Source organism: Heptranchias perlo, chromosome 41 (assembly GCF_035084215.1).
Source record: "Heptranchias perlo isolate sHepPer1 chromosome 41, sHepPer1.hap1, whole genome shotgun sequence".
Taxonomy (NCBI): Eukaryota; Metazoa; Chordata; class Chondrichthyes; order Hexanchiformes; family Hexanchidae; genus Heptranchias; species Heptranchias perlo.
The window spans coordinates 16,107,762-16,638,124 of NC_090365.1; the positions used below are offsets into that span (position 1 = coordinate 16,107,762).

The 530,363-nt window shown below is 47.4% G+C and overlaps 2 protein-coding genes across 3 annotated transcripts; both read right to left on the minus strand.

The window, feature by feature from the left end:
• Window positions 1-115,192: 115,192 nt before the first annotated feature.
• On the minus strand, window positions 115,193-436,953 carry LOC137306094 (spectrin beta chain, non-erythrocytic 1-like). Of its 2 annotated transcripts, XM_067975159.1 has the most exons (36): window positions 436,679-436,950; window positions 420,249-420,442; window positions 415,618-415,769; window positions 414,375-414,548; window positions 414,021-414,112; window positions 407,531-407,611; window positions 381,877-381,992; window positions 381,066-381,178; window positions 326,169-326,356; window positions 323,908-324,025; window positions 322,347-322,505; window positions 319,406-319,708; window positions 317,454-317,604; window positions 314,624-315,494; window positions 303,402-303,539; window positions 297,556-298,312; window positions 281,083-281,285; window positions 274,819-274,909; window positions 252,664-252,810; window positions 234,694-234,957; window positions 232,723-232,947; window positions 228,866-228,955; window positions 226,701-226,979; window positions 213,687-213,817; window positions 202,265-202,469; window positions 198,440-198,814; window positions 183,083-183,327; window positions 176,066-176,204; window positions 173,850-173,934; window positions 170,115-170,311; window positions 145,337-145,776; window positions 139,432-139,489; window positions 133,327-133,613; window positions 122,763-122,936; window positions 122,293-122,335; window positions 115,193-115,800 (listed from the first exon to the last, which is right to left on the minus strand). In XM_067975159.1, exons 2-36 carry the CDS (start codon window positions 420,394-420,396, stop codon window positions 115,636-115,638), a joined length of 7,404 nt encoding a protein of 2,467 aa, XP_067831260.1. In that variant the 5' UTR covers window positions 420,397-420,442; window positions 436,679-436,950; the 3' UTR covers window positions 115,193-115,635. The 2 variants fall into 2 exon arrangements, with proteins under 2 accessions (XP_067831260.1, XP_067831261.1); XM_067975160.1 differs by lacking the exons at window positions 115,193-115,800; window positions 122,293-122,335; window positions 122,763-122,936; ... (1 more) ...; window positions 139,432-139,489; window positions 145,337-145,776 and adding an exon at window positions 149,837-150,083 and having other exon boundaries at window positions 436,679-436,953.
• A 76,380-nt stretch (window positions 436,954-513,333) lies between these two features.
• Window positions 513,334-519,111, minus strand: LOC137305882 (uncharacterized). Its single transcript, XM_067974815.1, has 3 exons — window positions 519,043-519,111; window positions 515,435-515,669; window positions 513,334-514,340 (listed from the first exon to the last, which is right to left on the minus strand). Exons 1-3 carry the CDS (start codon window positions 519,109-519,111, stop codon window positions 513,334-513,336), a joined length of 1,311 nt encoding a protein of 436 aa, XP_067830916.1.
• Window positions 519,112-530,363: the final 11,252 nt, after the last annotated feature.

The window sequence follows — 530,363 nt, forward strand, 5'->3', positions numbered from 1 at the left end:
CTAGGGATGGGTAATTATCGCCAGCAACACCCGCAAGAACAGGTTTAAAAAATACAAAGAAACAAAAGGAAAGAAATCCAATGAAATAAATCAAACGAAAAAATTAATTGCTTGATTTCATCGTTCAATTCAAATCAAGCAAATCAAACAAATCCATTTAAATGATTGAATCACATTAACTCAATAAAATGAGTCAAATGAAAGAAAGGAGCAGTGAAAAGAAATAAAGGAAATGAATTCAAGGGCAGAAATACGGTCAAACTTCACTCCCTCTGGACCGGTCATTATTTCAGGGCGTCACTATAGTCAGGTTTGTCTATTTGCTCCATCAGAAAAAATAAACAAATGGCCAATTTGAATGGAACATCGTTTTATTCTGTTAAAAAATGTTATACAGTGTAAATTGCTTCATATTATATGTTCTTTTCTCAATGCATGTTGTTTCTATCTTGTTAAGCAGTCCAAAAACATCCATAGCTCCGTGTAACGACTGGCAAATTTTTCGACCTTTGCACATAACACTTCGTCCAACACTATAATGTTACTCTCTGACTGTTTTAAACCAGCACTAGACTCTGACATCAAGATCTTAATGAGTCGCAGTACAGGGGGTGGGAGGGAGAGAGAGAGGACTCACGCAGAACTATTAATAAAGTGAAAATAGCCTCAGAAAAAGGGATGAGAGCAAAGTCCAGATCATAAATAGTGTTAAATAATATAAAAACTTCAGGTTCAGAAAAAATATAGGAAATAACAAAATAACTGATAAAAATACAACAGGAGTAATGAAAAACAAGAAGTGTGATAAGTGAAAAAGTGTGAGAAAAACAGCATCAGAGCCTGTTGCCCAGTTAAGAGTTCTATACACTAATGCACATAGCATTAAAAAATACAAGCAAATTAAAAGTGCAAATCTAACTTACAGGGTATGACGTAGTGGCCATCACTGAGACCTGGCTACAAGCTGGGCATGACTGGGAGATAAATATTCCAGGTAATAAGCTCTTTAGAAAGGACAGAGAAATTGGAAAAGGAGGAGTAACAATATTGGTAAAGGACACTATTACAGCATTAGAAAAAGGGGATATCGGTAAGGGTGTGCAGGCAGTAGAAATTTCCTTGGTAGAATTGAGGAATAGAAAAAAGATGTTAAACTTTGGTGGGAGTTGTCTACAGATCTCCTGATAACAGTGATAAAGTAGCAGGATGTATAAATACAGAGATCAGAGAATTTGTTGTAAGAGAAGTGAAAGATTGTATAAAACTAAAAGAAAGACTTTATCGAAATGAACAGTAGAGATTCTGCAGACAGGGCGATATAAAGAACAGCAAAGGAAGTAGTAAGAGCTGCAAAAAGGGAATACGAGAAAAAAATTGCGAGGGCTATCAAGGACAACACGAAAGGTTTTTACAAATATGTTAAGAGACGGAGGATGGCTAAGAGTAACGTGGGCCCCTTAAAGACAGACGCAGGTAATATTGTAATTGGAAATCAGGAAATGGCAGACTTGTTAAATATTTACTTTGTATTGGTCTTCACAGTAGAGGATGAGGATAAAGTACCAGACATAGGAGGAAAAAATTTTTAAAAATCAAGGGGAGGGACTTACTGGATTTAATATGAATTTAAAAACTGGTAATGGAGAAAATAAAGGGACTTAAGATAGACAAATCTCTAGGACCTGATGGTTTCCACCCCAGGGTTTTAAAAGAAGCATGTGAGGAAATTGTTGATGCTCTAATCATGATCTTCCAAAACTCTCAATTCAAGAATTGTCCCCTTGGATTGGAAAATTGCCATTATTTAAGAAGGGTAGGAGAGATAAACCAGGAAATTATAGGCCTATTAGTCTAACATCTGTTGCGCAAAAGTTACTAGAATCTATTATTAGGGATAGAGTGACTGAGCAGTTGGACAAATATGAGCTGATCAGAGAGAGCCAGCATGAATTTGTAAAGGGTAAGTCATGTCTAATGAACCTAGTTGAATTCTTTGATGAGAAAACTAACGTGGTAGATGAGGGAATGTCCATGGATGTTATTTATACGGACTTCAAAATTGGGTCAAAATCCTAGAACTCCCTACCTAACAGCACTGTGGGAGAACCTTCACCACACGGATTGCAGCGGTTCACCACCACCTTCTCAAGGGCAATTAAGGACGGGCAATAAATGCTGGCCTTGCCCATGAATTAAAAAAAAAACTTCTAGAAGGCATTCCATAAGGTTCCACATGAGAGGCTGTTAAGAAAAATGAGAGCACATGGAATTGGAGGCAACTATTGACATGGGGAGGGAATTGGTTAGGAGGTAGGAGACAGAGAGTAGGGATAATGGGGATGTGCTCCAATTGTCAGGATGTGACTAGTGGTGTCCCCAGGGATCTGTACTGGGGCTCAGCTTTTCATTGTATTTATAAATGAATTAGATGAAGGAATAGAGAGCCATATATCTAAGTTTGCTGACGACACTAAGTTAGATGGCACAGTAAATAGGAGCAGAGAAAAACACAGGGACACAGATAGAGACAGAGGGCGGGAACCCAGCGGCCCTGGCCCCGCCTACCGGCAGATCACGTGCCCCGCCGCCATCTTGGTGCAGGAGCCGGTGAGGCGGCGGTTTGCAGTCGGTTGTCAGGCGCTTTGAATCGGGCGGCTGAGGGCCTTGAGCCGGGCCGGTGAGTGAAGCTCCCTCTTGATCCCAACCCTGACGGGAAGGCCCTGGTTCCCCCGCCTCCGCTCACAGTTCCCGGGCGGGCGGGCCTCCACCTTCTCCGGCCCTAAACTTACATTTTAAATGCGGGTCTCCGGAAAGGTGAAGCCGCCTGTCCCGTCCAGTCGGGCGCTGACCGGCTCGGTCCCGGGTTTTCCGAGCCTCTGACCGGGCGGCCGCCGCTTTGTCTCCGCCTCAGACCTTGAGTTGCCCCGAAGGATGGGGCGCATGCGCTGCTCGGTGCCGTGTGAAGCATAGGGCGGTTTCACAGCCGCGGGGCATTGTGGGGACGGGCGCCCTCATTGAAAGTTTACAGCACGGAAGGAGGACATTCGACCCGTCGAGTCTGTGCAAGAACTATCCAGCTAGTCCCATTCACCCGCCCTTTCCCAGTTCCCTTTTGAAGGCCATGATTGAATCTGCCTCCACCACCCCCTCGGGCAGTGCATTCCAGATCCTAACCACTCGCTGTGTAAAAAAGTTTTTCCTCATGTCGCCTTTGGTTCTTTTGCCAATCACCTTAAATCTATGTCCTCTTGTTCTTGACCCTTCCGCCAATGGGAACAGTTTCTCTCTATCGACTCTGTCCAGATCCTTCATGATTTTGAACACCTCTAGCAAATCTCCTCTCAACCTTTTCTGCTCTCAAGAGAACAACCCCAGCTTCTCCAGTCTATCCACGTAACTAAAGTCCTTCATCCCTGAAATCATTCCAGTAAATCTCTTTTGCACCTTCCCTAAGGCCTTCACATCCTTCCAAAAGTGCAGTGCCCAGAACTGAACACAATTTTGTTGGGGCCGAACCGGTGTTTTATAAAGGTTCATCATAACCTCCTTACTTTTGTACCCTATGTCTCTATTTATAATGCCCAGGATCCCGTATGCTTTTTTAACAGCTTTCTCAACCTGCCCTGCCACCTTCAACGATTTATGCACATATACCCCCAGATCTCTGTTCCTCCACCCCTTTTAGAATTGTACGCTTTAATTGCCTCTCCTCATTCTTCCTACCAAAATGTATCACTTTTCTGCGTTAAATTTCAACTGTCATGTGTCCGCCCATTCCACCAGCGTGTCTATGTCCTCTTGAAGTCTATCGCTATCCTCACTGCTCACTACCCTTTAAATTTCGTGTCACCTGCAAATTTTGAAATTGTGCCCTGTATACCCAAGTCCAAGTCATTAATATATATCAAAAAAAGCAGTGGTCCCAGCACCGACCCCTGGGGAACACCACTGTATACCTTCCCCCAGTCCGAAAAACAACCATTCACCACTACTCTCTGATTCCTGTCACTTAGCCAATTTCATAACCATACTGCCACTGCCCCTTTTATTCCATGGGCTTCAACTTTGATGACAAGTCTATTATGCGGCACTTTATCGAACGCCTTTTGAAAGTCCATATACACCACATCAATCGCATTGCCCTCATCGACCCTCTCTGTTACCTCATCAAAAAACTCAATCAAGTTAGTTAAACACGATTTGCCTTCAACAAATCCGTGCTGGCTTTCCTTTATTAATCCACACTTGTCCAAGTGACTGTTAATTCTGTCCCGGATTATCGTTCCTAAACGTTTCCCACCACTGAGATTAAACTGACTGGCCTGTAGTTGCCGGGTTTATCCTTACACCCTTTTTTGAACAAGGGTGTAACATTTGCAATTCTCCAGTCCTCTGGCACCACCCCCGTATCTACAGATGTTTGGAAGATTGTGGCCAGTACCTCTGCAATTTCCACCCTTACTTCCCTCAGCAACCTGGGATGCATCCCATCCGGACCGGGTGACTTATCTACTTTAAGTACAGCCAGCCTTTCAAGGATCTCTTCCTTACCAATTTTTAGCCCATCTACTATCTCAACTACCTCCTCTTTTACTGTTACTTTGGCAGTATCTTGGTAAAGACAGATGCAAAGTACTCATTTAGTACCTCGGCCGTCCCCTCTGCCTCCATGAGAAGATCTCCTGTATGGTCCCTAATCGTTCCCACCCCTCCTCTTACTACCCATTTACTGTTTACGTTCCTATAGAAGATTTTTGGCTGCCCTTTTATGTTGGCCATCAGTCTATTCTCATACTCTCTCTTTGCTCCTCATTTCTTTTTTCACTTCCCCTCTGAACTTTCTACATTCTTCCTGGTTCTCACTTGTGTTATCAACCTGACATCTATCATACGCCCCTTTTTTCCATTTCATCTTACTCTCTATCTCTTTTGTCGTCCAGTGAGCTCTGGCTTTAATTGCCCTACCTTCCTCCCTCATGGGAAGGTGCCTAGACTGTAACCAAGCCATCTCTTCTTTAAAGGCCACCCATTGTTCAGTTACAGTTTTGCCTGTCAATCTTTGATTCCAATTTACCCGGGCCAGATCTGTTCTCATCCCATTGAAATTGGCTCTCCTCCAATTAAGTATTTTTACTTTAGAGTGGTCCGTGTCCTTTCCTTGGCAATTCCAAACCTTATGATTCTATGATCACTGCTCCCTAAGTATTCCCCCACTGACACTTGGCCCACCTCATTCTCCAGAACCAGATCCAGCAATGCCTCCTCCCTCACTGGGCCAGAAACGTACCGGTCAAGGAAGTTCTCCTGAACACACTTCAAAAATTCCTCCCGTTCTTTGCCCCTTATATTATCCCAGTCTATATTAGCATAGTTGAAGTCCCCCATTATCACTGCTCTATGGCTCTTGCACATCTCTGTAATTTCCCTGCCAATTTGCTCCTCTATATCTTTCCCACTAGTTGGTGACCTATAGACTACCCCCCGTAGTGTAATGGCACCTCTGTTGTTTCTTAAGTCTAACCAAATAGATTCTGTCCTTGACATCCTCTCTCTCCAGCACTGCGATATTCTCCTTAATCAATACTGCCACTCCTCCTCATCCTTTCTTTCCTTCCCTATCTTTCCTGAACACCTTGTATCCAGGAATATTTAGTACCCAATCCTGCCCTTTTTGAGCCAGGTCTCCGTTATCACCACATCGTATTCCCATGTGGCTATTTGTGCCTGCAGCTCACCAACCTTGTTTACCACACTTCATGCATTTACACACATGCACTGCAAACCAGTCTTAGACCACCTTGTATTCCCCCATAATCTGATTCCACCTAATACTGTATTATTTCTTACTCTAGTTCTATCTGTCTCTCCCTATCCTTTGTGCACCTTGTTTCTCATTTCCAATGCTACATCCTGATGCTCATCCCCCCCCAAATTAGTTTAAACCCTCCCCCACAGCACCAGCGAACCTCCCCGCGAGGACATTGGTCCCAGCTCTGTTGAGGTGCAACCCGTCCGGCCTGTACAGATCCCACCTCTCCCAGAACTGCTCCCAATGCCCCAGGAATCTAAAGCTCTCCCTCCTGCACCATCTCTCCAGCCACACATTGATCTGCTTTATCCTCCTATTTCTACACTCCCTAGCGCGTGGCACCGGGAGTAATCCGGAGATTACTACCTTTGAGATACTGCTTCTTAATCTCTTTCCTAACTTCCTAAAATCTTCCTGCGGACCTCATCCCTCTTTCTACCTATGGCGTTGGTACCGATATGGACCACGACCTCTGGCTGTTCACCCTCCCCCTTCAGAATGTTCTGCAGCCGTTCAGTGACATCCTTGACCCTGGCAGCAGGGAGGCAACACACCATCCTGGAATCACATCTGCGGCCGCAGAAAAGCCTGTCTGTTCCCCTGACTATAGAATCCCCTATTGCTCCTGACCTTTCCCCTCCCTCCCCCAGCGTACAGCTGAGCCATCCATGGTGCTATGGACTTGATCCCCCACCAGAACTGAATTATTGCGGTCCAGTGGGCGAAAGCTACCATTTCCCGCTGTATTCAATGGCAAAAGCTTAGGGGCAGATAGCTGTGGTAAGAGTCTCTATCCAAATGACCATGTAGTTGTAATCTCTATTTTTAATTAAAAATCCTTGTCCGTGGTTGCTTCGACATTGCAGCATTTCACATCCCAGCACTGAACATGCAACATCTGCCAGGAGAAGTTATATTCTGTGTGTGATGAGCAGCACCACCTCCATTACTGATTCACTGAGTTGCTGGGCGCTGGACAAAGGGTATCCGGGTGTATCAGCCTGAGATAGTGTAAGGATCCACTGGCGAGGCAGTCTCTCCTCTGCTCCCTCCGCTGGTGCGGCCGAGTGAGTGTTTCGACCATTTTATGTTTCAAATTTCCAGCTTTTTGTAAATAGCTGGGTGTCAGCTGGTAGCACTCTCGCCTCTGAGTCAGAAGGTCATGGGTTCGAGCCCCACTCCAGAGACCCGAGCACAAAATCTAGGGCTGACCCTCCAGTGTATTACTGAGGCAGTGCTGTTGTGGGAGGTGCCTGCTTGCAGATGGGACCTTAAACCGAGGCCTGGTCTGCCCTCTCAGGTGGGTATAAAAGATCCCAAGGCACTATTCGAAGAAGAGCAGGGAAGTTCTGGGAATATTTATCCCTCAAAAAAAATCTGGTCATTATCTTATTGCTGTTTGTGGGACCTTGCTGTGCATAACTTGACTGCTCTGTTTCCTACACTACATTATAGTGATGTCAAAATATCTTCCCTAATTTTATGGAAAGAGATATTTGAACATTAACTGGTGTCTTATATTGCTAATAAAAACAGAAAAAGCTGGAAACACTCAGCAGGTCCGACAGCATCTGTGGAGAGAGAAACAATTAACATTTCAGGTCAATGACCTTTCTTATATTGCTATGCTGACCAAACTGCTATGTACAGGTCAGGAATGTGATGCACTTGCCTGGGTGAGTGCAGCTCCAACAACACTCAAGAAGCTCGATACCATCCAGGACAAAGCAGCCCACTTGATTGGCACCCCATCCACCACCCTAAACATTCACTCCCTTCACCACAGGCGCACTGTGGCTGCAGTGTGTACCATCCACAGGATGCACTGCAGTAAGCTCGCCAAGGCTTCTTCAACAGCACCTCCCAAACCCGCGACCTCTACCACCTAGAAGGACAAGGGCAGCAGGCACAAGGGAACAACACCACCTGCACGTTCCTCTCCAAGTCACATGCCATCCCGACTTGGAAATATATCGTCGCTGGGTCAAAATCCTGGAACTCCCTACCTAACAGCACTGTGGGAGAACCTTCACCACACGGACTGCAGCAGTTCAAGAAGGCGGCTCACCACCACCTTCTCGAGGGCAATTAGGGATGGGCAATAAATGCTGGCCTTGCCAGTGATGCCCACATCCCATGAACGAATAAAAAGAACCATACTGTTGAGTTAGATTTTACTTCAGAAATAAAAATAATGCAGCCAGCAGTATGAATGAATTTCTGTTCTTAAAATGCATTCAATGAAAAAGAAACTTTTATATGGAACCATGGAATGTGTTCACTGCCCTGAGAGTGACAGCCTTTTACTGTTAATTGTATCCATATGATTTATATCAATTAGTGATAATTGTATTCGGATGGTGCGTATCAATTGAGGACTCCATTTACATGAGAGCTTATCCAGGGTGTGGGTGGGTAATGTTGAATTGTGTGGCTTAGAGGCTTGGAAGCAACTGAAGACCAGGCTCTGGTATTCCATCCTTCACCACCTGGCTATCCAATTTATTACATTTACTGCATTCCAAACACACGGTACAAAATCATGTCAGTTATCGGTGGGACGGGTTTCCAGGACAGTTTCACTTATTATATTTACTTTTATTCTCCCTTTCATGTTTCTTGTAAACATTTTGCGGCATTTCCAGTTAGACTAATTATATAAAGAGCTTATTATTCTTTTACTGACTGTGCATGTTTGTGGGCTTAATGGCTGTCCGCTTACACATGAACAGATAGATCAAAGGAACCTGGCCTGTCTTATGGCATGAGGTTTGATCCACCTCACACGAATGGGTGTTAATGGACCTGCGCTGCTGCCAGGGAGCCTCACCTGCAGCAAGAGCAGTTTACAAATTCTGGTGCATTACTGCCCGGATTTACTCGTCTGTTTTGTTGAATTGTGAGCTGCTGGTGGGCAGAATTCTGCTGAGTGAGGCTGGCACCTGAGGCTCCATCAGCAGCTTGAATGTAAAATCAGCCATTAATTGTACACATGAGCTGTGATAGTTCTCATTGACTGTGAAAACACATTTCAAAAACTGTCACTTATGTGTACTGATTGCTTAAAAAGAAACAACTTGCATTTATAAAATGCTTCTCACAAAATCTCAAAATGCTTCACAGCCGATTTCTGTAGCACTTGCCCATAGCTGCACTGCTCAGCCCAGATGATGTGCTCAAGTCTCTGGAATTTTTTAAAAATTCATTCATGGGATGTGGGCGTCGCTGACGAGGCCAGCATTTATTGCCCATCCCTAATTGCCCTTGAGAAGGTGGTGGTGAGCCGCCTTCTTGAACTGCTGCAGTCCGTGTGGTGACGGTTCTCCCACAGTGCTATTAGGAAGGGAGTTCCAGGATTTTGACCCAGCGACAATGAAGGAACGGCGATATATTTCCAAGTCAGGATGGTGTGTGACTCGGAGGGGAATGTGCAGGAGGTGGTGTTCCCATGTACCTGCTGCCCGTGTCCTTCTAGGTGGTAGAGGCCGCGGGTTTGGGAGGTGCTGTTGAAGAAGCCTTGGCGAGTTGCTGCAGTGCATCCTGTGGATGGTACACACTGCAGCCACAGTGCGCTGGTGGTGAAGGGAGTGAATGTTAAGGGTGGTGGATGGGGTGCCAATCAAGCGGGCTGCTTTGTCCTGGATGGTGTTGAGCTTCTTGAGTGTTGGAGCTGCACTCATCCAGGCAAGTGGAGAGTATTCCATCACACTCCTGACCTATGCCTTGAAGATGGTGGAAAGGCTTTGGGGAGTCAGGAGGTGAGTCACTCACCGCAGAATACCCAGCCTCTGATCTGCTCTTGTAGCCACAGTATTTATGTGGCTGGTCCAGTTAGGTTTCTGGTCAGTGGTGACCCCCAGGATGTTGATGGTGGGGGATTCGGCGATGGTAATGCATTTGAATGTCAAGGGGAGGTGGTTTGACTCTCTCTTGTTGGAGATGGTCATTGCCTGGCACTTGCCTGGCATGAATGTTACTTGCCAGCTATGAGCCCAAGCCTGGATGTTGTCCAGGTCTTGCTGCATGCAGGCATGGACTGCTTTATTATTTGAGGGGCTGCGAATGGAACTGAATACTGTGCAGTCATCAGCGAACACCTCCACTTCTGACCTTATGATGGAGGGAAGGTCATTGATGAAGCAGCTGAAGATGGTTGGGCCTAGGACACTGCCCTGAGGAACTCCTGCAGCAATATCCTGGGGCTGAGATGATTGGCCTCCAACAACCACTACCATCTTCCTTTGTGCTAGGTATGACTCCAGCCACTGGAGAGTTTTCCCCCTGATTCCCGTTAACTTCAATTTTACTAGGGCTCCTTGGTGTCACACTCGGTCAAATGCTGCCTTGATGTCAAGGGCAGTGACTCTCACCTCACCTCTGGAATTCAGCTCGTTTGTCCATGTTTGGACCAAGGTTGTAATGAGGTCTGGAGCCGAGTGGTCCTGGCGGAACCAAAACTGAGCATTGGTGAGCAGGTTATTGGTGAGTAAGTGCCGCTTGATAGTACTGTGGACGACACCTTCCATCACTTTGCTGATGATAGAGTGTAGACTGATGGGGTGGTAATTGGCCGGATTGGATTTGTCCTGCTTTTTGGCAGGACATACCTGGGCAATTTTCCACATTGTCAGGTAGATGCCAGTGTTGTAGCTGCACTGGAACAGCTTGGCTAGAGGTGCGGCTAGTTCTGGAGTGCAAGTCTTCAGCACTACAGCCGGGATGTTGTTGGGGACCATAGCCTTTGCTGTATCCAGCGCACTCAGCCGTTTCTTGATATCACGTGGAGTGAATCGAATTGGCTGAAGACTGGCTTCTGTGATGGTGGGGATATCGGGAGGAGGCCAAGATGGATCATCCACTCAGTACTCCTGGCTTAAGATGGTTGCAAACGCTTCAGCCTTGACTTTTGCACACCTGTGCTGGACTCCACCATCATTGAGGATGGGGATGTTTACAGAGCCTTCTCCTCCCGTTAGTTGTTTAACTGTTTACCACCATTCACAACTGGATATAGCAGGACTGCAGAGCTTTGATCTGATCCGTTGGTTGTGGAATCGCTTAGCTCTGTCTATAGCATGCTGCTTCCGCTGTTTAGCATGCATGTAGTCCTGTGTTGTAGCTTCACCAGGTTGGCACCTCATTTTTAGGTACGTCTGGTGCTGCTCCTGGCATGCTCTTCTACTCTCCTCGTTGAACCAGGGTTGATCCCCTGGCTTGTTGGTAATAGTAGAGTGAGGAATATACCGGGCCATGAGGTTACAGATTGTGCTGGAATACAATTCTGCTGCTGCTGATGGCCCACAGCATCTCATGGATGCCCAGTTTTGAGCTGCTAGATTTGTTCTGAATCTATCCCAATTAGCATGGTGGTGCCAGACAACACGATGGACGATGTCCTTAGTGTGAAGACGGGACTTCGTCTCCACGAGGACTGTGCAGTGGTCACTCCTACCAATACTGTCATGGACAGATGCATCTGCGACAGCTAGATTGGTGAGGACGAGCTCAAGTAGGTTTTTCCCTTGTGTTGGTTCTCTCAGCACCTGCCACAGGCCCCAGTCTGACAGCTATGTCCTTCAGGACTCGGCCAGCTCGATCAGTAGTGGTGGCTACCGAGCCACTCTTGGTGATGGACATTGAAGTCCCCCACCCAGAGTACATTCTGTGCCCTTGCTACCCTCTGTGTTTCCTCCAAGACGTGCTCAACATGGAGGAGGACTGATTCATCAGCTGAGGGAGGGCAGTAGGTGGTAATCAGCAGGAGGTTTCCTTGCCCATGTTTGACCTGACGCCAGGAGACTTCATGAGGTCCGGAGTCAATGTTGAGGACTCCTAGGGCCACTCCCTCCTGACTGTATATCACTGTGCTGCCACCACCATGGGGCTTAAAATGCTGAGGCAGGAGTGCTACCACTGAGCCAAAGCTGACCATCATGCAGCTGATTTAGAGATCTGTTGTGGCCTCAGTCACTAACGGCACACTTGCACTAATGGGGGTGTTCTTCTGAGTTTAGCACTGGGGCACCTGCCCCGACACACAAAACTGAACAAGGAATATTTTGAACCATACCGGCAGAAGCAAAAGTAACAATGTTTACTCTTGAAAGCAAGTTAAACCTGATGGATTAATTAAGTGGATTAATTAAGGAAAGCCAGTACGGATTTGTTAAAGGCAAATCGTGTTTAACCAACTTGATTGAGTTTTTTGATGAGGTAACAGAGAGAGTCAATGAGGGCAATGCAGTTGATGTTGTGTATATGGACTTCCACAAGGCGTTTGATAAAGTTCTGCATAATAGGCTTGTCAGCAAAGTTGAAGCCCGTGGAATAAAAGGGGCAGTGGCAGCATGGATACGAAATTGGCTAAGTGACAGGAAACAGAGAGTAGTGGTGAACGGTTGTTTTTCGGACTGGAGGGAGGTGTACAGTGGTGTTCCCCAGGGGTCGGTGCTGGGACCACTGCTTTTCTTGATATATATTAATGACTTGGACTTGGGTGTACAGGGCACAATTTCAAAATTTGCAGATGACACAAAACTTGGAACTGTGAACAGTGAGGAGGATAGTGATAGACTTCAAGAGGATATAGACAGGCTGGTGGAATGGGCGGACACGTGGCAAATAAAATTTAACGCAGAAAAATGCGAAGTGATACATTTCGGTAGGAAGAACGAGGAGAGGCAATATAAACTAGAGGGCACAACTCTAAAAGGGGTGCAGGAACAGAGATTTGGGGGTATATGTGCACAAAGCTTTGAAGGTGGCAGGACAGGTTGAGAAAGCGGTTAAAAAAGCATATGGGATCCTGGGCTTTATAAATAGAGGCATGGAGCGCAAAAGCAGGGAAGTTATGATGAACCTTTATAAAACACTGGTTCAGTCACAACTGGAGTATTGTGTCCAATTCTGGGCACCGTACTTTAGGAAAGATGTGAAGGCCTTAAAGAGGATGCAGAAAAGATTTACTAGAATGATTCCATGGATGAGGGACTTTAGTTACGTGGATAGACTGGAGAAGCTGGGGTTGTTCTCCTTAGAGCACAGAAAGTTGAGAGGAGATTTGATAGAAGTGTTCAAAATCATTAAGTATTGAGACAGAGTCGAAAGAGAGAAACTGTTCCCATTGGCGGAGGGGTCAAGAACCAGAGGACATAGATTTTAAGTGATTGGCAAAAGAACCAAAGGCGACATGAGGAAAACTTTTTTACACCGCGAATGGTTAGGATCTGGAATGCACTGCCCGAGGGGGTGGTGGAGGCAGATTCAATCATGGCCTTCAAAAGGGCACTGGATAACTACTTGAAGGGAAAAAATTTGCAGGGCTACGGGGAAAGGGCGGGGGAGTGGGATTAGTTGGATTGCTCTTGCAGAGAATCGGCACGGACTCGATGGGCCGAATGGCCTCCCTCCGATCTGTAACCATTCTATGATTCTATGAACCTGCACAAACGAACTGGGAATATTGGTAATTGAGGAGAACTCAGTGAATTTATTCATTCATTTGTACAGTTTGACCTTGTACAGGGAGTGTGTTCACATCCTTTGGAATAAAGGGTCAAAATGGAAATACTGTAAGAAATGGGTCTGTTAATAAATGACCAGCCAGGATCATCTGGAGCACCTGAACACAGTGAACAGGCATCTGCCATTCAGAAAGGGGACCACTTTCACTGTACTGTGTGTGGAAAGGGCTTCAAGTGGGCTTGTGTTTTGGAAATACACCCGTGGATTCACACAGGAACATAACCAGTTGAATGCACTGTGTGTAAAATAAGATTTCATATATCTCGTAACTTGATACAGCATCAAGAAATTCACACTGGAGAGAAACTGTTTGAATGTACAGTGTGTAAAAGGTGATTTAATACATCCAGTAACTTGACTAAACATCAGGGAATTCACACTGGAGAGAAACTGTTTGAATGTACAGTCTGTAGAAAGCGACTTTCTACATCAAGTCTCTTGAAGCAGCATCAGATAATTCACACTGAGGAGAAACCCTTCGATTGTTCAGTGTGTAAAAAGCGATTTTACAGATCTGGTTACTTATTACAGCATCAGTGAATTCACACTGGAGAGAAATTTAATAGTTCAACTCACTTGATACGGCACCTGCACATTCACACTGGAGAGAAGTGGTTTGCATTGTGTATAAAAAGAGATTTTAAAGTTCTAGTTCTCTGACAGTGCATCAGAAGGTTCACACTGGCAAGGACCATGTTTGAATGTACACTGCGTAAAAGTGATTTAATAGGGGCAGTAACAATGGTATGTCAACGGATGTTACAGGGTCAAGATGAAGTTTGAATGTTGTGAATGTGTGTGCTAAGTGGTTTGACACTTCCAGACATTTGATGAAACATCAGAAAATTTACATTGGAGAAGAATTATTGAAGACTCAATTAGGTCAGAGACTCGTCACTGCACTGTCCCCTTCATTGTCCCTTGGAGGAATTACTTTTACCAAAGTTGTTGTTCAGGATCAGTCCCTTTGCTGCAGTAACCTTCCCAGTTTGTGTACAATTAAACTGATTATATCAGAGTAGTTCCTTGGCCGAGTGTACTCACAATCACAAGATACCCAATCACACTATTTCCCATGTTAGGTTACAGAATTTTGTGTCAATTGAAAACATTGCTAATTTTAAAATTGGACAATACCGGGGCTAAAAGGGTTAAATTATGAGGATAGGTTGCATAGACTAGACTTGTAGTCCCTTGAATATAGAAGATTAAGGGGTGATCCAATTGAAGTGTTCAAGATGATTAAAAGATTTGATAGGGTAGATAGTGAGAAACTATTAGGTCATGGGCATTGGTTCAGATTGTACCTTCTGGGTCAGTGTACGGGTGTTAATTGAGATTGTAGGTACTGGGTCAGTGTATGGGCATTGATTGAGATTGTAGATGCTGGGTCAGTTTATGGACACTGAATGAGATTTTAGGTGCTGGGTCAGTTTATGGACATTGATTGGGATTATAGGTACTGGGTCAGTGTATGGGCACTGATTGAGATTGTAGATGCTGGGTCAGTTTATGGGCATTGATTGAGATTGTAGGTGCTGGGTCAGTTTATGGACACTGAATGAGATTGTAGGTGCTGGGTCAGTGTATGGGCACTGATTGAGATTGTAGATGCTGGGTCAGTTTATGGGCATTGATTGAGATTGTAGGTGCTGGGTCACTTTATGGGCATTGAGATTGTAGGTGCTGGGTCAGTGTATGGGCATTGATTGAGATTGTAGATGCTGGGTCAGTTTATGGACACTGAATGAGATTGTAGGTGCTGGGTCACTTTATGGGCATTGAGATTGTAGGTGCTGGGTCAGTTTATGGGCACTGATTGAGATTGTAGGTGCTGGGTCAGTGTATGGGCACTGATTGAGATTGTAGGTGCTGGGTCAGTTTATGGGCACTGATTGAGATTGTAGGTGCTGGGTCAGTGTATGGGCACTGATTGAGATTGTAGGTGCTGGGTCAGTGTATGGGCACTGATTGAGATTGTAGGTGCTGGGTCAGTTTATGGGCACTGATTGAGATTGTAGGTGCTGGGTCAGTTTATGGGCACTGATTGAGATTGTAGGTGCTGGGTCAGTTTATGGGCACTGATTGAGATTGTAGGTGCTGGGTCAGTGTATGGGCACTGATTGAGATTGTAGGTGCTGGGTCAGTGTATGGGCACTGATTGAGATTGTAGGTGCTGGGTCAGTTTATGGGCACTGATTGAGATTGTAGGTGCTGGGTCAGTGTATGGGCACTGATTGAGATTGTAGGTGCTGGGTCAGTTTATGGGCATTGATTGTGATTGTAGGTGCTGGGTCAGTGTATGGGCATTGATTGAGATTGTAGGTGCTGGGTCAGTTTATGAGCATTGATTGTGATTGTAGGTGCTGGGTCAGTGTATGGGCATTGATTGAGATTGTAGGCATTTGATAAAGATCACATAATAGACTTGTTAGCAAAATTCAAGCCCATGGGATTAAAAGGACAGTGGCAGCGTGGATACAAAACTGGCTAGGGGACAGAAAGCAGAGAGTAGTGGTGAACGGTTGTTTTTCAGACTGGAGGGAAGTTTCCAGTGGTGTTCCCCAGAGGTCAGTATTTCCCAATCCTTTTCCAGTCCTCTGTGCACCTTTTTTCTCCTCTCTAATGTTTCATCCTGGTGCCCATCTCCCTGCCAAATTAGTTTAAATCCTCCCCCACAGCACTAATTAACCTCTCCGCGAGGACATTGGTCCCAGCTCCTTTGAGGTGGAACCCGTCCATCTTGAACAGATTCCTCCTGCCCCAGAACTGATCCCAATGCCCCAGGAATCTGAAGCCCTCCCTCCTGCACTATTCCTCCAGCCACGCATTAACTTGTCTTATCCTACTTTTCCTATAATCACTACTGTGTGGCACTGGGATTAATCCAGAGATTACTACCTTTGAAGTCCTGCTTTTTAACTTCTTCCTTAGCTCCTGATACTCTGACTGCAGGACCTCAACCCTTTTCCTTCCTCTGTCATTGGTTCCCACATGGACCATGACTTCTGGCTATTCCCATTCCCCCCTCAAAATTTTCTGTACTCTCAGTGATGTCCTGGAACGATTTCGTCAGGGCATTGTCCTAGGCCCAACTATCTTCAGCTGCTTCATCAATGACCTTCCCTCCATCATAAGAAGTCTGTGAGAAGTGGAGCTTTTCCCTGTTCCTCAGATAATGAAGCAGTCCATTCCCACATGCAGCAAGACCTGAACAACATCCAGGCTTGGGCCGATAAGCGGCAAGTAACATTCACGCCACACAAATGCCAGGCCATGACCATCTCCAGCAAAAGAGAACCTAACCACCTCCCTATGACAACTAAGAAATGTTGGTGTTCAGAGGGATTTGGGTGTCCTTGTGAATGAATCACAGAAAGTTAACATGCAGGTACAGCAAGCAATTAGGAAGGCAAATAGTATGCTAGCCTTTATTGCAAGGGGGTTGGAGTATAAGAGCAAGGAGGTCTTGCTGCAATTGCACAGGGCTTTGGTGAGACCACACCTGGAGTACTGTGTACAGTTTTGTTCTTCTCACCTAAGGAAGGATATACTTGTCTTAGAGGCGGTGCAACAAAGGTTCACTAGATTAATTCCTAGGATGAGAGGGTTGTCCTATGAGGAGAGAATGGGCCTATACACTCTGGAGTTTAGAAGAATGAGAGGTGATCTAATTGAAACATATAAAATTCTTAGAGGGCTTGACAGAGTAGATGCTGAGAGTCTGTTCCCCCTGGCTGGAGAGTCTAGAACTAGGGGTCATAGTCTCAGGAAAAGAGGGCGGCCATTTAGGACTGAGATGAGGAAAAATTTCTTCACTCAGAGGGTTATGAATCTTTGAAATTCTCTACCCCAGAGGGCTGTGGATGCTCAGTCATTGAGTATATTCAAGATTGAGATCAATAGATTTTTGGACACTAAGGGAATCAAGGGATATGGGGATAGGAAAGTGGAGTTGAGATAGAAGATCAGTCATGATCTTATTGAATGGTGGAGCAGGCTCGAGGGGTCGTATGGCCTACTCCTGCTCCTATTTCTTATGTTTCTTATGAATCCCCCATAATCAACATCCTGAGGGTCATCATTGTCCAGAAACTCAACTGGACCAGCCACGTAAACGCCGTGGTTACTAGAGCAGGTCAGAGGCTGGGTATTAAGCGCTGAGTGGCTCTCCTGACTCCCCAAAGCCTTTCCACCACCTACAAGGCACAAGTCCGGAGTGAGATGGAATACTCTCCACTTGCCTGGTTGGGAGCAGCTCCAACAACACTCAAGAAGCTCGACACCATCCAGGACAAAGCAGTCTGCTTGATCAGCAGCTCATCCACCACCTTAAATATCCACTCCCTCCACATTGGCACACTGTGGCTGCAGTGTGTACCATCTACTGGATGCACTGAAGCAACTCGCCAAGGCTTCTTCGACAGCACCTCCGAAACCCGCGACCTCTACCACCTAGAAGGACAGCAGGTGCATGGGAACTCCATCACCTCCAAGTCACACATCATCCTGACTTGGGCATATATCGGCCGTTCCTTCGCCATCGCTGGGTCAAAATCCTGGAACTCCCTACCTAACAGCACTGTGGGAGAACCGTCACCACGCGGACTGCAGCAGTTCAAGAAAGCGGCTCACCACCACCCTTCTCAAGGGAAATTAGAGACAGCCAATAAATTCCGGCCTTATCAGCAATGACCACATCCCAAGATTGAATTTTTAAAAAGCTACACCTTTACCAGCTCCTTCACAGTTTGAATTAACCAGAACTCTCTGGATGGCCTCCCCCTGAAATCACAGGGGCTCCAGGACTGTTCAGATGTGGAAAAACCTTCTGCCATTTGGTCAGTGACTTGTAGCCAGCTGCCCTCCACTGCCTCACCCTAGCCTCTACTTCTCTATAATACTTTCAGCTTCTGTGTCATTCACAACTGAAATATCGACTGGCTCCCACTCCCATTAATGACCGTCCCTTCACTGATATAGGGCCCTATCCTTACCAGCACTCTGCAGAAATTGCTGCATTAAAAATAAACTTCCATGTCATTCTGCCACTCATGAGCACGCAACCCAAATTTTAACACTTCACCTGGACAGATCTCAGTCCCCATCAGACACTGAATCATAGAATCTTACAGCACAGGAGGAGGCCATTCGGCCCATCGTGCCTGTGCCAGCTCTTTGAAAGAGCTATCCAATTAGTCCCACTCCTCTGCTCTTTCCCCATAGCCCTGCAATATTCACCATTCTAGTATTTATCCAATTCCCTTTTGAAAGTTACGATTGAATCTGCTTCCACCGCCCTTTCAGGCAGCGCATTCCAGATCATAACAACTCGTTGCGTAATAACATTTCTCTTCATTTCCCCTCTGGCTTCTACGCCAATTACCTTAAATCTGTGTCCTCTGGTTACCGATTTCAGTACTGTGGCAGGGACGGATACCTGATTGGGGGGATTCAAACATTGAGTTGCGGGAAAGATGGGCACGGATTTGGGAGGCGACAACACTTTCAAGGACTTTGGAGAGGAAAGGGAGGTTGGAGACGGGGCGGTGGTTTGCAAGGACAGAGGGGTCAAGGGTGGGTTTTTTGAGGAGAGGGGAGATGATGGCGGGTTTGAAGGGGAGGGGACAGTACCTGAGGAGAGGGAAACATCAACTATGAGAATGTAGGCATGCTAGAGAATATGGAACAATTGTTAAAGATAACTGTAGAAAAGGAATTGGTTCTGGAAAAATTAGGGGAAGTCAAGGTGAGTCACTGACCTGAGGGCTGCACCCTGGGCTGGTGAAAGAAGTCAGAGGAGAGAGCAGATGCTCTGTTCACAATTTCAAGATGCATCTTGGAAGGAAGAATGAGGAGAGGCAATATAAACTAGATATTATACAATTTTAAAGGGGGTGCAGGAACAGTGAGACCTGGAGGATCACGTACACAAATTTTTGAAGGCGGCAGGACAAGTCGATAACACTGTTAAAAAAGCACAGGGGCTTTATAAACAGAGGCATAGAGTACAAAAGCAAGGAAGCTATGGTAAACCTTTATAAATTACTGGTTAGGCCTCAGCTACAGTTGTGTGTCCAATTCTGGGCACCACACTTTAGGAAGGATGTCAAGGCCTTGGAGAGGGTGCAGATGAGATTTACCAGAATGGTTCCAGGGATGAGGGACTTCAGTTGTGTGGAGAAACTGGGGTCATTCGCCTTAGAGCAGAGAAGGTTGAGGAGTGTTCAAAATTATGAGGAGTTTTGATAGAGTAGACGGGGACTGTCTCCACTGGCAGAACATCTATGACCGCGGTAAACTATCCCTCCTCATCCTTCTTGACCTGTCTGCAGCCTTTAACACGGTTGATCCCACCGTCCTCCTCCAATGCCTCTTCTCCGTCATCCAGCTGGGTGGGACTGCACTCGCCTGGTTCCATTCCTATCTATCCAGTCGTAGCCAGAGAATCACCTGCAATGCCTTCTCTTCCTGCTCCAGCACCGTTACCTCTGGAGTCCTCCAGGGATCTATCATTGGCTCCCTCCTATTTCTCAATAACATGCAGCCCCTCGACAACATCATCCGAAAACATGTCAGATTCCACATCTACGCTGACGACACCCAGCTCTACCTCACCTCCACCTCTCTCAACCCCTCCACTGTGTCTCATTTGTCACACTGCTTATCTGACATTCAATACAGGATGAGCAGAAATTTCCACCAACTAAATATTGGGAAGACTGAAGCCATTATCTTCGTTCCCTGCCACAGATTCCATCCCTCTCCCTGGCCACTGTCTGAGGCTGAACCAGACCGTTCGCAACCTTGGCGACCTATTTGACCTTGACATGAACTTCTGACCACATATCTGCTCCATCACCAAGACCGCCTACTTCCACCTCCGTAGCATTGTCTGTCTCCGCCTCTGCCTCAGCTCATCTGTGGCTGAAACCTTCATCCATGCTTTTGTTACCTTTAGACTTGACTATTCCAATGCTCTCCTGGCTGACCGCCCATCTTCCACCATCCATAAACTTGAGCTCATCCAAAATTCTGCTACCCGTATCCTAACTTGCACCAAGTCCCGTTCACCCATCACCCTGTGCTCGCTGACCTACATTGGCTCCCAGTCCGGCAATGCCTCGATTTTAAAATTCTCAACCTTGTTTTCAAACCCCTCCATGGCCTCGCCCTTACCTATCTCTCTAACCTCCTCCAGCCCTATAACCCTCCGAGATCTCTGTGCTCCTCCAATTCTTGCCTCTTGTGCATCTCTGATTTTAATTGCTCCTCCATTGGTAGACGTACCTTCAACTGCCTAGGCCCTAAGCTCTGGAATTCCCTCCTTAAACCTCTCCGCCTCTTTACCTCTCTCTCCTCCTTTAAGACGCTCCTTAAAATCTATCTCTTTGGCCAAGCTTTTGGTCACCTGTCGTAATGTCTCCTTGTGTGGCTGGGTGTCAAATTTTGTCTGATAATTGCTCCTGTGAAGCATCTTGGGACGTTTTACTACATTAAAGGCGCTATATAAATGCAAGTTGTTGTTGTATAGGAAAATATTTATTTTGTGCTTTTTCCATCTCGTATTTTAAGATTTCCCTGATCGCTCAACCTGTTTGCCAACTTTTCTGTCCAATTAATTTGTCCCCGATCCCCTTTTATCTCATTGAACTTTGCCTTTTTCCAGTCCAACCCCTGATCTTTAACTCTTCATTGTCCTTTTCTCAATTGTTCTCCTACTTTCATATCAGTAATTTGCTTCACTTCATTTCCCAGAATTAAATCAAACAATGCCCTTTTCATAGAGTCATACAGCACAGAATAAGGCCATTGGGCCCATCGTGCCTCTTCCGGCTCTTTGAACAATCAGTCCCACTCCCCTGCTCTTTCCCCATAGGCCTGTTATTTTTTCTTCAAGTATTTATCCAATTCCCTTTTGAAAGTTATTATTGAATCTGCTTCCACCGCCCTTTCAGGCAGCGCATTCCAGATCAGAACAACTCGCTGCGTAAAAAAAATTCTCCTCACCTCCCCTCTGGTTCTTTTGCCAATTACCTTAATTCTGTGTCCTCTGGTCACTGACCCTCCTGCCACTGGAAACAGTTTTTCCCTATTTACTCCATCAAAACCCCTCATAATTTTGAACAACTTTATTAAATCTCCCCTTGACCTTCTCTGTTCTAAGGAGAACAACCCCAGCTTCTCCAGACTCTCCACACAACTGAATGACTCTCCACACAACACTATGACAGACATCGGGAACTCAATACTACGGAAAGCTTAGAGGAGTATACAAAGTGCAGGGGTGAAGTTAAAAAGGAAATTCGGAAAGCAAAGAGAGGGCATGAAAAAATATTAGTAGGTAAAATCAAAGAAAACCCAAAGATGTTTTATAAATACATTAAGAGAAAGAGGATAACTAAGGAAAGAGTAGGGCCTATTCGAGACCAAAAAGGTAAACTATGTGTGGAGGCGGAAGATGTGGGTATGGTTCTTAATGAATACTTTACATCTGTCTTCACAAAGGAGAGGGATGATGCAGAGATTGTAGTTAAGGAGGAGGACTGTGAAATATTGGATGGGATAAACATAGTGAGAGAGGAAGTATTAAGGGGATTAGCATCTTTGAAAGTGGATAAATCACCAGGCCCGGATGAGATGTATCCCAGGCAGTTAAAAGAAGCCAGGGAGGAAATAACGGAGGCTTTAACAATCATTTTCCAAACTTCACTGGATACAGGCATAGTGCCGGAGGATTCGAGGACTGCTAATGTTGTACCGTTGTTTAAAAAAGGAGAGAGGGATAGACTGAGTAATTACAGGCCAGTCAGCCTAATCTCGCTGGTGAGCAAAGTATTGGAATCAATTCTGAGGACATGATAAACCATCACTTAGAAAGGCACGGGTTAATCAAGGACAGTCAGCACGGATTTGTTAAGGGGCGGTCGTGTCTGACGAACTTGATTGAATTTTTCGAGGAGGTGACATGGAGGATCGATGAGGGTAGCATAATTGATGTAGTCTACATGGATTTTAGCAAGGCTTTTGACAAGGTCCCACATGGCAGATTGGTCAAGAAAGTAAAGGCCCATAGCATCCAAGGGAATATGGCAAATTGGATCCAAAATTGGCTCAGTGGCAGGAAGCAAAGGGTAATGGTCGATGGGTGTTTTTGCGACTGGAAGGCTGTTTCCAGTGAGGTGCCACAGGGCTCAGTACTAGGTCCTTTGCTTTTTGTGGTATACATTAACGATTTGGACTTAAACGTAGGGGGCATGATTAAGAAATTTGCGGATGACACAAAGATAGGCCGTGTGGTTGATAGTGAGGAGGAAAGCTGCAGACTGCAGGAAGATATCAATGGACTGGTCAGATGGGCAGAAAAGTGGCAAATGGAATTCAATCCAGAGAAGTGTGAGGTAATGCATTTGGGGAGAGCAAACAAGGCAAGGGAAAACACAATAAATGGGAGGATACTGAGAGGTGTAGAGGAAGTGAGGGACCTTGGAGTGCATGTCCACAGATCCCTGAAGGTAGTAGGACAGGTAGATAAGGTAGTTAAGAAGGCATATGGAATACTTTCCTTTATTATCCGAGGCATAGAATATAAAAGCAGGGATGTTATGCTGGAACTGTATAAAACACTAGTTAGGCAACAGCTTGAGTACTGTGTACAGTTCTGGTCACCACATTACAGGAAGGATGTAATTGTACTAGAGAGGGTACAGAGGAGATTTACGAGGATGTTGCCAGGACTGGAGAATTTTAGCTATGATGATAGAACATAAGAACATAAGAACATAAGAAATTGGAGCAGGAGTAGGCCAATCGGCCCCTCGAGCCTGCTCCGCCATTCAATAAGATCATGGCTGATCTGATCCCAACCACAAATCTAAAGAACACAAGAAGTCGGAGCAGGACCCGGCCACATAGCCCCTGGGCCCTCTCCGCCACCCACAGGGCATTGACCGATCCGAACTCAGCTTCATGTCCAATTTCCTGCCCGCTCCCCATACCCCCTAATTCCCTTTACTTCTAGGAAACTGTCTATTTCTGTTTTAAATTTATCTAATGATGTAGCTTCCACAGCTTCCTGGGGCAGCAAATTCCACAGACCTACCATCCTCTGAGTGAAGAAGTTTCTCCTCATCTCAGTTTTGAAAGAGCAGCCCCTTATTCTAAGATTATGCCCCCTAGTTCTAGTTTCACCCATCTTTGGGAACATCCTTACTGCATCCACCCGATCAAGACCCTTCACAATCTTATATGTTTCAATAAGATCGCCTCTCATTCTTCTGAACTCCAATGAGTAGAGTCCCAATCTACTCAACCTCTCCTCATATGTCCGCCCCCTCATCCCCGGGATTAACCGAGTGAACCTTCTTTGTACTGCCTCGAGAGCAAGTATGTCTTTTCTTAAGTATGGAGACCAAAACTGTATGCAGTATTCCAGGTGCGGTCTCACCAATACCTTATATAACTGCAGCAATACCTCCTTGTTTTTATATTCTATCCCCCTAGCAATAAAAGCCAACATTCCGTTGGCTTTCTTGATCACCTGCTGCACCTGCATACCAACTTTTTGATTTTCTTGCACTAGGACCCCCAGATCCCTTTGTACTGCAGTACTTTCCAGTCTCTCGCCATTAAGAAAATAACTTGCTCTCTGATTTTTCCTGCCAAAGTGCATAACCTCACATTTTCCAATATTATATTGCATCTGCCAAATCTCCGCCCACTCACCCAGCCTGTCTATATCCCCTTGCAGGTTTTTTATGTCCTCCTCACTCTCTACTTTCCCTCCCATCTTTGTATCATCTGCAAATTTTGATATGTTGCACTCGGTCCCCTCCTCCAAATCGTTAATATAGATTGTAAAGAGTTGGGGACCCAGCACCGACCCCTGTGGAACACCACTGGTTACTGGTTGCCAGTCCGAAAATGAACCATTTATCCCAACTCTCTGCTTCCTGTTCGATAACCAATCCTCCACCCATGCCAGAATATTACCCCCAATCCCGTGATTTTTTATCTTAAGTAATAATCTTTTATGTGGCACCTTGTCGAATGCCTTCTGGAAGTCTAAATACACTATGTCCACTGGTTCCCCTTTATCCACCCTATACGTTATATCCTCGAAGAACTCAAGCAAATTTGTCAGACATGACTTCCCCTTCATAAAGCCATGCTGACTTTGTCCTATTAAATTATGCTTATCTAAATGTTCCGTTACTGTCTCCTTAATAATAGACTCCAAAATTTTACCCACCACAGATGTTAAGCTAACTGGCCTATAATTTCCAGCCTTCTGCCTACTACCCTTTTTAAATAACTGTGTTACATTAGCAGTTTTCCAATCTGCCGGGACCTCTCCTGAGTCCAGGGAATTTTGGAAAACTATCACCAAAGCATCCACAATCCCTACTGCCACTTCCCTCAAGACCCTCGGATGGAAGCCATCAGGTCCAGGGGATTTATCCGCCTTGAGTCCCATTATTTTACTGAGTACCATCTCTTGAGTGATTTTAATCGTATTTAGCTCCTCCCCCCCGAGAGTCCCCTGTTTGTCCAGTGTTGGGATATTCTTAGTGTCCTCTACTGTAAAGACTGAAACAAAATATTTGTTCAGCATTTTTGCCATCTCCATGTTTCCCACCATTAATTTCCCGGTCTCATCCTCTAAGGGACCTATGTTTGCCTTAGCCACCCTTTTTCTTTTTATATAACTATAGAAACTCTTGCTATCTGTTTTTATATTTTTTGCTAATTTCTTTTCATAATCTAACTTCCCTTTCTTAATCAATCCTTTAGTTACTTTTTGCTGTCTTTTGAAGAATTCCCAATCTTCTATCCTCCCACTAAGTTTGGCTACCTTATATGTCCTTGTTTTTAGTCGGATACTATCCTTGATTTCTTTACTTAGCCACGGGTGGCTGTCATTTCTTTTACACCCTTTTTTCCTCAGTGGAATATATTTATTTTGAAAGTTGTAAAATAACTCCCTAAATGAACACCACTGCTCATGTACCGTCTTACCCTTTAATCTATTTTCCCAGTCCACTTTAATCAATTCCGCTCTCATACCATCATAGTCTCCTTTATTCAAGCTCAGTACGCTTGTTTGAGAATCAACCTTCTCACCCTCTAATTGGATATGGAATTCAACCATGTTGTGGTCGCTCGTTCCAAGGGGATCCTTAACTAGGACATTATTAATTAATCCTGACTCATTACACAGGACCAGGTCCAAGGTTGCCTGCCCCCTTGTAGGATCAGTTACATACTGCTCAAGAAATCCATCCCTGATGCACTCAATGAACTCGTCCTCAAGGCTGCTCTGCCCAATTTGATTTGTCCAGTTAATATGATAATTAAAATCCCCCATAATTATGGCTGTTCCCTTATTACATGCCCCGACTATCTCCTGATTAATACTTCTTCCAGCAGAGTTGCAACTATTAGGAGGCCTATATACTACGCCCACTAATGTTTTTTTTCCCTTATTATTCCTTATCTCCACCCAAACTGTTTCATTATCTTGATGCTTTGTCCCAATATCATTTCTCTGTATTACAGTGATTCCTTCCTTTATTAACATAGCCACCCCACCTCCCCTTCCTTCCTGCCTGTCCTTCCTGATTGTTAAATACCCTGGCATATTTAATTCCCAGTCGTTGTCACCCTGCAGCCATGTTTCTGTAATGGCCACAAGATCATACCCATACGTAGTTATTTGTGCCGTTAACTCGTCCATTTTATTACGAATGCTACGTGCATTCAGATAAAGAACTTTCAAATCTGTTTTGTGACGCTTAGTTCCTGCTTTTTCCTTTTTTAACACTTTACCTATTACTCCATACCTTCTGTCCCTTCCTGTTACGCTTTCCTCTCTCTCCCTGCTCAGGTTCCCAACCCCCTGCCACTTTAGTTTAAACCCTCCCCAACAGCACTAGCAAACACTCCTCCTAGGACAGATTGGATAGGCTGGGGTTGTTTTCCTTGGAACAGAGGAGGCTGAGGGGTGATCTGATTGAGGTTTAGAAAATTATGAGGGTCCTAGATAGAGTGGATAGGAAGGACCTATTTCCCTTAGCAGAGGGGTCAATAACCAGGGGGCATAGATTTAAAGTGATTGGTAGAAGGATTAGAGCGGAAATGAGGAAAATATTTTCACCCAGAGGGTGGTGGGGGTCTGGAACTCACTGCCTGAGAGGGTGGTAGAGGCAGAAACCCTCAACTCATTTAAAAAATACCTGGATGTGCATCTGAAGAGCCGTGACCTGCAGGGTTATGGACCAAATGCGGGAAAGTGGGATTAAGCTGGGTGGCTCGGTTCTCAGCCAGCGCGGACACAATGGGCCGAATGGCCTCCTTCTGTGCCATAAATTTTCTATGATTCTATGAAATTCCTCATTCCTGGAACCATTCTAGTAAATCTCCTCTGCACCCTCTCCAAGGCCTTGACAACCTTCCTAAAGTGTGGTGCCCAGAATTGAACACAATACTCCAGCTGTGGTCTAACCAGTGTTTATAAAGGTTGAGCATAACTTCCTTGCTTTTGTACTCTCTGCTTCTATTAATAAAGTCCAGCCCAGACTTCTCGACTTGTCCTGCCACCTTCAAAGATTTGTGTACATATACCCATAGGTCTCTCTGTTCCTGTAGCCCCTTTAAAATGATACCATTTAGTTTATATTGTCTCTTCTCACTCTTCCTTCCAAAATGCATCACTTAACACGTCTCTGCATTAAATTTCATCTGCCAGGTGTCTGCCCATTTCACCAGTCTGTCTCTGTTCTCCTGAAGTCTGTTACTATCCTCCTCACTGTTTACTACATTTCTGAGTTTCGTGTCATCTGCAAACTTTGAAATTATACCCTGTATACCCAAGTCCAGGTCATTAATATATATCAAAAAGAGCAGTGGTCCTAATACTGACCCCTGGGGAACACCACTGTAAACTTCCCTCCAGTCTAGAAAAACAACTATTCACCATCACAATCTGCCTTCTGTCACTTAGCCAATTTTGTATCCATGCTGCCACCACCCCTTTAATCCCATGGGCTTCAAATGCTATTTGAAAGTCCATATACACAACATCAACCGCACTACCCTCATCAACCCTCTTTGTTACACCGACATTAGACTGACTGACTTGTAGTTACTGGGTTTATCCCTCTCCCCTTTTTGAACAAGGGTGTAACATTTGCAACCCTCCAGTCCTCTGGCACCACTCTCATATCCAAGGAGGATTGAAAGATTGTGTCCAGAGTCTCCGCTATTTCCACCCTTACTTCTCTCAGCAACCGAGGATGCATCCCATCCAGACCGGGTGACTTTTCTACTTTGAGCACTGCCAACTTTTTAAGGACCTCTTTATTTTTATCCTTTCCAATTTCTCCATTAACTCCCCCTTTACTGTGATATTGGCAGCATCCTCTTCTGTAGTGAAGACGGATGTGAAGCATTCATTTAGTACCTCAGCCATGCCCTCTGCCTCCACAAGAAGGTCCTTTTTGGTCCCTAATCGGCCCCACCCTTCCTTTGAAGATCCTTTTACTATTTATATATTTATAAAAGACTTTAAGGTTCCCTTTTCTGTTACCCACTAATGTTTTCTCATACACTTTCTTTGCCCCTCTTATTTCCTTTTTTAGATCTCCTCTGCACTTTCTGTATTCAGCTTGATTCTCTACTGTATTATGATCCTGACATTTATCATAAGCCTCCTTTTTCTGCTTCATTTGAATCTCTCTTTAGTCATCCAGGAAGCTCTAGTTTTGGATGCCCTTCCTTTCCCCCTCATAGGGATGTACCCGAACTATCTCCTCTTTGAAGGCCTCCCATTGGTCATTTACTGTTTTCCTGTTAATCTTTGTTTTCAATCTACCTGGGCCAGATCCCTTTCCAACTCACTGAAATTAACCCTCTTCCAATTGAGTATCTTCACTTTCAATAGTTCCTCATCCCATTCCATAACTACTCTAAACCTAACGATATTGTGATCACTGTTTCCCAAATGCTCCCCCACTGAAACTTGCTCCACTTGCCCCACTTCATTCCCCAGAACCAGATCCAGCTTCCTTCCTTGTTGTGCTACAAACATACTGTACGCATCCTGTACACATTTCAGGAATTCCTTGCCCTTTACACTTTTTTCCCAGTCTATATTCGGATAATTGAAGTCTCCCATTATCACTACTCTATTGTTTGTATGTCTTTCTGAAATTTGCTTGCTGATTTGCTCTTCCATCTCCTTCCCATGATTTGGTGGTCTATAGTATACACCCAGCAGCATAACAACTCCTCTTCTGTTCCTTAGCTCTAGCCAAGTAGATTCTGTCTTTGAATCCTCAAACACATCATCCCTTACCAGGTCTGTAACTCCTCCTGAATACATTGTAGACATTAAGTTCCAATTCCTGCCCTTGTTTGAACCAGCTCTCGTTATTGCTATTAAATCATAATCCCGTGTAGCTCACCAACCTTATTGATTACGCTCCATGCATTTACACACATGCACTCCAAACCCTGGAGTCTGCTTTGCATTTCTCCCCCAACTGATCCCTCCTATTTCTGGACAACTCTTTATTCTAATGCTGTTTGTCTCTCCCAGTCCTCTATGCACCTTGTTTCTCCTCTCTGATGCTTCATCCTGGTTCCCCTCCCCCCGCCAAATTAGTTAAAACCCTCCCCCACAGCACTAGTTAACCTCCCAGCGAAGACATTGGTCCCAGCCCTGTTCAGATGCAACCCGTCCAGCTTGAACAGATCCCTCTTGCCCCAGAACTAGTCCCAATGCCCCAGGAACTGAAGCCCACCCTCCTCCACCGCTTCTCGAGCCACGCGTTAACCTGTCTTATCTTGCTATTCTTATACTCACTAGCGCGTGGCACTGGGGGTAATCTAGAGATTACCACCCTTCAGGTCCTGATCTTTAGCCTCATCCCAAGTTTAAGAAACTCTGTGTGTCGGACCTCAACCCTTTTCCTTCCTATGTCATTAGGTCCCAACATGGCTCACAACTTCTTGGTGTTCCCTTTCCCCCCGCAGAATGTTCTGCACCCTCTCAGTGACATCCTTTACCCCGACGGCAGGGAGGCAACACATCATATGAGACTCACGTCAGCGGTTGCAGAAACACCTGTCTATCCCCCTGACTATTGAATCCTCTATACCCACTGCATTCCTACACTTCACTGTGCCCCCCTGTGCTGCCCTTTGCCCCATGGTGCTGTATTGGACTAGAAACAGACTGATCTAGGAAACAGTCCTGGATCTATTCGAAAGTGCATTCCCCACTTTCATCACATGAATTATCTTTATTCCAGTCGATTTTAGGATTGCCCTGTGTTCTTATATTTCTTTGTTAACTGTCTACAGACGTTCCTCTCGATCTTATCTCCACTCTTTGATGGCCTGTAATTGCACCATTTCCCTTCCCATTTCTTAACTCTATTCACCTGGATTCTGTCCTAACACATCCTTATGTTCTAGCGCTGTGATAGAATCCACCCCACTCTCTCTCTCTCCTTGTCTCTCCTAAAAATGTTCTAACCAGGAATATTAAATTCCCAGCTCTGTCCAAACCTAAGCCACATCTCCATTAAAGGCACTGTATCATATCCCTCCATAGTTATTAACGCATCTCATTCACCAATATTGTTTTAATTGCTGTGTGTTTACATACACACCACTCAATCCTGACACCAAAGCCCCGATTTCAGCATGGGGCAAGAATCAGGCGGGCGTGGGCCAAACCCTCCGACCTCGGCAACGTGAAGCCCAGGCCATTTTTACTCCCAGCCCTCATTTGCCGGCTGGTTGCTCGCCCAAAACTGGTGGGAAGCGACAGCTGGCCGGCAGGTGAGAGCAGAATGTCAGGCAGCAGGGACTGAAGAAATGGTCCCTGACACTCAGGTAAGTGAAGGGGAGGGGGTTTCGGGAAGGCCTCGCAATTGGGAAGAAAGAAAGACCTCAGGACACCCCAAAGCACTTTACAGCCAATGAAGTACTTATTGAAGTGTAGTCACTGTTGTAATGTAGGAAACGCAGCAGCCAATTTGTGCATAGCAAGATCCCACAATCAGCAATGTGATAATGACAAGATAACCTGTTTTAGTGATTTTGGTCAAGTGATAAATATTGACCAGGACACCGGGGAGAACTCCCCTACTTTTCTTTGAAATAGTGCCGTGGGATCTTTTACGTCCACCTGAGGGGGCAGATGGGGCCTCAGTTTAACGTCTCATCAGAAAGACAGCACCTCCAACAATGCAGCACTCCCTCAGTACCGCACGAGAGTGTCAGCCTGGATTATAGGCTCAAATCTCTGCAGTGGGACTTGAACCCATGATTTTCTGTAGCCAATTCAGGAAAAAAATGAATGGTTCACATTGACTGGTCATTTGCTCTGCTCAATAATCAAACACAAATCTTTTTCTACCAATGCTATTGGGCATCTCTTTCAGTGCATAGATTTCCTCTACATTGCATTGTGTATATCTACATTGCATCATGTATATCTACATTGCATCATGTATATCTACATTGCATCGTGTATATCTTCATTGCATCGTGTATATCTATATTGCATCGTGTTTATCTACATTGCATCGAGTATATCTACATTGCATTGTGTATATCTACATTGCATCATGTATATCTACATTGCATCATGTATATCTACATTGCATCGTGTATATCTTCATTGCATCGTGTATATCTATATTGCATCGTGTTTATCTACATTGCATCGAGTATATCTACATTGCATCGTGTATATCTACATTGGATCGTGTATATCTACATTGCATCGTGTTTATCTACATTGCATCGAGTATATCTACATTGCATCGTGTATATCTACATTGCATCGTGTATATCTACATTGGATCGTGTTTATCTACATTGGATCGTGTTTATCTACATTGCATCGTGTATATCTACATTGCATCGTGTATATCTATATTGGATCGTGTTTATCTACATTGCATCGTGTATATCTACATTGGATCGTGTTTATCTACATTGGATCGTGTATATCTACATTGCATCGTGTATATCTACATTGGATCGTGTATATCTACATTGCATCGTGCTTATCTACATTGCATCGTGTATATCTATATTGGATCGTGTTTATCTACATTGCATCGTGTATATCTACATTGGATCGTGTTTATCTACATTGGATCGTGTTTATCTACATTGCATCGGGTATATCTACATTAAAAATCCATCTACCATTATCCACTTTGCTAGATGAAAAAAGACCAAGGTCCTTCTAGTTCACTTTCTCCCAGCCTGGCACTCAGATGATACAACAGTGATGAAGTTCTTGACTAATCATCTCAATCAATCTCTATCAGTTAGTCTACAACAGACCCAGGCATGAGGTGAGAAAACTCCAGTGGGGGGAGAGCATTGGGAAACATCGGTCCGAAGTCACCTGTTTCTCCCGAGCCTGCTACACTCACCACATGTCATATCACAAATGAATCATATACAATAACCCAAAATATTATTTTCTGAAAGAAATCTATCCAATTTGCATTTGGATGAAACAACACTCTCTGCTTCGACTGTCTCCTTCACTCGCTCACTGAAATTTCCTAGAAGTGTCAGAAATCTTCAAATTCCACTCCAGGACTGAAGCACATTATCTAGCTTAACTACTGGAGTTCAGGGGGTGCTGCACTGTTGGAGATGCCGTCTTCCAAGTGAACCATTCAACCGAGGCCCTAGCTGCCTGATCAGGTGAATGTAAAAGATCCCATTACACGAGTCAAAGAGCAAAGCGTTCTCCTGGAATCTGGCCAACATTCACCTCTCAACCAACACCACCAAAAATGCTGAACAAGTCTTTTGTTTCATTTATTGTTTGTGGGATATTGATGCATGCAAATTAAACCAGTAACTGCACTTAAACGTAAATCATTGGCTGTGAAGTGCTTTGGGATGTCCTGAGGCTGTGATGTGGTCAGCCATGGCTCAGTGGGTAGCACTTTCGCCTCTGAGTCAGAAGGTCATGGGTTCAAGTCTCACTCCAAAAACTTGAGCACAAAATCCAGTGCAGTACTGTCTGAGGTGCCATCTTTCTGACGAGATGTCCCCTCAGGTGGATGTAAAAGATCCCATGGCACTATTTGAAGAAGAGCAAAGGAGTTCTCCCTGGTGTCCTGGCCAATATTTATCACTCAAACAGATTATCTGGTCATTATCACATTGCTATTTGTGGGATCTTGCTGTGCGCAAACTGGCTGTTGCGTTTCCCTACATTACAACAGAGGTCGTGAAAGGTGAAATATAAATGCAAGTCTTTCTTTCTTTATATAAATGTAAGTTCTTCCTTTCACTAACATAAATCGTCATATAGAAAGGCACAGATTAATCAAGGACAGTCAGCATGGATTTGTTAAGGGAAGTTTGTGTCTGACTAACTTGATTGAATTTTTTGAGCAGGTAAGGAGGGTCGATGATGTTAACGCGTTTGATGTAGTGTACCTGGATTTTAGCAAGGCTTTTGACAAGGTCCCACATGGCAGACTGGTCAAAAAAGTAAAAGCCCATGGGATCCAAGAGAAAGTGGCACATTGGATCCAAAATTGGCTCTGTGGCAGGAAGCAAAGGGTAATGGTCGACGGGTGTTTTTGCGACTGGAAGGCTGTTTCCAGTGGGGTTCCGCAAGGCTTAGTACTCGGTCCCTTGCTTTTTGTGGTATATATTAATGATTTGGACTTGAATGTAGGGGGCATGATTAAGAAGTTTGAAGATGATACAAAAATTGGCCGTGTGGTTGATAGTGAGGAGGAAAGCTGTAGACTGCAGGAAGATATCGATGGACTGGTCAGATGGGCAGAAAAGTGGCAAATGGAATTCAATCCAGAGAAGTGTGAGGTAATGCATTTGGGGAGAGAAAACAAGGCAAGGGAGTACACAATAAATGGGAGGATACAGAGAGGTGCAGAGGAACAAAGGGATATTGGAATGCATGTCCACAGATCCCTGAAGGTAGCAGGACAGGTAGATAAGGTGGTTAAAAAGGCATACAGGATACTTTCCTTTATTAGCCGAGGCATAGAGTATAAGAGCAGGGAGGTTATGCTGGAACTGCATAAAACATTGCCACAGCTTGAGTACTGCGTACAGTTCTGGTCACCACATTATAGGAAAGATGTGATTTCACTAGAGAGGGTACAGAGGAGATTTACGAGGATGTTGCCAGGGCTGGAGAATTTTAGCTATGAGAAAAGATTGGATAGGCTGGGATTGTTTTATTTGGAACAAAGAAGGCTGAGGGGAGATTTAATTGACAGGACTTGATAGAGTGGATAGGGAGGACCTATTTCCTTTAGTAGAGGGGTCAGTGACCAGGGGGCATAGATTTAAAGTAATTGGTAGAAGGATTAGAGGGGAGCTGAGGAGAAATTTTTTCACCCAGAGTGTGGTGGTGTCTGGAACTCGCTGCCTGAAAGGGTGGGAGAGGCAGAAACCCTCAACTCATTTAAAAGTACTTGGATGTGCACTTGAAACTTGAAGTATCATAACCTACAGGGCTACGGACCAAGTGCTAGAAAGTGGGATTAAGCTGGATAGCTGTTTTTCGGCCGGCACAGACACAATGGGCTGAATGGCCTCCTTCTGTGCCGTAACTTTCTATGATTCTATCATGATTCTAACTACAATACGCATCACCTTGGCATTATCAGGAGACTTATGAGATCATACAAGAACCAACAAGCAGCAACAGCTCATAACCAAGTGTGTTTCTGGGAAAATATACTTGGGAGGACAAGTGGACTCCATGATAACAGGAGGTGATGGCATTGAGCAGCCTAAAGACTGTACAATAGTCTATTGTACAGAAAACACACTTACACAGCAGCATGAGTACCTGTTTCATCTCTCTCTCTGTATTGGGACTAAAAATCCAAGAGGCCCAATTCTGGCCCCGACATTGCAACTGCTCCCACCAGCAACTTCCACTACTGGCCCCACTCGGTCCTTAATAACCATTGGAATAGCAATGGGTGTCCCCATTCTGGGGAGGCTGGAAAGTCTGTCTAAAAACTGGTGGGATGGGTTCCTCAAACCCCCTGACAGATCAGACCTGCTTCCACAGGTGCCTTTGTGAGTGGGCTAAAAATTGCTGCCAGAAAAAATGGGCCCTCCTCTTTGGGCCCCTCATCTGCATAGGTGGCCTGCTACATATGGTTTCACCAGGCGTAATGGCCGATTCAGGCTTCAGAGGCTGGGGACGTGGGCTCTCCCTATCTCAAGCCCCACCACCAGTTTCAATGGCCTTGTATGGAGAGGGCGAAGGCTCAGATCCAAGGCCAGAAATTCTGTATGTGGCGTTTGCAGGTCCCCCAGCCTCATGGCTTGAGTGTGCCTGATTTGGCCCCGTTATGTTTCTTTTAATCTCTTTGAATATTAAATAAACATGCACACAGCGAGTGCTGATTGAACTTTGTGGGTGTTTTATTAGAAGGAACTATAATTGGGATTTATTGTGGTAGAATTCTGCCTGTCAATCCATATTTGATTGTTTTGTTATGTTAAAAAATGACAAAATACAAATATAGAATAGAAAAAAAGCAACCAATAAGTGCAATTTATCACTAACAGTCACACAATCAGATTACAGACATCATCTTCAAATATCACATGTATTGTAGACAATGGCAATAAATTATAACCAAAATTAATCTTTCAAAAGTTTTATTAATATATATCTTTGCAGTTTGACATTTTGCAATGAGGTCTGCTGCAAATACTGTACAGAGGCAGGGAGTTCAGAGTTCAGAGTTCTGCTTATTTTCATTCTCAATATAATTCTGCATTTCATTTCCTTCCTATACAATCAGTTACATCCCAAACCCAACAGATCATTTACATTCAGTTCAAGTTGGGTCGTAAACATGCATAGATTTATAGTATACAGTCTGAGATTGCAAGTGATTCTCATGCATTTTATAAATTGTTACACGATGATTTTCAAGCTACATAATGTTTACAGCAAGAATGAAGCAGGGCAGGCCTCTGGGCTGGAATTATTTATAGCACTCCCACTTTATACAAGCTTGTTCCATCGGACATTAGCAAGAAGCTTGGTACTCGTGATATGTCAAGGCAGGATTTTTGAAGCATAATGCCCAAGAGTTGGGTCACTTTAGGCACTGGAGTGTGAATATTAGTGTGATTTAGCAGGACAAAGATAGACCAGGAACGAACCCAAAGGTAGTTTCTCATTAGAGCTGCAGTTCTATACCCCAGAGTATTGCACATGTACACTAAGGTAATCACACGGAAACCTGCTCAAACTTTCTAATTTATTGCTCATTGCTCTAACTTTCGTAGTTTGATTGTTTTGGAACAGTCCATCGTGTTGCTGATCCCTTTGTTGTAAGTTGATGACTTTTGCCACATTACTTAAGCTTGTATGGCTTTGGTCGCAGATCACAAGCTTCCACATCAGCTTTCAGCATGTGTCACACAGTCTAACTGCAGCTTACAGACACATGTATGACCACATTCAACTATTTGCTTTTAAAAATACACCAATTTACAATTTCAGATCTCTAGAGACCCCCCACAGAACATCTATTGACTGACTGTATTTTATAACTGAATGTTTTACGGTTCTGTGGTAATAATAAAAGAACAAATCTGCTCGAGGGTTTCGTTAGCATTTATACATCAGCAACCTCCAGTCACAATGTGGTCTCAGTAAATTTATGGATCGAAACATTAACAGAATTGAACGTTCCAAGATGGAGAAAGGGGAAAACAAAATCATTGAACTGGAAAGTTCTGAGAGAGACTTGCATGGGAATATGGTGAATGGAAATATACTGGAAAAATCATTCAGCAGAGGAGGGCAGCAGGTGCATGGGAACACCACCACCTCCACCAAAACACCATCACCTCCACCAAAACACCATCACCTCCACCGGAACACCACCACCACCACCAAAACACCATCACCTCCACCAAAACACCATCACCTCCACCGGAACACCATCACCTCCACCGGAACACCATCACCTCCACCAAAACACCACCACCTCCACCGGAACACCATCACCTCCACCGGAACACCATCACCTCCACCAAAACACCATCACCTCCACCGGAACACCGTCACCTCCACCAAAACACCATCACCTCCACCAAAACACCATCACCTCCACCAAAACACCATCACCTCCACCGGAACACCATCACCTCCACCGGAACACCATCACCTCCACCGGAACACCATCACCTCCACCGGAACACCATCACCTCCACCAGAACAACATCACCTCCACCAAAACATCACCTCCACCGGAACACCATCACCTCCACCGGAACACCATCACCTCCACCGGAACACCATCACCTCCACCAAAACACCATCACCTCCACCGGAACACCATCACCTCCACCGGAACACCATCACCTCCACCGGAACACCATCACCTCCACCAAAACACCATCACCTCCACCGGAACACCATCACCTCCACCGGAACACCATCACCTCCGAGTCACACACCGTCCCGACTTGGGCATATATCACCGTTCCTTCAACGTTGCTGGGTTGAAATCCTGGAACTCCCCTCCTAACAGTACCATGGGAGCATCTTCACCACACGGACTGCAGCAGTTCAAGAAGAAGGCCCATCACCACCTTCTCAAGGGGCAACTAGGGATGGTCAATAAATGTTGGCCTTGCCAGCGATACCAACATCCTGAGCACAAATTTTTAAAAATGGCTTAAATGGGGAGTAATTTCTACTGGATGTGCCTCTCCTCTCTAAGACAGAATAAGATTATAAGTAATAGCCATTTGCTCAATGAAGAAGGAAGAACATAAAATAAAAGGAAATGGCAAAAAGATAAATCCCAAAAAAGGAAACCCAGAAACAGAAAGATTGGTTCTCTGCATAAAAACTGCCAAACTATCAAATTCTATAAAGAGAATGGTGGGGACTTTACTCGAGGTGAAGTTACCAGCAGGGGAGATGCAGGGGAGGGACCTCCGCCCAATGCACAGACTCACACCCATTTTCTGTGATTGGCTCTTTTAATGCAGGGTGGGTACTTGGTGGTCCGTCCTCAGCAAGAGGGAGCCCAAGGCTGCTGAGGGATTAAGTTGCAATGGCAGAGAAAGGTGCAGTGGGAGAGGAAGGTGCTGAGGGAGAGGAAGGTGCTGAGGGAGAGGAAGGTGCTGAGGGAGAGGAAGGTGCTGAGGGAGAGGAAGGTGCTGAGGGAGAGGAAGGTGCAGTGGGAGAGGAAGGTGCAGTGGGAGAGGAAGGTGCTGAGGGAGAGGAAGGTGCTGAGGGAGAGGAAGGTGCTGAGGGAGAGGAAGGTGCTGAGGGAGAGGAAGGTGCAGTGGGAGAGGAAGGTGCTGAGGGAGAGGAAGGTGCTGAGGGAGAGGAAGGTGCAGAGGGAGAGGAAGGTGTTGAGGGAGAGGAAGGTGCAGTGGGAGAGGAAGGTGCAGTGGGAGAGGAAGGTGCTGAGGGAGAGGATGGTGCTGAGGGAGAGGAAGGTGCAGTGGGAGAGGAAGGTGCTTAGGGAGAGGAAGGTGCTGAGGGAGAGGAAGGTGCAGGGGGAGAGGAAGGTGCTGAGGGAGAGGAAGGTGCTGAGGGAGAGGAAGGTGCTGAGGGAGAGGAAGGTGCTGAGGGAGAGGAAGGTGCAGTGGGAGAGGAAGGTGCTGAGGGAGAGGAAGATGCAGTGGGAGAGGAAGGTGCTGAGGGAGAGGAAGGTGCAGTGGGAGAGGAAGGTGCAGTGGGAGAGGAAGGTGCTGAGGGAGAGGAAGGTGCAGTGGGAGAGGAAGGTGCAGTGGGAGAGGAAGGTGCTGAGGGAGAGGAAGGTGCTGAGGGAGAGGAAGGTGCTGAGGGAGAGGAAGGTGCAGTGGGAGAGGAAGGTGCTGAGGGAGAGGAAGGTGCTGAGGGAGAGGAAGGTGCAGTGGGAGAGGGAGGTGCTGAGGGAAAGGAAGGTGCTGAGGGAGAGGAAGGTGCTGAGGGAGAGGAAGGTGCAGTGGGAGAGGAAGGTGCTGAGGGAGAGGAAGGTGCTGAGGGAGAGGAAGGTGCTGAGGGAGAGGAAGGTGCTGAGGGAGAGGAAGGTGCAGTGGGAGAGGAAGGTGCTGAGGGAGAGGAAGGTGCTGAGGTAGAGGAAGGTGCTGAGGGAGAGGAAGGTGCTGAGGGAGAGGAAGGTGCTGAGGGAGAGGAAGGTGCTGAGGGAGAGGAAGGTGCTGAGGTAGAGGAAGGTGCAGTGGGAGAGGGAGGTGCTGAGGGAGAGGAAGGTGCTGAGGGAGAGGAAGGTGCTGAGGGAGAGGAAGGTGCAGTGGGAGAGGAAGGTGCTGAGGTAGAGGAAGGTGCAGTGGGAGAGGGAGGTGCTGAGGGAGAGGAAGGTGCTGAGGGAGAAGAAGGTGCAGTGGGAGAGGAAGGTGCTGAGGGAGAGGAAGGTGCTGAGGGAGAAGAAGGTGCTGAGGGAGAAGAAGGTGCAGTGGGAGAGGAAGGTGCTGAGGGAGAGGAAGGTGCTGAGGGAGAGGAAGGTGCTGAGGGAGAGGAAGGTGCTGAGGGAGAGGAAGGTGCAGTGGGAGAGGAAGGTGCTGAGGGAGAGAAAGGTGCTGAGGGAGAGGAAGGTGCTGAGGGAGAGGAAGGTGCAGTGGGAGAGGAAGGTGCTGAGGGAGAGGAAGGTGCTGAGGGAGAGGAAGGTGCTGAGGGAGAGGAAGGTGCAGTGGGAGAGGAAGGTGCTGAGGGAGAGGAAGGTGCTGAGGGAGAGGAAGGTGCTGAGGGAGAGGAAGGTGCAGTGGGAGAGGAAGGTGCTGAGGGAGAGGGAGGTGCAGTGGGAGAGGAAGGTGCTGAGGGAGAGGAAGGTGCTGAGGGAGAGGAAGGTGCTGAGGGAGAGGAAGGTGCTGAGGGAGAGGAAGATGCAGTGGGAGAGGAAGGTGCTGAGGGAGAGGGAGGTGCTGAGGGAGAGGAAGATGCAGTGGGAGAGGAAGGTGCTGAGGGAGAGGGAGGTGCAGTGGGAGAGGAAGGTGCTGAGGGAGAGGAAGGTGCAGTGGGAGAGGAAGGTGCTGAGGGAGAGGAAGGTGCTGAGGGAGAGGAAGGTGCTGAGGGAGAGGAAGGTGCAGTGGGAGAGGAAGGTGCTGAGGGAGAGGAAGGTGCTGAGGGAGCCTGATGCTGAGGGAGGAAGGTGCCATGGTTGGTGCATCATCAGATGGAGAGAAGGCCAAACATATCGGGACAGAAGCACCCTGAATCATAGAATCTTACAGCACAGAAGGAGGCCTTTCGATCCATCGTCCCTGTGCCAGCTCTTTCAAAGAGTTCTCCAATTTAGACCCTAACCCATCTTTTTCCCCATAACCCTGCAAATTAGTTCTCTGCAAGAACACGTCCAATGGAATCTGCTTCCACCATCCTTTCAGGTTGCACATTCCAGACCTTAACAACCCTCTGGAAAAATATTCTCCTCATTTTCTCTCTAGTTCTTTTGCCAATTATTTTAAATCTATGACCTCTGGTTATTGACCCACTTGCCAGAGGAAACAGTTTCTCCGTACTTGCTCTATCAAAACCTCTCATAATTTTCAATAACTCCATATGTCTCCTCTTAACCTTCCCTGCTCTGAGGAGAACAATCCCAGCTTCTCCAATCTCTCCACACAACTGAAGTCCCTCATCCCTGGTATTATCCTGGTAAAACTTCTCTGCACCATCTACAAGGCCTTGACATCCTTCCTAAAGTGTGATGTCCTGAATTGTATTCAATGTGGCCTAACCGGTGATTTGTAAAGATTCAGCATGATTTCCTTGTTTTTGTATTCAATGCCCCTATTTACAAAGTCAAGTATCCCATACGCTTTCTTAACTGCCTTATCAACTTGCCTTGTCACCTTCAATGATTTGTGAATATGCCCCCCAGGTCTCTCTGCTCTTGCACCCCCCTCAAAATAGCACCATTTAGATTATACTGCCTCTCCATGTTCCTCCCACGTGTGCATCACTTCACACTTATCCACATTGAATTGCATCTGCCATGTGTCTGCCTATTTCGCCAGTCTGTCTGTGTCTGCTGCTGTCCTCCTCACTATTTACTACATTGCCAGATTTTGTATCATCTGCAAACTTAGAAATTGTATTCCCTATATCCAAGTCCGGGTCATTTATGTATAACAAGAAAAGCAATGGTCCTAATACTGACCCCTGGGGGATCCCACTGCATTCTTCTCTCCAGTCAGACAAACATCCGTTCACCATTACTCTCTGCCTCTTATCCCACAGCCCTTTAATCCTATATGCTTCTATTTTCTGAATAAGTCTGTTATGTGGTACTTTATCAAATGCCTTTTGAAAGTCTACACATATATCTACTCCAGTACCTTCATCAATCCTCCCTGATACTTCATCAAAGAACTCAATCAGGTTAGTCAGACACGATTTGCCTTTAACAAATTTGTGCTGGCTGCCCCTTATGCTTCTCTAAGTAAGAATTAATTCTGTCCTTTACAATGGTCTCGAGTAGTTTTCCCACCACTGATGTTAGACTGACTGACCTGTAGTTACCCGGTTTATCCCTCTCCACTTTTTTGAACAGGGGTGTAACATTTGCAATCCTCCAGTCCTCTGGCACCATCCCCATATCCAAGGAGGATTGAAAGATTTTTTTTTATTCGTTCATGGGATGTGGGCATCGCTGGCAAGGCCGGCATTTATTGCCCATCCCTAATTGCCCTTGAGAAGGTGGTGGTGAGCCGCCTTCTTGAACTGCTGCAGTCCGTGTGGTGAAGGTTCTCCCACAGTGCTGTTAGGTAGGGAGTTCCAGGATTTTGACCCAGCGACGATGAAGGAACGGCGATATATTTCCAAGTCGGGATGGTGTGTGACTTGGAGGGGAACGTGCAGGTGGTGTTGTTCCCATGTGCCTGCTGCCATTGTCCTTCCAGGTGGTAGAGGTCGCGGGTTTGGGAGGTGCTTTTGAAGAAGCCTTGACGAGTTGCTGCAGTGCATCCTGTGGATGGTACACACTGCAGCCGCGGTGCGCCGGTGGTGAAGGGAGTGAATGTTTAGTGTGGTGGATGGGGTGCCAATCAAGCGGGCTGCTTTGTCCTGGATGGTGTCGAGCTTCTTGAGTGTTGTTGGAGCTGCACTCATCCAGGCAAGTGGAGAGTATTCCATCACACTCCTGACTTGTGCCTTGTAGATGGTGGAGAGGCTTTGGGGAGTCAGGAGGTGAGTCACTCGCCGCAGAATACCCAGCCTCTGATCTGCTCTTGTAGCCACAGTATTTATGTGGCTGGTCCAGTTAAGTTTCTGGTCAATGGTGACCCCCAGGATGTTGATGGTAATGCCGTTGAATGTCAAGGGGAGATGGTTAGACTCTCTCTTGTGGTCAGAGCTTCTGTTATCTCCACCCCAGCTTCCCTCAGCAACCTAGGATGCCTTCCATCTGGACCCGGTGACCTGTTAACTTTGAGTAATGCCAGCCTATCTAGCACCTCCTTTCTATCTATTTTTATCCTATCCAATATCTCTACTCCCTCCTCCTCTCCTGGACATTAACTTCATCCTCTTCTTTTGTGAGGACAGATGCAAAGTCCTCATTCAGTACCTCAATCATGCCCTCCGCCTCCACAAGATGATTTCCTTTTTTGTCCCTAATCGACCCCACCATTCCTTTAACTATCCTTTTACTTTTTATATATTTATAAAAGATTTTCGGGTTTCCCTTTGTCACCCGTTAATCATTTCTCATATTCTCTCTTTGCCCTTGTATCCTTTTCCAACTTCCCCCTGCACTCTCTGTATCCTGTGTTATGAATCCATGCAGCAACTCTGATGTTAGGCCTCAGATTGAGCCAACTCCCAGCCCCTCTCCCTCGATGTTGAGTCGGGTTCACAACCCTCCGAGAGTGACTGGGAGTTTCCCTGAATCCAGCAGCCCGGGAGATCAGCCATTTAAATTTCCCACCGCAGTGCCCCCCCCCCTGCTCGCTGACATCACCCACAGAGAGCCGGGACTTTGTGGAGTGCAGTCGGGAGGGGGCTGGAGAATGGGAATCGGGAATTGCGGGTCTCAGCATTCGATGGTGGGGGGTGGTCAAGAGTGGGGGTGAAGAGAGGGAGACTGGGAAATGGGGGAGAGATGGAGAATGGGGGCATGGAGCAAGGGAGACTTGGAATAGGGGATTAGGGGATGGGAGGTCAGGAGAGGGCAGGGACTATGGATAGGGGGAATGGGGCTCAAGCAGAGGGGGTGGTGAGTGGGACGGAGATGGTGGGGGGCGAGTGGGACGGAGGTGGGGGGAGAGTTGGACCGGGGTGGGGGGAGAGTTGGACCAGGGTGGGGGGAGAGTTGGACCAGGGTGGGGGGAGTTGAGTGGGACGGAGGGAGGAGGTGAGCAGGACCAAGGTTGGGGGGGGAAAGAGGGTGAGCAGGACCGGGGGGGGTTAGTACGTGGGGGTTGGGCACAGCGACCAGCATTTCCTGCAGAGCCAGGAGGAGCAGCAGCAGCAATACTGAGAGGAGCAGCCAGTAAAGGGGGAAAGTGAAACCTGGGGGACCTTACTGTAGGTAAACGGGGAACTAGGGAACAGAAACCAAGGATTCTCACTGGAAGAACCAAGGGGCAGGGAGGAGGAAAGTTCTTCAACTGAGGACTATTAGACCGTGGGATCCTTCACCACATTTGGATATTGAGGTTGAGAATAAAACTTTATTTCAAAGGGAATGGGATAAATATTTGAAGAGGAGGAATATAAAAAGATCTTTGGTGAGGGAATGGAGTTAGAGGAGAGAGTGCCAGGACCAGGGTTAAATGGTCTCCTCCTGTGCTGGAATTTCTATCATTCTATGAAAAGTTTCCTTTATGGAGTCTGAGCTCAGGAAGTGGTTTAGAAATGTTGGTGCTGAGCTGAGTTGAGGACAATGTGCCCTGTGAGCAGTGCCTCAAACACCGAGCCCGTTGCCTTTTGTGCGATCTGTCGGTTTGGTTCAGGTCAGTCTGTGCCGCCCGGTTTTGACGTGTAAAGTTCGAGTACAGATCGACTCTGACTGACGTTCCCAGTTCAGAGTCCAAGGAGATAAGAAGAGAGATCGGGCCTATTAAAAGTGGCATCTACAGGGGAGCCTGACCTCACCTTGTGCAGCGCAGGGGATCCTAGCTGTGATTTCAGGGTGAATATCAGCGGGTTATAGGGTTACTACTAGTTACAGGTAGGATATCGGGGCATTACACCTATTACTATCAGTGAAATATTGTATTACAGTTGTTTATGAGGGGAATCTGAGTGTTATCACTTTACTACTTGTTATCAGTGCAATTTCAGTGAGTTACCATTAGTTACTGGTGGAATCGAAGTTTCTCCCACCTCTGGTGTCCCCTCTGCGAATCGCTCCCCACCCTCGGTTCCCCCTCTTCGCCTCCCTCGGTTTCCCCTCTTCACCTCCCTCGGTTTCCCCCTCTTCGCCTGCTCACGGGAGGCCTCCTGATTCTTGGAACTTCTCACAAGGCAGCTGCTGGTGTGAAACCACGAGCAAAAATACTCAACTACAGGGGACCCGACCTTTACAATAACAGTTATAGAAGTCATGTGATCAGATGTCATGTGAACAAATGTCACATATCGGATGTCATGTGCTCAGGCATCACATGTGGTCAGAATGTCACGTGATCAAACCTCCAGGAATGCCTCCAACCAGAATTGGCAACCCTAATGTTGCGGTCGGCCAGCTCTTCATTTTCTGCCACTTTACAAAGAATCTAGCCCAACGGTTTTTAATTTTGAGGAAAATTAGGATGTGAGTGGAATATTTTAAAGGATTTGAAATACTTTCTATGAAAACATTGCCTCACTTTACTCTTTAAAATTTCAAGCTTACTGCCGAGTAATTTTACTAGATCTTTTTGCCTCTCTGCTGCCCAGGGAGAGTGGTTAGGAACAGGAGGAGACCATTCAGCCCCTCGAGCCTGTTCCTCACAAAATTCTATCAATCTCAGTTTTGAAATTTCGAATTGACCCCCAGCCTCAACAGCTTTTTGGGGGAGAGAGTTCCAGATTTCCACTCCCCTTTGTGTGAGGAAGTGCTTCCTGACATCACCCCTGAACGGTCCAGCTCTAATTTTAAGGTTATGTCCCCTTGTTCTGGACTCCCACCAGAGGAAATAGTTTCTCTCTATCTACCCTATCAAATCCTTTAATCATTTTAAACACCTCAATTAGATCACCCCTTAATCTTCTATACTCAAGGGAATACAAGCCTAGTCTATGCAACCTGTCCTCATAATTTAACCCTTTTAGCCCCAGTATCATTCTGGTGAATCTGCGATGCACCCCCTCCAAGGCCAATATCTCCTTCCTGAGGTGCGGTGCCCAGAACTGAACACAATACTCTAAATGGGGTCTCACCAGAGCCCTGTAAAGTAATATAACTTCCACCCCTTTGTATTCCATTTCTCTTGAGATAAAGGCCAACATTCCATTCGCTTTTTAAATTATTTTTTGTACCTGTCCACTAGTTTTTAGTGATTTCTGTGGATGGACCCCGAAATCTCCTTGCTCCTCACCATTTATAAAATCTATCTTTCTTAGGTCCAAAGTGGATGACGTCACATTGAACTCCATCTGCCACAGTTTTGCCCACTCACATCTATCAATGTCCCTTTGCAACTTTCTGCTCCCATCTGCACTATTTACTGTGCCATCTAACTTAGTGTCGTCAGCAAACTTGGATATATGGCTCTCTATTCCTTCATCTAAGTCATTTATAAATATAGTGAAAAGCTGAGCCCCAGTACAGATCCCTGGGGGACACCACTAGTCACATCCTGACAATTGGAGCACATCCCCATTATCCCTACTCTCTGTCTCCTACCTCCTAACCAATTCCCTATGGTTGTGTGAAGCTTGTGGAGTTAGTCACAAGCTCTCTGATCTCAGAAAAAAGGAAGTATTCTCAGAATCCAGCAGCAGACTCTCACTGCTCCCTGGTGAAGGCAGCTAAGAAGTGAAGCAAAAGAGCTCGCAATGCTTTTCTACAGCAAGTGATTGGCAGAGACAGTGGCATCTTTTAAGGGATGAGTGAATCCATTAAGTAAAGATATTAATAGAGGTAGATACAGGTAGTAGGATTGGTTTTGAACTGCTATAGGAAATAGGCATGTGGAAAACCTTTAGTTCTGAGAGCAAAGTTATTTACTGAAAGTCACCGTCTATCATTACGTATATCATCTGTCTTAAGAACATGAAAGGAATCTGTTGCATTGTTAGTCCTCCCACATCTTTCCTTCACCTTCACCCCACACAATCTACTACAACATGTACATATAAGCATCAAAATAAATAGCCTCAGTTTGAGAGAAATAAAGTTTTAAAACACTTCCTTAGCAGAAATGTTCTCAGGTTTTATTCATTCTATTAATCGAGTTTCTTTAGCTTTCGTAATTAATAAAAAAAAAGAACTGGGTCAAATATCAACAACAGAGCACATTCCACCCTGCAGCTGTACCACTGCAGGGAGAGCCCATGCTCCAGTGTAGACCCAGTGTAGACCCAGTGTGGGGCACTGTTAGATGGGAGGGCTTGTACTGCACTGGCTTTAATCGCTGTGCAGACAAAACAGCTGCAAATAGGAAGGGAGTTCCAGGATTTTGACCCAGCGACGATGAAGGAACGGCGATATATTTCCAAGTCGGGATGGTGTGTGACTTGGAGGGGAACGTGCAGGTGGTGGTGTTCCCATGTGCCTGCTGCTCTTGTCCTTCTAAGTGGTTGAGGTTGCGAGTTTGGGAGGTGCTGTCGATGAAGCCTTGGCGAGTTGCTGCAGTGCATCTTGTAGATGGTACACATTTCCGCTCTAATCCTTCTACCAATCACTTTAAATCTATGCCCCCTGGTTATTGACCCTTTGCTAAGAGAAATAGTCCTTCCTATCCACTCTATCTAGGCCCCTCATAATTTTGTACACCTCAATCAAATCAGCCCTCAGCTCCTCTGTTCCAAGGAAAGCAACCCCAGCCGATCCAATCTTTCCTCATAGCTAAAATTCTCCAGTCCTGGCAACATCCTTGCAAATCTCCTCTGCACCCTCTCTAGTGCAATTACATCCTTCCTGTAATGTGGTGACCAGAACTGTACACAGTATTCAAGCTGTGGCCTAACTAGTGTTTAATACAGTTCCAGCATAACATCCCTGGTTTTATATTCTATGCCTCGGCTAATAAAGGAAAGCATTCCATATGCCTTCTTAACCACCTTATCTACGTGTCCTGCTACCTTCTCTGCTCTAAGGAGAACAACCCCAGCTTCTCTAGTCTATCCACGTAACCAAAGTCCCTCATCCCTGGAACCATTCTAGTAAATCTTTTCTGCATCTTCTCTAAGGCCTTCACATCCTTCCCAAAGTCCGGTGCCCAGAATTGGACACAATACTCCAGTTGTGGCTGAACCAGTGTTTTATAAAGGTTCATCATGACCTCCTTGCTTTTGTACTCCATGCCTCTATTTATTAAGCCCAGGATCCCGTATGCTTTTTTAACCACTTTCTCAACCTGCCCGGCCACCTTCAGAAATTTGTGCACATTTACCCCCAGATCACTCTACTCCTGCACCCCCTTTAGATTGGACCCTTTAGTTTATATTGCCTCTCCTCATTCTTCCTACCAAAATGTATCACTTAGAACTTCTTTGCATTAAATTTCATCTGCCACGTGTCCGCCCATGCCACCAGCCTGTCTATATCCTCTTGAAGTCTATCACTATCCTCCTCACTGTTCACTACACTTCCAAGTTTTGTGTCATCTGCAAATTTTGAAATTGTGCCCTGTACATCCAAGTCCAAGTCATTAATATATATCAAGAAAAGTAGTGGTCCCAGCACCAACCCCTGGGGAACTCCACTGTACCCCTCCCTCCAGTCCGAAAAACAACCGTTCACCACTACTCTCTGTTTCCTGTCACTTAGCCAATTTCGTATCCATGCTGCCACTGCCCCTTTTATTTCATGGGCTTCAACTTTGCTGACAAGCCTAAAATGTGGCACTTTATCAAACAATTTTAGGAAGTCCATATACACATCAACCGCATTGCCCTCATCAACCCTCTCTGTTACCTCATCAAAAAACATGATTTGCCTTTAAATGATTTGTCTTGAAGCCACAGTACTTATGTGGCTGGTCCAATTAAGTTTCTGGTCAATGGTGACCCCCAGGATATTGATGGTGGGGATTTGGCAATGTCGTTGAATATCAAGGGGAAGTGGTTAGACTCTCTCTTGTTGGAGATGGTCATTGCCTGGCACTTGTCTGGTGCGAATGTTACTTGCCACTTATCAGCCCAAGTCTGGATGTTGTCCAGGTCCTGCTGCATGCGGGCTCGGACTGCTTCATTATCTGAGGGGTTGTGAATGGAACTGAACACTGTGCAATCATCAGCAAACATCCCCATTTCTGACCTTATGATGGAGGGAAGGTCACTGATGAAGCAGCTGAAGATGGTTGGGCCTAGGACACCGCCCTGAGGAACTCCTGCAGCAATGCCCTGGGGCTGAGATGATTGGCCTCCAACAACCACTACCATCTTCCTTTGTGCTAGGTATGACTCCAACCATTGGAGAGTTTTTCCCCTGATTCCCATTAACTTCAATTTTACTCGGGCTCCTTGGTGCCACACTCAGTCAAATGCTGCCTTGATGTCAAGAACAGTTACTCTCACCTCACTTCTGGAATTCAGCTCTTTTGTCCATGTTTGGACCAAGGCTGTATTGAGGTCTGGAGCCGAGTGGTCCTGGCGGAACCCAAACTGAGCATCGGTGAGCAGGTTATTAGTGAGTAAGTGCCGCTTGATAGCACTGTCGACGACACCTTCCATCACTTTGCTGAGGATTGAGAGTAGACTGATGGGGCGGTAATTGGCCGGATTGGATTTGTCCTGCTTTTTGTGGACAGGACATACCTGGGCAATTTTCCACTTTCTCCAGTAGATGCCAGTGCTGTAGCTGTACTGGAACAGCTTGGCTAGAGGCGCAGCTCGTTCTGGAGCGCAAGACTTCAGCACTACAGCCGGGATGTTGTCGGGGCTCATAGCCTTTTCTGTATCCAGTGCACTCAGTCATTTCTTGATATGACATGGAGTGAATCGAATTGGCTGAAGACTGGCTTCTGTGATGGTGGGGATCTTGGGAGGAGGCCGAGATGGATCATCCACTCGGCACTTCTGGCTGAAGATGGTTGCAAACCCTTCAGCCTTGTCTTTTGCACTCACGTGCTGGGCTCTGCCATCATTGAGGATGAGGATATTTGCAGAGCCTCCTCCTCCCGTTAGTTGTTTAATTGTCCACCACCATTCACGACCGGATGTGGCAGGACTGCAGAGCTTTGATCTGATCCGTTGGTTGTGGGATCACTTAGCTCTGTCTATAGCATGTTGCTTCCGCTGTTTAGCATGCATGTAGTCCTGTGTTGTAGCTTCACCAGGTTGGCACCTCATTTTTAGGTACGCCTGGTGCTGCTCCTGGCATGCTCTTCTACACTCCTCATTGAACCAGTGTTGATCCCCTGGCTTGTTGGTAATGGTAGAGTAAGGAATATGCCGGGCCATGAGGTTACAGATTGTGCTGGAATACAATTCTGCTGCTGCTGATGGCTCACAGCGCCTCATGGATGCCCAGTTTTGAGCTGCAAGATCTGTTCTGAATCTATCCCATTTAGCACGGTGATAGTGCCACACAACACGTTAGATGGTGTCCTCAGTGCGAAGACGGGACTTCGTCTCCACGAGGACTGTGCGGTGGTCACTCCTACCAATACTGTCATGGACAGATGCATTTGCGACAGGTAGATTGGTGAGGACGAGGTCAAGTAGGTTTTTCCCTCGTGTTGGTTCGCTCACCACCTGCCGCAGGCCCAGTCTGAGAGCTATGTCCTTCAGGACTCGGCCAGCTTGGTCAGTAGTGGTGCTACCGAAAATGGTACCCAATTAGTCCCACTCCCCTGCCCTCCCCATTTTTCCTTTTTAAGTACGTATCTAATTCCCTTTTGAAAGTTACTATTTCAGGCAGTGCATTCCAGAGCATAACAACTCACTGCGTAAATTTTTTCTCCTCATCTCCCATCTAGTTCTTTTGCCAATTACCTTAAATCTTCTGATTACTGACCCTCTTGCCAGTGGAAACAATTTCTCCTTAATTACTCAAAACCCTTCATAATTTTGAACATCTCTATTAAATCTCCCCTTAACCTTCTCTGCTCTAAGGAGAACAACCCCAGCTTCTCCAGTCTCTCCACATAACTGAAGTCCCTCATCCCTGGAACCATTCTAGTAAATCTCTCCTGCACCCTCTCCAAGGCCTTGACATCCTTCCTAAACCAGAATGTGGTGCCCAGAATTGAACACAATACTCCAGCTGAGGCCTAACCAGTGATTTATAAAGATTTAGCATAACTTCCTTGCTTTTGTACTGTATGCCTCTATTTATAAAGGCAAGGATATCATATGCTTTTTCAGCAGGAATATCAACTTGTCCTGCTACCTTCAAAAATTTGTGTATGTGAATCCCCAGGTCTCTCTGTTTCTGCACCCACTTTAAAATTTTAACATTTAGTTTATATTGCCTCTCCTCATTCCAAAATGCATCACCTCACACTTCTCTGTGTTAAATTTCATCTGCCATGTGTCTGCCCATTTCATGTCTATGTCCTCCTGGAGTCTACTACTATCCTCCTCACTGTTTACTACATTTCCAAGTTTCGTGTCACCTGCAAACTTTGAAATGATGGCCTGTATACCCAAGTCCAGGTCATAATATTATCAAAAAGAACAGTGGTAATACTGATCCCTGGGAAACACCACTGTATACTTCTCCCCAGTCTGAAAAACAACCGTTCACCACTACTGTTTGCTTTCTGTCGCTTAGCCAATTTCGTATCCACGCTGCCACTGTCCCTTTATTCCCATGAGCACCAATTTTGCTAACAAGTCTATTATGTGGTACTTTATCAAACGCCTTCTGAAAGTCCATATACACAACATCAACCACACTACCCTCATCAACCCTCTCCATTATTTAATTGAAGAACCCAATCAAGTTTGTCAGACTCGAATTGCCTTTAACAAATCCATGGTGGCTGTCGTTTATTAATCCAAGTGACAATTAATTGTGTCCCGGATTAAGATCTCTAGAAGTTTCCCCGCCACTGACACTAGGCTGACTGGCCTGTAGTTACCTGGTTTACTGCCCAAGTGGTGAAGGTGAGAATTATCCCGACATATCTGATTGAACTCCACCTTGTGCTGCAGTGTGAGTCATTACACAAGAGTGAATTATTGCTCTGCCATTTCATTATAAAAGGCTGATCCTTTTACAGGTGAGTTCAACCCTTCCTGCAGACTCATTATTCTGCTATATTTATTCAATAGTATTATAAGCCATTCAGTGTGAAGACACAGGTTATCATCAGACTGAATCTTCAGTAATGTAGAAAGTAGGTGCAAACTCACTACACAAAACTGCCAAATGGACTGAGGGTCTGAGTTGCATTTTACTGATCTAAGGGAAGTTAAGTGACAATAGTTTTGCTCAGTTATTTCCGGGAGTTGACTGAGAGAGAATCTGTTTGTTCTGATATATCAGTTTGAATGATGGAACAACTCTCATATTTAAAGTATATTTCAATTAAGTAAAAGATATTTTGAGTTTGTTTTCACCATAAAGTTGTCCCTGAAAACAAACCTGAACACCACAAATTAACAAACATCAAATTCAATATTACATTATAATCACAGTTGCAGTTACTACGTGTGTAAAGACTATTGAATAGACTCATAGAAATTACAGCACTGGTCCTGTGTCACTGCAAACTTTTTAACTTAACCGATCCATGTTTATACCAGTTCCCTGTATCCTTTTATATTTTTAAAATTCCTTTTAGGAACATAGGAAGAAGGGGTTGGCCATTCAGCCCCTCGAGCCTGTTCTGCCATTCATTTAGATCAAGGCTGATCTGTATCTTAACTCCATCTACATGCCTTGGTTCTGTAACCCTTAATACACTTGCTGTACAAAACTCTATCAATCTCAGTTTTGAAATTTTCAATTGACCCCCAGCCTCAACAGCTTTTTGGGGGAGAGAGTTCCAGATTTCCTCTCCCCTTTGTGTGAGGAAGTGCTTCCTGACATCACCCCTGAACGGCCTGGCTCTAATTTTAAGGTTATACCCCCTTGTTCTGGACTCCCCACCAGAGGAAGTTGTTTCTCTCTATCTACCCTATCACATCATTTAATCACCTTAAACACCTCAATTAGATCACCCCTTAATCTTCTATACACAAGCCTAGTCCATGCAACCTGTCTTCATAATTTAACCCTATTAACCCCGGTATCATTCTGGTGAATCTGCTCTGCACCCCCTCCAAGGCCAGTGTGTCCTTCCTGAGGTGCGGTGCCCAGAACTGAACACAATACTCTAAATGGGGTCTAACCGGAGCTCTGTACAGCTGTAATATAACTTCCACCCCTTTGTATTCCAGCCCTTGAGATAAAGGACAACATTCCATTCGCCTTTATTTTTTGTACCTGTCCACTGTTTTTTAGTGATTTCTGTACTTGGACTCCTAAATCTCTCTGCTCCTCCGTAGCTCCTAGTTTCATGCCATTTAGAAAATATTCTGATCTATTTTTCTTAAGTCCAAAGTGGATGACCTCACACTTTCCCACATTGAACTCCATCTGCCACAGTTTTGCCCACTCACTGAATCTATCAATGTCCCATTGCAATTTTCTGCTCCCATCTACACTATTTACTGTGCCATCTAACTTAGTGTCGTCAGCAAACTTAGATATACGGCTCTCTATTCCTTCATCCAAGTCCTTTATAAATATAGTGAAAAGCTGAGGCCCCAGTACAGATCCCTGGGGGACACCACTAGTCACATCCTGACAATTGGAGCACATCCCCATTATCCCTACTCTCTGTCTCCTACCTCCTAACCAATTCCCTACCCATGTCAATAGTTGCCTCCAATTCCATGTGCTCTCATTTTTGTTAACAATCTCTGATGTGGATCCTTGTCGAATGTCTCCTGGAAGTCCATATAAATAATATCTAGAGACATTCCCTTATCCACATTATTAGTTACCTCCTCAAAAAATTCAACTAGGTTCATTAGACATGACTTACCCTTTACAAATCCATGCTGGCTCTCTCTGATCAGCTCATATTTGTCCAACTGCTCAGTCACTCTATCCCTAATAATAGATTCTAGTAACTGTCACACAACAGACGTTAGACTAATAGGCCTATAATTTCCTGATTTATCACTCTTAAGTATTAGAGTGACATTGGTAATTTTTGAATCAAAGGGGACAATTCCTGAATCGAGAGTTTTTGAAGATTATGACTAGAGCATTTACTATTTCTTTATCTACTTCTTTTAAAACCCTGGGGTGGAAACCATCAGGTCCTGGAGATTTGTCTATCTTTATTTTCTCCATTACCATTTTTTTTTACTTATATTAAATCCAGTAAGTCCCCTCCCTTGATTTATTTTTTATTTTACCTCCTATCTCTGGTACTTTATCCTTATCCTCTACGGTGAAGACTGATACAAGGTAAGTATTTAGCAAGTCTGCTTTTTCCTTATTTTCAATTTCAATATTACCTCCGTCTGTCTGTAACATTACTCTTAGCCACCCTCGTTCTTTTAATATATTTGTAAAATCCTTTATTGTTGTCCTTGATATCCCTCACAAGTTTTTTCTCCTATTCCCTTTTTGCAGCTCTTATTACTTTCTTTATAACCCTTTGCTGTTCTTTATATCTCTCCCAGTCCGAGGGATCTCTACGCTCCTTTGCCTCCGTATAAATCCTATCTTTTTGTTTTATACTATATCTCACTTCTCTTGTTGACCAGTGTTGGTTAATTACACACGTTGAGCTCTTGTGCTTTAGGGGTATGTACAGATCTTATATTCTACCAAAAATATCTTTGAACAATTCCCACTGTTTGTCTGTAATTTTATCCGTTAATAGTTCTGCCCAGTCTACTGTGGTCAATTCCTGCCTCATTCCTCCAAAGTCCGCCTTACCTAAATTTAAAACCTTTGTTTGTGACTCACTCTTCTCCCCCTCAAACCTAATATCGATTTCTATCATAATATGGTCACTGTTAACTAGGTGTTCCCTAACCGTTAGATTATTGACTAATGCAGGCTCATTACTCATTATTAAATCTAATATGGCCTGTTCTCTTGTTGGTTCAAATTTCCCTTTAGAATTATGTTACAGTCTCTTCCTCAGTAAGGTCTGTGGTAGAACATTCCCTGCTCTAATAACCTTATAACATTATAATCTTTCAGTATTTATCTGCTCAAAACCTTCCAGAATTTATATCCTCTTTAACCTTCAGTGAAAAAGAAAAGAAGCTTTTCTTCATAACTATAGCTTTCACTATACCTTTCCATGATTCCAGTATCCTTCCAGTATAATGGGGCACCAAAACTGGACACAATACTCCAACTGGGGCCTAACTAACGTCTTGTACAAATTCACCATCACTTCCTTGCTTTATATTCAGAGCTCCTGTGTACACAACACAGAATCCCATTCACCTTTATATGCCCTTTTCTAGCTGTACCCCCACCTTTAAAGATCTAGTGTATCTGCCCCTCGACATGTTTCTTCACTTTTGAGAACCTCACTGTTTCCTTTCACTGTCCTTTTCCAAAAAATATACTTTACATATTCCAGCATTCAACTGTATCTGCCTCCAATCGGCCTCCTTTAGTCTGTTTGTGTTCTGCCAGCTTTTGCAATCTTCCTCGGTTTATTGTGCCCCTAATATAATATCATCAGAAAATCTTACTACCAATGCACAAGGTTTACGTCCAAATCATTTATATAAGTACAAGGCATAGCAATATAAGTACTTTCCAATGTTTGGTCATGGTAAAATAAAATGTTTATTTGAAATACATATCGATATGTTTATTACTGGTACTTAATGATTTCATTGATTATTGAATTGATTTGAAATTACAGACAATACCTGGGCATTGCAGAGACAACACAATGTCGTGCAGTTACAGTAAATCAGACTGTGAGATAAATAAGGTCAGACCCTAACTTTAGCAGTGGAAACCGGCCCTGTTTCAAGACATAACTTTAAAATTCTGGCCGACAGCATTTCCAAAATTCATTTGCAAGAACTTATTTCCTTTTCTTGATTATACTGGAGAGATTTTATTGATCGGCCAAGTTAGATCACTCTTAGAGATTTAATAACATTTCCCCACAAGACTGATAAATTCAGTTTTCATTCTTTTAGGATTGGTAAAAGTTTTGATCCACAAGGTTCTTGGCTTGTCTGAGCTGCAAGGGCTATCATATATTAGGTTAGTTTCATGGCTTAGGGACTCATGATCTAAGATTAGATGTGAAGATTAGTTAGAACAGGATTTCCTGAACAGCTCTGCTGGATTCCCAATGTATCTCCAGTGGGGCCCAGCAGAGAAAGGCAGGTCCTGATTCCACTGGGTCCGTGAGACTCCGGCAATTCCCACTTGGCCTTGTCAGGGACCCACCATTTACAAGGCCAGATACGAATGGGGTGGGACCAGGGGCAGGGATTCCCATCACTGGGTGTTCCCACTTCGCCAGTTCACAAGGGGCGTGGTGCAGAACTGGATGTGTCCAGATAAGAGGAAGTGGTTCTGGCTCCGGGAACTATGTTCTCGGTGTTGGGGGGGAGGGGGGAAATCTGAGGTCTGGGGGAGTCTGAGATCCTGGGATCAGGGAGGGGGGGGTTGAGGTCTGGAGAAAGGGGGTGAAGTCTAGGGGGTAAAGGGGGTCGGGGGGTTGATGTTTGGGGTCTGGGGATGCTGGAGTCTGCTGAGGTGGGGCCCAGAGGCTGCTGGGCTCCAGCCTCGATAGCGAGTAGTTACCTGGGACAAGCAAGATCCTAGTGCAATCGCCAGAATTTATGGCCTGTAGATTTTCGAAGTCCAATTCTTTTAATCTTTCAATCATCCGATAAAACCAGGTAACCTTTGTTTAATGATCTGTGAAAAGACTCGCAGAGTAAGTAGAGGGAGTTGGGCTTGCACAGGTCGACATGGGGGAGTGTGGGGACTGGGGGAGGGAGAGGGGGTGGTTAAATCGCTGACAGCAGGAAGGGAAGTGACAATTAAATGTAATTAATTAAGTCGAGAGCAGCAGAGGAGCTGGGAGACCAGTAATTGATGGTGTAGGAGCTGAGAGTCCAATGATGATTCGGTCAGGAGCTGGGAGACCAATGATGGATGGATCAGGGTGTTAGAGTGATATAATGAGAATATTGGCATAATTGCGGAACAGTACTGGAGATACAGCCAATGAGAATATTGTTATTGATGGTGTAGAGTACTGGGGTTAGAGGGATATAAAGTGAGATTATTAGTATAATTGGGCACAGTAGTGGGGTTAGAGGGGTATACAGTGAGAACATTGTTATTATTGGAGTACAGTACTGAGCTTAGAGATATTTACAGATAGTAAGAATATTGGTATTATTGAGGTATTGTACTCGGTTATAAAGATATACAGTGAGAATATTGGTATTGGGGTACAGGGCTAGGGTTACAGAAGTATATGGTGAGAATATTGATATTGTTTGGAGTACAGTACTGGGGTAAAAGAGGTTTATACAGCGAGAATATTGGTATTATTGAGGTACAGTACTGGGGTAAAAGAGGTTTATACAGCAAGAATATTGGTATTATTGAGGTACAGTACTGGGGAGTGTGCGATATACAGCGAGAATATTTGTACTATTGGGGTGCAGTATTTGGGAGAGAAGGCTTTACTATGAGTGTATTTGTATTAGTGGGGTACAGTAGTGGGGTTAGAGGGATATACAGCCAGTGAGAATATTGGTATTATTGATGTGCAGAACTGGGGTTAGAGAGAAATACAATGAGTATATTGGTATTATTTGGTTACAATACTGGGGTTAGAGAGGTATATACAGTGAGACTATTGGTATTATTGGGGTACAGTATTGGGGAGTGTGGGATATACTGCCAGAAAGAATTTTGTTTTTTTTGGGATACAATACTGGGGTTAGGTGGTTATACAGTGAGAATATTGGTATTACTGGGGTACAGTACTGGGGTTAAGTGGTTATATGGTGAGAATATGTATACAGTGGGAATACTAATATTATTGGGGTATAGTACTGGGGTTAGAGGGACCTACAGCCAGTGAGAATATTGGTACTATTGAGGTACAGGACTGAGTTCGAGAGATATACAGCCAGTGGGAATATTTGTATTTTGGGGTACAGTACTGGTGTTAAAGGGATATACATCAAGCCAGAATATTGCTATTATTGGGATAAAGTAATGGGGTTAAAGGATATTCATTGAGTATATTAGTATTATTGGGGTGCAGTACTGGGGTTAGAGAGATATACGGTGAGAATATTGGTATTGTTGGGGTGTAGTACTGGGGAGTGTTGGAGATACAGCCAGTGAGAATATTGTTACTATTCCGATACAGTACTAGGGTTAGAGGGATTTACAGTGAGAAAGTTGGTATTATAGGGGTACAATACTGGGGTTAAAGATGTATACAGTGAGTGAGAATACTTGTATTACTGGGGTACAGTGCTATGGTTAGTGAGAGGTATACAGTGAGAAGCTTGCTATTATTTGGGTACAGTGCTGGAGTTAGAGAGTTAAACAGCAAGTGGGAATACACGAAGAATATTGGTATTACTGGGGTACAGTACTGGGGTTAGAGGGATTTACAGATGGTGAGAATATTTGTATTCTTGATGTACTGTAACCAGGTTAGAAAGATATACAATGAGAATATTAATATTATTTAGGGTACAGTACTGGGGTAAAAGAGATATATGCAGTGAGAATATTGGTATTATAGAGGTACAATACAGGGTTTGTGCGATATACAGCCAGACAGAATATCGTTTTGTTTGGGATACTGTACTGGGGTTAGAGAGCTATACAGTGAGAATATTGGTACTATTGGGTGCAGTACTTGAGAGAGAAGGCTTTACAGTGAGATTATTGGTATTATTGGGGCATAGAATTGGGGTTAGAGTGATATACAGTGAGAATATTGATATTATCGGTGTATAGTACTGGGGTTAGCGGCATATACAGTGAGAGAATTTGTAGTATTGGGGTACAGTACTGGGGTTAGAGGGATATACAGCCAGTGAGAATATTGGTATTATTGGTGTGCAGAACTGGGGTTAGAGAGATATATACAGTGAGTATATCGGCATTATTGGGGTACTGTAACTGGGGACTGTGGGATATACAGCCAGTACAAATATTGTTTTTTTTGGGATACAGTGCTGGGGCTAGAGGGATATACTGCCAGTGAGAATAGTGGTATTAATAGAGTACAGTACTGGGGTTAGATGGTTATACAGTGAGAATATTGGTGTTATTGTTGTACAGTACTGGGATAGATATATATACAGTGGGAATACTGATATTATTGGGGTACAATACTGGGGTTAGTGGGACATGCAGCTCGTGAGAATATTGGTGCTATGGGGTATACTACTGAGTTAGAGGGTTACTAAGTGCGAATATTGGTAATATTGGGGTACAGTACTGGAGTTAGCAATGAATACAGTTGGAATATTTGTATTAATGAGGTACAGTACTTGGCTTACAGAGATATACTGTGAGAATATTAGTATTATGGGGCACAGTATTAGGGTTAGAGGGATATACAGCTAGCCAGAATATTGATATTATTGGGGTACAATATTAGGGTTAAACAGATATACATCCAGTGAGAGTATTGGTATTATTGGGATACAGAATTGGGGTTAGAGAGATATACAATAAGAATATTGGTATTCTTGGGGTACAGTACTGGGGAGTGTTGGAAATACAGCTAGAGAGAATATTGTTATTATTTGGATACAGTCGTTGGGTTAGGGGGATATACAGTGAGAAAGTTGGTATTATAGGAGTACAGTACTGCGGTTATGCAGTGAAAATATTGGTATTATTGGGGTATAGTACTATGGTTAGAGAGGTATACAGTGAGAAAATTGTTATTATTTTGGTTACAGGACTGGAAAGAGAGGGGCATACAGTAAGAATATTGGTATTATTGGGGTACAGTACTGGGGTTAGAGGGATATACTGTGAGAATATTGGTATTATTGGGGTACAGTACCGGGGAAAGAGGGATATACTGTGAGAATATTGGTATTATTGGGGTACAGTACTGGGGAAAGAGGGATAAACAGCAAGTGGGAATATTGATATCATTGGGGAACCGTACTGTGGTTCGAGTGATATGCAGCAAGAATATTGGTGTTGGTGTTTAGTATTGGTGTTAGAGTAAAATACAGTGAGAATATTGGTATTATTGGGATACAGTACAGAAGTTAGAGATATACAGTGAGAATATTCGATTTATTGAGGTACAGTACTGTGGATAGAGTGGCAATATCGGTATTATTGAGTTATTGCACTGGGGTTTTCAGAAATATACAGCCAGTGAGAATAATGCTATTATTGCAGAGCAGTACTGGGGTTAGAGGGATATACTGTGAGAATATTTGAATTATTGGGGTATAGTTCTGGGTTTAGAGGGATGTACAATGAGAACATTGGAGTGCAGTGCTCGGATTATAGAGATATAGTGAGAAAATTGGTATTGCTCGGGTGCAGTCATGGGGTTTGAGTGATAAACTGTGAGAATATTGGTATCATTGAGGTACAGTACCGGGGTTAGACAAGTATACAGTGAGAATATTGCTATTATTGGGGTACAGTACTGGAGTTGGAGGATATACAGCTAGTGAGATTATTGGTATTATTGGTGTACAGTGCAGGGGTTGGAGAGGTATATGGTTAGATTATTGATGTTATTTGGGGTACTGTACTGGAGAGAGAGGGGCATCCAGTGAGAATATTGCTATTGTGGTTTAGTACTGGGGTTAGAGGAATATACATTGGAAATATTGCTTTATTGCGGTACAGTAATGGCATTAGAGTGGTATACAGCCAGTTAGAATATTGTTATTATTCGGGTATAGTACTGGGGTAAGAGGGATATATAGCCAGTGAGAATATTAGTATTATTGGGGTGCAGTGCAGGGTTTAGAGGGATGTACAGTGAAAACATTGGTGAACAGTACTGGGGTTATAGAGATATAGTGAGAATATTGGTATCACTCATGGACAGTACTGAGATTCAAATGATATACAGTGAGAATATTGGCGTTATTGGGGTTCAGTACTGGGTTTAGAGGGATATACCACCGGTGAGAATATTGGTATTACTGGGGTACAGAATTAGGGTTAGAGAGCTATCCTGTGTGAATATTGGTATTTGTGGGGCACAATACTGGGGTTAGAGATATACAGTGAGATATTTGATTTATTGAGGTACAGTACTGCAGATTGAGGGATCGACAGTGAGAATATCGGTATTATCGGGGTACAGTACTAGAGTTAGAGGGATGTGCAGTGAGAATATTGTTGTAATTGGTGTACAGCACTGAGGTTACAAAGAGATACAGTGAGAATATTGATGTTACTCACAGACAGTACTGGGGTTCGAATGATATACATTAAGAATATTGGTATTATTTGGGTACAATACTGGGGTTAGAGGGATATATAGCCAGTGAGACTACTGGTATTATTGGGGTACAGTACTGGGGTTGGAGGGATATACAGTGAGAATATTGGTATTATTGGGGTACAGTACTGGAGAGTTTGGTAGATGCAGCCAGTGAGAATATTACTATTATTGGGGTACATTACTGGAGTTAAAGGGATTTACAGCCAGTGGGAATATTATCGGTGTACAGTGCAGGGGTTGGAGAGCTATACAGTGTGATTATTGATATTATTTTGTGTACTGTACTGGAGAGAGAGGGGTAGACAGTGAGAATATTGGTATTATTGGGGTACAGTACTGGGGTTTGAGGCATATCCAGCCAGTGAGAGTATTGGTATTATTGGGATGGAGTACTGGGGCTAGAGGGATATACAGTGAGAATATTTCTATTATTGGGACACAGTACTGGAGTTATACAGTGAGAATATTGATGTTATTGTGGTACAATATTGGAATTAGTGCCATATACAGCCAGTGAGAATGTTGGTATTATTGGGGTACAGTACAGCAGTTAGAGAGATATACAGCCAGTAAGAATATTGGTATTATTCGGGTACTATACTGGGGTTAGAGTGAAGTACAATATATGTATTATTGGGGTAGAGTAGTGGGGTTAGAGGGATATATAGCCAGTGAAAATATTGGTATTTTTGAAGTACTGTTCTGGGTTTAGAGGGATATACAGTGAGAACATTTGATTTGTTGGGGTACAGTACTGTAGATAGAGGGGTATACAGAGAGACTATTGGTGTAATTGGTGTACAGTACTGGGGTCATAGAGATATACAGTGAGGATATTGATATTACTTGGGGACAGTACTGGGGTTCTAGTGATTTACAGTGATAATACTGGGGTTTAGTACTGTCGTTAGAGGAATATACAATGAGAATATCAATATTATTGGGTTATAGTACTGGGATTAGAGGGATATGCAGCCAGTGAGAATACTGGTAATATGGGGGTACAGTGCTGGGGTTAGAGAGATATACTACCAGTGAAAATAGTGGTATTATTGGGGTACAGTAGTGGGCTTAGAGGGATGTATAGCCAGTGAGAATATTGGCATTATTGGTGTGCAGTGCTGGGGTTAGAGGAATATACAGTGAAAATATTAGTGTTGGGGTACAGTACCATTTTTAGAGAGGGATAGAGTGAGAATATTGGTATTATTTGGATACAGTACTGGGGAATATGGGATATACAGACAGTGAGAATATTGGTATTATTGGGATACAGTACTGAGGTTAGAGGTATATTTAGTGAGAATATTAGTATTATTGGGGTTACAGTACTGGGGTTGGAGAGATATACAGCCAGTGACAATATTGGTATAACTGGGATACAGTACTGGGTTACAGTGCTGGATTTACAATCTATATTAATGACTTAGATGAAGGGGTCGAGTGTAATGTATCTAAGTTTGGTGACAATTCAAAGCTAAGTGGGAAATTAAGCTGTGAGGAGGACACAAAGAGTCTGCTAAGGGATATAGACAGGTTAAGTGATTGGGTAAGAAGGTGGCAGATGGAGTATAATGTGGGGAAATGTGAGTTTATTCACTTTGGTAGGAAGAATAGAAAAACAGAATATTTTTTAAATGGTGAGAAACCATTAAATGCTGAAGTTCAGAGAGATTTGGGTGTCCTAGCACAAGAAACACAAAAAGTTAGCATGCAGGTACACCAAGCAATTAGGAAGACAAATGGCATGTTGGCCTTTATTGGAGTACAAGAGTAAGGAAGTCTTACTACAATTGGACAGTGCTTTGGTGAGACCACACCTGGAGTACTGTGTACAGTTTTGGTCTCCTTATTTAAGGAAGGATATACTTGTCTTAGAGGCGGTGCAATGAAGGTTCACGAGATTAATTCCTGGGATCAGAGGGTTGTCATATGAGAAGAGATTGTGTAGAATGGGCCTATACTCTCTGGAGTTTAGAAGAATGAGAGGTGATCTCATTGAAACATATGAGATTCTGAGGGTGTTGACAGGGTAGATGCTGAGAGGTTGTTTCCCCTGGCTGGAGAGACTAGAACTAGGGGGTATAGTCGCAGGATAAGGGGTCGGCCATTTAAGACTGAAAAAAGGAGGAATTTATTCACTTAAAGGGCTGTGAATCTTTCGAATTCTCTACCCCAGAGGGCTGTGAATGCTGAGTCACTGAGTGTAGTCAAAGCTGAGATAGACAGATTTTTGGATTCTAGGGAATCGAGGGACATGGGGATTGGGTGGGAAAGTGGAGTTGAGGTCAAAGATCAGCCATGATCTTATTGAATGGCAGAGCAGGCTCGAGGGGCAGTATGGCCTACTCCTGCTCCTATTTCTTATGTTCTTATGTTTAGAGGGATGTACAGTGAGAATATTGCTGCTATTGGAGTAGAATATTTGGGTTAGTAGAATATACAGTGAGACTATTTGCATTGGGTTACAGTTCTAGGGTTAGAGAGATATACATTGTGAATTAGATTATTGGGATACAGTACTGGGGGGGGGGGTGGTGAGAGGGATATACAGCCATGAGGATATTGGTTTTATTGGGGTACATAACTGGGGTTAGAGAGTTAGACAGTGAGAATATTGATATTATTGGGGTAGAGTACTGGGGAAAGTGGGATATAAACCAGTGAGAATATCTGTATTATTGGGGTACAGTGCAGGGGTTAGATGTAGATACAGTGAGAATATTAATATTATTTGGGGTACAGTACTAGAGAGAGGTGTATACAGTGAGAATATTGGTAGTTTGCGGGTACAGTACTGCAGTTAGAGATATATACAGCCAGTGAGAATATTGATATTGTTTTGGTACAATACTGGGATATATGGCCAGTTAGACTATTGATGATATTGGTTTATAGTACGGGGGATGGAGTGATATACAGCGAGAACATTGTTATTACTGGGGTACAGTACTGGGGTTAGAGAGTTAGACAGTGAGAATATTGATATTATTGGGGTAGAGTACTGGGGAAAGTGGGATATAAACCAGTGAGAATATCTGTATTATTGGGGCACAGTCTGGATTAGAGAGATATACAATGAGAATATCTGTATTAATGGGTGACAGTACTGGGGTTAAAGTGATATACAGCCAGTGAGAATATTGGTATTACTGGGGTATCATACTGCGGATAGAGGGATATACAGTGAGAATATTTATATTATTGGGGTACTGTACTGGGGTTAGAGGGATGTTCAGTGGGAATATTAGTATTATCGGAGTACAATACTGGTATTAGAGGGAAATACAGTGAGAGCATTGGTGTTATTGGGGCACAGTACTGAGGTTAGAGAGATATACAGCCAGTGAGGCTATTGGTATTATTGGTGCACAGTGCAGGGATTGGCGAGATATACAGTGAGATTATTGATATTATTTCAGGTACTGTATGGGAGAGAGAGGGGCATACTGTGAGAATATTGTTATTATTGGGGTACAGTGCTAGGGTTAGAGGGATATATAGCCAGTGAGGCTGTTGGTATTTTTGCGGTGCGGTACTGGATAGTATTGCACAGACAGACAATGAGATTATTGATCTTATTGGGGGGGCCATACTGGGTTTAAAGAGATATACAGCCAGTGAGAATATTGGCATTATTGGTGCACAGTGAAGGGTTTGGAGTGATATACAGTGAGATTATTGATATTATTTTGGGTACTGTACTAGAGAGGGGCATACAGTGAAAATATTATTATTAGGATACAGTACTGGGGAGTGTGGAATACACAGCCAGTGACAATATTGGTATTAACAGGATACAGTACTGGATTTTGAGGGTTGTACAGTGAGAATATTGGTATTATTGGGGCAGAGTAGTGGGTTTAGAGGGATATACAGTCTGTGAGAATATTGGTATTACTGGGGTACAGTGCTGGAGTTAGAGGGATATGCAGTAAATCGGAATATTGATATTATTGTGGTACAGTACTGAAGTTAGAGGCATATTCAGTGAGAATATTAGTATTATAGGGGCACAGTATTGGGGTTAGAGTGATATACAGCCAGTGACAATATTGGTATAATTGGGATACAGTACTGAGGTTAGAGGTATATTCAGTGAGAATATTAGTATTATTGGGGTTACAGTACTGGGGTTAGAGAGATATACAGCCAGTGACAATATTGGTATAATTGGGATATAGTACTGGTTACAGTACTGGATTTACAATCTATATTAATGACTTAGATGAAGGGACCGAGTGTAATGTATCCAAGTTTGCTGACGATACAAAGCTAGGTGGGAAAGTAAGCTGTGAGGAGGACACAAAGAGTCTGCAAAGGGATACAGACAGGTTAATTGATTGGGCAAGAAGGTGGCAGATGGAGTATAATGTGGGGAAATGTGAAGTTATTCACTTTGGTAGGAAGAATAGAAAAACAGAATATTTTTTAAATGGTGAGAAACTATTAAATGTTGGTGTCCAGAGAGATTTGGGTGTCCTCGTACAAGAAACACAAAAAGCTGGCATGCAGGTACAGCAAGCAATTAGGAAGGCAAATGGCATGTTGGCCTTTATTGCAAGAGGGTTGGAGTACAAGAGTAAGGAAGTCTTAGTACAATTGGACAGTGCTTTGGTGAGACCATACCTGGAGTACTGTGGACAGTTTTGGTCTCCTTATCTAAGGAATGATATACTTGCCTTAGAGGCGGTGCAACGAAGGTTCACTAGATTGATTCCTGGGATGAGAGGGTTGTCCTATGAGTTTTTAACTTCACCCCTTTGAGTGCAGGGGTGAAGTTAAAAAGGAAATTAGGAAAGTAAAGTGACGGCATGAAAAAATATTTGCAGGTAAAATCAAAGGAAACCCAAAGATGTTTTAGAAATACATTAAGAGCAAGAGGATAACTAAGGAAAGAGTAGGGCCTATTAGAGACCAAAAAGGTAAACTATGTATGGAGGATGTGGATATAGTTCTTAATGAATACTTTGTCTTCACAAAGGAGAGGGATGATGCAGGGATTGAAGTTAAGAAGGAGGAGTGTGAAATATTAGATGGAATAAACATAGTGAGGGAGGAAGTATTAAGGGGATTAGCATCTTTGAAAGTGGATAAATCACCAGGGCCGGATGAAATGTATCCCAGACTGTTAAAAGAAGCCAGGGAGGAAATAGCAGAGGCTTTAACAATCATTTTCCAAACTTCACTGGATACAGGCATAGTGCCGGAGGATTGGAGGACTGTTAACATTGTACAATTGTTTAAAAAGGGAGAGAGGGATAGACCGAGTAATTACAGGCCAGTCAGCCTAACCTCGGTGGTGGGCAAAGCATTGGAATCAATTCTGAGGGACAGGATAAACTGTCATTTAGAAATGATGTGGAGATGCCGGTGATGGACTGGGGTTGACAATTGGAAACAATTTTACAACACCAAGTTATAGTCCAACAATGAGGACGGCCTCAACCGGGATCTTGGGTTTATGTCACGCGACACGTAACCCCACCAGCGAACAAAAGTTATCTGTTTTTAATATAACGGGTCATTTGCTGTCTTTCTCTTCCTTCTGGGTGTTTCTATGTTTCTGCCTCTCTTTTTTTTGGTTGTTTGTATATTCGGTGGCCCTGTAGGTAACACTTTGATTGCCTTGGCAACGGGCAATTGGAAAGACTATCTGTAATCACCAGGTATTGTTCTGTGATTTATAAATGCGAAAGGTTCGAGGATTTCATTTCCACATTCACCTGAGGAAGGAGGAAGCCTCCGAAAGCTTGTGATTTTCAAATAAAATTGTTGGACTATAACTTGGTGTTGTAAAATTGTTTACAATTGTCACTTAGAAAGGCATGGACTAATCAAGGACAGTCAGCACGGATTTGTTAAGGGGAGGTCGTGTTTGACTAACTTGATTGAACTTTTCGTGGAGCTGACAAGGAGGATCGATGAGGGTAGCACAATTGATGTAGTCTACATGGATTTTAGCAAGGCTTTTGACAAGGTCCCACATGGCAGATTGGTCAAAAAAGTAAAGGCCCAAGGAATCCAAGGGAATGTCGCAAATTAGATACAAAATTGGCTCAGTGGCAGGAAGCAAAGGGTAATGGTCAATGGGTGTTTTTGTGACTGGAAGGCTGTTTCCAGTGAGGTGCCGCAGGGCTCAGTACTAGGTCCTTAGCTTTTTGTGGTATATATTAATGATTTGGACTTAATAGTATGGGGCATGATTAAGAAATTTGCGGATGACACAAAGATAGGCCGTGTGGTTGATAGTGAGGAGGAAAGCTGTAGACTGCAGGAAGATATCAATGGACTGGTCAGATGGGCAGAAAAATGGCAAATGGAATTCAATGTGAGGTAATGCATTTGAGGAGAGCAAACAAGGCAAGGGAGTACACAATAAATGGGAGGATACTGAGAGGTGTAGAGGAAGTGAGGGACCTTGGAGTGCATGACCACAGATCCTTGAAGGTAGCAGGACTGGTACATAAGGTGGTTAAGAAGGCATACGGGATACTTTCCTTTATTAGCCGAAGCATAGAATATAAGAGCAGGGACATTATACTGGAACTGTATAAAACACTAGTTAGGCCACAGCTTGAGTACTGAGTACAGTTCTGGTCACCACATTACAGGAAGGATGTAATTGCACTGGAGAGGGTGCAGAGGAGATTTACGAGGATGTTGTCAGGACTGGAGAATTTTAGCTATGATGATAGATTGGATAGGCTGGGGTTGTTTCCCTTGGAACAGAGGAGGCTGAGCGGTGATTTGATTGAGGTGTATGAAATTATGAGGGGCCTGGATAGGGTGGACAGGAAGGACCTATTTCCCTTAGTGGAGGGGTCAATAACCAGGGACATAGATTTAAAGTGATTGGTAGAAGGATTAGAGCAGAAATGAGGAAAAATGTTTTCACCCAGAGGGTGGTGGGGGTCTGGAACTCACTGCCTGAGAGGGTGGTAGAGGCAGAAACCCTCAACTCATTAAAAAAAATACCTGGATGTGCACCTGAAGAGCTGTGACCTGCAGGGCTACGGACCAAATGTGGGAAAGTGGGGTTAGGTTGGGTGGCTTGTTTCTCAGCCGGCGCGGACATGATGGGCCGAACGGCCTCCTTCTGTGCCATAAATATTCTATGATTCTATGAGAGATTGAGTAGAATGGGCCTATACTCTCTGGAGTTTGGAAGAATGAGAGATGATCTCATTAAACATATAAGATTCAGAGGGGGCTTGACAGGGTAGATGCTGAGAGGTTGTTTCCCCTGGCTGGAGAGTCTCGAACTAGGGGGCATAGTCTCAGGATAAGGGGTCGGCCATTTAAGACTGAGATGAGGAGGAATTTCTTCACTGAGGGCTGTAAATGTTTGGAATTCTCTACCCCAGAGGGCTGTGGATGCTGAGCCGTTGAGTATGTTCAAGGCTGAGGTGGATTGATTTTTGGACTCTTGTGAATCAAGGGAAATGGGGATTGGGCGGGAAAGTGGAGTTGAGGTCGAAGATCAGCCATGATCTTATTGAATGGCGGAGCAGGCTTGAAGGGCAGTCTGGCCTACTCCTGCTCCTATTTCTTACGTTCTTATGTTTAGAGGGATGTGCAGTGAGAATAGTGTTGTTATTGGGGTAGAATAATTGAGTTAGAGGAATATACAGTGAGACTATTTGTATTGGGCTACAGTACTAGAGTTAGAGAGATATACATTGAGAATAATGATATTATTGGGATACAGTACTGGGGGGGGGAGGGGTGAGAGGGATATACAGCCAGTGAGAATTTTGGTTTTATTGGGGTGCATAACTGGGGTTAGAGGGAAATACAGTGAGAATATAACTGATCCTACAAGGGGGCAGGCAACCTTGGACCTGGTCCTGTGTAATGAGTCAGGATTAATTAATAATGTCCTAGTTAAGGATCCCCTTGGAACGAGCGACCACAGCATGGTTGAATTCCATATCCAATTAGAGGGTGAGAAGGTTGATTCTCAAACAAGCGTACTGAGCTTGAATAAAGGAGACTATGATGGTATGAGAGCGGAATTGATTAAAGTGGACTGGGAAAATAGATTAAAGGGTAAGACGGTACATGAGCAGTGGTGTTCATTTAGGGAGTTATTTTACAACTTTCAAAATAAATATATTCCACTGAGGAAAAAAGGGTGTAAAAGAAATGACAGCCATCCGTGGCTAAGTAAAGAAATCAAGGATAGTATCCGACTAAAAACAAGGACATATAAGGTAGCCAAACTTAGTGGGAGGATAGAAGATTGGGAATTCTTCAAAAGACAGCAAAAAGTAACGAAAGGATTGATTAAGAAAGGGAAGTTAGATTATGAAAAGAAATTAGCAAAAAATATAAAAACAGATAGCAAGAGTTTCTATAGTTATATAAAAAGAAAAAGGGTGGCTAAGGCAAACATAGGTCCCTTAGAGGATGAGACCGGGAAATTAATGGTGGGAAACATGGAGATGGCAAAAATGCTGAACAAATATTTTGTTTCAGTCTTTACAGTAGAGGACACTAAGAATATCCCAACACTGGACAAACAGGGGACTCTCGGGGGGGAGGAGCTAAATACGATTAAAATCACTCAGGAGATGGTACTCAGTAAAATAATGGGACTCAAGGCGGATAAATCCCCTGGACCTGATGGCTTCCATCCTAGGGTCTTGAGGGAAGTGGCAGTAGGGATTGTGGATGCTTTGGTGATAGTTTTCCAAAATTCCCTGGACTCAGGAGAGGTCCCGGCAGATTGGAAAACTGCTAATGTAACACCGTTATTTAAAAAGGGTAGTAGGCAGAAGGCTGGAAATTATAGGCCAGTTAGCTTAACATCTGTGGTGGGTAAAATTTTGGAGTCTATTATTAAGGAGACAGTAACGGAACATTTAGATAAGCATAATTTAATAGGACAAAGTCAGCATGGCTTTATGAAGGGGAAGTCATGTCTGACAAATTTGCTTGAGTTCTTTGAGGATATAACGTACAGGGTGGATAAAGGGGAACCAGTGGACATAGTGTATTTAGACTTCCAGAAGGCATTCGACAAGGTGCCACATAAAAGATTATTACTTAAGATAAAAAATCACGGGATTGGGGGTAATATTCTGGCATGGGTGGAGGATTGGTTATCGAACAGGAAGCAGAGAGTTGGGATAAATGGTTCATTTTCGGACTGGCAACCAGTAATCAGTGGTGTTCCACAGGGGTCGGTGCTGGGTCCCCAACTCTTTACAATCTATATTAACGATTTGGAGGAGGGGACTGAGTGCAACATATCAAAATTTGCAGATGATACAAAGATGGGAGGGAAAGTAGAGAGTGAGGAGGACATAAAAAACCTGCAAGGGGATATAGACAGGCTGGGTGAGTGGGCGGAGATTTGGCAGATGCAATATAATATTGGAAAATGTGAGGTTATGCACTTTGGCAGGAAAAATCAGAGAGCAAGTTATTTTCTTAATGGCGAGAGACTGGAAAGTACTGCAGTACAAAGGGATCTGGGGGTCCCAGTGCAAGAAAATCAAAAAGTTGGTATGCAGGTGCAGCAGGTGATCAAGAAAGCCAACGGAATGTTGGCTTTTATTGCTAGGGGGATAGAATATAAAAACAGGGAGGTATTGCTGCAGTTATATAAGGTATTGGTGAGACCGCACCTGGAATACTGCATACAGTTTTGGTCTCCATACTTAAGAAAAGACATACTTGCTCTCGAGGCAGTACAAAGAAGGTTCACTCGGTTAATCCCGGGGATGAGGGGGCGGACATATGAGGAGAGGTTGAGTAGATTGGGACTCTACTCATTGGAGTTCAGAAGAATGAGAGGCGATCTTATTGAAACATATAAGATTGTGAAGGGTCTTGATCGGGTGGATGCAGTAAGGATGTTCCCAAAGATGGGTGAAACTAGAACTAGGGGGCATAATCTTAGAATAAGGGGCTGCTCTTTCAAAACTGAGATGAGGAGAAACTTCTTCACTCAGAGGGTGGTAGGTCTGTGGAATTTGCTGCCCCAGGAAGCTGTGGAAGCTACATCATTAGATAAATTTAAAACAGAAATAGACAGTTTCCTAGAAGTAAAGGGAATTAGGGGTTATGGGGAGCGGGCAGGAAATTGGACATGAAGCTGAGTTCGGATCGGTCAATGCCCTGTGGGTGGCGGAGAGGGCCCAGGGGCTGTGTGGCCGGGTCCTGCTCCGACTTCTTGTGTTCTTTAGATTTGTGGTTGGGATCAGATCAGCCATGATCTTATTGAATGGCGGAGCAGGCTCGAGGGGCCGATTGGCCTACTCCTGCTCCAATTTCTTATGTTCTTATGTTCTAATATTTGTATTATTTGCTAAACAGTACTGGGGTTAGAGGGATATACAGTGAGAATATTTTTATTGGAGTACAGTTCTGGGTTTAGAGGCATATACAGTGCGAATATTTGTATTATTTGGTGTACAATTCTAGGGTTAGAGGGATATACAGCAAATCAGAATATTGATATTGGGGTACAGTACTGGAGTTAGAGGGATATACAGCCAGTGAGACTATTGGTATTTTTGCGGTGTGGTGCTGGATAGTATTGCATAAACAGACAATGAGAATATTGATCTTACTGGGGGACAGTACTGGGGTTAGAGAGATATACAGCCAGTGAGAATACTTTTATTATTGGTGTACAATGAAGGGTTTGGAGAGGTATACAGTGAGATTATTGATATTGTTTTGAGTACAATGCTGGAGAGAGGGACATACAGTGAGAACAATGGTATTATTAGGATACAGTGCTGGGTAGTGTGGGATATACAGCCAGTGACAGTATTGGTATAATTGGGATACATTTCTGGATTTTAAGAGTCGTACAGTGAGAATATTGGTATTATCGGGGTAGAGTACCGGGGTTGGAGGGTTGTACAGTGAGAATATCTGTATTGGGGTACAGTACTGTGGTTAGACATGTATACAGTGGGAATATTGCTATTATTGTGGTACAGTATCAGAGTTAGAGGGATATATAGCAAGTCAGAATATTCATATTATTGGGTACAGCACTAGGGTTGGAGGGATATATAGTGAGATTATTATTGGGGTACAGTACTGGTGTTAGAGGGTCATATAGTGAGAATATTAATATTGGGGTACAGTACTGGTGTTAGAGGGTCATACGGTGGGAATATTATTATTGTGGTACAGCACTGGTGTTAGAGGGTCACACAGTGAGAATATTGGTGTGATTAGGGTACCGTACTGCTGTTAGAGCATTATACCATGAGAATAATGCTGATTTTGGGCTACAGTACTGGGGTTAGTGATGTATACTGTGGGAATATTGTTATTTTTGCTGTGTAGTACTGGGGTAAGAGTGATATCCAGCCAGTGAGAATATTGATATTACTGGGGTCCAGTGCTGGGGTTAGTGGGATATACAGTGAGAATATGTATTATTTGGTTATAGTACTAGGGTTGGAGAGGTATACAGTGAAAATATTGATATTATTTATGGGACAGTGCTGGAGAGAGAGGGGTATACAGTGAGAATTTTGGTATTTTTGATGTACAGTACTGGGGTTAGAGCGATATACAGCCAGTGACAATATTGGTCTAATGGGGGTACAATGGTGGGTTTAGAGGGATGTACAGTGAGAATATTGATATTATTGGGGTGCTGTACTGGATTCGAGTATGTACAGTGAGAATATTAGTATTATTGGATACAGTATTGGGGTTAGATGGATACACAGCCAGTGAGAATATTGATATTATTGATGTACTGTACTGGCATTAGAATGGGATATACAGTGAGAAAATTGCTATTTTTGGGATACAGTACTGGGGTTAGAGGGACATGCAGCTATTGAGAATATTGGTATTATTGGGGTATCGTACTGGAGTTAGAGGAATTATACAGATGGTGAGAATGTTGGTATTATTGGGGTACAGTACTGGGGAGTGTGGGATATACAGCCAGTGAAAATATTGGTATTGTACTAGGGTTAGAATGATATACATCCAGTGAGAATTTTGGTATTGGGGTACAGTATTGGTTTTACAGGTTATACAGTGAGAATATTGGTATTATTGTGGTAGAGTACTAGGGTACAGTGAGAATATTTATATTATTGGGTCACTACTGGGGTTAGAGAGATATATATTGAGAATATTGGTATTACTGGGGTATAGTACTGGGGTTAGAGGGATATACAGCCGGTAAGAATACTGGTATTATTGGCGTACAGTGCAGGGGCGAGAGGGATATTCAGTGAGAATATGTGTGTTACTGGGGTACAATACTGGGGATAGAGGGATATACATAAAAATATTATTTTATTGGGCTATGGTACTGGGGATTGAGGGATATACAATGAGACCCACAATACCAAATATCCCACACTGCCCCGTACTGTGCCCCAATAATACAGTCCAGTGGTTAGAGAGGTATACAGTGAGAATCTTGGTATTTTTGGGATACAGTACTGGGGTTAGAGGGATATAAACTGCAATTATTGATATTTGGGTACAGTACTGGGGTTAGAGGGATATACAGTGAGAATATTGGTATTATTGGGGGTACAGTACTGGGGTTAGAGGGATATACAGTGAGAATATTGGTATTATTGGGGGTACAGTACTGGGGTTGGAGTGAGGTACACAGCTAGTGATAATATTGATATTATTGGGGTTTAGTACTGGGGTTAGAGGGATATACAGTGATAATATTGATATAATTGGGGTTTAGTACTGGGGTTAGAGGGATATACAGCCAGTGAAAATATTGGTATTGGAGTACGGTATTGGGTTTAGAGGGGTATACAATGAGAATATTGGCAGTTTGTGGGTACAATCTTATAATATTGGTATTATTGGGATCAGTACTGGAGTTATTGAGGTATACAGTGAGATTCTTAATATACTGATATACAGTGAGAATATTAGTATTATTGGTGTACAATACTGGGGATAGAGGGATATACAGTGAGAATATTGTTATCATGGGTTGCAGTGCAGGGGTTAGGGAAGGTTATACAGTGGTAATATTTGTATTATTCGGTTATAATACTGGGGTTAGAGAGGTATACACTGAGAATATTGGCATTATTGGGGTACAGTACTGGGGTTAGAGAGATATACAGTGGGAATATTAGTATTATTTGAATACTGTACTGGGGTTAGAGGGATACACAGTGAGAATATTGGTTTTAATGAGTTATAGCATTAAGGTTAGAGAGATATACAGCCAATGAGAAAATTGGTATTATTAGGGTACAATACTGGGGATATAAAGATATACAGCGAGAATGTTGGAATTATAGGGGCACAATACTGAGGACAGAAAGACATACAGCCAGTGAGAAGATTGGTATTATTGGGGTACAGTATTGGGGTTAGAGAGATATACAGTGAGAATATTGGTATAATTCAGATACTGGAATTCCATTGATCTACAGTGAGAATATTGGTATTATTGGGGTATTATTGGGTACAGTATTGGGGTTAGAGGGATACACTGTGAGAATATTGGTGTTGTTGGGGTGCAGTACTGCGGTTAGAGGAATATACAGTTGGTGTAAATATTGATCTTATTGGGGTACAGTACTGGGGTTAGAGGGATATACAGCCAGTGAGAATATTGGTATTATTGCGGTACAGTTTTTTTCATTTGTGCAAGGCCAGCATTTATTGCCCATCCCTATTTGCCCTTGAGAAGGTGGTGGTGAGCCGCCTTCTTAAACCGCTCCGTGTGGTGAAGGTTCTCCCACAGTGCTGTTAGGTAGGGAGTTCCAGGATTTTGACCCAGTGACGATGAAGGACCGGCAATATATTTCCAAGTACTGGGGTTAGGGGGTTATTCAGTGAGAATATGTGTGTTATTGGGGCACAGTACTGCGGATAGAGGGATATACAGCCGGTGGGAAGATTGGTATTATTGGGGTACAATACTGGGGTTAGAGAGATATAGAGCCAGTGAGAATATTAATATTATTGTGGAACTGTACTGGGGTTCAAAAGATATAGTGAGAATATTGATATTATTGGGGTACAGTGACGGGATGAGAAGGATATACACTGAGATTATTGGAGTACAGTACTAGAGTTAGAGTGAGAATATTGGTACTATTGGAGTACAGTATTGGGTTGGGGGAATATACAGTCAGAATATTGGTACTATTCGGGCACAATACTGGGTTTAGAGTGATGTACAGTGAGAATATTGGTGTTACTCGGGGACAATACTGGAGTTCGAGTGATATACAGTGAGAATATTGATATTCTGGTACAGTACTGGGGTTAGAGCAAAATACAGGGCAAATATTGGTATTATTGGGGTGCAGTACTGGGGATAGAGGGATTTGCAGTGAGGATATTAGTACTATTGGTGTATATTACTGGGGATAGAGGGATATGCAGTGAGAATTTTGGTATTATTGGGTACAGTACTGGGATTTGGAGAGATAGACAATGAGAATATGTGTGTTAGTCGGCTACAGTGGTGGGGTTATTTAGGGCTATACGGTGAGAATATTGATATTATTCCGGTACAGTATTGGGGTTAGAGAGGTATACACTGAGAATATTGATATTATTGGAGTACAGTACTGGGGTTAGAGGGATATTCAATGTGAATATGTGTTATTGGGGTACAGCACTGGGGCTAGAGGGATATATAGCCAGTGAGAATATTAATATTATTGGGAAACAGTACTGGGCAACAGTACTGAGATATACAATGAGAATATTGGTATTATTGGGAAAGGGTACTGGGGAGAGTGGGATATATAGCAGTGAGAATATTGGTATTATTAGGGTACAGTACTGGGTTTAGAGGCTTACACAGTGAGAATATTGGTATTATTGGGGTACAGTACTGGGTTTAGAGGTTTATTTACTGAGAATATCGGTATTATTGGGTTACTTTACTGGGGTTAGAGTGATATGCAGCCAGTGAGAATATTGATATGATTGGCTTACAGTACTGGGGTTAAAGGGATATTTAGTGAGCATATGTGTGTTATTGGGGTAGAAGGATATACAGCCAGTGAGAAGAACTGTATTATTGGGGTACAATACTGGGGTTAGAGGTATATACAGCCTGTGAGAATATTAATATTATCGGGGAACAGTACTGGTATTCAAGTGCTGTAGTTAGAGGGTTATACAGTGAGAATGAGTATTATTGGGGTACAGTACTGGGGTTAGAGATGTACAAAGTGGGAATATTGCTATTATTGGTGTACAGAACTGGTGTTAGAAGGATATACCAAGAATATTTACATTACTGGGGTATGGTCTGGGGATAGAGGGATATATGGTGAGACTATTTTTATTATTGGGGTACAGTACTGTGGTTAGAGATATATGTAGTGAGAATATTGGTTTTATTGGGGTATAGTATTGGGGCTGGAGAAGGATATACAGTAAGAATATTATTACTCTGGTACAGTAGTGGGGTTAGAGAGAAATACGATATACAGCCAGTGAGAATATTGGTATTATTGGGGTACTGTACTGGGGCGAGAGATATATGCAGCCAGTAAAAATATTAGTATTATTGGTGTACAATGCTGGGGTTAGAGGAATCTTGGTATTATTATGGAAAGTACTGGGTTATAGAGGGATATACTTTGAGAATATTGGTTTTATTGGTTTATTGTACCGGGGTTCAAGGGATATATAGCCAGTGTGAATGTTGATATTATTGGGGTGCAGAGCTGGTGTTAGAGGGATATACCTTGATAATATACAGATAGGGGGATAGAGGTATAAACAGTGAGAATATTGGTATTATTGGGAACAGTGTGGGGTTAGTGAAGAAAAAGTGAGAATATTATTGTTACTGTGGTACAGTACTGGGGTTAGAGAGAACAACCAGAGAGAATATTGGCATTATTGGGGTGCAGTACTGGGCAGTGTGGGATATACAGCCAGTGAGAATATTGGTATTATTTGGGTACAGTACTGTGGTTCGAGGGATATATAGTGAGAATATTTGTTTTATTGGGGTGCAGTACTAGGGATAGAGGGAAATACATTGAGAATATTGGTATTACTGGGGTACAGTACTGACGTTAGCGCGATATACAATGAGAATATTGGTATCAAGGGGGTACGGTATGGGGGTTATAGAGATATACAGCCAGTGAGAATATTTATATTTGGGTACAGTACTGGGGTTAGAGGGATATATAGCCAATGAGAATACTGGTATTATTGGGGTACAGTGCTGTTATTAGAGGGTCATACAGTGAGAAAATTGGCATTATTGTTGGACAGTACTGGGGTTAGAGATGTATAAAGTGGGAATATTGCTATTATTGGGGTACAGAACTGGTGTTAGAGAAATATACCATCCAAATATTTGCATTATTGAGGTACAGTTCTGGGGAGAGAGGGATATGCAGTGCGAATCTTGGTATTATTGGATTACAGTACTGGGTTATAGAGATATACATTGAGAATACTGGTATTATTTGGGTACAGTTCTTGGGATAGAGGGATGTGCAGTGCGAATATTGGTTTTATGGGGTATAGTACTGGGGTTATAGAGATACACAGCCATTGAGAATATTAGTATTAATGTGATACAGTACTGGGGTTAGAGATGTACACAGTGGGATTATTGCTATTATTGTGGTAGTAGAGATATACAGCCAGTGATCATATTAGAATTACTAAGGTACAGTGCTGGGTTGAGAGGGTTATACAGCCAGTGAGAATATTGGTATTATTGGGGTACACCTCTGTGGTAAATTAGTGGGTGTATTGAAATTAAAATTTAATTTAAAATCTAACTTAGAACTTCAAAACTTTAAAAGAAACTACAAGTTAGTTAACAGTTCACAGGAACTGCAAGTCAGTAGCAGTTAACAGTCAATCAACTGTAAGTGACTGCCTGAATAGAGGGTAATTACTGTGAGCTGGAAGCTGATTGAATGGTTGTAACGGATGTAGATGTAGATGGGGAAGGTCAGTGAACAGAGAGGAGGAGCTCTGAGAGACCCGGAATTAAAGGGTAGGTTAACCGGGGTCAGTAAATAACAACAACTACTTGCATTTATATGGTGGCTTTAACGTAGTAAAATGTCCCAAGATGCTTCACAGGAGCGATTATCAAATAAAATTTCACATAAGAAGATACTAGGACAGATGACCAAAACTTGGTCAAAGAGGTAGGTTTTAAGAAGATTCTTAAAGGAGGAGATAGAGAGAGACGTAGAGAGGTTTAGGAAGGGAATTCCAGAGCTTAGGGCCTAGGCAGCTGAAGGCACGGCCGCCAATGGTGGAGCGATTAAAATCAGAGATACACAAGAGGCAGGAATTGGAGGAGTGCAGAGATCTCGGAGGGTTGTAGGGCTGGAGGAAGTTACAGAGATAGGGAGGGGCGAGGCCACCGAGGAATTTGAAAACAAGGAGAATTTTAAACAGTAAGTAAATTAATAATCGAGTATCTAAAGGGAGTTTAGATCAAAAGGTTTCTAAATATAATGGACGGGCAGCTGAGACCCATTGCCTGCAATCCCTGCACCATGTGGGAACTTCAGGACACTACATGTTTCCTGGAGGGCCACATGTGCAGGAAATGCCTCCAGTTGCTCGAGCTCAAGCTGAGGGTTTCTGAGCTTGTGGGACGGCTGGAGTCACTGCAGAGCATAAGGGAGGCTGAAGGTTTCCTGGATCGTCCGTCCCAGGAGGTGGTCACCCTGCAGTCACAAAGTTCAGGATAGCAAGTGGGTGGCCATCGAAAGGGTAGGAAGAGGCAGGCAGTGCGGGAATCTTCTGGGTGTGTGGCACTCGCAAACCGGTATCGGCATTGAATATCAGTGAGGGTGACGACACCTCAAAGGAGTTTCAGGAGCTAGAGAGGAAGTTAAAAAGCAGGACCTCAAAGGTAGTAATGTCTGGAATACTCCCAGTATCACGTGGTAGTGAGTACAGAAATAGGAAGATAAGGCAGGTTAATGCAGGCTACAGATATGGTGCAAGAGGGAGGCCTTCAGATTCTTGGGGCATTCGGACCAGTTCCGGGATAGGAAGGATCTGTTCAAGACGGATGGGTTTCACCTCAAAGGAGCTGGGACCAATGTCCTCGCGGGTTCACTAGTGCTGTGGGGGAGGGGTTAAACTAATTTTGCAGGAGAATGGGCACCTGGACGTAACATTAGAAAGGAGAAACAAGGAAACAGTCCTGAGCATGGCACCATGGGGCAAAGAACTGCACAGGGGGGCACAGTGAAGTGTTGAAATGCAGTAGTTATAGGGGATTCGATAGTCGGGGGACAGACAGGTGTTTCTGCGACCGCCGACCTGAGTCCTACATGGTGTGTTGCCTCCCTGGTGTCAAGGTAAAGGACATCATGGAGAGAGTGCAGAACATTTGGAGGGTGGGGGGGTGGATGGGAATAGCCAGAGGTCGTGGTCCATGTGGGTACCAACGACATAGGAAATACAAGGGATGGGGTTCTGCAGTCAGGAGCTAGGGAGGAAGTTAAAAAGCAGGACTTCAAAGGTAGTGATCTCTGGATTACTCCCAGTGCCACGTGCTAGTGAGTACAGAAATAAGAAGATAAGGCAGGTTAATGCGTGGCTAGAGACATGGTGCATCAGATTCTTGGGGCATTGGGACCAGTTGTGGGGCAGGAGGGACCTGCTTAAGATGGACAAGTTGCTCCTCAACAGAGCTGGGACCAATGTCCTCGCGGGGAGGTTCACTAGTGCTGTGGGGGAGGGTTTCAACTAATTTGGCAGAGGGATGGGCACCAGGATGTAGCACTGGAAAGGAGAAACAAGGTGCACAAAGGATTGGGAGAGACAGATAGCACTAGAGTAAGAAAGTGTTAGGTGGGATCAGACTAAGAGAGAATGCGAGAAGATCTAAGATAGGTTTACAGTGCATGTGTGTAAACGCACGAAGTGTGGTAAGCAAGGTTGATGAGCTGCAGGCGCAAATAGCCACATGGGAATATGATGTCATGGTGATAACGGAGACCTGGTTCAAAAAGGGCAGGATTGTGTACTAAATATTCCTGGATACAAGGTGTTCAGGAAAGATAGGGAAGGAAAGGAGGGGGTGGCAGTATTGATTAAGGAGAATATTGCAGTACTGGAGAGAGAGGATGTCATTGACGGGTCAAAGGCACAATCTATTTGGTTAGAGTTAAAAAACAATAGAGGTGCCATTACACTACAGGGTGCATTCTATAGGCTACCAACTAGTGGGAAAGATACAGAGGAGAAAATTTGCAGGAAAATTACAAAGAGGTACAAGAACTATAGAGTAGTGATCATGGGGGACTTCAACTATCCTAATATAGACTGGGATAATAATAGTGTAAAAGGCAAAGAGAGGGAGGAATTTCTGAATTGTGTTCAGGAGAACTTTCTTGATCAGTATGTTTCTGGCCCAATGGAGAAGGAGGCATTGCTGGATCTGGTTCTGGGGAATGAGGTGGGGGAACATTTAGGGAACAATGATCATATCATAAGGTTTTGATTAGTTATGGAAAAGAACAAGGAACAATCTCGAGTAAAAATACTTAATTGGAGGAGGGCCAATTTCAGTGGGTTGAGAACGGATCTGGCTAGGACGAATTGGAATCAAAGATTGGCAGGCAAAACTGTAATCGAACAATGGGCCGCCTTTAAAGAGAAGATGGTTCAGGTACAGTCTAGGTACATTCCCCATGAGGGGGGAAGGACGGGCAACCAAAGCCAGAGCTCTCTGGATGACAAAAGAGATAGTGAGTAAGATGAAGTAAAAAAAGGGGGCGTATGATAGATGTCAGTTTGATAATACAAGTGAGAACCAGGCTGAATATATGAAGTACAGAGGAGAAGTGAAAAAGGAAATAAGAGGGACAAAGAGAGAGTATGAGAATAGACTGGCGGCCAATATAAAAGGGAATCCAAAAGTCTTCTGTAGGCATATAAACAGTAAATGGGTAGTAATAGGAGGGGTGGGGCCGATTAGGGACCAAAAAAGATCTACGCATGGAGGCAGATGGCTTTGAGGTACTAAATGAGTACTTTGCACCTGTCTTTACCAAGGAAGAAGATGCTGCTAAAGTCACAGTAAAAGAGGAGGTAGTTGAGATACTGCTTGGGCTAAAAATTGATGAAGAGGAGGTACTAGAAAGGCTGGTTTTATTTAAAGTAGAGAAGTCACCTGGTCCGGATGGGATGCAGTTGGGATGGGTTGCTGAAGGAAGTAAGGGTGGAAATTGCAGAAGTACTGGCCATAATCTTTCATTCCTCATTAGATATGGGGGTGGTGCCAGAAGATTGGAGAATTGCAAATGTTACACCCTTTTTTGAACAAGGGTGAAAGGATAAACCCGGGAACTACAGGCCAGTCATTTTCACCTTGGTGGTGGAAAAGGTTTTAAAGACGATAAACCGGGCCAAAATTAATAGTTACTTGGACAAGTGTGGATTAATAAAGGAAAGCCAGCATGGATTTATTCAAGGAAAATCGTGTTTAACTAACTTGAGTTTTTTGATGAGGTAACAGAGAGGGTTGATGAGGGTATTGCGGTTGATGTGGAGTATATGGACTTTCAAAAGGTGTTTGATAAAGTGCCACATAATAGGCTTGTCAGCAAAATTGAACCATGGAATAAAAGGGGCAGTGGCAGCATGAATGCAATTTTAGATCTAGCATTGTGTAATGAAACAGGATTAATTAATAATCTTATAGTTAAGGATTCTCTGGAGCAGTGATCATAATATGATAGAATTTCATATTGAGTTTGAAAGTCAAATAGTTAAATGCGAAACTAGGGTCTTAAATTTAAACAAAGCCAAATATGTAGGCATGAGGAGCGAGTTGGCTAAAGTAGATTTGGAAATTAGATTAAAAATATAGATAAGCAATTGCGAGCATTTTAAAGAAATAATTCATAATTCTCAACGAATATACATTCCCTTGAGGAATTAAAAACTCCACGGGAAAAGTGATCCAACCGTGGCTAACTAGAGAAGTTAAGGAAAGTATTGGATTAAAAGAAGAGGCTTATAATGTTGCCAAAAAGAGTAGTAAGCCTGAGGATTGGGAGGGTTTTAGAAACCAGCAAAGGATAACCAAGAAATTGATAAAGAGGGAGAAAATTAAACACGAGAGTAAACTAGCAAGAAATATATAAAAACAGATTGTCAGAGTTTCTACAAGTCTGTTAAAAGGAAGACATTATCAAAAGTAAATGTTGGTCCCTTAGAGGCAGAGACCGGAGAAATTATAATGGGGAATAAGTAAATGGCAGAGATGTTAAACAAATATTTTGTATCTGTCTTCACAGTAGAAAAGACACAAAAAAAAATACTAGAAATAGTGGGGAACCAAGGGGTCTAATGAGAACGAGGAACTTAAAGTAATTAAGATAAGTAAGGAAAAAGTACTGGAGACATTAATGGGACTTAAAGCCAACAAATCCCCTGGACCTGATGGCCTACATCATAGGGTCCTAAAAGAGGTGGCTGCAGAGATAGTGGATGCATTGGTTTTGATGTTCCAGAATTCCCTAGATTCTAGAACGGTCCCTGTGGATTGGAAGGTAGCAAATGTAACCCCGCTATTCAAGAAAGGAGGGAGAGAAAAAATGAGGAACAATAGGCCAGTTAGCCTGACATCAGTTGTTGAACAATGCTAGAATCCATTATTAAGGACATAGTAACAGAACATTTAGAAAATCATAATATGATTAGGCAGAGTCAACATGGTTTTATGAAAGGGAAATTGTGTTTGACAAATCTATTAAGAGTTTTTTGAGGATGTAACTAGCAGGGTAGATAAGGGGGAACCAGTGAATGTAATATATTTGGATTTTCAAAAGGCATTCGATAAGATGCCACACAAGAGGTTGTTACACAAGATTAGGGCTCATGGGATTGGGGTAATATATTAGTATGGATTGAGGATTGGTTAACGGACAGAAAACAGAGTCGGAATAAATAGGTCATTTTCAGGTTGGCAGGTTGTAACTAGTGGGGTGCCGCAAGGATCAGTGCTTGGGCCTCCCCTGTTTACATTGACTTAGATGAGGGGACCGAGTGTAATGTATCCAAGTTTGCTGACAATACAAATCTAGGTGGGAAAGTCGGTTGTGAGGAGGATGCAAAGAGGCTGTAAAGTGATAGTCAGGTTAAGTGAATGGGCGAGAAGGTGGCAGATGGTATATAATCTGGGGAAATGTGAAATTATCCACTTTGGTCAGAAGAATAGAAAAGTAGAATATTTTTTAAAAGGTGAGAGACTAAGAAATGTTGGTGTTCAGAGGGATTTGGGTGTCCTTGTACATGAATCACAGAGTGAACATGCAGGAACAGCAAGCAATTAGGAAGGCAAATGGTATGTTAGCCTTTATTGTAAGGAGGTTGGAGTACAAGAGTAAGGAAGTCTTGCTGCAATTATAAAGGGCTCTGGTGAAACCACACCTGGAGTACTGTGTACAGTTTTGGTCTCCTTACCTAAGGAAGGATATACTTGCCTTAGAGGGGGTGCAACAAAGCTACATTCATTTGATTCCTGGGATGAGAGGGTTGTCCTATGAGGAGAGATTGAGAAGAAGGGGCCTGTACACTCTGGAATTTAGAAGAATGAGAGGTGATCTCATTGAAATGTATTGAATTCTTCGAGGGCTTGACAGGGCAAATGCTGAGAGGCTGTTTCCCCTGGCTGGAGAGTCTAGAGCCAGGGGTCGTAGTCTGAAAGTAAGGGTTCGGCCATTTAGGACTGACACGAGGAAAAATTCTTCACTCGGAGGGTTGTGAATCTTTGGAATTCTGTATCCCAGAGGGGTACTCAGTCGTTGAGTATGTTCAAGACTGAGATCGATCGATTTTTGGACTCTAGGGGAATCAAGGGATATGGGGATCAGGCGGGAAAGTGGAGTTGAGGTAGAAGTTCAGTCATGATCTTATTGAATGGCGGAGCAGGCTTGAGGGGCCATATGGCCTATTCCTGCTCCTATTTCTTATGTTCTAAATATTGGTAGTATTGGGTTAGAGTACTAGGGACAGAGGGATATACAGTGATAATATTGGTATTGGGGTAGAGTACTAGGGTTAGAGCAATGTACATTGAGAATATTGGTAATATTGGGGTACAGTACTGGGGTTAGAGGTATACATTGAGAATATTGGTATTATTGGGGTACAGTGGGGATAGAGGAATATACAATGAGAATATTGATCTCAGGGTACAGTAAAGGGGAGAGGGGGATATACAGCCAGTGAGAATATTATTGGGGTACAGTACTGCGGTTAGAGCTATATACAGTGAGAATATTGATGTTGGGGTACAGTACTGGGGAGACTGGGATATACAGTGAGACTATTGGTATTGTTAGGGTACAGTACTGAGGAGTGAGGGACATACAGCCAGCGAGAATATAGGTATTATCTGGGTACAATACCAGGGCTAGAGTGATATACAGCCAGTGAGAATATTGGTATTATTGAGGTACAGTACTGTGGTTAGAGGGATACACAGTGAGAATATTGGTATTATTGGGATACAATACTGGAAATAAAGGTGTATTTACAGCAAGAATATTAGTATTATTGGGGTACAGTACTGGGGTGTGAGGCATAGACAGCCAGTGAGATTATTGGGATAGAGTACTGGGGAGAGAGGGATATACTGAGAAAAGAGTGGTTTTATTGGGGTACAGGATGGTGCAGAGAGTGATATATAATGATAATATTTGTTTTATTGGGGTACAGTACTGAGTTGTGTGGGATATACAGCCAGCGATGATATTGGTAGCATTGGGGTACTGTACTGGGGTTGAGGGATACACAGTGAAAATACTGTTTTCATTGGTACTGTACTGGGAGAGAGGGATACATAGTGAGAATTTTTGTTTTATTGGGGTACAGTATAGGGGAAAGAGGAATATACTGTGAGAATAGTGTTAATGGGGTACAGTACTGGGGAATGTGTAGCATACAGCCAGTGAGAATATTGGGGTGCAGTATTGGTATACACAGCCAGTGAGGATGTTGGTATTATTGGGGTACAGTACTGGGGTTAGACGGATATACTGTGAGAATATTTGTATTGTTGGGGTACAGTACTTGGGTTAGAGGAATATACAGTGGGAATATTAGAATTATTGGTGTATGGCAGTGGGGTAGAGGGATATACAGAGGGAATATTAGAATTATTGGTGTATGGCAGTGGGGTAGAGGGATATACAGAGGGAATATTTGCAGTACTGGGTTTAGGGAGATACAGACTGTGAATAGTGGTATTATTGGGGTACAGCACTGGGTTTCGAGTGATAAACCATGAGAATATTTGTATTATTACATTGGGTTTAGATGGGTAGACAGCCAGTGAGAATATTGCGTTACAGCACTGGAGTTAGTGATATACAGTGAGAATATTGGTCTTGGGGTACAGTACTGGGGTTAGAGGGATATACAGTGAGAATATTTGTATTATTGGGGTATAGATCTGGGGTTTGACAGATAAACAGTGAGTATATTGGTGTACAGTACTGGGGTTACAGGGATATGCAGTGAGACTATTATTACTGGGGTACAACACTGGGCTATGAAGGAATAGACAGCCAGTGAGAATATTGTTATTTAGGTACATTACTGGGATAAAAGGATATAGAATATTAGTATTATTGGCATACAGTACTGCGGTAGAAGGATATACAGTAAGTATATTGGTACTTTTGGTGTACAGGGGGATAAGGGGGATACACAGTGAGAATATTGGTATTGGGGTACAGTACTGGGCTTAGAGCAAAGTACAGTGAGAATATTGGGGTAGAGTACTGGAGTAGAGGGATACACGGTGAGAATATTGGTATTATTGGGGTATTATATTGGGGAGAGTGGGATATACAGCCAGTGAGAATATTGCTATTAGCATACAGTACTCTGTTTCGAAGGATGTACAGTGAGAATATTGGGGTATGGTACTGTGGTTAGAGGGATATACAGTGAGACTATTGGTATCATTCAGGTGCAGTACTAGCGTTAGAGGGATATGCTGTCAGTGAGAATGTGTGTACTGGGGTATCGTACTGAGGATAAAGGGATATGCAGTGAGAATATTGGTGATATTGGGGTACAGTACTGGGATTAGAGAAATATACAGCCAGTGAGAATATTGGTATGGGGGTACAGTGCTGCTTTTAGAGTGATATACAGCAAATGAGAATATTGGGATACAGTACTGGGGTTAGAGGGATGTACAATGAGACTTAGTATTATTGAGGTGCAGTATAGTTATTTTTGGAGTACAGTGCTTGTATTAGCGAGATATACACAGTGAGAATATTTGTATTGGGGTACAGTACCAGCGTTAGTGGGTAGTACAGTGAGATTATTATTGGGGTAGAGTGCTGGAGTTGGAGGGATATACAATGAGAATATTGGTATTATTGGGGTGCAGCACTATGGGGACAGGGAAATACAGTGAGAATATTAGTATTGAGGTACAGTACTAGGGTTAGAGGTGTACATTGAGAATATTGGGGTAGAGTACTGGGGTTAGAGGGATACACTTTGAGATTAATATTATTGTGGTACAGTGCGGGGATAGTGGAATACGTATTGAGAATATTGATATTGGGATACAGTATTGGTGAGGGGGCTATACCGCCAGTGAGTTAGGGTACAGTACTTGGGATAGAGGCATTTACACTGAGATTATTAGGGTGCAGTACAGGGATAGAGGGGGGAAAGGCAGTACTGGGTTTAAGGAGGTAGTGCGAATATTGAGTTCAGTACTGGACAGAGGGATGTACAATGAGAATATTGGTATTGTCGGTGTACAGTACTGGGGGTAGAGGGAGATACAGCCAGTGAGAATATAGGTATTATTGGGGTAGGGTACTGCGGTTACAGGGATTTGCAGTGGGACAATTAGTATTATTGAGGTACAGCACTGGCGTGTGTGAAATATACAGCCAGTGAGGATATTGGTATTATTGGGGTACACCAGTGGGGTTAGAGGAGTATACAGTGAGAATATTAATATCATTTGCACACAGTTCTGTGGTTACAGGGATTTGCAGTGAGAATATTGGTATAATTGGGGTACAGGGATATGCACTGAGAATATTGTTATTATTGGGGTACAATACTGGGGTTAGAGGGATACACAGTGAGAATATTGGTATTGTTGGGGTTCAGTACTGGGTTTAGAGTGATATACAGCCAATGAGAATATTGGTATTATTAGGGTACAGTATAGGGGTTAGAGGGCTGTACAGTGAGAATATTATTACTGGGTGCGGTGTTAGGCTTAGAGGGCTATACAGTCAGTAAGAATATTGGTGTTATTGGGGTACAGTACAGGGGATGGAGGGATATACAATGAGAATATTAGTATTGGGTGCAGTACTGGGGCAGAAGGATATACAGTTGGTATTAGGGTACAGTATAGGGGTTAGAGGGATACACAGTGAGAATATTGGTTTTATTGGCATTCAATACGGGGGTTAGAGCGAAGTAGAGTGAGAATATTATACATTGAGAATATTAGTATTGTTTGGGCACAGTTCTGGGATTAGAGGGATATACAGTGAGAATATTGGTATCATTGCAGTGCAGTACTGGGGCGTGTGGAATATAGAGTGAGAATGTTGGTATTGGGGTACAGTACTTGTGTTAGAGGGTAGTACAGTGAGAATATTGGGGTTCAGTACTGGGGTTAGTGTGACATAGTGAGAATATTGGTATTATTCAGGTAAGTACTGTGGTTACCGGGATATACATCCAGTGAGAATATTGTGAGTATTGGGGTACAGTTCATGGGAGAGGGATATACAGTAAGAAATTGGTATTATTGGGCTACAGTACTGGGGTTAGAGGGATTTACATTGAGAATATTAGTATTATTCAGATACAGTGAGAATATTGATACTGAGGTACAGTACTGGGGATAGAGGTATATACAGTGAGACTGTTGGTATTATTAGGGTACAGTGTGGGGATAGACAAATATACAGTGAAAATATTAGAATTATGGTTACAGTACTGGGGATAGAGTGCGATTACTGGTTTTATTAGGGTACAGTCTGGGCTTGGAGGGAAGTACACTGATATTGGGGTACAACACTGGGGAGAGGGATAGACAGTGAGAATATTGGTATCATTGGGGTACAGTACTGGGGTTACAGGGATATGCAGTGAGAATATTGGTATTGTGGTACAGTATAGGGATATAGAGATTTGCAGTGAGAATATGAGTATTATTGGGGCACAGTTCAGGGGTTGGAGGGATATTCATTGAGCACATTGGTATTATTGGGGTTCAGTACTGGGATTAGAGGGAAGTATAGTGAGAATATTGTTATTATTGGGGTTCAGTACTGGGGTTAGAGGGATATAATGTGAGAACATTGGTATTATTGGGGTTCAGTACTGGGATTAGAGGGAAGTATAGTGAGAACATTGTTATTATTGGGGTTCAGTACTGGGGTTAGAGGGAAGTATAGTGAGAACATTGGTATTATTGGGGTAGAGTACAGGGGTAAAGCAATATATAGTGAGAATATTATTGGGGTACAGTACTGGGGTTACAGGAATATACAGCGAGACTATTGGGGTGCAGTAATGGGGGTGGGAGGATACCCAGCTAGTGAGAATATTGGTATTAATGTGATACACAGTGAGTATATGTTTATTATTGGGGTACAGTACTTAAGATAGAGGGATATGCAGTGAGAATATTCGTAATATTGGGGCACAGTTCTGGGGTTAGAGGAATATGAAGTGAGAATATTGGTATCATTGGGGTGCAGTACTGGAATTAGGGAGATACCATGAGAATATTGGGATACAGTACTGAGGTTAGAGAGAAGTACAGTAAGAATATCGGGGTAGAGTACTGGGGTTAGAGGCATATGCAGTGAGAATATTGGTATTATTGGGGTACAGTACTAGGGACAGAGGGATATACAGTGACAATATTTGTATTATTGGGATACAGCACTGGGGATAACGTGATATGCAGAGTGAATATTAGTATTAATGAGGCACAGTTCTAGGATTAGAGTAATATACAATGAGAATGTTGGTATCATTGTGGTACAGTAGTGGGGCGAGTGAGAATATTGGTACGGTTGGGGTACAGCACTGGGTTTAAAGGGCTACACAGTAAGAATATTATTACTGGGTACAGTACAAGGATTAGGGGGATATACAGCCAGTGAGAATATTGGTATTGGGGTACAATATGGGGGATGGAGGGATATACAATGAGAATATTACTATTATTGGGTGCAGTACTGGGGCAGAGGGATATACAGTGAATATATTGGTATTTTTGGAGTACAGTACTGTTAGGGGGATATACAGTGAGAACAATAGTATTGGGATACACTACTAGGGTTAGAATCATAGAATCATAGAAATGTTACAGCACAGAAGGGGCCATTTGGCCCATCAAGCCAGTGCTGGCTCTTTCTAAGAGTAATCCAGTTAGTACCATTCCCCCACTCTTTCCCTGTAGCCCTGCAAATTTTTTCCCTTCGGGTATTCATCCAATTCCTTTTTGAAAGCCACGATTGAATCTGCTTCCACCGCCCTTTCAGTCAATGCATCCCAGATCAGAACAACTCACTGCATAAAAAAAGTTTTTCCTCATGTCACATTTGTTCCTTTTGCCAATCACCTTAAATCTGTGTCCTCTGGTTCTCGACCCTTCCACCAATGGGAATAGTTTCTCTTTATTTACTTTATCTAAACCCATCATGAATTTGAGTTAGAGGGTAGTACAGTGAAATATTGCTATTATTGGCGTTCAGTACAGGTGTTAGTGCGAAATAGTGGGAATATTGTTTTTATTGGGGTAGAGTACTTGGTTTCATGTGACATACAGTCAGAATATTGGTTTATTGTGGTTTAGTAGTGGGGTTACAGCCAGTGAGAATATTGGTATTATTGAGGTACAGTACTGGGGATAGAAGACAATTCACCCAGTGAGAATATTGGTAGTATTGGGGTATCGTACATGGGAGAGAGGGATATACTGTAAGTATATTGGTATCATTGGGGTACAGGACTGGGGTTACAGGGATATACTGTAAGTATATTGGTATTATTGGGGTACAGTACTTGGGTTAGAGGGATATACTGTAAGTATATTGGTATTATTGGGGTACAGGACTGGGGTTAGAGGGATATACTGTAAGTATATTGGTATCATTGGGATATCGTACATGGGAGAGAGGGATATACTGTAAGTATATTGGTATCATTGGGGTACAGGACTGGGGTTACAGGGATCTACAGTGACATTATTATTACTGGGGTTCAGTACTGGGCTAAGAGGGATATACACCCAGTGAGAATATTGTTATTATTGGGGTACAGTAGAGGGACATACATTGAGAAGATTAGTATTATTGGGGTGCAGTACTGGTTAGAGGGAGATACAGTGAGTATACTGGTATTATTGGAGTGCAGTACTGGGATTAGGGAGATATGTTGGGGTACAGTACTGGGGTTAGAGGGAAGTACAGTGAGATTATTGGGATACAGTACTAGGGAGTGTGGGATATACAGCCAGTGAGTATAGGTATTGGCCTACATTAGAGAGATATACAGTGAGAATATTGGTATTATTGGGATACAGTACTGGAGTTAGACAGGTATACACGGAGAAGGTATACACGGAGAATATTGATATTGGGGTACATTACTGGTGTTGAAATAAAAATTTTAGTTTGAAATTTAACTTAGAGCCTGAAAGCTTTAAAAGAAACTGCGAGTTAGTTAACAGTTAACACAAACTGCAAATCAATAGCCGTTAACAGTCAATCAGTTGAAAGTGACTGCCTGAATAGAGGGTAATTACTGTGAGCTGGAAGCTGATTGAGCGGTTGTAACTGGTGTTCTCAAAAGGGTATAAAGTAGAAGGTTATCTGCTGAAGCACAGAGTGAATTGTGAATAGAGTGGATCGTGAACCGAGGGGAATTGGAGAATTTGGTGAGTGGGAATTAGGTGTCGAGGGGGAAGGAAGTTCTAAATTTAATTTAAAAAAGCAAGAAAAAAAATAAAACAGACTTGAAAAGTAATTATCTATAAATAAATAGTAAAAGCAGGAGTGGAGCAGTGTCGAGTGAAGTGTCGCTGAGCACCAGGGGAGTTTCCCCTATTCCCATTCACTCGGAACAGAGAGAGAGTAACATAACAGTGACATCACAGTGAGGGAGGAGCTCTAAAAGGGGATGTTAATTGGGGTAAGTAAACTAATAATAATCGAGTATCTAAAGGGAGTTTAGAAAAAAAAAGGTTTTTAAATATAATGGACGGGCAGCTGCCCGCTGCCTGCAATTCCTGCACCATGTGGGAACTTCAGGACGATTCATGGAGGGCCACATGTGCAGGAAATGCCTCCAGTTGCTCGAGCTCAAGCTGAGGGTTTCTGAGTTTGAGAGGCGGCTGGAGTCACTGCACAGCATAAGGGAGGCTGAAGGTTTCCTGGATCGTCCGTTCCAGGAGGTGGTCACCCCGCAGTCGCAGAGAGTTCAGGATAGCAAGTGGGTGGCCATCCGAAAGAATAGGAAGAGGCAGGCAGTGCGGGAATCTTCTGGGTGTGTGCCACTCTCAAACCGGTATCGGCATTGAATATCAGTGAGGGTGTTGACACCTCGAAGGAGTGCAGTCCTGAGCATGGCACCACGGGGCAAAGAACTGCACAGGGGGGCACAGTGAAGTGTAGAAATGCAGTAGTTATAGGGGATTTGATAGTCAGGGGGACAGACAGGTGTTTCTGTGACCACCGATGTGAGTCCCAGATGGTGTGTTGCCTCCCTGGTGTCAAGGTAAAGGACATCATGGAGAGGGTGCAGAACATTCGGGGGGGGGGGTGGAAGGGGAACAGCCAGAGGTCATGGTCCATGTGGGTACCAACAACATAAGAAAGGAAAGGGATGAGGTTCTGCGGTCAGAGTTTCAGGAGCTTGGAAGGAAGTTAAAAAGCAGGACCTCAAAGGTAGTGATCTCTGGATTACTCCCAGTGCCACGTGGTAGCGAGTACAGAAATAAGAAGATAAGGCAGGTTAATGCGTGGCTAGAGATATGGTGCTTCAGATTCTTGGGGCATTGGGATTGGTCCTGGGGCAGGAGGGACCTGTTCAACAGAGCTGGGACCAATGTCCTGATGGGGAGGTTCACAAGTGTTGTGAGGGAGGGTTTAAACTAATTTGGCAGGGGGCTGGGCACCAGGATATAGCATTAGAAAGAAGAAACAAGGTTCACAAAGGATTGGGAGAGACAGATAGCACTGGTATCATAGAAAGCTACGGCAAAGAAGAAGGCCTTTCGGCCCATTGTGTCCGTGCCGGCCGATAAAGAGCTATCCAGCTTAATCCCACTTCCCAGCCCTGTGGGTTACGGCACTACAAGTGCTCATCCAAGTACTTTTTCAATGTGATGAGGGTTTCTGCCTCCACCACCCTCTCAGGCAGTGAGTTCCAGACCCCCACCACCCTCTGGATGAAAAAAATCCTTCTACCATTTACTTTAAATCTATGCCCCCTGGTCACTGACCCCTCTGCTGAGGGAAATAGGTCCTCCCTATCCACTCTATCTATCCTGTCATAATTTTATATCCCTCAATTAAATCTCCCTCAGCCTCCTTTTTTCCAAAGAAAACAACCCCAGCCTATCCAATCTTTTCTCATAGCTAAAATTCTCCCATTTATTGTGTACTCCTTTGCCTTGTTTGCCCTCCCCAAATGCATTACCTCACACTTCTCTGGATTGAATTCCAAGGAGTAAGAAACAGTACAGTATTAGGTGGGATCAGATTACGAGAGAATAGGAAAAGGCCTAAGATAGGTTTACAGTGCACGTGTATAAACGCAAGAAGTGTGGTAAATAAGGTTGGTGAGCTGCAGGTGCAAACAGCCACATGGGAATATGATGTTGTGGCGATAGCGGAGACTTGCCTCAAAAAGGGTAGGATTGGGTACTAAATATTCCTGGATACAAGCTGTTCAGGAAAGATAGCGAAGCAAAAAAAGGAGGGGAGGTGGCAGTATTGATTAAGGAGAATATTGCAGTGCTGGAGAGAGAGGATATCATTGATGGGTCAAGGACAGAATCTACTTGGTTAGAGTTACGGAACAATAGAGGTGCCATTACACTACTGGGTGTATTCTACAGGCCACCAATTAGTGGGAAGGACATAGAGGAGCAGATTTGCAGAGAAATTAGAGAGGTACAAGTAGTGATAATGGGGGCCTTCAACTATCCTAATATAGTAATAGTGTAAAAGGCAAAGAGGGGGAGGAATTTCTGAATTGTGTTCAGGAGAGCTTTCTTGATTAGTATGTTTCTGGCCCAACAAGGAAGGAGGCATTGCTGGATCTGCTTCTGGGGAATGAGGTGGGTCAAGTGGATCAAGTGTCATTGGGGGAACCTTTAGGGAACAGTGATCATAATATCATAAGGTTTAGATTAGTTATGGAAAAGGATAAGGAACAATCTAGAGTAAAAATACTTAATTGGAGGATGGCCAATTTCAATGGGTTGGGAACAGATTTGGCCCGGGTAAATTAGAATCAAGGATTGGCAGGTAAAACTGTAATCGAACAATGGGCGGCCTTTAAAGAGGAGATGGTTTGGGTACAGTCTAGGTAACATTCCCATGAGGGGGAAAGGTCAGGCAACCAAAGCCAGAGCTCCCCGGATGACGAAAGAGATAGAGAGTAAGATGAAGCAGAAAATGGGGGTGTATAATAGAGATCAGGTTGAATACACAAGTGAGAACCAGGCTGAATATAGAAAGCTCAGAGGAGAAGTGAAAAAGGAAATAAGATGGGCAAAGAGAGAGTATGAAAATAGACTTGCGGCTAACATAAAAAGGAATCCAAAAGTCAAGGTATGTAAAAGGAGATCTACGCGTGGAGGCAGCGGGCATGGACGAGGTACTAAATGAGTACTTTGCATCTGTCTTTACCAAGGAAGAAAATGCTGCCAAAGTCACAGTAAAAGATGAGGTAGTTGAGATACTGGCTCAGCTAAAAATTGAAGAGGAGGTACCAGAAAGGCTGGCTGTACTTAAAGTAGATAAGTCACCCGGTCCGGATGGGATGCATCCTAAGTTGCTGAAGGAAGTATGGGTGGAAATTGCGGAGGTACTGGCCATAATCTTCCAAACATCTGTAGATACGGGGGTGGTGTCAGAGGACTGGAGAATTGCAAATGTTACACCCTTGTTCAAAACAGGGTGTAAGGATAAACCCGACAACTACAGGACAGTCAGTCAAACGTCTGTGGTGGGGAAGCTTTTAGAAACGATAATCCGGGACAAAATTAATAGTCACTTGGGCAAGTGTGGATTAATAAAGGAAAGCCAGCATGGATTTGCTAAAGGCAAATCGTGTTTAACCAACTTGATAGAGTTTTTTGATGAGGTAACGGAGGGGATTGATGAGGGCAATGCAGTTGATGTGGTGTACATAGACTTTCAAAAGGCGTTTGATAAAGTGCCACATAATAGGCTTGTCAGCAAAATTGAAGCCCATGGAATAAAAAGCAGCGGCAGCATGGATACGAAATTGGCTAAGTGACAGGAAAGAGAGAGTAGTGGTGAACGGTTGCTTTTCTAACAGGAGGGAGGTGTACAGTGGTGTTCCCCAGGGGTCGGTGCTGGGACATTGCTTTTCTTGATATATATTAATGACTTGGACTTGGGTGTCCAGGGCACGTTTTCAAAATTTGCAGATGACACAAAACTTGGAAATGTAGTGAACAGTGAGGAGGATAGTGATAGACTTCAAGAGGATATAGACAGGCTGGTGGAATGGGCGGACATGTGGCAGATGAAATTTATTGCAGAGAAGTACGAAATGGTATTTTGGCAGGAAGAACGAGGAGAGGCAATATGAACTAAATGGTACAATTCTAAAGGGAGTGCAGGAACAGAGGGACCTGGGGGTAAATGTGCACAAATTTCTGAAGGTGACAGGGCAGGTTGAGAAAATGGTTAAAAAGCATACGGGATCCTGGGCTTTATAAATAGAGGCATAGAGTACAAAAACAAGGAAGTTACGTTGAACCATTATAAAACACTGGTTCGGCCACAATTGGAGTATTGTGTCCAATTCTGGGCATGGCACTTTAGAAAGGATGTGAAGGCCTTAGAGAGGGTGCAGGAATGATTCCAGGGATGAGGGTCTTCAGTTAAGACTGTGGATAGACTGGAGAAGCTGGGATTGTTCACCTTGGAGCAGAGAAGGTTAAGAGGAGATTTGATAGAAGTGTTCAAAATCATGAAGGGTTCAGTTAAAGTAAATAAAGAGAAACTGTTCTCATTGGGGGAAAAGTCGAGAAGCAGAGGACACAGATGTAAGGTGATTGGCAAAAGAACCAAAGGTGACATGAGGATGAACTTTTTACACAGCGAGTGGTTATGATCTGGAATGCGCTGCCTGAAAGGGTTGTGGATGCAGATTCAATCATGGCTTTCAAAAGGGAATTGGATAAATAATTGAAGGGGAAAAGATTTGCAGGGCTACGGGGAAAGAGTGGGGGAGTGGGACTAACTGAATTGCTCTTACAAAGAGCCAGCACGGGCTTGGTGGGCCGATGGCCGCCTTCTGTGCTGTAACCATTCTATGATTCTAGAGGCATATACATTGAGTATATTAGTATTATTGGGATACAGTGCAGGGGTAGAGGAATGTACAGGGAGAATACTGATATTGGGGTGCAGTACTTTGGTTAGAAGGATGTACAGTGAGAATATTGGTATTATTGGGGTAGAGTTGTGGAGTTAGAGGGATACACAGTGAGAATATTGGTAATACTGGGGTACAGTAATGGGAATAGAGGCATATGGAGATAGAACAATATTTCGAGAATCAAATAGAGAACAGACAATTTTAGATCTAGTATTGGGTAATGAGTCTAGGTTAATTAGTAATCTTATAGTTAAGGATCCTCTGGAGTAGAATGATCATAATATGATAGAATTTCATATTGCGGTTGAGAGTGATGTAGTTAAGTCCGAAATTATGGTCTTAAATTTAAACAAGGCCAATTACCTAAGTATGAGAGGTGAGTTAGCTACGGTAGATTGGGAAATTTGATTAAAAGATATGACGGTCTATAAGCAATTGTGAACATTTTTTAAAAAGTAATTCATAATTCTCAATAATTCCTTTGAGGAATAAAAATTCCACGGGAATGGTGATCCAACCGTGGCTAACTAGAGAAGTTAAGGATAGTATTAGATTAAAAGAAGAGGCTTACAATGTTGCCAAAAAGAGTAGTAAGTCTGAGGATTGGGAAGGTTTTAGAAATCAGCAAAGCATAACCGGGAAATTGATAGAGGGAGAAAATTGAATATGAGAGTAAAGTAGCAAGAAATATAAAAACAGATTGTCAGAGCTTTTACAATAATGTTAAAAGGAGCAGATTAGCAAAAATAAACTTAGAGGCAGAAAAAGGAGAAATTATAATGGGGAATAAAGAAATAGCAGAGATGTTTATACAAATATTTTGTATCTGTCTTCACAGTCGCAGACACAAAAAATATAGCGGAAATAGTGAGGAACCAAGGTCTAATGAGAGTGAGGAACTTAAAGTAATTAATATTAGTAAAGATAAAAGTACTGGAGAAATTAATGGGACTAAAAGCCAACAAATCCCCTGGACCTGATGGCCTGCATCTGAGGGTTCTAAAAGAGGTGGCTGCAGAGATAGTGGATGCATTGGATTAGATCTTCCAGAATTCCCTAGATTCTAGAATGGTCCCTGTGGATTGGAGGTAACAAATGTATTCAAAAAAGGAGGGAGAGAGAAAACAGGGAACCACAGGCCAGTTAGCTTGACATCAGTTCTAGGAAAAGTGCTAGAATGTAATATTAAGGACATAGTAACAGGGCACTTAGAAAATCAGAATATGATTAGGCAGAGTCAACATGGTTTGATGAAAGGGAAATTGTGTTTGACAAATCTATTCGAGTTTTTTGAGGGTGTAACTAGCAGGGTAGATAAGGGGGAACCAGTGGATGTAGTATATTTGGATTTTAAAAAGGCATTCGATAAGGTCTCACACAAGAGGTTGTTACACAAGATTAGGGCTCATGGGGTTGGGGGTAATATATTAGCACGGATTGATGATTTGTTAACTGACAGAAAACAGAGCCAACAAACGGGTCATTTTTGGGTGCACAGGTTGTAATTACCGGGGTGCTGCAAGGATCAGTGCTTGGACCTCAGCTGTTTTCAGTATATATCAATGAGATGAGGGGACCGAGTGCAAGGTATCCAAGTTTGCCAACGATACAAACCTAGGTGGGAAAGTAAGCTGCGAGGAGGACGCAAAGAAGCTGCAAAGGGATGTAGACAGGTTAAATGAGTGGGTGAGAAAGTGGCAGATGGAGTACAATGTGGGGAAATGTGAGGTTATTCACTTTGGTAGGAAGAATAGAAAAGTAGAATATTTTTTAAAAGGTGAGAGACTGAGAAAGGTTGCTACTTATTGAGATTTGGGTGTCCTTGTACACAAATCACAGAAAGTTGACATGGAGGTACAGCAAGGCAAATGGTATGTTAGCCTTTATGGCAAGGGGGTTGGAATATAAGGGCACGGAGGTCTTTCTGCAATTATATAGGATTCTGGTGAGACCACACCTGGAGTACTGTATACAGCTTTGGTCTCCTTACCTAAGGAAGGATATACGTGTCTTAGAGGGGGGTGCAATGAAGGTTCAACAGATTGATTCCTAGTTTGAGAGGTTTCTTTTTTATTCGTTCAAGGGATGTGGGCGTCGCTGGCAAGGCCAGCATTTACTGCCCATCCCTAATTGCCCCTTGAGAAGTTGGTGCTGAGCCGTCTTCTTGAACCGCTGCGCTCCGTGTGGTGAAGGTTCTTCAGAGGGTTGTCCGATGAGAGCTTGAGTAGAATGGACCTATATTCTCTGGAGTTTAGATGAATGAGGTGAACCAGGGGTCATAGTCTCAAGATGAGGTCGGCCATTTAGGACCGAGATGAGGAAATATTTCTTCACTCAGAGGGTTATGAATCTTTGGAATTCTCTACCCCAGAAGTGCTGTGGATGCTGAGTCGTTGAGTATATTCAAGACTGGGATCGATAGATATTTGGACACTAAAGGGTTATGGGGATAGGGCAGGAAAATGGAGTTGAGGTAGAAGATCAGCCATGATCTTATTGAATGGCGGAGCAGGCTCGAGGGCCTAATGGCCTACTCCTGCCCCTATTTCTCATATTCTTATCCTCTTATATATAGCATGACTATTAGTACTATTAAGGTACAGGGATAGATGGATATACAGTGAGAATATTAATATTTGTGTACAGTATTGGGTTTAGAGAGATGGAGTTTGAATATTACTATTATTGGGGTGCTGTACTGGGCTTAGTGGGAAGTACGGCGAGAGTATTATTATTGCGGTACTGGGGTTGGAGGGATATACAATGAGAATATTGGTATTATTGAGGTGTAATACCGGGGTTAAAAAGATATATAGCAAGTGTGAATATTGGTAATGTGGGGTTACAATACTGGGGATAGAGATATACAGCCAGTGAGAATATTGGAATTTTTAAAAAATTTATTCGTTCATGGGATGTTGGCGTCGCTGGTGAGGCCGGCATTTATTACCCATCCCTAATTGCCCTTGAGAAGGTGGTGGTGAGCTGCCTTCTTGAACTGCTGCAGTCCGTGTGGTGAAGGTTCTCCCACAGTGCTGTTAGGAAGGGAGTTCCAGGATTTTGACCCAGCGACGATGAAGGAACGGCGATATATTTCCAAATCGGGATAGTGTGTGACTTGGATGGGAATGTGCAGGTGGTGTTGTTCCCATGTACCTGCTGCTCTCGTCCATCTAGGTGGTAGAGGTCGCGGGTTTGGGAGGTGCTGTCGAAGGAGCCTTGGCGAGTTGTTGCAGTGCATCCTGTGGATGGTACACACTGTGCGCCGGTGGTGAAGGGAGTGAATGTTTAGGGTGGTGGATGGGGTGCCAATCAAGTGGGCTGCTTTGTCCTGGTGTACAGTACTTTAGATAGAGGGATTAGTAGCGGGGTTAGAGGGATGTACAGCCAGTGAGAATATTGGTATTAATGGGTTACAACACTAGGGAGAGAGGAATATGCAGTGAGAATATTTGGGTACAGTACTGGGGTTAGAGTGGTTTACACAGACAATATTGATATTATTGTGATATAGTGCTGGGGTTAGAGGGATGCACAGTGAGAAGTTTGGTATTATTGAGGTTTAGTACTGGGGTACTGGGGTACAGTACCAGCGACAGAGGAATATAAAGCTAGTGTGACGATTTGTAGTATTGGGATATGTTACTAGGGAGAGATGGATATACAGCGAGAATATTATTGGGGTACAGCACTGGGGTTAGTGGGAAATACAGTGAGAATATTGGGGTAGCGTACTGGGAATAGTGGGATATATATAGCGAGAATGTTGGCTTTATTGGGGTACAGTACTGGGGTTAGAGGGGTGTATAGTGAAAATACTAATATTATTGGAGTAAGTACTGTGGAGAGGAATATACAGTGAGAATATTGGGGTGCATTACTGGGGTTACAGGGAAGTACAGTTAGAATATTGGTATTGCAGTAGATTATTGGGCTAGAGGGATATACAGTTAGAACATTGGTATTGGGGTACAGTACTGGGGTTAGAGAGATGCATAGTGAGAATATTGGTATTATTTGGGTACAATATTGTAGTTAGTGATATACAGCCAGTGAGAATATTGGTAGCGGCATACAGTACTGGGGTTAGAGAGATATACAGTGAGAATATTGAGGTACATTACTGGAGAGAGGGATAGACGTCGAGTGAGAATATTGGTATTATCGGGGTAAAGTACTTGGGTTGGAGTGATAGACTGGAGAGAGGCGGATATACAGCTAGTGAGTATATTGGTATTGTTAGGGTACAGTACTAGGGATCGAGGGTTATTCAGTGTAAATATTGGGGTTCAGTACTGGGGTTTGAGGGATAGGCAGCCAATGAGAATATTGGGGTAGAATACTGGGGATATAGTGAGAATATTGGTGGTATTGGCGTACTGTGCTGGTGTCAGTGCGGTGTATAGTTAGAATATTAATATTTTTGGGGTAAGTACTGGGTCAAGAGGAATATAGTGTGAGAATATTGGTATTGGGGTGCATTACTGGGGTCACAGGGAATTACAGTGAGAATATTGGTATTGGGTTGAATGATATACAGTGAGAACACTGGTATTATTGGGGTACAGGGGTTAGAGTGGTACAGTGTGAATATTGGTATGGAGGTACAGTACCGGGGAGTGTGGGATATACAGCTAGTGCAAATATTGGTATTATGGGGGGGCACAATACTAGGGTTCAAGGGATGTACAGTAGCAATATTGGCATTGTTGGAGTAGCTTATTCGGGTTAAAGGGACACACAGAATATTGGTATTATTGGGGAACAGTAATGGGACTAGAGGCATATACAGTAATATTAGAATTATTGGAATGCAGTACTGAGTTTAGGAGGAAGTACAGTGAGATTATTGGTACTGTGGAGAGAGGGGTATACAGTGAGAATATTGGTTTTATTTGGGTACAGTACAGGGGTTAGAGCGGGATACAGTGAGAATATTGGGGTACAGTACAGGGGAGTGTGGGATATACAGCCAGTGAGAATATTGGTATGGATCTCCAGTACTGGAGGTAGAGGTGTACGGTGAGAATATTGGTATTGATCTCCAGTACTGGAGAGAGGTGTATGATGAGAATATTGGTATTGATCTCCAGTACTGGAGAGAGGTGTACGGTGAGAATATTGGTATTGATCTCCAGTACTGGAGAGAGGTGTACAGTGAGAATATTGGTATTGATCTCCAGTACTGGAGAGAGGTGTACAGTGAGAATATTGGTATTGATCTCCAGTACTGGAGAGAGGTGTACGGTGAGAATATTGGTATTGATCTCCAGTACTGGAGAGAGGTGTACAGTGAGAATATTGGTATTGATCTCCAGTACTGGAGAGAGGTGTACAGTGAGAATATTGGTATTGATCTCCAGTACTGGAGAGAGGTGTACAGTGAGAATATTGGTATTGATCTCCAGTACTGGAGAGAGATGTACGGTGAGAATGATTCTCCAGCCAGGGGAAACAACCTCTCAAGCCCCCTCAGAATCTTATGTTTCAATGAGATCACTTCTCATTCTTCTAAACTCCAGAGATTATAGGCCCATTCTACTCAATCCTTCCTCATAGGACATCCCTCTCATCCCAGGAATTAATCTAGTGAACCTTCGTTGCACCGCCTCTAAGGCAAGTACATCCTTCCTTAGATAAGGAGACCAAAACTGTACGCAGTACTCCAGGTGAGGTCTCACCAAAGCTCTGTACATTATACATGATTTAAGGTGTTGATATTTCTGAGTAGTTCATATTTCAATGATATAAAAACAGAAAATGCTGGAGATGCTCAGCAAGTCAGGCAACATCTGTAGAGAGAAAAAAACAGATTTGACATTTCAGGTCGAAGATCTTTCGTTAGAACTGGAAGATTAGAGAGATATGCAGCCAAGGTGACTATTGGTAATATTGGGGAACAGTACTGGGGAGAGAGGAATATGTAGTGAGAATAATGATATTATTGTGGTGCAGTACTGGAGAGAGGCGAATATACAGCCAGTGAGAATATTGGGATACAGTATTGGGGATTAGAGGAATGTACAGTGAGATTATTGGGGTAGAGTCCTGGGGTTAGAGGGTGATGCGGTGAGAATATTGGTACTATTGGGGAACAGCACTGGGTTTCGAGTGATATACCATGAGTATAGTACTGGGGAATGTGCAATATACAGCCAGTGAGGATATTGGTGTTTTCTGGGTACAGTAGTGGGGTTGGAGGGATATATGGTGAGGGTATTATTGAGGTACGGTACTGGGGTAAGAGGGATATTTTGTGAGACTATTTGTATAGGGGTACAGTACTGGGTTAAAGGGATGTACAGTGAGAATTATTGTCATTATTAGAGTATATTGGGGTTAGAGAGGGATATACAGTGAGAATATTGGGGTACAGTACAGGAGTGTGGGAAGAGCAGGCAGTGAGAATATTGGTATCATTGGTGTACATTATTGGGTTTAGAGAGAGAGTGCCAATATTGGTTTTATTGGGGTAGAACACTGCGATGTTTTTATTGGGGTACTGTAGTGGGGTAGAGGTATACAGTGAGAATATTTATATTGGGGTACAGTACTGGAGAGTGGCATTTACAGTGAGAATATTGGAATTATTGGTGTTCAGTACTAGGGAGTTTGGGATATACAGCCCATGAGAATATTGGGATACAGTACTGGGGATAGAGATATACAATGGGAATATTGGGATTCGAGGGATGAACATCCAGAGAATAATGGTATAACTACAGTACAGGAGATAGTCATACAGTAAGAATAATGGTATTATTGGGGTACAGAACTGGGATTCAAGTGATACACCATGAGAATATTGTTTTTTTTTGTGTACAGTACTGGGGATAGAGAGGTACAATGAGAATATTAGTATTATTGGGATACAGTGCTGGGGCTTGATGGATATACAGCCAGTGAGAATACTGATATTGGGGTACAGAAATGGAGTTACATAGATATATAATTAGAATTATTGATATGAAGTACTGGGTTTAGAGAGCTATGCAGCGAGAATATTGGTATTTTTTCGGGTACAGTAGTGGGTTTTGAGGGATATACAGCCAGTGAGGATCTTGGTATTATTGGGGTACAGTACCAGAGAGAGAGGAATATATGCACTGAGATTTTTGGGGTATAGTACTGAGTTTGACAGATATACAGCTAATGAGTACCTTGGTATTATTGGGGTACAGTATTGGGGATAGTGGGATGTACAGTGAGAATATTGGTATTATTGGGGTTCAGTACTGGGGTTTGAGGGATGTACAGCCAGTGAGATTAATTGGTATTTTGGGGTAGAGTCATAGAGTTATACAGCACGGATAGAGGCCCTTCGGCCCATCGTGTCCGCGCCGGCCATCAGCCCTGTCTACTCTAATCCCATATTCCAGCATTTGGTCCGTAGCCTTGTATGCTATGGCATTTCAAGTGCTCATCCAAATGCTTTTTGAATGCAGTTCAACGGTTTGAGAGATATACCGTATGTTGGTATTATTGGGGTACAGGACTGGGGTTCGAGGGGAATACAGTCTGAGAGAATATTGACATTATTGAGGGACAGTACTGGAGCAAGAGGGATATACAGTGAGAATTTTTGCATTATTACGGCACGGTATTGGGGTTCGAAGGATATATAGCCAATGTGAATATTGCTATAATTGGGGTACAGTACTGGAGATGGAGAGATATACAATGAGAATATTGTTATTGGCATACAGTAATTGGGTTAGAGGGATTTACAGTGGGAATGGGGGAATTGGGGTAAAGTTAGAGGGTTATATGTGAATGGTATTATTGGGGTACAGTACTGGGGATACAGGGATATACAGTGAGTATATTGGTATTTTTGCGGTATAATGCTGGGGTTAGCGATATACAGTGAGAATTAGTAAGTAGGTACAGTACTGGGGATAGAGAGATATACAGTGAGAATATTGGTATTATCACGGTTCAGTACTGAGGTTCAAGGGATATACCGGCATTCAGAATATTGGTATTATTGGGGTACAATATGGCAAATAGAGGGATATACAGTGAGAATATTGGGATACAGTATTGAGGTTCTTGGAATGTACAGTCAGTGAGAAAATTGGTATTGGGGTACAGTACTGGGTTATAGAGATGTACAGTGAAAATATTGAGGTACATTACTGGGGTTCGAGGGACATGCATTGAGAATATTGGTGTACCGTAATGGGGTTAGAGGCATATACAGAGAATATTGGCATTATTGGAGTATAGTACTGGGTTAGATACACAGTGAGAATATTGGTATTGGGGTAAAGTACTGGGGTTAGACATATACAGCATGACTATTGGTATTATTGGGGTACAGTACTGGGGTTAGATAAATCTACAGTGAGAATATTGGGGTACAAAACTGGGGTTTGAGGGATATACATTGAGAATACTGGAATTATTCGTGTGTAGTACTGGGGGTAGTGAGAAAATGAAGTGAGAATATTGCTATTATTGGGGTGTAGGACTGGGGTTCGAGGGATATACAGCCAGTGAGAATGTTGTTGTTATTGGGGTGTAGTACCAGAGATAGAGGGATATACAATGAGAAATCTGGTATTATTGGGGTACTGTAATGGGGTTAGGGGGATATACAGTGAGAATATTGGTATTATGGGGTACAGTACTGGCAATAGAGGCATATCCAGTGAGAATATTGGGATTCCTGTGGTACAGTACTGTTTGGAGGCATATACAGCCAGTGAGAATACTGATGTTTTGGGGTACAATATTACTGTTAGAGAGATATACAGTGAGAATGTCAGTATTATTGGGGTGCCAGAGAGGTTATTGATATTATTGAGAGACAGTACTGGAGAGAGAGGGTTAGAGTGAAAATATTTGCATTATTGTGGTTCAGGGGATATACAGTTAGTGAGAATATTGGTATTATTGGGGTGTAGTACTGGAGATAGAGGGATATACAGTGAGAATTCTGGTATTATTGGGGTACAGTTACAGTTAGGGGATAGCCAGTGAGAATATTGGTATTATTTCGATACAGTACTGGGGTTAGTGGAGAATATTAGTATTATTTAGGTACAGTGCTGGGGTAAAAGATATAAAGTGAGAATATTGGGGTAGAGTACTGGGGTTTGAGCGATGTACAGCCAGTGAGAATACTGGTATTTTGGGGTATTGTGTTGAGGCTTGAGAGATATACCATTGGTATTATTGGGGTACAGTACTCGGGGGTTTGCGGGAAGTACAGCCTGAGAATATTGGTATTGTGTGAAATACTGGATTTAGAGAGCTATACGGTCAATATTGGTATTATTGGGTTACAGTACAGGGGTTAGAGGGCTATACAGTGAGAATGTTGATATTGTTGGGGTGCTGCACTGGCATTCGAGTGATAGATAGCCAGAGAGATTATTGGTGTTAATGAGATACAGAAATGGAGAGAGTGGGATACAGTAAGAATATTTGCATTATTGGGGTTAGAGAGATATACAGCCAGTGGGAATATTGGTATTGTTTGAGTACATTTCTTGGGATTGAGGGATATACTGTGAGAATATTGGTATTATTAAGGTAAATTATTGGGGTTCAAGGGATATACAGTGAGAACAGTACTGGAAAAAAGAGGACCATACAGTGAGTAGAGGGATCAGCAGTGAGAATAATGCCATTATTGGGGTTCGAGGGATATAGAGCCAGTGAGAATATTGGTATTACTGGGGTTAGAGAAATATACAGTGTAATTAGTACTGGGGGACATTACTGGGGGTTCGACAGATATAAAGCCAATGAGTATCTTGGTATTATTGCAGTGCACTACTGGGGTTTGAGGGATATACAGTGAGACTATTGGCATTATTGAGGTACAGAACTGGGGTTAGACAGATCTATAGTGAGAATATTAGTATTATTGGGGTACAGTAATGTGGTTTGAGGGATATACAGCCAGAGAGAATACTGGTTCTATTGGGGTACTATTGCGGTTAGAGAGATATATAATGAGAGTTTATATGATTTGGGGTGCAGTATTGGGGTTCGTACACTACTGGAGATAGAGGAATATACAATGAGAATATTGGTATTATTGGAGTACAGTACTGGGTTTAGAGAGAGATACAATGAGAATATTGGTATTTTTGATGTATAGTACTGAGGATAGAGGGATAGACAATGAGAATATTCACATACAGTAATCAGGTCAGAGGGATATACAGTGAGAATATTGGTACTATTGGGGTACAGTACTGTGGTTAGAGATATACAGTGAGTATTTTTATGATTGGGGTACAGTATTGGGGTTCAAGGGTCATACAACCAGTGAGAATATTGGTATTAATGGGGTACAATAGTTTTGTTTGAGGGATATACAGTGAAAATGTTGGTATTATTGGGGAGTAGTATACAGCCTGTGAGAATATTGGGATTATTTGGATACACTACTTGAGATAGAGGGATATACAGTGAGAATATTGGTATTATTGTGGTACAGTAATAGGGTTAGAGGGATATTGGAATCAAAGATGGCAGGCAAAACTGTAATTGAACAATGGGCGGCCTTTAAGGAAGAGATGGTTCAGGTACAGTCTAGGCACATTCCCATGCGGGAGAAAGGTAGGGCAACTAAAGCCAGAGCTCCCTGAATGACAAAAGATAGAGAGAGTAAGATGAAGCAGAAAAAAGAGGCATATGACAGCTGTCAGGTTGATAACACAAGTGAGAACCAGGCTGAATATAGAAAATTCAGAGAAGTGAAAAAGGAACTAAGAAGGGCAGAGAGAGAGAGTATGGGAATAGACTGGCGGCCAACATAAAAGGGAATCCAAAAGTCTTCTATAGACATGTAAACGGGTAGTAAGAGGAGGGGTGGGACCGATTAGGGACCAAAAAGATCTACTCATGGAGGCAGAGGGCATGGCCGGGGTACTAAATGAGTATTTGCATCTTGTCTTTACCAAGGAAGAAGATGCTGCCAGAGTCTCAGTAAAGGAAAATATAGTTCAGATACTGGATGGGCTAAAAATTGATAAAGAAGAGGTACTTGAAAGGCTAGCTGTACTTAAAGTAGAAAAGTCACCCGGTCCGGATGGGATGCATCCTAAGTTGCTGAGGGAAGTAAGGGTGGAAATTGTGGAGGTATCGGCCATAATCTTCCAAACATCCTTAGATACGGGGATGGTGCCAGAGGACTGGAGAATTGTGAATGTTACACCCTTGTTCAAAAAAGGGTGTAAGGATAAACCCAGCAACTATAGGCCAGTCAGTTTAATCTCGGCGTTGGGGAAACTTTTTTTAGAAACTATAATCCAGGACAGAATTAGCAGTCACTTGGACAAGGGTAGATTGATAAGGGAAAGCCAGCACGGATTTGTTAAAGGCAAATCGTGTTTAACTAACTTGATAGACAAGGTAACAGAGAGGGTAGATGAGGGCAATGCGGTTGATGTGGTGTACATGGACTTCTAAAAGGTGATTGATAAAGTGCCGCTTAACAGGCTTGTTATCAAGATTGAAGATTGAAGTGGAATAAAGGGAGCAGTAGCAGCATGGATACAGAATTGGCTGAGTAATAAGAAACAGAGAGTAGTGGTGAACGGTTCTTTCTCGGACTGGGGGAAGGTGTACAGTGGTGTTCCCCAGGGGTCGGTACTAGAACCACTGCTTTTCTTGATATACATTAATGACTTGGACTTGGATGTACAAGGCACAATTTCAAAATTTGCAGCTGACACAAAACTTGGAAGTGTAGTGAACAGTGAGGAGGATAGTGATAGACTTCAAGAGGATATAGACAGGCTGGAGGCATGGGCGGACATGTGGCAGATGAAATTTAATGCAGAAAAATGCAAAGTGATACATATCGGTAGGAAGAATGAGAAGGGCACAATTGTAAAAGGGGTACAAGAACATATGCACACAAACCGTTGAAGGTGGCAGGGCAGGTTGAGAAATTGGTTAAAAAAGCATATGGGATTCTGGGCTTTATAAATAGAGGCATAGAGTACAAAAGCAAGGAAGTCATGATGAACCTTTATTTAAAAAAAACTGGTTCGGCTGCAACTGGAGTATTGTGTCCAGTTCTGGGCACCGCACTTTAGGAAAGATGTGAAGGCCTTAGAGAGGGTGCAGAAGAGATTTACTAGAATGATTCCTGGGATGAGGGACTTCAGTTACGTGGATAGACTGGAGAAGCTGGGGTTGTTCTTCTTGGAACAGAGAAGGTTGTGAGGAGATTTGATAGAGGTATTCAAAATCATGAAGGGTCTAGACAGAGTAGATAGAGAGAAACTGTTCCCATTGGCGGAAAGGTCAAAAACCAGAGGACATAGATTTAAGGTGATTGGCAAAAGAACCAAAGGTGACATGAGGAAAAACTTTTTCATACAGCGAGTGGTTAGGATCTGAAATGCACTGCCCGAGGGGTGGTGGAGGCAGATTCAATCATGGCTTTCCAAAGGGAATGGGATAAGTACTTGAAAGGAAAAAATTTGCAGAGCTACGGGGAAAGGGCGGGGGAGTGGGACTAGCTTGATTGCTCTTGCATTGAGTCGGCACAGACTCGATGGGCCAGATGGCCTCCTTCCATGCTGTAACCTTTCTATGATTCTATATACAGGAATAACATTGATATTGGGGTACAGTAGTGGGTTTGAAGAGCAATACAGTGAGAATTATTATTGTGCTCCAGTACTGGGGTTTGAGGCCTTTACAGCCAGTGAGAATACTGATATTTTGGGGTACAGTACTGTGGTTAGAGAGATATACAGTAAGAATATCTATTATTTGGGTGCTGCAATGTCATTTCAAGTATATACAGCCAGGGAGTATGTTATTATCAGGGTGCAGTACTGGAGTTAGAGGGATAGACAGTGAGAATATTGGTATTATTGGGGCGCAGTACCGAGGTTCTGAGGATATACAGCCAGTGAGAATATTTATATTATTGGGGTAAATTTCTGGGGTTTGAGAGATATACAGTGAGAATATTGGTATTAATGGGGTACAGTACTTGAAAAAGAGGATGATCCAGTGAGTAGAGGGATCTGCAGTGACAATATTACCATTATTGGGGTTAGAGAGACATACAGTCAGAATATTGGTATTTTTGGTATAGATTACTGGGGATAGAGGGATATATGGTGAGAATGTTGGTATTATTGGGGTACTGTAATGGGGTTAGAGGATTACGTGAGAATATTTGTGTTATCGTGGTAAACTACTGGGGTACGAGGTATATACAGCTAGCAAGAATACTGGGGTTAGAGAGGTATACAGTGAGAATAATGGGATACAGTAATGGTAGAGATATACAGTGGGAATGTTAGTATTATTGGGGAACAATACCTCTATCAATATTCTCACTGCATATTTAGGGATTATACAGCCAGTGAGAGTACTGGTATTATTGGGGTACAGTAATGCTGTTAGAGAAATGTACAGTGAGAATGTTTTTATGATTGGGGTTCGAGGGTTCTACAGCCAGTGAGAATAATTGTATTAATGGAGTACAGTAGTAGGGTTAGAGAGATAAACAGTGAGAATATTAGTATTATTGGGGGTCAGTACTGAGGTTCAATGGATATTCAGCCAATGAGTATCTCGGTATTATTGGGGTACAGTACTGGGGATAGAGGGATAGACAGCTAATAAGTATCTTGGTATTATTGGCGTACAGTACTGCGGTTACCCATATACAGTGAGGATATTAGTATTATTTAGGTACAATACTGGGGATGAGAGACATTCAGTGAGAATGTTTTTATGATTGGGGTGCGGTACTGGGGTTCGATGGATATACAGTCAGAATATTGGTATTTCTGGTGTAGAGTACTGGGTTAAAGGGATCGTGAAAATGTTGGTGGTATTGGGGTACAGTACTGGTGTTAAAGAGTTATACATGAGATTATTGGGGTACAGTACTGGTGTTAAAGGGTTATACATGAGATTATTGGGGTACAGTACTGGTGTGAAAGGGTTATACATGAGATTATTGGGGTACAGTACTGGTGTTAAAGGGTTATACATGAGATTATTGGGGTACAGTACTGGTGTGAAAGGGTTATACATGAGATTATTGGGGTACAGTACTGGTGTTAAAGGGTTATACATGAGATTATTGGGGTACAGTAATGGTGTTAAAGAGTTATACATGAGATTATTGGGGTACAGTACTGGTGTTAAAGAGTTATACATGAGATTATTGGGGTACAGTACTGGTGTTAAAGGGTTATACATAAGATTATTGGGGTACAGTACTGGTGTGAAAGGGTTAGACATGAGATTATTGGGGTACAGTACTGGTGTTAAAGGGTTATACATGAGATTATTGGGGTACAGTACTGGCGATAGTGATATCCAGTAAGAATATTAGTATTAGTGGGGGACAGTACTGGGGTTCGAAGGGTACACAGCCAATGAGAATATTGGTATAATTGGGGATACAGTACTGGAGAGAGGGATATACAGTGAGAATATTAGTATGATTGGGGGGGACAGTGCAGCAGGTAGAGGGATATGTAGTGAGAATATTGGTATTATTGGGGTAAGGTACTGGCGTAGAGAGAGCTACAGTGAGAATACTGGTATTATTCGTGTACAGTAATGGGGGTGGAGGACTATGCAGTGAGAATATTGGGCTACAGATCTGTGATTCAAGGGTTACACAGTGAGACTGTAATGGTGATAGAGGAGTATACAGTGGGAATATTAGTATTATTGGGGTAGAGGGATAAATAGTAAGAATATTGATATTGAAGTACAGTATTGGGGTTTGAGGGTGATACAGATAGTGAGAATATTGGGGTACAGTACTGGGGTTCGACAGATATACAGCCAATGAGTATCTTGGTATTATTGGGGTACAGTACTGTGGTTACAGTGAGGATATTAGTATTATTTAGATACAATACTGGGGATAGAGATATTCAGTGAGAATATTGGTATTATTGCTGCCCCAGGAAGCTGTGGAAGCTACATCATTAAATAAATTTAAAACAGAAATAGACAGTTTCCTAGAAGTAAAGGGAATTAGGGGTTACGGGGAGCGGGCAGGAAATTGGACATGAATTTAGATTTGAGGTTAGGATCAGATCAGCCATGATCTTATTGAATGGCGGAGCAGGCTCGAGGGGCCGATTGGGCTACTCCTGCTCCTATTTCTTATGTTCTTATTGTGGTAATGGGTTTAGAGAGATATACAGTGAGAATATTGGCACTGGAATACAGTATCGGGGTTCGAGGGATATCCCGCCAGTGAGAATATTGGTATTGGGGAACAGTACTGTGGTTAGAGAGGTACACAGTGAGAATACTAGTATTATTGGGTAGAGTACTGGGGATTGAGGGATTTACACCCAGTGAGAATACTGGTATTATTGGGGTACACTACAGAGATGGAGGGATATCCTGTGAGAATACTGGTATTATTGGAGTACACTACAGAGATGGAGGGATATCCTGTGAGAATACTGGTATTATTGGGGTACACTACCGGAGATGGAGGGATATCCTGTGAGAATACTGGTATTATTGGGGTACACTACCGGAGATGGAGGGATATCCTGTGAGAATACTGGTATTATTGGAGTACACTACCGGAGATGGAGGGATATCCTGTGAGAAAACTGGTATTATTGGGGTACACTACCGGAGATGGAGGGATATCCTGTGAGAAAACTGGTATTATTGGGGTACACTACCGGAGATGGAGGGATATCCTGTGAGAAAACTGGTATTATTGGGGTACACTACTGGGGATGGAGGGATATCCTGTGAGAAAACTGGTATTATTGGAGTACACTACCGGAGATGGAGGGATATCCTGTGAGAAAACTGGTATTATTGGGCTACACTACTGGGGATGGAGGGATATCCTGTGAGAATACTGGTATTATTGGGGTACACAACCGGAGATGGAGGGATATCCTGTGAGAATACTGGTATTATTGGGGTACAGGACTGGGGATGGAGGGATATACAGCCAGTGAGAGTATTGGTATTATGAACATCTCAAACATGGCTGACAGCAAAGCATGGAGAAGTGCTGAAGATAAGGGTATGAGTGTTTTGCGAGGATGGCCCTATAGCGAGAGGTGGATGAGTTGCTGTATCGATAAAGAATTATATAGAAAGGTTAGACAGAACAACAGAAGGAGAAAAGATTGAAACAACATTAATAGAATGAAGTAATTAATAATAAGGGGGAAATGATTGTTTGGTTCATTGGAATCGTCCCATTGCTTCCATAAAACCAAATAATCCTTTGCCCCCCCCCCCACCCTTATTTTTATCATTCTTCAGGATACGGGTGACACTGCAAGGCTGGAATTTATTGCCTGTCCCTAGTTGCCCCTTGAGAAGATGGTGGTGGGCCGTCTTCTTGACCCTCTGGAGTCCGTTTGGTGAAGATTCTCCCACAGCGCTGTTAGGGAGTTCCAAGATTTTGAAACAGTGATGATGAAGGAACAGCCGATATATTTCCAAGTCGGGATGGTGTGTGAGTCGGAGGGGACTTGGAGGTGGTGGTGTTCCCATGCACTTGCTGCCCTTGTCCTTTTAGGTGGTAGAGGTCTCGGGTTGGAGAGATGCTGCCCAAGAAACCTTGGCGAGTTGCTGCAGTGCATCTTGTAGATGGTACACACTGCAGCCACGGTGCGCTGGTGGTGGAGGGAATGAATGTTTAGGGTGGTGGATGGGGTGCTGATCAAGTGGACTACTTTTTCCTGGATGCTGTCGAGCTTCTTGAGTGTTGTTGGAGCTGTGCTCATCCAGGAAAGTGGAGAGTATTCCATCACACTCCTGACTTGTGTCTTGTAGATGGTGGAGAGGCTTTGAGGAGTCCGGTGAGTCACTCTAGTAACCATGGCATTTATATGGCTGATCCAGTTAAGTTTCTAGTCAATGGGGACCCCCAGGATGTTGGGGGATTTGGTGATGGTAATGCTGTTGAATGTCCAAGGGAGGTAGTTATTGTTGGAGATGGTCATTGCCTGGCACTTGTGTGGCACGAATGTTACTTGCCGCTTATCAGCACAAGCCTGGATGTTGTCCAGGTCTTGATGCATGCGGCCATGGACTGCTTCATTATCTGAGGAATTGCAAATGGAACTGAACAATGTACAAACATCCCCACTTCTGACCTTATGATAGTCATTGATGAAGCAGCTGAAGATGGTTGGGCCTAGGACCCTGACCTGAGGAACTTCTGCACGATCTCCTGGGGCTGAGATGATTGGCCTCCAACATACACAACCGTCTTCCTTTGTGCTAAGTATGACTCCAGCCACTGGAGAGTTTGTCTCCTGATTCCCACTGACTTCAGATTTACTCGGGCTCCTTGATGCTACACTCGATCAAACGTTGCCTTGATGTCAAGGGCAGTCACTCACATCTCACCTCTGGAATTGAACTTGTTTCTGTATTTGGATCAAGACTGTAATGAGGTCTGGAGCTGAGGTTTGGAACCCAAACTGAGAATTGGTGAGCAGGTTATTAGTGAGTAAGTGTCGCTTGATAGGATGGTAATTGGCCGGGTTGGATTTCTCCTGCTTTTTGTGGACACGACATACGTGGGCAACTTTCCACTTTGTAGGGTGCCAGCGTTGTAGATGTACTGGAACTGCTTGGCTAGATGTGTGGCTAGTTCTGGAGCACAGATCTTCAGCACTGCAGCCGGGATGTTTTCGGGACCTGTAGCCTTTGCTGAGTCCAGTGCACTCAGCCGTTTCTTGATATCGTGTGAATTGAATTTAATGAAGATTAGAATCTGTGATTGTGGGGACCTCAGGAGAAGACTGAGAAGATCATCCACTTGGCCCTTCTGGCTGAAGATAGCTGCGAACACTTCAGCCTGGTCTTTCGCACTCGTGCTGGGCCCCAACATCGAAGAGGATGGGGATGTTCATGGAGCCTCCTCCTCCTGTTAATTGTTTAATTGTCCACCACCATTCACAACTAGATGTGGCAGGACTGCAGAGCTTGGACTTGATTTGTTGGTTTTACTACATTAAAGGCACGATATAAATGCAAGTTGTTGTTGGTTGTGAGATCGCTTAGCTCTGTCTAAAGTATGCTGCTTCTACCCTTTTGAGAATCCCTTATGATTCTCAGTACTTCAGTCCCACAGTCTAGTGCTGTCTATGAAAAAAACAGCAGAAAAAAACTTTCCAAAACCTCCTTCAAAGCTTCAGAAATGTATGGACAAAGTTTCAGAACTTTTCACTCTTGTCAGTCTCAACAGATTGCGGTGTATTGCGAGCTTAACCTGAAATTTCAGCAAACCAAAGTCACTGCCTTCATTTGAATATATTTAAATGAGTGTCTGTTGGATCACCGAAAGGCCCAGAATGCAATTGGAAACTCGGCTGCATCGAGTTGGGCTGGAAGACCAGCAGGAATTTGTAGCACAAGAACCTGCTCTGATTTTAGGCCCCAGAGGCTGAAAATGGAGAGAGATTTCGGGCCATATATATCGTCCCTGTTCTTGGTACTTCTGAATCTCCGCTCATGTTAAAGATTCTAAGGTCACTATTGCTCAGGGTGCTGGGGCACCATTTCCTGTACAGTGCCTGGGTTATTTTGGAGTATCTGGACAGCGGGAGCACTGCTTCTCACGGCTTCCTCAACACACTGGGTCGTGAACCAATTGTGCATCTGCCTCTAACCCACTTGGGTTTCCCAGTTTATATTTGATTGAAGACTCCTACTAAAGTAACTTTCTTGTTCTTTCAGAGCAGACTCTCCCACTTCTTATGCTGACCTCAATACCTTTTTAGTTGACATGTTGTTGTGCAGAATTCAGACAGTGCTGAAGCAGGCTCTTTGGGCCGAGCTTTACTGAAGGTCTCGTTCCCTGACCTGCCTCTGGTGGAGGCAATGGGCCTGATCATACCTGTGCTCTGCTGATGTGGGGAGTCAGCAGTGATGAGCCTGGGCCAATTCCTGATCGGTGGGAATCTGCAAACAATGGCAGCAGGATGGCTTGTGTGACAGGAACACATCATGCCTGCTGCCCAGGAATGGGGTATTAAACTACAGTATCCAGGGCACAAGCTGAATGTCAAGAGTAGAAACCCTTGCAGTTCATGTATGGGTCATTCCTGTCTGCAGGAGCATGAAAGGTTATATAGGGGTCATCAAGGACACCTTGGACTTTTGACAATCCTGCTGTTTAGTGATGTAGGGCTCGGGCCCTGCTGCTCCCCAGATCCCTCCGGAGGGTGAAGTCAGTGCTTGCTTTGGCAAACGAAGCATCAGTCACCTGGTTTATCCAGCGACGCACTGCAAGCCAATTCTTGGAAAGGCACAAACATTCAAGGTGGTTACAACCTTGACTGCCATGCGCTGGAGCTTGGCTGTAGACCCACTGACAGTACGATGCATGGGTCCATCACTGCCTTCCCAATGAATTGACTTAGTGCAACTGCTGCTCTGTGAGATCCAGATATTTACCATGGGGCCAATATATTCGGCTGGCACGATAACAGGAGGAGGGGTAAGGACCCTACTCCAACGATGAGGCCACAGTTCCTTGGTATCCAAACGTGCTCCTTCTTCCTCTAAATGAGGGGTCCATTAGGACGAAGGCGATGGTGGAGGCACGGACTCCTCAGTTCCTGCCCCTAGTCCTGCTCTACTGCAACGGGAAGCTTTAAACCTTTTCTCGTCTCTGTGACCAAACATCGATCCTCTCGCTCTGTAGATGTTGGCGCCTGTCTGAGTATGTGAAGTGCTAAACAGACTATAGGCACAGCAGTAGTCCCAGTCCCATCACTTGTACTTCTTGAAATGGAACGTGTCGGAATGTCTGTGGGTTTCCCTGCGCCTGAAACAACCAGGTGTGCGTCTGAAACACAAATGGGGAAGGGGCCAGGGATAAGGGATGTGCCCCTTCTTCCTCTGCCTTGGTATAGGGGCACACAGACAAAACATGACATCTCAATCACTCTCCCTACTTTCTTCCCCAATGGTTTGAGGATCCTGTTTCCCATTATCACCAAACTAAAATGATTACATTGGGGCCAGGCGGACATTAGATTGATTGATTAGTTTAAATAATTATAGTGTTTTGCTTAAGCCCCGCCTTCTATCGTTTAAGCAGTTTGACTAGGCGGCTGAAGGAAAAAGGGATAGAGGGACTATTTGCTCGTATGGAGGGTGAATGCCGACATGGACTGGTGGGGCCGAATGGCCTGTATCCGTGTCGTAACTTCTATGTATTTCCATGTAACCAGATGTGATGTCACTGCATTCTTAGCCAAATGTTTGTTGCATTTTTTCCTCCTCTTCAAAACAGCGACTCTGAGGACTGTTAGCGGGGACCTGACAAACTCAGATCACATGGTTTGATGGACCGTTGTTCCCTTCATTCAGCCAAAGCCCCTCAACATGACAAGATATTACTCCTTCAGCTTCCACCTTTAAATCTTTGAGGAAGATCACAGGCATTTTGATAAATTACTAAAACTTCAGATTGTCCTCTGGAGGGACATCAGCTGCCACAATATCAGAAACCACATTTAAAATGAGTTACTTCACATTTCAATGCTGTGCTGTGATTCCAGTAAGCAGCAGTACCTATTAAACACTTATCACTGTCGGTGCTTTATATGGATGTTAAATAAACATCAAGTGTTACTTCAGAGGGTTCTTATTTGTAAAGAAGATTAAATCTGAAAGACATGATAGTGTCATTCTTTAATAAACAGAAAATGAGTGGTGTGGAAAAATCTCACATTCACTTATCCTTAAATCAGAATGAGGATGAAATCCAGAGTGTGGAACTGGGGTGTGGACGACGCAAAGCCCAACAATCTGACTGACTATGTTGGATTTGACCAGGACTTGGTCCCACACCATTAGGTCAGACAATTCCAGCCAACAGCTGGTTGGATTCATGAACATGTAACAATAGCTGAACTGTATTTTAATAGAAAATCTTCGCAAACCCATCCAAAAGACACACCCTGCAATTGTCCAACATTTGTTTAAATTGTGAAATTAAAAACATTAGTTGCTCAGGTTCAAGATGAAACAATTTCTACATCACCAACTGGGAATCCAAATATCTGATAGCAAGGCTCCAGTCTGCACGACAGAAAGACAATGGCATCTGACATCTCGTGTCCTCATTTCTTCTTTCCAAAGAGACTGAATCTTCGGTCACTATCTCGTTTGGGATTCCCTTCGTCAGTAGAGGAGGTAGTGGGGGGGATCTGGCCCCTTTGCTGGGCGATTTGTGCATGTTCTGCAATGGTTGTGGAAACGGTCTTGATCCAATCGTTCATCTCCTCCTAAAATGGAGCACATTGAAGAGGCAACAATTTGCAATCATTTAAATACATTTAATATATTTTATAAAACCATCATCACATAATAGCAGGTTTTTCATGTAATGTATACGCTATTAATTGTCCAGAGATAGCCCAATGTAGGGCAACCAGTGTCTCCAGAACTGGATAACTTTCATCATTGTACTGTCAGCGACTCCATTGTTACCTTCACTTCTTCCACCAATGTTTTTTCTTTCCTGTAACTGTTACACTGGCAGTGGCCATTATTCATGTGCTAGTTTCGGCAGAGACAGTCAGCAGGTTATTTGACCGTTGGGCATTCCCTCTGAGCTGGTCCCTGCCCACATCACACTTCACTTGTGGGGGAGTCCAAGACTTGGGGCCATCAATATAAAATAGTCACTAATAAATCCAATAGGGAATTCAGGAGAAACTTCTTTATCCAGAGAGTGGTTAGAATGTGGAACACGGTACCACAAGGAGTAGTTGAGGCAAATAGAAGAGATGTATTTAAGGGCAATCTAGATAATGACATGAAGGGGAAAGGAATAGAAGGGTATGCTGATAGGGTGAGATAAAGTAGGGAGGATGCTCGTGTGGAGCATAAATGCCGGCATATACTAGTTAGGCCGAATGGCCTGTTTCTGTGCGGTAGACCGCTGCTTTTTTTTGGACAGGAGGAGGTATACAGTGTGTTCCCCAGGGGTCAGTACTAGGACCACTGCTTTTTTTGATATATATTAATGACTTGGACTTGGGTGTACAGGGCACAATTTCAAAATTTGCAGATGACACAAAATTTGGAAGGGTAGTAAACAGTGAGGAGGATAGTGATAGACTTCAAGAGGAAGATTCTGAGGGGGCTTGACAGGGTAGAGGCTGAGAGGTTGTTTCCCCTGGCTGGACAGTCTAGAACCAGGGGGCAAAGTCTCAGGATAAGGGGCTGGCCATTTAAGACTGAGATGAGGAGGAATTTCTTCACTCAGAGGGTTGTGAATCTTTGGAATTCTCTACCCCAGAGGGCTGTGGACGCTGAATCATTGAGTATATTCAAGTCTGAGATAGATAGATTTTTGGACACTAGGGGAATCAGGGGATATGGGGATTGGGCAGGAAAGTGGAGTTGAGGTTGAAAATCAGCTATGCTCATATTGAATGGCGGAACAGGCTCGAGGAGCCTTGTGGCCTACTCCTGCTCCTATTTCTTATAAAACACTGGTTCGGCCACAACTGGAGTATTAGGTCCAGTTCTGGGCACCGCACTTTAAGAAGGATGTGAAGGCCTTAGAGAGGGTGCAGACAAGGTTTATTGGAATGGTTCCAGGGATGAGGGACTTCAGTTACATGGATAGACTGGAGAAGCTGGGATTGTTCTCCTCAGAGCAGAGAAGGTTAAGAGGAGATTTGATAGAATTGTTCAAAATCATGAAGGGCTTAGATAAAGTAAATAAAGAGAAACAGTTCCCATTGGTGGAAAGGTCGTGAACCAGACGACAAAGATTTAAGGTGATTGGCAAAAGAACCACAGGTGATATGAGTAAAAACCTTTTTACGCAGCGAGTTGTTATGATCTGGAATGCGCTGCCTGAAAGGGTGGTGGAAGCAGATTCAATCGTGGCTTTCAAAAAGGAATTGGATAAATACTTGAAGGGAAAAAATTTGCAGGACTACAGGATAAGAGCGGGGGGATGGGACTAACTGGATTGCTCTTACAAAGAGCTGGCATGGGCTCAATAGGCCGAATGGCCTCCTTCTGTACTGTAACCATTCTATGATTCTACGTAACCCGATGGATAATAATTAGAGCCGTTGAGACAAACTGCAGCCCGGCTGAGATCAGCTAACACAGCACAAACGGGGGATGGAACGTGGACCCTTCACTGCATCGACGTCCTGAGGGACAACTGTTTTCTGCCAAGTCCACACTCCATTCCTTGGAGAAATCTCTAAAGGGGTTGGTCCTTTTCTCTTCCATTTTCAATAGTCCTGCTCAACTTCCAACACTTATTTTACATATTTAATAATCTTTAGGAATCTTCTGAGGGATTTGGGACTGACTGCAGAATATAGAGTTAAGGACCTTCTCAACTCAGGAAAGAAAGTTTTGAATAATTGAATCTACAAGCTACATTTTCTGATACCCAGCAATGGGCTGACAATTTTCCGATGGATGCTGGGGAAATTGTTTCCTTCTGTGTCTACACACCCAGCTCTGCACAGAGATGGCATGAAATCTCATGGCATCAGGTCAAACATGGGCAAGGAAACCTCCTGCTGATTACCACCTACCGCCCTCCCTCAGCTGATGAATCAGTCCTCCTCCATGTTGAGCACCACTTGGAGGAAGCACTGAGTGTAGCAAGGGCACAAAATGTACTCTGGATGGGGGACTTCAATGTCCATCACCAAGAGCGGCTCAGTAGCACCACCACTGACCAAGCTGGCCTAGTCCTGAAGGACGTAGCTGTCAGACTGGGCATGCGGCAGGTGGTGAGCGAACCAAGGGAAAAACCGACTTGACCTCGTCCTCACCAATCTACCTGTCGCAGATGCATTGTCCATGACAGTATTGCTGGGGGGGGGCCACCATACAGTCCTTGTGGAGACGAAGTCCCGTCTTCGCACTGAGGACACCATCAAACGTGTTGTGTGGCACTACCACCATGGTAAATGGGATAGATTCAGACCAGATCTGGCAGCTCAAAACTGGGCATCCATGAGGCGCTGTGGACCATCTTCAGCAGCAGAATTGTATTCCAGCACAATCTGTAACCTCATGGCCCGGCATGTCCCTCACTCTACCATTACCAACAAGCCAAAGGATCAACCTTGGTTCAATGAGGTGTGTAGAAGAGCATGCCAGGAGCAGCACCAGGCGTACCTACAAATGAGGTGCCAACCTGGTGAAGCTACAACTCAGGACGACATGCATGCTAAACAGCGGAAGCAACATGCTATAGACAGAGCTAAGCGATTCCACAACCAACGAATCAGATCAAAGCTCTGCAGTCCTGCCACCTCCGGTCGTGAATGGTGGTGGACAATTAAACAACTAACGGGAGGAGGAGGCTCTGCAAACATCCCCATCCTCAACGATGGCAGAGTCCAGCACGTAAGTACTAAAGATAAGGCTGAAGCGTTTGCAACCATCTTCAGCCAGAAGTGCCGAGTGGATGATCCATCTCGGCCTCCTCCCGATATCCCCACCATCACAGAAGCCAGTCTTCAGCCAATTCGATTCACTCCACGTGATATCAAGAAACGGCTGAGTGCACTGGATACAGCAAAAGCTATGGGCCCCGACAACATCCTGGCTATAGTGCTGAAGACTTGTGCTCCAGAACTAGCCACGCCTCTAGCCAAGCTGTTCCAGTACAGCTACAACACTGGCATCTACCCGACAATATGGAAAGTTGCCCAGGTATGTCTGTCCACAAAAAGCAGGACAAATCCAATCCGGCCAATTACCGACCCATCAGTCTACTCTCAATCATCAGCCGATAGAAGGTGTCGTCAACAGTGCTATCAAGCGGCACTTACTCACCAATAACCTGCTCATCGATGCTCAGTTTGGGTTCCGCCAGGACCACTCGGCTCCAGACCTCATTACAGCCTTGGTCCAAACATGGACAAAAGAGCTGAATTCCAGAGGTGAAGTGAGAGTGACTGCCCTTGACATCAGGCAGCATTTGACCGAGTGTGGCACCAAGGAGCCCCAGTAAAATTGAAGTCAATGGGCATCAGGGGGAAAACTCTCCAGTGGCTGGAGTCATACCTAGCACAAAGGAAGATGGTAGTGGTTGTTGGAGGCCAATCATCTCAGCCCCAGGACATTGCTGCAGGAGTTCCTCAGGGCAGTGTCCTAGGCCCAACCATCTTCAGCTGCTTCATCAATGACCTACCCTCCATTATAAGGTCAGAAATGGGGATGTTCGCTGATGACTGCACAGTGTTCAGTTCCATTCGCAACTCCTCAGATAATGAAGCAGTCCGTGCCCGCATGCAGCAAGACCTGGACAACATTCAGGCTTGGGCTGGTAAGTGGCAAGTAACATTGGCGCCAACAACATTCAACGGTTGATGGTTGGGGTTTCAGCATTCATCGCCGAAACCCCAACCATCAACATCCTGGGGGTCACCATTGACCAGAAACTTAACTGGACCAGCCACATAAATACTGTGGCTACAAGAGCAGGTCAGAGAATGGGTATTCTGCGGCGAGTGACTCACCTCCTGACTCCCCAAAGCCTTTCCACCATCTACAAGGCACAAGTCAGGAGTGTGATGGAATACTCTCCACTTGCCTGGATGAGTGCAGCTCCAACAACACTCAAGAAGCTCGACACCATCCAGGACAAAGCAGCCTGCTTGATTGGCACCCTATCCACCACCCTAAACATTCACTCCCTTCATCACTGGCGCACCGTGGCTGCAGTGTGTACCATCCACAGGATGCACTTCAGCAACTCGCCAAGGCTTCTTCGACAGCACCTCCCAAACCCGCAACCCCTACCATCCAGAAGGACACGGGTAGCAGGCACATGGGAACAACACCACCTGCATGTTCCCCTCCAAGTCACACACCATCCCGACTTGGAAATATATCGGCCGTTCCTTCATCGTCGCTGGGTCAAAATCCTGGAACTCCCTTCCTAACAGCACTGTGGGAGAACCGTCACCACAAGGTCTGCAGCGGTTCAAGAAGGCGGCTCACCACCACCTTCTCAAGGGCAATTAGGGATGGGCAATAAATGCCGGCCTCGCCAGCGACGCCCACATCCCATGAACGAATTTTTAAAAAATCCCATTTTAGCCAACAAGGTGACCCCTGGTGCCCGGAGGCTGTGCTGTATGCTCTGCTTGTTAAAGATGTAAATCTGCGTAGGTCATATGAAGTAGCTGCGGCGTATAAAGTGGGCCCTGTGATGGAGGTCGGCCAAGGCCTAGGCCTGTGACACCATGATGGCTATAAGAGTGCGGGGGGGAGGAGGGGGGCTTGGGTTATGGGTGTGATGAAGCCCATTTCCCTCAGCGAGTGTGGAGATTGTGTGGGAACAGGTGCCGATCAGCATTAAAGCTGTTGACCTGTGGAATTGTGCAATCAATTTGTTGGTCAAAGCGGTGAAGCCAGCCTGCTGTAGACTGGAGCTCGTATCCCTGGGCCTGTGTTAGCCCTGCGGGAGAAGGGGTGAGCAGGAGGCTTCCTGGTTGAGGTGAATCACTGGGATCGTTCTATGCACTATTGATTGGTGAAGCTGCACCATGCAATGCTGTTAAGTTCCTGTAAGAAACCCAACAAAGCAAAATGCTGCAGATGCTGGAAATCTGAAACAAAAACAGAAATCACTGGAGAGCCTGGGCAGGTCAGGCAGTTCGAGTGTTGAGAGAACAACTCAATGTTCCGGGTGTGAAATACAGTCTCACAAAACTTCAATTAGACACAGGCGTAGATTTTCCTTCCCTGCCGTGCTTGGGCCAACAGTGTCAATGGAATCCCGGTCGTATTGAGGGCTGAGCCCCATTAACACAGGGCCATTGGGCTGTGGGCAGTCTGGCCAGTCTCTGGGCAGTCACAGGTAAATCAGAGGGGGTCCATTCTCAAGGTGGTGGGACAACCATACGGCAGCAGCTCAGATTGTTTTGTGTATCTTGGAGGAGTACCCCTGCTCTCCCTGGAGTTTGGTCTGGACCGCAGGTTGTCCATGGGTGGAGAGAGCAGATCACACGGTCCACTCACCGCAGGCCTAACACGGCATCAGGGTCTCACTGATCTCACAGCGAACGAGTCAAACAACTCAATAAACACTCTGTCTGTTTCAGGCATTCGCGAATCACCCTCACCACAGTAACCAATCCCGGGCTCCTCTCTCTCACCACAGTAACCAATCCCGGGCTCCTCTCCCTCCCCACAGTAACCAATCCCGGGCTCCTCTCCCTCGCCACAGTAACCAATCCCGGGCTCCTCTCCCTCACCACAGTAACCAATCCCGGGCTCCTCTCCCTCACCACAGTAACCAATCCCGGGCTCCTCTCCCTCCCCACAGTAACCAATCCCGGGCTCCTCTCCCTCACCACAGTAACCAATCCCGGGCTCCTCTCCCTCACCACAGTAACCAATCCTGGGCTCCTCTCCCTCACCACAGTAACCAATCCCGGGCTCCTCTCCCTCACCACAGTATCCAATCCCGGGTCTCCTCTCCCTCACCACAGTAACCAATCCCGGGCTCCTCTCCCTCACCACAGTAACCAATCCCAGGTCTCCTCTCCCTCACCACAGTAACCAATCCCGGGCTCCTCTCCCTCACCACAGTATCCAATCCCGGGTCTCCTCTCCCTCACCACAGTAACCAATCCCGGGCCACTCAGCACCGATCCCTCTCCTATCAGGTGCTTGGTGTTCTGATGTTTTTCACAGTATTTTAAGCAGTGTGATTTTCACTGTTCGGTTGCTGTTTTGACCCCTATCCCTGACGGTCAGACTGTGAGGCTCACCTCGTCCTTGGCCTGGAACAGGTACTCATTCCCATCACTCGTCCTGTCGCAAATAAAGCAAAATATTAAATGGAGAAGAAATGGTTCACAGCAAATATAGAATAAAACTGTTTCTTCAAAATCTCAGCATTCTGCCCTGTTATCTGCATAAATCGACTGGCGATTCCTAAAACTGATTATTTTAGTCGTTACACAATTAATGGGTGGGAAATATTTATCTTTCTGACGTAAGAAATGTGTTAAATTCCAACATTTTGAATGTGCAAATAGAAAAACATTTCAGCTCCTGGTGACTGTGACTGAGCGGCTGGACGGCACTCGCTCGTTCAAGTTATAGCAGTCGTGAGGAACAGGAGAGTTGCTGAATTAACCTTTTCTCCGGCTCAGTTTTGTTTTAACATAAGGCGCAGTCACGTAAACCTGTCTCAAACATATCTTTAATCCGAATCGTATCTTCCTGACACACTCACCTGATTTTAAATACAAACTTCTTCTTTTTATAATTGCTGGCGATTTCACAGGTGGATTCACTCAGGGTGATGAGTGGCTCTCCATTATAGGTCACTTCTGCTTTTTGACTCTTGGCATCTTTATAAAACCCCAGATCTCCTTTACTCACCACGCAGTACACATTAACCCAGGACCTGAACAGCAACAGAAGGGATAGTTACTTAAATTGCCCGCAGAGAGTGACACTGAGACACGGTGCAGTCAGGGAGTACTGGAACGGAATAAACCTATGAAATGTTCAGTCACTTAGAGGATAGATACATACATGTGCACAAACACACATAGAACTATATGCACATGCAAACATGCACACAAAAATATATTGCCCAATCATGCACACTAACACACATATATATATAGAAACATATAAATACACACAAAATTCATACACATCAAGATGCATAGAAATGTCATGTTTTAGGATTTCTGATTGTTTCACCACAGATTGATTTATTTTAAAATGCTACTTTTAAGTTAAATTTCGCTCTCAAGGGGTTAAATTCTCTGAACAGCAGTGCGGGGAGATATTTATTTGAGTCAGATAAACTAGTATGTTACTTCTCGCACACCACTCCAGCTTGGGACAATGAAGGTTGTTTAGTCTTGTTTGCGGGCCATCCAGACTCCTTGTGTTGGAAGGGTCCGATTTGTTTGAGAACAGTAGGTGGCTTCGACAGACCCTCCACCCAGGAGGTAGCAGCTGCTTAATTGGCAGACCCGCTGGCCAACCCCCAGACAAAAATATACTGCCGTTGATTGAGCTGCTGATTTCCTGTCCAGCAAGGAACAAAGAACAGAAACACGCCACATCAGGACCAAAGACAGGGCTGATCAGAAAGGTGAATAGTTTGGCATGTGAGGTGTTTTATTACATTCTTTGTTCTGAGGAATGATTCTGAAATTAATTCAAAGTGAGGCGAGAATTACTCTAAGTATTGTACAATACATCAATCTGTTGAATGACATTTCGCCCCATGCTAATCAGTCTGCCTTTCCGAAGATTAGAGAAATTCACAGTGAGATTACAACATCAAGGTACGATAAGAAAAGGGTTTCAGTGTTACGACCCTGAGTCACGTTATCGTATGGCTAGATAAACTCCTGATCGTAAGGGATGTGGGGTCCGCTTATGGGAGAGACTAGTGATGCTAAACCCGAGAGAATATCTAGGCAGACCCAAAATTCGTAACACATTCGTAACAAATATTCACACTTATATATGCACACAAATATGCATCAAAACATACAGAGACAAACATACATCAATATCAAGATACACGGACATAAACACAAATACACGTGCTTACCCATTTAGAAACATACATAGAGGTACAGATACACACACAGACTGCCATATACACAAACATATATACATATTGACATATATACACACACAAAAACACACAAATAGATGAACACAAATATACACATGAAAACCTACACTCATGCATATACACACTTAAATATACATACACACAAACATCATGGTGATACCAACACAAACATTTAATCTGCACCAATGCACTCACAGATATTACACATACGTATACACACAAACTACACACATATACAAAAATGCACACATGCTAAAATACACACAGATACAAAGGCACATACACAAACACTTACACAAACATACATACTCTCACATATACATACATTTAGACAAACATCCACGTATACACATGTAAAGGAACAAGAAATATGCACTTACACACAAACACAGATACATGCAAATGTACACCTTATGTACACAAACACACTGGGAGTGCAATGAGTGCTGTGGGAGAGGGTTAAAATTACCATGAAAGGGGAGAGAAGGGATAAAAAGGAAAGCAAAGGGCTAACGAGAGTAAGAAAGATAAAAGGGAAAGAAAAATGAGAAATAACAGGTCAGGAGCAGGAGAGATTAAAATGAAGATTATTGCCAAACAGAGGGAGGTTTGAGCTGTATGTACGTAAATGCACAAAGTATGAGTAAAATCGGTGAGCTAGAGGCATGAATTGTTATGAGGGCATTGATAAAATAGCACTAGCAAAGGCATAGGGTAGGACTGGGAGTCCGACAATTCTGGGTAGGAGGGTGGAGTCAGACCATTGGGAGGAAGGGTGGCAGTTTTGATGAAAGAATCCATGACATGAGCAGAACACAGGGTGGGGCCAAGGCGGAATCAGTTTGTTTGAAGCCAAGCAGCAGGAAGTTACTGTACTGTATATTACAGCCCTGTCAAACAGGAGAAAGGAGAGACAACTTGGAGAAAAATAATAGGTCCATAATCGTGGGTGAATTTAATTATCCAAATTAGATTAACAGTAATGTACATGTAAAAGAAGGGGAGGGGTTTTCACCATATCCAGGACTGCTTTCCAGTTCAGTACGTTTCAGTTCAACAGAGAACGAGGCCATGCTGGATCTAGTTCTAGGAAAGGAAGCTGAGAAAGTAGGTAAGGCAGCGATAGTGGAAGGTGAGAAACAGTGACCAAAACATAATTCGGTTCACTGTAAAGATTGAAGAGAGGGAACAGTGACATGTCAGTTAACTGTTTCCCATCATAAATTCTAATGTCCACATTTATAATGGAAACTGCCTATGTAAACTTGTCACACTGTAATTACAGCCTCCAGCCAGCATTGGTGCTGACGAGCTTCAGTTTTGTGTCTCCCAGCTCCTCAGGCTGTATTGAGATGAACTTCTGTTACTTGAACCAACTCTGATCCTCTGCTCCTCAAATTGTCATGAGCTTTGTTGTTTGGCTGTAAACAATATGATAAAATCAAATATTATAAGAAAAACTATGGACCGAAGGTATGATTTTAAAATGGGGCTTGATTTATGTTTGAACACACCGATCGAATTATACTCTGCTCTCAAACCCCACACCAGCAACTCGCTGTCCACATGCACTGGGAGATTGAATGGTAGAAAGAGTTTTCCAAACTCCTCGTCTATAAACATCTTCCCACTAGTGGGCAGTTATTTTGCTTTTAGGTGAAGACTGTTACCTGGCCATTTAAACATGGGGGCAGTTATCCGGCCCTTTAAATAGGGGGGCAGTTACCCAGTCTTTAAAATAGGGGGGGCAGTTACACGGCCCTTTAAATACACAGGCAGTTACACGGCCCTTTAAATACGGGACAATTACCCAGTCCTTTAAATAGGGGGTCAGTTACCCAGCCCTTTAAATACAGGACCATTTCCAAGTCCTTTAAATACAGGAGCCATTACACTGCCCTTAAAGTATGGGACAGACAGTTACCTGGCTATTTAAAGACAGGCAATTAGCCGTCCCTTTAAATACGGCAATTACACGGCCCTTTAAATACAGGTAGTAACCAGGTCCTTTAAATAGGCACAGTTATCCGACCATTTAAATTCAGGCAGTTACCTGGCCCTTTAAATACGGGACAGTTACCCGGTCCTTTAACTAAAAGGAAGTTTCCAGGTCCTTTAAATACTGAATGGTTGACCGGCCATTTAAATACAGGCAGTTATCCGCCCCTTTAAATACAGGAATTACACAGACATAGTTACCACGTCCTTTGACTACGGGGGGTAGTTACCCGTACCTTTAAATGTAGCTGAGAGTTACCCTGCCCTTTAAATAAGGACTGTTACCCGGCTGTTAAATGCGGGTACAGTAACCCCACCCATTAAATGTAGGCCATTACCTGGTCCTTTAAATAAAGGGAGTTACCCGGCCTGTAAATAGGGTCAGTTATCCAGCCCTTGAAATACTGGACAGTTGTCCGGCTCTTTAAATGCAAAGAATTTGACGGCCATTTAAATACAGGCAGTTACCATGTCCTTTAAATACGGGCAGTTACCTGGCCCTTAAAATATGGGGGCAGTTACCCGGTCTTTTAAATACAGGAGTTACCTGGCCCTTAAAATACGGGCAGTTACACAGCCTTTAAATACGGTAGTTACCTGGCCCTTCATATATGGGCAGTTACCTGGCCCTTTAAATATGGGACAGTTGCCCAGCCCTTAAATAGGGGACAGGAACTTGGCCCTTTAAATACAACGACAGTTACCCGGCCCTTTAAATACAACGACAGTTACCCGGCCCTTTAAATACAACGACAGTTACCCGGCCCTTTAAATACAACGACAGTTACCCGGCCCTTTAAATATGGGACCGTTATCCCAGCTATTTAAATACAGGCAGTAATCGGGCCTTTTAAATACGGGACAGTTGACTGGCTATTTAAACACAGGCAGTTATCCGCCCCTTTAAATACAGGAATTACACAGGCATAGTTACCATGTCCTTTAAATACGGGGGGTAGTTATCCGTCCCTTTAAATGTAGCTGAGAGTTACCCTGCCCTTTAAATATGGAACATTTACACAGCCCTTTAAGTATAGGAGCAGTATCCAGCCCTTTAAATTATTAAATACAAGGAATTACCCAGCCCTTCATATACGGGACAGTTACCTGGCCCTTTTAAATACAAGACAGTTAAATACAGACAATTACCGGCTCCTTCAAATACGGGACATTTACCCAGTCTTTTAAATATGGTACCCTTACCTGCCCCTTTAAATGCGGGACAGTTACCCGGCCCTTTAAATACAGGGACAGGTACCTGGTCCTTTAAATATGGGACCCTTACCCGGCCCTTTAAATGGGGACAGTTACCTGATCCTTCAGTGGAAGTAAAAATGGGGAGAGGTGTAAATCGTCCAATTTACAGTACCATACAAAATCAAATTTAACCCAAATGACACTGCACCAAATTTTTGCGTGATTTTGGCCCAGATTATGCTGGCATGGGGCATCGAGCATTGGTTAGGCTTGTTCGTGCAGTTTAGGTTTTAAAAACTTTTCCAAAAAAGTTACTGGAAGCGCAAGCTGATAACGGGGGAACAGGGTACCTGGGAGCAGAGGCAGCGGGAGTGCAGGAATTTTTGAAATGTGTTCAGGATAACTTTCTTAACCAGTACGTTTCCAGCTCAACGAGGAAGGAGGCATTGCTGGACTTGGTTCGAGGGAATGAGGCGGGCCAAGTGGAGCAAGTGTCAGTGCGGGGGAGCATTTAGGGAACAGCGATCATGGTATCATAAGGTTTAGAATAGCTATGGAAAAGGACACGGACCACTCTAAATAAAAATACTCAATTGGAGGAGGGCCAATTTAAATGGGATGAGAACGGATCTGGCCCGGGTAAATTGGAATCAAAGATTGGCAGGCAAAACTGTAATTGAACAGTGGGCGGCCTTTAAGGAGGAGATGATTCGGGTACAGTCTAGGCACATTCCCACGAGGCAGAAAGGTAGGGCAATTAAAGCCAGAGCTCACTGGATGACAAAAGAGATAGTGAGTAAGATGAAACAGAAAAAAGGGGCCTGTGACAGATGTCAGGTTGATAACACAAGTGAGAACCAGGCAGAATACGGAAAGTTCGGAGGGGAAGTGAAAAAGGAAATGAGGGGCAAAGAGAGATTTTGAGAATAGTCTGGCGGCCAACATAAAAGGGAATCTAAAAGTCTTCTACTGGCATGTAAACAGTAAATGGGTAGTAAGAGGAGGGGTGGGGCCGATTAGGGACCATAGAACCATAGAAAAGATACAGCACAGAAGGGGGCCATTCGGCCCATCGTGTCTGCACCGGCTCGAAGAACAACCAGGTGCCCATTCCAATCCCACCTTCCAGCACCCAGTCCGTAGCCCTGCAGCTTACAGCACTTTAGGTGCAGGTCCAGGTACTTTTTAAAAGAGTTGAGGGTCCTTGCCTCTACCACCAATTCGGGCAGCGAATTCCATACACCCACCACTCTCTGGGTAAAAAAGATTTTCCTCATGTCCCCTCTAATCCTTCACCAATCAGCTTAAATCCATGTCCTCCAGTTCTTGAACTCTCCGCTAGGGGAAACAGGTACTTCCTGTGTACTCTATCTGGGTCCCTCATAATTTTGTACACCTCAATCAAGTCTCCCCTCAGCCTCCTCTGCTCCAAGGAAAACAACCCCAGCCTATCCAATCTCTCCTCGTAGCTGCAATTTTCAAGCCCTGGCAACATTCTTGTAAATCTTCTCGGCACTCTCTCCAGAGCAATTACGTCCTTCCTGTAATGTGGTGACCAGAACTGCGCACAATACTCCAGCTGTGGCCTTACCAGCGTTTTATACAGTTCCATCATTACATCCCTGCTTTTGTATTCGACCATAAAGGTCTATGATTCTTTTAAACTCTCCTCCACAGCACTAGTGAACCTCCCCGCGAGGACATTGGTCCCAGCTCTGTTGAGGTGCAACCCGTTCGGCCTGTACAGGTCCCACCTCCCCCAGAACTGGTCCCAATGCCCCAGGAATCGAAAGCCTTCCCTCCTGCACCATCTCTCCAGCCACGCATTGATCTGCTCTATCCTCCTATTTCTATACTCCCTAGCATGTGGCACTGGAGTACTCCAGAGATTACTACCTTTGAGGTCCTGCTTAATTATCTGTTTCCTAACTCCCTAAAATCTTCCTACAGGACCTCATCCCTCTTTCTACCTATGACATTGGTACCGATATGGTCCATGACCTCTGGCTGCTCACCCACCCCCTTCAGAATGTTCTGCAGCCGCTCAGTGACATCGTTGACTCTGGCACCAGGGAGGCAACACCATCCTGGACTCACATCTGCAGCTGCAGAAACGCCTGCCCGTTCCCCTAACTATTGAATCCCCCGCTTGAAACAAATTATCTGGTCATTTATCTCATTGCTGTTTGTGGGACCTTGCTGTGCGCAAATTGGCTGCCGCGTTTCCTATATTACAACAGTGTTTACACTTCAAAAAGTACTTCATTGGCTGTAATGCACTTTGGGACGTCCTGAGGTGGTGAAAGGCTCTGTATAAAAAATGCAAATAAAGCACTGGGGTTCACACTTCAGGAGGAAAAGAATTCAAAAACAGGGAAGTTATGGTAAACCTTGGTTAGACCAAACTTAGAATACTGTGGACAGTTCTGGTCACAAGAAGGATCTCGAGGCACTGGAGAAGGTGAATAAAAGATTTACAAGCATGATACCAGAACTGAGAGGCGATAACTATCAGGAAAGACTGCACAGGTCTCTGGAAAAGAGAAAGCTGAGGGGTGACCTGACAGAGGTCTTTAAAATATGAAAAGGTTTGATAGGGTAGACACGGAGACATTTCCACTTGTGGGAAGACCAAAACTAGGGGACATAAATATAAGATAGTCACTAATACATTCACTCAGGAATTCAGGAGAAACTTCTTTACCCAGAAAGTGGTGAGAATGTGGAACTTGGTACTACAGGGAATGGTTGAGGCAAATAGCACAGATGCATTTAAGGGGAAGCTAGAAAAAGACATGAGGGAGAGAGGAGTAGGAGGTTATGCTGATAGGGTGAGATGAAGCTTGTGTGGAGTATAAACCCAGTTGGGATGAATGGCCTGTTTCTGTGCTGTAATTCAATGGCCCAGGTTCTGCTGGTGGGGCGTCCAGCGGCGTTCTCCGTTAGTTTGACTTCTTTGTACACATTCAGGTTGCTGGGTGTGTGAGCTAATAACGGTGCAGTGAGGGGCTCAGGGCATCTGGGACCTCAGTGAACAACGGCACAAACAGGGTAAGCTCCTTAACCAATGAATTGAAAGGATTGAGAAATAAACAGCGGAAGGACTGAGAAGGAAGTGCAGATTAGAGAGGGCGAATTCAATGTCAAATCAGGGACAGAAACAGAAATAAAGAGAGGGAAAGACAGATTGGATTAAGAGAGAGAAAAAATATAGAGGCAGAAAGGAAAAGGAAAAAAATTAAAAACATAAAATTTGACATTCTTAAAACAATTCACAACCTGAAGGAATGAGACTCCACACTTTTAATCATTCACTTTCTGGGCCAGAGAGGTTGATTAGTAGTCATTAACAATTATTACATGATTAAAAGGGTATTTACGCTGATAAATACTGGATTTAACTTTCTGTGGTGAGTTTAATGGGCAATTAATGTGCAAATGCAGCAACTTGATGGAAGTTATGGGGAGGTTAAGGACGAGACTCCGTTATTAAAGCACAAATCATTCAGCAACTTGTGGCGATTTGCAATTTACGGGGTCTCTCGTCCTTGCTACAAGTTGCTGGCCGTTTTGCACATTAATAACAGTGTGTGTCGTTCACAGGCCGATAGTTCTTTCAGCAAAATCTGGGCCAATGTAATTCCATGCTGCCCCTCGGTGACATCATCTGCAAACATGGGGTCAGCTTCTGATACAAACCTCACCTCACGACCTCTCCACTGCCAGGATTGGATGAGCCACAATTTCGTCCAGTTAAACATTAGGAAGACTGAAGCCACAAACTCTGTTCCCGAGCCACCAACTCCATCCCGCTTCCTGGCAAATGTTCCAGACTGTTTGAAACCTTGGCGTCCAATTCGATCCTGAGTTACACTGACGGTAACCAGTTTTACAGACTGTGCTGCACTGACAGTAACCAGGATTATAGACTGTGCTACACTGACAGTAACCAGGATTACAAACTGTGCTACACGGACAGTAACCAGGATTATAGACTGAACTACACGGACAGTAACCAGGATTATAGACTGTGCTACACTGACAGTAACCAGGATTATAGACTGTGCTACACTGACAGTAACCAGGATTACAAACTGTGCTACACGGACAGTAACCAGGATTATAGACTGAACTACACTGACAGTAACCAGGATTACAGACTGTGCGACACGGACAGTAACCAGGATTACAGACTGTGCGACACTGACAGTAACCAGGATTACAGACTGTGCTAAACCGGCAGTAACCAGGATTACAGACAGTGCTACACCGGCAGTAACCAGGATTACAGACTGTGCTACACTGACAGCAACCAGGATTACAGACTGTGCTACACTGACAGTAACCAGGATTATAGACTGCGCTACACGGACAGTAACCAGGATTACAGACTGTGCTACACTGACAGTAACCAGGATTACAGACTGTGCTACACTGACAGCAACCAGGATTACAGACTGTGCTACACTGACAGCAACCAGGATTACAGACTGTGCTACACTGACAGTAACCAGGATTACAGACTGTGCTACACGGACAGTAACCAGGATTATAGACTGTGCTACACGGACAGTAACCAGGATTACACACTGTGCTACACTGACAGTAACCAGGATTACAGACTGTGCTAGACTGACAGGAACCAGGATTACACACTGTGCTACACGGACAGTAACCAGGATTACAGACTGTGCTACACTGGCAGCAACCAGGATTACAGACTGTGCTACACTGACAGTAACCAGGATTACACACTGTGCTACACTGACAGTAACCAGGATTACACACTGTGCTAAACCGGCCATAACCAGGATTACAGACTGTGCTAAACCGGCCATAACCAGGATTACAGACTGTGCTACACCGGCAGTAACCAGGATTACAGACTGTGCTACACCGATAGTAACCAGGATTATAGACTGTGCTACACTGACAGTAACCAGGATTACACACTGTGCTACACTGACAGTAACCAGGATTACACACTGTGCCACACTGACAGTAACCAGGATTACACACTGTGCCACACTGACAGTAACCAGGATTACAGACTGTGCTACACTGACAGTAACCAGGATTACACACTGTGCTACACTGACAGTAACCAGGATTACACACTGTGCTACACTGACAGTAACCAGGATTACACACTGTGCTACACTGACAGTAACCAGGATTACAGACTGTGCTGTAATGACAGTAACCAGGATTACAGACTGTGCTGTAATGACAGTAACCAGGATTACAGACTGTGCTACACTGACAGTAACCAGGATTACAGACTGTGCTACACTGACAGTAACCAGGATTACAGAGTGTGCTAAACCGGCCATAACCAGGATTACAGACTGTGCTACACTGGCAGTAACCAGGATTACAGACTGTGCTACACTGACAGTAACCAGGATTACACACTGTGCTACACTGACAGTAACCAGGATTACACACTGTGCTACACTGACAGTAACCAGGATTACACACTGTGCTACACTGACAGTAACCAGGATTACACACTGTGCTACACTGACAGTAACCAGGATTACAGACTGTGCTACACTGACAGTAACCAGGATTATAGACTGCGCTACACGGACAGTAACCAGGATTACAGACTGCGCTACACTGACAGTAACCAGGATTACACACTGTGCTACACTGACAGTAACCAGGATTACACACTGTGCTACACTGACAGTAACCAGGATTACACACTGTGCTACACTGACAGTAACCAGGATTACACACTGTGCTGCACTGACAGTAACCAGGATTACACACTGTGCTACACTGACAGTAACCAGGATTACACACTGTGCTACACTGACAGTAACCAGGATTACACACTGTGCTACACTGACAGTAACCAGGATTACAGACTGTGCTGTAATGACAGTAACCAGGATTACAGACTGTGCTGTAATGACAGTAACCAGGATTACAGACTGTGCTGTAATGACAGTAACCAGGATGACAGAGTGTGCTATAATGACAGTACCTGCTGGATGATTTTTTATTTGGAGCTTCCAGTTCGTGTTTGCGGGCGAGGATACCCTCCTTTTCCGCCGTGTGTGTTATCGGCGCTGGTGCTGCGGCGCTGTTCTGCGGTGAAGGCGCTGAGCGGGATCGGCGAGTTTCTCCTGCCGGTTGATTCGGATCCTTTGGTCGCGGTCTCCTCCTCGGTTTCGGTCTGTCTCTCGCTCTTGGTCTGTCTGGTCGTGGGGTCCTTTCTGGTAGTTTCTCAACTCCATTTGGTAGCCCAATAGACAGAGATGAGTCACGCCCCTGTGGGGAAAGGGAGAGGCTCAGTTTTCACCAGTCACGTGTCCAGAACATCAAAACCACTTGATTGGGCCAGACTTTTATTATCTCCCCGAAAAATTCAAGAATCGAAGGAATGAGACTCCACACTTGTAATAGACCATTTCTGGTGCCAGAGAGGATGATTGGCAGTAATTAACTACTAATTACTACACCTAAATATCTGTGGCGGGTTTAGTCTGTATTTACTGAGCAAATACACCAACTTCACGACACTGAATGCATTTCAGTGATGAGTCAGACGGCGAGATGCTGTTTTTGCGAAGCTAACGGCGCAGTGACACATCTCGGACAGCAACTTTTGGATATCCCCTTTTAACCACGCATCTGCTCCTCGCCTGAATTTGCTGCGCCCTTTATGCATAAATAACAGCGAGCGCCATTAGCCTCACCGTTATTTTGACAGCAAAATTTAGCCCATTACCTCTGTCCTCCAAGGATCATCCACTTACTCTAAAAAATGTTCTTGAATGGAAACTTATATCAGAGAACTGGACAACTAGCTACAGAGTGTGGACTTACAAACAGGTTCAGAACTAATTCGAGATCCCGCATGGTAGGTTGTTACATAAGGTTAAATCTCACGGGATCCAAGGTGAGGTAGCCAATTGATACAAAATTGGATTGACGGCAGAAGACAGAGGGTGGTTGTAGAGGGTTGTTTTTCAAACTGGAGGCCTGTGACCAGCGGTGTGCCTCAGGGATCGGTGCTGGGTCCGCTGTTATTTGTTATTTATATTAATGATTTGGATGAGAATTTAGGAGGCATGGTTAGTAAGTTTGCAGATGACACCAAGATTGGTGGCATTGTGGACAGCGAAGAAGGTTATCTAGGATTGCAGCGGAACCTTGATAAATTGGGCCAGTGGGCCGATGAATGGCAGATGGAGTTTAATTTAGATAAATGTGAGGTGATGCATTTTGGTAGATCGAATCGGGCCAGGACCTACTCCGTTAATGGTAGGGCGTTGGGGAGAGTTATAGATCAAAGAGATCTAGGAGTACAGGTTCATAGCTCCTTGAAAGTGGAGTCACAGGTGGATAGGGTGGTGAAGAAGGCATTCAGCATGCTTGGTTTCATTGGTCAGAACATTGAATGCAGGAGTTGGGATGTCTTGTTGAAGTTGTACAAGACATTAGTAAGGCCACACTTGGAATACTGTGTACAGTTCTGGTCACCCTATTATAGAAAGGATATTATTAAACTAGAAAGAGTGCAGACAAGATTTACTAGGATGCTACCAGGACTTGATGGTTTGACTTACAGGGAGAGGTTGGAAAGACTGAGACTTTTTTCCCTGGAGAGTAGGAGGTTAAGGGGTGATCTTATAGAAGTCTATAAAATAATGAGGGGCATAGATAAGGTAGATAGTCAAAGTCTTTTCCCAAAGGAAGGGGAGTCTATAACGAGGGGACATAGATTTAGGGTAAGAGGGGAGAGATACAAAAGGGTCCAGAGGGGCAATTTTTTCACTCAAAGGGTGGTGAGTGTCTGGAACGAGCTGCCAGAGGCAGTAGTAGAGGCGGGTACAATTTTGTCTTTTAAAAGCATTTGGACAGTTACATGGGTAAGATGGGTATAGAGGGATATGGGCCAAGTGCAGGCAATTGGGACTAGCTTAGTGGTATAAACTGGGCGACATGGACATGATGGGCCGAAGGGCCTGTTTCCATGTTGTAACTTCTATGATTCTTCTATGATTCTATGATTCAATCCCAGCCTGACTCAATCGTCACAAACACCGGACCCAGCGAGACACCGGACCCAGCGAGACACCGGACCCAGCGACCGGACCCAGCGACCGGACCCAGCGAGACACCGGACCCAGCGACCGGACCCAGCGACCGGACCCAGCGAGACACCGGACCCAGCGAGACACCGGACCCAGCGACCGGACCCAGCGAGACACCGGACCCAGCGAGACACCGGACCCAGCGAGACACTGGACCCAGTGAGACACCGGACCCAGCGAGACACCGGACCCAGCGACCGGACCCAGCGAGACACCGGACCCAGCGACCGGACCCAGCGAGACACCGGACCCAGCGAGACACTGGACCCAGTGAGACACCGGACCCAGCGAGACACCGGACCCAGCGACCGGACCCAGCGAGACACCGGACCCAGCGACCGGACCCAGCGAGACACCGGACCCAGCGAGACACTGGACCCAGTGAGACACCGGACCCAGCGACCGGACCCAGCGACCGGACCCAGCGAGACACCGGACCCAGCGACCGGACCCAGCGAGACACCGGACCCAGCGAGACACTGGACCCAGTGAGACACCGGACCCAGCGACCGGACCCAGCGAGACACTTGCATTGCTCACAATCTTTATTCTTGACCTCAGAGCCAGTGAGAGGCAACGAGTTCGGATTTGTGAAGTGAACTTGTGTTTAGGCCAAAACAAAATTAATTCCAACTGTCAGGGGGCTCAAACATTGTGGGGGATAATCTGGGACACTACACTCAGTACATCTCCCCATCACTGATCCCTATATCACAGGTTATTGATATCATACTATAGCACACATTACACGACAGCATACATTATAGGTTACTCAATATCATAGGTAACACTATAACAAAGAAGCATAGAATCATAGAAAGGTTACAGCACAGAAGGATTCGGCCCGTCGAGCCCGTGCCGGCTCAATGCAAGAGCAATCCAGCTAGTCCCACTCCCCCGCCCTATCCCCGTAGCCCTGCAAACTTTTTCCCTTTAAGTACTTATCCAGTTCCCTTTTGAAAGCCATGATTGAATCTGCCTCCACCCCTCCCTCGGGCAGTGCATTCCAGATCCTAACCACTCGCTGTGTAATAAAGTTTTTCCTCATGTCACCTTTGGTTCTTTTGCCAATCACCTTAAATCTATGTCCTCTGGTTCTCGATCCTTCTACCAATGGGAACAGTTTCTCTCTATCTACTCTGTCTGGACCCCCCATGATTTTGAATACCTCGATCAAATCTTCTCTCAACCTTCTCTGTTCCAAGGAGAACAACCCCAGCTTCTCCAGTCTATCCACATAACTAAAGTCCCTCATCCCTGGAATCATTCTAGTAAATCATTTTTGAACCCTCTCTAAGGCCTTCACATGTGCGGTGCCCAGAATTGGACACAATACTCCAGTTGTGGTCGAACCAGTGTTTTATAAAGGTTCATCATAACTTCCTTGCGTTTGTACTCTATGCCTCTATTTATAAAACCCAGGATCCCGTATGCTTTTTTAATCACTTTCTCAGACTGCCCTGTCACCTTCAACGATTTGTGCACATTTACCCATAGGTCTTTCTGTGCCTGCACCCCCTTTAGAATTGTACCATTTAGTTTATATTGCCTCTCCTTGTTCTTCCTGCCAAAATGTATCACTTCGAACTTCTCTGCATTAAATTTTATTTGCCACGTGTCCGCCCATTCCACCAGCCTGTCTATATCCTCTTGAAGTCTATCACTATCCTCCTCACTGTTTACTACACTTCCAAGTTTTGTGTCATCTGCAAATTTTGAAATTGTGCCCTGTACACCCAAGTCCAAGCCATTAATATATATCAAGAAAAGCAGTGGTCCCAGCACCGACCCCTGGGGAACACCACTGTACACCTCCCTCCAGTCCGAAAAACAACCGTTCACCACGACTCGGTTTCCTGTTACTTAGTCAATTTCGTATCCATGCTGCCACTGCCCTTTTTATTTCATGGGCTTCAACTTTGCTGACAAGTCTATTATGTGGCACTTTATCCAAGTCCATATACACCACATCAACCGCATTGCCCTCATAAACCCTCTCTGTTACCTCATCAAAAAACTCAATCAGGTTTGTTAAACACGATTTGCCTTTAACAAGTCCGTGCTGGCTTTCCTTAATTAATCTACACTTGTCCAAGTAACTGTTAATTTTGTCCCAGATTATTGTTTCTAAAAGTTCCCCCACCACTGAGGTTAAACTGACTGGCCTGTAGTTGCTGGGTTTATCCTTACACCCTTTTTTGAACAAGGGTGTGTAACATTTGCAATTCTCCAGTCCTCTGGCACCACCCCCGTATCTACAGATGTTTGGAAGATTATGGCCAGTACCTCCGCAATTTCCACCCTTACTTCCCTCAGCAACCGAGGATGCATCCCATCCGGACCGGGTGACTTATCTACTTGAAGTACAACTAGCCTTTCCAGTATCTCCTCTTTATCAATTTTTAACCCATCCAGTATCTCAACTACCTCCTCTTTTGCTGAGACTCTGGCAGCATCTTCTTCCTTGGTAAAGACAGATGCAAATTACTCATTTAGTAATTTAGCCATCCCCTCTGCCTCCATGAGTAGGTCTCCATTTTGGTCCCTAATCAGCCCCACCCCTCCTCTTACTACCCGTTTACTGTTTACATACCTGTAGAAGACTTTTGGATTCCCTTTTATGTTGGCCGCCAGTCTATTCTCGTACTCTCTCTTTGCCCCTCTTATTTCCTTTTTCACTTCCCCTCTGAGCTTTCTATATTCAGCCTGATTCACATTTGTGTTATCAACCTGACATCTGTCATACGCCCCCTTTTTCTGCTTCACCTGAACAAGTTCTCCTGAACACACTTCATAAATTCTTCCCCCTCTCTCCCCTTTACACTATTACTATCCCAGTCTATATTAGGATAATTGAAGTCCCCCATTATTACTAATCTATGGTTCTTGCACATCTCTGTAATTTCCCTGCAAATTTGTTCATCCCACTAATTAGTGGCCTGTAGTATACACTTTAGAGTCATAGAGTCATAGAGTTATACAGCACGGATAAAGGCCCTTCGGCCCATCGTGTCCGCGCCGGCCATCAAGCCCAGTCTACTCTAATCCCATATTCCAGCATTTGGTCTGTAGCCTTGTATGCTATGGCATTTCAAGTGCTCATCCAAATGCTTCTTGAATGTTGTGAGGGTTCCTGCCTCCACAACCCTTTCAGGCAGTGAGTTCCAGACTCCAACCACCCTCTGGGTGAAAAAGTTCTTTCTCAAATCCCCTCTAAACCTCCCGCCTTTTACCTTGAATCTATGTCCCCTTGTTATAGAAACCTCAACAAAGGGAAAAAGCTCCTTAGTATCCATCCTATCTGTGCCCCTACTTTATCGTAGGTAACACTATATCGTAAGTTATATGTTACACTGTATCATAGATTTTGGGTTATATCATAGGTAAGACTAATGGGGCTGTGGTCTTTATTCAACGAGGTCTCTTTTCCTGCCTTTATTTCCAATCTGGAGGGATGACCTCTATTATTGAGTCCCAGGTGATGACTCTCAGCAACTCGTGGATTTTGTACCCAGTTCCCTTTAGCAGCTCAAGTTACAATGTCCGTCTCTGGAAATTTATTCCCTGATCACTTTAGGCCGGTCTCGGACATCCGGTCAAGTGATGTCAAAGTCATTAGGCTTAGTTATCAAACCCCTTCCAATGGTATCCTGTCACCAGTGCCTCCTCTCGGCAATACTTCCAGTCAGAATCATTAATGTCTCCCTGCATTAGTTCTGCATCTTGTTTTTTTGGAATAATATTGGCCAATGAAAGTGTGGCATGTAATGGAAAGTATGGGACTGGAGAATGATATCAGCACAGACCTGCCCCGACTCAGTCTGCCTGAAACTCCAACCAAGAGTCTTTGGTGAAAGACTGCCTGCCCAGCCCCATGGAACACGGGAACAGAGGAAGGGTCAGCAACGCTGTGTGGTTCAACATTTCAACACATTCTGCCCAGTGTCGTGTCTCACTGTTTCACCATCTCTACAACTGATCTCACTCACCTGGGCCTCCTTCTCCTGAAGCTGCTCGACAATATCAGCGAGAGTCGTTCTCCTGTCCCTACAGGAAAACAGGACGATAACAGTCAAACCGCAAAATCTTCAGAATTACGTTACTGGTCCTCACACAGTCAGCGAAGACCACACTGGCTACAAGTCGGGGATCGTGCTTACAAATATTTGGCGTTTCCAAGCTGGTTTATTTTTTGTCTCCTCCGTTCTCTCACATTTTTAACATTTGTTCTAATTGAGAGAACAATCCTCGAATCACAGCTCATTGCTCCATAACTGAAGCCGTGCTGAGGGCCGTCAGGCTGCCCTCTAATCTCTTACTCTCTCCCCTCACCCTCTAACCTCTTACTCTCTCCCCTCACCCTCTAACCTCTTACTCTCTCCCCTCACCCTCTAATCTCTTACTCTCTCCCCTCACCCTCTAACCTCTTACTCTCTCCCCTCTCCCTCTAACCTCTTACTCTCTCCCCTCTCCCTCTAACCTCTTACTCTCTCCCCTCACCCTCTAACCTCTTACTCTCTACCCTCTCCCTCTAACCTCTTACTCTCTCCCCTCTCCCTCTAACCTCTTACTCTCTCCCCTCTCCCTCTAACCTCTTACTCTCTCCCCTCACCCTCTAACCTCTTACTCTCTCCCCTCTCCCTCTAACCTCTTACTCTCTCCCCTCACCCTCTAACCTCTTACTCTCTACCCTCTCCCTCTAATCTCTTACTCTCTACCCTCACCCTCTAACCTCTTACTCTCTCCCCTCTCCCTCTAACCTCTTACTCTCTCCCCTCTCCCTCTAATCTCTTACTCTCTACCCTCTCCCTCTAACCTCTTACTCTCTCCCCTCTCCCTCTAACCTCTTACTCTCTCCCCTCTCCCTCTAACCTCTTACTCTCTACCCTCACCCTCTAACCTCTTACTCTCTACCCTCACCCTCTCCCCTCTCCCTCTCTCCCCTCTCCCTCTCTACCCTCTCCCTCTCTACCCTCTCCCTCTCTACCCTCTCCCTCTCTACCCTCTCCCTCTAACCTTACTCTCTACCCTCTCCCTCTAACCTCTTACTCTCTACCCTCTTTCTCTACCCTCTCCCTCTAACCTCTTCCTCTAACCTCTTCCTCTCTACCCTCACCCTCTCCCTCTCCACCCTCTCTCGCTGTTACTGCGTTCTGCACGTGTGTTGTCAGATTTGTCTCACTAGCTGCAATGTGAGATTAACAAGGGTCACGACGAAAATCCAGCTGATTTGATGCTGAAACTCTTGATAAAAGGATAGAAATGCGTTCCATTTTAATAACGTTACTGAACGTACCTCACATTTAATGCCCAGTAATTGTTCAGGTGGGAATGAATGATGAGCAGCACAGAGCTAACACTTCACTAACACAGCGAGGACAGGAGCAGCGGAAGGCCGAGGACTGAGGGACATCATTCACAAGATCTCGATTCTCCCTTCGCTGGCCCTCTGCCTCCCTGAGTATCGGCCTGTTTACAACTCTCCTTGCACCAGCCTTTGATGTCCTTGTTCCCTCCATGTCACTCGCTGCCTCCCACCTCTGCCATCCCTCCTGGTCTGCTCCCCATTCTTGTTCGATCAAGTTAGACTGCTGTAAGCTCCTGGGAATACCTCCAACCCCAGTCTGTGTCAGTATATACATTGGTCTATGAGAGTGTGTCAATATTTACAGGGGTATCAAGGACTGTACAAATTCAGGACGTACCCAAGAGCGAGTCAATACATAAAGAGGTACCGAGGATTGTAGGCATTTAGACTGTTCCCAGACTGTTTAAGTATTTACAGGGCCTGTGAGATTGAAGCAATATTTAAAGGGGTGTTCAGGTCTGTAGAAATTTAGGGAGTCCCCAGACTGTGTCAGTATTTAAAGGGGTCTGTGAGAGTGAGTCAGTGTTTCCAGGTGGTACCAGCGAGTGTACACATTCAGGCAATCCCCAGACTGTGCCAGTATTTACAGGGGTCTGTGAGAGTGAGTCAATGTATAAAGGGACACCAAGGTCTTCAAGCAGGAGATGGTTCTGGTACAGAGTAGACACATCACACGACTGGGAAAGGAAGGGCATCCAAAGCTCGAGCTCCCTGGATTACTAAAGATATAGAGATTAAAATGAAACAGAAAAAGGAGGATTACGATAAATGTAAAGTTCATAATACAGTTGCAAACAAAGCTAAATACAGAAAGTACAGGGGAAATCTAAAAAAGGGAATAAGAGGGGCAAAGACAGCGTATGAGAATAGATTACGGGGGCGGACATATGAGGAGAGGTTGAGTAGATTGGGACTCTACTCATTGGAGTTCAGAAGAATGAGAGGCGATCTTATTGAAACATATAAGATTGTGAAGGGTCTTGATCGGGTGGATGCGGTAAGGATGTTCCCAAAGATGGGTGAAACTAGAACTAGGGGGCATAATCTTAGAATAAGGGGCTGCTCTTTCAAAACTGAGATGAGGAGAAACTTCTTCACTCAGAGGGTGGTAGGTCTGTGGAATTTGCTGCCCCAGGAAGCTGTGGAAGCTACATCATTAGATAAATTTAAAACAGAAATAGACAGTTTCCTAGAAGTAAAGGGAATTAGGGGGTATGGGGAGCGGGCAGGAAATTGGACATGAAGCTGAGTTCGGATCGGTCAATGCCCTGTGGGTGGCGGAGAGGGCCCAGGGGCTATGTGGCCGGGTCCTGCTCCGACTTCTTGTGTTCTTTAGATTTGTGGTTGGGATCAGATCAGCCATGATCTTATTGAATGGCGGAGCAGGCTCGAGGGGCCGATTGGCCTACTCCTGCTCCAATTTCTTATGTTCTTATGTTCTTATTAGCGGCTAACATAAAATGGAATCCAAAAGTCTTTTATAAACATATGAATAATAAAAGGGTAATCAAAGGAAGGGTGGGGCCGAATAGGGACATAAAAGGAGATATTCTTGTGGAGGCAGTGGGCATGGCTGAGGTACTAAATGAATACTTCGCATCAGTCTTCACTAGAGGAGAGGATGCTGCCATTGTAGCAGTAAAGGAGGAGGTAGCGATATTGGATAGGATAAAAATGGATAAAGGAGGTACTTATAAGATTGGCAGCACTCAAAGTAGAAAAGTCACCCGGTCTGAACCCCACTACCTGGATTACAGCCCCTCACAGACCCTGCACTGTGCCCATTGCCCTGACCCCATCCATCTGTCCAATCCCCAGCTCTGTATAGACCCTGTAGTGGACCCTTTGGTCAGAAATACTAGGCGAGACGGAGCTCAGCGCACAGAGAGTGGGATAGGCTGGGATAGGGGGTCAAAAAGTGCGAGATGTTGTTTTAAAGTAAAGAGAAAGAAAGTCATAAACCTGGTTAAGTACGAAATAAATGGGGAGATGACGCAGTAAAAGGGACTGAGGGGTAGGGGAAAAGATAGGAATGGCTCGTTGGACTCTGGCTCTACTGTTCTGGACAAGGTGGAATCCGAAAAAGAACAATCAGGATCAGCTCCCAACCTTCTCTTCTCCAGTCAGAACATGCCCAATTTATATAATCGCTGCTCATTATCCAATCCCTCCATCCCCACAATCATTACAGTTGCTCTCTCCTGTATCATTTCAATTGCTGCAATATCCTTTTTGGACTATGGTGACCAGAACTGTACACAGTGTTGTAAGTGCGATCGCATCAAAGATTTACAAAATGGCAGAATTACCTCAACATTTCTGCTCAATATTGAAAACATCCTTAAAACGTCATCACAATGAAAAAGGTAAAAAGGATCTCGGAGTGAATAGTTGGACGGGTGGAGAACAAGTCCCAGTGCTGTATAGAATCATGGAAAGGTGCGGCATAGAAGGAGGCCATAAAGCACTGCTTCAACCCACATTCTGGGACCAGACCACAGGAGGGAGTACAAGGGATAGGTATCATAGAATGATAGAATAATAAGCGCAGAAAGAAGACATTTGGCTCATCGTGCCTGTGCTGGCTCTTGGCGAAGTAACAGGAAGCAGAGAGTAGTGGTGAACGGTTATTTTCAGACTGGAGGGAGGTGTACAGTGGTGTTCCCCAGGGGTCGATACTTGGACCACTGCTTTTCTTGGTATATATTAATGACCTGGCCTTGGGTGTACAGGGCACAATTTCAAAATTTGTAGATGACACAAAACTTGGAAGTGGATATAGACTGGCTGGTGAAATGGGCAGAAACGTGGCAGATGAAATTTAACGCAGAGAAATGTGAAGTGATACATTTCGGTAGGAAGAATGAGGAGAGGTAATATAAACTAGAGGGCACAATTCTAAAAGGGGTGCAGGAACAGAGGGATCTGGGGGTATATGTACACAAATCGCTGAAGGTGGCAGGGCAGGTTGAGAAAGTGGTTAAAAAAGCAGATGGGATCCTGGGCTTTATAAATAGAGGCATGGAGTACAAATGTAAGGAAGTCATGATGAACCTTTATAAAACACTGGTTCGACCACAACTGGAGTATTGTGTCCAGTTCTGGGCACTGCACTTTAGGAAAGATGTGAAGGCCTTAGAGAGGGTGCAGAAAAGATTAACTAGAATGATTCCAGGGATGAGGGACTTCAGTTACGTGGATAGACTGGAGAAGCTGGGGTTGTTCTCCTTGGAACAGAGAAGGTTGAGAGGAGATTTGATCGAGGTATTTAAAATCATGAAGGGTCTCGACAGAGTAGATAGAGAGAAACTGTTCCCATTGGCGGAAGGGTCAAGAACCAGAGGACACAGATTTAAGGTGATTGGCAAAAAAAACCAAAGGTGACATGAGGTAAAACTTTTTAACGCAGCGAGTGGTTATGATCTGGAATGCACTGCCTGAGGGGGTGGTGGAGGCAGATTCAATCATGGCCTTCAAAAGGGAATTGGATAAGTACTTGAAAGGAAAAAATTTGCAGGGCTATGGGGATAGGGCGGGGGAGTGGCTGGATTGTTCTTGCATAGGCCGAATGACCTCCTTCTGTGCTAGCCTTCTATGATTCTATGATTCGTTGAAAGAGCTATCCAATTAGTCCCACTCCCCCCTGCTCTTTCCCCAGAGCCCTACAAATTTCTCCTTTTCAAGTATTTATCCAATTCCCTTTTGAAAGTTACTATTGAATCTGCTTCCACCGCCCTTTCAGGCAGAGCATTCCAGATCATAACAACTCGCTGCGTAAAACAAATTCTCCTCCTCTTCTCCTCTGTGGTTCTTTTGCCAATTACCTTAAATCTGTGAATTCTGGTTACCAACCCTCCTGCCAATGGAAACAGTTTCTCCCTATCGATGTTATCAAAACCCCTCATTATTTTGAACACCTCCATTAAATCTCCCCTTAATCTTCTCTGCTCTAAGGAGAACAATCCCAGCTTCTCCCATCTCTCCACGTAACTGAAATCCCTCATCCCTGGAATCATTCTAGTAAATCTCTTGTCTAAGGCCTTAACATTCTTTCCAAAGTCTAGTACCCAGAACTGGACACAATACTCGAGCTAAGGTCTAACCAGTGTTTTATAAAGGTTAAGCATAACTTTCTTGCTTTTGTACTCTATGCCTCTATTTATAAAGCCCAGGATCCAGTATGATTTTTAACAGCCTCCTCAACTTGTCCTGCAAGGAAGTTATGGTGATACATCAGGTACATTGGAAAAAATCAGTTTAGAGGTGATCTTATTGAGGGAGTTATGACCTTTAAGGACAGCGATGTTCAATGTTAACACAATCTCCCAACATACACAGTACATTATCCCATCTCCCTACAACATGTCCATAGCCTTACACATTGGGGAAGGAGACAATGGCAGGTTGCCCTGCTGCAATGAGCTTCGTATGATGGGAGCTGACATGCGGACTCTTCTACACAATAAACATTTGGGGAAGTCTACACCTCTGTCCCTGGTTCTCCAAGTCAAAGGAAGATAACTCACCCTCCAGCTCCTCCGTCCTCCAGCTCCAACTCCCGTTGCTCACTCTGGGATTCCCGCCTTTCTCTCCAGCGTTCCTGCTTCACTTCACTCTGCTCGATTTTTGGTTGTGTTCGTTCATGTTTCCCCTCTGATTGGTCACGTCTCACCACGACTGGTTGTGGTGGTGTGACGTTCAGATCGAATGGTGCTGTGACCAGCTCCGAGCTCTCCTGCCGAACAGCTTTTTTAGTTGGTTTGAGTTCTGCTCTCTCAGGTTTCATCTCCTGAAGCCCATCAACGATTTCGTACTTTGGCTGTTGTTTAACAGGTCGTGTTTCTGCAACTGCCACTGAATGTTCAGGGGGGTGCACCCATGATTCAGACAGAATTCTGCGGCTCAGTAGAGGAGTAGCAGGCTGCTGCTGTACCAGGGCAGAAACCTTATTCTCCATCCTCTCCAGCTAAAGAAAAGAAAAAAAAAATCACAATAGAAATGTGGACATCCACTCCCGTGCTACTGCAGGACTTTGAGCAACAAACATACCATCTGGAGCAAAATAGGGGCACAAATCAAACCCAGCCATCGAATGGCCCATTGGCTTCAAATCAATTGCAGGTTAAAAAAAGGAAACTATATAAGTGAGAACCAGGCTGAATATAGAAAGTGTAAAGGAAAAGTGAAAAAGGAAATAAGAGGGGCAAAGAGAGATTATGAGAATAGACTGGAGGCCAACATAAAAGGGAATCCAAACGTTTTCTATAGGCATGTAAACAGTAAACGGGTAGTAAGAGGAGGGGTGGGGCCGATTAGGGACCAGAAAAGAGATCTACTGGAGGCAGAGGGGATGGTCGAGGTACTAAATGAGTACTTTGCACCTGTCTTTACCAAGGAAGAAGATACTGCCAAAGTCACAGTAAAAGAGGAGGCAGTTGAGATACTGGATAGACTAAAAATTGACAAAGAGGAAGTTCTAGAAAGGCTGGCTGCACTTAAAGTAGATAAGTCACCCGGTCCGGATGGGATGCATCCTAGGTTGCTTAGAGAAGTAAGGGTGGAAATTGCGGAGGTACTGGCCATAATCTTCCAAACATCTGTAGATACGGGGGTGGTGCCAGAGGACTGGAGAATTGCAAATGTTACATCCTTGTTCAAAAAAGGGTGTAAGGATAAACCCAGCAACTATAGGCCAGTCAGTTTAACTTTGATGGTGGGGAAGCTTTTAGAAACAATAATTTGGGACAAAATTAGCAGTCACTTGGACAAGTGTGGGTTAACAAAAGAAAGCCAGCACAGATTTGTTAAAGGCAAATCGTGTTTAGCTAACTTGATTGAGTTTTTTAATGAGGTAACAGAGAGGGTCGATGAGGGCAATGCGGTTGATGTTGTGTATATGGACTTCCAAAAGGCGTTTGATAAAGTGCCGCATAATAGGCTTGTCAGCAAAATTGAAGTCCATGGGGAACCTTTGGAAACGAAATTGGCTAAGTGACAGGAAACAAAGAGGAGTGGTGAACGGTTGTTTTTTGGAGGAGGGTATACTGTGGTGTTCCCCAGGGGTCGGTACTTTTTTTTTGATATATATTAATGACTTGGACTTGGGTGTAGAGGGTACAATTTCAATTGCGTAGATGATACATTACTTAGAAGTGTAGTAAACAGTGAAGGGGATAATAATAGACTTCAAGAGGACATAGACTGGCTGGTGGAATGGGCGAACACATAGGAACATAGGAACAGGAGTAAGCCATTCAGCCCCTCGTGCCTGCTCCGCCATTTGATAAGATCATGGCTGATCTGTGATCTAACTCCATATACCTGCCTTTGGCCCATAATCCCTTAATACCTTTGGTTGCCAAAAAGCTATCTATCTCACATTTAAATTTAGCAATTGAGCTAGTATCAATTGCCGTTTGCGGAAGAGAGTTCCAAACTTCTACCACCCTTTGAGTGTAGAAATGTTTTCTAATCTCGCTCCTGAAAGATCTGGCTCTAATTTTTAGACTGTGTCCCCTACTCCTAGAATCCCCAACCAGCGGAAATAGTTTCTCTCTATCCACCCTATCCGTTCCCCTTAATATCTTATAAACTTCGATCAGATCACCCCATAACCTTTGAAACTCTAGAGAATACAACCCCAATTTGTGTAATCTCTCCTCGTAACTTAACCCTTGAAGTCCGGGTATCATTCTAGTAAACCTACGCTGCACTCCCTCCAAGGCCAATATGTCCTTCCGAAGGTGCGGTGCCCAGAACTGCTCACAGTACTCCAGGTGCGGTCTAACCAGGGTTTTGCATAGCTGCAGCATAACATCTGCCCCCTTGTACTCTAGTCCTCTAGATATAAAGGCCAGCATTCCATTTGCCTTCTTGATTATTTTCTGCACCTGTTCATGACACTTCAATGATCTATGTACCTGAACCCCTAAGTCCCTTTGGACATCCACAGTTTTTAACTATTTACCATTTAGAAAGTACCCTGTTCTATCCTTTTTTGATCTAAAGTGGATGACCTCACATTTGTCTACATTGAATTCCATTTGTCACAATTTTGCCCATTCACCTAATCTATCAATATCGCTTTGTAATTTTATGTTTTCATCTACACTGCTTACAATGCCACCAATCTTTGTGTCATCAGCAAACTTAGATATGAGACTTTCTGTGCCTTCATCTAAGTCGTTAATAAATATTGTGAATAATGGAGGCCCCAAGACAGATCCCTGGGGGACACCACTAGTCACATCCTGCCAATGTGAGTACCTTCCCATTATCCCTACTCTCTGTTGCCTTTCGCTCAGCTTTTGGCAGATGAAATTTAATGCAGAGAAAGCTGCAGACTGCAGGAAGATAGCAATGGACTGGTCAGGTGGGCAGAAAAGTGGCATATGGAATTCAATCTGGAGAAGCAACATAGGTGGAAAGAGGGATGAGGTCCTGCAGGCAGATTTTAAGGAGTTAGGAAAGAGATTAATAAGCAGGACCTCAATGGTAGTAATCTCCGGATTATTCGTGGTACCACGCACTACCGAGTATAGAAATAACAGGATAGAGAAGATGAATGCGTGGCTGGAGAGATGGTGTAGGAGGGAAGGCTTTAGATTCCTGGGGCATTGGGACCGGTTCTGGGGGAGGTGGGACCTGTACAGGCCGGATGGGTTGCACCCAACAGAGCCAGGACCAATTTCCTCGCAGGAAGGTTTGCTAGTGCTGTGGGGGATGGTTTAAACTAGCTTGGCAGGAGGATGGGAAGCTGAGCATAGATTCGGAAGGGAGAGAAGCAGAGCTGGAAACGGAAGGCAGAAAATTAGTAAGTGAGTTAGTAAGGCAGAGGAAACAAAGGTTAGAAACTAGACAACAAAGGAGTTTGGCAGTGCTTAATGGGATATACCTCAATGCAAGGAGTCTAGTGAATAAGGCAGATGAACTAAGGGCACAGATAGACATGTGGAAGTATGGTATCTCAGCTTAAGAACATGGCTGAAACAGGGGCAGGAATGGCAGCTCAATGTTCCTGGTTACAGGGTTTTCGGCTGAGGTAGAGAGGGGGATAAAAAAGGAGGGGGGAGGTGGCAATATTGTTCATTTTTATTCGTTCATGGGATGTGGACGTCGCTGGCGAGGCCGGCATTTATTGCCCATCCCTAATTGCCCTTGAGAAGGTGGTGGTGAGCCGCCACCTTGAACCGCTGCAGTCCGCGTGGTGAAGGTTCTCCCACAGTGCTGTTAGGAAGGGAGTTCCAGGATTTTGACCCAGCGATGATGAAGGAACGGCGATATATTTCCAAGTCGGGATGGTGTGTGACTAGGAGGGGAACGTGCAGGTGGTGTTGTTCCCATGTGCCTGCTGCTCTCGTCCTTCGAGGTGGTAGAGGTCGCAGGTTTGGGAGGTGCTGTCGAAGAAGCCTTGGTGAGTTGCTGCAGTGCATCCTGTGGATGGTACACACTGCAGCCACGTTGTGCCGGTGGTGAAGGGAGTGAATGTTTAGGGTGGTGGATGGGGTGCCAATCAAGCGGGCTGCTTTGTCCTGGATGGTGTCGAGCTTCTTGAGTGTTGTTGGAGCTGCACTCATCCAGGCAAGTGGAGAGTATTCCATCACACTCCTGACTTGTGCCTTGTAGATGGTGGAAAGGCTTTGGGGAGTCAGGAGGTGAGTCACTCGCCGCAGAATACCCAGCCTCTGACCTGCTCTCATAGCCACAGTATTTATATGGCTGGTCCAGTTAAGTTTCTGGTCAATGGTGACCCCCAGGATGTTGATGGTGGGAGATTCGGCGATGGAAATGCCGTTGACTGTCAAGGGGAGGTGGTTAGACTCTCTCTTGTTGGAGATGGTCATTGCCTGGCACTTGACTGGCGCGAATGTTACTTGCCACTTATCAGCCCAAGCTTGGATATTGTCCAGGTCTTGCTGCATGCGGGCTCGGACTGCTTCATTATCTGAGGGGTTGCGAATGGAACTGAACACTGTGCAGTCATCAGCGAACATCCCCATTTCTGACCTTGTGATGGAGGGAAGGTCATTGATGAAGCAGCTGAAGATGGTTGGGCCTAGGACACTGCCCTGAAGAACTCCTGCAGCAATGTCCTGGGGTTGAGATGATTGGCCTCCAACAACCAATACCATCTTCCTTTGTGCTAGGTATGACTCCAGCCACTGGAGAGTTTTCCCCCTGATTCCCATTGACTTCAATTTTACTGGGGCTCCTTGGTACCACACTCGGTCAAATGCTGCCTTGATGTCAAGGGTAGTCACTCTCACCTCACCTCTGGAATTCAGAAACATTGGAATTAAAAAAACAATTACGGCTGTGAGCAGGGATGATATGTTAGAAGGATCATCAAATGAGGCCATATGGGTTGAGCTAAAGAACAAAAAAGGGGCAGTCACACTGCTGGGAGTGTAATATAGACCCCCAAACAGTCAGAGGGAGATCGAAGAGCAAATATGTCAGCAAATTTCTGAGAAGTGCAGAAACAATAAGCCAGTAATCGTAGGGGATTTCAACTACCCTAATATTAACTGGGATACAATCAGTGCAAAAGTTATAGAGGGTGCAAAATTCTTAAATTACATTCAGGAGAACTTTTTTAGTCAGTACGTAGTAAGCCCAACAAGGGAGGGGGCAGTTCTGGATTTAGTTTTAGGGAATGAAGCTGGGCAGGTGGAAGGAGTATTTGTGGGAGAGCATTTTGCTGGTAGAGATCATAATTCAGTTAGATTTAGCACAGTTATGGAAAAGGACAAAGATAGTCAGGAGTAAAAGTTCTAAAATGGGGAAAGGCCAATTTTACTGAGCTGAGAAGTGATTTAGCAAAAGTGGACTGGAAACAGCTACTTGACGGTAAATCGGTGTCAGAGCAGTGGGAGGCATTCAAGGGGGAGATTCAAGGGGTTCAGAGTAAACATGTTCCCACAAAGAAAAAGGGTGGGACTGCCAAATCTAGAGCCCCCTGAATGTCAAGGAGCATACAGGGTAAGATAAGGCAAAAAAGGGAAGCAGACACCCAAGAGCTCAATACTGCAGAAAGCCTCAAGGAGTATAGAAAGTGCAGGGGTGAAATTAAAAAGGAAATTAGGAAAGCAAAGAGAGGGCGTGAAAAATTACTGGAAAATAAAATTAAGGAAAACCCAAAAATGTTTCATAAATACATAAAGAGCAAGAGGATAACTAAGGAAAGAGTAGGGCCTATTAGAGACCAAAAAGGTAGCCTGTGTGTGGAGGTGGAAGATGTGGGTATGGTTCTTAATGAATACTTTGCGTCTGTCTTCACAAAAGAGGGGGACAATGCAGAGATTGTAGTTAAGGAGGAGGAGTGTGAAATATTGGATAGGATAAACATAGTGAGAGAGGAAGTATTAAGGGGATTAGCATTGTTGAAAGTGGATAAATCACCAGGCCCGGATGAAATGTATCCCAGGCTGTTAAAAGAAGCAAGGGAGGAAATAGCAGAGGCTCTGACCATCATTTTCCGATCCTCCCTGGCTGCAGGCATGGTGCCGGAGGATTGGAGGACTGTTAATGTTGTACCGTTGTTTAAAAAGGGAGAAAGAGATAAACCGAGTAATAATAGGCCAGTCAGTCTAACCTGGCAAACAAGGCAAGGGATTACACAATAAATGGGAAGATACTGAGAGGCGTAAAGGAAGTGAGGGACCTTGGAGTGCATGTCCACAGATCCCTGAAGGTAGATAAGGTGGTTAAAAAGGCATACGGGATACTTTCCTTTATTAGCTGAGGCATAGAACATAAGAGCAGGGAGGTTATGCTCGAACTGTATAAAACATTGGTTAGGCCACAGATTGAGTACTGCGTACAGTTCTGGTCACCACATTACAGGAAAGATGCGATTACACTAGAGAGGGTACAGAGGAGATTTACGAGGATGTTGCCAGGGCTGGAGAATTTTAGCTATGAGAAAAGATTGGATAGGTTGGGACTGTTTTCTTTGGAACAAAGGAGACTGAGAGGTGATTTAATTCAGGGGTATATAAAATTATAACAGGACTAGATAGAGTGGATAGGGAGGACCTATTTCCCTTAGCAGAGGGGTCAGTGACCAGGGGGATTAGATTTGAAGTAATTGGTAGAAGGATTAGAGGGGAGCTGAGGAGAAATTTTTTCACCCAGAGGGTGGTGGGGGTCTGGAACTCACTGCCTGAGAAGGTGGTAGAGGCAGAAACCCTCAACTCATTTAAAAAGTGCTCAATGTGCACTTGAAGTGCCGTAACCTACAGGGCTACGGACCAAGTGCTGGAAAGTGGGATTAGGCTGGATCACTCTTTTTCGACCGGCACAGACACGATGGGCCGAGTGGTCTCCTTCTGTGCTGTAAATTTTTCTATGTTTCTAGAAGTGCAAAGTGATACATTTTGGCAGGAAGAACGAGGAGAGGCATTATAAACTAAAGGGTACAATTCTAAAGGGGGCGCAGGAACAGAGAGACCTGGGGGTATATATACACACTAATCGTTGAAGGTGGCAGGACAGGTTGAGAAAGCGGTTAAAAAAGCATACACGATCCTGGGCTTTGTAAATAGAGGCATAGAGTACAAAAGCAAGGAAGTAACGATGAACCTTTTTAAACAATGCAGACATTGTAGTTAAGGAGGAGGAGTGTGAAATATTGGACAGGATAAACTTAGTGAGAGAGGAAGTATTAATCTTTGAAAGTGGATAAATCACCAGGCCTGGGTGAAATGTATCCCAGGCTGTTAAAAGGAGCAAGGGAGGAAATAGCGGAGGCTCTGATCATCATTTTCCAATCCTCCCTGGATACAGGCATGGTGCCGGAGGATTGGAGGACTGCTAACGTTGTACTGTTGTTTAAAAAGGGAGCGAGGGAGAGACCGAGTAATTACAGGCCAGCCAGTCTAACCTCGGCGGTGGGCAAATTATTGGAATCAATTCTGAGGGACAGGATAAACCATCACTTAGAAAGGCACGGAGTAATCAAGGACAGTCAGCATGGATTTGTTAAGGGAAGGTCGTGTCTGACTAACTTGATTAAATTTTTTGAGGAGGTAACAAATTTTTTGAGTGTTGTTGGAGCTGCACTCATCCAGGCAAGTGGAGAGAATTCCATCACACCCCTGACTTGTGCCGTGTAGATGGTGGAAAGGCTTTGGGGAGTCAGGAGGTGAGTCACTCACTGCAGAATACCCAGCCTCTGACCTACTCTTGTAGCCACAGTATTTATATGGCTGGTCCAGTTAAGTTTCTGGTCAATAGTGACCTCCAGGATGTTGATGGTGGGGGATTCGGCGATGGTAATGCCGTTGAATGTCAAGGGGGGGTTGGTTAGACTCTCTCTTGTTGGAGATGGTCATTGCCTGGCACTTGACTAGCATGAATGTTACTTGCCACTTATCAGCCCAAGCCTGGATGTTGTCCAGGTCTTGCTGCATGCGGGCTCGGACTGCTTCATTATCTGAGGGGTTGCGAATGGAACTGAACACTGTGCAATCATCAGTGAACATCCCCACTTCTGACCTTATGATGGAGGGAAGGTCATTGATGAAGCAGCTGAAGATGGTTGGGCCTAGGACACTGCCCTGAGGAGCTCCTGCAGCAATGTCCTGGGGCTGAGATGATTGGCCTCAACAACCACTACCATCTTCCTTTGTGCTAGGTATAACTCCAGCCATTGGAGAGTTTTCCCCCTGATTCCCATTGACTTCAAGTTTACTAGGGCTCCTTGGTGCCACACTCGGTCACTCTCACCTCAGGAATTCAGCTCTTTTGTCCCTTTTGAGAGAGCAGAGCAGTGGAATTAGTTTGGGATTGATACAGGGCCACAGGGAGAGAGTGGGGCAGTGGATTAGTTTGGGATTGATACAAGGCTACAGGGAGAGAGTACGGCAGTGAGATTAGTCTTGGAATTGGTACAGGGCTACAGGGAGAGAGTACGGCAGTGGGATTAGTTTTGAATTAATATGGGGTGTGTGTGCGTCTGTATGTGCCTGACGCATACGTGTGTGCATGTGTGTCTGTGAGTGTGAGTGTCTGAGATTCGAGGCGGAGACTTCTACTGCAGATGTGTTCGCTCGGGACATTCTCGATGTCCACAAACTCCCACACACTGCAGTCCGGACACACAAGAGTGCGAGTTGGAGACACTCCGACACGTAAGGGAGGGGGAGGAGTATCTGGACAGTTTGCTCCAGACTTTGGTCACACCTCGTAGTGAGGTAGATGATCAGAACGGAGTAGGGGAGGCCGATAGTGTACAGGGTAAGGGGAACCCAGGTGAGATAGAGAACGAGGATCCACAGAAACTGATCCTGTCCAACAGGAACAATGTACTTGCTACCTATGAGGATAAGGATAAAGACTGTCAGAAGGACAGTCAGAATGCTGACCATGGCACCTTGGAGCAGGAGGCTGTCCGAAGGGAAGAGGAGGAGAAGTGTGGTGTGGTAGTTGTAGGGGATTCAATAATTAGGGGACATGTGGCATCCTTTGTAAGCAGGATCGAGAGTCCCAAATGGTATGTTGCCTACCTGGTTCCAGGGTGAGGGATATCTCAAGCTGGCTTGAAAGGATATTGGAGAGGGAGGGAGAGGATCCAGTCGTTGTGGTCCACGTTGGGACCAACAATGTAGGAAAGAGTAGACAAGAGGTCCTGTTCAGAAAGTACCAGGAGCTAGGAGCTAAATTTAAAAAACAGGACCTCAAAGGCTATAATCTTTGGATTATTACCTGGTCCACATGCAAATTGGCGTTGGGATAAGCAGATTAGGGAGGTGAACACATGGCTGAAAGACTGGTGTGGAGTTCCATTTCATGGGACACTGGCACCAATACTGGACAGGAAGGAGCTGTACCAGGGTCCCAGAGGATAGGGTGGTCACAAGGACTTTAAACGATGGGGAGGCAGGGGGTCTCAGGTGGAAAAGATAGTATAAATAATAATTCTAAAACGAATGAAGAGGACGAGAGTAGAGTAACAGTCAGAAATTATGCTTTAGTCACTACAGGTAAAGGGAAAACTAAAAGATGTAAAGTAATTAAATCAGGAGAGAGAAACAAGAAACGTGTGAGAAAAACAACATTAGAGCAGAAGGGCAGATCATAGAATCATAGAAAGGTTACAGCACGCAAGGAGGCCATTCGGCCCATCGAGTCCGTGCCGGCTCAATGCGAGTGCAATTCAGCTAGTCCCACTCCCCCGCCCTATCCCCGTAGCCCTACAAATTTTTTTCCTTTCAAGTACTTATCCAGTTCCCTTTTGAAGGCCATGATTGAATCCGCCTCCACCACCCCCTCGGGCAGTGCATTCCAGATCCTAACCACTCGCTGTGTGAAAAAGTTTTTCCTCATGTCACCTTTGGTTCTTTTGCCAATCGCCTTAAATCTATGCCCTCTGGTTCTTGACCCTTCCACCAATGGGAACAGTTTCTCTCTATCTACTCTGTCCAGACCCTTCATGATTTTAAATACCTCTATCGAATCCCCTCTCAACCTTCTCTGTTCCAAGGAGAACAACCCCAGCTTCTCCAGTCTATCCACGTAACTGAAGTCCCTCATCCCTGGTATAATTCTAGTAAATCACTTCTGCACCCTCTCTAAGGCCTTCACATCTTTCCCAATGTGCGGTGCCCAGAACTGGACACAATACTCCAGTTGTGGTCGAACCAGTATTTTATAAAGGTTCATCATGACTTCCTTGCTGTTGTACTCTATGCCTCTATTTATAAAGCCCACGATCCCGTATGCTTTTTTAACCGCTTTCTCAACCTGCCCGGCCACCTTCAACGATTTGTGCACATATACCCCCAGATCTCTCTGTTCCTGTTCCCCTTTTAGAATTGTGCCCTCTAGTTTATATTGCCTCTCCTCGTTCTTCCTACCAAAATGTATCACTTCGCATTTTTTTGCGTTAAATTTCATCTGCCACGTGTCCGCCCATGTCACCAGCCTGTCTATATCCTCTTGAAGTCTATCACTATCCTCCTCACTGTTCACTACCCTTCCAAGTTTTGTGTCATCTGAAAATTTTGAAATTGTGTCCTGTACACCCAAGTCCAAGCCATTAATATATATCAAGAAAAGCAGTGGTCACAGCACCGACCCCTGGGGAACATCACTGTACACCTCCCTCCTGTCCGAAAAACAACTGTTCACCACTACTCTCTGTTTCCTGTCACTTATGATGTGGAGATGCCAGTGATGGACTGGGGTGGACAAATGTAAGGAATCGTACAACACCAGGTTATAGTCCAACAGTTTGATTTGAAAATCAAATTTTCAAATAAAACTGTTGGACTATAACCTGGTGTTGTAAGATTCCTGTCACTTAGCCAATTCTGTATCCATGTTGTTACTGCCCCCTTTATTCCATGGGCTTCAATCTTGATGATAAGCCTACCATGCTGCACTTTATCAAACGCCTTTTGAAAGTCCATACATACACCACAGCAACCGCATTGCCCTCATCTACCCTCTCTGTTACCTCATCAAAAAAACCCTATCAGGTTAGTTAAATACGATTTGTCTTTAACAAATCCGTGCTGGCTTTCCCTCATCAATCCACACTCGTCCAAGTGACTGTTAATTCTGTCCCGTATTATCGTCCCCACCACTGAGGTTAAACAGACTGGCCTGTAGTTGCTGGGTTTATCCTTACACCCTTTTTTGAACAAGGGTGTAACATTTGCAATTCTCCAGTCCTCTGGCATCACCCCCCTATCTACAGATGTTTGGAAGATTATGGCCAGTACCTCCGCAATTTCCACCCTTACTTCCCTCAGCAACCTAGGATGCATCCCATCCGGACCGGGTGACTTATCTACTTTAAGTACAGCCAGCCTTTCAAGTACCTCTTCTTTATCAATTTTTAGCCCGTCCAGTATCTCAACTATATCTTCCTTTACTGAGACTCTGGCAGCATCTTCTTCCTTGGTAAAGACAGATGCAAAGTACTCATTTAGTACCTCGGCCATCCCCTCTGCCTCCATGAGTCGATCTACTTTATGGTCCCTAATCGGCCCCACCCCTCCTCTTACTACCCTTTTACTGTTTACATGCCTGTAGAAGACTATTGGATTCCCTTTTATGTTGGCCGCCAGTCTATTCTCATACTCTCTCTTTGCCCCTCTTATTTCCCTTCTCACTTCTCCTCTGAACTTTCTATATTCTGCCTGGCTCTCACATGTGTTATCAACCTGACATCTGTCATACTGCCCTTTTTTCTGTTTCATCTTACTCTCTATCTCTTTTGTCATTCAGGGAGCTCTGGCTTTAATTGCCCTACCTTTCCCCCTCATGGGAATGTGCCTAGACTGTACCCGAACTATCTCCTCTTTAAAGGCCGCCCATTGTTCAATTACAGTTTAGCCTGCCAATCTTTGATTCCAATTTACCCGGGCCAGATCTGTTCTCATCCCATTGAAATTGGCCCTCCTCCAATTGAGTATTTTTACTTTAGAGTGGTCCGTGTCCTTTTCCTTAACTATTCTGAACCTTATGATACTATGATCGCTGTTCCCTAAATTCTCCCCCCCACTTTCACTTACTCCACTTGGCCCGCCTCATTCCCTTGAACCAAGTCCAGCAATGCCTCCTTCCTTGTTGGGCCAGAAACGTACTGGTTAAGAAAGTTATCCTGAATACATTTCAAAAATTCCTCCCCTCTTTGCCCCTTATATTATTGTTATCCCAGTCTATATTAGGATAGTTGAAGTCCCCAGTTATCACTACTCTATGGCTTTTGCACCTCTCTGTAATTTCCCTGCAAATTTGTTCCTCTATATCCTTCCCACTGGTTGGTGGCCTATAGAATACACCCAGTAATATAATGGCACTTCTTTCATTTCTTAACTTAAACCAAATAGATTCTGTCCTTGACCCCTCCAGGACATCCTCTCTCTCCAGTACTGCAATATTCTCCTTAATCAATACTGCCACCCCCCCTCCTTTCTTTCCTTCCCTATCTTTCCTGAACACCTTGTATCCAGGAATATTTAGTATCCAATCCTGCCCTTTTTGAGCCAGGTCTCCGTTATCACCACGACATCATATTCCCATGTGGCTATTTGCGCCTGCAGCTCACCAACCTTGTTTACCACACTTCGTGCATTTACACACGTAATGCAAACCAGTCTTAGACTTTCGTGTACTTTCTCTTAGTCTGATCCCACCTAATACTGCACTATTACTTGCGGGATCTTTCTCTCCCGATCCTTTGTGCCCCTTGTTTCTCCTTTCCAGCGCTACATCCAGGTGCCCATCCCTCCCACAGCACTAGCGAACCTCCCCGCGAGGATATTGGTCCCAGTTCCATTGAGGTGCAGCCTGTACAGGTCCCATCTTCTCCAGATTCGGGTGCTTGGCCCAAATAAGCGTTCTTTATACAAATACACACAGTATAAGGAACAAGCTAAATGAACTGCAGGTGCAATTTCAACTTGGAGGGTGCAACATGGTAGCCATTACTGAGACATGGCTGCAAGACGGTCAGGACTGGGAACTGAATATACCAGGTTATTAGGTCTACAGGAAGGATAGGGAAACTGGTAGAGAGGGAGGAGGAGCCTTAGTGATTAAGGATGAAATTACTTCAATGACTAAGACTGAGTGGAGCATAAAGGGAGCCGCACGAGGAATCAAAACAAGGCAAGGAGGAGCGCCGAGGGTAAATCAGTAATGGTTAGTGTTTTTTAGTGGTTCGCGTTTTAGTTTCAGATGAACAGTAAATTGCCATAATGCTAAACAAACAGTTTAAATAACTGTTGGCTAACATGGCGGGACAGCTGGGGCCCGTCGCATGCACATCCTGTGGAATGTGCGAACTCCAGAACACTGTGTGTGTCCTGGAAAACCACAAGTGCAGGAAGTGTGGCCAACTTTTTTTTTATTCGTTCACGGGATGTGGGCGTCGCTGGCGAGGCCGGCATTTATTGCCCATCCCTAATTGCCCTTGAGAAGGTGGTGGTGAGCCGCCTTCTTGAACCGCTGCAGTCTGTGTGGTGAAGGTTCTCCCACAGTGCTGTTAGGAAGGGTTCGAGCTCAGGGTTTCTGAGGTTGACGGGCGGCTGGTGTCACTACAGTGCATGCAGGAAGCTGAGAGTTCCGTGGATAGCATGTTTCAGGAGGTGTTCACCCTGCAGCTACCGAGAGTTCAGGCAGAACTAGGAGGAACGGGCAGGCAGTGCAGGAGTCCCCTGGGTGTGTGGCACTCACAAATCGGTATTCAGTGTTGAATACCAGTGACTCGGCTGAACAGGGGGGCAAAAGAAATGCAGTTGTTATAGGAGATTTGATAGTCAGGGGGATAGACGGGCGTTTCTACAACCACAGACGTGAGTCCCGCATGTTGTGTTGCCTCCCTGGTGCCAGGGTAAAGGACATCACTGAGAGGGTGCAGAACATTTTGAGGGGAGAAGGGGAGCAGCCAGAAGTCATGGTCCATGTGGGAACCAATGACATAGGAAGGAAAATGATTGAAGTCCTGCAGTCAGAGTTTCAGGGGCTAGGAAGGAAGTTAAAAAGCAGGACTTCAAAGCTAGTAATCTATGGATTACTCCCAGTGCCACGCGGTAGTGATTATAGGAATAGTCGGATAAGACAGGTTAATGCGTGGCTGGAGCAATGATGCAGGAGGGAGGGCTTCAGATTCCTGGGGCATTGGGACCAGTTCTGGGGCAGGAGGAATCTGTTCAAGCTGGACGAGTTGCACCTCATCAGAGCTGGGACTAATGTCCTCGCAGGGAGTTAATTAGGACTGGAAGAGAGTAGAGTAAAGAATAGTTCAGAGATAGGAGGGATCAGACAGGGGGCTGATGTGAGGCAGTCTAAGATGAGATTGGAGTGCATGTGCAAAAATGCACATAGTGTGGAAATAAGATTGGTGAGCTGCAGGCTCAAGTCGCCACGTGGGACGATGATATCGTGGCAATAACAGAGACCTGACTTAAAGAAGGGGAGGATTGGGTACTTAATATTGCTGGCTACAAGGCATTCAGGAAAGGTAAGGAAGGAACGGGGGGCGGGTGGCAGTAATGAGCAAAGAAACTGTTATAGCACTGGAAACGGATGATGTAGTTGAGGGGTCAAAGACAGAATCTATTTGGTTAGGATTAAGGAACAATAGAGGAGCTCTTATGCCACTGGATGCATACTATAGGCCAGCAAATAGTGAGAAGGAGATAGAGGAGCAAATTTGCAGGCAAATTACAGAAAAATGCAAGAACTGTAGAGTAGTGACAATGGGGCACTCCAATTATCCCAATATAGACTGGAACAGTAATAGTGTAAAGGGCAAAGAGGGGGAGGAATTCCTGAAATGTGCTCAAGAGAACTTTCTGGATCAGTGTGTTTCCAGCACAACGAGGAAGGAAGCAGTGCTGGATCTGGTTCTGGGGAATGAAGTGGGGCAGGTGGAGCATATTTCAGTGGGGGAGCATTTGGGGAACAGTGATCATAATATCATCAGGTTTAGAATAGTTATAGAAAAGGACAAGGAACAATCAAATGTCAAAATGCTAAACTGGAGGAGGGTGTGAGTTAAAAAGGGATCTTGCCCAGGTGGATTGGAATCAAAAACTGGTAGGCAAAACAGTAATTAAACAATGAGAGGCCTTCAAGGAGGAGATGGTTCGGGTACAGAGTAGACACATTCCCACAAGGGGGAAAGTTAGAGCTCCCTGGGTATTATACTAAAGATATAGAGATCTAAATGAAACAGAAAAAGGAGGCTGATACAGAAAGTACAGAGCAGATCTAAAAAAGGGAATCATATGAGCAAAGAGAGAGTATGAGAATAGATTAGCAGCTAACATAAAGGGAACCCAAAAGTGTTTTATAAACATATAAATAGTAAAAGGGTAGTCAAAGGAACAAAAAAGGAGATCTTCTTGTGGAGGCAGAGGGCATGACTGAGGCACTAAATGAATACTTCATACCCGTCTTCACTAGTGGAGAGGACGCAGCCATTGGAGCAGTAAAAGAGGAGGTATTGGTGATATTGGATAGGATAAAAATAGGTAAAGAGGAGGTAATTAAAAGATTGGCTGTACTCAAAGTAGAAAAGTCACTCGGTCCAGTTGGGATGGATCCTCGGTTACTGAAGGAAGTAAGGGTGGAAATTGCGGAGGCGCTGGCCACAATCTTTCAATCCTCCTTAGATATAGGGATGGTGCTGGAGCACTGGAGGATTGCAAATGTTACACCCCTGTTCAAAAAGGGGGAGAGGGATAAACCCGGCAATTACAGGCCAGTCAGCCTAACGTCGGTGGTGGGGAAACTTTTAGAGACAGAAATCCAGGACAAAATTAATTGGCACTTGGAAAAGTCAGCACGGATTTATTAAAGGAAAATCGTGTTTGACCAACTTGACTGACAAAGTAACAGAGAGGGTTGATCAGTGTAGTGCGGTTGATGTTGTGTATATGGACTTTCAAAAGGCATTTGGTAAAGTACCACATAATAGACTTGTTGGCAAAATTAAAAGGACAGTGGCAACGTGGATACAAAATTGGCTAGGGGACAGAAAGCAGAGAATAGTGGTGAATGGTTGTTTTTCAGACTGGAGGGAAATATACAGTGGTGCTCCCCAGAGGTCCGTATTAGGACCACTGATCTTTTTGATATATATTAATGACCTCGATTTGGGTATAAAGGGTATAATTTCAAAGTTTGCAGATGACATGAAAGTCGGAAATGTAGTAAACAATGTGGAGGACGGTAACAAAGGAGGACACAGACAGTTTGGTGAAATGGGCAGACACATGGCAGATCAAATTTAACAGAGAAGTGTGAAATGGGCATGAAAAAATATTGGCAAGTAAAATTAAGGAAAACCCAAAAATGTTTTATAAATACATAAAGAGCAAGAGGATAACTAAGGAAAGAGTAGGGCCGATTAGAGACCAAAAAGGTAAACTATGTGTGGAGGTGGAAGATGTGGGTATGGTTCTTAATGAATACTTTGCATCTGTCTTCACAAAAGAGGGGGACGATGCAGAGATCGTAGTTAAGGAGGAGGAGTGTGAAATATTGGATGGGGTAAACATAGTGAGAGAGGAAGTATTAAGGGGTTTAGCATCGTTGAAAGTGGATAAATCACCAAGCCTGGATGAAATGTATCCCAGGCTGTTAAGAGAAGCAAGGGAGGAAATAGCAGAGGCTCTGACCATCATTTTCCAATCCTCCCTGGATACAGGCGTGATGCCAGAGGATTGGAGGACTGTTCACATTGTACCGTTGTTTAAAAAGGGAGAAAGAGATAGACCGAGTAATTATAGGCCAGTCAGTCTAACCTCAATGGTGGGCAAATTATTGGAATCGATTCTGAGGGACAGGATAAATCGTCATTTAGAAAGGCACGGGTTAATCGAGGACAGTCAGCATCGATTTTTTAAGGGAAGGTCGTGTCTGAATAACTTGATTACATTTTTTGAGCAGGTAATAAGGAGGGTCGATGAGGGCAACACATTTGATGTAGTGTATATGGATTTTAGCAAGGCTTTCGACAGGGTCCCACATGGCAGACTGGTCAAAAAAGTAAAAGCCCATGGGATCCAAGGGAAAGTGGCTAGTTGGATCCAAAATTGCCTCAGTGACAGGAAGCAAAGGGTAATGGTCGACGGGTGTTTTTGTGACTGGAAGGCTGTTTCCAGTGGGGTTCTGCAAGGCTCAGTACCAGGTCCCTTGCTTTTTGTGGTATAGGATTAATGATTTGGACTTGAATGTGGAGGGCTTAATCAAGAAGTTTGCAGATGATAAAAAAGTGTTGTTGACAGTGAGGAGGAAAGCTGTAGACTGCAGGAAGATATCACTGGACTGATCAGGTGGGAAGAAAAGTGGCAAATGGAATTCAATCCAGAGAAGTGTGAGGTAATGCATTTGGGGAGAGCAAACAAGGCAAGGGAATATACAATAAATGGGAGGATACAGAGAGGTGTAGAGGAACAAAGGGACCTTGGAGTGCATGTCCACAGATCCCTGAAGGTAGCAGGACAGGTAGATAAGGTGGTTAAAAAGGCATACGGGATACTTTCCTTTATTAGCCGAGGCACAGAATATAAGAGCAGGGAGGTTATGTTAGAACTGCATAAAATATTGGTTAGGCCACAGCTTGAGTACTGCGTACAGTTCTGGTCACCATATTACAGGAAAGATGTGATTGCACCAGAGAGGGTACAGAGGAGATTTACGAGGATGTTGCCAGGACTGGAGAATTTTAGCTACGAGAAAAGATTGGATAGGCTGGGGTTGTTTTCTTTGGAACAAAGGAGGCTGAAGGGAAATTTAATTAAGGTGTATAAAATTATGACGGGACTGGATAGAGTGGATAGGAAGGACCTATTTCCCTTGGCAGAGGGGTCAGTGACCAGGGGGGCATAGATTTAAAGTAATTGGTAGATGGATTAGAGGGGAGCTGAGGAGAAATGTTTTCACCCAGAGGGTGGTGGGGGTCTGGAACTCACTGCCTGAAAAGGTGGTAGAGGCAGAAACCATCAACTCATTTAAAAAGTACTTTGATGTGCACCTGAAGTCCTACAGGGCTACGGACCAAGTGCTGGAAAGTGGAGTTAAACTGAACAGCTCTTTTTCGGCCGGCATGGACACGATGGGCCCAATAGCCACCTTCTGTGCTGTAACTTACTATGATTCTATGATGCAATTTAGAAGGAAGAATGAGGAGAGGCGATATTAACTAATTGGCACAATTTTAAAGGGGGTGCAGGAGCAGAGAGACTGGAGGTGCAAATACATAAATCTTTAAAGGTGGCAGGACAAGTTGAGAAGGCTGTTAAAAAAGCATACGGGATCCTGGGCTTTATTAACAGAGGCGTAGAGTACAAAAATAAGGAAGTTATGCTAAACCTTTATAAAACACTGGTTAGGCCTCAGCTGGAGTATTGAGTCCAATTCTGGGCCCCACACTTTAGGAAGGATGTCAAGGCCTTAGAGAGGGTGCAGAGGAGATTTACCAGAATGGTTCCAGGGATGAGGGACTTCAGTTATGTGGAGAGACTGGATTGTTCTCCTTAAAACAGAGAAGGTTAAGGGGAGATTTGATAGAGGTTCAAAATCATGAACGGTTTTGACAGAGTAAATAAGGAGAAACTGTTTCCAGTGGTAGAAGGGATCGGTAACCAGAGGACACAGATTTAAGGTGATTGGCAAAAGAACCAGAGGTGATATGAGGGAACATTTTTTTTACGCAGTGAGTTGTTCTGATCTGGAATGCGCTGCCTGAAAGGGCGGTGGAAGCAGATTCAATAGTAACTTTCAAAGGGGAATTGGATAAATACTTGAAGGGAAAAAATTTGTTGTGCTATGGGGAAAGAGCAGGGGAGTGGGACTAATTGGATAGCCCTCAAAGAGCCGACACAGGCACGATGGGCCGAATGGCCTCCTCCTGTGCTGTGTCTACTATGATACTATGATAACAAGAGGAAAGCAGGCAGAGGAGTCTTTATGGGTAGAATTAAGAAATAGAAAAGGATTCATGACTATAGTGGGAGTTGTGTATAGGCCCCTAGTAGCAGCTGTGAAATGGCAGAGATTAGATAAACATGTAGCAAAGGCAGAGTGATTTTAATAGGATTTTAACTTGCATATTGATAAGGATAAGCAGATGAGCTGAATTCAGAAAGGTAGCAAATTTCTTGTGTGCCCAGGACAGCTTTCTGCATCAATATGTCTTAGAACCAGGGGGCAGGCCGTATTAGATTTAATAATGAGTAATGAGCCAGATTTAGTTAACAGCCTAACATATGTGAACATTTATCGATATGATCATAATATGATCGAGTTCAACGTTGTGTTTGAAAGGAGACCCCCGTATCAGCTACTAAAGATTCTAAATTTAGGTCAGGCCGACTTCAATGGGAACTTTGCGTCAGTATTTACAGTAGAGGAAGATGATAGCATGCTGGACACCCCAAGGAAACTAATTTTGAACCAGGGACAGGGACTCACCATAATTAACGTAGGCAAATTAACAATAATGAAGAAAATAATGGCACTAAAGAGTGACAAATCCCCAGGACCAGATGGTTTCCATCCCAGGGTTTTAAAGGAAGTCGGTGAGAACATTGCAGAAACCCTAACTATAATCTTTCAAAGTTCTCTCAATTCAGGAACCGTTCCTTTAGATTGGAAAATTGAATGTCACTCCGCTATTTAAGAAAGGTGAGAGAGGGAAACCAGGGAATTAAAGACCAGTTAGCCTAACATCTGTAGTCGGGAAATTACTAGAGTCTATAATTAAGGATAGAGTGGCTGAACACCTTGAAAATTTTCAGCTGATCAGAGAGAACCAGCATGGATTTGTAAAGGGTAGGTCATATCGGAAGAACCTGACTGAATTTTTTGAAGAGGTGACTGAAGTCGTGGACAGGGGAATGTCTATGGATGTTGTTTATATGGACTTGCTGATGGCATTCAGTAAAATCCCTCATAAGAGACTGTTAGCTAAAGTTGAAACTCATGGAATTGAGGGCAAATTATTGACCTGGTTAGGAAATTGGCTGAGCGGCAGGAGACAGAGAGTAGGGATAAAGGGCAGGGACTCAAATAGGCAGGATGTGACTAGTGGTGTCCCACAGGGATCTGTGTTGGGGCCTCAACTATTCACTGTATTTATTAACGACTTCGATGACGGGATAGAGAGCCACATATCCAAGTTTGCTGATGACACAAAGATAGGCGGCATTGTAAGCAGTGTAGATGGAAACATAAAATTACAGAGAGATATTAATAGATTAAGTGAATGGGCAAAACTGTGGCAAATGGATTTCAGTGTAGGCAAGTGTGAGGCCATCCACCTAGCACCTAAAAAGGAAAGATCAGAGTACTTTCTAAATGATGAAACAGTGGAGGTCCAAAAGAGACTTAGGGGTCCATGTACATCGATCATTAAATGTCATAGACAGATACAGAAAATAATCAAGAAAGCTAATGGAATGATGGCTTTTATAGCTAGAGGACTAGAATACAAGGGGGTAGAAGTTATGCTACAGCTATACAAAGCCCTGGTTAGACCACACCTGGAGTATTGTGTTCAGTTCTGGGCACCGCACCTTAGGAAGGATATATTGGCCTTGGAGGGAGTGCAGCGTAGATTTACTAGAATGTTACCTGGACTCCAAGGGTTAAATTACAAGGAGAGATTACACAAATTAGGATTGTATCCCCTGGAATTTAGAAGATTAAGAGGTGATTTCATCGGAGATTTGGAGATGGATCGGGTACAGTCTAGGCACATTCCCACAAGACAGAAAGGTAGGGCAACTAAGGCCAGAGCTCCCTGGATTACAAAAGAAATAGTGAGTAGGATGAAAAAAGGGTGCGTATGACAGATGTCAGGTTAATAACACAAGTGGGAATCAGGCAGAATATAGAAAGTTCAGAAGGGAAGTGAAAAAGGAAATAAGAGGGGCAAAGAGAGAGTATGAGAATAGACTGGCGGCCAACATAAAAGGGAATCCAAAAGTCTTCTACAAGTATGTAAACGGGTAGTAAGAGGAGGGGTGGGGCCGATTAGGGACCAGAAAGGTAATCTACTCATGGAGGTAGAGGGGATGGCCGAGGTACTAAATGAGTATTTGCATCTGTCTTTACCAAGGAAGAAGATGCTGCCAGAGTCACAGTAAAGGAAGATATAGTTGAGATACTGGGTGGGCTAAAAATTGATAAAGAAGAGGTACTAGAAAGGCTAGCTGTACTTAAAGTAGAAAAGTCACCCGGTCCGGATGGGATGCATCCTAGGTTGCTGAGGGAAGTAAGGGTGGAAATTGCGGAGGTGCTGGCCACAATCTTCCAAACATCTGTAGATACGGGGGTGGTGTCAGAGGACTGGAGAATTGCAAATGTTACACCCTTGTTCAAAAAAGGGTGTAAGGATAAACCCAGCAACTACAGGCCAGTCAGTTTAATCTCAGTGGTGGGGAAACTTTTAGAAACGATAATCCAGGACAGAATTAACAGTAACTTGGACGAGTGTGGATTGATGAGGGAAAGCCAGCACAGATTTGTTAAAGGCAAATAGTGTTTAACTAACCTGATAGAGTTTTTTGATGAGGTAACAGAGAGGGTAGATGAGGGCAATATCGTTGATATGGTGTATATGGACTTTCAAAAGGCATTTGATAAAGTGCTGCTTATCATCAAGATTGTGGCCCATGGAATAAAGGGGGCAGTAGCAACATGGATATGAAATTAGCTAAGTGACAGGAAACAGAGAGTAGTGGTGAACGGTTGTTTTTCGGACTGGAGGGAGGTGTACAGTGGTGTTCCCCAGGGGTCGGTGCTGGGACCACTGCTTTTCTTGATATATTGGACTAGGGTGTACAAGGCACAATTTCAAAATTTGCAGATGACACAAAACTTGGAAAGGTAGAAAACAGTGAGGAGGATAGTGATAGACTTCAAGAGGATATAGACAGGCTGGTGACATGGGTGGACACGTGGCAGATGAAATTTAATGCAGAAAAATGCGAAGTGATAAATTTTGGTTGGAAGAATAAGGAGAGGCAATATAAACTAGAGGGCACTACTCTAAAAGGAGTACAGGAACAGAGAGATCTGGGGGTATATGTGCACAAATCATTGAAGATGGCAGGGCAGGTTGAGAAAGCAGTTAAAAAAGCATACAGGATCCTGGGCTTTACAAATAGAGGCATAGAGTACAAAAGCAAGGAAGTCATGATGAACGTTTATAAAACACTGGTTCGGCCACAACTGGAATATTGTGTCTAGTTCTGGGCATCGCACTTTAGGAAAGATGCGGAGGCCTTAGAGAGAGTTGCAAAAGAGATTTACTAGAATGATTCCAGGCATGAGGGTCTTTAGTTACGTGGATAGACTGGAGAAGCTGGGGTTGTTCTCTTTGGAACAGAGACGGTTGCGAGGAGATTTGATCGAGGTATTCAAAATCATGAAGGGTCTGGACAGAGTAGATAGAGAGAAACTGTTCCCATTGGCAGAAGGGTCAAGGGCCAGAGGGCACAGATTTAAGGTGATTGGCAAAAGAACCAAAGATGACATGAGGAAAAACTTTTTTACACAGCGAGTGGTTAGGATCTGGAGTACACTGCCCGAGGGGGTGGTGGAGGCAGATTCAATCATGGCCTTCAAAAGGGAACTGGATAAGTACTTGAAAGGAAAAAATTTGCAGGGCTACGGGGAAAGGACGGGGAGTGGGACTAGCTGGATTGCTCTGGCATAAAGCCGGCACAGCCTCAATGGGCCGAATGGCCTCCTTCCGTGCTGTAACCTTTCTATGATTCTGTGATCAGATTGAAGGATTGTAAATGAACAGCACAGAGTCTGAACAAGGAAGTGTCAATTAGAATAATGAATTCAATGTCAAATCAGGTACAGAAAGAGAAATAAAGAGAGGGAAAGAAAGATTGGATTAAGAGAGAGAAAAAGAGACAAAGAAAAAGTTTTTAAAAAAATGTAAATCTGCAACGATTAAAAGCTGAAAGAATGAGACTCCGTACTTGTAACAGTTAATTATTAGAGCCAGAGTGGTTAATTAGCAGTAATTAAGAGAGGGGCAGTGGGATTAGTTTTGGATTGATACAGGGCTATGGGGAGAGGGGGGGCAGTGACATGTGTGTGTGTGTGTGTGTGTGTGTGCTGAGAGTGTGTGTGTGCTGAGAGTGTGTGTGTGTGTGTGTGTGTGTGTGTGTGCTGAGAGTGTGTGTGTGTGTGTGTGCTGAGAGTGTGTGTGTGTGTGTGTGCTGAGAGTGTGTGTGAGTGTGTGTGTGTGTGCTGAGTGTGTGTGAGTGTGAGTGTGTGTGTGTGCTGAGAGTGTGTGTGAGTGTGTGTGTGTGTGCTGAGTGTGTGTGAGTGTGTGTGTGTGTGCTGAGAGTGTGTGTGTGTGTGTGTGTGTGTGCTGAGAGTGTGTGTGAGTGTGTGTGTGTGTGTGCTGAGTGTGTGTGAGTGTGTGTGTGTGTGCTGAGAGTGTGTGTGAATGTGTGTGTGTGTGTGCTGAGAGTGTGTGTGTGTGTGTGTGTGCTGAGAGTGTGTGTGTGCGTGAGTGTGTGTGCTGAGTGTGAGTGTGTTTGAGTGTGTCTGTCTGTGAGTGTGTTAATTTTCAGTGCCAGAGAGGTTGTTTGACAGTATTTACACTTATCACGCCGTTAAAAAGGGGACCTTGACTGAAATGAACAAGCTGTATCTTTCTGCGGCGAGTTTAGTTCGTATCTACTGGGCAAATATAGCAACTTCACGCCGTTCAATGCATTTCAACGATGAGTCAGACGGTGAGATGCTGTTTTCCTGAAGCTGACGGCAGAGCAGCGCATCTCAGACAGAAACTTCCGGATTTTCACATTTAACCGCACACCTGCCCCTCGCCTGGAGTTGCTGCGCGATTTGCACATTAACAACGGTGAGCGCCCATTAGCCTCACCATTATTTTGACAGCAAATTCTGGTCCAATATCTAGTCATTATCCCATTGCTGTTTATGGTTCCTTGGCTGCTGCATTTCTTATATTACAACAGTGGCTACACTTCAAGAAAAAATTCTGCATTAGCTGTGAAGTGGTTTGGGACGTCCTGAGGTTGTAAATGCCGTTATATAAATGCAAGTTTCATCGACAATTATTAAACAACAGGATAGCTATTCTCAAATTTTTCACCCTCATGCGGCCACTTACTTCTTGGAACAGTGTTCCCCCGTCACACAGGGTCCCCCCGTCACACAGGGTCCCCCCGTCACACAGGGTCCCCCCGTCACACAACCAGTGCACAGGCCGATAACCAGTTTATTACTGGTTGGTCATGTGATACATTCAGGCCGTTGACTTGTTTTCTGAAATTGAAGTCGTCCCGTTTCCCCTGGGTTTTTGCTGATTTGGAGTTTCTCTCTCGCTCTCTCTCTCTCACACTCATGAAACCATCGTTTGTGCCTCATCCTTTTCCATTCTTCCGATTTTAATTTTTTTTTCTAATTTCAGCCTTCCAACTTTCCTCTCTCGGAGAGTGGTGATGTTTTTTATGCTGGGATAAGGTTTCCCATTCACAAGCAGACAGACAGTGAGGGTCACAGGCTATTCCACCGTGAAGGGCATCACAGCCTCGCCTGAACCTGTTCTCACCTCTGTGTACTTTTCAGCAACACTCAGCAGCTGCGTGTCCCCTCCCTGGCCCAGGGGCATTTAGCACTTCAAGTGATGTCAACCGACAACCAGCTCTCCCCGGATTGGCGCCCGAACCTGGGCCTCCTGCCTGGGACGGCCCAGTCCCTTCCACGATTTTATTTTCGGAAGGCACCTTCCAAAGTAAGTTGTGCTTTAAATTATTCCCTGAAGTTGGGTTTGACTGGGCTTACCGTGGTGATCCTTCGCAGTGAGCTGAATCGCTCCTCCCAGGCCGCTGCCGATTTGCGGAAGGCCTCGTGCCGTTTGATCAGCTGTTCCACTTCATCCACGCTGCTCCCCAGCTGGTTACTGGTGACCAGCCGCTCGTGCGAGCTCAGCCACGATTCTGCCACCACCGCCTCCTGCGCAAACTGATGCACCTCCAGCACTGAGAAAAGGGCACAACTCACGTCAAACAGCCCACAGCCCACCTGCTACAAGTCGCTAAACCCAGACCTGATTAGAGGGCCTGGATAGAGGGTCTGATTAGAGGGCCTGGATAGAGGGCCTGATTAGAGGGCCCGGATAGAGGGCCTGGATAGAGGGCCTGATTAGAGGGCCTGGATAGAGGGCCTGGATAGAGGGTCTGGATAGAGGGTCTGATTAGAGGGCCTGGATAGAGGGCCTGGATAGAGGGTCTGATTTAGTAATCACCCTGTTCAGCCACCACGTTAAGGTTGTAAGTGCCAGTGGGCCCCAGGGATCATTTCATAGAATCATACAGCACAGGAGGAGGCCATTCAGCCCATTGTGCCTATGCCAGCTCTTTGAAAGAGCTATCCATTTAGTCCCACCCCTCTGCCCTTTCCCCATAGCCCTGCAAATGTTCAAGTATTTATCCAATTCCCTTTTGAAAGTTACTATTGAACCTGTTTCCACCACCCTTTCAGGCAGTGAATTCCAGATCATCACAACTCGCTGTGTAAAAAGTGATGATGGTGAAGTTTACTGATATCAAATTAGAAGGCACGGCAAACTCTGAGGGGGGAGGTCATGGTCAGATCAGGGGACTGGGAACAGCTCGGAGATGCAGTTCGATGAAGTGAAAGGGGGGGAAAGATTCTTAGTAGAATGGAAGAACAGAGTGATCTTTGGGAGCAGACACATTGATATCTAATGGTGGGAGTGCAGTAGAAAAGGCAAATGGGGTTATAAATGGGGTTATAAATGGGGTTATAAATGGGGTATTGATTACTGCACATTGTCCGGGGCACCCCATTGTATTTAGTGACATGAAAAGGGAACTGTGAGGGAACTGAAAGTGTATGTGTGTTGAGAGAGAGTGTGTGTTGAGTGTGTGTTGTGAGTGAGAGTTGGAAATGCGTGTGTGTTGAGAGAGAGTGTGTGAGTATTTATGGAGAGTGTGTGTCATTGTGAAGAGTGTGTTGAGTGTGTGCGTGTGCAATGAGAGTGAGTGTGAGTTGAAAGTGCATGTGTGTTGAGAGTGAGTACGTTGAGAGTGCGCGCGCGTGTGTTGAGTGTGTAAGTGCATTTACACCCTCTCCAAGGCCTTGACATCCTTCCGAAAGTGTGGTGCCCAGAACTGTACACAATACTCCAGCTGAGGCCTAACCAGTGATTTGTAAAGGTTTAGCATAACTTCCTTGTTTTTGTATTCAATGCCCCGATTTACAAAGCCAAGTATCCCATACACTTTCTTAACTGCCTTAACTTGCCCTGCCACCTTCAATGATTGGTGAATATGCCCCCCAGGTCTCTCTGCTCTTGCACCCTTCTCAGAATTGTACCGTTTGGATTATGCTGCCTCTCCATGTTCTTCACCCAAAGTGCATCACTTCATACATATCCGCATTAAATTGCATCTGCCCATTTCACCAGTCTGTCCGTGTCCTCCTGAAGTCTGCTACTATCCTCCTCATTATTTACTATATTGCCAAGTTTTATATCATCTGCAAACTTCAAAATTGTGCTCCCTATCCCCATGTCCGGGTCATTCAAATATCACAAGAAAAGCAATGGTCCTAATACTGACCCCTGGGGGATCCCACTGCATACTTCTCTCCAGTCAGAAAAACATCCGTTCACCATTACTCTCTGCCTCTTATCCCAGAGCCAATTACGTACCCAAGTTACCACCGTCCCTTTAATCCCATGTGTTTCTACTTTCTGAATAAGTCTGTTGTGTGACTTTATCAAATGCCTTTTGAAAGTCTATATATAACCACTGCATTACCCTCATCAACCCTCTCTGTTACTTCATCAAATAACTCTATCAGGTTTGTCAGTCATGATTTTCCTTTAACAAATCCGTGCTGGCTGTCCCTTATTAACCCATGCTTCTCCAAGTGAGAACTGATTTTATCCTTGACAATGGTCTCTGGTAGTTTCCCCACCACTGATGTTAGACTGACTGACCTGTAGTTACCGGGTTTATCCCTCTCCCTTTTTTTGAACAGGGTTGTAATATTTGCAATCCTCCAATCCTCTGGCACCACTCCCATATCCAAGGAGGATTGAAAGATTATGGTCAGAGCTTCTGTTATCTCCACCCCAGCTTCCCTCAGCAACCTAGGATGCCTTCCATCTGGACCCGGTGACCTGTTAACTTTGAGTGATGCCAGCCTATTTAGCACATCCTTTCTATCTATTTTGATCCTATCCAATATCTCTACTCCCTCCTCCTCTCCTGGACATCAACTTCATACTCTTCTTTTGTGAAGACAGATACAAAGTCCTCATTCAGTACCTCAATCATGCCCTCCGTCTCCACAAGAAGATTTCCTTTTTTGTCCCAAATCAACCCCACCATTCCTTTAACTATCCTTTTAAATGTTTAGAAAAGATTTTTGGGTACTTTTTATGTTACCCGCTGATCTTCTCTCATATTCTCTCTTTGCCCTTCTTATATCTTTTTTCAATTTCTCTCTGCACTCTCTGTATTCTGCCCGGTTTCCTACTGTATTCTGTACCTGACATTTGTCATAAACCTCCTTTTCCTGTTTTATTTTAACCTCTATTTCCTTTGTCATCCAGGGAGCCCCATCTTTCCTCCTTATGGGAATATGCTTGGTCTGTACCCAAACTATCTCCGCCTTGAAGGCCTGCCATTGCTCATTTACTGATTTGAGTGTGTGCGTTGAGTGTGTGTGCGTGTGAGTGTGAGTGTGAGTGTGTTGAGAGTGTGCGTGCCTACCCGTGTACATGTGTAAATGTGAGTTAAGTGTGTAGACCCGAGTTTGTCCATGTTTTCTGAGTAAACTGTCAATGGGAGAGGGAATCATTCTTCTGCTCAATGTTCTTCAGTTCCCCAACTGTTTACTCCATCAATCACTGACCCTTCACCTCTTTGGCTGGGTTCCTTCCACAACAAAGTTTTAAATCTCTTTCCCCCCTTTATTGGAATGATTATTAACCGTTAATGTCCACCAATTCTATAATATTGTAATGAGGCTGATGCTGGGGAAATGGGCAGAGCAAAACCTCCCACCAGAAACTGAGACTCCCACCTCATCTGATCTCAGCCTTCCTGCTGAAGAATAAATGTCAGGAAGTCTTAACTGTGCACAGTGAAACTGGGAGTGAATAAACTCACTGAGTGGAAAAGTGACAAACCAATGCCCTTCACAAGTACCAATCAGCCCGCCTCTCTCGCCCCGTCTGTGGTCTGACATCAACATGGCTCGTAATCCAATTATCAAATCCTAAAACTGCATTAAAGGATTCTGTCCGTCCCCACGAGCATCTACTTGACAACCAAACACTTATTGGAGACTGGAGTCTTATCAGCAGTGTGCCGATCCCTTAAATTAGTGATCCAGTTGGGTTTAATTTTATCTTTCTGGTGCCATGGTGGGATTTGAAATCGTGACCTGTGGGATGCTGGGCAGGTCCCACACCCAGGACACTGTACCCACGATCAGTCAGCAATATAGGGTCTCCATTTGCCCACCAGTTCCTATACTCACTCTGTTGCAGCCATTCCCAGTGCTGGTCCCATTTCTCCATCATTTCATTCTGCTTTTTCAGCACTTTGTCCAGTCTCTCCTTAATCTACAAAAGGTCAAATTCAAACAGCCACAATTATGAGAATAAGATTGTTAAAATCACTCAAATTTATGGAGGAAGAGCTTACTTCAATTAAATTTCTATCAGCATTACGTCAATCCCAAACTAATTCCACTGCCCCGCTCTCCCCATAGCCCTGTGTCAATCCCAAATTAATCCTACTGCCCCGCTCTTCCCATTGCCCTGTCAATCCCAAAATTAATCCTACTGCCCCGCTCTTCCCATTGCCGTGTCAATCCCAAATTAATCCTACTGCCCCGCTCTTCCCATTGCCGTGTCAATCCCAAATTAATCCTACTGCCCCGCTCTTCCCATTGCCCTGTATCAATCCAAAACTAACCCCACTGCTCCGCTCTCTCCCCTTAGTCCTGTACCAACTCCAAAACTAATCGCACTGTCCCAATCATTCCCCATAGCCCTGTGTTAATCCAAAACTAATCCCACTGCCCCGCTCTCTCCCCATAGCCCTGTGTCAATCCCAAATTAATCCCACTGCTCCGCTCTTCCCATTGCCCTGTCGCAATCCAAAACTAACCCCACTGCCCCGCTCTCTCCCCTTAGTCCTGTATCAATCCCAAACTAATCCTACTGGCCCAACCACTCCCCATAACCCTGCATCAATCCCAAAATAATCTTTACTGCCCGCTCTCTCCCCATAGCCCTATATGAATCCCAAACTAATCCTATTATCCTAAACACTCTCCATTGCCTTGTATCAATCCCAAACTAATCCCACTGCCCCGCTCTCTCACCATAGCCCTGTATAAATCCCAAACTAATCCCACTGCCCCGCTCTCTTCCCACAGCCCTGTATTAATCCCAAACTAATCCCGCTGCACCGCTCTCTTCCCATAGCCCTGTATAAATCCCAAACTAATCCCACTGCCCTGCTCTCTCCCCATAGCCCTGTATCAATCCCAAACTAATCCCACTGCCCCGCTCTCTTCCCATAGCCCTGTATTAATCCCAAACTAATCCCACTGCACTTTCCCCATAGCCCTGTATCGATCCCAAGGTCCCGCTCTCTCCCCATTCCCTGTATAAATCTCAAACTAATCCAATTGCTTCTCTCTCTCGCCATTGCCTGTATCAATCCCAAACTAATCCCACTGCCTGCTCTCTCCTTACAGCCCTGAATCAATTGAAATCTAAACTTAGTGCTTCGCTCTCTCCCCATAGCCCAGTATCAATCCCAAACTAATCTCCTAATCACTCCCCATAGCTGTGTATCAATCCGAAACAAAACTCATTGTCGCGATCTCTCCCCGTAGCCCTCTATCAATCCTAAACTAATCCCACTGCCCTGCTCTCTCCACATTACCCTGTACCAATCCTAAATTAATCCCACTGCCTGTCACTCTCCCAATAGCCCTGTATCAATGCCAAAGTAATCGCACTGCTCCAATCACTCCACAAAGCACTGTATCAATCCCAATATAATCCTTACTGGCCCGTGCTCTCCTCATAGACCTGTATCAATCCCAAACTAATCCATTGTTCTGTTCTCTGTCCTTATCCCTGTATCCATCCCAAACTAATCCCACTGCCCCGCTCTCTCACCATTGCCCTGTATCAATCCCAAACTAATTCCACTGCACCGTTCTCTTCCCATAGCCCTAAATCAATTCCAAATCTAATCCCATGGCCCTGTTTCAATCCCAAACTAATCCCACTGTCACACTCTCTTCCCAACGCCCTGTATGAATCCCAAATTAATCCTACTGCCCCGCTCTCCACAAACTACAATGTATCAATCCCAAATCTAATCCCATAGCCCTGTATCAATCCCAAACTAATCCCACTGTCCCGCTCTCTCCCCATAACTGTGTAACACTTAGTTTGGATGGGGGGAGAGAGCGGGAGAGAGGGGTGAGTGAGGGACGGGGGAAATGGGTGAGCTGGGGATGTTGGGGGAGGGTAGAGCGGGGGAGGGGGAGGGTGGAGCAGGGGAGGGGGGGAGCTGCTCTTGGTCACTCAAAGTGTATGTTTATGTAAAAGAAATAATCCAGATCATGAGGTACAGGAATGAACAGAATGTTTTTGAAGTGCAGGGAGCGAAGGTGAGTCAGTGTAACCCTGGTATCAAGAGCTGATAGTTGGGTCTGCTGCGAATTACCTCATCAGAAGCCTGATTCTTGTTGGTTAGCAAGGTTTTGCCCAGGTCGATGCAAGCCATGAGTTTCTTGTTCCTGGCTTCAATCTCCGCTCTGAGGCCTTGGTGATAATTCATCAGCACCTCCACTGAGGACACATCTCTGGGGGAGAAAGAGCCCAATCATTCCTCTGACACACTGCACGGCAGCAGCTATTCGGAAAAAGCTGTGGACAAGTCTCACCGTCGCAGTAATACGAATCACACTGCAATAACAAACTCTAACCCGTGGCCGTTTTGCTTTAGATCATTTTAGTAAAAGACCAGACAAGCATAAAATGCGGACTTTTACACAAAAAACTGAACTAGGATGAATTTCCAATTGATGTAACGCGGATGTAGACCAGGATTAGAAGCTGTCTACAAGTGATAATCTTCATGCTGCAACGACTCTCCTTGAACTGTCATTCTCCATATTGCCGGGCTCCACTCCCTTCATCCACTTCCTACAGTTCTAGTTTTTCCGATCAAACGCTCAGATTTAATATTAATTTTGAGGTCTGGGGACACTCATTTATCGAGCAACGTGTAAACGTAGGGGGAGAATCCCACGGTGCCACTCACAGTGAGCTGGATATTGGGTGTTATCAAAGTGTGACACTGTACACACGTCAAGTAATATATTACAGATTGTACAGAAAACAGAAGGAGACGAACCCGGGGAATGGACAATGTCACCAAAGAGAGCTCAGTGCTGGTAAAACAGCCAACGTTACCAATGGAACAGGATATCGTGCAATCGATTCAGAAGATATTGGGGTTATTCTTCCAGTACACAGGCCAGAAGAGACCCAATAAGGTATGTTTTTTTTTAGTTTCCTTGTGGGCCCAGAGGAGCAAGAATGTTCCTCAGGCCCAACAACAACTTGCATTTATTTAGCACCTTTAACATGGTAAAACATCCCAAGGCGCTTCACAGGAGCATAATCAAACAAAATGTGACACCGAGCCACACAAGGAGATCTCAGGACAGGTGACCAAAAGCTTGGCCAAAGAGGGAGGTTTTAAGAAGCGTCTTAAAGGAGGAGAGAGAGGTAGAGAGTTGGAGAGGTTTAGGGAGGGAATTCCAGAGTTTATGGCCTAGGCAGCTGAAGGCTCGACTGCTAATGGCAGAGTGAAGGAAATCGGGGATGCGCAAGATGCCAGAATTGGAGGATCGCAGAGATCTCGGAGGGTTGTAGGGCTGGAGGAGGTTACAGATATGGAAGGGGGAGAGACCATGGGGGAACTAGGATAAGAATTTTTAAATCGAGATGTTGCCAGACCGGGAGCCAATGTAGGTCAGTGAGCACAGGGGTGATGGGAGAACAGGACTTGGTGCGAGTTAGGATACGGGCAGCAGAGTTTTGGATGAGCTGAAGTTTATGGAGTGTGGAAGATGGGAGGCCGGCCAGGAGAACATTGGAATAATCGAGTCTGGAGGTAACAAAGGCACGGATGAGGGTTCCAGCAGCAGATGGGCTGAGGCAGGGATGGAAACATATTATAGTCTTTTTTATGCAGTTTCCCCATTTCCCCCAATTTCTTCAAGCTGGTGACTCAGGCAGCTTTAAGGTTTCTTGTTCCTCCCCCGTGCCGGTAATCTGTTCCTCATACTCACCGTGCTTTTAGTAAAAAAGTTCCTCCTGCGTTTCCTATTTTCTTTTCTTATCCTTAGTTTGTAAATTTGACCCTTTGTGCTTAAATTCTGAACACAGCAGAAAGGTTCCCTTGGATCCAATTTATCCAAACCTTTCATAACTTTCAACATTTCTATTATATCCTCAGTTGCCTTTTCAAGAGAGAGGAGACCCAGGGTCGTCAATCTGCCCTCACACATCGTTCCCTTAAGTTCTGGGGTCAACTGTAGCCCTTCTCTGTACCCTCTCCAATAACTGAATATCATTTTTGAAATAGGGAGACCAAAACTGCATGCAGTTCTCCCCATATGGTCTTGCCAGAGCCAAATACAGTTTTAAAATGACCTCTCTGGATTTATGTGTTATACCCCTTGCTATGCATCCCAGCATTCTGTTTGCTTTTTTCGCAGCCTGGGAACATTGTGCTGATAGTTTTAGTGGCCTCTCCACTAAAATCCCAAGCTCTTTCTCTTTGCCAGATACCTCATGTACATTCCCATTTAGCACACAATCCATATCAAACTTCCCTCTACCCAAATCTCATAACATTATATTTTCCTGTATTAAATCACATCGCCATTTCTCCGCCTACTAATCAAACTTCTCCAGATCCTTTTGAATTTGTGCACATGGATGTTCATCATTTGTTACTGGTCCCATTTTGGTATCGCCTGCAAATTTGGACACTTTGAACACAATTCCTTCCTCTAAATCATGATATAAAAATATTAAAAACAGCAGCCCCAACACTCAACCTTGTGGCACCCCACTGGTTACTGGCTGCCACCAGATATCTGCCTATGCATTACTACTTAGTGGCTGTCAACCAAGCATTTGCTAATTCATTTTAATACATCCCCATCTATCCCATGTAGGAGCCTATTATGTGGGACAGTATCAAATGCCTTCTGGAAATCCAGGTAGAAACATCCACAGTCTCTCCCCTATCTACTAGATCTGTTATCTCCTCAAAAAAATCCAATTAGTCCTCCCATTACTAACACTGTGCTGACTGTCTCAGATTAGCTCATGCTCAAGATACTCCCTTATATTATCCCTCACAATACTTTCAAACACTTTCCCAACAGTGGAAGTAAGGCTTGTCGATCTATAATATGATGGGTCATCCCTCGCCCTATTTTTGAAGATGGGAGCCACATTTGCTATTTTCCGGTGCTCTGGGATTTGGCCTGAATCCAGTGACTGAGAAATATCCACAAGAGGATTGGCAATCATTGAACCGATTCCTTTCATCTGGGATGAAAGTTGTTAGAGCCAGGGGCTCATCTACTTTGAACTGCAGTAACCTTCCCAATATGTCAATGATTTTAACATTGTTCAGTCTACATTCACTTTTAAACTGTGCTCCCAATTCTGGCATTTCTCTCCGTTTATTTTATGAACACTGTTGGATAATAATGGACAAATACTTCAGCAATTTCTCTATCTTTGGACCTCGTCTCCCCATTGTCAGTTTTAGTGGACAATCCCTTCACTGCACCTTTGTTTACTCCTGACACGTTTGAAGAATGCTTTACTGTCCTGCTTTATATTTCCAGCAATGTTTTCCTCATGATCCCTCATCAGATTCTTGGCATTTCTCAGCCTGTCTTTATAGATCTCCCTATCCTGTTCCTTTCCTCAACATTTAAATATTTGTAAGCTTTCTCTTTCTCCTAATGCCTTTCACAACTTTGTTCGTAAACCAAACTCATTTTAATCTTTTAAGAAAGACTTGCATTTATATAGCACCTTTCACAACCCTCAGATGTCCCACAGCGCTTTACAGCCAATTAAGTACTTTTTTTTGGAAGGGTAGTCATGGTTGTAATGAAAGAATTGGTTTCATTTCTTTTTTTATTCTGCCCCTGACCTAATTCAGGGAAAAAATGCTTTTGCATCTTAAAAACTATCCCTTTGAAAGTTCCACTTTCCTTCCAGTATCTCTTCCCATTTTACCTTGCCCATGATTCAGTCATACCCCTAAAATCAGCTTGTTTAAAGTTTAGCTTTCTCATTGTCTTCCTTTTGTTTTCTCACTCTCATGTCTACCCTAAATGTCAGAACATTATGGTCACTAGATCCCAAATATTCCCTTACTTCTACTTTGCTAAATTGTTCCCTCCTCATTCGTTAGAACTAAATCCAATATTGCAATACCTCTTGTGATTCCTCAATGTCCTGTTTCAGAAATGAGTCATAGAGTCATAGAGTTATACAGCACGGATAGAGGCCCTTCGGCCCATCGTGTCCGCGCCGGCCATCAAGCCCTGTCTACTCTAATCCCATATTCCAGCATTTGGTCCGTAGCCTTGTATGCTATGGCATTTCAAGTGCTCATCCAAATGCTTCTTGAATGTTGTGAGGGTTCCTGCCTCCACAACCCTTTCAGGCAGTGAGTTCCAGACTCCAACCACCCTCTGGGTGAAAAAGTTCTTTCTCAAATCCCCTCTAAACCTCCCGCCTTTTACCTTGAATCTATGTCCCCTTGTTATAGAACCCTCAACGAAGGGAAAAAGCTCCTTAGTATCCATCCTATCTGTGCCCCTCATAATTTTGTACACCTCAATCATGTGCCCCCTCAGCCTCCTCTGCTCCAAGGAAAACAAACCCAATCTTCCCAGTCTCTCTTCATAGCTGAAGCGCTCCAGCCCTGGTAACATCCTGGTGAATCTCCTCTGCACCCTCTCCAAAGCGATCACATCCTTCCTGTAGTGTGGCGACCAGAACTGCACACAGTACTCCAGCTGTGGCCTCACCAGTGTTTTATACAGCTCCATCATAACCTCCTTGCTCTTATATTCTATGCCTCGGCTAATAAAGGCAAGTATCCCATATGCCTTCTTTACCACCTTATCTACCTGTTCCGCCGCCTTCAGGGATCTGTGAACTTGCACACCAAGATCCCTCTGACCCTCTCTTTTGCCGAGGGTCCTCCCATTCATTGTGTATTCCCTTGCCTTGTTAGTCCCTCCAAAGTGCATCACCTCGCACTTTTCCGGGTTAAATTCCATTTGCCACTGTTCCGCCCATCTGACCAACCCATCTATATCGTCCTGCAGACTGAGGCTATCCTCCTCGCTATTTACCACCCTACCAATTTTTGTATCATCAGCGAACTTACTGATCATACCTTTTACATTCATATCCAAGTCATTAATGTAGACCACAAACAGCAAGGGACCCAGCACCGATCCCTGTGGTTCCCCACTGGCCACAGGCTTCCAGTCACAAAAACAACCTTCGACCATCACCCTCTGCCTTCTGCCACTAAGCCAGTTTTGTATCCAAAGTGCCAAGGCACCCTGGATTCCATGGGCTCGTACCTTCTTGACCAGTCTCCTGTGCGGGACTTTATCGAAGGCCTTACTGAAATCCATGTATACCACATCCACTGCGTTACCCTCATCCACACGCCTAGTCACCCCCTCAAAAAATTCAATCAAAATAGTCAGACATGATCTTCCCTTGACAAAGCCCTGTTGACTATCCCTAATAGTCCCTCACAGTTTCAATAATCCCTGATGTATGTTCTGGTGTGGGAGTGTAAACTTACGTTATTGGGAGCAGCTGAATGATCCTGTCATCTTATTTCTGGACCTGGTGCCAATCCTGAGGCAGAATTTCCTTAATTAATGAAATATTTATACTGCCCCTCCATTGGCAGCCGAGCCTTCAGCTGCCTAGGCCCTCAGTTCTGGAATTCTCTCCCTAAACCTCTCCGCCTCTCTACCTCTCTCTCCTCCTTTAAGACGCTCCTTAAAACCTACCTCTTTGACCAAGCTTTTGGTCACCTGTCCTAATATCTCCTTTGGCTCGGTGTCAAATTTTGTTTGATAATCACTCCTGTGAAGCTCCTTGGGACGTTTTACTATGTTAAAGGCGCTATATAAATGCAGCTTGTTGATGCGATACTGACCACGGATAATCCCACACTCAAACAGCAAGTTAGTAGCACAAATTCAGCTTAAAGGGTGTGATGTAATACCCATCACAGAGACCTGGCTACAAGCTGGGCGTGACTGGCAGATAAAGATTGCAGGTGAAAAGGTCTTTAGAAATGACAGGGAGATTGGAAAAGGAGGAGGACGAGCAATATTGACAGAAGACTCAGTAAGGGTGAGCAGGCAGTGGAAACGCTTTGGGAGAAACAGCAAAGGATGCAAGGCTCTGGTGGGAATTGTCTACAGATCTCCTGACAGCAGTGATACAGTGGCGTAATGCATAAATACAGAGATCAGCAAAGCTTGTAGCAAAAGCAAAGCAGGTTATAACCATTTTAATTTTCACGTACACTGGGAGAAGCAGAATAGCAGAAATCATAAAGGCAGCAAATTTCTAGAGTGTGTTCACAGAATCATGCAACACAGGAGGAGGCCATTCAGCCCATCATGCCAATTCCCTTTTGAAAGTTGCTACTGAATCTGCTTCCACCACCCTTTCAGGCAGCGCATTCCAGATCAGAACAACTCGCTGCGTGAATAAATTCTTCACATCTCCTCTCTGGTTCTTTTGCCAATTATCGTAAATCTGTGTCCTCTGGTTACTGACCCTCCTGTGAGTGTAAACAGTTTCTCCTTATTTACTCTATCAAAACCCCTCATGATTTTGAACACGCCTATTAGATCTCCCCTTAACCTTCTCTGCTCTAAGGAGAACATTCCCAGTTTCGTTAGTCTCTCCACTAGAGGTTTGGAGAGATTTCTTGATGTCGAGGGTTGCTGGAGCCTGGAATGCTTTGCCAGTGGGAATGCTTGGGGCAGAGGCCATTGTTTGGGCAAACATGTGAGGCAGAGGAAGACGCAAGAAAAGGGAGACAGGAGAACAATGGGACTAGTATTGCTTTGCTCCAGCAAAGTGTCAGCACAGACAAGATGGGCTGAATGGCCTCTTTTCATCCTCCAACCTGAAGGGGCAGCCCCAGAACCTCCAACAACGAGCTCCCACAGGAGTCTTCCTCTCTCGCCCAAACCATAAGCGCTGGCGGCACATATTTCACAAGGTCCTTGATTCCAGGTGTGTGCAGACCCTCGCCCCTGCAGCCCCCACTGCCCGCAGACCTCTGCAGCCCCCCTCCACCTGCAGCCCGCGGCCACCCCGCCCTTGAGCAGCCCCACGCCCCTCTCCCCGTGAAGCACCTTGGATGTTTCACTATGTTGAAGGCGCTTTATAAATGTAGTTGTAGTTGTATGTGAATCGTGTCTGCGTGTTTACTCTGATTGATGCACCAATGCAAGATAAGGCAGAGGACACAAAATCTGCGAAATCTTGTATTCCTTAATAAAGTATTAAAGTTGCTGACACTAGACTCTGGGACCTGTTCATTAATAAGATGAGGCAGAGGTCACAATCTCTCACGTACCGCGGTTTCTCCCCCGTTCCGATCTGACAGATAATGCTGTCCATCCAGCTCACCAGGTCGCGCACCATACTGAAGAAACGTATCTTGTCACTTGTCGTTGTAAGTTGCAGCCTCCGTTGGTCACAGCTGCTCAGTAGTTCCTTCCAAGCCTGTAGTACCCCCTGCTCCTGGACAAGGATGGCCTCTGCATTCTCACCAGCATACACCGTCCGCAACTGGGCTGCGTTCTCTTGTAACTGCCTCACCTGGTAACCAATCACACAGATTACTTTATTGGCCCAGAGTTTGCTGCAGCAAAGTGAACGAACGGTGACCATTGCTCCTCGCCCGTTTAATCTCCATGAGATTTTGCGCTGGAAGTTGCTGGGGAAGATGGGTATCGAGGGATATGGGCCAAGTGCAGGCAATTGGGACTAGCTTAGTGGTATAAACTGGGCGACATGGACATGTTGGGCCGAAGGGCCTGTTTCCATGTTGTAACTTCTATGATTCTATAAGTGGGAGATGGAAACGGCCTCTACAGGCCATCTGGGACCTGAGTGAACAGGGCAAGCAACTGGGTATCTCCTTCACCAATCAGATTGAAGGGTTATTAAATGAACAGCACAGAGTCTGAACAAGGAAGTGTAAATTAGAATAATGAATTCAATGTCAAATCGGGTACAGAAAGAGAGGGAAAGAAAGATTGGATTAACAGGGAGAAAAGAGAGACAAAGAAAATGTAAACAAAAATTGAATTTAAATTTTTTAAAAATCTCCAATAATTGAAAGCTGAAACAATGAGATTCTACACTTGTAATAGTTAATTTTCGGTGCCAGAGAGGTTGTTTGGCAGTAATTACTCTGATCACACCATTAAAAAGGGGACTTAGACTGGAATGGACAAGCCCTACCTTTCTGTGACAAGTTTAGTTCGTATCTGTTGGGCAACATCTCGCTGTTCAATGCATCTAAGTGGTGAGTCAGTCAGAGACTCGAGAGACGGGACTGTAAGAAAACTATTACAGACAAGTTTTCCATATGAAATTGCTAATCTTGTTAGGAAAAGAGTTATTTGGCTTTTTCCTGTGAACAAGGCTCTCAGTTCTACCTTGTGTAGAGAGCCCCCCCCCTTGAGTAATGAGCATCCACTGTCAGTCTTATCTCATCTACATAACATGGGTAAAGGGAGTTGTCTTTAGTTTAGTGCATTTGGGCAAAGAAAAGTGTCCTTGATAAATCGGAGACAACTAATCATATGGGAGGCATGATGTCAGATATTGTGTGTCATCTGGAATTTAAGAGTAAAGCAGACGGCAGCTCTATAAAACAGAGAGGATGATTGATGGGAGGCCCCATGTTTGCACACGGCCCCTGTAGAACTGTTTGTGTTAATTAACGTACATGAGCGGAGAATGAAATCGTATTTGTTAGAATGTTCTCGGAGCGAGGCTGGAAACACTCAAGGAACATCAATAACCTTCGAGAGGGGCACATCGAAACCTTATACAGTGATAAACTTTGCCAGGTCGTATTCCAACATCTTATTAGAATGTTTAATTGTACTCCTATATTTTAACATCTTTGTTACTTATTATAACTTCTTGATAAAGCTATTATACTTTGGAACAAAACATCTCTGAGTCTTCTTGATTAAAGACTGAACCAGTAAAATAAATAACTTGCATACTGGCACCCAACAACGGGTTCGAGGTGTAGTTTTGTACAAAGTTTAAGTATTTGGGTTGTTGTACATGTTAAACAGGCAAAGTTAGGGTCACATGTTTTGGGTCGTTCGAGTCCGGGGGTGGTACCACAGTGAGCAGTTTAACATGGCGGGACAGTATATCCTCGCACGGACTCACGATTTTGAAGGGTGAGTTATTTAATGTGGTGAGACATAGCCTCGCACGGACTCACGATTTTGAAGGGTGAGTTATTTAATGTGGCGAGACAGTATATCCTCGCACAGACTCACGATTTTGAAGGGTGAGTTATATAATATGGTGAGACAGTATATCCTCGCACGGACTCACGATTTTGAAGGGTGAGTTATTTAACGTGGCGAAAGATTATATCCTCGCACAGACTCACGATTTTGAAAACAAAAAATAGGGAGTGTGTTAGATAGTTGTGGGAAGATGGGAGGAAAGCAGTAAAAACTCTAGTGGGTAAAACAAAGTATATCCAGGAGAAAACAGAAACTTGTGTTTCATTAGTTAAAATCTGTCAGACTTTGTGTGAGCTAAGATGAAGAAACTGATAAAGGAGAAGAAAATTGAAGTGGATGATTGGAAAGCTGGAGTCTTGTTGTTTCAACAAGAGTTAGGGAGGAAACAAGAGAGAGGAAGTTGAAATTCTGAAGGGGAGGTTGAAAGATGAGGAAGAAAGAAGAACAAATAGAAAGATGGAGTAACCGGAGAGGAGGACAGGGACTGTGAGTTTGAAGTTTTGAATATGTACAGAATAAGGTTGGTTAAAAATATCAGAAACTGAAAATTGGTTTAAGTCGTCTATGATGGAATCAAGCCACAGAATATGTTCTTTTGTTTTCAACGTACTGTCTCTTTACAATCCTGTGTAAATGCTTTCTTTTCCCCGTTGCTGGCTATGCCCCTTTCAATGCATGTTCTGTGTTTTTCTCTTTTGCATAATGTTACAAAAATTTTGTTCAACTGTGAAAGCTAGCATTTTTTTCAGTTCTATTCAGCATTTTTTACAGTCATGTGGAAAGGCACCTGAAGAAAGAACAAAGAGAAAGATGATGTAATTTACTGGGTTTTTGTAAGCACGTGCTATGTTGATAATTTTATCTGTTCTGTATTGTGTTTAGTTTAAGACATTGCTGAATTAAATTGGAGTTATTGAGTTTCGCTCAACTATTAAATTGTGAAAACCAGACTTCAATTGTGGCCACAGTGAAATTCAGTGTAATTTATGCGAGAATCTCTAATGAGATTATCACATATAAAAACTGCCATTTTGAATTTCTTAAATGCTTAATGATTTGAAGTGAATGTCGATTGGATTGATGTATTTGGAGTTGTGTTGAGTAACAGTGAGCATGATTTCTTAAATTTTGACATTGGTGATCCTATTGGTTTAATGATATTGGAATGTGACAGCTGTTAGCAAACTGTCAGCACCTTTTGATCTTGTGATTGACTGTGGTCAGAAAAAAAAGTGAGCGAAGAAAGGAAAAGAATTATTAAAGGATCTCCTATTCTCTCTATGACAACAATCTGGAGATTCTGAGAATAGGCTGTCAATCAATATCTACTATAAGCCCACCGATTCCTGTAAGGAATTCTTTCTCCCAGTTTTTCTGTTTCATCTGTTCTGACGATGCCACCTTCCACACCAATGCTTCCGATATGTCTTCCCCTTCACTGTAGTTGACAGGGCCCTCGACCGTGTCCGTCCTATTTCCTGTACTTCTGCCTTCACCCCTTCCCCTCCCTTCCAGAACCATGATAGGGTCCCCCTTGTCCTCACCTTCCACCCCACCAGCCTCCACATTCAATGTTTCATCCTCCACCATTTGTGGCACCTCCAGCGCGATCCCACCACCAAACACAAATTCCCCTCCTCTCCCTTTTCAGCATTCCGAAGGGACCGCTCTCTCCGCGACACCCTGGTCCACTCTTCCATCACCCCCAACACGCTCCCCTCCCCAACGCACCTTCCCGTTCGAGCGCAGGAGATGCAAAACCTGCCCCTTCACCTCCTCCCTTCCCACCGTCCAGGGCCCCAAACACTCCTTCCAGGTGAAACAGTGATTTACTTGTACTTCTTCCAATTTACTATACTGTATTCGCTGCTCACAATGCAGTCTCCTCTACACTGGGGAGACCAAACACAGACTGGGTGATCGCTTTGATGAACACCTCCATTCAGTCCGCAAGCATGACCCTGACCTGCCGGTCACTCGCCATTTTAATTCCCACTCTGACCTCTCTGTCCTCGGCCTCTTACACTGTTCCAATGAAGCTCAACAGAAGCTCGAGGAACAGCACCTCATCTTTTGTTGAGGCACTTTACAACCTTCCAGACTCAACATTGATTTCGATAACTTCAGATCATAACCACTCCTCCTATTTTTTCCAGACAGCAGGTGCTGGTAATGGTTCTGCTGTTGCCATTTACAGCTCCTCTGGACCCATCTTTTGTTTCTTTACTTGTCCCATTCCCACCCTCCTTGCCTTGCACCATCATCCCTTTTGTCATTTAATCACTCCTGCCCTCCACCCTATCACAGACATTCCCTTTTGTTCTTTCCTCCCCTCCCCTCCTTTCCCTGGCTCTGTATTTGCTCAAAAACTGATAAATCTTTAACTTCTTCCAGTTCTGACGAAAGGTCTTCGACCTGAAAGGTTAAACTCTGTTTATTTCTCCACAGATGCTGCCTCACTCGCTGAGTATTTCCAGCATTTTCCGTTTTTATTTCAGATTTCCAGCATCCGCAGTATTTTGCTTTCGATTGAGATGTCTTGTAGTTGGACTAACTATCTAAGAGTCAATCGAATTTTGGACACCTCTTAAATAAATGCTAAATGCTTTAAAATGAGATGAACAAACTGAAATGCTGTCATCGTGACAAGAACAGCACGAAGACTTTTTTTGGGGGAAAAAAGGTAAAACGCAGCTTTAAAGAATTACAAGTTACAGTTGCAGGATGGTCTCTGGTTATAAATTAATTTGAACTTCTTCAAAGCACTTTGTGCTATTGTGACTGACTCCTCCTCCCACACCCCCGAAGGTTTTGACAAGCAAGAAGTAATCAACCCTGACTTCTGTATTGCTGAAGTTAAGCATTTGGACTGTACTAGGTTTTTATTAAGGAGTTGGTCTGACCCCTTTTGAGCTTCCAGCATTTCAATCGGACAAGTCACAGGATTCTGGGTGGAAAGAGCAGTTACTGTACAAATAGTTTTTATCAAGGGACAATGAAACTATGATTTTTGTAACGTTCAAAGTGAAACACCCCCTTTCGATCTTACAGGGGTGAACGGTGAGGACCCTTGGATTAAATCAGTCCAGGCGGCCATCAAAGGTGAGGGCTAATGTCCCAAAGATGACTTTAACAGAAGGGACAATTTCACAGTACAGAATGCAGATGTGCTGGCCTTTTATGGATCAGACCGTGAATGCCATTCATAATCACAGCCTCACGTGACTCCAGGCCCAGAATTGAAGTCTCCTAGCCATGTCCCAGCATCCAATGGCTCATGGAAAAATTTACAGATTGATTACATTGGCCCATTTCCAAGGACACAGAAAGGTATCAATATGTCTTGGTCATAATCGACTGCTGTTCTAAATGGGTTGAGGTTATCCCTGTGAGACGAGCCACTGCTCCCCAAACTGCAAAGGTATGTATTCAGCATGTTTTCACTCACTGGCGACTGCGAATTGAGGAGACACGAAGGGCTCTAAATTGGGCCGCGTTGTGTAGGCGCTATGCAGACTCCTTAAGGGCCCAAAATGGCCTCCCAAATGCACGCTCAAACTTCTAGTGTGCCATGCGCCTTACGCCATATTGGTAAAGGCGTTCGCTCAGGCACAGATAACAAACGCCGGCACCATGTAAAGTAGGGAGAATATGCGGTAGATCGGTGTGCAACGCTGATTTAAAGGGGCAGATTCGATTTTGGAACTCAGCGCTCTAGCCAACGCACTGTCTTAACCTTACACAGCTGAAGAGGTCTTAGACGGCCTGGAGGATCCCCTGCCAGTGCTATTTGAAGGCTTCATGCAGGTGTTGCAGGTTGGTTGCTGGATTAATTATTCTGGCTGCTGATGCATTTGTACCTGTCTTTGGAGGTTTCTTATACTTGGAGAAAGTTGCAATATTATATAGAGAATGGTCTTGCTGGTCCTGCATTATTGTTGGAGGCATTTAAAACAGTGTCCTGAGCAAGGTTGCTGACAACCATGGGTGGCCTGCTAGGGCTCCCGCTGGGTACTGAACACGACTGGGAGGCCACACAAAGCAGGTCAAGCTGCGAGGAGAGGGAGGAGGAGGAGGAGGAGGCGCAGGGCCAAATCCTATGAGGGCCTTCAGGGACCAATTCTCCTACCTCAACAAGAGCAAAGATCAGTGCATCCGACAGCTGCGGTTCACGGAAGAGGTAGTGATGGAGATTTGTCAACTGCTGCAGCCACAACTGCAGCCTCAGAGCAGGGCAAGGACAGCACTGCCTGTGGCTGTCAAGGTAACCGTGGCATTGAACCTTTATGGCTCTGAATCCTTTCAAGCCTCTGCTGGCGATATGAGCAACATCTCGCAGTTTGCAGTGCACTGCTGCATAAGAGAGGTCACGGAGACTCTGTATGAGATGAAGAACAGATTCATCACGTTCCCTCTCCACGCCATGCATGCCCCACATCTCAATTCGGCCATCTTTATGAACCGAAAGGGGTTCCACTCCCTGAATGTGCGACCACACGCAGCGCATCATGCAGATCAATGCCCGCTACCCTGGCAGCACTCATGACACCTTCATTAGGCGGCAGTCCAACTTCCAACCGACCTTTCAACAAGCTCGGCAAGTCAAAGGCTGGCTACTGGGTGACAAGGACTATCCCTTCATGACTCTGGTCAGGAACAGACACACACGTGCAGAGCAGGCATACAAGAGCCATGAGACCACACGAAACATCATCGAGTACACCATTGGCGTCTTCAAGCAACGCTTCCACTGCCTGGACCGTTCTGGAGGAGTCCTGCAGTACTCCGCTGAGCGGATGTGAAGATTCCTCACGGTTTGCTGCATGCTGCAAAACCTCACCATTATAAGAGGACGGCCCTTGCCTCTGCCTATCCGGCCAGACACGGAGGCGGAGGCGGAAAGGGAGGAGAAGGAGACGGAGACGGAGGAGGAGATGGAGGAGACGGAGGAGGAGGAAGAGACAAGGAGACAACAAAGTACACAGGCCCAGTCTGCCAGGGCTCTGCGTGCTCACCTTATTCATGAGCGATATCAGCAAGCTCAACGACACCTCCCAACTCACCAACAGTCCTGCACTCCTCACCTTTCCTCTCCCACATGACCATCAAATCGTCCTCCTTATGATTACACATTGCTTCCTCCCCCAGTTCATCGCATAAATAAAAACCAACAGCAACCGCGACTTCAAATCCAAATTTATAAACCAACACATGAAATCATGTTTACAACATTACATAATTCTCCTTTGTACATTCCCTCAGTGCCTGTTGTTCGTCTGCCTTTTCCTTTCCTCGTGCTCCTAAGAGGTGCTTCCCCAGTGGCTGGAGTATGGGTGATGGAAGGCTGCTGACCTTCAATGGAGGAGTGTGCAGATGGCCGTGGAGGATGACCTCGAGGAGCCCAGCTGCGGTCTGCACCATCTCAGCCTCAGCTGCAGCAGTCTGGCCTGACTGGCTGACAGGCAACAGCAAGGGCACTGGTGGAGTGGCAGGGGTGGGAGCAGGAATGCTGTCATCAGAGAGGACAGCAGGTTCGTCTCCCATGGCGCCACTGCCACTCTCCCGGGGCGGTGCCTCAGCACTCCTGGTGATCAGCTGGAGAACAGATTGCTGGACAGCTGTGATGCCCTGGAAGCCCGTTCCACAGTGGCACACAGAGCCATAATAGCAGCACTCTGAGCTTCCAAATACAGCAATCAGACCTTGGATGGTAGATGTTTGTGCTGCAGTGGAAGCTGATGCAGTCATCAGACGCTGCAACATGGTGGGTTCCACAGATGCGCTGATGGAGGTGACCACCCATTCCATGTGGGAAAGGATGGGTCCAAGTTCTGCACCAAGTTGGAGCTGGACTCCTCCATGCTCCTTGACATTGTGCGCAGGCTTTCTGGCAAACTTTCCAGTGCCCAGTCTGCAGCCTGGTCCATCGGAGTCATCATCTGACTCCTCTGCAGCAGAACCAATGTGCGACCTCGTCCTCCGGCGAGCTGGCACCTTTTTTTAAAATTCGTTCATGGGATGTGGGCGTCGCTGGCGAGGCCAGCATTTATTGCCCATTGCCCTTGAGAAGGTGATGGTGAGCCGCCTTCTTGAACCACTGCAGTCCATGTGGTGAAGGTTCTCCCACAGTGCTGTTAGGGAGTTCCAGGATTTTGACCCAGCAACGATGAAGGAACGGCGATATATTTCCAAGTGTGACTTGGAGGGGAACGTGCAGGTGGTGTTGTTCCCATGTGCCTGCTGCTCTTGTCCTTCTAGGTGGTGAAGGTCGCGGGTTTGGGAGGTGCTGTTGAAGAAGCCTTGGCGAGTTGCTGCAGTGCATCCTGTGGATGGTACACACTGCAGCCACAGTGCGCCGGTGGTGAAGGGAGTGAATGTTTAGGGTGGTGGATGGGGTGTCAATCAAGCGGGCTGCTTTGTCCTGGATGGTGTCGAGCTTCTTGAGTGTTGTTGGAGCTGCACTCATCCAGGCAAGTGGAGAGTATTCCATCACACACCTGACCTATGCCTTGCAGATGGTGGAAAGGCTTTGGGGAGTCAGGAGGTGAGTCACTCGCTGCAGAATACCCAGCCTCTGACCTGCTCTTGTAGCCACAGTATTTATATGGTTGGTCCAGTTAAGTTTCTGGTCAATGGTGACCCACAGGATGTTAATGGTGGGCGATTCGGCGATGGTAATGCCGTTGAATGTCAAGGGGAGGTGGTTTGACTCTCTTGTTGGAGATGGTCATTGCCTGGCACTTATCTGGCGTGAATGTTACTTGCCACTTATGAGCCCAAGCCTGGATGTTGTCCAGGTCTTGTTGCATGCGGGCTCGGACTGCTTCATTATCTGAGGGGTTGCGAATGGAACTGAACACTGTGCAATCATCAGCGAACATCCCCATTTCTGACCTTATGATGGAGGGAAGGTCATTGATGAAGCAGCTGAAGATGGTTGGGCCTAGGACACTGCAGTATCCATTCCCCCCACCCCGGCTCCTGCACACTTGTGCCCGGTGTCTCACCACATGCAGATCCCTCCTCTACCCTAGCCTCTAAAGGACACGCAGTGTCAGTCTCTGAGCTGGTGGATGCGAGTGTCAGATCGAGTGACCGTGTGGCTTCAATGTCACTGTCTTCCTCCTCCTCCTCCTCGGACGGTGCAGGCTCCAGTTCTTGGGTATCTGTAATGACAAAGGGAGACGGGTTGAGTTGTGGAGTGGGGAGAGGAGCAAGTAAGACGTGCGTGCTGATACCATCTGCAGCACGTGAATCAGAAAAGATTGTGGAATGAGGGAAATGAGGAAAATGAGAAGGAGGATTAGGTATGCGGAGACCCCCTTCGTCAAGACCTCCAGCGCCACGGCTGCAGTGACGGCCCGCCCAATGATCCGCAGCACGGTCTCCTCCATGTGGGTGAGGACATGTAGGCCTGCCTGTCCTCCCTCAGGTCTTTCAGTCTGCCGACCGAGGGAAGTGTGTCAGTGAGTGTCCTGCAAGGAGTTTGGGTGATGTGGCTGTCATGGTCGAGTAGCTGCCAGTGAGTGAGATCTGCGAATGGTGGGTGTGCGGCTTCCAAGCGTGCTACTATGTGAGGGTGAGATGCAGCATCTGATTCGAGGGGTTGGGTACGGATGGGCAATTTGTTGGTGGGTAGGTGATGGGGGGGTGCCGTGCATGGAGTGGTCCAGTTGGTAGGATGTGCCACTTGACAGTTGAATTCACTCACCTTGACCACTTGTGTGAAATCACTGAACTTTTTTCTGCACAGCATCCATGTTTTTTTTATTAGTTAATGGGATGTGGGCGTCGCTGGCGAGGCCAGCATTTATTGCCCATCCCTAATTGCCCTTGAGAAGGTGGTGGTGAGCCGCCTTCTTGAACCGCTGCAGTCCGTGTGGTGAAGGTTCTCCCACAGTGCTGTTAGGAAGGGAGTTCCAGGATTTTGACCCAGCGACGATGAAGGAATGGCGATATATATCCGAGTCGGGATGGTGTGTGACTTGGAGGGGAACGTGCAGGTGGTGTTGTTCCCATGTGCCTGCTGCTCTTGTCCTTCCAGGTGGTAGAGGTCGCGGTTTTGGGAGGTGCTGTTGAAGAAGCCTTGGCGAGTTGCTGCAGTGCATCCTGTGGATGGTACACACTGCAGCCACGGTGCGCCGGTGGTGAAGGGAGTGAATGTTTATGGTGGTGGATGGGGTGCCAATCAAGCGGGCTGCTTTGTCCTGGATGGTGATGAGCTTCTTGAGTGTTGTTGGAGCTGCACTCATCCAGGCAAGTGGAGATTATTCCATCACACTCCTGACTTGTGCCTTGTAGATGGTTGAAAGGCTTTGGGGAGTCACTCGCCGCAGAATACCCAGCCTCTGACCTGCTCTTGTAGCCAGAGTATTTATATGGCTGGTCCAGTTAAGTTTCTGGTCAATGGTGACCCCCAGGGTGTTGATGGTGGGGGATTCGGCGATGGTAATGCCGTTGAACGTCAAGGGGAGGTGGTTTGACTCTCTCTTGTTGGAGATGGTCATTGCCTGGCATTTGTCTGGAGCGAATGTTACTTGCCACTTATTAGCCCAAGTTTGGATGTTATCCAGGTCTTGCTGCATGCGGGCACGGACTGCTTCATTATCTGAGGGGTTGCGAATTGAACTGAACACTGTGCAATCATCAGCGAACATCTCCATTCCTGACCTTATGATGGAGGGAAGGTCATTGATAAAGCAGCTGAAGATGGTTGGGCCTAGGACACTGCCCTGAGGAACTCCTGCAGAAATGTCCTGGGGCTGAGATGATTGGCCTCCAACAACCACTACCATCTTCCTTTGTGCTAGGTATGACTCCAGCCACTGTCCCCACCGACTCCAGAGGACATTCCCAGGCTATGGGTCTGACGGGCCTTCAATAACATGGGACGACGAGGGGGCGTTTGAACATTGTGAACCCCCCTTACCTGAGGAAATAGATGAAAACAATCAAAATAAAAAGAGAAGGACTTGGAGTTGGAAATTCCAAATTCAGCCGTACATCGCGTGGGTTGGATAGGCTGCGAGCTCCAGAGAGAGAGAGAAACTTTGGGAGATAAGTACGAGAAGCTAGGAAGTCTCATGTTTTTCTTCAGGGGGATTTGTTTTTCTGGATTTGTTACGGTCAAAGAGATTATTCTTTGAAATTTAGTAATATTGTATTTGTGCTTTAGTCAAAGGGATGAAATCTTTAGGTTTATTAATTTGGGTGTTTTCCCACGGTGACGGAAGAAAATCACAAATTGACAAATTAACCCCTTGGGCTCTCAACAAGAAGCCACAATGAATTTTCTGCTTTTCTTTTCTTTTAAAGCTGGGATCTTGGTTTTCAGGACTGTACGAGTGGTGATAGTGCAGGATTACCAAGAGTAAATCTTTGACATAAAATGGCTTCACAAAGTTACGGAGCAGACTTTGCTGGAGAAATGTTGGTGCAGGAAACGGTCCAGTGGTGTGATGAATTTGAGGCCTTGTCTACGGATATCAGCAGATATCAAATGTCACAGCGTGGTGACGATCTGGACTAAGGCCTTGCCTCTCAAAGGCTCGGCTTTAACCCATTCAGGGTTATTTGTCATCATCCGAGACAGAGTGCTCGAGGGGTGGAAGATATGGGAGTTACATCCAAAAGTAATTCCAAGCACTTCTGTCTCTACTATAAAACCACCAAGCCTGGGCATAATTTGTTGGTGAAATTCGAACTGATAAGATAAATTGATGTGAGTTGCTGTTCAAGCACTGGAAAAGGGAAAATTTACCTGAAGTTTAAGGGGATAATTCAATTATATTTTTCAAAAAGGAGTCCAGTCTAAGTGGTTCCTGCCCAAAGCTTTGTATCATGGAAGAAATTTTTTGGGGGAAATAAAATTGAACATTGACAAGTCCTGTCAGTGCAACAGTAATGTTCCCTGGAATTGGGATCATTTTGAAATGATACAATCAAGCACAATATAGTCGGATATTTTGGGAAATAAAAAGCAGTCCAAGAAGAGTCTAAGTAAAATTAACAAAAATTATTGCGATATTGACAAAACTGTAAATATTGTACTGGATAGTAAAATTCCTCCAGGGCTCATGAATGCGATGAAATGGTGATGTAATCGGATGTGTAACATTGGATGAGAGGGAGTGATTCAGGATATTCGGTAGAAACAGGAAAATTACACCACCAAATGGGAATTTTTCTGAGATCATCACCCTCGGTGATTTATGGGTGAATTTCAGGAACTGAACCAAAGGGGTTAGGGAAAGATATGTGAGTGCACATAAATCACTTGGACATTTACCAAAAGATATCAATCCAGTATCAATGTACAATCGAGTGAAAGTCAGGAAAGTGTAGGAGAGAATAGTAAATTGATGGTTTTCTCTTGGAGATGTTTATGTCCTGACAGATACTGAACAATGAGACTACCCGAGACATTGGGACCAGGCACGGGGAGATAAGCAAAGACCTCCAGACCCCCCCCCAATCGTTTGATAAGATGACATGAAAGCCCAAGAATGGCTTGTATCTGATTTCACGTGTGCCATGATCTTGGGCGTGTGTAACTGTGATCTGTTGCGTGTGAGGCAACCAGTATGTGGAATGCATGATAAAGAACGGGTCTCAGACATGCTCAGTTACTTGACTACAGCACGTCATGAAATGGTTAATGTGGCTCAGCGTCATGAAATGGTTAATGTGGCTCAGGAGAGTGAGGAAATCTTTTAAACAAGGCACTGATACACGTTCCATAGAGAAACCAACTAATCAATGAAACAATCAGGATAGAGTTAAACAGTGGTACCTATCAGAGGGATTGAAATTAAAGTAAAGAGGGACATAGAAATTTGGATTTCCACAATTCAGAGTTAGGTTCCTTTGAGTTAACAATGAAACTGGGACAACTGAGGGCCGGGGAGAAATAATACTTTACAAAAATATCCACAAGATGGATATTGGTGAAAGGAGAACTGGAGAATCTTTTAAATCCCGAATTTGATACTATGGTACACTGTAGTTTTCTGCATGTGTAGTATGATTTTCTTTGTATGTCTCATGATGTATAATATTAACCAAGTGAAACTTAGACCAGAAGAACAAATGACTGAAATAGGAATGTGCTACTGAATGGAGAATATAAGATAAGGCCATTCAGGGTCACCAGGGGTTGTTGGTGATTAAGATTGAAAGACTGAAATGAAACAATGTAATGCTGACATTGAAAAGGGGACATCTACCCTCGGGAATCACGCAAGGTGGGAAACAGTATAGAACGTAGGACAAGAATGGGCTAGAATTCTCTCACGGGTTTTAATCTTTATACAGTATACTCAATGTATAAAAGCTGAAATGGATGCATTGCATGACCGAGCTGTGAACGAGGAGTGGGCTGGGAATGTGAGCCTCAAGGGTTTCCTCTGTAGGCTCAAAAGAAGGGAATGTAAGAGAACATTATACAAGCTTTCTATATATTGCTAACCTTGTTCGGAAAAGAGTGATATCGGCTTTTTCCTGTGAAGGCGGCTCTCTGTTCTACCTTTTGTAGAGAGGCCCCCCTTCAGTAATGAGCATCCGCTGTCAGTCTTATCTTATCTCATGGGTAAAGGGAGTTGTCTTTAGTTTAGTGCACTTTGGGCAAAGGAAAGTGTCCTTGATAAATCGGAGACAACTAATCATATGGGAGGCATGGTGTCAGATACTGTGTGTCCTCTTCCACCCTCCATAAACTTGAGCTCATCCAAAACTCTACCGCCCATTCACCCATCACCCCTGTGCTCGTTGACCTACACTGGCTCCCGATTCGGCAATGCCTCAAGTTTTAAAAGTCTCATTCTTGTTTTCAAATCCCTCCATGGCCTCGTCCCCTCCCTATCTCTGTAACCTCCTCCAGTCCTACAACCCTCCGAGATCTCTGCGCTCCTCCAATTCTTGCCTCTTGCGCATCCCCGATTTTAATCACTCCACCACTGGCAGCCGTGCCTTCAGCTGCCTAGGCCCTAAGCTCTGGAATTCCCTCTCTAAACCTCTCTGTCTCTCTACCTCTCTCTCCTCCTTTAAGACACTCCTTAAAACCCACCTCTGTCCTAATATCTCCTTATGGGGCTCGGTGTCAAATTTTGTTTGATGATCGCTCCTGTGAAGCGCCTTGGGACGTTTCACTATGTTAAAGGCAAATTGTTGCTGTTGCAGTTGTTGTCACCTGGAATTTAAGAGTAAAGCAGACGGCAGCTCCATAAAACAGAGAGGATGATTGATGGGAGGCCCCATGTCTGCACACGGCCCCTGTAGAACTGTTTGTGTTAATTAACGTACATAAGCTGAGAATTAAATCATATTTGTTAGAATGTTCTTACAGCGAGGCTGGAAACACTCAAGTAACATCGATAAGAGGTGCACATCGAAACCTTATACAGTGATAAACTTTGCCAGGTCGTATTCCAACATCTTCTTAGTATGTTTAAGAAGATACATATTTATTTTAACATCTTTGCTACTTATTATAACTTCTTAATAAAGCTTTTATACTTTGGAACAAAACACCTTTGAAAGGGAAAAAAACTTGCAGGGCTGTGGGGAAAGGGCGGGGGAGCAGGACTAGCTGGATTGCTCTTGCAGAGCGCCAGCACAGGCTCGACGGGCCGAATGGCATCCTTCTGTGCTGTAACCATTCTACGATTAAAGACTGAACCAGTGAAATAAATCACTCACAGGTGTTTAAAATGTTAAACGGATTTGATAGGGTAGTTAGAGAGAAACTATTTTGTCTGGTGGGGGAAATCAAGAACAAGGGGGCATAATCTTAAAATTGGAGCTTGGCCGTTTATGAGCGAAATCACAAAGATCTTCTTCACACAAAGAGTAGTGGAAATCTGGAATTCTCACCCCCAAAAGAGATTTCAAGATTGAGATCGAAAGATTTTTGTTGGGAAAGGGATATGGAGCATAGGCGGGTGAATGGAGTTGAGGTACAGGTCAGCCATGATCTGACTGAGTGTGGAACAGGTCCGAGGGGCTGAATGGCCTACTCCTGTTCCTACGTTCCCAACTGGACTTTTCTCTTTCCGGATGCTGACTGACCTGCTGTGAGCTTTCAGCATCGTCCCTCTTTATTACAGATACAGCACATGTGGTTAAGACACAATCCCATTAACTTTCTCAGCAGAAAGGACTGATGTGAAATGATCAATAAAACTGTGAGATGAAACAGTGGTCAGAAAGAGCAACGATCGAGGGTCCCATCCCTGGTTTAGTGTCTGAGCAAACTCCAAACTCTTCCGTTTATGGGTTGTTACTGGGTGGAACGAAATGCTTAAACTGGGAAGCTGTGCCTGTGAAGGGAAAGGGTAAAATGAACAGGTCGCCTGAAGCCTTGCTCCCTGGCAGCACATGTACGTAAAAAGGGAAAACAGAATAATAATCATAGATAGCTGAGAAAATACCTGTGTAACCAGCACCTGGATATCATGTTCAAATGAACTCAGCATCCGTTGCAGAGTAAAGGTACTGTTCGAATCCTTAACGGTAACTTCTGGAAGCTGTTTGTGTTTCTCCTCAATATGGCCGACAACTTCCTTACAGTCGCTGAAGAATTTGTGTAGCTCCTGGGAGGCAGCCAGCATCTGAGCTCGTGTCTCGATCAGTTCCAGCAAGTCTGCCCAGGCCTCACTTACGCCGTCCTTCCACTCTGCAATGGTGGCTGCGTCTGCGTGGCCGTAATCAATCAGCTCGTCCGCCATCTGGTTCACCGTGTTCACTCGGTCCTGCCCAATCACCCCAGTCTCATGGGCAAATTCGGTGAACTTCTCCAGTAGCAGCTAAGAGACACAGAATAGGAAGGTTCATGATTCAGTTTGATATTCAGCCAGAGAAAAAGAAACAAGGTCTGTTAATATAAGGTATTAATATCTCTCTAACGCTCAGGTGATGATCCTGTCCCATTTCTAAGGCATCAACTGACCAGATCTACCTTGTGTTTGAGAGTCTGCTCCACATCTGGTATCCCGCGGGAAAAATTCCTGTACAACAGGACTGATCCCGATTTTTATGCTAAACCTTTACAAATCACTTGGTAGTCCCCAGCTGGAGTATTGTGTACAATTCTGGGCCCCACACTCTAGGAAGGATGTCAAGGCCTTAGAGAGGGTGCAGAGGAGATTTACCAGAATGGTACCAGGGATGAGGGACTTCAGTTATGTGGAGAGACTGGAGAAGCTGGGATTGTTCTCCTTAGAGCAGAGAAGGTTAAGGGGTGTTCAAAATTATGAGAGGTTTTGATAGAGCAAATAAGGAGAAAATGTTTCCAGTGGCAGAAGGGTGGGTAACCAGAGGACGGAGATTTAAGGTAATTGGCAAAAGAGCCAGGGACGAGATGAGAATTTTTTTTACACAGCAAGTTGTACAATTTTGTCTTTTAAAAAGCATTTGGACAGTTACATGGGGAAGATGGGTATCGAGGGATATGGGCCAAGTGCAGGCAATTGGGACTAGCTTAGTGGTATAAACTGGGCGACATGGACATGTTGGGCCGAAGGGCCTGTTTCCATGTTGTAACTTCTATGATTCTATGATTCTATCTGGAATGCGCTGCCTGAAAGGGTGGTGGAAGCAGATTCAATAATAACTTTCAAAAGAGAATTGGATAAATACTTGAATGGACTGTGGGGAAAGAGCAGGGGAGTGGGACTAATTGGATAGCTCTTTCAAAGAGCCTGCACAGGCATGATGGGCTGAATGGCCTCCTTCTGTGTTGTATCATTCTATGATGCTGTAGGAGGTCGGCACCAAAGGAGAGCAGGAGGGAAAAAAAAAATCCCTAGCTGTAAAAAGTTCAGTCAAAAGCTAAAACCAACGGTCAGAGAGCACGCTGGCTTTAAATAATGGAATTCTTCAACCACCCACTGGCAGGTCTCCCAGCGCCCGTGTTAAACTGGCCCTAGCTAATCAGGAGCTGCGCTTCAGAACAACAGTGAATGTGGAGTGGGACCAATTCACAATAATTACAATTTTAAGGGACCAATGAGGAAAAAAGTGCCTGCTTAACATTTCTCAAAACCTTTGCAGGCACGGAATGCAGAGTTCAGCACGTTCAGTGAGGCCCACTCACCTGGACCCACAGGTTGTGAGTGCTGCTGGTGAGGGACAGCCCCTTGGGAGCCCACCACACAAATGCTCCTTAGTATATTTGCTAACCCTTGGTCACACAATACCTTGCTGACCTTGGGACCTTCCCATGGTGCTACCATGCCCTGACTTATCTGCTTTGCTGTCAGGAGGTTCCCTACTGCACTATCCATGTGTTCTAATTCAGCTCTCCTGATTAGACTGTCAGGGTGAACTGGGGAAGGAGCCTCTGGATCATTCTGGCAAATGGATAAACAATTAAAAAATCATTTAACAATAGGTTTAGAAACACAGACCAATACTCAGTCGCTTTCAACTTCTCCGCAAAACACGAGGGAAATCTCCAGATTTTAACCACAATTTTTCACTATCCAAGTGATGGAATGTTGGGCAGACGTTAAGTTACATCAAATCCGTGTCCTGCGGCACTTTCAGTGTGATCTGATAGGCACAGGCAGAGAGGGTCGAATGGCCTCCTCCTGTGCTCTCAGTTTCTACAGAGGTGATAATGCTGTAGCTCATTGGGCCCTCACATTATGGGACTCTACACAACGCCCCATAGCACTGGTGCTGCGTATAACAACTGGCATTTATATAGTGCCTTTAACGTAGTAAAACGTCCCAAGGAGCTTCACAGACAAAATCTGACACCGAGCCACAAAGAGATATTAGGACAGGTGACCAAAAGCTTGGTCAAAGAGGTAGGTTTTAAGGAACGACTTAAAGGAGGAGAGAGAGGGAGAGAGGCGGAGAGGTTTAGGGAAGGAATTCCAGAGCTTAGGGCCTAGGCAGCTGAAGATATGGCCACCATTAGTGGAATGAAGAAGTGGAGGAGCGCAGAGATCTCGGAGGGTTGTCGGGCTGGAGGAGGTGACAGAGACAGGGAGGGGCGAGGTCATGGAAGGATTTGAAAACATGGATGAGAATTTTAAAATCAAGGCGTTGCTGGACCGGGAGCCAATGTAGGTCAGTGAGCACAGGGGTGATGGGTGAATGGGACTTGGTGCGAGTTAGATACAGACAGCAGGGTTTTGGATGAGCTCAAGTTTATGGACGGTGCAAGGTGGGAGGCCGGCCTGCAAAGTATTGGAATAGTCGAGCCTGGAGGTAATAACAAAGGCACGGATGAGGGTTTCAGCAGCAGATGAGCTGAGTCAGGGGCGGAGACATATCATAGTCTTCTTTATTCAATTTCCCCTGATGGGCGATGTTACAGAGGTGGAAAGAGGTGGTCTTGGTAATGGAGAGGATATAGCTTGCATGCATACTGCAATACAAGGAGCAAACCTCTCGAGACTGGAGCAGCTAACCAGTACAGCAAACCCCAGATCCCAAACCCCAAACCCCAGAACCCAGACCCCCAAACCCAGCTTCCAAACCCCAAAGCCCAGAACCCAAACCCTAAAACCCAGATCCCCAAACCCCAGACCCCCAATGCCCAGCCGTGGTTTACAGTGGCCTAGCTGTGGTTTACAGGGGCCCAGCTGTGGTTTACAGGGGCCCAGCTGTGGTCTACAGGGGCCCAGCTGTGGTCTACAGGGGCCCAGCTGTGGTCTACAGGGGCCCAGCTGTGGTCTACAGGGGCCCAGCTGTGGTCTACAGGGGCCCAGCTGTGGTCTACAGGGGCCCAGCTGTGGTCTACAGGGGCCCAGCTGTGGTCTACAGGGGCCCAGCTGTGGTCTACAGGGGCCCAGCTGTGGTCTACAGGGGCCCAGCTGTGGTCTACAGGGGCCCAGCTGTGGTCTACAGGGGCCCAGCTGTGGTCTACAGGGGCCCAGCTGTGGTTTACAGTGCTCCTTAGTTACACACTCAGATCACCATCTCACTATTATAATGAGCTGACCGTGCATAGTGCAAGTTCTCCGCAGGCATCAGCTCCCGGGGGCACCATTCAGGGATGTTTTTTGAGCTGTGAGCCTATTTGGGCCCAACTGATGGGACTGATGGTTTTGACTGTTGCCGGTCCCAGTGATGGGAATCCAGCCAGAGTACTTCTCCCGCCCCCCAAGCAAACCTGCGGCGATTCCCCGTATTTCCGCGTTCCCTGGTCACTACGAACCTCCCTCCCCCCGAAAATATCAGGGCCATTATATTTCACAATCCAATCACTGACGATAGAGAGTGAAAGTGTGTCTCTCACTTACTGTGACATGTTCATAATCTTGTCCAAGTTCTGGTGACCCCGCTACGACCTCTCGTTCGGCAATCCACTGCTCCAGTTCGTCAACCTCACGGTTTAGCTGGAAAAGCCAGTAATGTTGCTCCAGCTTCCCTTTCCGCTCCTCAGCCAGGTCCTTTAGACTCACGTACAAACGGTCAATTTGTGATTGCTGCTTGCTGATCTGTTCACTGTACCAGAAACACACTGTTCAGCTCAATAACATGTTAACGTTCAGGCCCAGGGGCTGGGGTAGAATCAGTACAGCTCTCACCAAACACAACTCCTATCCTTGTGGTATTTCTAACGCCGAACAAACCCCCATTGAGCAGCACCCAACCATCGGACCACAGAACGTTCCAGCACAGAGGGAGTCCATTCAGCCCGTTGTATCCGTGCCAGCTCTGTGCTAAAGCAATCCAGAACTAATCCCACTGTTCTGCTCTCCCACTAGCCGATTATCTTCCTCTGGTTTCCCTGAAAAAGACACAATGGTCTCTCCCTCAAGCACTTCCTGTGGCAAAGCATTCCGTGCTCCAACAAACTCCATATACAGAAATCTTTCCCAACTTCTCCTCATTCTTTCTGTAACAATTTTAAATTGATGGTGCCAATCATCATCTCCCCAACCAGAGGAAATAATCTTTATCCACTCTATCAAAACCCTTTATAGTTTTAAAACCCTCTATTAAATCTCCGATTATCCTACTCTGCTCCAGTGGAAACAGTCCCAGAATCACAAGTCTCTCCTCATAACTAGAGTTTCCCACCCTGGCCTCATCCTGGTGAATTTACGCTGTACATAGGAACATGAGTCGGCCATTTAGCCCCTCGAGCCTGTTCCGCCATTCAATGAGATGGTGGCTGATCTGTGGCCTAACCCTATAAACCCGCCTTAGCCCCATATCCCTTAATACCTTTGGTTAAAAAAAATCGATCAATCTCAGATTTAAAATTAACAACTGAGCGAGCATCAACTGCCATTTGTGGAAGAGAGTTCTAAACTTCTACCACCCTTTGTGTGTAGAAGTGTTTCCAAACTTCACTCCTGAAAGTCCTGGCTCTAATTTTTAGGCTGTGTCCCCTAGTCCTAGACTCCCCAACCAGCGGAGATGGTTTCTCTCTATCTACCCCATCAGTTCCCCTTAACAGCTTGGAAACTTCGATCAAATCACCCCATAATCTTCTGAATTCCAGGGAATACAACCCTAGTTTGTGTAATCTCTCCTCGTAATTTAACCCTGAGTGTCCAGGTATCACTCTAATAAGTCTACGCTGCACTCCCTCCAAGGCTGTACGCTCTCTATGGCTTTAATGTCCTTTCTATAATGGAGTGCCCAGAACTGTACACAGTCTCTAACAGTGGCCTAACCATTGCCCTATATAAATTATCATTACCATGAGTGGGAGTGAAGGGACTATATACTCAGGCCAGTCACACTGCCCCTGCTGGTCGGAGGTGGCGTCAGGCAGACCAGGAAGCCATGTTAAACAAGTAACACAAATACACGCAGTCACCCAACAAGAACGGTTCTGGTCAATAAAAGCTTCTATCTGTGGCCTTATTACAACGACTCGCCTTTAACGTAGTAAAACGTCCCAAGGCGCTTCACAGGAGAGTAATCAGACAAAATTTGACATCGAGCCACATAAGGAGATATAAGGACATGTGACCAAAAGCTCGGTCAAAGCTTTTTAAGAAGCGTTTTAAAGGAGGAGAGAGAGGTAGAGAGACAGAGAGGTATAGAGAGGGAATTCCAGAGCTTAGGGCCTAAGCAGCTGAAGGCACGGCTGCCAGTGGTGGAGCGATTAAAATTGGGGATGCACAAGAGGCCAGAATTGGAGAAGCGCAGAGATCTGGGAGGGTTGTAGGGCTGGAGGAGGTTACAGAGATAGGGAGGGGCGAGGCCATGGAGGGATTTGAAAACAAGGATGAGAATTTTAAAATCGAGGCATTGCCGAACCGGGAACCAAGGCAGGTCAGCGAGTACAGGGAGTGATGGCCTAACGGGAGTTTGGATACGGGCAGCAGAGTTTTAGATGAGCTCAAGTTTTCAGAGAAAATGAGCCAAATTTGACAATTTTCAAAGTGTGAAAAATGCAACCCATCAAGAAAGACAGATGATGACCTGATATATAAAAAGAAAATGAACGAAACACGGGCTAATCTGGGCTCCAAACCTCACTCTCACTGGTCAGTACCTGGGCTTCAAACCTCACTCTCACTGGTCAGTACCTGGGCTCCAAGCCTCACTCTCACTGGTCAGTACCTGGGCTCCAAACATCACTCTCACTGGTCAGTACCTGGGCTCCAAACCTCACTCTCACTGGTCAGTACCTGGGCTCCAAACATCACTCTCACTGGTCAGTACCTGGGCTCCAAACCTCACTCTCACTGGTCAATACTGGGCTCCAAACCTCACTCTCACTGGTCAGTATCTCGGCTCCAAACCTCACTCTCACTGGTCAATACTGGGCTCCAAACCTCACTCTCACTGGTCAGTACCTGGGCTCCAAACCTCACTCTCACTGGTCAGTACCTGGGCTTCAAACCTCACTCTCACTGGTCAGTACCTGGGCTCCTCTTTGTCCTCTCATTCTCTCTTTCCAAGCACTGACAATACCAGCTTGATGTTGCCTTCTGCAATGTGCAGCAGACCAACAACTTTTCCAATTAACGGGGGACTTCAGTACCTGAGCAATCCAAAGATCAGAAACATTTCCAGAGTCCCTGGGAGCTTGCCTGGTTCTGGAATGAGCACCATTACCCTTTTGTTGTTGAGTAGATGGGCTGTCTGCCCTGTGTGCATCCCTCACCCCCAGAGACAGCCTTTCCCTTCAAACAATCCCGGCTCATTGGACAACACACGTGTGCAGACGGGCTTGGCTTTGAGGTGCTACTCACAAACCATCCACACAGTGAGGAATGCGGAAAGCGGAAAGCTTTCCATCAAACCATTCCTTCCTAGAAACCTACAACTGCCCCGCAGAGTCTGTCCCTTGAATGAGTCCAGGAGTTTTCCTTGCACTGCTCTTCCCAAAGCCCGTTCCATGTATTAATCTCCCTTTGCCCCGGACAAGGCTCTGAACTTGACTTTTCCCAGTTTGTCCTTCAGTAGACTTGTGCTGTACTCATGGTTTAATATGAAATCGGATGAACCTCTTATGTCGCACTCAGTATCTCACATGCCCCAGTGGGGTGTCTCATTCATCTCCTTCCTCTGCTCCACTTCCAGCTTTGGAATGCGTTCCATGTGCTCGGTGACATCATCTAAAAACACGTCAGATTCCACATGTTCGCTGATGACACCCAGCTCTACCTCACCACCATCTTCCTCGACCCCTCCACTGTCTTTGATTTGTCACATTGCTTGTCCGACAGTGCTGGATGAGAAAACATTTCCTCCAACTAAATATTGGGACGACAGAAGCCATTGTCTTTGGTCCCCACCACAAACTCCGTTCCCCAGCCACTGACTCCATCCCTCTCCCTGGCCACTGTCTGAGGCTGAGCCAGACCGTCCACAACCTTGGCGTCCTATTTAACCCTGAGATGAGCTTCCAACCACATATCCGCTCCATCACCAAGACCGTCTACTTCCACCTCCGTAACATCGCCCGTCTCCGCCCCTGCCTCAGCTCATCTGTTGCCAAAAACCTCATCCATGCTTTTGTTACCTCCAATCTCGACTATTCCAATTCTTTCTTGGCCGGCCTCCTATCTTCCACTCTCCATAACTTGAACTCATCCAAAATTCGGCTGCCCGTATCCTAACGCGCATCAAGTCCTATTCACCCATCACCCCTGTGCTCGCTGATCTACATTGGTTCCCGGTCCAGCAACACCTCGATTTTAAAATTCTCATCCTTGTGTTCAAATCCTTCCATGGCTTCGCTCCTCCCTATCTCTATAACCTCCTCCAGCTCTAAAACCCGCTGAGATCTCTGTGCTGTCCAAATCTTGCCTCTTGCGCATCCCCGATTTTAATTTCCCCACCATTGGCGGCCGTGTCTTCAGCTGTCTAGGCCCTAAGCTCTGGAATTTCCTTCCTAAACCCCTCCGCCTCTCTACCTCTCTAACTCCTCGTTTATGACGCTCGTTTAAAACCTACCTCTTTCACCAAGCTTTTGGTCACCTGTCCTAATATCTCCTTGGTGTCAAATTTTGTTTGAAAATTGCTCCTGTGAAGCTCCTGGGGACGTTTTACTACGTTAAAGGCACTAAATAAATGCAAGTTGTTGTTGTTGTATTGATGCATGGATGAGGCTTCCAGCAGCAGATGAGCTGAGGCAGGGGCGGAGACGGACGATGTTACGGAGATGGAAGTAGGCGGTCATGGTGATGGAGTTGATATGTGGTCGGAAGTTCATCTCCGGGTCAATTAGGACGCCAAGGTTGCAAACCATCTGGTTCAGCCTCGGACAGTGGCCAGGGAGAGGGATGGAGTCGGCGGCTAAGGAACAGAGTTTGTGGTGGGGACTGAAGACAATGGCCTTGGTCTTCCCAATATTTAGTTGGAGGAAATGTTTTCTCATCCAGTACTGGGTAGCCTGCTGGATCTAGTACTGGGAAATGAAGTGGGGCAGGTGGAGCATGTTTCAGTGGGGGAGCATTTGGGGAACAGTGATCACAATATCATTAGGTTTAGAATAGTTAAGGAAAAGGACAAGGAACAATCAAGCGTAAAAATACTTAACTGGAGGAGGGCTAATTTCAGTGAGTTAAAAGGGATCTTGCCCAGGTGGATTGGAATCAAAAATTGTCAGGCGAAACAGTAACTGAACAATGGGAGGCCGTCAAGAAGGAGTTGGTTCGGGTACAGAGTAGACACATTCCTATGAGGGGGAACGGAAGGACATCCAAAGCTAGAGCTCCCTGGATGACTAAAGATACAGAGATTAAAATGAAACAGAAAAAGGAGGCTTATGACAAACGTAAGGTTCATAATGCGGTGGAGAACCAGGCTGAAGATAGAAAATACAGAGGAGATCTAAAAAAGAGAATCAGAGGGGCAAAGAGAGAGTATGAGAATAGATTAGCAGTTAACAAAAAAAGGGAAGACTAAAGTCTTTTATAAACATATAAATAGTAATTTGATTGAATTTTTTGAGGGGGTGACTAGGCGTGTGGATGAGGGTAACGCAGTGGATGTGGTATACATGGATTTCAGTAAGGCCTTCGATAAAGTCCCGCACAGGAGACTGGTCAAGAAGGTACGAGCCCATGGAATCCAGGGTGCCTTGGCACTTTGGATACAAAACTGGCTTAGTGGCAGAAGGCAGAGGGTGATGGTCGAAGGTTGTTTTTGTGACTGGAAGCCTGTGGCCAGTGGGGTACCACAGGGATCGGTGCTGGGTCCCTTGCTGTTTGTGGTCTACATTAATGACTTGGATATGAATGTAAAAGGTATGATCAGTAAGTTCGCTGATGATACAAAGATTGGTAGGGTGGTAAATAGCGAGGAGGATAGCCTCAGTCTGCAGGACGATATAGATGGGTTGGTCAGATGGGCGGAACAGTGGCAAATGGAATTTAACCCGGAAAAGTGCGAGGTGATGCACTTTGGAGGGACTAACAAGGCAAGGGAATACACAATGAATGGGAGGACCCTAGGCAAGACAGAGGGTCAGAGGGATCTTGGTGTGCAAGTTCACAGATCCCTGAAGGCGGCGGAACAGGTAGATAAGGTGGTAAAGAAGGCATATGGGATACTTGCCTTTATTAGCCGAGGCATAGAATATAAGAGCAAGGAGGTTATGATGGAGCTGTAAAAAACACTTGTTAGGCCACAGCTGGAGTACTGTGTGCAGTTCTGGTCGCCACACTACAGGAAGGATGTGATCGCTTTGGAGAGGGTGCAGAGGAGATTCACCAGGATGTTACCAGGGCTGGAGCGTTTCAGCTATGAAGAGAGACTGGGAAGATTGGGTTTGTTTTCCTTGGAGCAGAGGAGGCTGAGGGGGGACATGATTGAGGTGTACAAAATTATGAGGGGCACAGATAGGATGGATACTAAGGAGCTTTTTCCCTTCGTTGAGGGTTCTATAACAAGGGGACATAGATTCAAGGTAAAAGGCGGGAGGTTTAGAGAGGATTTGAGAAAGAACTTTTTCACCCAGAGGGTGGTTGGAGTCTGGAACTCACTGCCTGAAAGGGTTGTGGAGGCAGGAACCCTCACAACATTCAAGAAGCATTTGGATGAGCACTTGAAATGCCATAGCATACAAGGCTACGGACCAAATGCTGGAATATGGGATTAGAGCAGACAGGGCTTGATGGCCGGCGCGGACACGATGGGCCGAAGGGCCTCTATCCGTGCTGTATAACTCTATGACTCTATAAAAGGGTAGTCAAAGGAGATCTTCTTGTGGAGGCAGAGGACATGACTGAGGTACTAATTGAATACTTCACATCGGTCTTCACTGGAGAAGAGGATGCTGCCACTGTAGCAGTAAAGGAGGAGGTAGTAGCGATATTGGATAGGATAAAAAATAGATAAAGAGGAGATAGTTAAAAGGTTGGCAGGACTCAAGGTAGAAACATCACCCGGTCCGGATGGGATGCATCCTACGTTACTGAGGGAAGTAAAGGTAGAAATTACGGAGGCTCTAGCCACAATTTTCCAATCCTCCTTAGATATGAGGACGGTGTCAGGGGACAGGAGGATTGCAAATATTACATCCCTGTTCAAAAAATGGGAGAGGGATAAACCTGACAATTAGAGGCCAGTCAACCTAACATCAGTGGTGGGGAAACTTTGAGAGACAATAAACTGGGATAAAATTAATTGGCACTTGGAAAAGTCTGGGCTAATAAATGAAAGTCAACATGAATTTGTCAAAGGAAAATCGTGTTTGACAAACTTGAGTTCTTTGATGAAGTGACGGAGAGGGTTGATGAGGGCAGTGCGGTTGAGGTCGTGTATATGGACTTTCAAAAGTTATTTGATAAAGTACCACATAATAAACTTGTTAGCAAAATGAAAGAACATGGGATTAAAGGGACAGTGGCAGCGTGGATACAAAATTGGCTAATGGACAGAAAGCAGAGAGCAGTGGTGAACGGTTGTTTTTGAGACTGGGGGGAAGTATACAGTGGTGTCTCCCAGAGGTCGGTACTGGGTAGTCAGGGCATAATTTCAAAGTTTGCAGATGACACAAAACTTGGAAATGTAGTAAACAATGTGGAGGATAGTAACAGGCTTCAGGAGGGCATAGACAGACTGGTGAAATGGGCAGACACATGGCAGATGAAATTTAACGCAGAGAAATGTGAAGTGATACATTTGGTAGGAAGAATGAGGAGAGGCAATATGAACTAAATTTTCAAGGGTGTGCAGGAACAGGGAGACCTGGGGGTACCCACACATAAATCTTTGAAGGTAGTAGGACAAGTTGAGGCGGCTATTAAAAAAGCACATGGGATCCTGGGCTTTATTAATAGGGAAATAGGGGTAAATTTTAACCGAGAGCCAGGAAGGGAGCAGGGGGAAGTTTTCTAGGTGCGAAACCTGGAAGATAAGTGGGTGGGTCGGGCCCGTCGATTCCACTTCCAGGCTTTGTGCCTGGCAGCCAGCCTGATTGACAGGCAGGCTGGCGGTCGGCCAGGAAGGCCTTCTACAGCAGGCTGCAGCCATGCATCGGAGGGAGGGAGGGAGGGAGGGAGGGAGGGAGGGGTTATAGGCCAGGGAGAAGATTGGGGGCTGAGGAAGAGATTGGAGGTCGGGTGAAGAGTCGGAGGTAGGTGGGGTCCACCATACGGTGGTGGGGGGGCGGGTCGGTTGATTGATCGCGGGGGTCCTGTCGGTCAGGTGAGCTTGTTGGGCCTGGGTGAAGCACTCCTGCTCCTCTGGGCCCACAAGCAGTGCAATAAAGGCCCTCACCTCACCTCATGGACCCGGCCCTTCCCACCTGCTTTCACCTGACGTGAATGGGAAGCGATGGAAAACCTGAACAGGTAAGGTTCATTCTAATTTTCTAATACACAAAATATTAAGGACCTCAATTATCTCAATGAGGTACATTGCCCCTTTAAGTATCTGCCCACCAGCTTTAGGTGGGGGCAGGACTTCCTGGTGTCTGTTCCCCACACGCAGACAAACCTGCCTGGGTTAAACCCGGAAGCAGGCGTGTTGGAGCCGGGGTGCGGTCCCTCTCTGAAAATGGAGCATTTTTACTCCCCTCCAACCCCCAACCCACCCATTCTTGGGGGTTAAAATTTACCCCATAGAGTACAAAAGCAAGAAAGTTATGCTCAACCTTTTTAATCACTGGTTAGGCTACAGCTGGAGTATTGAGTCCAATTCTGGGCACCACACTTTAGGAAGGATGTCAAGGCCTTAGAGAGGGTGCAGAGGAGATTTACCAGAATGGTTCCAGGGATGAGGGACTTCAGTTATGTGGAGAGACTGGAGAAGCTGGGATTGTTCTCCTTACAGCAGAGAAGATTAAGAGGAGATTTCATAGAGTAAATAAGGAGAAATTGTTTCCAGTGGCAGAAGGGTCGGTAACCAGAGGACACAGATTTAAGGTGATCGGCAAAAGAGCCAGAGGTGACATGAGGAAACATTTTTTTACGCAGCGAGTTGTAACGATCTGGAATGTACTGTGTGAAAGGGGAACTGGATAAATACTTGAAAACTTTACAGGACTATGAGGAAAGAGCAGGGGAGTGGGACTAATTGGATAGATTTTTCAAAGAGCCGGCACGGGCATGATAGGCCGAATGGCCTCCTTCTGTGCTGTATCATTCTGACCTATGACCTGCACACAGTTCCCCCAGTGGGAGTAAACCAATCCCCTGTATAGGGTTGGTGTCACTCCGTCTGCAGGGTCGGTGTCACTCCGTCTACAGGGTCGGCGTCACTCCGTCTACAGGGTCGGCGTCGCTCCGTCTACAGGGTCGGCGTCGCTCCGTCTACAGGGTCGGCGTCACTCCGTCTACAGGGTCGGCGTCACTCCATCTACAGGGTCGGCGTCACTCCGTCTACAGGGTCGGAGTCGCCCCGTCCACAGGGTCGGCGTCACTCCATCGGCAGGGTCGGCGTCACTCCGTCGACAGGGTCGGAGTCGCCCCGTCCACAGGGTCGGCGTCACTCCGTCGGCAGGGTCGGCGTCGCTCCGTCTGCAGGGTCGGAGTCGCCCCGTCTGCAGGGTCGGCGTCGCCCCGTCGGCAGGGTCGGCGTCGCCCCGTCCGCAGGGTCGGAGTCGCCCCGTCCGCAGGGTCGGAGTCGCCCCGTCCGCAGGGTCGGAGTCGCCCCGTCCGCAGGGTCGGAGTCGCCCCGTCCGCAGGGTCGGAGTCGCCCCGTCCGCAGGGTCGGAGTCGCCCCGTCCGCAGGGTCGGAGTCGCCCCGTCCGCAGGGTCGGAGTCGCCCCGTCCGCAGGGTCGGAGTCGCCCCGTCCGCAGGGTCGGAGTCGCCCCGTCCGCAGGGTCGGAGTCGCCCCGTCCGCAGGGTCGGAGTCGCCCCGTCCGCAGGGTCGGAGTCGCCCCGTCCGCAGGGTCGGAGTCGCCCCGTCCGCAGGGTCGGAGTCGCCCCGTCCGCAGGGTCGGAGTCGCCCCGTCCGCAGGGTCCCTACGACGTTCTGTTCCATGTGCTGCACAACCCAAGATTCTGTTTGCTGTATTTCTCACCGCAACACGATTTGCAGACAGTGTTACCTATTGGTCCCCCTCAGGTCCCTATTCCGTGCTGTATCGTAGACTAACACTCACTTTATAGCTCCAATGTTTGATTTCCTTTCCTAATCTCTCTGAATTTCATTTGTCATTTCTCAGCCCAACTTTCCAGTCCACACCTCTGTCCTTCTCTGTCTCATCAGCAGCTCTTAGTTATTTGCAACTCCATGTCCTTAATGTCATAAAGACATAAAAAGGCCAATGGCATTTCTGAGTATTATAAATAGAGGCACAGAGTACGGAGTAAAGACGTAATGGTGATGTTATCCAAACATTGGGTAGACCACAGTTAGAGTACTGTGGGCATTATTTATTACAGTGCATGATTCCGAAATCTTCTGTACATTGTACCACCGCACCGTACTGTACGATGCAGTGGCCCAAAAGGGGCATTTACAGCAGAGTTTTGCCACAACTCCGTCTTACTACAACAAAGAAAGTAGACTAGCACCTCACGTGATACAGATGGAGCTGTAGCTTTATCCATTCAGGTGGTCTTTGGGCATCAAGGCCACAAGTGAATATCAGGAGTAGTGAAAGTGTGGGGCGCAGGGGCGAGAGTGGCAGTGAGGGGCGAGAGTGGCAGTGAGGGGCGAGAGTGGCAGTGAGGGGCGAGAGTGGCAGTGAGGGGCGAGAGTGGCAGTGAGGGGCGAGAGTGGCAGTGAGGGGGGCGCAGGGGCGAGAGTGGCAGTGAGGGGCGAGAGTGGCAGTGAGGGGCGAGAGTGGCAGTGAGGGGCGAGAGTGGCAGTGAGGGGGGCGCAGGGGCGAGAGTGGCAGTGAGGGGCGAGAGTGGCAGTGAGGGGCGCAGGGGCGAGAGTGGCAGTGAGGGGCGAGAGTGGCAGTGAGGGGCGCAGGGGCGAGAGTGGCAGTGAGGGGCGAGAGTGGCAGTGAGGGGCGAGAGTGGCAGTGAGGGGCGAGAGTGGCAGTGAGGGGCGAGAGTGGCAGTGAGGGGCGAGAGTGGCAGTGAGGGGCGAGAGTGGCAGTGAGGGGGGCGCAGGGGCGAGAGTGGCAGTGAGACCATCACTTGCACCTCTGACAAGCTGCGATGCTTCAGAGAGTGAGATCTCACTGGGACCTGGCGGTATATTTTCCTGAACGTACAATTACTAAGGTCAGTAAAAACATTTTATAGAACTAGACACAGAAGAAAGTACAGACATTGGACAGACTCACTCCATAAATTAATATTGGGTCAATATCATTGCCCTCTTTGAGCTGCTTCAGATCGAGCTCATTTCTTATTGGTTTTCTGCACAAAGATTCACCAAGCACATTCCTGACATTAACGAGTCCTTCAATGAACATCTCTTCCTCTCCACATTCATTATTTACGTATCACCACTTAACGAATGGGAGCAACTCACCTTTAGGTCTTTTTCTCCCATTTATTATGTGATGGCAGCTTGAAAGGAACAGCTGTGGGCAGATTCCCCACCAGCTTAGGCACTGCATCTTTTCTTGTAACAGTTTACACCACTGCAAGAACTTAAGTCACACAGACTGTATCGCTCACCCTTCCCTTTGATCACCCAATGGAAACGCCTCTGTATTTCAGACACAGAAAACTGGATGCAACTTGTTGTAGCAGCGATAGCAGTCAGCTTGTCCGTTTACCGTGACAGCTTATAATTATAATTAATTGTCCTCAAGTGATTTTTATTCAACCTTCTCACGGCTAAGTAACAATGAAGTCATCCCAGTCACAAGCTCCAGTGTTGCCTAGCTACTTTACCTCTCGGGATGCCCTTCGTTCAACAGTGTTCTACACGTCTTTGAGAGCTCACAAATGTTCTCTGCGTAATCATCGATTGTCTGCTCCAGAATCAGGTGTTTCTTCAACATCTGGAGTGAGCTCTGTTCATCCTACATCAATTAGAGCACAAACAGTCAACTCAGTCTGTGGAGGAAATCTCGTTCCAGACATGTTCATGGACAGAAGAATAGACGGATGATTTAGGCCATCAAAGGGATGTGTTCTCACGACACTGCCCTTTCCCCAAGGGATGGACAGCTACAGTGAAACTTCCAACGAGTCAAACATCACCCTGATTCCCAAACAACAACTGGACATTATAATGTTTCCAAAGATCCCACTCATACCATTCAGAGGCAAATACTGATTAATTCTGATGGGATTACTCTTGGAGCTGGAAATCTATCAACATTGCAGTGTTGTGTGAACCTTCAAATGTTTTCACTAACACCCTCTAGTCCTGTGATCCAGTTTCACTTGAATAAGACATTTACATTTACATTACTCATTCTTTCAGAAGGATTAAGGCCAATCATAGAATTTTACAGCATAGGAGGAGGCCATTCGTTCCATCGTGCCTGTGCCAGCTCTTTGAGAGAGCTATCCAATTAGTCCCACTCCCCTGCTCTTTCCCCACAGCCCTGCAAATTTTCTCCTTCAAGTATTTATCCAATTACCTTTTGAAAGTTATTATTGAATCTGCTTCCACCGCCCTTTCAGATCATAACAACTCACTGCGTAAAAAAAATTCTCCTCATCTCCCCTCAGGTTCTTTTGCCAATTACCTTAAATCTGTGTCCTCTGGTTACTGACCCACCTGCCACTCGAAACAGTGTTTCTATCAAAATCCCACATAACTTTGAGCAACTCTATTAAACCTCCCCTTAACCTTTTCTGCTCTAAGCATAGTAACAAGCCATTAAACTCAGTGACCGTACTAACAAACCTTTAAACTCAATGACCTTACTAACAAACCATTAAATCCAGTGACCATACTAACAAACCATTAAATCCAGTGACCACACTAACAAACCATTAAACTCAGTGACCACACTAACAAACCATTAAACTCAGTGACCGTATTAACAAACCATTAAGCTCAGTGACTGTACTAACAAAACATTAGTTGGATCCAAAATTGGCTCAGTGATAGGAAGCAAAGGGTAATGGTTGATGGGTGTTTTCTCGCCTGGAAGACTGTTTCCAGTGGGGTTCCGCAAAGCTCAGTACCAGGTCCCTTGCTTACTGTGGTATATATTAATGATTTGGACTTGAATGTGGGGGGGCATGATTAAGAAGTTTGCAGATGATACAAAAATTGGCCGTGTGGTTGACAGTGAGGAGGAAAGCTGTAGACTGCAGGAAGATATCAATGGACTGGTCAGGTGGGCAGAAAAGTGGCAAATGGAATTCAATCCAGAGAAGTGTGATGCAATGCATTTGGGGAGGGCAAACAAGGCAAGGGAATACACAATAAATGGGAGGATACTGAGAGGTGTAGTGGAAGTGAGGGACCTTGGAGTGCATGTCCACAGATCCCTGAAGGTAGCAGGACAGGTAGATAAGGTGGTTAGAAAGGCATATGGCATGCTTTCCTTTATTAGCAGAGGCATAGAATTTAAGAGCAGGGAGGTTATGCTAGAACCGTACAAAATATTGGTTAGGCCACAGCTTGAGTACTGCATACAGTTCTGGTCACCACATTACAGGAAAGATGTGATTACACCAGAGAGGGTGAAGAGGAGATTTACGAGGATGTTGCCAGGACTGGAGAACTTTAGCTATGAGGAAAGATTGGAAAGGTTGGGACTGTTTTCTTTGAAACAAAAGAGGCTGAGGGGAGATTTAATTGAGTTGTATAAAATTATGACGGAACGAGATAGAGTGGATAGGGAGGACCTATTTCCCTTAGCGGAGGGGTCAGTGACCAGGGGGATTAGATTTAAAGTAATTGGTAGAAGGATTAGAGGGGAGCTGAGGAGAAATTTTTTCACCCAGAGGGTGGTGGGAGTCTGGAACTCACTGCCTGAGAGGGTGGGAGAGGCAGAAACCCTCAACTCATTTAAAAAGTACTTGGATGTGCACCTGAAGTGCCGTGACCTACAGGGCTACGGACCAAACGCTGGAAAGTGGGATTAAGCTGGAAAGCTCTTTATCGGCCGGCACGGACATGATGGGCCGAATAGCCTCCTTCTGTGCCGTAATTTAATACAATTCTATGATTAACTCAGTGATCTTAATAACAAACCATTAAGCCCAGTGACCGTACCAACAAATTATTAAACTCAGTGACCGTACTAACAAACGTTTAAACTCAGTGACCTTACTAACAAGCCATTAAACCCAGCGACCGTACAAACAAACCATTAAACTCAGTGACCTTACTAACAAACCATTAAACTCAGAGACCTTACTAACAAACCATTAAACTCAGTGACCTTACTAACAAACCATTAAACTCAGCGACCTTACTAACAAACCATTAAACTCAGCGACCGTATAAACAAACCATTAAACTCAGAGACCTTACTAACAAACCATTAAACTCAGTGACCTTACTAACAAACCATTAAACTCAGCGACCTTACTAACAAACCATTAAACTCAGTGACCTTACTAACAAACCATTAAACTCAGTGACCTTACTAACAAACCATTAAACTCAGAGACCTTACTAACAAACCATTAAACTCAGCGACCTTACTAACAAACCATTAAACTCAGCGACCTTACTAACAAACCATTAAACTCAGCGACCGTACAAACAAACCATTAAACTCAGTGACCTTACTAACAAACCATTAAACTCAGCGACCTTACTAACAAACCATTAAACTCAGTGACCTTACTAACAAACCATTAAACTCAGCGACCGTACAAACAAACCATTAAACTCAGCGACCTTACTAACAAACCATTAAACTCAGCGACCTTACTAACAAACCATTAAACTCAGCGACCTTACTAACAAACCATTAAACTCAGTGACCTTACTAACAAACCATTAAACCCAGCGACCTTACTAACAAACCATTAAACTCAGCGACCTTACTAACAAACCATTAAACTCAGCGACCGTACAAACAAACCATTAAACTCAGTGACCTTACTAACAAACCATTAAACTCAGTGACCTTACTAACAAACCATTAAACTCAGTGACCTTACTAACAAACCATTAAACTCAGTGACCTTACTAACAAACCATTAAACTCAGTGACCTTACTAACAAACCATTAAACTCAGAGACCTTACTAACAAACCATTAAACTCAGTGACCTTACTAACAAACCATTAAACTCAGCGACCTTACTAACAAACCATTAAACTCAGCGACCGTACAAACAAACCATTAAACTCAGTGACCTTACTAACAAACCATTAAACTCAGCGACCTTACTAACAAACCATTAAACTCAGTGACCTTACTAACAAACCATTAAACTCAGTGACCTTACTAACAAACAATTAAACTCAGTGACCTTACTAACAAACCATTAAACTCAGCGACCTTACTAACACTGGTTGCTTTGGTGAAGTATCATGGGACAATGGAAGGGTAGCAAATGTTTAGATGGCGGGAGCAGTGAGGCTGGTCTTCCTGTGGAGAGATGGCCAGCCCAAATTTAACAAGAACTCCCGTTTGTTTGGACAACTGAGCAAGTTACTTCCTACTACAATTAAGTTAGGTTGATTTGATCATTCTTGACACTGCGCAACCTGTGGATCCCCATATTGTCAATATTCTATACCCTTAACATACCCCAATACACCTTTAATACACTCCAATATAACCTTAATTTATCCCAATATATTTTAATATATCCCAATATACCCTTAATATACTCCAATATATTCTTTATTATCACATAATAGACTTGTTCGCAAAATTAAAGCCCATGGGATTAAAGGGACAGTGACAGCGTGGATACAAAATTGTCTAGGGGACAGAAAGTAGAGAGTAGTGGTGAACGGTTGTTTTTCAGACTGGAGGGAAATATACAGTGGTGTTCCCCAAGGGTCAGTATTAGGACCACTGCTCTTTTTTATAACAACCAGGGAACAGGGTATTTTAGATCTTGTATTGATGACCTGGACTTGGGTATACAGGGTATAATTTCAAAGTCTGCAGATAACACAAAACTCAGAAATGTAGTAAACAATGTGGAGGATAGTAACAGACTTCAGAAGGACACAGACAGGTGAAATGGGCAGACACGTGGCAGATGAAATTTAACGCAGAAAAGTGTGAAGTGATACATTTTGGTAGGAAGAATGAGGAGAGGCAATATAAACTAAATGGTATAATTTTAAAGGGGGTGCAGGAACAGAGAGACCTGGGTTGCACATACACAAATCTTTGAAGGTGGCAGGACAGGTTGAGAAGGCTGTTAAAAAAGCACATGGGATCTCGGGATTTATAAATAGAGACAGAGTACAAAAGCAAGGAAATCATGCTGAACCTTTATAAATCACTGGTTAGTCCTCAGCTGGAGTATTGTGTTCAATTCTTTTGGAAGGTTGTCAAGGCCTTAGAGAGGGTGCAGAGGAGATTTACTAGAATCTAGAATTTACTAGAATGAAGGACTTCAGTTGTGAGGAGAGACTGGAGAAGCTGGGATTGTTCTCCTCAGAACAGAGAAGGTTAAGGGGATTTGATAGAGATGTTCAAAATCATGAACAGATTTGATAGAGTAAATAAGGAGAAATTGTTTCCAGTGGCAGGAGGGTCGGTAACCAGAGGTCACAGATTTAAGGTGATCGGCAAAAGAGCCAGAGGCGAGATGAGGAAACATTTTTTTACGCAGTGATCTGGAATGCACTGCCTGAAAGGGCGGTGGAAGCAGATTCAACGGTAACTTTCAAGAGGGAATTGGATAATTACTTGAAGGGAAAAAAATTACAGGGCTTTAGGGAAAACAAAGTTCATGCAATAATCGTGGGGCACTTTAATCTTAATAAAGTCTGGACAAACCAAATTGGCAAAGGCAGCCTTGGAGGACGAGTTCATGGAACGTATTCGAGACGGTTTCCTCGAACAATACACCATGGAACCGACCAGGGAACAGGGTATTTTAGATCTTGTATTGTGCAATGAGACAGGGTTAATTAGTAATCTCGTCGTAAACGATCCTCTGGGGAAGAGTGATCATAATATGATAGAATTTCACACTGCATTTGAGAGTGACGTACTTAAGCCAGAAACTAGAGTCTTAAACTTAGATAAAGCCAATTAGGTATGAGGGGCGAGTTGGCTGAGATAGATTGGGAAATTAGATTAAAAGGTATGACAGTAAATAAGCAATGCTAAATATCTAAAGAAATATTTCAATATTCTCAACGAATATACATTCCATTGAGAAATAAGAACTCCATGGGAAAAGTGATCCATCCGTGGCTAACTAAAGAAGTTAAGCATAGTATTAGATTAAATATTTCAAAGAAGAGTAGTAAGCCTGAGGATTGGGAGAGTTTTAGAAACCAACAAAGGACAACTTAAAAATTGATAAGGGAGAAAATAGAATATGAGATTATTCAAACTAGCAAGAAGTATAAAAACGGATTGTAAGAGCTTCTACAAGTATGTAAAAAGCAAAAGTAAACATTGGTCCCTTAGAGGCTGAGACAGGAGAAATTAAAATGGGGAATAAGGAAATGGCAGATGCGTTAAACACATATTTTATATCTGTCTTCACAGTAGAAGACACAAAAAGCAAACCAGAAATAGTGGGGAAACAGGGGGTAAATGAGAGTGAGGAACTTAAAACAATTAATATCACGAGAGAAAAAGTACTGGACAAACTAATGGGACTAAAAGCCGACAAATCCCCTGGACCTGATGGCCTACATCCTCGGGTTGTAAAAGAGGTGGCTGCAGAGATAGGGGATGCATTGGTTGTGATCTTTCAAAATTCTGTAGATTCTGGAATGGTCCCAGTGGATTGGAAGGTAGCAAATGTTACCATGCTATTCAAGAAAGGAGGAAGAGAGAAAACAAGAAACTACAGGCCAGTTAGCCTGACATCAGTCGTCGGGAAAATGCTGGAATCCATTATTAAGCAAGTGGTAACTGGGCACTGAGAAAATCATAATATGATTAGGCAGAGTCAACATGGTTTTATGAACGGGAAATCTTGTTTGACAAATTTATTAGAGTTTTTTTGAGGATATAACTAGCAGGGTAGATAAAGGGGGAACCAGTGGATGTAGTATATTTGGATTTTCAAAAGGCATTCGATAGGTTGCCACATAAAAGGTTGTTACACAAGGTAAGGGCTCATGGAGCTGGGGGTAATATATTAGCATGGATGGAGGATTGGTTAAAGGACAGAAAACAGAGAGTAGGGATAAATGGGTCATTCTCAGGTTGACAGGCTGTGACTAGTGGGGTGCCGCAAGGATCAGTGCTTGGGCCTCAGCTATTTACAATCTATATTAATGACTGAGACAAAGGGACCGAGTGTAAAGTATCCAAGTTTGCTGATGATACAAAGCTAGGTGGGAAAGTAAGCTGTGAGGAGGACACAAAGAGTCTGCAAAGGGATATAGACAGATTAAGTGAGTGGCCAAGAATGTGGCAGATGGAGTATAATGTGGGGAAATGAGAGGTTATTTACTTTGGTAGGAAGAATAGAAAAACAGAATATTTTTTTAAATGGTGAGAAACTATTAAGTGTTGGTGTTCAGGGAGACTTGGGTGTCTTCGCACAAGAAATACAAAAAAGTTAGTATGGAGGTACAGCAAGCAATTAGGAAAGCAAATGGCATGTTGGCCTTTATTGCAAGGGGGTTGGAGTACAAGACTAAGGAAGTCTTACTACAGTTGTACAGGACTTTAGTGAGACCTCACCTGGAGTACTGCGTACAGTTTTGCTCCAAGGAATGATATACTTGCCTTGGAGGCGGTGCAACGAAGGTTCACTAGATTAACTCCTGGGATGTTGGGTTGTCCTATGAAGAGAGATTGCGTAAAATGGGCCTATACTCTGGAGTTTAGAAGAATGAGAGGTGATCTCATTGAAACATATAAGATTCTGAGGGGGCTTGACAGGGTAGATGCTGAGAGATTGTTTCCCTGGCTGGAGAGTCTAGAACTAGGGGGCATAGTCTCAGGATAAGGGGTCGGCCATTCAAGACTGAGAAGGGGAGGAATTTCTTCACTCAGAGGGTTGTGAATCTTTGGAATTCTCCATCCCAGAGGGCTGTGGATATTGAGTCACTGAATATATTCAAGGATGAGATAGATAGATTTTTGGAATCTAGGGGAATCAAGAGATATGGGGATCGGGCGGGAAAGCGGAGTTGAGGTCGAAGATCAGCCATGATCTGATTGAATGGCGGAGCAGGCTCCAGGGGCCGTACGGCCTACTGCTGCTCCTATTTCTTATGTTCTTAGGAAGGATGTCAAGGCCTTAGGTAGCGTGCAGAGGAGATTTACTGGATTGATGCCAGGGGTGAGGGACTTCAGTGTTGTGGAGAAACTGGAGAACTGGGATTGTTCTCCTTAGATCAGAGAAGGTTAAGGGGAGATTTGATAGAGGTGTTCAAAATTATGAATGGTTTTGATAGAGTAAATAAGGAGAAACTGTTTCAAGTGGCAGGAGGGTCGGTAACCAGAGGACAGAGATTTCAGATAATGGGCAAAAAATCCAGGAGGAGATGGGGAGAAATTTTTTTTTACGCAGCGAGTTGTTATGATCTGGAATGCGCTGCCTGAAAGGGCGGTGGAAGCAGTTTCAATAGTAACTTTCAAAAGGGAATTGGATAAATACTATAAAAGGAGAAATCTGCAGGACTATGGGGAAAGAGCTGGGGAGTGGGACTAATTGGATAGCTTTTTCGAAGAGCCAGGCACGGACATGATGGGCCGAATGGCCTCTTTCTGTGGCCCTTTCCTTTCTCCTGCCTATATCACCAGTATTCTCCTTACTATAAACCTCCTGCCCATCTTCCCCCTCCCCCCACTCCATTGTGGCTCCTCTTCCCTGTCCCCTCTTTTCCCCCGACCTCTAACGTCACTTCTCTCTCCCCAGACCTCAAACCTCACTCTTCCCTTTCCCCCGACCCCACTCTTCTCTCTCCCTGACCTCTAACCCAACTCTTCCCGCTTCCCGACCTCTGACCCCACTCATCCCTCTCCCCGACTTCTAACTCCACTCTTCCCTCTCCCCGACTTCTAACTCCACTCTTCCCTCTCTACCCGAATTCTAACAGCGCAAATAGATATAAACGGATACAATATAATTGCGATTAGGGAGACATGGCTGCAGGGTGACCAAGGCTGGGAGCTGAATATCCAAGGGTATTCGATATTTAGGAAGGACAGGCAAAAAGGAAAAGGAGGTGGGGTGGCGTTGTTAGTGAAGGATGGAATCAGAGCAATAGTGAGAAAGGATATTGGCTCAGAAAATCAAGATGTAGAATCAGCCTGGGTGGAGTTAAGAAGCACCAAGGGGCAGAAAACACTGGTGGGAGTTGTCTATATGCCTCCAAACAGTCGTGGTAATGTAGGGGACGGCATCAAACAGGAAATTAGAGATGCATGTAACAAGGGTACGACAGTAATCATGGGTGACTTTAATCTACATATAGACTGGCCAAACCAAATTAGCAATAATACTAAGAACATAAGAACATAAGAAATTGGAGCAGGAGTAGGCCAATCGGCCCCTCGAGCCTGCTCCGCCATTCAATAAGATCATGGCTGATCTGATCCCAACCACAAATCTAAAGAACACAAGAAGTCGGAGCAGGACCCGGCCACATAGCCCCTGGGACCTCTCCGCCACCCACAGGGTATTGACCGATCCGAACTCAGCTTCATGTCCAATTTCCTGCCCGCTCCCCATAACCCCTAATTCCCTTTACTTCTAGGAAACTGTCTATTTCTGTTTTAAATTTATCTAATGATGTAGCTTCCACAGCTTCCTGGGGCAGCAAATTCCACAGACCTACCACCCTCTGAGTGAAGAAGTTTCTCCTCATCTCAGTTTTGAAAGAGCAGCCCCTTATTCTAAGATTATGCCCCCTAGTTCTAGTTTCACCCATCTTTGGGAACATCCTTACTGCATCCACCCGATCAAGACCCTTCACAATCTTATATGTTTCAATAAGATCGCCTCTCATTCTTCTGAACTCCAATGAGTAGAGTCCCAATCTACTCAACCTCTCCTCATATGTCCGCCCCCTCATCCCCGGGATTAACCGAGTGAACCTTCTTTGTACTGCCTCGAGAGCAAGTATGTCTTTTCTTAAGTATGGAGACCAAAACTGTATGCAGTATTCCAGGTGCGGTCTCACCAATACCTTATATAACTGCAGCAATACCTCCTTGTTTTTATATTCTATCCCCCTAGCAATAAAAGCCAACATTCCGTTGGCTTTCTTGATCACCTGCTGCACCTGCATACCAACTTTTTGATTTTCTTGCACTGGGACCCCCAGATCCCTTTGTACTGCAGTACTTTCCAGTCTCTCGCCATTAAGAAAATAACTTGCTCTCTGATTTTTCCTGCCAAAGTGCATAACCTCACATTTTCCAATATTATATTGCATCTGCCAAATCTCCGCCCACTCACCCAGCCTGTCTATATCCCCTTGCAGGTTTTTTATGTCCTCCTCACTCTCTACTTTCCCTCCCATCTTTGTATCATCTGCAAATTTTGATATGTTGCACTCGGTCCCCTCCTCCAAATCGTTAATATAGATTGTATAGAGTTGGGGACCCAGCACCGACCCCTGTGGAACACCACTGGTTACTGGTTGCCAGTCCGAAAATGAACCATTTATCCCAACTCTCTGCTTCCTGTTTGATAACCAATCCTCCACCCATGCCAGAATATTACCCCCAATCCCGTGATTTTTTATCTTAAGTAATAATCTTTTATGTGGCACCTTGTCGAATGCCTTCTGGAAATACTGTGGAGGATGAATTCCTGGAGTGTGTACGAGATGGTTTTTTAGACCAGTACATTGAGGAGCCAACCAGGGAACAGGCTATCCTAGATTGGGTATTGTGAAATGAGAAGGGGTTAATTGATAATCTTGTTGTGCGGGGTCCTTTAGGGAAGAGTGACCATAACATGATAGAATTCTTCATTAAGATGGAAAGTGAAGTAGCCCAAACTGAAACTAGGGTCCTAAATCTAAACAAAGGAAACTACAAAGGTATGAGGAGTGAGTTGGCTATGATAGATTGGGAAGCTTCATTAAAAGGCATGACGGTGGATAGGCAATGGCGAACATTTAAGGAACAAATGCATGAATTGCAACAAATATACATTCCTTTCTGGCGCAAAAACACAAAAGGAAAAGCGGCCCAACCATGGCTAACAAAAGAAATTAAGGATAGTATTAGATCCAAAGAGGAGTCATATAAAGTTGCCAGAAAAAGTAGCAAGCCTGAGGATTGGGAGCAGTTTAGAATTCAGCAAAAAAGGACCAACAGATTGATTAAGAGGGGAAAAATAGAGTATGAGAGTAAACTTGCAAGGAACATAAAAGTGGACTGTAAAAGCTTCTACAAGTATGTAAAAAGAAAAAGATTAGTGAAGACAAATGTAGGGCCCTTACAGTCAGAAATGGGAGAATTTATAACTGGGAGCAAGGAAATGTTAGAGCAATTAAACAAATACTTTGGTTCTGTCTTCATGGAAGAGGACACAAATAACTTCCCAGAAATGCTAGGGAACCAAGGGACTGGTGAGAAGGAGGAATTAAAGGAAATTAGTATTAGTAAAAAAAAAGTGCTGGAGAAATTAATGGGACTGAAAGCCGATAAATCCCCAGGGCTTGATAATCTGCATCCCAGAGTACTAAAAGAGGTTGCCATGGAAATAGTGGATGCATTAGTTGTCATCTTCCAAAATTCTCTAGATTATGAAACAGTTTCTGAAGATTGGAAGGGGCAAATGTAACCCCACTATTTAAAAAAGGAGGAAGAGAGAAAACAGTGAACTACAGACCGGTTAGCCTAACATCAGTATCAGGGAAAATGCTGGAGTCTATTATGAAGGATGTGATAACAGGACACTTAGAAAATATCAACGGGATTAGACAAAGTCAACATGGATTTATAAAAGGGAAATCATGTTTGACAAACCTACTGGAGTGTTTTGAGGATGTAACTGGTAGAATAGATAAGGGAGAACCAGTGGATGTGGTTTATTTGGATTTTCAGAAGGCCTTTGATAAAGTCCCACATAAGAGGTGAGTGTGCAAAATTAAAGCACGTGGGATTGGTGGTAATATACCGGCATGGATTGAGAATTGGTTAACAGAGAGTAGGAATAAATGGGTCTTTTTCGGGGTGGCAGGCTGTGACTAGTGGGGTACCGCAGGGATCAGTGCTTGGGCCCCAGCTATTCACAATATATATCAATGATTTGGATGAGGGAACTAAATGTAATATTTCCAAGTTTGCTGATGACACAAAACCAGGTGGGATCATGAGTTGTGAGGAAGATGCAAAGAGGCTGCAAGGCGATTTAGACAAGTTGAGTGAGTGGGCAAATACATGGCAGATGCAGTATAATGTGGATAAATGTGAAGTTATCCAATTCGGAAGGAAAAACAGAAAGGCAGAGTATTTTTTAAATGGTGATAGATTGGGGAATGTTGCTTGTCAAAGGGACCTGGGTGTCCTTGTACACCAGTCACTGAAAGCAAACATGCAGTTGTAGCAAGCAGTTAGGAAGACAAATGGTATATTGGCCTTTATTGCAAGAGGATTTGAGTACAGGAGCAAGGATGTATTACTGCAGTTATAAAGGGCCTTGGTGAGACCACATCTGGAGTATTGTGTGCAGTTTTGGTCTCCTTACCTAAGGATGGATATACTTGCCATAGAGGGAGTGCAGCAAAGGTTCACCAGACTGATTCCTGGGATGGCAGGACTGTCGTATGAGGAGAGATTGGGTCGACTCGGCCTGTATTCACTCGAGTTTAGTAGAATGAGAGGGGATCTCATTGAAACATATAAAATTCTGACAGGGCTAGACAGACTGGATGCAGGAAGGATGTTTCCCCTGGCTGGGGGGTCCAGAATGAGGGATCACAGTCTCAGGATACGGGCTAGGTCATTTGAGACTGAGATGAGGAGAAATCTCTTCACTCAGAGGTTGGTGAACCTGTGGAAGGCTGTGGAGGTCAAGTCACTGAATATATTTAAGAAGGAGCTGGATAGATTTCTAGACACAAAAGGCATCAAGGGGTATGGGGAGAGAGCGGGAATATGGTATTGAGATAGAGGGTCAGCCATGATCATATTGAATGGCGGAGCAGGCTCGAAGGGCCGAATGGCCTACTTCTGCTGCATATTTTCTATGTTTCTAACCCCACTGTTCCCTCTCCCCCGACCTCTAACCCCACTCCTCTCTCCCCTGACCTCTAACCTCACTCTTCCTTCCCGTTTCCTCCCAGCCCACTCTACCTGCCCCCTCTAGCCTCTGCTTGGCTCCTGGGTCAGTTTTGCCTTAATCTTTGTTCAAATGCCCACTCCCTCTAAGCCCATGTGCGCATCATTACTGGAGAGAAACTAGTCAATAGAAATCTTTCTTTACAACGTCCTGATAGGAAATCGGACCGCTTACTTCAAAATCACCCCCTGCTCTCGTGTCACCCACAGAAAAGAGAGCAGCTTGACAGAGCTGTCAGTCAGAGAGGAGTTTAACCTCATTGCGTATCACGGTGCCCAGGCCACAGAGTAGTCATCCTGCCTCGTGCATTAAGCACCACATCTGGACACAGTTAAAGGGGAGGAACAGGGAATTCAAACTCTCAGATACAACCTCACCCCAGGCCTTGGCAATGGCCAGTGAGAGTCCCACCCCCTCCCCAGGTACAGTCTTGCTCCAGGCCCCAGGCTTGCCCCAGGCCCCAGGCCTTGAGTTTCTGTGTCTATGAATCAGATGGATCAGCACAGACGCAGCAAGAAACGGGAACTTCGAGCCTCAGACTGAAACGAGCCGCTGTTTCCATCAGGCTGTTTCTCACCTTTCCTTTCTCGTCCGTCATCATGTGCAGTTCCTGCTCACTCAGCCACGACTCCACCTCACAAGCATCGAAGTAATACTGCTGGGCTCGCTGCATGGCAGTCAGCTCGTACTGTCGCTGCTCCATCTCCCCCTGCAGGCCGTCCCACAGCTCCCGCAGCCCATCCAGACTCAGACGCACAGCATCGCCCTCGGGGCTCTGGATTGAAGCAATGTGCCCAGCTCGCTCCATCACGTCGCTGATCCGGGGCTGGTGACCCTGAATCTCCCGCTGGAGAGTCTGTGAACATCAAACAGGGTCAACGTCACACACAGAGCCGAGGGAGCTCCCGGGCAATGGGCTCATACAACCCTCAAGTGCCTGAGTGAGAGACTGTGTGTGCGACTGAGAATATATGTGAGTGAGAATGTGTAAGTGTAAACGTGAGTGTGTGAGTCACATTGGTCTTTCTACCATTAAAATAACACATGGCCCAGAAATTGCTCGGAGTGACAAACCAACAGTGCTCGCCGCTCCATAGATTTATACTGACCCACGAACTTACCACGGTCTTTACTTCGGACACTTCCTCTGATAGGAAGCGAAGAAGAGCCTGGTGTCAGTTCAAGCGAATCTCGGGCCCTGGGAGAAACGAGAGGATCGATCTCTCCCCTCGAACTATCAGATTGCAGCATTTTTGACAACCTGCAAAACCGTCTCTGGGGGTTTGGAACATTAAACCAGGAATTGAAAGGTACAACATTAAAATCATTGTAAAAACAATTATAGACAACAAGAAAAAGAGAGGGTAAGAAATAATTGAATCAACTAAAAGAGAAAGAAGGGAAAGTTTTAAAATATTTACATTTTTTTTAATGACCAAAAACTATTAAAATAAGGAGTAATGAGACTCCACATTTTTAAAAGTTAATTTTTACTTGTTTGGCAGTCATTAAGACTATTAAAACTTGGTTTGGACCAAGTATTTTTAAGCGTGCCTGTTTTGTGGCGATATTACTTACTTTCCAGCTGGGCAGATGAGCAAGTTGGCGCTTTTTCAATGATTTTCCTGATTGCAGCGTGCGATATAATTCAAAGCTGTCATATCGCCCCCGGAAACAGTAGGAGCAAGTTCCTGATTCCACGTTTCACCATGTGTGCGCGAACACCAGAATTTGCTCCTCCGTTTCGCCTCTAACGACGGAGAGCGCTGTTGAGCTCTCCATTATTTTCCAAGTAATTTCTTCCCCATTAACTTCAATACTCTGGACATGTACCCCAATAACTGCTGATAACAGCGTCACACAGAGTGAGTGAACAATCTGTCACACCCGCATCCATAATTCTTGGGATGTGGGTGTCGCTGGCAAGGCCGGCATTTATTGCCCATCCCTAGTTGCCCCTTGAGAAGGTGGTGGTGAGCCGCCTTCTTGAACCGTTGCAGTCCGTGTGGTGAAGGTTCTCCCGCAGTGCTGTGAAGGAGGGAATTCCAGGATTTTGACCCAGTGACGATGAAGGAACGGCGATATATTTCCAAGTCGGGATGGTGTGTGACTTGGAGGGGAACTCGGAGGTGATGTTGTACACATGCACCTGCTGCCCTTGTCCTTCTAGGTGGTGAAGGTCGCGAGTTTGGGAGATGCTGTCGAAGAAACCTTGGCGAGTTGCTATAGTGCATCCTGTAGATAGGACACACTGCAGCCACGGTGCGCCGGTGGTGGAGGGAGTGAATGTTTAGGCCAGTGGCTGGGCTGTTGATCGAGTGCACTGCTTTGTCCTGGATGGTGTCGAGCTTCTTTAGTGTTGTTGCACATGCACCCATTTCCCAGTTCTCACACCCACTCCTGCCCCAATTACCCGGTTCTCACACCCACTCCTACCCCATTTCCCCAGTTCTCACTCCCACTCCTGCCCCATTTCCCCGGTTCTCACTCCCACTCCTGCCCCAATTACCCAGTTCTCACTCCCACTCCTGCCCCATTTCCCCAGTTCTCACTCCCACTCCTGCCCCAATTACCCAGTTCTCACTCCCACTCCTGCCCCAATTACCCAGTTCTCAGGCCCACTCCTGCCCCAATTACCCAGTTCTCACACCCACTCCTGCCCCAATTACCCAGTTCTCACACCCACTCCCACCCCAATTACCTGGTTCTCAGGCCCACTCCTGCCCAGTTCCTGCCACTCACCTGATGTTTTTTCAGAAGGAGTTGCACTGTTTGCAGATTGTTCCCATGATCCTTGGATGTGGCTAGTGGCAGGCGTTCCTGAACCCAAAGCTGTGGAACAAATAACACTGTCAGCTTCTCCTGGTGTGAACTAGATGATAAAAACAGGAGCTACTTAAAAAGGTACATTGTAATACAGCAGTGCAGTAATACCATAGAGTGTAGTTATAGCACAGTGCAGTAATACTGTACAGTTTAATTATAGTACAGTGCAGTAATACCATAGTGTAGTTAAAGTACAGTGCAGTCATTCCATACAATGTAGTTATAGTACAGTGCAGTAATACCATACAGAGTAGTTATAGCAGTGCAGTAATACTGTAGTGTAGATATAGCATAGTGCAGTAATACTGTAGTGTAGATATAGCATAGTGCAGTAATAGTGTACAGTGTAGATATAGTATAATGCAGTAGTACCGTACAGAGTAGTCATAGCAGTGCAGTAATACTGTATAGTGTAGATATAGTACAGTGCAGTAAGATTGTAGTGTATTCTAGCACAGTGCACTAATACTGTACAGTCGTTATATTACAGTGCAGTAATAATGTAGTGTGTAGTTTTAGCACAATCAATAATACTGTACAATGTAGATAGCAAAGTGCAGTAATATCATACAATGTAGTTATAGCACAGTGCAGTAATACTGTACAGCATGGTTGTAGAACAGTGCAGTAATAATGTAGTGTACTTATAGTACAGTAGTACCGTACAGTGTAATTATATCACAGTAATATCACACAGTGTAGTTATAGCATAGTGCAGTAATACCGCAGTGTAGTTATAGTATATTGCAGTTTTACCATACAGTGTAGCTGTAGTACAGTGCAATAGTGGTGTACTTACAGCACAGTACAGTAATACTATACTGTGTAGTTATAGCAGTGCAATAATACAGTAGTGTAATGTACAGTAATAAAGTACAGTGTCATTATAGTATAGTGCAGTGATGCCATAGTGTAGTTATAGTACACTGCAGTAATTCAGAAGTGTGCTTGTAGTACCTAACTGTAGTAGCATACAGTGTAGTAATAGCGCAGTGCAGTAATAACGCAGTGTAGTTGTAGAACAGTGCAGTAATACCGTACAGTGTAGTTTATAGTACAGTGCTGTAATACTGTAGTGTAGTTGTAGAACAGTGCAGTAATACCGTACAGTGTAGTTATAGTACAGTGCAGTTGTAGAAAACTTAATTACCTCTTATATACAATGCATTAACTCCAAACACTTATTTTCAGACAAGTAAGAATTTTAATTAGAAGAAACTTGAGCTCAAGGGAAGATCTGCTCTAAACAATGGTCAGAACAACCTCTTCTCTGAACAAAGGACACAGTTCACATTTATACAGTTTAATTAGTAATGTCTGTCTATCATAGAATATGGGCGCACATGTACATTCTTTATTAGTTCAAGTGGTTAGTCAATCAAGTAGTGAGCCTGCCTCCTCTGGACATCCATAGCTCATTCCTGTTTTGGCACGTAGGCCTCGTAGGCCTGAGAACACTACCTCCCTAAATTCCGAAGCTGGCTTATCAGTAGGGCTGAAGTCAGAATCAAGGCCACATGGCCTCTCAAGAAACTGTATTCTCATTATATTTTATAGCCAGCAATACCCTTATCTGCACGGGGGGAGGGGGGGGGTGCAGACAGTACCAAGCATCTGGACAGTCAACTTAATTATCAACGTACCAAGGACAATTGTGTTTTTCTGTGTGTGTGTGTGTGTGTGTGTGTGTGTGTTGTAGCTACCCCATGTATGGGAGTCAAGGAGTTAACATTGGTGATGCATTTATTTTCTTTTTTATGGTCAAGTAACTGTTCACGTATTTGTACATTAATGTGGTCTTTATGGTTTTCCACACAGTAATACCATACAGTGTAGTTGTAGTATAGTGCAGTAATACCGTACAGTGTAGTTATATTACAATGCAGTAATACCGTACAGTGTAGTTATAGTACAGTGCAGTAATACCGTACAGTGTAGTTATAGTACAGTGCAGTAATACCGTACAGTGTAGTTATAGTACAGTGCAGTAATACCGTACAGTGTAGTTATATTACAATGCAGTAATACCGTACAGTGTAGTTATAGTACAGTGCAGTAATACCGTACAGTGTAGTTATAGTACAGTGCAGTAATACCGTACAGTGTAGTTATAATACAATGCAGTAATACCGTACAGTGTAGTTATAATACAAAGCAGTAATACCGTACAGTGTAGTTATAGTACAGTGCAGTAATACCGTACAGTGCAGTTATAGTACAGTGCAGTAATACCGTACAGTGTAGTTATAATACAATGCAGTAATACCGTACAGTGTAGTTATAATACAATGCAGTAATACCGTACAGTGTAGTTATAATACAATGCAGTAATACCGTACAGTGTAGTTGTAGAACAGTGCAGTAATACTGTACAGTGTAGTTGTAGAACAGTGCAGTAATACCGTAGTGTAGTTGTAGAACAGTGCAGTAATACCGTACAGTGTAGTTATAGTACAGTGCAGTAATACCGTACAGTGTAGTTGTAGAACAGTGCAGTAATACCGTACAGCGTGGTTATAGTACAGTGCAGTAATAACATACAGTGTAGTTTATAGTACAGTGCAGTAATACCGTAGTGTAGTTGTAGAACAGTGCAGTAATACCGTACAGTGTAGTTATAGTACAGTGCAGTAATACCGTAGTGTAGTTGTAGAACAGTGCAGTAATACCGTACAGTGTGGTTATAGTACAGTGCAGTAATACCGTACAGCGTGGTTATAGTACAATGCAGCAATTCAGTAGCATAGTTATAATATAGTGCAGTAATACTGTATAGAGTAGTTATAATACAGTGCAGTAACACTGGACAGCGTAGTTATGGTGCAGTAATACTGTATAGTGTAGTTACAGTACAGTAACACTGGACAGCGTAGTTATGGTGCAGTAATACTGTATAGTGTAGTTGCAGTACAGTGCAGTTTTAGTACAACAACTTGCATTCATATAGCACCTTTAACGTAGTAAAATGTTCCAAGACGCTTCACAGGAGTGATTATCAAACAAAATTTGACACCGAGCCAAGTAAGAAGATATTAGAACATGTGACCAAAAGCTTGGTCAAAGAGGTAGTTTTTAAGGAGGGTCTTAAAGGAGGAGAGAGAGATGGAGAGGTGGAATGGTTTAGGGAGGGAATTCCAGAGCTTAGGGCCTGGACAGCTGAAGGCACGACCGCCAATGGTGGAGAGATTAAAATCGGGGATGCGCAAGAGGCAAGAATTGGAGGAGTGCAGAGATCTGGGAGGTTTATAGGGCTGGAGGAGGTTACAGAGATAGGGAGGAGCGAGGCCATGGAGGGATTTGAAAATGAGGATGAGAATTTCAAAATCGAGGCGCTCCCAGAACGGGAGCCAATGTAGGTCAGTGAGCACAGGGGTGATGGGAGAACGAGACTTGGTGCAAGTTAGGATACGGGCAGCAGAGTTTTGGATGAGCTGAAGTTTATTGAGTGGGAAAGGTGGGAAGCCAGCCAGGAGAACATCGGAAGCTCAGCTCAGGGTGAAATCGGACGCCAAGGTTTTGAACGGTTTGGTTCAGCCCCAGACGGTGGCCAGAGAGAGGGATGGAGTTGGTGGCAGGAACTGAAGAGAATGGCTTTGGTCTTCCCAAGTTTTAATGCAAAAATACATTTCATTAACCCTGTCCATCGTTCTTTTTGTAAATGGAAGTCCAGGGCAAGGTATGAGAAACAGGTCCATTCACCATGACCAGCATGTACAAGCTGCGAGAACATTTGTCTTTGTTTCAGCAACTCCGTTTCTGGGTGCGGTACTTACAGTCTCATCCTCCATATCACGGGTGACCTGGTGAACTTCTTTGGACGCCAACAGAATTCTCCGTCTTTCCTTCAGAGGTTCGATGAGTCGCACAATTCTCGTTTCCACTACATTTTGCTTCTCGCTCACTTCCTCTTTCCCAGCCCCTTCCTGGTGCAGAGTTGCAGCCTGGGCCTGTAACTCACCAACCTCCTTGTACCAGCCCTCCATCTGATTCTCCAGTACCTGCAGGTCAGGAAATGAGCCGAGGTTATTGGGTGAACCTGAGCGCTTACAAATAAATCACAGTCTCTGGCCAATTGGGGCCCCTGGCCAATTAGACTTGGTGACGGGGGAGGGACTCAATGACCAGAGGAGGCTTGGCATGGTTTTCATTCACCGTGCGGCCCTGCATTCGTTCACCGTGCGTTCGTTTGTTGTGTGACCGTGCGTTTGCTCGCTCGTTCACTGTGTGACCGTGCATTCGCTGTGCGACCATGTGTTCGTTCACCGTGTGACTGTGCACTTGCTCGCCCGCCGTGTGACCGTTCACCGTGCGACCGGGCGCCCGTTCACCGTGCGACCGGGCGCCCGTTCACCGTGCGACCGGGCGCCCGTTCACCGTGTGGCGGCTCTTGTATTGGCAGCTCTTCATCATGAATAAACAGTTGCTTAAATTCACTGGGGCCTGGTCACTATTTTGAAGGTAATCATCCTTTAAATAGGAGAAACAGCCTCCTTAGACAGTAAGAGTCACTGTGTAAGAATGGGGATATGCTGCACCTCCACCCCTGCCAGGTAATATCCTGAGACAGATCGCCCGCCCATTGTAGACCCCACCCGATTGTCATCTCATTGATTTCAATGGAATGAGCATTGGGCATGTGGAGTGAGTGATCTACTGAACCAGATTATCACCAGGGGGTGAAGGTGAAAATTTACTCACTACTACCTAGAACACAGTCCAGCACAACAGTTGTGATTTATTGATTTTCTCCGATACTGAAGTCTCGTGAAGCCAGCAATAAATTCACTAAGACAGCCTGAATGAGTAAGTGCCTCAGGAAAAAGTTCCAGCATCAATGTACACATGCAATCGACACACTGGATGAAGGAGCTTTCAATGCAGCGTGTTAAATGATCACTCAAAATATAGTCACCAGGTGATTAGCAAAGGTTTTCAACCCTCAATTATGGGAAGTCATATGATAAATACAGTCAACTTCAGCTCATAACACAGAACCTGCTTAAACTCCCCATCCAATCAGCACTGGACATCTGCAAAATAGGCCAGGAGAATTTAAAATGATGTTGAAGTGACCCCAGTCCCACATCAAACCCCCCAGGGACCCGACCCCAACCCCACATCAAACCCCCCGGGTACCCGACCCCAGTCCCACATCAAACCCCCCGGGGACTTGAACCCCCAATCTCCATCTCTCTCCTGGAGCTACCGTTCCCCTCAGGCCCTCATTGCCCCCTCCCCGAGCCCCCCCCAAGTCGCCAATCCCCCTCTCCCCGAGCCCCCCCAGGCCGCCATTCCCTCACGTCACCAAACCCTCTCTCCCCCCGAGACCCCACTCCACCTCTCCGAGCTCCCTCTCCCTCATTACCCCCTTCCTGCTGAGCCCCCATTCCCCCTCCTCACCGAGCCCCCATTCCCCCTCCTCACCGAGCCCGCATTCCCCCTCCCCCATTCCCCCCTCTCCCCCTTCCCCCCCATTCCCCCCCTCTCCGGGTGTATGACAAGTGGCTGATTCGTTGCTCCCGTTTTCTGCCCCGGTGAAGGTGATAATTTGGGCACTGGGTAAGGAGCTTCACTCGAGAGACGCACCGAACTTATTGGCCCCTGTCCTTGAACACGGTCTCTTCTTGTTCACGTGTTCTGGTTTAACTCAATTTCTAAAGCTCATTTATCAAAGCTCTAAAATGCACTTTGACTGGAGACCGTCTCCTTCGCAAATGTCGAGCGGACTCCCGGCAGCAGCTCACCTGCAGTTTCTGGAGTTGGGTGTTGACGCTGGCGATGTCCCTCCCTCCTTCTACCACCTGGAGCTGCCCCTCGAGTTGTGACAACCTTCTGTCCAGCTCACCATAGCTCTGCACCAGCAGCTCTGCCTTGTTCGCGTCAAAGAGGTGCAGAGCCTTCGCCTGGGTCGTACTTTCCAGAACAATCCAGCAATCATGAATCTCTTCCAGTTTCTTGCTCACAACCGGGGCTAATTCAGGCTTCTCCTCGATCAGCTGCTGCCCCTCCTACAAAAGACAGAGGACAGTGACAAAACTATCAACGGGCAAAGCAATCATACAATCAAACGGGACTCCAGTGAGGGCCGTCACTCAATCCGCTACACGATGCTAATGGAGACTAAAAACAAATACAAACTCAACCAGCCATGGGACCGTGGAATAACCTCACACTCACACAGGGTCAGAGAGCATTATTACTGGTGATGCAGCAACATTTTCGATAATAAATAACAAGCCATAATGTCCAGAGGAAGGGGAACAGCCAGAAGTCATGGTCCATGTTGGAACCAGTGATATAGGTAGAAAAAGGGTTGAGGTCGTACAGGCAGAGATTCAGGAGCTGGGAAAAAGATTAAAGATCAGGGCCTCAACAGTGGTAATCTCTGGATTACCCCCAGTGCCACGTGCTAGTGAGTATAAGAACACCAAGATAAGACAGGTTAAGGTGTGGCTGGAGAAATGGTGGAGGAGGGAGGGCTTCAGATTCCAGGTGTATTAGGACCAGTTCTGGGGCAGGAGGGACCTGTACAAGCTGGATGGGTTGCACCTGAACAGAGCTGGGACTAATGTCCTCGTGGGGAGGTTAACTAGTGCTGTGGGGGAAGGTTTAAACTAATTTGGCAGGGAGGGGGGAACCGGGACGTAGCAGCAGAGAGGAGAGGAAAGGTGCATAGAAAATTAGGAGGGACAAACAGCAACAGAATAAATAATAGTGTAGAAAGAGCAGGAATTAGATGGAAGAATAAAGCAAAGACGACTAGCATGGTATTGGAATGCATGTGTGTTAATGCAAGGAGTGTTACCAATAAGGTTGATGAGCTGCAGGCACAAGTTGCCACATGCGGTTATGATATAGTGGATATAATGGGCAGGAATGGGAACGAAACAGAGGGAAACGGAGGGATAGGGAAGGATAAATGAAAGGAGTAGGGGTGGCAGTATTGATAAAGGATAATATTACAGTTCTACAGAGGGACGATATACCAGAGGGTTCAAAGACTGAATCTATTTGGTTAGAGTTAAGGATCAGAAAAGGAGCTGCTACATTGCTGGTTATTTATTAAAGACCCCCAAATAGTGAGAAGGAGATAGGGGAGCAAATTTGGAGGCAAATTTCAGAGAAATGTAAAAATAATAAAACAGTAATAGCAAGGGACTTCAATTACCCGAATATAGACTGGGGGGAAAACAGTGTAGAGGGTAAAGAATTTCTAAAATGTGTACAGAGAACTTTCCTAATCAGTATGTTTCCAGCTCAATGAGGAAGGAAGCAGTGCTGGGTCGAGTTCTGGGCAATGAAGTAGGGCAAGTGGAGAGTGTTTCAGTGGGAGAACATCTGGGAAATAGTGATCATAATATAATTAGGTTTAGAGTAGTTATGGAGAGGGACAAAGAAAAATCAACGGTGAAAATACCCAACTGGAGGAGAGCCAGTTTCAGTGATTTGAGAAGGGATCGAGCACAGATGGACTGGAAACTGAAATTGGCCAAGAAAACAGTAAATGAGCAATGGCAGGCCTTCAAGGCGGAGATAGTTTGGGTACAGACCAAGCATATTCCCATAAGGAGGAAAGATGGGGCTCCCTGGATGACAAAGGAAATAGAGGTTAAAATAAAACAGGAAAAGGAGGTTTATGACAAATGTCAGGTACAGAATACAGTTGAAACTCAGGCAGAATACAGAGAGTGCAGAGAGAAATTGAAAAAAGATATAAGGGGAAAGAAAGAATATTAAAAAAGATCACCAGGTAACATAAAAGGGAAACCAAAAAACTTTTATAAACATATAAAAAGTAAAAGGACAGTTAAAGGAAGGGTGAGGCCGATTAGGGACAAAAATAAATCTTCTTGTGGAGGCAGAGGGCATGACTGAGGTTCTGAATGAGGACTTTGCATCTGTCTTCACAAAAGAGTATGAGAATAGACTAGAAACTAACCTACAAGGAAATCCAAAAGTCTTCTATAGGCATATAAATAATAAAGGGGTAGTAAGAGGAGGGGTGGGGCTGATTAAGGACCAAAAAGGAGATCTACACATGAAGGCTGAGGTATTAAATGAGTACTTTGCATCTGTCTTTACCAAGGAAGAAGATGCTGCCAAAGTCACAGTAAAAGAGGAGGTAGTTGAGATTCTGGATGGGTTAAAAATTGATAGAGGAGGTACCAGAAAGACTGGTTGTACTTCAAGGAGATAAGTCACCCGGTCCGGATGGGATGCATCCTAGGTTGCTGAGGGAAGAAAGGTGGAAATTGCGGAGGTACTGGCCATAATCTTCCAAACATCCTTAGATACGGGGGTGGTGCCAGAGGACTGGAGAATTACAAATGTTACACCCTTGTTCAAAATAGGGTGTAAGGATAAACCCAGCAACTACAGGCCAGTCAGTTTAATCTCAGTGGTGGAGAAACTTTTAGAAACGATAATCTGGAACAAAATTAACATCACTTGGACAAGTGTGGATTAATTAAGGAAAGCCAGCACAGATTTGTTAAAGGCAAATCGTGTTTAACTAACTTGATTGAATTTGTTGATGAGGTAACAGAGAGGGTCGATGAGGGCAATGCAGTTGATGTTGTGTATATAGACCTCCAAAAGGCATTTGATAAAGTGTCACATAATAGGCTTGTCATCAAAGTTGAAGTCCTTGGAATAAAAGGGGCAGTGGCAGCATGGATACGAAATTGGCTAAGTGACAGGAAACACAGTGAAGTGGTGAATGGCTGTTTTTCGGACTGGAGGGAGGTGTACAGTGGTGTTCCCCAGGGGTTGGTAAGGATCACTTTTTTTGATAAATTAATGACTTGAACTTGGGCGTACAGGGCACAATTTCAAAATTTGCAGATGACACAAAACTTGGAAGGATAATGAACAGCAAGGAGGCTAGTGATAGACTTCAAGAGGAAGATATGATAAATTAAAGAAAGAAGACAAGGCCAGAGAGAAAGGTAGTAATAAGGGAAATGATAATCAGTGAGTGGCAGGAAGGGACAGAGCATGCAAACTTAACAGTGCGCCAGCAAGTAAGGCTGGAGGTTGCAAAAATAGTAAAAAGACAGCACTAAAGTCTTTGTATCTGAATGCGTATAGCATTCATAACAAAATGGATGAATTGACAGCTCAAATAGAAATAAATATGTACGATCTGATAGCCATTACAGAGACATGGCTGCAAGATGACAAAGGCTGGTACCTGAATATTCAAGGGTACTTGACATTTCAGAAGGACAGGAAGCTGGGAGAAGGTGGAGGGGTAGCTCTGTTAATTAAGGGTGACATGGGCATAATAGAGAGAAATGACCTTAGTTCTAAAGACCAAGGTGTAGAATCAGTTTGGGTAGAGATAAGAAATAGCAAAGGCAAGAAGTCGCTTGTGGGAGTAGTTTATAGGCCCCCTAATAGTAACCACACTGTAGGACAGGGTATACAGGAAGAAATAATGGGGGCTTGTGAAAAAAGAACAGCGATAATCATGGGTGATTTTAACCTACATATAGATTGGAAGAATCTGATTGGCAAAGGTAGCCTGGAAGATGAGTTTTGGCACAGTTTCTTAGAGCTGCACGTTCTACAGCCAACGAGACAGCAGGCTATTCTAGATTGGGTAATGTGTAATGAGATAGGGTTAATTTATGACCTCATTGTAAAGGAGCCTCTAGGTAGCAGTGATCATAATATGATTGAATTTCGTATTCAGTTTGATGGAGAGAAGAGTAAGTCTAAGTCTAGTGTTTTAAACTTAAATAAGGGCAATTATGAGGGCATGAAGACAGAGCTGGCTAGTGAACTGGGAAATTAGGTTAAGGGATAGGTCTGTAGAGATGCAGTGGCAGACATTTAATGAGATATTTCATAACACTCAGCAAAGATACATTCCAGTGAGAAAGAAAGACCCTAGGGAAAGGATATACCATCCATGGCTAACTGAGGAAGTTAAAGAGAGTGTCAAATTGAAAAAAAAAGCATACAATTCTGTGAAGATTCCAAAATTCCTTAGATTCTAGAAGGGTCCCATCAGATTGGAAAATAGTGAATGTAACTCCTCTATTCAAGAAAGAAGGAAACTACAGGCCAGTTAGCTTAACATCTGTCATAGGGAAAATGCTACAATCTATTATTAAGGAGGTTAGAAAATCTCAATGCAATCAGGCAGAGTCAACACGGTTTTGTGAAAAGGAAATCATGTTTGACTAATTTATTAGAGTTCTTCGAGGAAGTAACAAGCAACGTGGATAAAGGGGATCCTGTGGGTGTGGTGTACTTGGATTTCCAGAAGGCATTTGACAAGGTGCCACATCAAAGGCTACTACACAAAATAAGAGCTCATGGTGTAGGGGGTAACCTATTAGCATGGATAAAGGATTGGTTCGCTAACAGGAAACAGAGAGTACGCACAAATGGGTCATTTTCAGTTTGGCAAGATGTAACGAGTGGAGTGCCACAGGATCAGTGCTTGGGCCTCAACTATTTACAATCTATATCAATGACTTGGAGGAAGGGACCGAATGTACGGTCGCTAACTTTGCTGATGCCACAAAAGTAGGTAGGAAAGTAAGTTGTGAAGAGGACATAAGGAGCCTGCAAAGGGATATAGATAGGTTAAGAGTGTGGGCAAAAATTTGGCAGATGGAAAATGTGAACTTGTTCACTTTGGCAGGAGAAAAGCAGTATATTATTTAAATGGAGAGAGATTGCAGAACTCTGAGGTGCAGAGGGATCTGGATATCCAAGCACGTGAATCACAAAAAGTTAGTATGCAGGTCCAGCAAGTGATTAGGAAGGCAAATGGAATGTTGTCATTTATTGCAAGGGGAATGGAATATAAAAGTAGAGATGTTTTGCTACAGTTGTACAGGGCATTGGTGAGACCACATCTAGAATACTGTGTGCAGTTTTGGTCTCCTTATTTAAGAAAGGACATAATTGCTTTAGAGGCAGTTCAGATAAGGTTCACTCGGCTGATTACTGGGATGAGGGGGTTATCTTATGAGGAAAGGTTGGGCAAGTTGGGCCTGTATACATTGGAGGTTAAAAGAATGAGAGGTGATTTTTTATTGAAACATATAAGATCCTGAGGGGACTAGAAGGGGTAGATGCTGAGAGGATATTTCCCCTTGTGGGAGAGACTAGAACTAGGGGCCACAGTTTAAAAATAAAGGGTTCTCCCATTTAAGACGGAGATGAGGAGAATTTTTTTCTCTGAGGGTCGTGAGTCTGTGGAACTCCCTTCCCCAGAGAGCGGTGGAGGCAGGGACATTGAATATTTTTAAGGCTGAGTTAGATAGATTCCTGATTAACAAGGGAGTCAAAGGTTATAGTAGGTAGACAGGAAAGTAGGGTTGAGGTCACAATCAGATCAGCCATGATTTTATCAAATGGCAGAGCAGGCTCGAGGGGCTGAATGGCCGACTCCTGCTCTTAATTTGTATGTTCATACGTATGTAGGATATAGACGGGCTGGTGGAATGGGCGGACATGTGGCAGATGAAATTTAACGCAGAGAAGTGGGAAGTGATACATTTTGGTAGGAAGAACGAGGAGAGGCAATATGAACTAAACAGTACAATTCTAAAGAGGGTGCAGGAACAGGGAGATCTGGGGGTATATGTGCACAGGTTGTTGAAGGTGACAGGGCAGGTTAAGAAAGTGGTTAAAAAAGCATATGGGATCGTGGGCTTTATAAATAGAGGCATAGAGTACAAAAGCAAGGAAGTTATGATGAACCTTTATAAAACACTGGTTCAGCCACAACTGGAGTATTGTGTCCAATTCTGGGCACCACACTGTAGGAAGGATGTGAAGGCCTTAGAGAGGACGCAGAAAAGATTTACTCGAATTATTCCAGGGATGAGGGACTTCAGTTACGTGGATAGACTGGAGAAGCTGGGGTTGTTCTCCTTAGAGCAAAGAAGGTTGCGAGGAGATTTGATAGAGGTATTCAAAATCATGAGGGGTCTAGACAGAGTGGATAGAAAGAAACTGTTCACATTGGTGAAAAGGTCAGAACCAGAGGACACAGATTTTAGGTGATTGGCAAAAGAACCACAGGCGACATGAGGAAAAACTTTTTTACGCAGCAAGTGGCTATGATCTGGAATGCGCTGCCAGAGGGGGTGGTGGAGGCAGCGCATTCCAGATCATAGCCACTTGCTGCGTAAAAAAGTTTTTCCTCATGTCGCCTGTGGTTCTTTTGCCAATCACCTAAAATCACGGCTTTCAAAAGGGAGAAAATTTGCTGGGCTACGGGGAAAGGGCGGAGAGTGGGACTAGCTAGACTGCTCTTACAGAGAGGCGGTACGGGCTCGACGGGCCAAATGGCCTCCTTCTGTCCTGTAACCGTTCTATGATTCTATGATTCCAAGGGGATGAAGTTGATGTCCAGGAGAGGAGGAGGGAGTAGAGATATTGGATTGGATAAAAATAGATAGAAAGGATGTGCTAAATAGGTTGGCATCACTCAAAGTTAACAGGTCATCGGTCCAGATGGAAGGCATCCTAGGTTGCTGAGGGAAGCTGGGGTGGAGATAACAGAAGCTCTGACCACAATCTTTCAATCCTCCTTGGATATGGGAGTGGTGCCAGAGGATTGGAGGATTGCAAATGTTACAACCCTGTTCAAAATAAGGATGAGTGATAAACCGGGTAACTACAGGTCAGTCGGTTTAACATCAGTGGTGGGAAAACTACAAGAGACCATTGTCAAGAATAAAATCAATTCTCACTTGGAGAAGCATGGGTTAATAAGGGACAGCCAGCACGGATTTGTTAAAGGAAAATCGTGTCTGACGAACCTGATAGAGTTATTAGATGAAGTAACAGAGAGGGTTGATGAGGGTAGTGCAGTAGATGTTGTATATATGGACTTTCAAAAGGCATTTGATAAAGTCACACAACAGACTTATTCGGAAAATAGAAACACATGGGATTAAAGGGAGGTGAGTAATTGGCTCTGGGATAAGAGGCAGAGAGTAATGGTGAACAGATGTTTTTCTGACTGGAGAGAAGAATGCAGTGGGGTCCCCCAGGGGTTGGTATTAGGACCATTGCTTTTCTTGTTATACATAAATGTATAGGTATGGGAGTACAATTTCCAAGTTTGAGAATGATGCAAAACTTGTCAACTTAGTAAATAGTGAGGAGGATAGCAGCAGACTTCAGGAGGACATAGACAGACTAGTGAAATGGGCAGACGTGTGGCAGATGCAATTTAACGCAGATAAGATACAGAGGTTCCATTACACTACTGGGTGTATTCTATAGGTCACCAACTAGTGGAAAGGATTTGGAGGAGCACGGAGGGGGAGGAATTTTTGAAATATGCTCAGGATAACTTTCTTAACCAGTACGTTTCCAGCCAAACGAGGAAGGAGGCATTGCTGGACTTGGTTCGGGAATGAGGCGGGCCAAGTGGAGTAAGTGTCAGTGGGGGAACATTTAGGGAGCAGCGATCATAGTATCATAAGGTTTAGAATAGCTATGGAAAAGGACACGGACCACTCTAAATAAAAATATTCAATTGGAGGAGGGTCAATTTAAATGGGATGAGAACACATCTGGTCCGGGTAAATTGGAATCAAAGATTGGCAGGCAAAACTGTAATCAAACAGTGGGAAGCCTTCAAGGAGGAGATGGTTCGGGTACAGTGTAGGCACCTTCCCATGAGGGAGAAAGGTAGGGCAACTAAAGCCAGAGCTCCCTGGATGACAAAAAAGATAAAGAGTAAGATGAAATGGAAAAAAGGGGGAGTATGACAGATGTCAAGTTGAGAACCAGACAGAATATAGAAAGTTCAGAGGGGAAGTGAAAAAGGAAATAAGAGGGACAAAGAGAGAGTATGAGAATAGACTGGTGGCCAACATAAAAGGGAATCTAAAGGTCTTCTTTCGGTATGTAAACAGTAAACGGGTAGCAAGAGGAGGAGTGCGGCCGATTAGGGACCATAAAGGAGATCGACTCATGGAGGCAGAGGGGATGGCCGAGGTATTAAATGAGTACTTTGCATCTGTCATTACCAAGGAAGAAGATGCTGCCAGAGTCTCAGTAAAGGAAGATATTGTTGAGATACTGGATGGGCTAAAAATTGATAAAAAAGAGGTACTAGAAAGGCTGGCTGTACTTAAAGTAGATAAGTCACCCGGTCCGGATGGGATGCATCCTAGGTTGCTGAGGGAAGTAAGGGTGGAAATTGCGGAGGTACTGGCCATAATCTTCCAAACATCTGTAGATACGGGGGTGGTGCCAGAGGACTGGAGAATTGCAAATGTTACACCTTTGTTCAAAAAAGGGTGTAAGGATAAACCCAGCAACTATAGGTCAGTCAGATTAACCTCAGTGGTGGGGAAACTTTTAGAAATGATAATCCGGAACAGAATTAACAGTCATTTGGACTTGGGTGTACAGGGCACAATTTCAAAATTTGCAGATGACACAAAATAGTGAGAAGGATAGTGATAGACTTCAAGAGGATTTAGACAGGCTGGTGGCAGATGAAATTTAACACAGAAAAATGCCAAGTGATACATTTCAGTAGGAAGAACGAGGAGAGGCAATATAAACTGGAGGGCACAATTCTAAAAGGGGTAAAGGAACAGAGGGATCTGAGGGTATATGTGCACAAATCATTGAAAGTGACAGGGCAGGTTGAGAAAGCGGTTAAAAAAGCATATAGGATCCTGGGCTTTATAAATAGAGGCATAGAGTACAAAAGTATGGAAGTCATGATGAACCTTTATAAAACAGTGGTTCGACCACAACTGGAATATTGTGTCCAGTTCTGGGCACCACACTTTAGGAAAGATGTGAAGGCCTTAGAGATGGTGCAGAAGAGATTTACTAGAACGATTCCAGGGATGAGGGACTTTAGTTACTTGGATAGACTGGAGAAGCTGGGGTTGTTCTCCTTGGGAGAGAGAAGGTTGCGAGGAGATTTGATAGAGATGTTCAAAATCATGAAGGGTCTAGACAGAGTAGATAGAGAGAAACTGTTCCCATTGGCGGAAGGGTCAAGAACCAGAGGACATAGATTTCAGGTGATTGGCAAAAGAACCAAAAAAGTGACATGAGGAAAAACTTTTTTACACAGCGAGTGGTTAGAATCTGGAATGCACTGCCCGAGGGGGTGGTGGAGGCAGATTCAATCTTGGCCTTCAAAAGAGAACTGGATAAGTACTTGAAAGGAAAAAATTTGCTGGGCGACAGCGTAAGGGCAGTGGATTGGGTCTAGCTGGATTGCTCTTGCATTGAGCCGGCACGGACTCGATGCTCCAAATGGCCTCCTTCCATGCTGTAACCTTTCTATGATTCTATAAGTGGAAGTGCTGCACTTTAGGAGGAGCAACAGGGAGAAGCAGTATCATCTAAATGGTATATTTTGAGGGGGGTGCAAAAGCAGAGGGACCTGGGGGGCATATTCACAAACCTTTGAAGGTGGCAGGGCAAGTTGATAGGGGCAAGTAAATTGGGGCATTGATACAAAAACAAGGAAGTTACACTAAACCTTTACAATTCACTGGTTAGGCCTCAGCTGGAGCACTGCGTGCAATTCTGGGCACTACACTTTAGGAAGGATGTCAAGGCCTTGGAGAGGGTACAGAGGATGTTTACCAGGATGATACCAGGGATGAGGAGCTTCAGTTATGTGGAGAGACTGCAGAAGCTGGGATTGTTCTCCTTAGAGCAGAGGAGGTAAAGGGGTGATCTAATAGGGGTATTCAAAATTATGAGGGGTTTTGATAGAGCAAATAGGGAGAAACTGTTTCCATTGGCAAGTGGGTCGGTATCCAGAAGTCAGATTTAAAATAATTAGCGAAAGAACTAGAGGGGAAATGAGAATACATTTTTTTCACATGGAGGGTTGTTAAGATCTGGAACGCACAATCTGATAGAGTGGTGGAAGCAGATTCAATAGGCACTTTCAAAAGGCAATTGGACATATACTTGAAGAGGACTAATTTGCAGGGTTATGGGGAACAAATTGGGATGTGGGACTAAATTGGACAGCTCTTTCAAAGAGCTGGCATAGGCACGATGGGCCGAAAGGCCTCCTTCTGTGCTGTAAGATTCTATGATGTTAAACACGACTGCAGCTCCTATTCAAACCATCCAAAGGTCAATGAGATTAACTTGTTTAGATTACAGTGCTCGCACGCCAATAATTACAGGGTGTGTGCAGAGAAAGCAACAAATTGGGACTCAAATTCAGCAGGAGATCACTGATCAGTGCAAAGGGCTTTGGGGAGGCAGGAAGAGTTTGTTCAGGGGCTTGTGGGGTTTGGCATGAGGCGGTATATGGTCCTCACAGGGTAGCAGGGCATCTCCGCTCATCCTGTGACCCTGGTACTCATGAAGCTGAAGTGGGGGGGGGGTGGGCTGGAGTCGGCAGGGAACTGGGCAAAGTGCGCTGGCAGAAAAGGGACTGAAACACACTGACACTATCCCATAGTCTGACACCACCCCGGAGTCCGACGCCACCCCGGAGTCCGACGCCACCCCGGAGTCCGACGCCACCCCAGAGTCTGACACCACCCCAGAGTCGGACACCACCCCAGAGACTGACACCACCCCGGAGTCCGACGCCACCCCGGAGTCCGACGCCACCCCGGAGTCCGACGCCACCCCATAGTCTGACACCACCCCAGAGACTGACACCACCCCAGAGACTGACACCACCCCAGAGTCTGACACCTTCCCGCACCAGGCACAGGCCTGGATCATTTCCTCAGACCCTGAGGGATGTCTTTGGGAGCGCACACCTCACACTTTTGACCTCAGTGTAGGTTGGTTCAGGCACTAGAACCTGTATTAATAGTGATCAGTCACAGGAACACACTGCTTCTAACCAGCACTTCTGGAGTTTACTTAAGTGGGATTTAAGCAACACCAGCTCCCATTTCCAAGCTAGTTTATGGTCATGTGCAGAACGGTCAGTTTTTCTATATTCTGACTGATGAAGCCATCTCCCCTGTTGGAGAACATCTCCCCTGCGATTCCCAATGGACTGTCCCGTCCAGTCACACCTCTTGCTCATTAGTTACAGATTGACAAAGGTGTTGAAACAAGTTGCCCACCGAAGGTGAGGGGACCGATACTGGAAGTTAGGAGATGGAGAGACACAAGCGGAAAATATTTGCAGTGATCCTAATAGCAAAGTGAGAGGTTCTTCGTGTTAATGCTGGAATTGACACCAGCTGGATTGAGAACTCACTCACCAGATTACTTAGCTTGCCCTGGTCACATGGACCTCTCGTTCAATTCAACTGGGAAAAGTTGCTGAGATGAACTTTGACCCATGACCCACCTGAGATTCTCGGGCCACATTTAATGCAGAATTCTCTATATTTTAGGTTGTTTTAAACCCGGGCAATTTACTGCTCTTTTGGATTATAATTTCAAAAAAACAATTTGCTGCAAAAACAAAGGTTTTTTTTCTACCAATTTTTCCAAGTTTTGACCTGTTGCGTCAGAGAAACTGTAGCCTGAGACACCATCCATGCATCCACTATACGCCTGCCTAGTGAGGTTACTTGTAAATTAAAAACCAGGAGTAGGACATTGATTCAGTAACAACAATTTGCATTAACCTGTAGTAAAACGTCCCAAGGTGCTTTACAGGAGCGATTATCAAACTAAATTTGATACCGAACCACATAAGGAGATATTGGGACAGGTAACCAAAAGCTTGGTTCAAAAGATACGTTTTAAGGAGCATCTTAAAGGAGGAGAGAGAGGTAGAGAGGCGGAGAAATTTAGGGAGAGAATTCCAGAGCTTAGGGCCTAGACAGCTGAAGGCACGGCCACCAATGGTAGAGCGATTAAAATCGGGGCCAGAATTGGAGGAGCGCAGAGATTTTGGAGGGTTGCAGGGCTGTTGGAAGTTACAGAGATAGGGAGGGGGCGAGGGCCATGGAGGGATGTGAAAACAAGGATGAGAATTTTAAAATCGAGGCGTTAACGGACCGGGAACCAATGTAGGTCAGCGAGCACAGGGGAGATGGGTGAACGGGACTTGGTGCGAGTTAGGGTACGGGCAGCAGAGTTTTGGATGAGCTCAAGTTTACGGAGGGTGGGAGATGAGAGGGAGGGGTTTGTGAAGAAAGTGGCAGATTTTTGATTGGTAATCAACTCTATCATCAGGGACCTCATCTCAGATTTAAAGGGGTGGTTGAGAGAGAGAAATACAGAGCATAAAGACACTCAGAATGTTTGTAACACACAGCCACCAGCTTTAATGCTGAATGGTGTACAGTTCTGTGCCAGCCTGACAAACAAAAGCAGGTTCGAGGTTCTAATCAGTAATTATACAGCTAAAAATTGTTCTTAGGAAAAAAACAAATTGCAGCTTTGTTATTTTACATATCAAGTTGTGCAAGGAAAATATACCTCACCATGAAAACTATGTACTGTTTGCTTATATATATTATGTAGATAAAACCACTTATTAATTCGAAGCATGTATAGGCTCGTAGCCCTGGTAACGCACCTATTCAGTCCGCTATCCACAAAGAGAGGAGATTTCACGTGGTGGGATGTGCTACACTCCAGTAGCAGGTGTATGAAGTGAAGCTTCTACATTACGATCCCTGGATCATGCAACCATTTATCTAGTTAGTGAGCAGGAAGAGATGCGCTCCGGATCATAGGGGACGCAATGTCCACTTATCGTGTGAGCGTGTCGGTCACAGGAAAACCCATGACAAACTATGTCCTCGTTGTAATAACAATATGATGCCTGGATAGGATGTTCAACGTTAGAGCCATAACACTTTGTTCCAAGTTTAAATTCTGCTATAGATATTCTCCTGGGTGCAGCAGTGCTGGGCACTCCTGTAAGTGGTCTGAAGGTCTCATGTTTAGGGGTATCCCCTTACTGACCAATATCTAATTATACGAGAGTGTAACCCAGGGTGTAACTGGACGATCACATGTGACCGCACTCATGCTCCTCCAAAAGCTACTTAGAAACACTTGACACTCGAATCGTAAACCTCTTGTATTTCACAGGCAGCAAGTAAATATACAGAGTAACAGTCAAAGCAAATTCCACTTAGCCCAATCCAGTTCAGACTAGTTCCAACTGCAAATCATGACACCTGCATTTCAAATTTCCAGTTGCTGGCCTCAAGCCTCCCCCTCGCAGTCTCCTGTTCCCAACCACAGATTCTCCTTTCATTACTGTCAATCTTGGCCTGAGGAAAGAGAGGGGTCCATCACCTTCTCTTACAGGAATTTCCACCCCCACTCCCTAGAATATATTGCCTCAGACACCTCAGTCTGAGCCCATGAGAATAACCTTGTCCTCAACACAACTAATGTGAAAGTAAAGAACTTGTTATACACAGTCCAGTCCATGCTGTAGTACATATTATACACAGTCCAGTCCATGCTGTAGTACATATTATACACAGTCCAGTCCATGCTGTAGTATATATTATACACAGTCCAGTCCATGCTGTAGTACATATTATACACAGTCCAGTCCATGCTGTAGTACATATTATACACAGTCCAGTCCATGCTGTAGTACATATTATACACAGTCCAGTCCATGCTGTAGTACATATTATACACAGTCCAGTCCATGCTGTAGTATATATTATACACAGTCCAGTCCATGCTGTAGTACATATTATACACAGTCCAGTCCATGCTGTAGTACATAGTATACACTGTCCAGTCCATGCTGTAGTACATATTATACACAGTCCAGTCCATGCTGTAGTACATATTATACACTGTCCAGTCCATGCTGTAGTACATATTATACACAGTCCAGCCCATGCTGTCATACATATTATACACAGTCCAGCCCATGCTGTCGTACATATTATACACAGTCCAGCCCATGCTGTCGTACATATACACAGTCCAGTCCATGCTGTAGTACATATTATACACAGTCCAGTCCATGCTGTAGTACATATTATACACAGTCCAGTCCATGCTGTAGTACATATTATACACAGTCCAGCCCATGCTGTAGTACATATTATACACAGTCCAGTCCATGCTGTAGTACATATTATACACAATCCAGTCCATGCTGTAGTACATATTATACACAGTCCAGCCCATGCTGTCGTACATATTATACACAGTCCAGCCCATGCTGTCGTACATATTATACACAGTCCAGTCCATGCTGTAGTACATATTATACACAGTCCAGTCCATGCTGTACTATATATTATACACAGTCCAGTCCATGCTGTAGTACATATTATACACAGTCCAGTCCATGCTGTAGTACATATTATACACAGTCCAGTCCATGCTGCAGTACATATTATACACAGTCCAGTCCATGCTGTAGTACATATTATACACTGTCCAGTCCATGCTGTACTATATATTATACACAGTCCAGTCCATGCTGTAGTACATATTATACACAGTCCAGTCCATGCTGTAGTATATATTATACACAGTCCAGTCCATGCTGTAGTATATATTGTACACAGTCCAGTCCATGCTGTAGTACATATTATACACAGTCCAGTCCATGTTGTGGTACATATTATACACTGTCCAGTCCATGCTGTAATATATATTATACACAGTCCAGTCCATGCTGTAGTACATATTATACACAGTCCAGTCCATGCTGTAGTACATATTATACACAGTCCAGTCCATGCTCTAGTACATATTATACACAGTCCAGTCCATGCTGTAGTACATATTATACACAGTCCAGTCCATGCTGTAATATATATTATTCACAGCCGAGTACATATACACAGTCTAGTCCATGCTATAGCATGTATTATACACAGACCACTAAATGCTGTCATATATATTATTCAAAGTCGAGTGTATATATTATACAGTCCAGTCCATGCTGTCGTATATATTATATACAGTCCGTTCTATGCTGTGGCATATGCTACACACAGTCCAGTCCATGCTGTAGCATATACTATTCACAGCTGAGTGCATATATTATACAGTCCAGTCCATGCTGTAGTAAATACTATTCACAGCCTTTTACAAATATCACTCAGTCCAGTCCATGCTGTAGTATATATTATACACAGCCAGGTACATTTATCCTGCCCAGTCTAATCCATTCTGTAGTATATATTATACAAAGTGCAGTCCATCCTATATTATATAGTATACACAGTCCAGTTCATGCTATAGTATGTACTGTTCAAAGCCGAGTAGATATATTATACACTGTTCAGTCCATGCTGTAGTATATATTGTACACCTCATGGTGTATATTATTATATAATATTATGTATATTGAAGTATATACACCTCATGGTGTATATTATACGCAGTCCAGTCCATAATACAGCATAGAAGTGTCAACTTGAGTCAGTGGGTGGCACTCTCAGCTGAGAGTCAGAAAGCCATGGGTTCAAGTCCCACTCCACAGACTTGAGCACATAATCTAGGCTGACACTCCTGTGTAGTACTGAGGGAGTGCTGCACTGTCGGAGGTGCCAGCTTTTGGATGAGACTTTAATCTGCCCTCTCCATCGGATGTAAAAGATCCCACAGCATTATTCGAAGAATAGCAGGGGAGTTCTCGCTGTTTTCCAGACAATTCTTATCCCTCAACCAACATCACCAAAACAGATAAACTCGGCATTCATCTCATTCCTGATTGTGGGATCTTGCTCTTTGCAATTTTATTTGCCGACATAATAATATTGACTCGACGTCACTCATTGTGAAGCGGTTTGGGACGTCATGAGGATGTGAAAAGTGCCAAATAAATGTAAATCCTCTTGTTTGTTCTTTATCAGCCCATGCTACAGAATTTATTATGCACAATCCAGTGCCTATTCTATCAATGGTAAACTATATATTATACCCAGTATGGTACACATTATACCCAGTCCACACCCATGTAGCGTACATATTATACACAGCAAGTAATATACACTATTCAGGCAACGATAAAAAATATATCATACACAGTCTACTTTATATTATATGTTCCACACAGTTCAGTATATATTATACATTTTAGTGGATATGTTATATAAAATTCAGCATGTTATAGTACATCATATATACAGTACATTCTAATAGCATACATTATATACGGGTGCACTATGTGCTATTATGCAAGTCAATTGCTGTATTTTGTACAACGCAGTACACCCCCTGTCACACCAGAGAACGGTCAAGGCCAGGGCTTCAAACACCAGGGCTCCACAACTCAGGTTTTTAACAAGTACTTCACACAATCATAGAATTATGCAAATTCATAAATAGCTGAAATTGAAGAGAAATCATGAGGTGTGAAACTGCAGATACTGACCGTACCTCCCAGGAATCCAAAACCCCCCCCCTTCTCCCTGAGAAACCCGGGGCCTCCCCCCCACGAGAAACCCCAGACCCCCCCACCCCCCGAGAAACCCGGGAACCCCCCCCGAGAAAACCAGGACAACCCCCCCCCCACCACCGAGAAACCCAGGCACCCCCACTCCGAGAAACCTGGGACCCTCCCCCCACCCTGAGAAACCCAGGCACCCCCTCCGAGAAACCCGGGACCCTCCCCCCACCCCGAGAAACCCAGGGCACCCCCTCTCCGAGAAACCTGGGACCCCCTCAGGGAAACCCCGGACTTTCCCCCCCCCCCCCCGAGAAACTAGGGACCCCCTACCCCCCACCCCGAGAAACCCGGGACCCCCTCCCCCCCCCCACACCCCGGGAAACCCGGGACCCCCTCCCCCACACACCCCGAGAAACCCGGGACCCCCTCCCTCCCCACCCCGAGAAACCCGGGACCCCCTCACCCACACACCCCGAGAAACCCGGGACCCCCTCCCCCACACACCCCGAGAAACCCGGGACCCCCTCCCCCCACACCCCGAGAAACCCGGGACCCCCCCACCCCGAGAAACCCGGGACCCCCTCCCCCCCACACCCCGAGAAACCCGGGACCCCCCCACCCCGAGAAACCCGGGACCCCCTCCCCCCCACACCCCGAGAAACCCGGGACCCCCTCCCCCCACACCCCGAGAAACCCGGGACCCCCCCCACCCCGAGAAACCCGGGACCCCCCCACCCCGAGAAACCCGGGACCCCCTCCCCCCCACACCCCGAGAAACCCGGGACCCCTCCCCCACACACCCCGAGAAACCCGGGACCCCCTCCCCCCACACCCCGAGAAACCCGGGACCCCCTCCCCCCCCACCCCGAGAAACCCGGGACCCCCTCCCCCACACACCCCGAGAAACCCGGGACCCCCCCTCCACCCCGAGAAACCCGGGACCCCCCCACCCCGAGAAACCCGGGACCCCCCCCTCCACCCTGAGAAACCCGGGACCCCCCCCTCCACCCTGAGAAACACGGGACCCCCCGACCCCCGAGAAACCCGGGACCCCCCCTCCACCCCGAGAACCCCCCCCTCCACCCCGAGAAACCCGGGACCCCCCACCCCGAGAAACCCGGGACCCCCCCCTCCACCCCGAGAAACCCAGGACCCCCAGAGAATCCTGGACCACCAGAGAATCCAGGACTCCTGAGAATCTGGGGCCCCGAGAATTCCGGGACTCCTTGGAGTATTCTGGACCATCTAATATTTACATTGTGGCCGTGAACGCTTTTCAGTGGAGTGAAAGCACTAAAAAAAATCCAGCAAAACAAACTGCAAAATAAAGCAGAGAAAGACGGCAGTAAATGTGAGACTCGGGGCCTCCTGTGACACGCAACCTCTCATTCTCAGTCACATTCTCACCTTCTCTTCAATCCCTTACCTTCTCGATCTTAGCCAGCCATTCCCGGTTCAACGCCAGCTCTGCCATGAACGCCTGGTGCTTCAGCCATTTTTTGTGCAGTTTCTGAGCATCATCGTGTGACGTGTTGCGAGCCGTCAGCATCTTCTCATTAATCCAGTCGCCCAACTGCAAGTAACAGAGGAAAGACTGAGCTCACTCGGCTCCCTCCCTCCCACTCGTCCTGCATTGCCAGTGTTGAGAGTGCTGCAGTCCCACTATTCCCATCTCCTTCCCTGACCTCAGCACATTCAGTAAATGTGAAATACTGCAGTGTTCCTACATCCTGCACACACGTCACCAGCCACTGCACAATGCACGCTGCACCCTGCATTAACAGCACCAGCTGAACCAGGGGAAGAGCCAGAGACACAAGGGCCCCAAGGGCTGGGACTGGGCCAACTGGCAGCTCCGATCCCTTCAAACCCGATCAACAAAATCAAACAGATTTAATCGGAAACATTTCTTTGAAAATGCATCAGGAACAAAGAAGGGTCAAACAGAAGCTGTTTCACACTGCAAAGCAGCCTGAGCTAGTGGGAGGGGCCATGGGGTAACACCACCTGATATCTAACATTATACCAGTGGCACTGACACACTGCAGGTCAGTGAGAACGTCCGAACAGTCCATGTGATCACCGGCAACCAGCCCGGCAACAATCCCAGCAAACACTGAACACAACCCAACAAACGCAAACGCATCCGGGCAACCATCCCGACAAATACCCAACGCTTCCCGGCAAACGCTGACTAAATCCCGGCAATCGCTGAACGCCTCCCAGCAACAACAACTTGCATTTATATAGCGCTGAAAACATCCCAAGGTGCTTCACAGGCGCGATTATCGAACAAAATTTGACCCCGAGCCACATAAGGAGATATTAGGACAGGTGACCAAAAGCTCGGTCAAAGAGAGAGAGGGACGGAGAGGTTTAGGGAGGGAATTCCAGAGCTTAGGGCCTAGGCAGCTGAAGGCATGCCCGCCAATGGTGGAGCGATTAAAATCGGGGATGCACAAGAGGCAGGAATTGGAGGAGCGCAGAGATCTCGGAGGGTTGTAGGGCTGGAGGAGGTTACAGAGATAGGGAGAGGGGGGCGAGGCCATGGAAGGATTTGAAATCAAGGATGAGAATTTTAAAATCAAGGCATTCCTGTACTGGGAGCCAATGTGACTTGGCGCGAGTTAGGATACGGGCAGCAGAGTTTTGGACGAGCTCAAGTTTATGGAGGGTGGTAGATGGGAGGCCAACCAGGAGAATATTGGAAAAGTCCAGTCTGGAGGTATCAAAGGCATGGATGAGGGTTCCAGCAGCAGATGAGCTGAGGCAGGGGAGGAGACGGGTGATGTTACGGAGGTGGAAGTAGGCGGTCTTGGTGATGGAGTTGATATGTGGTCAGAAGCTCATCTCAGAGTCAAATAGGACACCAAGGTTGTGAATGGTCTGGCTCAGCCTCAGACAATGGCCAGGGGAGGGATGGAGTTGGTGGCGAGGGAATGGAGTTTGCGGTGGATGCCAAATACAATGGCTTCGGTCTTCCCGATATTTAGTTGGGGAAAATTTTTTCTCATCTACTGGATGTCGGACAAGCAACGTGACAAATCAGAGAGCGTGGAGGGGTCGAGAGTGGTGGCTGCGAGCTAGAGCTGGGAGCCGTCAGCTTACATGTAGAATCTGACATTGTGTTTTCGGTTGAGGTCCAGAACGAGGGGTCACAGTCTCAGGATACGGGGTAGGACATTTAGGACTGAGATAAGGAGAAATTTCTTCACTCAGAGGGTGGTGAACCTGTGGAATTCTCGACCACAGAAGGCTGTGAAGGCCAAATCACTGAATATATTTAAGAAGGAGCTAGATAGATTTCTAGACACAAAAGGCATCAAGAGGTATGGGGAGAGAGTGGGACTATGGTATTGAGATAGGGATCAGCCATGATCATATTGAATGGTGGAGCAGGCTCGAAGGGCCAAATGGCCTACTCCTGCTCCTATTTTTTATGTTTCTATGACGCTGAGGGGAAGCATGTAGTTGAGAACTAGGAGGCGGCCAAGAATAGATCCTTGGGGGACTCCAGAGGTAACGGCACAAAAGCGGGAAGAGAAGCCATTACAGGTGATTCTCTGGTTACAACTGGATAGATAAGAATGGAACCAGGTGAGCGCAGTCCCACCCAGCTGGACGACAGGAGAGGCGTTGGAGGGGGATGGTGTGGTCAATCGTGTCAAAGGCCGCAGACAGGTAGAGAAGGATGAGGAGGACCGTTTACCATGGTCACAGTCACATAGGATGGCATTTGTGACTTTGATAAGGGCCGTTTCAGTGCTGTGGTAGAGGCGGAAACCTGATAGGAGGGATCAAAAATGGAGTTGCAGGAAAGGTGGACACGGATTTGGGAGGCAACAACACGTTCAAGGACTTGGAGAGGAAAGGGAGTTTGGAGATGGGGCGGTAGTTTGCAAGGGTCAAGGGTGGGTTTTTTGAGGAGGGGGGTGATGACGGCAGATTTGAAGGGGAGGGGGACAATACCTGAGGAGAGGGAACCTTTAACAATAACAGCTAACATGGGGGCCAGGAAGGGACGTTGGGTGGTCAGCAGTTTAGTGGGAATAGGGTCGAGGGAGAAGGTGGGTCTCATGGTTAAGATGAGCTTGGAGAGGGCATAAGGGGAGATAGGAGAGAAACTAGAGAAAGATGCAAGTTCAGGGCTAAGGTGGGAGGAACCGTAGGGGAAGTTTGGCTCGGTGGGCTAGGGGAAGCAGCAGAGGCAGCTGAACGGATGATCTCAATCTTAGTGACAAAGAAGTCCATGAGGGCAAGAGTGGAGGGGGCAGGGGAGAGGGGTTCAAGAAGACGGTTTGTAGTGAAGAGAAGCCGGGGGTTATCTTTGCATTCCTGGATGATCCTGGAATAGTGAGCAGTTTTGGCAGAGGAGAGCTGGACCCAATAGTGCTTTGTGTGGTCCAGCCAGATCTGGTGATGAATGGCTAAAGCAGTTGTGCGCCATAAATCTGCGTCCCTTGGACTTAAAGGAGAGGAGATGAGGGTCAGACCAATGTGAATGACCATGGTGAGAGAGAGAGTGATGGTTTTAATGGGGGCAAGAGCATCAAAGGTGGAGGTGAGGGTGTGACTGAGCAGATCGGTAGCTGTAGAAATGTTGTGGTGGATTGAGGGCCAAAGGTTCGACAGTTGGGAATCTGAAAGTGCCGCTGTACGTACCCTGGGGGAGAGTTTTTTCCAGGGGTGGACACAGAAGGAAGTGGGAGGGGGAAGGGGGACGAGGGTGGAGAGGGATACAAGAAAGTGATCAGAAATGGCCTTATCCGTGATTGACACGATGGGACTAGAGAGGCCACGTGAGATGGCAGGGTCGAGGGGATGGCTGTGAATATGGATCAGCGAGTTTATATGAAGAGATTAAGGGAGGATAGAAAGGCAGTGAACTCAGAGGAGAGAGAGCATGATGAGTTGAGATGGAGGTTGAATTCACCAACGATAGTATCATAGACAATTTACAGCACAGAAGGAGGCTATTCGGCCCATCGTGTCCCCGCCAGCCGAAAGTGAGCCACCCAGCTTAATCCCACTTTCCAGCACTTGGCCCGTAGCCCTGTAGGTTATGGCACTTCAAGTGCACATCCAAGTACTTTTTAAATGTGAAGAGGGTTTCTGCCTCTACCACCCTTTCAGGCAGTGAGTTCCAGACCCCCACCACCCTCTGGGTGAAAAACTTTTCCTCAACTCCCCTCTAATCCTTCTACCAATCACTTTAAAACCATGTCCCCTGGTTATTGGCTGCGCTACTAAGGGAAATAGGTCCTTCCTATCTACGCTATCTAGGCCCTTCATAATTTTATACACCTCAATTAAATCTCCCCTCAGCCTCCTCTGTTCCAAAGAAAACAACCCCAGCCTATCCAATCTTTCCTCATAGCTAAAATTCTCCAGTCCTGGCAACATCCTCGTAAATCTCCTCTGTACCCTCTCTAGTGAAATCACATCTTTCCTATAATGTGGTGACCAGAACTGTACGCAGTACTCAAGCTGTGGCAATGTTTTATGCAGTTCTAGCATAACTTCCCTGCTCTTATATTCTATGCCTCGGCTAATAAAGAAAAGTATCCCATATGCCTTTTTAACCACCTTATCTACCTGTCCTGCTACCTTCAGGGATCTGTGGACATGCACTCCAAGGTCCCTCATTTCCCCTACACCTCTCAGTATCCTACCATTTATTGTGTACTCCCTTGCCTTGATGGCCCTCACCAAATGCATTAGCTCTCAGTTCTCCGGATTGAATTCCATTTGCCCACCTGACCAGTCCATTGATATCTTCCTACAGTCTACAGCTTTGCTCCTCACTATCAATCACACGGCCAATTTTTGTATCATCTGCAAACCCCACTACGTTTAAGTCCAAATCATTAATATATATCACAAAAAGCAAGAGACCTAGTATTGAGCCCTGCGGAACCCCACTGGAAACAGCCTTCCAGTCACAAAAACCCCCATCGACCATTACCCTTTGCTTCCTGCCACTGAGCCAATTTTGGATCCAACTTGCCATGGGCTTGTACTTTTTTGACCAGTCTGCCATGTGGGGCCTTGTCAAGAGCCTTGCTAAAATCCATATAGATTACATCAAATACGCTACCCTCATCAACCCTCCTTATTACCTCCTCAAAAAATTCAATCAAGTTAGTCAGACAGGACCTTCCTTTAACAAATCCATGCTGACTGTCCTTGATTACTCCTTTCTAAGTGACGGTTTATCCTGTCCCTCAGAATTGATTCCAATAATTTGCCCACCACCGAGGTTAGACTGACTGGCCTGTAATTACTCGGTCTATCCCTCTCTCCCTTTTTAAACAACAGTACAACGTTAGCAGTCCTCCAATCCTCCGGCACCACGCCTGTATCCAGTGAGGATTGGAAAATGATGGTCAGAGCCTCCGCTATTTCCTCCCTGGCTTCTTTTAACAGCCTGGGATACATTTCATCCGGGCCTGGTGATTTATCCACTTTCAAAGATGCCAATCCCCTTAATACTTCCTCTCTCACTATGTTTATCCTATCCAATATTTCACACTCCTCCTCCTTAACTACAATCTCTGCATCGACCCCCTCCTTTGTGAAGACAGATGCAAAGTATTCATTAAGAACCATACCCACATCTTCCACCTCCACATATAGTTTACCTTTTTGGTCTCTAATAGGCCCTACTCTTTATCCTCTTGCTCTTAATGCTAATAAAACTTCTGAGTTTTCCTTGATTTTACTTGCCAATATTATTTCATGCCCTCTCTTTGCTTTCCTAATTTCCTTTTTAATTTCACCCCTGCACTTTCTAGACTCCTCTAGACTTTCTGCAGTATTGAGCTCTTGGTGTCTGACATAAGCTTTCCTTTTTTGCCTTATCTTACCCTGTATGCTCCTTGCCATCCAGGGAGCTCTAGATTTGGCAGTCCCACCCTTTTTCTTTGTGGGAACAGGTTTACTCTGAACCCCTTGAATCCCCCCCTTGAATGCCTCCCACTGCTCTGACACGGATTTACCTTCAAGTAGCTGTTTCCAGTCCATTTTTACTAAATTGCTTCTCAGCTTTGTAAAATTGGCCTTTCCCCAGTTTAGAACTTTAACTCCTGAACTATCTTGGTCCTTTTCCATAACTGTGCTAAATCTAACTGAATTATGATCTCTACCAGCAAAATGCTCCCCCACTGATACTCCTTCCTGCCCAGCTTCATTCCCTAAAACTAAATCCAGAACTGCCCCCTTTCTTGTTGGGCTTACTACGTACTGGCTAAAAAAGTTCTCCTGAATGTAATTTAAGAATTCTGTGCCCTCTCTACCTTTCACACTGATTGTATCCCAGTTACTATTAGGGTAGTTGAAATCCCCCATTACTGTCCTATTGTTTTTGTGAGGATGAGAAATCGCTCAGTGCAGCGGCTGAGGGAGGAAAGCAGTGAAGACATCTCAGTGAGAAACCATACCAGAAACGCTGAACACATCCCGGCAACCGCTGAACATATGCTGGCAAACGCGGAACACCTCCCAGAAATGCAGAACACATCCTGGAAACGCAGAACACATCCCAGCAACCGCTGATCACCTCCTGGCAACTGCGGAACGCCTCCCCACATAAGTTGAATACTTCCCGGCATACGCTGAACACATCCTGGAAAACACCGAACGCATCCCGCAACCACTGAACACCTCCCGGCAAACGGTGAACACATCCCGGCAAATGCTGAACATATTCCGGCAACCACCCCAACAATTGCTGAAGACATCCTGAACATGTCCCAGAAAATGCTAAACACATCCCGACAAACGCTGAACACATCCCGGTAAACGCTGAACACATCCCGGAAGCCATTCTGGCAAACGTTGAGCAAATCCCAGAAAACTTTAATGTAGATTGGGATAAGCAGACAAGCTCATGTCAGAAAGGTAATGAATTTCTTTTGTGTTCAGGACAGCTTTCTGCAAAATTATGTCCTGGAACTAACAAGGGGGCAGGCCATATTAGATTTAATAATGAGTAACGAGCCAGATTCAGTTAACAGCCTAACTGTGCGTGAACATTTATCTAACAGCGATCATAATATGATCGAGTTCAATGTTGTATTTGAAAGGGAGAAACCCGTATCAGCTACTAAAGATTCTAAATTTAGGTAAGGCCGACTTCAATGGGATGAGTCAGAGACTGTCCACAGTAAACTGGGCAAATCTGTTAATGGGTAAAACGACAGAAGATGAGGGGGAGGTGTTCAAAAAAGAATTTAACGTGATACAGAACCAGTTTATACCCCTAAGGGACAAGAGCTCTACTGCCAAAAAAAAATCCATGGACGACAAAAAAGGTAAAAGAAAAAGCATACAAAAATGCAAAAAATAGCACAGATCCTGGTGACTGGGAGAGATACAAAGAACAGCAAAAGCTGACAAAACAGATGGTAAGAGCTACAAAAAGGGAATATGGAAAGAAACTTGCAAAGGATTTCAAAATCAACACAAAAAATATTTACAATTATATTAGGAAAAAGAGGGGCAATGTGGGCCCCTTAAAAACTGATATTGTAAATGAAAATAAGGAAATGGCAGACATGTTAAATAATTACTTTGCGTCAGTATTTACAGTAGAGGAAGATGATAGCATGCTGGACACCCCAAGGAAACTAATTTTGAACCAGGGACGGGGACTCACCATAATTAACGTAAGCAAATTAACAGTAATGAAGAAAATAATAGCACTAAAGAGTGACAAATCCCCAGGACCAGATGGTTTCCATCCCAGGGTTTTAAAGGAAGTCGGTGAGAACATTGCAGAAACCCTAACTATAATCTTCCAAAGTTCTCTCAATCCAGGAACCGTTCCTTTAGATTGGAAAATTGAACGTCACTCCGCTATTTAAGAAAGGTGAGAGGGGGAAACCAGGGAATTATAGACCAGTTAGCCTAATATCTGTAGTTGGGAAATTACTAGAGTCTATAATTAAGGATAGAGTGACTGAACACCTTGAAAATTTTCAGCTGATCAGAGAGAACCAGCATGGATTTGTAAAGGGTAGGTCATACCGGAAGAACCTGACTGAATTTTTTGAAGAGGTGACTAAAGTCGTGGACAGGGGAATGTCAATGGATGTTGTTTATATGGACTTGCTGATGGCATTCGGTAAAATCCCTCATAAGAGACTGTTGAAGCTCATGGAATTGAAGGCAAATTATTGACCTGGTTAGGAAATTGGCTGAGCGGCAGGAGACAGAGAGTAGGGATAATGGGCAGGGACTCAAATTGGCAGGATGTGACTAGTGGTGTCCCACAGGAATCTGTGTTGGGCCCTCAACTATTTATTAACGACTTCGATGACGGGATAGAGAGCCACATATCCAAGTTTGCCGATGACACAAAGATAGGCAGCATTGTAAGCAGTGTCGGTGGAAACATAAAATTACAGAGAGATAGTAATAGATTAAGTGAATGGGCAAAACTGTGGCAAATGGATTTCAGTGTAGGCAAGTGTGAGGCCATCCACTTTGGACCAAAAAAGGATAGATCAGAGTACTTTTTAAACAGTGGAAGTCCAAAGAGACTTAGGGGCCCATGTACATAGATCATTAAAATGTCATGGACAGGTACAGAAAATAATCAAAAAGGCTACAGGAATGCTGGCCTTTATATCGAGAGGACTAGAGTACAAGGGGGTAGAAGTTATGCTGCAGCTATACAAAGCCCTGGTTAGACCGCACCTGGAGTACTGTGTTCAGTTCTGGGCACCGCACCTTAGGAAGGATATATTGGCCTTGGAGGGAGTGCAGCGTAGATTTACTAGAATGATACCTGAATTCCAAGGGTTAAATTACGAGGTGAGATTACACAAACTAGGGTTGTATTCCCTGGAATTTAGAAGATTATGGGGTGATTTGATCAAAGTTTTCAAGATATTAAGGGGAACTGATAGGGTAGATAGAGAGAAACTATTTCCGCTGGTTGGGGAGTCTAGGACGAGGGGACACAGCCTAAAAATTAGAGCCAGGACTTTCAGGAGTGAAGTTAGGAAACGCTTCTAAAAGCAAAGGGTGGTAGAAGTTTGGAACTCTCTTTTGCAAACGGCAGTTGATGCTGAACACATCCCGGCAACTGGTGAACACATTCCGGCAACAATCCCAGCAGCCACAGTAAACATCCCGGCAAACATTAAACACGTCCCGGCAACCGCTGAGCACAATCCGGCAAATGCTGAGCACATCCTGGCAACCGCTGAACAGATCACAGAAAATGATGAATGCATGGTGACAACTGCTGAAAACATTCTGCCAGCCATCTCGGCAAAGGATAAACACATCCCGGCAACCACTGAATGCATCCTGGCAACCAACACAGCAAACGCTGAACACATTCTGGCAACCACTGAACACATCCCAACAACCACCAGAACACATTGCGTTAACCGCTGAACATGTCCTAGCAAACACTAAACACCTGCCGGAAACCATCCTTGCAACCACTGAACACATGCCGGCAAACGCTGAAAACACACGGCAAATGCTGAGCACATCCACTGAATGCATGATGAGAAATGCTGAACACATGTCAGACACAATCCCGGCAACCGTTAATCACATCCCAGCAAACACTAAACTCATCCCAGCAACTGCTGAACACAACACGGAAAATGCTCAACACGACAAATGCCAGCAAACGCTGAATGCAATCCGGCAAATGCTGAACGCATGCCAGAAAACACAGAACGCACGCCAGGAACTATCCCGGCAAACGCCGAACACATCCCGGCAAACGCCCAACACACACCGGCAAATACTGAAAACATGCCGGAAACCATCCCAGAAACTGACGAACACGTGCCGGCAACCGTTGAACACATCCGGGCAAACACTGAACACATGCAGGCAAACGCCATACAGGTGCCGGCAGCCATCACGGCAAATGCTGACCACGTGCTGGCAAACAGTGAACACAATGCCGGCAGACGCTAAAAACGTGCTGGCAAACGCTGAACACAAGCGGAAAAAGCTCAACACGTGCCGTCAACCACTGAACGAAATGCGGAAAACGCTCAACACATGCACGCTGGCAAACGCTGAACGCTTGCCAGAAAGCATCCCGGCAATGGTGAACACAGCCCGGCAAACGTCACTGAACACAGCCCGGCAAATGCCAAAAACATACCGCTAACCATTGAGCGCATCCCGCCAACCGCAGAGTGCATGACGGGAATCACTGAACACATGCCAGACACCATCCTGGCAAAAACTAAACTCATCCCAGCAACTGCTGAACACAACATGGAAAATGCTCAACACAACACATGCCGGCAAACACTGAACGCATGCCAGCAAACGCTGAATGCATGCCGAAAACGATCCTGGCAAACGCTGAACAAACCCCGGCAAATGCCGAACACATGCCAGCAAACGCCGAACACATGCCGGCAACTGCTGAACACATCCAGGCAAATGTTGAACACATGCCGGCAGCCGTCCTGGCAAATGCTGAACATGTGCCGGCAAATGCTAAACACGTGCCGGCAGCCGTCCCGGCAAACGGTGAACTCGTGCCGGCAAATGCTAAACATGTGCCGGCAGCCGTCCCAGCAAACGGTGAACTCGTGCCGGCAAATGCTAAACACGTGCCGGCAGCCGTCCCGGCAAACGGTGAACTCGTGCCGGCAACCGCTGAACATGTGCCGGCGAACACAACACCGGCAAACAGCGAACGTGTGCCGGCAACCGCTGAATACAATGCGGAATACACTCAACACGTGCATGCTGGCAAATGCTGAACACATGCCAGAAAGCATCCCAGCAACAGTGAACACAGCCCAGCAAGTGCCAAAAACATACCACTAATAGCTGAGTACATGACGGGAAATGCTGAACACATGCCAGACGCCATCCCGGCAACCGTTGACCACATCCCAGCAAAAACTAAACTCATCCCGGCAACTGCTGAACACAACACGGAAAACGCTCAACATAACACATGCCGGCAAACACTGAACGCATGGCAGAAACCAACCTGGCAACCGCTGAACACTATCCCGCAAAAGTCCCAGCAACTGCTGAACGCATCCTGGCAAATGCTAAACAAACCGCAAACGCCAAACACACGCCGGCAAACGCTGAACACACGCGGCAACTGCTGAACACGCAATAGTCCAAGCATCTGCTTAACGCATCCCAGCAAACGCTGAACATGTGCCGGCAAAGGTGAAACACACACCAGCAAAGGCTGAACACGCGCCAGCAAACACCAAACACACGCTAGCAAACGCCAAAAACAAGCCAGAAGCTATCCCAGCAACTGAACATATCCGGGCAACCGTTGAACATGTCCCGGCAAACGCTAAACACATGCCGGCAAACGCTGAGTACATCACGGCAATAATCCCTGCAACTGCTGAACACCTGCCGGCAAATGCCGAACACATCATTCCGGTAACCGCCGAACACAACCCGGAAAACACTCAATACATGCACGCTGGCAAATGCTGAACTTGTGCCGGAAAGCATCCTGGCAACAGTAAACACATCCCGGCAAACGTCGAGCACAGCCCAGCAAATGCTGAAAAAATACCACCAACCGCTGAGTGCATGACGGGAAATGCTGACAAATGCCAGACACAATCCCGGCAATTGTTGACCACATCCCAGCAAATACTAAACTCATCCCGGCAGACGCTGAACACTGGACGGCAGCCCTTCAGTCAAATGCGGAACACCTGCCGGCAAACGCTGAACACATCCTGGCAGCCATTCCAACAAAGGCTGAATACATCTAGGCAAACTCTGAACACATCATGGAAACCATCCCGGCAAGCGCTGAACACATCCTGATAATCACCAGAGCGCATTGTGGTAACCACTGAACATATCCCAACAAATGCTAAACAGCTGCCGGAAAGTGTCCCGGCAAACGTTGAAACCATCACGGCAAACACTGAACTCATCCCGGCAATAATCCCTGCAACTGCTGAACACACCCCGGCAAATGCTAAGCACATCCCGGCAAACACTCAACAAATCCAAGCTATTATTGAGCACATCCCAGCAACCACTGAACACTTGCCGGCAAACGCTGAACACTTGCTGGCAGCCATGCTGGCAAACTCTGAACACATCCCGGAAACCATCCTGGCAAACGCTGAATACATCCCGTTCAACGCTGAACACATGCTGGAAAGCACCCTGGAAACGCTCAACACATCCCAGCAAGTGCCCAATGGATCCCAGCAACCGCTGTGCACATCCTGGCAAATGCTGAACACAACCCGGAGAACACTCAACACATGCATGCCGGCAAATGCTGAACGCGTGCCGGAAAGCATCCTGGCAACAGTGAACACAGCCCGGCAAATGCTCAGCCCAACCGCTGAGCGCATGATGGGAAATGCTGACACATGCCAGGAACAATCCCGGCAATCGCTGACCACATCCCAGCAAATACTAAACTCATCCCGGCAAACACTGAACACAACACGGAAAACACTAAACACAACACATGCCGGCAAACACTGAACGCATGCCAGCGAATGGTGAACACGGGCCGGCAGCCCTCTCAGCAAATGCTGAGCACGTCCCGGCAAACGCTGAACCCATGCTGGAAAGCGCCCAACAAATCCCTGCAAGCACCCAACACAAGCTGCCAAACGCTCAACAAATCCAGGCAAACGTTGAACACGTGCCAACAAATGCTGAACACAACACGGTAAATGCTGAACACTATGATGGGAAATGCTGAACCCATGCCATCCTGGCAACCGCTGAACACGTGCCACCAAATGATGAAAGCATACCGGAAACCATCCCAGCAACAGTGAACATGTCCCGGCAAATGCTGAATGCATCCTGACAACCACAAGAGCACATCGTGGTAACCAGTGAACACGTCCCAGCAAACGCTAAACAGCTGCCGGAAAGTGTCCCGGCAATCGTTGAACACATCACGGCAAACACTGAATATGTCCCGGCAATAATCCCTGCAACTGCTGAACACATCCCGGCAAACCCTGAACACATCCTGGAAACCATCCCGGCAAACAATGAATACATCCTGGAAACCATCCCGGCAAACACTGAATACATCCCGTTAAACGCTGAACACAAGCCGGCAAACACTCCTCATTGAACCAGGGTTGATCCCCTGGCTTGTTGGTAATGGTAGAGTGAGGAATATGCCGGGCCATGCCGGTGGGACAGGACATCACCATCCCTGCGTATGTCCTGTCCCACCGGCAGGACAGACCCACCAGAGGTGGCGGTACAGTGATATACAGTCAGGAGGGAGTGGCCCTGGGAGTCCTCAACATTGACTCTGGACCCCATGAAATCTCATGGCATCAGGTCAAACATGGGCAAGGAAACCTCCTGCTGATTACCACCTACCGTCCTCCCTCAGCTGATGAATCAGTCCTCCTCCATGTTGAACACCACTTGGAGGAAGCACTGAGGGTAGCAAGGGCACAAAATGTACTCTGGGTGGGGGACTTCAATGTCCATCACCAAGAGTGGCTCGGTAGCACCACTACTGACCGAGCTGGCCGAGTCCTGAAGGACATAGCTGCCAGACTGGGGCCTGCGGCAGGTGGTGAGCGAACCAACACGAGGGAAAAACTTACTTGACCTCGTCCTCACCAATCTACCTGTCGCAAATGCATCTGTCCATGACAGTATTGGTAGGAGTGACCACCGCACAGTCCTCGTGGAGATGAAATCCCATCTTCGCACTGAGGACACCATCCAACGTGTTGTGTGGCACTACCACCGTGCTAAATGGGATAGATTCAGAACAGATCTAGCAGCTCAAAACTGGGCATCCATGAGGCGCTGTGGGCCATCAGCAGCAGCAGAATTGTATTCCAGCACAATCTGTAACCTCATGGCCGGGCATATTCCTCACTCTACCATTACCAACAAGCCAGGGGATCAACCCTGGTTCAATGAGGAGTGTAGAAGTGCATGCCAGGAGCAGCACCAGGCGTACCGAAAAATGAGGTGCCAACCTGGTGAAGCTACAACTCAGGACTACATGCATGCTAAACAGCGGAAGCAACATGCTATAGACAGAGCTAAGCGATTCCACAACCAACGGATCAGATCAAAGCTCTGCAGTCCTGCCACATCCAGTCGTGAATGGTGGTGGACAATTAAACAACTAACGGGAGGAGGAGGCTCTGCAAACATCCCCATTCTCAATGATGGCGGAGTCCAGCACGTGAGTGCAAAAGACAAGGCTGAAGCGTTTGCAACCATCTTCAGCCAGAAGTGCCGAGTGGATAATCCACCTCAGCCTCCTCCCGATATCCCCACCATCACGGAAGCCAGTCTTCGGCCAATTCGATTCACTCCACGTGATATCAAGAAACGGCTGAGTGCACTGGATACAGCAAAGGCTATGGGCCCCGACAACATCCCAGCTGTAGTGCTGAAGACTTGTGCTCCAGAACTAGCTGCGCCTCTAGCCAAGCTGTTCCAGTACAGCCACAACACCGGCATCCACCCGACAATGTGGAAAATTGCCCAGGTATGTCCTGTCCACAAAAAGCAGGACATATCCAATCCGGCCAATTACCGCCCCATCAGTCTACTCTCAATCATCAGCAAAGTGATGGAAGGTGTCGTCGACACTGCTATCAAGTGGCACTTACTCACCAATAACCTGCTCACCGATGCTCAGTTTGGGTTCCACCAGGACCACTCGGCTCCAGACCTCATTACAGCCTTGGTCCAAACATGGACAAAAGAGCTGAATTCCAGAGGTGAGGTGAGAGTGACTGCCCTTGACATCAAGGCAGCATTTGACCGAGTGTGGTACCAAGGAGCCCCAGTAAAATTGAAGTCAATGGGAATCAGGGGGAAAACTCTCCAGTGGCTGGAGTCATACCTAGCACAAAGGAAGATGGTAGTGGTTGTTGGAGGCCAAGCATCTCAGCCCCAGGGCATTGCTGCAGGAGTTCCTCAGGGCAGTGTCCTAGGCCCAACCATCTTCAGCTGCTTCATCAATGACCTTCCCTCCATCATAAGGTCAGAAATGGGGATGTTCGCTGATGACTGCACAGTGTTCAGTTCCATTCGCAACCCCTCAGATAATGAAGCAGTCCGAGCCCGCATGCAGCAAGACCTGGACAACATCCAGGCTTGGGCTGATAAGTGGCAAGTAACATTCGCGCCAGATAAGTGCCAGGTAATGACCATCTCCAACAAGAGAGATTCTAACCACCTCCCCTTGACATTCAACGGCATTACCATCGCCGAATCCCCCACCATCAACATCCTGGGGGTCACCATTGACCAGAAACTTAACTGGACCAGCCATATAAATACTGTGGCTACGAGAGCAGGTCAGAGGCTGGGTATTCTGCGGCGAGTGACTCACCTCCTGACTCCCCAAAGCCTTTCCACCATCTACAAGGCACAAGTCAGGAGTGTGATGGAATACTCTCCACTTGCCTGGATGAGTGCAGCTCCAACAACACTCAAGAAGCTCGACACCATCCAAGATAAAGCAGCCCGCTTGATTGGCACCCCATCCACCACCCTTAACATTCACTCCCTTCACCACCGGCGCACTGTGGCTGCAGTGTGCACCATCCACAGGATGCACTGCAGCAACTCGCCAAGGCTTCTTCGACAGCTCCTCCCAAACCCGCGACCTCCACCACCTAGAAGGACAAGGGCAGCAGGCGCATGGGAACAACACCACCTGCACGTTCCCCTCCAAGTCACACACCATCCCGACTTGGAAATATATCGCCGTTCCTTCATTGTCGCTGGGTCAAAATCCTGGAACTCCCTTCCTAACAGCACTGTGGGAGAACCGTCACCACACGGACTGCAGCGGTTGAAGAAGGCGGCTCACCACCACCTTCTCAAGGGCAATTAGGGATGGGCAATAAATGCCGGCCTTGCCAGCGACGCCCACATCCCGTGAACGAATAATAAAAAAAAAAAAAATCCAGGCAAACGTTGAACACATGCCAACAAATGATGAACCCATGACGGGACATGCTGAACCCATGACGGGAAATGCTGAAAGCATACAGGAAAGCATCCCAGCAACAGTGAACACGTCCTGGCAAATGGTGAACACAGCTTGGCAAATGCTGAACACTTGCCAGCAAACGGCAAACACAACGCCGGCAAACAGCGAACACATCCCGGAAAACAATGAACGCATGGCGACAACCGCTGATAACATCCTGGCAGCCATCATGGAAAACACTGAACACGGGCCGGCAAACGCTGAACACGGGCCGGCAAACGCTGAACATGGGCCGGCAGCCATGCCAGCAAAGGCTGAACACATCCCGGCAAACGCTGAACGCATCCTGACAACCACCAGAGCGCATTGCAGTAACCACTGAACATGTCCCAGCCGGCAAACACTGAACACATCCCGGCAAACACTGAACACATCCCGGCAATAATCCCTGCAACTGCTGAACACATCCCGGCAAACACTGAACACATCCCGGCAATAATCCCTGCAACTGCTGAACACATCCCGGCAAACACTCAACAAATCCAGGCTATTATTGAGCACATCCCAGCAACCACTGAACACTTGCCGGCAAACGCTGAACACTTGCTGGCAGCCATCCTGGCAAACGCTGAACACATCCCGGAAAGCACCCTGGAAACGCTCAACACATCCCAGCAAGTGCCCAATGGATCCCAGAAACCGCCGTGCACATCCGGGCAAATGCTGAACACAACCCGGAAAACACTCAACACATGCATGCCGGCAAATGCTGAATGCGTGCCGGAAAGCATCCTGGCAACAGTGAACACAGCCCGGCAAATGCTCAGCCCAACCGCTGAGCGCATGACGGAAATGCTGACACATGCCAGGAACAATCCCGGCAATCGCTGACCACATCCCAACAAATACTAAACTCATCCCGGCAAACACTGAACACAACACGGAAAACACTAAACACAACACATGCCGGCAAACACTGAACGCATGCCAGCAAACGGTGAACACGGTCCGGCAGCCATGCCAGCAAAGGCTGAACACATCCCGGCAAACGCTGAACGCATCCTGACAACCACCAGAGCGCATTGCGGTAACCACTGAACATGTCCCAGCAAATGCGAGACAGCTGCTGGAAAGTGTCCCGGCAAACGTTGAACACATCACGGCAAACACTGAACACATCCCGGCAATAATCCCTGAAACTGCTGAACACACCCCGGCAAATGCTAAGCACATCCCGGCAAACACTCAACAAATCCAAGCTATTATTGAGCACATCCCAGCAACCACTGAACACTTGCTGGCAAACGCTGAACACTTGCTGGCAGCCATGCTGGCAAACTCTGAACACATCCCGGAAACCATCCTGGCAAACGCTGAATACATCCCGTTCAACGCTGAACACACGCTGGAAAGCACCCTGGAAACGCTCAACACATCCCAGCAAGCGCCCAATGGATCCCAGCAACCGCTGTGCACATCCTGACAAATGCTGAACATAACCCGGAAAACACTCAACACATGCATGCCGGCAAATGCTGAACGCGTGCCGGAAAGCATCCTGGCAACAGTGAACACAGCCCGACAAATGCTCAGCCCAACCGCTGAGCGCATGACGGGAAATGCTGACACATGCCAGGAACAATCCCGGCAATCGCTGACCACATCCCAGCAAATACTAAACTCATCCCGGCAAACACTGAACACAACACGGCAAACACTGAACGCATGCCAGCGAATGGTGAACACGGGCCGGCAGCCCTCTCGGCAAATGCTGAGCACGTCCCGGCAAACGCTGAACCCATGCTGGAAAGCGCCCAACAAATCCCTGCAAGCACCCAACACAAGCCGCCAAACGCTCAACAAATCCAGGCAAACGTTGAACACGTGCCAACAAATGCTGAACACGTGCCAACAAATGCTGAACACAACACGGCAAACGCTGAACACTATGATGGGAAATGCTGAACCCATGCCATCCTGGCAACCGCTGAACACATGCCACCAAATGCTGAAAGCATACCGGAAACCATCCCAGCAACAGTGAACATGTCCCGGCAAATGCTGAATGCATCCTGACAACCACAAGAGCACATGGTGGTAACCAATGAACATGTCCCAGCAAACGCTAAACAGCTGCCGGAAAGTGTCCCGGCAATCGTTGAACACATCACGGCAAACACTGAACGCGTCCCGGCAATAATCCCTGCAACTGCTGAACACATCCCGGCAAACCCTGAACACATCCTGGAAACCATCCCGGCAAACACTGAATACATCCCGTTAAACACTGAACACAAGCCGGCAAACACTCAACAAATCCAGGCAAACGTTGAACACATGCCAACAAATGATGAACCCATGACGGGAAATGACGAACCCATGACGGGAAATGACGAACCCATGACGGGAAACGATGAACCCATGACCGGAAACGACGAACCCATGACCGGAAACGACGAACCCATGACGGGAAATGATGAACCCATGACGGGAACAATCCCAGCAACAGTGAACACGTCTCGGCAAACGATGAACACAGCTTGGCAAATGCTGAACACGTGCCAGCAAACGGCAAACACAATGCCGGCAAACAGCGAACACATCCCGGAAAGCAATGAACGCATGGCAACAACCGCTGAAAACATCCTGGCAGCCATCATGGAAAACACTGAACACACGCCGGCAAACGCTGAACACGGGCCGGCAAACGCTGAACACGGGCCGGCAAACGCTGAACACGGGCCGGCAGCCATGCCAGCAAAGGCTGAACACATCCCGGCAAACTCTAAACGCATCCCGACAACCACCAGAGCACATCGCGGTAACCACTGACCATGTCCCGTCAAATGCTAAACAGCTGCCGGAAACTGTCCTGGTAAATGCTGAACACTTGCCGGCAAACATTGGACACATCACGGCAATAATCCCTGCAAATGCTGAGCACATCCCAGCAAACGCTCAACAAATCCAGGCAAACATTGAGCACATCCCGGAAACCGCTGTGCACATCCTGGCAGATGCTGAACACTTGCCAGCAAACGCTGAACACATCCTGGCAACCAACCCGGTAAACGCCGAATACATCCCGTTAAACGCTGAACACATGCTGGAAAGCACCCTGGAAACGCTCAACACATCCCGGCAAGTGCCCAACGGATCCTGGCAAGCGCCCAACACAAGCCGGCAAACGCTCAACAAATCCAGGCAAAGGTTGAGCACATACCGACAAATGCTGAACACAACACGGCAAAGGCTGAACCCATGACGGGAAACACTGAACACAACGTAGAAAACACTCAACATAACGCACGCCGGCAAATTCTGAAAGAATACCGGAAATCATCCCAGCAACAGTGAACTCGTCCCGGCAAATGCTGAACACATGCCGGCAAACGGCGAACACAACGCTGGCAAACGCTGAACACATCCCGGAAAACAATGAACGCATGGCGACAACCGCGGAAAACATCCTGGCAGCCATTACAGCAAACACTGAACACATGCCAACAATTGCTGAACACATCTTGGCAAAGGATGAACACATCCAGGCAACCGCGGAACATATCGCGGCAACCAAACAGATCCCTGAAAGCGCTGAACAAGTAACGACAACTGCTGAAAAAATCCTGGCAGCCATCACAGCAAATGCCGAACGCATCCCGGTAACAATCCCTGCAACCACTAAATGCATCCTAACCACCAGAGTACATCGCAGTAACCGCTGAACATGTTCTGGCAAACACTAAACACCTGCAACCATCCCAGCAACCGCTGAACACATGCCGGCAAACATTGAACAAACCCCAGCAGACCCTGAACACATCCTGCAAACGCTGAACACATCCTGCAAACGCTGAACACATCCTGGCAAACACTGAACAGATCCCGGCAATAATCCCAGCAACTGAACACACGCCGGTAACCGCTGAATACATGCTGGCAAATGCTGAACACATCCAGCCAATAATCCCAGCAACTAAACACATGCCGGTAACCGCTGACTACATGCCAGCAAACAGTGAACATGCGCCATTCCGGCAAATGCTCAACACATGCTGAATGCACGCCGGCAACAGTGAACAAAGCCTGGCAAACGCTGAAAACATATCACCAACTGCTGAGCGCATGACGAGAAACACTGAACACATTCCAGACACCACCCCTGCAACCATCGACCACATCCCAGCGAACACTAAACTCATCCCGGCAAACGCTGAACATAACACGGAAAGCACTAAACACAACACATGCCGGCAAACACTGAATACATACCGGCAAACACTGAATGCACGCCAGCAAATGCTGAACACACACCGGAAACCATCCCAGAAACCGCTGAACACATCCGGGCAACCATTCCAGCAACAACTGAAAACATCCTGGCAAAGGCTGAAAACATCCTGGCAAACGCTGAACACATCCTGGCAACCATTCCAGCAACAACTGAAAACATCCTGGCAAAGGCTGAAAACATCCCGGCAAACGCTGAACACATCCTGGCAACCATTCCAGCAACAACTGAAAACATCCTGGCAAAGGCTGAAAACATCCCGGCAAACGCTGAACACATCCTGGCAACCATCTGAGCAAAGGCTGAATGCATCCCGGGAACCATCCCGGCAACCGCTGAATGCATCCTGACAACACCAGAGCACATTGCGGTAATCACAGAACACGTCCCGGCAAACGCTAAACAGCTGCCGGAAACTGTCCCTGCAAACGTTGAACATGTCACGGTAATAATCCCAGCAAACGCTGAACACATCCCTGCAAACGCTGAACACATCCCGGCAAACGCTGAACACATCCCGGCAAACGCTGAACAAATCCTGGCAAACGTTCAGCACATCCAGGCAACCACTGAACACGTACCGGCAGCCGTCCCGGCAAATGCTGAACACATCCAAATGTTGAGCATGTCACGGTAACTGCTGTGCACATCCCGGCAAACGCTGAACACTTGCCAACAAATGCTGAACACATCCTGGCAGCCATGCCGACAAAGGCTGAACACATCCCGGCAATCGCTGAACACTTGCCGACAAACGCTGAACACATCCTGGCAGCCATGCTGACAAAGGCTGAACATATCCCGGCAAGCGCAGAACACATGCCAGCAAACATTGCACAAACCCCGGCAGACCCTGAACACATCCCGGCAATAATCCCAGCAACTGCTGAACACATGCCGGCAAGCGCTGAACACATGCCATTCCAGCAAACGCTGAACACCGTGCCGGAAAACATCCCGACAACCGTGAACACAGCCCGGCAAATGCTGAAAACGTCCCTCCAACCGCTGAGTGCATGATGGGAAATGCTGACACATGCCAGACACAATCCCGGTAACCGTTGACCGCATCCCAGCAAACACTAAACTCATCCCGGCAACACAACACGGAAAACACTAAACACAACACATGCCAACAAATACTGAACACATGCCAGCAACCGCTAAACACGTGCCGGCAAGCGCTGAACACAATGCGGAAAACATTCAACACATGCATACCGGCAAACGCTGAACGCACGCTGGCAAACGCTGAATGCATGCCGGCAACAGTGAAAACAGCCCGGCAAATGCTGAAAACATATCGCCATCCTCTTAGTGCATTACGGGAAATGCTGACACATGCCAGACACAATCCCAGCAACCATTGACCACATCCCGGCAAACACTAAACTCATCCTGGCAACTGCTGAACACATCCCGGCAGCCAACCTGGCAAATACCAACCACATCCCGGCAAACGCTGAACAGATGCCGGCAAATGCTGAACACATCCGGGCAGCTTTCCCGGCGAACACTGAACACATGCCGACAAATGCTGAACACATCCCGGCAAAGGCTGAACACATCACAGCAATAATCCCAGCAACTGCGGAACACATCCTGGCAAACGCTCAACGCATCCCGGCAACCACTGAGCGCATCCCGGCATCCATTCCAGCAAACGCAGAACACATCCCGGCAAACGCTCAACAAATCCAGGTACACATTGAGCACATCCTGGCAAACGCTGAACACTTGCCGGCAGCCGTCCCGGCAACCACTGAACACTTGCCGGCAACCAACCCGGTAAATGCCGAACACATCCTGGCAAACTCTTAACACATCCCGGAAGCCATCCATGAAAATGCTAAATACATCCTGTTAAACGCTCGACACATCCTGGCAAGCGCCCAATGGATCCCGGCAAGCGCCCAATGGATCCCGGCAAGCGCCCAACAAAAGCCGGCAAGCGCCCAACAAATCCAGGCAAACGTTGAGCACATGCCGGCAAACACTAAACACAACACAGCAAACACTAAACACAACACAGCAAACGCTGAACCCATGACGGGAAACGCTGAACACATGCCGGACACCATCCCAGCAACCACTGAACACGGAAAACGCTCAACACAACACATTCCGGCAAACGCTGACCACATGCCAGCAAACCCTGCATGCGTAATTTACAATAATTCTTCCCCCTCCTCTCCCCCACCCCTGCCCACTCCCCTTGCCCGTCCTCTCCCGCCCGCCCGCACCCCCTGCTGTCCTCCCCTCTTCTCCCTCCCTGCCCCTCCCTGGACACACCTTGACCATCGCCTCATGCTTATTGTCAAGGCTGAGTCAGCACCCACCTCGTGACAGTCTTGAAGGAACCGCTGCAGCTCCCATTGGTCACTCAAGCGTTCCAACCACTCGTGAGCGAGCGTGTAATTGTGTCGGCTCCTGCAAATGGGATGAAAGATGCTCAGTCCCGGTCGGAGGTAAAGCAACCGTCAAAACCGTCAACATAACGCAGCATCGAATCCAATTCTAACAGGTGAAATAACCCAGACTGGAAACAGGGATTGAAAAATATTTTGAGAAACAGGGCATTTCAAAATGCGGATTCACCCATTGGTCTGAAGTCAAAGTCCAATTAAAACAGAGGAAATAATCTTTTTCTATTCACTCCATCAAAGCATAGGAACAGGAGGAGGCCATTCAGCCCCTCGAGCCTGTTCTGCCGTTCAATTAGATCGTGGCTGATCTGTATCTTAACTCCATTTACCCACTTTGGTTCCCAACCTTTGATACCCAACAAAAATCTGCTGATCTCAGTCTTGAAAATATCAATTGACCCCCAACATCCACTGCTTTTAGGGGGAAAGAGTTCCAGATTTCCACTCCCCGTTGTGTGAGAAGTGCATCCTGACATCACCACTGAACGGCCTAGCTCTAATTTTAAGGATATGTCCCCTTCTTCTGGACTCCCCCACCAGAGGAAATAGTTTCTCTCTATGAACGCTATCAAATCCTTTAATCATCTTAAACACTTCAATTAGATCACCCCTTAATCTTGTAAACTTGAGGGACTACAAGCCTAGTCCATGCAACCTGTCCTCATAATTTAACCCTTTTAGCTCCAGTATAATTCTGGTGAATCTGCGCTGCTCCCGCTCCAAGGCCAATATATCCTTCCTGAGATGTGATGCCCAGAACTGAATGGGATCTAACCATAGCTCTGTATAGCTGAAACATAATCTCCTCTCCTTTGTATTCCAGCCCCGCTGAGATGGAAGGCCGCACTCCACAGTGAGTGGTTATGATCTGGAATGCACTGCCCGAGGGGGTGGTGGAGGCAGATTCAAACATGGCCTTCAAAAGGGAACTGGATAAGTACTTGAAGGGAAAAAATTTCCAGGGCTACGGGGAAAGGGTGGGGGAGTGGGACTAGCTGGATTGCTGCTGCAGAGAGCCAGCACGGACTCAACGGGCCGAATGGCCTCCTTCCGTGCTGTGATTCTATGATTCTATGAAATCTAATCACATTATGGTCACAATTCACAAGTTGTTCCCTTACCGTCAGATTGTTAACTAATTCTTGTATCTAGTCTGCCCTGTGCCCCTGTCAGTTCTAAAACATATTGTTCCAGAAAATTGTCCCGAATACATTCTAGAAATTCATCACCTTTAGTACTTGAGCTGTTTTGCTTCTCACAGTCTATGTGAAAATTAAATCTCCCATTATAGCCACATTGTTTTTGCTACATACTTCCCTGACCTCTGTATTTATACATTCCCCTATGTCACTACTGTCAGGTCTGTCGATAACATCCACCAGAGTCTTGCATCCTTTGTTGTTCCTTAACTCTACCCAGTGATTCCACTGCCTGATCACCCTTACTGATTGCGTCTTTTATCGATATTGCTCCTCCTCCTCCTTTCCCAATCCCTTCTGGAGATCCCTCCCCTTTCTTGGTTCAAAGTCCTTCCTACAGCCTTATTTATCCTTTCTGCTCAGACCTTGGCCCCAGGTGGACCTGTCCCAGTGGCACAGCTCCTTCCCGTCCCGGGGGCACAGCTCCTTCCCGTCCCGGGGGCACAGCTCCTTCCCGTCCCGGGGGCACAGCTCCTTCCCGTCCCGGGGGCACAGCTCCTTCCCGTCCCGGGGGCACAGCTCCTTCCCGTCCCGGGGGCACAGCTCCTTCCCGTCCCGGGGGCACAGCTCCTTCCCGTCCCGGGGGCACAGCTCCTTCCCGTCCCAGGGGCACAGCTCCTTCCCGTCCCGGGGGCACAGCTCCTTCCCGTCCCGGGGGCACAGCTCCTTCCCGTCCCGGGGGCACAGCTCCTTCCCGTCCCAGGGGCACAGCTCCTTCCCGTCCCAGGGGCACAGCTCCTTCCCGTCCCAGGGGCACAGCTCCTTCCCGTCCCGGTGGCACAGCTCCTTCCCGTCCCGGTGGCACAGCTCCTTCCCGTCCCGGGGGCACAGCTCCTTCCCGTCCCGGGGGCACAGCTCCTTCCCGTCCCGGGGGCACAGCTCCTTCCCGTCCCGGGGGCACAGCTCCTTCCCGTCCCGGGGGCACAGCTCCTTCCCGTCCCGGGGGCACAGCTCCTTCCCGTCCCAGGGGCACAGCTCCTTCCCGTCCCAGGGGCACAGCTCCTTCCCGTCCCAGGGGCACAGCTCCTTCCCGTCCCGGTGGCACAGCTCCTTCCCGTCCCGGGGGCACAGCTCCTTCCCGTCCCGGGGGCACAGCTCCTTCCCGTCCCGGGGGCACAGCTCCTTCCCGTCCCGGGGGCACAGCTCCTTCCCGTCCCGGGGGCACAGCTCCTTCCCGTCCCGGGGGCACAGCTCCTTCCCGTCCCAGGGGCACAGCTCCTTCCCGTCCCAGGGGCACAGCTCCTTCCCGTCCCAGGGGCACAGCTCCTTCCCGTCCCGGGGGCACAGCTCCTTCCCGTCCCGGGGGCACAGCTCCTTCCCGTCCCGGGGGCACAGCTCCTTCCCGTCCCAGGGGCACAGCTCCTTCCCGTCCCGGGGGCACAGCTCCTTCCCGTCCCGGGGGCACAGCTCCTTCCCGTCCCGGGGGCACAGCTCCTTCCCGTCCCGGGGGCACAGCTCCTTCCCGTCCCAGGGGCACAGCTCCTTCCCGTCCCAGGGGCACAGCTCCTTCCCGTCCCAGGGGCAAAGCTCCTTCCCGTCCCAGGGGCACAGCTCCTTCCCGTCCAATGTGGCACAGCTCCTTCCCGTCCCATGTGGCACAGCTCCTTCCCGTCCCAGGGGCACAGCTCCTTCCCGTCCAATGTGGCACAGCTCCTTCCCGTCCCATGTGGCACAGCTCCTTCCCGTCCCAGGGGCACAGCTCCTTCCCGTCCCAGGGGCACAGCTCCTTCCCGTCCCATGTGGCACAGCTCCTTCCCGTCCCATGTGGCACAGCTCCTTCCCGTCCCAGGGGCACAGCTCCTTCCCGTCCCAGGGGCACAGCTCCTTCCCGTCCCATGTGGCACAGCTCCTTCCCGTCCCAGGGGCACAGCTCCTTCCCGTCCCATGTGGCACAGCTCCTTCCCGTCCCAGGGGCACAGCTCCTTCCCGTCCCATGTGGAACAGCTCCTTCCTGTCCCGGGGGCACAGCTCCTTCCCGTCCCGGGGGCACAGCTCCTTCCCGTCCCGGGGGCACAGCTCCTTCCCGTCCCGGGGGCACAGCTCCTTCCCGTCCCGGGGGCACAGCTCCTTCCCGTCCCAGGGGCACAGCTCCTTCCTGTCCCAGGGGCACAGCTCCTTCCTGTCCCAGGGGCACAGCTCCTTCCCGTCCCAGGGGCACAGCTCCTTCCCGTCCCGGGGGCACAGCTCCTTCCCGTCCCAGGGGCACAGCTCCTTCCTGTCCCAGGGGCACAGCTCCTTCCCGTCCCGGGGGCACAGCTCCTTCCCGTCCCGGGGGCACAGCTCCTTCCCGTCCCGGGGGCACAGCTCCTTCCCGTCCCAGGGGCACAGCTCCTTCCCGTCCCAGGGGCACAGCTCCTTCCCGTCCCAGGGGCACAGCTCCTTCCCGTCCCATGTGGCACAGCTCCTTCCCGTCCCATGTGGCACAGCTCCTTCCCGTCCCAGGGGCACAGCTCCTTCCCGTCCCAGGGGCACAGCTCCTTCCCGTCCCAGGGGCACAGCTCCTTCCCGTCCCAGGGGCACAGCTCCTTCCCGTCCCAGTACTGGTGCCAGTGTCCCATTAAATGAAACCCCCTCCTTCCCACACCAGTCTTTCAGCCACGCATTCACCATCCTGATCTATCTATCCCGTGCCAATTAGCACGTGGTTTGGGTAGTAATCCCGAGATTACCACCCTCGAGGCCCTGCTTTTAATCTAGCTCCTAGCTCCTGATACTCCCTCAATGGGACCTCCTCCCTGTTCTTTCCAATGTCATTGGTCCCCACCTGGACCACAACAACTGGATCCCCCTCTCTTTCCAAGTTCCTTCATAATTTAAAAAACTTCTATTAAATCTCCACAATTAGATTCCCTACTTGATCTGAGTAGTTCTATTCTCTTTTACTATTCCTTTACTTTTTATATACTTATAAAAGTCCTATTTCCTTTTATATTATTTGTTAGAAAGAAAAATTTGCATGTATATAATGCCTTTCACGACCTCAAGATATCCCAAAGCGTTTTACAGCCAATGAAGTACTTTTGAAGTACTGCTGTAATGCAGGAAACGCAAGTCTTTTTCCATATTCTCTTTCAGCCATAATCTCCCGTTTCACCTCCCACTACACTTCCTATATTTTTTGGTGTTGTTAGCTCTAATTTTATAATATGCCTCCCCTTTAAGGTTTCAGTTTGATTTGAATCTCTATTTATCCGTGGTGCTCTATTCTTTAATACCTTCAGAAGGTAAATGTAATACCATTTTTAAATTCATGTGGTCAGAACATCAGGTGATCAAACCTCCAGGAATGTCTCTGACCCACCAATACCCAGGCCCCGGCCCACCATTGCCCAGGTCCAGGCCCACCATTGCCCAGGTCCAGGCCCATCATTGCCCAGGTCCAGGCCCACCCTTGCCCAGGTCCAGGCCCACCCTTGCCCAGGTCCAGGCCCACCATTGCCCAGGTCCAGGCCCACCATTGCCCAGGTCCAGGCCCACCATTGCCCAGGGAGCTGCCTAGGCCCTAAGCTCTGGAATTCCCTCCCTAAATCTCTCTGCCTCTTTCTCCTCCTTTCAGATGCTCCTTAAAACCTGCTTCTTTGACCAAGCTTTTGGTCACCAATCCTAATACCTCCTTATGTGGTTCAGTGTCAAATTTTGGTTGATAATCGCTCCGGGGAAGCGCCTTGGGACGTTTTACTATGAAATGCACAATAAAAATGCAAGATGTTGCTGTTGGATAACCGGATAACACAGGGCTTTCACACACCAGATAATCCAGATGAATAGAGGACCTTCTTGCAAATGTGACAGCACATTTATATCAGAAGGTGCTGGGAACGTACAGCTGAATACCCAGGGGTATACAGCATGACAATGGAAGTGTTGCATAAGAACATAAGAAATAGGAGCAGGAGTTGGCCATACGGCCCCCCCGAGCCTGCTCCGCCATTCAATCAGATCATGGCTGATCTTCTACCTCAACTCCACGTTCCTGCCCTTTCCCCATATCCCTTGATTCCCCTGGAGTCCAAAAATCTATCGATCTCAGCCTTGAATATCCTCAACGACTCAGCATCCACAGCCCTCTGGGGTAGAGAATTCCAAAGATTCACAATCCTCTGAGTGAAGAAATTCCTCCTCATCTCAGTCTTAAATGGCCGACTCCTTATCCTGCAACTATGCCCCCTAGTTCTAGACTCTCCAGCCAGGGGGAACAACTTCTCAGTATCTACCCTGTCAAACCCCCTCAGAATCTTAGATGTTTCAATGAGATCACCTCTCATTCTTCCAAACTCGAGAGTAAAGGCCCATTCTACTCAATCTCTCCTCATAGGACAACCCTTTCATCCCAGGAATTAATCTGGTGAACCTTCGTTGCACCCCCTCTAAGGCAAGTATATCCTTTCTTCGATAGGGAGACCAAAACTGCACGCCCTGTTCAATTGTAGTAAGACTTCCTTACTCTTGTACTCCAACCCCCTTGCAATAAAGGCCAACATGCCATTTGCTTTCCTAATTGCCTGCTGTACCTGCATGCTAACTTTTTGTGTTTCTTGTACCAGGACACCCAAGTCTCTCTGGACATAAGAACATAAGAAATAGGAGCAGGAGTAGGCCAATCGGCCCCTCGAGCCTGCTCCGCCATTCAATAAGATCATGGCTGATCTGATCCTAACCTCAAATCTAAATTCATGTCCAATTTCCTGCCCGCTCCCCGTAACCCCTAATTACCTTTACTTCTAGGAAACTGTCTGTTTTAAATTTATTTAATGATGTAGCTTCCACAGCTTCCTGGGGCAGCAAATTCCACAGACAAACATTTAGCAATTTCTCACCATTTAAAAAATATTTTGTTTTCTCTTCTTCCTATAATGTGAATAACCTCACATTTCCCCACATTATACTCCATGTGTTGCATTAAGAGTTTATCATTAATTGGCTCCTTGGCTGTGAGATTGTGTGAGCAGAGGTGGGCAGGAGTGGGGTGTTACCGTACCTGGCAGTGATGGCCTTGGTCTGGTCTCTGATCTTCTCCAAGTAGATATTTCCGCTCTTCACCAGGTGTCCCCCAGCCTCAACCACCGTGTTGATTTTCTGCAGGTTTATTTCCAACGTCACCAGAAAATCTTGGTGCCTCTTGATTGCTCCTTCTGCTGCTTCTACTGTGACCGGCAACTCCAGCTGGGCCAGCACTGACTCCTGCACAGCATTCACAATTAAAAGGATCCCACAGGGAATAACATCAGAGATATCCCAGCACTGAGGTGTAGGAAAAGGGAATTCACAATCCCCACATGTAACGTCTTATCGGGAGCAGGTGGATCAGTCCTCCCTCACTAATATGGACAATGGCTCTCAGCAGCTACTGTTGTTTCCTTAGATTGAAACGTGATAAATATCCCCCCATCTCTCAGCCCATCTGCTGCTGAAATCCTCATCCTTGCCTTCGTTACCTCCAGGTTTGACTATTCCAATACTCTCCTGGGTGGCCTCCCACCTTCCACACTCCGTAAATTTCGGCTCATCCAAAACTCCACTCTGCCCATATTGTAATTCCCACATTGAATGTGCTCGCTGACCTACATTGGCTCCCGGTCCAGCAAAACCTCCATTTTAAAATGAACATCCTTGTGCTCAAATCCCTCCAGGGCCTTTCCCCCGCCATCTCTGTAACCTCCGCCAGCCCTACAATGCTCCGGATCGCTGCGCTCCTCCAATTCTGGCATCTTGCACATCCCTGATTTCCTTCGCCCCTCCATTGTTGGCCATGCCTCCAGCTGCCTAGGCCATAAGCTCTGGAATTCCCTCCCGAAATCTCTCTGCCTCTCTACCTCTCTCTCCTCCTTTAAGATGCTACTTAAAACCTACCTCTACGACCAAGCTTTTGGTCACCTGTCCTCATATCTCTATATGTGGAACGGTGTCAAAATTTTGTTTGAGATACGCTCCTGTGAATCATAGAACGGTTACAGCACAAAAGGAGGCCATTCGGCCCATCGAGCCCTTGCTGGCTCTTTGTAAGAGCAATCTAGTTAGTCCCATTCCCCCGCTCTTTCCCCTTAACCCTGCAATTTTTTTCCCTTCAAATATTTATCCAATTCCTTTTTGAAAGTCATGATTGAATCTACTTCCACCACCCCTTCAGGCAGCGCACTCCAGATCATAACTACTTGCTGCATAAAAAAGTTTTTCCTCATGTCATCTTTGGTTCTTTTGCCAATCACCTTAAATCTGTGTCCTCTGGTTCTTGACCCTTCCGCCAATGGGAACAGTTTCTCTCTCTGTACTCTGTCTAGACCCTTCATGATTTTGAACACCTATAACAAAACTCCTCTCAACCTTCTCTGTTCTGAGGAGAACAACCCCAGCCTCTCTAGTCTATCCATGTAACTCATCCCTGGAACCATTCTAGTAAATCTTTTCTGCACCATCTCTAAGGCCTTCACATCCTTCCTAAAGTACGGTGCCCAGAATTGGACAGTTGGAGTACTGGAAATTGCGGAGGTACTGGCCATAATCTTCCAGACATCTGTAGATATGGGGGTGGTGCCAGAGGACTGGAGAATTGCAAATGTTACACACCCTTGTTCAAAAAAGGGTGTAAAGATAAACCCAGCAACTACAGGCCAGTCAGTTTAAGCTCAGTGGTGGGGAAACTTTTAGAAACGACAATCCGGGACAAAATTAACAGTCACTTGGACGAGTGTGGATTAATTAGGGAAAGCCAGCACGGATTTGTTAAAGGCAAATCGTGTTTAACTAACCTGAAACAGTTTTTTGGTAAGGTAACAGAGCGGGTAGATGAGGGCAATGCAGTTGATGTGGTGTTTGATAAAATGCCGCACGGTAGGCTTATCATTAGGATTGCGGCCTATGGAATAAAGGGGGCAGTAGCAACATGGAGACAGAATTGGCTAAGTGACAGGAAACAGAGAGTAGTGGTGAGCGGTTATTTTTCGGACTGGAAGGAGGTGTACAGTGGTGTTCCCCAGGAGGTGAGTGCTGGGACAACTGCTTTTCTTGATATATATTAATGACTTGGACTTGGGTGTACAGGGCACAATTTCAAAATTTGCAGGTGACACAAAACTTGGAAGTGTAGTGAACAGTGAGGAGGATAGTGATAGACTTCAAGTGGATATAGACATGGGCGGACACTTGGCAGATGAAATTTAACACAGGTACATTTCGGTAGGAAGAACGAGGAGAGGTAATATAAACTGGAGAGCACAATTCTAAAAGGGGAACAGGAACAGGGAGATCTGGGGGTATATGTGCACAAATCGTTGAAAGTAGCAGGGCAGGTTGAGAAAGCAGTTAAAAAAGCATACAGGATCCTGGGCTTTATAAATAGAGGCAGAGAGTACAAACGCAAGGAAGTCATGATGAACCTTTATAAAACACTGGTGCGACCACAACTGGAGTATTGTGTCCAGTTCTGGGCACCGCACTTTGGGAAAGATGTGAAGGCCTTAGAGAGGGTGCAGAAAAGATTTACTAGAATGGTTCCATGGATGAGGGACTTTAGTTACGTGGATAGACTGGAGAAGCTGGGGTTGTTGTCCTTGGAACAGAGAAGGTTGAGAAGAGATTTAATAGAGGTATTCAAAATCATGAAGGGTCTAGACAGAGTAGATAGAGAGAAACTGTTCCCATTGGCGGAAGGGTCAAGAAGCTGAGGACATAGATTTAAGGTGATTGGCAAAAGAACCAAAGGTGACATGAGGAAAAACTTTTTTTCACAGCGAGTGGTTAGGATCTGGAATGCACTGCCCGAGGGGGTGGTGGAGGCAGATTCAATCGTGGCTTTCAAAAGGGAACTGGATAAGTACTTGAAAGGAAAAAATTCACAGGGCTACAGGGATAGGGCGGGGGAGTGGGACTAGATGGATTGCTCTTGCATAGGACTCGTTGGGCCGAATGGCCTCCTTCCGTGTTGTACCCTTTCTATGACTCTATGTAAGAAGTATAGACAGACGCCCCCACGTCCTATTGTAAGTGCTCCATTAGCACGTGACTTTAACGAGGTAGTTACCATCAATCTAAAAGTGTGGGACAAAGACAGAAATGTTTTCATCTCACATTTTATTGACCTGGCTACAAGATTTAGTATTTCTACACTAATATATAGTGAGGAGAAGGTGGTTATTACAGATAAAATTATGGAAAAATAGATAGGGAATGGACTTGGGACACCAGCTAGGTTTTTGTCCGTTAATGGAGGTGAATTCGCTAACACGGAATTCCGGGATATATGTGACAATATGAATATAATTGTCATGAATACAGCAGCTGAGAGCCCTTTTAGCAATGGTCTTTGTGAAAGGAATCATGCCGTGATTGATAGCATGGTGCATAAAATTTTGGCTGATTGCACAGTGTAAATTGTCAACTGCCCGAGCATGGGCAGTTCATGCAAAGAATTCTCTTCAGATGGTTGGAGGATACAGTCCTTACCAACTCGTCTACGAGTGCAATCCCAAATTACCTTCTGTTCTTTGTGATAAACCTCCTGTTCTAGAAGGTACTACAATTAGTGCTGTTTTTTCTGAGCATTTAAATGCTAAAAATGCAGAGAGACAGGCTTTTATCAAGGCTGAGGTATCAGAGAAAATGCATAGACCATCTGAGACAGAGTTCAGTTCAGGAGATTTGGTATACCATAAAAAAAGAGAGCGTCATAAGGAATGCAAAGGCCCTGGGGTGAGGTAATAGGTCATGATGGTAAGCCTGATTACATGGTAATCAAACTGTTAAGGGACATTACTCACGGTTAATTGAAATTAATGATAAAATCTCAGACTCTGAGCAGTTGATAGAAGTAAACAAGCACCTCACGTTCATGATTTTTTTGATGAGGTTCCTGAGGTACAGACCGAGGTGGATCATGGGCTGGACAGTGGTAATGTCAGTGATCAAGAAACACATGACAGAGCTATCACATCCACAGAACAATTACCCAAAGTGGGGACACGGGTGACAAATGTTCCAGAAGGGACTAATGAATGGAGGGATGCAAAGATTTTGGGACGAGCAGGCAAAGCTACGGGTAGGTTTCAATATTGGTTGAAAGTTCAGGACGATGTCCATGCAGCGATGTCCATGGACTGGCAGAATGGGGTAAAAGAGTGGAGGGTACAAAAGCAGAGTACAAGTAGTGATAGGGAGTCCGGAAGTGAATCTCACGTTAGAAAACGATCACGAGTTAGAGGTGTAAGAGGGAGATCTCGCAGTTGTAGTCCCTACAGGCATAGAAGTGGAAGGAGAGGATGTAGCGTCCCTAGGTCAGACAATGAAACAAAGATCACATAACAGTCATCATAGAAAATTTACGGCACAGAAGGAGGCCGTTCGGCCCATCATGCCCGCGCTAGCTGAAAATGAGCCACCCAGCCTAATCCCACTTTCCAGCACTTCAGATGCACATCCTGGTACTTTTTAAATTAGTTGATGGTTTCTCCCTATTCCATCCTTTCAGGCAGTGTGTTCCAGACCCCCACCATCCTCGGGGTGAAAAAAAATTTCCTCAGCTCCCCTCTAATCCTTCTACCAATCACTTTAAATCTAAGCCCCTGGTTATTGTCCTCTCTGCTAAGGGAAATAGGTCCTCCCTATCCACTCTATCCAGGCCCCTCATAATTTTGTCCACCTCAATCAAATCACCCCTCAGCCTCCTCTGCTCCAAAGAAAACAACGACCGCCTATCCAATCTTTCCTCATAACTAAAATTCTCTAGTCTATGATTCTAAGCCATCAACTGTCGGATTGTTTGACTAAAAGACATAAATATATGAAGAAATTATTCGGGGTCCTGGAGAAGGGTCGCCTCACAATGTAAGTTGTACAGATTATAGAGGTTTTTGTTTATTGAAATTTTTGTTTGTACTTTATATAAAGTTTGATTTTTTTTATTTATATAGAGAGAAGGGAATCTGTTAATTGTATAATGTAATTTATATCAATTAGTGTTAATTGTATTCAGGTGGGATGTGTCAATTGGGAATTCTCTTGTATCCTTTATATATGAGAGCTCATCTAGGGTGTGGTGTGTGTAAGTGGACTCTCTGTGAATAAAGGCTTGGAAGCAACTGAAGACCAGGCTCCAGTATTCTATCCTTCACCTCCTGGCTGTCCAGTTATAACAGCGGGATTACATTTGCCACCTTCCAATCCACGGGGACTGTTCTAGAATCTAGGGAATTTTGGAAGATCATAACCAATGCATCCATTATTTCTGCTGCCACCTCTTTTAAAACCCTAGGATGTAGGCCATCAGGTCGAGGGGATTTGTTGGCTTTTAGTCCCATTAATTTTTCGAACACTTTTCCTTTACTAATCTTAATCACTTCAAGTTCCTCACTCTCATTAGACCTTTGGTTCCCCACTATTTCCAGTATATTTTTGTGTCTTCTACTGTGAAGGCAGATAAAATATTTGTTTAACATCTCTGCCATTTCCTGATTCCCCATTATAATTTTTCCTGTCTCAGCCTCACTTTCGCTAATCTCTTCCTTTTTACATACGTGTAGAAGCTCTTACAATTTGTTTTTAGATTTCTTGCTACTTTACTCTCATATTTAATTTTCTCCTTTTTTATCAATTTCTTGGTTATCCTTTGCTGATTTCTAAAACCCTCCCAATCCTCAGGCTTACTACTCTTTTTGGCAACATTGTAAGCCTCTTCTTTTAATCTAATACTATCCTAATTCTATCTAATACTTCTCTAATTAGCCATGGTTGGATCACTTTTCCTGTGGCGTTTTTATTCCTCAAAGGAATGTATCCTCGTTGAGAATTATGAATTATTGCTTGAAATGTTCACCATTGCTTATCTATTATCATATCTTTTATTTAATTTCCAAATCTACCTTAGCCAACTCGCCCCTCATACCTATATAATTGGCCTTGTTTAAATTTAAGACTCTAGGTTCAGACTTAGCTACATCACTCTCAAACTCAATATGAAATTCTATCATATTATGATCACTCTTTCCCAGAGGATCCTTTATAATAAGATAACTAATTAATCCTGTCTCATTACAAAATACTTGATCTAAAATAGTCTGTTCCCTAGTTGGTTCCTCGACATACTGTTCTAGAAAACTGTCTCGGGTGCATTCCATGAACTCATCCTCCAAACTACTTTTGCCTATTTGGTTTGCCCAGTCTATATGAAGGTTAAAGTCCCCGACAATACATGCATTATCCTTATTACATGCTCCTCTAATTTCCTACTCTGTCCGACACTATAATTACTGTTATGAGTGTTTAAACTACTCCCACCAGTGTTTTCTGCCCCTTGTTATTTCTTAGCTCCACCCATACTGATTCTACATCCTGATTTTCAGAGCGAAGATCCTTTCTCATTACTGTCTTTATCTCACCCTTTATTATCAGGGCTCCCCACCACCCACCCTCTCTCCCCCCACCACTGCTTTTCGATTTTGTCTTTTCTAACGGTCAAGTACCCTGGAATATATAGTTTCCAACCTGGGTCACCTTGTAGCCGTGTCTCAGTAATGGCTCCGAGATCAAACCCATTTATCTTTATTTGTGCCATTAATTCATTTATCTTGTTACGGATGCTTTGTGTATTCAGATACAGCGCCTTTAATTTTAACTTTTTTACTTCTTTTACCTTGCTTTTGTACTCTATGGCTCTATTTATAAAGCCCAGGATCCCAAATGCTTTTTTAACCGCTTTCTCAACCTTCTTGCCATCTTCAAAGATTTGTGAACATATACCCACAGGTGTCTCTGTTCCTGCACGTTTATGTAACTTGAGTTTCTGTGTCCATTCGCTTGTGCGTTTTGGCTGATGCTCCGGACCCGAGCCCATCATTTCTATTCCCCCTTTCCTTTATAAACGTTTTTGCTTCTTTTCTCTTTACCCCTCCTAGGCCCCTCTTTCCTGTCACCATGCCTCCTTTCATTTCTCCCCTCTCAGGTACTCTGCCCCCCCACAAATCCCTTCCCCAACTCTTCAGCACTTCTCAAACTTCCTACTCTCCTGCCGCCAGGCTTGACTCCCTCTTAGATAATCCTACAGCTTCCCTCTGTGCTGTAGGCTTCCCTCTTGGCAACCTCCAAGGGGCACATCGAGGCACTCGTCATTGCCTCCTTACGAGCAGCAACCCCAACTCCTCATCGTTGTTAGTAAAGGAGGAAATCAATGCAATAGTGAGGAAGGATATTGGCTCGGAAAATCACAATGTGGAATCTGTATGGGTGGAGCTAAGAAACACCAAGGGGCAGAAAACATTGGTGGGGGTTGTCTATAGGCCCCCAAACAGTAGTGGAGATGTAGGGGAGGGCATTAGCAGGAAATTAGAGACGCATGCAAGAAGGGTACAACTATAATCATGGGTGACTTTAATATACATATAGATTGGTCAAACCAAATTAGCAATAATACTGTGGGGGAGGAATTCCTGGAGTGTGTACGTGATGGTTTTCTAGATCAATACATTGAGGAACCAACTAGAGAACGGGCGATCCTAGATCCTAGGATATTGTGCAATGAGAAAGGGTGAATTAACAATCTTGTTTTGCAGGGTCCCTTAGGGAAGAGCGACCATAACATGATAGAATTCCTCATTAAGATGGAGAGTGAAGTAGTTGAATCCGAAACTAGGGTCCTGAATCTAAATAAAGGAAATTAAGAAAGTATGAGGTGTGAGTTGGCTATGATAGATTGGGCAACTTTACTAAAAGGGATGACGGTGGATAGGCAATGGCTAATATTTAAAGAACGTGTGCTGGAATTACAACAATTATTCATTCCTGTCTGGCACAAAAATAAAACAGGAAAGGTGGCTCAACCGTGGCTTACAAAAGAAATTAGGGATAGTATTAGATCCAAAGAGGAGACATATAAAATTGCCAGAAAAAAACGCCAAGCCTGAGGATTGGGAGCAGTTTAGAATTCAGGAAAGGAGGACAAAGAGATTGATTAAGAGGGGAAAAATAGAGTGAGAGTAAACTAGCAGGGAACATAAACACTTCTATAAAAGCTTCTATAAATATGTCAAGAGAAAAAGATTAGTTGAAGACAAATGTAGGTCCCTTACAGTCAGAAATGGGGGAAATTATAATGGGGAACAAAGAAATGGCAGAACAATTAAACACATACTTTGGTTCTGTCTTCACAAAGGAGGACACAAATAACCTGCCAGAAATGTTAGGGAACCAAGGGTCCAGTGAAGGAAACCAGTATTAGTAAAAAAAAAAATAGAACGAGGGAAATTAATGGGGCTAAAGGTTGACAAATCCCCAGGGCCTGATAATCTACATCCCAGAGTACTAAAGGAAGTGGCCCTGGAAATAGTGGATGCATTGGTGATCATCTTCCAAAATTCTAGACTCTGGAACAGTTCCTACAGATTGGAGGGTGGCAAATGTAACCCCACTATTTAAAAAAGGAGGGAGAGAAAAAACAGGGAATTACAGACCAGTTAGCCTAACATCAGTAGTGGGGAAAATGCTAGAGTCTGTTATAAAAGATGTGATAACAGAACACTTGGAAGGTATTAACAGGATTGGACAAAGTCAGCATGGGTTTATGAAAGGGAATTCATGCTTAACAAATCTACTGAAGTTTTTTGAGGCTGTAACTAGTAGAATAGATAGGGGAGAACCAGTGGATGTGGTGTACTTGGATTTTCAGAAGGCTTTTGATAAGGTCCCACACAAGAGGTTAGTGTGCAAAATTAAATGGGATTGGGGGGAATATACTGGCATGGATTGAGAATTGGTTGACAGACAGGAAACAGAGAGCAGGAATAAACAGGTCTTTTTACAGGTGGCAGGCAGTGACTAGTGGGGTACCGCAGGGATCAGTGCTTGGGCCCCAGCTATTCACAATATATATCAAAGATTTGGATGAGGGAACCAAATGTAACATTTTCAAGTTTGCAGACGACACAAAGCTGGGGTGGAATGTGAGCTGTGAGGAGGATGCAAAGAGGCTCCAATGTGATTTAGACAAGTTGGGTGAGTGGGCAAGAACATGGCAGATGCAGTATAACGTGGATAAATGTGAGGTTATCCACTTTGGTTGTAAAAACAGAAAGACAGATTATCTGAATGGTGATAGATTGGGAAAAGGGGAGGTGCAACGAGACCTGGGTGTCCTTGTACACCAGTCGCTGAAAGCGAGCATTCAGGTGCAGCAAGCAGTTAGGAAGGTGAATGGTATGTTGGCCTTCATTGCAAGAGGATTTGAGTACAGGAACAGGGGTGTCTTACTGCAGTTGTGCGGGGCCTTGGTGAGATCACATCTGGAGTATTGTGTGCAGTTTTGGTCTCCTTATCTGAGGAAGGATGTCCTTGCGATGGAGGGAGTGCAACGAAGGTTTACCAGACTGATTCCTGGGATGGCAGGACTGACATATGAGGAGAGATTGGGTCGACTAGGCCTACATTCACTAGAGTTTAGAAGAATGAGAGGTGATCTCATCGAAACATATAAAAGTCTAACAGGACTAGACAGACTAGATGCAGGGAGGATGTTCCCGATGGCTGGGGAGTCCAGAACCAGGGGTCACAGTCTCAGGATACGGGGTATGCCATTTAGAACCGAGATGAGGAGATATTTCTTCACTCTGAGGGTGGTGAACTTGTGGAATTCTCTATCACAGAAGGCAGTGGAGGCCAAGTCATTAGATGTGTTCAAGAAGGAGATAGATATATTTCTTAATGCTAAAGGGATTAAGGGATGTGGGGAAAAAGCGGGAACAGAGTACTGAGTTCGATGATCAGCCATGATCATTTTGAATGGCGGAGCAGGCCCGAAGGGCCGAATGGCCTACTCTTGCTCCTATTTTCTATGTACTCTCTCACCGACTTTCCTGCCCAGTGCGCCCGCTGGGGGCAAATCTTGCCAACGGCCTTCCCGTCCCACTCACCCCTCCCAGCGCTGACCCTGTGGGCTCTGCCAGCAGATCAGTGATCTCCGCCCTCTCCGCATCTCCCTCCAGAATGTCCGTTCAATTGTGAACAAGGCCCTTCCCAACCATGAGCTTATTGTGAATGATTGCATTGACATCGTGGCCTTGACCAAAACCTGGCTGATGGGTGATGACACTTTTCCCCTTATTGAAGCCTCCCCGCCCTGGCTATATCTTCCACCACTTGCCTGCCCAGACCGCCACGGTGGTGGTGTGACCCTTATCACCAAGTCACACGTTGGCCTGTCCCCCTAGTCCTCTGGCACCTTCTCTTTCTTTGAGAATCTCACCTTGTTCTTCCCCTCTTGCCTCTCCTTTAAAATCCTCGTTCTCCACCGCCCACCCAAATACCACGCCAAGTTTCTCACCGAGATATCTTCACTGCTTTCCTCCCTCAGTCCCTGCACCAAACAACTTCTCATCCTTGGTAATTTCAACCTCCATCTCAACTCATCATGCTTTCACTCCTCTGAGCTCACTGCCCTCCTATCCTTACTTCATCGCTCCCTCCATATAAACTCCCCCACCCATATTCACAGTCAATCCCTCGACCCTGCCATCTCACGTGGCCTCTCTACTCCCATCATGTAACTCACGGATAAGAACATCTCCGATCACTTCCTTGTATCCCTCTCCACTCACATCACCCTTCCCCCTCCCAATCCCAATCCCATTTCCTTCTGTGTCAGCCCCTGGAAAAAAACTCTCCCCCAAGTCACTTACAATTGCACTTTCAAATTCCCAATTGTCTGGCCATGGGCCCTCCATTCACCCTGATATTTCTGCACCTACTGATCTGCTCAATCACACCCTCACCTCCACCTTTGATGCCCTTGTCCCCATTAAAACCATTACTCCCTCTCACCGCGGACGTTCCCCCTGGTATGGGCCTCATCTCGGCTCCCTTAAGTCCAAGGGACACAGTCTTAATCACAGAATCGTTACAGTACAGAAGGCGGCCCTTCGGTTCATCAAGCCTGTGCAAGAGCAATCCAGCTAGTCCCACTCCCCCGCTCTTTCTCGATAGCCCGAAAGATTTTTTCCCTTCAAGTATTGATCCAATTTCCTTTTGAAGGAAATTGTGGCCACGATTACAGTTGCTTCCTCCACCCCGTCAGGCAGCGCATTCCAGATCATAACTGTTCGTAAAAAAGTTTTTCCTCATGTCGCCTTTGGTTCTTTTGCCAATCACCTTAAATCTGTGTCACCTGGTTCTCGACCCTTCAGCCAATGGGAACAATTTCTCTTTATTTACTTTAACTTCATGATTTTGAATAGTCCATCAAATCTCTTCTCAACCTCTGCTCTAAGAAGAACAATCCCAGCTTCTCCAGTCTATCCACGTAACTAAAGTCCCTCATCCCTGGAACCATTCTAGTAAATCTTTTCTGCACCCTCTCTAAGGCCTTCACATCCTTCCTAAAGCGCAGTGCCCAGAATTGGACACAATACTCCAGTTGTAGCCGAACCAGTGTTTTATAAAGGTTCATCATAACTTCCTTGCTTTTGTACCCTATGCTCAGAATCAATTCTGAGGGACATGATAAACTGTCACTTAGAAAGGCACGGACTAATCAAGGACAGTCAGCACGGATTTGTTAAGGGGAGGTTATGTCTGACTAACTTGATTGAATTTTTCGAGGAGGTGACAATGAGGATCGATGAGGGTAGCGCAACTGATGTAGTCTACATGGATTTTAGCAAGGCTTTTGACAAGGTCCCACATGGCAAATATCAATGGACTGGTCAGATAGGCAGAAAGGTGGCAAATGGAGTTCAATCTGGAGAAGTGTGAGCTAATGCATTTGGGGACAGCAAACAAGGCAAGGGAATACACAATAAATGGGAGGATACTGAGAGTTGTAGAGGAAGTGAGGGACCTTGGAGTGCATGTCCACAGATCCTTGAAGGTAGCAGGACAGGTAGATAAGGTGGTTAAAAGGCATTTGGAATACTTTCCTTTATTAGCTGAGGCATAGAATATAAGAGCAGGGATGTTATGCTGGAACTGTATAAAACATTGGTTAGGCCACAGCTTGAGTACTGTGTACAGTTCTGGTCACCACATTACAGGAAGGATGTAATTGCACTCGAGAGGGTGCAGAGGAGATTTACGAGAATGTTGCCAGGATTGGGGAATTTTAGCTATGATGACAGATTGGATAGGCTGGGGTTGTTTTCCCTGGAACAGAGGAGGCTGAGGGGTGATTTGATTGAGGTGTATAAAATTATGAGGGTCCTAGATAGAGTGGATAGGAAGGACCTATTTCCCTTAGCGAAGGGTCAATAACCAGGGGGGCATAGATTTAAAGTGATTGGTAGAAAGATCAGAGCGGAAACGAGGACAAATTGTTTCACCCAGAGGGTGGTGGGGGTCTGGAACTCACTGCCTGAGAGGGTGGGAGAGGCAGAAACCCTCAACTCATTTAAAAAATACCTGGACGTGCACCTGAAGAGCCGTGACCTGCAGGGTTACGGACCAAATGTGGGAAAGTGGGATTAGGCTGGATGGCTCATTTCTCAGCCAGCGCGGACACAATGGGCCGAATGGCCTCCTTCTGTGCCATAAATTTTCTATGATTCTACTTATAAAGCCCAGGACCCCGTATGCTTTATTAACCGCTTTCTCAACCTGGCCTGTCACCTTCAGCGATTTGTGCACATATACTCCCAGGTCTCTCTGTTCCTGCACCACCTTTAGAATTGTACCATTTAGTTTGTATTGCCTCTCCTCATTGTTCCTGTCAAAATGTATCACTTCGCACTTCTCTGCAAATGTAAATTTCATCTGCCATGTGTCCGCCTGTTCCAGCAGCCTGTCTATATCCTCTTGAAGTCTATCACTACACTTCCAAGTTTTGTGTCAACTGCAAATTTGGAAATTGTGCCCTTTACACTATTACTATCCCAGTCTATATTAGGATAGTTCAAGTTCCCCATTATCACCACTCTATGGATCTTGCACCTCTCTGTAATTTCTGTGCAAATTTGCTCCTCTATCTCCTTCCCACTAGTTGGTGGCTTATAGAATACACCCAGTAGTGTAATGGCACCTCTATTGTTCCTTAACTCTAACCAAATAGGTTCTGTCCTTGACCCCTCCAGGACATCCTCTCTCTCCAACACTGCAATATTCTCCTTAATCAATAGTGACGTGCCTTGGGATGTTTTACTACGTTAAAGGTGCTATAGAAATGCAAATTGTTGTTGTGAAAATGACTCTGTACCTTCTTACATTAACCAATTTGACTGACATTGATTAGGCCAGGCTCCTGCCACAAACTGAACTTATTAATCCAGTGAATAAAATGTTATTCATTCTTAAGTCATCACCAGCCCAGGTCTGTGCATCACATTCCTTGGCAGCCCACCTGCTGGCATATAGGACCCCATGTTGGGGGCAGGGAGACTCAACACTAACCTCACGTGGGGGGGGGGAGGGGAGACTCGACACTGACCCCGTGTGGGGGGGGGGGCAGAGAGACTCGACACTGACCCCATTTTGGGAGGGGGAACGGGGAGACTCGATACTGACCCCATGTGGGGAGCGGGTGGACTCGACACTGACCCCATGAAATTAAAGGGACAGTGGCAGCGTGGATACAAAATTAGCTAAGGAACAGAAAGCAGAGAGTAGTGGTTGTTTTTCAGACTGGAGGGAAGTTTACAGTGGTGTTCCCCAGGGGTCAGTATTAGGACCACTGCTATTTTGATATATATTAATGACCTGGACTTGGATATAGAGTGTACAATTTCAAAGTTTGCAGATGACACAAAACTCGAAAATGTAGTTAACAGTGAGGAGGATAGTAACGGACTTCAGGAGGACACAGACAGGCTGGTGAAATGGGCAGACACATGGCAGATAAATTTTACCAGAGAAGTGTGAAGTGATATATTTTGGTAGGAAGAGTGAGGAGAGGCAATATAAACTAAAGGGTACAATTTTAAAGAGGGTACGGGAACAGAAAGACCTGGGAGTTTATGTTCACAAATCTTTGAAGGTGGCAGGTCAAGTTGAGAAGGCTGTTAAAAAATCATTTGGCATCCTTGGCTTTATTAATAGAGGCACAGAATACAAAAGCAAGGAAGTTATGCTAAACCTTTATAAAACACTGGTTAGGCCTCAGCTCGAGTATTGTGTTCAGTTCTGGGCATCACACTTTAGGAAGGATGTCATGGCCTTGGAGAGGATGCAGAGGAGATTTACTAGAATGGTTCCAGGGATGAGGGACTTCAGTTATGTGGAGACACTGGAGAAGCTGGGATTGTTCTCCTTAGAGCAGAGAAGGTTAAGGGGAGATTTGATAGAGGTGTTCAAAATCATGAACGGTTTTGATGGCATAAATAAGGAGAGACTGTCTCCAGTGGCAGAAGAGTCAATAACCAGAGGATTTAAGCAATTTGGCAAAAGAACCAGAGGCGACATGAGGAAAAAAGATTTTACGTGTGAGTTGTGATGATCTGGAATGCGCTGCCTGAAAGGGAGGTGGAAATGGATTCAATAGTAACTTTCAAAAAGGAATTGGATAAATAAATGAAGTGGAATAATTTACAGGGCTATGGGGAAAGAGCAGGGGAGTGGGACTAATTGGATCGCTCTGGGCCGAATGGCCTCCTTCTGTGCTCTATGATTCTATGACCCCATGTGCTGGACAGTGAGACTATACTGACCTCGTTGTTTAGCACCGTTACATTCTGGGATGGCACGTCGTTTAGCAACATTATATTCTGCAATGATGTATGAAATGGAATCATGGACCCATCTAAAGATTAGAATCATAGAATGATACAGCACAGAAAGAGGCCATTTGGCCAGCTCTTTGAAAGAGTTATCCAATTAGTCCCATTCCCCTGCTCTTTCCCCATAGCCCTGCTCATTTTTCCACTTCATTTATTTATCCAAATTCCTTTTGAAAGTTACTATTAAATCTGCTTCCACCGCCCTTTCAGGCAGCGCATTCCAGATCAGATCAACTCGCTGATTAAAAACATTTCTCCTCATAAGAACATAAGAAATAGGAGCAGGAGTAGGCCAATCGGCCCCTCGAGCCTGCTCCGCCATTCAATAAGATCATGGCTGATCTGATCCTAACCTCAAATAACCTCATCTCTGCCCTGGGTCTTTTGCCAATTACCTGAAATCTGTGTCCTCTGGTTACCGACCCTCCTGCCAGTGGAAACAGTTTCTCCTTATTTACTCTATCAAAACCCTTCATGATTTTGAACACCTCTATCAAATCTCCCCTCAACCTTTTCTGTTCTAAGGAGAACAATCCCAGCTTCTCCAGTCTCTCCACGTAACTGAAGTCCCTCATCCCTGGAACCATTCTAGTAAATCTCCTCTGCACCCTCTCTAAGGCCTTGACATCCTTCCTAAAGTGTGATGCCCAGAATTGAACACAATACTCCAGCTGAGGCCTAACCAATGTTTTATTAAGGTTTAGCATAACTTTCTTGCCTTTATACTCTATGCCTTGATGAATAAAGCCCAAGATCCCAAATGCTTTTTTAAACGGCCTTCTCAACTTGTCCTAGCACCTTCAAAGATTTGTGTAAGTACACCCACAGGTCTCTCTGTTCCTGCACTCCCTTTAAAATGGTACCATTTAGTTTATATTGCCTCTCCTCAACCTTCCTTCCAAAATGTATCACTTCTCTGCAGTAAATTTTATCTGCCATGTGTCTGCTTATTTCACCAGTCTGTCTGTGACCTCCTGAAGTCTGTTACTATCCTCCACATTGTTTACTACATTTCCGAGTTTTGTGTCATCTGCAAATATTGAATTTATACCCTGTATACCCAAGTCCGGGTCAGTAATATATATCAAAAAGAGCAGTGGTCCTAATACTGACCCCTGAGGAACATCACTGTATACTTCCCTCCAGTCTGAAAAACAACCGTTCACCACTACTCTCTACTTTCTGTCCCCGAGACAATTTTGTATCCATGCTGCCACTGTCCCTTTAATCCCAAGGGCTTTAATTTTGTTAATAAGTCTATTATGTGGTACTTTATCAAACACCTTTTGAAAGTCCATTTACACAACATCAACTGCACTGCCCTTATCAAACTTCTCTGTTATTTCATCAAAGAACTCAATCAAGTTAGTCAAACACGATTTTCCTTTATCAAATCCGTGCTGACTTTCATTTATTAGCCCATATTTTTCCAAGTGACAATTAATTTTGTCCCGGATTATTGTCTCTAAAAGTTTCTCCACCACCGACATTAGACTGACTGGCCTATAATTGCTAGGTTTGTCCCGCTCCCCTTTTTTGAATACGGATGTAACATTTGCAATCCTCCAGTCCACCCTCACCGCCCCGATATCTAAGGAGGATTGGAAAACTGGGGCCAGAGCCTCCGCAATTTACCACCCTTAATTCCCTCAGTAACCTAGGATGCACCCCATCTGGACCGGGTGACCTTTCTATTTTGGGGAATGCATCCTATGGCTTAATGTAAGTTGGACCTAGCATTTAGCCAGAGTGTGGCGATCAGAGGGAAGGCTGCTCACCTGGCTGTTCAGAAAGGCCTCGGTCTGCCTAACATCCCGCAGGAAGAGATGGTAAATGTGAGACTGCAGCAGCACCTCCTGCCTGCACTCCCACATCTGGTGCAACTTCTTCCACCCCACCTCCAGCTTCTGCAGCCACTGCTGAATGGAGAGGAGGGGAAGTTCGGCTTCATCCAGCGACACCAGTTCATTCACTGCTAGAATATTCTGGTAGTCCTCCTCGTGTTGGGAAATTTCCTCTTTCAGCGCTTCATGATGTCTCAACAGGGTCTCGGCCTCTGCCAGTGCGTTTGGCAGTTCCTCTGCTACAACCGCTGCTTGTGTCTTGGCGAGCCACGAGAGGAAGCTGTCCAGGTCTTGGATAAACTGCTGCAACTTGCTGGCGACACTCAGGGAATCCTCACAGCCTTGCAAAGCCCGCTTTAGTTGTTCCCATTCCTCACTGATTTCCTCGAACTGGATCAGGATCTCCATGGCCTGAGTGGGGTGAGCGGCAGCCAGCCCTTCCGCCTCCAGCTGCAGGCCAATCAGCTTGGGCTCGATCCCAACCAGTGCCCTCTCCATCGTCGAGAGTTTTCTCTGGAGAGCAATCACTCCCCCGAGGTCATTGCCAAGATATTGAGTCGACTCAATGGCTTTTCTCTTCTCGCTGATTTGAGACTTAACCTCGTTGCACTCCAGTAAGTAATTCTGGATACACAGCAGAGAATTAATTTTCTCCTTTTTACTTTCGAACAACTGGACAATCTGGCTCCACCTGCAAAAAGGAACACAATTAACCTTGGCAAAATGTTCACTTCACTGATCGGCTGATCAAAGATTTCCTATGACAGTCAAGGCCCTGAGGATGGGATCTGGATTGTGTTCACTCACCCAGACAGGCCCTGCACACGATGGTAAAATGATTCAGCCTCTCCTGCCAGTCTTGCTCATCTCACTCAATAACCTGCTCCTTTCTACCGCTGGCAGATAACAGTGCCGAGAAATACAACAGTCAAAGTAAACCCCGGATGGAACTAGGAACAGGACGAGGCCATTCAGCCTCTCGAGCCTGTTTCGCCATTCAATGAGATCATGGCGAATCTGTATCTTAACTCCATTTCATGAAACGTATAAAACTCTTTAGGGGGCTTGACAGGGTAGATGCTGAGAGGCTGTTTCCCCTGACTAGAGAGTCTAGAATTAGGGGTATTAGTCTCAGGATAAGAGGTCGGCCATTTAGCACTGAGATGAGGAAAAATTTCTTCGCTCGGGAGGGTTGTGAATCTTTGGAATTCTCGACCCCAGAGGGCTGTGGATGCTCAGTCGTTGAGTATATTCAAGACTGAGATAGACAGATATTTGGACTCTAGGGGAATCAAGGGAAATGGGGATAGGGCTGGAAGGTGGAGTTGAGATGGAAGATCAGCCATGAACTTACTGAATGGTGGAGCAGGCGCGAGGGGCCGATTGGCCTACTCCTGCTCCTATTTCATATGTTCTTATCCACCCGCCTTTGCTCCATATCCCTTAATACCCTTGGCTGGCGAAAAATCGATCGATCTCAGATTTAAAATGATTAATTGAGCTAGCATCTACTGCTTTTTGTGGGACAGAGTTCCACACTTCTATCACCTTTTGTATGAAGAAGTGTTTCCTAACGTTTCTCCTGAATGGCCTGGCTCTGATCAAGGTTAAGTCCCCTTGTTCTAGACCAGCACCAGCAGAAAAAAATTCTCTCTCTCTACCCGATCAATCCCTTTCAAAAATCCTAAAAACCTCAATCAAATCACCCCTTTATTGTCTATGCTCCAGGGAATACAAATCTAGTTTATGTAATCTGTCCTCATAATCTAACCCTTGGAGCCCTGGTAGCATTCCTTCCAAGCACTTACTCACCAATAACCTGCTCACCGATGCTCAGTTTGGGTTCCGCCAGGACCACTCGGCTCCAGACCTCATTACAGCCTTGGTCCAAATATGGACAAAAGAGCTGAATTCCAGAGGTGAGGTGAGAGTGACTGCCCTTGACATCAAGGCAGCATTTGACTGAGTGTGGCACACTCTCCAGTGGCTGGAGTCATACCGAGCACAAAGGAAGATGGTAGTGGGTGTTGGAGGCCAATCATCTCAGCCCCAGGACATTGCTGCAGGAGTTCCTCAGGGCAGTGTCCTAGGCCCAATCATCTTCAGCTGCTTCATCAATGACCTTCCCTCCATCATAAGGTCAGAAATGGGGATGTTCGCTGATGATTGCACAGTGTTCAGTTCCATTCGCAACCCCTCAAATAATGAAGCAGTCCGAGCCCACATGCAGCAAGACCTGGACAACATCCAGGCTTGGGCTCATAAGTGGCAAGTAACGTTCGCGCCAGATAAGTGCCAGGCAATGACCATCTCCAACAAGAGAGAGTCCAACCACCTCCCCATGACATTCAACGGCATTAACATCGCCGAATCCCCCACCATCAACATCCTGGGGGTCACCATTGAGCAGAAACTTAACTGGACCAGCCATATAAATACCATGGCTACGAGAGCAGGTCAGAGGCTGGGAATTCTGCGGCGAGTGACTCACCTCCTGACTCCCCAAAACCTTTCCACCATCTACAAAGCACAAGTCAGGAGTGTGATGGAATACTCTCCACTTGTCTGGATGAGTGCAGCTCCAACAACACTCAAGAAGCTCGACACCATCCAGGACAAAGCAGCCCGCTTGATTGGCACCCCATCCACCACCCTAAACATTCACTCCCTTGCAGCAACTCGCCAAGGCTTCTTCGACAGCACCTCCCAAACCTGCGACCTCTACCACCTAGAAGGACAAGAGCAGCAGGCACATGGGAACAACACCACCTGCACGTTCCCCTCCAAGTCACACACCATCCCGACTTGGAAATATATCGCCGTTCCTTCATCGTCGCTGGGTCAAAATCCTGGAACTCCCTTCCTAACAGCATTGTGGGAGAACCTTCACCACACGGACTGCAGCGGTTCAAGAAGGCGGCTCACCACTACCTTCTCCAGGGCAATTAGGGATGGGCAATAAATGTCGGCCTTGCCAGCGACGCCCACATCCCATGAACGAATAAAAAAAAGGTCAATATATCCTTCCTGAGGTGCGGTGTCCAGAACTGTACACAGCACTCCAGATGTGGTCTAACCAGGGCTTTGTATAGCTGTAGCAAAACTTCCTCCCCTTTATATTCTTGCCTTCGAGTTATAAAGGCTGACATTCTATTAACATTTCCATCTAATCAACTCAGGATGGAAATCCAGGCTGTTGCAGGGACTCAGGGTCTCACCATCCATGGTGAGATGTGTCTCAGTGTCTCTGTGAGGTACACGAGTGAACTGAGGCTCAGGAGAGAGCCTCCCCCATACACAGTGTATACCAGACAACTGAGGGTCAGGATAGAGTCCCCCCATACACAGTGTATACCAGACAACTGAGGGTCAGGATAGAGTCCCCCCATACACAGTGTATACCAGACAACTGAGGGTCAGGACAGAGTCCCCCCATACACAGTGTATACCAGACAACTGAGGGTCAGGAGAGAGTCCCCCCATACACAGTGTATACCAGACAACTGAGGGTCAGGACAGAGTCCCCCCATACACAGTGTATACCAGACAACTGAGGGTCAGGATAGAGTCCCCCTGTACACAGTGTATACCAGAGAACTGAGGGTCAGGAGAGAGTCTCCCCATACACAGTGTATACCAGAGAACTGAGGGTCAGGAGAGAGTCCCCCTGTACACAGTGTGTACAGGAGCTTGTCTCAATATAAACTCATCAAACCAGCGAATAAAACCCAACTGGGCACAAAAAAGAAACTGCCCCAGACTCAGGTTCCGTGTGAACACACCCTGCACTGGACACAGGCTCCGTGTGAGCACACCCTGCACTGGACACAGGCTCCGTGTGAACACACCCTGCCCCAGACACAGGCTCCGTGTGAACACACCCTGCCCCAGACACAGGCTCCGTGTGAACACACCCTGCACTAGACACAGGCTCCGTGTGAACACACCCTGCACTAGACACAGGCTCCGTGTGAACACACCCTGCACTAGACACAGGCTCCGTGTGAACACACCCTGCACTAGACACAGGCTCCGTGTGAACACACCCTGCACTAGACACAGGCTCCGTGTGAACACACCCTGCCCCAGACACAGGCTCCGTGTGAACACACCCTGCCCCATATACAGGCTCCGTGTGAACACACCCTGCCCCAGACACAAACAAACACTCCATCTCGGCATATGGTGCCCCAGACACAGATATGTGCTCCGTCTGGGAACACCTCGCCCCAGACACAGGCGCCGTCCGGGCACTCCTCGCTCCAGACACAGGCTGAGACTGGGCACACCTCGCCCCAGACACGGGCGCCGTCCGGGCACTCCTCGCTCCAGACACAGGATCAGACTGGGCACTCCTCGCCCCAGACACAGGCTCAGACTGGGCACTCCTCGCCCCAGACACAGGCTCAGACTGGGCACTCCTCGCCCCAGACACAGGCTCAGACTGGGCACTCCTCGCCCCAGACACAGGCTCAGACTGGGCACTCCTCGCCCCAGACGCAGGCGCCGTCTGGGCACACCTCGCCCCAGACGCAGGCTCAGACTGGGCACACCTCGCCCCAGACACAGGTGCCGTCTGGGCACACCTCGCCCCAGAGGCAGGCTCAGACTGGGCACACCTCGCCCCAGACACAGGCGCCGTCTGGGCACACCTCGCCCCAGACACAGGATCAGACTGGGCACTCCTCGCCCCAGACACAGGATCAGACTGGGCACTCCTCGCCCCAGACACAGGCGCCGTCTGGGCACACCTCGCCCCAGACACAGGATCAGACTGGGCACTCCTCGCCCCAGACACAGGATCAGACTGGGCACTCCTCGCCCCAGACACAGGCTCAGACTGGGCACTCCTCGCCCCAGACACAGGCTCAGACTGGGCACTCCTCGCCCCAGACACAGGATCAGACTGGGCACTCCTCGCCCCAGACACAGGATCAGACTGGGCACTCCTCGCCCCAGACACAGGCTCAGACTGGGCACTCCTCGCCCCAGACACAGGCTCAGACTGGGCACTCCTCGCCCCAGACACAGGATCAGACTGGGCACTCCTCGCCCCAGACACAGGCTCAGACTGGGCACTCCTCGCCCCAGACACAGGCTCAGACTGGGCACTCCTCGCCCCAGACACAGGCTCAGACTGGGCACACCTCGCCCCAGACACAGGATCAGACTGGGCACACCTCGCCCCAGACACAGGATCAGACTGGGCACTTCTCGCCCCAGACACAGGATCAGACTGGGCACTCCTCGCCCCAAACTTTCTAATTAACCCACTGACCCCCAACAGCTCCTGGCATTTCTCGGGCTGCTGTTTAAAGTTTTTAGCACAGGTGCTGTGTCATTGAAACAAGAATTCAAATATTAATCAGAAACTACCAAATTAAACCCTACAAAACAACATTAATGTAAAAATTGGGACTTCTTACTTTGCTCCTCCTGTCTCTCCTTCTCGGTTCTCTCTCCTCTGAGTTTAATTTGATCTTTACTGTGTTTTTATCTTAAATCCTTTTCTAATTTGAATACTGAACCCTGCTGCTCGTGTGACCCCGATCATCAAAGTGACCTCAGCTTGGCTCAAACATTTAAAAGTGAAGTGAGATGCTGAATTCTGCTGATCTCAGAGGCAGAATCAGATCAGAATCTAATGTCAAAACAGAAAGCACCAACACACAGGGAGTACATTCACACACCCTGACCAGATAAACAATCACACCATTACTCACAGACGTACACACGCACTTACTCACACAGGCTGACAGGCCGAGGGTAACGGACGGTACCTGCTGTTGAGATGATCCTGGCAGCCCCTGACCTCGGTGGCACTGGGGTGTCCATTCGCCACCAGCTGCTGCACGATTTCGTTCACCTCCACAACACGAGCCAACAGGCTGTTCATCTCCTGGTCCAGACTCTCAAATCTACAGGAAGAGAACAATCCACTGAGGAAAGGCTACATTCAAACACCAAGCTGCAGACTGGACAATTTCCCAACCATGTCTTCAGAAGGTTCCGGTCACCCGTACCAATTCCCACACAAAGCCCATCCCTGGGGTCTGGAAAACCATTTTCCACTGAGATACCCATAGCCCCAGATGGGCCCCCAGCCGACGGCCAGGCTTGGCGCTGGGCCCCCAGCCGACGGCCAGGCTTGGCGCTGGGCCCCCAGCCGACGGCCAGGCTTGGCGCTGGGCCCCCAGCCGACGGCCAGGCTTGGCGCTGGGCCCCCAGCCGACGGCCAGGCTTGGCGCTGGGCCCCCAGCCGACGGCCAGGCTTGGCGCTGGGCCCCCAGCCGACGGCCAGGCTTGGCGCTGGGCCCCCAGCCGACGGCCAGGCTTGGCGCTGGGCCCCCAGCCGACGGCCAGGCTTGGCGCTGGGCCCCCAGCCGACGGCCAGGCTTGGCGCTGGGCCCCCAGCCGACGGCCAGGCTTGGCGCTGGGCCCCCAGCCGACGGCCAGGCTTGGCGCTGGGCCCCCAGCCGACGGCCAGGCTTGGCGCTGGGCCCCCAGCCGATGGCCAGATTTGGTGCTGGGCCCTACACTATACCCACCAAGTCCCAGTCAGGCCTTGTATTCGTCCCCCAAGAGGATCCTGCATTACCTGAGCACCTTCCCAACCCCTGATGCTGTAGGAACACATCACTGCAGTGCTCCAGATAGAGCAAAGGAACGGAATGGGTGCACAGTGTGCAACTTCAGGATCAGCAGCTGGCACAGGGGGGTCCAGGAGTGACAGCTGGCACAGGGGGTCCAGGAGTGACAGCTGGCACAGGGGGTCCAGGAGTGACAGCTGGCACAGGGGGTCCAGGAGTGACAGCTGGCACAGGGGGTCCAGGAGTGACAGCTGGCACAGGGGGTCCAGGAGTGACAGCTGGCACAGGGGATCCAGGAGTGACAGCTGGCACAGGGGATCCAGGAGTGACAGCTGGCACAGGGGATCCAGGAGTGACAGCTGGCACAGGGGATCCAGGAGTGACAGCTGGCACAGGGGATCCAGGAGTGACAGCTGGCACAGGGGATCCAGGAGTGACAGCTGGCACAGGGGATCCAGGAGTGACAGCTGGCACGGGGATCCAGGAGTGACAGCTGGCACAGGGGATCCAGGAGTGACAGCTGGCACAGGGGATCCAGGAGTGACAGCTGGCACAGGGGGATCCAGGAGTGACAGCTGGCACAGGGGGATCCAGGAGTGACTTAGCAGTGTTGATTACTGCGCCTGTGAATCACCGTGGGATGTTTCGCTATGTTAAAGGATGTTTATACAGCTATAAATGCAAGTTGTTGTTGGTGGTGTTGTTGGTGTAACTGAGCTGCTCGCTGGGCCACTTCCGAGGGCACTTAGAGTCAACCATGTTGGTGTGGGACTGGAGTCACATATAGGCCCAGTCTGGGTACGGACGGCAGGTTTCTTTCCCTCAAGGACATTAATGAACCAGTTGGGTTTTTACGACAATCCGACACCTTGATGGTCACTTTTACTGAAAGAAGCTTTTTATTTCCAGATTTTTAAAACCAAATTGTAGTTCTCAAACTGCCATAGTGGGATTTGAGTTTACATTCTCTGGATTATTAGTCCAGGTCTCTGGATTATTAGTCCAGGTCTCTGGATTATTAGTCCAGGTCTCTGGATTATTAGTCCAGGTCTCTGGATTATTAGTCCAGGTCTCTGGATTATTAGTCCAGGTCTCTGGATTATTAGTCCAGGTCTCTGGATTATTAGTCCAGGTCTCTGGATTACTAATTCAGTAACATGACCACTGAACTCCCGTACCATGTGGTTAAGGGACAGTGTACAGTTCTGGGCGCTCCATTATAGGAAAGACATTAAAGCATCTACATGGCGTAGATTCACCAGGGTGGGAAACTCGAGTTACGAGGCGAGACTCGAGATTCTGGGACTGTTTCCACTGGAGCAGAGTAGGATAATCGGAGATTTAATAGAGGGTTTTAAAACTACGAAGGGTTTTGATAGAGTGAATAGAAAAAGATTATTTCCTCCGATTGGGGAGTCAGTGACGAGGGATCATCAATTTAAAATTATCACAGAGAGTGAGGGTAGGAGATGGGAGAACTTTCCTTACACAGAGGTTGTTGGAACACAGAATACTTTGCCACTGGGGTGGTTCAAGGAGAGACCGTTGCATCTTTTAACTGAAAGTTGGATAAATATTTGAAGTAGAGGAAGATACAGGGCTATGGGGAGAAAGCGGGGCAGTGGGATTAGTTAGGGATTGATACAGGGCTATGGGGAGAGAGCAGGGCAGTGGGATTAGTTTTAGATTGATACAGGGCTATGGGGAGACAGCGGGGCAGTGGGATTAGTTTGGGATTGATACAGGGCTATGGGGAGACAGCGGGGCAGTGGGATTAGTTTGGGATTGATACAGGGCTATGGGGAGAGAGCGGGGCAGTGGGATTAGTTTGGGATTGATACAGGGCGATGGGGAGAGAGCAGGGCAGTGGGATCAGTTTGGGATTGATACAGGGCTATGGGGAGAGAGCAGGGCAGTGGGATTAGTTTGGGATTGATACAGGGCTATGGGGAGAGAGCGGGGCAGTGGGATTAGTTTGGGATTGATACAGGGCTATGGGGAGAGAGCGGGGCAGTGGGATTAGTTTGGGATTGATACAGGGCTATGGGGAGACAGCGGGGCAGTGGGATTAGTTTGGGATTGATACAGGGCTATGGGGAGAGAGCGGGGCAGTGGGATTAGTTTGGGATTGATACAGGGCGATGGGGAGAGAGCAGGGCAGTGGGATCAGTTTGGGATTGATACAGGGCTATGGGGAGAGAGCAGGGCAGTGGGATTAGTTTGGGATTGATACAGGGCTATGGGGAGAGAGCGGGGCAGTGGGATTAGTTTTGGATTGATACAGGACTATGGGGAAAGAGCGGGGCAGTGGGATGAGTTTGGGATTGATACAGGGCTATGGCGAGAGAGCGGGGCAGTGGGATTAGTTTTAGATTGATACAGGGCTATGGGGAGAGAGCGGGGCAGTGGGATTAGTTTGGGATTGATACAGGGCAATGGGGAGAGAGCAGGGCAGTGGGATTAGTTTGGGATTGATACAGGGCTACAGGGAGAGAGCGGGGCAGTGGGCTTAGTTTGGGATTGATACAGGGCTACGGGGAGAGAGCGGGGCAGTGGGATTAGTTTGGGAATGATACAGGGCTATGGGGAGAGAGCAGGGCAGCGGCATTAGTTTTGGATTGATACAGGGCTATGGGGAGAGAGCGGGGCAATGGGATTAGTTTAGGATTGATACAGGGCTATGGGGAGAGAGCGGGACATTGGGAGTAGTTTATGATTGATACAGGGCTACGGGGAGAGAGCGGAAGAGTGGGATTAGTTTAGGATTGATACTGGGCTGCAGGGAGAGAGCAGGGCAGCGGGATTAATTTGGGATTGATACAGGGCTATGGGGAGAGAGCGGGGCAGTGGGATTAATTTGGGATTGATACAGGGCTATGGGGAGAGAGCGGGGCAGTGGGATTAGTTTGGGATTGATACAGGGCTATGGGGAGAGAGCAGGGCAGCGGGATTAGTTTTGGATTGATACAGGGCTATGGGGAGAGAGCAGGGCAGTGGGATTAGTTTGGGATTGATACAGGGCTATGGGGAGAGAGCGGGGCAGTGGGATTAGTTTGGGATTGATACAGGGCTATGGGGAGAGAGCGGGGCAGTGGGATTAGTTTGGGATTGATACAGGGCTATGGGGAGAGAGCAGGGCAGTGGGATTAGTTTGGGATTGATACAGGGCTATGGGGAGAGAGCGGGGCAGTGGGATTAGTTTGGGATTGATACAGGGCTATGGGGAGAGAGTAGGGCAGTGGGATTAGTTTGGGATTGATACAGGGCTATGGGGAGAGAGCGGGGCAGTGGGATTAGTTTGGGATTGATACAGGGCTATGGGGAGAGAGCGGGGCAGTGGGATTAGTTTGGGATTGATACAGGGCTATGGGGAGAGAGCGGGGCAGTGGGATTCGTTTGGGATTGATACAGGGCTATGGGGAGAGAGCAGGGCAGTGGGATTAGTTTGAGATTGATACAGGGCTATGGGGAGAAAGCGGGGCAGTGGGATTAGTTTGGGATTGATACAGGGCTATGGGGAGAGAGCGAGGCAGTGGGATTAGTTTGGGATTGATACAGGGCTATGGGGAGAGAGCAGGGCAGTGGGATTAGTTTGAGATTGATACAGGGCTATGGGGAGAGAGCGGGGCAGTGGGATTAATTTGGGATTGATACAGGGCTATGGGGAGAGAGTGGGGCAGTGGGATTCGTTTGGGATTGATACAGGGCTATGGGGAGAGAGCAGGGCAGTGGGATTAGTTTGAGATTGATACAGGGCTATGGGGAGAGAGTGGGGCAGTGGGATTAGTTTTGGATTGATACAGGGCTATGGGGAGAGAGTGGGGCAGTGGGATTAGTTTGGGATTGATACAGGGCTATGGGGAGAGAGCGGGGCAGTGGGATTAGTTTGGGATTGATACAGGGCTATGGGGAGAGAGCGGGGCAGTGGGATTAGTTTGGGATTGATACAGGGCTATGGGGAGACAGCGGGGCAGTGGGATTAGTTTGGGATTGATACAGGGCTATGGGGAGACAGCGGGGCAGTGGGATTAGTTTGGGATTGATACAGGGCGATGGGGAGAGAGCAGGGCAGTGGGATCAGTTTGGGATTGATACAGGGCTATGGGGAGAGAGCAGGGCAGTGGGATTAGTTTGGGATTGATACAGGGCTATGGGGAGAGAGCGGGGCAGTGGGATTAGTTTTGGATTGATACAGGACTATGGGGAAAGAGCGGGGCAGTGGGATGAGTTTGGGATTGATACAGGGCTATGGCGAGAGAGCGGGGCAGTGGGATTAGTTTTAGATTGATAAAGGGCTATGGGGAGAGAGCGGGGCAGTGGGATGAGTTTGGGATTGATACAGGGCTATGGCGAGAGAGCGGGGCAGTGGGATTAGTTTGGGATTGATACAGGGCTATGGGGAGAGAGCGGGGCAGTGGGATTAGTTTGGGATTGATACAGGGCTACAGGGAGAGAGCGGGGCAGTGGGCTTAGTTTGGGATTGATACAGGGCTACGGGGAGAGAGCGGGGCAGTGGGATTAGTTTGGGAATGATACAGGGCTATGGGGAGAGAGCAGGGCAGCGGCATTAGTTTTGGATTGATACAGGGCTATGGGGAGAGAGCGGGGCAATGGGATTAGTTTAGGATTGATACAGGGCTATGGGGAGAGAGCGGGACATTGGGAGTAGTTTATGATTGATACAGGGCTACGGGGAGAGAGCGGAGGAGTGGGATTAGTTTAGGATTGATACTGGGCTGCAGGGAGAGAGCAGGGCAGCGGGATTAGTTTAGGATTGATACAGGGCTACGGGGAGAGAGCGGGGCAGTGGGATTAGTTTAGGATTGATACAGGACTACAGGGAGAGAGCAGGGCAGCGGGATTAATTTGGGATTGATACAGGGCGATGGGGAGAGAGCGGGGCAGTGGGATTAGTTTGGGATTGATACAGGGCTATGGGGAGAGAGCGGGGCAGTGGGATTAGTTTGGGATTGATACAGGGCTATGGGGAGAGAGCAGGGCAGCGGGATTAGTTTTGGATTGATACAGGGCTATGGGGAGAGAGCAGGGCAGTGGGATTAGTTTGGGATTGATACAGGGCTATGGGGAGAGAGCGGGGCAGTGGGATTAGTTTGGGATTGATACAGGGCTATGGGGAGAGAGCGGGGCAGTGGGATTAGTTTGGGATTGATACAGGGCTATGGGGAGAGAGCGGGGCAGTGGGATTAGTTTGGGATTGATACAGGGCTATGGGGAGAGAGCGGGGCAGTGGGATTAGTTTGGGATTGATACAGGGCTATGGGGAGAGAGCGGGGCAGTGGGATTAGTTTGGGATTGATACAGGGCTATGGGGAGAGAGCGGGGCAGTGGGATTAGTTTGGGATTGATACAGGGCTATGGGGAGAGAGCGGGGCAGTGGGATTAGTTTGGGATTGATACAGGGCTATGGGGAGAGAGCGGGGCAGTGGGATTCGTTTGGGATTGATACAGGGCTATGGGGAGAGAGCAGGGCAGTGGGATTAGTTTGAGATTGATACAGGGCTATGGGGAGAAAGCGGGGCAGTGGGATTAGTTTGGGATTGATACAGGGCTATGGGGAGAGAGCGGGGCAGTGGGATTAGTTTGGGATTGATACAGGGCTATGGGGAGAGAGCAGGGCAGTGGGATTAGTTTGAGATTGATACAGGGCTATGGGGAGAGAGCGGGGCAGTGGGATTAATTTGGGATTGATACAGGGCTATGGGGAGAGAGTGGGGCAGTGGGATTCGTTTGGGATTGATACAGGGCTATGGGGAGAGAGCAGGGCAGTGGGATTAGTTTGAGATTGATACAGGGCTATGGGGAGAGAGTGGGGCAGTGGGATTAGTTTTGGATTGATACAGGGCTATGGGGAGAGAGTGGGGCAGTGGGATTAGTTTGGGATTGATACAGGGCTATGGGGAGAGAGCGGGGCAGTGGGATTAGTTTGGGATTGATACAGGGCTATGGGAGAGAGCGGGGCAGTGGGATTAGTTTTAGATTGATACAGGGCTATGGGGAGAGAGCGGGGCAGTGGGATTAGTTTGGGATTGATACAGGGCTACGGGGAGAGAGCAGGGCAGTGGGATTAGTTTTGGAATGATACAGGGCTATGGGGAGAGAGCGGGGCAGTGGGAATGGTTTGGGATTGATACAGGGCTATGGGGAGAGAGCGGGGCAGTGGGATTAGTTTGGGATTGATACAGGGCTATGGGGAGAGAGCGGGGCAGTGGGATTAGTTTGGGATTGATACAGGGCTATGGGAAGAGAGCGGGGCAGTGGGATTAGTTTGGGATTGATACAGGGCTATGGGGAGAGAGCGGGGCAGTGGGATTAGTTTGGGATTGATACAGGGCTATGGGGAGAGAGCGGGGCAGTGGGATTAATTTGGGATTGATACAGGGCTATGGGGAGAGAGCGGGGCAGTGGGATTAGTTTTGGATTGATACAGGGCTATGGGGAGAGAGCGGGGCAGTGGGATTAATTTGGGATTGATACAGGGCTATGGGGAGAGAGCGGGGCAGTGGGATTAGTTTGGGATTGATACAGGGCAATGGGGAGAGAGCGGGACAGTGGGATTAGTTTGGGATTGATACAGGGCTACGGGGAGAGAGTTTTGTTGAGTCCACAGCACAGAAACAGGCCGTTTGGCCCAACTGGTCAATGGCAGTGTTTGTGCTCCACACGAGCCTCCTCCCACCTCTCTTCATCTCACCCTATCAGGATACTCTTCTATTCCTTTCGCCCTCATGTGCTTATCTCGCTTCCCCTTAAATGCATCTATGCTATTCGCCTCAACCACTCTTTCTGGTAGCGAGTTCCACATTCTCACCACTCTCTGGCTAAAGACGTTTCCCCTCTAGTTTTGGACTCCCCCACAAGAGGAAACATTTTCTCTACATCTACCCTGTCAAACCCTTTCATTATCTTAAAGACATCTATCAGATCACCTGTCAGCCTTCGTCTTTCCTGATAAGTATATCCTCTCAGGTCTGGTTTCATCCTTGTGAATCTTTTATGCACCCTCTCCAATGGCCTTCATAATATAGTAGAGAATCTGGCTGAATACAGAAAATAAGGAGGAGATCTAAAAAAGGGACTAAGAGGGACAAAGAGAGAGTATAGGAACAGTAGTAGGCCATTTATCCACTCGAGCCTGTTCTGCCATTCAATAAAATCACGGCTGATCTGTGACCTAACTGCGTAACAACATGGGCTTAGCCCCATATCCCTTAATACCTTTGGTTAACAAAAATCTATCAATCTCAGATTTAAAATGAACAACTGAGCTTGCATCAACTACTATTTGCAGAAGATTGTTCTGAACTTCCACCACCCTTTGTGTGTCGAAGTGTTTCCAAACTTCACTCCTGAAAGTTCTGGCTCTAATTTTTAGGCTATGTCGCCTCGTCCTAGACTCCCCAACCAGCGGAAATAGTTTCTCCCTATCCACCCTGTCAGTTCCCCTTAATATCTTCTAAATTCCAAGGAATACAACCCTAATTTGTGTAATCGCTCCTCGTAATTTAACCCTTGAAGTCCAAGTATCATTCTACTTAATCTACGCTGCACTCCCTCCAAGGCCAATATATCCTTCCTAAGGGGCAGTGCCCAGAACTGAACACAGTACTCCAGGTGTGGTCTAACCAGGGCTTTGTATAGCTGTAGCATAACTTCTACCCCCTTGTATTCTAGTCCTCTAGATATAAAGGCCAGCATTCCATTAGCCTTTTTGATTATTTTCTGTATGTCTATGGCATTTAATGATCTATGTTCACGGACCCCTAAGTTTCTTTGGACCTCCACTGTTTCGAGCTTTTCACCATTTAGAAAGTACTCTGATCTATCCTTTTTAGGTCCAAAGTGGGTGACCTCACACTTGCCCACACTGAAATCCATTTGCCACAGTTTTGCCCATTCACTTAATCTATTAATTTCTCTTTGTAATTTTATGTTTCCATCTACACTGCTTACAATGCCGCCTATCTTTGTGTCATCACAACATCCCTGTCCACGACTTTAGACACCTCTTCAAAAAATTCAATCAGGCTCCTACCCTTTACAAATCCATGCTGGCTTTCTCTGATCAGCTGAAAATTTTCAAGGTGTTCAGTCACTCTATCCTTAATTATAGACTTTAGTAATTTCCCGACAACAGATGTTAGGCTAACTGGTTTATAATTCCCTGGTTTCCCTCTCTCACCTTTCTTAAATAGCGGAGTGACGTTCAATTTTCCAATCTAAAGGAACGGTTCCTGGATTGAGAGAACTTTGGAAGATTATAGTTAGGGCTTCTGCAATGTTCTCACCGACTTCCTTTAAAACCCTGGGATGGAAACCATCTGGTCCTGGGGACTTGTCACTCTTTAGTGCCATTATTTTCTTCATTATTGTTAATTTGCCTACGTTAATTATGGTGAGTCCCCGTCCCTGGTTCAAAATTAGTTTCCTTGGGGTGTCCAGCACGCTATCATCTTCCTCTACTGTAAATACTGACGCAAAGTAATTATTTAACATGTCTGCCATTCCCTTATTTTCATTTACAATATCAGTTTTTAAGGGGCCCACATTGCCCCTCTTTTTCCTAATATAATTGTAAATATTTTTTGTGTTGATTTTGAAATCCCTTGCAAGTTTCTTTTCATTATCACTTTTTGTAGCTCTTACCATCTGTTTTGTCACCTTTTGCTGTTCTTCGTATCTCTCCCAGTCACCAGGATCTGCTATTTTTAGTCTCCTCGGTAAATACTGAGGCAAAATAACTATTCAATATTTCTGCCATTTCGCCGTCATTACCTGTGAGTTTATCCTGTTCCTATGTTCCTAACCTGATTATTCTTTGGTTATTTATGTGACTGTAGAATACTTTACTATATCTTTTTATATTCCTTGATAATTTAATCTAGTCATTCCTCTTTGCTTTCCTAACTTTTTTTTACTTCTTTCCTAACCTCTTCCTATTCCCTTTGGTCATCCTTTCCTTTATTGTCTATGCACTTAGTCGGATTAGTTTGGGATTGATACAGGGTTATGGGGGGAGAGCAGGGCAGTGGGATTAGTTCAGGGTTGATACTGGGCTATGGGGAGAGAGCGGGGCAGTGGGATTAGTTTGAGATTGATACAGGGCTACGTGGAGAGAGCAGGGCAGTGGGATTAGTTTGGGATTGATACTGGGCTACGTGGAGAGAGCAGGGCAGTGGGATTAGTTTGGGATTGATACTGGGCTACGTGGAGAGAGTGGGGCAGTGGGATTAGTTTGGGATTGATACTGGGCTACGTGGAGAGAGTGGGGCAGTGGGATTAGTTTGGGATTGATACTGGGCTACGTGAAGAGAGCAGGGCAGTGGGATTAATTTGGGATTGATACTGGGCTACGTGGAGAGAGCAGGGCAGTGGGATTAGTTTGGGGTTGATGCTGAGCTATGGGGAGAGAGCGGGTCAGTGGGGTTAGTTGGGGGTTGATACTGAGCTATGGGGAGAGAGCGGGTCAGTGGGGTTAGTTGGGGGTTGATACTGGGCTATGGGGAGAGAGCGGTGCAGTGGGATTAGTTTGGGGTTGATGCTGAGCTATGGGGAGAGAGCGGGTCAGTGGGGTTAGTTGGGGGTTGATACTGGGCTATGGCGAGAGAGCGGGTCAGTGGGGTTAGTTGGGGGTTGATACTGGGCTATGGGGAGAGAGCGGGGCAGTGGGACTAGTTTGGGGTTGATGCTGAGCTATGGGGAGAGAGCGGGGCAGTGGGGTTATTTGGGGGTTGATACTGGGCTATGGGATGACAGTGAGTGACAGTCTATAATCTCACATGACTGCTGTAGACTCGAGCTCTGGGAGTTGTGTAATGATCAGTTATTAAGTTAGATCAGCCCCAAAGTAGAGTCAACAAAGAAATAGGAATCTGTTTCCATCCCTCAAAGAAAATGACAACATTATCCACCAGCTGCCCTTGTGCTGTAAATGGCTACTGTTTGACCAGCTTGGCTCGTCACTTTATCTGTTGCAACCAGAGTTAAAATGGATTCTGTCGCTGTGTTAAGTTTAAAATGGTGGAAAGATAATGTTCCATGTGCTCCACGCTGATTGTGGTTCGTTCATAAGCCAGTGGCAAATACGACCTTACTGAATGTGACAGTGACTGAGTTTGTGGGAATGTGGCTGGTGTAGGTGAGCAATGAATGTTGCCTAAGTCCCACCTCAGGATGCTGTATGGGTCGGTGGCTGTTGCATTGCAGTAATATTAGGATGCGCTGTGGAGGGGGAATAGGTGGGGGGCAGGGCAAGAGACAAAAATGAGGAAGGAGCCGGGTTCTTTATGGGCGAGGGTCCTCATTCAAGTTGTGGGCGGGGCCGGGGCTCGGCCAGGGCCCGGCTTGGGCGGGGCCAGGGCCCGGCGTGGGCGGGGCAATGTGCAGGCCCTTACCTCTGTTGGACCAGTTCCAGATCCTCCAGTTTCTCTGGAATCTCCATCCTGTTGAGCCATTGCTCCTTCTCATCGATCCACAGCTCACAGGCGCTCACCTCACTGAACATGCGATAGACAGCCAGGGCGTCCAGCAGCCACTGCCTGCGTAAGCCCGCCACCTCCATCACCTCTGCGTACAAACCCTCCACCTCTGCCACTCGGCTCTGCACCTCCTCCAACCCCAGGTACTCGGGGGCGAGTCTCAGTGCATGTCTCCGCAGAGTCTCCACCACCTGCTGCTGCTGCTCAATGTCCTCCACCAGCCCTCCGTGTTTCTTGGCCAGCGACTGCGTTGAATACTCGTCGTGTCCAAAGTCGTCGCTGGATACAATGCGGTACGTGTCCTGGAGCCAGTCCTCCAGCTCATCCGTATCGGCCTTAAACTGGAAGAAGTTTAAGCCTTGCTGGAGGTGCTCTTGTCGGAGAGCTGCTAACTCGTCCAACCTTTTCCACTGAAGTCTCACCTCCAGAATCCTCTCCTGGATGTTACCCGTCCCAAAGTGTTTCTGTGCCAGAATCTGCTCACCCTTGGTGATGGTTTGAGTCAGCAGCCCGCACCTCCCCGCCAGTTCCCCCATCAGGCCCCGATGTTTGCTCAGCAGGAGGGTGACGCTGCTCACATCCTTGCCATGGTTCGGAGAGGTGATCACCTGCTCCTTCTCCTGGATCCAGCCCTCCGCCTCCTCCATCTCCTGGTAGAATGCCCAGAGGCACCGCGATCCCTCCAGCTCTGCCCGCCGGTGCGATGCCAGCCCGTGCAGTTCCTCCAGGCAGCTGGTCACGTGATGGACACGATTGCAGATCACCTGGGGGTCACAGGGCTGATAACCTGAGAGCAAAGCAAACAACTGGTCACAAGGAGCAAGTTCCAGAGAGACCTTCAAAGCACAGACTCTCTGCAATGCCACAATGTCTCACCGTTACTCCCCACTCTGGTCACTTGTACTGACTTTGTACCAAACACATAGCCATGAGGGACAGCTGCCAACTCATCCCGCGTTTCCCACTGGACCGGAAATATACAGGCAAATTCTCAGTGGTGCCACTGGGTGTGAGTGGGACGGGAGAGCCCCTAAAATGGTGGGGAAACTGTCATCACCGCACTCCCAATCCAGCCCATGCCATCCTGAACAGGACCAATCCTCGGGCGGCCGATATTGCTCCAGCTTGGAGCCAACAAGGTGCCCACTCCACCAGAGGGTATTGGTGGACGAGCTACACCGGTCGGCATCACTGGACGAGCTACACCGGTCGGCATCACTGGACGAGCTACACCGGTCAGTATCACTGGATGAGCTACACCGGTCGGCATCATTGAACGAGCTACACCGGTCAGTATCACTGGACAGCTACACCGGTCGGTATCACTGGACGAGCTACACCGGTCGGTATCACTGGACGAGCTACACCGGTCAGTATCACTGGATGAGCTACACCGGTCGGCATCATTGAACGAGCTACACCGGTCAGTATCACTGGACAGCTACACCGGTCGGTATCACTGGACGAGCTACACCGGTCGGTATCACTGGACGAGCTACACCGGTCGGCATCATTGAACGAGCTACACCGGTCGGTATCATTGGACAGCTACACCGGTCGGTATCATTGGACAGCTACACCGATCAGTATCATTGGACGAGCTACACCGGTCGGTATCATTGGACAGCTACACCGGTCTGTATCATTGGACAGCTACACCGGTCGGTATCATTGGACGAGCTACACCGGTCGGTATCACTGGACGAGCTACACCGGTCGGTATCATTGGACGAGCTACACCGGTCGGTATCACTGGACGAGCTACACCGGTCGGTATCACTGGACGAGCTACACCGGTCGGTATCATTGGACGAGCTACACCGGTCGGTATCATTGGACGAGCTACACCGGTCGGTATCATTGGACGAGCTACACCGGTCGGTATCACTGGACGAGCTACACCGGTCGGCATCATTGAACGAGCTACACCGGTCGGCATCATTGAACGAGCTACACCGGTCGGTATCATTGGACGAGCTACACCGGTCGGTATCACTGGACAGCTACACCGGTCGGTATCATTGAACGAGCTACACCGGTCGGTATCATTGGACAGCTACACCGGTCGGTATGACTGGACGAGCTACACCGGTCGGCATCACTGGATGAGCTACACCGGTCGGTATCATTGGACAGCTACATCAGTCGGTATCAGTGGACAGCTACACCGGTCGGTATGACTGGACGAGCTACACCGGTCGGCATCACTGGACGAGCTACACCGGTCGGCATCACTGGACGAGCTACACCGGTCGGTATCACTGGACGAGCTACACCGGTCGGTATCACTGGACGAGCTACACCGGTCGGTATTACTGGACGAGCTACACCGGTCGGTATCACTGGACGAGCTACACCGGTCGGTATCACTGGACGAGCTACACCGGTCGGTATCATTGGACGAGCTACACCGGTCGGTATCACTGGACGAGCTACACCGGTCGTCCTGTGCTGTACCTACCATGATACTATGTGGGTTTACAGAGCTTGGGATCGGGAGCCCAGAGCCACTCACCATCTTCCTAATCCTTCGATAAGTTTAAGCTCCTTGTTTAACACACTGATCAAACACAATTAAACAAACTTCAAATCTGTTGGTGCTGCCCCTCAAGTCTAAATCAAACGGGTTGCTGACCCTGTTGCTAATAACCATTCATTTCATTAAACATTGGAGTTTTCCATACTGTGGAAATCACTGCTCACTGAACTCCTCCCGTCTGCAGGTAATGCGAGGTTCCGCACTGACCTTCCACTTCAGTGAACTCGAGTGCTGCTTTATTGAGGCCTTTCACTCGTTCTGCCTGCACTGAAATATCCGCTTCCAGGAGGCCGTGTTTCTGAAGCAGATCCTCCACTTCCAACAAGTGCTTCCCCAAATCTTTCCACGATAACAAAATCTGTAGAAAAGATCAAGAAAGGCTCATGCGAGTTAAGTCACTGAGTCAGTGCAGCCCCTCCACCCAGACTCCGTGTTACTCCACCTCCTCACACTGCCTGTTCATCTCGGGCCCGTGAGCTTGGTCCTATCCCCGTCCCACCACCCCCCGCCCGCAGTGAGCTTGGTCCTATCCCCGTCCCACCACCCCCCGCCCGCAGTGAGCTTGGTCCTATCCCCGTCCCACCACCCCCCGCCCGCAGTGAGCTTGGTCCTATCCTCGTCCCACCACCCCCCGCCCGCAGTGAGCTTGGTCCAATCCCTCCGCGCTCATTGCTCAAGTTAAATAACCTGTTTATTTTCCCCCTCAGAGAAACCTTTCATCATTCAGAGGACCGCAGATAATGGGCCAGGAACTGCTGGTAAATAATGTTGAGCCTAACAGCGCTCCCCGTTATTTCAGGGCAAATTGAAGAACAAGTTCCGGCCAACACAGTCGAAGGGGAAAATCCAGAACGTGCTCTTCCCGATTCTCTGCTGATCTGACAGCTTCACTTTAAGGGATTGCGCAGGCTGGAATCAATGGACCAGCGCCAACTTGCTCTTCTGCCCAGCTAGAAACTAACTAATCGCGCCAGAAGACAGGTACACTGAGTTATAATCAGGTCTAAACTGACTTTAAATGGCATGGTAAGTATTAATGACTGCCAAACAACCTCTCTGGCACTAAAAATTAACTGTGGAGTGTCATTCCTGCCGATTTTAATAGCTTTTGCTTCCTGGTTCTCACAGCTTGGCTTGCTTCGGTCTGATTGGTGGAGGGGGCATAGCGGTCCTTTCCTCCTCTCACAGCTCAGAGAAGCCCGGGAACGATCGCTGATCTTTTTGCAGCTCTCAATTAAAGCTCAGAAACCCACAAAAAATGTGTGGGTGAGTTAGTTAGTTAGCTCCGAGCAGCTCACGACATCTTGTCTCCGCTCAGTGCAATTTCCAGCCCACTGTCTCCCCTTAGTCTTCACATCGCCAGTGAAAGTTATTTTCCTCCAGCAAAAGTGGATCACTCCCAGGAACACACTGTCAGTCCAAAGTGGAACATAGCAACAGGAGAAGGTCATTTATCCTCTCGAGCCAGTTCCGCCATTCATTGAGGTCATGGCTGCTCTGTGACCTAACTCCATTTACCCACCTTAGCCCCATATCCCTTAATACCCTTGGTTAACAAAAATCTATCAATCTCAGAACTAAAATGAACAATTGCGCTGGTGGATCAGTCCCAGGAATGCATGGTCAGTACAAAATGAAATGCCCCCATTACCTCCCCACCCTGCTTCTCTCCCCACCTCTTCCCCCTCTCCCGTGCCCCCCCAACTCTCTCCCCCCTCCACCGCACTCCCCCACCTCCCTCCCCACCGAGGTACAGAGCAGAGGGGTTTAGGGAGGGAATTCCAGAGCAAGGTTGATAGGAGCTGGTGGGTGGGGGATGGGAGCTGGTGGGTGGGGGATGGGAGCTGAGTGGGTGGGGGATGGGAGCTGGTGGGTGGGGGATGGGAGCTGAGTGGTGGTAGGTTGGGAGCTGAGTGGTGGTAGGTTGGGAGCTGAGTGGTGGTAGGTTGGGAGCTGAGTGGTGGTAGGTTGGGAGCTGAGTGGTGGTAGGTTGGGAGCTGAGTGGTGGTAGGTTGGGAGCTGAGTGGTGGTAGGTTGGGAGCTGAGTGGTGGTAGGTTGGGAGCTGAGTGGTGGTAGGTTGGGAGCTGAGTGGTGGTAGGTTGGGAGCTGAGTGGTGGTAGGTTGGGAGCTGAGTGGTGGTAGGTTGGGACCTCCTCACCTGCATCTCCTCCATCCAATCGATCATGTGAACCATCTCCTGGAAGATTTTCTGCAGGGACAGGTTGATTTCGAGCCGTGTCCTGCGAGCAGTCAGTGTCTCCTGCAGGAAACTCCACAGTCGCAGGATGTTGTCTTTCTGTGCGGAGATGCGTTTGATGTCATAGTACTTCTCCGTGTCCAGTTCCACAGCTAGTTCTGTGATCACCTGCACTCGCTCCTTGTAGGAAGAAACATCGGCCTCTATAGCTTCGTGCTTCTTCATTGCAGCTTCCACCGCTGGAAGATCATAGCCAAAGTTATCCTGAAGGAGGAAGTGACGAGAATCAGAGCTCAGACAACAGCTCCACCATTTCAGCTCCTCAAACACTTCATGTTGTGTTTCTCGGTCCTGTATTGGGTGCGCGGCGTTTCTCGGTCCTGTATTGGGGTGTGTGGTGTTTCTCGGTCCTGTATTGGGTGTGTGGTGTTTCTCGGTCCTGTATTGGGTGTGTGGTGTTTCTCGGTCCTGTATTGGGTGTGTGGTGTTTCTCGGTCCTGTATTGGGTGTGCGGTGTTTCTCGGTCCTGTATTGGGTCTGTGGTGTTTCTCGGTCCTGTATTGGGTCTGTGGTGTTTCTCGGTCCTGTATTGGGTGTGTGGTGTTTCTCGGTCCTGTATTGGGGTGTGTGGTGTTTCTCGGTCCTGTATTGGGTGTGTGGTGTTTCTCGGTCCTGTATTGGGTCTGTGGTGTTTCTCGGTCCTGTATTGGGTGCGCGGTGTTTCAACATTCCTCAACGTAGAGTCCGGACCCCATGAGTTGTCATGGCTACAGGGCAAACATGAACAAGGAAACCTCCTGCTCATTCACCACCTACCGCCCTCCCTCAGCTGATGAATCAGTCCTCCTCCTTGTTGAACATCACTGAAATGAAGCTCTGAGGGTAGCAAAAGCACAGAATGTACTCTGGGGGGACTTCAATGTCCATCACCAAGAGTGGCTCGGTAGCACCACCACTAACCGAGCTGGTCAAGTCCTGAAGGACATAGCTGCCAGACTGGGCATGCGGCAGGTGGTGAGAGAATCAATTAACTGACTTGGCCTCATCCTCACCAATCAAGCTGTCACAGATGCATCTGTCCATGACGGTATTGGTAGGAGTGACCACCGCACAGACCTTGTGGAGACCAAGTCCTGTCTTCACAATGAGAACACCCTCCATCGTGTCATGTGGAACTAACACTGTGCTAAATGGGACAGATTAAGAACAGATCTAGAAGTTCAAAACTGGGCATCCATGAGGTGCTGTGGGCCATCAGAACAAGCAGAATTGTATCCACCACAATCTGTAACCTCCTGACCCGGTATATCCCGAGTGCGGCATCAAGGAACCCCAGTAAAACTGAAGTCAATGGGGATCAGGGGGAAAACTCTCCAGTGGCTGGAGTCATACTTAGCAAAAAGGAAGATGGTTGTGTTTGTTGGAGGCCAATTGTCTCAGCCCCAGGACATCGCTGCAGGAGTTCCTCAGGGCAGTGTCCTGGGTGCCAGAGGACTGGAGAATTGCAAATGTGTCACCCGTGTCCAAAAAAGGGTGTAAGGATAAACCCGGCAACTACAGGCCAGTCGGTTTAATCTCGGTAGTGGGGAAACTTTTAGAAACGATAATCCAGGACAAAATTAACAGTCACTTGGACAAGTGTGAATTAATTAAGGAAAGCCAGCACGGATTTGTTAAAGACAAATCGTGTTTAACCAACTTGATTGAATTTTTTGATGAGGTAACAGAGAGGGTTGATGAGGGCAATGCGGTTGATGTGTATATGGACTTTCAAAAGGCGTTTGATAAAGTGCCACACAATAGGCTTGTCATCAAAGTTGAAGCCCGTGGAATAAAAGGGGCAGTGGCAGCATGGATACGAAATTGGCTAAGTGACAGGAAACAGAGAGTAGTGGTGGTAGAGTGTAGTTGTTTTTTGGACTGGAGGGAGGTGTACAGTGGTGTTCCCCAGGGGTCGGTGCTGGGACCACTACTTTTTTTGATATATTAATGACTTGGGTGTTCAGGGCACAATTTCAAAATTTGCAGACGACACAAAACTTGGAAGGATAGTGAAGAGTGAGGAGGATAGTGATCGACTTCAAGAGGACATAGACAGGCTGGTGAAATGGGCAGACACGTGGCAGATGAAAGTAAACATATATCGGCCATTCCTTCATCGTCACTGGGTCAAAATCCTGGAACTCCCTACCTAACAGCACTGTGGGAGCACCTTCGCCACACGGTCTGCAGTGTTACATCGCGGTACATCAAAACTACAACACAGAAACAGGCCATTCGGCCAACTGGTCTATGCCGGCATTTATGCTCCATCTAACTATCAGGATATCCTTCTATTCCCTTTCTCCCTCATGTGTTTATCTAGCTTCCCCTTATATGCATCTATTCTATTTGCCTCATCTACTCCTTGTAGTAGCGAGTTCCACATTCTGACCACTCTTTGGGGAAAGACGTTTCTCCTGAGTTCCTTATTGAATTTATTAGCGACTATTTTATATTTACGACCTCTAGTTTTGAACCTCTATAGTTCAAGTAGGTGGTTCAAGAAGGCCCACCACCATCTCAAGGCACTAAATTTCAGCCTTACCAGCAACATCCATATCCCCAGAATGAATTTTTTAAAAAAGGACATCAGGACTTAATCCTATAAAATTTGTGATCTTTTCAAAAATTGGAGCAAACCACAGCCGCCAGCATCAGCAACTCAGTAAATAATTCAGCCGGCGACCTGAGCCAGGTTTAGACTCGGTGAATTCTCATCACCAGTACAGAGTGAGCTAATACCGGGGCAGGCCACCAACCCTTCCTCGCCACCAATTCCTCAGCCTCCACAATGGAACGTGACGATCCGGGTTGGAGTCCGGGATTGCTCTCAGCGCCACGCGACGCACGGACCACCCACCTGGGAGATGAGCCGCTGGTTCTCGTTCAGCCAGGTCTCACGCATCGCGGCTTTGTGATCAAAGCGGTGTGCCAACTGCTCCAGCTTCTCCTGGCGAATCAGCTCATTCCGCAATGCCACCTCACGTTCATGTTCCGCCTTCTCCAGTCTCTCCCAGGCCTAAGACCAAAAATCACATAGATCAGGAATTAGTACAGCAGTGGGCAAACCTACAACTGAGAGAGAGAGAGAGAGAGAGAGAGAGAGACAGAGTGAGACAGAGTGAGACAGACAGAGAGAGAGAGACAGACAGAGACAGACAGACAGAGAGAGACAGACAGAGAGAGACAGACAGAGAGAGACAGACAGAGAGAGACAGACAGAGAGAGACAGACAGAGAGAGACAGAGAGAGAGACAGAGAGAGAGACAGACAGAGACAGACAGAGAGGGAGACAGAGAGGGAGACAGAGAGGGAGAGGGAGACAGAGAGGGAGACAGAGAGGGAGACAGAGAGGGAGACAGAGAGGGAGACAGAGAGACAGACGAGAGCGACAGACAGACGAGAGCAACAGACAGACGAGAGAGACGAGAGAGAGAGAGACAGAGACAGAGAGACAGACAAAGAGAAACAGACAGAGAAAGAAAAACAGACAGAGAAAGAAAAACAGACAGAGAAAGAAAAACAGACAGAGAAAGACAGACAGAGACACAGAGAGAGAGAGACAGAGACAGAGACAGACGAGAGAGACAGAAAGAGACAGAGAGATAGAGAGAGACAGACAATATATAGGGAGTGTGATACAGAGTGAAAAAGGACTGAAAGAGACTGAGTGAAAGAGACAGATAGAGACAGACAGACAGAGAGAGGGAGAGAGGGAAGGAGAGGGAGAGAAAGAGAGACAGAGAGAGAGAGAGGAGAGAGAAGGAGAGAGAGAGAGACACAGAGAGAGAGAGAGAGACAGACAGAAACGAAGAGAGTGAGAGAGTAATAACAGGGACACAGAAACTAAATCACCTGGATTGTTCATTACAAAACTAGACCTGCAATAATAATGTTACATGAAGCTATAACCACCGGTGGGAGGACATTGTAATTCTGGAGGGACAGCCCGATAACACTGGGCTCATCCCCCAGCACATTCACCCTGCCCCCCTCCTCGCACATACCCTCCCCTCCCCCGCATGTACCCTCCCCTCCCCCGCACGTACCCTCCCCTCCCCCGCACGTACCCTCCCCTCCCCCGCACGTACCCTCCCCTCCCCCGCACGTACCCTCCCCTCCCCCACCCCCTGTGGCTCATCTGTGCACTTCCGAACCTGCAGTCACTGAGTGATCGGGGGTGGGAATTCCCATCCTTAGCGGAGACCCACCCCAACACTGTCCAGCCCAGCCCAGCCCAGCCCAGGCATTGACCCACGGGCCTCTGCCTCAGTTACACACGGCCTGCATCAGCTGAGGCGCCAGGGAGGGAGAGGAGAGGATTGGACCGCTGCTCAAACACAAACAGCAGCGACTGCATCACGCTGGAGCCATCATTGGGACCGTGGAGAAGAGTCGAGGATCAGTCAGCCCTCACTCACCTTGTTGATGTCGGAGATCAGCTTGCCCTCGTTTGGAAGGTAAAGCTTTTGATTGTTTGCCCTGAGTTTGCTCTGAATGGTGAAAAGCAGCACCTCCAGATTCCCCTTCTCCTCAAACCTGAACAGATTATACAGAAAGCACTTCAGCCGAGAGCACCACACAAAGGAACTGTCGTCTTCACATATAAATGGGGTTTTATCCTGTGTGCAGTCACAGCCTAACCAAGCAAACAGTTCTCACAATCACTGAAGTTGATCTGAGCACTATTTCTGACCCAGGGAGGGACAACTCCAGATAAGGTCACAGATCTCACACCAGCCTCAGCCGTGGCTCAGTGCGTTGCACTTTTGCCTCTGAGTCAGAAGGTGTGGGTTCAAGTCCCACTCCAGATATTGGGGCACAAAATCCAGGCTGACGCTCCAGTGCGGAACTGAGGGAGTGCTGCACTGTCGGAGGTGCCGCCTTTTGGATGAGATGTTAAACCGAGGCCTCGCCTGCCTTCTCAGTTGGATGTAAACGATCTCATGGCACTATTTTGAAGATGAGCAGGGGAGTTCTCCCCAGTGTCCTGGCCAATATTTATCCCTCAACCACCATCACTGGAACAGATGATCTGGTCATTATCTCATTGCTGTTTGTGGGATCTTGCTGTGTGAAAATTGGCTGCCCCGTTTCCTACATTACAACAGTGACTACACTTCAAAAATACTTCATTGGCTGTGAAGCACATTGGGACGCCTTTCTTTCTTTATCAAATGGTCGTAAGATGTGCAACTGCTCAGGAATTTCCTGCTCTAGATCTTGTAGCTGAGGCTCTTTGACTGCTTACACACAATCTGCTGGCAATACAATTCCCTGCTACCTACAAATAGGCAATGATTCAACGATCCGCCCTCAACACAAGTCTCTAGGGTACAGCTCAGTATCGCTGGGTAAGGGCAAGTTAAACCCAAGAGTTACTGTCATAAACAGCACAACCACAGCCATTAAACAAAGACAGGAGCAACCACTAGATTACAGGGACTTCAAGGGGCTTCTCACATGGGCATCAGAAATGGAAATCAAAGCCAAGCTAGGAAGAGAGATTAGAGATGTGAGAGAAACCTTAGCTAAAGAGATGCGACTTTGGAAGGTTTTGAAAAGGTGGTGAGCAGGCAGCTGGAAGAGGATTCCAGAGGGGAGGGTTCGATCAATGGTGCAGCGCACCAATCCCTGAGGGACAGGCCATTCTTAAACTTCTGCCACCAATGGTGGGCGATCGGAGGAGATGCACAGAAGGCTGGAGTTGGAGAAACATTGGCCTGGAAACACCAAGGTCCTCACTTGGCCAGCTTCAACGCGACGGGCGGAACTCCCGCCAGCCCTCGCCGCTGGTCCAACACAAATTACCCGGAACGGGCTCGTTTGCATATCCGGACAAGAGGCCCGGAGTGTGGACGTTAGCAGCAAGTGCCCATCCTCCTCCAACAGACCAAACAAATTCATCGTCCAAAGCTCTTCAGCTCCCATTACAGAAAGTGGACGTGAATCCCTCACTCTAGGGCTCTCTCGCCAGCTCTCAATGGGCATGAGGACCACAGTGAGGCATCAAGGACGTAAAGCAAGGACCTTCCTGTGAAGTCCAGGATCTCCCCCAACAAGCCCCGGGAGAAGATACAGGGCTGGAGGTGCTTGCGCAGATCGCTGGGGGGATGTGGAGGGATTCATAGACAAGGACAATGATTTCCAACCTAATATATTCAAGGACTGGGGGCAGGGGGCAGTGAGGACAGAGGTGATGGGCGATTGGGACTTAATGTGGGATAGGAAGTGAGGAAGATGGGAGACTCCGCCCGCGCACAGTCGCGGCCGCACTCCGCCCGCGCACAGTCGCGGCCGCACTCCGCCCGCGCACAGTCGCGGCCGCACTCCGCCCGCGCACAGTCGCGGCCGCACTCCGCCCGCGCACAGTCGCGGCCGCACTCCGCCCGCGCACAGTCGCGGCCGCACTCCGCCCGCGCACAGTCGCGGCCGCACTCCGCCCGCGCACAGTCGCGGCCGCACTCCGCCCGCGCACAGTCGCGGCCGCACTCCGCCCGCGCACAGTCGCGGCCGCACTCCGCCCGCGCACAGTCGCGGCCGCACTCCGCCCGCGCACAGTCGCGGCCGCACTCCGCCCGCGCACAGTCGCGGCCGCACTCCGCCCGCGCACAGTCGCGGCCGCACTCCGCCCGCGCACAGTCGCGGCCGCACTCCGCCCGTGATGATGCCCAGTGCCTACTTGAATGGTTTCTCCACAGTGCAGTAGGTGGTGAAGACTTGTAGCTGCTGTTGAACTCCAGTTAATGAGTTTGCAAATCGCTGATTGCTGATGACAGTGATGGTTTGTTCAATCCAGTCCAGGAGTTCAGATGCGAGTGATTCATATCTCGCAATAAACTGTTCAATCTCCAGAGCATTGTCCAGGACCTGTCAGAGAGCAAGGGACACACACAGAGTCAGAGAGAGAAACAGAGAGGGAGAGGCGCACAGAGAGGGAGAGGCGCACAGAGAGGGAGAGGCGCACAGAGAGGGAGAGGCGCACAGAGAGGGAGAGGCGCACAGAGAGGGAGAGAGAGAGAGACAGAAAGAGAGAGAGACACACACACACACACACACACACACACAGACAGAGAGAGATTCAGAGGCAGAGAGAGAGACATATATAAAAACAGACAGAGTGAGATACACACACAGACAGACATAGAGAGAAAGACAGAGATACACACAGACGAAGAGGCAGAGAGAAACAAAGGCAGAATCACAGGTAGTGAGGGAGACAGAGGGAGTGGAAGGAACACAGAAAACAGACAGACAGTCAGACAGACAGAGAGAGACAGACAGACAGTCAATGAGAGAGAGATGGAGAGAGAGAGACACAGTGAAATGTAGATAGAGCGAGAGAGATGCACACAGACAGAAAGATAGAGTGAGAGAGAGAAGAGAAAGCAACATAGACAGATTTGCAGAGTGGGACACATAGCGATGAAAAGACACAGAGAGTAAAAGAGAGAGAAAGAGATAAACCACCAGACAGCACGAGAGAGAATGAATGAATGAAAATTTAGAGTGTGCACCGAGAAGAGAGAGCACAAGAACATGAGAAACACGGACAACAATGGGGAGACAGACAGATAGAAAGAATGAGAGAGAGAATAAGAGGGGTTGCGAGGATGAGAGTGGTTGAGAGAGATACACAGAAAGTGAAGGACAGTGAGGCAGAACAAGGGAGAAGGAACAAGAGAGAGTCAGAGAAAGGTTACTGTGCAATTGTGGAAACACACTAACATTTTAGAGAGGAAGAAAGGCTCAATCTTTTTCACTGAACAGGAAAATCAGCAAAGAAGTGAGAGACAACGAGGCAGAGAAAAAAGAGACTGACAGTCAGGGACAGGGGGAGAGTGCATGGGAGTGGGAGAGAGAGGAGAGAGAGGGCAGAGAGAGAGAGGACGAAGAAGGAAAGAAAGGGGAAGGAGGGGACAAGGGGGAGAGAAGAACAGATAGAGGGAGAAGAGAGACACAGAGATAGAGAGGGCAGAGAGGGAGCACAAGCGAAGTGTTTAACTGTGGGTGTGAGAAATGAAGAGCACAACACAGACCAGTGTGCATGAATGTGGGAGAGAGAAAGATGCAACAATGAGTGGGCCAGGATATAATTGTGTGGGTGCATGTGGATGAGCAACTGATGTCAGTGCGTAACTCAGACAGACAAGTTTGTAACAAAAACAGCAAGAGTGAGAATAAGCATGCAGGGTGCAACAGAGTGAGATAGAGAACAAGGAACTGAGAGTGAGAGCAGTAACTGAGATCGGTGAACAACTGAGAGTGAGGATGGGAGCAAGGACAGAGCACGAGAGTGAGGTAGGGAGCAAGGACAGAGCGTGAGAGTGAGGTAGGGAGCGAGGACAAAGCGCGAGAGATAGGGAGCGAGGACAAAGCGCGAGAGATAGGGAGCGAGGACAAAGCGCGAGAGTGAGACAGGGAGCGAGGACAGAGCACGAGAGTGAGGTAGGGAGCGAGGACAGAGCGCGAGAGTGAGGTAGGGAGCGAGGACAGAGCACGAGAGTGAGACAGGGAGCGAGGACAGAGCGCGAGAGTGAGACAGGGAGCGAGGACAGAGCGCGAGAGTGAGATAGGGAGCGAGGACAGAGCGCGAGAGTGAGGTAGGGAGCGAGGACAGAGCGCGAGAGTGAGACAGGGAGCGAGGACAGAGCACGAGAGTGAGATAGGGAGCGAGGACAGAGCGCGAGAGAGAGACAGGGAGCGAGGACAAAGCGCGAGAGTGAGACAGGGAGCGAGGACAGAGCGCGAGAGAGAGAGGTAGGGAGCGAGGACAGAGCGCGAGAGAGAGATAGGGAGCGAGGACAGAGCGCGAGAGTGAGACAGGGAGCGAGGACAGAGCGCGAGAGTGAGACAGGGAGCGAGGACAGAGCGCGAGAGTGAGACAGGGAGCGAGGACAGAGCGCGAGAGTGAGACAGGGAGTGAGGACAGAGCGCGTGGGTGAGACAGGGAGCGAGGACAGAGCGCGAGAGAGTGAGATAGGGAGCGAGGACAGAGCGCGAGAGAGTGAGATAGGGAGCGAGGACAGAGCGCGAGAGAGTGAGATAGGGAGCGAGGACAGAGCGCGAGAGTGAGACAGGGAGCGAGGACAGAGCGCGAGAGTGAGGTAGGGAGCGAGGACAGAGCGCGAGAGTGAGACAGGGAGCGAGGACAGAGCGCGAGAGTGAGACAGGGAGCGAGGACAGAGCGCGAGAGTGAGGTAGGGAGCGAGGACAGAGCGCGAGAGAGTGAGATAGGGAGCGAGGACAGAGCGCGAGAGTGAGACAGGGAGCGAGGACAGAGCGCGAGAGTGAGGTAGGGAGCGAGGACAGAGCGCGAGAGAGAGAGACAGGGAGCGAGGACAGAGCGCGAGAGAGAGAGACAGGGAGCGAGGACAGAGCGCGAGAGAGAGAGAGAGACAGGGAGCGAGGACAGAACGCGAGAGAGAGAGAGACAGGGAGCGAGGACAGAGCGCGAGAGTGAGACAGGGAGCAAGGACAGAGCGCGAGAGAGAGAGAGACAGGGAGCGAGGACAGAGCGCGAGAGAGAGAGAGACAGGGAGCGAGGACAGAGCGCGAGAGTGAGACAGGGAGCAAGGACAGAGCGCGAGAGTGAGACAGGGAGTGAGGACAGAGCGCGAGAGTGAGACAGGGAGCGAGAACAGGGAGCGAGAACAGAGCGCGAGAGAGACAGGGAGCGAGAACAGAGCGCGAGAGTGAGACAGGGAGCGAGGACAGAGCGCGAGAGAGAGAGAGACAGGGAGCGAGGACAGAGCGCGAGAGAGAGAGAGACAGGGAGCGAGGACAGAGCGCGAGAGTGAGACAGGGAGCAAGGACAGAGCGCGAGAGTGAGACAGGGAGTGAGGACAGAGCGCGAGAGTGAGACAGGGAGCGAGAACAGGGAGCGAGAACAGAGCGCGAGAGAGACAGGGAGCGAGAACAGAGCGCGAGAGTGAGACAGGGAGCAAGGACAGAGCGCGAGAGAGAGAGACAGGGAGCAAGGACAGAGCGCGAGAGAGAGAGGTAGGGAGCGAGGACAGAGGGCGAGAGAGAGAGACAGGGAGCAAGGACAGAGCGCGAGAGAGAGAGACAGGGAGCGAGGACAGAGCGCGAGAGTGAGGTAGGGAGCGAGGACAGAGCGCGAGAGTGAGGTTGGGAGCGAGGACAGAGCGCGAGAGTGAGGTAGGGAGCGAGGACAGAGCGCGAGAGTGAGGTAGGGAGCGAGGACAGAGCGCGAGAGTGAGAGACAGGGAGCAAGGATAGAGCGAGAGAGAGAGAGACAGGGAGCAAGGACAGAGCGCGAGAGAGAGAGACAGGGAGCGAGGACAGAGCACGAGAGAGAGAGACAGGGAGCAAAGACAGAGCACGAGAGAGAGAGACAGGGAGTGAGGACAGAGCGCAAGAGAGAGAGACAGGGAGCGAGGACAGAGCGCAAGAGAGAGAGACAGGGAGCGAGGACAGAGCGCAAGAGAGAGAGAGACAGGGAGCGAGGACAGAGCGCAAGAGAGAGAGAGACAGGGAGCGAGGACAGAGCGCAAGAGAGAGAGAGACAGGAGCGAGGACAGAGCGCGAGAGGGACAGGGAGCGAGGACACAGCGCGAGAGAGACAGGGAGCGAGGACAGAGCGCGAGAGAGAGAGAGACAGGGAGCGAGGACAGAGCGCGAGAGAGAGAGAGACAGGGAGCGAGGACAGAGCGCGAGAGTGAGAGACAGGGAGCGAGGACAGAGCGCGAGAGTGAGAGACAGGGAGCGAGGACAGAGCGCGAGAGTGAGAGACAGGGAGCGAGGACCGAGCGCGAGAGAGAGAGACAGGGAGCGAGGACAGAGCGCGAGAGAGAGAGAGACAGGGAGCGAGGACAGAGCGCGAGAGAGAGAGAGACAGGGAGCGAGGACAGAGCGCGAGAGAGAGACAGGGAGCGAGGACAGAGCGCGAGAGAGAGAGACAGGGAGCGAGGACAGAGCGCTAGAGTGAGACAGGGAGCGAGGACAGAGCGCGAGAGTGAGAGACAGGGAGCGAGGACAGAGCGCGAGAGTGAGAGACAGGGAGCGAGGACAGAGCGCGAGAGTGAGAGACAGGGAGCGAGGACAGAGCGCGAGAGTGAGAGACAGGGAGCGAGGACAGAGCGCGAGAGTGAGAGACAGGGAGCGAGGACAGAGCGCGAGAGTGAGAGACAGGGAGCGAGGACAGAGCGCGAGAGAGAGAGACAGGGAGCGAGGACAGAGCGCGAGAGTGAGACAGGGAGCGAGGACAGAGCGCGAGAGTGAGACAGGGAGCGAAGACAGAGCGCGAGAGAGAGAGAGACAGGGAGCGAGGACAGAGCACGAGAGAGAGAGAGACAGGGAGCGAGGACAGAGCGCGAGAGAGAGAGAGAGACAGGGAGCGAGGACAGAGCGCGAGAGAGAGAGAGAGACAGGGAGCGAGGACAGAGCGCGAGAGATCAGTGTGTAACTGTGAGCACGAGAGATCAGTGTGTAACTGTGAGCGCGAGAGATCAGTGTGTAACTGTGAGCACGAGAGATCAGTGCGTCAATGTGAGCAACGGAGATTAATAACTGAGCGTGAGATCAGCGTGCGACCGAGCGAGAGAGATCAGCGTGCGACCGAGCGAGAGAGATCAACGTGCGACCGAGCGAGAGAGATCAGCGTGCGACCGAGCGAGAGAGATCAGCGTGCGACCGAGCGAGAGAGATCAGCGTGCGACCGAGCGAGAGAGATCAGCGTGCGACCGAGCGAGAGAGATCAGCGTGCGACCGAGCGAGAGAGATCAGCGTGCGACCGAGCGAGAGAGATCAGCGTGCGACCGAGCGAGAGAGATCAGCGTGCGACCGAGCGAGAGAGATCAGCGTGCGACCGAGCGAGAGAGATCAGCGTGCGACCGAGCGAGAGAGATCAGCGTGCGACCGAGCGAGAGAGATCAGCATGCGACCGAGCGAGAGAGATCAGTGTGTAAATGAGAGATCAGTGTGTAAATGAGTGAGAGATCACTTTGAAAATGATTGAATGAGATCAGTGTGTAACTGAGCGCGTAACTGAGTGAGAGATCAGTGTGTAAATGTGTGAGAGATCAATGTGTAAATGAATGAGAGATCATTATGTAATTGTGAGTGAGAAAGAGCAGTGTGCAATGAAATGAGAGAGCAGTGTGTAACGGTAAGCGAGAGAGATCAGTGTGTAAATGTGAATGAGAGATCAGTGTGTCAATGTGAACAAAAGCGATCAGTTACTGAATGAAAGATCAGTGTGTAACAGGGACCTGGAGATCAGCGTGAAACTGCGAGCGCGAGATCAGCGTGAAACTGCGAGCGCGAGATCAGCGTGAAACTGCGAGCGCGAGATCAGCGTGAAACTGCGAGCGCGAGATCAGCGTGAAACTGTGAGCGCGAGATCAGCGTGAAACTGCGAGCGCGAGATCACAGTCTATCTGTGAGCACGAGAAATCAGTGTGTAACTGATCAGGATACACGGGGAATGGATTTGGTGAGCAGGATACACGGGGAGTGGATTTGGTGAGCAGGATACACGGGGAGTGGATTTGGTGAGCAGGATACACGGGGAGTGGATTTGGTGAGCAGGATACACGGGGAATGGATTTGGTGAGCAGGATACACGGGGAATGGATTTGGTGAGCAGGATACATGGGGAATGGATTTGGTGAGCAAATCATGACAGGTTTAGATAAAGAAAATAAAGAGAAACTGTCCCCATTGGCGGAAGGGTTGAGAACCAGAGGACACAGATTTAAGATGATTGGCAAAAGAACCAAAGGCGACATGAGGAAAAACTTTTTTACCCAGCGAGTTGTTACAATCTGGAATGGGTGGTGGAAGCAGATTCAATTGTGGCTTTCAAAAAGGAATTGGATAAATATTTGAAGAGAAAATTTGCAGGGTTACAGGGAAAGAGCGGAGGAATGGGACTAAATAGATTGCTCTTACAAAGAGCCGGCACTTGCTCGATGGGCTGAATGGCCTCCTTCTGTGCTGAAACAATTCTATGATTCTATATACAGGGAATGGATGTAGTGAGCAGGATATCGAAGATTCTGGAAACCAATCAAAGCAGTTAAAATAACGGAACAGAATGCGGACATGAAAATGTCAGTATAAACTAAATCCAATTTCCAAAACCTAGCATAATCTTTCAACACTTTCATAGTGCTTGAGTGAGATTTGAAGAATAAATGTTTTGCTGTGGGGCATTTTGGGCAGGGGCATTATATATCGCACAAACACACAATCCTCACTGTGCCTTTTTTTTAAGCAACCCAGTGTCTGAGGAGTGATTGACTAATCGGACCAATTAAAACTGAAGAGAGTTTTAAACACACTGAACTCAATCACGAGGAATCGACATAGTGAGCAGATATAAAGGGAATGGATGCAGTGAGCAGGAGATAGGGGAATGGATGTAGTGAAAGCGATATACAGGGAATGGATACAGTGAGCAGGGTATACTGGGAATGGATATAGTGAGCAGGGTACACTGGGAATGGATATAGTGAGCAGGGTACACTGGGAATGGATATAGTGAGCAGGGTATACTGGGAATGGATGTAGTGAGCAGTGTACACTGGGAATGGATATAGTGAGCAGGGTACACTGGGAATGGATATAGTGAGCAGGATATACAGGGAATGGATAGAGTGAGCAGGATATAGGGGAATGGATGTAGTGAGCAGAATATACGGGAATGGATAGAGTGAGCTGGATATAGGGGAATGGATGTGGTGAGCAGGATATACAGGGAATGGATGTGCTGAGCAGGATATAGAGGGAATGGATTTAGTTAACAGCACATGCTGGGAATGGATGCAGTGAACAGGACATACAGGGAATGGATGTAGTGAGCAGGGTATGCTGGGAATGGGTGTAGTGAACAGGATATACTGGGAATGGATATAATGAGCAGGATATCGGGGAATGGATGCAGTGAGCAGGATATACAGGGAATGGATGTGGTGAGCAGGATATGCTGGGAATGGATGTGGTGAGCAGGATATACAGGGAATGGATATAATGAGCAGGATATCGGGGAATGGATGAAGTGAGCAGGATACAGGGGATGGATGTGGTGAGCAGGATATAGAGGGAATGGACTTAGTTAACAGCACATGCTGGGAATGGATGCAGTGAACAGGACATACAGGGAATGGATGTAGTGAGCAGGGTGTGCTGGGAATAGAATTAGTGAACAGGATATACAGGGAATTGATGTAGTGAACAGGATATACTGGGAATGGATATGGTGAGAAGGGAATAATGGGAATGGATATAATGAGCAGGATATTGGGGAATGGATGTAGTCAGCAGGATATGCTGGGAATGGATGTAGTGAGCAGGATATACAGGGAATGGATGTGGTGAGCAGGATATACAGGGAATGGATGTAGTGAGCAGGATATGCTGGGAATGGATGTAGTGAGCAGGGTATACTGGGAATGGATGTAGTGAGCAGGGTATACTGGGAATGGATATAGTGAGCAGGATATGCTGGGAATGGATGTAGTGAGCAGGGTACACTGGGAATGGATGCAGTGAACAGGATGTACAGGGAATGGATGTAGTGAGCAGGATATACAGGGTATGGATACAGTGAGCAGGGTATACTGGGAATGGACATAATGAGCAGGAAAAAGGGGAATGGATGTAGTGAGCAGGGTATACTGGGAATGGATGCAGTGAACAGGATATACAGGGAATGGATGCAGTGAACAGGATGTACAGGGAATGGATGCAGTGAGCAGGATATACTGGGAATGGATATAGTGAGCAGGATATACTGGGAATGGATATAGTGAGCAGGATATACTGGGAATGGATAAAGTGAGCAGGATATACTGGGAATGGATGCAGTGAACAGGAAAGACAGGGAATGGATGCAGTGAACAGGATATACAGGGAATAGATGAAGTGAGCAGGATATACTGGGAATGGATATAGTGAGCAGGATATACTGGGAATAAGAACATAAGAACATAAGAAATTGGAGCAGGAGTAGGCCAATCGGCCCCTCGAGCCTGCTCCGCCATTCAATAAGATCATGGCTGATCTGATCCCAACCACAAATCTAAAGAACACAAGAAGTAGGAGCAGGACCCGGCCACACAGCCCCTGGGCCCTCTCCGCCACCCACAGGGCATTGACCGATCCGAACTCAGCTTCAAATCCAATTTCCTGCCCGCTCCCCATAACCCCTAATTCCCTTTACTTCTAGAAAACTGTCTCTTTCTGTTTTAAATTTATCTCATGATGTAGCTTCCACAGCTTCCTGGGGCAGCAAATTCCACAGACCTACCACCCTCTGAGTGAAGAAGTTTCTCCTCATCTCAGTTTTGAAAGAGCAGCCCCTTATTCTAAGATTATGCCCCCTAGTTCTAGTTTCACCCATCTTTGGGAACATCCTTACTGCATCCACCCGATCAAGCCCCTTCACAATCTTATATGTTTCAATAAGATCGCCTCTCATTCTTCTGAACTCCAATGAGTAGAGTCCCGATCTACTCAACTTCTCCTCATATGTCCGCCCCCTCATCCCCGGGATTAACCGAGTGAACCTTCTTTGTACTGCCTCGAGAGCAAGTATGTCTTTTCTTAAGTATGGAGACCAAAACTGTATGCAGTATTCCAGGTGCGGTCTCACCAATACCCTATAAAACTGCAGCAATACCTCCCTGTTTTTATATTCTATCCCCCTAGCAATAAAAGCCAACATTCCGTTGGCTTTCTTGATCACTTGCTGCACCTGCATACCAACTTTTTGATTTTCTTGCACTAGGACCCCCAGATCCCTTTGTACTGCAGTACTTTCCAGTCTCTCGCCATTAAGAAAATAACTTGCTCTCTGATTTTTCCTGCCAAAGTGCATAACCTCACATTTTCCAATATTATATTGCATCTGCCAAATCTCCGCCCACTCACCCAGCCTGTCTATATCCCCTTGCAGGTTTTTTATGTCCTCCTCACTCTCTACTTACCCTCCCATCTTTGTATCATCTGCAAATTTTGATATGTTGCACTCGGTCCCCTCCTCCAAATCGTTAATATAGATTGTAAAGAGTTGGGGACCCAGCACCGACCCCTGTGGAACACCACTGGTTACTGGTTGCCAGTCCGAAAATGAACCATTTATCCCAACTCTCTGCTTCCTGTTCGATAACCAATCCTCCACCCATGCCAGAATGTTACCCCCAATCCCGTGATTTTTTATCTTAAGTAATAATCTTTTATGTGGCACCTTGTCGAATGCCTTCTGGAAGTCTAAATACACTATGTCCACTGGTTCCCCTTTATCCACCCTGTACGTTATATCCTCAAAGAACTCAAGCAAATTTGTCAGACATGACTTCCCCTTCATAAAGCCATGCTGACTTTGTCCTATTAAATTATGCTTATCTAAATGTTCCGTTACTGTCTCCTTCATAATAGACTCCAAAATTTTAGGCTAACTGGCCTATAATTTCCAGCCTTCTGCCTACTACCCTTTTTAAATAACGTTGTTACATTAGCAGTTTTCCAATCTGCCGGGACCTCTCCTGAGTCCAGGGAATTTTGGAAAACTATCACCAAAGCATCCACAATCCCTACTGCCACTTCCCTCAAGACCCTAGGATGGAAGCCATCAGGTCCAGGGGATTTATCCGCTTTGAGTCCCATTATTTTACTGAGTACTGAGTACCATCTCCTGAGTGATTTTAATCGTATTTAGCTCCTCCCCTCGTAGAGTCCCCTGTTTGTCCAGTGTTGGGATATTCTTAGTGTCCTCTCCTGTAAAGACTGAAACAAAATATTTGTTCAGCATTTTTGCCATCTCCATGTTTCCCACCATTAATTTCCTGGTCTCATCCTCTAAGGGACCTACGTTTGCCTTAGCCACCCTTTTTCTTTTTATATAACTATAGAAACTCTTGCTATCTGTTTTTATATTTTTTGCTAATTTCTTTTCATAATCTAACTTCCCTTTCTTAATCAATCCTTTAGTTACTTTTTGTTGTCTTTTGAAGAATTCCCAATCTTCTATCCTCCCACTAAGTTTGGCTACCTTATATGTCCTTGTTTTTAGTCGGATACTATCCTTGATTTCTTTACTTAGCCACGGATGGCTGTCATTTCTTTTTTCCTCAGTGGAATATATTTATTTTGAAAGTTGTAAAATATACTGGGAATGGACGTGGTGAGCAGGATATACAGGGATTGGATGCAGTGAGCAGGATATCCTGGGAATAGATGTAGTGAGCAAGATATACAGGGAATGGATGCAGTGAGCAGGATATACAGGGAATGGATGCAGTGAACAGGATATACAGGGAATGGATGCAGTGAACAGGATATGGAGGAATGTATGTAGTGAGCAGGATATACTGGGAATGGATGCAGAGAGCAGGATATACTGGGAATGGATGAAGTGAACAGGATATACTGGGAATGGATGTAGAGAGCAGGATATACATGGAATGGATGTAGTGAGCAGGGTATACTTGGAATGGATGTAGTGAACAGGATATACAGGGAATGGATGGAGTGAGCAGGGTATACTATGAATGGATATAGGGAGCAGGGTATACTGGGAATGGATGTATTGGGCAGGATATCGGGGAATGGATGTAGTGAACAGGATATAGGGGAATGGATGTCGTGAGCAGGGCATACTGGGTATAGATGTAGTGAGCAGGGCATACTGGGAATGGATGTAGTGAACAGGATGTTGGGGAAAGGATGCAATGAGCAGGATATACTGGGAATGGAAAGAGTGAGCAGGGTATACTGGGAATGGATATAGTGAGCAGGGCGTACTGGGAATGAATGTAGTGAACAGGATATACAGGGAATGGATGTAGTGAGCAGTATATACAGGGAATGTATTTAGTGAGCAGGATATACAGGGAATGTATTTAGTGAGCAGGGTGTACTGGGAATGGATGTAGTGAGCAAGATATACAGGGAATGGATGGAGAGAGCAGGATATACTGGGAATGGATGTGGTGAACAGGATATACAGGGAATGGAGGGAGTGAGCAGGATATACAGGGAATGGATGTTGTGAACAGGCTATACAGGCAATGGATGTAGTGAGCTAGGTAGACTGGGAATGGCTGTAGTGAGCAGGACATACTGGGAATGGATGGAGAGAGCAGGATATACAGGGAATGTATGTAGTGCACAGGATAGAGGGGAATGGATGTAGTGAACAGGATATACTGGGAATGGACATGGTGAGCAGGATATACTGGGAATGGATGTAGTGAGCAGGACATACTGGGAATGGATGGAGAGAGCGGGATACAGGGAAATGGATGTGGTGAGCAGGATTTCCAGGGAATGGATGTCGAGAGCAGGATATACAGGGAATGGATGCAGACAGCAGGATATACAGGGAATGGATGTAGTGAACAGGATATACTGGGAATGGATGTAGTGAGCAGGACATACTGGGAATGGATGTAGTGAACAGGATATGCAGGGAATGGATGTAGTGAACAGGATATACAGGGAAGGGATGTAGTGAGCAGGATATACTGGGAATGGATTTAGTGAACGGGACATGCTGGGAATGGATGTGGTGAGCAGGATATCAAGGGAATGGATGTACTGAGCAGGATATACAGGGAATGGATGTGGTGAGCAGGATATACAGGGAATGGATGTGGTGAGCAGTATATACAGGGAATGGATGTAGTGAGCAGGATACACAGGGAATGGATGTGGTGAGCAGGATATACAGGGAATGGATGTGGTGAGCAGGATGTGCTGGGAATGGATGTGGTGAACAGGTTTGGCTGGGAATGGATGTGGTGAGCAGGAAATACAGGGAATGGATGTAGTGAGCAGGATATGCAGGGAATGGATGTGGTGAGCAGGATGTACAGGGAATGGATGTGGTGAGCAAGATATACAGGGAATGGATTTACTTAGCAGGACATGCTGGGAATGGATGTGGTGAGCAGGGTATACGAGGAATGGACGTGGTGAGCTGGATATACAGGGAATGGATGTAGTGAACAGGGTATGCTGGGAATGGATGCAGTGAACAGGATATTGGGGAATGGATGTAGTGAGCAGGGTATACTGGGAATGAATGTAGTGAACAGGATACACAGGGAATGAATGTCGAGAGCAGGATAGACAGGGAATGGATGTAGTGAACAGGATATAAGGGAATGGATGTCGTGAGCAGGATATACTGGGAATGGATATAGTGAGCAGGGTATACTGGGAATGGATGTAGTGAACAGGATATACTGGGAATGGACGTGGTGAGCAGGATATACAGGGAATGGATTTAGTGAGCAGGGTACACGGGGAATGGATGCAGTGAACGGGATAAAGAGGGAATGGATGTAGTGAGCAGGGTATACTGGGAATGGATGTAGTGAACACGATATAGGAGAATGTATTTAGTGAGCAGGGTACACTGGGAATGGACGTGGTGAGCAGGATATACAGGGAATGGATGTAGTGAGCAGGATATACTGGGAATGGATACAGTGAGCAGGGTATACTGGGAATGGATATAGTGAGCAGGTTTTACTGGGATTGGATTTAGTGAACGGGACATGCTGGGAATGGATGTGGTGAGCAGGATATCAAGGGAATGGATGCACTGAGCAGGATATACAGGGAATGGATGCACTGAGCAGGATATCCTGGGAATGGATGTCGTGAACAGGATGTGCTGGGAATGGATGTGGTGAACAGGTTTGGCTGGGAATGGATGTGGTGAGCAGGAAATACAGGGAATGGATGCAGTGAGCAGGATATACAGGGAATGGATGTGGTGAGCAGGATATACAGGGAATGGATTTACTTAACAGGACATGCTGGGAATGGATGTGGTGAGCAAGATATAGAGGGAATGGATGTAGTGAGCAGGAGAACAGGGAATGGATGCAGTGAACAGGATATAGGGGAATGGATGTAGTGAGCAGGGTATACAGCGAATGGATGTGGTGAGCAGGAAAGACAGGGAATGGATGTAGTGAGCAGGATATACTGTGAAAGGATGTCGTGAGCAGGATATACTGGGAATGGATGTAGTGAACAGGATACACAGGGAATGGATGTAGTGAGCAGGATACACAGGGAATGGATGTAGTGAGCAGGATATGCAGGGAATGGATGTACTGAACAGGATACACAGGGAATGGATGTAGTGAGCAGGATATACAGGGAATGGATGCAGTGAGCAGGATATGCAGGGAATGGATGTACTGAACAGGATATATCGGCAATGGATTTAGTCAGCAGGGTATGCTGGGAATGGATGTCGTGAACAGGATGTACAGGGAATGGATGTAGTGAACAGGATATAGTGGGAATGGACATGGTGAGCAGGTTCTGCATGGAATGGATTTCGTGAGCAGGGTATAGTGGGAATGGACGTGGTGAGCAGGAAAGACAGGGAATGGATGTAGTGAGCAGGATATACTGTGAAAGGATGTCGTGAGCAGGATATACTGGGAATGGATGCAGTGAGCAGGATATGCAGGGAATGGATGTAGTGAACAGGATACACAGGGAATGGATGTAGTGAGCAGGATATACAGGGAATGGATGCAGTGAGCAGGATATACAGGGAATGGATGTCGTGAACAGGATATACAGGGAATGGATGTGGTGAGCAGGGTATACTGGGAATGGATGTGGTGAGCAGGATACACAGGGAATGGATGTAGTGAACAGGATATACAGGGAATGGATGCAGTGAGCAGGATATACAGGGAATGGATGAGGAGAGCAGGATGTGCAGGGAATGGATGTGCAGACCAGGAAATTCAGGGAATGGATGCAGAGAGCAGGATATTCAGGGAATGGATGTCGTAGGCAGGATATGCAGGGAATGGATGTCGTGAGCAGGATATGGAGGGAATGGATGCAGTGAGCAGGATATACTGGGAATGGATGTGGAGAGCAGGATATACAGGGAATGGATGTAGTGAGCAGGATATACAGGGAATGGATGTAGTGAGCAGGATATAGTGAGCAGGATATGCAGGGAATGGATGTTGTGAGCAGGATATAGTGAGCAGGATATACAGGGAATGGATGTAGTGAGCAGAATATACTGGGAATGGATGTGGAGAGCAGGATATACAGGGAATGGATGTCCTGAGCAGGATATCAAGGGAATGGATGTAGTGAACAGGATATACTGGGAATGGATGGACTGAGCAGGATATCCAGGGAATGGATGCAGTGAGCACGGTGCACAGGGAATGGATGTCGTGAGTAGGATATACAAGGAATGGATGAAGTGAGCAGGATATACAGCGAATGAATGTTGTGAGCAGGATATACAGGGAATGGATGTAGTGAGCAGGATATACAAGGAATGGATGCAGTGAGCAGGACATACAAGGAATGGATGCAGTGAGCTGGATATACAGGGAATGGATGCAGTGAGCAGCATATACAGGGAATGGATGCAGTGAGCAGGGTGTACAGGGAATGGATGTAGTGAGCAGGATATACAGGGAATGGATGTAGTGGGCAGGATTTTTAGGGAATGGATGTAGAGAGCAGGATATACAGGGAATGGATGTCGAGAGCAGGATACACTGGGAATGGATGTCGTGAGCAGGGTATACTGGGAACGGATGTAGTGAACAGGATATACAGGGAATGGATGTAGTGAACAGGATATACTGGGAATGGACATGGTGAGCAGGATGTACAGGGAATGGATTTCGTGAGCAGGGTATACTGGGAATCGACGTGGTGAGCAGGATATACAGGGAATGGATGTCGTGGGCAGGATATACTGGGAATGGGTGCAGTGAGCAGGATATACTGGGAATGGATATAGAGAGCAGGATATACAGGGAATGGATGCAGTGAGCAGGATATACAGGGAATGGATGTCGTGAACAGGATATACAGGGAATGGATGTGGTGAGCAGGACATCGAGGATTGGATGTGGTTAGCAGGATATACTGGCAATGGATGTCGTGGGCAGGATATACAGGGAATGGATGGAGTGGGCAGGATATACAGGGAATGGATGAAGTGAGCAGGATATACAGGGAATGGATGAAGTGAGCAGGATATACAGGGAATGGATGTAGTGGGCAGGGTATACAGGGAATGGATGTCGTGAGCAGGATATGCAGGGAATGGATGTAGTGAGCAGGATATGCAGGGAATGGATGTCGTGGGCAGGACATACAGGGAATGGATGCAGTGAGCTGGATATACCAGGAGTGGATGCAGTGAGCAGGATATACAGGGAATGGATGTACTGAACAGGATATATCGGCAATGGATTTAGTCAGCAGGGTATGCTGGGAATGGATGTCGTGAACAGGATATACAGGGAATGGATGTAGTGAACAGGATATACTGGGAATGGACATGGTGAGCAGGTTCTGCATGGAATGGATTTCGTGAGCAGGGTATAGTGGGAATGGACGTGGTGAGCAGGAAAGACAGGGAATGGATGTAGTGAGCAGGATATACTGTGAAAGGATGTCGTGAGCAGGATATACTGGGAATGGATGCAGTGAGCAGGATATGCAGGGAATGGATGTAGTGAACAGGATACACAGGGAATGGATGTAGTGAGCAGGATATACAGGGAATGGATGCAGTGAGCAGGATATACAGGGAATGGATGTAGTGAACAGGATATACAGGGAATGGATGTGGTGAGCAGGGTATACTGGGAATGGATGTGGTGAGCAGGATGCACAGGGAATGGATGTAGTGAACAGGATATACAGGGAATGGATGCAGTGAGCAGGATATACAGGGAATGGATGAGGAGAGCAGGATGTGCAGGGAATGGATGTGCAGACCAGGAAATTCAGGGAATGGATGCAGAGAGCAGGATATTCAGGGAATGGATGTCGTAGGCAGGATATGCAGGGAATGGATGTCATGAGCAGGATATGGAGGGAATGGATGCAGTGAGCAGGATATACTGGGAATGGATGTGGAGAGCAGGATATACAGGGAATGGATGTAGTGAGCAGGATATACAGGGAATGGATGTAGTGAGCAGGATATAGTGAGCAGGATATGCAGGGAATGGATGTTGTGAGCAGGATATAGTGAGCAGGATATACAGGGAATGGATGTAGTGAGCAGAATATACTGGGAATGGATGTGGAGAGCAGGATATACAGGGAATGGATGTCCTGAGCAGGATATCAAGGGAATGGATGTAGTGAACAGGATATACTGGGAATGGATGGACTGAGCAGGATATCCAGGGAATGGATGCAGTGAGCACGGTGCACAGGGAATGGATGTCGTGAGAAGGATACACAAGGAATGGATGAAGTGAGCAGGAGAAACAGCGAATGAATGTTGTGAGCAGGATATACAGGGAATGGATGTAGTGAGCAGGATATACAAGGAATGGATGCAGTGAGCAGGACATACAAGGAATGGATGCAGTGAGCTGGATATACAGGGAATGGATGCAGTGAGCAGCATATACAGGGAATGGATGAAGTGAGCAGGATATACAGGGAATGGATGCAGTGAGCAGGGTATACAGGGAATGGATGTAGTGAGCAGGATATACAGGGAATGGATGTCGTGGGCAGGATTTTCAGGGAATGGATGTAGAGAGCAGGATATACAGGGAATGGATGTTGTGAGCAGGATATCCTGGGAATGGATGTCGAGAGCAGGATACACTGGGAATGGATGTCGTGAGCAGGGTATACTGGGAACGGATGTAGTGAACAGGATATACAGGGAATGGATGTAGTGAACAGGATATACTGGGAATGGACATGGTGAGCAGGATGTACAGGGAATGGATTTCGTGAGCAGGGTATACTGGGAATCGACGTGGTGAGCAGGATATACAGGGAATGGATGTCGTGGGCAGGATATACTGGGAATGGGTGCAGTGAGCAGGATATACTGGGAATGGATATAGAGAGCAGGATATACAGGGAATGGATGCAGTGAGCAGGATATACAGGGAATGGATGTCGTGAACAGGATATACAGGGAATGGATGTGGTGAGCAGGACATCGAGGATTGGATGTGGTTAGCAGGATATACTGGCAATGGATGTCGTGGGCAGGATATACAGGGAATGGATGGAGTGGGCAGGATATACAGGGAATGGATGGAGTGGGCAGGATATACAGGGAATGGATGTAGTGGGCAGGGTATACAGGGAATGGATGTCGTGAGCAGGATATGCAGGGAATGGATGTAGTGAGCAGGATATGCAGGGAATGGATGTCGTGGGCAGGATATACTGGGAATGGATATAGTGAGCAGGATATACAGGGAATGGATGTAGTGAACAGGATATACAGGGAATGGATTTAGTGAGCAGGGAATACTGGGAATGGACGTGGTGAGCAGGATATTCAGGGAATGGATGCAGTGAACAGGATATACAGGGAATGGATGTAGTGAACAGGATATGCTGGGAATGGATGTGGTGAGCAGGATACAGAGGATTGGATGTGGTGAGCAGGATATACTGGGAATGGATGTCGTGAGCAGGATATACAGGGATGAATGCAGTGGGCAGGATATGCAGGGAATGGACGTGGAGAGCACGATACACTGGGACAAGATGTTGTGAGCTGGATACACTGGGAATGGATGTCGTGAGCAGGATATACAGGGAATGGATGTAGTAGGCAGGGTATACAGGGAATGGATGTAGTGAGCAGGATATACAGGGAATGGATGTCGTGGGTAGGATTTTCAGGGAATGGATGTCGTGAGCAGGATATCCAGGGAATGGATGTAGTGAACATGATTTTCAGGGAACGGATGTCGTGAACAGGATATGCTGGGAATGGATTTCGTGAGAACGGTATACTGGGAATGGACGTGGTGAGCAGGATAGACAGGAAATGGATGCAGTGAGCAGGATATGCTGGGAATGGATGTTGTGAGCAGGAAAAACTGCAAATGGATGTTGAGGGCAGGATATACAGGGAATGGATGTCGTGAGCAGGATATACTGGGAATGGATGTGGTGAACAGGATATACAGGGAATGGATGTGGTGAGCAGGATACACAGGGAATGGATGTCGTGAACAGGACATGCAGGGAATGGATGTACAGACCAGGAAATTCAGGGAATGGATGTGGAGAGCAGGATATTCAGGGAATGGATGTCGGAGGCAGGATATGCAGGGAATGGATGCAGTGAGCAGGATATGGAGGGAATGGATGCAGTGAGCAGGATATACTGGGAATGGATGTCGTGAGCAGGATATGCAGGGAATGGTTGTCGTGAGCAGGATATACAGGGAACGGATGTAGTGAGCAGGATATACAGGGAATGGATGTTGTGAGCAGGATATACTCGGAATGGATGTAGTGAGCAGGATATGCAGGGAATGGATGTCGTGAGCAGGATATGCAGGGAATGGATGTAGTGAGCAGGATATACTGGGAATGGATGTAGAGAGCAGGATATACAGGGAATGGATGCAGTGAGCAGGACACACTGGGAATGGATGTACTGAGCAGGATATACAGGGAATGGATGCAGTGAGCAGTGTATACTGGGAATGGATGCAGTGAGCAGGGTTTCCTGGGAATGGATGTCGTGAACAGGATATACAGGGAATGGATGCAGTGAGCAGGATGTACAAGGAATGGATGTAGTGAGCAGGGTATACTGGGAATGGATGTAGTGAACAGGATATGCAGGGAATGGATGTAGTGAACAGGATATACAGGGGATTGATGCAGTGAGCAGGATATACAAGGAATGAATGTAGTGAGCAGGATACACAGGGAATGGATGTCGTGAGCAGGGTATACAGGGAATGGATGCAGAGAGCAGGATATTCAGGGAATGGATGTCGAGAGCAAGATATACAGGGAATGGATGCAGTGAGCAGGGTATACAGGGAATGGATGAAATGAGCAGGATCTTCAGGGAATGGGTGTGGTGGGCAGGATATCCAGGGAATGGATGAAGTGAGCAGGATATAAAGAGAATGGATGCAGTGAGCAGGATACACAGGGAATGGATGCAGTGAGCAGGGTATACAGGGAATGGATGCAGTGAGCAGGGTACACAGGGAATGGATGCAGTGAGCAGAATATACAAGGAATGGATGTCGTGAGCTGGATATACGGGGAATGGATGCAGTGAGCAGGATAAACAGGGAATGGATGCAGTGAACAGGATATACAGGGAATGGATGTCGAGAGCAGGATATACAGGGAATGGATGCAGTGAGCAGGATCTTCAGGGAATGGGTGTGGTGGGCAGGATATCCAGGGAATGGATGAAGTGAGCAGGATATAAAGAGAATGGATGCAGTGAGCAGGATACACAGGGAATGGATGCAGTGAGCAGGGTGTACAGGGAATGGAGGCAGTGAGCAGGGTACACAGGGAATGGATGCAGTGAGCAGAATATACAAGGAATGGATGTCGTGAGCTGGATATACGGGGAATGGATGCAGTGAGCAGGATAAACAGGGAATGGATGCAGTGAACAGGATATACAGGGAATGGATGTAGTGAGCAGGATATACTGGGAATGGATGGACTGAGCAGGATATACAGGGAATGGATGCAGTGAGCAGGGTATACAGGGAATGGATGTCGTGAGCAGGATATACAAGGAATGGATGCAGTGAGCTGGATACACAGGGAATGGATGTCGTGGGCAGGATCGACAGGGAATGGATGGAGTGGGCAGGATATACAGGGAATGGATGTCGTGGGCAGGGTATGCAGGGAATGGATGTAGTGAGCAGGATATACAGGGAATGGATGTCGTGGGCAGGGTATGCAGGGAATGGATGTAGTGAGCAGGATATACAGGGAATGGATGTCGTGGGCAGGGTATGCAGGGAATGGATGTAGTGACAGGAAAAACTGGGAATGGATGCCGTGAACAGGATACACAGGGAATGGATGTCGTGGGCAGGATAGACAGGGAATGGATGGAGTGGGCAGGATATGCAGGGAATGGATGTAGTGAGCAGGATATACAGGGAATGGATGCAGTGAGCTGGATATACCGGGAGTGGATGTCGTGAGCAGGATATGCAGGGAATGGATGTCGCGGGCAGGGTATACTGGGAATGGATGTCGTGAGCAGGAAAGACAGGGAATGGATATCGTGAGCAGGTTATACTGGGAATGGATGCAGTGAACAGGATATACTGGGAATGGATGCAGTGAACAGGATATACAGGGAATGGACATGGTCAGCAGGATATACAGGGAATGGATTTAGTGAACAGGATATACAGGGAATGGATGTCGTGAACAGGATATACAGGGAATGGATGCAGTGAACAGGATATACAGGGAATGGATGCAGTGAGCAGGATATACAGGGAATGGATGTAGTGAACAGGATGTACAGGAATGGATGTCGTGGGCTGGATATTCTGGGAATGCACATGGTGAGCAGGATATCCAGGGAATGGATTTAGTGAGCAGGGTGTCCTGGGAATGGACGTGGTGAGCAGGATATACAGGGAATGGATGTAGTGAACAGGATATACAGGGAATGGATGTAGTGAACAGGATATACAGGGAATGGATTTTGTGAGCAGGGTATACTGAGAATGGACATGGTGAGCAGGATATACAGGGAATGGATGTAGTGAACAGGATATCGGGGAATGGATGTCGTGAACAGGATATACTGGGAATGGATGGAGTGGGCAGGATATACAGGGAATGGATGTAGAGAGCTGGATATACAGGGAATGGATGTAGTGAACAGGATATACAGGGAATGAATGCAGTGAGCAGGAGAAACAGGGAATGGATGTCGTTAGCAGGATATACAGGGAATGGATGTCGTGAGCAGGATATACAGGGAATGGATGTAGTGAGCAGGATACACAGGGAATGGACGTAGTTAGCAGGATATACAGGGAATGGATGCAGTGAGCAGGATACACAGGGAATGGATGTGGAGAGCAGGATATACTGGGAATGGATATCGTGAGCAGGATATACTGGGAATGCATGTCGTGAACAGGATATGCAGGGAATGGATGCAGTGAACAGGATATACAGGGAATGGATGCAGTGAACAGGATATACAGGGAATGGATTTAGTGAGCAGGGAATACTGGGAATGGACGTGGTGAGCAGGATATTCAGGTAATGGATGCAGTGAACAGGATATACAGGGAATGGATGCAGTGAACAGGATATGCAGGGAATGGATGTGGTGAGCAGGATATAGAGGATTGGATGTGGTGAGCAGGATATACTGGGAATGAATGTCGTGAACAGGATATACAGGGAATGGATGCAGTTAACAGGATATACAGGGAATGGATGTCGTGGGCAGGATTTTCAGGGAATGGATGTCGAGAGCAGGATATACTGGGAATGGATGTCGTGAGCAGGGTATACTGGGAACGGATGTAGCGAACAGGATATCCAGGGAATGGATGTAGTGAACAGGATATACTGGGAATGGACATGGTGAGCAGGATGTACAGGGAATGGATTTCGTGAGCAGGGTATACTGGGAATCGACGTGGTGAGCAGGATATACAGGGAATGGATGTAGTGGGCAGGATATACTGGGAATGGATGCAGTGAGCAGGATATACTGGGAATGGATGTGGAGAGCAGGATATACAGGGAATGGATGCAGTGAGCAGGATATACTGGGAATGGAACTGGTGAGCAGGATATAGAGGATTGGATGTGGTGAGCAGGATACACTGGCAATGGATGTCGTGGGCAGGATATACAGGGAATGGATGGAGTGGGCAGGATATACAGGGAATGGATGTAGTGAGCAGGATATACAGGGAATGCATGTCGTGAGCAGGAAAAACTGGGAATGGATGCCGTGAACAGGATATACAAGGAATGGATGTCGTGAGCAGGATATGCAGGGAATGGACATGGAGAGCAGGATATACTGGGAATGGATGTAGTGAGCAGGATATACCGGGAATGGATGCAGTGAGCAGGATGGACAGGGAATGGACGTCGTGGGCAGGACATACAGGGAATAGATGTCGTTAGCAGGATATACAGGGAATGGATGTAGTGAACAGGATTTTCAGGGAACGGATGTAGTGAACAGGATATACTGGGAATGGACATGGTGAGCAGGATATATAGGGAATGGATTTCGTGAGAACGGTATACTGGGAATGGACGTGGTGAGCAGGATAGACAAGGAATGGATGTCGTGAGCAGGGTATATGGGGAATGGATGTAGTGAACAGGATATAGGGGAATGGATGTAGTGAGCAGGATATACAGGGAATGGATGGAGAGAGCAGGATATACAGGGAGTGGACGTGGTGAACAGGATATACAGGGAATGGATGTCGTGAACGGAATAAACAGGGAATGGATGTCTTGAGCTGGATATACCGGGAATGGATGTCGTGAGCAGGAATTCGGGGCATGGATGTCGTGAGCATTATACACTGGGAATGGATGTCGTGAGCAGGATATACAGGGAATGGATGTTGTGGGCAGGGTATACTGGGAATGAATGTCGAGAACAGGATATACTGGGAATGGATGTGGTGAACAGGAAATACAGGGAATGGATGTAGTGAGCAGGATATACAGGGAATGGACGTGGTGAACAGGATATACAGGGAATGGATGTCGTGAACGGAATAAACAGGGAATGGATGTAGTGGGCAGGATATACCGGGAATGGATGCAGTGAGCAGGGTATGCTGGGAATGGATGCAGTGAACAGGTTTGGCTGGGAATGGATGTGGTGAGCAGGATGTGCAGGGAATCGATGGATAGAACAGGATGTTGGGGAATGGATGCAGTGAGCAGGATATACAGGGAATGGATGTAGTGAACAGGATGTACAGGGAATGGATGTCGTGGCTAGATATAGGGGAATGGATGTAGTGGGCAGGATATGCAGGGAATGGTTGTCAGGGAGCAGGATATCCAGGGAATGGATGTCGTGAGCAGGGTATACTGGGAATGGATGTAGTGAGCAGGAGAAACAGGGAATGGATGTAGTGAACAGGATATACTGGGAATGGACATGGTGAGCAGGATATACAGGGAATGGATTTAGTCAGCAGGAGAAACAGGGAATGGATGTTGTGAGCAGGGTATACTGGGAATGGATGTAGTGAACTGGATATACAGGGAATGGATGTAGTGAACAGGATATAGGCGAATGGATGGAGTGAGCAGGATATTCTGGGAATGCACATGGTGAGCAGGATATCCAGGGAATGGATTTAGTGAGCAGGGTGTACTGGGAATGGGCGTGGTGAGCAGGATATACAGGGAATGGGTGTCGTGAACAGGATATACAGGGAATGGATGTAGTGAACAGGATATACTGGGAATGCACATGGTGAGCAGGATATGCAGGGAATGGATGTCGTGAGCAGGGTATACAGGGAATGGATGGAGTGAACAGGATAAGCTGGGAATTGATACAGTGAGCAGGATATACTGTGAATGGTTGCAGAGAGCAGGATATACAGGGAATGGATGCAGTGAGCAGGAGAAACAGGGAATGGATGTCGTTGGCAGGATATACAGGGAATGGATGTCGTGAGCAGGATATACAGGGAATGGATGTCGTGAGCAGGATACACAGGGAATGGATGTAGTGGGCAGGATATACTGGGAATGGATGTTGTGAACAGGATATACAGGGAATAGATGTAGTGGGCAGGATATACAGGGAATGGATGCAGTGAACAGGATATGCTGGGAATGGATACAGTGAGCAGGATATACTGTGAATGGATGCAGAGAGCAGGATATACAGGGAATGGATGCAGTGAGCAGGAGAAACAGGGAATGGATGTCGTTGGCAGGATATACAGGGAATGGATGTCGTGAGCAGGATATACAGGGAATGGATGTCGTGAGCAGGATACACAGGGAATGGATGTAGTTAGCAGGATATACAGGGAATGGATGTCGTGAGCAGGATATACAGGGAATGGATGTAGTGAACAGGATATGCAGGGAATGGATGTAGTGAACAGGATATGCAGGGAAAGGATGTAGTGAACAGGATATGCAGGGAATGGATTTAGTGAGCAGGGAATACTGGGAATGGACGTGGTGAGCAGGATATTCAGGGAATGGATGCAGTGAACAGGATATACAGGGAATGGATGTAGTGAGCAGGATATGCAGGGAATGGATGTGCTGAGCAGGATATACTGGGAATGGACATGGTGAGCAGGATATACAGGGAATGGATTTAGTGGGCAGGATATACCGGGAATGGTTGTCAGGGAGCAGGATATCCAGGGAATGGATGTAGTGAGCAGGGTATACTGGGAATGGATGTAGTGAGCAGGAGAAACAGGGAATGGATATAGTGAACAGGATATACTGGGAATGGACATGGTGAGCAGGATATACAGGGAATGGATTTAGTCAGCAGGAGAAACAGGGAATGGATGTTGTGAGCAGGGTATACTGGGAATGGATGGTGTGAACAGGATATACTGGGAATGGATGGAGTGAGCAGGATATACAGGGAATAGATGTAGTGGGCAGGATATACAGGGAATGGATGCAGTGAACAGGATATGCTGGGAATGGATACAGTGAGCAGGATATACTGTGAATGGATGCAGAGAGCAGGATATACAGGGAATGGATGCAGTGAGCAGGGTATACTGGGAATGGATGTAGTGAACTGGATTTCCAGGGAATGGATGTCGTGGACAGGATATAGGCGAATGGATGGAGTGAACAGGATATACTGGGAATGGATGGTGTGAACAGGATATACTGGGAATGGATGGAGTGAGCAGGATATACAGGGAATGGATGCAGTGAACAGGATATGCTGGGAATGGATACAGTGAGCAGGATATACTGTGAATGGATGCAGAGAGCAGGATATACAGGGAATGGATGCAGTGAGCAGGAGAAACAGGGAATGGATGTCGTTGGCAGGATATACAGGGAATGGATGTCGTGAGCAGGATATACAGGGAATGGATGTCGTGAGCAGGATACACAGGGAATGGATGTAGTTAGCAGGATATACAGGGAATGGATGTCGTGAGCAGGATATACAGGGAATGGATGTGGAGAGCAGGATATACTGGGAATGGATATAGTGAGCAGGGTATACTGGGAATGCATGTCGTGAACAGGATATACAGGGAATGGATGTAGTGAACAGGATATGCAGGGAATGGATGTAGTGAACAGGATATGCAGGGAATGGATGTAGTGAACAGGATATACAGGGAATGGATTTAGTGAGCAGGGAATACTGGGAATGGACGTGGTGAGCAGGATATTCAGGGAATGGATGCAGTGAACAGGATATACAGGGAATGGATGTAGTGAGCAGGATATGCAGGGAATGGATGTGCTGAGCAGGACATAGAGGATTGGATGTGGTGAGCAGGATATACTGGGAATGGATGTCGTGAGCAGGATATGCAGGGAATGAATGCAGTGGGCAGGATATACAGGGAATGGACGTGGAGAGCAGGATACACTGGGACTAGATGTTGTGAGCTGGATACACTGGGAATGGATGTAGTGAGCAGGATATACAGGGAATGGATGTAGTGAGCAGGATATGCAGGGAATGGATGTAGTAGGCAGGGGATACAGGGAATGGATGTCGTGAGCAGGATATACAGGGAATGGATGTAGTGGGCAGGATATACAGGGAATGGATGTCGTTAGCAGGATATACAGGGAATGGATGTAGTGAACAGGATTTTCAGGGAACGGATGTAGTGAACAGGATATACTGGGAATGGACATGGTGAGCAGGATATACAGGGAATGGATTTCGTGAGAACGGTATACTGGGAATGGACGTGGTGAGCAGGATAGACAGGGAATGGATGTAGTGAACAGGATATTGGGGAATGGATGTAGTGAGCAGGATATACAGGGAATGGATATCGAGAGCATGAGATACAGGGAATGGATGGAGAGAGCAGGATACACAGGGAATGGACGTGGTGAACAGGATATACAGGGAATGGATGTCGTGAACGGAATAAACAGGGAATGGATGTAGTGGGCAGGATATACCGGGAATGGATGTAGTGAGCTGGATATACCGGGAATGGATGTCGTGAGCAGGATTTCGGGGCATGGATGTAATGAGCAGTATGCACTGGGAATGGATGCAGTGAGCAGGATATACAGGGAATGGATGTAGTGAGCAGGGTGTACTGGGAATGGACGTGGTGAGCAGGACATGCAGGGAATGGATGTAGTGAACAGGATATACAGGGAATGGACGGAGTGAGCAGGATATACAGGGAATAGATGTAGTGGGCAGGATATACAGAGAATGGATGCAGTGAACAGGATATGCTGGGAATGGATACAGTGAGCAGGATATACTGTGAATGGATGCAGAGAGCAGGATATACAGGGAATGGATGCAGTGAGCAGGAGAAACAGGGAATGGATGTCGTTGGCAGGATATACAGGGAATGGATGTCGTGAGCAGGATATACAGGGAATGGATGTTGTGAGCAGGATGCACAGGGAATGGATGTCGTTTGCAGGATATACAGGGAATGGATGTCGTGAGCAGGATATACAGGGAATGGATGTGGAGAGCAGGATATACTGGGAATGGATATAGTGAGCAGGGTATACTGGGAATGCATGTCGTGAACAGGATATACAGGGAATGGATGTAGTGAACAGGATATGCAGGGAATGGATGTAGTGAACAGGATATACAGGGAATGGATTTAGTGAGCAGGGAATACTGGGAATGGACGTGGTGAGCAGGATATTCAGGGAATGGATGCAGTGAACAGGATATACAGGGAATGGATGTCGTGAACAGGATATGCAGGGAATGGATGTGGTGAGCAGGATATAGAGGATTGGATGTGGTGAGCAGGATATACTGGGAATGGATGTCGTGAGCAGGATATGCAGGGAATGAATGCAGTGGGCAGGATGTACAGGGAATGGACGTGGAGAGCAGGATACACTGGGACTAGATGTTGTGAGCTGGATACACTGGGAATGGATGTCGTGAGCAGGATATACAGGGAATGGATGTAGTGAGCAGGATATACAGGGAATGGATGTAGTGAGCAGGACATACAGGGAATGGATGTCGTGGGCAGGATATACAGGGAATGGATGTCGTGAGCAGGATATCCAGGGAATGGATGTAGTGAACAGGATTTTCAGGGAACGGATGTAGTGAGCAGGATATACAGGGAATGGATTTCGTGAGAACGGTATACTGGGAATGGACGTGGTGAGCAGGATGGACAGGGAATGGATGTTGTGAGCAGGATATGCAGGGAATGGATGTGGAGAGCAGGATACACTGGGACGAGATGTTGTGAGCTGGATACACTGGGAATGGATGTAGTGAGCAGGATATACAGGGAATGGCTGTAGTGAGCAGGATATACAGGGAATGGATGTAGTAGGCAGGGGATACAGGGAATGGATGTAGTGAGCAGGATATACAGGGAATGGATGTAGTGGGCAGGATGTTCAGGGAATGGATGTCGTTAGCAGGATATACAGGGAATGGATGTAGTGAACAGGATTTTCAGGGAACGGATGGAGTGAACAGGATACACTGGGAATGGACATGGTGAGCAGGATATACAGGGAATGGATTTCGTGAGAACGGTATACTGGGAATGGACGTGGTGAGCAGGATAGACAGGGAATGGATGTAGTGAGCAGGGTATACGGGGAATGGATGTAGTGAACAGGATATTGGGGAATGGATGTAGTGAGCAGGATATACCGGGAATGGATATCGAGAGCAGGAGATACAGGGAATGGATGGAGAGAGCAGGATATACAGGGATTGGACGTGGTGAACAGGATATACAGGGAATGGATGTCGTGAATGGAATAAACAGGGAATGGATGTAGTGGGCAGGATATACTGGGAATGGATGTAGTGAGCAGGATATACAGGGAATGGATGTAGTGAGCTGGATATACCGGGAATGGATGTCGTGAGCAGGATTTCGGGGCATGGATGTTGTGAGCAGTATACACTGGGAATGGATGTAGTGAGCAGGATATACAGGGAATGGATGTTGTGGGCAGGGTATACTGGGAATGAATGTCGAGAACAGGATATACAGGGAATGGATGCAGTGAGCAGGGTATGCTGGGAATGGATGCAGTGAACAGGATATACTGGGAATGGATGCAGTGAGCAGGGTATGCTGGGAATGGATGCAGTGAACAGGTTTGGCTGGGAATGGATGTGGTGAGCAGGATATACAGGGAATGGATGTAGAGAGCAGGATATCGGGGAATGGATGTCGTGAGCAGGATATACAGGGAATGGATGTAGTGGGCAGGATATACTGGGAATGGATGTAGTGAGCAGGATGTACAGGGAATGGATGTAGTGAGCAGGATATGCAGGGAATGGATGTCGTGAGCAGGATATGCAGGGAATGGATGTCGTGAGCAGGATGTCCAGGGAATGGATGTAGTGAGACGTATGTACAGGGAATGGATGGAGAAAGCAGGATATACAGGGCATGGATGCAGTGGGCAGGATATATAGGGAATGGATGTAGTGAACAGGATATAGGGGAATGGATGTCGTGAGCAGGATATGCAGGGAATGGATGTAGTGAGCAGGATATACTGGGAATGGATGTAGAGAGCAGGGTATGCAGGGAATGGCTTTGGTGAGCAGGATATACTTCGAATGGACGTGGAGAGCAGGATATGCAGGGAATGGATGTCGTGAGCGAGATATACAGGGAATGGATGCAGTGAGCAGGGTATACTGGGAATGGATGTCGTGAACAGGATAGACAGGGAATGGATGTTGTGAGCAGGATAGACAGGGAATGGATGTAGTGAGCATGGTATACTGGGAATGGATGTCGTGAGCAGGATATACAGGGATTGGATGTTGTAGGCAGGGGATACATGGAATGGATGTAGTGAGCAGGATATACAGAGAATGGATGTAGTGGGCAGGATATACAGGGAATGGATGTCGTGAGCAGGATATGCAGGGAATGGATGTAGTGAACAGGATTTTCAGGGAACGGATGTAGTGAACAGGATATACTGGGAATGGACATGTCGAGCAGGATATACAGGGAATGGATTTCGTGAGAACGGTATACTGGGAATGGACGTGGTGAGCAGGATAGACAGGGAATGGATGTAGTGAGCAGGGTATACGGGGAATGGATGTAGTGAACAGGATATAGGGGAATGGATGTAGTGAGCAGGATATACAGGGAATGGATATCGAGAGCAGGAGATACAGGGAATGGATGGAGAGAGCAGGATATACAGGGAATGGACGTGGTGAACAGGATATACTGGGAATGGATGTAGTGGGATAGGATATACTGGGAATGGATGTAGTGAGCAGGGTATACTGGGAATGGCTGTAGTGAGCAGGATATACCGGGAATGGATGCAGTGAGCAGGACAGACCGGGAATGGATGCAGTGAACAGGTTTGGCTGGGAATGGATGTGGTGAGCAGGATATGCAGGGAATGGATGGAGAGAACAGGATGTCGGGGAATGGATGCAGTGAGCAGGGTATACTGGGAATGGATGTCGTCAGCAGGAAATGCTGGCAATGGATGTGGTGAGCAGGATTTCCAGGGAATGGATTTCGTTAACAGGACATGCTGGGAATGGATGTGGTGAGCAGGATATAAAGGGAATGGATGCAGTGAGCAGGAAATACAGGGAATGGATGGAGTGAGCAGGATTTTCAGGGAATGGATGTTGTGAGCAGGATATACGGGGAATGGATGTCGTGAGCAGGATATACAAGGAATGGATGTAGTGAGCAGGATTTACGGGGAATGCATGTCGTGAACACGATATAGGGGAATGGATGTAGTGAGCAGAGGAGATTGGGAACGGATGTAGTCAGCAGGATATACAGGGAATGGATGCAGTGAGCAGCATATAGAGCGAATGGATGTCGTGAGCAGGACATACAGGGAATGGATGTTGTGAGCAGGATATACAGGGAATGGATGTCGTGAGCAGGATATACAGGGAATGGATGTAGTGAGCAGGATATACAGGGAATGGATGTAGTGAGCAGGATATACAGGGAATGGATGTTGTGAGCAGGATATGCAGGAAATGGATGTCATGAACGGGATGAACAGAGAATTGGTGTCCTGAGCACGGTATGCTGGGAATGGATGTAGTGAACAGGATATAGGGGAATGGATGTAGTGAGCAGGGTATACTGGGAATGAATGTAGTGAACACGATACACAGGAAATGGATGTCGTGAGCAGAATATACAGGGAATGGGTGTAGTGAACAGGATATAGGGGAATGGATGTAGTGAGCAGGATATGCAGGGAATGGATGTAGTGAGCAGGATATGCAGGGAATGGATGCAGAGAGCAGGATATACAGGGAATGGATGTCGAGAGCAGGATGTACAGGGAATGGATGTCGTGAGCAGGATATAGGGGAATGGATGTAGTGAGCAGGATATACAGGGAATGGATGCAGAGAGCAGGATATACAGGGAATGGATGTCGAGAGCAGGATGTACAGGGAATGGATGTCGTGAGCAGGATATGCTGGGAATGGATGTCGTGAGCAGGATATAGGTGAAATGGATGTGGTGAGCAGGATATCCAGGGAATGGATGTCGTGAGCAGGATATACAGAGAATGGAATTGGTGAGCAGGGTATACTGGGAATGGATGTGGTGAGCAGGATATCGAGGGAATGGATGTCATGAGCAGGATATACAGGGAATGGATGTCGAGAGCAGGATATAGGGGAATACATGTGGTGAGCAGGATACACTGGGAATGGATGTAGTGGGCAGGATATACAGGGAATGGATGTCGTGGGCAGGATATACAGGGAATGGATGTGGTGAGCAGGATATACAGGGAATGGATGTAGTGAGCAGGATATACAGGGATTGGATGTAGTGGGCAGGATGGACAGAGAATGGATGTTGTGGGCAGGATACACTGGGAATGGATGGAGTGAGCAGGAAATACTGGGAATGGATGTAGTGAGCAGGATATACAGGGATTGGATGTACTGAACAGGATATACAGGGAATGGATTTCGTGAGCAGGGTATTCTGGGAATGGACATGGTGAGCAGGATCTCCAGGGAATGGAAGTAGTGAGCAGGGTCGACTGGGAATGGATGAAGTGAGCAGGGTATACTGGGAATGGATGCAGTGAGCAGGATATAGGGGAATGGATGTCGTGAGCAGGATATACACGGAATGGATGTGGTGGGCAGGATATACTGGGAATGGATGTCGTGAGCAGGATATGCAGGGAATGGATGTGGTGAGCAGGATATACTGGGAATGGATGTCGTGAACAAGATAGAGGGGAATGGATGAAGTGAGCAGGATATACTGGGAATGGATGGACTGAGCAGGATGGACAGGGAATGGATGTCGTGAGCAGGATGTACAGGGAATGGATGTAGTGAGCAGGATATACTGGGAATGGATGTAGTGAGCAGGATATACAGGGAATGGATGTCGTGAACAGGATATGCGGGAATGGACGTGGTGAGCAGGTTATACAGGGAATGGATGCAGTGAGCAGGATATGCAGGGAATGGATGTCGAGAGCAGGATATACAGGGAATGGATGTCGTGAGCAGGATATACTGGGAATGGATGTTGAGAGCAGGATATGCAGGGAATGGATGTCGTGAGCGAGATATACAGGGAATGGATGTCGTGAGCAGGATATACTGGGAATGGATGTTGAGAGCAGGATATACAGGGAATGGATGTCGTGAACAGGATATGCGGGAATGGACGTGGTGAGCAGGTTATACAGGGAATGGATGCAGTGAGCAGGATATGCAGGGAATGGATGTCGAGAGCAGGATATACAGGGAATGGATGTCGTGAGCAGGATATACTGGGAATGGATGTCGAGAGCAGGATATACAGGGAATGGATGTCGTGAGCAGGATATACTGGGAATGGATGTTGAGAGCAGGATATACAGGGAATGGATGCAGTGAGCAGGGTATACTGGGAATGGATGTCGTGAACAGGATAGACAGGGAATGGATGTCGTGAGCAGGATATACAGAGAATGGAAGTAGTGAGCAGGGTATACTGGGAATGGATGTGGTGAGCAGGATATCGAGGGAATGGATGTAGTGGGCAGGATATCGGGGAATGGATGTCGTGAGCAGGATACACTGGGAATGGATGTAGTGGGCAGGATATGCAGGGAATGGATGTAGTGGGCAGGATATACTGGGAATGGAAGCAGTGAGCAGGATATAGCGGAATGGATGTCGTGAGCAGGATACACTGGGAATGGATGTAGTGGGCAGGATATACAGGGAATGGATGTAGTGGGCAGGATATACTGGGAATGGATGTGGTGAGCAGGATTTCGGGGCATGGATGTAGTGAGCAGTGTACACTGGGAATGGATGTAGTGAGCAGGATATACAGGGAATGGATGTTGTGGGCAGGGTATACTGGGAATGAATGTCGAGAACAGGATATACAGGGAATGGATGCAGTGAGCAGGGTATGCTGGGAATGGATGCAGTGAACAGGATATACTGGGAATGGATGCAGTGAGCAGGGTATGCTGGGAATGGATGCAGTGAACAGGTTTGGCTGGGAATGGATGTGGTGAGCAGGATATACAGGGAATGGATGTAGAGAGCAGGATATCGGGGAATGGATGTCGTGAGCAGGATATACAGGGAATGGATGTAGTGGGCAGGATATACTGGGAATGGATGTAGTGAGCAGGATATACAGGGAATGGATGTAGTGAGCTGGATATACCGGGAATGGATGTCGTGAGCAGGATTTCGGGGCATGGATGTTGTGAGCAGTATACACTGGGAATGGATGTAGTGAGCAGGATATACAGGGAATGGATGTTGTGGGCAGGGTATACTGGGAATGAATGTCGAGAACAGGATATACAGGGAATGGATGCAGTGAGCAGGGTATGCTGGGAATGGATGCAGTGAACAGGATATACTGGGAATGGATGCAGTGAACAGGTTTGGCTGGGAATGGATGTGGTGAGCAGGATATACAGGGAATGGATGTAGAGAGCAGGATATCGGGGAATGGATGTCGTGAGCAGGATATACAGGGAATGGATGTAGTGGGCAGGATATACTGGGAATGGATGTAGTGAGCAGGATGTACAGGGAATGGATGTAGTGAGCAGGATATGCAGGGAATGGATGTCGTGAGCAGGATATGCAGGGAATGGATGTCGTGAGCAGGATGTCCAGGGAATGGATGTAGTGAGACGTATGTACAGGGAATGGATGGAGAAAGCAGGATATACAGGGCATGGATGCAGTGGGCAGGATATATAGGGAATGGATGTAGTGAACAGGATATAGGGGAATGGATGTCGTGAGCAGGATATGCAGGGAATGGATGTAGTGAGCAGGATATACTGGGAATGGATGTAGAGAGCAGGGTATGCAGGGAATGGATGTCGTGAGCGAGATATACAGGGAATGGATGCAGTGAGCAGGGTATACTGGGAATGGATGTCGTGAACAGGATAGACAGGGAATGGATGTTGTGAGCAGGATAGACAGGGAATGGATGTAGTGAGCATGGTATACTGGGAATGGATGTCGTGAGCAGGATATACAGGGATTGGATGTTGTAGGCAGGGGATACATGGAATGGATGTAGTGAGCAGGATATACAGAGAATGGATGTAGTGGGCAGGATATACAGGGAATGGATGTCGTGAGCAGGATATGCAGGGAATGGATGTAGTGAACAGGATTTTCAGGGAACGGATGTAGTGAACAGGATATACTGGGAATGGACATGTCGAGCAGGATATACAGGGAATGGATTTCGTGAGAACGGTATACTGGGAATGGACGTGGTGAGCAGGATAGACAGGGAATGGATGTAGTGAGCAGGGTATACGGGGAATGGATGTAGTGAACAGGATATAGGGGAATGGATGTAGTGAGCAGGATATACAGGGAATGGATATCGAGAGCAGGAGATACAGGGAATGGATGGAGAGAGCAGGATATACAGGGAATGGACGTGGTGAACAGGATATACTGGGAATGGATGTAGTGGGATAGGATATACTGGGAATGGATGTAGTGAGCAGGGTATACTGGGAATGGCTGTAGTGAGCAGGATATACCGGGAATGGATGCAGTGAGCAGGACAGACCGGGAATGGATGCAGTGAACAGGTTTGGCTGGGAATGGATGTGGTGAGCAGGATATGCAGGGAATGGATGGAGAGAACAGGATGTCGGGGAATGGATGCAGTGAGCAGGGTATACTGGGAATGGATGTCGTCAGCAGGAAATGCTGGCAATGGATGTGGTGAGCAGGATTTCCAGGGAATGGATTTCGTTAACAGGACATGCTGGGAATGGATGTGGTGAGCAGGATATAAAGGGAATGGATGCAGTGAGCAGGAAATACAGGGAATGGATGGAGTGAGCAGGATTTTCAGGGAATGGAAGTTGTGAGCAGGATATACGGGGAATGGATGTCGTGAGCAGGATATACAAGGAATGGATGTAGTGAGCAGGATTTACGGGGAATGCATGTCGTGAACACGATATAGGGGAATGGATGTAGTGAGCAGAGGAGATTGGGAACGGATGTAGTCAGCAGGATATACAGGGAATGGATGCAGTGAGCAGCATATAGAGCGAATGGATGTCGTGAGCAGGATATACAGGGAATGGATGTTGTGAGCAGGATATACAGGGAATGGATGTCGTGAGCAGGATATACAGGGAATGGGTGTAGTGAACAGGATATAGGGGAATGGATGTAGTGAGCAGGATATGCAGGGAATGGATGTAGTGAGCAGGATATGCAGGGAATGGATGCAGAGAGCAGGATATACAGGGAATGGATGTCGAGAGCAGGATGTACAGGGAATGGATGTCGTGAGCAGGATATAGGGGAATGGATGTAGTGAGCAGGATATACAGGGAATGGATGCAGAGAGCAGGATATACAGGGAATGGATGTCGAGAGCAGGATGTACAGGGAATGGATGTCGTGAGCAGGATATGCTGGGAATGGATGTCGTGAGCAGGATATAGGTGAAATGGATGTGGTGAGCAGGATATCCAGGGAATGGATGTCGTGAGCAGGATATACAGAGAATGGAATTGGTGAGCAGGGTATACTGGGAATGGATGTGGTGAGCAGGATATCGAGGGAATGGATGTCATGAGCAGGATATACAGGGAATGGATGTCGAGAGCAGGATATAGGGGAATACATGTGGTGAGCAGGATACACTGGGAATGGATGTAGTGGGCAGGATATACAGGGAATGGATGTCGTGGGCAGGATATACAGGGAATGGATGTGGTGAGCAGGATATACAGGGAATGGATGTAGTGAGCAGGATATACAGGGATTGGATGTAGTGGGCAGGATGGACAGAGAATGGATGTTGTGGGCAGGATACACTGGGAATGGATGGAGTGAGCAGGAAATACTGGGAATGGATGTAGTGAGCAGGATATACAGGGATTGGATGTACTGAACAGGATATACAGGGAATGGATTTCGTGAGCAGGGTATTCTGGGAATGGACATGGTGAGCAGGATCTCCAGGGAATGGAAGTAGTGAGCAGGGTCGACTGGGAATGGATGAAGTGAGCAGGGTATACTGGGAATGGATGCAGTGAGCAGGATATAGGGGAATGGATGTCGTGAGCAGGATATACACGGAATGGATGTGGTGGGCAGGATATACTGGGAATGGATGTCGTGAGCAGGATATGCAGGGAATGGATGTGGTGAGCAGGATATACTGGGAATGGATGTCGTGAACAAGATAGAGGGGAATGGATGAAGTGAGCAGGATATACTGGGAATGGATGGACTGAGCAGGATGGACAGGGAATGGATGTCGTGAGCAGGATGTACAGGGAATGGATGTAGTGAGCAGGATATACTGGGAATGGATGTAGTGAGCAGGATATACAGGGAATGGATGTCGTGAACAGGATATGCGGGAATGGACGTGGTGAGCAGGTTATACAGGGAATGGATGCAGTGAGCAGGATATGCAGGGAATGGATGTCGAGAGCAGGATATACAGGGAATGGATGTCGTGAGCAGGATATACTGGGAATGGATGTTGAGAGCAGGATATGCAGGGAATGGATGTCGTGAGCGAGATATACAGGGAATGGATGCAGTGAGCAGGGTATACTGGGAATGGATGTCGTGAACAGGATAGACAGGGAATGGATGTCGTGAGCAGGATATACAGAGAATGGAAGTAGTGAGCAGGGTATACTGGGAATGGATGTGGTGAGCAGGATATCGAGGGAATGGATGTAGTGGGCAGGATATCGGGGAATGGATGTCGTGAGCAGGATACACTGGGAATGGATGTAGTGGGCAGGATATGCAGGGAATGGATGTAGTGGGCAGGATATACTGGGAATGGAAGCAGTGAGCAGGATATACAGGGAATGGATGCAGAGAGCAGGATATAGCGGAATGGATGTCGTGAGCAGGATACACTGGGAATGGATGTAGTGGGCAGGATATACAGGGAATGGATGTAGTGGGCAGGATATACTGGGAATGGATGTGGTGAGCAGGATTTCGGGGCATGGATGTAGTGAGCAGTGTACACTGGGAATGGATGTCGTGAGCAGGATATACAGGGAATGGATGTTGTGGGCAGGGTATACTGGGAATGAATGTCGAGAACAGGATATACAGGGAATGGATGCAGTGAGCAGGGTATGCTGGGAATGGATGCAGTGAACAGGATATACCGGGAATGGATGCAGTGAGCAGGGTATGCTGGGAATGGATGCAGTGAACAGGTTTGGCTGGGAATGGATGTGGTGAGCAGGATATGCAGGGAATGGATGGAGAGAACAGGATGTCGGGGAATGGATGCAGTGAGCAGGGTCTCCTGGGAATGGATGTCGTCAACAGGAAATGCTGGCAATGGATGTGGTGAGCAGGATTTCCAGGGAATGGATTTAGTTAACAGGACATGCTGGGAATGGATGTGGTGAGCAGGATATAAAGGGAATGGATGCAGTGAGCAGGGAATGCAGGGAATGGATGGAGTGAGCAGGATTTTCAGGGAATGGATGTTGTGAGCAGGATATACAAGGAATGGATGTAGTGTGCAGGATTTACAGGGAATGCATGTAGTGAACAGGATATAGGGGAATGGATGTAGTGAGCAGAGTATACTGGGAACGGATGTCGTGAGCAGGATATACAGGGAATGGATGTAGTGAGCAGGATATACAGGGAATGGATGTCGTGAGCAGGATATACAGGGAATGGATGTCGTGAGCAGGATATACAGGGAATGGATGTAGTGAGCAGGATATACAGGGAATGGATGTAGTGAGCAGGATATACAGGGAATGGATGTCGTGAGCAGGATATACAGGGAATGGATGTAGTGAGCAGGATATGCAGGGAATGGATGTAGTGAGCAGGATATACAGGGAATGGATGTAGTGAGCAGGATATGCAGGAAATGGATGTCATGAACGGGATAAACAGAGAATTGGTGTCCTGAGCAGGGTATGCTGGGAATGGATGTAGTAAACAGGATATGGGGGAATGGATGTAATGAGCAGGGTTTCCAGGGAATGGATGTCGAGAGCAGGATATCCTGGGAATGGATGCAGTGAGCAGGATATACAGGGAATGGATTTCGTTAACAGGACATGCTGGGAATGGATGTGGTGAGCAGGATATAAAGGGAATGGATGCAGTGAGCAGGAAATACAGGGAATGGATGGAGTGAGCAGGATATACAGGGAATGTATGTTGTGAGCAGGATATACAGGGAATGGATGTAGTGAGCAGGGTATACTGGAAATGGATGTAATGAATAGGATATAGGGGAATGGATGTGGTGAGCAGGATATACAGGGAATGGATGTCGTGAGCAGGATATACAGGGACTGGATGTAGTAGGCAGGGGATACAAGGAATGGATGTCGTGAGCAGGATATACAGGGAATGGATGTAGTGGGCAGGATATACAGGGAATGGATGCAGTGAGCAGGATATGCAGGGAATGGATGTCGTGAACAGGATTTTCAGGGAACGGATGTAGTGAACAGGATATACTGGGAATGGACATGGTGAGCAGGATATACAGGGAATGGATTTCGTGAGAACGGTATACTGGGAATGGACGTGGTGAGCAGGATAGACAGGGAATGGATGTAGTGAGCAGGGTATACGGGGAATGGATGTAGTGAACAGGATATAGGGGAATGGATGTAGTGAGCAGGATATACAGGGAATGGATATCGAGAGGAGGAGATACAGGGAATGGATGGAGAGAGCAGGATATACAGGGAATGGACGTGGTGAACAGGATATACTGGGAATGGATGTAGTGGGCAGGATATACCGGGAATGGATGCAGTGAGCAGGATAGACCGGGAATGGATGCAGTGAACAGGTTTGGCTGGGAATGGATGTGGTGAGCAGGATATGCAGGGAATGGATGGAGAGAACAGGATGTCGGGGAATGGATGCAGTGAGCAGGGTATACTGGGAATGGATGTCGTCAGCAGGAAATGCTGGCAATGGATGTGGTGAGCAGGATTTCCAGGGAATGGATTTCGTTAACAGGACATGCTGGAAATGGATTTGGTGAGCAGGATATAAAGGGAATGGATGCAGTGAGCAGGAAATACAGGGAATGGATGGAGTGAGCAGGATTTTCAGGGAATGGATGTTGTGAGCAGGATATACAGGGAATGGATGTCGTGAGCAGGATATACAAGGAATGGATGTAGTGAGCAGGATTTACAGGGAATGCATGTCGTGAACACGATATAGGGGAATGGATGTTGTGAGCAGGATATGCAGGAAATGGATGTCATGAACGGGATAAACAGAGAATTGGTGTCCTGAGCAGGGTATGCTGGGAATGGATGTAGTGAACAGGATATAGGGGAATGGATGTAGTGAGCAGGTTATACTGGGAATGAATGTAGTGAACACGATACACAGGAAATGGATGTGGTGAGCAGAATATGCAGGGAATGGGTGTAGTGAACAGGATATAGGGGAATGGATGTAGTGAGCAGGATATGCAGGGAATGGATGTAGTGAGCAGGATATGCAGGGAATGGATGTAGTGAACAGGATGTAGGGGAATAGATGTCGTGAGCAGGGTGTCCGGGGAATGGATATAGTGAACAGGATATACAGGGAATGGATGTCGTGAACAGGATATGCGGGAATTGACGTGGTGAGCAGGTTTTCAGGGAATGGATGTAGTGAACAGGATATCGGGGAATGGATGTAGTGAGCAGGATATACAGGGAATGGATGCAGAGAGCAGGATGTGCTGGGAATGGATGTCGTGAGCAGTATATACTGGGAATGGATGTGGAGAGCAGGATATACAGGGAATGGATGTAGCGGGCAGGATATACTGGGAATGGATGTAGAGAGCAGGATATGCAGGGAATGGATGCAGTGAGCAGGGTGTACTGGAAATGGATGTAATGAACAGGATATAGGGGAATGGATGTGGTGAGCAGGATATACAGGGAATGGATGTCGTGAGCAGGATATACAGAGAATGGAATTGGTGAGCAGGGTATACTGGGAATGGATGTGGTGAGCAGGATATCGAGGGAATGGATGTCATGAGCAGGATATACAGGGAATGGATGTCGAGAGCAGGATATAGGGGAATGCATGTGGTGAGCAGGATGCACTGGGAATGGATGTAGTGGGCAGGATATACAGGGAATGGATGTCGTGGGCAGGATATACTGGGAATGGATGTGGTGAGCAGGATATACAGGGAATGGATGTAGTGAGCAGGATATACAGGGATTGGATGTAGTGGGCAGGGTATACAGGGAATGGATGTCGTGAGCAGGATACACTGGGAATGGATGTCGTGAACAGGATATACAGGGAATGGATGTCGTGAGCAGGATATGCAGGGAATGGATGTCGTGAGCAGGATATACTGGGAATGGATGGAGTGAACAGGATAGAGGGGAATGGATGTCGTGAGCAGGATACACTGGGAATGGATGTCGTGAACAAGATAGAGGGGAATGGATGAAGTGAGCAGGATATGCAGGGAATGGATGTCGTGAGCAGGATATGCAGGGAATGGATGTCGTGAGCAGGATATACTGGGAATGGATGTCGTGAACAAGATAGAGGGGAATGGATGAAGTGAGCAGGATATACTGGGAATGGATGGACTGAGCAGGATGGACAGGGAATGGATGTCGTGAGCAGGATGTACAGGGAATGGATGTAGTGAGCAGTATATACAGGGAATGGATGTAGAGAGCAGGATATACAGGGAATGGATGCAGTGGGCAGGATATACAGAGAATGGATGTAGTGGGCAGGATATACTGGGAATGGATGTAGTGAGCAGGATGTACAGGGAATGGATGCCGTGAACAGGATATGCGGGAATGGACGTGGTGAGCAGGTTATACAGGGAATGGATGCAGTGAACAGGATATAGGGGAATGGATGCAGTGAGCAGGATATGCAGGGAATGGATGTCGAGAGCAGGATGTACAGGGAATGGATGTCGTGAGCAGGATATGCTGGGAATGGATGTCGTGAGCAGGATATACTGGGAATGGATGTAGTGGGCAGGATATACTGGGAATGGATGTAGTGAGCAGGATATACAGAGAATGGATGTAGTGGGCAGGATATACTGGGAATGGATGTAGTGAGCAGGATATACAGAGAATGGATGTAGTGGGCAGGATATACTGGGAATGGATGTAGTGAGCAGGATATACAGAGAATGGATGTAGTGGGCAGGATATACTGGGAATGGATGTAGTGAGCAGGTTATACAGGGAATGGATGTCGTGAACAGGATATAGGGGAATGGATGTCGAAAGCAGGATATGCTGGGAATGGATGTAGTGAGCAGGATGTACTGGGAATGGATGTAGAGAGCAGGATATACAGGGAATGGATGTCGTGAACAGGATATAGGGGAATGGATGTCGAAAGCAGGATATGCTGGGAATGGAAGTAGTGAGCAGGGTATACTGGGAATGGATGTGGTGAGCAGGATATCGAGGGAATGGATGTCGTGAGCAGGATATACAGGGAATGGATGTAGTGGGCAGGATATCGGGGAATGGATGTCGTGAGCAGGATACACTGGGAATGGATGTAGTGGGCAGGATATACAGGGAATGGATGTAGTGGGCAGTGTACACTGGGAATGGATGTCGTGAGCAGGATATACAGGGAATGGATGTTGTGGGCAGGGTATACTGGGAATGAATGTCGAGAACAGGATATACAGGGAATGGATGCAGTGAGCAGGGTATGCTGGGAATGGATGCAGTGAACAGGATATACCGGGAATGGATGCAGTGAGCAGGGTATGCTGGGAATGGATGCAGTGAACAGGTTTGGCTGGGAATGGATGTGGTGAGCAGGATATGCAGGGAATGGATGGAGAGAACAGGATGTCGGGGAATGGATGCAGTGAGCAGGGTCTCCTGGGAATGGATGTCGTCAACAGGAAATGCTGGCAATGGATGTGGTGAGCAGGATTTCCAGGGAATGGATTTAGTTAACAGGACATGCTGGGAATGGACGTGGTGAGCAGGATATAAAGGGAATGGATGCAGTGAGCAGGGAATGCAGGGAATGGATGGAGTGAGCAGGATTTTCAGGGAATGGATGTTGTGAGCAGGATATACAAGGAATGGATGTAGTGTGCAGGATTTACAGGGAATGCATGTAGTGAACAGGATATAGGGGAATGGATGTAGTGAGCAGAGTATACTGGGAACGGATGTCGTGAGCAGGATATACAGGGAATGGATGTAGTGAGCAGGATATACAGGGAATGGATGTCGTGAGCAGGATATACAGGGAATGGATGTCGTGAGCAGGATATACAGGGAATGGATGTCGTGAGCAGGATATACAGGGAATGGATGTAGTGAGCAGGATATACAGGGAATGGATGTAGTGAGCAGGATATACAGGGAATGGATGTCGTGAGCAGGATATACAGGGAATGGATGTAGTGAGCAGGATATGCAGGGAATGGATGTAGTGAGCAGGATATACAGGGAATGGATGTAGTGAGCAGGATATGCAGGAAATGGATGTCATGAACGGGATAAACAGAGAATTGGTGTCCTGAGCAGGGTATGCTGGGAATGGATGTAGTAAACAGGATATGGGGGAATGGATGTAATGAGCAGGGTTTCCAGGGAATGGATGTCGAGAGCAGGATATCCTGGGAATGGATGCAGTGAGCAGGATATACAGGGAATGGATTTCGTTAACAGGACATGCTGGGAATGGATGTGGTGAGCAGGATATAAAGGGAATGGATGCAGTGAGCAGGAAATACAGGGAATGGATGGAGTGAGCAGGATATACAGGGAATGTATGTTGTGAGCAGGATATACAGGGAATGGATGTAGTGAGCAGGGTATACTGGAAATGGATGTAATGAATAGGATATAGGGGAATGGATGTGGTGAGCAGGATATACAGGGAATGGATGTCGTGAGCAGGATATACAGGGACTGGATGTAGTAGGCAGGGGATACAAGGAATGGATGTAGTGAGCAGGATATACAGGGAATGGATGTAGTGGGCAGGATATACAGGGAATGGATGTAGTGAGCAGGATATGCAGGGAATGGATGTCGTGAACAGGATTTTCAGGGAACGGATGTAGTGAACAGGATATACTGGGAATGGACATGGTGAGCAGGATATACAGGGAATGGATTTCGTGAGAACGGTATACTGGGAATGGACGTGGTGAGCAGGATAGACAGGGAATGGATGTAGTGAGCAGGGTATACGGGGAATGGATGTAGTGAACAGGATATAGGGGAATGGATGTAGTGAGCAGGATATACAGGGAATGGATATCGAGAGGAGGAGATACAGGGAATGGATGGAGAGAGCAGGATATACAGGGAATGGACGTGGTGAACAGGATATACTGGGAATGGATGTAGTGGGCAGGATATACCGGGAATGGATGCAGTGAGCAGGATAGACCGGGAATGAATGCAGTGAACAGGTTTGGCTGGGAATGGATGTGGTGAGCAGGATATGCAGGGAATGGATGGAGAGAACAGGATGTCGGGGAATGGATGCAGTGAGCAGGGTATACTGGGAATGGATGTCGTGAGCAGGAAATGCTGGCAATGGATGTGGTGAGCAGGATTTCCAGGGAATGGATTTCGTTAACAGGACATGCTGGAAATGGATTTGGTGAGCAGGATATAAAGGGAATGGATGCAGTGAGCAGGAAATACAGGGAATGGATGGAGTGAGCAGGATTTTCAGGGAATGGATGTTGTGAGCAGGATATACAGGGAATGGATGTCGTGAGCAGGATATACAAGGAATGGATGTAGTGAGCAGGATTTACAGGGAATGCATGTCGTGAACACGATATAGGGGAATGGATGTTGTGAGCAGGATATGCAGGAAATGGATGTCATGAACGGGATAAACAGAGAATTGGTGTCCTGAGCAGGGTATGCTGGGAATGGATGTAGTGAACAGGATATAGGGGAATGGATGTAGTGAGCAGGTTATACTGGGAATGAATGTTGTGAACACGATACACAGGAAATGGATGTGGTGAGCAGAATATGCAGGGAATGGGTGTAGTGAACAGGATATAGGGGAATGGATGTAGTGAGCAGGATATGCAGGGAATGGATGTAGTGAGCAGGATATGCAGGGAATGGATGTAGTGAACAGGATATAGGGGAATAGATGTCGTGAGCAGGGTGTCCGGGGAATGGATATAGTGAACAGGATATACAGGGAATGGATGTCGTGAACAGGATATGCGGGAATTGACGTGGTGAGCAGGTTTTCAGGGAATGGATGTAGTGAACAGGATATCGGGGAATGGATGTAGTGAGCAGGATATACAGGGAATGGATGCAGAGAGCAGGATATGCTGGGAATGGATGTCGTGAGCAGTATATACTGGGAATGGATGTGGAGAGCAGGATATACAGGGAATGGATGTAGCGGGCAGGATATACTGGGAATGGATGTAGAGAGCAGGATATGCAGGGAATGGATGCAGTGAGCAGGGTGTACTGGAAATGGATGTAATGAACAGGATATAGGGGAATGGATGTGGTGAGCAGGATATACAGGGAATGGATGTCGTGAGCAGGATATACAGAGAATGGAATTGGTGAGCAGGGTATACTGGGAATGGATGTGGTGAGCAGGATATCGAGGGAATGGATGTCATGAGCAGGATATACAGGGAATGGATGTCGAGAGCAGGATATAGGGGAATGCATGTGGTGAGCAGGATGCACTGGGAATGGATGTAGTGGGCAGGATATACAGGGAATGGATGTCGTGGGCAGGATATACTGGGAATGGATGTGGTGAGCAGGATATACAGGGAATGGATGTAGTGAGCAGGATATACAGGGATTGGATGTAGTGGGCAGGGTATACAGGGAATGGATGTCGTGAGCAGGATACACTGGGAATGGATGTCGTGAACAGGATATACAGGGAATGGATGTCGTGAGCAGGATATGCAGGGAATGGATGTCGTGAGCAGGATATACTGGGAATGGATGGAGTGAACAGGATAGAGGGGAATGGATGTCGTGAGCAGGATACACTGGGAATGGATGTCGTGAACAAGATAGAGGGGAATGGATGAAGTGAGCAGGATATGCAGGGAATGGATGTCGTGAGCAGGATATGCAGGGAATGGATGTCGTGAGCAGGATATACTGGGAATGGATGTCGTGAACAAGATAGAGGGGAATGGATGAAGTGAGCAGGATATACTGGGAATGGATGGACTGAGCAGGATGGACAGGGAATGGATGTCGTGAGCAGGATGTACAGGGAATGGATGTAGTGAGCAGTATATACAGGGAATGGATGTAGAGAGCAGGATATACAGGGAATGGATGCAGTGGGCAGGATATACAGAGAATGGATGTAGTGGGCAGGATATACTGGGAATGGATGTAGTGAGCAGGATATACAGGGAATGGATGCCGTGAACAGGATATGCGGGAATGGACGTGGTGAGCAGGTTATACAGGGAATGGATGTAGTGAACAGGATATAGGGGAATGGATGCAGTGAGCAGGATATGCAGGGAATGGATGTCGAGAGCAGGATGTACAGGGAATGGATGTCGTGAGCAGGATATGCTGGGAATGGATGTCGTGAGCAGGATATACTGGGAATGGATGTAGTGGGCAGGATATACAGAGAATGGATGTAGTGGGCAGGATATACTGGGAATGGATGTAGTGAGCAGGATATACAGAGAATGGATGTAGTGGGCAGGATATACTGGGAATGGATGTAGTGAGCAGGATATACAGGGAATGGATGTCGTGAACAGGATATGCAGGAATGGACATGGTGAGCAGGTTATACAGGGAATGGATGTCGTGAACAGGATATAGGGGAATGGATGTCGAAAGCAGGATATGCTGGGAATGGAAGTAGTGAGCAGGGTATACTGGGAATGGATGTGGTGAGCAGGATATCGAGGGAATGGATGTCGTGAGCAGGATATACAGGGAATGGATGTAGTGGGCAGGATATCGGGGAATGGATGTCGTGAGCAGGATACACTGGGAATGGATGTAGTGGGCAGGATATACAGGGAATGGATGTAGTGGGCAGGATACACTGGGAATGGATGCAGTGAGTAGGATATACAGGGAATGGATGCAGAGAGCAGGATATCGCGGAATGGATGTCATGAGCAGGATACACTGGGAATGGATGTAGTGGGCAGGATATACAGGGAATGGATGTAGTGGGCAGGATATACTGGGAATGGATGTCGTGAGCAGGATATACAGAGAATGGATGTAGTGGGCAGGATATACTGGGAATGGATGTAGTGAGCAGGATATACAGGGAATGGATGTCGTGAACAGGATATGCGGGAATGGACATGGTGAGCAGGTTATACAGGGAATGGATGTCGTGAACAGGATACAGGGGAATGGATGTCGAAAGCAGGATGTACAGGGAATGGATGTCGTGAGCAGGATATGCTGGGAATGGATGTGGTGAGCAGGATGTACTGGGAATGGATGTAGAGAGCAGGGTATGCAGGGAATGGCTTCAGTGAGCAGGATATACTGGGAATGGATGTAGCGGGCAGGATATACTGGGAACGGATGTGGAGAGCAGGATATGCAGGGAATGGATGTCGTGAGCGAGATATACAGGGAATGGATGCAGTGAGCAGGGTTCACTGGGAATGGATGTCGTGAACAGGATAGACAGGGAATGGATGTTGTGAGCAGGGTATACTGGAAATGGATGTAATGAACAGGATATAGGGGAATGGATGTCGTGAGCAGGATATACAGAGAATGGAATTAGTGAGCAGGGTATACTGGGAATGGCTGTGGAGAGCAGGATATACAGGGAATGGATGCACTGAACAGGATATGCAGGGAATGGATGTCGTCAGCAGGGTATACTGGGAATGGATGTAGTGAACAGGATATACTGGGAATGGATGTAGAGAGCAGGGTATACAGGGAATGGATGTCGAGAGCAGGATATACTGGGAATGGATGTCGAGAGCAGGGTACACAGGGAATGGATGTAGCGGGCAGGATATACTGGGAATGGATGTGGAGAGCAGGATATGCAGGGAATGGATGTAGTGAGCAGGATATACAGGTAATGGATGCAGTGAGCAGGGTATACTGGGAATGGATGTCGTGAGCAGGATATACAGAGAATGGAATTAGTGAGCAGGGTATACTGGGAATGGATGTGGTGAGCAGGATATCGAGGGAATGGAAGTAGAGAGCAGGATACACTGGAAATAGATGTTGTGGGCAGGATATACTGGGAATGGATGTCGTGAACAGGATAGAGGGGAATGGATGTAGTGAGCAGGATATACAGGGAATGCATGTAGTGAACAGGATATACAGGGAATGGATGTAGTGAGCAGGGTATACTGGGAATGGATGGACTGAGCAGGATGTACAGGGAATGGATGTAGTGAGCAGGATATACAGGGAATGGATGTAGTGAGCAGGATATACAGGGAATGGATGTAGTGAACAGGATTTTCAGGGAACGGATGTGGTGAAGAGGAGAAACTGGGGATGGACATGGTGAGCAGGATATACAGGGAATGGATTTCGTGAGAACGGTATACTGGGAATGGACGTGGTGAGCAGGTTAGACAGGGAATGGATGTAGTGAGCAGGGTATACAGGGAATGGATGTCGAGAGCAGGATATACTGGGAATGGATGTAGTGCGCAGGAAATACTAGGAATGGATTTCGTGAGCAGGGTATACTGGGAATGGACATGGTGAGCAGGATCTCCAGGGAATGGAAGTAGTGAGCAGGGTAGACTGGGAATGGATGCAGTGAACAGGATATCGGGGAATGGATGTCGTGGGCAGGATATACTGGGAATGGATGCAGTGAGCAGGATACACTGGGAATGGATGCAGTGAGCAGGATATACTGGGAATGGATGCAGAGAGCAGGATATACAGGGAATGGATGCAGAAAGCAGGAGAAAAAGGGAATGGATGTTGTGAACAGGATATACCGGGAATGGATGTCGTGAGCAGGATATAGAGGAATGGACGTAGTGAGCAGGATATACAGGGAATGTATGTCGTGGGCAGGATATACAGGGAATGGATGTCGTGGGCAGTGTATACAGGGAATGAATGTAGTGAGCAGGATATACAGGGAATGGATGTAGTGAACAGGATATACAGGGAATGGATGTCGTGAACAGCATATGCAGGGAATGGATGTCGTGAACAGCATATGCAGGGAATGGATGTCGTGAACAGGATATACAGGGAATGGATGTAGTGAACAGGATAGACAGAAATTGGATTTCGTGAGCAGGGAATACTGGGAATGGACGTGGTGAACAGGATACACAGGGAATGGATTTAGTGAGCAGGGAATACTGAGAATGGATTTGGTGGGCAGGATATACTGGGAATGGATGTCGTGAGCAGGACATACAGGGAATGGATGCAGTGAGCAGGATATACAGGGAATGGATGCAGTGAGCAGGATATACAGGGAATGGATGCAGTGAGCAGGATATGCAGGGAATGGATGTTGTGAGCTGGATATACCGGGAATGGATGTCGTGAGCAGGATTTCGGGGAATGGATGTAGTGAGCAGGATATACTGGGAATGTATATAGTGAACAGAATATGGGGGAATGGATATAGTGAGCAGGATATACTGGGAATGAATGTAGAGAACAGGATATGGGGAATGGATGTCGTGAGCAGGGTATACTGGGAATGGATGTCGTGAACAGGAAATACAGGGAATGGATGTAGTGAACAGGATATACTGGGAATGGACATGGTGAGCAGGACACACAAGTAATGTTTTTAGTGAGCAGGGTACACTGGGAAAAGAAGTGGTGAACAGGATATACAGGGAATGGATGTCGTGAGCAGGATATGCAGGGAATGGATGCAGTGAACAGGATGTGCTGGGAATGGATGTAGTGAACAGGTTTGGCTGGGAATGGATGTGGTGAGCAGGATATACAGGGAATGGATGTCGTGAACAGGATGTCGGGGAATGGATGTAGTGAGCAGGGTATACTGGGAATGGATGTCGTCAGCAGGAAATGCTGGCAATGGATGTCGTGAGCAGGATATGCAGGGAATGGATGTGGTGAGCAGGAAATACAGGGAATGGATTTTGTTCACAGGACATGCTGGGAATGGATGTGGTGAGCAGGATATCGAGGAATGGATGTAGTGAGCAGGGTATACTGGGTATGGATGTAGTGATCAGGATATACAGGGAATGGATGTCGTGAGCAGGATATACAGGGAATGGATGTCGTGAACAGGATATACTGGGAATGGACGTGGTGAGCAGGTTGTCCAGGGAATGGATGCAGTGAGCAGGGGACACTGGGAATGGATGTAGTGAACAGGATATACAGGGAATGGATGTCGAGAGGAGGAGAAACAGGGAATGAATGTCGTGGGCAGGATATACTGGGCATGGATGTAGTGAGCAGGGTATACAGGGAATGGATTTAGTGAGCAGGATATACTGGGAATGGATGCAGTGAGCAGGGTATGCTGGGAATGGATGTCGTGAACAGGATACAGGGAAATGGATGTCGTGAGCAGGATACACAGGGAATGGATGTCGTGAGCAGTATATCGAGGGAATGGATGATGTGAGCAGGATATACAGGGAATGGATGTCGTTAACAGGATATACTGGGAATGGATGTAGTGAGCAGGATATACAGGAAATGGATGTGCTGAGCAGGATATGGAGGGAATGGATTCAGTTAACAGGACATGCTGGGAATGGATGCAGTGAGCAGAATATACAAGGAATGGATGTTGTGGGCAGGATATGCAGGGAATGGATGTCGAGAGCAGGATTTTCAGGGAATGGATGTTGTGGGCAGGATGTACAGGGAATGGATGTAGTGAGCAGGATTTCGGGGAATGAATGTAGAGAACAGGATATGGGGAATGGATGTGATGAGCAGGGTATACTGGGAATGGATGTCGTGAGCAGGATATACAGAGAATGTAATTAGTGAGCAGGGTATACTGGGAATGGATGTGGTGAGCAGGATATCGAGGGAATGGATGTCGTGAGCAGGATATCCTGGGAATGGATGTTGTTAACAGGATACAGGGAAGTGGATGTCGTGAGCAGGGTACACTGGGAATGGATGTTGTGAGCAGGGCATACTGGGAATGGATGTAGTGAGCAGGGTATGCAGGGAATGGATATGGTGTGCTGGATATAGGGGAATGGATGTAGTGAGTAGGATATACAGGGAATGGATGTGGTGAGCAGGATATACTGGGAATGGATGTAGTGAGCAGGATATACAGGAAATGGATGTGCTGAGCAGGATATAGAGGCAATGGATTTAGTTAACAGGACATGCTGGGAATGGATTTAGTGAACAGGATATACAGGGAATGGATGTCGTGAACAGGATATACTGGGAATGGACATGGTGAGTAGGATACACAAGTCATGGTTTTAGTGAGCAGGGTAGACTGGGAATGGACGTGGTGAGCAGGATATACAGTGAATGGATGTGGAGAGCAGGATATACTGGGAATGAATGTAGTGAACACGATATACAGGGAATGGATGTAGTGAGCAGGATATACAGGGAATGGATGCAGTGAACAGGATATAGGGGAATAGATGTCGTGAGCAGGGTATACTGGGAGTGGATGTAGTGAACAGGATATACAGGGAATGGATGTCGTGAACAGGATATCGGGGAATTGATGTAGTGAGCAGGAGAGACAGGGAATGGATGTAGTGGGCAGGATATACAGGGAATGGATGTCGAGAGCCGGATATTCATGGAATGGATGTAGTGAGCAGGATATACTGGGAATGGATGTAGAGAGCAGGGTATACAGGGAATGGATTTAGTGAGCAGGATATACTGGGAATGGATGTAGAGAGCAGGGTATACAGGGAATGGATGTCGAGAGCAGGATATACTGGGAATGGATGTCGAGAGCAGGATATACTGGGAATGGATGTCGAGAGCAGGGTACACAGGGAATGGATGTAGTGGGCAGGATATACTGGGAATGGATGTGGAGAGCAGGATATGCAGGGAATGGATGTAGTGAGCAGGATATACAGGTAATGGATGCAGTGAGCAGGGTATACTGGGAATGGATGTCGTGAGCAGGTAAAAGGGGAATGGATGTAGTGAGCAGGGTATACTGGGAATGGATGTAGTGAGCAGGATATCGAGGGAATGGAAGTCGAGAGCAGGATATACTGGGAATGGATGTGGTGAGCAGGATATCGAGGGAATGGAAGTCGAGAGCAGGATACACTGGAAATAGATGTTGTGGGCAGGATATACTGGGAATGGATGTCCTGAACAGGATATACAGGGAATGGATGTAGTGAGCAGGGTATACTGGGAATGGATGGACTGAGCAGGATGTACAGGGAATGGATGTAGTGAGCAGGATATACAGGGAATGGATGTAGTGAGCAGGATATACAGGGAATGGATGTAGTGAACAGGATTTTCAGGGAACGGATGTGGTGAAGAGGAGAAACTGGGGATGGACATGGTGAGCAGGATTTTCAGGGAATGGATTTCGTGAGAACGGTATACTGGGAATGGACGTGGTGAGCAGGTTAGACAGGGAATGGATGTAGTGAGCAGGGTATACGGGGAATGGATGTCGAGAGCAGGATATACTGGGAATGGATGTAGTGCGCAGGAAATACTAGGAATGGATATAGTGAGCAGGGTATACTGGGAATGGATAAAATGAGCAGGTAAAAGGGGAATGGATGTAGTGAGCAGGGTATACTGGGAATGGATGTAGTGAACAGGATACACAGGGAATGGATGTTGTGAGCAGGATATACTGGGAATGGATGTTATGAGCAGGATACACAGGGAATGGATGTAGTGAGCAGGGTATACTGGGAATGGATGTTGTGAACAGGATATACAGGGAATGGATGTAGTGAACAGGATATACTGGGAATGGATGTCGTGAGCAGGGTATACTGGGAATGGATATGGTGAACAGGACATAGGGGAATGGATTTCGTGAGCAGGTTTTCCTGGAACTGAATGTCGTGAACAGGATATAGGGGAATGGATGTCGTGAGCAGGGTATACTGGGAATGGACATGGTGAGCAGGATATACAGGGAATGGATTTAGTGAGCAGGGTATTCTGGGATTGGACGTGGTGAGCAGGCTCTACTGGGAATGGATGTAGTGAGCAGGATATGCAGGGAATGGATGTAGTGAGCAGGATATACTGGGAATGGATGTAGTGAGCAGGATATACTGGGAATGGATGTAGTGAGCAGGATATACTGGGAATGGATGTAGTGAGCAGGATATACTGGGAATGGATGTGGTGAGCAGGATATACAGGGAATGGATTTGGTGAGCAGGGTATTCTGGGATTGGACGTGGTGAGCAGGCTCTACTGGGAATGGATGTAGTGAGCAGGATATGCAGGGAATGGATGTAGTGAGCAGGATATACTGGGAATGGATGTAGTGAGCAGGATATACTGGGAATGGATGTTGTGAGCAGGATATGCAGGGAATGGATGTAGTGAGCAGGCTATACTGGGAATGGATGTAGTGAGCAGGATATACTGGGAATGGATGTAGTGAGCAGGGTATACTGGGAATGGATGCATTATCGTGCTCACGAAATCCATTCCCAGTATATCCTGCTCACTGCATCCATTCCCTGTCTCTCCTGCTCACCACATCCATTCCCAGGACATATAAGGTAGCCAAACTTAGTGGTAGGATAGAAGATTGGGAAGTCTTCAAATGACAGCAAAAAGTAACTAAAGGATTGATTAAGAAAGGGAAGATAGATTATGAAAATAAATTGGCAAAAAATATAAAAACAGATAGCAAGAGTTTCTCCAGTATTATAAAAAGAAAAAGGGTGACTAAGGCAAACATTGGTCCCTTGGAGGATGAGACCGGGAAATTAACGGTGGGAAACATGGAGACGGCAAAAATGCTGAACAAATATTTTGTTTCAGTCTTTACGGTAGAGGACACTAAGAATATCCCAACACTGGACAAACAGGGGGCTCTAGGTGGGGAGGAGCTAAATGCAATTAAAATCACTTAGGAATTGGTACTCAGTAAATTAATGGGACTCAAGGCGGATAAATCCCCTGGACCTGATGGCTTACATCCTCGGGTCTTGAGGGAAGTGCCAGTCGGGTTTGTGGATGCTTTGGTAATAATTTTCCAAAATTCTATGGACTCGACAAAGGTCCTGGCAGATTGGAAAACTGGTAATGTAACACCCTTATTTAAAAAGGGTAGTAGGCAGAAGGCTAGAAATTATAGACCAGTTAGCCTAACATCTGTGGTGGGTAAAATTTTGGAGTCTATTATTAAGGAGACAGTAGCAGAACATTTGGATAAACATAATTTTATAGGACAAAGTCAGCATGGCTTTCCGAAGGGGAAGTCATGTCTGACAAATTTGCTTGAGTTCTTTCAGGACATAACGTACAGGGTGGATGAAGGGGAACCAGTGGACGCAGTGTATTTAGACTTCCAGAAGGCATTCGACAAGGTGCCACATAAAAGATTATTGCTCAAGATAAAGAATCACTGGATTGGGGGTAATATTCTGGCATGGGTGGAGGATTGGTTATCTAACAGGAAGCAGAGAGTTGGGATAAATGGTTCATTCTTGGACTGGCAACCAGTAGCCAGTGGTGTTCCGCAGGGGTCGGTGCTGGGTCCCCAACTCTTTACAATCTATATTAACGATTTGGAGGAGGGGACCGAGTGTAACATATCAAAGTTTGCAGATGATGCAAAGATGGGAGGGAAAGTAGAGAGTGAGGAGGACATAAAAAACCTACAAGGGGATATAGACAGGCTGGGTGAGTGGGCGGAGATTTGGCAGATGCAATACAATGTTGGAAAATGTGAGGTTATGCACTTTGGCAGGAAAAATCAGAGAGCAAGTTATTATCTTAAAGGCGAGAAACTGGAAAGTACTGCAGTACAAAGGGATCTGGGGGTCCTAGTGCAAGAAAATCAAAAAGTTAGTATGCAGATGCAGCAGGTGATCAAGAAGGCCAACGGAATGTTGGCTTTTATTGCTAGGGGGATAGAATATAAAAACAGGGAGGTATTGCTGCAGTTATATAAGGTATTGGTGAGACCGCACCTGGAATACTGCATACAGTTTTGGTCTCCATACTTAAGAAAAGACATACTTGCTCTCGAGGCAGTACAAAGAAGGTTCACTCGGTTAATCCCGGGGATGAGGGGGTGGACATATGAGGAGAGGTTGAGTAGATTGGGACTCTACTCATTGGAGTTCAGAAGAATGAGAGGCGATCTTATTGAAACATATAAGATTGTGAAGGGGCTTGATCGGGTGGATGCAGTGAGGATGTTCCCAAGGATGGGTGAAACTAGAACTAGGGGGCATAATCTTAGAATAAGGGGTTGCTCTTTCAAAACTGAGATGAGGAGAAACTTCTTCACTCAGAGGATAGCAGGTCTGTTGAATTTGCTGCCCCAGGAAGCTGTGGAAGCTACATCATTAAATAAATTTAAAACAGAAATAGACAGTTTCCTGGAAGTAAAGGGAATTAGGGGTTACAGGGAGCGGGCAGGAAATTGGACATGAATTTAGATTTGAGGTTAGGACCAGATCAGCCATGATCTTATTGAATGGCGGAGCAGGCTCGAGGGGCCGATTGGCCTACTCCTGCTCCTATTTCTTATGTTCTTATGATATACTGGGAATGGATGTAGTGAGCAGGATATACTGGGAATGGATGTAGTGAGCAGGATATACTGGGAATGGATGTAGTGAGCTGGATATACCGGGTCTGGATTTAGTGAGCGGGATAAACTGGGAAAGGATGTGGTGATGCCAGAAATGGATCATGTGATGTAGGTTGTTATTATTGTCCAACTAAACATCCGGAGCTTCCTAATGACAGATTTGCTCAACATTCCTCCTCAGGCCGACACTGACAGACTCGCTGACCCAGCCCCATGTCTCCAAATCGGTGATGGAGAAACCCCAGTGCTCTCCCTGCTGTCACGAGCTGCATTCCATCCTGAAGCAAGTCACAGATCCAAGTTTTATCTCACCTTTCCGATCCTCTTCCCTTCCACAGCTAGAGCCTTCATCTTTGAGAAGTAATGGTAATAGGACACCACGTAGGTGATGATGGATTTCTCATCTGGATTCTCTGTGTTCACATCTACGAGAAAAACAATTCAAGATTTAAAATATCATAAATTGAGAGGTGGGGCTGGCCTACAAATCACCATTAGCAGACTGACAATCACCTCTGTACAGAAAAGAGGAAATGACAGCCTGTTTTTAGGGCAATTCAGCTCTGAGCTGTTATCGCATTAAACCAGCAGGTTAGGTACAGAGTAAAACTCCCTCTACACTGTCCCATCAAACACTCCCAGGGCAAGTACAGCACGGGTTAGATACAGAGTAAAACTCCCTCTACACTGTCCCATCAAACACTCCCAGGGCAAGTATAGTACGGGTTAGATTCAGAGTAAAGCTCCCTCTACACTGTCCCATCAAACACTCCCAGGGCAAGTACAGCACGGGTTAGATACAGAGTGAAGCTCCCTCTACACCGTCCCATCAAACACTCCCAGGGCAGGTCCAGCACAGGGTTAGATACAGAGTAAAGCTCCCTCTACACCGTCCCATCAAACACTCTCAGGGCAGGTCCAGTCTGAGTTATTGTATATGAGGGACTGGCAATCAGTAGCAGTGACATGTAGCAAATGTGCAGAAACAGAACACCTGCCCAATCCCATAGACTAACTGCTGATTCCAATGCTTGGGTTGAAATCACACACCACCTACTTTCCTTTTCACCCAGGGTACATTTTACAGGCAACTCTGTACCCAGCGAGCTCATCAGGGACAAACCTTCGGGGTCGAGGAGCTTGGCGATTCCCAGCTGCTGCTCCGCCATGTTGAATGCCTGCTGGAGATTGAACGTCGAGTTGGACTTCTGCAGTTTGGTGAAGTCAACGAGGTCGTGCCTGAAAGGTTAAACATTCAGCTCGTTACATCACCGAGGGCAAAGTATCAAGACCACACAGGTGAACAGTGGGATATGGAGGGGACACACTGTGGAATAGAGGGGAGATACATCGGGGGAATACAGGGATATAGAGAGGATACACTGGGGGAATAGAGGGGATACACACTGAGGGAATAGAGGTACATAGAGGGGACACACACTGGTGGAAGAGAGGGATATAGAGGGGACACACTGGGGGAATAGAGGAGATAGACTAGGGGAACACATAGAATTACATAGAATTAACGGCATAGAAACAGGCCATTCGGCCCAACTAGTCTATGCCAGTGTTTATGCTCCACACGAGCCTCCTCCCTCTCCTCTTCATCGAACCTTATCAGCATATCCTTCTATTCCTTTCTCCCTCATATGTTTATCGAGCTTCCCCTTAAATGCATCAATGCTATTTGCCTCAACCACTCCTTGTGGTAGCAAGTTCCACATTCTCACCACTCTCTGGGTAAAGAAGTTTCTCCTGAATTCTCTATTGGATTTATTCCTGATTATCTTCTAGTTTGAGCACAGAGGTTGGGAAAGACAGAGATTGAGCCCCTGACAGAGTGAAGTGCTAACACAGTGAGGACATTCAATTGGGAATTTGGTGAGTCCAAGATTTCATTGGTAAGTAGTAAGTGTGTTTTATTTTAAACTGAAATTTAACTTAGTTTAATAACTTTAAGAAGCTGCGAGTCAGTGCTGCAAACAGTGGCAGTTAGTAGTTAACAATCAGGTGTTAATTATTGCGGCTGGAGTTGACTAACCAATTGTAACTAGGGTTTACTAAGCTAAGAAGTGATTTAGCAGAAGTGGACTGGAAACAGCTACTTGAAGGTAAATCAGTGTCAGAGCAGTGGGAGGTATTCAAGGGGGAGATTCAAGGGGTTCAGAGTAAACATGTTCCCACAAAGAAAAAGGGTGGGGCTGCCAAATCTAGAGCCCCCTGAATGTCAAGGAGCATACAGGGTAAGATAAGGCAAAAAAGGAAAGCTTGTGTCAGATACCGAGAACTAAATACTACAGAAAACCCAGGAGTATAGAAAGTGCAGGGGTGAAATTAAAAAGGAAATTAGGAAAGCAAAGAGAGAGCCTGAAAAAATATTGGCAAGTAAAACCAAGGAAAACCCAAAGATGTTTTATAAATATATTAAGAGCAAGCAGATAACGAAGGAAAGAGTAGGGCCTATTAGAAACCAAAAAGGTAACCTGTGTGTGGAGGTGGAAGATGTGGGTATGGTTCTTAATGAATACTTTGCATCTGTCTTCACAAAAGAGAGGGACGATTCGGACATTCTGGTTAAAGAGGAGGAGTGTAAAATATTGGATGGGATTAGCATCTTTGAAAGTAGATAAATCGCCAGGGCCGGATGAAATGTATCCCAGACTGCTAAAAGAAGCCAGGGAGGAAATAGCGGAGGCTCTGACCATCATTTTCCAATCCTCAATGGATACAGGCATAGTGCCAGAGGATTGGAGGACTGCTAACGTTGTACCGTTGTTTAAAAAGGGAGCGAGGGATAGACCGAGTAATTATAGGCCAGTCAGTCTAACCTCGGTGGTGGGCAAATTATTGGAATCAATTCTGAGGGACAGGATAAACTGTCACTTAGAAAGGCACGGGTTAATCAAGGACAGTCAGCATGGATTTGTTAAGGGAAGATTGTGTCTGACTAACTTGATTGAATTTTTTGAGGCGGTAACAAGGAGGGTCGATGAGGGTAGTGCATTTGACAAGGTCCCACATCGCAGACTGGTCAAAGAAGTACAAGCCCATTGGATCCAAGGGAGAGTGGCAAGTTGGATCCAAAATTGGCTCAGTGGCAGGAAGCAAAGGGTAATGGTCGACGGGTGTTTTTGCGACTGGAAGGCTGTTTCCAGTGGGGTTCCACAGGGTTCAGTACTGGGTCCCTTGCTTTTAGTGATAAATGGAATTCAATCCAGAGAAGTGTGAGGTAATGCATTTAGGGAGAGAAAACAAGGCAAGGGAATACACAATAAATGGGAGGATACTGAGAGGTGTAGAGGAAGTGAGGGACCTTGGAGTGCATGTCCACAGATCCCTGAAGTTAGCAAGACAGGTAGAAAAGGTGGTTAAGAAGACATATGGAATACTTTCCTTTGTTAGCCGAGGCATAGAATATAAGGGCAGGGAGTTTATATAACTGGGAATTGTATAAAACATTGGTTCGGCCACAGCTTGAGTACTGTGTACAGTTCTGGTCACATTACAGGAAGGACGTCATTGCACTAGAGAGGGAACAGAGGAGATTTACGAGGATGTTGCCAGGACTGGAGAATTTTAGCTGTGAGGAAAGATTGGATAGGCTGGGGTTGTTTTCTTTGGAACAGAGGAGGCTGAGGAGTGATTTAATTGAGGTGTACAAAATTATAAAGGGCCTAGATAGAGTGGATAGGAAGGACCAATTTCCCTTAGTAGAGAGGTCAATAACCAGGGGGCATAGATTTAAAGTGATTGGTAGAAGGATTAGAGGGAAGCTAAGGTAATTTTTTTCACCCAGAAGGTGGTGGGGGTCTGGAACTCACTGCCTGAGAGGGTGGTAGAGGCAGAAACCCTCAACTCATTTAAAAAGTATCTAGATGTGCATCTGAAGTGCAGGAACTACAAGGCTATGGACCAAGTGCTGGACAGTGGGATTAGGCTGGGTGGCTCATTTTTGGCCAGTGCGGACACAGTGGGCCGAATGGCCTCCTTCTGTGCCGTAAATATTCTATGATGATTCTATGGACGCTAAATTGGGCAGTGTAGTGCCTGTTGTTTCGGTGCTACACGGCCTCTCCGACATCCAAGATGGCGTCTTGGCTGCGCACGCACGTATCCTGCGTGATGTGCGCCAGACAGCATCTTGATACAGGAGTTAGTGCGGGCGCAGATAACGAACGCTGGAGTCAAGTAAAGTAGGGAGAAAATGGATACAATCAGTGTGCAACGCTGATTTAAAGTGATAGACACCATTTTGGGACTTAACACTCAACTCAACGCACAGTCTTAACCCCGACCATCTGAACATGTCTTAGAGTGTCTGGAGGATCCCCACCAGCGCTATTTAAAGGGACCATGCAGGATTTACAGATTGGTTGGCTGGATTATTGCTTCTGGCTGCTGAGACATTTGTAACGGTTCTTGGAGGTCTCCTAGACTTGAATACTAGGACTAGGGGGCATTGCCTAACATTTAGAGCCAGGACGTGCAGGAGTGAAGTTATGAAACGCTGCAACAAGCAAAGGGCGGGAGAAATTTGGAACGCTCTTCTGCAAGTGGCATTTGATGCTAGCCCACTTGTGAATTCTAAACCTGAGATTGATAGATTTCTGTGAACGAAGGGTATTTTTTTTTTAATAGTTCATGGGATGTGGGCGTCGCTGGCGAGGCCGGCATTTATTGCCCATCCCTAATTGCCCTTGAGAAGGTGGTGGTGAGCCGCCTTCTTGAACCGCTGCAGTCCGTGTGGTGACGGTTCTCCCACAGTGCTGTTAAGAAGGGAGTTCCAGGATTTTGACCCAGCGACGATGAACGAACGGCGATATATTTCCAAGTCGGGATGGTGTGTGACTTGGAGGGGAACGTGCAAGTGGTGTTGTTCCCATGTGCCTGCTGCTCTTGTCCTTCTAGGTGGTAGAGGTCGCGGGTTTGGGAGGTGCTGTCGAAGAAGCCTTGGCGAGTTGCTGCAGTGCATCCTGTGGATGGTTCACATTGCAGCCACGGTGCGCCGGTGGTGAAGGGAGTGAATGTTTAGGGTGGTGGATGGGGTGCCAATCAAGCGGGCTGCTTTATCTTGGATGGTGTTGAGCTTCTTGAGTGTTGATGGAGCTGCACTCATCCAAGCAAGTGGAGAGTATTCCACCACACTCCTGACTTGTGCCTTGTAGATGGTGGAAAGGCTTTGGGGACTCAGGAGGTGAGTCACTCGCCGCAGAATACCCAGCCTCTGACCTGCTCTCGTAGCCACAGTATTTATGTGGCTGGTCCAGTTAAGTTTCTGGTCAATAGTGACCCCCAGGATGTTGATGGTGGGGGATTCGGCGATGGTAATGCCGTTGAATGTCAAGGGGAGATGGTTAGACTCTCTCTTGTTAGAGATGGTCATTGCCTGGCATTTGTCTGGCGCGAATGTTACTTGACATTATGAGCCCAAGCCTGGATGTTGTCCAGGTCTTGCTGCATGTGGGCTCGGACTGCTTCATTATCTGAGGGGTTGCGAATGGAACTGAACGCCACAATCATCAGCGAACATCCCCATTTCTGACCTTATGATGGAGGGAAGGTCATTGATGAAGCAGCTGAAGATGGTTGGGCCTAGGACACTGCCCTGAGGAATTCCTGCAGCAATGCCCTGGGGCTGAGATGATTGGCCTCCAACAACCACTACCATCTTCCTTTGTGCTAGGTATGACTCCAGCCACTGGAGAGTTTTCCCCCTGATTCCCATTGACTTCAATTTTACTCGGGCTCCTTGGTGCCACACTCGGTCAAATGCTGCCTTGATGTCAAGGGCAGTCACTCTCACCTCACCTCTGGAATTCAGCTCTTTTCTCCATGTTTGGACCAAGGCTGTAATGAGGTCTGGAGCCGAGTGGTCCTGGTGGAACCCAAACTGAGCATCGGTGAGCAGGTTATTGGTGAGTAAGTGCCACTTGATAGTACTGTCGACGATACCTTCCATCACTTTGCTGATGATTGAGAGTAGACTGAGGGGGCGGTAATTGGCCGGATTGGATTTGTCCCGCTTTTTGTGGACAGGACATACCTGGGCAATTTTCCACATTGTCGGGTAGATGCCAGTGTTGTAGCTGTCCTGGAACAGCTTGGCAAGAGGGGCAGCTAGTTCTGGAGCACAAGTCTTCAGCACTGCAGCTGGGATGTTGTCGGGGCCCATAGCCTTTGCTGTATCCAGTGCACTCAGCCGTTTCTTGATATCACGTGGAGTGAATCGAATTGGCTGAAGACTGGCTTCTGTGATGGTGGGGATTTCGGGAGGAGGCCAAGATGGATCATCCACTCGGCACTTCTGGCTGAAGATGGTTGCAAACGCTTCAGCCTTGTCTTTTGCACTCACGTGCTGGACTCCGCCATCATTGAGGATGGGGATGTTTACAGAGCCTCCTCCTCCTGTTAGTTGTTTAATTGTCCACCACCATTCACAACTGGATGTGGCAGGACTGCAGAGCTTTGATCTGATCCGTTGGTTGTGGAATCGCTTAGCTCTGTCTATAGCATGTTGCTTCCGCTGTTTAGCATGCATGTCGTCCTGAGTTGTAGCTTCACCAGGTTGGCACCTCATTTTTAGGTACGCCTGGTGCTGCTCCTGGCATGCTCTTCTATACTCCTCATTGAACCAGGGTTGATCCCCTGGCTTGTTGGTAATGGTAGAGTGAGGAATATGCCAGGCCATGAGGTTACAGATTGTGCTGGAATACAATTCTGCTGCTGCTGATGGCCCACGGTGCCTCATGGAGGCCCAGTTTTGAGCTGCTAGATCTGTTCTGAATCTATCCCATTTAGCATGGTGGTCTCAATGAATGGCGTAACAGGCTCGAGGTGCTAAATGCCACTGCCACTTGCTGCCTCCTGATATGCACCACCTTCGCCTGCAAGAAAGCGGGACGTGTGTCTGGGTCATGTGCCTGTCATGGTTGAATAGCTGCCAGTGTGTGTGGCCTGTGATTTGTGGGTGGGTAGCTTGAACAGTGGTAATGTGTCAGGGTGAGAGGAAGCATCTGGTTGGAAGAGTTGTGTACTGATGGAAAGAGTTTGTTGGTATATGGGTGATGGGGGGTGTGAAGCGTGGAGCAGTGGATGTGGCTCATGGTGCAGATGGTTGGAGACGCCACTTGACAGTTGGCCTCACTCACCTTGATCACTCATGTCAAAGCACTGAACTTCTTCCTGCACTGCATCCATGTTCATGATGCTGTGCGCCTGGCATTGACTTCGTTCCCCCACTGCCTTTTGGATATAAGTCTGGAGGGCCTCTTGCCCCCATCCCCTCTCTGCAAATATAGGATGTCCCTCCTTCTGTCCACCTCTTGCACCAAGGTTTCTAGTACATCAGCAGAGAACCTTGGTGCACAGACTGACGCTGGACTGGTACCAACTCAGATCGGCAAATTGGTGAGGTCTGGTGTGCAGATTGTAGGATGTGGGATTTAGTAGTGCGCAACCTTTATTTAATATTTTAACATAACTCATCAGCATGTAAATATACAGATGGGACCTGCTTCTGTGTTTTACGTGTGCGATGTCTGATCTCCGCTCAGACTCCGTGCAGACAGTAGACTGATATTTTCAGCAAATAAAAGGTACCAGCTACCTTTAAGAGATTTCCAAGAAACATCCGGAGCTGGAGCTGCGGGTGGATTCACTGTGGAGCATCCGCGATGCTGAGATTATCGTGGATAGCACGTTCAGTGAGGTGGTCACACCGCAGGTAAAGATTACGCAGGCAGAAAGGAAATAGGTGACCGCCAGGCAGAGTAAAAGGACTAGGCAGGTAGAGCAGGAGTCCCCTGGGGCCATCTCCCTCTTAAACAGATATACCGCTTTGGATACTGTTGGGGGAGATGGCTTATCAGGGGAAAGCAGCAAGAGCCAAGTTCATGGCACCACGGGTGGCTCTGCTGCACAGTGGGGGAGGAAGAGGAGTGGCAGGGCTATAGTGATATGGGATTCAATTGTAAGGGGAACAGATAGGCGTTTCTGCTGCTGCAAACGTGACTCCAGGATGGTATGTTGCCTCCCTGGTGCTAGGGTTAAGGATGTCATGGATCGGCTGCAGGGCATTCTGGAGGGGGAGGGTGAACAGCCAGTAGTCGTGGTCCATGTTGGTACCAACGATACAGGTAAAAAAAAGGGATGAGGTCCTGCAAGGTGAATTTAAGGAGTTAAGAGATAAATTAAAAAGTAGGACCTCAAAGGTAGTGATCTCAGGATTACTACCAGTGCCACGTGCTAGTGAGTATAAGAACAGGAGAATAGACCGGATGAATGCGTGGCTGCAGGGATGGTGTAGGAGAGAGGGATTTAGATTCCTGGGACATTGGGACCGGTTCTGGGGAAGGTGGGATCTGTACAAGCGGGTCGGGTTACACCCGAGCAGGACCAGGACCGATGTCCTCGCGGGGGTGTTTGCTAGTGCTGTTGGGGAAGGTTTAAACTAGAATGGCAGGGGGATGGGAACCTGAGAAGGGAGACAGAGGAGGGGGAAACAAGGATAGAAACAAAAGACAGAAAGGGAAGAAGCAATAGTGGAAGGCAGAGAAAACAAGGGCGAAAAACAAATGGTTTTATTTTGCACTATGGCCCTAAGATGACTGGCAATCTTAAAAAGATAAGTCTAAAGGCATTGTGTCTTAATGCGCGGAGCATTCGCAATAAGGTAGATGAATTAACAGCGCAGATAGATATTAACGGTTATGATATAGTTGTGATTACGGAGACATGGCTGCAGGGTGACCAAGGATGGGAACTGAACATCCAGGGGTATTCAATATTTAGGAAGGACAGGCAAAAAGGGAAAGGAGGTGAGGTAGCGTTGTTAGTAAAGGAGGAAATCAATGCAATAGTGAGGAAGGATATTGGCTCGGAAAATCACGATGTGGAATCTGTATGGGTGGAGCTAAGAAACACCAAGGGGCAGAAAACATTGGTGGGGGTTGTCTATAAGCCCCCAAACAGTAGTGGAGATGTAGGGGAGGGCATTAGCAGGAAATTAGAGACGCATGCAAGAAGGGTACAACTATAACCATGGGTAACTCTAATATACATAAAGATTGGTCAAACCAAATTAGCAATAATACTGTGGGGGAAGAATTCCTGGAGTGTGTACGTGATGGTTTTCTAGACCAATATGTTGAGGAACCAACTAGAGAACAGGCGATCCTAGACTGGGTATTGTGCAATGAGAAAGGATGAATTAACAATCTTGTTGTGCGGGGTCCCTTAGGGAAGAGCGACCATAACATGATAGAATTCCTCATTAAGATGGAGAGTGAAGTAGTTGAATCCAAAACTAGGGTCCTGAATCTAAATAAAGGAAATTACAAAAGTATGAGGTGTGAGTTGGCTGGGATAGATTGGGGAACTTTACTAAAAGGGATGACGGTGGAGAGGCAATGGCTAATATTTAAAGAACTGTGCAGGAATTACAACAATTATTCATTCCTGTCTTGGAAAGGTGGCTCAACCGTGGCTTACAAAAGAAATTAGGGATAGTATTAGATCCAAAGAGGAGACATATAAAATTGCCAGAAAAAGCGGCAAGCCTGAGGATTGGGAGCAGTTTAGAATTCAGCAAAGGAGGACAAAGAGATTGATTAAGAGGGGAAAAATAGAGTATGAGAGTAAACTCGCAGGGAACATAAAAACTGACTGTAAAAGCTTCTATAAATATGTCAAGAGAAAAAGATTAGTGAAGACAAATGGGGGAAATTATAATGGGGAACAAAGAAATGGCAGAACAATTAAACACATACTTTGGTTCTGTCTTCACAAAGGAGGACACAAATAACCTGCCAGAAATGTTAGGGAACCAAGGGTCTAGTGAGAGGGAGGAACTGAAGGAAACCAGTATTAGTAAAAAAAATAGTGCTAGGGAAATTAATGGGGCTAAAGGTTGACAAATCCCCAGGGCCTGATAATCTACATCCCAGAGTACTAAAGGAAGTGGCCCTGGAAATAGTGGATGTATTGGTAATCATCTTCCAAAATTCTAGACTCTGGAACAGTTCCTACAGATTGGAGGGTGGCAAATGTAACCCCACTATTTAGAAAAGGAGGGAAAGAAAAAACAGGGAATTACAGACCAGTTAGCCTAACATCAGTAGTGGGGAAAATGCTAGAGTCTATTAAAAGATGTGATAACAGAACACTTGGAAGGCATTAACGGGATTGGACAAAGTCAGCATGGGTTTATGAAAGGGAAATCATGCTTAACAAATCTACTGGAGTGTTTTGAGGCTGTAACTAGTAGAATAGATAGGGGAGAACCAGTGGATGTGGTGTATTTGGATTTTCAGAAGGCTTTTGATAAGGTCCCACACAAGAGGTTAGTGTGCAAAATTAAAGCACATGGGATTGGGGGGAATATACTGGCATGGATTGAGAATTGGTTGACAGACAGGAAACAGAGAGTAGGAATAAACGGGTCTTTTTCCGGGTGGTAGGCAGTGACTAGTGGGGTACCGCAGGGATCAGTGCTTGGGCCCCAGCGAGTCACAATATATATCAATGATTTGGATGAGGGAACTAAATGTAATATTTGCAAGTTTGCAGATGACACAAAGCTGGGGTGGAATGTGAGCTGTGAGGAGGATGCAAAGAGGCTCCAATGTGATTTAGACAAGTTGGGTGAGTGGGCAAGAACATGGCAGATGCAGTATAATGTGGATAAATGTGAGGTTATCCACTTTGGTTGTAAAAACAGAAAGGCAGATTATCTGAATGGTGATAGATTGGGAAAAGGGGAGGTGCAACGAGACCTGGGTGTCCTTATACACCAGTCGCTGAAAGCGGGCATTCAGGTGCAGCAAGCAGTTAGGAAGGCGAATGGTATGTTGGCCTTCATTGCAAGAGGATTTGAGTACAGGAACAGGATGTCTTACTGCAGTTATACAGGGCCTTGGTGAGACCACATCTGGAGTATTGTGTGCAGTTTTGGTCTCCTTATCTGAGGAAGGATGTCCTTGCCATGGAGGGAGTGCAACAAAGGTTTACCGGACTGATTCCTGGGATGGCAGGAGGAGCGATTGGGTCAACTAGGCCTACATTCACTAGAGTTTAGAAGAATGAGAGGTGATCTCATCGAAACATATAAAATTCTAACAGGACTAGACAGACTAGATGCAGGGAGGATGTTCCCGATAGCTGGGGAGTCCAGAAACAGGGGTCAGTCTCAGGATACGGGGTATGCCATTTGGAACAGAGACGAGGAGATATTTCTTCATTCTGAGGGTGGTGAACTTGTGGAATTCTCTCCCACAGAAGGCAGTAGAGGCCAAGTCATTAGATGTATTCAAGAAGGAGATGGATATATTTCTTAACGCTAAAGGGATCAAGGGATATGGGGATAAAGCGGGAACAGGGTACTGAGTTAGATGATCAGCCATTATCATTTTGAATGGCGGAGCAGGCCCAAAGGGCCGAATGGCCTACTCTTGCTCCTATTTTCTGTGTTTCTATGTTTCTATCCTCCCTTTAAGAGACTGGGCTCTCCCTGCTGGTGGAAAGTGTGAATTGCATTGATTCCACGTGCAAGGCCCCGAATTGAACGCTGATTGCAGGTTAGTACTTCGGCAGGCCGAAACTTGCGTCGCGAAAGCGCCGGGGTCATTGGGCACGGGGTAATAGCGCATCACGCTACCCGCTCCCAAAAACAGCCCCGATTCAAATTTTTCCCCCTATGATTCTCGGGTGTGTCAGAAAGGTATACAGTACAAGGATCTTTGCAAAAGCACAGAGGTCGGCAAAGAGAGAGAGTGAACATCTAATGGAGTGGAGCATGAACAGAGTGAGGACATTCAACTGGGAATTTGGTGAGTTCGGTGCAGAGGCGGAAGGAGGTGCTGAGAGATTTAAACTAAAGCATTAAAGACCGAGCGCAGCATAAAGGGAGCCGCACGAGGAATCAAAACAAGGCAAGGAGGAGTGCCGAGGGTAAGTCAGTAAGTATTTAGTTCATTGGTTAGTGTTTTTTAGTGGTTAGTGTTTTAGTATCAGATAAACAGTAAATTGCCTTAAAGCTAAACAAACTTTAAATTACTGTTAGCGGAGCAGGCTCGAGGGGCCGATTGGCCTACTCCTGCTCCTATTTCTTATGTTCTAACATGGCGGGACAGCTGGGGCCCGTCGCAGGCACATCCTGTGCCATGTGGGAACTCAAGTACACTTCGTGTGTCCTGGAAAACCACGTGTGCAGGAAGTGCCGCCAAGAGTTTTTGAGGGGCAGCTGGCGTCACGACAGTGCATACAGGAAGCTGAGAGTTTCATGGATAGCACGTTTCAGGAGGTGGTCACCCTGCAGCTACAGAGAGTTCAGACGGAGAGGGGGTGGGTGACCACCAGACAGACTAGGAGGAACAGGCAGGCAATGCAGGGGTCCCCTGGGAGTGTGGCATCTTTCTGTAATTTGCCTGCAAGTGTTCTCCTCTTCCCACTATTTGGTGGCTCATAGTATACACCCAGTAGTGTAATAGCTCCTCCATTGTTCCTTAATTCTAACCAAATAGATTCTGTCTTTGACCCCTCAACTACATCATCCCTTTCCAGTGCTATAATAGTTTCTTTGATCAATGCTACCACTCTCCCCCCTCCTTTCTTTCCATCTCTGTCTTTCCTGAACCTTGCAACCAGGGATATTAAGTTCCCAGTGCTGGATCTCGTTCTAGGGAATGAAGTGGGGCAGGTGGAGCATGTCTCAGTGAGGGAGCATTTGGGCAACAATGTTCATAATATCATCAGGTTTAGAATATTTATGCAAAAGGACAAGGAACAATCAAATGTGAAAATGCTTAACTGGAAGAGGACAAATTTCAGTGAGTTAAAAGGGAACTTGCCCAGGTGGATTGGAATCAAAAATTGGCAGGCAAAACAGTAATTGAACAATGGGAGGTCTTCAAGGAGGAGATGGTTCAGGTACAGAGTGGACACATTCCTACGAGAGGAAAGGAAGGGCATCCAAAGCTAGAGCTCCCTGGATGACTAAAGATATAAGATTAAAATGAAACAGAAAAAGGAGGCCTATGTTAAATGGAAGGTTCATAAAACAGCAGAGAACCAGACTGAATACAGAAAGTACAGAGGAGATCTAAAAAAACAGACTAAGAGGGCAAAGAGACAATGAGAATAGATTAGCAGCTAACATAAAAGGAACTCCAAAAGTCCTTTTATAAACATATAAATAGTAAAAGGGTAATCAAAGGGTGGGACCGATGAGGGACAAAAAAGGAGATCTTCTTGTGGAGGCAGAGGGCATGACTGAGGTACTAAATGAATACTTCATACCCGCCTTCACTAAAGAGGATGCTGCCATTATAAGGAGGTAGTAACGATATTGGATAGGATAAAAATACATAAAGAGAAAGTACTTAAAAGATTGGCAGTACTCAAAGTAGAAAAGTCACCCGGTCCGGATGGGATGCATCCTAAGTTACTGAAGGAAGTAAGGGTAGAAATTTTAGAGGCTCTGGCCACAATCTTCCAATCCTCCTTAGATATAGGGATAGTGCCAGAGGATTGCAAATGATATACCCCTGTTCAAAAAAGGGGAGAGGGATTAACCTGACAATTACAGGCCAGTCAGCCTAACATCAGTGGTGGGGAAACTTTGACTCACAATAATCCAGAACAAAATTAATTGGCACTTGGAAAAGTGTGGGCTAATAAATGAAAGTCAGCACGGATTTGTTAAAGGAAAATCGTGTATGACTAACTTGATTGAGTTCTTCGATGAAGTAACGGAGAGGGTTGATGAGGGCAGTGAGGTTGATGTTGTGTATATGGACTTTCAAAAGGCATTTGATAAAGTACCACATAATAGACTTGTTAGCAAAATTAAGCTTGGGATTAGAGGCAGCATGGATACAAAATTGGCTAAAGGACAGAAAGCAGAGAGTAGTGGTGAATGGTTGTTTTGCAGACTGGAGAGAAGTATACAGTGGTGTTCCCCAGGAGTCAGTATTAGGACCACTGCTCTTTGATATATATTAATGACATGGACTTGGGTATAGAAGGTATAATTTCATAATCCTGGGTCAAAATCCTGGAACTCCCTTCCTAACAGCACTGTGGGAGAACCGTCACCACACGGACTGCAGCGGTTCAAGAAGGCGGCTCACCACCACTTTCTCAAGGGCAATCAGGGATGGGCAATAAATGCCGGCCTCGCCAGCGGCGCCCACATCCCATGAACGAATAAAAAAAATCTGCAGATGATACAAAACTTAGAAATGCAGTAAACAATGTGGAGGATAGTAACAGACTTTAGGAGGGCATAGACAGACTGGTGAAATGGGAGATGAAATTTAATGCAGAGAAGTGTGAAGTGATGCATTTTGGTAGGAAGAATGAGGAAAGAAAGAATGACTTGCATTTATATCACGCTTTTTACGACCTCAGAACATTCCAATGCGCTGCAATCCAATGAAGTATTTTTGAAGTGTAGTCTCTGTTGTAATGTAAGAACCGGGCAGTCAATTTTCACAAAGCAAGATCCCACAAACAGCAATGTGATAATGACCAAATCATTTTTAAGTGATGTTGGTTGAGGGATAAATATTGGCCAGGACACGGGGGATAACACTGCTGCTCTTCTTCAAAATACTGCCGTGGGAGCTTTTACGTCCTCCTGAGAGGGCAGATGGGGCCTCAGTTTAACATCTCATCCTACAGTGCAGCGCTCCCTCAGTACTGGGCTGGAGTGTCTGCCTAGATTTTGTGCTCAAGTCTCTGGAGTGGGACTTGAACCCACAACCTCCTGTCTCAGAGGCGAGAGTGCTACCAACTGATCCATAGCTGCGGAGAGCCAATATAAACTAAATGGTACAATGTTCAAGGGGGTGCAGGAACAGAGAAACCTGGGATGCACATACACAAATCTTTGAAGGTGGTAGGACAAGTTGAGAAGGCTGTTAAAAAGGCATAAAGGATCCTAGGCTTCATTAATAGAGGCATAGAGTACAAAAGCAAACAAGTTATGTTAGAATGATTCAGCCTCAGCTGGAGTATTGTGTTCAATTCTGGGCACCACACTTTAGGAAGAATGTCAAAGCCTTAGAGAGGGTGCAGAAAGAGATTTACTAGAATAGTGCCAAAAATGAGAGAATTCAGTTATGTGGAGAGACTGGAGAAGCTGGGGTTGTTCGCCTTAGAACAGAGAAGGTTAAGGGGAGATTTGATAGAGGTGTTCAAAATCATGAAGGGTTTTGATAGAATAGACAGGGAGAAACTGTTACCAGTGGCAGAAGGGTCGATAATCACAGAACACAGATTTAAGGTGATTGGCAAAAGAGCCAGAGGTGACATGAGGAAATATTTTTTGACACTGTGAGTTGTGATGATCTGGAATGCACTGCATGAAATGGCGGTGGAAGCAGATTCAATAGTAACTTTCAAAAGGGAATTGAATAAATACTTGAAGGGAAAAAATTTACAGGTAATGGGACTAATTGGATAGCTCTTTCGAAGGGCCGCATGGCGTCCTCCTGTGCTGTACCTACTATGATACTATGATTTATGACCCCTAGTTTTGAAATACTTCTTTTCACAGAGTCCCTAACCTTTGAATAAGTTGCCAGCACATGCAATTTTAATGGGCAAGTTCTCGTGAGTAAATTGAGTTAATGGGGACTGGTGGTACAGTGATGGTACTGGTGGAATAGGGGTATATAGAGGGGACACACTCGGCATCAGCAGGGAGACACTGGGATCATTGGGATATAGAGGATACACACATCATAGTACAAACAGCACAGGAGGCCATTCGGCCCATCATGCCTGTGCCGGCTCTTTGAAATCCAATTAATCCTACTACCCTGCCCTTTCCCCGTAGCCGGGCAAATTCTTTCCCTTAGGCAATCCAGATCATAACCACACGCTGCGTAAAAAAGTTTTTCCTCATGATGCCTTTGGTTCTTTTGCCAAATGCTTTAAATCTGTGTCCTCTGGTTCTCAGCCCTTCCGCCAATGGGTACCGTTTCTCTCTATCTACTCTGTCTAGAACCCTCATGATTTAGAATACCTCTATCAAATCTCTCAACCTTCTCTGCTCTAAGGAGATCAACCCCAAATTCTCCAGTCTATCCACGTAAGTGAAGTCCCTCACCCCTGGAATCATTCTAGTAAATCTTTTCTGCACCCTTTCCAAGGCCTTCACATCTTTCCTAAAGTGCGGTGCCCAGAATTGGACACAATACTCCAGTTGTGGCCGAACCAGTGTTTTATAAAGGTTCATCATAACCTCCTTGGTTTTGTACTCTATGCCTCTATTTATAAAGCCCAGGATCCCATATGCTTTTTTAACCACTTTCTCAACTTGTCCTGCCACCTTCAACAACCTGTGCACGTATACCCCCAGGTCTCTCTGTTCTTGCACACCTTTTAGAATTGTACCATTTAGTTTATATTGCCTCTCCTCATTCTTCCTACCAAAATGTATCACTTTGCACTTCTCTGTGTTAAATTTTATCTGCCATGTGTCCGCCCTTCTGCACCCTCTCCATGGCCTTGAAATCCTTCCTAAATTGTGGTGCCCAGAATTGAACATAATACTCCAGCTGAGGCCTAACCAGTGTTTTATAAAGGTTTAGCAGAACTTCCTTACTTTTGTACTCCATGCCTCTATTAATAAAGCCCAGGATCCCATATGCTTTTTTAACAGCGTTCTCAACTTGTCCTGCCACCTTCAAAGATTTGTGTACGTGCACCCCCAGGTGTCTCTGTTCCTGTACTCCCTTTAAAACTGTATCATATAGTTTATATTGCCTCTCCTCATTATCCTACCAAAACATATCATTTCACACTTCAGTGTCAAATTTCATTTGCCATGACCTGGACTTGGGTATAATTTCAAAGTTTGCAGATGACACGAAACTTAGAAATGTAGTAAACAATGTGGAGGACAGTAACAGACGTCAGCAGGACACGGACAGATTGGTGAAATGGGCAGACACATGGCAGGTGAAATTTATTGCTGAGAAGTGTGAAGTGATACATTTTGGGAGGAAGAATGAGGAGAGGCAATATAAACTAAATGGTACAATTTTAAAAGGAATGCAGGAACAGGGAGACCTGGGGATGTATGTACACAAATCCTTGAAGGTGGCAGGACAAGTTGAGAAGCCGTTTGTAGTAGCATAATAGGTACAGCACAGGAGGAGGCCATTTGGCCCATCGTGCCTGTGCCGGCTCTTTGAAAGAGCTATCCAATTAGTCCCACTCCACGACTCTCTCCCCACAGCCCTGTAATTTTTTTTCCCTTCATGTATTTATTTAATTCCATTTTGAAAGTTACCATTGAATCTGCTTCCACCACCTTTTCTGGCAGCGCATTCCAGATCATAACAACTTGCTACGTAAAAAAACATTTCCTCATGTCGCCTCTGGCTCTTTTGCCAATCACCTTAAATCTGTTTCCTCTGGTTACCGATCCCTTCTGCCACTGGAGACAGTTTCTCCTTATTTACTCTGTCAAAACCATTCATGATTTTGAACACCTTTTGAGGCCTAACCAGTGATAAAAAGGCATATGGGATCTTGGGCTTGAAGGGGAAAAAAAGTTTGGAGTGCTCTTTCAAAGAGCCGGCACAGGAGCGATGGGCCGAATAGCCTCCTCCTGTGCTATACCATACTATGATAGGTTTATAAAAGATTTTTGGGTTCCCTTTATGTTAACTGCTAATCTATTCTCACACTCTCTCTTTGCCCCTCTTATTTCCTTTTTAAGATCGTCTCTGTAGTTAATACAATAGAGAATCAGGCTGAATAATGAACCTTTCATTTGTCATAATCCTCCTTTTTCTGTTTCATTTTAATCTCTGTATCTTTAGTCATCCAGGGAGCTCTAGCTTTGGATGCCCTTCCTTTCCCCCTCGTGGGAATGTGTCTACTCTGTACCCGAACCATCTCCTCCTTGAAGGCCTCCCATTGTTCAATTATTTTTGCCTTCCAATTTTTGATTCCGATCCACCTGGGCAAGATCCCTTTTTAACTCGCTGAAATTAGCCCTCCTCCAGTTAAGTATTTTCACATTTGATTATTCCTTGTCCTTTTCTATAACTATTCTAAACCTAATGATATTATGATCACTGTTCTCCAAATGCTCCCCACTGAAACATGCTCCACCTGCCCCACTTCATTCTCCAGAACTAGATCCAGCACTGCTTCCTTCCTCGTTAGACTGGAAACACACTGATCAAGAAGGTTCTCTTGAACACATTTCAGGAATTGCTCCCCCTCTTTGCCCTTTACACTATTACTGATCCAGTCTATATTGGGATAATTGAAGTCCATCATTATCACTACTTTATAGTTCTTGCAACTTTCTGTAACTTGTCTGCAAATTTGCTCCTCTATCTCCTTCCCACTATTTGGTGGCCTACAGTATACACCCAGTAGTTAATAGCTCCTCTATTGTTCCTTAATTCCGTCCAAATAGATTCTACCTTTGACCCCTCAACTACTTCATCCCTTTCCAGTGCTATAATAGTTTCTTTGATCATTACTGGCACGCCTCCTCCTTTCTTTCCTTTCCCATCTTTCCTGAATACCTTGTAGCCAGGAATATTAAGTTCCCAATCCTCCCCTTCTTTGAGCCAGGTCTCTGTTATTGCCACTACATGTTTGAGTGACGTTCTTTGTTGTTTTCTATGTTACGAGGAGCATTGTGAAAAGGACTGAAATTCACTGAAAATTCTACTCTATTTGTTCATATATCACATGTAAAATTAACCAGTTTGCTATTTTACAGCTAGCCAAGCCTCACTAGAGTGTTTGATTTCCATCTTCCAGAAGACTGGTGAAAGTCCTGTGTGTGGGTGTGAGATCACACTGTCCAGTACACACTGCGAGGAGCTTCATTGCAATTATACGACGAGACATTGTGCAGTCAAGAGGTTGGGAGGCGCGTCTCCCCTGGGGTCGGGGGTCGGGGGACGCCTCTCCCCCGGGGTCGGAGGAGATGAAGGGTCCAGTTATGGGAGTGAACAGTGACCCAGAGAGAACATCTACTGCAGAACTGAAATACGTCACAGCAGAACTTGAGAAGCAAGGAACGCAAGGGAATGTTTATTGATGTTTGTTTATGGACCAGCAGGTCAGGTGCCCGCATGGCCCACGGTGAGTCATCATCCAGTTCCAAGTCAGTTCACACAAAATGTATGGGGAACCATGTAGTCAACACGCCAATGAAACCTGCAAGCAACGTGAATCAATAGCTGCTGTAGATCCATTCATTTAATAATCAGTGAGCCATCAGACTTCAATACATTATCCTTTTTTTGGTTAGTAGCAGGTGAAGGCCCTGCATGACATCCTGGGCAAGAGTGAGGGGACAGGTTCCCCCTACGGGCCTAGCTTGGGGTAGCAGAGGCATCTCTGAGGCCGTCTCTGGCCCATCAGGTCAAGAGCAACCGTTTCCTGCTCCCACATGGCCCCCGACAGACCACGACGGCACTGTGTCTGCCTGGTCCATCTGACTGGATTTGAAGTTGTGGATCTGGCTGCCAAGGTCTGGGCTCACAAGGCAACTCATCTCCCCGCCTCGCCTGGCTTCCAGCGCGATACGCGAGCTTGGGATCGAGCTCTCCACCCATCAGCGCAGCCACAGCAGCTGAGACTCACCGAGGACTCATCGTGGGTCGGGACGGGCATAGTCATAGAATCAGTGAAAATTTACGGCACAGAGGGAGGCCGTTCGGCCCATTGTGTCCGCGCCGGCTGAGAAACGAGCCATCCAGCCTAATCCCACTTTCCCGCATTTGGTCCGTAGCCCTGCAGGTCACGGCTCTTCAGGTGCACATCCAGGGATTTTTTTTTAATGAGTTGAGGGTTTCTGCCTCTCCCACCCTCTCAGGCAGTGAGTTCCAGACCCCCACCACCCTCTGGGTGAAAAAGAATTTCCTCATTTCTGCTCTAATCTATGCCCCCTGGTTATTGACCCCTCCGCTAAGGGAAATAGGTCCTTCCTGTCCACTCTATCTGGGCCCCTCATAATTTTGTACACCTCAATTAAATCACCCCTCAGCCTCCTCTGTTCCAAAGAGAACAACCCCAGCCTATCCAATCTTTCCCCATAGCTAAAATTCTCCAGCCCTGGCAACATCCTTGTAAATCTCCTCTGCACCCTCTCTAGTGCAATTACATCCTTCCTGTAATGTGGTGACCAGAACTGTACACAGTACTCAAACTGTAGCCTAACTAGTGTTTTATACAGTTCCAGCGTAACGTCCCTGCTTTTAGATTCTATGCCTCGGATAATAAAGGAAAGTATCCCGTATGCCTTCTTAACCACCTTATCTACCTGTCCTGCTAACTTCAGGGATCTGTGGCCATGCACTCCAAGGTCCCTCACTTCCTCTACACCTCTCAGTATTCTCCCATTTATTGTGTATTCCCTTGCCTTGTTTGCTCTCCCTAAATGCATTACCTCACATTTCTCTGGATTGAATTCCATTTGCCACTTTTCTGCCCACCTGACCAGTCCATTGATATCTTCCTTGACAGCTGAGAGGAGCCGAGCCGAGCGGAGGGAGCGTCCGATAAAAGGCGGGATTTCAGAGCGCTGAGAACAGCTGAGAGGAGCCGAGCCCAGCGGAGGGAGCGTCCGATAAAAGGCGGGATTTCAGAGCGCTGAGAACAGCTGAGAGGAGCCGAGCCGAGCGGAGGGAGCGTCCGATAAAAGGCGGGATTTCAGAGCGCTGAGAACAGCTGAGAGGAGCCGAGCCGAGCGGAGGGAGCGTCCGATAAAAGGCGGGATTTCAGAGCGCTGAGAACAGCTGAGAGGAGCCGAGCCGAGCGGAGGGAGCCTCCGAGAAAAGGCGGGATTTCAGAGCGCTGAGAGGAGCCGAGCCGAGCGGAGCGGAGGGAGCGTCCGATAAAAGGCGGGATTTCAGAGCGCTGAGAACAGCTGAGAGGAGCCGAGCCAAGCGGAGCTGCGACCGAGTTCGAAGTGACGTCAGGAATCAGATCGGGACGCGACACAGGGGAGGCACCTGATTGGTGAGTAGGTTCAGGTGAGTATTTCTACTTATCGACAGTAACTAAAGTAAAAAGAAAGGGAAGGTCTGCAGGTCTTATAGGAAGTAGCGTTTATTTTTTAGTGAATCAAGGTCCCTAGTGTAGTTAACATTCTCGAAATTGAGAACAATTTAAAGGAGTAAACTCCTTAAAGGGAGTGGTAAGTAGTTTTTCTTTCCTTTTTTTTTCTCTTGACATTGTAGTTGTTCTTAAGCTAATTTAAGGGTTAAGTCATGGCAGGAGATCCCAGGGCCGTGTCATGTTCCTCTTGTGGGATGTGGGAATTCAGGGCTCCTTCCTGTATCCCTGATTCCTTCACCTGCGGGAAGTGTGTCCAGCTGCAGCTATTGTTTGACCGTTTGACGGCTCTGGAGCTGCGGATGGATTCACTTTGGAGCATCCGCGATGCTGAGAAAGTCGTGGATAGCACGTTCAGTGAGTTGGTCACACCGCAGATAAAAATTACTGAGGGAGATAGTGAATGGGTGACCAACAGACAGAGGAAGAGTAGGAAGGCAGTGCAGGGGTCCCCTGCGGTCATCTCCCTCCAAAACAGGTATACCGTTTTGGATACTGTTGGGGGAGATGGCTCACCAGGGGAAGGTGGCAGTGGCCAGGTTCATGGCACCGTGGCTGGCTCTGCTGCACAGGAGGGCAGGAAAAAGAGTGGCAGAGCTATAGTGATAGGGGACTCGATTGTAAGGGGAATAGACAGGCGTTTCTGCGGACGCAACCGAGACTCCAGGATGGTATGTTGCCTCCCTGGTGCAAGGGTCAAGGATGTCTCGGAGCGGCTGCAGGACATTCTGGAGGGGGAGGGTGAACAGCCAGTTGTCGTGGTGCATATAGGCACCAACGATATAGGTAAAAAACAGGATGAGGTCCTACAAGCTGAATTTAGGGAGTTAGGAGTTAAACTAAAGAGTAGGACCTCAAAGGTAGTAATCTCAGGATTGCGACCAGTGCCACGGGTTAGTCAGAGTAGGAATGACAGGATAGCTAAGATGAATACGTGGCTTGAGAGATGGTGCAAGAGGGAGGGATTCAAATTCCTGGGCCATTGGAACCGGTTCTGGGGGAGGTGGGACCAGTACAAATTGGACGGTCTGCATCTGGGCAGGACTGGAACCAATGTCCTAGGGGGAGTGTTTGCCAGTGCTGTTGGCAGGCAAAGGGACGTCTGGTAAGTGGGAGGCTTTCAAAAGTGTGTTAACCAGGGTTCAGGGTAAGCACATTCCTTATAAAGTGAAGGGCAAGGCTGGTAGAAGTAGGGAACCTTGGATGACTCGGGAGATTGAGGCACTAGTCAAAAAGAAGAAGGAGGCATATGACATGCATAGGCAGCTGGGATCAAGTGGATCCCTTGAAGAGTATAGAGATTGCCGGAGTAGAGTTAAGAGAGAAATCAGGAGGGCAAAAAGGGGATATGAGATTGCTTTGGCAGATCAGGCAAAGGTGAATCCAAAGAGCTTCTACAAATACATAAAGGGCAAAAGGGTAACTAGGGAGAGAGTAGGGCCTCTTAAGGATCAACAAGGTCATCTATGTGCGGAACCACAAGAGATGGGTGAGATCCTGAATGAATATTTCACATCGGTATTTACGGTTGAGAAAGGCATGGATGTTAGGGAACTTGGGGAAATAAATAGTGATGTCTTGAGGAGTGTACATATTACAGAGAGGGAGGTGCTGGAAGTCTTAACGCGCATCAAGGTAGATAAATCTCCGGGACCTGATGAAATGTATCCCAGGACGTTATGGGAGGTTAGGGAGGAAATTGCGGGTCCCCTAGCAGAGATATTTGAATCATCCACCGCTACAGGTGAGGTGCCTGAAGATTGGAGGGTAGCAAATGTTGTGCCTTTGTTTAAGAAGGGCGGCAGGGAAAAGCCTGGGAACTACAGACCAGTGAGCCTGACATCTGTAGTGGGTAAGTTGTTAGAGGGTATTCTGAGGGACAGGATCTACAGGCATTTGGAGAGGCAGGGACTAATTAGGAACAGTCAGCATGGTTTTGTGAGAGGAAAATCATGTCTCACGAATTTGATTGAGTTTTTTGAAGGGGTAACCAAGAAGATAGATGAGGGCTGTGCAGTAGACGTGGTCTACATGGACTTCAGCAAAGCATTTGACAAGGTACCGCATGGTAGGTTGTTACATAAGGTTAAATCTCATGGGATCCAAGGTGAGGTAGCCAATTGGATACAAAATTGGCTTGACGACAGAAGACAGAGGGTGGTTGTCGAGGGTTGTTTTTCAAACTGGATGCCTGTGTCCAGCGGTGTGCCTCAGGGATCGGTGCTGGGTCCGCTGTTATTTGTTATTTATATTAATGATTTGGATGAGAATTTAGGAGGCATGGTTAGTAAGTTTGCAGATGACACCAAGATTGGTGGCATTGTGGACAGTGAAGAAGGTTATCTAGGATTGCAACGGGATCTTGATAAATTGGGCCAGTGGGCCGATGAATGGCAGATGGAGTTTAATTTAGATAAATGTGAGGTGATGCATTTTGGTAGATCGAATCGGGCCAGGACCTACTCCGTTAATGGTAGGGCGTTGGGGAGAGTTATAGAACAAAGAGATCTAGGAGTACAGATTCATAGCTCCTTGAAAGTGGAGTCACAGGTGGATAGGGTGGTGAAGAAGGCATTCGGCATGCTTGGTTTCATTGGTCAGAACATTGAATGCAGGAGTTGGGATGTCTTGTTGAAGTTGTACAGGGCATTGGTGAGGCCACACTTGGAGTACTGTGTACAGTTCTGGTCACCCTATTATAGAAAGGATATTATTAAACTAGAAAGAGTGCAGAAAAGATTTACTAGGATGCTACCGGGACTTGATGGTTTGACTTACAGGGAGAGGTTAGACAGACTGGGACTTTTTTCCCTGGAGAGTAGGAGGTTAAGGGGTGATCTTATAGAAGTCTATAAAATAATGAGGGGCATAGATAAGGTCGATAGTCAAAATCTTTTCCCAAAGGTAGGGGAGTCTATAACGAGGGGGCATAGATTTAAGGTGAGAGGGGAGAGATACAAAAGGGTCCAGAGGGGCAATTTTTTCACTCAAAGGGTGGTGAGTGTCTGGAACGAGCTGCCAGAGGCAGTAGTAGAGGCGGGTACAATTTTGTCTTTTAAAAAGCATTTGGACAGTTACATGGGTAAGATGGGTATCGAGGGATATGGGCCAAGTGCAGGCAATTGGGACTAGCTTAGTGGTATAAACTGGGCGACATGGACATGTTGGGCCGAAGGGCCTGTTTCCATGTTGTAACTTCTATGATTCCTGCAGTCTACAGCTTTCCTCCTCACTATCAACCACATGGCCTATCTTTATGTCATCCGCAAATTTCTTAATCATGCCCCATACCATTAAGTCCAAATCATTAATATGTACCACAAAAAGCAAAGGACCTAGTACTGAGCCCTGTGGCACCCCACTGGAAACAGCCTTCCAGTCACAAAAACACCCATCGACCATTACCCTTTGCTTCCTGCCACTGAGCCAATTTTGGATCTAATTTGCCACTTTCCCTTGGATCCCAAGGGCCTTTACTTTTTTGACCAATCTGCCATGTGGGACCTTGTCAAAAGCCTTGCTAAAATCCATGTAGACTACATCAATTACACTACCCTCATCGTCACCTCCTCGAAAAATTCAATCAAGTTAGTCAGACACGACCTCCCCTTAACAAATCCGTGCTGACTGTGCCTTTCTAAGTGACAGTTGAAATTCTCTACTCCAGAGGGCTGTGGATGCTGAATACATAGAAGGCTGAGATAGACAGGACTGGACTCTAGGGATATGGGGATCGGGCAGGAAAGTGGAACTGAGGTCGAAGATCAGCCATGATCTGACTGAATGGCAAAGCAGGCTCGAGGGGCCATGTGGCCTACTCCTGCTCCTACTTCTGATTTTCTTGGGGACCCACCGCGGGCCGGGACGGGGACCCACCGCGGGCCGGGACGGGGACCCACCGCGGGCCGGGACGGGGACCCACCGCGGGCCGGGACGGGTACGCCATCAGTGCTACACGGTCATGAACCTATTTGATTTTATATTTACAGATTTACAATCTCTGAGACTAGCCGTGTGACTCAGGACATAAGTTGGTGAATCCGCTGCTGGTTACAGCACACTATTTATCGAGGGGAAAAGGGGGGGAGTCGAGGGGAAAAGGGGGGGAGTCGAGGGGAAAAGGGGGGGAGTCGAGGGGAAAAGGGGGGGAGTCGAGGGGAAAAGGGGGGGAGTCGAGGGGAAAAGGGGGGGAGTCGAGGGGAAAAGGGGGGGAGTCGAGGGGAAAAGGGGGGGAGTCGAGGGGAAAAGGGGGGGAGTCGAGGGGAAAAGGGGGGGAGTCGAGGGGAAAAGGGGGGGAGTCGAGGGGAAAAGGGGGGAGTCGAGGGGAAAAGGGGGGGTCACGGGGAAAAGGGGGGGTCACGGGGAAAAGGGGGGTCACGGGGAAAAGGGGGGTCACGGGGAAAAGGGGGGTTACGGGGACAAGGGGAGACGGGGACAAGGGGAGACGGGGACAAGGGGAGACGGGGACAAGGGGAGACGGGGATAAGGATACTGCTGTTGTGGAGGATAAACACCAGCACAGACCAGTTGGGCCAGACGGCCTGCTCCTATACAATTTGTGTGACATTCTGTGTCAATGATTTGTACTGTTGAAGTTCCTAACTTGGGGAGCTCGGGTTATGGTTCTGTTTACTGGAAAAAGAGAAACTTCAAGGACACGTATGGCAGGGTCAGAATCACATACAGGGAATATCCAATCACTGTTAAATATGAAGTATAGACAAGCTCCACAAGGCACAAGTCGGAGGGCTTGTAAACCACATGGCTTATTTTTATAAAATACCAAATGACAAGTGATCAGTGAGATGGATAAATCTATCAAATTTATAAAATAAAACTTACATCTGCTTGCACTTCCTGTCAATTTTCCCATTATAAATTCTGATGTTCCCTTTTATAATGGGAATCACCATGGAAACTCGTCACACTGTGATTTCACCCTGCCGCCAGTGGTGGTGCTCAGTTCCTCAGTTTTACATCTCCCAACTGCCGAGAAACTTCTCGACTTCTGAACAGGTCCGGAATGTACAGGGATGAAAGAACAGAACGTCAGGAGTTTTTTGAGGGAACAATTTTTTTTAAAAACTGGTCAATCCCCTGTGGCGTTGCGCACAGCAATGTAGGAAGCAGAGGAGTTGGTTGTCGAGAAGTTTCTGAGGAGCTGGGAGACGCAAAACTGAGGTGTTCAGGACCCCCCAATGATGGGGAGGTATAATTACAGTGTGACAAGTAACTTTCTTTTAATAATATATCTGGAAACACGTTGCTTAGGTAGTTATTTTGCATTTCTTGTCCATGATTGATGCCATGGAAGAAAAATATAAATTATATTTAATAGATAAAATGGAAAAGTCTTGTGTTTATCACATATTTATCGAATAAATTCCCGATTCAAAAACACTTACTTCACTGTCTCTGAGCACAGCTCTCTCAAACCTCCTTTTCAATCATCTCAGTGGCCACGTGCACCCCTCCCTCGCTGCAGCAACTTCCCCACTTTCCCTTGAAACAGCATAACTTCCAACACTGAGCAACGACACAGGACACCCGCTGTTTGATACAATGCCACCAAAACGCTGTTGTTTAATCAACAGGTCTGGAGCCGTGTAGAAACCTCTCCCCCACGTGTACAGTAAGATGTATACTCCTATACGTATACCCCAGCCAGAGCCCCGTACCTGTGTTTGTGGATGAGGGCATTAAACGCTAATCCATCTCTCCAGCTGCTGGTGAAGTTCTGGATATTCACATCAGGATATCTGATGACAAAAATCAAACACAAATATTAAGAGTCTTCCTACAAACACAAGCTTGAAAGCATTTGTATACCCAGATCCCCACAACATTTTATAAAGCTGAGGATTTACCAATGGGTGTGAGGTTAGTCAATTGGGCCAGGGATTCAGGGCCCTCTCTGGGTACCTTGACCCCAGCTGAGCTCTTGAGGACTCTCAGATGATTTCCTCCTTTTAACCTCTTTGCATTAAACTTTTTGTAATGGCTTCCTCACCGAAAGCCCATTCTCGTTGGATAAACTTGCCCCTCCCTGCGTAACCTTTCTCACCTGGTGATTGGTGACCATCTGCTTGGTCACTCTCAGGGCAGCACTGTACCCAATTGGTTGTGTAGTTAAGGTACTTTGGATGATGCAAGGGATTGCTCAGACTCGCAGCTCACTCGCAGGCAACTTGGAACTTGGATTTTCAGTAACCAGTTTAACCAGACAACTACACTTGTATTAACAAAGGTGTCGGTTACATAACAGGTTAAAGATACTAGATGTAGGGGTGGTGCCAGTGGACTGGAGAATTGCAAATGTTACACCCTTGTTCAAAAACGGGTGCAAGGATAAACCCAGCAACTCTAGGCCAGTGGATTGCTCTTGCAGAGAGCCGGCATGAGCTTGACGGGCTGAATGGCCTCCTTCTGTGCTATAACCATTGTATGATTCTAAAGTATTTTTTGCAGAAGTGACCGATTGAATAGATGTAGGGAATGCATTAGGAATATGGATTTGCAGAAGTTTTCAATAAGGTGCTGCACAAGAGTATAATTAAAAAAGTGCAGGTATATGGTACAAGAGGAAATGAAGTAATATTGATAGAAAGTTGGTTTAAATATGGAAACAAAGAGATAGGAGCTCACTACAAATTGCGTATATTCTCAGCAGACAAGGCACACTCTGGGTGACAAGAAATAAAGCGTCAATTGGGGTAATGGTGTAAGAATTGCATCCTAAAACAATATCTAAGCTATAAAAACCAAAAATGTATCACTTGGTATTGGCAATGTCAACAAAATATTAATTGGCAATTCCCACTGACCAACATCTCAACCACAGCCCCCACTGACCAACATCTCAACCACAGACCCCACTGACCAACATCTCAACCACAGCCCCCACTGACCAACATCTCAACCACAGCCCCCACTGACCAACATCTCAACCACAGCCCCCACTGACCAACATCTCAACCACAGACCCCACTGACCAACATCTCAACCACAGCCCCCACTGACCAACATCTCAACTACAGCCCCCACTGACCAACATCTCAACCATAGCCCCCACTGACCAACATCTCAACCAGAACCCCACTGACCAACATCTCAACCAGAACCCCACTGACCAACATCTCAACCACAGCCCCCACTGACCAACATCTCAATCACAGCCCCCACTGACCAACATCTCAACCAGAACCCCACTGACCAACATCTCAACCAGAACCCCACTGACCAACATCTCAACCAGAACCCCACTGACCAACATCTCAACCAGAACCCCACTGACCAACATCTCAACCATAGCCCCAATTGACCAACATAACTACAGCCCCCACTGACCAACATCTCAACCATAGCCCCCACTGACGAACATCTCAACCAGAACCCCACTGACCAACATCTCAACCATAGCCCCAATTGACCAACATCTCAACCATAGCCCCCATTGACCAACATCTCAATCACAGCCCCCACTGACCAACATCTCAACCACAGCCCCCACTGACCAACATCTCAACCAGAACCCCACTGACCAACATCTTAACCACAACCCCCACTGACCAACATCTCAACTACAGCCCCCACTGACCAACATCTTAACCACAACCCCCACTGACCAACATCTCAACTACAGCCCCCACTGACCAACATCCCAAACACAGCCCCCACTGACCAACATCCCAAACACAGCCCCCACTGACCAACATCTCAACTACAGCCCCCACTGACCAATATCTCAACCAGAACCCCACTGACCAATATCTCAACCAGAACCCCACTGACCAACATCTCAACCACAGCCCCCACTGACCAACATCTAAACCACAGCCCCCACTGACCATCATCTCAACCACAGCCCCCACTGACCATCATCTCAACCACAGTCCCCACTGACCATCATCTCAACCACAGCCCCCACTGACCAACATCTCAACCACAACCCCACTGACCAACATCTCAACCAGAACCCCACTGGCCAACATCTCAACCACAGCTCACTCTGACCAGTAGCCCTGAAGCTCTACCCTATAATTTCTAACTCCTTCAGCACTCTGTTGCTGCATGTAGTCCGGTACAGATTCCTGCTCACCAATCATCCTGTCCTAACTAGCCTCCCCGTCCACAAGCTCTCTACATTCCACCTCTGCAAGTTCCGCAGCCCTAAGTTGCAGCCCAAGCTTTCCACTCGTGACTCATAGGATCATAGAAATTTACAGCACAGAAAGAGGTCATTCGGCCCATCGTGTCTGTGCCGGCCAAAAAAGAGCTATCCAACCTAATCCCACTTTCCAGCTCTTGGTCCGTAGCCTTGAAGGTCACGGCACTTCAAGTGCACATCCAAGCACCTTATCAATGTGATGAGGGTTTCTGCCTCTACCGCCCTTTCAGGTAGTGAGTTCCAGACACCCACCACCCTCTGGGTGAAAAAATTTCTCCTCAGCTCCCCTCTAATTCTTCTGCCAATTACTTTAATCTATGCCCCCTGGTTATTGACCTCTCTGCCAAGAGAAATAGGTCCTTCCTATCCACTCTATCGCGCCCCCTCATAATTTCATACACCTCAATTAAATCTCCCTTCAGCCTCCTCTGTTCCACAGAAAACAATCCCAGCCGATCCAATCTTTCCTCATACCTAAAATTCTCCAGTCCAGGCAACATCCTCGTAAATCTCCTCTGCACCCTCTCTACTGCAATCACATCTTTCTTGTATTGTGGTGACCAGAACTGTACGCAGTACTCAAGCTGTGGCCTAACTAATGTTTTATACAGTTCTAGCATAATCTCCCTGCTCTTATATTCCAAACCTCGGCTAATAAAGGAAAGTATCTCGTATGCCTTCTTAACCACCTTATCTACCCTCAGGGATCTGTGGACATGCATTCCAAGGTCGCTCTCTTCCTTTACACCTCTCAGTATCCTCCCATTTATTGTGTATTCCCTTGCCTTGATTGCCCTCCCCAAATGCATTACCTCACACTTCTCTGGATTGAATTCCATTTGCCACCTTTCTGCCTACCTGACCAGTCCAGTGATATAGAATCATAGAATCATAGAAGTTACAACATGGAAACAGGCCCTTCGGCCCAACATGTCCATGTCGCCCAGTTTATACCACTAAGCTAGTCCCAATTGCCTGCACTTGGCCCATATCCCTCTATACCCATCTTACCCATGTAACTGTCCAAATGCTTTTTAAAAGACAAAATTGTACCCGCCTCCACTACTGCCTCTGGCAGCTCGTTCCAGACACTCACCACCCTTTGAGTGAAAAAATTGCCCCTCTGGACCCTTTTGTATCTCTCCCCTCTCACCTTAAATCTATGCCCCCTCGTTATAGACTCCCCTACCTTTGGGAAAAGATTTTGACTATGCCCCTCATTATTTTATAGACTTCTATAAGATCACCCCTTAACCTCCTACTCTCCAGGGAAAAAAGTCCCAGTCTGTCTAACCTCTCCCTGTAAGTCAAACCATCAAGTCCCGGTAGCATCCTAGTAAATCTTTTCTGCACTCTTTCTAGTTTAATAATATCCTTTCTATAATAGGGTGACCAGAACTGTACACAGTACTCCAAGTGTGGCCTCACCAATGCCCTGTACAACTTCAACAAGACATCCCAACTCCTGCATTCAATGTTCTGACCAATGAAACCAAGCATGCCGAATGCCTTCTTCACCACCCTATCCACCTGTGACTCCACTTTCAAGGAGCTATGAATCTGTACTCCTAGATCTCTTTGTTCTATAACTCTCCCCAACGCCCTACCATTAACGGAGTAGGTCCTGGCCCGATTCGATCTACCAAAATGCATCACCTCACATTTATCTAAATTAAACTCCATCTGCCATTCATCGGCCCACTGGCCCAATTTATCAAGATCCCGTTGCAATCCTAGATAACCTTCTTCACTGTCCACAATGCCACCAATCTTGGTGTCATCTGCAAACTTACTAACCATGCCTCCTAAATTCTCATCCAAATCATTAATATAAATAACAAATAACAGCGGACCCAGCACCGATCCCTGAGGCACACCGCTGGACACAGGCATCCAGTTTGAAAAACAACCCTCGACAACCACCCTCTGTCTTCTGTCGTCAAGCCAATTTTGTATCCAATTGGCTACCTCACCTTGGATCCCATGAGATTTAACCTTATGTAACAACCTACCATGCGGTACCTTGTCAAATGCTTTGCTGAAGTCCATGTAGACCACGTCTACTGCACAGCCCTCATCTATCTTCTTGGTTACCCCTTCAAAAAACTCAATCAAATTCGTGAGACATGATTTTCCTCTCACAAAACCATGCTGACTGTTCCTAATTAGTCCCTGCCTCTCCAAATGCCTGTAGATCCTGTCCCTCAGAATACCCTCTAACAACTTACCCACTACAGATGTCAGGCTCACTGGTCTGTAGTTCCCAGGCTTTTCCCTGCCGCCCTTCTTAAACAAAGGCACAACATTTGCTACCCTCCAATCTTCAGGCACCTCACCTGTAGCGGTGGATGATTCAAATATCTCTGCTAGGGGACCCGCAATTTCCTCCCTAACCTCCCATAACGTCCTGGGATACATTTCATCAGGTCCCGGAGATTTATCTACCTTGATGCGCGTTAAGACTTCCAGCACCTCCCTCTCTGTAATATGTACACTCCTCAAGACATCACTATTTATTTCCCCAAGTTCCCTAACATCCATGCCTTTCTCAACCGTAAATACCGATGTGAAATATTCATTCAGGATCTCACCCATTTCTTGTGGTTCCGCATATCTTCCTGCAGTCTACAGCTTTCCTCCTCACTATCAACCACACGGCCAATTTTTGTATCATCTGCAAACTTCCTAATCACGCCCCCTACATTTAAGTCCAAATCATTGATATATACCACAAAAAGCAAGGGACCTAGTACTGAGCCCTGCAGAACCCCAATGGAAACAGCCTTCCAGTCACAAAAACACCCGTCGACCATTACCCTTTGCTTCTTGCCACTGAGCCAATTTTGGATCCAACTTGCCATTTTCATTTGGATCCCATGGGCTTTTACTTTTATGACTAGTCTGCCATGTGGGACCTTGTCAAAAGTCTTGCTAAAATCCATGTAGACTACATCAAACCCGCTACCCTCATCGACCCTCCACGTTACCTCATCAAAAAATTCAATCAAGTTAGTCAGACATGACCTTCCCTTAACAAATCCATGCTGACTGTTCTTGATTAATCCATGCCTTTCTAAATGACGATTTAGACTGTCCCTCAGAACTGTTTCCAATAATTTGCCCACCACCGAGGTTAGACTGACTGACTGACCTATAATTACTCGTTCTATCTCTTTCTCCCTTTTTAAACAACAGTATAACATTAGCAGTCCTCCAATCCTCCGGCACCACGCCTGTAGCCAGAGAGGATGAGAAAATGATGGTCAGAGCCTCCGCTATTTCCTCCCTTGCTTCTCTTAACAGTCTGGGATACATTTCATCCGGGCCTGGCAATTTATCTACTTTCAAAGATGCTAATCCCCTTAATCCTCTCGCTAAGTTTATCCCATCCAATTTTTCACACTCCTCCTCAAAAACAATTCCTGCATCGTCCCCTTCTTTGAAGTCAGTCGCAAAGTATTCATTAAGAACCATACCCACATCTTCCGCCTCCACACATAGGTTACCTTTTTGGTCTCTAAGAGGCCCCACTCTTTCCTTAGTTAGTCTCTTGCTGTTTATGTATTTATAAAACATCTTTGGGTTTTCCATGACTCTGCTCTACGCTGTGCTCTCTCCTCACCCCTTCCAAAGATCACCGTCAATACTACAGCATTCAGCCATCACAGACCCACACTCTCCCTAAACCTGTCCAGCATGCTACATCCCATCCCATCTCCAAAGCCCTGCTCATATTCCTTACTTGTCTTTGTTTGGTGAAGTACCTTACATTTATCGAACCAAACATATTTGTCTGTTTTTCCTTTCCCGCTCTGCAGCTACCCTCCACCAATGCACCTTGGGAGGTGAAGTAGTGACACAACTAGTCCTGGTGAGCGATCCATCAGTGCACCCCTGGTTGACACGGCGTTTGGTGACGAGAGTGTTCTGACACTCCCTTTTACTGCAGGCCAATGGATAAGCTGTGTGAACTCTGACCCCCAGTCCGTACAATCACTCACCCTGCTGTCTTCATCTGGCACCACAACAGGAGAGCATCTTTGGCCGAGCGACTTTCACCGTTATCTTCTGTTTCAATTTTGATCACCTGTATCTAAAACATGGAAATCAACAAAGAAACACTAAGGTGGGCAGACAGGCAAATTCACACCTCATTCTCTGCATCTCCCTCCACTCAGTCTTCAGCCCATCAAAATAAATTGGAAAACACAAGTACAGTTCCCCGCCCCTCACTCTCAGCCCCCGCCCCTCGCTGCACCCCCCCCTCCTCATCCTGAACTGGTCCTCTTTAAAGTACGGTCCAGCCCCTTTACCCTGTTGGACAGTCCCTGCTAAAGGTGCAGTTTACCAGAGACCTGAAATCGGAGGATGATGGTCCAGATCAGGCCAAGAGTCAGCCGGTGGTTTCCGTCCACGATGTCGTGGGAGCCCACGTTCTCCAGGTGAACCCGCTGCTCCTTCAGGAACTGGAGAGCCTTGTCCACGTTCTCCAGGGAATGGATCCGCATCCGGCCTCGCGTAGGCTTGGGCTGAGAGAAGGAAGGACAATGAGTGCGATTGGCCATCACCGACACCGGCCTGCCCCCGATCACCAACACCGGCCTGCCCCCCGACACTGGCCTGCGCCCCCCACCCGCTCACCAACACCGGCCCCCGCCCCCCTGATCACCAACACCAGCCCACCCCCCCGATCACCGACACCGGCCCCCGCCCCCCGAGCACCGACACCGGCCCGATCACCGACACCGGCCCGCCCCCCCCCGATCACTGGCCTGCGCCCCCCACCCGATCACCGACACCGGCCCCCGCCCCCGATCACCGACACCGGCCCCCCGATCACCGACACTGGCCCACCCCCGCCCCCCGATCACCGACACTGGCCCACCCCCGCCCCCCGATCACCGACACTGGCCCACCCCCGCCCCCCGATCACCAACACCAGCCCACCCCCGATCCAGCTGTTGCCACCTGCCGCAACACTGACACTTTTTTCAATCTCCTTTGCCTCCAACTTCATTGTCTTTATTTTCACCGACTCCCATCCCCACCGCTCCTCAGATCAGTCAGCTGCCATCTGGAGCTATGGTGCCAATCAAATATCCTGTCTATCATCCGCCCCTCCACTACATCCCTCCTCTACACCCTTCTGCCCCTCCCCTACACCTCTCCGCCCCTCCCCTGCACCTCACTACAAACCCCGCCCCTCCCCTACATCTCTCCGCCCCTCCCCTGCACCTCACTACAAACCCCGCCCCTCCCCTGCACCTCACTACAAACCCCGCCCCTCCCCTACACCTCTTCGCCCCTCCCCCAATCCACTCCCCTTCAGTATCATTCTCCCTTCCTATAGGTGCCTCCTTAAGCCTCTTCAATCGCTCCCCAATCCTTCCCGTTTCCTGCAGCGTCCTCTTCGCCCACTCTTCATCTTCCATGTGTGGGGATGAGGATGATAAACACAAGTTACTGTACTTTGCCAAACACACACAGCCTAGCAGCAGTGGGCTGGCCCAGTTCACATACAGCAGTGTGAATCAACTACCCTAGCACCAGGGCACCGGGCAATCCCTAGGAATATCAACGGTAGAGATAGTCTTGTACCAGCTGCTCTCCTGAAAGGACCTCCAGCAGTTTGGTTAACACGCAGCCATCTCGGAGATCGAGGTAAAGATCAGTGATTCGACACAGCACCCGGGACAGATGAGAATTCACCCACTTTGTGAAAGTCTTCTTCTGCACAGCATCTCGCTCGTCTGTAAGAGAAGAAGCAGCCGGTTAAACTAGAGCACAGCAACTCTGTGAGGGACAGTAGCCCGGGGTGAAGTGACATCCCTCGGTGATAACAGTTACAGTCAGGAGGAGTCTCCACACATCTGGACCAGAGGCTGTCTCAAGGTGGGTACAATCTCCACGCTCCGTGTAAAGGGGTCCCTTGAGACAAAGTCCCATTTACCTGTGGGGAGCCCCTCCGTCAGCCAACACCCATTAATGTGGAAGTGGGTTCTCCATAACCTCATTGCTTGCAGCTCAATAAGGAAATAGCACCAGACACAAACTAATGGGACATTCAGAAAACAGCTAGGTCATGGCTGAGGACGGTCTCATGTCTCAGCTCGAGGAAAACATCAATTAAACCTGCACCAAGACTCAGGTCAACACCTGATCAGTCCAGGCTGCAAAACCTCCCCCCGGACCGATGGTTCAGCAAGCAGCAGCATGTGACAGAGTGATATTGGACTCATTACTGCCCCCATCACCCCATTAACCCCCCCAGTTCCCCCACCCCATCACCCCCCCTCCGTTCCCCCACCCCATCACCCCCCCTCCGTTCCCCCCCCTCCGTTCCCCCACCCCATCACCCCCACTCCGTTCCCCCACCCCATCACCCCCACTCCGTTCCCCCACCCCATCACCCCCACTCCGTTCCCCCCCTCCCTTCCCCCACCCCATCACCCCCCCGTTCCCCCCACGTTAATTTCTGCAAGTCGGGATTCTATAACGTACACTGGCATTTCCCGCCCCACAAAGATCTTTCATCCTCCTGCCAGACCCTCCAATAACTCGGTGCTCCCACTGGGTGGGCGAGAGGGAGGGTGAAAGTGTCCAATTGTACTACAGAACTTTGTGCTACAAGGTGCTTAGCTTTATTAATAGAGGCATTGAGTACAAAAGTAAGGAAGTTATGCTAAACCTTTATAAAACACTGGTTAGGCCGCAGCTGGAGTATTGTGTTCAATTCTGAGTACCACACTTTAGGAAGGATGTCAAGACCTTAGAGAGGGTGCAGAAAAGATTTACTAGAATGGTACCAGGGAAGAGAGACTTCAGTTATGTTTTTTTTAATTCGTTCATGGGATGTGGGCATCGCTGGCGAGGCCAGCATTTATTGCCCATCCCTAATTGCCCTTGAGAAGGTGGTGGTGAGCCGCCTTCTTGAACCTCTTTTGTGGAGAGATTGGAGAATCTGGGATTGTTCTCCTTAGAACAAATAAGGTTAAGGGAAGATTTGATAGAGGTGTTCAAGTCATGAATGGTTTTGCTAGAATAAAAAAGGAGAAACTGTTTCCACTGGCAGAAGGATCGGGAACCAGAGGGCACAGATTTATGCTAATCAGCAAAAGAACCAGGAGTGACATGAGGAAACATTTTTTTTAAACTCAGCGAGTTGTTCTGATCTGGAATGCGCTGCTTGAAAGGGCGGTGGAAGCAGATTCAATAATAACTTTTAAAAAGGGAATTCGATAATACTTGAAGGGGAAACATTTGCAGGACTATGGGGAAAGAGCAGGAGAGTGGAACTAATTGGATAGCTCTTTCAAATAGCCAGCACTGGCATGATGGGCTGAATGGCCTCCTTTTGTGCTGTATCATTCTATGAAAATAGAAAGGGGGGAGATAATTGATTAACTAATCAAACTTAGAGATGATGAAACCCCAGGTCCGGATGGATTGCATCTGTGCATTTGAAAAGAAGTTAGAGAGGAGATAACAGAGGCACTCTTACATATATATAAAAATTCATTAGAAAAGGGAATAGTGCCAGTTGCCGGCGCGGACACGATGGGCCGAAGGGCCTCTATCCGTGCTGTATAACTCTATGACTGGCGGACAGCTAATGTGATTCCTATATTTAAAAAGGGAGATAGAACAAGTCCAGGGAACTATAGACCAGTTAGCTTAACATTGGTGGAAGGAAAGATAATGGAATCTTTACTCAAAGATGTAACAGAAAAACATCTAGAAAATATAATAAAGAATAGACAGCACGGATTTCGGAAGGGAAGGTCATGCCTGACTAACCTTATTGAATTCTTTGAAGAAGCAAAAGGAAGTGTCGACAAGGGTAATGTAGTAGATGTAATATATTTGGATTTTCAAACGGCCTTCAATAAGGTACCGCATTGTAGACTCAGGACTAAGGTCAGAGCATGTGAAGTCAGGGGACAGGGAGCAGAATGGATATCAAGCTGGCTCCAAAACAGAAAAGAGAGAGATGGGGTTAAGGGTAGTTACTCAGACTGGCAAAAGGTGGGAAGTGGTGTTCCACAGGGATCGGGGCTGGGACCGCTGTTGTTCACAATTTACATCAATGATTTGGACTTGGGAATTGGAAGTACAATTTCAAAATTTGCGGATGACACCAAATTAGGGGGTATAGTTAATACTGAGGAAGACTGCGACAAAATACAAGACAACATTTATAAACTTGCAGAATGGGCGTGCAAATGACAAATTAATTTCAATATAAATAAATGCAAGGTGGGGCATTTTGGTAGGAGGAATAAGGAGGCCACGTACTGCTTGGAAAATAAGAGTTTCAATGGGGTAGAGGAGCAGAGGGATCTCGGGGTACAGATACACAAATCACAAAAAGTAGCGACGCAGGTCAACAAAACCATAAAAAATGCAAACCAAGCACTGGGGTTCATTTCCAGAGGAACAGAATTGAAAAGCAGAGAAATTATGTTAAACTTATATAGATCCTTGAAGGGCTGTGCACAGTCCTGGTCTCCATATTATAAACAGGATACAGAGGCACTGGAGAAGGTGCAAAACAAGGATGATGCCAGAACTGAGAAGTCACAACTTTCATGAAATACTGAACAGGTTGGGGCTCTTTTCTCTAGAAAAGAGAAGGATGAGGGGTGACCTGATAAAGGTCTTTAAGATAATGAAGGGATTCGATAGGGTAGACATAGAGAAAATCTCTCTACTTGTGAGGGAGTCCAAAATTAGGGGCCATAAATATAAGATAGTCACTAATAAATCCAATGGGGAATTCAGGAGAAACTTCTTCACTCAGTGGTTAGAATGTGGAACTCGCTACCACAAGGAGTGGTTGAGGCAACTGGAATAGATGCATTTAAGGGAAAGTAAGATAAACATATGAGGCAGAAAGGAATAGAAGGATATGCTGATAGGGTTAGATGAAGAGGAATGGGAGGAGGCTCGTGTGGAGCATAAACACCGGCATGGACCTGTTGGGCTGAATGGCCTGTTTCTGTGCTGTACATTCTACTTAATGGCCTGCTCCTGTGCCTGGAGTCTCCCTCTCAAGTCCCCCAAGGATCTATCCTTGGTCGCCTCCTATTTCTCATCTACATGCTGCCCCTCAATGACATTATCAGAAAACACGACGTCAGGTTCCACATGTACGCTGACGACACCCAGCTCTACCTCACCCCACCTCTCTCAATCCCTCCACCGTCTCTGATTGGTCACACTGCTTGTCCGACATCCAGTATTGGATGAGCAGAAATTTCCTCCAATTAAATATTGGGAAGACCAAAGTCACTTTCTTCGATTCCAGCCATAAACTGTGTTCCCTGGCGACCGACTCCATTTTTCTCTCTGGCCACAATCTGAGGCTCATCCAGACCACAACCCTGGCATCCTATTTGACCCTGAGCTGAGCTTCCAACCCCATATCCTCTCCATCACCAAGACCGTCTACTTCCACCTCCAGAACATCGCCAGTCTCCGCCCCTGCCTCAGCTCATCTGCTGCTGAAACCCTCATCCGTGCCTTTGTTACCTCTAGACTTGACTACTCCAATGGTCTCCTGGCCAGTCTCCCATCTTCCACCCTCCGTAATTTGAACTCATCCAAAACTCTGCTGCCCGTATCCTAACTCGCACCAAGTCCTGTTCACCCATCGCCCCTGTGCTCGCTGACCTACATTGGCTCCCGGTCCAGTAACGCCTTGATTTTGAAATTCTTATTCTTATGTTCAAATCCCTCCATGGCCTCGCCCCTCCCTATCTCTGTAACCTCCTCCAGCCCGACAACCCTTCGAGATCTCTGCATAGCCCCGATTTTAATCGCTCCACCATTGGCGGCTGTGCCTTCAGCTGCCTAGGCCCTAAGCTCTGGAATTCCCTCTTTAAACCTCTCCGCCTCTCTACTGCTCTCTCCTCCTTTCAGATGCTCCTTAAAACCTACCTCTTTGACCAAGCTTTTGGTCACCTGTCCTAATATCTCCTTATGGGTTCGGTGTCAAATTTTGAATGATGATCGCTTCGGTGAAGCACCTTGGGACATTTTACGACATTAAAGGCACTATATAAATGCAAATTTTTGTGGTTGTTGTCGTGGGGGAGAGGGCTACTCCCCATCGCGGGGGGAGGGGGTATTTCCTGTAGTGGGGGAGGGGTGGTGACGATTCCACTAACGTGGTTCACCATCTCTGGGCTGGATGCTTTAAATGGAAGGAAGTGGGCGATGAGACTCACCAGCGAGGGCCTTGATCCTGGAGGATTCGAAGAGTTTGGACGTACTGTGCTCCTCTTCCCACGCGCTCTCCGAGGTCTCCCAGCGACTGTTGATGTTGTACTGTCGCTGAACCTCCATGTTGTCCAGGTCTGTGGCCGTGGATGACATTGCGTCTGAGGTCAGGGTTCAGGGCTGAAAGGTGAGAACTCGGAACCTGCAACAAGTGGAGAGACTGTAACGATATCACTTTACCCCAGCAACAAGGAATTCTATTCTATAAAAGCATAACTGCAGGGATCTTTGGAATGGGAATGAGTCAGAGGGAACACGTGTTTTTGCTGATTCCAGCTTGTGTATGTCGTTTGAAGGTGACCCAAATTGAAACAGGGTCGAGAGAGCGAGGCGGCGCGCGGGGGGGGGGGTCGAGAGAGCGAGGCAGTGCGGAGGGGGGGGGGGGGGAGAGCGAGGCGGTGTGGGGGGGGGGTAGAGAGAGAGCGAGGCGGTGTGGGGGGGGGGGGTAGAGAGAGAGCGAGGAGGTGTGGGGGGGGGGGGGGGGAGCGAGGCAGTGGGGGGGGGGGAAGAGAGCGAAGCGGTGCGGGGGGGGCGAGAGAGCGAGGGGGGGCGAGAGAGCGAGGCGGTGTGCGGGGGGGGCGAGAGAGCGAGGCGGTGCGGGGGGGGGCGAGAGAGCGAGGGGGGGCGAGAGAGCGAGGCGGTGTGCGGGGGGGGCGAGAGAGCGAGGCGGTGCGGGGGGGGGCGAGAGAGCGAGGGGGGGCGAGAGAGAGCGAGGCGGTGTGCGGGGGGGGCGAGAGAGCGAGGCGGTGCGGGGGGGGCGAGAGAGCGAGGGGGGGCGAGAGAGCGAGGCGGTGCGGGGGGGGGGCGAGAGAGCGAGGGGGGGCGAGAGAGCGAGGCGGTGCGGGGGGGGCGAGAGAGCGAGGGGGGGCGAGAGAGCGAGGCGGTGCGGGGGGGGCGAGAGAGCGAGGGGGGCGAGAGAGCGAGGCGGTGCGGGGGGGGCGAGAGAGCGAGGCGGTGCGGGGGGGGCGAGAGAGCGAGGCGGTGCGGGGGGGGGCGAGAGTGCGAGGCGGTGCGGGGGGGGGCGAGAGAGCGAGGCGGTGCGGGGGGGGGGGCGAGAGAGCGAGGCGGTGCGGGGGGGGGCGAGAGAGCGAGGCGGTGCGGGGGGGGGGGAGCGAGGCAGTGGGGGGGGGGGGGAGCGAGGCGGTGCGGGGGGGCGAGAGAGCGAGGCGGTGCGGGGGGGGGGGGGGGGGGGGGGGGGAGAGCGAGGCGGTGTGGGGGGGGGGGGGGGCGAGAGAGCGAGGCGGTGTGGGGGGGGGGGGGGGTAGAGAGAGAGTGAGGCGGTGGGGGGGGGGGGGGGGGGGAGAGAGAGTGAGGCAGTGGGGGGGGGGGAAGAGAGTGAGGCAGTGTGGGGGGGGGGGGAGAGAGAGTGAGGCAGTGGGGGGGGGGGGGAGAGAGAGTGAGGCAGTGGGGGGGGGGGGGGGAAGAGAGCGAAGCGGTGCGGGGGCGGAGAGAGAGCGAGGCGGTGCGGGGGGGGGCGAGGAGAGCGAGGCGGTGCGGGGGGGCGAGAGAGCGAGGCGGTGCGGGGGGGGGGCGAGAGAGCGAGGCGGTGCGGGGGGGGGGGGGAGCGAGGGCAGTGGGGGGGCGGGGAGCGAGGCGGTGCGGGGGGGCGAGAGAGCGAGGCGGTGCGGGGGGGGGGGGGGGGGGAGAGCGAGGCGGTGTGGGGGGGGGGGGGGGCGAGAGAGCGAGGCGGTGTGGGGGGGGAGGGGGGAGAGAGCGAGGCGGTGTGGGGGGGGGGGGGGGGGGCGAGGCGGTGTGGGGGGGGGGGGCGATGAGAGCGAGGCGGTGGGGGGGGGGGGGGGCGAGAGAGCGAGGCGGTGTGGGGGGGGGGGGGGGGGAGCGAGGCGGTGGGTGGGGGGGGGGGGGGGGCGAGAGAGCGAGGCGGTGTGTGGGGGGGGGGGCGAGAGAGCGAGGCGGTGTGGGGGGGGGGGGGGGGGGAGAGCGAGGCGGTGTGGGGGGGGGGGCGAGAGAGCGAGGCGGTGCGGGGTGGGGGCGAGAGAGCGAGGCGGTGTGGGGGGGGGGGGTGAGAGAGCGAGGCGGTGCGGGGGGGCGGGGGGGGGGGGGGAGAGCGAGGCGGTGTGGGGGGGGGGGGTGAGAGAGCGAGGCGGTGTGTGGGGGGGGGGGGGGCGAGAGAGCGAGGCGGTGTGTGGGGGGGGGCGGGGGTGAGAGAGCGAGGTGGCGCTTACGAAAAGCAGTGGTCCCAGCACCGACCCCTGGGGAACACCACTGTACACCTCCCTCCAGTCCGAAAAACAACCGTTCACCACTACTCTCTGTTTCCTGTCACTTCGCCAATTCTGTATCCATGTTGTTACTGCCCCCTTTATTCCATGGGCTCCAATCTTGATGATAAGCGACCGTGCTGCACTTTATCAAACGCCTTTTGAAAGTCCATATTCACCACATCAACTTCATTGCCCTCATCTACCCTCTCTGTTACCTCATCAAAAAAGCCATCAGGTCAGTTAAACACGATTAGCCTTTAACAAACCCAGGCTAGCTTTCCCTCATCAACCCACACTCGTCCAAGTGACTGTTAATTCTGTCCGGATTATCATTTCTAAAAGTTTCCCCACCACCGAGGTTAAACTGACTGGCCTGTAGTTGCCGGGTTTATCCTTACACCCTTTTGTGAACAAGGGTTGGAAGATTATGGCCAGTACCTCCGCAATTTCCACCCTTACTTCCCTCAGCAACCTTGGATGCATCCCATCCGGACCGGGTGACTTTTCTACTTTAAGTACAGCCAGCCTTTCAAGTACCTCTTCTTTATCAATTTTTAACCCAACCAGTACCTCAACTATATCTTCCTTTACTGAGACTCTGGCAACATCTTCTTCTTGGTGAAGACAGATGCAAAGTACTCATTTAATACCTCAGCCATCCCCTCTGCCTCCATGAGTAGATCTCCTGTATGGTTCCGAATCGGTCCCACCCCTCCTCTTACTACCCGTTTACTGTTTACATGCCTGTGGAAGACTTTTAGATTCCCTTTTATGTTGGCCGCTAGTCTATTCTCATACTCTCTCTTTGCCCCTCTTATTTCCTTTTTCACTTCTCCTCTGAACTTTCAATATTCTGCCTGGTTCTCAACCTGACATCTGTCATACGCCCCTTTTTTCAATTTCATCTTACTCTCTATCTCTTTTGTCATCCAGGGAGCTGTGGCTTTAGTTGCCCTACCTTTCCCCCTCGTGGGAATGTGCCTACACTGTACCTGAATCATCTCCTCCTTAAAGGCTTCCCACTGTTCAATTACAGTTTTGCCTGCCAATCTTGATTCCAATTTACCCGGGCCAGATCTGTTCTCATCCCACTGAAATTGGCCCTCCTCCAATTGAGTATTTTTACTTTAGAGTGAGTGGTCTGTGTCCTTTTCCATAGCTATTCTAAACCTCATGAAGCTCCCTGAATGCTCTCCCACTGACACTTGTTCCACTCATTCCCTAGAATGAAGTCCAGCAATGCCTCCTTCCTCATTGGGTCAGAAAGTTATCCTGAATACATTTCAAAAATTCCTCCCCCTCTTTGCCCCTTATATTATTATTATCCCAGTCTATATTCGGATAGTTGAAGTCCCCAGTTATCACTACTCTATGGCTTTTGCACCTCTCTGTAATTTCCCTCCAAATTTGTTCCTCTATATCCTTCCCACTAGTTGGTGGCCCATAGAATACACCCAGTAGTGTAATGGCATGTCTTTTATTTCTTAACTCAAACCAAATAGATTCTGTCCTTGACCCCTCCAGGACATCCTCTCTCTCTCTCTAACACTGCAAGATTCTCCTTAATCAATACTGCCAACCCCTCCTTTCTTTCCTTCCCTATCTTTCCTGAACACCTTGTATCCAGAAATATTTAGTACCCAATCCTGCCCTTTATTGAGCCAGGTCTCTGTTATCGCCACAACATCGTATTCCCATGTGGCTATTTGCGCCTGCAGCTCACCAACTTTGTTTACCACATTTCGTGTGTTTACACACAAGCACTGCAAACCAGTCTTAGACTTTCTTTACTCTCTCTCAGTCTGATCCCACCTAATACTGCACTATTTCTTGTTCCAGTGCGATCTTTCTCCCCTGATCCTTTGTGCTCCTTGTTTCTCCTTTCCAATGCTACATCCTGGTGCCCATCCCCCTGCCAAATTAGTTTAAACCCTCCCCCACAGCACTAGCGAACCTCCCCGCGAGGACATTGGTCCCAACACCGTTGAGGTGCAACCCGTCCGGGCCTGTACAGGTCCCACCTCCCCCAGAACTGGTCCCAATGCTCCAGGAATCTGAAGCCCTCCCTCCTGCACCATCTCTCCAGACACACATTCATCTGCTCTATCCTCCTAGTTCTATACTTACTAGCCCGTGGCACCAGGAGTAATCCGGAGATTACTATCTTTGAGGTCCTGCTTCTTAATCTCTTTCCTAACTCCTTAAAATCTGCCTGCAGGACCTCATCCCTCTTTCAACCTATGTCACTGGTTCCGATATGGACCACGACCTTTGGCTATTCACCCTCCCCTTCCAGAATGTTCTGCAGCCACTCAGTGGCATCCTTGACCCTGGCACTAGGGAGGCAACATGCCATCCTGGAATCAGGTCTGCGGCTGCAGAACAGCCTGTCTGCTCCCCTAACTATAGAATCCCCTATCACTATCGCTCTCCTGACCTGTAGGCCACAGCTGGAGTACTGTGTGCAGTTCTGGTCGCCACACTACAGGAAGGATGTGATCGCTTTGGAGAGGGTGCAGAGGAGATTCACCAGGATGTTACCAGGGCTGGAGCGCTTCAGCTATGAAGAGAGACTGGGAAGATTGGGTTTGTTTTCCTTGGAGCAGAGGAGGCTGAGGGGGGACATGATTGAGGTGTACAAAATTGAGGGGCACAGATAGGATGGATACTAAGGAGCTTTTTCCCTTCGTTGAGGGTTCTATAACAAGGGGGCATAGATTCAAGGTAAAAGGCGGGAGGTTTAGAGGGGATTTGAGAAAGAACTTTTTCACCCAGAGGGTGGTTGGAGTCTGGAACTCACTGCCTGAGAGGGTTGTGGAGGCAGGAACCCTCACAACATTCAAGAAGCATTTGGATGAGCACTTGAAATGCCATAGCATACAAGGCTACGGACCAAATGCTGGAATATGGGATTAGATTAGACTGGGCTTGATGGCCGGCGCGGACACGATGGGCCGAAGGGCCTCTATCCGTGCTGTATAACTCTATAACTCTATGACTCTATGACCTTTCTCCTCTCCACCCCCAACCCATACAGCTGAGCCACCCATGGTGCTGTGGACTTGACTCTGGCTGCACATTGCAGAGGAACCCTCTCCCCCACCAGTATGAGCGAGATGCCCTCAGGGGACTCCTGCACTACTTGCCTGGTCCTCCTTGTCTGTCTGGCGGTCACCCAGTCCCTCTCTGCCTGCACTCTCTTAAGCTGCGGGGTGACCACCTCCTGAAACGTGTTATCCACGTAGCTCTCAGCCTCTTGTATGAAGAGTTGAGTATTGAGGAGCGATTATCTTACTGCTCAGCTTTTGAAGGAAAATTGGCTATTTTAATGTCAAACATTGCACACCCTCTCCCGCCCACAGTGTTCAGGAGACTTGCCCCAAGAATTACCGTCACATGTCCCTTCTGCACTGAGAATGTGAGAAATGGGACGCCAGCCACTAACTGGTGGGCACGCTACAAAACTATCTAACTGAAGTGTTTAAGATGATTAAAGGATTTGATAGTATGTACAGCACAGGTGGAGGCCATCCAGCTCTTTGAAAGAGCTATCCAATTAGTCCCATCCCCCTGCTCTTTCCCCATAGCTCTGTAATTTCTTTCCCTTCAAGCATTTATCTAATTCCCTTTTGAAAGTTACTACTGAATCTGCTTCCACCTCTAGCAAATCTCCCCTTAACCTTCTCTGTTCTAAGGAAAATAACACCAGCTTCTCTACTCTCTCCACATCCCTGACACCATTCTAGTAAATCTCTTCTGCACCCTAAGGCCTTGACATCCTCCCTTAAGTATGGAGCCCAGAACTGATCACAATACTCCAGTTGAGGCCAGTGTTTTATAAAGGTTTAGCATAGCTCCCTTGCTTTTGTACTCAATGCCTCTATTAATAAAGCACAGGATCCCATGTGCACATATACCCCGAGGTCTCTCTGTTCCTGCACCCCCTTTAAAATTGTACCATTTAGTTTATATTGCCTCTCCTCATTCTTCCTACCAAAATGCATCACTTTACACTTCTCTGCGTTAAATTTCATCTGCCATGTGTCTGCTCATTTCACCAGTCTGTCTACGACCTCCTGAAGTCTGTTACTATCCTCCACATTGTTTACTACATTTCCGAGTTTCGTGTCGTCTGCAAACTTTGCAATTATACCCCCTATACCCAAGTCCAGGTTATTAATTTCATCAAAAGAATCGGCGGTCCTAATACTGACCCCTGGGGAACACTACTGTATACTTCCCTCCTGTCTGAAAAATAACCGTTCACCACTACTCTCTGCTTTCTGTCCCCTAGCCAATTTTGTATCCACACTGCCACTGTCCCTTTAATCCCATGGGCTTTAATTTTGCTAACAAGTCTATTATGTGGTACTTTATCAAACGCCTTTTGAAAGTCCATATGCACATCAACTGCACTATCCTCGTCAACCCTCTCCGTTAATTCATCAAAGAATTCAATCAAGTTAGTTAAACACGATTTTCCTTTAACAAATCCGTGCTGACTTTCATTTATTAACCCATGTTTTTCCAAGTGACAATTAATTTTGTCCCGGATTGTTGTCTCTAAAAGTTTCCCCACCACTGACGTTAGGCTGACTGGCCTGTAATTGCCGGGTTTATCCCTCTCTCCTTAGAAGTAGATGGAGAGAAACAATTTCCTCTGGTGGGAGAGTCCAGAACAAGGGAGCATAACCTTAAAATTAGAGCTAGGCCGATCAGGGGTGATGCCAGGGAGCACTTCTTCACACAAAGCTCTCCCCAAAAAGCTGTTGAGGCTGGGGGTCAATTAAAAATCTCAAAACTAAGGTTGATCGATTTTTGTTGGCCAAGGGTATTAAGGGTTACGGAACCGAGGCGGGTAAATGGAGTTAAGATACAGATCAGCCACGATCTAACTGAACGGCGGAACAGGCTCGAGGGGCTGAATGGCCTCCTCCTGTTTCTCTGTTCACTGAGCCAAGGCCAACACTTTGGACGAAATACAAAACTGACCAAACAAATCACGTAAATAATGTCTTCATGCTGTTTACGTCCACCAATTCCCTTCTTCACTCAGGTTAGTTAGTATAGCCAAAAATAATATTTATAACATAAACACATCAAAAATTCAGAATTCTTAAAAACAAATGATTAAATGTACCCATACAACAACAACTTGCATTTATACAACAACTTCAATTCATATAACACCTTTAAAGTAGTAAAACGTTCCAAGGGGCTTCACAGGAACGCTATCAAACAAAATTAGACACCGAGCCACATAAAAAGCTAGAAGGACAAGTGACCAAAAATTTGGTCAAAGAGGTAGGTTCACAGAGTGTCTTAAAGGAGAGAGAGCTAGAGAGGTGGAGAGGTTTAGGGAGGGAATTCTAGAGTTTAGGGCCTAGGCAGGCTGAAGAAACGGCTGTCAATGATGGGGTGAAAGAAATCGGGGATGTTGTGTTACTGAGGAGGGCTATGTTCACTCTGGACCTCGAGCAGGATGTTTGTGTGACACTTTATTGCTGACCTCAGACATTGGGCCTGGATCAGGCCAATGACAACCTGTTCTGGTGCAGGTCAGTGCTGGAATATAAATAGATTTTGCAAATATATAACTGAGGAAATGGGAGGAAGGACAAACAAAACTATCTTAAAAAAAAATACTGCAAAGAAAACATTTTCTAATGTAAATAACTGGTATCTCCGTTTGATACCCCGCACCTAATCTCCATTTGATACCCCGCACCTAATCTCCGTTTGATGAACCGCATCTAATCTCCATTTGATAAACCACGTCTAATCTCCGTTTGATAAACCGCGTCTAATCTCCGTTTGATAAACCACGTCTAATCTCCGTTTGATAAACCGCGTCTAATCTCCGTTTGATAAACCGCGTCTAATCTCCGTTTGATAAACCGCGTCTAATCTCCGTTTGATAAACCGCATCTAATCTCCGTTTGATAAACCGCATCTAATCTCCGTTTGATAAACCGCGTCTAATCTCCGTTTGATAAACCGCGTCTAATCTCCGTTTGATAAACCGCATCTAATCTCCGTTTGATAAACCGCATCTAATCTCCGTTTGATAAACCGCATCTAATCTCCGTTTGATACCCCGCATCTCATCTCCGTTTGATAAACCGCGTCTAATCTCCGTTTGAGATTAGTACTAAATGAGTACTTTGCATCTGTCTTTACCAAGGAAGAAGATGCTGCAAGAGTCTCAGTAAAGGAAGATATATTTGAGATACTGGATGGGCTAAAAATTGATAAAGAAGAGGTACTAGAAAGGCTGTACTTAAAGTAGATAAGTCACCCGGTCCGGATGCATTTTAGGTTGCTGAGGGAAGTAAGGGTGGAAATTGCGGAGGTACTGGCCATAATCTTCCAAACATCCATAGATACGAGGATGGTGCCAGAGGACTGGAGAATTGCAAATGTTACACCTTTGTTCAAAAAAGGGTGTAAGGATAAACCCAGCAACTATAGGTCAGTCAGATTAACCTCAGTGGTGGGGAAACTTTTAGAAACGATAATCCGGAACAGAATTAACAGTCACTTGGACGAGTGTGGATTGATTAGAGGAAGCCGGCAGGAATTTGTTTAAGGCAAATCGTGTTTAACTAATCTGATAGAGTTTTTTGATGAGGTAACAGAGAGGGTAGATGAGGGCAATATAGTTGATATGGTGTATATGGACTTTCAAAAGGCGTTTGATAAAGTGACGCATGGTAGGCTTATCATCAAGATTGTGGCCCATGGGATAAAAGGGGCAGTGGCAGCATGGACACAGAATTGGCTAAGTGACAGGAAACACAGAGTAGTGGTGAACGATTGTTTTTCGGACTGGAGGGAGGTGTACAGTGGTGTTCCCCAGGGGTCAGTGCTGGGAACACTGCTTTTCTTGATATATATTAATGAATTGGTCTTGGGTGTACAGGGCACAATTTCATAATTTGCAGATGACACAAAACTTGGAAGTGTAGTGAACAGTGAGGAGGATAGTGATAGACTTCAAGAGGATATAGACAGGCTGGTGGCATGGGCGGACACGTGGCAGATGAAATTTAATGCAGAAAAATGCGAAGTAATACATTTCGGTAGGAAGAACGAGGAGAGGCAATATAAACTAGAGGGCACAATTCTAAAAGGGGTACAGGAACAGAGAGATCTGGGGGTATATGTGCACAAATTGTTGAAGGTGGCAGGGCAGGTTGAGAAAGCGGTTAAAAAAGCATACGGGATCGTGGGCTTTACAAGTAGAGGCACAGAGTACAAAAGTAAGGAAGTCATGTTGAACCTTTATAAAACACTGGTTTGGCCACAACTGGAGTATTATGTCCAGTTCTGGGCACTGCACTTTAGGAAAGATGTGAAGGCCTTAGAGAGGGTGCAGAAAAGATTTACTGGAATGATTCCAGAGATGAGGGACTTTAGTTACGTGGACAGACTGGTGAAGCTGGGGTTGTTCTCCTTGGAACAGAGACACTTGCGAGGAGATTTGATAGAGGAATTCAAAATCATGTAGGGTGTAGACAGAGAGAAACTGTTTCCATTGGCTGAAGTGTCAAGGACCAGAGGACATAGATTTAAGGTGATTGGCAAAAGAACCAAAGATGACATGAGGAAAAACTTTTTTACACAGCGAGTGGTTAGGATCTGGAATGCGCTGCCCGAGGGGGTGGTGGAGGCAGATTCAATCATGGCCTTCAAAAGGGGAACTGGATAAGTACTTGAAAGGAAAAAAATTGCAGGGCAACGGGGATAGGGTGGGGGAGTGGGATTAGCTGGATTGCTCTTGCACAGAGCCAGCATGGACTCGATGGACCGAATGGCTGTAACATTTCTATGATTCAATTCAATGTTATGCCTGATCTAATCTCCGTTCGATCCCCAGCATCTAATCTCTGTCTCACACCCAGCATCTAATCTCTGTCTCACACCCAGCATCTAATCTCTGTCTCATACCCAGCATCTAATCTCTGTCTCACACCCCCCATCCAATCTCTGTCTCATACCCCCCATCTAATCTGTCTCACACCCGCCATCTAATCTCTGTCTCACACCCAGCATCTAATCTCTGTCTCACACCCCCCATCCAATCTCTGTCTCACACCCAGCATCTAATCTCTGTCTCACACCCCCCATCTAATCTCTGTCTCACACCCCCCATCTAATCTCTGTCTCACACCCCCCATCTAATCTCTGTCTCACACCCCCCATCTAATCTCTGTCTCATACCCAGCATCTAATCTCTGTCTCATACCCAGCATCTAATCTCTGTCTCACACCCAGCATCTAATCTCTGTCTCACACCCCCCATCTAATCTCTGTCTCACACCCAGCATCCAATCTCTGTCTCACACCCCCCATCTAATCTCTGTCTCACACCCCCCATCTAATCTCTGTCTCACACCCAGCATCCAATCTCTGTCTCACACCCCCCATCTAATCTCTGTCTCACACCCAGCATCTAATCTCTGTCTCACACCCCCCATCTAATCTCTGTCTCACACCCCCCATCTAATCTCTGTCTCACACCCCCCATCTAATCTCTGTCTCACACCCCCCATCTAATCTCTGTCTCACACCCCCCATCCAATCTCTGTCTCACACCCCCCATCCAATCTCTGTCTCACACCCCCCATCTAATCTCTGTCTCACACCCCCCATCCAATCTCTGTCTCACACCCCCCATCTAATCTCTGTCTCACACCCCCCATCTAATCTCTGTCTCACACCCCCCATCTAATCTCTGTCTCACACCCCCATTCCAATCTCTGTCTCACACCCAGCATCTAATCTCTGTCTCACACCCCCCATCTAATCTGTCTCACACCCGCCATCTAATCTCTGTCTCACACCCAGCATCTAATCTCTGTCTCACACCCCCCATCCAATCTCTGTCTCACACCCAGCATCTAATCTCTGTCTCACACCCCCCATCTAATCTCTGTCTCACACCCCCCATCTAATCTCTGTCTCACACCCCCCATCTAATCTCTGTCTCACACCCCCCATCTAATCTCTGTCTCATACCCAGCATCTAATCTCTGTCTCATACCCAGCATCTAATCTCTGTCTCACACCCAGCATCTAATCTCTGTCTCACACCCCCCATCTAATCTCTGTCTCACACCCAGCATCCAATCTCTGTCTCACACCCCCCATCTAATCTCTGTCTCACACCCCCCATCGAATCTCTGTCTCACACCCAGCATCCAATCTCTGTCTCACACCCCCCATCTAATCTCTGTCTCACACCCAGCATCTAATCTCTGTCTCACACCCCCCATCTAATCTCTGTCTCACACCCCCCATCTAATCTCTGTCTCACACCCCCCATCTAATCTCTGTCTCACACCCCCCATCTAATCTCTGTCTCACACCCCCCATCCAATCTCTGTCTCACACCCCCCATCCAATCTCTGTCTCACACCCCCCATCTAATCTCTGTCTCACACCCCCCATCCAATCTCTGTCTCACACCCCCATCTAATCTCTGTCTCACACCCCCATTCCAATCTCTGTCTCACACCCAGCATCTAATCTCTGTCTCACACCCCCCATCTAATCTCTGTCTCGCACCCCCCATCTAATCTCTGTCTCACACCCCCCATCTAATCTCTGTCTCACACCCCCCATCTAATCTCTGTCTCACACCCCCCATCTAATCTCTGTCTCACACCCCCCATCTAATCTCGGTCTCACACCCCCCATCTAATCTCTGTCTCACACCCCCCATCTAATCTCGGTCTCACACCCCCCATCTAATCTCGGTCTCACACCCCCCATCTAATCTCGGTCTCACACCCCCCATCTAATCTCGGTCTCACACCCCCCATCTAATCTCGGTCTCACACTCCCCATCTAATCTCTGTCTCACACCCAGCATCTAATCTCGGTCTCACACCCCCCATCTAATCTCTGTCTCGCACCCCCCATCCAATCTCGGTCTCAGACCCCCCATCTAATCTCTGTCTCACACCCCCCATCTAATCTCTGTCTCACACCCCCCATCTAATCTCTGTCTCACACCCCCCATCTAATCTCTGTCTCACACCCCCCATCTAATCTCTGTCTCACACCCCCCATCTAACCTCTGTCTCACACCCCCCATCTAACCTCTGTCTCACACCCCCCATCTAATCTCTGTTTCACACCCAGCATTCAACCAGAGGACACAGATCACAGAAAGGTTACAGCACGGAAGAAGGCACTAGTCAAAAAGAAGAAGGAGGCATATGACATGCATAGGCAGCTGGGATCAAGTGGATCCCTTGAAGAGTATAGAGATTGCCGGAGTAGAGTTAAGAGAGAAATCAGGAGGGCAAAAAGGGGATATGAGATTGCTTTGGCAGATCAGGCAAAGGTGAATCCAAAGAGCTTCTACAAATACATAAAGGGCAAAAGGGTAACTAGGGAGAGAGTAGGGCCTCTTAAGGATCAACAAGGTCATCTATGTGCGGAACCACAAGAGATGGGTGAGATCCTGAATGAATATTTCACATCGGTATTTACGGTTGAGAAAGGCATGGATGTTAGGGAACTTGGGGAAATAAATAGTGATGTCTTGAGGAGTGTACATATTACAGAGAGGGAGGTGCTGGAAGTCTTAACGCGCATCAAGGTAGATAAATCTCCGGGACCTGATGAAATGTATCCCAGGACGTTATGGGAGGTTAGGGAGGAAATTGCGGGTCCCCTAGCAGAGATATTTGAATCATCCACCGCTACAGGTGAGGTGCCTGAAGATTGGAGGGTAGCAAATGTTGTGCCTTTGTTTAAGAAGGGCGGCAGGGAAAAGCCTGGGAACTACAGACCAGTGAGCCTGACATCTGTAGTGGGTAAGTTGTTAGAGGGTATTCTGAGGGACAGGATCTACAGGCATTTGGAGAGGCAGGGACTAATTAGGAACAGTCAGCATGGTTTTGTGAGAGGAAAATCATGTCTCACGAATTTGATTGAGTTTTTTGAAGGGGTAACCAAGAAGATAGATGAGGGCTGTGCAGTAGACGTGGTCTACATGGACTTCAGCAAAGCATTTGACAAGGTACCGCATGGTAGGTTGTTACATAAGGTTAAATCTCATGGGATCCAAGGTGAGGTAGCCAATTGGATACAAAATTGGCTTGACGACAGAAGACAGAGGGTGGTTGTCGAGGGTTGTTTTTCAAACTGGATGCCTGTGTCCAGCGGTGTGCCTCAGGGATCGGTGCTGGGTCCGCTGTTATTTGTTATTTATATTAATGATTTGGATGAGAATTTAGGAGGCATGGTTAGTAAGTTTGCAGATGACACCAAGATTGGTGGCATTGTGGACAGTGAAGAAGGTTATCTAGGATTGCAACGGGATCTTGATAAATTGGGCCAGTGGGCCGATGAATGGCAGATGGAGTTTAATTTAGATAAATGTGAGGTGATGCATTTTGGTAGATCGAATCGGGCCAGGACCTACTCCGTTAATGGTAGGGCGTTGGGGAGAGTTATAGAACAAAGAGATCTAGGAGTACAGATTCATAGCTCCTTGAAAGTGGAGTCACAGGTGGATAGGGTAGTGAAGAAGGCATTCGGCATGCTTGGTTTCATTGGTCAGAACATTGAATGCAGGAGTTGGGATGTCTTGTTGAAGTTGTACAGGGCATTGGTGAGGCCACACTTGGAGTACTGTGTACAGTTCTGGTCACCCTATTATAGAAAGGATATTATTAAACTAGAAAGAGTGCAGAAAAGATTTACTAGGATGCTACCGGGACTTGATGGTTTGACTTACAGGGAGAGGTTAGACAGACTGGGACTTTTTTCCCTGGAGAGTAGGAGGTTAAGGGGTGATCTTATCGAAGTCTATAAAATAATGAGGGGCATAGATAAGGTCGATAGTCAAAATCTTTTCCCAAAGGTGGGGGAGTCTATAACGAGGGGGCATAGATTTAAGGTGAGAGGGGAGAGATACAAAAGGGTCCAGAGGGGCAATTTTTTCACTCAAAGGGTGGTGAGTGTCTGGAACGAGCTGCCAGAGGCAGTAGTAGAGGCGGGTACAATTTTGTCTTTTAAAAAGCATTTGGACAGTTACATGGGTAAGATGGGTATAGAGGGATATGGGCCAAGTGCAGGCAATTGGGACTAGCTTAGTGGTATAAACTGGGCGACATGGACATGTTGGGCCGAAGGGCCTGTTTCCATGTTGTAAACTTCTATGATTCTATGATTCTATGATTTGTCCCAGCGAGTCCGTGCCGGCTCTGTGCTAGAACAATCCAGCTAGTCCCACTCCCCCGCCCTTTCCCCGTCGCCCCGCAAATTTCTCCATTTCAAGTACTTATCCAGTTCCCTTTTGAAGGCCATGATTGAATCTGCCTCCACCACCCCCTCGGGCAGTGCATTCCAGATCCTAACCACTCAATGTGTAAAAAAGTTTTTCCTCATGTCACCTTTGGTTCTTTTGCCAATCACCTTAAATCTATGCCCTCTGGTTCTTGACCCTTCCACCAATGGGAACAGTTTCTCTCTATCTGCTCTGTCTAGACCCTTCATGATTTTGACTACCTCGATCAAATCTCCTCGCAACCTTCTCTGTTCCAAAGAGAACAACCCCAGCTTCTCCAGTCTATCCACGTAACTACATAAGATTTAAGGTGTTTGGCAAAAGAACCAAAGGTGACATGAGGAAAAACTTTTTTATGCACCGAGTGGTTAGGATCTGGAATGCACTGCCCGAGGCGGGGGGTGGGTGGGTGGAGGCAGATTCAATCCTGGCTTTCAAAAGGGAATGGGATAAGTATTTGTAGGGAAAAAATTTGCAGGGCTACGGGGAAATTGCGGGGGTGTGGGAAAAGCTGGATTGCTCTTGCAGACAGCCGGCACGGACTCGATGGGCCGAATTGCCTCCTTCTGTGCTGTAACCTTTCTATGATTCTAACCTCTGTCTCACACCCCGCATCTAATCTCCGTTTGATGAACCGTATCTAATCTCCGTTTGATAAACCGCGTCTAATCTCCGTTTGATACCCAGCATCTAATCTCCGTTCGATAAACCGTGTCTGATCTCCGTTCGATAAACCGCGTCTAATCTCCGTTCGATAAACCGCATCTAATCTCCGTTCGATACCCAGCGTCTGATCTCGGTTCGATACCCAGCGTCTGATCTCGGCTCGATACCCAGCGTCTGATCTCGGCTCGATACCCAGCGTCTGATCTCGGCTCGATACCCAGCGTCTAACCTCGGTTCCATACCCAGCGTCTGATCTCGGTTCCATACCCAGCGTCTGATCTCGGTTCGATACCCAGCGTCTGATCTCGGTTCGATACCCAGCGTCTGATCTCGGTTCGATACCCAGCGTCTGATCTCGGTTCGATACCCAGCGTCTGATCGCGGTTCGATACCCAGCGTCTGATCTCGGTTCGATACCCAGCGTCTGATCTCGGTTCGATACCCAGCGTCTGATCTCGGTTCGATACCCAGCGTCTGATCTCGGCTCGATACCCAGCGTCTGATCTCGGTTCGATACCCAGCGTCTGACCTCGGTTCGATACCCAGCGTCTGATCTCGGTTCGATACCCAGCGTCTAACCTCGGTTCGATACCCAGCGTCTGATCTCGGTTCGATACCCAGCGTCTGACCTCGGTTCGATACCCAGCGTCTGATCTCGGCTCGATACCCAGCGTCTGACCTCGGTTCGATACCCAGCGTCTGATCTCGGTTCCATACCCAGCTCTAACCTCGGTTCGATACCCAGCGTCTGACCTCGGTTCGATACCCAGCGTCTAACCTCGGTTCGATACCCAGCGTCTGACCTCGGTTCGATACCCAGCGTCTGACCTCGGTTCGATACCCAGCGTCTGACCTCGGTTCGATACCCAGCGTCTGACCTCGGTTCGATACCCTGGAGCCCTGTATGATACCCGGACACCCCAGCAGAGGTTAGTGGAAATCTGAAACCCCCCCCCCCCCCCCCCCAGAAGGCTGTGGATCCTCGGGGGGTGAATTGACATTTTGTTGGGTGAGAGTATGAGGGGATGTGGAGCAAGACTGGATGAATGGGGTTGAGGTGTGGAGCGGCGATGATCTGATTGAATGGCCTACTCCTGATCCTAAATACCCCGCGTCCCCATTCAATCCACCGAAACCCCGATTCACCGCCCGAGTCGCACCGAGTGGCCTGAGAATTACTCACCGGGACTGAGAGCCGGGCCGGGCCGGGGCAGAGGGACCTGGACCTGGACTCACAGACGGGCGGGCCTCGCCGCTCCTCCAGCCGATGCCGACCGGCCGCGAAGGTGGAGAGACGGGTCGGGCCGGAGATCCGAGGGTCGGGGCTGGGGAGCGGGGGCCGAGGGCCGGAGAGCGGGGGCCCGGGGACCGAGGGCCGGGGAGCGGGGCCGGGACCGAGAGCCGGGGGCCGGGGACCGAGAGCCGGGGGCCGGGAGCGGGGCACGGAGCGAGAGCCGGGGGCCGGGGGCCGGGAGCCGGGGGCCGGGAGCGGGGCACGGAGCGAGAGCCGGGGGCCGGGGGCCGGGAGCCGGGGGCCGGGAGCGGGGCACGGAGCGAGAGCCGGGGGCCGGGGGCCGGGAGCCGAGCCGGGGAGCGGGGCACGGAGCGAGGGCGGAGAGCCGCAGACCCCGAGAGCGCAGCCGCAGCACCGCCGGCACTCGCCCAGATGGAGGGCCCCGCCCCCCGCCCGCAGCCCCGGGAATCAGAGGGATTGGGAATAAAAGATCAGGAGTAATAGGGAGTGGGGGGAACATGGACTGGGAATAACAGGGATCATACAACCAGCAATAACAGAGAATGGGAATAAGAAGGACCAAGAATAACAGGGAATTGGAAATAACTGGAGACTGGGAATAAAAGGGCAACACAGGGAGCAAAAATGACAAGGAAGGGGAAGGAATCTTACACCAGGTTATAGTCCAACTGTTTTATTTCAAAATCACAAGCTTTCGGAGGCTTCCTCCTTCCTCAGGTGAGCGAGTGTGGGATTCCCTGAAGGTTACCGCATTTATATTCATGATGTGGAGATGCCGGTGATGGACTGGGGTTGACAATTGTAAACAATTTTACAACACCAAGTTATAGTCCAGCAATTTTATTTTAAATTCACAAGCTTTCAGAGGCTTCCTCCTTCCTCAGGTAAATGTTCAGGAGCTCCTCGAAGCCTATGCATTTATACATATAGAACAATACATGGTGTTTACAGAATGCCCCTGCAACTGCCCGTTGCCAAGGCAATCACCGTGTTCAGACAGAGAGGTGTCACCTGCAGAACCCCCGAATACACATTCAACAAAAAAACAAACAGGAAAAAAAACAGAGAGAGGCAGAAACATCCGGAAGGCAGAGAAAGCCAGCAAATGACCCATTATATTAAAAACAGATAACATTTGTTCGCTGGTAGGGTAACGTGTAGCGTGACATGAACCCAAGATCCCGGTTGAGGCCGTCCTCATGGGTGCGGAACTTGGCTATCAATTTCTGCTCGACGATTTTGCGTTGTCGTGTGTCTCGAAGGCCGCCTTGGAGTACGCTTACCCGAAGGTCGGTGGATGAATGTCCATGACTGCTGAAGTGTTCCCCGACTGGGAGGGAACCCTCCTGTTTGGCGATTGTTGCGCGGTGTCCGTTCATCCGTTGTCGCAGCGTCTGCATGGTCTCGCCAATGTACCATGCTCTGGGGCATCCTTTCCTGCAACGTATGAGGTAGACAACGTTGGCCGAGTCACAGGAGTATGAACCATGCACCTGGTGGGTGGTGTCCTCTCGTGTGATGGTGGTATCTGTGTCGATGATCTGGCATGTCTTGCAGAGGTTACCGTGGCAGGGTTGTGTGGTGTCGTGGACGCTGTTCTCTTGAAAGCTAGGTAATTTGCTGCGAACGATGGTCTGTTTGAGGTTGGGTGGCTGTTTAAAGGCGAGTAGTGGAGGTGTGGGGATGGCCATAGCGAGGTGTTTGTCCTCATTGATGACATGTTGAAGGCTGCGGAGAACATGGCGTAGTTTCTCCGCTCCGGGGAAGTACTGGACGACAAAGGGTACTCTGTTGGTTGCGTCCCGTGTTAGTCTCCTGAGGAGGTCTATGCGATTTTTTGCTGTGGCCCGTCGGAACTGTCGATCGATGAGTCGAGCGTCATATCCCGTTCTTACTAGGGCGTCTTTCAGCGTCTGTAGGTGTCCATCGCGTTCCTCCTCGTCTGAGCAGACCCTGTGTATTCGCAGGGCCTGTCCATAGGGGATGGCCTCTTTGACGTGGTTAGGGTGGAAGCTGGAAAAGTGGAGCATCGTGAGGTTGTCCGTGGGCTTGCGGTAGAGTGAGGTGCTGAGGTGCCCGTCTTTGATGGAGATTCGTGTGTCCAAGAAAGAAACTGATTCTGAGGAGTAGTCCATGGTGAGCTTGATGGTGGGATGGAACTTGTTGATGTTATCGTGTAGTCTCTTTAGTGATTCCTTGCCGTGGGTCCATAGAAAGAAAATGTCGTCGATGTATCTGGTGTATAGTGTTGGTTGGAGGTCTTGTGCAGTGAAGAAGTCCTGCTCGAACTTGTGCATGAAAATGTTGGCGTATTGGGGTGCGAATTTGGTCCCCATGGCTGTTCCGTGTGTTTGGGTAAAGAACTGGTTATCGAAGGTGAAGACATTGTGATCCAGGATGAAGCGGATGAGTTGTAGGATGACAGACGAGGCAACGGAACTACGCTGCCTACATGAAAACCAAGAGCAGGAAGCTTGAGAAACTCGGCATCACCACCAGCAACGACCAAGCTTCCCCTGGTACCACGGTTGCAACCACAGGGAAGTCTATTGTCAATTTATCCGACCACACCCTTCAACCAGACGAAATCGAAGTTCTCAGCCGAGGGCTCAATTTCTGCCCCACCACCAAAATGGACCCCACTAGTCTCGCGGCGGACACAGAGGAATTCATCAGGAGAATGAGGCTCCGGGAATTCTACCACAAACCCCAAGATTTCAGCAGCGAACCCAATGAGACAATCGACGATCCGGAACAGCAGACAGAGGGATCCGCGGTACAGCAACCGAAGAGGAAAGAGTCAAACTGGACTCCTCCGGAGGGTCGCTGCCCTCAGCTGGACATGTATGCTCAAGCTGTCAGGAAATGCGTCAATGCCAGATTCATCAGCCGCACTCAGAAGACAGTCCAGAATGTCACCCGAGCACAACGCAACGCCATCAACGCTCTCAAGACCAACCGCAACATCGTCATCAAACCAGCGGACAAAGGAGGAGCCATAGTCATACAGAACAGAACAGACTATTGCAAAGAAGCATACCGACAACTGGACAACCAGGAACACTACAGACGGTTACCCGCAGATCCGACCAAAGAACACACCCACCAGCTCAACAAACTGATCAAGACCTTCGATCCAGACCTTCAAAGCATCCTACGCACTCTCATCCCACGTAATCCCCGCGTGGGAGACTTCTACTGCCTCCCAAAGATACACAAAGCCAACACACCCGGACGTCCCATCGTATCAGGCAATGGAACCCTGTGTGAGAACCTCTCTGGATACATCGATGGCATCCTGAAACCCATCGTACAGGGAACCCCCAGCTTCTGTCGCGACACTACAGACTACCTACAAAAACTCAGTACCCACGGACCAGTTGAACCAGGAACACTTCTCACCACGATGGACGTCTCGGCACTATACACCAGTATCCCCCACGATGACGGCATCGCTGCGACAGCATCATTACTCAACACCAACAACAGCCAATCTCCGGAAGCCATCCTACAACTCATCCGCTTCATCCTGGATCACAATGTCTTCACCTTCGATAACCAGTTCTTTACCCAAACACACGGAACAGCCATGGGGACCAAATTCGCACCCCAATACGCCAACATTTTCATGCACAAGTTCGAGCAGGACTTCTTCACTGCACAAGACCTCCAACCAACACTATACACCAGATACATCGACGACATTTTCTTTCTATGGACCCACGGCAAGGAATCACTAAAGAGACTACACGATAACATCAACAAGTTCCATCCCACCATCAAGCTCACCATGGACTACTCCTCAGAATCAGTTTCTTTCTTGGACACACGAATCTCCATCAAAGACGGGCACCTCAGCACCTCACTCTACCGCAAGCCCACGGACAACCTCACGATGCTCCACTTTTCCAGCTTCCACCCTAACCACGTCAAAGAGGCCATCCCCTATGGACAGGCCCTGCGAATACACAGGGTCTGCTCAGACGAGGAGGAACGCGATGGACACCTACAGACGCTGAAAGACGCCCTAGTAAGAACGGGATATGACGCTCGACTCATCGATCGACAGTTCCGACGGGCCACAGCAAAAAATCGCATAGACCTCCTCAGGAGACTAACACGGGACGCAACCAACAGAGTACCCTTTGTCGTCCAGTACTTCCCCGGAGCGGAGAAACTACGCCATGTTCTCCGCAGCCTTCAACATGTCATCAATGAGGACAAACACCTCGCTATGGCCATCCCCACACCTCCACTACTCGCCTTTAAACAGCCACCCAACCTCAAACAGACCATCGTTCGCAGCAAATTACCTAGCTTTCAAGAGAACAGCGTCCACGACACCACACAACCCTGCCACGGTAACCTCTGCAAGACATGCCAGATCATCGACACAGATACCACCATCACACGAGAGGACACCACCCACCAGGTGCATGGTTCATACTCCTGTGACTCGGCCAACGTTGTCTACCTCATACGTTGCAGGAAAGGATGCCCCAGAGCATGGTACATTGGCGAGACCATGCAGACGCTGCGACAACGGATGAACGGACACCGCGCAACAATCGCCAAACAGGAGGGTTCCCTCCCAGTCGGGGAACACTTCAGCAGTCATGGACATTCATCCACCGACCTTCGGGTAAGCGTACTCCAAGGCGGCCTTCGAGACACACGACAACGCAAAATCGTCGAGCAGAAATTGATAGCCAAGTTCCGCACCCATGAGGACGGCCTCAACCGGGATCTTGGGTTCATGTCACGCTACACGTTACCCCACCAGCGAACAAATGTTATCTGTTTTTAATATAATGGGTCATTTGCTGGCTTTCTCTGCCTTCCGGATGTTTCTGCCTCTCTGTTTTTTTTCCTGTTTGTTTTTTTGTTGAATGTGTATTCGGGGGTTCTGCAGGTGACACCTCTCTGTCTGAACACGGTGATTGCCTTGGCAACGGGCAGTTGCAGGGGCATTCTGTAAACACCATGTATTGTTCTATATGTATAAATGCGTAGGCTTCGAGGAGCTCCTGAACATTTACCTGAGGAAGGAGGAAGCCTCCGAAAGCTTGTGAATTTAAAATAAAATTGCTGGACTATAACTTGGTGTTGTAAAATTGTTTACATTTATATTCAGAGAACAATACCTGGTGATTACACATAATCTTTCCAACTGCCCGTTGTCAAGGCGATCAAAGTGTTCAGACAGAGAGGTGTTACCTACAGGACCACCGAATACACAAACGGCCCAGAACACAAAACAGAGAGAGGGAGAGAAACATCCGAAAGGAAGAGAAAGACAGAGAGTTGTGTTAAAAACAGATAACTTTTATTCGCTGGTGGGGTTACGTGTAGCGCAACATGAACCCAAGATTCCGGTTGAGGCCGTCCTCATGGGTGCGGAACTTGGCTATCAATTTCTGCTCGACGATTTTGCGTTGTCGTGTGTCTCGAAGGCCACCTTGGAGAACGCTTACCCGAAGATCGGTGGCTGAATGTCCTTGACTGCTAAAGTGTTCCCCGACTGGGAGGGAGTCCTCCTGTCTGGCGATTGTTGCGTGGTGTCCGTTCATCCGTTGTCGCAGTGTCTGCATGGTCTCGCCAATGTACCATGCGGGTACGCATGAGGTAGACAACGTTGGCCGAGTCCCAGGAGTATGAACCATGTACCTGGTGGGTGGTGTCCTCTTGTGATTTTTAAATAAAACAGTTGGACTATAACCTAGTGTTGTAAGATTCCTTACATTTGTCAACCCCAGTCCATCACCAGCATCTCCACATCAAGGAAGGGGAATAACTAGCAATACAAATGCCAAGGAATGGGAATCACAGGACCAAGAATAACAGAATCACAGGGAACGGGGAACTAGAATAACAGAGAAAGGGAATAATCAGCACTGGTAATCACAGGGATTGGGAATAACAGACTTGAAATCTCAGGACCATCGTAAGTATAGTTAATATTGAGGAAGACTTCGACAAAATACAAGACGACAACAACTTGCATTTATATAGTGCCTTTAAAGTAGTAAAATGTCCCAAGGCGCTTCACAGGAACGTAATCAGACAAAATCTGACACTGAGCCACTTAAAGACATTAGCACAGGTGACCAAAAGCTTGGTCAAAGAGGTAGGTTTTAAGGATCGTCAAAGGAGGATAGAGATGTGGAGAGGCGGAGGAGTTTAGGGAGGGAATTCCAGAGCTAAGGGCCTAGGCAGCTGAAGGCACGGCCGCCAATGGTGGGGTGAAGGAAGTCAGGGATGTGCAAGAGGACGTTAATAAACTTGCAGAATGGGTGTGTAATTGGCAAAAGAATTTCAATATAGATAAGTATGGGGTGGTGCATTTTGGTAGGCAGAATAAGGAGGCCGCACACTCTTGGATAATAAGAGTAAATAGGGTACAAGAGTAGAGGGATGTAGGGGTACAGATACACAAATCACTATAAGTAGCGACACAGGTTAATAAGGCCATTAAAAGACCAAGCACTGGGGTTCATTTCCAGAGCAATAGAATTCAAAAGCAGAGAAGTTATGTTAAACTTGTATAGAACCTTGGTGAGACCACACTTGGAGTATTGTGCACAGTTCTGGATTCCATATAAAAAGGATATAGAGGCACTGGAGAAGGTGCAAAAAAGATTTACTAGGATGATACCAGTCCTGAGAGGTTATACTCATAAGAAAAAACTGAACAGCTTGGGGCTCTTTGCTCTAGAAAAGAGAATACTGAGAGGTGACCTGATCGAGGTCTTTATGAAAGATGTAGAGAAGATGTTCCCACTTGTGGGAGAGTCTGGAACTAGGGGTCATAAATCTAAGATAGTCACTAATAAATCCAAAAAGGAATTTAGGAAAAGATTCTTTATCCAGAGAGTGGTTAGAATGTGGAACCACATGGAGTAGTTGAGGTGAATAACACATGAGGGAGAAAGGAAGAGAAGGATATCCTGATAGGATGAGATGAAGTAGGGAGGGAGAAGGCTCGTGTGGAGCATAAACACCGGCATAGACCAGTTGGGCCGAATTAAATTACGAGATTAAATTATTAAGGAATATAAAAAGAAATAGTAAAGTATTCGACAGACACATAAATAACAAAACAAAAATCAGAATAGGGATACGGCCACTAAGGGATGCACACAATAAACTCGTAGGTAATGACAGTGAAATCGCAGAAATATTGAAAATGTACTTTGCCTCCATCTTTATCAGGGAGACTAACGAGGCGAGCAGGACATTAGAAGAAGAGATTGAAAAAGATAGTAAAACATTTAAGACAGAAAGGGGGGGATAACTAATAAACTAATCATTCTTAGGTTCCCTGGTCCAGATGGATTGCATCTGCAAATATTAAAAAAAGTTAGGGAAGAGATAGCAGATGCATTACTACATATATATAAAAATTCACTCGAAAAGGGAATAGTGCCAGAGGACTGGTGGACAGCTAATGTTATTCCTATATTTAAAAAGAGATAAAACAAGTCCAGGGAGCTATAGACCAGTTAGCTTACCGTCGGTGGTAGAAAAGATAATGGAATCTTTAATCAAAGATGTAATAGAAAAACATGTAGAGAACAAAAATATAATAAAAAATAGTCAGCACGGATTTCAGAAGGGAAAGTCGTGCTTGGCCGACCTTATTGAATTCTTTGACTAAGTAACAGAAATAGTAGACCAGGATAATGTAGTAGATCATAATATCAAAGTACAAAATATCCTGTACAGCACAGGAGGAGGCCATTTGGCCCATCGTGCCTGTGCCGGCTCTTTGAAAGAGCTATCCAATTAGTCCCATTCCCCTAATCTTTCCCCATGGCCCTGCATTATTTTTCCTTGAAGTATTTATCCAATTCCCTTTTGAAAGTTACTATTGAATCTGCTTCCACCACCCTTTCACGCAGTGCATTCCAGATCATTACAACTTGCTGCGTAAAAACAATGTTTCCTCATGTCACCTCTGGCTCTTTTGCCAATCACCTTAAATCTGTGACTTCTGGTTCCATACCCCTTCTGCCACTGGAAGCAATTTCTCCGTCAAAACCATTCATGATTTTGAATACCACTATCAAATCTCCCCTTAACCTTCTTTATTCGAAGGAGAACAACCCCAGTATCTCCAGTCTTTCTAAATAACTGAAGTCCCTCATCCCTGGTACCATTCCAGTAAATCTCTTTCTGCACCCTCTCTAAGGCCTTGACAACCTTCCTAAAGTGTGGTGCCCAGAATTGAACACAATACTCAAGCTGAGGCCTAACCAGTGTTTTATAAAGGTTCAGCATAACTTCCTTGCTTTTGTACTCTATGCATCTATGAATAAAGCCCAAGATCCCATATGCTTTTTCAACAGCCTTCTCAACTTGTCCTGCCACCTTCAAAGATTTCTGTATGTGCACTCCCAGATCACTCTGTTCCTGCATCCCCTTTAAAATTGTACCATTTAGTTTATATTGCCTCTCCTTATTCTTCCTACCAAAATGCATCACTTCACACTTCTCTGTAAATTTCATCTGCCACGTGTCTGCCCATTTCACCAGCCTGTCTATGTCTCCCTGAAGTCTGTTACTATCCTTCACATTGTTCACTACTTTTCCAAGTTTTGTGTCATCTGCAAACATTAAAATTATACCCTCTATACCCAACTGTTCACCTGCAGTTTTATCTGTTAATAGTTCTGCCTCATCCATTCAAAATCAGCCTTCCCTAAATTTAAAACTTAGCAGCCAACAACAACAACTTGCATTTACATAGAGCCTTTAATGTAGTAAAATGTCCCAAGGTGCTTCACAGGAGCATTATCAGAAGAAGAATTGGCACTGAGCCACATAAGGAGATGTTGGGACTGGTGACCAGGAGCTTGGTCGGGGGTTGGGTTTTGAGGAGCGTCATTTGGGAGGAGAGAGAAGAGTGAAGCGGTTTGGGGAGGGAATTCCGTAGCTCGGGGCTGGGAGAGCTGGTGGCACAGCCGCCAGTGGAGTGGCGAGGGAAGTCGGGAATGCGCGGGAGGCTAGAGTTGGAGGAGCTTAGAGTTTTCGGAGGGTTGCAGGCCTGGAGGAGGTCACAGATAGGCGGCCATAGTATGAAACATTCTCATTGAACACATCTTTATTAACGGGGGCTCTTGCATCCTGAATGGCTTAATTGGTAATCGCGGTACTGAGCCACACAGACCAGGAAGGTCCCAGGCTAGATTGAGTCAGACCATTGTAGCAGTTAACATCGACCTCATGCTTTGGGTTAGGGCGGGGAGAATTTAACCAAGGGGCCCTTGGGTAAAAGATCCTATGGCACTTTTCGAAGAGGAGCGGGGGAGTTCTCCCCGGTGTCCGAGCCAATGTTTGTCCCTCAATCAACGTCACTAAAGGCAGATGATTGAGTCATTAATCACACGTTGTTTGTGGGACCGTGCTGTGCACAGGTTGGCTGCCGCGTTTCCTGCGTTGCAACAGTGACTACACTTGGGGGGGAAAATACTTCATTGGCCGCAAAGCGCTTTGTGATGTCCTGCGGTCAAGAAAGGCGCTATATAAATGAAAATCTATCTTTCTCTCCTCACTGTCTAAGCTCACACATAAAGACAAACCACTTGTGTGAGAAATTGGTGGGTGAGCAAGGCCCGAGCAACTGTACCAAAGTGAGAGCTGAGAAACTTGAAGGGGTGGGGGGAGGGGCAGTTGGAAAAATAGATTTTAAGTCTATCATTACAGCCTCTTTTAAATGTGCTCAAACTATCCAGGACTCACCACAGTGGGTCAGAACACATACTTAAAGACCTGTAAATGGTAGACTTGTTATTGCTTTTATTATAAGTATAATCTATGTGGCAAATTTTCACCTTTGCCATCAGCATTTACTATCCCCCCAGCTGTTCCAGTAGCAACAATGCCTTTTTTTTGTGAATGGCGTAAGGCAAGTACAGTTGCTTAGGAGACAGTGAGATAAAGCCAATGCTCAGTGACTGTTTACAAGCTGTAGTTGACAGGGCCCTCGACCGTGTCCGTCCTATTTCCCGCATTTCTGCCCTCTTCCCTTCCCTTCCTTTCCCTCCCAGAACCACGATAGGGTCCCCCTTGTCCTCACCTTCCACCCCACCAGCCTCCACATTCAACGTATCATTTCTGCCACCTCCAGCACGATCCCACCACCAAAAACATTTTCCCCTCCCCTTCCGGCATTTCCGAAGGGACCGCTCCCTCTGCGACACCCTAGTCCCCTCTTCCATCACCCCCAACACCTGCTCTCCTCCCCACGGCACCGTCCCGTGTGAGCCCAGGAGATGCAACACCTGCCCCTTCACCTCCTCCCTTCCCATTGTCCAGGGCCCCAAACACTCCTTCCAGGTGAAACAGTGATTTATTGAACGTTTTTCAATTTAGTTATACTGTATCCGCTGCACACGATGCAGTCTCCTCTACATTGGGGAGTCCAAACGCAGACTGGGTGATCGCTTTGCTGAACATCTCCGCTCTGTCTGCTAGCGTGACCCTGACCTGTCGGTCACTTACCATTTCAATTCCCCGTCCCACTCCCACTCCGACCTCTCTGTCTTCGGCCTCTTTCACTGTACCAATGAAACTCAATGGAAGCTCGAGGAACATCACCTCATCTTTCGTTTAGTCACTTTACAACCTTCCGGACTCAACGTTGATTTCAATAACTTCAGATCATAACCACTGCTCCCATTTTTTTCCGGACAGCAGGTGCTGGTAATGGTTCTGCTGTTACCATTTACAGCTACTCCTGATCAATCTTTTGTTTCTTAACCTGTCCCATTAATGCCCACCTTGTCTTGCACCATCATCCCTTTTGTCATTTAATCCCTCGTGCCCTCCACCCCATCACAGACCTTCCCTTTTGTCCTTTTCTCTCCCACCCCACCTTTTCCCTGGCTCTGTACTTGCTCAAAAACTTTAACTCTTTTAACATCTTCCAGTTCTGATGAAAGGTCTTCGACCTGAAACGTTAACTTACCCGGTCTGGCCTATACGTGACTCCAGACCCACAGCAATGTGGTTGATTCTTAATCGCCCTCTGAAATGCCCGAGCAAGCCACTCAGTTGTTCAATCTTGCTACAAAAAGTCGTCATAAGAATAAAACCGGACAGACAACCCAGCATCGGACCACTAGGCACCGGACATGACAAAGGCAAACCAAGCCCAGTCCTCCCTGCAAAGTCCTCCTCACTAACATCAGGGGACTTGTCCCAAAATTGGGAGAGCTGTCCCAAAGCCTGACATAGCCATACTCACAGAATCATATCTTTCAGCCAACGTCCCAGACTCTTCCGTTACTATCCCTGGGTATGTCCTGTCCCACCAGCAGGACAGACCCACCAAAGGTGGCAATATACAGTCAGGAGGGAGTGGCCCTGGGAGTCCTCAACATTGACTCTGGACCCCATCAAATCTCATGGCATCAGGTCAAACACAGGCAAGGAAACCTCCTGCTGATTATCACCTACCGTCCTCCCTCAGCTGATGAATCAGTCCTCCTCCATGTTGAGCACCACTTGGAGGAAGCACTGAGGGTAGCAAGGGCACAGAATGTACTCTGGGTGGGGGACTTCAATGTCCATCACCAAGAGTGGCTCGGTAGCACCACTACTGACTGAGCTGGCCGAGTCCTGAAGGACATGACTGCTAGATTGGGCCTGCGGCAGGTGGTGAACGAACCAACACGAAGAAAAAGCCTACTTGACCTCATCCTCACCAATCTACCTGTCGCAGATGCATCTGTCCATGACAGTATTGGTAGGAGTGACCACCGCACAGTCCTTGTGAAGACGAAATCCCGCCTTCACACTGAGGACACCATCCAACGTGTTGTGTGGCACTATCACCGTGCTAAATGGGATAGATTCAGAACAGATCTAGCAGCTCAAAACTGGGCATCCATGAGGTGCTGTGGGCCATCATCAGCAGCAGAATTGTATTCCAGCACAATCTGTAACCTCATGGCCCGGCATATTCCTCACTCTACCATTACCAACAAGCCAGGGGATCAACCCTGGTTCAATGAGGAGTGTAGAAGAGCATGCCAGGAGCAGCAGCAGGCGCACCTAAAAATGAGGTGCCAACCTGGTGAAGCTACAACTCAAGACTACATGCATGCTAAACAGTGGAAGCAACATGCTATAGACAGAGCTAAGCGATCCGACAACCAACTGATCAAATCAAAGCTCTGCAGTCCTGCCACATCCAGTCGTGAATGGTGGTGGACAATTAAACAACTAACAGGAGGAGGAGGCTCTGTAAACATCCCCATCCTCAATGATGGCAGAGTCCAGCACGTGAGTGCAAAAGACAAGGCTGAAGCATTTGCAACCATCTTCAGCCAGAAGTGCCGAGTGGATAATCCATCTCAGCCTCCTCCCAATATACCCAAAATCACAGAAGCCAGTCTTCGGCCAATTCGATTCACTCCATGTGATATCAAGAAACGGCTGAGTGCACTGGATACTGCCAAGACTATGGGCCCCGACAACATCCCGGCTATAGTGCTGAAGTCTTGTGCTCCAGAACTAGCTGCGCCTCTAGCCAAACTGTTCCAGTACAGTTACAACACTGACATCTACCCGACAATGTGGAAAATTGCCCAGGTATGTCCTGTCCACAAAAAGCAGGACAAATCCAATCCGGCCAATTACCGCCCCATCAGTCTACTCTCAATCATCAGCAAAGTGATGGAAGGTGTCATCGACAGTGCTATCAAGCTGCACTTACTCACCAATAACCTGCTCACCGATGCTCAGTTTGGGTTCCACCAGGACCACTCGGCTCCAGACCTCATTACAGCCTTGGTCCAAACATGGACAAAAGAGCTGAATTCCAGAGGTGAGGTGAGAGTGACTGCCCTTGACATCAAGGCAGCATTTGACCGAGTGTGGCACCAAGGAGCCCGAGTAAAATTGAAGTTAATGGGAATCAGGGGGAAAACTCTCCAGTGGCAGGAGTCATACCTAGCACAAAGGAAGATGGTAGTGGTTGTTGGAGGCCAATCATCTCAGCCCCAGGACATTGCTGCAGGAGTTCCTCGGGGAAGTGTCCTAGGCCCAACCATCTTCAGCTGCTTCATCAATGACCTTCCCTCCATCATAAGGTCAGAAATGGGGATGCTCGCTGATGATTGCACAGTGTTCAGTTCCATTCGCAACCCTTCAAATAATGAAGCAGTCCGAGCCCGCATGCAGCAAGACCTGGACAACATCCAGGCTTGGGCTCATTAGTGGCAAGTAACATTCACACCAGACAAGTGCCAGGCAATGACCATCTCCAACAAGACAGAGTCTAACCACCTCCCCTTGACATTCAACGGCATTACCATCGCCGAATCCACCATCAACATCCTGGGGGTCACCATTGACCAGAAACTTAACTGGACCAGCCATATGAATACTTTGGCTACAAGAACAGGTCAGAGGCTGGGTATTCTGCGGCGAGTGACTCACCTCCTGACTCCCCAAAGCCTTTCCACCATCTACAAGGCACAAGTCAGGAGTGTGGTGGAATACTCTCCACTTGCCTGGATGAGTGCAGCTCCAACAACACTCAAGAAGCTCAACACCATCCAGGACAAAGCAGCCTGCTTGATTGGCACCCCATCCACCACCCTAAACATTCACTCCCTTCACCACCGGCGCACAGTGGCTGCAGTGTGTACCATCCACAGGATGCACTGCAGCAACTCGCCAAGGCTTCTTCGACAGCACCTCCCAAACCCGCGACCTCTACCACCTAGAAGGACAAGAGCAGCAGGCACATGGGAACAACACCACCTGCACGTTCCCCTCCAAGTCACACACCATCCCGACTTGGAAATATATCGTCGTTCCTTCATCGTCGCTGGGTCAAAATCCTGGAACTCCCTTCCTAACAGCACTGTGGGAGAACCTTCACCACACGGACTGCAGCGGTTCAAGAAGGCGGCTCACCACCACCTTCTCAAGGGCAATTAGGGATGGGCAATAAATGCTGGCCTTGCCAGCGACGCCCACATCCCATGAACAAATAAAAAAACGCCTCCAAAGCAATTATGTCCTTTCTTAAATAAGGAGACCAAAACTGCACACAGTATTCTAGTGGTCTCACCAATGCCCTGTACAACTGCAGCAAAACATCTCTACTTTTATATTCCATTCCCCTTGCAATAAATTGCAACATTCCATTTGCCTTCCTAATCACTTGCTGTACCTGCATACTAACTTTTTGTGATTCATGTACTAGGATACCCAGATCCCTCTGTACCTCAGAGTTCTGCAATCTCTCTCCATTTAAATAATATACTGCTTTTCTATTCCTCCTGCCAATGTGGACAAGTTCACATTTTCCCACATTATATTCCATCTGCCAAATTTTTGCCCACTCAACTTGACTATATCCCTTTACAGACTCCTTATGTCCTCTTCACAACTTACTTTTGTACCTACCTTTTGTGTCATCAGCAAATTTAGTAACTATACATTCGGTCCCTTCATCCAAGTTATTGATATAGATTGTAAATAGTTGAGGCCCAGCACTGATCCCTTTGGCACTCCACTCGTTACATCTTGCCAAACTGAAAATGACCCATTTATGCCTACTCTCTGTTTCCTGTTAGCTAACCAATCCTTTATCCATGCTAATATGTTACCCCCTACACCATGAGCTCTTATTTTGTGTATTAGCCTTTGATGTGGCGCCTTGTCAAATGCCTTCTGGAAATCCAAGTACACGACATCCACAGGATCCTCTTTATCCACGTTGCTTGTTACTTCCTCGAAGAACTCTAATAAATTCACCAGACACGATTTCCCTTTCACAAAGCCGTGTTGACTCTGCCTGATTGCATTGAGATTTTCTAAGTGTCCTGCTATAACCTCCTTAATAATAGATTCTAGCATTTTCCCTATGACAGATGTTAAGCCTGTAGTTTCCTGCTTTCTGTCTCTCTTCTTGTCAGGAATCTAACAACACCAGGTTATAGTCCAACAGTTTTATTTGAAAATCACAAGCTTTCGGAAATTATCTCCTTCGTCAGGTGAGTGAGTGAATGGTTCTCAAATCGTATATCTTAGATTAGGCTGGGACATGTTCACACCAATCAAAGGTGTCGTTGGTGTTCAGACAGGTTAAATGTAAGGAATCTTACAACACCAGGTTATAGTCCAACAATTAGGGTGGAAGCTGGAAAAGTGGAGCTGAAAAGTTCCAGCTTCCACCCTAACCACGTCAAAGAGGCTAGCCCCTATGGACAGGCCCTGCGAATACACAGGATCTGCTCAGATGAGGAGGAACACGATGGACACCTACAGACGCTGAAAGACGCCCTCGTAAGAACGGGATATGACGCTCGACTTGTCAATCGACAGTTCCGACGGGCCACAGCGAAGAATCGCATAGACCTCCTCAGAAGACTAACAGGGGACGCAACCAACAGAGTACCCTTCGTTGTCCAGTACTTCCCCGGAGCAGAGAAACTACACCATGTTCTCCGCAGCCTTCAACATGTCATCGATGACGACGAACACCTCGCTAAGGCCATCCCCACGCCTCCACTACTCGCCTTTAAACAGCAACCCAACCTAAAACAGACCATCGTTCGCAGCAAATTACCCAGCTTTTAGGAGAACAGCGTCCACGACACCACACAACCCTACCACGGCAACCTCTGCAAGACATGCCAGATCATCGACACAGATACCACCATCACACGAGAGAACACCACCCACCAGGTACATGGTTCATACTCCTGTGACTCGGCCAACGTTGTCTACCTCATACGTTGCAGGAAAGGTTGCCCCGGAGCATGGTACATTGGCGAGACCATGCAGACGCTGCGACAACGGATGAACGGACACCGCGCAACAATCGAAAGACAGGAGGGTTCCCTCCCAGTCGGGGAACACTTTAGCAGTCAAGGACATTCAGCCACCGATCTTCGGGTAAGCATTCTCCAAGGCGGCCTTCGAGACACACGACAACGCAAAATCGTCGAGCAGAAATTGATAGCCAAGTTCCGCACCCATGAGGACGGCCTCAACCGGGATTTTGGGTTCATGTCACGCTACACGTAACCCCACCAGCAGGAAAAAAAAAGTTATCTGTTTTTAATACAACTGGACATTCTCTCTCTCTCTCTCTCTCTCTGCCTTTCGGGTCTCTTTCTCTCTTTGTTTGTGTAATCTGACCCATTGTGTATTCAGTATACTGGGACTTACTGTTTTCCGTGGCTAATCTGTCTGAACACCAACGACACCTTTGATTGGTGTGAACATGTCCCAGCCTAATATAAGATATGCAATTTGAGAACCATTCACTCACTCACCTGACGAAGGAGATAATCTCCGAAAGCTTGTGATTTTCAAATAAAACTGTTGGACTATAACCTGGTGCTGTAAGATTCCTTACGTTTGTCCACCCCAGTCCATCACCGGCATCTCCACATCATCTCTTTTCTTGAATCGTGGAGTTACATTCGCTATTTTCCAATCTGATGGGACCCTTCAAAGAAGTGGCTGAAGAGATAGTAGATGCATTGGTATTCATTTTCCAAAATTCCCTAGATTCTGGAAAACCCAAGGATGAAGTCAGTCAGGATTTGGGGACTTGTCAGCTTTTAGTTCGAATATTTTTTTCAAAACCCTTTTCCTGGTGATTGTAAATGTTTTAAGTTCCTCCCTCCCTTTCACCTCTTGATTCACAATTATTTCTGGCGTGTTATTTGTATCCTCTGCAGTGAAGATGAACACAAGTACTGTAAACAGTTCTGGTCTCAATATTATAGAAAGGATATAGGCACTGGAGAAGGTACAAAAAGGTTCACAAGGATGATGCTAGAACCGAGAGGATATTCTTATCAGGAAAGACTGAACAGGCTGGGGCTCGTTTCTCTAGAAAAGAGAAGGCTGACAGGTGATCTGATAGATGTCGTTCAGATAATGATGGGGTTTGATTAGGGTAGACATCGAAAAAATGTTTCCACTTGTGGGAGAGTCCAAAACTTGGGGTCATAAATATAAAATAGTCGCTAATAAATCCAATAGAGAATTCAGGTGAAACTTCTTTACCCAAATAGTGGTAAGAATATGGAACTCGCTACCACAAGGAGTAGTTGAGGCAAATAGCATAAATGCATTTAAGGGGAAACTAAATAAACACATGAGGGAGAAAGGAATCGAAGGATATGCTGATAGGGTGAGATGAAGTAAGGTGGGAGGAGTCTCGTGTGGAGCATAAACACCGGCATAGACCAGTTGGGCCGAATGGCCTGTTTCTGTGCTGTACATTCTTTGTAAAATCACCTCCCCCACATGGCACTCAGTGCCCCCCTCCCCAAATGGCACTCAGTTCTCCCGCAAATGGCACTCTATAACCCATTGCTCCAGGCCAGCAACTGTTTCTAGTATGTTTGGACCAAACTATGTTCCCATTTCTCTGTCTCTCAGTATCTCACACAGAGAACCTGCCTCTTTCAGGAAAGTGCGATCAGTGAGTGTGAGACAAGGGCTTATTATACAATGTTAATGGATATGAATTGCCCCTATTCAGGGGCAAGGTGTCACTGTTTGGAGAGGGAATGGGGCACTCTCACTCAGATATGTTCTGGGGGGTTAAATTCCCCGCGCAGTGGCCCATGTGACACTCACTCCACTTGCCCCAAGCCCAGCATTGAGACGTGGGACGATGAGAGCAGTTACCGAGGGGACTGTTACCTGAGCTCGGCTGATCTTTTCCCCCCCGGAGTGTGAACCACACCCTCAGGCCTGAGGTGACAGGTCGTCTGTGGGTTCGGCACACAGGGACTCCGAACTCACCCTCCTACAGTGAGCTGATCCTCTGAGCGGCATCCTGATTAATTCCACACTCAGTGATCCCAGGACTGGGACCAGTAAATAATAATTGCATCACAGGACCAGCTGGCTGCGATTAACTGGAGTCTTTTGGTGGGAAACCTCACAGTAACTGGGTCCAAACCCGGGACGAGATCACGGTCATTGGCTGAAATAAGGCTCTTCCAGATCCAAGCCTCAATAGCTTCTCTTTAGGCTGGAGGCTGTACGTCAGCACAAGGAGTTTAAGGAAGGATTTCGACTCTGTCCTTTCCCTGCAGACAGGCCCTTTGTATGAGAACGAACAACAATTTCATTTAATTAAAAGCCAGTAGTTTTCAAAACTTTGTGCGGGGAGAGTGGGGGATGAGCCAATGCTGACCCTGCTCGTGCCCTAGGTTCTAGGAGTATTAGAAAGAAAAGGAGTGCGATCGATGGACACAGAGAGTGTCTGAGTGATCAGCAGCAGCCAGAACCTCCGGGGAGAGGTCACCGAGACCAGGCCCCAAACTGGGAACCTCCGGGGAGAGGTCACCGAAACCAGGCCCCAAACTGGGAACCTCCGGGGAGAGGTCACCGAAACCAGGCCCCAAACTGAGAACCTCCAGGGAGAGGTCAGCGAGACCAGGCCCCAAACTGGGAGCCTCCAGGGAGAGGTCACCGAAATCAGGCCCCAAACTGGGAACCTCCGGGGAGAGGTCACCGAAACCAGGCCCCAAACTGGGAACCTCCGGGGAGAGGTCACCGAAACCAGGCCCCAAACTGGGAACCTCCGGGGAGAGGTCACCGAAACCAGGCCCCAAACTGGGAACCTCCGGGGAGAGGTTACCGAAACCAGGCCCTAAACTGGGAATGCCCGGGGAGAGGTCACCGAAACCAGGCCCCAAACTGGGGACCTCCGGGGAGAGGTCTCCGAAATCAGGCCCCAAACTGGGAACCTCCGGGGAGAGGTCACCGAAACCAGGCCCCAAACTGGGAACCTCCGGGGAGAGGTCACCGAGACCAGGCCCTAAACTGGGAACCTGCAGGTGGAGCCACTTTTCACAGCTTGCTTCCTGGACTCAGCCCTCTGTACGATGAGTGACATTAATCCCAGGGGGTTATTGGAGGAAATGGACAACCAAGAGCGATCCTTCAAAGGACCGTTACAGACCGCAACCAAAATATAATTACCTGAATGTGGAGCAGGAGACCTGAACCCACATTCAAACCAGGCCCCAGATACTGGCCCCAGCCCTCCCCCCAATCACCACCCCCCACTCCCCACCCCGGATCAGATACAGAGTTAAGCTCACTCTACACTGTCCCATCAAAGTTTGCAGATTACACAAAGCGCAGAAATGTAGTAAACAATGTGGAGGATAGGTGTAGACTTCAGGAGGACACAGACTGACTGGTGAACTGGGCAGACACATGTCAGATGAAATTTAATGCAGAGAAGTGTGAATAATGCATTTTGGTAGGAAGAGCGAGGAGAGGCAATATAAACTAAATGGTACAATTTTAAAGGGGGTGCAGGAACAGAGACACAAATCTTTGAAGGTGGCAGGACAAGTTGAGAAGGCCGTTAAAAAAGCATATGGGATCCTGGGCTTTATTAATTGAGGCATTGAATTCAATAACCCCCAAATTCGGGCGCGGATGTCGTGAGATTCGTGCTGCCTGGTCATTGACCTGATTCCGGCCAGCGGCCAGGCCTGGCTGTGCTGTACAGTGGCTTCTCACGAGTAGGGGGGCCCAGCGTGAGTGGCTCGCACCTCTTAAGGGCAATTAGGGATGGGCAATAAATGCTGGCCTTGCCAGCGACGCCCACGTCCCATGAAAGAATAAAAAAAAGGCAGCCTGCACCTCTTATTTGCAAAATATAAGACACGGGTCCACACGAAGTCTGAACGGAGATCAGACATCGCACGCATAAAATGCAGATGCAGGTCCCTGTTTACAAATTATTGAGTTATGTTAAAACATTGAATAAAGGTTGAGCACTATTAAATTCCACATCCTCCAATCTGCCAATGTGAGTTTGTACCAGACCTGCGAGAGAACATGCACCAAGGTTCTCTGCTGATACATTAGAAACCTTGGTGCAAGAGGTGGGCAGAAGGAGGGGCATCCTATATCCACAGGGGGCAAGAGGCCCTCCAGACATATGCTCAAGAAGCAGTGGGAGGTAATAGGGGACAAAGTCAATGCTAGAAGCGTAGCACCAAGGACATGGATGCAGTGCAGGACGTTCAATGCCAGTGGTCAAGGTAAGTGAGGTCAACTGTTAAGTGGCATCTCCTGGTAACTGCACCACTAGCCGCATCCACTGCTCCACACAATACACCCCACCACCCACCTACAAACAAATCTTTTAATCAGCACTCTTCCAATCAGATGCTTCCTCTCACCCGCACTGTTGCAAGCCGCACAACCACAACTCACAGGTCACACACCCTGGCATATCACCCAAACATCCAGTAGGACACTCACCGAGCACGTCCCGCTTTCTTGCAGGAGAAGGTGTGCATAACAGGAGGCAGCAAGTGGCATTTAGCCTCTCGAGTCTGTTCTGCCATTCAATGAGATCATGGTGGTCCTGTGACCTAACTCCATGTACCACCTTAGCCCCATATCAACACAAGGGACGGAACTGATTGGTGAGTCGCTGGTGAGTATTATTATTTTAAGTCTTTAGTTTATTGCTGTTAAGTTTAGTTAGTAATCTAATAGATCGAGGCATGGCAGGGCACCTCAGACATGTCAAATACATATCCTGTGCCATGTGGGAACTCCACGACGCTTCCCATGTCCTGGACAACCACAGGTGCAAGAAGTGTCGCCAGCTGGAGGAGCTCGAGCTCCGGATTTCGGAGCTTGAGCAACAGCTGGCGTCACTGCAGTGGGCTCGATTTTCCCGAGAGCGGGCGGGTGCACTGGGGGTGGGGAGGGCTCCGAAAATCGGGGAAATCCCATTCGGGTTCGGAGCCCAGCTGCAACCCGCAAACTTCCGGGTTCCCCATTGACGTGTCTGACGCGAGCGCCTCCCGAATGCAGAAGTCCCACCGGCAATTAGAGCCGACGGGATGATCATTAACACAGTTGTTGAGGTAGTTTAACTACTTGAGGTACTTAATTTTCTCCACTTCGAGGCAGAGGTGCGATTTTGGAGGATCCTCAGCATGTTTCCCGTGCTGTGGGAAACACTCTACGTTGCAAGAGACGTGTTTCAGCCGGCAGCCAGTGGGAGATTCGAATGCTTATTTGACAGATGGGAGAAAAGCAGGGCACTCTGTCACTTCAGACAAAGTTTTGGCTGCAAGATCTTTGTGTTTTCACTGAAAATTCTTACCTTCCACTCAAAATTCTGCTGTTCAAACATATTTGACTGCTTTGCGGACCCCCTCAAACTCACACCATCAGGATGAGGGGCGCCATGGCTACATTCATCACTACATCCGAAGACAAGCAACATCACCAGCCTCGCCAGGCACGGTGTCCATCTCCGCCACGTGGAGCTCCACAACACAGTGCTGTGCCACAGGCACCTGCACAAGAGCACAGAGGGCAATAACAGAGAGAGCGATGTCGCAGGAGGCACTACCCTCGCCACAGGGTCTACAGACCGAGGCTCAGCTTCCTGGACCTCTCTGAGGAGCAGTGCAAACGGAGGCTCAGAGTCAGTCAGCAGGTAGTCGCAGACATCTGCAGCCTTCTTCATGCCGAGCTGCTCCCGGCTGGGCCGAGCAGCACCTCTGCCCTCAACTTCTTCACCTCCGGATTATTCCAGGGTGCCACCGGGACATCGCCGGGGTCTCTCAGTCGTCTGCACGCAAGTGCAATAGGCAGGTCACCGACGGCTTGTTTCGCAGGGCCTCGCACTACGTCAACTTCCCCATGGACGACCTCAGCCAGACGGAGAGGGCAGTGGGATTCCACTCCGTGGCTGGCTTCCCACGGGTGCAGGGTGTAATCGATTGCACCCATATAGCAATACGAGCACCACCACATGAGCCAGGACTGTTCATCAACAGGAAGGGATATCACTCCATCAACACTCAGCTCGTTTGTGACCACCGTAAAAGATTTCTTCATGTGTGCGCCAGATTCCCTGGCAGCTGCCATAATTCCTTCATCCTCCAGGAATCCAATATCCCGGCCCTCTTCCATGCACCAAACACCCTTAAGGGCTGGCTCCTCGGGGACAAGGGATACCGCCTGCACACGTGGCTCATGACGTTTCTGAGGAATCCTATCACTGAGCAACAGTGTCGATATAACGACAGCCACATTGCCACCAGGTCTACAATTGAGCAGCCTATAGGGCTGCTCAAGATGTGATTTAAGTGCCTTGATCGTTCTGGGGGAGAGCTTCAATACACATCAGACAGAGTGGGACGCATTATAGTAGTGTGTTACACAATATGGCACAACAGAGAGGGGTGCCGCTTGAGGAGGCCCCATCCACATCTGCCACTCACATTGAGGAGGAGGCGGAGGAGGACGAGGCAGAGGAGGAGGAGGAGGAAGAAGAGCAGGAGGAGGAGCAATCCACGGGCAGAGCAGCGGCTCACCTGACTGCTCATGAGGCCGGGGAGTCACTGATATGTGAACTGTTCTCCTAACATCAGACCGTGTGAAGAGTCCAGTCCTCACACCACCTGGATAGAGCAGTGCCCCCACCAGCCCCCTCCCTCACCCCTCCCTGCACAAAACAGTCCTACAACTACATGTACACCCACTGTAGAGTGACCCAATGGGTGGCATCAAGTGTTACCGTTCATGGTGAACCTCATGAAAGGGCCTTATCACAGAAGCCAGTCAAGAATGGCCAAGACGTGGTAGTAGTGGTCACAATAATATTTAATGTGAGTTTAACAAAAATCAAATGTAAATAAAAAACATGATAAACCGTCACACACCCTCGTGCATCCCCTTTGCCTTTCTCTTCTGACCAGTCCTATGTGCTGCTTCCCCTGTGGCTGCAGCAGAGATAGTGCCAGGTTGCTCTTGTTCATGCCATGATTAATTAGATACTTTGGGCCCACGCCCTCTGGGTTTTGGTGCCCGTGAGGGCCCCTCCAAAGACTGGTCCACCTGCACCTGTGCAGGGGCAGACTCGGCCACCTGGAGAGGAGGCAGCATTGCTGGTTGAGAGGGAAGCAAAGGGTGAGACGTGGGAGTGCTTTGAGTGGCGTCCCCACTTCCATGTCCCCTTTCGCCATCATCCCTCCCCTGGGCCAGGCCCACATCACTCCTACCACTCTGCTGGACAACAGTTTGGAGGACATGTGTGAAGCCTTGTAAGGCCAGTGCTAGTGTATCTGCCTGCCTGTTTAAGGCGGTAGAATGTTGTTCACCCTGAGTCTGAACGGCCGTTGTCAGGGCCTGAATGGAATCATTTGTGAGCTGTGCTTGAAGCTCAATGGAGGCTAGCCTTCCCTCCATCGCAGACATTCCCGCACATCCCTGTGACAGTATCTCAGAGAGTTGCTCACGTCCCTGTGACATTATCTCAGAGATTCCCTCCTTTACCTGTGCCACCATTCCACTCATGCAGGAGTTGGACTCCTCCATCCTCTGCGCTATTGTGGAGAGTGCGCGTGGCACCTGTTCCAGCACCTCGCAAATGTGCTGCTGCCCCTCGCTCATTCTCCTTTTCATGGATGGCCCCCAGGGTTCAGCATCTGCATCCAGCTGAGCAGAGCCTGGAGAGGAGTGCTCCCACCGACACGGACTCTCCGCAGCTGCCCCTGCCACCAGTATCTGCTCATGCTCACATGTGTGAGATAACTCACCAGGTGCCAACCTAACTAACTGAGAACTAGGACCCAACGAGGTGTGAGTATCTGCGCTGGTGGATGGCTCACTCAGATGTGACGGTGCCCCCTCAGAGGCCGGCTGGTCCTCTGAGGAATTGCCCTCTCCTGTCACAGCCGTCACTGTTACAGGGCCTGTAAGAGAACAGAAGGCAATATTAGAGGGTATTCTGAGGGACAGGATCTACAGGCATTTGGAGAGGCAGGGACTAATTAGGAACAGTCAGCATGGTTTTGTGAGAGGAAAATCATGTCTCACGAATTTGATTGAGTTTTTTGAATGGGTAACCAAGAAGATAGATGAGGGCTGTGCAGTAGACGTGGTCTACATGGACTTCAGCAAAGCATTTGACAAGGTACTGCATGGTAGGTTGTTACATAAGGTTAAATGTCATGGGATCCAAGGTGAGGTAGCCAATTGGATACAAAATTGGCTTGACGACAGAAGACAGAGGGTGGTTGTCGAGGGTTGTTTTTCAAACTGGATGCCTGTGTCCAGCGGTGTGCCTCAGGGATCGGTGCTGGGTCCGCTGTTATTTGTTATTTATATTAATGATTTGGATGAGAATTTAGGAGGCATGGTTAGTAAGTTTGCAGATGACACCAAGATTGGTGGCATTGTGGACAGTGAAGAAGGTTATCTAGGATTGCAACGGGATCTTGATAAATTGGGCCAGTGGGCCGATGAATGGCAGATGGAGTTTAATTTAGATAAATGTGATGTGATGCATTTTGGTAGATCAAATCGGGCCAGGACCTACTCCGTTAATGGTAGGGCGTTGGGGAGAGTTATAGAACAAAGAGATCTAGGAGTACAGATTCATAGCTCCTTGAAAGTGGAGTCACAGGTGGATAGGGTGGTGAAGAAGGCATTCAGCATGCTTGGTTTCATTGGTCAGAACATTGAATGCAGGAGTTGGGATGTCTTGTTGAAGTTGTACAGGGCATTGGTGAGGCCACACTTGGAGTACTGCGTACAGTTCTGGTCACCCTATTATAGAAAGGATATTATTAAACTAGAAAGAGTGCAGAAAAGATTTACTAGGATGCTACCGGGACTTGATGGTTTGACTTACAGGGAGAGGTTAGACAGACTGGGACTTTTTTCCCTGGAGAGTAGAAGGTTAAGGGGTGATCTTATTGAAGTCTATAAAATAATGAGGGGCATAGATAAGGTCGATAGTCAAAATCTTTTCCCAAAGGTAGGGGAGTCTATAACGAGGGGGCATAGATTTAAGGTGAGAGGGGAGAGATACAAAAGGATCCAGAGGGGCAATTTTTTCACTCAAAGGGTGGTGAGTGTCTGGAACGAGCTGCCAGAGGCAGTAGTAGAGGCGGGTACAATTTTGTCTTTTAAAAAGCATTTGGACAGTTACATGGGGAAGATGGGTATCGAGGGATATGGGCCAAGTGCAGGCAATTGGGACTAGCTTAGTGGTATAAACTGGGCGACATGGACATGTTGGGCCGAAGGGCCTGTTTCCATGTTGTAACTTCTATGATTCTATGATTCTATGATTCTAAGCATCATCACAGATGTATCATGTTGCGATGAGCATACTGAGGTGTTGAAGATGGCGAGGCATGTTAACATCAATTCATATTGTGCGTGCCTCCACACTAATATCGGGGCCATTGTATCCGCGAGGCTGGAACCCACGTAGATAGCATGTTTCTGGAGGTGGTCACCCTGTAGCTTAAAAGAGTGCAGGCAGAGAGGGACTGGGTGACCGCCAGACAAGGAGGACCAGGCAGATAGTGCAGGAGTCCCCCGAGGGCATCTCACTCTCTAACCAGTATTCAGATACTTGTAAACAATTTTACAACACCAAGTTATAGTCCAGCAATTTTATTTTAAATTCACAAGCTTTCGGAGGCTACCTCCTTCCTCAGGTGAACGATGTGGAAATGAAATCCTCGAAATGAAGTCGCATTTATAATTCACAGAACAATGCTTGGTGAGTACAGACAGTTTTTTCAACTGCCCGTTGCCAAGGCAATCAGTGTGCAGACAGACAGGTGTTACCTGCCAGGTCTCACAGAATATACAAATCACCAAAAAAAACAACAAACAAAAAAAAAACAGAGATAGAGAGGTAGAAACATAGAAAAGACAGCAACTGACCCGTTATATTAAAAACAGATAACATTTGTTCGCTGGTGGGGTAACGTGTAGCGTGACATGAACCCAAGATCCCGGTTGAGGCCGTCCTCATGGGTGCGGAACTTGGCTATCAATTTCTGCTCGACGATTTTGCGTTGTCGTGTGTCTCGAAGGCCGCCTTGGAGTATGCTTACCCGAAGGTCGGTGGCTGAATGTCCTTGACTGCTGAAGTGTTCCCCGACTGGGAGGGAACCCTCCTGTTTGGCGATTGTTGCGCGGTGTCCGTTCATCCGTTGTCGCAGTGTCTGCATGGTCTCGCCAATGTACCATGCTCTGGGGCATCCTTTCCTGCAACGTATGAGGTAGACAACGTTGGCCGAGTCACAGGAGTATGAACCATGCACCTGGTGGGTGGTGTCCTCTCGTGTGATGGTGGTATCTGTGTCGATGATCTGGCATGTCTTGCAGAGGTTACCGCGGCAGGGTTGTGTGGTGTCGTGGACGCTGTTCTCTTGAAAGCTAGGTAATTTGCTGCGAACGATGGTCTGTTTGAGGTTGGGTGGCTGTTTAAAGGCGAGTAGTGGAGGTGTGGGGATGGCCATAGCGAGGTGTTCGTCGTCATTGATGACATGTTGAAGGCTGCGGAGAACATGGCGTAGTTTCTCCGCTCCGGGGAAGTACTGGACGACAAAGGGTACTCTGTTGGTTGCGTCCCGTGTTAGTCTCCTGAGGAGGTCTATGCGATTTTGTGCTGTGGCCCATCGGAACTGTCGATCAATGAGTCGATCGACAGTTCCGACAAATCGACAAATTGCTGGACTATAACTTGGTGTTGTAAAATTGTTTACAATTGTCAACCCCAGTCCATCACCGGCATCGCCACATCATATTCAGATACTGGCGGGGGAGGGTGTTCCTCTGAGGAGTGCAGCCAGATCCAAATCCACATCACCATGGGGGGCTCAGCTGTGCAGTGGAGGCGGGAGTTGAAAGGTCAGGAGAGCAATAGCGATAGGGGACTCTATCTATAGGGGAACAGACAGGCGTTTCTGCAGCCTCAGACATCATTCCAGGATGGTATGTTGCCGCCCTGATGCCAGGGTCAATGATGCCACTGAACGGCTGCAGAACTTTCTGAAGGGGGAGCCAGAGGTCGTGGTCCATATTGGTACCAACGACATAGGTAGAAAGAGGGATGAGGTCCTGCAGGAGGAGTTTAGGAAGTTAGGAAAGAGAATAAGAAGCAGGACCTCAAAGATAGCAATCTCCGGACTACTCCCAGTGCCATATGCTAGTGAGTACAGAAATAGGAGAATTGAGCAAATGAATGCATGGCTGAAGAGATGGTACAGGAGGAGGGGGGGTTTTAGATTCCAGTTCTAGGGGAGGTGGGACCTGTACAGGCCGGAGGGGTTGCACCTCAACAGAGCTGGGACCAATGTCCTCTCGGTTAGGGATAGGGTTAGGGGGTTCAGTCATGCTGTGGGTGGGGTTTAAAACTAATTTGGCAGGGGTTTGGGCACCAGGATGTATCATTAGCAAGGAAAAACAAGGTGCACAAAGGATTGGGAGAGGCAGATAGCACTAGAGTAAGAAATAGTACAGTATTAGGTGGGATCAGACTAAGAGAGAATTCAAGAAAATTTAAGATAGGTTTACAGTCCATGTGTGTAAATGCACAAAGCGTGGTAAACAAGGTTGGTGAGCTGCAGGCACAAATAGCCACATGGGAATATGATGTTGTGGTGATAACGGAGACCTGGTTCAAAAAAGGGCAGGATTGGGTACTAAATATTCCTGGATACAAGGTGTTCAGGAAAGATAGGGAAGGAAAGAAAGGAGGGGGTGGCAGTATTGATTAAGGAGAATATTTCAGTGTTAGAGAGAGAGGATGTCCTGGAGGGGTCAAGGACCCTCCAAGAATCTATTTGGTTTGAGTTAAGAAACAATAGAGGTGCCATTACACTACTGGGTGTATTCTATAGGCCACCAACTAGTGGGAAGGATATAGAGGAGCAAATTTGCAGGGAATTTACCTAAGGAAATTATCCTAATATTGACTGGGATAGTAATAATGTACAGGGAAAAAGAAGGGATTTTTGAAATGTGTTCAGGATAACTTTCTTAACCAGTACATTTCCGGCCCAATGAGGAAGGAGGCATTGCTGGACTTGGTTCTGGGAAATGAGGTGGGCCAAGTGTCAGTGGGGGAATAATTAAGGAACAGCGATCATAGTTTAGATTAATTATGGAAAAGGACAAGGACCACTCTAAAGTAAAAATAATGGTTTGACTTTCAATGGGATGAGAACGGATCTGGCCCGGGTAAATTGGAATCAAAGATTGGCAGGCAAAATTGTAATTGAAAAGTGGGCGGCCTTTAAAGAGGAGATGGTTCGGGTACAGTCTCGGTACATTCCCATGAGGGAGAAAGGTAGGGCAACTAAAGCCAGAGCTCCCTGGATGACAAAAGAGATAGAGAGTAAGATGAAGCAGGTAAAATTATGACAGATGTCAGGTTGATAAAACAAGTGAGAACCAGGCTGAATATAAAAAGTTCAGAGAGGAAGCAAAAAAGGAAATAAGAGGGGCAAAGAGAGAGTATGAGAATAGACTGGCAGCTAAAATAAAAGGGAATTCAAAAGTCGTCTTTAGGCACGTAAACAGTAACTGAGCAGTAAAAGGAGGGGTGGGACCTATTAGAGACCAAAAAGGAGATCTACCCATAGAGGGCGAAGGGCATGGCTGAGGTACTGAATGAGTATTTTGCATCTGTCTTTACCAAGGAAGAAGATGCTGCCAAAGTCACAGTAAAAGAGGAAGTAGTTGAGATACTGGATGGATTAAAAATTGATAAAGAGGAGGTACTAGAAAGGCTAGCTGTACTTAAAGTAGATAAGTCACCCGGTCCAGATGGGATGCTGAGGGAAGTAAGGGTGGAAATTGGGGAGGTACTGGCCATAGTCTTCCAAACACCCTTAGATACGGGGATGGTGCCAGAGGACTGGAGAATTGCAAATGTTACACCCTTGTTCAAAAAGGGTGTAAGGATAAACCCGGCAACTACAGGGCAGTCAGTTTAACCTCGGTAGTGGGGAAATTTTTAGAAAGAATAATCCGGGACAAAATTAACAGTCACAGTGGATTAATTAAGAAAAGCCACATAGATTTGTTAAAGGCAAATCATGTTTAACCAACTTGAGTTTTTTGATGAGGTAATAGAGAGAGTTGATGAGGGCAATGCGGTTGATGTTGTGTATATGGACTTCCAAAAGGCGTTTGAGAAAGTGCCACATAATAGGCTTGTCAGCAAAGCTGAAGCTCATGGAATAAAAGGGGCATTGGTAGCATGGATACGAAATTGGCTAAGTAACAGGAAGCAGAGAGTAGTGGTGAACAGTTGTTTTTTGGACTGAAGGGAGGTGTACAGTGGTGTTTCCCAGGGGTCAGTACAAGGACCATTGCTTTCTTTGATATATATTAATGACATGGACTTGGATGTACAGGGCACAATTTCAAAATTTACAGATGACACAAAACTTGGAAGTGTAGTGAACAGTGAGGAGGATAGTGATAGATTTCAAGAGGGTACAGACAGGCTGGTGGCATGGGCGGACACGTGGCAGATGAAAGTTAACACAGAAAAGTGTGAAGTGATACATTTCGGTAGGAAGAATAAGGAGAGGCAATATAAACTAGAGGATACAATTCTAAAAGGGGTGCAGGAACAGAGAGATCTGGGGGTATATGTGCACAAATCGTTGAAGATGGCAGGGCAGGTTGAGAAAGTGGTTAAGAAAGCATAGGGATCCTGGGCTTTATAAATAGAGGCACAGAGTACAAAAGCAAGGAGGTCATGATGAAACTTTATAAAACACTGGTTCGGCCACAACTGGAGTATTGAGACTTTAGGAAGAATGTGAAGGCCTTGGAGAGGGTGCAGAAGAGATTTACTAGAATGATTCCAGGGATGAGGGACTTTTGTTACATGGACAGACTGGAGAAGCTGGAGTTGTTCTCCTTTGAGCAGACAAGGTTGTGAGGAGATTTGATCGAGGTATTCAAAATCATGAAAGGTCTAGACAGAGTAGATAGAGAGAAACTATTCCCATTGGCGGAAGGGTCAAGAACAGAGGAGATAGATTTAAGGTGATTGGCAAAAGAACCAAAGGCGACATGAGGAAAAACATTTTTACACAGCGAGTGGTTAGGATCTGGAATGCACTGCCCGAGACTCCTCTCCCACTCTCTCTCCCTCTCTCTCCCTCCCTCCCTCCCCGGACTCCTCTCCCACTCTCTCTCCCTCGACTCCTCTCCCACTCTCTCTCCCTCCCTCCCCGGACTCCTCTCCCACTCTCTCTCTCCCTCTCTCCCTCCCTCCCTCCCTGGACTCCTCTCCCACTCTCTCTCCCTCTCTCCCTCCCTCCCCGGACTCCTCTCCCACTCTCTCTCCCTCTCTCTCTCTCTCCCCCTCTCCCTCCCTCCCCCTCTCCCTCCCTCCCCTCCTCCTCTCCCACTCTCTCCCTTTAAAATGCCGCCTCCCCTCAGTCTCTCTTTCAGCCGTGGCCGTTTCCTGTCGGCGGTGCGAGGCGGGCGGGGGGAATATCCACTGCGCGTGCGCGAAGCGGGGCACAGCTCGCCGGACCTGCGGCGTTTGCGCATGTGCGTCTACAAACCGTCTGCGCACGCGCCATGTCACCGGACAGCAGGTCGGTGGTTGAATTCATTTCATTTAATTTAATTTGAATTAATTCCACTTCATTTCACTTCAATTGACTTCATTTGAACCCATTTATTTTCTTCGCAATCGCAATTCATTTGAGTTTATTTCACCCCATTTCACTTAATTCTTCTTCATTTGCTATTATAGTCGTTATGTGCTAATTCCAGCACCTAGTGTCTATTATTATACTATTTATGTGCTAATTCCAGCACCTTGAGTCTATTATTTTTATAGTTACGTGCTAATTCCGGCAGCTTACATCTATTATGATCATTATTATGTGCTAATTCCAGCACCTTGTGTCTATTATGAGAATAGTTATGTGCTAATTAGAGCACACTGTGCTTATTGTTACAATAGTTATGTGCAAATTACAGCAATTTGTATCTATTATGATAGTTATGTGCTAATTCCAGCACCTTGTGACTATTATGACAATAGTAATGTGCTAATTTCATCGCCTTATGACTGTTATTATCATTGTTATGTGCTAATTCCAGCACATTGTGTCTATTATTATAGACGTCATGTGTGCTAATTCCAGCACATTGTGTCTATTGTTATCAGAATAATGTGCGAATTACACCGCCTTGTGTCTGTCATTATAACCGTAATGTGCTAATTCCAGCACCTTGTGTCTGCTATTATAGTATTTATGTCTGCTAATTCCAGCACCTTGTGTCTATTATTATAATTGTTATGTGCTAATTCCAGCACCTTATGTCTATTATTATAGTAGTTATGTGCTAATTCCAGCATCTTGCATCTATTATTGTAGTAGTTATGTGCTAATTCCAGCACCGTTTGTCTATTATTATAATAGTTATGTGCTAATCACCGCACCTTGTGTCTAGTATTTTAATAGTTATGTGGGCTAATTCCAGCACCTTGTGTCTATTATAATAAGAATAATGTGCGAATTACACCGCCTTGTGTCTATTATTTTAAATTTTATGTGCTAATTCCAGCACCTTGTCTATTATTATAATTGATATGTGCTAATTCCAGCGCCTTGTGTCTATTATTATAGTCGTTTTGTGTGCTAATTCGAGCACCTTGTGTCTATTATTATAAGAATTATGTGCGAATTACACCGCCTTGTGTCTATTATTATAACCTTTATGTGCTAATTCCAGCACCTTGTCTCTGCTATTATAGGAGTTATGTCTGCTAAATCCAGCACCTTGTGTCTATTATTGTAGTCGTTGTGTGTGCTAATTCCAGTACTTTGTGTCTATAATTATAGTAGTTATGTGTGCTAATTCCAGCATCTTGTGTCTATTATTATAAGAATAATGTGCGAATTACACCGCCTTGTGTCTATTGTTATATTCATTATCTGCTAATTCCAGCACCTTGTGACTATTATTATAATTGTTATGTGCAAATTCCAGCACTTTCTGTATATTATTCTAATAGTTATGTCCTAATTCCATCACCTTGTTTCTATCATTGCAGTAGTTATGTGTGTTAATTCCTGCACCTTGTTTCTAGTAATGTAATTGTTTTGTGCTAATTCCAGCACCTTGTGTCTATTATTATAAGAATAATGTGCGAATTACACCGCCTTGTGTCTATTATTATAACCGTTATGTGCTAATTCCAGCACCTTGTGTCTGCTATTATGCTAGTTATGTCTGCTAATTCCAGTACCTTGTGTCGATTATTGCAGTAGTTATGTGTGCTAATTCCAGCACCTTGTGTCTATTATTATAATAGTTATGTATGCTAAGTCCAGCATCTTGTATCAATTATTTGAAGAATAATGTGCGAATTACACCGCCTTGTCTCTACGATTATAATTGTTATCTGTGGTATTTCCAGCATCTTGTGTCCATGATTGTAATAATTATGTGCTAATTCCAACACCTTGGGCTCGATTTTATCGGGTTTCCTGTGGGTTTCCAGCGGGGGGCCCCCGAAAATCCCGATATCCAGGCACGTGACCGGATCGCGCCACGATCCCGACCACTTCCGGGTTCCCCGATGACGTGCGGGGCTGCGTGCGTGGCCCCCGCTGGTGGGAATCCCGCAGGCAATTAAAGCCAGCGGGGTTCCACTTGAGAGTACTTACCTTGCTTGTTGAGGTCATTAAATGAGCTGAATCAGCTGTCATAACAGGAAGTGTGGGATTTTACCTTCAACACAGAGTGTTTCACACACTGGGGGAAACAGTCTCCCTCCAACCAGGCGTGTTGCAGCCAGCAGCCTGTGGCAGCTGCCAAGGTGCACTCCACAGGGGTTGGGGGGGGAGAGCCCTCACCCACGCAGGAGGCCACCGCGTCATATAGGGCAACCCCTGCCCCCCACCACCCCCCGCCAAGCCAGAGGACAGACCGACGCGAAACCGCAGCCCCAGTGCGAGGAACCACCCACCTACCCTGCACAACCCCTCAGACCAACACCTGCCAGATGGGTGGTGCATGGACACCCTCGGAGGACGGACAGCATGACCAGCCCCAGCAGCCTCGCAGTCCACGCCGTCCGCCGCAGAGACGTGGAGCCCCCCAACACGGTGCTGTGGCACGCCCACCTGCACAGCAGGAGGGAGGGCAACCGCAGAGAGAGATGCGTCGCAGGAGGCATTACCCTCCGCACAGGGTGTACAGACCGAGGCTCAGCTTCATGGACCTCTCCGAGGAGCAGTACATACGTTGGCTCAGAGTCAATCGCCAGGTAGTCGCCGACATCTGCAGCCTCCTGAACGACGAGCTGCTCCCGGATGGACCAGGCAGCATCCCCTTACCTGTCGCCGTCAAAGGCACCACTGCCCTCAACATCCTCGCATCCGGATCCTTCCAGGGTGCCACCGGGGACATCACCGGGGTCCGTCAGTCGTCTGCACACGAGTGCATAAGGCAGGTCACCGATGGGTTGTTCCACCGGGCCTCGCACTACATCAACGTCGCCATGGAAGAGCGCAGCCAGATGGAGAGGGCGGTTGGCTTCCATGCCATGGCTGGCGTCCCATGGGTGCAGGGTGTAATCGGCTGCACCCACATCGCAATACGGGCACCTCCGCATCAGCCAGGGCTGTTCAGCAACAGGAAGGGGCATCACTCCATGAACGCCCAGCTCATCTGTGACCACCGCCAGAGATTCCGACACGTGTGCGCCAGATACCCCGGCAGCTGCCACGATGCCTTCGTCCTCAGGGAGTCCACCGTCCCGCCCCTCTTCCAATGCAAAAAATTCATTTAGAACCCCTCCTACATCTGCCGGCTCCACACACAGATTGCCATTTTTGTCCCTAATAGGCCCTATTTTTTCCCTAGTCATCCTCTTACCCTTAATATACTTATAAAACATTTTAGGATTTTCCTTTATTTTGCACGCCAGTGTTATTTCATGGCCCCTCCTTGATCTCCTAATTTCTTTTTTAAGTACCCCCCTGCACTTTTTGTACTCCTCTAGGGCTTCCTCCGTCTTTAGCCTTTTGTATCTGCCAAAAGCCCTCCTTTTTTTCCTAATCCATTCTCGTATATCCCCTGACATCCAAGGTTCCCTGGAGTTCTTGGAACCACCCTTGACCTTTACGGGAACATGTTGCCATTGTATGGTCTCAATCTCCCTTCTGAAAGACTCCCATTGCTCCGATGCGGATTTTCCTACAAGCAGCTGATCCCAGTCCATTTTGGCCAGATCCTGCCTTATCCTATTAAAATCGGCCTTCCCTCAATTTAGAACCTTTATTTCCGGCCCCTCCCTGTCAAAATTATGGTCACTGTCACCAAAGTGCTCACCTACTAGCACTTCTTCCACTTGGCCGGCCACATTCCCTCGAATTAGGTCCAGTACCGCCCCCTCTCTTGTAGGACTTTCTACATGCTGGCTCAAAAAGCTCTCCTGGATGCACGTTAAGAATTTTGTACCCTCTAAGCCTTTTACACTCTGAGTATCCCAGTTAATATTGGGGAAGTTGAAATCCCCCACTATTATTACCCTATTATTTGCACAATTTTCTGAGATTTGCCTACATATCTGTTCCTCTATCTCCCCCTGACTGTTTGGGGGCCTATAGTACACTCCCATCAAAGTGCTTGCCCCCTTTTTGTTTTTAAGCTCCACCCATATGGCCTCATTAGAGGAACCTGCTAATATATCATCCCTCCTTATGGCAGTAATTGATTCTTTAATTAATATTGCGACCCCCCCTCCTCTTATACCTCCCCCTCTGTCTCGCCTGACGATTCTGTACCCCGGAATATTGAGCTGCCAGTCTTGCCCCTCCCTCAACCATGTCTCTGTGACAGCAACAATATCATACTCCCATGTGTTTATCAACACCTTCAGTTCATCCACCTTATTCGCAAGACTCCTTGCATTAAAATAGATGCCATCCAGCCTTGCCCTCACATATTTGCCCTGTCATCCAAGCTGACTTGTTTTTTTCTCTATATTTGGCTGCACATCACCCCCTATTGTAGCTCCACTCTGTATCCCATCCCCCTGCCAAGTTAGTTTAAACCCCCCCAACAGTGCTAGCAAACCTCCCCGCAAGGATATTTGTCCCGCTCTGGTTCAGATGCAACCCGTCCGACTTGTACAAGTCCCACCTTCCCCAGAAGCAGGCCCAGTGATCCAGGAAACTGAAACCCTCCCTCCTGCACCAACTCTTTAGCCACGCATTCATCTGTTCTATCCTCTTATTTCTATACTCACTAGCCCGTGGCACTGGGAGTAATCCAGAGATTACAACCTTTGAGGTCCTGCTCTTTAATCTGCTACCTAGCTCCCTAAATTCTTGATGCAGGACCTCATCTCCCTTTAATTGATTCCTTTTTTTTCTAATTCCCTTATCCTAGTTTCTAATTCCCTAATTTTATCCTTATCTTCGCTCCACTTTCTAGTGGAAGCGCCCACTTGTCCTATTAGTCCAGCTCGTCGGTGGACTAGTAATACCCCTGCCTTTTTTGTTCTGTCTTTCTTTTCCCTATCTATCCACTTTCTCTGTTGTTCTAAGGTCTGAGAAACATCCCAGCCATCCTTTTGCATCTGCTCAATCAACGAGTGTCTGTCTGTCATATATTTATCAATAAGGGAGCCCGCAGGTCCCCATCTAGTTTGTTCACTTGTCATATCTTTACTTGCTGTGTCTTCTTTTCTTTCTATCTTTCGGGTCCCGGTCTCTAATCACCGGACCTTCCTTTCTCTCAAACTTTCGGGTTTTCCTTTCTCTCAAACTTTTGGGTTTTTCTTTCTCTCAAACTTTCGGGTCCCAGTCTCTAATCACCGGACTCTGCCGGTCTCTAATCACCGGACTCTGCCGGTCTCTAATCACCGGACTCTGCCGGTCTCTAATCACCGGACTCTGCCGGTCTCTTATCACCGGACTCTGCCGGTCTCTTATCACCGGACTCTGCCGGTCTAATCACCGGACTCTGCCGGTCTAATCACCGGACTCTGCCGGTCTCGCCGGACTCTGCCGGTCTAATCATCGGACTCTGCCGGTCTAATCACCGGACTCTGCCGGTCTCTTATCACCGGACTCTGCCGGTCTAATCACCGGACTCTGCCGGTCTCGCCGGACTCTGCCGGTCTAATCATCGGACTCTGCCGGTCTAATCACTGGACTCTGCCGGTCTCTTATCACCGGACTCTGCCGGTCTCGCCGGACTCTGCCGGTCTAATCACCGGACTCTGCCGGTCTAATCACCGGACTCTGCCGGTCTTATCACCGGACTCTGCCGGTCTCTTATCACCGGACTCTGCCGGTCTAATCACCGGACTCTGCCGGTCTAATCACCGGACTCTGCCGGTCTCGCCGGACTCTGCCGGTCTAATCACCGGACTCTGCCGGTCTAATCACCGGACTCTGCCGGTCTAATCACCGGACTCTGCCGGTCTAATCATCGGACTCTGCCGGTCTAATCACCGGACTCTGCCAGTCTAATCACCGGACTCTGCCGGTCTCGCCGGACTCTGCCGGTCTAATCATCGGACTCTGCCGGTCTCGCCGGACTCTGCCGGTCTAATCATCGGACTCTGCCGGTCTCGCCGGACTCTGCCGGTCTAATCATCGGACTCTGCCGGTCTCGCCGGACTCTGCCGGTCTAATCACCGGACTCTGCCGGTATCACAGGACTTTCTTTTCTCTCAAACTTTCGGATCCCGGTCTCTCACCGGACTCTGCCAGTCTCTAATCACCGGACTCTGCCGGTCACCGGATTTTCCTTTCTCTCAAACTTTCTGAAACTTTCTAACTCCCAGCCCAAACTCCACTCCAGATTTTACTTTTAACTTTTTAACTCCGGCCATGACTATATACTCACGGCCACAATTACCGTTTTGGTAACGTGTTTCCTCCACTGGAGTTCGGCTCTAGGTTTAGGTGATCAGCTTCTTAACACTTTTTTTTGAAAAAAAACTTCAGACAGTACACATCGTAAATTAACTTATGCTCTAATTATCTCTGCGTTTGTTCGCCACTACAGAGTTTGATACCGGATGGCCCTGATTACTTGTGCTTCACAATCGCAAGTGCCCTCGGTCTCTGCGCCCACTTCATGGTCCTGACCTTCGCGTGGGGGATCTCCCCTCTTAACAACCAGTCTAAGGCTGGGCGTCTGCTGGAGGCACTCCCTTGTCCTTAGTCGATCAGCACAAGCAACCAGTTCCTGTTTATACCCAACAGTCCCATAAATTCTCCTAACTTTCCCCCAGTTTTTAACTGCACTGTTGCCTCAGTCTGACTCCCACAGTTCGATGATCTCGACTCCAGTTCGCCGATCGAGGTCAACCGATCAGCTCACCAGCAGTGAGATCCTGCCGACTATGCCAATTTGTTGTGGGAAAATCACCACTCGGAGTCGGACTTAAAGATTCAACATGCAGTTTATTGGACAAAGTACTTTGGGAGAAGAACTGGTCATTCCGCAGTGTACGCAGCCACCTTCTCAACTTCAAAATGGTTGTCGTGCTTTTTAATACCTTTCAAATACAGACTTTCAGCAGCTATTACATTATTAGTCTTGATTAGTTTAGACATTAGCCAATTAGGCCCCCACAGCAACAAATGACCTCCAATCATATTAAAACAACTGTTATCAACTTAAGACAGTCTGGTCTTTGTCCATTCAGTCTGGTTCTGTAGTTTTTATCAGCTCGTTGTGAAATGTAAATGTCTTTTCCCACAGTCGCAGAATCCATTTTGTTTAGTAGAGTCCATTTTGGTTAGTAGTCATATGTTATGTTTAAGCTTTTAATTATGGTTAGTCTGGTCTGCGCAAAGCGCATTTCAGTGTGGTCTTGGGGCAGTGACCGCAGTCATGCACACAATAGTCACTTCATCATTGCCTTTAACCCAACAGCTTAAATTTTACTCTAACAATTATAATAGTTATGTGCTAATAACAGCATAATGTGTCTATTATTATAATGGTTATGTGCTAATTCCAGCACCTTCTGTCTATTATTAGAATGATGTGGAGATGCCGGTGATGCACTGGGGTGGACAAATGTAAGGAATCTTACAACACAAGGTTATAGTCCAACAAATTTATTTTAAAATCACAAGCTTTCGGAGATTATCTCCTTCGTCAGATGAATGAGTGAAAAGGTTCTCAAATCGCATATCTTATACTATGTTGGGACAGCATCACACCAATCAAAAGGTGTCGTTGTTATTCAAACAGGCCAGTCACGGAGAACAGCACGTCCAAGTACACTAGATATACATTGTGTCTATTACACAGGCAGGCAGAAAGAAACTCAAAATGGCAGAGAGAGAGAGAATTTTAAAAAACATATAATTTTTTCCCCCTTTTTGCTGGTGGGGTTACGTGTAGCATGACATGAACCCAAGATCCCGGTTGAGGCCGTCCTCATGGGTGCGGAACTTGGCTATCAACTTCTGCTCGACGATTTTGCGTTGTCGTGTGTCTCGAAGGCCGCCTTGGAGAACGCTTACCCGAAGATCGGTGGCTGAATGTCCTTGACTGCTAAAGTGTTCCCCGACTGGGAGGGAACCCTCCTGTTTGGCGATTGTTGCGCGGTGTCCGTTCATCCGTTGTCGCAGCGTCTGCATGGTCTCGCCAATGTACCATGCTCTGGGGCATCCTTTCCTGCAACGTATGAGGTAAACAACGTTGGCCGAGTCACAGGAGTATGAACCATGTACCTGGTGGGTGGTGTCCTCTCGTGTGATGGTGGTATCCGTGTCGATGATCTGGCATGTCTTGCAGAGGTTGCCGTGGCAGGGTTGTGTGGTGTCGTGGACGCTGTTCTCCTGAAAACTGGGTAACTTGCTGCGAACGATGGTCTGTTTGAGGTTGGGTGGCTGTTTAAAGGCGAGCAGTGGAGGCGTGGGGATGGCCTTAGCGAGGTGTTCGTCGTCATCGATGACATGTTGAAGGCTGCGGAGAACATGGTGTAGTTTCTCCGCTCCAGGGAAGTACTGGACGACGAAGGGTACTCTGTTGGTTGCGTCCCGTGTTTGTCTTCTGAGGAGGTCTATGCGATTCTTCGCTGTGGCCCGTCGGAACTGTCGATCGACAAGTCGAGCGTCATATCCCGTTCTTACTAGGGCGTCTTTCAGCGTCTGTAGGTGTCCATCGCGTTCCTCCTCGTCTGAGCAGACCCTGTGTATTCGTAGGGCCTGTCCATAGGGGATGGCCTCTTTGACGTGGTTGGGGTGGAAGCTGGAAAAGTGGAGCATCGTGAGGTTGTCCGTGGGCTTGCGGTAGAGTGAGGTGCTGAGGTGCCCGTCTTTGATGGAGATTTGTGTGTCCAAGAAAGAAACCGATTCTGAGGAGTAGTCCATGGTGAGTTTGATGGTGGGATGGAACTTGTTGATGTTATCGTGTAGTCTCTTCAGTGATTCTTCGCCGTGGGTCCATAGGAAGAAAATGTCGTCGATGTATCTGGTGTATAGTGTTGGTTGGAGGTCCTGTGCAGTGAAGAAGTCGTGCTCGAACTTGTGCATGAAAATGTTGGCGTATTGGGGTGCGAATTTGGTCCCCATGGCTGTTCCGTGTGTTTGGGTAAAGAACTGGTTATCGAAGGTGAAGACATTGTGATCCAGGATGAAGCGGATGAGTTGTAGGATGGCGTCTGGAGATTGGCTGTTGTTGGTGTTGAGTACTGAGGCTGTTGCAGCGATGCCGTCATCGTGGGGGATACTGGTGTAGAGTGCCGAGACGTCCATCGTGGTGAGAAGTGTTCCTGGTTCAACTGGTCCGTGGGTGCTGAGTTTTTGTAGGAAGTCTGTAGTGTCGCGACAGAAGCTGGGGGTTCCTTGTACGATGGGTTTCAGGATGCCCTCGATGTATCCAGAGAGGTTCTCACACAGGGTTCAGTTGCCTGATACGATAGGACGTCCGGGTGTGTTTGCTTTGTGTATCTTTGGGAGGCAGTAGAAGTCTCCCTCGCGGGGAGTACGTGGGATGAGAGTGCGTAGGATGCTTTGAAGGTCTGGATCGAAGGTCTTGATCAGTTTGTTGAGCTGGTGGGTGTGTTCTTTGGTCGGATCTGCGGGTAACCGTCTGTAGTGTTCCTGGTTGTCCAGTTGTCGGTATGCTTCTTTGCAATAGTCCGTTCTGTTCTGTATGACGATGGCTCCTCCTTTGTCCGCTGGTTTGATGACGATGTTGCGGTTGGTCTTGAGAGCGTTGATGGCGTTGCGCTCGGGTGACATTCTGGACTGTCTTCTGAGTGCGCCTGATGAATCTGGCATTGACGCATTTCCTGACAGCTTGAGCATACATATCAAGCTGAGGGTAGCGACCCTCCGGAGGAGTCCAGTTTGACTCTTTCCTCTTCGGTTGCTGTACCGTGGATCCCTCTGTCTGCTGTTCTGGATCATTGATTGTCTCATTGGGTTCGCTGTTGAAATCTTGGGGTTGTGGTAGAATTCCCGGAGCCTCATTCTCCTGATGAATTCCTCTGTGTCCGCCGCGAGACTAATGGGGTCCATTTTGGTGGTGGGGCAGAAATTGAGCCCTCGGCTGAGAACCTCGATTTCGTCTGGTTGAAGGGTGTGGTCGGACAAATTGATGATAGACTTCCCTGTGGTTGTAACCGTGGTACCGGGGGAGGCTTGGTTGATGCTGGTGGTGATGCCGAGTTTCTCAAGCTTCCTGCTCTTGGTTTTCATGTAGGCAGCGTAGTTCCGTTGCCTCGTCTGTTTGGCGGTATATCGCAGCTGGTCTGCTGTGTCCTGAGTACAGGTTGAGAGTATGGACTCTATCTTGGTTTCGAACACCACCCACCAGGTACATGGTTCATACTCCTGTGACTCGGCCAACGTTGTCTACCTCATACGTTGCAGGAAAGGATGCCCCGGAGCATGGTACATTGGCGAGACCATGCAGACGCTGCGACAACGGATGAACGGACACCGCGCAACAATCGCCAAACAGGAGGGTTCCCTCCCAGTCGGGGAACACTTTAGCAGTCAAGGACATTCAGCCACCGATCTTCGGGTAAGCGTTCTCCAAGGCGGCCTTCGAGACACACGACAACGCAAAATCGTCGAGCAGAAGTTGATAGCCAAGTTCCGCACCCATGAGGACGGCCTCAACCGGGATCTTGGGTTCATGTCACGCTACACGTAACCCCACCAGCAAAAAGGGGGAAAAAATTATATGTTTTTAAAAATTCTCTCTCTCTCTCCCTCTCTCTCTCTGCCATTTTGAGTTTCTTTCTGCCTGCCTGTGTAATAGACACAATGTATATCTAGTGTACTGGGACGTGCTGTTCTCCGTGACTGGCCTGTTTGAATAACAACGACACCTTTTGATTGGTGTGATGCTGTCCCAACATAGTATAAGATATGCGATTTGAGAACCTTTTCATTCATTCATCTGACGAAGGAGATAATCTCCGAAAGCTTGTGATTTTAAAATAAATTTGTTGGACTATAACCTGGTGTTGTAAGATTCCTTACATTTATTATTAGAATAGTTATGTGTTACTCACAGCACCTTGTGTCTATTGTTATAAGAATAATGTATGAATTACACCGCCTTGTGTCTATTGTTATAATCAATATGTGCTAATTCCATCACCTTATGACTGTTATTATCATTGTTATGTGCTAATTCCAGCACCTTGTGTCTATTACTATAATAGTTATGTGCTAATTCCAGCACATTGTGTGTAGTATTATAATAGTTATCTGTGGTAATTCCAGCACCTTGTGTCTGTTTATTATAATAAATGTGTGCTAATTCCAGCACATTGTGTCTATTATTATCAGAATAATGTGCGAATTACACCGCTTTGTGTCTATTATTATAAATTTTATGGGCTAATTCCAGCACCTTGTCTCTGCTAATATAGTAGTTATGTGTGCTAATTCCAGCACCTTGTCTATTATTATAATTGTTATGTGCTAATTCCAGCACCTTGTGTCTTTTATAGGAACCGTTATATGCTAATTACAGCACAATGTGTCCATTATTATAATGGTTATGTGCTAACTGAAGCACCTTGTGTCTATTATTATAATAGTTATGTGTGCTAATTCCAGCATCTTGTGTCTATTATTATAAGAATAATGTACGAATTACACCGCTTTGTGTCTATTGTTATATTCATTATGTGCTAATTCCAGCACTTTCTGCATATTATTGTAATAGTTATGTGCTAATTCCATCACCTTATGACTGTCATTATCATTGTTACGTGCTAATTCCAGCACCTTGTATCAATTATTATAATAGTTATCTGTGCTAATTTCATCACCTTGGGCCTGATTTTACCAGGCCTGCGGGTTTCCTGCGGGTTGGGTTTCGGGAGCGTGGCCTCCGCGCCCGGTGAAATTAGTGGGTTGCCCGCGCGATCGTAGCAGGCAATCCACTAATTGGATCCAATTACCTGCTCCTCCGGGGTCCGCGCTGCTGGTCTGTGCGTCGGGCGGGCTGCGCATGCGCAGTACGATCTGTCAGCTGGAGGCTCTCTAGTTAAAGGGGCAGTCCTCCACTGACAGATGCTGCAACCAATGGAACAAATTACAGCATGAAGCAGCCCAGGGGGAAGGCTGCTCCCAGTTTAATGATGCCTCAGCCCAGGTATCACCAGATGGGGTGTGGAGGAGGGGGAGGACAGAGATCTTCCACCCGGCGGGCGGGAGGAAGCGGCTTGCCTCTGCCACCAAGAAGGCCTGGCTCGAGGTGGCAGAGGGGGTCACCTGCGCCACCAACATATCGCCCACCTGCATACAGTGCAGGAGGCGCTCCAATGACCTCAGTAGGTCAGCCACAGTGAGAACACGTAGTCTTTCCCCTACACTCTGTCTGCCACAACACTGCCCCCACCCCACATCTCCTTCGGCACCGCCAACATTACTCTGTCACATCACCCCTCATACCCACTCAAACCCCATCCTCATCTTACCTGCACTTACTCACCTCGCCAGTACTCACCCGCCACTAACACGCAACCCAATCCTCATACAATCTCATGGCTCTATCCCATACTCACCCTCTCGTGCATCTCCCTCACGGCCAGCCTCACTCAACCTGCCACCACCTGTGCTGCAGCCACAGGGCATGCATCACATATGTGCAGTAGGCAGCGTCAGGCAAACGTGTCGTGAGCATGAAGGGGATGCACAAGGGTGTCTGAGGGTTTGCCATGGGTGTTACCTATATTGAATTTCAGAGCAACAAACATCACACATTATATTGGCACCACCACTGCCATGTCTCCGCGAATCCTGTCTGTTGTGTCCAATAATGCCCGCTCCTGGGTATCACTATGAGGACCCACCACTGATGCCACCCATTGTGTTACTGCAGAGTAGGTGTAGGTGTATTTGCAGGGCTCTTCCGCGCAGACCACTGAGAGACATCGGCGGTGTACCCGGCTGCACCCTGGAAGGATGCGGAGGAGAAGTTGTGGAGGGCAGAGGTGACTTTGGCAGTGACAGGTAAGCAGATGGTGCTAGGGCCAGCCAGGAGCAGCTCGGCATGAAAGAGCCTGCAGATCTCCACGACTACATGTCGAGTGAATCTGCGCCTCTGTGTGCACTGCTGCTCGGAGAGGTCCGGGGAGCTGCGCCTCGGTCTGTGGACCCTGTGGCGAGGGTAGTGCCCTCTGCGATGCGTCTCTCTCTGCGGTTGTCCTCCCTCCTGCTGTGCAGGTGGGCGTGCCACAGCACCGTGTTGGGGGGCTCCACGTCTCTGCGGCGGACGGCGTGGACTGCGAGGCTGCTGGGGCTGGTCATGCTGTTCGTCCTCCGAGGGTGTCCACGCACCACCCATCTGGCAGGTGTTGGTCTGAGGGGTTGTGCAGGGTAGGTGGGTGGTTCCTCAGACTGGGGCTGCGGTTTCGCGTCAGTCTGTCCTCTGGCTTGGCGGGGGGTGGTGGGGGGCAGGGGTTGCCCTATGTGACGCGGTGGCCTCCTGCGTGGGTGAGGGCTCTCCCCCCCCAACCCCTGTGGAGTGCACCTTGGCAGCTGCCACAGGCTGCTGGCTGCAACACGTCTGGTTGGAGGGAGACTGTTTCCCCCAGTGTGTGAAACACTCTGCGTTGAAGGTAAAATCCCACACTTCCTGTTTTGACAGCTGATTCAGCTCATTTAATGACCTCAACAAGCAAGGTAAGTACTCTCAAGTGGAACCCCGCTGGCTTTAATTGCCTGCGGGATTCCCACCAGCGGGGGCCACGCACGCAGCCCCGCACGTCATCGGGGAACCCGGAAGTGGTCGGGATCGTGGCGCGATCCGGTCACGTGACTGGATATCGGGATTTTCGGGGCCCCCCCACTGGAAACCCACAGGAAACCCGACGGTAAAATCGACCCCCTTGTGTCTATTATTATAAGAATAATGTGCAAATTACACCGCCTTGTGTCTATTATTTTAATCGTTATGTGCTCATTCCAGCACCTTGTGTCTGCTATTATCGTAGTTATGTGCTAATCCCAGCACCTTCTGTCTATTATGAGAATAGTTATGTGGGCTAATTCCAGCACCTTGTGTCTATTATAATAATAGATATGTGCCAATCACAGCACCTTGTATCTATTTTTATAATGGTTATCTGTGCTAATTCCATCACCTTGTGTCTATTATTATTAGAAAAATGTGTGAATTACACCGCCTTGTGTCTATTATTATAATCGTTATGTGCTAATTCCAGCACCTTGTGTCTATTATTATAATAATTATGTGCCAATTCAATCACCTTGTGTCTGTTATTATAACAGTTATGTGCTAATTCCAACGCCTTCTGTCTTTGATTAGAATAGTTTTGTATGCAAATTCCTGCATCTTGTGTCTAATATTATAATGATAATGTCCGAATTACACCGCTTTGTGTCTGTTGTTATAATCGTTATGTCCTAATTCCAGCACCTTGTGTCTATTATTATAGGAGTTATGTGTGCTAATTCCAGCACCTTGTATCATTTATTAGAACAGTTATGTGCGAATTCCAGCACGTTGTATCAATTATTGTAGTAGTTATGTGTGCTAATTCCAGCACCTTGTGTCTATTATTATTGTAGTTATGTGTGCTAAATCCAGCATCTTGCGTCTATTTTCGTAAATGTTATGTGCTAATTCCAGCACCTTGTGTCTATTATTATAATAGTTGTGTGCTAATTCCAGCACCTTGTGTTGTTTATTAGAATAGTTATGTGCGAATTCCAGCACCTTGTGTCTATTATTATAATAGTTGTGTGCTAATTCCAGCACCTTGTGTCGTTTATTAGAATAGTTATGTGCGAATTCCAGCACGTTGTATCAATTATTGTAGTAGTTATGTGTGCTAATTCCAGCACCTTGTGTCGTTTATTAGAATAGTTATGTGCTCATTCCAGCACTTTGCATCAATTATTGTAGTAGTTATGTGCAAATTAAACCGCCTTGTGTCTATTTTTATGATCATTATGTGCTAATTCAAGCACCTTGTGTCTACTGTTATCAGAATAATGTGTGAAATACACCGCCTTGTGTCTATTATTATAACTGTTATGTGCTAATTCCAGCACTGTGTGTCCATTATTACAATAGTTAAGTGCTGATCACAGCACCTTGTGTCTAATATTATAATAGTTATCTGTGGTAATTCCAGCACCTTGGGCCCGATTTTAGCACCCACTATCGGATGCGTTCCTGGCGGGGGGGCCCCGAAAATCGTGAAAACCCGGAGCGGAACGGGATCCCGCCTCGATCCCGCCCAATTCCGGGTTCCGCGCTGACGTGCGGGGGTGCGTGCGCAGCCCCCGCTGGTGGGAATCCCGCAGGCAATTAAAGCCAGCGGGAGGCCACTTGACAGTATTTATCTAGCTATTTCAGGTCATTAAATGACCTGATTCAGCTGTCTTATTAGGAAGTGTGGGATTTTACCTTCAACCGAGACTGTTTCACATACTGGGGGAAACAGTCTCACTCCAAACGGACGTGTTGCAGCCAGCAGCCTGTGGCAGTTGCCAAGGTGCACTCCACAGGTGGGGGGAGACCCCTCACCAACGCAGGAGGCCACTCCGTCACATAGGGCAACGCCTGCCCTCCACCACCCCCCTCCAAGCCAGAAGTTACACCGACGTGGAACTGCAGCCCCAGTGCGAGGAAACATCTACCTACCGTGCCCAACCCCTCAGACCAACACCTGACAGATGGGGGCCGCTTCGACATCCTCGGAGGACGAACAGCATCACCAGCAAAGGCTATGGGCCCCGACAAGATCCTAGCTGTAGTGCTGAAGACTTGTGCTCCAGAACTAGCTGCGCCTCTAGCCAAGCTGTTCCAGTACAGCTACAACACCGGCATCCACCCGACAATGTGGAAAATTGCCCAGGTATGTCCTGTCCACAAAAAGCAGGACAAATACAATCCGGCCAATTACCGCCCCATCAGTCTACTCTCAATCATCAGCAAAGTGATGGAAGGTGTCGTCGACAGTGCTATCAAGCGGCACTTACTCACCAATAACCTGCTCACCGATGCTCAGTTTGGGTTCCGCCAGGACCACCCAAACCCGTGACATCTACCACTGAGAAGGACAAGAGCAGCAGGCGCATGGGAACAACACCACCTGCACGTTCCCCTCCAAGTCACACACCATCCCGACTTGGAAATATATCGCCGTTCCTTCATCGTCGCTGGGTCAAAATCCTCGAACTTCCTTCCTAACAGCACTGTGGGAGAACCGTCACCACACGGACTGCAGCGGTTCAAGAAGGCGGCTCACCACCACCTTCTCGAGGGCAATTAGGGATGGGCAATAAATGCTGGCCTCGCCAGCGACGCCCACATCTCGTGAACGAATAAAAAAAAAGCAGCCTCGCAGTCCACGCCGTCCGCCTCATCGATGTGGAGCCCCCCAACACGGTGCTGCGGCACACCCACCTGCACAGCAGGAGGGAGGGCAACCGCAGAGAGAGATGCGTCGCAGGAGGCACTACCCTCCGCACAGGGTCTACAGACCGAGGCTCAGCTTCATGGACCTCTCCGAGGAGCAGTGCATACGGAGGCTCAGAGTCACTCGCCAGGTAGTCGCCAACATCTGCAGCCTCCTTAACGACGAGCTGCTCCCGGATGGACCAAGCAGCATCTTTTTACCCGTCACCGTCAAAGTCACCACTGCCCTCAACTTCTTCGCCTCCGGATCCTTCCAGGGTGCTACCGGGGACATCACCGGGGTCTGTCAGTCCTCTGCACACAAGTGCATAAGGCAGGTCACCGATGGGTTGTTCCACAGGGCCTCCCACTACATTAACTTCGCCATGGATGACCGCAGCCAGACGGAGAGGGCGGTTGGATTCCATGCTGTGGCTGGCTTCCCACGGGTGCAGGGTGTAATCGACTGCACCCACATAGCAATACGGGCACCTACACATGAGCTAGGACTGTTCATCAACAGGAAGGGGTATCACTCCATGAACGCCCAGCTCATCTGTGACCACCGCCAGAGATTCCTACACGTGTGCGCCAGATACCCCGGCAGCTGCCACGATGCCTTCGTCCTCAGGGAGTCCACCGTCCCGCCCATCCTGCAGGCACCCAACACCGGCAACGGCTGGCTCCTCTGCGACAAGGGATATCCCCTGCACACGTGGCTCACGACACCTCTGAGGAACCCCATCACCGAGCCGGAGCGTCGATACAATGACAGCCACACTGCTACTAGGTCTACAATTGAGCAGACCATAGGGCTGCTCAAGATGCGCTTCAGGTGCCTTGATCGTTCTGGGGGAGCGCTCCAATACACGCCACTCAGAGTGGGACGAATTATAGTTGTCTGCTGTGCCCTGCACAACATGGCCCAACAGAGAGGGGTGCCACTGGAGGAGGCCCCATCCACACCCGCCACCCACATTGAGGACGACGATGATGAGGAGGAGGAGGTGGAGGAGGAGGAGGAGGTGGAGGAGGACGCGCGGGAGGATGAGGAACGACCCATGGGCCGAACACCAGCTCACCAGGATGCTCGCCAGGCCAGGAAGGCACTCATATGTCAACGGTTCTCCTAGGATCAGACAGTCTGAGGCGTTCAAATCTCATCACGTGCACAGACGAGGGGCCATACCAGCCCCCTCCACAGAAGGGTGTCACCAGTACTCCTGCACCCACAGCAGTGTGCCCAATGGGCGGGACCAGGTGTTCGTCGTCATGATGGCCTGCACGGAATGGACCTATTGCACAGGCCGCAGAAGAATGGACGAGAGGTGGCAGGAGTGGTGAGAACGATTGTGTTTATTCTGTACTTAGTGAACGACTATAAACAAAAACATTACAAATTGACAGACACCCTGGTGCATTCCCTTTGTGCTTATAACGCCTTTGGCTTACGTTTACGGGAACCCCTACGTGGTGCTACCCCTGTGGCTCCAGCAGAGGTGGTGGCAGGTTGCTCTTGTTCGTGACCTGACCGGGTAGATGCTTTGGGCCGACGCCCCCTGGGTTTCGGTGCCCGTGAGGGCACCTCCACAGACTGCTCCTCCTGCACTGGGGCAGGGGCAGACTCGGCCACCTGGAGAGGAGGCACCATTGCGGGTACTGGTTGAGAGGGGGGCAACGGGTGAGATGTGGGGGCACCTTGAGTAGCGTCCCCGCTTCCACGTCCCCGTTCACCATCATCCCTCTCATGGCCTCGGCCCACATCACCCCTTCCACCCTGCTGGACGACAGTTTGGATGGCATGTGTGAGGCCTTGCAAGGCCACCTCCAGTGTATCCGTCAGCCTGTTTATGGCGGCGGAATGTTGCTCAGCCTGAATCCGAACAGCCGTTGTCAGGGCCTGCACGGACTCGATGTTGAGCTGTGCGTGATGCTTGAGGGAGGCTAGCCTGTCCTCCACCGCAGACGCTCCTGCACCTACCCACGACACTGTGTCGCCGGTACCCTCCTGTGCCTGCATGCAGGAGTTGGACTCCTCCATCACCTGCGCGATCGTGGACAATGCGCGCGGCACCTCTCCCAGTACCTCGGCAATGTGCTGGTGCCCCTCGACGACTCTCCTTTTCACTGGTGGCCCCTGGGGTTCAGCATCTGGGTCCGGCTGAGCAGAGCCTGGAGATGAGTGCTCCCACCGACGCGGACCCTCCACGGCTGCCCCTGCCACCAGGGTCTGCTCATGCTCACACGTGCGCGGTGAATCACCATGTGCAACCCCAACTAGTTGGCGAGGGGGACCCACCGAGGTGCGTGTTTCTGCGCTGGTGGATGGTTGGCTCAGATGTGACGATGCACCCTCAGAGGAATCGCCCTCCTCACACACAGCGCTCGCAGACGGCCCTGCAAGGGAACAGGGGGCACTATGAGGCATGTGCACAAACGTTACGGTGCGCCTGATGCCAGGTGATGATACGGTCACTCGCGATCATGGGTGTTGAGTGTCAGCTTTCCCTAACCGGCCGTTTCTGCAGCGACAGACTCGCCATCCGCCACGGAGAGGCAATGTTGCGTGCCGGCGAGGTCGAGCGCCTCCACCTCTGCATCGGTCAGATCGACCACGTGCGGCGGGCCCCCTCCGGTGCGGGCCCTTTCTCTGTTCTTGCATCTCTTTTGGGGATGGCACCAGCGAGTGGAGACCAATTTGGGGATGGCGCCAGGAAGTGGAAACCAATTTGTGGTCTGCGCCAGCGAGTAGAGACCAATTTGGGGATGGAGCAAGGGAGTGGAGACCAGACCAATTTAGGGACCGAGCCACCGAGTGGAGACCAATTTGGTGTCGTCGCCAGCGAGTGGGGACCAATTTGGGGACAGCGGCGGGGTGTGGAGATTAATTTGGGCATGGCGCCAGCGAGAGGAGACCAATTTGGGGATGGTGCCAGCGAGAGGAGACCAATTTGGGGATGGCGTAAGGGAGTGGAAACCAATTTGGGGACAGCACGAGAGATTGGAACCAGATTGTGGCGACCATGCTGGTGATGGCGCCAGCGAGTGGAAACCAATTTGGGGACGGTGTGAGAGTGGAGACCAATTTGAGGATGGCGCCAGCAAGGAGAGACGGTGCTGGTGAATATGGACCAATTTGGGGCCGGCACCGGCGAGTGGGGACCAATTTGGGGACGGTGGCAGGGAGTGGAGATGAATATGGGGACGGTGCCAGCGAGTTGGGACCAATTTGGGGAAGGCGCCGGGGAGTAGAGATGAATTTGGGAGTGGCTCAACCAGGAGGAGACCAATTTGGGTATGGTGCCAGCGAGTGGAAACCAATTTGTGGTCTGCGCCAGCGAGTGGAGACCAATTTGGGGATGGAGCAAGGGAGTGGAGACCAATTTGGGGACGGCCCTTGCTAGTGTAGACCAATTTGGGGACAGCGCCAGCGAGTGGAGACCAATTTGGGGATGGCGTAAGGGAGTGGAAACCAATTTGGTCTCAACTCGCTGGCGCCATTCCCAAATTGGTCTCCACTTGCTGGCGCCATTCCCAAATTGGTCTCCGCTCGCTGGCGCGGTTCCCAATTTCATCACTTCTCATTGGCGCCATCCCCAAATTCGTCTCCACTCACTAGGGCCGTCCCCAAATTCGTCTCCATTGGCTTGTGCCATCCCCAAATTCGTCTCCACTCACTGGCGCCGTCCCCAAATTCGTCTCCACTCGCAAGGGCCATCCCCAAATTAGTCTCCACTCCCTGCCGCCATTCCCAAATTGGTCTCCGCTCACTGGCGCGGTTCCCAATTTCGTCTCTTCTCATTGGCGCCATCCCCAAATTCGTCTCCACTCGCTCTCGCCGTCCCCAAATTCGCCTTCACTTGCTGGCGCATTCCGCAAATTGGTCTCCACTCGCTGGCGCAGATCACAAATTGGTCACCACTTGCTGGCCCCATCCCCAAATTGGTCTCAACTCGCCGGCGCCATCCCCAAATTGGTCTCCATTCGCTGGCGCCATCCCCAAATTGGTCTCTAATCACTGGCGCCATCCCCAAAATCGTCTGCACTCGAAAGGGCCATCCACAAAACGTCTCCACTTGTGGCGCAGTCCCCTAATTGGTCTCCACTCGCTGGCGCCATCCCGAAATTGGGCTCCGCTCGTTGTTGCCATCGCCAAATTCGTCTCCACTCTCTTGGGCCGTCCCCAAATTAATCTCCACTCACTGGCGCTGTCCTCAAATTGGTTTCCACTCACTGGCGCCATCCCAAAATTCGTCTCCACCTGGAGAACAATTTGGGGACAGCGTCAGTGAGTGGAGTCCAATTTGTGGATGGCCCTAGCGAGTGGAGACCAATTTGGGGACGGTGCCAGCGAGCGGAGACCATTTTCAAGAAGGCGCGATACAATGGAGAGCAATTTCGGACGACCCAGCGAGTGGAGACCAATTTGGGGAAGGCGCCAGCGAGTGCTAACACGAACAACTTTAGATAAAACACAGTGCAAACACTACCAACTTCAAAGAAAACACAGTGTTAACACTACCAACTGCAGATAACACACAGTGCTAACACGATCAACCTCAAATAAAACACAGTGGTAACAATATCAACTTCAGATAAAACACAGTGCTAATAGCACCAAGTTTAGATAACACACAGTGCGAACACGACCAAATTCAGATAAAACACAGTGCTAACACCACTAACTTCAGATGAAACAAAGTGCTAAAACTACCAACTTCAGATAAAAAACAGTGCTAACACTGCCAACTTCAGATAACACAGTGCTAACAACACCAACTTCAGATAAAACACAGTGCTGACACTACCAACTTCAGATAAAACACAGTGCTAACAATACTAACTTCAGATAAAACACAATGCTAACTCCACCAAGTTCGGATAACACACAGTGCCAACACGACCAACTTCAGATAAAACACACTGTTAACACTACGAAATTCAGCTAAAACACAGTGTTAACACAACCAACTTCAGATATCACACAGTGCTAACACGAACAATCTCAAATAAAACACAGAGGAAACACCACCAACTTCAGATAAAAGACAGTGCTAACATTAGCAACTTCAGATAAAACACAGTGCGAACACGACCAACTTCAGATAAAACACACTGCTAACACCACCAACTTCAGATAAAACACAGTGCTAACATTAGCAACTTCAGATAAAACACAGTGCTAACACGACCAACTTCAGATAAAACACAGTGGTAACACCACCAACTTCAGATAAACAACAGTGCTAACACCACCAACTTCAGATAAAACACAGTGCTAACATTAGCAACTTCAGATAAAACACAGTGCGAACACGACCAACTTCAGAGAAAACACAGTGCTAACACCACCAACTTCAGGTAAAACACAGTGCTAAAACGACCAACTACAGAGAAAAACAGTGCTGTCACTACCAACTTCAGATAAAACAAAGTGCTGACACTACAAACTTCAGATAAAACATAGTGCTAATAGCACCAAGTTTAGATAACACACAGTGCTAACACGACCAAATTCAGATAAAACACAGTGCTAACACCACCAACTTCAGATAAAACACAGTGCTAAAACTACCAACTTCAGATAAAACACAGTGCTAAAACTACCAACTTCAGATAATTGTAAACAATTTTACAACACCAAGTTATAGTCCAGCAATTTTATTTTAAATTCACAAGCTTTCGGAGGCTTCCTCCTTCGTCAGGTAAATGTTCAGGAGCTCCTTGAAGCCTACGCATTTATACATATAGAACAATACATGGTGTTTACAGACTGCCCCTGCAACTGCCCGTTGCCAAGGCAATCACCGTGTTCAGACAGAGAGGTGTCACCTGCAGAACCCCCGAATACACATTCAACAAAAAAACAAACAGGAAAAAAAAACAGAGAGAGGCAGAAACATCCGGAAGGCAGAGAAAGCCATCAAATGACCCATTATATTAAAAACAGATAACATTTGTTCGCTGGTGGGGTAACGTGTAGCGTGACATGAACCCAAGATCCCGGTTTAGGCCGTCCTCATGGGTGCGGAACTTGGCTATCAATTTCTGCTCGACGATTTTGCGTTGTCGTGTGTCTCGAAGGCCGCCTTGGAGTATGTTTACCTGAAGGTCGGTGGATGAATGTCCATGACTGCTGAAGTGTTCCCCGACTGGGAGGGAACCCTCCTGTTTGGCGATTGTTGCGCGGTGTCCGTTCATCCGTTGTCGCAGCGTCTGCATGGTCTCGCCAATGTACCATGCTCTGGGGCATCCTTTCCTGCAACGTATGAGGTAGACAACGTTGGCCGAGTCACAGGAGTATGAACCATGCACCTGGTGGGTGGTGTCCTCTCGTGTGATGGTGGAATCTGTGTCGATGATCTGGCATGTCTTGCAGAGGTTACCGTGGCAGGGTTGTGTGGTGTCGTGGACGCTGTTCTCTTGAAAGCTGGGTAACTTGCTGCGAACGATGGTCTGTTTGAGGTTGGGTGGCTGTTTAAAGGCGAGTAGTGGAGGTGTGGGGATGGCCATAGCGAGGTGTTTGTCCTCATTGATGACATGTTGAAGGCTGCGGAGAACATGGCGTAGTTTCTCCGCTCCGGGGAAGTACTGGACGACAAAGGGTACTCTGTTGGTTGCGTCCCGTGTTGGTCTCCTGAGGAGGTCTATGCGATTTTTTGCTGTGGCCCGTCGGAACTGTCGATCGATGAGTCGAGCGTCATATCCCGTTCTTACTAGGGCGTCTTTCAGCATCTGTAGGTGTCCATCGCGTTCCTCCTCGTCTGAGCAGACCCTGTGTATTCGCAGGGCCTGTCCATAGGGGATGGCCTCTTTGACGTGGTTAGGGTGGAAGCTGGAAAAGTGGAGCATCGTGAGGTTGTCCGTGGGCTTGCGGTAGAGTGAGGTGCTGAGGTGCCCGTCTTTGATGGAGATTCGTGTGTCCAAGAAAGAAACTGATTCTGAGGAGTAGTCCATGGTGAGCTTGATGGTGGGATGGAACTTGTTGATGTTATCGTGTAGTCTCTTTAGTGATTCCTTGCCGTGGGTCCATAGAAAGAAAATGTCGTCGATGTATCTGGTGTATAGTGTTGGTTGGAGGTCTTGTGCAGTGAAGAAGTCCTGCTCGAACTTGTGCATGAAAATGTTGGCGTATTGGGGTGCGAATTTGGTCCCCATGGCTGTTCCGTGTGTTTGGGTAAAGAACTGGTTATCGAAGGTGAAGACATTGTGATCCAGGATGAAGCGGATGAGTTGTAGGATGGCTTCCGGAGATTGGCTGTTGTTGGTGTTGAGTATTGATGCTGTCGCAGCGATGCCGTCATCGTGGGGGATACTGGTGTAGAGTGCCGAGACGTCCATCGTGGTGAGAAGTGTTCCTGGTTCAACTGGTCCGTGGGTACTGAGTTTTTGTAGGAAGTCTGTAGTGTCGCGACAGAAGCTGGGGGTTCCCTGTACGATGGGTTTCAGGATGCCCTCGATGTATCCAGAGAGGTTCTCACACAGGGTTCCGTTGCCTGATACGATGGGACGTCCGGGTGTGTTGGCTTTGTGTATCTTTGGGAGGCAGTAGAAGTCTCCCATGCGGGGATTACGTGGGATGAGAGTGCGTAGGATGCTTTGAAGGTCTGGATCGAAGGTCTTGATCAGTTTGTTGAGCTGGTGGGTGTGTTCTTTGGTCGGATCTGCGGGTAACCGTCTGTAGTGTTCCTGGTTGTCCAGTTGTCGGTATGCTTCTTTGCAATAGTCTGTTCTGTTCTGTATGACTATGGCTCCTCCTTTGTCCGCTGGTTTGATGACGATGTTGCGGTTGGTCTTGAGAGCGTTGATGGCGTTGCGTTGTGCTCGGGTGACATTCTGGACTGTCTTCTGAGTGCGGCTGATGAATCTGGCATTGACGCATTTCCTGACAGCTTGAGCATACATGTCCAGCTGAGGGCAGCGACCCTCCGGAGGAGTCCAGTTTGACTCTTTCCTCTTCGGTTGCTGTACCGCGGATCCCTCTGTCTGCTGTTCCGGATCGTCGATTGTCTCATTGGGTTCGCTGCTGAAATCTTGGGGTTTGTGGTAGAATTCCCGGAGCCTCATTCTCCTGATGAATTCCTCTGTGTCCGCCGCGAGACTAGTGGGGTCCATTTTGGTGGTGGGGCAGAAATTGAGCCCTCGGCTGAGAACTTCGATTTCGTCTGGTTGAAGGGTGTGGTCGGATAAATTGACAATAGACTTCCCTGTGGTTGCAACCGTGGTACCAGGGGAAGCTTGGTCGTTGCTGGTGGTGATGCCGAGTTTCTCAAGCTTCCTGCTCTTGGTTTTCATGTAGGCAGCGTAGTTCCGTTGCCTTGTCTGTTTGGCGGTATAACGTAGCTGGTCTGCTATGTCCTGAGTACAGGTTGAGAGTATGGACTCTATCTTGGTTTCGAGGTTGTGGCGTCTGCTGTAGAGTTGGTGTATGAGATGGTTGCGGAGTGTGCGAGAGGTACGGCGGCAGAGTCTCTCAGCGTAATCCGAGTTGTATGTGGACCTGAGTGGGTTCGTGATCTGGAGTCCTTTCGGGATCTTGTCTGCTTTCTTGCAGCTCTGTAAAAACTTGATGTCTGTGTCTAAATGCGCGATCTTCTTGGATATCCTTTCCACTGTGAGCCGGCAGTTTGTGGTGTCGATGGTAGTCATGATGTGGAGATGCCGGTGATGGACTGGGGTTGACAATTGTAAACAATTTTACAACACCAAGTTATAGTCCAGCAATTTTATTTTAAATTCACAAGCTTTCGGAGGCTTCCTCCTTCGTCAGGTAAATGTTCAGGAGCTCCTTGAAGCCTACGCATTTATACATATAGAACAATACATGGTGTTTACAGACTGCCCCTGCAACTGCCCGTTGCCAAGGCAATCACCGTGTTCAGACAGAGAGGTGTCACAGTGCGAACACTTCCAACTTCAGATAAAACACAGTGCGGACGCTACCAACTTCAGGTAAAACACAGTGCTAACACTACCAACGTCAGATAAAACACAGAGCAAACATGAACAACCTCAGATAAAACACAGTGCTAACACGACGAAATTCAGATAAAACACAGTGCTAACACAACCAACTACAAATAACAAACTGTGCTGACACTACCAACTTCATATAACACACAGTGCTAACACGACCGACCTCAAATAAAACACAGTGGTCACATTAACAACTTCAGATAAAACACAGGGCTAACACTTCCAACTTCAGATAAAACACAGTGCTAAAACTACCAACTTCAGATAAAAAACAGTGCTAACACTGCCAACTTCAGAAAACACAGTGCTAACAACACCAACTTCAGATAAAACACAGTGCTGACACTATCAACTTGAGATAAAACAGAGTGCTAACAATACTAACTTCAGATAAAAAAACAGTGCAAACACGACCAACTTCAGATAACACAGTGGTAACAATACCAACTTCAGATAAAACACAGTGCTGACACTACCAATTGAGATGAAACACAGTGCTAACAATACTAACTTCAGATAAAACACAATGCTAACATGACCAACTTCAAATAAAACACACTGCTAACACTACCAACTTCAGATAAAACACAGTGCTAACACTGCCAACTTCAGATAAAACACAGTGCGAACACTACCAACTTCAGATAAAACACAGTGCGAACACTGCCAACTTCAGATAAAACACATTGCTAACACTACCAACGTCAGATAAAACACAGAGCAAACATGAACAACCTCAGATGAAACACAGTGCGAACACTTCCATCTTCAGATAAAACACAGTGCTAACAATACCAATGTCAGATAAAACACAGAGCAAACATGAATAACTTCAGATAAAACACAGTGCTAACACGACCAACTTCAGATAAAACACAGTGCTAACATCACCAACATCAGATAAAACACAGAGCGAACACGACGAAATTCAGATAAAACATAGTGCTAACACAACCAACTACAAATAACAAACTGTGCTGACACTACCAACTTAGGATAAAACACAGTGCTAACACAACCAACTACAAATAACACACAGTGCGAACACGACCAACCTCAAATAAAACACAGTGGTAACACCACCAACTTCAGATAAAAGACAGTGCTAACACGACCAAATTCAGATAAAACACAGTGCTAACACCACCAACTTCAGGTAAAAACAGTGCTAACATAAGCAACTTCAGATAAAACACAGTGCGAACACTACCAACTTCAGAAAAAACACAGTGCTAACACCACCAACTTCAGATAAAACACAGTGCGAACACTACCAACTTCAGAAAAAACACAGTGCTAACACCACCAACTTCAGATAAAAAACAGTGCTAACACCACCAACTTCAGATAAAATACAGTGCTAACACGACCAAATTCAGATAAAACACAGTGCTAACACCACCAACTTCAGGTAAAAACAGTGCTAACATAAGCAACTTCAGATAAAACACAGTGCGAACACTACCAACTTCAGAAAAAACACACTGCTAACACCACCAACTTCAGATAAAACACAGTGCGAACACTACCAACTTCAGAAAAAACACAGTGCTAACACCACCAACTTCAGATAAAACACAGTGCGAACACTACCAACTTCAGAAAAAACACAGTGCTAACACCACCAACTTCAGATAAAAAACAGTGCTAACACCACCAACTTCAGATAAAAAACAGTGCTAACACCACCAACTTCAGATAAAATACAGTGCTAACACCACCAACTTCAGATAAAAAACAGTGCTAACACCACCAACTTCAGATAAAAAACAGTGCTAACACCACCAACTTCAGATAAAATACAGTGCTAACACCACCAACTTCAGATAAAATACAGTGCGGACATTACCAACTTCAGATAAAACACAGTGCTAACACTTCCAACTTCAGATAAAACACAGTTCTAAAACTACCAACTTCAGATAAAACACAGTGCCAACACTTCCAACTTCAGATAAAACACAGTGCTAACACCACCAACTTCAGATAAAATACAGTGCGGACATTACCAACTTCAGATAAAACACAGTGCTGACACTTCCAACTTCAGAAAAAACATAGTGCTAACACTACCAACTTCAGATAAAACACAGTGCTGACACGACCAACTTCAGATAAAAAACATTGCTAACACGACCAACTTCAGATAACACAGTGGTAACAATACCAACTTCAAATAAAACACACTGCTAACACTACCAACTTCAGATAAAATTCAGTGCGAACACGACCAAGTTCAGATAAAACACAGTGCGAACACTACCAACTTCAGATAAAACACAGTGCTAACACTACCAACTTCAGATAAAACACAGTGCTAACACTACCAACTTCAGATAAAACACAGTGGTGACACTACCAATTTCAGATAAAACACAGTGTTCACACTACCAACTTTAGATAAAACACAATGCTAATAGCACCAAGTTTAGATAACACACAGTGCTAACACGACCAAATTCAGATAAAACACAGAGCGAACACGACCAACTTCAGATGAAACACAGTGCTAACACTTCCAACTTCAGATAAAACACAGTGCTAACATTAGCAACTTCAGTTAAAACACAGTGCTAAAACTACCAACTTCAGATAAAAAACAGTGCTAACACTACCACCTTCAGATAAAACACAGTGCTGACACTGCCAACTTCAGATAACACAGTGATAACAAAACCAACTTGAGATAAAACACAGTGCTGACACGACCAACTTCAGATAAAACACAGTGCTCACACTACCAACTTCAGATAAAACACAGTGCTAACACCACCAGCTTCAGATAAAACACAGTGCGGACACGACCAACTTCAGATAAAACACAGTGCTAACACCACCAACTTCAGATAAAACACAGTGCTAACACCACCAACTTCAGATAAAAAACAGTGCTAACACTACCAACTTCAGATAAAACACAATGCGAATACTACCAACGTTAGATAAAACACAGTGCTAACATTACTAACTTCAGATAAAACACAATGCTAACTCCACCAAGTTCAGATAACACACAGTGCTAACAATACCAACTTCAGATAAAATTCAGTGCTAACACGACCAAATTCAAATAAAACACAGTGCGAACACCACAAACTTCAGATAAAATACAGTGCTAACACTGCCAACTTCAGCTGACACAGTGGTAACAATATCAACTTCAGATAAAACACAGTGCTAACTCTTCCAACTTCAGATAAAACACAGTGCTGACACGACCAACTTCAGATAAAAAACATTGCTAACACGACCAACTTCAGATAACACAGTGGTAACAATACCAACTTCAAATAAAACACACTGCGAACACTACCAACTTCAGATAAAACACAGTGCTAACACTACCAACTTCAGATAAAACACAGTGCTAACACTACCAACTTCAGATAAAACACAGTGTTCACACTACCAACTTTAGATAAAACACAATGCTAATAGCACCAAGTTTAGATAACACACAGTGCTAACACGACCAAATTCAGATAAAACACAGAGCGAACACGACCAACTTCAGATGAAACACAGTGCTAACACTTCCAACTTCAGATAAAACACAGTGCTAACATTAGCAACTTCAGTTAAAACACAGTGCTAACACTACCACCTTCAGATAAAACACAGTGCTGACACTGCCAACTTCAGATAAAACACAGTGCTCACACGACCAACTTCAGATAAAACACAGTGCTAACACCACCAGCTTCAGATAAAACACAGTGCGGACACGACCAACTTCAGATAAAATACAGTGCGAACACTACCAACTTCAGATAAAACACAGTGCTAACACCACCAACTTCAGATAAAAAACAGTGCTAACACTACCAACTTCAGATAAAACACAATGCGAATACTACCAACGTTAGATAAAACACAGTGCTAACATTACTAACTTCAGATAAAACACAATGCTAACTCCACCAAGTTCAGATAACACACAGTGCTAACAATACCAACTTCAGATAAAATTCAGTGCTAACACGACCAAATTCAAATAAAACACAGTGCGAACACCACAAACTTCAGATAAAATACAGTGCTAACACTGCCAACTTCAGCTGACACAGTGGTAACAATATCAACTTCAGATAAAACACAGTGCTAACTCTTCCAACTTCAGATAAAACAAAGTGCTAATAGCACCAAGTTTAGATAACACACAGTGCTAACACGACCAACTTCAGATAAAACACAATGCTAATACTACCGTCTTCAGATAAAACACAGTGCGGACGCGACCAACTTCAGATAAAACACAGTGCGAACACTTCCAACTTCAGATAAAACACAGTGCGGACGCTACCAACTTCAGATAAAACACAGTGCTAACACTACCAACGTCAGATAAAACACAGAGCAAACATGAACAACCTCAGATAAAACACAGTGCTAACATGACCAACTTCAGATAAAACGCAGTGCTAACATTACCAACATCAGATAAAACACAGTGCTAACACGACGAAATTCAGATAAAACACAGTGCTAACACAACCAACTACAAATAACAAACTGTGCTGACACTACCAACTTCATATAACACACAGTGCTAACACGACCGACCTCAAATAAAACACAGTGGTAACATTAACAACTTCAGATAAAACACAGGGCTAACACTTCCAACGTCAGATAAAACACAGTGCTAAAACTACCAACTTCAGATAAAAAACATTGCTAATACGACCAACTTCAGATAAAAAACAGTGCAAACACGACCAACTTCAGATAACACAGTGGTAACAATACCAACTTCAGATAAAACACAGTGCTGACACTACCAATTGAGATGAAACACAGTGCTAACAATACTAACTTCAGATAAAACACAATGCGAACATGACCAACTTCAAATAAAACACACTGCTAACACTACCAACTTCAGATAAAACACAGTGCTAACACTGCCAACTTCAGATAAAACACAGTGCGAACACTACCAACTTCAGATAAAACACAGTGCTAACACTACCAACTTCAGACAAAACACATTGCTAACACTACCAACGTCAGATAAAACACAGAGCAAACATGAACAACCTCAGATAAAACACACTGCTAACACTTCCAACTTCAGATAAAACACAGTGCTAACACTTCCAACTTCAGATAAAACACAGTGCTAACACTACCAACGTCAGATAAAACACAGAGCAAACATGAACAACCTCAGATGAAACACAGTGCGAACAATACCAATGTCAGATAAAACACAGAGCAAACATGAACAACTTCAGATAAAACACAGTGCTAACACGACCAACTTCAGATAAAACACAGTGCTAACATTACCAACATCAGATAAAACACAGTGCGAACACGACGAAATTCAGATAAAACACAGTGCTAACACAACCAACTACAAATAACAAACTGTGCTGACACTACCAACTTCAGATAAAACACAGTGGTAACACGACGAAATTCAGATAAAACACAGTGTCTGACCAATCTCGCGGAATCCCCAAATTGGTCTCCACTCGCTGGCGCCGTTCCCAAATTGGACTCCACTCGCTGGGTCGTCCTAAATTGGTCTGCACCCGCTGGCGCCATCCCTAAATTGGTCCAAATTTGCTGTCGCTGCCTCAACTTGTTGGAGCCATCCCCAAATTGGTCTCCACTCGCTGGCGCCGTCCCCAAATTGGACTTCACTCGGTGGCGCCGTCCCCAAATTAGTCTCCACTCGCTGGAGCAGTCCACAAATTGGTATCCACTCGCTGGCGCGGTCCCCTTACAGTTCTCCATTCACTGGCGCCATCCCCAAATTGGTCTCCACTCACTGGCGCCATCCCCAAATTGATCTCCACTCCCTGGCGCCATCCACAAATTTGTCTACACTTGCTGGCGCCATCCCCAAATTCGGCTCCACTCGCTGGGGTTGTCCCCAAATTGGTTTCCACTCACTGGCGCTGTCCCAAATTGGTCTGACCAATCGCGCGGAATCCCCAAATTGGTCTCCACTCGCTGGCGCCGTCCCCAAATTGGACTCCACTCGCTGGGTCGTCCTAAATTGGTCTGCACCCGCTGGTGCCATCCCTAAATTGGTCCAAATTTGCTGTCGCTGCCTCAACTTGTTGGAGCCATCCCCAAATTGCACTCGCTGGCGCCGTCCCCCAATTGGTCTGCACCCGCTGGCGCCATCCCTAAATTGGTCCAAATTTGCTGTCGCTGCCTCAACTTGTTGGAGCCGTCCCCAAATTGGTCTCCACTCGCTGGCTCCATCCCCAAAGTGGACTGCACTCGCTGGCGCCGTCCCTAAATTGGTCCATATTTGCTGTCGCCGTCCCAACTTGCTGGCGCCATCCACAAATTGGTCTCCACACGCTTGCGCCATCCCCAAATTGTTCTTCACTCGGTGGGTCGTCCCAAATTGGTCTTCACTCTCTCGTGCAATCCCGAAATTGATCTCCACTCGCTGGCGCCGTCCCCAAATTGGACTTCACTCGGTGGCGCCATCCCCAAATTGGTCTCCACTCGCTGTAGCAGTCCCAAATTGGTCTGACCAATCTCGCAGAATCCCCAAATTGGTCTCCACTCGCTGGCGCCGTCCCCAAATTGGACTCCACTCGCTGGGTCGTCCTAATTTGGTCTGCACCCGCTGGCGCCATCCCTAAATTGGTCCAAATTTGCTGTCGCTGCCTCAACTTGTTGGTGCCATCCCCAAATTGGTCTGCACTCGCTGGCGCCATCCCCAAATTGGTCTTCACTCGGTGGCGCCATCCCCAAATTGGTCTGCACTCACTGGCTCCATCCCCAAAGTGGACTGCACTCGCTGGCGCCGTCCCTAAATTGGTCCATATTTGCTGTCGCCGTCCCAATTTGCTGGCGCCATCCACAAATTGGTCTCCACACGCTGGCGCCATCCCCAAATTGTTCTCCACTCACTGCCACCGTCCCCAAATTGGTCTCCACTCGCTAGCGCCATCCCTAAATTGTTCTCCACTCGGTGGGTCGTCCCAAATTGGTCTTCACTCTCTCGTGCAATCCCGAAATTGGTCTCCACTCCCTGGCGCCATCCCCAAGTTGGTTTCCACTCACTGGCGCTGTCCCAAATTGGTCTGACCAATCTTGCGGAATCCCCAAATTGGTCTCCACTCGCTGGCGCCGTCCCCAAATTGGTCTTCACACGGTGGTGCCATCCACAATTTGGTCTCCACTCACTGGCGCCATCCCTAAATTGGTCTCCACTCGGTGGGTCGTCCCAAATTGGTCTTCACTCTCTCGTGCAATCCCGAAATTGGTCTCCACTCCCTGGCACCATCCCTAAATTGGTCCATATTTGCTGTCGCTGCCTCAACTTGTTGGCGCCATCCCCAAATTGGTCTCCACTCACTGGCGCCAACCCCAAATTGATCTCCACTCCCTGGCGCCATCCACAAATTTGTGTACACTTGCTGGCGCCATCCCCAAATTCGGCTCCACTCGCTGGGGTCGTCCCCAAATTGGTTTCCACTCACTGGCGCTGTCCCAAATTGGTCTGACCAATCTCGCGGAATCCCCAAATTGGTCTCCACTCACTGGCGCCGTTCCCAAATTGGACTCCACTCGCTGGGTCGTCCTAAATTGGTCTGCACCCGCTGGCGCCATCCCTAAATTGGTCCAAATTTGCTGTCGCTGCCTCAACTTGTTGGCGCCATCCCCAAATTGGTCTCCACTCGCTGGCGCCATCCCCAAATTGGACTCCACTCGCTGGCGCCGTCCCCAAATTGGTCACCACTCGCCGGCGCCGTTCCCAAATTGGTCTCCACTCCCTGGCGCCATCCACAAATTGGTCTTCACTCGCTGACGCCGTCCCCAAATTGGTCTCCACTCGCTGGCTCCATCCACAAATTGGTCTCCACTCGCTGGTGCCTTCCCCAAATTGTTCTGCTCTCGCTGGCGCCATCACCAAATTCATCTCCACTCCCCGGCGCCGTTCGCAAATTGGTCACCACTCGCCGGCGCCGTACCCAAATTGGTCTCCACTCACTGGCGCCGGCCGCAAATTGGTCTCCACTGGCTGGCACCGTCCCCAAATCGAGTGCAGTGAAGTGGGCTCAAATGGGTTCACGTGCTGCAAAATGGGATCAAGAGGGTTCGAGTGCAGCGAATTGCGCTCACGTGGGTTCGAGTGCAGCAAAATGGGCTCATGTGGGTTCGAGAGCAACAAAATGGGCTCAAGTGGGGTCACATAGAGCGATGGGGGCTCATGTGGGGTCCCGTGCAGCGAAGTTGGCTCAAGTGGGGTCGAATGCAGTGAAATGGCATCAATTGGGATCGAGTGCAGTGAATTGGGTTGAAGTGGGCTCGAGTGCAGCGAAGTGGGCTCAAGTAAGGTCGAGTGCAGCGAAGTGAGCTCAAGTGGGTAAGATTGGAGCGAAATTGTCCCAAGTGGGTTCGAGTGCAGCGAAGTGGTCTCAAGTGGTGTAGAGTACAGCGAAGTTGGATCAAGTGGGGTCGAGTGCAGCCAAGTGGGCTCAAATGGGTTAGATTGGAGCGAAGTGGTCCGAAGTGGGGTCGTTTGTAGCGAAGTGGGCTCACGTGCGATCGAGGGCAGCGAAATGGGCCCAAGTGGGGTCGAGTGCCGTGAAGTGGGCTCATGTGGGGTCCAATGCAGTGAAGTGGGCTCAAGTGGGTTCGAGTGTAGCGAAGTGGGTGCAAGTAGGGTCGAGTGTAGCAAAGTGGGCATAAGTGGGCTCGCGTGCAGCGAAATGGGCTCAGGTAGTGTCGAGTGCAGCAAATTGGGCTCAAGTGGGTTCAAGTGCAGCAAAATGGGCTCAAGAGGGTTTGAGTGCAGCAAAATGGGCTCAAGTGCGGTCGAGTCGAGCGATGGGAGCTCATGTGGGATCGGCTGCTGCGAAGCTGGCTCAAGTGGGGTCGAGTGAATTGAAGTGGGCTCAAGTGGGTTTGATCGGAGTGAAGTGGTCCCAAGTGGGACGAGTGCAGCGAAGTCGGCTTAAGTGATGTTGAGCGCAATATTGTCGGCTCAAGTGTGGTCGAGTGCAGCAAAATGGGCTCAAGTGGGGTCGAATGCAGCAAAATGGGCTCAAGTGGGGTCGAATGCAGCAAAATGGACTCAAGTGGGTTCCAGTGCAACGAATTGAGCTCAAGTGGGTTCGAGGGCAGCAAAATGGGCTCAAGTGGGGTCGAGTGCAGCAAAATGGGCTGAAGTGGAGTCGAGTGCAGCGAAGTGGTGTCGAGTGGTGTCGAGTGAAGCGACGTGGGCTCAATAGCGTTTGATTGGAGCGAAGTTGTCCTAAGTGGGGACGAGAGCAGTGAAGTCGGCTTAAGTGGTATTGAGAGCAACGTAGTCGGCTGAAGTTGGGTCCAGTGCAGCAAAATGGGTGCAAGTGGGGTCGAGTGCAGCGAAATGGGCTGAAGGGATGGCGCGTGCAGCGAAGTGGGCTCAAGTGTAGTCGAGTGCAGCGAAGTGGGCTTAAGAGAGGTCGAGTGCAGCAAAATGGGCTCCAATGGTGTCGAGTGCAGCGAATTGGGCTAAAGTGGGATCAAGTGCAGCGAAATGAGCTGAAGTGGTGTCAAGTTCAGCAAACTGGGCTCAAATGGGGTTGAGTGCCGCAAAATGGGCTCAAGTGTGGTCGCGTGCAGCGAAGTAGGCTCGTGTTTGTTCGAGTGCAGCAAAATGGGCTCAAGTCGTGTCGCCTGCAGCGAAATAGGCTGAAGTGATGTCGAGTGCAGCGAACTATGCTCAAGTGGGTGTGAGTGCAGCGAAATGAGAACACGTGGAGTTGAGTGCAGCGAAATGAGGGCAAGTGGGGTCGAGTGCAGCGAAGTGGGGTCAAGTGGGGCCAAGTGGAGCGAAGTGTGGGCACGTGGGGTTGAGTGCAGCGAAGTGGGGTCAAGTGGGGTCGAGTGCATCGAAATTTGCACAATTTGTGTTGAGTGCAGCGATATGGAGCAAGTGGGTTCAAGTGCGGTCGAGTGCAGCGAAGTGGGCTCAAGTGGGGTCGAGTGCAGCGAATTGGGCTCAAGTGGGGTCTAGTGCAGCGAAATGGGAACAATTGGGTGCGAGTGCAGCGAAGTGGGCTCAAGTGGGATCAAGTGCAGCGAAATGGGCTCAACTGGGGTCGAGTGCAGCAAAGTGGGCATACGTTGGCTCGAGTGCAGTGAAATGGGTGCAAGTGGGGTCGCGTGCAGTGAAGTGGCCTCATGTGGGGTCGAGTGCAGCACAGTGGGCTCAACATGTTTCGAGTGCAGCAAGATGGGCTCAAGTGGTGTCAAGTGCAGCGAATTGAGCTCAAGTGGGTTGGAATGCAGCAAAATGGGCTCAGGTGGGTTCGAGTGGAGCGAAGTGGGCTCAAGCGTGGTCGAGTGCAGGTAAGTGGGCTCAAGTGTTGTCGAGTTTAGCGAATTGGGTTGAGTGTAGCGATATGGGCGGTCCCCTCACAGTTCTCCATTCACTGGCGCCATCCCCAAATTGGTCTCCACTCACTGGCGCCATCCCCAAATTGGTCTCCACTCGCTAGCGCCATCCCTAAATTGTTCTCCACTCGGTGGGTCGTCCCAAATTGGTCTTCACTCTCTCGTGCAATCCCGAAATTGGTCTCCACTCCCTGGCGCCATCCCCAAATTGGTCTCCACTCACTGGCGCCATCCCCAAATTGATCTCCACTCCCTGGCGCCATCCACAAATTTGTCTACACTTGCTGGCGCCATCCCCAAATTCGGCTCCACTCGCTGGGGTCGTCCCCAAATTGGTTTCCACTCACTGGCGCTGTCCCAAATTGGTCTGACCAATCGCGCGGAATCCCCAAATTGGTCTCCACTCGCTGTCGCCGTCCCCAAATTGGACTCCACTTGCTGGGTCGTCCTAAATTGGTCTGCACCCGCTGGCGCCATCCCTAAATTGGTCCAAATTTGCTGTCGCTGCCTCAACTTGTTGGCGCCATCCCCAAATTGGTCTCCACTCGCTGGCGCCATCCCCAAATTGGACTCCACTCGCTGGCGCCGTCCCCAAATTGGTCTCCACTCGCTGGCTCCATCCACAAATTGGTCTCCACTCGCTGGTGCCTTCCCCAAATTGTTCTCCTCTCGCTGGCGCCATCACCAAATTCATCTCCACTCCCCGGCGCCGTTCGCAAATTGGTCACCACTCGCCGGCGCCGTTCCCAAATTGGTCTCCACTCCCTGGCGCCATCCACAAATTGGTCTTCACTCGCTGTCGCCATACCCAAATTGGACTCCACTCGCTGACGCCGTCCCCAAATTGGTCTCCACTCGCTGGCTCCATCCACAAATTGGTCTCCACTCGCTGGTGCCTTCCCCAAATTGTTCTGCTCTCGCTGGCGCCATCACCAAATTCATCTCCACTCCACGGCGCCGTTCGCAAATTGGTCACCACTCGCCGGCGCCGTACCCAAATTGGTCTCCACTCACTGGCGCCGGCCGCAAATTGGTCTCCACTGGCTGGCACCGTCCCCAAATCGAGTGCAGTGAAGTGGGCTCAAATGGGTTCACGTGCTGCAAAATGGGATCAAGAGGGATCGAGTGCAGCGAATTGCGCTCACGTGGGTTCGAGTGCAGCAAAATGGGCTCATGTGGGTTCGAGAGCAACAAAATGGGCTCAAGTGGGGTCACATAGAGCGATGGGGGCTCATGTGGGGTCCCGTGCAGCGAAGTTGGCTCAAGTGGGGTCGAATGCAGTGAAATGGCATCAATTGGTATCGAGTGCAGTGAATTGGGTTGAAGTGGGCTCGAGTGCAGCGAAGTGGGCTCAAGTAAGGTCGAGTGCAGCGAAGTGAGCTCAAGTGGGTAAGATTGGAGCGAAATTGTCCCAAGTGGGTTCGAGTGCAGCGAAGTGGTCTCAAGTGGTGTAGAGTACAGCGAAGTTGGATCAAGTGGGGTCGAGTGCAGCCAAGTGGGCTCAAATGGGTTAGATTGGAGCGAAGTGGTCCGAAGTGGGGTCGTTTGTAGCGAAGTGGGCTCACGTGCGATCGAGGGCAGCGAAATGGGCCCAAGTGGGGTCGAGTGCCGTGAAGTGGGCTCATGTGGGGTCCAATGCAGTGAAGTGGGCTCAAGTGGGTTCGAGTGTAGCGAAGTGGGTGCAAGTAGGGTCGAGTGTAGCAAAGTGGGCATAAGTGGGCTCGCGTGCAGCGAAATGGGCTCAGGTAGTGTCGAGTGCAGCAAATTGGGCTCAAGTGGGTTCAAGTGCAGCAAAATGGGCTCAAGAGGGTTTGAGTGCAGCAAAATGGGCTCAAGTGCGGTCGAGTCGAGCGATGGGAGCTCATGTGGGATCGGCTGCTGCGAAGCTGGCTCAAGTGGGGTCGAGTGAATTGAAGTGGGCTCAAGTGGGTTTGATCGGAGTGAAGTGGTCCCAAGTGGGACGAGTGCAGCGAAGTCGGCTTAAGTGATGTTGAGCGCAATATTGTCGGCTCAAGTGTGGTCGAGTGCAGCAAAATGGGCTCAAGTGGGGTCGAATGCAGCAAAATGGGCTCAAGTGGGGTCGAATGCAGCAAAATGGACTCAAGTGGGTTCCAGTGCAACGAATTGAGCTCAAGTGGGTTCGAGGGCAGCAAAATGGGCTCAAGTGGGGTCGAGTGCAGCGAAGTGGGCTGAAGTGGAGTCGAGTGCAGCGAAGTGGTGTCGAGTGGTGTCGAGTGAAGCGACGTGGGCTCAATAGCGTTTGATTGGAGCGAAGTTGTCCTAAGTGGGGACGAGAGCAGTGAAGTCGGCTTAAGTGGTATTGAGAGCAACGTAGTCGGCTGAAGTTGGGTCCAGTGCAGCAAAATGGGTGCAAGTGTGGTCGAGTGCAGCGAAATGTGCTGAAGGGATGGCGCGTGCAGCGAAGTGGGCTCAAGTGTAGTCGAGTGCAGTGAAGTGGGCTTAAGAGAGGTCGAGTGCAGCAAAATGGGCTCCAATGGTGTCGAGTGCAGCGAATTGGGCTAAAGTGGGATCAAGTGCAGCGAAATGAGCTGAAGTGGTGTCAAGTTCAGCAAACTGGGCTCAAATGGGGTTGAGTGCCGCAAAATGGGCTCAAGTGTGGTCGCGTGCAGCGAAGTAGGCTCATGTTTGTTCGAGTGCAGCAAAATGGGCTCAAGTCGTGTCGCCTGCAGCGAAATAGGCTGAAGTGATGTCGAGTGCAGCGAACTATGCTCAAGTGGGTGTGAGTGCAGCGAAATGAGAACACGTGGAGTTGAGTGCAGCGAAATGAGGGCAAGTGGGGTCGAGTGCAGCGAAGTGGGGTCAAGTGGGGCCAAGTGGAGCGAAGTGTGGGCACGTGGGGTTGAGTGCAGCGAAGTGGGGTCAAGTGGGGTCGAGTGCATCGAAATTTGCACAATTTGTGTTGAGTGCAGCGATATGGAGCAAGTGGGTTCAAGTGCGGTCGAGTGCAGCGAAGTGGGCTCAAGTGGGGTCGAGTGCAGCGAATTGGGCTCAAGTGGGGTCGAGTGCAGCGAAGTGGGCTCAAGTGGGATCAAGTGCAGCGAAATGGGCTCAACTGGGGTCGAGTGCAGCAAAGTGGGCATACGTTGGCTCGAGTGCAGTGAAATGGGTGCAAGTGGGGTCGCGTGCAGTGAAGTGGCCTCATGTGGGGTCGAGTGCAGCGCAGTGGGCTCAACATGTTTCGAGTGCAGCAAGATGGGCTCAAGTGGTGTCAAGTGCAGCGAATTGAGCTCAAGTGGGTTGGAATGCAGCAAAATGGGCTCAGGTGGGTTCGAGTGGAGCGAAGTGGGCTCAAGCGTGGTCGAGTGCAGGTAAGTTGGCTCAAGTGTTGTCGAGTTTAGCGAATTGGGTTGAGTGTAGCGATATGGGCGCAAGTGGGGTCGAGTACAACGAAGTGGGCTCAAGTGTGGTCGAGTGCAGCAAAATGGGCTCAATAGGTTTCGAGTGCAGCAAAATGGGCACAAGTGGTGTCGAGTGCAGCAAAATGGGCTCAAATGGTTACGAATGCAGCGAAGTGCGCTCAAGTTGGGTAGCGTGCAGCGATTGGGCTCAATTGTGGTCGAGTGCAGTGACGTGGGCTCAAGTGGGTTAGATTGGAGCGAAGTGGTCTCAAGTGTGGTCGAATGCAGCGAATTCGGCTCAAATGGGATCGAGTGCAGTGAATTTGTCTCAAGTGTGTTAGAGTGCAGCGAAATGGGCTGAAGTGGGGTCGAGTGAAGCGAATTCGGCTCAAATGTGTTCGAGTGCAGCAAAACGGGCTAAAGTGGTGTCGAGTGCAACAATGTGGGCTCAAGTGGGGTCGAGTGCAGGTTAGTGGGCTCAAGTGTTGTCGCGTTTAGCGAATTGGGTTCAAATGGGGTCGAGTGAAGCGAAGTGAACGTAAGTGTCTTCGAGTGCAGCAAAATGGGCTCAAATGCTTACGAGTGCAGCGAAGTGCGCTCAAGTTCGGTAGCGTGCAGCGATTGGGCTCAATTGGGGTCGAGTGTAGCGAAGTGGGATCAAGTGGGGTCGAATGCAGCGAATTCGGCTCAAGTGGGATCGAGTGCAGTGAATTGGGCTCAAGTGGTGTCGAGTGAAGCGAATTCGGCTCAAGTGTGTTGGAATGCAGCAAAATGGGCTCAAGTGGTGTCGAGTGCAGCGAAGTGGTCCGAAGTGGGGTCGAGTGCAGCGAAGTCGGCTCATGAGGGATCGAGTGCAGTGAATTTGGCTCAAGTGGTGTCGAGTGAAGCAAATTGGGCGCAAGTGAGGTCGAGTGCAGTGAAATGGGCTCAATGGGGTCGAGTGAAGCGAAGTGGGCACAAGTGGGTTCGACTGCAGCAAAACCGGCTAAAGTGGGGTCGAGTGCAGCGAAGTGGGCTCAAGTGGTTTAGATTGGAGCGAAGTGGTCCCAAGTGGGTTCGAGTGCAGCCAAATCGGCTCAAGTGGGTTCGAGTGCAGCAAAATGGGCACAGGTTGGGTGAGTGGAGTGAAGTGGGAGCAAGTGGGATCCACTGAAGCGAAGTGGGTGCAATAGGGGCGAGTGCAGCGAAGTTGGCTCGAGTGCGGCGAAGTGGGCTCAAGTGTTGTTGAGTTTAACGAAATGGGCTCAAGTGGGGTCGAGTGCAGCGAAATAGGATCAAGTGGGGTCGAGTGCAGTGAAGTGGACTCGAGGGTTCGAGAGCAGTGAAGTGGTCTCAAGTGTGGTCGTGTGCAGCGAAGTGGGCGTAAGTGTCTTCGAGTGCAGCAAAGTGGGAGCAAGTGGGATCCAGTGCAGCGAAGTGGGTGCAATTAGTATTGTGTGCAGCGAAGTGGGTTCGAATGCAGCGAAGTGGGCTCAAGCATGGTCGAGTGCAGGTAAGTGGGCTCAAGTGTTGTCGAGTTTAGCGAAATGAGTTCAAGTGGGGTCAAGTGCAGAGAAATGGGCTCAAGTGGGGACGAGTGCAGCGCTATGGGCGCAGTCCACAAATTGGTATCCACTCGCTGGCGCCGTCCCCACACAGTTCTCCATTCACTGGCGCCATCCCCAAATTGGACTCCACTCGCTGGCGCGGTCCCCTCACAGTTCTCCATTCACTGGCGCCATCCCCAAATTGATCTCCACTCACTGGCGCCATCCCCAAATTGATCTCCACTCCCTGGCGCCATCCACAAATTTGTCTACACTTGCTGGCGCCATCCCCAAATTCGGCTCCACTCGCTGGGGTCGTCCCCAAATTGGTTTCCACTCACTGGCGCTGTCCCAAATTGGTCTGACCAATCGCGCGGAATCCCCAAATTGGTCTCCACTCGCTGTCGCCGTCCCCAAATTGGACTCCACTCGCTGGGTCGTCCTAAATTGGTCTGCACCCGCTGGTGCCATCCCTAAATTGGTCCAAATTTGCTATCGCTGCCTCAACTTGTTGGAGCCATCCCCAAATTGCACTCGCTGGCGCCGTCCCCAAATTGGTCTTCACTCGGTGGCGCCATCCTCAAATTGTTCTCCACTCACTGGCGCCGTCCCCAAATTGGATTCCACTCACTGCCACCATCCCTAAATTTACCTGAGGAAGGAGGAAGTCTCCGAAAGCTTGTGAATTTAAAATAAAATTGCTGGACTATAACTTGGTGTTGTAAAATTGTTTACAATTGTCATCCCTAAATTGGTCTCCACTCGGTGGGTCGTCCCAAATTGGTCTTCACTCTCTCGTGCAATCCCGAAATTGGTCTCCACTCCCTGGCACCATCCCTAAATTGGTCCATATTTGCTGTCGCTGCCTCAACTTGTTGGAGCCATCCCCAAATTGGTTTCCACTCACTGGCGCTGTCCCAAATTGGTCTGACCAATCGCGCGGAATCCCCAAATTGGTCTCCACTCGCTGGCGCCATCCCCAAATTGGACTCCACTCGCTGGGTCGTCCTAATTTGGTTTGCACCCGCTGGCACCATCCCTAAATTGGTCCAAATTTGCTGTCGCTGCCTCAACTTGTTGGAGCCATCCCCAAATTGGTCTCCACTCGCTGGCTCCATCCCCAAAGTGGACTGCACTCGCTGGCGCCGTCCCTAAATTGGTCCATATTTGCTGTCGCCGTCCCAACTTGCTGGCGCCATCCACAAATTGGTCTCCACACGCTTGCGCCATCCCCAAATTGTTCTTCACTCGGTGGGTCGTCCCAAATTGGTCTTCACTCTCTCGTGCAATCCCGAAATTGGTCTCCACTCCCTGGCACCATCCATAAATTGGTCCATATTTGCTGTCGCTGCCTCAACTTGTTGGCGCCATCTCCAAATTGGTCTCCACTCGCTGGCGCCGTCCCCAAATTGGACTTCACTCGGTGGCGCCGTCCCCAAATTGGTCTCCACTCGCTGGAACAGTCCCCACACAGTTCTCCATTCACTGGCGCCATCCCCAAATTGGACTCCACTCGCTGGCGCGGTCCCCTCACAGTTCTCCATTCACTGGCGCCATCCGCAAATTGGACTCCACTCGCTGGCGCGGTCCCCTCACATTTCTCCATTCACTGGCGCCATCCCCAAATTGGTCTCCACTCACTGGCGCCAACCCCAAATTGATCTCCACTCCCTGGCGCCATCCACAAATTTGTCTACACTTGCTGGCGCCATCCCCAAATTCGGCTCCACTCGCTGGGGTCGTCCCCAAATTGGTTTCCACTCACTGGCGCTGTCCCAAATTGGTCTGACCAATCTCGCGGAATCCCCAAATTGGTCTCCACTCACTGGCGCCGTTCCCAAATTGGACTCCACTCGCTGGGTCGTCCTAAATTGGTCTGCACCCGCTGGCGCCATCCCTAAATTGGTCCAAATTTGCTGTCGCTGCCTCAACTTGTTGGCGCCATCCCCAAATTGGTCTCCACTCGCTGGCGCCATCCCCAAATTGGACTCCACTCGCTGGCGCCGTCCCCAAATTGGTCTCCACTCGCTGGCTCCATCCACAAATTGGTCTCCACTCGCTGGTGCCTTCCCCAAATTGTTCTCCTCTCGCTGGCGCCATCACCAAATTCATCTCCACTCCCCGGCGCCGTTCGCAAATTGGTCACCACTCGCCGGCGCCGTTCCCAAATTGGTCTCCACTCCCTGGCGTCATCCACAAATTGGTCTTCACTCGCTGTCGCCATACCCAAATTGGACTCCACTCGCTGACGCCGTCCCCAAATTGGTCTCCACTCGCTGGCTCCATCCACAAATTGGTCTCCACTCGCTGGTGCCTTCCCCAAATTGTTCTGCTCTCGCTGGCGCCATCACCAAATTCATCTCCACTCCCCGGCGCCGTTCGCAAATTGGTCACCACTCGCCGGCGCCGTACCCAAATTGGTCTCCACTCACTGGCGCCGGCCGCAAATTGGTCTCCACTGGCTGGCACCGTCCCCAAATCGAGTGCAGTGAAGTGGGCTCAAATGGGTTCACGTGCTGCAAAATGGGATCAAGAGGGATCGAGTGCAGCGAATTGCGCTCACGTGGGTTCGAGTGCAGCAAAATGGGCTCATGTGGGTTCGAGAGCAACAAAATGGGCTCAAGTGGGGTCACATAGAGCGATGGGGGCTCATGTGGGGTCCCGTGCAGCGAAGTTGGCTCAAGTGGGGTCGAATGCAGTGAAATGGCATCAATTGGTATCGAGTGCAGTGAATTGGGTTGAAGTGGGCTCGAGTGCAGCGAAGTGGGCTCAAGTAAGGTCGAGTGCAGCGAAGTGAGCTCAAGTGGGTAAGATTGGAGCGAAATTGTCCCAAGTGGGTTCGAGTGCAGCGAAGTGGTCTCAAGTGGTGTAGAGTACAGCGAAGTTGGATCAAGTGGGGTCGAGTGCAGCCAAGTGGGCTCAAATGGGTTAGATTGGAGCGAAGTGGTCCGAAGTGGGGTCGTTTGTAGCGAAGTGGGCTCACGTGCGATCGAGGGCAGCGAAATGGGCCCAAGTGGGGTCGAGTGCCGTGAAGTGGGCTCATGTGGGGTCCAATGCAGTGAAGTGGGCTCAAGTGGGTTCGAGTGTAGCGAAGTGGGTGCAAGTAGGGTCGAGTGTAGCAAAGTGGGCATAAGTGGGCTCGCGTGCAGCGAAATGGGCTCAGGTAGTGTCGAGTGCAGCAAATTGGGCTCAAGTGGGTTCAAGTGCAGCAAAATGGGCTCAAGAGGGTTTGAGTGCAGCAAAATGGGCTCAAGTGCGGTCGAGTCGAGCGATGGGAGCTCATGTGGGATCGGCTGCTGCGAAGCTGGCTCAAGTGGGGTCGAGTGAATTGAAGTGGGCTCAAGTGGGTTTGATCGAAGTGAAGTGGTCCCAAGTGGGACGAGTGCAGCGAAGTCGGCTTAAGTGATGTTGAGCGCAATATTGTCGGCTCAAGTGTGGTCGAGTGCAGCAAAATGGGCTCAAGTGGGGTCGAATGCAGCAAAATGGGCTCAAGTGGGGTCGAATGCAGCAAAATGGACTCAAGTGGGTTCCAGTGCAACGAATTGAGCTCAAGTGGGTTCGAGGGCAGCAAAATGGGCTCAAGTGGGGTCGAGTGCAGCAAAATGGGCTGAAGTGGAGTCGAGTGCAGCGAAGTGGTGTCGAGTGGTGTCGAGTGAAGCGACGTGGGCTCAATAGCGTTTGATTGGAGCGAAGTTGTCCTAAGTGGGGACGAGAGCAGTGAAGTCGGCTTAAGTGGTATTGAGAGCAACGTAGTCGGCTGAAGTTGGGTCCAGTGCAGCAAAATGGGTGCAAGTGGGGTCGAGTGCAGCGAAATGGGCTGAAGGGATGGCGCGTGCAGCGAAGTGGGCTCAAGTGTAGTCGAGTGCAGCGAAGTGGGCTTAAGAGAGGTCGAGTGCAGCAAAATGGGCTCCAATGGTGTCGAGTGCAGCGAATTGGGCTAAAGTGGGATCAAGTGCAGCGAAATGAGCTGAAGTGGTGTCAAGTTCAGCAAACTGGGCTCAAATGGGGTTGAGTGCCGCAAAATGGGCTCAAGTGTGGTCGCGTGCAGCGAAGTAGGCTCGTGTTTGTTCGAGTGCAGCAAAATGGGCTCAAGTCGTGTCGCCTGCAGCGAAATAGGCTGAAGTGATGTCGAGTGCAGCGAACTATGCTCAAGTGGGTGTGAGTGCAGCGAAATGAGAACACGTGGAGTTGAGTGCAGCGAAATGAGGGCAAGTGGGGTCGAGTGCAGCGAAGTGGGGTCAAGTGGGGCCAAGTGGAGCGAAGTGTGGGCACGTGGGGTTGAGTGCAGCGAAGTGGGGTCAAGTGGGGTCGAGTGCATCGAAATTTGCACAATTTGTGTTGAGTGCAGCGATATGGAGCAAGTGGGTTCAAGTGCGGTCGAGTGCAGCGAAGTGGGCTCAAGTGGGGTCGAGTGCAGCGAATTGGGCTCAAGTGGGGTCTAGTGCAGCGAAATGGGAACAATTGGGTGCGAGTGCAGCGAAGTGGGCTCAAGTGGGATCAAGTGCAGCGAAATGGGCTCAACTGGGGTCGAGTGCAGCAAAGTGGGCATACGTTGGCTCGAGTGCAGTGAAATGGGTGCAAGTGGGGTCGCGTGCAGTGAAGTGGCCTCATGTGGGGTCGAGTGCAGCACAGTGGGCTCAACATGTTTCGAGTGCAGCAAGATGGGCTCAAGTGGTGTCAAGTGCAGCGAATTGAGCTCAAGTGGGTTGGAATGCAGCAAAATGGGCTCAGGTGGGTTCGAGTGGAGCGAAGTGGGCTCAAGCGTGGTCGAGTGCAGGTAAGTGGGCTCAAGTGTTGTCGAGTTTAGCGAATTGGGTTGAGTGTAGCGATATGGGCGGTCCCCTCACAGTTCTCCATTCACTGGCGCCATCCCCAAATTGGTCTCCACTCACTGGCGCCATCCCCAAATTGATCTCCACTCCCTGGCGCCATCCACAAATTTGTCTACACTTGCTGGCGCCATCCCCAAATTCGGCTCCACTCGCTGGGGTCGTCCCCAAATTGGTTTCCACTCACTGGCGCTGTCCCAAATTGGTCTGACCAATCGCGCGGAATCCCCAAATTGGTCTCCACTCGCTGTCGCCGTCCCCAAATTGGACTCCACTTGCTGGGTCGTCCTAAATTGGTCTGCACCCGCTGGCGCCATCCCTAAATTGGTCCAAATTTGCTGTCGCTGCCTCAACTTGTTGGCGCCATCCCCAAATTGGTCTCCACTCGCTGGCGCCATCCCCAAATTGGACTCCACTCGCTGGCGCCGTCCCCAAATTGGTCTCCACTCGCTGGCTCCATCCACAAATTGGTCTCCACTCGCTGGTGCCTTCCCCAAATTGTTCTCCTCTCGCTGGCGCCATCACCAAATTCATCTCCACTCCCCGGCGCCGTTCGCAAATTGGTCACCACTCGCCGGCGCCGTTCCCAAATTGGTCTCCACTCCCTGGCGCCATCCACAAATTGGTCTTCACTCGCTGTCGCCATACCCAAATTGGACTCCACTCGCTGACGCCGTCCCCAAATTGGTCTCCACTCGCTGGCTCCATCCACAAATTGGTCTCCACTCGCTGGTGCCTTCCCCAAATTGTTCTGCTCTCGCTGGCGCCATCACCAAATTCATCTCCACTCCCCGGCGCCGTTCGCAAATTGGTCACCACTCGCCGGCGCCGTACCCAAATTGGTCTCCACTCACTGGCGCCGGCCGCAAATTGGTCTCCACTGGCTGGCACCGTCCCCAAATCGAGTGCAGTGAAGTGGGCTCAAATGGGTTCACGTGCTGCAAAATGGGATCAAGAGGGATCGAGTGCAGCGAATTGCGCTCACGTGGGTTCGAGTGCAGCAAAATGGGCTCATGTGGGTTCGAGAGCAACAAAATGGGCTCAAGTGGGGTCACATAGAGCGATGGGGGCTCATGTGGGGTCCCGTGCAGCGAAGTTGGCTCAAGTGGGGTCGAATGCAGTGAAATGGCATCAATTGGTATCGAGTGCAGTGAATTGGGTTGAAGTGGGCTCGAGTGCAGCGAAGTGGGCTCAAGTAAGGTCGAGTGCAGCGAAGTGAGCTCAAGTGGGTAAGATTGGAGCGAAATTGTCCCAAGTGGGTTCGAGTGCAGCGAAGTGGTCTCAAGTGGTGTAGAGTACAGCGAAGTTGGATCAAGTGGGGTCGAGTGCAGCCAAGTGGGCTCAAATGGGTTAGATTGGAGCGAAGTGGTCCGAAGTGGGGTCGTTTGTAGCGAAGTGGGCTCACGTGCGATCGAGGGCAGCGAAATGGGCCCAAGTGGGGTCGAGTGCCGTGAAGTGGGCTCATGTGGGGTCCAATGCAGTGAAGTGGGCTCAAGTGGGTTCGAGTGTAGCGAAGTGGGTGCAAGTAGGGTCGAGTGTAGCAAAGTGGGCATAAGTGGGCTCGCGTGCAGCGAAATGGGCTCAGGTAGTGTCGAGTGCAGCAAATTGGGCTCAAGTGGGTTCAAGTGCAGCAAAATGGGCTCAAGAGGGTTTGAGTGCAGCAAAATGGGCTCAAGTGCGGTCGAGTCGAGCGATGGGAGCTCATGTGGGATCGGCTGCTGCGAAGCTGGCTCAAGTGGGGTCGAGTGAATTGAAGTGGGCTCAAGTGGGTTTGATCGGAGTGAAGTGGTCCCAAGTGGGACGAGTGCAGCGAAGTCGGCTTAAGTGATGTTGAGCGCAATATTGTCGGCTCAAGTGTGGTCGAGTGCAGCAAAATGGGCTCAAGTGGGGTCGAATGCAGCAAAATGGGCTCAAGTGGGGTCGAATGCAGCAAAATGGACTCAAGTGGGTTCCAGTGCAACGAATTGAGCTCAAGTGGGTTCGAGGGCAGCAAAATGGGCTCAAGTGGGGTCGAGTGCAGCGAAGTGGGCTGAAGTGGAGTCGAGTGCAGCGAAGTGGTGTCGAGTGGTGTCGAGTGAAGCGACGTGGGCTCAATAGCGTTTGATTGGAGCGAAGTTGTCCTAAGTGGGGACGAGAGCAGTGAAGTCGGCTTAAGTGGTATTGAGAGCAACGTAGTCGGCTGAAGTTGGGTCCAGTGCAGCAAAATGGGTGCAAGTGTGGTCGAGTGCAGCGAAATGTGCTGAAGGGATGGCGCGTGCAGCGAAGTGGGCTCAAGTGTAGTCGAGTGCAGTGAAGTGGGCTTAAGAGAGGTCGAGTGCAGCAAAATGGGCTCCAATGGTGTCGAGTGCAGCGAATTGGGCTAAAGTGGGATCAAGTGCAGCGAAATGAGCTGAAGTGGTGTCAAGTTCAGCAAACTGGGCTCAAATGGGGTTGAGTGCCGCAAAATGGGCTCAAGTGTGGTCGCGTGCAGCGAAGTAGGCTCATGTTTGTTCGAGTGCAGCAAAATGGGCTCAAGTCGTGTCGCCTGCAGCGAAATAGGCTGAAGTGATGTCGAGTGCAGCGAACTATGCTCAAGTGGGTGTGAGTGCAGCGAAATGAGAACACGTGGAGTTGAGTGCAGCGAAATGAGGGCAAGTGGGGTCGAGTGCAGCGAAGTGGGGTCAAGTGGGGCCAAGTGGAGCGAAGTGTGGGCACGTGGGGTTGAGTGCAGCGAAGTGGGGTCAAGTGGGGTCGAGTGCATCGAAATTTGCACAATTTGTGTTGAGTGCAGCGATATGGAGCAAGTGGGTTCAAGTGCGGTCGAGTGCAGCGAAGTGGGCTCAAGTGGGGTCGAGTGCAGCGAATTGGGCTCAAGTGGGATCAAGTGCAGCGAAATGGGCTCAACTGGGGTCGAGTGCAGCAAAGTGGGCATACGTTGGCTCGAGTGCAGTGAAATGGGTGCAAGTGGGGTCGCGTGCAGTGAAGTGGCCTCATGTGGGGTCGAGTGCAGCGCAGTGGGCTCAACATGTTTCGAGTGCAGCAAGATGGGCTCAAGTGGTGTCAAGTGCAGCGAATTGAGCTCAAGTGGGTTGGAATGCAGCAAAATGGGCTCAGGTGGGTTCGAGTGGAGCGAAGTGGGCTCAAGCGTGGTCGAGTGCAGGTAAGTTGGCTCAAGTGTTGTCGAGTTTAGCGAATTGGGTTGAGTGTAGCGATATGGGCGCAAGTGGGGTCGAGTACAACGAAGTGGGCTCAAGTGTGGTCGAGTGCAGCAAAATGGGCTCAATAGGTTTCGAGTGCAGCAAAATGGGCACAAGTGGTGTCGAGTGCAGCAAAATGGGCTCAAATGGTTACGAATGCAGCGAAGTGCGCTCAAGTTGGGTAGCGTGCAGCGATTGGGCTCAATTGTGGTCGAGTGCAGTGACGTGGGCTCAAGTGGGTTAGATTGGAGCGAAGTGGTCTCAAGTGTGGTCGAATGCAGCGAATTCGGCTCAAATGGGATCGAGTGCAGTGAATTTGTCTCAAGTGTGTTAGAGTGCAGCGAAATGGGCTGAAGTGGGGTCGAGTGAAGCGAATTCGGCTCAAATGTGTTCGAGTGCAGCAAAACGGGCTAAAGTGGTGTCGAGTGCAACAATGTGGGCTCAAGTGGGGTCGAGTGCAGGTTAGTGGGCTCAAGTGTTGTCGCGTTTAGCGAATTGGGTTCAAATGGGGTCGAGTGAAGCGAAGTGAACGTAAGTGTCTTCGAGTGCAGCAAAATGGGCTCAAATGCTTACGAGTGCAGCGAAGTGCGCTCAAGTTCGGTAGCGTGCAGCGATTGGGCTCAATTGGGGTCGAGTGTAGCGAAGTGGGATCAAGTGGGGTCGAATGCAGCGAATTCGGCTCAAGTGGGATCGAGTGCAGTGAATTGGGCTCAAGTGGTGTCGAGTGAAGCGAATTCGGCTCAAGTGTGTTGGAATGCAGCAAAATGGGCTCAAGTGGTGTCGAGTGCAGCGAAGTGGTCCGAAGTGGGGTCGAGTGCAGCGAAGTCGGCTCATGAGGGATCGAGTGCAGTGAATTTGGCTCAAGTGGTGTCGAGTGAAGCAAATTGGGCGCAAGTGAGGTCGAGTGCAGTGAAATGGGCTCAATGGGGTCGAGTGAAGCGAAGTGGGCACAAGTGGGTTCGACTGCAGCAAAACCGGCTAAAGTGGGGTCGAGTGCAGCGAAGTGGGCTCAAGTGGTTTAGATTGGAGCGAAGTGGTCCCAAGTGGGTTCGAGTGCAGCCAAATCGGCTCAAGTGGGTTCGAGTGCAGCAAAATGGGCACAGGTTGGGTGAGTGGAGTGAAGTGGGAGCAAGTGGGATCCACTGAAGCGAAGTGGGTGCAATAGGGGCGAGTGCAGCGAAGTTGGCTCGAGTGCAGCGAAGTGGGCTCAAGTGTTGTTGAGTTTAACGAAATGGGCTCAAGTGGGGTCGAGTGCAGCGAAATAGGATCAAGTGGGGTCGAGTGCAGTGAAGTGGACTCGAGGGTTCGAGAGCAGTGAAGTGGTCTCAAGTGTGGTCGTGTGCAGCGAAGTGGGCGTAAGTGTCTTCGAGTGCAGCAAAGTGGGAGCAAGTGGGATCCAGTGCAGCGAAGTGGGTGCAATTAGTATTGTGTGCAGCGAAGTGGGTTCGAATGCAGCGAAGTGGGCTCAAGCATGGTCGAGTGCAGGTAAGTGGGCTCAAGTGTTGTCGAGTTTAGCGAAATGAGTTCAAGTGGGGTCAAGTGCAGAGAAATGGGCTCAAGTGGGGACGAGTGCAGCGCTATGGGCGCAGTCCACAAATTGGTATCGACTCGCTGGCGCCGTCCCCACACAGTTCTCCATTCACTGGCGCCATCCCCAAATTGGACTCCACTCGCTGGCGCGGTCCCCTCACAGTTCTCCATTCACTGGCGCCATCCCCAAATTGATCTCCACTCACTGGCGCCATCCCCAAATTGATCTCCACTCCCTGGCGCCATCCACAAATTTGTCTACACTTGCTGGCGCCATCCCCAAATTCGGCTCCACTCGCTGGGGTCGTCCCCAAATTGGTTTCCACTCACTGGCGCTGTCCCAAATTGGTCTGACCAATCGCGCGGAATCCCCAAATTGGTCTCCACTCGCTGTCGCCGTCCCCAAATTGGACTCCACTCGCTGGGTCGTCCTAAATTGGTCTGCACCCGCTGGTGCCATCCCTAAATTGGTCCAAATTTGCTATCGCTGCCTCAACTTGTTGGAGCCATCCCCAAATTGCACTCGCTGGCGCCGTCCCCAAATTGGTCTTCACTCGGTGGCGCCATCCCCAAATTGTTCTCCACTCACTGGCGCCGTCCCCAAATTGGATTCCACTCACTGCCACCATCCCTAAATTTACCTGAGGAAGGAGGAAGTCTCCGAAAGCTTGTGAATTTAAAATAAAATTGCTGGACTATAACTTGGTGTTGTAAAATTGTTTACAATTGTCATCCCTAAATTGGTCTCCACTCGGTGGGTCGTCCCAAATTGGTCTTCACTCTCTCGTGCAATCCCGAAATTGGTCTCCACTCCCTGGCACCATCCCTAAATTGGTCCATATTTGCTGTCGCTGCCTCAACTTGTTGGAGCCATCCCCAAATTGGTTTCCACTCACTGGCGCTGTCCCAAATTGGTCTGACCAATCGCGCGGAATCCCCAAATTGGTCTCCACTCGCTGGCGCCATCCCCAAATTGGACTCCACTCGCTGGGTCGTCCTAATTTGGTTTGCACCCGCTGGCACCATCCCTAAATTGGTCCAAATTTGCTGTCGCTGCCTCAACTTGTTGGAGCCATCCCCAAATTGGTCTCCACTCGCTGGCTCCATCCCCAAAGTGGACTGCACTCGCTGGCGCCGTCCCTAAATTGGTCCATATTTGCTGTCGCCGTCCCAACTTGCTGGCGCCATCCACAAATTGGTCTCCACACGCTTGCGCCATCCCCAAATTGTTCTTCACTCGGTGGGTCGTCCCAAATTGGTCTTCACTCTCTCGTGCAATCCCGAAATTGGTCTCCACTCCCTGGCACCATCCATAAATTGGTCCATATTTGCTGTCGCTGCCTCAACTTGTTGGCGCCATCTCCAAATTGGTCTCCACTCGCTGGCGCCGTCCCCAAATTGGACTTCACTCGGTGGCGCCGTCCCCAAATTGGTCTCCACTCGCTGGAACAGTCCCCACACAGTTCTCCATTCACTGGCGCCATCCCCAAATTGGACTCCACTCGCTGGCGCGGTCCCCTCACAGTTCTCCATTCACTGGCGCCATCCGCAAATTGGACTCCACTCGCTGGCGCGGTCCCCTCACATTTCTCCATTCACTGGCGCCATCCCCAAATTGGTCTCCACTCACTGGCGCCAACCCCAAATTGATCTCCACTCCCTGGCGCCATCCACAAATTTGTCTACACTTGCTGGCGCCATCCCCAAATTCGGCTCCACTCGCTGGGGTCGTCCCCAAATTGGTTTCCACTCACTGGCGCTGTCCCAAATTGGTCTGACCAATCTCGCGGAATCCCCAAATTGGTCTCCACTCACTGGCGCCGTTCCCAAATTGGACTCCACTCGCTGGGTCGTCCTAAATTGGTCTGCACCCGCTGGCGCCATCCCTAAATTGGTCCAAATTTGCTGTCGCTGCCTCAACTTGTTGGCGCCATCCCCAAATTGGTCTCCACTCGCTGGCGCCATCCCCAAATTGGACTCCACTCGCTGGCGCCGTCCCCAAATTGGTCTCCACTCGCTGGCTCCATCCACAAATTGGTCTCCACTCGCTGGTGCCTTCCCCAAATTGTTCTCCTCTCGCTGGCGCCATCACCAAATTCATCTCCACTCCCCGGCGCCGTTCGCAAATTGGTCACCACTCGCCAGCGCCGTTCCCAAATTGGTCTCCACTCCCTGGCGTCATCCACAAATTGGTCTTCACTCGCTGTCGCCATACCCAAATTGGACTCCACTCGCTGACGCCGTCCCCAAATTGGTCTCCACTCGCTGGCTCCATCCACAAATTGGTCTCCACTCGCTGGTGCCTTCCCCAAATTGTTCTGCTCTCGCTGGCGCCATCACCAAATTCATCTCCACTCCCCGGCGCCGTTCGCAAATTGGTCACCACTCGCCGGCGCCGTACCCAAATTGGTCTCCACTCACTGGCGCCGGCCGCAAATTGGTCTCCACTGGCTGGCACCGTCCCCAAATCGAGTGCAGTGAAGTGGGCTCAAATGGGTTCACGTGCTGCAAAATGGGATCAAGAGGGATCGAGTGCAGCGAATTGCGCTCACGTGGGTTCGAGTGCAGCAAAATGGGCTCATGTGGGTTCGAGAGCAACAAAATGGGCTCAAGTGGGGTCACATAGAGCGATGGGGGCTCATGTGGGGTCCCGTGCAGCGAAGTTGGCTCAAGTGGGGTCGAATGCAGTGAAATGGCATCAATTGGTATCGAGTGCAGTGAATTGGGTTGAAGTGGGCTCGAGTGCAGCGAAGTGGGCTCAAGTAAGGTCGAGTGCAGCGAAGTGAGCTCAAGTGGGTAAGATTGGAGCGAAATTGTCCCAAGTGGGTTCGAGTGCAGCGAAGTGGTCTCAAGTGGTGTAGAGTACAGCGAAGTTGGATCAAGTGGGGTCGAGTGCAGCCAAGTGGGCTCAAATGGGTTAGATTGGAGCGAAGTGGTCCGAAGTGGGGTCGTTTGTAGCGAAGTGGGCTCACGTGCGATCGAGGGCAGCGAAATGGGCCCAAGTGGGGTCGAGTGCCGTGAAGTGGGCTCATGTGGGGTCCAATGCAGTGAAGTGGGCTCAAGTGGGTTCGAGTGTAGCGAAGTGGGTGCAAGTAGGGTCGAGTGTAGCAAAGTGGGCATAAGTGGGCTCGCGTGCAGCGAAATGGGCTCAGGTAGTGTCGAGTGCAGCAAATTGGGCTCAAGTGGGTTCAAGTGCAGCAAAATGGGCTCAAGAGGGTTTGAGTGCAGCAAAATGGGCTCAAGTGCGGTCGAGTCGAGCGATGGGAGCTCATGTGGGATCGGCTGCTGCGAAGCTGGCTCAAGTGGGGTCGAGTGAATTGAAGTGGGCTCAAGTGGGTTTGATCGAAGTGAAGTGGTCCCAAGTGGGACGAGTGCAGCGAAGTCGGCTTAAGTGATGTTGAGCGCAATATTGTCGGCTCAAGTGTGGTCGAGTGCAGCAAAATGGGCTCAAGTGGGGTCGAATGCAGCAAAATGGGCTCAAGTGGGGTCGAATGCAGCAAAATGGACTCAAGTGGGTTCCAGTGCAACGAATTGAGCTCAAGTGGGTTCGAGGGCAGCAAAATGGGCTCAAGTGGGGTCGAGTGCAGCAAAATGGGCTGAAGTGGAGTCGAGTGCAGCGAAGTGGTGTCGAGTGGTGTCGAGTGAAGCGACGTGGGCTCAATAGCGTTTGATTGGAGCGAAGTTGTCCTAAGTGGGGACGAGAGCAGTGAAGTCGGCTTAAGTGGTATTGAGAGCAACGTAGTCGGCTGAAGTTGGGTCCAGTGCAGCAAAATGGGTGCAAGTGGGGTCGAGTGCAGCGAAATGGGCTGAAGGGATGGCGCGTGCAGCGAAGTGGGCTCAAGTGTAGTCGAGTGCAGCGAAGTGGGCTTAAGAGAGGTCGAGTGCAGCAAAATGGGCTCCAATGGTGTCGAGTGCAGCGAATTGGGCTAAAGTGGGATCAAGTGCAGCGAAATGAGCTGAAGTGGTGTCAAGTTCAGCAAACTGGGCTCAAATGGGGTTGAGTGCCGCAAAATGGGCTCAAGTGTGGTCGCGTGCAGCGAAGTAGGCTCGTGTTTGTTCGAGTGCAGCAAAATGGGCTCAAGTCGTGTCGCCTGCAGCGAAATAGGCTGAAGTGATGTCGAGTGCAGCGAACTATGCTCAAGTGGGTGTGAGTGCAGCGAAATGAGAACACGTGGAGTTGAGTGCAGCGAAATGAGGGCAAGTGGGGTCGAGTGCAGCGAAGTGGGGTCAAGTGGGGCCAAGTGGAGCGAAGTGTGGGCACGTGGGGTTGAGTGCAGCGAAGTGGGGTCAAGTGGGGTCGAGTGCATCGAAATTTGCACAATTTGTGTTGAGTGCAGCGATATGGAGCAAGTGGGTTCAAGTGCGGTCGAGTGCAGCGAAGTGGGCTCAAGTGGGGTCGAGTGCAGCGAATTGGGCTCAAGTGGGGTCTAGTGCAGCGAAATGGGAACAATTGGGTGCGAGTGCAGCGAAGTGGGCTCAAGTGGGATCAAGTGCAGCGAAATGGGCTCAACTGGGGTCGAGTGCAGCAAAGTGGGCATACGTTGGCTCGAGTGCAGTGAAATGGGTGCAAGTGGGGTCGCGTGCAGTGAAGTGGCCTCATGTGGGGTCGAGTGCAGCACAGTGGGCTCAACATGTTTCGAGTGCAGCAAGATGGGCTCAAGTGGTGTCAAGTGCAGCGAATTGAGCTCAAGTGGGTTGGAATGCAGCAAAATGGGCTCAGGTGGGTTCGAGTGGAGCGAAGTGGGCTCAAGCGTGGTCGAGTGCAGGTAAGTGGGCTCAAGTGTTGTCGAGTTTAGCGAATTGGGTTGAGTGTAGCGATATGGGCGGTCCCCTCACAGTTCTCCATTCACTGGCGCCATCCCCAAATTGGTCTCCACTCACTGGCGCCATCCCCAAATTGATCTCCACTCCCTGGCGCCATCCACAAATTTGTCTACACTTGCTGGCGCCATCCCCAAATTCGGCTCCACTCGCTGGGGTCGTCCCCAAATTGGTTTCCACTCACTGGCGCTGTCCCAAATTGGTCTGACCAATCGCGCGGAATCCCCAAATTGGTCTCCACTCGCTGTCGCCGTCCCCAAATTGGACTCCACTTGCTGGGTCGTCCTAAATTGGTCTGCACCCGCTGGCGCCATCCCTAAATTGGTCCAAATTTGCTGTCGCTGCCTCAACTTGTTGGCGCCATCCCCAAATTGGTCTCCACTCGCTGGCGCCATCCCCAAATTGGACTCCACTCGCTGGCGCCGTCCCCAAATTGGTCTCCACTCGCTGGCTCCATCCACAAATTGGTCTCCACTCGCTGGTGCCTTCCCCAAATTGTTCTCCTCTCGCTGGCGCCATCACCAAATTCATCTCCACTCCCCGGCGCCGTTCGCAAATTGGTCACCACTCGCCGGCGCCGTTCCCAAATTGGTCTCCACTCCCTGGCGCCATCCACAAATTGGTCTTCACTCGCTGTCGCCATACCCAAATTGGACTCCACTCGCTGACGCCGTCCCCAAATTGGTCTCCACTCGCTGGCTCCATCCACAAATTGGTCTCCACTCGCTGGTGCCTTCCCCAAATTGTTCTGCTCTCGCTGGCGCCATCACCAAATTCATCTCCACTCCACGGCGCCGTTCGCAAATTGGTCACCACTCGCCGGCGCCGTACCCAAATTGGTCTCCACTCACTGGCGCCGGCCGCAAATTGGTCTCCACTGGCTGGCACCGTCCCCAAATCGAGTGCAGTGAAGTGGGCTCAAATGGGTTCACGTGCTGCAAAATGGGATCAAGAGGGATCGAGTGCAGCGAATTGCGCTCACGTGGGTTCGAGTGCAGCAAAATGGGCTCATGTGGGTTCGAGAGCAACAAAATGGGCTCAAGTGGGGTCACATAGAGCGATGGGGGCTCATGTGGGGTCCCGTGCAGCGAAGTTGGCTCAAGTGGGGTCGAATGCAGTGAAATGGCATCAATTGGTATCGAGTGCAGTGAATTGGGTTGAAGTGGGCTCGAGTGCAGCGAAGTGGGCTCAAGTAAGGTCGAGTGCAGCGAAGTGAGCTCAAGTGGGTAAGATTGGAGCGAAATTGTCCCAAGTGGGTTCGAGTGCAGCGAAGTGGTCTCAAGTGGTGTAGAGTACAGCGAAGTTGGATCAAGTGGGGTCGAGTGCAGCCAAGTGGGCTCAAATGGGTTAGATTGGAGCGAAGTGGTCCGAAGTGGGGTCGTTTGTAGCGAAGTGGGCTCACGTGCGATCGAGGGCAGCGAAATGGGCCCAAGTGGGGTCGAGTGCCGTGAAGTGGGCTCATGTGGGGTCCAATGCAGTGAAGTGGGCTCAAGTGGGTTCGAGTGTAGCGAAGTGGGTGCAAGTAGGGTCGAGTGTAGCAAAGTGGGCATAAGTGGGCTCGCGTGCAGCGAAATGGGCTCAGGTAGTGTCGAGTGCAGCAAATTGGGCTCAAGTGGGTTCAAGTGCAGCAAAATGGGCTCAAGAGGGTTTGAGTGCAGCAAAATGGGCTCAAGTGCGGTCGAGTCGAGCGATGGGAGCTCATGTGGGATCGGCTGCTGCGAAGCTGGCTCAAGTGGGGTCGAGTGAATTGAAGTGGGCTCAAGTGGGTTTGATCGGAGTGAAGTGGTCCCAAGTGGGACGAGTGCAGCGAAGTCGGCTTAAGTGATGTTGAGCGCAATATTGTCGGCTCAAGTGTGGTCGAGTGCAGCAAAATGGGCTCAAGTGGGGTCGAATGCAGCAAAATGGGCTCAAGTGGGGTCGAATGCAGCAAAATGGACTCAAGTGGGTTCCAGTGCAACGAATTGAGCTCAAGTGGGTTCGAGGGCAGCAAAATGGGCTCAAGTGGGGTCGAGTGCAGCGAAGTGGGCTGAAGTGGAGTCGAGTGCAGCGAAGTGGTGTCGAGTGGTGTCGAGTGAAGCGACGTGGGCTCAATAGCGTTTGATTGGAGCGAAGTTGTCCTAAGTGGGGACGAGAGCAGTGAAGTCGGCTTAAGTGGTATTGAGAGCAACGTAGTCGGCTGAAGTTGGGTCCAGTGCAGCAAAATGGGTGCAAGTGTGGTCGAGTGCAGCGAAATGTGCTGAAGGGATGGCGCGTGCAGCGAAGTGGGCTCAAGTGTAGTCGAGTGCAGTGAAGTGGGCTTAAGAGAGGTCGAGTGCAGCAAAATGGGCTCCAATGGTGTCGAGTGCAGCGAATTGGGCTAAAGTGGGATCAAGTGCAGCGAAATGAGCTGAAGTGGTGTCAAGTTCAGCAAACTGGGCTCAAATGGGGTTGAGTGCCGCAAAATGGGCTCAAGTGTGGTCGCGTGCAGCGAAGTAGGCTCATGTTTGTTCGAGTGCAGCAAAATGGGCTCAAGTCGTGTCGCCTGCAGCGAAATAGGCTGAAGTGATGTCGAGTGCAGCGAACTATGCTCAAGTGGGTGTGAGTGCAGCGAAATGAGAACACGTGGAGTTGAGTGCAGCGAAATGAGGGCAAGTGGGGTCGAGTGCAGCGAAGTGGGGTCAAGTGGGGCCAAGTGGAGCGAAGTGTGGGCACGTGGGGTTGAGTGCAGCGAAGTGGGGTCAAGTGGGGTCGAGTGCATCGAAATTTGCACAATTTGTGTTGAGTGCAGCGATATGGAGCAAGTGGGTTCAAGTGCGGTCGAGTGCAGCGAAGTGGGCTCAAGTGGGGTCGAGTGCAGCGAATTGGGCTCAAGTGGGATCAAGTGCAGCGAAATGGGCTCAACTGGGGTCGAGTGCAGCAAAGTGGGCATACGTTGGCTCGAGTGCAGTGAAATGGGTGCAAGTGGGGTCGCGTGCAGTGAAGTGGCCTCATGTGGGGTCGAGTGCAGCGCAGTGGGCTCAACATGTTTCGAGTGCAGCAAGATGGGCTCAAGTGGTGTCAAGTGCAGCGAATTGAGCTCAAGTGGGTTGGAATGCAGCAAAATGGGCTCAGGTGGGTTCGAGTGGAGCGAAGTGGGCTCAAGCGTGGTCGAGTGCAGGTAAGTTGGCTCAAGTGTTGTCGAGTTTAGCGAATTGGGTTGAGTGTAGCGATATGGGCGCAAGTGGGGTCGAGTACAACGAAGTGGGCTCAAGTGTGGTCGAGTGCAGCAAAATGGGCTCAATAGGTTTCGAGTGCAGCAAAATGGGCACAAGTGGTGTCGAGTGCAGCAAAATGGGCTCAAATGGTTACGAATGCAGCGAAGTGCGCTCAAGTTGGGTAGCGTGCAGCGATTGGGCTCAATTGTGGTCGAGTGCAGTGACGTGGGCTCAAGTGGGTTAGATTGGAGCGAAGTGGTCTCAAGTGTGGTCGAATGCAGCGAATTCGGCTCAAATGGGATCGAGTGCAGTGAATTTGTCTCAAGTGTGTTAGAGTGCAGCGAAATGGGCTGAAGTGGGGTCGAGTGAAGCGAATTCGGCTCAAATGTGTTCGAGTGCAGCAAAACGGGCTAAAGTGGTGTCGAGTGCAACAATGTGGGCTCAAGTGGGGTCGAGTGCAGGTTAGTGGGCTCAAGTGTTGTCGCGTTTAGCGAATTGGGTTCAAATGGGGTCGAGTGAAGCGAAGTGAACGTAAGTGTCTTCGAGTGCAGCAAAATGGGCTCAAATGCTTACGAGTGCAGCGAAGTGCGCTCAAGTTCGGTAGCGTGCAGCGATTGGGCTCAATTGGGGTCGAGTGTAGCGAAGTGGGATCAAGTGGGGTCGAATGCAGCGAATTCGGCTCAAGTGGGATCGAGTGCAGTGAATTGGGCTCAAGTGGTGTCGAGTGAAGCGAATTCGGCTCAAGTGTGTTGGAATGCAGCAAAATGGGCTCAAGTGGTGTCGAGTGCAGCGAAGTGGTCCGAAGTGGGGTCGAGTGCAGCGAAGTCGGCTCATGAGGGATCGAGTGCAGTGAATTTGGCTCAAGTGGTGTCGAGTGAAGCAAATTGGGCGCAAGTGAGGTCGAGTGCAGTGAAATGGGCTCAATGGGGTCGAGTGAAGCGAAGTGGGCACAAGTGGGTTCGACTGCAGCAAAACCGGCTAAAGTGGGGTCGAGTGCAGCGAAGTGGGCTCAAGTGGTTTAGATTGGAGCGAAGTGGTCCCAAGTGGGTTCGAGTGCAGCCAAATCGGCTCAAGTGGGTTCGAGTGCAGCAAAATGGGCACAGGTTGGGTGAGTGGAGTGAAGTGGGAGCAAGTGGGATCCACTGAAGCGAAGTGGGTGCAATAGGGGCGAGTGCAGCGAAGTTGGCTCGAGTGCAGCGAAGTGGGCTCAAGTGTTGTTGAGTTTAACGAAATGGGCTCAAGTGGGGTCGAGTGCAGCGAAATAGGATCAAGTGGGGTCGAGTGCAGTGAAGTGGACTCGAGGGTTCGAGAGCAGTGAAGTGGTCTCAAGTGTGGTCGTGTGCAGCGAAGTGGGCGTAAGTGTCTTCGAGTGCAGCAAAGTGGGAGCAAGTGGGATCCAGTGCAGCGAAGTGGGTGCAATTAGTATTGTGTGCAGCGAAGTGGGTTCGAATGCAGCGAAGTGGGCTCAAGCATGGTCGAGTGCAGGTAAGTGGGCTCAAGTGTTGTCGAGTTTAGCGAAATGAGTTCAAGTGGGGTCAAGTGCAGAGAAATGGGCTCAAGTGGGGACGAGTGCAGCGCTATGGGCGCAGTCCACAAATTGGTATCGACTCGCTGGCGCCGTCCCCACACAGTTCTCCATTCACTGGCGCCATCCCCAAATTGGACTCCACTCGCTGGCGCGGTCCCCTCACAGTTCTCCATTCACTGGCGCCATCCCCAAATTGATCTCCACTCACTGGCGCCATCCCCAAATTGATCTCCACTCCCTGGCGCCATCCACAAATTTGTCTACACTTGCTGGCGCCATCCCCAAATTCGGCTCCACTCGCTGGGGTCGTCCCCAAATTGGTTTCCACTCACTGGCGCTGTCCCAAATTGGTCTGACCAATCGCGCGGAATCCCCAAATTGGTCTCCACTCGCTGTCGCCGTCCCCAAATTGGACTCCACTCGCTGGGTCGTCCTAAATTGGTCTGCACCCGCTGGTGCCATCCCTAAATTGGTCCAAATTTGCTATCGCTGCCTCAACTTGTTGGAGCCATCCCCAAATTGCACTCGCTGGCGCCGTCCCCAAATTGGTCTTCACTCGGTGGCGCCATCCCCAAATTGTTCTCCACTCACTGGCGCCGTCCCCAAATTGGATTCCACTCACTGCCACCATCCCTAAATTTACCTGAGGAAGGAGGAAGTCTCCGAAAGCTTGTGAATTTAAAATAAAATTGCTGGACTATAACTTGGTGTTGTAAAATTGTTTACAATTGTCATCCCTAAATTGGTCTCCACTCGGTGGGTCGTCCCAAATTGGTCTTCACTCTCTCGTGCAATCCCGAAATTGGTCTCCACTCCCTGGCACCATCCCTAAATTGGTCCATATTTGCTGTCGCTGCCTCAACTTGTTGGAGCCATCCCCAAATTGGTTTCCACTCACTGGCGCTGTCCCAAATTGGTCTGACCAATCGCGCGGAATCCCCAAATTGGTCTCCACTCGCTGGCGCCATCCCCAAATTGGACTCCACTCGCTGGGTCGTCCTAATTTGGTTTGCACCCGCTGGCACCATCCCTAAATTGGTCCAAATTTGCTGTCGCTGCCTCAACTTGTTGGAGCCATCCCCAAATTGGTCTCCACTCGCTGGCTCCATCCCCAAAGTGGACTGCACTCGCTGGCGCCGTCCCTAAATTGGTCCATATTTGCTGTCGCCGTCCCAACTTGCTGGCGCCATCCACAAATTGGTCTCCACACGCTTGCGCCATCCCCAAATTGTTCTTCACTCGGTGGGTCGTCCCAAATTGGTCTTCACTCTCTCGTGCAATCCCGAAATTGGTCTCCACTCCCTGGCACCATCCATAAATTGGTCCATATTTGCTGTCGCTGCCTCAACTTGTTGGCGCCATCTCCAAATTGGTCTCCACTCGCTGGCGCCGTCCCCAAATTGGACTTCACTCGGTGGCGCCGTCCCCAAATTGGTCTCCACTCGCTGGAACAGTCCCCACACAGTTCTCCATTCACTGGCGCCATCCCCAAATTGGACTCCACTCGCTGGCGCGGTCCCCTCACAGTTCTCCATTCACTGGCGCCATCCGCAAATTGGACTCCACTCGCTGGCGCGGTCCCCTCACATTTCTCCATTCACTGGCGCCATCCCCAAATTGGTCTCCACTCACTGGCGCCAACCCCAAATTGATCTCCACTCCCTGGCGCCATCCACAAATTTGTCTACACTTGCTGGCGCCATCCCCAAATTCGGCTCCACTCGCTGGGGTCGTCCCCAAATTGGTTTCCACTCACTGGCGCTGTCCCAAATTGGTCTGACCAATCTCGCGGAATCCCCAAATTGGTCTCCACTCACTGGCGCCGTTCCCAAATTGGACTCCACTCGCTGGGTCGTCCTAAATTGGTCTGCACCCGCTGGCGCCATCCCTAAATTGGTCCAAATTTGCTGTCGCTGCCTCAACTTGTTGGCGCCATCCCCAAATTGGTCTCCACTCGCTGGCGCCATCCCCAAATTGGACTCCACTCGCTGGCGCCGTCCCCAAATTGGTCTCCACTCGCTGGCTCCATCCACAAATTGGTCTCCACTCGCTGGTGCCTTCCCCAAATTGTTCTCCTCTCGCTGGCGCCATCACCAAATTCATCTCCACTCCCCGGCGCCGTTCGCAAATTGGTCACCACTCGCCGGCGCCGTTCCCAAATTGGTCTCCACTCCCTGGCGTCATCCACAAATTGGTCTTCACTCGCTGTCGCCATACCCAAATTGGACTCCACTCGCTGACGCCGTCCCCAAATTGGTCTCCACTCGCTGGCTCCATCCACAAATTGGTCTCCACTCGCTGGTGCCTTCCCCAAATTGTTCTGCTCTCGCTGGCGCCATCACCAAATTCATCTCCACTCCCCGGCGCCGTTCGCAAATTGGTCACCACTCGCCGGCGCCGTACCCAAATTGGTCTCCACTCACTGGCGCCGGCCGCAAATTGGTCTCCACTGGCTGGCACCGTCCCCAAATCGAGTGCAGTGAAGTGGGCTCAAATGGGTTCACGTGCTGCAAAATGGGATCAAGAGGGATCGAGTGCAGCGAATTGCGCTCACGTGGGTTCGAGTGCAGCAAAATGGGCTCATGTGGGTTCGAGAGCAACAAAATGGGCTCAAGTGGGGTCACATAGAGCGATGGGGGCTCATGTGGGGTCCCGTGCAGCGAAGTTGGCTCAAGTGGGGTCGAATGCAGTGAAATGGCATCAATTGGTATCGAGTGCAGTGAATTGGGTTGAAGTGGGCTCGAGTGCAGCGAAGTGGGCTCAAGTAAGGTCGAGTGCAGCGAAGTGAGCTCAAGTGGGTAAGATTGGAGCGAAATTGTCCCAAGTGGGTTCGAGTGCAGCGAAGTGGTCTCAAGTGGTGTAGAGTACAGCGAAGTTGGATCAAGTGGGGTCGAGTGCAGCCAAGTGGGCTCAAATGGGTTAGATTGGAGCGAAGTGGTCCGAAGTGGGGTCGTTTGTAGCGAAGTGGGCTCACGTGCGATCGAGGGCAGCGAAATGGGCCCAAGTGGGGTCGAGTGCCGTGAAGTGGGCTCATGTGGGGTCCAATGCAGTGAAGTGGGCTCAAGTGGGTTCGAGTGTAGCGAAGTGGGTGCAAGTAGGGTCGAGTGTAGCAAAGTGGGCATAAGTGGGCTCGCGTGCAGCGAAATGGGCTCAGGTAGTGTCGAGTGCAGCAAATTGGGCTCAAGTGGGTTCAAGTGCAGCAAAATGGGCTCAAGAGGGTTTGAGTGCAGCAAAATGGGCTCAAGTGCGGTCGAGTCGAGCGATGGGAGCTCATGTGGGATCGGCTGCTGCGAAGCTGGCTCAAGTGGGGTCGAGTGAATTGAAGTGGGCTCAAGTGGGTTTGATCGAAGTGAAGTGGTCCCAAGTGGGACGAGTGCAGCGAAGTCGGCTTAAGTGATGTTGAGCGCAATATTGTCGGCTCAAGTGTGGTCGAGTGCAGCAAAATGGGCTCAAGTGGGGTCGAATGCAGCAAAATGGGCTCAAGTGGGGTCGAATGCAGCAAAATGGACTCAAGTGGGTTCCAGTGCAACGAATTGAGCTCAAGTGGGTTCGAGGGCAGCAAAATGGCTCAAGTGGGTCGAGTGCAGCAAAATGGGCTGAAGTGGAGTCGAGTA

Coding starts and splice junctions, on each gene's coding strand:
- LOC137306094 (XM_067975159.1), bottom strand. CDS start 420,396: ATGTCATCCACGGCCACAGACCTGGACAACATGGAGGTTCAGCGACAG. Junction 252,811..274,818: donor TCCTTCAAGACTGTCACGAG/GTGGGTGCTGAC, acceptor TGTTACTTGCAG/TTGGGCGACTGGATTAATGA. Junction 133,614..139,431: donor TTCAGGAGAAGGAGGCCCAG/GTGAGTGAGATC, acceptor CTTTCCCCACAG/GGGCGTGACTCATCTCTGTC.
- LOC137305882 (XM_067974815.1), bottom strand. CDS start 519,111: ATGGCGCCAGCGGGTGCAGACCAATTTAGGACGACCCAGCGAGTGGAG. Junction 515,670..519,042: donor CCAATTTGGGAACGGCGCCA/GTGAGTGGAGAC, acceptor ACAACACTTGAG/CCAACTTACCTGCACTCGAC. Junction 514,341..515,434: donor TTCACTGCACTCGAGCCAAC/GTATGCCCACTT, acceptor ACATCACTTAAG/CCGACTTCGCTGCACTCGTC.